At 40.7% G+C, this 576716-nt stretch overlaps 10 protein-coding genes across 12 annotated transcripts; 6 read left to right on the top strand and 4 right to left on the bottom strand.

The window, feature by feature from the left end:
• The first annotated feature begins 145738 nt into the window (after nucleotides 1-145738).
• tenm2a (teneurin transmembrane protein 2a) lies at nucleotides 145739-397502 on the top strand. The gene is made up of 38 exons (XM_059345574.1): nucleotides 145739-145779; nucleotides 207780-208133; nucleotides 230784-231077; nucleotides 242596-242646; nucleotides 318515-318721; nucleotides 327677-327908; nucleotides 337129-337367; nucleotides 350809-350931; nucleotides 352773-352978; nucleotides 353660-353855; nucleotides 356174-356275; nucleotides 357732-357926; nucleotides 359301-359501; nucleotides 362312-362497; nucleotides 363501-363527; nucleotides 368838-368984; nucleotides 369278-369488; nucleotides 371712-371831; nucleotides 373245-373506; nucleotides 373783-374050; nucleotides 375141-375284; nucleotides 377183-377432; nucleotides 377826-377846; nucleotides 377969-378198; nucleotides 379877-380031; nucleotides 380322-380423; nucleotides 380735-380908; nucleotides 382610-383247; nucleotides 383767-383942; nucleotides 387004-387239; nucleotides 387329-387625; nucleotides 387872-388429; nucleotides 388530-388799; nucleotides 390534-390944; nucleotides 391431-391541; nucleotides 392694-392961; nucleotides 394049-394179; nucleotides 395087-397502. Exons 2-38 carry the CDS (start codon nucleotides 207908-207910, stop codon nucleotides 395822-395824), a joined length of 8403 nt encoding a protein of 2800 aa, XP_059201557.1. The 5' UTR covers nucleotides 145739-145779; nucleotides 207780-207907; the 3' UTR covers nucleotides 395825-397502.
• Nucleotides 397503-400600: 3098 nt separating this feature from the next.
• Nucleotides 400601-409779, bottom strand: zgc:165573 (cysteine-rich and transmembrane domain-containing protein 1). Its single transcript, XM_059345462.1, has 3 exons — nucleotides 409611-409779; nucleotides 403637-403959; nucleotides 400601-401613 (listed from the first exon to the last, which is right to left on the bottom strand). The coding sequence occupies exons 2-3, from the start codon at nucleotides 403938-403940 to the stop codon at nucleotides 401510-401512; spliced, it is 408 nt and encodes a 135-aa protein (XP_059201445.1). The 5' UTR covers nucleotides 403941-403959; nucleotides 409611-409779; the 3' UTR covers nucleotides 400601-401509.
• A 6502-nt stretch (nucleotides 409780-416281) lies between these two features.
• On the bottom strand, nucleotides 416282-421160 carry eif4ebp3l (eukaryotic translation initiation factor 4E binding protein 3, like). The gene is made up of 3 exons (XM_059346889.1): nucleotides 420759-421160; nucleotides 418548-418724; nucleotides 416282-416857 (listed from the first exon to the last, which is right to left on the bottom strand). Exons 1-3 carry the CDS (start codon nucleotides 420889-420891, stop codon nucleotides 416829-416831), a joined length of 339 nt encoding a protein of 112 aa, XP_059202872.1. The 5' UTR covers nucleotides 420892-421160; the 3' UTR covers nucleotides 416282-416828.
• A 2896-nt stretch (nucleotides 421161-424056) lies between these two features.
• On the top strand, nucleotides 424057-437188 carry acsl4a (acyl-CoA synthetase long chain family member 4a). Of its 2 annotated transcripts, none has more exons than XM_059346280.1 (15): nucleotides 424057-424143; nucleotides 426561-427098; nucleotides 427189-427366; nucleotides 427480-427589; nucleotides 428350-428488; nucleotides 428594-428744; nucleotides 429130-429253; nucleotides 430234-430305; nucleotides 430431-430570; nucleotides 430661-430833; nucleotides 430920-430994; nucleotides 431110-431298; nucleotides 432465-432579; nucleotides 433941-434098; nucleotides 435592-437188. In XM_059346280.1, the coding sequence occupies exons 2-15, from the start codon at nucleotides 426742-426744 to the stop codon at nucleotides 435747-435749; spliced, it is 2139 nt and encodes a 712-aa protein (XP_059202263.1). In that variant the 5' UTR covers nucleotides 424057-424143; nucleotides 426561-426741; the 3' UTR covers nucleotides 435750-437188. The 2 variants fall into 2 exon arrangements, with proteins under 2 accessions (XP_059202263.1, XP_059202264.1); XM_059346281.1 differs by lacking the exon at nucleotides 424057-424143 and adding an exon at nucleotides 426083-426224.
• Nucleotides 437189-441306: 4118 nt separating this feature from the next.
• Nucleotides 441307-444782, bottom strand: nxt2 (nuclear transport factor 2-like export factor 2). Its single transcript, XM_059346034.1, has 4 exons — nucleotides 444607-444782; nucleotides 444355-444441; nucleotides 441781-441925; nucleotides 441307-441595 (listed from the first exon to the last, which is right to left on the bottom strand). The coding sequence occupies exons 1-4, from the start codon at nucleotides 444619-444621 to the stop codon at nucleotides 441411-441413; spliced, it is 432 nt and encodes a 143-aa protein (XP_059202017.1). The 5' UTR covers nucleotides 444622-444782; the 3' UTR covers nucleotides 441307-441410.
• A 237-nt stretch (nucleotides 444783-445019) lies between these two features.
• psmd10 (proteasome 26S subunit, non-ATPase 10) lies at nucleotides 445020-451266 on the top strand. Its single transcript, XM_059346033.1, has 5 exons — nucleotides 445020-445218; nucleotides 445304-445402; nucleotides 446490-446636; nucleotides 450101-450267; nucleotides 450752-451266. The coding sequence occupies exons 1-5, from the start codon at nucleotides 445105-445107 to the stop codon at nucleotides 450903-450905; spliced, it is 681 nt and encodes a 226-aa protein (XP_059202016.1). The 5' UTR covers nucleotides 445020-445104; the 3' UTR covers nucleotides 450906-451266.
• A 3009-nt stretch (nucleotides 451267-454275) lies between these two features.
• Nucleotides 454276-459352, top strand: xiap (X-linked inhibitor of apoptosis). Its single transcript, XM_059346032.1, has 8 exons — nucleotides 454276-454587; nucleotides 456153-456432; nucleotides 456526-457096; nucleotides 457186-457285; nucleotides 457398-457476; nucleotides 458051-458090; nucleotides 458267-458449; nucleotides 458561-459352. The coding sequence occupies exons 2-8, from the start codon at nucleotides 456205-456207 to the stop codon at nucleotides 458752-458754; spliced, it is 1395 nt and encodes a 464-aa protein (XP_059202015.1). The 5' UTR covers nucleotides 454276-454587; nucleotides 456153-456204; the 3' UTR covers nucleotides 458755-459352.
• Nucleotides 459353-461913: 2561 nt separating this feature from the next.
• Nucleotides 461914-487144, top strand: stag2b (STAG2 cohesin complex component b). Of its 2 annotated transcripts, none has more exons than XM_059345938.1 (34): nucleotides 461914-462070; nucleotides 464079-464206; nucleotides 464287-464368; nucleotides 464504-464647; nucleotides 464741-464837; nucleotides 464998-465074; nucleotides 465191-465395; nucleotides 466325-466476; nucleotides 467885-467958; nucleotides 468055-468178; nucleotides 468742-468840; nucleotides 469023-469102; nucleotides 469261-469368; nucleotides 470436-470547; nucleotides 470658-470775; nucleotides 470881-470984; nucleotides 471950-472042; nucleotides 472154-472243; nucleotides 472341-472544; nucleotides 472994-473064; nucleotides 473411-473498; nucleotides 473609-473689; nucleotides 473821-473913; nucleotides 474864-475038; nucleotides 475185-475324; nucleotides 475495-475596; nucleotides 475701-475849; nucleotides 477117-477245; nucleotides 477441-477667; nucleotides 479271-479490; nucleotides 481316-481423; nucleotides 481508-481634; nucleotides 483358-483435; nucleotides 485265-487144. In XM_059345938.1, the coding sequence occupies exons 2-34, from the start codon at nucleotides 464163-464165 to the stop codon at nucleotides 485286-485288; spliced, it is 3819 nt and encodes a 1272-aa protein (XP_059201921.1). In that variant the 5' UTR covers nucleotides 461914-462070; nucleotides 464079-464162; the 3' UTR covers nucleotides 485289-487144. The 2 variants fall into 2 exon arrangements, with proteins under 2 accessions (XP_059201921.1, XP_059201922.1); XM_059345939.1 differs by lacking the exon at nucleotides 461914-462070 and adding an exon at nucleotides 462370-462540.
• Nucleotides 487145-502705: 15561 nt separating this feature from the next.
• Nucleotides 502706-571259, top strand: efnb1 (ephrin-B1). Its single transcript, XM_059346263.1, has 5 exons — nucleotides 502706-503704; nucleotides 532610-532887; nucleotides 558088-558180; nucleotides 566400-566510; nucleotides 569773-571259. Exons 1-5 carry the CDS (start codon nucleotides 503589-503591, stop codon nucleotides 570162-570164), a joined length of 990 nt encoding a protein of 329 aa, XP_059202246.1. The 5' UTR covers nucleotides 502706-503588; the 3' UTR covers nucleotides 570165-571259.
• Nucleotides 534115-537350, bottom strand: LOC131981788 (cell surface glycoprotein 1-like). Its single transcript, XM_059346262.1, has 6 exons — nucleotides 537077-537350; nucleotides 536903-536974; nucleotides 536675-536793; nucleotides 536501-536561; nucleotides 536300-536394; nucleotides 534115-536190 (listed from the first exon to the last, which is right to left on the bottom strand). Exons 1-6 carry the CDS (start codon nucleotides 537119-537121, stop codon nucleotides 534399-534401), a joined length of 2184 nt encoding a protein of 727 aa, XP_059202245.1. The 5' UTR covers nucleotides 537122-537350; the 3' UTR covers nucleotides 534115-534398.
• Nucleotides 571260-576716: the final 5457 nt, after the last annotated feature.

Raw genomic sequence — 576716 nt, 5'->3', positions numbered from 1 at the left:
CCATATTAAATATTTTTTGCACTTCATATCTGTGCATAACTTTGATAGTAAACTTTACGAATTCATAGATACCAAACACTTGATTGTGCTCCTTATAATTTGTGGACTTAGTTATTAAAGTCTCCAGTTCGGCCTTACGGTTGTCGCCGACATGGTTTATGGCCGCCGTCAGGTATTTATTTGCATTTATCAGTGCATGCGTGGAACAGAATATGGGCCAGAATGAGCTTACGACATCAGCTATTGCTAATTCAAGCTAGCTAGCTTGGTAAGTATGGGACAATCATTTATCAAAATGAATAGCCAACTCCTTAAAATATATTTTAGTCCAATTGCACAGTGAACAAGACATTTTTAGGTGACCAAATTGACACAATGCGTTTTTATAAACTGAAATACACTTTGAACAGGTAAAATTTCTAAAATACAAACACTGTGGTAGCAACATGGCAATTATAAGGCAGTACTGTCCTAAAGCATAACCTGCTTTATTGGCGATTTACAGAATCAACATCATGCTGCATTTAATAAGACTTATAGAGACAATTAACTCAATGTGAGAATGTTTACTGATGTAATAAACCAAGGGAGAGTAAACAAACAGACTTCTTTTTGCAACCAGTAGAGTCGCCCCCTGCTGATCATTAGAAAAAAATGCAGATTTAACGCACTTCAGCATTGCTTCACTTTTTTAAACTAGATATAGTACGATAACAAAAAGTCACTATTTTAGTCAAGCTGTTTGACTGCTTTTGAAAGCCCAGTTGCAGGCGCACAAATGGGTACATTTTAAATGCGGGACTTTTACTTGTAACAGAATATTTTCTACACTGTGGCAATACTATTTTTACTTCAGTAAAAGATCTGAGAATTTAGTTTTACTTAAAAGACAAAAAGATTATGATATCAAAGATGGGTTTCAGATAAAGTGATACAGTCTAAAAAAGGAGAGTATCCGTAATGGTGCAAACCCCTCCTCACAACCCCCGAGGTCTCGTTAGTTAATTAGTCTTGTTAGCCGGCTTAAAAGTGGAATCTCCCCAAAGCCTTACGTAGATTTATCAGCAGTAATTGAAAGGTAATTCCAACTCCTGCAGGTGTAGCTCAGCCAGTGCTTCCAAAAGTGAAGTTAAAAGGGCCAAGTGGAAGAGAGGCATATCTGAGCTGCAGTATATTTTACAACACGGCCATGGAGACTTTGCTTCTCCTGTGCTCCTGTCTAGATGTCTTGGTCCTTTGTACTTCCTTCTCTTGCTCTCAACATTGCTTATTCCCACACCGCCCATTCTCACCACTCCCGTTTAGCACCTCCCATCTTCTTCCACTATGCTCTCTCTAGATTCAGCTTAATAATTCATCTCTGCTCTTGCTAAAGAGAACACAAACCCTGCAACGAGAGAGACGAAAGAGAGGACTACCCCACCAATAACACCTCTCTGCAATGCCACCGCAGTCGGGAGCCCCAGGCTTTTCTCTCTCTCTTGTTTCCCTCTCCCCGCTCCCACTCACACCCCTTTCACGGCACCCTCCCCTCCCTGCAGCACGCACACATTATTTTCTACCCCGGAGCATGCCCAAGATGCCCCCAGCTGTGAGGAAATGTCAGACGTTTACCACCCACCACCCTCCTTACCAAATATGCACACACACTATGCACAAACACACACACAATAAAAGCACAAGGGCATACAGTACATGCACGCACAGATACACCCTAACAGACTCACACATGCCCACACCCTCTTGACACACAACACAACGGAGGAAATCTCATTAGTCAGAGGAGGTATGCCATTGATTTTTGCTTCTCTCTGGTCTTGGTGGTGGGATCTGGTTTGGCACAGTCTGGCTCATGCTAGAGAACCCACAGAAACACCACGGGTTAAGCCGATTACATTTTCGGGGAGCGGGGAGACCTGAGGGGTAAAAGGATCCAGTTTTGTTCCACTCCTCCCTCTGCATTCCCCTCTTTTTTTCTCCCCCTTTTTTCTCTCTGCTGATTTATTCATATGCTCCTGAGGTTTAGCCACCATGGGCTTATGGTTGCATTCATTGACTTCAGCTGGAAATGATTTCAAATTCAGTGGATTACATTTGTGAATATTGAATAAAGAGACAAATGGGGGAAAAAGGGAGGTGAGTTGGAGGGGGAAAAGTGGCACAATGCCTCACTAATACGGCCTTGTGAAAATAGACTTCACGGCAAACCAAACTGATAGCAATAGCCAGGTTGATGAGTGGATATTACCTTGCTTTTGGCTATATTTAAACGTGAATGGCTGGCAAGCTGGCATAAATTTGATTAGAAGCTACCCATATCTGTCATTTCCTTTCCCTTTATCCCCAAGCTTTGATCCGGCATCAGGTGTAGTTTGATAGAAATGCTTGGGGTATCAAATTTCACACAAAGTCGAGCTGAACAAAAAAGTACACATCACATTTTTTCCCTAAAGCCCACTTTGGTGTAAAAGCCTGAATGAATAAAAGGTGTGCCATTAAGATAAAAAAAAGTGAGTATAGCCAAAGTCATTATGTTGCGTAGTGTCTGGTCATTTCATGCTTGTGTCCACTGCCAGATGGTGGAATGTGGGCAAGCATATGTGAGTCAAACTGGGAGAGAACAGAGGTCTCTCTGGTGTTGGCACTGTCGTCCCCGTCGATTGAATCCTCATTACCGTCCTCTCATAATTGTGTTTTTCCTTTTTTTATCGGATATTCTAATGGCTGCTGTTGCATGTAATTATGTAGCAATTATCTGCTTCCTTGCCTCGAACTGGTGTTCCATCGCTGTAATGCAAAGTCAGATTGTGTCCATTACACTCCCGCTGGCATGGCACGTTTACTTAGGGTACCGCGACTCAACTTGACCGAGGACATATTGAATGTTTACCTAAACTTCTCTTCAAGTCCAAATAACCTCTAGCCTTCCTTTCAAAAGCCTTCATTGGTTCAGTTCCAACACTGTCCAGCCCACTCTGTGGTACAGACGGATAATTAGTCTGCAATCTCAGAGAGAAGAAATCATTGATATGTATTTTTCTCCCTCTATTTTCTTCCCCTCGAGTCAAGTTGATTCTTTGAAGTCGGGGCATGTATGAAATCACTTGATCTTTATTTCTTTAAGTTCATTACTTATTTTCTAGTTGTGTGCATGTCATGCATTTTTAACAAACCCTTTGAGTTGACTTTGTGATGTGTTGTAGCAGGGAACATCAAAGGGATCTCTCTCTCCCTCTGTCTCCCTTTCTCTCTCGCTCCCTCTCTCATTCTTTAGCCTTTTCATCTCCCTTTCCCCCCTTTTACAGTCTGAACTGCACACTCACAGAGCTTTTCTTTTCAGGCAGAATTGTGAGGGAAAGGTAGAGGAAGGAGAGGATTGTCATTATTGTTTTTTTAAACTCATTTAAACTTTCTTTCATTCTCATCCAGACCATTAAATATGGTTGCATGCCAGTGATTAGATAATGAACTGAAAGCAGGTTTCTTCTAGAATGCTTTAAACACCGAGCTACATTTTCCTGCACTTGTTGACCGTAAATTAGTAACATGGATGCAATATACTCTTCAGCATTTCCACACACACACACACCTGTAGTTATAGTTACATTTGGATCCGAACTATTTTATTTCTTAAAATGACTCATACACTAATCCCATTCTTCCTCGAGGCAACATACCATGCAGGGTGGATAACTGGTTTAAAAGGACCTGCCACTTTTTCTGTTTTATATAATTCATTTTCTTTTCAGTACACCCATCACGTATGTTTTCACTTAATTGTATGGGCATTAGATATAGGTTAAAAGGGGGCTGCTACATCTACTAGTCAGTATAGAGGCTTTTATCATCTATTCACATGAAACAGTCTCCCCCAGGGCGGAAAAATTAATCCAATGCCAACGTGCGTAAAATACTGCAGTTCCTTGAATGGCCACTTGAGACAGACTCCAAAAAGGAGTCAGTCCCCACAGATCGGTTCCCCTGCTGCTATTAAAAAAGTGATATATATCTATCTGAGTGCTGACTTCTGTCCCCATAGAACCCTATGTTAAAATTCCCAAATTTACAGCAGAAATAAACACATTTACGGCTTATTCGTGATCTCTATAGCTTATTTCCCTGTCCATGACAAGTGAGTATGTGAATTTTGATGTACCTAACCCATTAAGATTACATTAATGCCATGCAGAATTAAGGGTGTTGCCACTTTGAGTGACAGGTGGGTGCCATAACAGGTGGCCTGGCTCGATACCACCCACGTTCCACCTTTCTGCCCATTTCCGAATTAGCAGGAAGCTAGGCAGAGTCAGGCACTGCCAAGATTGACAGCTTGGTCACCCACACTGAGCTTAATTCTTATCTCTTTTGAAAGCGTATGTGCAACTACACTCCATGTTTTAACCATGTGGTTAACATTGTGAATTCAAAACATCATGGTTCCGGTTACCATTACAATGATTGTGAAGCTCCTTAAGTTTAACATTCTCAAGGGATACAAGCAGTGATGTCCTGAGTTAACTTCTTGTGTTTCTATGACCTGTCCATCCACCTCAACCTCATGCCAATGTGGACTTTGTTTCTCTTTATACTAAGTCATCTGACTTCTTTCCTCACTCCTGTTATATGTACTATGGTCATTAGAGGTCACCACCTAACTATTTTGAACCTCCTTTCAGTGATCCATCTTACCAACAGATTATAATTATTTTCTGAGCCAACTAGGAGGTAGAGTAGAGCCCTCCCATCTAAATTACAAAACTGTGGTTTTGACTGACGTCACCCATTTAAAGGACTGACACTTGAAGCGGATGTTCGATTCATGTTTTTTTAATGTCATGTTAATTTAATATCATTTTTGGAAAAAGTATGTATGTAAAACATTTCAATAGTTAATGTATTTTAAAGAGCCTTTTGAAAGATTAATGAGAATGCATCTTCTAGATATTTAAATGGTGTCACTAGCTCAGTCCCATTTCCTATTTTCACCCCAACCCCCTTATTTTCCAGTGCTCCTCGCTTTTCAACTTGTACATTGGAACAGAGTTACAAGGGTTAGTGCTGGAAATCTTCACAAGACTATGACACATCGTCAATAGCCAGCGATGGCGTTCACGTAATTAGACATAATGACCCCGTGGGCTCTCGCATCTGAAAATATCTATTGAAATGACACAATGCAACAGAGATGTTAGTTGTTATCTTGCTGATGACTTGCATGATTCCCCATAGCACTCCCTTTTGAGTGTGCTTCTGAAGCCCTACAACTTCAGCCTCCCCAATTATCCCAACTAGAACTGAGACACCGTACCTCACCCTCATTTGAAGTGGGGGTGGTTTTCTCTAGACAGCAATGTATATCTCCTTTAGCACACTTATAATTAACTAAACAGACATCTACAGTAATTATACTTCAGCAAGTACACTGTTCATTTAATTAACTGTCCTTCGAGGACAATCTGCATATGTTTTTCATGTAAAACAGAAGCAAACTAACGTCATTCCTCTTATTGAAACATTAACGCACCTTGCACTTGCGCTTGACATACCCAAGAATCAGCACTGACACACACACACTCCTCCATCTGTGCCCTGCCCTTGCCAGACATCTTGTGGCCTGCAGGGCAGCAGCAGGGTGTGGTCTGCCCTCCAGGCACCAGAGGGGTGCCCTCTCGCCTCAAGGCTCTCAGCAAGCCCAGCTGCGCCGTGGATGGTCCCTGCCCCCGGGTACCGAGAAAGTGTGTCGCCCGCCTTTGATCCCCTTTTCACACACTCAGGGCACTAGCCAGTGAAAGTTTTCTCGATAACCTCTTGCTGACAAACACATAAAAGCTTGCAGGCTCCTCCAGATACCATCTGTGCATGCCTAACTTCACTTCTGCGCTCTGTCAAAAAGAAGCGCTGCAGTCAATGTCATGACAGAAAGTGCTCCGCAAGTCACATCATGTTGTAATACTTGTAATGACATATAAACATGAGCTAACCTTTATAGAACAGTGACAGGATAAAGCCATAGTGCATAGCCTGTTGTTCTCTTTCTGTAAGTTGCTGCACGTATTCTGCACCTCCACGCTTTTCCATAAACTTCTGAATAGCGGTCCTTTCTCGGCTCAACAATTTGCCTCACCCTTGGGTTCCTCTCCCACATAATGCTCAGTGCACCAGCCAAAGCCTATAATCAACTTAATAAGCATATTCCTCAGTGCATGCACTTTGTGAGAGATGTGAATGTTCAAAATGGAAAGGCTATCTCAGACTTCAGCTTTTTTTTTTTCTTTCTTTCTTTCTTTCTTTCTTTTTCCTTTTTGGCTTTTTCCTCTGTGTGTTACTGTGTGTGTGTGTGTGTGTGTGTGTGTGTGTGTGTGTGTGTGTGTGTGTGTGTGTGTGTGTATGTGTGTGTGTTTTCCCTCGTTGAATGCAGAGTCGAAGGGATTCTTAGAAAAAGATGTACAGAGGGTATCCAATTAATGTAGAAGGTAGGCTTAAATTGTTAATTTTGGAAATTTAACACAGACTTCTGGACTGAAATGCTCATTAGTTTTACTTGTTTTAGTCATTCCATCGAGTCTTATGGCAATGACTAAAGGACAGCTAAGCTTTTGGCAAGTCAGAGTGCAACAATAGCCAGACGTTGGCTTTATATAGTTGTGCGTCATTGTGGGGTGTGTTGTGTGGGAGGTGAGTGAGGGATTTAGAAATATGAATATACTGTACACAAAGCTTTCCTGATAAGAAACGAGGACAAAATATCACAATACAATAGATTTTATTATTCTGGGCTTTTTCACCAAAAACAGTGAGTCCTAGTTTATGTAGTATCTGGCATTATAAGTTCTCAATTTGTGATGTCTGTTCTTGGAATTGAATCATTCTATTAAAGTAATACGTCCTTCTATTCATAGCATAATGTCTTTTAAATGACTGTTGACAAATAAGGTCCATTGTCAGTGTCCAACCAATCTCAGTCGAGTGTTCAGCAGAGCTGCTGGAAAATCAGAGGAGCGCTTACTTCTGCACGCAGCCTCAGCAGCTGTTGCTATAGAGACTGAGAAGTTGTGGGCAGAAGTTTCTTTTGGATTCTTTACTTGTGCTGTCTTATCAGGTCCTCTGTTTCCTTGAGCCTTTTGTTCCCTCTCTGATAATTCTCACACACCCCTACACACACACACACACACACACACAGACCATACTCCCCTTAAGTTTGTTTTGGCTTTGCAGTGCCAACTGAAGACAAACAGGACAGTTTCACTTTGAGTCTTATCAAAGCAGATATAATATAATCTATTGTACTGTAATATGATATAATATTCTCTATATTTTATTTCCTGCAAAATGAAAATGTAACAGGCTGCACTTAATGCAATCCGATCACTTGTGACTCTCCAATAAATATTATCTTCATGCAGCTTATAATACGTTTTTTTTGCATGTCATTTTGTTTGTGTAAGGTATAGTATATGCTGTATGTGTATGTATATTCACTCTGCACAATGCACATTAAAGTCACATAAGGTGAGACGTTAACGAAACAAAAAGTAGGGCATCTTAATCTTCCTTAATGTGTTGTATTAACGTGATGTATTACTCAGTCAAATGGAATATGTGGGTGGGATGGAGTTACTAGAGGGATTTTTTTAAAATCCTTCAGATTTGATTGCAGTTTTAGATGATTATTAGCTAGTCGCTGTGTTAGCTAGCTGCTCCAAATCCCATTTGATTGAACTGATTTATCTATAAGCTCTCCAGTTCAGAGTGACTTTAATGCTTTAAAGGCAAACAGAGGGGTTTTGATGTAAAATACGTAGCATATACAATGAAAAATCTGAACAATTACCTTAGAGACTTGATAAATGTGTTTATTTTGGTGTGTGCATCAGGCCAACACACATCTCACCAAATGTTTTAACTTGACCATAAAATCGTCATTTGTAATAAGTAAAGATAGACAGGAAACTATTCTTTTTATGAAGAATACGTCCTAGTTGAGTGCCATTAAAGAGGACATATTATGCAAATTTTCATGTTCATATTTATATACTACATACATATTTGGGGTTTGTACTTGAACATGTTTCCACGTTTTAATGTTTAAAAACATTATTTTCCTCATCCTGTCTGTCTGAAGCTGTATTAGGCCTGTCTGAAACGCTCCGTTTAAGTGCCTGTCTCTTTAAGAACCCCCATCCGAAAAGCATTAGTTGTGCAAAAGATGCAATAAACACTTAAAAGGAGGTAGGAGCAGTGTACCAGTAGTACTCACCATATTTACAACATGCTTGATTGAAGGATTTTACATATCAATATATTAACTCTTAAGAATTGTTTATCATGACTGTATGGTATTTTCAACCTTATGTAGAGTTAAAAATGTATTACACATCACATATTTACTACATTTCTAGACTCAGTGTTTTTGTAACTTGTCAGAACAGCTGTTTAAGGTAAGAGTAAGGAAAAAATGTGCTTTGTGTTTAGTCTGAACTTACCTGTCTTAATTTCCATATTATTGCATGCACTCATTGTAATGACATGATCAGCACCAGTATAAAGTATGATTACAGTCAGACACTGTTGATACGGTATAACATTTCCTGAGTTTATGGATCTTTTGAGAGGAAACAAGAAAACTCAACTGGCACTTTGTGTTGCTTTCTAATCTACAGGTTTCCCTATTGATTTTGTTTTCCTGACCTCCAAATGATAGAGATCCATTAATTAATTTTTTTTTCCTTTCAGGTGGATGTGATGTTTTTTTGTAGAGCTGACAAAGATGAGAATATATACAAAGGGAAAGAAAACAACATATGAGGAGGTTTCAGGGAGGTTTGCAATTACCATGCTGAACTTTTTTTTTTCTTTTTCTTTATTGTGAACCACTCCAACTCGAGAGGATTCTTTGCTTTTGCACCGGACATGAGGAGACATGAAAGCTGAGAAAATTGTCAGAAATCTTGTAGTCCATTTCCACCCCGAATATATATATCCTTTTCAGAATGACTGTGCGAACATCAGTCAAAAGAAAGACTGGGAGCTACAGCGGTGTTGGACTAAAGTAGGGCAGTATGTGCAACTGGGGAGTAAATGTGTTCTTAGCCTATCCCACTCTGAAGTATTTGCGCTGAAGTGGAATAGAGAGGCACATCTATCAGAAAACACTCAGCCAGATCCATAGCCCAAGGCAGCGCAGTATGAAACCTCCAACACCACAAAAACAGCCATATTCCTGCTGGCCCAGAAGTCATTTCTTTCATGGTATATACAGTAAGTACAGTCACTTAGAGTAAAATATGCTTATTCTCTGTAAAGCTGCAGCTCATTGTTGAAAGGCTTCCCTCCACTCGCATTTGTAGAGGTTTAATACAAATGTCTCATTGTGCTGAACATGTCTGACTCCAGATTTTGAACATCAACACACTCTTTAATTCTACAAATTACCACAATGTGAATATAAATACATCAGTAGCACCAAATCCAGAGAGACTGCTACTTAAGTTGCTGATTGTATTTTATTAAAAGAGTAGGGGGAAAAAACCATTGGCTAATTGGGCTATTGTGTAATTACAGTTAAGTATAGTGGGTGTATGAATCTCACTATTCGTATCAGACATCACCAGCTCTCTGCTTCCATTGTTGTAATTTAGCAACAGAGGTAGAGAAGAAAAAAAGGTTTTATTGTGAAGAATACTATTGAGAGATAATGTACATGTGGCAAAGTATATTAAAAGACTCAGTGTAATAAAAGTTTTTTTGGGCAGAAAAAGTGAGTGAATAGTAAGAGAGAGATCATAGACCTGTGAATATAGTAAAAATTATAAATTTTCTGGAATATCACAGACATAGTGACAGTGAAGAAAGAGGAAATAGGATTTTTGGGAGGTTCCTCAGAGGCGCTCCAATTTCACACTATCAAATTAAAGTGTCCATGTATCTGAGGATGGATGAGTGATATTCCTTCTAGGTGCTAGGTGGTCTGCAATTCCCATGAATAATTTGAGTGTGTCACTGTGGGCGGTCCTTCTAAAGGAGATTGTGCAGGCAGGGGGCCGGGTAATGATAGATATACCAGGCTTCTCTTTCATCCCCTCTTCACCTTACCATGGGTTAAAAGATAATGTGGATCCTAAAGGGAGGTGAGAGAGAAAGAGCTAGCTAGTGTATTTTCCCTCATACTTCTTCCCCGTCCTTTAATTTCGTTCTCAATTAGTATGCAGATTATGGTATTCGGGGTCAAGTTAGGAGAAACGGGGCGTTTCCGAGACGCTTAATTTGATATTTACCTTGGCAATCCAGATCCGTGAGGCTTGCCGGTGGAAGAGAAAATAGCCTGAAACATCTTCGGAGCCACAGAGAACTCCCACACAGCTTCACACTATCACTTGCTGCCAAGGTGGCAGCCATGGTGACAGGGGCTAAGAGGGGAGCCTGTCATTTGAACAGAGAGGCAGGGGGGGTGATGACACGGGGAGCAGGGACTCAATAAATTGTGAGAGGGAGCCGACAGGAAAAATAAAATGAAATAGAGGTGTGAGAGGCGAAGTGGTGGTTTGGGGAAGAACAGACAGATTAGTAAAAAAGAAAAAAGTGCTTGTTTTATGTTTCCTTTTCTATTTGAAACCAACACACAGCTAGACAGCTACTTGCATACATGTGTAGGGTGAGCTGAAATGTGTGCACGCCACTCAGACGTCCATCCCAAACTAACCATGGTCTTCCTTTTTTCCTCCACCCCGCTCTGTTTCTCCCCCAAGGCTGATAGTTGATGTGTGACTGACGGACAGCCACGGACAGCTTGGTTAGACACACCACACTCTGGGGAGGCCACCAAGACTGAAACCGAATAGAGGGGGCCGGCGGAGGAGGAGTGGGACGAGAGAGAGGAGGGGGGAAGCTGACGAAAGGAGTTTTGTCGGTGGAAGGAGTGAGGGTAGAAAAAAAAGAGAGGAATGAGTCACAGAGCTACGACACTACAGAAAGAGAGACAGACCAAATTAAATCAACACCCTTTCAAAGTATGATTAATACTCATTGTGTCACTTCTCTTTTATTTTGTGTTAACTTGGTTTATACATGCCCCACTCACACCCCATCAAGGTCATATTCTCTATGATAAACATTGATTCACATGTCAAGCAGGAATCTAGGCATTATAAGCACAGTGTGCAGAAATAATGGCTCATGCACGCTGCCTTGGTACAGCATGTGCCTTATTCTAAAAAAAAAGTGATTAAGACTCAATTCGACATGGTCAGGTGGCTATTCATTCAAAGCTCACAGTTAAATGTTTAAGGCAAGAATTCCTTTCTTTGAAATTAATAAATAATTCAATACTTCTCACATTCAGGTATCAAAAGCCTTCAGTTGGATTCACTTCTGTTTAACTTCTGTTTGCAGCTACTTCTTTGAGCTTTTGTTATGTGTGTTTGTAAAGGTGTGAAGCAGAGTTTTATGGCTTCTGTGGGCTTAGGGAAAGTAAATAAATAATAATTTTTTATTTATTTTAAATAAAAGATAAAAAAAATCCACATACCTGTAGCTTTATATTTACTAGGTAGCCAGAAACTAGTTAGCTTAACTTAGCATGCAGACTGGGAAAAGGAAGTAAACAGTTAAAAGTCTGTCTATCAGCACGTCTAAAGCTCCCTAATTTAAATGTTATCCATACAAAAGCTGAAGTGTAAAAACTAAAACTTGCAGTGTTATAGCGTTTGCTTTATTACCTTTGGACAGAGCCAGGCTAGCTGTTTCTCTCCGTTTCAACTGCGTAACAGTTTAAAATAAGCGGCCATGGTCACTTTGATGTCACCCATTGGTTTGTGGACTAGTTTTTGAAGTGTTGAGTTTGGCATTTTGGCTGTTGCCATTTTGGACTTTTGGACTTTTTTGCCTCCAGTGCTGGCCATTAAAAAGAATGCATAAAAGCTAGACATTAAAACATTAATATTTGAAATCAATACTTCTACTTCTAACATCTAAATGCTGCTGGCATTGACATATTTCAAGCGATACCCAACATTATATATGCCTGTGCTGTGCCATTTCATTGTTCTGGCGTCCCATTATTCCTAAACCCCAAACGGCACAAAATTCTTGGATTAAAAGCTTATTTGTCCAACCTGACCATTGCTCATAACTTAAACCCTAACCCAAACAACTGACTCCAGGAAACACCATTCTCACAGGAGGGAAACACAAATCGCCAGGGAAACGTAATTCATCACCATTGTCATGGTTGACGTCATTCTGTATAATAATTCGATATTTGCTTCTGTTTGTTAGGATTAGAGGGTTATGGTGTGTATTTCCTGATAATGGCCACTTGTTTTTTGGGGATCATGGGCTTTTGGTCCAATTGGACTTTTTTCTAGAAACAATGGGATGCCGGAATAATGCTCAGTCCCCCTGCTGTGCATGGGATGTGGCTGTATATCTGAGCTGAGGACCTTAGGGGAACCTGTTGAATTCTGATTGCAGCTTGCTGATGGATAACCATGGCATTTTACAAAGCAAACTTTGCCCATGAGTTCTTGTACATATATATCACTGAATATTATCATATGTATTCAGCAACATAGATCATTTTGATCCATACCTGAACATATCACTGTATCTGGACGATATAGTTTACCACATCTATATACCCTGAGATGTCTTGGCTGCAAATCAACCTTCAGAAATGTGCCAGCTTTACAGCCACTGTCAGCCCTTGGCCACTAATCACCTTTCTTCTCGGTCTCCCTCATATCCTTATCAAAGACCCAGCTTTTTAATCCAGCATGCCTCTATGGTCACATTCAGTCATGAGTGTCCTGGAAATCCACCCCATCTCCTCTTCAAATCCATGCAAATCACAACATCTAAGAGCAGCAGAGCTTCCTCTGAGACAGAATTATGCACATGTGGGGATTGGACAAGTGAGGAGGGAGGGGGTGCGTGTACACCCCTCTCTTTCTCTCTCATCCTCAGCTATGTTTATGTCATGCTTCTCTTCAAAAGATCTCACGCATTCTTTTAAGTCGGTTCAATTTGGCTCCGTTTGACAATGTTAAGCAAGCTAGAGACACTGAAGGAAAAAAGTCCCAGGCATTTTGGGAAGATAAAATATTGTGTCTGTGATCCAGGGGGTTGGCTAAGTGCTGGGGTTTAGAAAGTGTGTGAGGAGGGGTGGTATGGATGGCTGGGGGGGGTTGTATGACGGTTAAATCTGGGTGCAGAGAGGATGAAGGATAAGTGTAGGATGACTAGAGCGGATTGACATTACACACGCATATTGTATGAATAGAAGCACACACACTTAGGTTTGGAGCGAGAGCTGAGGTCAAATCTGGGTTTCAGTTAATCTCTTCCTAAAGTAATACTGATATGTATTATATTTCAAGTTTGTATTGTGATTGCTGACATGTTTGGCATGGAAGTGCCAATGCGATTATCTGACATTAAAGATGCCTGTGAACTCCTGAAGCCCTTCACAGCTACAGTTTACTAACTCTGCAGCATGACTCAGTGAGGCAGTGTTGCTCTAAATATAAAGCCCACAGACCTGACTTTCATCAGCTCTTTTACAATTTAAGGTGTGAATTTATTGGGTCACCTCGAAATCGTGGGTCAAATTCAATCTGTAATAACTTCTCTAGGTTTGAAAGGACATTTCCAAGGTGTCTTTTAACATCTCCCATTTCTTCAATGTCAGTGAGACAATGGTTATGTTTCTGTCCTTTTCCTATTTGTCTGTATGGAGCCTATGCTGAAAAGTGATTAATGGATTTGAGAGACATTTTGCGGAACAGTTTTGGTCAGAAGAGTATTCCTGAAGAGATTTACAAATCACCATGCAAATTCTGAGTACCTCTCCATAGACGAAGAGGCTAACCATTCATTATGCACCCAATCAAATTACATTTTGATTACATATTATGAGAGCTGATTAGTGATGAGGTTCGTTTATAATCTGTCATCATATCTTACCAAGGCTGAATTGCCAACCAGGAAACTGGCCCAAGACCCAAGACCATAAACAGTATAAAAGAAGTGGAAGTAGCTACCGTAATGTTTGGCATTTTGGCCGTCCCCATCTTGTTTTTTTGGAGCCAGAAGTGTTAATATTTTGACAAGAGAGAGGTTACCACCCTGTCAGGGCTGTGTTATTATGTAGTGGGAATACCCACCTTGCATAGCATTAAAGTGCTAATATAAGCCATGCGTCCATGCGTCCATGCACAAAGGTCTGGTCCTCTCCTCTTGCCAGTGGGCTATTTTGACCCTGAACCATGTATACACCATAAATCAACTAGTTAGATATTCAACTATAAAACACAAGCTGACTCAACTTAAAAATTGAAGCTTGTTATTTTGGCACAGATCAGTTTAGGTAGAGAACACGTGGCACAGATGTTGAACAGGAAAGAAGTTATGTTAAATGTGTGGTTAAGTTACTGATCTTCAACATGTAGTGAAAGTTTATATTCGTTTCTGTGAAAACAAGCTGAATGAATCAGGGGTAGTATTTTGTCTCATGAATTGTATACCGTTTCACGTATGTACGTTTTTTTTTTTTTTCAATGAGGGAATGCAAAGGAATGCAAACCACTCACGGTCAAAGCCTAACCTCAAGCATTTTTGCTGCTATGCAAGGTGGGTCTTGCCAAAAAAGCAAGAGGGATTCATAATTACCCTGCAGAGTCAGGTACCATATAGTAAATATTAAGTTGCCAGCTAATGCGATCGCTAACGAGCTCCCTTTAGATCATCCCTATTTTTAGAAAAAAGGTCCTATGTTCCCCGTTTTTCCAAAAAGGGTCCTATGTTCCCCTGTAGCAATACATACCGCAATACAATCTATCAGTCTTTACGGTAGACTCTCAGCATGGCCAGCAGGCCTACCGTCACATGGCCCACCTTTGCTCAAGCAGCCCAAAACTTAAATTAGGGTTATTCCATTTGCCATAGAATTTGGCAGTAATGGTGGAAAAAGTACATAGGACATAGGGAACATAGGATCCTTTTGGGGAAAAGTGGGGGAAAAGGGTCCTATGCCCCAGTCTCATACAAAGAGGGGAACATAGGACACGGGGAACATAGACACGCTCCCCTAACTTTTTAGCAAGGTGCATCTGTGACTCACAGAAACTGTGACAAAAACTAATTTTGACAAATGAAAAATGTTCTGTACTTACTGGGGATACAAATAACAGCTAATTCCTGCTGAACAAGACATTGTTATGACCAAAATGTTAAAATTAACGTCAATGAAGGGACGCGGTGCCATGGATAGGCTATGTGTTGCTACACTGACTCACCACCATGGTGGCAACTTGATAACAAAAGGTAGCCACTAACTAAAGCAAACTCTGCTTTATGTTCTGTTTAACTCTAAATGGCAAAAAAAAAATGACATCATGCTGTATTATAAAAAGACTTGACACTAGCAATTGAGCCAATAAACTAATTAGGAAATTGTTCACTAAGGTAATAAATAAATTGAGAAGTAGGGTAATTTTCTCATAGGGACCTATACACGGGCACAGTAATGTGCTGCCCACTGCTCCTTGCATGGTGTGTTCACTTGTATGTAAAAAAGGATGGGTTAAATGCAGAGGTTGAATTTCCCCATTGTGGGATTAATAAAGTAATCTTCTTTCTTTCTTCTATACAATCTAACTTATTATTGCAACTAGTGGATTATAAAGAATGTCTACTTATTTTATAGTCTAAGCCACAGATCTGAATAGTGAAAGCTCAAGGTGCAATGTCTGGCACTAAAATGATTGATTATAATTTTAAAATATGAGAAAATTAACTTCTAAAGAACATTATTTTCTGACATGATAAGAGTCCTGCTTTATTACTTGATTTCCAAGCCCTGTTTCCCTGTTTTGCTTAAAAGACCTTCATTTTTTCAGATAATAAGGTACATATCAGTCAATTAAATGTAATCAGATTGTTACAGAACAGACATGTCGGCTCATTTTCCCCCCCTCATACTTCAAACTAGAGCCTAGTTTGAGTTTGTCAAGGCGTATGACTCACCAATCAGAATGACATTTCAGACCTCACACACTCCTCACCCTGAACACACTGTTCGTTTGAGACAGAAGGATCAGCTGTGAGCGTACTCTCACGTCTATCACCAAACCTTCACTTGTGAAACTCTCATCGTTGCTTTGACAGTTTTGTTTGTTCTGTATTGTGATACACAGAAACAAAACATCAGTGGAGTTTTGAAGAAAACACAGCAATATACACAGCAATGTGAGTTAATTGAAATTACACTTTAAAAGTGCATTGAAACAATTGTAAGTCTCAGATATAACCAGCAAATGAATAATCTTCACATGTAAACTTCAGATGGTGTAAAGTATTAATACACTTTGAGAATCGGGAATGTATTACATTCTTCTCATAATTAAAGAAAATTAAATGTTTTATTACTCAGAGGGACCTTAATAAATTACACAGAAAGCACAGAAACACAAAGACATACTTTACTGAATATGGGAAAGGGAATAATATGAGTGGTCAGATCATTTGCTGAAATGGCTGGTTAATTTAAATGACAAAAAAAGAACATAGTTTTTACTTGAAAGTGGATTAAATGTAGTTTGTAGTGTTCACCGCATTAAAAAAAAAATCTAAAGAAAATTCAACAGTAATACATCTTTCCAGCCGCAATTGTTGTTACTTTGAATAATTCACACACACACACACACACACACACACACACACACACACACACACACACACAAACATTGAACAGTCTTTAATAGAGCTATTTTACTGAAACACAGTCAGGGTCTGTTGAAAATATGGACGAATTAAATGAAAAAATATTAATGACAAAATATGTGAAATATACAGTTTCCTTTTAATTAAATACAGCTTATCTTATGAGAATTAAATATTAGTTGTTATAAGCAGTGCAGTTAAAGAACTGCTGCTCTTATTTACAGGTAATGTCATACATCATATGACAGAAAATACATATGACAAAACCACATATAAACAATAATAAATTATTTATAAACAACAGGAGAATGCAAATGAGCATAAAGTCCAATCTTACCTGTCCTATTCAGTTTAGATGAGTTCAACTTCTACATCCGAGACTTGATTTATCTCTCATATTACCACTCTGGGTATAGACACACACACACGCACATACTCATCAATACCCCTCACCTACCTCACACACACACCTCCAACCTCGTAGCCTCATGCACCCACACACAGATTGACAAACACACACACACACACACACACACACACACACACACACACACACACACCCCTGCTTGCAGCGCTCATATCTGCAGAGTGCCAGATAGGTTCTGTGTGTCCTCTGAACATCCTGATTTCATCTCCTGGCAAAGTGATTGACAGCTCCTGACAGCTGGGCTCCATCCACTCTGCAGACACACGGACAACCACACACACACACACACACACACACACACACACACACACACAACAGCAGCAGCAGAGGGATGAAGGAGTGAGGGGAGGAGAGAAGGGAGGGTGAAGGAGAAGCAGGTATTTCACTGATTGATGAGGAGATACTGTTTGGAAGAGAGATTGATTGATAAATGTGGACGTGGACATGAAACTGGGCACGTAAGGAAAATACACTTGAGGCGTAATGGCGGTGAGGAGATCCTGAGTGGGCAGCATGCTGCGGACAGGACATATGAAAGGATAATTATCCCCTCGACACATGTGCAGCAGCAGGCCACAGCAATATACATGCGCATATTTAAACATGCATTCCCTCTGATATACACTTTGAAGAGCGATGAAAGGGCAATTATTGGGACGCGCGCTGTAGAAGCCTCAAGCACAGGGTTGAGTGCCTTTGGGGAATGCTGGTAGTTACAGCGAGCCAGGTGGTAGGTGTTTTGTCACACACTAACAGACACACACCGAGTACTCATCAGAGGAGTAGCCGAGGCCGCACATATTCATGTGTCGGTTAGTAATCATGCAGCATGGCCTTGTTTTCCCTGACTGCTCAGGCTTGTCAGAAACACTCAGGGTAACATGCATCACTCACTTCCCTGACATGCGCGTGCGTGCGTGCACGAGAGCGTGTGCGGTCAACAAGTATATGTGTGTATGACCTATCTCCATCTCCGCCTCGGGAATGACAGCCAGCCCATCATTAACCTCTCTGCAAGACACCATGACATGTCTGCTTCCTGCGGCGGCCATTTTCTCTCCACCCCGAGAGCCGCGGCCTATATATAAACCGCGATGAGGACAAGCGATAAGGCGGTGGAGATAGAGGACAGGTCGCTAGCTTCGCCGCGGCCTTACAAATTACCCCTTAAATGTGTATCAATAGGCGTGTCAATGAATAAAACAGCTTCAAAGCGGGGGGAAGAGAGGCTATTGAGATTAGGACCTTATGAGATTGATGTTTCGAGTGATGTGCTGCTCAAAAAGCCTCAGACAGATATTGTCACTTGAAAAAGAAGCGATGAGTTGAACTCGGGGCGCGCTCTGAGAGAGGATTCTTGGGCTAAGACCATCGACTTGTAGCTGGATATAGTGTGGAGGCTGTGATAAGACTTGAACACAGCAGGAGGGCCTAATCCAAACCACCTAACTCCTCAAATGCTGAGCTGCACAACACCATGGAGATGATTAAGCAAGATTCCTCAAAGATAAATGTTTTCGCAAGAGATTACTCCCTGCTGCTGCCTAGCAGAGAAGTTAGCTATAGCCCGGCTTCCAGAGCTCCTGAATTTTTTTCATCTGTCGTTGAGATCCTGCAGGGAATCTGAAATGATTGAAATGATTGCTGATGGAGTACACTGAGAGACAAGGAGGAGTGAACTCTGAGGCATACAACAATGTCACTTTAGGTCTTAAATTATTCAACAAATAGTGGGTTTCCTGTTTTTAATCCTGCACCCAATTCTGTTGTTTTTCAAAGCTAATCTAAAAAATGTCCTGTGTTGTCTTTCAATTTAGTCTGTCTTTGTGCCAAATTAAATTAAGGGCAGAAACAAATATTTGTGCCAGACATGGATGTGGTTTTTTTTTATTCTGTCTCTGTGTTTCTACTGTGAATCATTCCCACATACACTGAAGTATAGCAGAGGCCCATCACACTCCATTTCCTCCCAGATTCTGTCCTGTGTACGCCTGTTTCTGTTGCTGAATCAACATCAGGGTGGCCTGAGATAACACAGTGCAGTGTCAAGATTATGTCCTCAAGTGTAATTTTACAGAGCCTGCCCGCTGCACTGACCAAGCGCAGCTGCTAAGCTGAACAGTAGCAGGTGTGTGTGTGTGTGTGTGTGTGTGTGTGTGTGCGTGTGCGTGCGCCTTTACCTCTCCCCATGTTGGGACCAAAGCTCTATTAAAGCCACGAGTAGTCCTTTTAGTGGAAACCAACAGAAAAGAGCATTACTGCATGTGACTTGATTGTTTCCTGGCTATAGTCCATATGTCTGATCCCAGGCACGAGCTCATACTGTAGAGTCCAGCAGCCAGTGTGACAGATTTTACCTCAGCAGTACAATTTTGAGGCAGTTGCACTTAATCTTTTACCCTTTTCTAACAAAATAAGAGCGTATCTGTGTTTTCTAAAATAGAAAAACTGCTTTTTCTTTGATAGAATGCTTTCTTATTGCCAGTAGACGAGTATAGGAGGTTGTTTTTTTCCTAGTAGATTCCATTTGTCTTCACAAAAGCGAAAAAACAGGGTTTGTAAAGGCTAAAAGGCAGCATGGAGGATAGTCAAAATATAAGTCAGATTATTGGAATTTATGTATGAGATAATAATAAGTCCATCACTGTTGTTTCAGTAGAGTGATTTGTCATGAGAATGAATGCAGATTGTAACCTTTCCAGCTAAATGAATTAATTAAAAAAAAATGTATTGCATCTTAATTTTGGCAGACTCAATAAAAAACAAAACACAAACAAAAGCTACATGTTAATGGGAGTCACTGGGTTTTTTGTCCAGTGGTAATTATCACAATTTTCTACTCATTATAAATTGTACTTTTTTTAACATGGCATCATCCTAAATTTCTCGGATGGTTTTATTTAACTGTAAGGGTTGAAGGAGTTGAACAGTGTGTTTTCTTGAAAAAAAAAAAAAATCACCCAAATTCCAGCATTTAACATAGAAGAATATTTAAAACAAATCATTTATTCACCATTTAACAAAGTCAAATTATCAATTGCAATCTTACAATTACCATCCAAATAATGTTTATAATGGTTTATACACTGTAATAAATTATTCTGTAGTCATTTCATTTTACTTAATATATTTGAGAAATTGTATTAAATATAAATGCGTCCTTGATTTTGAGGCAGTTGTTTAAGTAACTTTAATATAAAAATGTTTGAGATAGAATCTACTTATTTTGACCACATTAAATATAATATTTAATTCTAAATCAAGAGAATTTTGAATGAATCCAACACAATAGAATTAGTCAGTTTTTAATTGACAGGCACTTCCTGTTAAGTTTTTATTAACTCAACTTGTAACCTAGTTAGATTTAATAAATAATATTGCATGCAATCTGTTGCCTCAATTTTATTGAGTAGCTATTGTTTATCTTTTTTACAGTGTAATCTAATTATTAAGTCTACAAAAGCACCGGTGCATTATTTCTATATGATGTCACAACGTAAAAACAACTCAGCTTCCCTCTAAAGTACTGACTGGAAACTAGTCAGTTTTTGTTTGATGATGATAGGACAAGTTAAACTGGATATAAGGTGAAATATTTAGTATAAAAATCACACACTTAAAATCCTTCACTGAGCATGAAAAAAAACATAATTTTCCAATCAGATTTTATGTTGTGTTTTTAGTGTGGTTTTCATGTTCAAAATATTGATCCAAGAAGTCAAAGTCAATAAATAATCTTCAGGTCATATAGGCGAGGTTGTGCTGAAAAAAAAAAGAAAAGATACCAATATGGCATGGTAAACATTACTAAACGTATGAAAAGTATTCAAAAACTGACCAAAACTCTAAAGTGTTAACAATTAATAATGAAGTGTCATAAATATCTGATCCATCTATTTATGTATGTATGTATATAAAATGCTCTACACACCATGTGGTAATTATTAACAGGTTAATGGTTGATGTACATAAACTTTTAAAATACATTTATTTACTGACTAATAATTAGTTAACACTATGGATCTCAATTTCATTGTTTAAGAGCAAAGAGCTATTAACTAAAGTTTAATTATGGTTTTTAATAAAGTGATACTGAATGCAGAGCTGTAAGTGGAGGCATGGTGGCTCATGTTAATTACACATTGTGCTGGACTCACTGAGGTCCATTCTGCTTAAAATATGTTTCCACCTCTGAAGAACAGATATAGACACGGTGCAGAGGCTGCACAGGAGGTGGTGGTGGGAAAAAGAAACGTGAGTGCACAGTAAATGCACAGAAATCTCAGTGTAAGTGCAGAAGAATACATTTTGTCAATTATGTGCTCCTCTACCTGTTAACACTTTAAATAAGCTAAAATAAATCACTACACATGCTTCTTTCTCTGTGCAGAGCTACTGTACTTACTGACCAGCTTTCTCTCCGTCATGAGAGATCTGTGTGTGTGAGTGTGTGTGTGTGTGTGTGTGAGTGGACAGTGGACAGCCAGAGTGTGTCTCAGTGGGGTTCTTGTGTGTGCGTCTGCCAGTGTGGGTTTTGTGTGTGTGCGGCGCGTCTATTTGTGTTTGCCTCCATGTAAGCCCTAAATGCCAGATCCTCAGACTTAATAGGCCCCCATTAAGAAATTATCTCTGGTGCTTTTGTGCCTTTCCACAGAAAAACCTAACTACCAATTAAGTGGTTGTGTGCCTGGATGGCCCATTTGCTTGGCTGTTGGTAATTATGGGTTTTCTCAGTGTTTCTCTCTTCTCAAGCCGGCCCTTCTCCTTTTGATTAGGCTTCTCCAGAGTATTACAATCCACAAACTCTGTCACTCTCCCCCGAAATTAGCTGTCATTCCAACCATATGCATTTTTCATCATGCCTCCAGAGAAAGTAACCGCAGAGCTGGAACGAGTACATCGAGCATTCCTGTTTATGTAAATATTTTCCAGAAACTTTTGCTGATACAATTTTTGACATTTCTGTACATTTTTATCATGTCTTTTAGATGACAACAGTCCACAGGATCAGTGTAGTATTTTACTGCAGTGCCATTGTTTCCTTTTCCCCATGATTTACACATCAACAATCTAAAGTAATTATTCAAGTAGATAAGGCCTCAAAAAAAAAAAAAAATATATATATATATATATATATATATATATATTTATATAACATGTATAAAAATATATACTGTATTTCTTTCTTTAAATTTACCTGAATATGACCTGAAAGGGTGCTCTTAAAAATCTAATGCAGAATTTTTAAAGCATCTAAAAGATAAAAGAAACACACATAAGAAACACTGAATCAATGCATAACAGTGTGTGACTGTGTGTGTGTGTGTGTGTGTGTGTGTGTGTGTGTGTGTGTGTGTTGCCCTTTTAATATTAAATATGTAATTTTGAACAAAAAAAGGAAGAAATACATGTAACCACAGCAGTGTATTTTAATGTATTGTTTTTTTAAAGATCAAAATTAAGACATTTTTTTATTTAAATAATTAATAAAAGTAATTTTAGCTCTATTAGCTCACCTATTTTAATTGTGTATCCCCAAAATGCCAAAATAAATAAATGTTCCTTTCAGCTTCATGATAAATCATTTTTTATTATTACTGTAGCACTTTCTTAAACCATAGTGGAACACAAAAATTAAAAACATTTGAGTTTTTAACCCTCATCTTGGATACATGCAGATCTCAATAGATAGAACTATTTATTGAGTTCATCCTCAAAAAACTGAAAACTAAATGATGCAGAATCAAATAATGCTTAATAAGCTTTAAAGTAATCATGTGGATTGTACTTGGTGCAAAAACTGCAATTTGTAGAAAAGTATTTTTTCATCTTGCACAATACTCAAATAGACTGATGCCATTTTGCCATGATGATTAGTTTTTTAGATTAGCTATGATTTTTTTCTTTTTCTATGCATTTCCCCCTCATTTTTAACCAAAAGAAAGTATTGACACCGTGTTAAACAATCTGTAGTTCTGTGCAAAAACATTCTGGAAAAAAAAGAGTACATTTTGCACAATGCAATCCACAAAGACTGCAATTTAGCATCTTTAGACAAAGGCCATATCAGCTGACAGACATCACTTATTCATCCAGCTCCATGTTGAGAATTGGTTTCTCCCCGTGTGGTTCTTATCGCTGGGCTTTGTCTACCGCTGCCTGTCAAGGTCAATAATTGTAATTCAGGCTATTCATGCTCAATCCCAATGTGGACACCTTTCACGAGGGGACAAGTAGTTGTTTTGAAGCCTGAGAGATGGAGACAGGAGGAGGTGGGGGAAGGTCAATTGATTAGGAAGATACTTTTGCTGATTAGAGCCATCACTCAGTGTCACAATTATCAGTGTCATCAGCTCGTCTGCGGCGAATTTTTCTTGCATCCCGGGACAGACTAACGCCCTCTGTGTGTCTGTGTGTGTGTGCGCGGTCTCCCCACGCTATCGCACACACTCCCAATTACTCTACCTGATTGGATATATGCAAATTGGACCAAAATTAAAAGCCACCTGCAAGGGGACCCCTCGTGGGACAGTTTTGTACACACACCCACACACACACGCAGCATGATTTCTCTGGTTTTAACCTTCAACTGTCCCAATGGTGGATTTAGCATGTCTGTTCTCATTCCTATAGGACAAATCTGCTGTCGTTGACAGGATGTAGGTGCAAAAAGTATAAAGTTACAGACACCAAGAAAGAAGAAGCTATTTATTTCACTTCTCTGTGGTGCCCTTTACAGCGAGTCTTTTAAAGGATATACCTTTTTTTCCATTCCTTTCATGATATGCTCTCTCCACATGCATCTCTCTAATCCTATACTGTATCTATGCATCTGTCCTCTACTCTCAGTGGTCAGTGCCTCCAGTTGTGCTGCAAATGACCGCAGCCCCACTGTGACCAGCAGGCACTTCTTCTCTCCTCCACTCGCCGTTCTTTTTCTCTTATCTACTTTCATCTGCCCCACCGTTCAGTCCGTCTCAGAAAAGACACTTAATTTCTCCTTCTTCTTCTCTTTTCTTCTCTCCTCTTCTCTTCTCTTCTTCTCCGCCTCACCTCTCTTTGCCTCCGGAGAATTGGCAGGGGGAGAAATCTCTTCTCTCTCCCGTAGGCAACCCCAGTAAATCTCTCTAAGCTCTGCCTCCCCTGCCATACCTTTAGATTGAAGGCCACCTCCAAAGGTCACTGAGCAGAACTGATCCTCTGTATTCTCTTTATCCCGAAAGGCTGGATGAGACTGGAGAAGAGGGGTGGCCTGGGGCAGGGAGGAAGTGAGGGAGGGTTGAGGGGAAAAAAAGGAGTCGGGCAGGGAGGAGAGGTGTGGAAAGGGCATGGAGGTGGTGGTAGGGTGCTGAGGAAGAAGGTGGGACAGGGATCTGAGCAGAGGGGAGGGTTTGGGGATATAGCCTGAGGTTAGGAAGGAAGCAGGGGGGCACAGATGTGAGGCGCATGAGTGAATAAAAGCACTACAGCAGGAAATTAAAGCAAAAGCAATTCCAAAGCTACATCCCAGACTTTAGAAGACTACTTTCTAAATTTAATCTGGCAGAAATTAGTGATTACCTGCTACAAATTCATTCTTCTCTCCGGTGGGCAACTCAAAGTCGGTATTGGAGCGGAAGAAAAGGAGGTTGGAGAATTAGCACAAAGACCGGCGAGGGGCAGGGATGCACCACAAGTGCAGCTCAGGCTGCCAAATATTACTCCCCTTACTGCCGTTTCCTTTGAATACCGCGCTATATGCAAAAACAAACACCCGCTGACACACAGGAGGGCAATGAGAGGCTTGCTGCTGGCTGGCTCCGATGCAGCACGGTGCGCAGTGGTGCTGTTGTGTATATATGTATGTAATCTGTAGAGGGTGACATGGCGGGCGTTAAATGGCTGTTAACGCCTTTCTGTCAGCGCTGAGAAGAGAGACAGAGAGAAGGAGCAGACGGAGAGACAGAACGGAGAGTAATAGCTCGGGCCTATAGGGGAATAAAAGAGGAGGAGGGTGATATTTTTCTGTCTAGGGAACCCTAAACCCTTTGGATTATGTTCTGTTGTTAAGGTGCTTATTATTGGTTGTCAGACATCCTCCAGCGTATAGATTGCATCTTAATATGAGGGGATAGGTGTTTGTGGGTGTGTGTTGTTGCGGAAAAAGCATTCTGGTCTTTTACTTCAACCCACAGTATGTCATTTCTGCTGCTCGGAGTCTCTCAATCAAAACAATAACAGAAGAAAGGACTTTGGTGTTGTTGCTAAGTAGTGTGGGATCCTGGGAGCTGTTGTCATTTTTGGTACAAAAAAAATTGCAGATAAAAATCTGTCCGGCAGGCAGAAATAATGTTCAGGGACGAGTTAATGTTGCATATTAGTTCACATTCGTATTACGTTTAAGCATTTATTCACTTTATGTCACTTCAGTTGATTGAAACATAACACTAGCTAACATAGCTAGCACACACGCACAGCCCGCGGTTGTAAAAAAAAAAAGACTGCCGTTTCTGTGGCTTTTGTTGTAAAACTACTGTTTAGGGTAAAAAGCCCTTCTGGTAAAGCATTTTTAAAAGACAGTTTAAACAGTATATAAATGTCCATAAATGCCAGGAGTGAAGTAGTTACAAGGGTCACTTGACTACTGCAGGGTACGTAAAAAACATAAGTTACATTCAAAAACGTGTTTCACATAACTAAAGTGAAAAATGGTGTACTTTTTTTTTTTTTAAACAGGACGAAAACCCCTCTCTCCTGGGTGAAAGTCTGCCGCTTGTTCAACCCATCCACTACCCAATGTCCAACTGAATGTATACTTTATCTGTCAAAAGTAAATCACATTGTCATAATCAGTGCATGGAAAGAGGCGAAAAATATTTTATATTGGCCGACCGTCTATAACATAGGTCTTGTATTTAATGTAGAAATGTTACATATTATACCTTTAGATTAAAGTACCAATACAAAAATGCAAAAAAGAAAAATACAAGTAAAAGTCCTCATAACACAAAAAGATGGAGAATATATATTCATACCTCATTAGTATCCTAATTCATCAATGCATTAGCAGCATTTCTACATTGTAGCTGGTGTAGCTTCTTCTAACTACAAAATCCAACTTCAGATAAACAAATACATTTTTCTCACTTTTTTCTTATATGTGAGAAGTTGGTGGTACTGCTTTCAACACATATCTGAACATGACATGGCATGGGGCACTAATGAGATATAGCAATTTTAATAATATGTCTCTCACCAAAAAGTCTTGTAGTTGCTCATTTAAAAGCTGTGGCTGTGGCTGTGGCTCAGTTGGTAGAGGTTTCGCCCACTGATCTGAAGCTTGGTAGCTTCTTCCCCCTTGGTGGCAACCTTACATGACAAAGTATCCCTGGGCAAGATACTGAACCCCAAATTGCTCCCGCTGTGTTCATCGGTGTATGAATGAACTCCTGATGGTGGCAGGTGGCACCATGTGGGGTAGTCTTGGCCACCAGTGTGAATGGGTGAATGAGTGCCATCTGTAGTGTTAAATCGCTTTGAGTGGTCGCTAAGACTGGAAAAGAGCAAAACAAGTGCAGTCCATTTACCATTACAATTATTTACAAGCTCATCATTATGTAAAATCTGAATCTGAAAAGTAACTAATGAATACAGCTGTAGTATTTACAGAGGCATCTCAATACATTAGAATAAGATGGAAAAGTTCATTTCCAGTAGTTCAAGTCAAATAGCCCTAACCAAGTATTGAGTCATATAGATGGACATACTTTTCAGAGGCCAACATTTCCATATTAAACATACTTTTTAAAATTGGTCTTTTTTATTATTCATTTTTTTTTAGCCACTGTATTTTAGGTCTTCATTAAATGTAAGCCATAATCTTTATAATTAGAACTAATTAAACAAATGAAGATGTGAAATGTTTCATTCTGTGTGTAATGGATCTATATAATGTGTTATTTCCACTTTTTGAATTGAATTACTGACATAAATAAACTTTCTATGATATTCTAATTTATTGAGATGCACCTGTATATTTCCCTGAAGAGGAGATGTAGAGGTGAAATGCTCTCCTGCTAAATGCTCGAGTACCTCAAAGAGTACGTCAGTAAGTGTACTTAGTTACTTTCCACCACTGCAGTGCAGATGCTCTCCTGCACATGTAGGCATATGTGTGTGTGTGTGTGTGTGTGTGTGTGTTCCTGTATTAGTGCGACTGATTGAAGCTAACGATGTCAGCTATTGCATCCACGCTCCCATACATCTCTGTCCGGCCCAATCCACTGTCTCCCCATTTACACGCCATCTTGCCTTTGTAATTTCTCTCTGTAATGAAAGTTCCTCTGCCCATCAGTGGCTGAAAATGATTCTGGAAATATTAATAAGGGGCCCTTTTTAACCAAATTACATTCTATGAGAGCCTAGATTAAATTAGCAAACGCCAAGGTGTGTAGGAACAAAGCTAATGGAATTGGATGACAGCATCCGTCAATCAACAAACGATTTAAGCTTCCCTATCCGACCTTGTCCCGCCCACTCTTATCAATCTCGCACACACATATGGAAATATAATGTCGCCAGGAAGCGAGATGGTAAATCTGCCTCCTGCATGCTATATCTACTGATACGGCCCCTCGAACAATGTGCCGGTTGGATGTTACCTCCAACAGAGAGAGAAAAAGCATGTGGGCCTACAGATACAAGTTCTCTGCTGTTATTGTAAAATATATATTTAATGCCATGCCCGACCTGTGATGTTATGTTTCAGTGTAAGGCTCCGGATTGCCTCAGATGGTGTCACTAAACACATTTTCCTCCTACAGCGTATCTCTGAAAAACAAACCTCTATGCACACTGTGACCATTATACTGCAGACAGACTTCAATGAGGTACATTAAATAGGGTTTGCAATGCATTCGTGTGGCCATTCAGAGACAGGTTCATCAGAGATAAAGCGTGTGTGCGTGTGTATTCCCACGGAGACATAGGATGAAGGTATATGTAGTGATACTGATAAGAAATATATCTTATAATAGTGAGAAAAATGAATTGTACTGACTGGCCCATCAGCACGACAGCCGCCCCTATAAACGCCATATGATAGAGACTTTTTATCTCCTACTGTATGTGTCTATGTGCTGGGTGGATCCCCAGTAATCCTTTCTCTCACTCGCTCTCTTTTATTTCTTTCTCTATTCCTCCCTAATCTTTTTGTCTCTTTCTCTCTCACACACACACATTCTTTTTTTCTCCCCAGGTGTGCACTGGTCCAGGTGTATGTCTTCACGGGAGCTCATCACTGCTCTAATGAGAATGATCACCGCTCATCTGTCTTCATCCACATCCAACAGAGAGCACCTGCTACTATCTCTGTGAGTGTGTGTATGTGTGTGGAGTAGTTTTTGTGCTTATGTCTACATAGTGTAATATTCACTGCATATACAGATATGATACAGTGTGTATAGTAGTTATGTGCGTAGCCAAGGTGAGTTCAGGTGATTACGTGAGTTGCATTTACTTGCATACAGTGAATAGGGTTTACACTTGCATTACCTCTGGTACTGACATCACGGTTCATTTAGACTAGTTAATAATGACTTATGAGAAAGAGTCTTTGTTTGAGAGTCTTTGAAAACTAGCTATGGCACTGGGAACGTCTCCACAGGAGTGAAGTTGTTTTGATTTAACCCTCCAACAGCCCTTCTTTGTCAGAATAAATGAATCAAACCACAGCAAGCGGCATCACTCACAGACTCCAGAATTGTTACTGTAAAAAAAAAACCCCACACATCTGATTGACTTTTCAGAACTCCTGATTACATTGATATTGATTTATAATATATTATTATCTTATATCGATTTCCGGCTTGTTAAATGCATAATGTGTACTTTTCTTCCGCCGGCGGTCTCTCAGTCAAAGCAGTGAGGGGAGATGGAGTTTCATTATGGTCCAGCTGCCACTTGTATCCCTGCTGACAGCTTCTCCGGGTAAGAACTCCTCTAGTTTTCTTTGTCCAGGAGGTTTTCACAAGGAGACAAATTATCCACAGATGTGTCCTTCTCAACGCCGTGCCATTGTTTCAACATCCCTTTGATCCAATGGCACAATAGTCCAAAGAAGTGGCCTAGCCAAGTGGTTTTGTGCCTACACCTAACCTTAACTTTACCACAGCGCTGTCATGAGACTGGTCTCCCCTCAAAAACGACAGTATAGGGCGTTTGTACAGGCAGCAAAACTTGACTCATATTTATAGACTGTCCTTTGCCACCATCACTCTAGTAGTAGTGATTGACGGCGATGCTGAGTCTAAAGGGTGAATGTCTCACTTGGGGCGGGAGTGAAAAACAGCAAAAGTTAACAACTTTTATTTAACTTACGTTATTTACGCAACTTACATAACTTCTGCTATTTATGTAACTTCCATGACTCACGCCCCCGTATCTATTTCACTGCTGGCATTTACGTACTTCCAAACAGTCTTTTATTAGTCTAACCAGGAATTTTTTTGCCTTAAACCTAGGTCAGTTGTTTTGTAGCCTAAATTCACAGAAACTGCCTTTTTTTACAACTCCGAACCATAAGTGTATGTATAATGACATGTGTGCTATTTTTAGAATGCTCGACTGTACCATGAGATGCAAAATGCTCATATGGGTCATTTTGACAAATGCTCTGTTCTGTTGTTTAGGTTGTTTGTCATATGATAAACATTTATTAAGTTTTTTTAAGAAGCATGTAGGCAGGCACTGGACTCAATTGTTAATTGTTGGACTGCTGGGCCATCGGACACATACTTCTGTGCCTGGGACCAACAGGATGTCGAAACAATGAGCAGTCCCCCCTCCTCTACAAAAGGTTATTAAAACTAGAATCAAGCAGTCTCACATTAAAACATTTCTGTATGTTTTACTGGAGAAAGAACATCCCAAGCTGAGTTGCTGCTAACATTTATATGGACATCCCATCACAAAAGTTATCATCAGGTTCAAATAGAGTTAAAAACAGCCAAGATCTAATAAGTGTATAATAAAACATGCCTTAAAACTGTCAATTTATGACAGCTTCTGACTTAGAATCACAACACTGTTGCACACACAAAGAGGATATGAGGCTGTTGACAGGCGACGAAATAAATAGGACTGTAACCTTAATGACAATGACAGATTTCTCCGAGTTTGAAAGTTGTTGGAATCATTTGGGATAATATAAATACACAACCCAATAAAATATAACGCAAGTTTAGTCATTTTTAGACAATTCAATGCAGAAAATTAACATATTATATTTACATACATATTAACCTAAATTCGGAGTGCTTGAGGGTAGGTTAAATTGACCATTTAAAAAGAACTATATGACCTCATGGCAATAAATCACCCCTTCAAAGCATTGAAGAAGTTTTAAGACTGCAATAAATATTCAAACTGTTAACTGGCCTGCTTACTTAAGCTGTGTGCTGCAGTGAGATTGATGACACTATGAGTTATTTCTATTTTATTGCTGTGTTATACATATGGAAAAAACTAAACAAATAAAACAGGGAAAGCATTGTTCATCTTTAACTTAAAATACTAAGTCAATTTAAAGATACTTGTACTTCATAATATAAACCAGGCACTCCTTCTAAAGCTGTTTCAATCAATATTTTATATTAACATGGTATCAAACATGCAATGTGAAAGGTGGCCCTGTAGTAGCAAACCAACAGAGATTTATCACCTACCTCTGCAGATCCCTGCCGCTCTGCAGAACATTTAAGTGTAATGCAGCTCATTGTTTTAGCATTGCAGCCCACAACTTTTCTGTTTTGATTCACTCCCACCACTCTCATTGGCTTTACTTCAAGACTCAGCAGGCAGCTTTTCTTTGTGAACAAGCTCAGATAAACCAACTGTAAGTGAACAACAGCTATATTCAATTTGAGACGATATTACTTTGTCAAAATTAACGCAATATGGCAATAATTACAAAGTGTACTAATGGAAGTGTCCAAAGTTTGACACAGCCATACATATTGAGTGGAGCAGAAACTACAGCCATTTGAGATCCAACCTCAAAGGATCTTTGGACAATGGAAACAATTACCACGAAAAGAAATTAAACAACTGGTGCTGACACAAATGTAATCATTGTGCTTATTGTATGCTTGTTGGCTGGTTCATGTTTCTTTATTCTAGATGTAAAATATCTTCACCTCCCACCTCTCGTGTCCTCCAGGTGTCATCACGTCAGAGTGTTATTCTCTTTAACTTTTCTAAGCTTTGATCTTTTTGTAGTACGGCAAACTTCGACTTTGAGAGCTGCTTGACTTTGTCCTGAAGAATCCTGAATGTGTGTGTGTGTGTGTGTGTGTGTGTGTGTGTGTAATTCATGGGTTAAGCTTGTAATGATCACATCTGCTTTCTACCCATGGGACCTGTTTCCTCTTTTTTTTTTTTTTGTTTCCAGGCCTGCACTTGAAGATATATGTTTACTTAAAACCGAACCAAGAGAGAAAAACAAAACAACAGAGATTGTATTTACCCCCCAAAGGCCGCGTCAATTGGCTATTGTCAAAGTCTAAGTAGATTTTATGTAAAACTCCCAATCCATGCTGTTAGTATTGACCAAACGACAAAATGCTTGTTCATTTTTTTCTCAATCCAATTAGTTTTCTTGTGGCTTTCTGACAGCTCGTTTATATCTGTGAGTGAGTGCCCAGTGCTGAATGGGTAATTGAGCAGTTAGTGTGTGCCTACTATTGTGTGGAGAATCTTGTTACCTGAGTTTGTATGGGAATACAAACCGAATTGATTTGGATCTGAGATTAATAGGGGAACATTGTGATGGACTATTGATTGCTTTCTATGATCAAATCAAATCAAAGCTGATGCATGTAGCACGCAGAATGGGACTCTCTTATTGTATTCTTTGCTCTGTCGTCCATTTAATCCACTCTTTGCTGAAAGAAAAACACAGATTCTTCAAGAAATGCAAAAGTTATTATACATGCATAAAAAAATGGGTCACACATTTATTTAGAACAAACTTAGACTTTTGTGTATGGATAACATCTGGTATTGGAGGCTGCATCTACATGTTTCTTAAAGCTTTGATTCAAGAAAATACAAAATTTATACCATCATTAAAGGGGTCCTATTGTGCTTTTTCTTATTTTCTGTCATACAATTTATTTTAAAATGTTTCAAATTTGAATATCAAACGTACCAATCTTTTGAAACACAGTTTCCAACTGTGTTTCTATTCTCGGCTCTAACTTATATCAGTTTGTGTCGTGCATGTTAGTTTTCTCCAGGGACATTACCACAGTGTTTGCAGTGCACACTCTACTACATGTAGCTACATGCTAACATCAGGGAAACCCCGATCTGGGTTGCAGATGTTTTGTTTCTCCCCTTTTTCAGATTACATTCCTGTTTGATCAAACTATTTTGGTTATTTTTCCTGCTAAAAAAGTGCTGCTATAGTCCTTCTAGCCTACTGCCACATGCAATTGTATGTTAATGTCAGGCAAACCTGTTGTCATGGTTGCAGATGTTGTTTATTTTCTTTAAAAAGTTTGGATCATATTACTGCTGGCACATGTTAAATTGTGTAGTTTTTGGTTTAGATGCTTTTTTTGGTAATTTTTCACGGCAGAAAGTTCTGCTGCTATACTTCGTGACAGTGTTCCGCTGCTACATGTAGCTTAATGCTAATGCCGATGAAACCTGTAATCTAGTTTGCTAATGTGCTTAATTTCCCCCAATTGGAGATTTCATTCCTGTTTGAACATGTTTGAATGGGTAGTATTTGGTTTAGAAGCTTTTATTGGTTATTTTTGGCAGAAAGTGCCATAACAATACTTCCACTCCTACTTGTAGCTACATGCTAATACCTGAGAAACCTATTTGTCGATTTTTTTTAATTCCTCCCAAATTTCAGAATGTATCCCTGCTCCTCAAACAAAGTGTCTCAGACAGTGGTTGTATTGAGGTGTAAAAGCCGCGGCCTTTATGAGAAAAATAAAGTGCCTTTTTAACATTAATGCATGTAAGTATGTTGTAGTAGAAACCTAAAATGCTGTACAAGAATGAACCTGAAAATGTGTATAATACGCACACTTTAAATTATTTCTCTGGACTTTTTCATGAAGAACTCCCTTTGTTTGTATCTCCAATCAGCATACACAATTTACCGGTAATTGCGCGGTCTTGCACTTGTCAGTTTCTTCTAACGCCGTTGATAAATCAGCTTCGACAACAGAGAATGGCAGTTTGATCTTCATTCAAAAGGTTGTTTCCCCTCAGTTTGTCAACACGCCGTCTTGCTGTTAAGTCAGTTGGTCCTCCAGGTGTACAATGTCAGCTTGATACCGAGACATGAGTGGCGGTGACAGTGATGGAGGAAAAAGGTCAGATATGACACAGCGGTTATGGAGTGGGAACAGAACGAGCACTTTGACATTTCTGGCCGAAATCCGTGTGCCGCATTTTAATCATTGGGTGAAGACTTGATCACGGTGCTCAAACATTCCAGGTGGCAGGTTTAATGAGCTAACATTGAAACTCTGCGTTTATTTCTCAGCTGGAGAGGTGTCATAACTTGAGCAAATGCCTCAAAAGTCTGAGAAAAGTTGGCTATACTAATAGAGGATGTGAAAGTCTACTACTTTGTGAGTGCTCTGGGTTTTTTTGCCTGGAGCCAACTTGCTTTCACCTAAAGGTCAAAATGAACCGTATACAAAAAGCCCAATCCACATACATCTCATTTTGCCTCACTACACAATACTAGCGATAATGATCACATTCCAGAGGGATCTTTAAGTTCATCTTCACACTAATGACTGTTAAGTACTCAGCAGACTATGGAGGAAATTATCATTTGTTTTACTTAATGCATACATTCTGCTCGCTGCCAGAGAGAGCTGACCCTGAAGGCTGATGATGTTGTTCAGCCTCCAGCTGCCGGGTCAATGGGGTCGCGTTTCCCTGTCCAGCTCTGTGTCTTCCAAGTGGGGTGACATAAGCCATCCTTGGCCTCTGTCTCCCACAGTGCCAGTTCTAGGTCCAGGAGAAGCCATTAAAGAAGCAATAATAGCCCCAATTAAAGAATGATGAAGCAGAGGGGAGAGTTTACATAGAGTAAAGTGACTAAAGGGCTTTAGCTTTAGCTCTTTAGATGTCAGTGACTGTAGGTGGTGAAATTGTAAATCATCCTCTCTCAGAAATCCATGTTGTTGGTTAGAGCGTCTCTCCGTGTTTGCCTCTATTTAGAGAAATTATACTCAAAAACAAAGTCCTACGCATATCTTCCCATGAAAATCAGGAGCCAGTGCCTTTTCCAGTCAAAAACAGGAGATTGCTTTGTATCATTTCAAGTCAGCTGTCGTGAAAAGAAAAACACACAGTTTTTATGTTTGGGTTTCATAATTGAGCCAGCAAGTTGGTGTGCGCATAAAGGCCTGTGCCAATAGCCTTTGACGTGAACAGAATGTAGAAGCTACCTGGAAACTCTGAGATGAAAGCGTTGCTTATACATCTCTTGATCTCGCTCACCTCATCCTTTTTTTGCCATCTTTTTCCTCACCAGCAGATTGCAGGCCAGCTAATGGTACCTTTGCTGCTTCAAAGAGCCCTTTCGATTGATAAGAACAGCGTTGGAAGCTGTGTGTAGCCTTTACCGGACACACACACACACACACACACACACACACCGAGCTAAGCTTGTTATGGTAACCCTGCTCTCGACCGGTGTCCTCATTAGATCAGATATCCTAAGGGTCTTTGTGTGTACGTATAGAGTCGTGTCACGTACAGGACCTGACAGGATCTGTGCATGTGTGTGTGTCTGTTTGTGAGTTTTTAATTTCATCACACCAGCCCCTAGGCAGGCCACTGATCCTCTCTAAGAACGATAAATACAGCCATACTGTGATGCTAATGAAGACAGATAGAGACAGAGCAAGAGCAAGAAAAAGACAGTGAGGAAAAGATGAAAGGGGAAATATAAGTACTCTTCTACAGCGCTGCAGGTTAGAATGTAATTGTTCCCCCCTTGACTATCACTATAGGGTATCTAAGGTAGAGCAAACAGACTTACCCCAAGGCCAAACTCCCACTGAGTCTTTGACTCTGCTTATGTAATACAATCTCAGGGTGACTGATGGAATTAGTCTGTGACTGTTTTTGTGTAAGATAGGAAGTGAGAGCTAAAAAAGGAGGGGTGTACAAGGAAGAAGGATTGCTCCCTCCCTGATGAAAGCACCAAAGACAGACAGGCACACACACACACGCGCATTGGAAAGCAAGGGCGATTGTGCCGCGCTGGCAGCCGTCCTCATTACCGTCCACAGGCAGGACTGGAGTGCCCTATTAGACAACCATTACTGCTGCTGATGGGAATCTGTACTGTAACACTGACACAAACAAGATGGAGAGATCTGGGAACCATGCCGAGGCCGCGGTGCCAGGGCCTCCAGGGAATGGGTGAGATGAGGCTCTCCGCCCCGATCGCCACACTCCTCAGTTGGGTCAGGGTGCCTTAAGTAGCGGGCCGTGTGTTAGCGTGCCATCTCTGGTTCCCCTGGAGCTACGATGTGTTCACCTAATTAAAGCCTCTCTTTCCTCTTACCCTCCGGGAGACATGGGCAGAGGAATGTAGTGACAGAGATGGTGAGGTAAGGAGAGGAAGGGGGGGGCAAGCGAGCGCGCTGGTGACGGAGACAGAGGCTGGTCACTGAGGGAAAGAATGGAGAGCTAAGGTTGGGGGGAGGAGAATTTTGCGGGGGTGAATGACAAAAAGAAATCTGCAGAGGGGGTCAGGCACCATGCCAGCTCAGCTCATTCAAAGGTTTTCTCAATGTCTATCCTGCGGTGGAGAACTGAAGAAGAATGTGGAGAGTGGTGAGGAAACAACAGAGAAGGGAAGATTTTTCAGATTTTTGTTGCCTATTCACTAAAAAAAAAAATAGACAGAACTTGTTTGAATTTCTTGTTTTTTTTGTTGTGTTTTTTTTTTTTAACAGACCCCAGGGCAGAATATAGACTCTGAGGCTGTGCAGATACAGAGGAAGGGAAAGACAGAAGAAACGGCAAAGGGAGAGGTTACAGAGTGCATTGTGCATAGATGGCGTGAGGTGCAGAGGTGCAGGGAAGAAAGCGAAGGAAAGAAGTGAGGAGTCATACAGGTACTTGCTAATTAGAATAACACCAGACTTGCTGCATTAATTCTGAATAATTCTGCATAAAGGTGCTTGCTTTGTTTGTGACATCCTAAACTAGCATGTTCTTACTACACACAGTGCACAGAAAACATAATTTAAACCTTTACATGTTATGTTTACGGCTGTCACAGGATCAGTTGCTTTTACATAGAACATTGTAAAGGAAATGTTCTAGGATACATTTGGGGAAATACTCTTATTCACTATTCCTTAAGTTTGAATGGTAAATATAAAAGGCGTTACTTTCTGAGCCCTCAGACTCACATTAAAAAAATAAAAGAATAAAAAAAAACTTTAAATGGTCTTCAACAGATGCAATTTTCAGCATTGTAATGGTGTGATCGGTATAAGGTCAGAGTCAAGTGCAATGGGTCGGGAAAAAACTGCAGAAATTTGCATCAAAGGGCATAGTGTAGGCTACTACAACACAACAATACTCAGTATATAAAAATATAATATAATGTAAAAGGCATCCATATGCATCCCATCTAGAGCTGCAGCTTCCTGCAGAATGCATGGTTTTGGGATATTTTGGAATCCGTAGGCTTTTATTTTTTATTTCTTTGCTAAAAAGAGACTTTTTGGTATAATGAACATTTGTTTCTTCTAAATTTACATTACATTGCATGTTCTTCTGTAGAAATAAACCTTAAAGATCCTTCTTAAAGATGTATTACATGGTGCAAGCTATTTTTCCAGAACATGTTTAACTAAGTGTAAATTAAAAAGTGCTGCAGACAAAATGTTCCAAATCAAAATGTGTGTATTTTTTTTTAAAGATAACAAATTACACCAACCAGTCTTTCTACATCTTACTACATGTTTTGTTGATTCTGAACAGAAATTAATGTTTTTATGTTGAACAGAATGTTGAACCATTCCTTTAATATGCAGGTTTTCAGAGTTATTCCTAATTGTGCATTTAAAAACGGTAAATAGAAATAGCTCTATATTCAGTTATATGAAGAGAATAATTGTCCAGATGCAGAAATAGAGCAGGCAATCAGAAGAAAAAAGTGGGTTTTGTTCTCTAAAAAATACTTAAAATAGACTTTTTGAGAGAAATCCATTACTGAATCCATTTTTCTTGGTCCAACCAATTTTGGATCAAGCGAGGTTGAGAGCTTGAAAGAAGAAAGAGTGTATTTTCAGGGTATTAGAACACTTATTTTCAAGATGGCAGCTACAGCAGTAATGGAGTAGACCAAAATACAGGATGGATGAACAATTTGAGGCACAATCCTAACATAGTGCAACTGATCATGCAATATCAGGAATCCATCCACATCATCTGCAACCTGTGAGCTTTTAATTATGTGTGTCTGCTATCCTCACAAGGCTTTACACTGGATTATTTTCTGCAGGTGCAACATTTGAAGTGGTGTGAAATCTGCGTTTTTGTGGAGGATTTGTCTGAAACTAATTGTCCTTGGAGACGTTTCATTGCTTAAACAGGTTCTCAAGTTATTGTTGCTTCATTGTGTACATCAGTCTTTTGTTTCATTCCCTTTTGTTGAAATCTGCTTTTTCAGTGGAACTGGTAGCAATTGGAGGTGGGCTTTGGTATACAGAAAATACCACAGGTGGGATTTGACTGGTTGTCCGGATGGGTTGCCATGGTGAAGGCAGTGATTAAAGCTATTTAAGCTGCAGGCGTAGGGTTAAACGGGAGCTCTGACTGCTCCTGCTGTCACAAATTAAACAGAAAGGAAGAGAGAGAGCAAGTAAAGAATGGCAAAGACATGAAAAGATGGAATTAGAAGAAAAAAATGCACTGAGGAGAAAAAAATGGAGGAAAAAAACTCAAGTGTGGGTGAGCAAAATGTGATTAGTTGTGCTAAAAGCAAGGCAGGATCCTACCTAGCTCTTAATTGATTTCTTTTTACAGCAGATGAAATAAAAGGTTATGGCGTTCCAACAATAACCTTCCTATCTACGCCCAGACAGGGGGCTTTATCACACTGTAAAAGACAGAGGGCTCGTTCATCATCGCGGGCTGATGTGTACTGCAGCAGCCTATGCTGTAAAGCAGGAAGTGTGTGTGTAGGTGTAGGGAGACAGAGAGAGAGAGAGAGAAGGGAATATCTTTTCTTACAGTACATGTAATAATCCGATGTTTTAGCAGAGTGACATGTTAATTTAACCTCCTGCAGGCTCAGCTGTCTGGGAAACATGAATCCATGCCAGGCTCTCTCTCCTGATCAGGATAATGTCATTTCGCTTCTTGCTTCGGGATCCCGAAGACGATCAATACAAAGAGAATAACACTGTAATTATTTGGTATAATGCTGTTAACAAACAGACATCCAGGTGAATGCAGAGCTACACTACATCATGACACAATGACCTGATGCAAAGTGACAGAGAGCAGGGTACACCGCGAACACAATCTCATTAGAGAAATGAACATAATAGTGCCACTGAATTAGTGTTATAGAGCAGAGCTATTTAATTAAAATTCAAAGAGGTTCAGGTACTAAAATTTCCTCCCAGCAAAGATCCAAACCTCATAATGTCTGAACTGTGTCCTATAACCTACCCCTACATCTATGAAATCAAATTAACCACATGCATTTCCAGCTTGTCCATCTATTGTCATATTTTAAAGTAGGATACTTTTAAGACACATTGAACAAGACAGGTTATTCTTCATGAAATATATTTAAAATGCCTCTTTTAGAAAACAGTGCAAATCAAGCTTTGAGCAGCCCCTTTGCTCTTTATTTATTTATGTATTTATGTACTATTTTTTTTGTAGTACTCTTTTTTTTTCTAGTTCTAACCTGCCAGTGATTCAAATCTCGGCTTGAATGCAGTTGATGCCGTTCTCATGCACATTTATTGTTTCTCATTAGTGACCGTGGAACAGTTCTTGCTTTTAATCACATTCATAGTGGAGACAGCAGTAAACAATTGATTTGACTGGTTCATTTGAGGTAAACTGTTGCCATAATAACTGGATTAGCTGTGCACGCTGTCTGTAGCCATGATTGTTGGATTTAAAAAATAAACAAAAAAACACTCTGTGAAGATTATAATTTATTCATTCAACTCATTAATTTATAAGAAATTGGTCACTGGTCTGGATAGAGCCATGACTGGGTCAAGGCCATTATTCAAGAATTTGTTAGATGTTTGTTTTTACTTTATATGACCATAATAATAATAATAATAATAATAATAATAATAATAATACATGTATCATATTGAAAACAGGCTCTTTGTGAAACTCAGTTGTCCAGTGTTGGGGTCAGATAGATCATTTGGATCTAGTTTGATATCATGCAACACTCACTAAGTAATTAGTTATTTTAAGTGCATTTTCCTGACAATACTTTCATGCTTTTACTTCTTAATTGGACTTTTGTGATGAACCATTTTGCTGCTATTACTTGTTTAGAACTATCTCAAAACTTTTTCCAACACTGCTTAACAAAATAAACACTCATCAGCATCGCTAAAATCATGGACAGTGCCAGGTAAATGTAATAATATTTCTAGCCAAAGGTTAAACTGTTCATTTTTGGTCTTCATTAATTCAGTTGTATTGCTAATGTGTAAAGCCCATCTTGGGATCACGTCAATCACTTTAATTAATTTGATTAAATAAATACTACTATTAAATTTAATAGATACTGATAAAATTAGATCAAAAAGGTAAATTAAATAAATACTACTATTAATATTACTTTAATGTGATTTTAAATTGTTTAAAAGCAACTTAATTGTAATTTTTATGGGTTAATTATTATTACAAATTATGCATTTAGATTTAAAAATATGTCATACCAGTCAAAAATATTATTTTTCTAACCATTCAGCTTAAAGGAGGTTTACACATTTATATGTGGATTTTAAATCGCAAATGTACAATGTTATGCATATATTTTTGTGTGTAATATATTAATAACAATAACTTTAGTTTGTTGTTTGTTCATTTAAAAGTTTTTTTTAGTTTTTTTTTTAGTTTTTTACCTAACTGACCTTCTACTGTCTATCTACAGGTGCATCTCAATAAATAAGAATATCATAGAAAAGTTTATATATGTCAGTAATTAAATTCAAAAAGTGGAAATAACACATTATATAGGTCCATTACACACAGAATGAAACATTTCATGTCTTTATTTTTTTTTTTGTAATTGTAATGATTCTGGCTTACATTTAATGAAGACCTAAGTTCAGTGTCTCAAAAAATGTAATATTGCAAAAGACCAATTTTTAAAATAGTATGTTTAGTAGGTGAATATTGTCCTCTGAAAAGTATGTCCATCAATATGACTCAATACTTGGTTGGGGCTGTTTGACTTGAACTACTGGAAATGGACTTTTCCATCATATTCTAATGTATTGAGATGCACCTGTACTTACTGCAAACTAAATGCCAAAATGATAGAAGATAAAGAGAAAAAAAAGTGGATTGGTTATTAAGTGAAATCCAGTTTTTAACCTCCAGGAAGATGATGAGGAAGATTTAATGGGGAAGATGTTAATGCAAATAAGAACTTGGCACCTATAGTAGCAACTTCTACATCTGTGCAGATGACCTAATATTCTTTTATCAAGGGAACGGAGGTAAAGCTCTGTCACCTATAGCCAGCGCTGAGGAAAACAAGTGAAGTGTTTTGCTGCCCCCATTGTATCAACCTGCACCTCTCCGATCCAGATACGGCCAGGTGTACAAAGACCTACGCAGTGTTTGAGTGTGTGTGTGTGTGTGTGTTTCTGCATGTGTGTGTGTGTGTGTGTGTGTGTGTGTGGAAGAGAGAGAGAGAGCGAGAAAGCGAGGGAGATGAGAGGTAGACTGCTGAGTGCAGGAGCTGTTGATTGTGTGTGAGAGCTTTGAGAAAGGGTGCAGAGAGCATCTATCTGTATCATTCACTCTAAAAGCCTGGAGAGATGGAAAGGATGGATGGGAGGACAAGTAGAAGTCAATAAAGAGATGGTTGGAATGGAGAGAGAGGAGATGAGAGTAGTTCTATGTGAAGATGACTTAGAGTCATCTCAGGGAAGGAGGGGAGGCAGAGAGACGAACTCAGCGGCGGAGGAGAGAAAGCCAGGTACCCGGGGATAGAATAAAGTGTGGAGAGGAGAATTTGGCAGGGCAGGAAACAGGAGTGATAAACAGAAATGCAGTTCTAAGACAGAGGGAAAAAATCGCATGGATGAGGGAAAGAGATGAAAGGGTACAGTAAGTGAAGGCAGGACAAGGTGCAGCGATGTACAGTAAAAGCAAATCATGATAGGGAACGGAAAGGAAAGGCCAGAGGAACTGTATCCTTGACACCAAAACACACAGCTTTTACAGCATAAGACATTTTCACATCCGAAAAAGCCTCTTTATGCGAGAATCACACATCCATCCTGTGCCAGGAAACACATAAAATCACCTTTTTCCCTCCAACATGCTTCACTGTTGACTCTACTGAGCCCTCATGTTTGCACAGTCCTCAGATAGCCCGAGGTTACACTTTTGAATTATTGCTCAACTAGACTTTTTCCCTCTGCCTATCACTTTGCAGAGCGCTGCAGACATGGAGAAGTCAGACATTAGTTTCCACTATCAGGTGATTGAGAGTGAAGAGTCTGCCTCTCAGTCTCACTCCTCTGTGATTCATGTTTAATGATGAGTGGCAAATGTTGCATTTTTCTGCAAGGTAGGAGTCAAAGGTTGCACACATACCAGGCTGCTGTGAGGCGGCCCTGGCGTGCCTGTGTAGCGCTTACTAAAGTATATATAGTGTAAATCCCTCATAGAGGTTGCTGTTGATGTATAAACTTGGACAAGCAGCCACTGATTCGCCTGTTGTGTGTGATACAAACAGAAACAACGAAGCAAAAACATATTTTAGCCACTAAGCCAAAAGAAAATCACCACAAACATTATCCATCTGCTAAAACGCATTGAAGGTTGATCCATCCAGAAAGGGCCTACAGATAGGTCAGAGGTCTGAGAGTAAATCCTCGAATTTGTGCTGTGCTAAATGGAGCATTATGCAATGTTTGGCGTAGCTAACTGAGGGCTTTTACTGAACATCTTGTCCTGTCGCTAATCCTGCCAACAGCAACCAGCCAGGGACAGAAACAAACTCTGACCCTCAATACATGCGCACTCTCGCAGAGATATGGGACTATACACACACGTGCAGGGTGAAGTGACATGCACACACACACAACTCTAGCTAAATATATGTATGTATGAGTATGTTCACACGGCAGAAACATGAACATATGCATACAACACACACACACATGCTGCAAAGTGGCTCCGGCTCATTAGGAGCAGTGGTTGCAGCGTTGTTTGTCTGATGTAGCCTCATGCTCCATTTAATGTGTTCATTTCATTTGAAGCTGTTTTAAACTTTTTTTCATAAAATTGAGCATTGTTTAAGATAAGATAAGACTTTATTTATACCGCAGTGGGGAAATTTAGTCGTCACTGCAGCTCAAGATACAGACGGCCGTGAACAAAGATATAAAAACAGAATAAAGAATAAAAATTAAGACATACACACCCATTTTTTAACACATTAAGTATATTCAAATCTATATGTATACGTACATGCGTGGCTGCCCATGAAGTTGAAATAAAATTTATGGTTTTTTTACCTCTTTCCATGAAATAATTGTGACAATGTGATTTATATTTGACAGATAAAGTGAATATCTTCTTAAAACTTTAGTAATCAATTTTAATTAATCTGTTATTTTAACCATTTACCCCTTATTTACTTTCAGTGAAGGGTTTGACAGTTTATTCATTAGACCTAACTTTTTACTGTTCAGACACAATCCTCTGTTAACTGTGGTTTAATTAACATTGTGATATGTTTGGAAGAAATTGATGTAAAAGGTTTACTTTATCTGTCCAGAATAAATCACATTGTCACAATAATTAGGTTAAAAAATATTTGATTCCAACTTTATGAGCAACAGTGTATATTACCTGTTCTATTTAAGCTATTAAAGTGCTATGGTGTTTATTTTTATTTTCTTACTCTACAATATTTCCATGTATCCCCTAGCAACTGCAGAAGTACCCCCTGGGGTAGAACTAGCGATGAAAGTAATTAGCACAAATGCAACAACAAATGCGCTAAATGTCACCAGATGATGTCATAAGTTCATCCACACTGGTTTAGATGTTGTGTCGGCTGGATGCCTGCCTGCGCGTGGTGCAGGAGGAGAGGAGGAGACCCCGTGCTGTTTATGAAAGAGCTGTTTACTGATTACTCTGAGCGGCATGCAAAAAGATCTAAAAAGTATAAATTTAGCGAGAAAGTCAACAAGTTGGCAAAACTGACCCTGGATGAATCACAGTTTTTGAGCATTATATGGTTTTGAAAAAAATACAAGCAGTAAATAGAGTCTTAGCCAATAAATTAATAACTTGAATGTCATCGTATTGTTCTATCATTTAAGATTATCATTCTACTAGTCTGATTAGATGTTCCAGCTCATGCAACATCTGTTTTTCCCCATTACAGCAGATTGTAACAAAATTACACAAAGCGAAGAAAGTACTTTCCCTGCACCTTTTCATGCATTTGCATTTATCTGCTCTAAATTCAATTCAGCCAAAGAAGGTAAATAATGCTATTTTATACACTGTATGATTTCAATTCATTAGAGTAAATCCCCGTGTTGCAACTAGCTGGGGATTCTGGTGTGTTAATGGATAATAAATCTATATTTAAGGATATAGAAGAGCGGAAATCCAATTTGTGTCAGGGCTCTCCACCCGATCCCCACTTTTATCCCTATACGCGGCTGGCTGGAGGAGTAATCGGCTTTGTGTAATAAAATGATGATGATGACTTTATCTGACATTTGTAAAAGGAGGAGCCCCAGATTTCTGTAGGTCTATATTATCAGCCTCTATCCAGTGAATTAATCCTCAGACGGAGTGAGACAGAGTGAAAATGTTGTTCTTGGGAGTAAACACAAGGGGTTATATTGAGGTGAGAGGAAGAAAAGTGTTTGCAGAGAGTTGTGTCTTTGCTCTGTGTGTCTTTTTCCCTCTCTGTGCGTACGTGTGCTCTCGCCATGTTCTCCGAGATCCTTGCCCTTACCTCCCTCACCTGCGAAGTGGAGGAGGATGATTACATACCAAGAGGTCAACTTTATCTCCATGGAGATCCCTGAAGAAACACGGCAACAAGAAATACACTCTGACTACTTCTCCATTACAGCAGACTGTGAGGGAGGAGATAGACAGCAGAGACACAGAGACAATGAGATGTACCCACTAGCTGTGAGAATTGCCCCATAAAGCAGCATTTTCAGATGAATCTCAGCTGATTCAACCTAATGATCTGAGGAACACACATCAGAGTATTCCGCTTCATCAGCTTCAAAACACATCAAATCGCAACCCATGACGCGCATTCTCTTTTGCTCCAAATCCACCGTTTTTTTTCTTGCACTGGATTTCATGGTGTAGAGTTTCTAGTGCTTTCATAAGGGCCAGATTCAATTAATGTGGCAGTGAGTTAAGTGGGCCCTCAGGGGTTAAGGTCTGTCATGTCAGATGGATCTGTTTGTGTGGAGGAGCAGGAGAATCCCACACTCCACTTGTCTTGTGGAAGGGGAAGAGATGCCTCAGAGCCCATCTCAGTATTCCCTTCACAAGCCTTTTTATGGCTCCGAGGAATTTGATCTTAGAACCTTCAAGTCTCATATAAGGAGATCTCAGAACCTTACCATTTCCCGTTGGGTTAAAACTCACAACCGGCTTAGAATTGCATATCCTTATTCTGTTTAAGAGCTCTTCAAATTGGCATGTTTCCTGAAAAAGCCTGGGAATTCACTAAGTGCAAACAGAGCGATGGCTGTAAATGAGTTATTGTGGCTGTAGCATACATGTTTGTATAATATCTACTATAGTAATGGGTAAAGTAACATGACGCACTGACGGGATGAATCCTTGTTGCCTTCATTATGCTGTTTTCACAGAGACAGTGTGCGCCGCCTCTTGTAAATTAAATGGAGTGTGATGTAACAGCAAGTGAAAACAGCTATGTTATCATCTAAGACCAGGCTAATTGATGAGCGCTTGTCTGCAGGATTTCAGATATGACTCGTTTGTGAACCACTCTGTTTGGCATGCCGATCTTCTTGCACTCAGAACAACGCCAGCAGCAGCCATTTGAGTAAAAAGCTTGTCACACAGCTAGACGGAGACACCGGTGAAGTATCGAGGGGCAGACACCTACGCCTTTCCTGTAGGATTTTGAGAAGAGAGCTCCGCTATTTTAGGGAGAGAAAAACATTTTTTCCACCTGCTGCACTGTGTATACTGTACAGATTCCAAACTAAATTGTGCAACTGGGCCCTTCATATTTTATTATAGAATGACGTGCTCAGAAACGCACTCTACCAGTGACTCACCAGCTACTGTACTTGTAGCAGTGGTATGGATTTAGAAAAGAAGAACAGATAAAAGTCATATAAATAACTGCATGATGCAGCAGAAATCAGTGACCTTTAGTCAGGTGGGAGGTTTGGTTTAAAAACAAGTCCAAATTTGCAATAGCTGCAGTCGTACGTATCCACGTGTTAATACATTCAAACACACACAACCTCACACGAACTTGACCTACACAATTGATTTAATCATTCTTGAGCAAAAACTGTGGGTGTCAAAGGGTGGTGAAGATTTTGTGGACCAACTTGCTGACTGACTATTTGGCCAAAAAACATGAGCTATAGAGCCACTGATCATTGCCAAATATGATTCCAGCTGGGTCTTATGACAAATAGTTATGATGGTGGGCAGTGGGGGAACCTGCACCATTGAAAAAAAAAAAAGAGAAATAATGTCGGAACGGAGCCCAGACCTCATTTTGAGCCTTGCGATGAAGATAAAACAGCCGGCTCAGTCTAAATGAGCCTACCAGTTTTACTAATAGGTCATAATGAGCATTTATTAATACGATTTTGTCAGAAATCAGCGAGGACCAAAGTGCAAATGAAAGGCTTGAAGAGACTTGACTTGAATTTGGCAAAATTTAGAGGTCAAGGTGCTGGACTGTAGACTTCTTAATGCAATTTATAGGGTCGCATTTTTTACAATTGGATACTAATTGCTTTGTACCTACACCAATGATATATTAATATTTCATTTCATAATAATAATACATAATTAATTCATATAAAAATTCATTTAATGTGATTTTTTCTTGTCACAGCCACATTGTAACACTGCAGATGACCTGAGGAGCCACAAGGCTGCCCACCCCTGGTCGAGAACATCAGTTAAAGATGTAGAAGGGGGCGTGGTTTCATGGTAGGGGGTGGGGCTAACACACAGCAATATATTGTGAACTCTCTGCTGAGAGCGATGATGCATCCCGTAGTGCATAACAAACAGTTCACAAGTTGGCCACGGTATTTGTATCCATTTTGCACCTTTTGCTATTGGCCACACCCACTGCCACACACACACAATGTTGCCAATTGTCATGAACAGTTAATCAGCTGTTAATCACCTTTGGCTCAACAACCAAAGGACACCAAATGTGCAAATCTGTGAATCCATATAAAGTTATGCACCTTTGTAATAGGCAACACACTTTGTCACACTGCACATACACATAATTATAATAAAATCTTTTTACATGTCCTCCTAGCTCTTTGCCTCAAAATCCATACAGCCATACATACATACATACCAGCCTACATTCTACTAAGATTTACAGCCAAACATTGCAAAAAACAGTCACATAATTGATCAAAATTAAACCTACTTTAATACATCTGCAGGACATATTTCTTTGTAGTTTTCAAAAGGGCAACAAAATCGTAGCTGCTCTCAGATGAACCATAAAACGGACCCTCCATCAGTCAGCCAGTAAGAATAAACTAAATGTTTACAATCAACACAGTCTATTTTTTTATTTCAGTTGTTAAACAGGAGCTTGAAATAGCATCACATCACCCTGGCTAGTAAGCCTTAAAATAGCGAATGTGAGCTGCAGAAATGCTTCCACACCACAGTGGAGGGACACCTCCTCCTCTGCTTCTGTCCTTGGGGCCTTCCAGGGCCCCGAGAGCTTCAGCCTCAGTAGGTCCATGAGTCAAGTAGGCACTGGTATGAAGACAATTTGCTCAAGTTCACCACTAACTAATGAATCCATGTGTGGGACGTAGGAGTTCCGATGATATGTAGGGACCTGCTAGTCTCATTAACTCTCTGACATGTTTGATTCATAAAGTGAGACAAGATACCCACTCTGGCATTGTATTTCCCTCCCAACTCTATTTCGCTGCTTGCTTTTATTCATGTATTTTCCTGTCCATTTACTCTCCCCGCAAGGGCAAATCAAGGCAAGGCCACTCACTTATTGAATTAACAGCAATCGGGAAGCATTAGGCAGAGGTCCCCTGCCTGATTTTCCACTCAATACTGTGGCAAATGGGGACAACACACAGAGACAGAGGCTACGGCTTGCGGTCTGCTTGGTTGGTCAAGTCAAGCTAGTGAGGAAGCCAAGGACGGGATGATAGCCTCCGAAAAAAAAGGTCAGTGCTGGGGCTATAATTGGACATGCAGCCCCCTGTGGAGTGCCATGTCTGGGGTGGGCTCACGGAGAGCCAGGGAACGTCACAGCGCCAAAGCCGAGCAGTAGAGAAAGGGCACAGATCTGGACTGAAGTCTGCTGGTAACATCTTATCGCAGCCTGGTTTCTTCAGTCTGACTCACTGCCTCCAAGTCTGCCTGAGGACAAAGTGAGGCCGGCTTAGCCTGGCTGTGCTCAGGACGCGAGCACACACACACAGACACACAAACACACCATACTCGTGCAGGGCAAGGCCTCATCTTTGGTAGAGTCTCATAAAGCCTTGTCACCATGGCAACTACTTCATCATTAGAAAGCCACTGGTGGTGGCCAGTGCCCATGCACTTTCCTTCTTTGTCTCTTTCATTCTGCCTTTGTGTCTTCAGTTTTTTTTTCCTTCTTTCTCCATAATTACAACTTAAATGGTATTTTACTACAAATACTGTTGTTACAAGCAATGATAAATTACAACTATTTAGACCACTTATTTGACTTTGAAAATGAAAAAGACCTGAAATGCAATTACAATCATCCTTTGCAATAATAGGGCCATGTTTACCTTAGCTGACCTAACATGCTTCTTATTATTCAAAACACCATAGAATATGTTCGCTTTCCTGCACCTTTCAAATGAAGATTGATGTGTTGTTTTCCATTTTTCGATTCCTCTTAATAAAGCAATACTGATTGATTTGGGGTTGGTTTCACTCTGGCAATCTATATCAGGCACAATAGCAGTGATGTTTAAAAAAAAAAGCATCAGAAAATGGGAAGAAAATCTGACCTCATGACCTGTAAATGCATTATTTCTACTATGTCACCCGAGTGTCATCATTGGACTCACTTTCACCGTAGCAGTTCCTCCAGCACGTGGTGGTGGGAAGCCAGTGAGGGACTATCAAGCACAGTTTACATGTATTGCTAGGCTACATGAGGATGTAGTGGTAGCACTCTTCGGTTCAGCTCTTCTCTGTGGAGTTTACATGTTCCCCCTGTGTCAGTGTGGGTTCCCTCCAGGTCCTTCCTCCCACAGTCCAAAAACATGCAGCTTAGTTTTCAACTGGTGGCTAAATTGCCCATACACTGCAAAAAGAGAAAAGTTGGGTGAACTCAAAATTTCAAGGCAACAAACTTCGATAAAATTTTAAGTTAAACTAAACAATTAAACTAAATATTTTAAGTTTTGTTTTTGAGTTTGCTCAACTCTGAATTCAGATTTTTGTCAACTCATCTGTAAGTTGTACTAACTTATAATTTTACATTGTAATAACTTTTAACCCTTACTGCTGCAATGTGCTGAATTAGCAAGATTGTAACGTCGCGATGAAATGTCAGCTAATGTTGCGACCACAATTTTGAGTTAGCATTGATACGCTAATGGCTACTCTTGTACCTGTAACAAGCAGCGCCGCTAGCATCAGTTAGCCGCTAGCTTTCGTTAATGAACGAATTTCACCGCTTTCCCGCATTTCACAACAAAGAAATAAAGTTAGCAGAACTATTGTCCCTTGTTGTGAACCCCAACTTAAAGATATAAGTAAAAACAACTCACAAACTTGTTTTTGAGCATACAGCTGGCTTGCTTTGTTGTGCTAACTTACATAATTGCCCTAAATGTCAATAATTTATATTTCCAAGTTTTACCAACTTAAATCACTGTTTTAGGCCAAAAAATACAAGTTGGCTTTTTTTGCAGTGTAGGTGTGAATTTAAGTTAAGAATAATGAATGAATGAATGTATTGTTTTGGTGTGAGTTGCAGAGTTTTGGAGATATCTCCTGTAGAGATAACTGCCTTCTCTCCAATGTAATGGAACAATGGAAGATGGCAGCTTGTTGTGCCAAAATCATCAAAAACTTTTGAAAAACTCAACAAGCCATGACCATGTAACTGAAAATAATCTACAGACGTTGCTGTGACAGCTTTATGTTGGAACTACTTTCTCCTATCAAGCTACATGTGCCAACTGTATCTACTCTTGGGGTGAATTTTCATTATTGGATTCCTGGATTTTGGGCTGAATAGCCCCTTTAAAGTAACTGCAGCACAAAAGTCTTTATATTCTTTAACTGGCAGTGGCTACAGATTTTTTTTTTTAGGATAGGTGTATGATTGCTTCCCTCAAAGTCAAACCTAAATTGAAGAGAACTTAAGAGGAGAATACTATAAAATGATGATGACATTTTATTTTAACACACGACTGAGTGATAGCTATTGGAAATTTCCAACAGAGCTCAAACAGATCTGTCTATGGTGTAGCAGAGCAGGTAATTCTGCATTGTGCTCAGATCCAGGACATCATACAGTAACTTGGAATTGAATGAAGAGAATGGACTATTTTGTGCACTGTGTCTTGATCAATCAAGTCTTCTGTGCAAAGTGCTCTCTGAATGGTGTTTTAGTGAAAAAGCACCATTTTGTCTGTAGTTTCCTCGATTTGCACGCATGGGGAAATACTTTTGAAAAGCTTATAAAGCATGTAATATTCTGTGTTTTATGTGAAACAAATAAATAAAGTGTGTCAGTACTGATTCTGACAAGTAAGAAGGCCATATGGCTTTTTACTCATCTGTACTATATCATCAGAGGCATGGCATTAGTGCGGCAGTGTACATATAGCACAAATGTAATTTCATAAACCGTACTTTGTCTCCCAAGGCATGGGTGTTTCACTTAGTTGTTGCTCTTTTATCTATTTATGCATCAAATCAAAAGGGACAGTGAACCACATTTAGGGAGTGGAAAGTGTATCCTGAAGAATTTAATAAGAAAAGAGATCTTGATGGATTACAGACCTTCTCCACATCTGAGACATTTTCAGAATGATAAATCACAAAGGCCTTTTATACTCCCTCTTTCTTTCTCTTTCCTCTCTCTCTCTCCCTCTCCCTCTCTCTCTCTCTCTCTCTCTCTCTCTCTCTCTCCCTCCCCCCCTTTCTCTGCCTCCTCTCCTTCTCATCTCATGAGCCTTGGCTTTCAATTGTAAGAGATTACAGGAGCATAGCCGGACTGTGGCCCGTCGAGGATCTTTTATTAATATTTATATGCATATGAAACAAGCCAATTCTAAGCTGTCGGTGAGCAGCTGAACCCTGCGGCCCCATTGTGTATAGAAAGATATATATATAAATATATATATATGCAGGAACCAGTGTGTGTAGCAGTGGTGAATATACAGTATGTGTGTGTGCCGTACTGTACCTGTCTTCATGTGAGAGTGTGTGTGTTCCATTTTGGCACTAACCGCTTACTCTGCGCTGTCCCAGGCCACCTGAGCCACCAGTTATGTTCCAGAGACCACGAGCGGTGTTTCCCACCAGGATTTGAATCGTTAGCAGGACTTCTGGCTCTCCGTCTTCAAGGTTAAACAGGACTCCGAGGGTGGAGGGGGGGTGTAGCGGTGGGGGCTCTAAATCTGCAAACAAGTGTGGAGCCTGGCAGTCAAGGCTATCGAGGAGCTGATATCCCGCCGGTGGAAGGAGCAGAAGGAGACTAATCCTTCATACATAATAGATAACCAAATCCTCTAAAACACAGAGACACTAGCTGCCTGCGCCACAGAGGCCCTGCCACTGCTAACAGATCAGACATCAGGCATCCCCCTCCTCGCCACCTTCATTAATACTCAATTACAACAGGGCTCCTCCAGCCCGACACCATTGTCTCCTCCTGAAAAGCTGCCCTTTGTCAGGAGAACAGGTATAGCCCCCCCTCCTCCTGCACACAAAGATAATGCAGTATAATATCTTTGTCACCAGAGTTAAGTGGAATCCAGAAGCCCATCCTCAAAATAACATCTCCTCTCATTGCAACCACTTTGCATTTGTCTGTCATACTGTCGTGATCAAAACAGGAAGGCAATGAATAGATCTGAGGGAACTTGGTGTTTATGCTCGCAGCTCACTGGAGTGGTTGTTTCATAGAATGAGAATAAACATAAACAGCATTTCATTTACTCCATGGGCACTCTGGAGCCGCGCCGCCGCCGCAGCTGCACAACGCAGTCATTTCAAGCCAAGAAGAAGCAACACGCACTAAAGTGTTCTCTCGCAGCAATATTGTCTGCGAGCGATATGGAAGTTGACACATGCATAAGAGCCTTTTGATCAAGTGACAGTATATTTTAGCACCAGTGTCTTTGTGGTGTTCAACACTTATTTATGGTGACAACTTTTACAGTGATTCATTATTCTGTTTCACAAATAACGCAATGCTTCAAGTTTTTTTCCCCCCTCGATTGTTTCTTGTGACGCCTCACCCTCACCGGTACTGCACTTGAAAGACTGCATCTTTACGTTTGAAATCAATGATTCCTTTTTATTTTATTACCATATGAAATCATCAGGTTCCCCTCGTGATGTGGTCCCTCCCCACTTCTTTAAAAAATGTTCTCTTCCCTAGGGCCCTCGGTTCTGACTATTGTAAATAGCAGCCTGTCCTCTGGTGTTGTCCCTATAAGCCTAAAACACGCAGTTGTACAACCCTTGCTGAAGAAGCCTGGCCTTGACAGCACTGTTTTAGCAAATTTCAGGCCCATCTCCAAGTTGCCATTTGTCTCCAAAATCCTGGAGAAAATAGTTTATGCACAACTAAAAACTTTCCTTGATGAACACAACATCATGGAGGTTTTTCAGTCTGGTTTTAAAACATTGCATAGCACGGAGAATGCTCTTTTAAAAGTTTTTAATGATATTTTAATGGCAAATGATAGTGGCAATCATGTTGTTCTTGTGCTGCTCGATTTGACCGCTGCCTTTGATACTGTTGATCACTCTATTCTGTTAAAGCGTCTGCAGCAGCTTGTGGGCATTGGTGGTAGCGCACTGGAGTGGTTTAGGTCCTACTTAGCAGACAGGACTATGTGTGTTTTGGGGCTAGTGAATCCTCCACCGCTCCGCTCTTATATGGGGTCCCACAGGGTTCAATTTTAGGACCTGTGCTTTTCTCCCTCTACTTGCTGCCCCTAGGGTCCATCCTTAGAAAACATGGCGTCTCTTTCCATTGCTACGCTGACGACAGCCAGATTTATGTCCCCCTGAGGAAAAGTGATACATTTTCTGTCAAACCCCTGCTGGCCTGTCTTGACGATGTGAAAGCCTGGATGGCCCTTAACTTTCTCAATTTTAACACAGAAAAAACAGAGGTGATTGTGTTTGGCCCCAGTGGCTCCTGTGAATCCTGCCCTGTCCACTTGGGTCCTTTGGAAGCTTATACAAAGCCGACTGTCACAAACCTGGGTTTTAAAATGGACAGTGATTTTAAAATGGACCGCCAAATTAGTGCAATAGTGAAATCTTCTTTCTTTCACCTCAGGCAGCTTTCTAAAGTGAAATATTTTCTTGCACACAAGCACTTTGAGACAGTATCCATGCTTTAATTACCTCTCGGCTGGATTACTGCAATGCACTTTATTTTGGAGTTAGCCAGTCCTCCCTTGCACGTCTCCAGTTAGTTCAGAATGCTGTCGCCCGTCTGCTAACTGGAGTACGAAAGAGGGAGCACATCACACCGATCCTGGCCTCCCTCCACTGGCTGCCGGTGCATTTTAGGGTTCATTTTAAGATTCTTTTATTTGTTTTTAAGTCTTTAAATGGCCTCGCCCCGCCCTATCTCTCTGAGCTCCTATGCCCCTACGCCCCTGCACGTTGCCTCCGGTCGGCCGATCAGCTGCTCCTTAGGGGACCGAGGTCCAGGCGTGAGCTCAGAGGGGACCGGGCTTTCTCTGTCGCTGCTCCCAACCTTTGGAACAATTTACCTTTGCACATCAGACTTTCCCACCTTTGCACATCAGGCAGGCCTCCTCACTGTCCGCTTTTAAAAGAAATCTTAAAACCCATTTTTATTCACTGGCTTTTAACTCAACATGAGCCTTTGCTCTGTTTTATTTTTTGTTTTTATTTGTTATTTGTGTTTTTTTTTTAAATAAAGATTAATTTTAAAATTGAGATTCATTTTAAAACCCACTTTTATTTACTGTTTTTTGTTTTACCTAGCATGAGACTCGCTTTGTTTTAGTTGTTTTTGCTTGTTCTTTGTTTTTATTGTTTTTATTGCTGGTCTGTCTTGCCATGTACAGCTAACGCTGTCTTAAAGGGCTCTATAAATAAAGTTGATTTGATAATAGTATTAACTCTATCATACCTGAAATGCAGCTGCTTTACAATAAAATTTACAACCCAGAACAGCTAATTTTGTTATTTTTGTTCCTACAGTTGGACATTTGAGCTTTACTGTGCAGAATTTAACATTAAAAGGCTATTTGTACATTCATCTGTTGAAAGTGGAAGGTTTCTCTCGCTGTGTTTCCATTGAGGTGGAAGGGAATTTTGAAGCAAAATTTTGAAATGTAGCATGAAAGAAAATGCCATCAACTTAGACTTAGACTGACTTTATTGCCATTCAGTTATACACAAAAATATACACATTGAACAAAATTCTGTTGCTTTGGCTCACAGTGATTGTACTCTGATTTGTCAGAAAAATAAAGTATAAATATGAAATATAATACTGTAAAAATAAAATATCTCTGGTTTAGAGCAAATAAACAAAGCTGCATTAATGTACTTTAGTCAGAAGATGGCGGTGTAATGTGTTGCTGTAGGGTAATATGTCAGTAAACAGTAGAAGTAGAGATTAAGTGTAGAGAGGAATAAAAACAACAACAAAAAAGAGGTTGGTAGTCGGACAACGAGGGAAAATAGAGAAAAGTGTTCAGGAATGGGATTCATTTGAGCAACTTATAATTGTTCTTTCATGTCAGAGCAGAAACAGCTGTTCAGTCATGTGAGTTTATTGTTTGCTACGTCAGAACTTATTCGGAAAAATTGTTTCCATCTCCTGCTTAACGCATTAGCTATTCTTAGAGAAAGACAAAAAACACCTCGAGCCAGCGTAAAAAACGAATGTGCATTTTCAAAAGTTTTGGGGAATTTTGTTATTTCAATCAAGCTTTTTGTCAAGATTCCCACTTGGACATTAGTGTTGTCTCCTCCTACCTGTCAAGTATGACAATTCTGTTTTTAGTGTCAAGTGTCCAAATCGGATATGGCTCTGTTCAGACTGGGCCACATTATTGACTGATCTGACAGGTTGCTGTAGTAACGGCGTCAGAGCGTCTGATGTCGTAACGGCGTCTGACGTCGTATAATTGCGACAGCGACAAGAACAACAACAACAACAACAAACATGATGGAGGCAGGTCACCTCAGTCAATTGGCCTTATCACTGTCCAGTAGTGGTGCAGAACACCTCAGACGTACCAGGGGAGAAACCGGGCGGATGGATGCCCCCGTCGGGCCCGCATGAGTCGGGCGTGGCTGCCGGTGGACACCTCATCTCCGTGCTGCCCGCGTTACGCGTGCCATGTAGAGTGACATCACGGACAGTCAAAACCGATCTGAGTGTTTGGAGCGGTTCAGACTGAGACGCATCTGTCCAAATGCGATTTGAAACTACCTCCCGAAGGTGGTTTCGATCCGGTTTGCAAAAATCGGATTTCATGTGATTTGTGAAAAGAGCCATCCAGTTCCAATCTGGATGGGATAACGCCTGGATTCCACTGGATGCGTAACGACTCCGACAGGGGTCTGTCCACAACGGCTGCGTATCTACGCAGTCCGTCAACACCCACTGGATCCGTCTGTGTCGGAGCTGTTGCGGACACCAGAGTCCCGAGGACGAACGAGATCTCGCGAATTCACGCCTAATCAATTGATATAACTGGAAGATAATCAACATCTCCTCTGTAATGACTGGAGACAAATCCAGCGACTCCGTCTTAACGAGCACTAACGAGGTCGGCCGGCTTGTTAACGAGCCGGCCGACCTCGTTAGCGAACCCGAGGTATTTTATTTTGAAAATATACCGGTGTTTTATTTTGTGTCTGTGCAAGACTTCCTGTCCCGAACGATCTGCTCTGTGCTGAATTTATGCGTAGTGCTCCGTCGTCCGACAAAAATAGAAGCTCTGCGCAAGTGTTGCGAGGGCTGTCGGATGGCCATGCGTTGTCGGACTCATTACGCAGCGGATCTGCAGTCGGTGGAATCTCACACATTGATTATAATGGGTGCGTAACGGCTCCGACGACGGATCTGCAGCCGTTACGCATCCAGTGGAATCCAGGCGTAAAAATCGGATTTTGGCTGGCAGTCTGAACAAGGCCTTAGTTTAAGTTTATATTGGAGATATTTAAGAAAGTTTTTGTTCAGTGTTGAATCCTGCCTGTTTTTTTAATTGCCTGTTGTGTTTGGATTATCTGCCTGTGTCTACCTGCCTGCCTGTTAAAGAACCCTGCCTGAATCTGAACTCTGTTTTTGCCTTCTGGACTGTCCTGTTCTTTTGTTTTTTTAATAAACCAAATCACTGCAGGTTATTCACATCTGATCTTGATTCCCTATCTGAGTCCTGACACTTTTCTCTCTTCAAAATGTGAATATAAATGTTTTGATGGAAACACAACTTCTGTGCTTATTGAACATTTTTCACTTTTTAAGGGGGGCGGGCCTACGAGCATGATTTGTTACATTTCAAATATTTTGTCTAATTAAGTCTATCATGGTTCAGTGTGCAACGTATAAAAGTTTGAGGTAGAAACTTGTCACCAGTGCAAATCCTCTGACAAGCAGAAGATTAAAAAAATGCATGTTCATATATTCTGGTATTTTTAATGACATTGAAGAAGTAGATGCCTTTTTTTTTGCACATTATTGTTCCGAGCAGGCTATTTGTATTTACAACTCCATACAACCGGAGGGGATCTTTAAATATGCATTGCATGTCACCATCGCTATTTTCTACAACCAAAACTTTATTCCTGTCAAAAAGCTTACAACCTAAAGGCGCTAACTTGACTTGTGTTTTGATTTTTGTTTCTTTTACAGTCAAATACACTTACACTGTGCTGTTGTATTAAAAAAGTATTGACAGAAAAATACAGCAAGGTCTGTAAAATCACCCTAGATGCTGTCACATCTGAAAAGCCATTTTTTTTTTCTTTTTTAAAAACATAATCAAGCCGAGCATCAAGCTTTGATGTGTTTTAGTGCTTTTCATGTTCACATTTAAACTGTGAGATTAATTTAAAAAAACAACTATTTGTGGACTGGACTAGACCTGACTGGTTTTGCCGCTTAAAACTCACACGTTATTTCACTTTTTCATTTCCAAAATCTACATTTTCCTTTTCCGTTGAGTGCACATTCTATCAAGCCATTATAAAGTAATAAAATGCTTCCTCTCTTGGGTTTTTTTGTCACCATTCTTAACATTTGTCGCTGGAAAGCACTACACTGAGTGGAAGATGTCACTAACAATACTTCCTGGCATAGAATTAGTCACTCAGGAATAGAGTACTGCTGCTGTTGTTCCAATTAGCAAGTCCCTGCATGACTTGCCTGCTTCTCCTCTCATCCCGTCTATGCAGCCCTTTACATCGCCCCATCTATCCCCATTATAGCCAATTTCTTCCTCACACACTCCTTTTTTCTTCTTTCTCTCTCTTTATTTCCAAAACTTTAGCCCCTTGCTGCCTTTGGGGCTTCGAGATTTCAGACAGAAATAACCGAGCAGGTAGAGTTCTCTCTGTGCCTCGGAGAAACCGAAAGCCCTTTTCCTCTATTTCCCACTCCTACTTTTTCTCTCTGCATCTATCTTTCTCTTTGTCTGGGCAGGGCTCCCCAGGCAGCAGAGTCCCCGTGGGCTCCTGGTGTGATCTGTGGGTGTTTAGCTGTTAATCTGTCAGACTAATTCTATGGACAAACACTGCAGCGATGTATAATTCCCAGTCCACAAGGAGAAGGGACGTGGAGGCCATAGGCCAGCCTGGAGACTGATGAGCCACACTAGCATAATTAAGGCCAGCACCTCCCCCGGGACGAGCCTGCACGTCCTTCTCTTTCTCTCTATCTCTCTGTCTGTTTATCTATATACACTATCTATCTGTGTCCTTTATATCTCCCTCTTCTCCTTGTTTTTATCTTCCCTGCCATTATATTGTGTCTCTGGTGGCGGGGGATAAAAAATCCTTTTTTCCGCTGCTTACACTGCAAATAATGAGAGGGAAAGAGAAAAGAGATATATAAGCAGGAGAATAGTGCTGGATCTATTAAGTGTCCAAAAGTGTTTGTGTTTAATTGTTTCATCAAGGTATTATTTGCTCCACCTCGCCTCTGAACTAATTGCATGTTTAATTATTTTTTGGCACAATGGTGAAGATTTTTGCAGAGAAACTGAGCTGGCTAACACTTCTTTTCACACAATGGCTGTAAATTCCACATTTATTTTCAGCCATTTAGAGGGAGAGATTTATTTTTTTTAAATTGGAGTCGCATGAGGTACTACTCCATAGAGTAGTAGTAGTAGAGTAGAGTAGATGGTGGTCAGCCAGGGAGGAACCCGCGGACTACCCATAAGTTTGGCATTATTTTATTATTTTCCATATTGCGTTTTTGCTGTATTGATCACGCTTGACATTGATAGCCCCAATCATGTCATATCATCATCAGTAAGCTTTCTACATTTTAATGCCTCCACTTCTAACGCTTCGGTCCTCTTCTGTTTAGATTTTTCCCAGCCACCTTTCTCCTTACGCTTCCTACTTGACATTTTCACACACTCTTCTTTGTGTTTTTGTTTCAAGTTTTATGTATTTTTCCCCACATAATAAATGATCATATTGGCGCCCCTGTTGTTTTCACATTTATATAGCAAATCAGATTTTTTTCCCCCTGATGAACCACAAAGGCCAAAGGCAGGGTCTGTGGGACAGCTGTTCTGGGCTTGACAGACTTTCCTATTGGTCAGTCGGCCCCTGTGGTCAGCATCTCCCCAGTTTGGAGAAGCACAGGGAACTGTAGCTGTCATTTATACTCTCTTCAAAGCCACCAGACCCCATTGAAAAAAAAAAGTAATTGTACCTTGCAGAACACAAGAGTTGCTGGTCTACTGCTGCCTTAATTGGTTAGTGTTTCTGTGTTATTGTGTGTCTTTGGTGTTTTTCAGGGTTAGTACAGTTTCAACAAAGTTGCACCACAACACTGTCTAACTAATCAACTGAGGCATCAGTAGATCAGCAACTCCTGTGTTAAGCAAGGTAAAATTGCTGTTTTGATAATGGAATCTGGTGGCTTTTCGAAGAGCATAGATAACAGCTTCAGCACTGAAAGAGATATCTGATGGTAAGGTAAAGTGTTGCAATTATTCTAAATATAGCCAACATGATGGCATAAACTCATATTGATTTTTTTTAGGTGGCTAAATACATGTAGCTGCTGCCCCCATCCACAGCAGACCATTGCTTAGCCTCTGTACCAGTACTCCTGCCTGCTGCTCCAAACTGGGGGCGTGCCAACAATAATACTGATAAATCTCAATGAATTAGAATATCATAGAAAAGTTTATTTATGTCAGTAATTCAATTCAAAAAGTGGAAATAACACATTTTATAGATCCATTACATACTAAATGAAACATTTCATGTCTTAATGTGTTTAATTTCTTCTAATTATAATGATTATGGCTTACATTTAATGAAGACCTAAAATTCAGTGTCTCAAAAAATTTGAATATTACAAAAGACCATTGTTATAAAATATGTTTAATATGGAAATATTGGCCTCTGAAAAGTATGTCCATCTATATAACTCAATACTTGGTTTGGGCAATTTGACTTGAACTGTAAATTGACTTTTCCATCATATTAATACTATTAATACTAATGTATTGAGATGCACCATCTACTGCAGGTAATACACTGACTATGGATAAGGACCTCATACAACTCCAATTTAAAAAAAAAAAATCCAAACCATCCCTTTAAGGATTAGCCTAAAGTGGAATGGTGGAAACCAACAACTATCATTATTTCACTTTTATGATAAAATCAATATACATTTTACAAGAACAAAATGGTTTTTGAAATTATCCTTCTACTACCATTGCTATTGATTCTAATTCATCCCTAATTTATTCAATAACTTCTTCTCTGCTTTCTTCCAAAGGTATTAAACATTTGGTGACACTGTTTTTGAAATAGCTTTAATTGGAAGGAGAAAAAAAATAGACGTGTGTTCAAAGCAAGTGTGTGTGTGTGATTACTGTAGTCTTTGTGAAATTAGATATAGAGTTTTGATGTGAAACAAGCATTAAACACAGTATGGGTACTATCCATGCTGTTATCCTTGTTAAACGTGACCTGTGTTAGCAGTAGGAGCTGTAGCTTTGTTAGCGGCGGCATGTGACAGCTCTGGTAGTCGAAGTGGTTGTTATTGCTGATCTAGCTGTGAAACACAGTGCCATGTCTCCAGGCAAGCTGGAAGATACCATCACACACACGCACGCACACGCGCCTCACGCACAGCCTAAATAGCGTGGATGGAGAGCGGGATCTCGACAGGAATGAGATCGGAAAATAGACAGTCGTCCTTTTCCTCCCTCACACCTGAGAGTCCCGTAGGCTGTGTATAAGAGCACTTCTCTGTAACTCTCTCCATCAAACTCTCCTCCTCCTCCTTTCCCTACCTCTCTACTTTCTCCTCTCACTGCAGGCGATTGGTTTGATCTCTGATCCCTGTAGTCCTGCCACTTCCCTCCCTTCCCCCTAAACCAAGGGCTGTTGTTTTCTCAACCTACATGGATCTGCACTTTCCACACACAAAATAAAACACAGCAGCTCCTGTGACATAAATACACTCGGATGTGTTAGCATTGTATCTGACTCCAGCACATTCAGAGGCATTAATAGGATTTGCTGTTTCTTCGGCTTCATAGCGTACGCAGAGACCATTTCCTTTTGTTGGCAGGGTTGTCTTGAAAGAGTAATTCCCAGGTGAGATGTAAAGGAGAAAGCAAATGGAAAATAAAGACGACATAAAAAGAGATGCCTAAATTTGTGTTGCTTTTGAAAAACATCTACCAAATAGCCTTGCCCTGCTGCAACCTCTGAGTACGGCGAGCGATGATTTTAAAGAAGCGCCACACCTTTCTTTCTCTAATTCACAGGATTGAATGAGACAGGTGTAAGGTTGTAAATAAATGATTTTTTTGCAGTGAAACACTCTCACAGAGTCGGATAATACAAGTAAAAGATATATTTGGTTCATCTGAGTGTTTGCTTTTTTGCATTTGTAGAAGTCAGTGTAGTGATTGGTGCTCAGGCATCTCCTGAGAAAGAACAACCCTTTTTTTCAAAGATCAAACAACCCAGCATTTAATTTCATTCTCCAGTATGGACCTTTTCAAATGGTTCTCCAGGGATTTGCTTCCTTTGAGAACTGTCAAAGAAACACGGCAGAAACATGTTCTATCTACATCACCGAGCCTTTTTTTTTTTGCCTTCTCCTCTGCGGAGATAAACACAAATAATTGTGCTTCCGTGTAAAAATGTCATTAGTCATTTGGTTGAGCCTCTCCGTCTTTGATGGGGAAGCATTATGCTGTAAAAAGCAGCACGCTCCCAGCCTCGGCCCGGGTTCTCCAGGGGGAGGGAGAGAGAGCAGCAGTTGTTGTTGTTTAAGAGCTCCATTCCTTCTAAGCTGGCGAAAACACACCAAGGCATATGGCGGCTTGATTTAGTTAGCTTGTAAAATCATTTCAGAAACTACATTTGGATGAAGATAACAAAGTAACCAAGCAATTAAATCGAGTACGGTCAATTTGAAGCACCTGATAGCACAAATCCAGCTGTGGTTGAACATCTGGTGAAGAAGGCTCAGCGGTTCGGTAAAAAGGAAAGAAGCTTGTGGATTTGCAAAAAAAAAAAAAAACACACATGGTTAAAATGTTCTTTGTGTGCTTTGCTTGGAATGTAATGTTAAACTGCTGTATCAAAGGCGTATTTAGAGGTTAACTTGAATAGCTGTGGCATCAGTCAGTGGTGTCAGTGAAAGAAAGTGTTCTCTGCCACCTGGCAAATGAAAAAGGGCACTTGCTTTCCCTGATCTCACCAGCATGACAACAGCAAGAAATACTGGCATGTAGCCCTGCTCCCTGGCCAGTATCGACTACTGAGCAGCTGTAAGATTTGAAGCCGGACCTGAGTTAACCCGTAAGTCAGGTGCTTCCAAACGGCCCTTTCTTCTTTTTATCACATTTATTTGACCTGAATGAGTCACAGGCATCACCTCCAGCACCAAAGTAATCTCTATCATGTATTTCTTTAATCCAAAACCACCTAGTTGAATGCATGGGATGAATGCAATCAATAGATGATAGAGTAAGTGAAACAAATGCAAGTTAGTAAAACAAATGGTTTTGATTTGAGCCTGTAATCTGCGTGAGTGCTGCATGGGAGCCTAAGAGACAGCAACAACTATTATTAATGGTAAACAGTGAATAAAAAGACCATAATAAGGCATGCATGATTAGATAAAGAGGAAAAGGTCACAGCAGGTTGATGCATCTGTCTCATTAGCTGCTTTATTTGTGTCCCTTCGTTTACCCTTCATTAGCCTGCCTGTTTAATCCTCTTTCTTTCTCCTTTTCTCAAAGTCTCTCTTTCATTAGACCCGCCGCTCTCCATCGCTTCCTCTCGATGTGTTGTTTCGTAGTGTAATGGCTTCCCACAGTGTGTCTGTCTTTCCAAAATGTCACCCCCGGTCTCCACACAGCGTACTACTTTTGACATGAGCACTATGTGCGGCAGACAGGGCATAGGGATTAATTTGCCATATGTGTATACCTCAGCGCCAGACAGGGGTAGAGACTGTGACTGAGGCCTGTCTGACAGCAGAAACGGAGCCTTACTCACTGGATCCCTCACGTCTCCTGCTGCACTTGATGTCACAGACGGCGGGGAGAGAGAGAAAAAAAGGGGGAGGTTCATGATATCGGGGTGGAAATAAGTGAAAGGAGATGGATCCCAGCACAGAGAAATGGAGAAGTCCGCTTCGTGGGGAGTTATCACTGTAATGCAGCTCAGTGCCAAAAGAGGTCATGTGTGTGCTGCAGATTCATTAGTTTCAGCAGACATTAATATCCTATAATCATTACCAGTTATAGCAAAGAACATTCTGTATGTGTGAGGCTTTATTAAGCACCATCCCATAAACCTTGGGTAAAGTCTGAGATTAATAACATTGTCTCTACACTCGCCTGATTTGCAGTTCATTTATCTATGTTCTGAAGAGAGAAAGGGAGAAAAAGGTTTCATCTGATGTAACTACATTTATTCAGGGTTTTTTTTTATAATCACACTGATGCTTCCTTTGTCTTATTCTTGTGCTCCTTTTTTTCTCTTTACATTCCCTCATTATGTCTGTTTACATTAACACACCATAGTACAGGATGCTCCGTCAATGCAGCTGGTTTCTATAGATGAGTGTTGGTCTTCTTCTTTACCAAGGTGAAAATTAACTTGAAAGGCAGCAAGGTTGTTTGACATAGAAGCAGCACAGGTTCTTTGAATATGGTAGCTGCCATATAGATGTAAATCTAAAGATGTATTCAAATCATGGCTAAAGAAAAATCCAGATTCCTCTAACCTGTAGTACTGTGTCAGTATAATTGGTTTTGATGTGAGGTGTTGATCGTTGGAGTTATCAGCTGCAGACTGCCTTCCCTTAATATATTATGGACAATACATGTTACTCCACAGGTGGTGCTCACAGCAAAGCAGAGATAGATTGGGAGTTTAGCTGAAATAATGCTGGATAAACACAGTGTCCATGACCCAGCAGGTGTCCAGAGATAACAAGAATAATAATAATGTCCACTTTCCAAACATTGTCCCTGGATTATGGTCTCTGTGATGTCACCAGTTGTTGTTTTTTTTAATTCGGGATATTTCCTGTCATCATCTTGGTTTATGACCACCACTATTATGGTTTCCTGCAACCAGTGCATGCAGATCTGGAGCCTGAATAATGCGACATCATCAGCTAACCAAGGTTATTATGAACCTGGTCTCACAGGAATCCGTGAAATAGCCACGGATTTGCTTAACTCAAAATCCGTGGAATAGCCACGGAATCACTCAAATTTCCTTGAGACTGACACGGATTTCGCTACAATGCAAATTAATGACAGTCATATCCCGTGGCTATTCCATGGATATTTTTTCCTATTGGTTTGTTCCAAGTCACATGACTTTCAACGTCCTGGCGGTCAGAACAAAAACATGGCGGACAGTTCTCTCATTTTTAGTGAAAAAATCAATATTTGGACTTCTTTTTAAAAAATTTTTGATCACATTTCTAGCGAGAAATATATGTTTTATTTTCTAAATATTCATTCAGTGAATGTACATAATCACTTTATATATTGGAATAGCCACGGGATATGACTGTCGTTAACTTGCATTGTAGCGAAATCCGTGTCAGTTTCACAGAAATTTGAGTGATTCCGTGGCTATTCCACGGATTTTGAGTTAAGCAAATCCGTGGCTATTTCACGGATTCCTGTGAGACCATGTTGGTTATTATAGTTAACGAAAACTAACGAAATAATGAAAACTACAATTGTTGAGTTTTGTTGTTGTTGTTGTTGAGTTTAAAAAAAAAAAACAATAACCAACCTAAATTGTGTTGTGTGATTACAAAACAAACTAAAACAAACTACAATGATAGTGAAAATTTCTTTGTTTTGCTCTTTGTCAACTGTTTTCATACATGAGCCTTTTTGGTTGACATGAAATCTATTTCATCCATCTGGTTTTACTAGTTAATAACCTTATTGGTGCTGTGATGGATAAGATGGAAGGAAATATAGGCAAAATGTATTATGACCTTTTTGAATCTCGCACCCAACAAACAACCAATTACAAAAAAAAATAAAACTAATAAAGCTAAACTAAAACTAAGCATCTTAAAAAAAACAACTAGCAGACTCATTCTAAAGACTGATTAAAACTAACTGAATTTGAAAACAAAACTTCACAACGAAATTAAAACTAAAACTAATGAAAAATCCAAAACTATTATAACTATTATAAGTTGTTTCCAAGTGAAAATGGAAACTAGACTAACAACATTCCGATTGGAGTAGAAAACAAACTTAATAGCATAACTGATATGCAACTTAAGACTTACTGAAAATCATTGAAATATGTTTTCTATCAAGTTATCTAGCTGTACAGTACATGCTTCAGCTAGTATTGTGCCACTGTCAGTTAACTGTTGTCAGAGGAAACGACCAACAAAAGTTTGAAAGATGAAACAAATAAGTCCTTTTTTGAAAAAAAAAAAAAAAAAAAAAAAAATATATATATATATATATATATATATATATATATATATATATATATACACAACAACAGCTGTATCATAATAGTTTAGATTAATTTGTACTGTAACCTCTCACTCTTCATAAATGCATTAATAATACATTTAGTAATCAAACAATTGTGTTGTTACTTGCTTAACATACATTTTACATATTTAAAACACTGACTAGTTCTAGTTTTTCCCACCAAATGGCTCTTTAGTTTCCATAGAAAAAGTAATAAGTTGTCTGAAAAACAACTGCGTTAGTGCTAAACACGTTAAATCAGCTGGAATAGTCTCTTGGTGAGTGAGCAACTGGAGCGAGTTTGTTTGTGTTTTGCACACTAAATGCACTTTATATGCCATTAAGACTTTTTTCCTGTCATTATCTGATCTGATATGTGGGTTTAACGCTGTAACGTTTACTGGAAATTACTTCATTATATATCTCAGTCAGTGGTGGAAGAAGTATTCAGATCCTTTACTTCAGTAAAAGTACTAATACCACACTGTGAAATTACTTCACTACAAGTGAAAATACAAAAGTATCAGCATCAAAATGTACTTAAAGTATCAAAAGTAAAAGTACTCTAAATGCAGAATGGACCCACTCATTTTAACTATTTAATATACTTTTATGTGGTTTAATTTATAAACATGCACAATCACTTAAAAAATGATCATGTTTTTTATGTTACATTTTGAACTGAATAGTAACAGAAGCTGTCAGCTAAATGTAGTGAAGTAAAAAGTACAATATTTGCCTCTAAAATAAAGGCAAGAAGAAGTAAAATGTTATAAATGTGAAAATACTCAAAAGTACAAGTACCTCAAAATTGTACTTCAGTAAATGTGCTTAGTTACATTCAACCACTGATCTCATATATTACTTTTGTGACAACTTTTTTATTTTAGAGTTATGATCCCTGCACTGGTTATATTTCCTTACACAGAGAATGAAATTTCACCTTCAATTTAAAAATACATTCGATTCATTTAAAGCCCTTAAAAAAGTACATTTAAAATTAAATTTCTGTATTTAATCTACCGTATGTACGCAAGGAACCTGTGCTGTTCGTATCCAAGGTTATGTTGAAGCACTTTGCTTTGAACCCATAAGCTGCCATGTGTTTTCGAGACACATGTTCTCCTTGTTTGCTGAATAGTAAATGCTCAGTACAACTTGCACTCTGAGCTCACTCACTGCAACACAAACCTACAGAAATTGTTAAGAAATTCTCTGTATAGTTTAACTGCTATATCGCCAGCAGGGAATATGGTAATTTCCTTCGAGGCAACAGTAAAACCATCCTGCTCTCCTGTCTCAATGATAAACTTAACCATTGCATGCAACACACCTGCATTATTACAGTATTGTTCATGACAGCCCGCTGCAGCCTCGCCCTCTTAATAAAGTAATGTCTGGAGTGGCTGTGAGAGCCTTGTCTGGGAGGGTATGCAATGGGCTGGGGAGTAATGAGCAAGTCTGAGATAAATAATGGATCGCCGTCATTCAAATTTCAGAGGAAATTACTGTAATGGTGCTTGCCGGGTGAAAGACCTCCATCTAACACATTAACACTCAGGACAAAGACAGAGAGGAAAGGGGGGACAGAGGGGAAGGAAGAGGATGAGAGTGGATGACATCAAAGTGAAGGAGGGAGGAGATCATCACCACAAAACATATCCTGCCACTCGAACACTGACATAAAATGAAGTGAGGAAGGAAGGGGAGGAAACGAGCACCTGACTATTTTGAGTTTGAGATTGATGGAAACACCTAAAAGCTGCATTATGGCCGTGACTTATGTCAGAAGGAAGTTCTCTCCCTCCTCCTCCGATACCTTCCTTCTCCAACCCTCCCACTTATTCACCCTCACCCTCTCCCTCTCTCCCCTCTGTGTTCTCCCAGGGCATTAGAAACAGAATGGTCTGAATGTGAGCCTGCAATAGTGGAGATAAATGGGATTTGAAGCACAGGCTATAAGGAGTGGCAGTCATTAGACAGTAAGTGAGCCAAGCGAGTTGTTAGGACATGAGCAGTGCTAGTCGTTAGGAAGGGATGGAGGGAGAGAGAGAGATGGAGCGATGGAGGGAAGGAAGGAGGCCACTGGCTGTTTGTTCTAGGACTAAGTGCTGGATAATGAGATCAGACTGACATGACCCGGCCCCAGAGCTGAGAGAGACAGCTTTGCCATTACACCTCTCCCTCTCCCTGCGTCTCTCCATCTCTTTCTCTTTGTCTTACACATACTTTCTCTTTCTGTCTCTACTTCTCTCTTTTTTATATAACTCTCTTTCTCTCACACAAACTACAACCGCAGCGCCAGCAGCATGTGAGGTCCAAAGCGGATGAAACTTTAGACTATACAAGAGGATATCAGTGCCATCGCTATGGGCCAATTGGGCATATTAGAGCTGATACAGGTTAAACTTTTGATTAGCTGAAGCAGAGGTAAAAACTCAGGTGAATAACTGATTGTAAGAATGTCAAGGCCTGAGACATGGGTGGATTACCAAACGGGCCTCCCGGGCACAGGCCCTGGCCTTCACCTGCAAAATTTCACTTAGGGAGACACGTACTGACCACAAAGTGATGCAAAATGACCACAAAGAAACATACAATGCCTACAAAGAGACAGAAAGTGATTGACAAAAAGTGAACAACAAGAGACAAAACCACAAAAAATGCATACAACAGCTTCAAAGAGACATAAAATAGAGGTACGGTGCCTTTTTCTTGCCTGTGTCCGTACTTTCAGGACCTGCTTTGGGAGTAATAGATGAAATAATACCTACAATTTATCATATTCCCCAGGCTTTAAGCCCTCAGTATGCTTCAAACAAAGTGCCTGTCAAATGGTTAAACAGCGTCTAAAGCCCATTTTCTTCAATTGATCATTTCTGTCACTTTACCAAAAACCCACAAATTTGACAAGCACACCCACTTCACGCAACAATCAGCCAGGTGTGCAGAAAGAAAGTACACACCAATTTGAACTACTCCGGCTGTCTTTCAGTCTTCACACGAGTACTTACATCACTATTTATGTGTAAAAACTAAGTGCAACACCTTGAATGTCTTTGAGGAGAAACTGTCCAAAATGACTCCCATATTATCCCCACTTTCACTGTTCCACTGCCTTACCTTCAAATGTGGTCATTAGGAATTGCTTGCCCCCTTAGGGAACTGGTGCACACTGTTTTAGCAGGCATAAATACTTTTGGAACAGTTACAAATGTGAAAAACACTTTGTTCAAACTTATTCTTTTTAAGCATACTTTACCCTGTAGCTCTGTAAGGTTGACCCGTCAGAAACCTGAATGTACTGTATGTCCACAGACAGTCTGATTGCACCAATCCTACAAGGGCTTACTCTAAAAAGCAGCTGCAAAATAAATGTCTTCCTCCAAAGATTCTCTTTGACTTTGACCTATCCAGGCTTGACTTTTTCTAATGTCTAATTGCTGACCATTTTGCTGTCAGCATCCAGGACCTGCTGGACTTTCCTGAATACAAAGCCTCGTCCATTATGAGAGTCCAACAATAGCGCGACTGCTTCTCTAATGTTTCCCCCCTGTGGAGCTCAGTTGCAATGAGGGCTGTGACAGTCGTGGAACCATGTGCTTTGTGCTGCTCCCTATATAGTTGACACAGGATTGCAGAGGTCAGGAAGTCTACTGACTACATTACCATGTGTCTTGACCTTTGCCCTGTATTACCCTTGAAAGAGCAGACATAAGAACTTCAGTAAAGAGGCCACTGTCTTCTCCCCAGGTACGGGTGTTTGCAAAGGCAGCGTGAATAGGAAAACTGACACTCAAATGCAGCCCGTCACTCTGCAGTGTACTGACTGCCAGCATCATCCCTGGAGCTGTGACCTGATCGGGGAGTAGGAAACCTATCCCTCGGCATATTATGGACAAGGAGATGATGGAAAAGCTAGAAGATATTACTCCTGGCAGCCCAGTCAGACTGTGTATTGTGTGTGGCATACAGAGCAAAGTACCATTAAATAAAAAGTGAAATGTTAGGAGAAGGTGCTGATGCCATCTGGTTTTCTGTTTTTGGGTAGTGTAGTGCAGCCGGATACATCACTAATGACCGCAGAAAGGCATTATCAGAACAGTGTGAAGGATGAAATGTAATGGCATGGTTGTAATAGCAAGCCAAAGAGAGAATGTGACTTTTTTTTCCTGCTCAGCACAGGGAAAAAGACACACATGAAAGGATGATTGGTGTGGTGATTATTTTCTGCCTAGTAACTGCTTCTGATTGGGCGTACGCACTAACATTACTGTAGGCAGCACCTGGATGCAAACTGGATGTTGGGACCAGGTAATATGTTTTGGGTAGAACTAAGTGGGCCTGAAATGTGAATCAAATGCTGAAATGACAAACAGAAAATTATTTTAATGGCCAACAGAGGGTGACTCCACTGGTTTTGTGGAAGTCTATGAGAAAATTACCCTGCCCTCTTACTTAATTTATTACCTCAGTGAACATTTTCTTAAAGAGTTTATGGTCTCAATCGCAAGTTTCAAGTCTTCTTCAATACAACATGATGTTATCTTGTAAATCATGGTCCCATTTAGAGTGAAATAGACAAGAAGAAGTCACCACCATGATGGGCTGGTAATCAGGATGGCGTACCAATCCAGAGAGCTTGTTTCAGGGCGCTCAAGTTTTAAACTCAGTTCAGAGTGAGATTCTGGCGGTGGCGTATGTGTTTCTGCTGGGGGACGGGTTGGTGGGTATTATTTAAGTTCTTGTATATAGGCTTTTTGTTTCTTTATCTTAAGTTTCCACTGCCCTCTCTCTTACTCTCTCCCTAGCTCTCAATATTTTTGTGAAACAAAAAGTAATTTCTTTCAGTAAATAGCCTATGAAATCAAATGAAATGGTAGGTTGACATGCACATGAGACTTGAGAGCCCTGATTGTTTTGAGTTATTGGAAATCGGCCGTAACATTTTGTTGCTAAATGACTCTCTAAGAAGTCGGTAGTTCTTTTTGTTTTAAGCCTGTTTTTGTGTGATAAAATTAGCATCCCAATGAATAACACAGATAAAGTAAATTATGGAACTAGCTAGTTTTAGATGGAAATAGGCCCGGGCGATATGGCCCAAAAGTCATATCCCGATATATTTAGGCTGATTCTTGATATACGATATACATCCCAATATTTTTATCGCAAAGTGAGAGCAAATATTCAGTCAAAATCAAAGCCAAATATGACATGTCACAAGTAGTTTCATGAAACTCCTCCAACAGAAGTACCTTTTTTTCAGAATCAAAGCTCCATAAAGTGCACATTTAAATGAAAAAAAATCTTAAATAAAATAGCCTATGAAATAAAATAGGACAATCTTTTTCCAAAATAAATATATTTATATGAGAAAAAAATAATGACCATTACAAAATAACTGAATATGACAAACCCTAGTAAGGGCAGCATTTATATATAAAGAAAAAAAATAACATGCAATGTATCGATAGAAAAGACATATGGATATATTTTAGTTATATGGAATTAGACCATATCGCCCAGCCCTAGATGGAAACTTAGTGTTTGCAATGCAAACCATACCTGGCTGTGCTCGTTCCCAAATTTACGCTCTTGTCCAAATTGGATCGCTTCAGGCTCCAAAAATGTCGACAGCAAAAATGCCAAACTCAAGGCCTCAAGACCAAAATCTACAAGTAGTTTCCATCCATTTTGATGAGCATATTAAAGTTGCAGTATGCCATTCTGGAGTCTCATTCCCACATCATCAAATACTGATGCCCCTTATGTCGGTGAGCCTCATTCCCAGGTCTAATACCAACGCTTTGGGTTGGTGTACTGTCAAACTCAAAAACCCACTATCTTTCACCAGAATCACATACTGCACCTTAAAAGCTAAATTGCTGGTGATGTCCTATGCAGCTTACTTCATTAATCATTTTGAATATATCATCTATATTTAAACAGCGTGTTTAGTTTTAAAGTTAGCTGCTTTTAGGGCTGTTCAACTGTTAAAAGATGCTGGTGCTTGCTTCGGTGTTGGATGAGTATGCATATTGAGCCCCACGGACTTTCTGACAGATGCAATTTCCAGACCTTGGCGCACCCACACAAGCAGACACAAGTGTCATTACAGGTTATGTTGTTGCTATAAAGTTAAATACCTTGTAAAAGCTATGTCAAGCTGAAAAATACCCTAAGCATAACTTCAAATGAAACAACTCATCTTGTTAAACAGGCCTTATTACAGACGTATTAATTGTGTCAGAGTGTTTTAAAAGTTTGCTTACGCGATTAGACTCAGCCCAGGACTGTATGAGGCCTCTGCACAAGCTGCAGCTGTTGGCTCATGCAGAAGCTGTCTGAGAGCATAGAGGGAGGAAAGATGTTATTTGTAAAAGAGAAACTCATCCCACTATCTTAGTTAGAAAGAAAAGTGAGTGTGCCAGCAATGTTTTAATTTAATATTTATTCCCTTTAGTTTACTGCAGGTTAAGTTGGAAAGGGAAAACGGTGGCAGCTGCAGGCCATTTATTCCGAAAATGATTTTTTCAGTTACTGCAGCCACTTTTGTGCAAAATGAATCCAGGTGGCCATGGTTTTTGCCAAAGCACAAAGCGGAAAGGTTTAGAAGACTGAATGTCCATTGATGACTGTTTGACTGACAGTTGTTTGAATGCAGCCGTCAATGCTTGTTTGGCAGCCTATTGATTGATTTCTTGGATGATTACGATGCAACACCTTAAGATTTGTGAAGTTGCTATGAGCCTCTTTAAACTGCATGATTTGTGGTCTTGACACACAGTTAAAGAAAAAGGTAACAAGTAAGTCATTAAAAATGTTTTGCTTTCCTAATCTTAGAAGTTAGTTAGAATCAGAGAAATTACACCAGTAGGGATTCTGAAATACTGATTTAAATGTCTGCTAACTGGACCACATGTCAGGGAGTGGACTGTGCCGGGGGATGAATCAATTTATTAAGAAAGACTCTTAGCAGCTGGAATGGAAACTAGCGAGATCCTAAATCAAAGAGACACTGAGACAGAGGCAGCCATACTAAACTGTTGAACACAACAGTTTTGCAGCACTACTAATTACAGTATGTATGTTTATATTGTAACTAACATCTTTAAATACACAGTTGTCTAAGACTGACCTGTCAAATGCTCTGCTACAGCATTATTTTTCTCCAAACGTAATGAAGCAGTGGTATGTTTACATAAATACTTTACTTGAGTACAATTTTGACATACTACTTGAGTATTTCCATTCTATACTACTTGATACACTTTTGTCTACTAAATTTTAAGTTAGTAATTATGTTTATATTTAAATATATAAAATGTGTCATATGATACAGTCATGGAAAAAATTATTAGACCACCCTTGTGGTCTAACGGAAAAAAAGAAGAAAAAAAGACCACCCTTGTTTTCTCCTTGCTTTTTAAAAATATATATATATTTTTTAATGCCTGGTACAACTAAAGGTACATTTGTTTGGACAAATATAATGATAACAACAAATATAGCTCATAAGATCTAATATCATTTTCCATGATTTTCTTGATGAAGATTTTGGTTATTATCAAGAAAACCATGGAAAATGTCTAGATATCAGTTCTTATGAGCTATATTTGTTGTTATCATTATATTTGTCCAAACAAATGTACCTTTAGTTGAACCAGGCATTAAGAACAAGAAATTGAAGAAAACAATGGTCTAATAATTTTTTACATGACTGTATATTGTAGAACTACATGACTAATCCAGTGATATAAAAATGTCCCAAAACAGGCTCATATTAACAAATACAACATTAAAATAATCTTAAATGTATTTGTGAGTGATTAAAAAAACAGATAATATAATATTCTATAATAATTTAAAACCATGAAAGGACCTATACTGCTTAATTACTCATTTTGTTAAAGTACATTTTGCTGATAATATTTCTGTAAAGAACAAAATGGCATCAGTAGACCAGCAACTCCCATAATCTGCAAGTAAAATGACAGTTTTTTTTAATGGAGTCTGGTGGCTTTGATGAGAGCATCAGACGGGTTTACTTCCCCCCATGCAACTTAAACAAGGCTGTCTGGCAGCAAGGTAAAGCAAGGAAAATATCTAAATATAGCGTACACTTAAACTACTGATTTATTTAGGTTGGCTTTTTCTAAGTTAGCTAGAAAATTGTTTTCGCTGTTATGCCGTCACAGCAGTCCTTTGCTCGTCTTCCATGCTGGTACCTGCTGCTCCAAACTGGAGGTGTGACGAACACCATCTAAAGGTAATACACTGACTATGGATAAGTGCCTCATACAGACCCACTTCAATAAATCCGATATATCCCTGTAAGTAAGGGATCTGAGTACTTAATTCACCATTGCCATAAAGACGCTGTGCTTGTGCATAAAGCCGTTGCTCCCTACTTTCTTGATGCTGCTGTAACGCAGTGTGTTTTCCAACAGCAGTAATATGGCAAAGCGACGGGCACAACTTCAAGGTGCTGTTAAACAGGTTTGTTGAAAGAGAGTCTTAGTTGAGCTGAGCTTCATAGAACTGTTTGTTCCATGCTGACAAGACAAACTCACCCTCACAAACACACACACACAGAAAGCGTCAAACACTGTCACAAAATTGTACACTTGTCACACGTACCAGAACACAAAAATACTTGCACATACCATACAACAGTGAGAGTCAGGCAGCTGTCTGTGTCGGCCTGTGATTTCCCAGGAAATGCTAGAAAAGAGTGCACAGAGTGAAGGGGCCGTAACTAAAACAGGAGGGGGTCCGCTGAAACGTTTCTCTTCTTCTACATGAAGCCAGCGGGGGGCATTGAGAGAAAATACAACCATTTTCATTTTCAAACAAGTGGTTGTGAATATTCCCATCGGAACTTTTAAGCTTCAAACATATGTGGCATTGCGTGTGTGTTTCTAAACACACAGACACATGCTGCAGATGCATAATATATGTATTATTAAATGTATACTTTCCCCCAACACTAATACATGCATAATATGCATCTTGTAAGATGCGAGTTAATCACATAAAACAAGACGTTTAAAAGAGCATGGAAGGATACTCGACACGTGTTGCCATGTTGATGCTGCAGCCTTGTAGCCTGGCTCGCAGCTGTGAATTACAATGAGCCAGCCAGGGTCTGTTTATGGATCAGAAGACATTTTTTTAAGAGTATTCTCACCATCACACAGGTACGTCTTATAAGACATCTTATAAGAAAAAAACAGGTGTGTCCAGTGTCGGAATGTAACTAAGTACATTTACTTAAGTACTTTACTTAAGTACAAATATAAGGTACTTGTACTTTACTTGAGTATTTCCATTTTATGTAACTTTATATTTCTACTCCACTACATTTTGATTGATTGCTCTGTGTAATCCTGCCATCTAACTTGTTTTTCTTGTGGTGTGACTGTATTTTATCTGTGTCTTATGTGTTTAGCGTAACCATTTTGCTTTTGTGCTGCCATCTTGGCCAGGTCACTCTTGGAAAAAGAGGTTTTTAATCTCAATGAGTTTTTCACCTGGTTAAATAAAGGATATTGATTGATTGCAAATATTGTACTTTTTATTCCTCTTCATTTAGTTGCCAGATTTAGTTACTTTTTAGCTCTAGATTTAACATGAAAAACATTTAAAGTTATTAGACATTTATTTATTTTTTAATTAAATCTCAAGACAGTATATTAAGTAGTTAACATGACCCCTATACGACACTATATATATTATATGTTATTATATATATATATTAATGTTGTATACTATACAACATTAAAATGCTGCTTACATAAATGCATCAACACAAGTTATCTCATATTTGGAAAATGTATAACAATCTGAGTGGGTCCATTCTGCATAATGAGTACTTTTACTTTTGATACTTTAAGTACATTTTTATGCTAATTCTCTTGTACTTTTACTTCAGTAAGTTTTGAATGAAGGACTTTTACTTGTATTGGAGTAATCTCACAGTGTGGTATTAGTACTTTTACTTAAGTAAAGGATCTGAATACTTCTTCCACCACTGGGTGTGTCTTTATTATTTGCCTGTTTCTCACGAGCTGACTCCCTTGTTTGTCTATGCAGACACACACATACGGCAAATACCTCTTTTAAATTTTATCAAAATGTCGTTTTGAGGTTATTTTTGTTGTCGTGTTTCGTTCAACTGATCCGTCTCCTAACTGCCATCTCTGGCGGAAAATAACTACTTGGGATGCAATCTGCTCGTATTGTATGTCTTTGTGTATGTGTGTGCACTAGTGAGTGAGTGTTACCCGTCTGCATATATGTGTCCAGTCTCTGCTTAAATCCTGATCTGAGATTGAAGGATGAATGGCACAGGGAAGATGGGCTCCGCTAACAAATCGACAAAATGCCACAGCAAAGCGAAATGTGGTGTGTGCTCTGTGGTAGGTGAAGATGCAGGAAAGCAAATTGAATCAAGAGGCTTTTCCATTTGATGAAATGTGTGAGCAATTTAAGGGAAATCTTTTGATAAAAGAAGCACTACCCACTCTTTTTTTTCTTTTTCCGAGTTTTTATTTCAATCAGGTTTTTTAGCAGGCCGACCCACCTCTGCTTATGAAATGACACCCACATACTCACACCTCAGCCAGTGTTAATGAACTGAGAAAAGGGGAAATATAGCTAAAGTGGGTGTGATGATAATTAGCCTATAGCAGCTCCTTCAACTGCACTTTTGTGGATGAAGATATTCTTCACATTATCATAAGCTGTTTTCTGGTTGGGCCAGGGCCTGGATATAATAAAGGATCTTTGATCAGTCTTTTATAAGCTTTGTTTCAGGTGTGCCTCTTCTGGACCTCATTTTGGTGCATTTTTCTGATGTCAGTCGAGTCTTTTTATCTATTGTTTAAAGATATTTTTGGGCTGTTTTTCAGCTTTATGGACATATAGAGGGATAGAGAGACAGAGAGAGAAATACATGTGGGAAAGGGCTCTGAGCTGGACCGGACCGCCTGCTTGCAAGGACCAAGACTCTATGGTATGCGCTCCACCAGGTGTGCCACCGGGAGTAAGTCAACTCTTTTATCAGATGGTGGTATATCTTGTGTAAGATGGATTTTTCTGTACGTGTTCTTCTTCTACACTTATCTATTGTTGTGAGATGTTCTCTTGGCAGTTGTGAGATGTTCTCTTGGCAGTTTATGCTTGGCAGATACTTAACAGATACTGTATGTTTGTGCCATTGAGACCCTTGTTGGCACTTTCTTCGCCCTTGCCTGGTTTTCCCAGCTGTTGTGTTTTCTTTAACCCATGCCTTTTTGTACACTTGACTTTAGTCTCAATCCTCATTTTCTTGGTGTCAGCAGCAACGTCCTCTGCTGGCAGCTCGATACACCAGCTGGATATCTGATGGAATGATGATTGGAAGGGTGCATGTGTTGCTGGCTTGGGTGTTGTTATTTCAGTTTGAGTACCTGTCGTACTCTGTCAAGATACATGGATGTTAATGTCTCTCTCGTGGCTCCTGAGCAACCATGGAACCCCTGCTGTTTTGCAGCTGTTCTAGGTGGTCCTCTGATAGTTAGACTCTCCCACTGCTAATTGTCCTCCATTTCTTTACTACCATCCACCCACGGTTCCTCCATCAGAAAGAAATGCCATTGTCTTCACATCTGTGCTTTATGATGATCTGACTCACTTGAACAGCAGTGGGGATAACTCATTACCTTGATATATGTCACGCTTGATAGTTGCTTGGGGATTTGCCTTTGGGTTGGCTTTATAGATTTTGTGTATAAAGTTTTGGTCATGGGCCTTTTTTATTTCAATGAAGCTTGGTACGCTGAGCATTTGATGATCCATGTGTGAAGTCAAAAGTATTCTTGTAGAAATTAGTAGATAAACTTTTAGACTTTATTGTAACTGCCAGCCCAAATCAGTTTGGCATATCCAGATATCCAGAGTGACCTTTTGGACAGTAAAAAAACAACAACTTGAAATACAATTTTTGCAAATCAGATTCTAAACGCATGGGCTGATGGTTTGAAATGTAATTCCAATTGGATTTCTACAGATGCACCTCAGAGCCTGACGAACGCCCCCCTGGCAGATGTTCTGACTTGTCCTTTGCAGGTGGCACCACACCTCTTGCTTCACAGTGAATATCTTCTATCAGTCCCAGGGGTCAGCAGACTGGTAGGAGAACGGACACAGCTCCGGAGACAGATGGTTGACTAATTGGCTAGCTAGCTAACCGGCAATGTAGTCTGCTTACAGTGGAGAGTGAGGCGGAGCACAGCCATTGGCCTCTAGCTCTGTGTTGGGCTAATGTTCTCTGTATAGTGTTGTATAAAAGCTTGGTGGAATTAGCAAGCTAACTAGTGACCAGTTCGCTCATTAGCTTACCACTTCTAACATGATGTTATACTGGTTACTTTTATTTTATATGCTGAATAATGTATTAATCATTAAGTTGTTACATTTTACTAATTTAGTGCATCAGTTAGCTAGCTAGTTTCTGCGTTGAAAAGCTGCAGTGCATCAACACGTAACCATGGAAACCCATCTTATCACTTGTAGTGTGGATAGTCTGCCTAATGATTTCAGAAATAAATCGGATTTGCCTGCAATCTAAAAATGGCCTGTGTATAGAATCATTAATTGAAATGGTAAGTCATGCAACGAACTGAATTGGCTTTATCCAGTATCATCATAACAGAAGGTGAGTTTCCAGTAGACAGGCTCAGTAGGACTGATTACTCTGAGGAGAGTACACGTAAGTATTTATGGGAAGCCCCATCATTAGCTCTGTCCGCTGTATCCTGTATCACCAGCCTGCAGGTCAGGTTTCCAGGAGACGGACCCAGTAGTCTCAACACATATTTATAAGAAGCCCCTAAATGTCGGCTATCAGTTTCTCTAGAGTATATAGTATACTGGAGCCGCGAGTCTAGTCCGGTAAGACTTTGCCAGTAGCATTGAAAGATGACAGCAAAGGGCAATGACTGTGCGGCTACAGAAACCCCCCGAGATGAACATGTTTCACCACCCACACTGCTAAGACTGAGCTACACTTTGTCACAGTAACTCACACAGCATAGAGTCAGTTTGTAACATTGGATTAAGATTGTAATGCCTTACTGCTAGTGTGCGGTTGGCATGGTAGCATAGTAACGTATATAAGCCATGAGTAGATGGGACAACTGCTTTGGTTAAACCAAAGCTGGTAATAAACCAAAGCAGTAAAAAAAAAAAGCAAAGCTTCAATGGATGGCGGTTACAACTGAGCACATGAAATGTGTTTTTTTGTTTGTTATATTTGCACTGTAATGAAAAGATAAGACCATTGTTGACTATAATGTTTGACAAAGTAAAAGATGTGAGGAGGGAGTATTAAATCTTGCCTTTTTGGTTTGTCCTCACCATAATAGACTTATTGTGCCCTTGGAGAAACCACGAACTATGCAGCAAATCACAGTGTGTCTTGGTTGGACCCAGCTGGGCTCCGGACCAGGGTCAAAACCTGGCAGGTGGTGTTCCACAGCTGCCTCCGCACATCATCTCTCAATTAAGCCATGACAAAGATTTGCAGAGGGATTGTATGCTCAGAGTTGCCACACTTTAAAGGTATTTAATGTATTCCTCAAAAGTACGATACTATTTACATGAGTCAGTATTTATTATGTTGAGGTGTAATGATTGGACCCTGGAAGTGTTCCACATCCTGAGTTACCATTGCAATTTATTTCTAAGCATGGGACTCTCACCTCTCTTATCAGTTTTAATTATTTCACTTTGCTTCTGAGAAATCATGTTTTGTCTATCATTTTGTCATGGCAGACGGCTCAAAATACTACAAACCCCCTAAGCCTCTGCCGCGGTTGCCCTTGAGAAGAAGCCAGTCAGAATTGTGAATCAGATTTCAGTTCATATCCAAACCAAAGTGCATAATTCATTCGAGATTGTGTGGCAAAACTTAATTAAACTGCATTGTATTTTCAGTTTTCCTAATACCTTAATCACATTTATTTAAGCCCAAATGCATCCTGGGAGTCGTGGTTAACTTTTGCCTCAAAGTATTTATGCATGCAGGCTTGTGCCTTGGAGTTTTTATCCAAGATATTTTCCAACTCAGATGTTTGTACAATTATTGAATGTGAGAGTTTCATGCCATTCCCAGACGTAGAAGAGAAATGTGTGAGGAATTTTGACACTTTTTTCACCAACATTACTAAAAAAATCCTAGAGAAAAGAAGCTCTTGCCTTCTTTGCAGTCCCTCACGGTATTGTCGAATCTGTTCTTATAATCCGCCAGTCTAGACAATAATTGTCTGTCTCAAAACACCGACCAGATATCCTTACAATACTCCACAGGATCAGGCCCTGTTTCACCAGTGGAGACGTGCTTTAGCTGGAGTGGAGATACTTTGTAACTAAGTCGTTTGAGGAAAAGGTGAAGAACCCAGAAAACAACATTTATCTTCTCGATAACCCTGTTGCCCTGCATGACAACATGAATGCCCCTTCAGAAACCGTTACCTACAATGAACTCTTGCTAGAATTAAGAGCTTTCTTGTTTTTTAGTCACTGGTTTTACCACTTTAAAGAGCTCTAATAGTGTTTTTTGGAATAATCTGCGGTGTTTAATGAGTATTTTCAGGTACTCTAGGACTTTAGCAAAAGCTCCTGTTTCAGGTTGGATATCCACAACCAACAGAAAGTCCTCCTTCAAAACACAAGGAAAGCTTCGGTCAACAGACAGTCTTTTCCCTGGCTGAGCTATTGATGGATGGATTCAAAACTCTCTTCTGCCGACAGCACATATAAACTGTAATTGTGAGAAACAGCTGGTAGCATAATCTTATACTGCAGGCGGAGACTTGGAAATTTCTAAAACAAGCAACTTTTAAGAGATCTTGGAAACTCACCAACCCAGAAAATGAGATCATCCTCGGCTAAGAGCTGTCCTGGCACCTACAGGCAGCAATAAACCAAACCACCACCTAAAGTCTGACAGAACAAAGAGGGTCTGACAGAGCAGCCATACTCCATCCTGGTCCTTGGGGATTATACTTTTACCGGTTTTCCGTTCTACAAGCATATTCATTGCAGTCACCTGGTGTCGCAGACGTAAATCACTTACTGATTTGGTGTCAGCAGCTACACGACCAGGAACTGTAACTGAGAGCAGTTGCAACTTTATAGGCTTCCTAAAACACTGTTTAAAAAATGCAGATCTTCCTTTCAGACCTGTGTCCATTAGGTGTTTGGTGGTGTCTTATTTCTATTAGCCAAGCCAAACTGAGACATTATGATGATTTATGATGCAGCTATAATGGACTTTAATAAGGGATAAATAACCAGCAATTTTGAATATCAGGGAGAAAGCATGCTTTGTTTAACTCAGAGTAGCAGAGCTACAAATAAAACGCAATGCCACCATAAGTCATATTGCAATTGATACGGTGCTAATTGCTCGGCTAATTATATTTGCTTTACATCCAGTTTCTATATTCATCTGTGTGAACTGTTAAGTCAGTGTTGGTCACTTAATAATTACATAATGCATAATTACTCTTTGGGTCATCTATGTGTTGTGGTTAATGCTTTCCTGTGAAGTTAAATGTAATTTTTATTGCGAGTGAGTGTGTGATGTGAGGGTTAGCAGTGTTTACTGATTTTTTTTTTTTAGATAGTGGAATTTAATATGCTGTGTTGGTATTCATAAATGTTATTTTAATTTGTGTTTATTTAAAAATCTCAAAAATAAAAACATCAGATTTTGGTTATTAGGGTTGTTTGGGCTGTATTTCAGATCATTATGTCTCATATAATTTCAAAACTCAGTGTTGGTTTTTGAAAAACTAATTTTGAAGAACATCATGTTCCAACTGGATGTTGAACTGTTGAACTGTCTTCATCATCATTCAGTCAGCTCTGTGTGGTTGGCAGATTCAAAGGTCTGGACCCAGACAAATTTCAACTTCATTACCTTGGCCAAGGAGGATGTTTTCAGTGCAGTTTGTTTGTCCGTTTGTCAGTAGGATTACAAATAAATCTGCAAGCCTAATATTTGTGAAATGAGGTGGAAGGGTGTAGCATGGGCCAAGGAAGAACCCAATAAATGAAAACATTAAGAGAAATGGCATAGAGGACTGCATTGGGACTGGGATATCATGTGACAACTCAAATCTCGTGGGAGTTAACTCCTGTACTGCAGTATCACTCTCCACCCGACTTGTTACCAGGCCACAACCTCTGGTTCAGCAGTGAGGCAAACCAGTAGGTGCCTTAAGCTGCAGAAGCATTTGGGTCCTGTCATTTCAATAGAAAAAAAACTTCTCACTTGATTTATTACCTCCGAATTTTTTTAGGACAACTCCACGGTCTCAATCGCAAGTAAAAAATCTGCTTCAAGACAATTTGATGTTAATAGTGTAAATAAGGATGTTTACCGATTTGGTCTCATAACTTTAACCCTTTCACTGTATTTTCACTTTATGACGGTTTATTTGAACGTTTTGTCCATAAAAAATGTCCTGTTCAGTGTTTGGTTGGACTAACAGTCACTCCGAGGAGTCGCTGTTCAGTTTTCTTGGGTAACTAATGTTCATTTTGTTTTTGTTTTTTGCTAGCCAAAATTTACATTCCCATTAATGCTCCAGTTAATGCTAACATGATTTGCAGAGACTTTGCTCAGTCAGGTTGAGGTGTAGAGAGGCTGTAGTCAGTGATCAGATCCCTCTCACTCCTCCACAGTCCAGATATGGTCTGCTGCCCATATCGGAAACAAGATGGCGACACAAGATGGCAACGAGTGTAACACTGACAGGGCCGGCTCTAGCCCATTTGGTGCCCTAGGCGAGATCCATTCGTGTTGAACAGCTCCGCTTGCTGTTTCACGGAGGGTGGAACTCCTGTTTTTGTTTGCCCATGGTGCCAACCAGGCTATATAATACAACTGTCTGTCTATATAATTATTAACTTACAAGTAAATTCCCAAAGAAGCACAGCTGGAGACCGCTAACAAAGTTAGAGACAAGAGAGAATGTAAGACAATGAAAGTGCAAACCGCACAAAAAATGTGCTTAACTGTGTTAAGCTAGCGTTGCTTTATTTCAACCTAGCTAGCAAGCCAATGCAAATGAAAAGTTTTCACACAAAATGGCATTTAAAAAATGGTCGGGACTTCTTCTCCTCCTCCTCTTTTTCTTGTCTTTCGATACTGCGCACCGGAGAGCTTTGACGGCCGTTTCATCTTGCAGGATATATCAAAACATAACCTGTCTGTCACTTGACGTGACCTGACCTCTGTAACAGCGATCTAACCATCTAAAGGGGGGCAAGGCAATGACCGCACGTCACGTGACTCAGCACCACAAGTGACAAAATGTCATTGTTTATCTGTTTCTTTATTTTGTTAATATTTATTATTTTCAAGACAAAACACGAAGGGAGGGTGACAATGGGCATTGAAAATTATTATTGTTTTTTTCTTTCTCCCTCGAGGGTGACTGGCGGCGCCCCTCCAGCAGATGGCGCTCTAGGCGACCGCCTATGTCGCCTATGCCTAGAGCCGGCCCTGAACACTGAACTCGAGGCCTCTAACGGGCAGTTCACAAACCAATGGCTGTTATTGATGCACCAGCAGGGGCACTGTTCAACCAAAACAAAAAAATCAATAAAACGGGGAATGATATAATTATCATTTTAAGGAAGAACGATGCTGGGATGGGCATGTATGCATGGTCAGAATAATAATCGGTGTGGGCGGGACCAACATTAAGAAAACAGTACCACACAGGACTCAGGGTGATGGTCTTGGCAGAGATTTGCTCTCTCTAAGTGCCCTTTTAGTTAATCATTTTATTCCCTAATAAATAAACTGTTAGTTTACCTGTTTTTTTCCAGCACCTGTGTATTTATTTTTGATAGAAACTAATTTAGTTAAAATTGCAGCTTTTGTCAGAAGCACACCCACATACAGTTACCAAAACATCACAAGCTCCAGTCAAATCTCACTTTTTTGTGGTTTCTCCTCCCTGACAGTATGTGTATTGATTCAATTACTTGAAAGTCATGCCGGTGTTTGTCTGTCTCCCTCTCTCACTTTTCTTCATCTTTGTCCACCTACCCACACGTATCAGTCTTCCTCTACCTTGTCAGTCTCGCTTTCCGTCCGTCCATGTCTCTTTGCGTCGAGATCCTCTTCCCCTCCTCGTATGTCGACATCTCACATTCATTACCGCGTGGCCTTGGCTCAGCCTGCTCTCTTCCCTTCTGTGGTGCTCAATTACTCTGTCTTCCTGGGGCAAGCACTGGTGTCAAGCCACTGTAATGACTTTCTGATTATCTGTCTTTATGTGATGAATGAGATGGAAATGTACCACCACGGCCAAACGGGGCTGGCGCTGTGCCAGGCTGCCACGCCACAGTCGGGGCGGATGGGAGCAGGGAGGGGTAAGCAACAAAACAAATAACATTAGATTGTAATACAGATGCAACTGTTGTTATCTGTGTCACTGCAAACTAAAGCAGTCATGCTCAATTTTGGTATTTTAAGGGCTGTGGTAAAATGTATTGTTTACGACATGACAGCAGTTTAAAGCCATCTAGTAATTAATTAATCAACTACTTTGTGAGGAAGACATAAATACAGCTCAGACGGAGTCTTTATGAGAAATAAAGTCTTTGTAGCATCCCAGTGAGACACAGGCTTAACCTCTACCTGGGTGGACGTGCTCTGTGTGCAGATTTATCTAGCAGGACTAACCCAGAGTCATGAAAACACCCCAATCAAGGACAAAATCATCCTCCATTTTCCCATCTAAATCTATGGGGCTTGCATGATGTAAATTGTTGATGCTTGACTTTGACCTTCTAAAACTCTCCTATTGATTTCCCCCCCTTTCTTCTTGCTTTCTAAGTGTTGATGCCTGTTCAGCCTCTAATGTGCTAGAAGTGAAAAATGAGGCTGACGTAGACATGGTTAACCATAATGCCAAGGCGGATGCCACCCGATAGCAGCCAGACACCTGAGAGAGCAGGCCTTGGTCCAGCTCGCCACTCACCCCCCTCTCCACTTATATTATTCATCCCTCTTTCAAATGCCTTTTATGCTGCTCAATTACCCCTCCAGCGGCCCAGTGTGGACACTGTAATGACATTCTGATTATCAGTCTGTAAATGAGAAATGAAATGAGTGTGTGATGCCGTGCCAGGGGAAGAATGGAACGGCTAGAAGCCTTTCAAAAAATGGAAGCTGTGGAGGAGGGGAAAGGGTGGAGGGAGGACAGAGGGAGGGATGAGTGCAGCACTCTGGTGATCATCGACAAGACGATAAAAAGAGAAAACATTTTGTAACACACTGCAAATGTATGAAATTACACTTTAGAATTTAATTGCCCCCTATTCAAGGCTTCACTGTGCGTTTTAACAATGCAAGGAGATCCTTTATGTTTTCAAACAATCAGTCTGGTAGAAAGGAGTCGTGTTGCAATTGAAAATATGTCCAATAATCTTTGAGAGCTTAAATAGCAGATATCCTCTTATGCTGAATAGGGCTGAATGGAGAAATAAAAATTTGCACCGCTTATAACTTAAATATCAGCTTACATTGGTAGAGCTCTTCAAACATTTTGCTAAAATGGCCAAAGCCTGGAAAAAGGAAAATACCATCACCTCAAGATAAGACATTGTTGAAACAAATTTACCACTTCAACAAAGAAGACAGTGTCAAAGTTTACTCAGTCAATCTGTAAATGAGAATCAGCACAGCGTACTGTAGCTCAACTATGACTGCCAGTGAGTTTAATGAAAAATAAATGTTGATTCAAGTCTGTTACAGTGAAGGATCCTTTGACAAATACCATAGTGTTTAATGCAATGTTTAAAGTGTCCTTTTTCCCCCACATCCTCCGCTCTTTGTTAAACAACATCGATACCTGCCTGTTTCTGGCTCAGCCATCTAGAAAGTTGTCCGTCCGTTGGGCTTTTTATAGCTCCATGAAATGCCTTTCAGTAGCAATTACCCAAAGTTGTTCTTGTCCAGGTTTATCTGGCAATAAAAAGCAACTCTGGGCCATCTCTGTGTTCATTAGATCTGCAATCTAACTGGCCCACTAAACTACAGTCTCTTCATCCTGGAGAGTCTCTCTCATTTCAGCCCAATCAACAGAAATGCTCTGCAGCCCCAGACTGCTGTTTAATAGGATATTAACATCCTGATCAATCACCTTAATTGATATTTTTTAGGCATTAACGCTCTCAAACTCTAACAGATGTAATTGTCAGATAGGGAGTGGGATCCCCATCGGCAGTAATTGGGCCATTATGGATGCAGGCATGACTGAGAGATTTAGAATGCCAATGACATGGGAGATAGATAGAGCCAGGGCCTTTGTGGGTGGATCTGTATATCACTCATGCTTGGGCACCAGAGGATTTCCTGCTAAAGCGCTGGTCTAAATTAGCCGGGGATGCACTCAGATGTCATTTTAACAATCCTGCGCGTGTGTGTGCACAAATGCATGTTCCAGCAAATGCATGCATTTTGTCTTGTGTGTGCCAAGGCTTTCAGCCCCAAAAGTTCCCGGTGTGTCAGTGGCAATGATGCCATATGGCATCCTGTGTTGACTGCATTTGCGTTGTGTGTTGCGCCATTAGAGCCAGGAGCTGAGGAGTGACTTTGGCATCTTCATTAATCCTGGCTAACTCCTGTGAGCCAGGGAGCCCAGTTCCACGAGAGCCTGCTGATGCTAGCACAATGTCACAGCTCACTCAGTCACTGCTCCTTCCCCCTTCAGTGCACAGTAGGAGGAAAGGGACCAATTGTTTGCAAAATACCTTTCATTACTCCATTGGCTGAGAGCATTTGAAGTGAATTTGTGTGAATTATTGCCCATAGCTGAGTTTATGATGAGAAATTTCTGTAAGTGCACTTCGAAGATGCCTTTTATTGAAGCTCGGTAGAAGCAAAGCACCCAAAAAGGACTTAGGGCTAAGTAGGAAAATAAACCCATGTCACATTTTCACTCTTATTCAATACTTTTTGCTTTTTTCCCTAAGAATAAAAGCTATTAAATCCAACTTTGTGCACTTACATGTGTGTGCTTCTTTAGGGTCAGGATCAGACACAAAGATGGAACTGTATTAAAGTCTCCTATTCACTTGAAGACTATAATCCCCACTTCTATAACAGGTTAGACTTGTTTCCTCCAGTCAAATAACTGTTAAAATTTTGCCTTTATGTTCGAAAACCAGTCTGTTGAATTAATTTCAAATATATTCAGATATTCCTCTACACAGTATCTGGATCCCTGAGAGGATGCACATGATTTGAAGTGCAATTTGATTGGTCTGTACTTGATTTTATCTCGCAACACTCAAGAAGAATGGAGAGTAATGCTTTGATCATGTGTTGCATGCTTTGTACGGAAAAACACAGCCTGGGGCGCTTTCTTGCGAGGGGTAATAAAAAGTGGAACACGCATCTTGTTTCCATAACAACAGGATGGTAATTTCAGTTTACCTGTTACAGGCATGTTAGATTATTTAACAGTGTTTAATTATTACAGCAACTATTTCTCCAACGGCACTTTCTTCATCCTTTCTTGTGTTGGGGGAAATGTTTGGGGTTTTTGATTGATTGGTTGCTAAAATGGGGTGGAAATGCTACAAGTGAACACAGAGATCACCTGTAACTGAGTAGGAGTTGTTTCATACAAAGTGGACCCTTCTCTCTATAGAGATAATATATTGTATCCAGACAGGAGAATTACTAAAGCTTATAGCTTCTTTCTCACATGAGTCAGAAAAAAAAGATAGGGCAGGGTAGATACAGACACCACCACACACTTCTAGTGGGCTAAAGTGATGATTAAGAGGGTTTTTTTGTTTGTTTGTATGAGTCAATATGTTGCTTAACCCTTTTAGACCTAGCATAGAAGTACGCCAGAGGAGATATTTACATTTTTACATGCTGTAGTGCCATTTTTTGGAGCATTTTCATGTGCTATACATCAATACAACCCTTACAACCCATATTTTAATAAAATATATGGACTTGTGTCCATACTGATGAAATAAATTGATAAAAGTTAAAAAAATCACAAAAAAAAGGAAATCTTTTTTTTTAAATATATTTTTCCAAATACAGAAATATCATTGCTGTATCCCTCAAAAGTGTGAATGGAAAAAGTTGCGTAACATCCTTTCAAACCACAGGACATTTATTTTGATTGTGTTCAGAATTTACTTTTTGAGATACACTAATTTGTATAAACTATAACCAAAATGAAAATATAATGCACAAACACAAAAACACAGCATGTACATCAAAATAACCTGTTTACAATTAGTTCAATCAAATTCTTAAGTGTGCAGGGAGTGTGTGGGCTGTGTGTATCTAAGTGTTTTTTGTGAAAGAGCAAGAGATATAATGGGAGCAAAAGTGAAAGTGCAACGAAGAGACGTCTTTCCCGTGGAAAAATAAAACGCAGACGCTCCCTTTAGTCTAAAAGGGTTTTAAAAAATAGTGTACTCCAGAGTGTGTCAGTGCTCTGTGACATCACTGATGAGTGTGTTCAGCAGCATTGTACTCTGAATCATAAAATAAAATATGAAAATATAGTACATAAAAAGGCATGACTTGGAACATATAAGTTAAGCAGTGTTTAACAATTTGTATTTGAATGATGTTAAGCAGTGAATGAATGTGGGGGTCATCTGGTCATCTTTCATCTTTACTCAGTCAGGACAAATAGACCTGCACGCTATATACTACAGACTGCGCTCATTCGCCCTTTCACACACACATTCATACTGGTGGCAGAGGCTACCCTAAACGGTGCCACCTGCCACCATTGGGAATACATTCACATTCACACACCGATGAACACAGCATCGGGAGCAATTTGGGGTTCAGTTCTTGCTCAAGGATACTTCGGCATGTAGGCTGCGACGGTCAGGGATCGAACCACCAACCCTTCGGTTGGGGGCCAACCGACTCTACCGACTTAGCCAAGGTAAGCATCATTTGAAAGCACAAAGCTTCACAATATTGATGTATAAATCAGTGTTAACAACCCAGTATCACAGCAACAGCTGCTTGTTTTGCAACAAGAGTAAATACCAAATAGAACAATAAAAGAGAAAAATGGCAGAAAACATTTTTTTCACTCCATTTGTTCCTCTGTAAATTTTGTTCAATATCACTTTTTTCTTTCAGTGGTTGTAAATTCCAAAGAGTTACCTTTTGGAAGAAACTGACAAGAAGAAACTATATATATATGTATATGTGTGTGTATCACGGTGGCCCATAAAGTTTGAATAATTTTGTTGGATTTGACACAATCCTCTGGCAATTGTGGTATCATCTTCATTGTGATATGTTTGGAAGAGATTGATTAATTAAGTTTTGTCATTGTCACAAACATTTCATGGAAAGATATTTTATTCCAACTTTATGGGCAACTGTGTGTGTGTGTGTGTGTGTGTGTGTGTGTGTAAACACACACACTACTTATTAGAACACATATAATTATCAGGTCTTTGGGTTTTTATTGCTTAGACTTTGTGTTTCCTTCTTTCCTTGTTGTATAAATCTGATCTCTTGTTTCTTTTGTCAGCGATATGAACACATTTGAGATGTATTGGGATGTTAGTATCCAAACTCTCAAAAGCCAAAGAGCTAAAGTGAATAATGCAAACTGTGATTTGTTTTTTACCTTTGCACTGAAGTTGTGACTCTTCCAAATCTTCTCAACCCTAAAACTAAGCCCTTCTTTTCTTTTGGTAACATTCATTCAGCAATGGTCTGCTAACATCAATGTATACCTAAGGGTCAATTGAGGAAAATGGTTCAATTCAATGGAAGTAAAGTCTGATCATGCAGTAAACAGATCCAAACATCCAAAGAATCCATACTGGTTTTTAATAAGAAAGACATTGTGATGTTAAGTTGCTTCCAAACTTTTGGCCTGTAGTGTGTGTGTGTATATATATATTGATGTACATGCTGTGTTTTTGTGTTTGTGCATTATATTTTCGTTTTGGTTATAGTTTATACAAATTCTTCCCTTATTGTCTATTATATATTGGTGAGTTACAGACTGAAATCTTAGACTGCAATGAAGAAGTGGGCCTAGCCACTTTGTTGTCACACATTGGTTTGTGGACTAACCTTTGAGAGCCTTGAGACTGGCATTTTGTTTTTTTGCAGCCTGGGCATGTGCAGAATAGGCAGGGAGCTGGAAGAATGCTATCAGCTAACAGTATTGCTAACCAGGTTGGGAATATTAATCTTAAATTCCTGAACTTTTCAGGGTTGTACTCATATTTTCTATGCCCCATAATGAAGGCATGCATTATTCTGATTTGTTGCAGGGAATGTATCATTTCCTGGCTGTCATGCATTGCAAAAGGAAACACTCTACCCAAACCTGTCGCCTGCTACCTGCTGCTGCTGCTAAATGCTAACTGCAAGCTCTAAATGCATGTTCTTTAAGTGTATGCTGATTCATCCGCTTTTAATTAGTCCTCTATCCTGATTTACTCTAGGCATTTGAATTTTTGAATCATTTGAATCTGAATTTGCTGATAACACATAACGCCCCCTATCACACAGTTTTTTGACTGAAAAAGAAAGCTGCTCTGAACACAGCCATTACACCAAGGTCAATTGTATTTGTCAGAATGTGTCTAACTGAACCTATCACATTATCTCATTGTTTTTCCTTTAGGGCCTATGCATCTGTTCAACTAGCAAATGAGCCCAGAAAAGAGGAGAGAGCTGACAGTTTTCCTGTCGCTGTATTCAGGTCACAGTGTCTGGTAGTTAGATAGGCAGATCAGACTGCTTCAGTGCCGGAGGAGACTTCTCTGTCTGGAACATCATTTTTTAGCATATGAGTGATCAGTTTGTGCTACACAATATTCAAAGCATTCTTTGTATAATGTGTGTTTTATGAAAACATTTCAAACCTGCATCTGTCTTACGTGTCAAGCTCACGGATCCACAACTTTAAGGTTTGATTGCACTGCAGCAACAAAGTGAGTGTGTGTGTGTGTGTGTGTGTGTGAGAGAGAGAGAGAGAGAGAAAGAGAAAGAGAGGTAATAGCAGCTGCAGAGGGGTGATTTTTTTTTTCTTTCTGGGGTACTCTCACAAAATTGTTCCAAGCATTTTCTGCATCTTTCCTCTTCATATTTATTTTAGATGTTGTGTTGCCATGGCTGTCAAACACTTTATTCATATTAAAACATAAATCAGGGAATCCTCATTGATTGAAGAGGGGAATGGGACCCATGGCAGGCCCATCTAACAAACCGGTTCGCTTTTTTAAATGTTCTCATGACTGTGTTTTAAACATGAATGTGGGTTTAAACCTCAGCTTAATGGTGCTTTAGCGTGCAGCTTCATTGATAATTGGGAAGGTTTTGACCTGATTGATCCTACATGAGTGCTGTAAGTCTTTGCTATGTTTTGATCCAGCCCACACAGCTAATGATGACCTGGGGCATTCTGAATGTTTTTATAAAGCAAACTAAGCCCCCGACTGAGATAAAGGCTGTCAGACATGATCGAAGATTCTCTGTTTAGCCTGCATGCTGTAAATACAGGTAATACACAGCTTTTAACATCTGACATTTGGAAACATACACATTCCCTCACTACTGTCAAATAAACACACATATTCAACTGTGTGGGAAAAAAATCACATATAAGATTTATTGCATGTAATCCTAACAAGAAGAGATATGTAGCAAGAAAAGGGAAAATCAACAAATCAATTATTTTCAAAGGAAGAAATGACAAAATGAAAAAGCAAGAAACGTTAAAGTAAAGGAATAAACTTAAGTGGTGTTGCCTACCCACTCTACACAAACTGGCTCATTCATTGCATATGGGAAGTGACTTATTTGCTGCACAAAGCATTCTGGGATACTTGGCAATGCTGACCAATTAGGCCAGAAAAGAGTTTCTACAAATTTGTAGTGTACGGACAGTGTTGCCAACATAGCAACTTTGTTTAGCGACTTTCAGACCCCTCTCGCGACTATTTTTCAAAAAAGCGACTAGCGACAAATCTAGCGACTTTTTCAGGTATTATTAGAGACTCTTGGAGGCTCGTTCTTACTCTTCTTAATGAGACGCGGGGGCTGGCAGCCGTCCCTCCCTCATCCCAAAGCACTCACAAGCGGCACAGTCCTCCCAGGAGTCTCTCCCAGCTGCAGTCACAGAGCAGGGGATGTTAACCCCCTCGGTGTCCAGTCTGCAAATCGCGCATGCACGAAGTTGCCGCTGGCTGGTTTACAGTCAGAGTGTCTCTTTTGGGTCACTTTTGCCTGACCCGAGGCCTGATAGAGGAGGAGGGTTGGAATTGTGACAGAAGACAGTGCACTTGCAGTTCTAAACATATTTTTACTCAGTTTTTGTCTTTCCCACAATGTTATTCCTCTCTCCTACAGCATCCATGACAAGTACATGCACATGATAAATCACAGATTAGGTCATGACATAATTTAGCGACTTCTAGTGACTTAGGACAGCCAATAGGTGCCAATAGGAGTTGGCAACCCTGCGTACGGAGTCAATACAAATACGCAAAATCTGCTTATATGCTTACATGCTGACCCTGTCATTGCTAATGCTAATGGTTAGCAGGTATGATGTTTACCATGATAACTGTATTAGTGTTGCCTGTTTGCAAACTAACATTTAGCTAGTTAGCAAAAACAACAGCTAAGGATGAATGCAATGTCAAAAGTTTTGCAATTATTTGGAGATTAAAGTACAAAAAATTAAATAATTATAAATATGAGTTGTGACATGTTTGCTAACACTTTCAGAAAATACGGAGGCCATTGAAAGTTAATTTTGCAATGGATGGTCAGTCATTTTAGTTATATATTTTTTGTAATTTTATGATGTTTTATGTCTGAGAACATATTTGATATCCCCAACAGTCTCATCTTCTTCTTTAATAGTTACGCCTTTGCAGTTCCATGCTAACCACTCGCTAGCTTACTAAATTGTTACCCTCTTTGCACTCATGTTGCTGTTGCCGAGCAATGGTGTTTTTACAACAAGCATATTATGTAGGCTACGTTATAACCATGAGCTCAAGAGCTAGAAAGTGCTCCGCTCTATTCGAGCACTAGCACTACTTGAGTCCTGAATCAGCTAACTGCAGCTAACATGAATTAAGTAATGATTCTGCTGCTTTTCCTACTTTGACAACAACAACAAAAACAATCAATTAATCAAATACTGGATAGGGTGCAGGAAAGAGCCTAGCACATGGGAAGTGAAAATGACCTTTAGCAAGTTTCCTTTTGATGTATTTGTATTATATAGCTTTCATGTTTGTATATTTTCTAGGTGTTTTACGGTGTTGTGATGGTTTTACTTTGAAAAGGTGCCATCCAGTGTGCAACGGGTGCCTTTATTTTTGAATTGTAGTGACAGGAAATAAAAAAATGGAATGGTAAATGATAACTAGTGCTTCATAATTCATATTAAGTTTATATAAAGTATCAAAAAACGTTTCTATAGTTCCTGGCTGACAGGGGCACAAGGTTTGTTAAATATCATTTTCTTCTGTCATATATTAGTGGCTATTTTTGATGTCTTAACTATTGTAAAAGTGTTTATTTGCTAAAAGTGCTAATGCTAACGTTCTCCCCAGTGAATTCAGAAGGTGGTCAAGGAATGTCTTATATTTAATTCACGGAGCTACGGTTGTGAATAAATCTTGTGAACCATCAGTTAAAGAGTCGACCGTCATTCAGCCAAGGATGCTACAGGAAGAAAGGTAAGTAGATAAAATAATATTTTGTGAATCATCCCCGTTGTGGGTATTGTGACATTGTATGAGTGTATTTGCCACAGAGAGTGCTATAAGAAAGAGAACCCACTCATAGTGATCACAGGCTGATTGCATAAAGAGAAGTTTGCAGAGATTACCCTGAAGGACAAGAAAAGGCAAAATTCAAGAACACTGAGACAAAGTAAGAGTAAAATTAATACACACTCTTGATTTCCTTTACCTCTGGTGTAAACATGATGAAAGGTCTCACAGCAGGGTGGTGTCAACATTTGCACCGTTTCTTCATAATGTTTTGACACGTGTCAAGCAAAACTCTGGTTTAAAGTTGCACTTCTTTGTCAGCACTGAACTCGGTGAGAATACATCAGAGATAAGCGCGTTCGTCTGACTGAGGGCATTCTTTTGGAGACGGGCTGTCTGACTTTGCACATTTGTCTTCTGCACTGAGGCACATCAGCAGTTCATCTTGATAACGGAAAGGGCTATGTGAGCGGATTTGGTGAAATAACCTTTTGTGAATATAATTTGAAAAGCAATGTGTGTGGGTGGTGTAAATAAAAAAAAAACTGACTGATTGTATCATCAAACATTTTATCTCAATGCCTTTTGTACAGCTGACCTGTGCCTCCGAAAATTTCTTGATTGACTTTTTAGCAATGGGATGTACTTTCTGTGTTGTCTGGGAACATTTTACTGCACTGATGAGTTCATTTTGTGTTTGGTAAAGTGCTCTCGTATATGCAGGCATAGATGCAATATTTTATTAGTGGATGACAAAGAGAATGAAGTTGTACTCAAAAGTTTTTTATCAATGCATCCAAGATCTCTATTTTAATGTGAATAGGATGGTGAAGAGGCTAGATGGAACATGCAACAGAAAAAGCCTGTGAGTGGGACTCTTAGGGGCCAAATGGAACCCTCTTCAGCCAATTAGAGGGTACAGTGCGATCGATCCCCATGGTAACGCAGGTGAAGGGCCCAGCACTTTGTACCTCCTCCTGCTCCTTCTCTGTCCCCATCTTTTCAAATGGAAATGTGGCCAATTGTCCTGAGCTCCTCCCGCAGAAATAGCGTAGAGAGACCTGTTTTTTAGAGAAGGAGTGTTAGTGGCGGAAAACAGTACTTGAGGAAAACCAGAAATACATTTTCCATTGTGATGATGGAAAGACATGCTCAGATGGACACCTTATATACTTGTTTACTTTTTTTAAATGCTTTCAAAAACTTCTAAAAGAAAAAAACTCCCATGCAGCGGAGGAAAGTAATGATTCAGAAGTACATTAACACATGCATGAAAATAAGCCTGTTCCATTAGCATGACTGTTTCAACATCCTGCCACACAAGACCTTACTGGAAAATAGATGGGTTTTGGAACAAAAAAACATGTGAGTCACAGGTTCACATGATGGAAATTGGAATGGGAATTATATTTAATGATACTGACATTACACAACATTTATGAACATTCACGTAGGCTGACATATGTTTACACTTATTGGCTCCTTATCCTCAATTCACTTTGGCTTCCATCATAATTACTGTACATAATCACTAGTTGAATGTTTTTTGTGTATCTGTAATTTGCTGTCAAACCTGAGAAAGCATATTGAGATTTAGCTTATAAAAACATTGGTTTAACCGATTAGCGCTCCGCGGACTGGCCATCAGTTTTTTCACCATTTTTTTTTTCCGGAGGCTGTAGTGGGCTCAATTTTAGGAATATACTGGAGATACTGGTATCATATGAAACTATAAGATCTGAGGAATCTATAAGTAACATATATTGTCTGGAAGTTGTCGAAATAGTGCTGCAAAGAACTCTCTGAAGTCATGGTATCTCAATGAAAATGGGCTCTCTGGGTTCCCACAAGTCTCCTCTCAACATGCAATTTAAGGCAAAAACCACATTGTTTTTCTCATGTAGTAGAAATTTGCTATTTCCATGTACTGTATTTGAATATTTGTGCATACTGAGGTCCCTAAACAGGCTTTGAATGACATAAACTGAGTATCAATGGAAAACTGAGACTCTCGTGGGTTCAATGAGCCGAGTTTTCTTCATGTGGGATGATGTTAGTAGCCAGTTCATTGCAGTGAGGGCATTTCTTGGGTCTCAAACTCATTGTATAAAATGAGCTGCTGTGACCTCTAGGATAATCACAGCCTCATGAAACGTTACAACCACAAACTAGAGACCTAGATTATTCAGAGGATGTGCAGCTTTCTTAGGTGTATTGGCAATAAGGGGGTTTCTCAGCAGTTTGTAGAACAGAAGTACTTGTCATCCAATCGCTGAAAATACATAAATCTCCAAAATAACCAAAGTTTTTAAACCCAAATCATAGCATGTTTTTTTTTATGTTGTTCCAAAGGTCTCGGTATATTGAGGTAATATTCTGGATGGTCTTTTTGACCACTTTTACAACAACAACTTCTGGGACCTAGTTGAACATGGAAATGGACTTCAAATGGGCATATATTAATGGTATACACCTTAATAAGTTCAATTAATTAATTAATTAAGTCATGTTTACTAGATATTTTTGATCAGAACAACTTGACACACAGTGCTTATGTGGACTTTATGTTGACCTGCTATCTCCCCCTAAACATCCACTGCCCACAACCCCATATATTAAAAAAAAAAAAAGACTTTAAACACTAGTTGGTAGTAGTTGGAGTATTTTCAGCTTTTATGCTGTTGTTGGTCTGACTTCTTATGGATTTTCATGCATTTGACATCAATAGTCTAATCACAGAGAGAAAATGTTCAAAAAAGTATTCTCAATCAGAAATAATCAAAACCATTTATTTTCAGAAATGCTCTGAATTCTTGTCCTGAAAAGTTTCAGTATTCATATAAGCACTCCACTGCCTGCCTTTACTTTTTTCCTGTATAAAACATTTCAGCAAGTATTCAAGTATTTTTGCAAAAATATACGTATATATATTTTCTGTTATCAAAGTGGTGACAAAGAATCAACAAAAACCTTAAAGCACCGTTCATAAAGAAGTCGACATGTCAAATATGTTTTTTTCCCCAATGATTTTACTGCAAACAATGCCTCCCATTGTTCACTGACACTGTGCAGCACAGAGACTTAACATTATGGAACAGCTTCTTATCATGTGCCCTGGGGGACATAATTCAAACTCTCTCTCAACTCTCTCATCTCTCAATAACACTTGTGAAACCTCATATTACATACACAAGTGAATTAATGCACATGCATAAGTGGAACAATGCGCACGTGCGCGCGCGCGCGCGCGCGCGCACACACACACACACACACACACAGTAAAAACAGAACTGAAATTGTGTTACAGAAACCATCACTTGCATGTGTGAATGATCTCACTTACAAACATATGTTTGGTGCAATATGTTATTACTGTCCACATGCTCCTTTTTGCCAATTGTAGCACTGACACTCATCAAGATAGTGCCCAGTGAGACAAACAATAAACCTTGCAATTTCCTCAGAAATGTATGGTGAAATTTTAAAATTAAAATTAAGACCTAAATGAGATTCTGCATTTAAGAAACTTTTGCAATAGATAGATCCCAGCACAGCCGGGCGGAGAGGAGTCACAGGCGAGTGCAATGCATTGTCAGATGTGAAGTTTGCACAGTAGATAATGTCCCCTGCTAGTTCTGGACGTTTTTATGCTGTTCTCAAAAATCACCAAATCTTTACGTAGCCTTCACCTGCCCTCACCTTTGCTTCCTCTGGCATCTCCGCCTGTGGCTCCTCTCTGCCAGCTGTTGTGCTCTGTGTACTTGTAACAGCCTCTTAAATGCAGAATCTCAGTTCGTGTTTGGATTTTAGTTTTTTATTTTTGTTGTAAACTAAAGCTGCTAACTGCTGTACTACTGATGGTGTAGCTGCATGGACCTGCAATGTCCTCTCTGAGGGCAGACTGGTTGCTACAGTGACTCACTACTGCCTCTCAAAGCACAAAAGACATTACAAAACATGATGGTTAGCATGTTAATTTCAATTTAGATATCTCTGCAACACAACGTCTAACCTGTCACTTATTTACATTCATTCATTATCCTTTACCACTTATCTGAACTCGGGTCGCAGGGGGCTTGAGCCAATTCCAGCTGACATTCACTCCTACGGGCAATTTAGACTCACTGATTCAGCCTAAGCTGCATGTCTTTGGACTGTGGGAGGAAGCCGGAGGAATTGGAGAGAACCAACACTGACACAGGGAGAACATGCAAACTTCACACAGAAGAACCGCAGGATGGATTCAAACCCACGACCCTCTTCCTGTGAGGCGAAAATGCCACCGTGTAGCCACCAACGCATATTGATTTTTTCTATTTTTCTGTCAGCTAGCTAGCCCACCCCACAGTCCCTCTGCCTCACTTCCTGCTGCTGGACGATTGCTGTGCCAGGAGGAGAGTGACAAGGAGTTCAGGAGATGAACCTTCTGTTCGCAGCTGTAGAAACTCAAGTTCAGCCAGCTCTTTGGGCCACAGCGGGCTGGTGGCCAGCAGTAACGCAGGGTCTAACCAATGTAACAGGTAACAAAGAGATGCGGGTCCTGGATCAGACCCCCCCGGGGCTGGAGTTTGCACTGGCTGAATGCGAGATATACATACATATACAGTCATTAAAAAATTATTAGACCACCCTTGTTTTCTTCAATATCTTGTTCATTTTAATGCCTGGTACAACTAAAGGTACATTTGTTTGGACAAATATAATGATAACAACAAATGTAGCTCATAATAGTTTAATTTAAAATGTCTGTATATCCATAACTGTACATCCATAACTTTACATCTTCCATTGTTATGACAATAAAATATTGTAGAAAAAAAAAAAAATAGTTTAATTTAAGAGCTGATATCTAGCCATTTTCCATGGTGTTCTTGATAATGATTTCGGTTACTAACAAGAAAACCATTGAAATTGTCTAGATATCAGCTCTTAAATTAAACTCTTATGAGCTATTTTTTCCGTTATCATTATATTTGTCCAAACATATGTACTGTTAGTTTTACCAGGCATTAAAATGAACAACAAATTGAAGAAAACAATGGTCTTATAATTTTTTCCATGACTGTATATATATATATATATATATATATATATATATATATATTACATCAACAAATGCAATATTTAAATTCATTCATTCATTCATTCATTATCATTAACCGCTTATCCGCAATCGGGTCGCGGGGGGCTGGAGCCTATCCCAGCTGTCATTGGGCGAGAGGCGATATTTAATTTATAAATTAAAACAAATCTATAGGTAGGTTTTCAACTCTTACAGTATATTACTTTCTAAGAGAAAGAAATCAAACATTTTCTAATAAAGACAAATCTATTTTCGATCAGTAGAAAGTACAGTACAGGACACTGTTGAAGCATGCAGTGAACCTCCTATAACTTCACATAATAAGCTTCCTGTTTGGAATGGATGCGTTTCAATTATGTATGTATGCTGTGTGTTTTTCTTTTCACCAGTGTCGGAGTATAGCATGCTTTCTGCACAAGGTTATTCTGGGTGTGAGAGGTACATTTTGTAACTTTATCACTGTCCCTGACTGTGCACAGCTCAGGAGGATTTAGTTAGAATCATTTGACCTTTTTTCTCACACTGACTCTCCCGAGATGAGAACAGTCCAGTGGCCTCATATAGTATATTTTGACTTAATTGGAACTCCACAGTCTGTCACAACAGTAAAAATGCTCCAAAATGTTTGGTTACATTTTGGGAACTAAATCAGATAATACACAATGGTAGCTTTTCCAACTTTCCAACTCCAATTTTCTAACCTTTAGACTACTGATGACTCTTTTATCAAGGCCATTTGAGGTAAAATGCGCATTCAAAAAATCCACAAGGAATTAAAAGGGCTTTGCGTGTCCTATTCATCACACGCTATTAGCACAGACTCCTCTTTCTGCTCCTGTCTGGCACAGCAGGGTGAGAGACACTCGAGCTTTTACCAAAATAATGACAAACCTTCCTCTATAATGGTTTTCGCGTGATATCAGAGTGTGTATCTGAGTGAGTAAATTTAGGCCTGCTCATTTTTGTGTCTGCGTGCATGTATGTGCTTACCAATGTTATTAGATGACCACACCACAGTACAAAAAGCAATTACACCCCCAGCTCCCCCTCAGCTGAATACAGACGCTGTGAACGTGGACCTTTAGGAGAGCCTGGGGTGATCCGGCAATTGGAGCACAGGACGGAAATGGGGTGAGACGGATGAAAAACAGGAGAGCAAAGGGATAGGTGTGTGAGTGAAAACGCTCAATCTGGAAGAGTGGCGATGTGCTATAATAGCTGCAGAGTGAGGCAATCTTGTGGAGTTGAATAGTGTTGAAAGTACTAAGATAGAATGGTAAAAACAGAGCTTAGTCTGAGCTGAATGCTATTGTAAAGCAGAGGACACGCTGAAGGACAGATGCATTAGACTGCTCACGTCTTCACTGTGTGGGAGCTAGTGGTGGATTGTAAGCTTGACAATTTTTCCACTATTTTGCCTTCCTGTATTTGTGCTCCTCAGGTGGGGTCAGGAAGGCTCGGCGACCTCGGGTCAACTTCACCAAAAACAGACCGCAGCAAAGTTATACCAAACATCCCAAAGGCAGTTGCAGCACAGATTCAGGTGTGTGAGGACACAACGATGAAAGAACAGAAGGTGCAACATTCAAATGTCAGATCAAAGCTTGCAGGAGGGCAGAGGATGAAAAAGATTGTGGCCTTGATCTTGGAGACACACACGGCAAAACACATGCAGACACATGAACACTGCAACAGGAAGCCAAAAAGATACATTGCCTCCGTACTGTTCATCCAGATGGTTCGGATGAGGAGCTCCAAATTAACACTATTCTTCAGGACTGAATAGAAAAGTTGTGGAGAGACTCGATTTGATAGAAAGGGTAGCTATGGGTACTGCAGGCAGTCTGCTGTATTTAACTCACATTAAAGGTCGACTCCATCTGCCTTCTTGTCCAGATTTTTTCTAATGGAAACTCTGACCCATGCTGAGCAAAATGCAGTGATGTAAGATAATCAATAAGGTTATAAATAAGACCAAATGATAGCTAGCTGAATAGTAAAATTACTGTTTTATGAGTGCAGTCTGGCGGCTTTAAAGAAAGTGATATCACAATAACTTTAGTCGGAAACAGCTGTCTGATGGCAAGGTAAGGAAAATATTCCAGATCCAAGCCTGGTAATGTTTTTTTTGGTAGGCTTCTTTAGGTGGCTTCAATACATTTTGCTGTGGCTGCTGCAAGACTATTTTTGCAATACACACTGGCTATGGATAAGGATATATGTGACAGTGTCCTATGTCAAATAACATGGAAAAAAGTTTTTGAAGGGTTCGGGAAAATACCATTTTGATGCTAAAACATACATGATTCAACACAAATATGAATGTTTGGATTTGAGAACATAAAGAACTCTACTTACTCAATATGTTCCTTTTTAAGCCCCAAATCACAAATTTGCATCAAAGGAACTTTAAAAGATGAATGGCATACAGCATTCTTTGTCCTTAAACCTTCAGCTTGGATAAGGAAAAACTGGGAAATAAAGGAAGAAACTTCAGTAAGTTCAACAAATGATGTATGTATCAATCGTAAAGTTACATTACAGAGAAACAAAATCAGGATATTGTAAGTGTAAGATTAACGTGTGAAGAATATGGGAGTAGAAAGATATCAAGCCATTTCAAGGTGCTGCACACATTTCCTCCACCAAGCTCATTAGATTCTGGTAGGAGTGGTTTGGTGTTGTTTTTTGTGTAAAATAGTGCATTTTATTTTGAAATGGGGATTTACAAGGTAATTTAACAGGAAGTCATATGACCAGGAAGTAAACCCATCTGTATATGGTGCCTTTGTTTGGTGTGCCTGGCTTTTGTTCTGATGTGGGCCAGAGGCAGGATGAATGAATGAATAAATGAATGAATAAATAAATTATCATCTTTATTTTCAGCGATATACTATACTTCTTGAAAATCTAATTTCACACATTTTTTTATCATAATTAAAACCAAAAAAAGGAATAGGCTGAAGCACATGGTTCATTTACGCCTACAATCCAAACCCCAGAATATCAGGCTGAAACATTTCTTGAAAGAGACAGCACAGGGTGACTTTGTGAGGATGTTTTGCTGTTTCAATTGCATCAAAATATGGACAAGTGGACCAACAAATGGTGAGTTTTACTGGATTCATTCACACAAACATAAATCACCAAAGACAAGAGCATATTCTCTGTATAGGCTTCCCTGTTTCTCTCACAGTCTATGTCAAAACCTGTTTCTTTTATTGATGATATATTTTTGTTTCCCTGTGTGATCTCATCTTGGTATCTTGTTTTTTACCTGTCATGTTGTCAGACGTGTTATTCAAATAATTTGGTTCAAGTCACAAGCAAGTCCAAAGTATTTTTTTCTTAGGCAAGTCAGGCCAAGTCACAGCATATGTCCATTAGGTCTAGCACTGTGTAAAGGCAAAGTATGAGAATGAACATCAAATAATGAACAAACAAATAACTTGAGATTAGTTAGTTATTACTTAAGAAAATAATGCCTCCCCATCACTTTTAACAATGACAATGATTATCTTTTTTTTTTTTTAAATTTAAAATTAACACACAAGCCTTTCAAGTCGAGTCTCAAGTCACTTATTTACTTCTCGCTTTACTTATTATCTCCTGTCATGGGAGGGTTAGGGAGCAGGTTTGAGCGATCAGAAATAGACTCAGAATCAGAATAACTTGAATAATCCACAGGGGGAAATTGCTTTCGTTACAGAGACTCCAGTGTGAAAATATTAAGAGTTATAAGATACAATAAATGAAATAAAATAAGAGTAAAGAATTAAGACAAATATACACTTTGTAAACAAAGTATATACAACACACACACACACACACACATAATATAATATACAGGTGCATCAGTACATTACAATATCACACACACACACATAATATAATATACAGGTGCATCAATACATTACAATATCATGAAAAGTTTATTTGTCAGTAATTCGTTTCAAAAAGTGGAAATAACACATTATATAGATCCTTTACACACAGAATGAAACATTTCATGTCTTAATTTATTTAATTTCTTCTAATTATAATGATTACATTTAACGAAGACCAAAAATTCAGTGTCTCAAAAAATTATAAGTAAATAAGTGATTTGAGACTCGACTTGAAAGGCTTGTGTGTTCATTTTAAATTTTCAAAATTTGACTTGAACTACTGGAAATGGACTTTTCCATCATATTCTAATTTATTGAGATGCACCTGTAATATATATATACATATATATGTATATATATATATATATATATATATATATATATTTACACACACACACACACATACAGTTATCAATAGTTTTATGGTCAAAAACTTCATGTAGCTATGGTTCAGAAACACTGCCATTTAACCTATTTGTGGTTTGCCCAAATAATATGCAAACATTTATTCTGGTGATTGTGTTGTAAAAGTAGGTAAAAGTATAGATGAGACAGATAAAGATGACATCTGAGGATCTATAATGTCCCCTAACGGGTATCCAGTCTGCCAGTATTGAAGCTGATCCCAGGAGAAAGACAAATGCCCCACCAGTTGCTCCTCAGAGATAATGAGCTGCTGAGTGCTGAGTGAGATGTTTGCAGGGCCAGAGGGCTGGGATTGGAGTTGCTTCACTGGCCCTGTATGGAGAGGGCCTGGGCTCGGCTCTAAATTAGTGAGCGCTCTGGATCAATGTGGGCTGTAATTAGCTGCTATTGATCCCAGACAGATCAGCCACTACAGTAGGCCACAGCCAAGCACCTCTCAACGTCCATCAAGCTGCAACCCCCCCACAGCACAGCACAGCACAGCACAGCACAGCACAGCAGCGCAGCCTCAGATCACTCTGAGAGCAAACAAATAATATCAGCCTGCACACTCAGCTCCTGGTAAGTGCACTAAAGACACTGTTCGACATTTCAGGATTCACTTATATATTCCATTAGAGCACAGTGCAATGCATCTTTTTGATTCAGTGTTTTATCTTGAGTTCCATTAAATCATATGGATTACATTACGCGATTGTGTAACATGCAGGAAAAAATGGACCAAATCTGCAGCTATTATCCCAATGCATCCCCCATAAATCAGTCGTCATTATATGCCAAGAAGTGTGGACAACACCAGAGATGATGGTAATGCAATCTGGCATTTGCAAAAGGACACCCAATCTTCTCCGAAATGATCACAATCAGGATTTTTTAAATATCTCATCAAAGTGAACGAAGTGGTTTTGCTCTTTTCACTAATGCTAATGATGTGGGCGCTCATTAGTAATGTGATAGGTGTTTTTCTCTTTTCTCGTGTGTTCAAAAGAAGCCTGAAGTGATTGGCAACAACATGTAAATAAGAATCTTTCAGAAGGTTCACCCGTTTTGAAAATCATCACTGATACTTGATAAAGTTTCCTTTACCCCCCTCTCTCTCTCTCTGTCTCGGTTGAATTTGTAATCACAATAAAATATATAGTCTGTAATTATAATGGGCCTGTCTGACAGAGATATGAAACTGAATTCAAAGCTTGAATTATTTAAGTCTATTGAACAAATGCAATTTAAACAAAGGCAAAAGAAATGTAGTCAAAATTACACTCTTCACAGCCTCATTTCTCTAAAATCGCTGCTGTCTGAGGGCACTGTACTTTCACGCCTAATAGACTTGAAATCTCTCCCAGCGTAAGTTGAAAATGACCATGCTCGAACCGTTATGTTTCAGAGCGCATGCTTCAAAGAACAATAATGGCACATTAAAGATTCAAACCTGTCCATTCTGATAGGAGACAGTTTATGAACACCATCTTCAATCTCACAGGGACATTCATCCTTGCGAGGTGTATAATTAACAGTGTTGACCTTTTCTAACAAACAATTTCTCTATTTAGAAATGCTGCTTAAGAGAGCTAATCCCCACCCATGGGAGGAAGTAAAGTCGGGCCCTGTGGAAGAAAACAGTGGGATAGCAATAATGTGTAATATTCTCAGTCATCCAGGTCATGTGATATGTAGAAGTACTGAGAGAAAAGCCGCTGGGCTTTTTCCTTCTGGAGGGCATTTCATCCAGGAGGCTTCATCATCGCTACTGATAGCACTTATGATGCCATTTAGTTGTGTTGTTTTATTTAAGAGCGTGTCAGACTTTGGCCAACTTCTCTGTTGAACATGAATAATTGTCTTCGCCTCCATCCAGTCCCATCCTCAAACTTATTGAACTACTAGAATATCCAATTTCACCCAGCCCAAATGTCCTTTTGCTGCAGTCTGGCTTGGTTAGATTCAATATTGCGGTGATGTGTGCAATTCCAGGCCCAAATGAATCTCCCAGCGCAAGGCCATCTCAGAAAAGATGTTTCCAAAGATTGAAGCACAGGGATACCAGGTGGAAGAGTAGTGGTGCAAAGTGAGTGAGAGCAATTTGCACTCTGCAGGTTAAACCAAACTTTCTCCCGATATATAAAGAAGAAACTTGAATCAGCAAGAAAATAACAAACGATGAAAGCGATTTTCACAAAGACTTTGTGGAGCTGTTGGGGGGTAGCGTTGTGTTTTCTTTTCTTTCTACAACACAGGATCCCATAAGATACTGCATGGACGAGCACGGCCGCAGCTCTTTGCAGAACCAGAGCAGCTTCTCTTAAAAATTTACAAGAACTTTTATATGAATTTTTAAGGTGTAAATAAAAACCAACATAAACATGTATTTTAACTACCTGTACCTTAAAATATAGCACTCTTTTTTTCTCTTTTCAAGTAAAAATCTGTTGTTCTTTTAGTAGTGCATGCAAGATGTGAGGTTGGTGAGGAAGTTCAAACCCCTGAATCAACTAAACCTATATAACAATATGTCTATTGCTATATACAGTGACCCTATGTTCTAAGTTCTAAGCGATAGTGAGTTATGACATCATATCAAAGTACTCAAATTACTACAACAGCAATTAAATCAATGAAATGTGCATGATACAAACAACATGGGGACTCATAAAAACATTGCTCCACAGCGATATTTGTGGTTGAAAACTCCACAGGGTACGTTTAACCGCTTACACACTTCACAGTCTTATGAATAAAAGTAATAAATCTAGGTGCACATGTCTTTATATTGCCCTATGGACAACTAAATAATATTAACACGGGTAGTGCATATCCAGAGCAGCAACACCATTCAGCAATAAAGGGAAAGTACTCAGTTAAGCAGAACAAGTTAAATTTCATTTTTCATTCATATCTTACAGCAGTAAAACTGAACATGTAAAGCTGAGACTTCACCGGGGACTACTGAGGATGTGGCTGGGTTTTAATTCCTTCATCCAATAGCAAGTTTTCATTACGTGATATCACCAATTAGAAGTCAAATCTCAGAGATGGATTAGTTCACTTAGAGCCATATCTGCCAGTTGTTTGAAGCAGCAACTTCTGAGTCTAAAAAGTGAAGACAATGTGAAAGCGCCTCAAACCTGCATTCTTTCTAATGGCCAGCAGGGGGCGACTCCATCACAGTGCTGGAAAAAGTATTCCGATCCTTTACTTAAGTAAAAGTACTAATACCACACTGCCAAATTACTCCACTACAAGTAAAAGTCCTGCATTCAAAACTTACTGAAGTAAAAGTACAAAAGTATCAGCATCAAAATTTACTTGTGTAACTGTACTTGTTATGCAGAATGGCCCCACTCAGATTGTTTTATATATTCTAAATATATTATTGGATTATTTATATTTCATATGTTCATTTTAATTTTGTAAAGGTTGGACTACTTAACTACTTACATTTAATAAAAAAAGTCTAATCACTTTAAATTGATCATGTGTTTCATGTTAAATCTTGACCTGAAAAGTAACTAAAGCTGTCAGCTAAATGCAGTGGAGTAAGTAGTAAAAAATTTGCCTCTAAATGTAATTGAGTAAAAGTAAAAATAACATTAAATGGAAATACTCAAGTAAAGTACAAGTTCCTGAAAATCATACTTAAGTAGAGTACCTGAGTAAATGTAAATAGTTACATTCCACCACTGCTCCATCGGTTACAAGTATAAGTCTGGTTGTATGTAAGTCTATGAGAAAATGACCCTTCTTCTTTCAGTTCATGAAAGTTAATACTCACATTTTGGTTGCATGAATGTGTAATTCAGCATTTTGTGATACTAAAAGACCCTCTAAAGAGTCAGCTGTTCATCTTGATTAATGGGTGCACATTGCTAACCAACATAGCCAGTCAGAGCTAGCGTTAGCAGATAAGCAACTTTAATCTCTCATCCCAATATGGTCACTTTTGTCTCCAAAAAACCAAGATGGCGTCAGCCAAAATGCCAAACTTGAGGCTTTATAATGGAAGTCCACAAACCGATGGGTGACTTTGTGCTGGATACATCTACTTCTTTTATCCGGCCTGTGGTTGTGCTCCCTAGCTACGCTGCCGTTACTGCAGAATCTAAATGAACAGATTCACTGATAGGTATAGGCAGAGATGTTTTGGTTGATCACCGCCAGTAATCGCCCCCTCGGACAGATGAATTAACCACCTACAGTTTCATATCACTCATTCGGAATAGGCTCCCGCAGCTTTCGAGAAAAACATTTGCGTTTTTGTCTGACCGCCACAGGCTGAATGTGAAACTTCTGTGAAGTAATTAAACCCAGCTGGTATTACCTGCTAGTTTATGATTATAAATGAACTTGCAATATATTCCTTGCATGGTAAGAATGAAAGATATATAATGAATTACATATCTGACACACTTGAATTGTAAAAGTGGAATTTGGCAATAGAGCAAAAATTGAGCATCACACCACCTCCTTGTTATTGTTGGCGTACCACTCACAATGCAGATGAAGTGGAGTGAAATTAATTTCATGTGGCAGAAGCTTGAAGGTTTTTATCCATGAAAGAGCGGTGTGGTTTTGGTGATTTGTTAAATTAAAATTGGAATAAATGTAGTCAGTGTTTTAGATTATAAGCTTTATTACAGTGGACTTTTTTTCAACACCATGGCCATATGTATCTAGAACTACAACATATATATTGTCACACTTTGTATAGAAAAAGAGTCCAACTCTGTCATTCAGTTCAGATAGCCACAGCTTTTTTTTTTCTCTCATCCTGATTTGTTAGTAATATAAAGTTATTTTATTTTATGTTTTAAAGTGTCTGAATCTATTTATGACACTTTGGAGAATAATGTCATTCAAATGGCCCTGCCTGGGTGACTGTGTTTGAGATTCTAGCTGCGTTGCGTCCTGTAGTGTCCACTTCAGTCAGTGCTCAGACTCAGAGATGTGTCAGTGGCTCCGATGCGGCTTGTCAGGCATGCTCTAGCTTCTGGCCAGCCTGGTCCAGCCAGCCCCAACCCTCCATACACTCCTGGGACCGTCCACAGACAGCCATCACAACTTCGGTCTCTCTTTGTCTCTCATCCTTTCATCACCCGTCTCCTTGTCCCTCAAGTCTCGCCATTGGAGTGTGAACATCAGGATTAGGTAAATGACAGGAGGAATCCACAAAGTTGACTAGGCAAATGTCCTTTGGGTCTGTCTTCTATCCTGATATGTGGAAAGAAAATACTTTTTTTTATTATTTTGTTCCCTCCTGAAAAGTTGGACACATAGTGGTTTATTATTGTTCAATCTTTCCATTAGTTTCAATCAATTACAATCAATTTCACCATCAATTGCATTAACACACTTTAAAAGGTCTTTGTTACAGCATGAGGCCAATCAGGAAGCTCCTTCATGTAGAGACCAGGAAATAGAAACACGCTAGATCGACTCACATCACTTAATGTCATTACCACCGGAGGGGAAGCTGTCAAAATGAAGATGAGCTTCACCGCATTACACCTTCATCGCTCAATGTGCTCCCATGAGTAAGGTACGCACTCCAAAACAAGGCAGCCGCTCTCCACACATTCGCAGCTTTCCATTTTCACATGCCAGCTTTCACTTGATTCCATTCAGTTCACTAATTTCAGGAAATGACTGAAACCCGAGTGCAGAAAATGAAATGCATTGGCCTCTGTTCCGTTAAATCAACTCTGTAAGACTCCCTGCATTTCTCCTGTTTTAAAACTAACTCTTCAGTAAATCTTAACCCATCTGCATTGCGCTGTGTGTGCTTGAGTCTCCGGGGAAGGTTATTAGACGGTCATTAGTTTAGTTTCATCTATGGAGCAAAATTGTTGACAGCCTGGTAAATCCTGCCATGTGGTACTTTGTTGCTTTGCCAGAACAGCTATTTCAGTCACTGTAACAATAGCAAAATGCAGGAGCAGAACCAGTGAACGCATTGGAGTTTATTCATTAGCACTCAATATGTGGCAAGCTACTGCAAATGGAGAACCTGTCAAGTATGAAAAGGGTATATGAAGGTTCTTTTTCTTGCACCAAACTGTGTTTATTCCTTCAACAAAACAAAAGGGGAAAAATGGTATTTGTTGGACCATTTGTCCCTTTATCACAAATGACTACTGTAGCCATTGTAACAAGAGGAAATTGCCTTTACTTCATGGTGAATAGTTGTAAACAACCCTGCAATGCAAGTTTTGTTATTATGTTATATGGTACCCATACAGAAATATAATATATGTCTATATAGTGCAGTTCCTTATATGACATATATGTAAATATTAACTATGAAAACATGTATTCAAACTATAATTTAAACCTTTTACAACTTTATGTACATATCTATCCCAAAGCCTGTCAATGTAAGAATTATATATGTAAATATAGAATTGCATGTATAAAGTCAATATGTATTGTTAACATATATGGAAGCTACATAATTGTCTCATATATATTTTTAATGGAAGTATCTATATAATATTGTATACATTTATTATGTATGTATATATACATCCCAAAGCCCTTTAATGTTAATTTTACATGTAATCTTATGTATGTATAAAATGAATTAGAAAAACATGCAAAAGGATGCATACAGACTTTCTGAATATGTTTCCATAAACGTGCATATATAAATCAAATATATAGTACATTATATATAAAAATTCATTATATGGATATTTTCTTATATATGTATATATACACATTTTAACTATGTGTATGGGATATATGTTATACACTTACATTTTTATATGTCTAGATTTATGAATGTGTGTGATAATATATCACCTTACAGGTGACCCATATGGTAAAATCACTTTTGATATAGGAACATCTGTGTATGTAGTACATTTTCTTTTATATGATAGCATGTAGGCTCTACTATGTGGTAGACAGACGCCTCATTACACCAGTCCTTGATTAAATTCTGCTAATTCTGTTCATATATGCGTATACAATATTTTCATAACAACACAAAAGGGTAAAAAATGGTATTTGTTAAACATCTGTCTCTTTATCACAAGATGGCATCACTGTTGACTTGTAATGTAATTAAGATTTAAAGAATACTCTGGCAATTACCTGTCTAATGGGGCGTTTATCAGCCCTCATTCTCCAAGCTGTCTGTCTTGCTGGCTGGCTCACTGAGAGGCAGGCAGATGCATATGTAATTGCTGCCAATAGATGAGACAGAGAACCAGCTTCAGCAGGACAGTCGTCATTCTCCAGGCCTTGATGACTCCGGGACTTTCTCTGCTTCTTGTCCTCATGGAGTCGATCAAAGTTATCGGAGCTGAAAGAGCAGCTATTTCCCAGGTAGGAGAAGTTGTCGATCACATCACCCACCAACGGCCACAGACCCCGCTACCTGTTTCTGTCACTCGAGCATGATCAGTGAAGGGAGGGCACCATGAGGAGTGGGAGTGTAACCACATGGAACAATCCATATTCAGTGATGGAGTGATGTGAGGGGGGGGGCATCTTTTCCATCAACAGTGACACCTGAAAGACACCCTGCAGCGTTGCCCAGACAACAGTTATGAACCTGCTTGCCCTCCTGTGTGTGCGAGGTCAGGGTTGAGTGACATCTTGTCTCTCTGGCTTTGTGCTCCAGTGGGTGGTGCAGGCTTATTGTGGCACAGCGTGATGTATGTGGAAGCATGTGTGCATCTGGAGGGCTGGGGCTAGTATGCAGCAATATTATTCACGTTTGTGGCGATTGTGAAAGTAAATCTCAGTCCATCTGTGCACACTCAGAATCTGTAAATGTGAACTGTTTCATACAAAACTCAGGCTCACACTGCCAGGGTGACCCTCACTCCAGAACTTCCGCCTCCACAGGATTGGTTGCAAACTTTTGGCGTGAAACATGAACTCTCAGGCTCTTGTCTCACACATTCATGCTGCCCAGACTAATCTCACACCAAATAAGAGTAAGATTCAAAGCTTCTCCTTCTTGAAAATATATAGTTTTACAGGTTAAATAGGCATTCTCCAAAAGAACAAACTGTAAACACAGGGCTTTTTTTCCACATTTCTGCAATAATATTACAGAAATTATAAAATTACAGAAAGCGATAGTTGATTGAGGCATGCACACACAGACATTTGCCTCATTCACTTTGCTCCACAGTGTCACAGCTATAACAAATTGAAATGTCCATAAAAATACAGCTTCGAGTCTGTAACAGGTTAGATTAATGAGGCTCACAAATAATGTCTCCCTGTTCCACTGAATGTGATCTGGGTTAATAGATCCACTAAAGTTTGTTTGTTGCTTAGAGCTGTTTGTAGGATTCTTTGCTCTGAGTTTATTAAATACCTTTATCTATCATACAGTTATTATTAATTATGTGTTTGTTCCCTGCAGGCGTTAACATTTCATATTTTGTGTTTGTTTACTGAAAACAGGCTATGCTAATGCTAGCAAACCTCCAACAATAAAATACAGATGAGGATAGTGCACATACATTGTAATAATGTTAGTTTAAAAAATAATATCTAAATTTTATTATCATTTCAAGACTGCAACAATCCTACTCCATCTGTTCAGCTTATGTTAACTTGTGTTAACAATTTCTACTGAGCCTAAAACATTACATGTCTTCATGTAGCATTGTTAGCGATGCTAACAAGCTAACAGGCACCTGTAAGATGAAAACTCCTCACAATGTGGTTGTCCCCCTGCCAAAAAACAACAACTGTAGGTTTGTCTGTCAGGCAATGTTTGTTGTGGGATCAATCATATCATAATGCAGCAGAAATACTTAGATACGGCTAGCTCACCAGAGCTAGCTAACATTGCAGCTCAGCTGAAAAAGATGCCATTAATGTTTACATCTTGGGAAAGAGACATTGATGAGTTTTTCAAATGTATTTTTTTTGGCATTGTAAAAACCACAAACAAAGTTCCATACAGATGAAACACTCCAATTACACCTAAACAATCTAGAGAGATAAATGACGCTACAAGTAAGAGGTAACTAAGGGAACTGTGTCTTCAAAGTGTTGTGCTCACTTGAGATACAATTTCACAACATTCATTCATTCTCCTTAACCGCACTCTGTTCGTGGGGGGCTGGAGCCAATCCCAGCTGACATTTAGCAAGAGGCCGGGTACACCCTGGACAGGTCACCAGACTATCACAGGGCTGACACACAGAGACAGACAATCACCATCTCATTCACACATACAGACAATTCCGAGTCACCAATTAAGCCTAACTGCATGTTTTTGGACTGTGGGAGGAAGTGAGATATGCAAACTCCACACTGAAGAGCCGCAGGCCGGAGTTGAACCAGCGACCCTCTTGCTAACCACTACACCATGTAGCCCCCAATTTCATAACATGCATTTGCAAAATATATTGCAACCATAATACCCCCGTAGTTCACCAGAGAGAGGAGGGAAAATGGGCGGCGGTGTAGCTGTGACGTTCGTGGGGGTGCAGAGGTTGATAGGGGTATTAAAGACAGTTAGGATGGTGGTTAAATAAATGGGAAAGGGCAAGGGAGGTGAAGGAGAGATGAGATAGGACTGCACAGGCTGAATTGGTTTTCTTTCGGTGTAGTAGAACCAGCTTTACTGCTGTTTGGTATTCTACTGCTGGAGAACACATCTCATTTAAAATGGTGGGAATGTGTGGTTGGACATCGATAGTAGCGGTTGTATCATCCATTCAAATGGTCCTGGATCCACCCCAAAACACTTTTACAAGGTTAAAAATGCCATGGGCAATCTACCATGTAATGTGTATTATAAATTGATTTTCTAACTTTGTAAGTTAAAGTGTTTTTCGTTTGCAGTAATTTTTCATGCAACCTCACATGCAGTCAACTGTCCAAGAGACCCAGACAGCAGGTTCTCTGGCAATATACAGTTAAGTTTGTACAAATAAATGGCCTGCTTGTTGAAAAATAATACACATTTGTGTGTGGAATGGTCCTTTAGTCCACAACCAGTTCTCTTTTTAAAAGGATAGAAATTATATTTTTAACCATGGAATGTTCACTATTGTATTTTAGGTCAAATCAGAATGCAGATGACGTACAGTGAGTCACGTTACGCTGATGGATGTAATTTAAATTGGAGTTTGCATGGTTGTTATTTTACAATTTGCAGTACTATCAATCTATATCAGTATTCAAAGTGACTTTATCATGATAGATTCCCCATCATCCTCATTTCAATTGTACTTAATGTACCGCTGGGCTTTTCTAGAAAATATTGCAATGGTCTGGATGTCAGTAAATCATGACATCCATCCATTGAAATGGATCCTACAATACGGCTAACCTTCATGTTTGAAAGAAGATTCTGTGTGTGAGTAAGAGAGAGAAAGAGTGTGCCAGAGGTGAGTTGGAAAAAAATCACATATTACTGGCCTACCTCCTTTTGTGTCTGAGACACAATAGTTTTTTCAATCATTATTCAGTGTAGTACAGTGCTATGCTCTGTCAACATTCTTCTATTTCTAATTCTTTTATAGGGAGCCACTACATAGAACAAGAATGTTAAGAACACAATATAGACCAGATACAATAAAGTATAGGTGCATCTCAATAAATTAGGATATCATAGAAAGTTTAATTATGTTAGTAATTCAATTCAAGAAGTGGAAATAACACCTTACGTAGATCCATTACAAACAGAATGAAACATTTAATGTCTTAATTTATATAATTTCTTATATGATTGGTTGGAACAAACATCTGCAGCAGCCTGGCCCTTTATGGAATAGTGTGGACATGCCTGCTTTAGGGCATGGCTACCTTGTGACTGACAAGTGGCTACCATGACTTTTCAATCAAGATGCTGCAACGGTGCCCTTGGGAAACAGCACATGAGGAACATGACTAATAGCAACAGTCTACATCTGGAGAGTCAGACTATCATGGATAGACAACTGTGGTGCAAATGCACATGCATGCTGGCTTTTTTAAACTGTAGTCTAACTTTGTAATTTATTTTTCTTTCAAAACAGTTAAGGAAGTGGATGTGAAGTAGATCTGTAGACAGAAGGTTTGAGAGCCGACTAAATGTATGTGGGTGGCCTCCATTAGCTGTAAGCACTCCTAATACTGGAATGGTAAAAAGGGTCTAGATTCTGAGTTTAATTGAACAAAATGACTTTCTTTCTTAAAATAGAGGCAGCAGTCGAGTTTGATCAACAATAAAACAAGCATTTTTAAGTCTTGTTTGACATAATCTGACAGAGCAATATTAATTCCGAGTGATTTAAAGGTTTTTGCCTCTGCTGTGCTGTGCTGTGTAGCTGTGTGTGTTTGTGTGTATGCTGTAAGTGCAGAAAATGCAGCTTTGTCCACATGGATTGATCAGTGGGTGGTGTTTGATTAATTTAAGTGGGCTCTGCGGTGCATCAGGTTAGTGGTTGTCAGATTATAGCCCTTAATTGATTGATTCATTTTTATTAGTCATGTAATGAAATTACCTATTGACAAGCCAGGCAGACTGGTTCTGATCAATAAACACTGGTAGTAGATAAGGTTTCAACAACCATAGTGTTTTTAGGTGGCTTTTTTTCTTTAATTCCAATTAATCTTGGTTTGGCGACATACTAATATTGTAGTTTTAATAATTAGCAATAGAAGTTAAGTAGTGATGTTTTGCCTGAAAGCACATTTGATGACATATTGAAATATTATGGTGATATAATGTGTAATCACGGTAAAAGAAAAATAATTAAAATGATTAATATGTCATTCCAGTTATCAAGCAACATCAGCAAAGTTATTTAGTTTAGTTTAGTCTAAATGTGAATGAGGCTGAGTGGATATAAGCAAAATCCATAGCAAATAGGTTTTTCAGTGCCACTGCTACCAATTCATTAAAGTATGATTAAAAAAGCATTTGGAGTTTCTTGTTAATTTCAGTATGTCAATTTCAGTATGTGCAAAAGAAAGGCTGTGCTTTATTTAATTCTGTAATTTTGCATGAATTGTAAGCACTCATATTTCACACTTTTTGACAGGGAGTCCATAATGATACTCTCTTCCTTTTTTTGGATCAAATTTAGATGATTGCAAGACATTTCACTTTGCTCAACATTGAGTAATAGCTCACAACGCATTAATCATTTCATCACACGAAGAGCACTTTACAATTCTTGGCAATTCACTCCAAGGTATTATAACACACTATTATCCCACAAACTGAAGAAATTGAGCCACTAGGGTTTGGAATCTTTTATACTATAGTGTTTTACAAAATGTACTATATTTCATTGCTGGAGGTACAATGCAGCAATATTATTACAGTAAGATTTCACAATTAATCTTATAATAAATAGAATTATAAAGCATGTTTTTATTTCAACTTTGTTTTTTGCACTCCCGTAAAATAAAATAGATACCATAGGCCCAAGGGTAGGCATCTGGTTGAGTAGATTAGTCACCATATTTTAACACCTCACTATAAAAGTCAGAGGATGCATTTGTTTGAACATCAACCCCCTGCGCCTTTTTTCTAATTGGGAACAGCATGTAGCTACGAGCTCAACAGCACTTGTGTATGTTGTATTCTAAGCAGCATCTAAGTTAACGCTACCACACACTCTCCTGTCATTCTCTGGTTCATTTCAATACCTGGCTCCCTTCTTTTTTGCTGCAGGCCTCTGCTAATAGGGACCTTGCCCGAGGCGCTTCACCTCACACCGGGTGTATTGCTGTATCAACACCGGGCCATGATATGCACAACAAAACTGAACTTTATAATTAATTCTGGTGTATTCTTACAGGAATATCATGCTGTCTGCAGAATAAGAGATATTACTTTTTTGTCATATTGAAAATAAACAGGTTATTAATGCTGAGAGATGAGATGATTGAGTGTGTTCTCCTCTGTAGGCCATGCAGAGGACATTATCAGCTGCAGCATGCTGGGTCTACGTCTCCTCCAACAGTCTGACCTAGTTACTAAATCTCACACACACACACACACACACACACACACACACACACACACACACACACACACACAGCTCTCCAGTGGGTATTGCAGGGGATAAGTAAAGTGTCATTCCCTCAGCAGAGTCTCGTGGTTCAGTGTAAGGCAGGATAGCGACAGTTCAAGGAGACTAAAGGAAAAGGAGGAAACATTGGCTCTGAGGAGCCTATTCAATGTGTTCCTCTTAGTGTGTGTGTTTGTGTGATGCACATGCTGGCTGACTCTTCTCTTCTCTCTGCGCTCTAGCACACATGGCTCACTGTTCCTCCCAGTTCAGCCTCCACTAAATCAGCTGGCGTTTACACTCGCTCTGTCCCCCTTATCCTCCCACTCTCGGCCTTCTTACAGCATCTGTCTCTCAGCCCTGGTCTTTTATTTTTTAGTCAAGCTTTCATAGGAGTTTTCTTTCTTTTCCTTCTCTCTTCAATTCAAATGCACTTTTTAAATTAGATGCCAATTCTGTCTTTGCCAAGTCATTTCCCCTCCCTTCTGATTCATGAACTGAAATTAAATGCAAATCATGACAACTTGAAGAGGAAAAATCTAAAGCAGTTCAGTCAATGTATTGGGTATGTAATATGTATTTACAGCAGCACTTTACCTGTCAGTTCTAGTGGTCAACGCTAATAAAAAAAACTCAAAATTGTGTTATGAAGCAGCCAGAGGCTATATTTTTTCTATCTGGCCGCCAGAAAATAAGTGTGCCATATCCAACACCAACGGGGGAAAAAAGGAATGTGTATTTATCACATAGCACTTTGAATATGTTTGTGTTATGCACCGTAGGTAGCTAAAATAGCAGGACGTTTTTGTACAGTGTGTGGGTGGAGGAAGTGCACACATTTCTCAAAGATGGTCTAAAGGATATATTGTTAGAGCAATCTGCCCACATGCTGTCAGACATGAGTCTGTAGTGTGTAATGGGAATAAATGGCCTGTTTATGGGTTCATCTGTATGCATACAGAGGGTCCGTACCCTAGAGGCTAGGGGCCGCCTGAAACTTACATTGACGGTGAGTGTCTGGAAGAGGGGGGATGAAGGCCGACGGCAGACTTGTAGCCCAAGGCGCGAAAACCTGCATCCAGCTGCATTTAATTTGCAGTGTTTCTCATTCAGCTCATCGACACCTTAAAACCTGCATAACTTTGCACCGGGTGTTGTTTTATTCATCCAGAGCGTATTGTCTGGGTCTTAGGGCAGAGAGTGTATTGTGAAAGTGCAGAGGTTCGTGCCACGGCTGGCTCTGGAGGTGTTCGGCTGAAGTGAATGGCTGAGGCAGAGGCCTGCAGCAGGGGCACTAAGCCATCATCTTTGGCCAGGGCTTATGTCAGGGCTGTGGCAGTGATTGCCATGCCGCACAGCCTGGGGATATAGTGTAGCAGTGGCTCTCGCTCCTGTCTGCTCCCCTGTCCTCCATGCTGTGAGACACACTACTGCCTTGGAGCTGGGAGACATGGCACGGAGCCTAGCTGGCCTACCTGTGTCTGCCCTTATCCCGTCAGCCAGCTGTGGCAGCTCTACGTGTGAAGGGACAAAGGTGTGTGCGGGTGTCTAGACCCAGTTGAAAATCAGTGAATCAGGCAAAGCATTTAGCTGCATCCATGCTTGCACTTTTTTTTTTTTTTTTTGGAGGAATCCACTTTGAGATGTGTTGAGGGTTCAATCTATTATTGCGCCGAGTGTACTCTTCAACCAAACCGTAATATTACAGATTGACAAAGTCTCAAAAATCCATGACGATGGTTCAAACTGCCATTTGGCTATTCCAAAGCAATTTCTTCAAGTGTGAGACAGGCAGGCCAGTCCATTTCACAAAAGACATGTTATCCATCAGCCAATTGATTTGCAAGAGACTTGGAAGAGAGAGCACTCCCTTTCTCACTACAGCTGCATGATACCGACTGTGTGCCTGCTTGGATATGCCAATATTTCCAGCCATGCTGTCTTATCAATATATTAATTTTCATGGAGAGGCAATTAAAATGTGATAGCTCCATTCTCTCTGTTGTTGATTGCTTTTCATTGGTGCTTTTAAAGGGGACAGATGATGCTAATTTTCCGTTCATACTAGTATTTTTTTAGTTTCTACATGTTTATAGGCTTTAATGTTCAAAAAAATATTTTTTTAGCCATTGTGCCCATGGCAGGTGCACCTCTATCAGACACTCTGTGGTAGCCCAGGTAGCTGTATCAGTACACCATCATTGCAGCCGGAGCGGCCAGAGAAATACAAAAAATTAGTAAAGTGGCACTTTTTACCCTGAAACCACCATGAAAAGCCTCTTAACCAAAGTTGTGCATTGTTCAAAATGGGAAACCAATACTACCAATTTACAAGATGTTAGCATGTAGCTATGTGTAGCAGTGGGACCACTGTGACAGCACTTTAGCAGCACTTTCTGCTCAGGCAAAACAACAATAAAAGCTTCTAGGCCGAAAAGGGCACAATCTAACATGTTCCAGCTGGAAAGTGATCTGAAATTGGGGAGAAATCAACTTCACTGAGGTTCCCAAGGTGTTAGCATGTAGCTACATGTAGCAGTTATTTGACACTTTAACATCCAACACTGCACCATTATATAGAAGTTTAAAGAAAAGCATAATAGGTCCCCTTTGACATTTATTTATCAAGAAAAAGTTTGCTGACTTACAGTTCAGTAGCCTCATATTTTTCTCCAGCATTGTCTTGCTTTGTATTCACACAGTAACGTGTATACACCATTGTGTTGCTTTGTAAAACCAGATTTTGAATGAATATATTCCTAGGCAGCTGCTCTGGAGTTTTGTGGTTAAAAAAATGTTGTTTGTTATTGTCAACAAATATTGTGAAAAAAAAAAAAAAAACCAACAATATGTCAGTCTATGTGTCAACCCCCTCTGACCTGCAGAAGATGTAGACTGAATTCATAGTTTTATATATTTTAAAAATTAAATAATTTCCTTAAACGACTGGGCACTGTAATTTTTAATAAATGTTACTCAAACAGGAGTAGATCTTACATTTGTTTTGGACCATATTCAGCTGTGGATTTGGTGCTCTAATGAGTATTTACAGCAGCAGGCGCGTGAATGTGGGATAGACTGAAAATAAACTACAGTGCCCATATTCATGAAGGAACGTGACAGCAGTGTGGCTAATTGGTGTGTTTTTTTATAGTTTTTGGACAACAGTGGAGGTTCATGGCTAAGAGGAATAGATATACATGTAATACTTGTTAGAAGATCAGTGACTTTTTGGGTTTCTATCATGTCACTGGCTTTATTGGAAATAAGAAACTACAGATTGTAGATGCATTTCCTAGTCGATTAAAGTTGTATTTAAATGTACATACTTTGTAATATAATATGACACTGCAGGGGCATCTCTCCTGCATAACTCTCTTTTGTACAAAAATGGTTTAACACATTAAAGTAAGATTTCTTTAAAATGGTAAAAAGTTAAAACGACCTGTGAAGCGATAACTTCATTATCTCAGAAGTTAAATTAAAAGCTGTCTCCTGGCACATGCATTGATATGTAGTGTTAACAGCCAAAGGTGTAAATTCAATCACATTGCAATATGCTTTATGAGCTTCTTCCTGATTATCCCACTCCCCTTTACCAGTGCAGAGAGCAGAGGGAGGTCTCCTTAATACGAGGGTTTAGGCTTTAATTTAACTAAAGTGGTCAGATTTATGCATTTTGAATAATTAAGATCAGTTTGCATTACCTCTGCTTGGAATTCTGTGCACACACACGCACACACTTTTTTACACAGTGGCGCACATTCAAGCTTGTGCCCACACAGAGGCACACATATACACATAAGCATGGTAGCAGACACTAATGTAGGGCTAATGCTAATTTAAAAAGTGCTTTATCATCCTTTGGTGAAATGAGCTCTTACAGAAGCACAAAAAAATCTGCATTTCATATAAAGTAGAGGGAAAATGATGAAGTTCAGTTGTTTGATATTATATGATCAAAAGGGAAAAATATGAACTGATACAATAAAGAATAAAAATGTGTCCTAACTTACTTCAACAATAACCTAAAGACTTTTGTCTCAGTAACAGCAACATCTTCTCTATGCTCCTCACTGACCCTTAGCCGGACAACGTGTCCTTCCCATTATGCTTTACCATGCCACATACACTCCCTTTAGTTCCACCGTACTGAATACATTCATGACCTCAGCCACTCACCCCAAAGTACCCACTTATCTTCCATGTTACCCAGAGTCACCCCTCAGTCCCTCTGCCTAAGGCTGTGCAGCCCCCTCCTTTGTCCCAGATCGCTCTCAGCAGGATGCAGCATTCTCCCTAACAACCATGGGGTCCATTTGGCCGTGCTCCAGTTAACACCATAAGTCTGTGATGCAAACATTTCTCAGACACAGACCCAAGTTCACTTGAACGTATGTGTAGAGATGCACGCAGGTACATTCACACAAAAGTATACACGGTTTGCCCTGGTTGACCTGCGTGCCACGTGACCTGTCAGCAGCACTGTGGCCATATTGTCCTGTTGGCATTTTCAGTAAACTAAAAGGCCTGCTAATGCTTTCTGCTCCGTCTACCATTTATTTAATGCTCCAAGGCACAGGAACACTGCGTAAAGAAATGCCCCCTGGTGCAATGCAGTATACACACATGCATAAAAACACACACACTAAGACATTAATTCCTTTCCTCCTCTATCTTCTCTTTCATACACAGACATACTGACCTAAACACTGAAAATGAGTAATCATTCAAAGCGTTTTTAAGCTGCAAAGGGGCATCGCGGTGTGACCTCAAAGAAAGCTTCTGCTATGTCCCATTATTTGTGCATGCCCACACACACACACAAATATTCAGAAATAAACACATAGAAGAGTGCCCCTTGGGCAATACACACGCCGAAATGAAAGAGAGAAAAAAGCCCAAAGACTTCCTGTATCTGTGCCCTCTTTTTCCTCAACCTCTCCATTTGTCATCTGTTGAATCCCTCTCTTCATCTCATTTCTATCGATTTGCTATCTGAGGTGAAAGTGTCACAAATGAAAGTTACAGAGGGGGCAATGGCAGTGCAAGCACACACAGCATTTCAGCTGTCTAATTCAAAGCGATAAATGTGCTTTTGTGTTAGGAATGTCACAAAGGGATAAGCGCCTGCATGTGAGCACACAAACAAACACACACACACATGCACAAACACTCACACCCACACAACAGCCTGCTGCAGCTTTCCAAGGTTGCGATGGCTGCTATACAGAGCAGAGACCCTCTTGTTGATGCTGTCCAAGGTCCTGACCAGCTGATGTAGCACAGGAGCTGTCCAAAGTTCTGAAACCTGCACTGGCTTCTTTGTGCTGTGGGCTTGATTCAGGATAAAAATAGTCTTGTAATGAATTGCAGGTACTCTATAAAATTTGATGGGACTTTTTAATAGCCACATTTTTTAAACAAAAATTATGGATTACTTTATATTTTTCCAATGCATTTTATCGTTTATATCCCAGTGTGCACAGAATAAAGAATCTAGAGCAGTGAGGGACAGGGGATGTTTAGGGGGAGATAAAAGGTCAACAATGCCACACAGAAGTGATATGTCACCTCAAAGCTGAGAACCTGAACATTATTCAAAGACACATCTCAACACTGTGTGTCAAGTTTTTCTAGTCATAAATCATAAATAAACAGTAATTAAAAAATAATATACTTAAAAAGTGTATAAGGGTTTAGAACACTGCTTTATTATGCCTTATGGGTTGTTTTTGCCATTTTCGGGTGGATACTATTTGTTACACAGATTTGGTTGTAACTGTAACCACTTAGAACACTTGTGACTTGATGAAAAATGGTCAAAAATGACCTGAGACCTTGTTGTGATATGATACATAAAAACCTTTGATTTCACCTAAATTTAGTATAACTTTGGAGCATATTTATCCCCCTCTACGATATAATGACTTAGTTAGAACCAATGGATTTCTCAGGTCTAATAGTTAACATCACTGCAGCAATGAAACCGAGCTGGTTCCAGCCTCTGAAAGACTGAAAGCTGCCTGGGCCCCCTGGCGGGCCGCTGAATCGTTATGGGGTTGAGTTTAGTTGCTATATCAGTTGTCTTACATGTAGTTTTTGCCGCAGCGGGAAGCAAAGTTATAGTGGATATATATTTTTATATATATGAAGGGCAAGAAGATGCTATACAGCTGGGTCAGGGACAGAATTTCCATGGTGCAGCCTGAGTCATGATGCTGGTGGCAGATCCACCGTTTAATGTGATTTCTCCGACTTCTCCGTACTTAGCAATGTGGGACACAGTTCAAACGAAGAGCTCAGACAGAATATATCGGGGGAGCTGTGTGTGTGTGTGTGTGTGTGTGCGTGCGTGTGTGTGTGTGTGTGTGTGTGTGTGTGTGGCTGTGTGTATGAGAAAGAGTGCAGGCTGGCTGATGAAGTTTGTGTGTGTGCACGGAGGCGGTGTGTTTGTACGCGCTTGTGTGCGTGTGCACACGCTCGCACTAAGTTGGGCGTAACGATGGATTCAAAGGGAGCCTTTGAAGTATTTTGATGTTCCCTGGCTGCTCTCTTGCCAGTTTCCTAAATAGGTCAGAGATTCTGCTCTCTGCCTTCTGCACTGTGCTAGCTGTGCTGCAGCCTGCTAGAAAGAGTCAGAAAGGGCAAGCAAAGGAAAACAATCTGCTTTAACTTCACATCGCCTCATTTGAACTGAAAGTCTAGCTAATTGACAGAGCTTTGCTTGGTGTTGTTGGGATGCTCGACAGGTGAGCCGCTGGGACATTTAGCCGGAGGAAGAGTGAGGAAAGGGACAGGAAGTAAGACAGATGGATGTAGCAGAAGAAGGAGACAGAAGCCATGCAGAGTAAGAGATAGAGTGTGTTAGAGAAAAAGACAGACAGAGGGATTGAGATAGAATGAGGTGGTGATGAGAGGGATGGCACAGATAGAGCAGGAGCGACATAGAATGAGAGAGAGGTATGTGAGTGCTGGTGTGGTCCTGCAGGCCATCTGTCCTTGGTGCTGTGTGAGTTCTGGCTTCGTGCTGCTGGTTCCATGTAGGCCAGTCATTTGCATCTTCCAGCCTGCTGATTAATTTGGTATCTGGAGGAAGCCTTTTTCTCAGACATATCAACTCACTCATGCCCATTTTGGTGCATGTGTGTGTCTCTATGCACGTGCATTCATGCCGGCGTGTGTCGCTCTTAATTTTGCATTTGGAGGAGGTCTTGTTCCAGCCTCCACAGGTGCCAGGGTGAGTCCAGCACTGAGCCAGGCTCAGATTCGTGAGCCAGCCCTATGCAGCAACAAAACGATATCAGGGTGGTCTAAAGTTAGAATAACAGAGCTGTCCGTTTGTCCTCTTTTTCTCTCTTCTCTCCAATGCACAATTGGCATACATGCGTACATACACACACCTTCTTCTCACCATTCCCAGGGACCCTGTTAGCACCTCCTCTTCTTCTCCTTGCACTGGGAGGAATAAATCAGAGTGAGTGAAGTGCTTGTTTTAGTTGCCAGTGGTAGCATGTCCAAACCTTCCACGGGGGGGGTGTGGGGTGGCATGATTTATTGTCGAGTGGCACAAAGCGAACAAATTCTGCCATGGGAACAGGACAGACACCCCCACAGAATGCGATTTGCCTTCTGTTGGGCTGGACCGTGTTAGCAAATAAGGCAGAACCCATCCCCTCTCTGCTCCGGCACACACACTTTCTGTCGGCTGAAATACTACTGGGGACAAGCCAGGGGAGATCAGAGTGGGAGGCTGGTGTATGTGTGAGGGGAGGGAAGTATTTCTGTGTTACGAAAAGCCAGATCCCTGTTTCCCTCTGCTCCACCCTGCTCATCGGCGGCTCCCACAGCCCAAAAAAAGAAGAGCCCCCAAGTCGAATTTCTCTCTGATCCTCCCTGCTTTCCTTTAGTGGTCTCCCCCCCTTCCCCCCACCCCCCCCCCAGCTGGAGGTCTGGACTCAACCAGAAACCCTCGGCCTCCCTCTGGGCCTCTGTGATCCCCTCCATGTCCCCGTCGCGGATAAAAGTCGTCTTACATCCTCACAGATGTTAGGCCAATTTTCCAACACTCAAGGCCCCACACAGATGCACAGGTTTGTGTTACAGTCAAAGGCACCATCGCCCCCACACACACACACGGCACAGATGCAGAACTGTGTGTCACTGCTGCATATCAAAGTCTCTATGCATCCCTACAGACTCCTAACTTATCATCACAAAGACCCGCGCACACGCACGCTGTTGCTCTTTCGCGCACACACTTGATGCATGTTTTTTTTAGCATACAGTGTCGAGTGTTTTTTCCTTTTGTGTTATGCACCAAGTTCCTGTGAAATAACCATGAGATTAAAGGGAACTAACTCAAAACCAGACAGATGCCCTATCATATTTGAAGTATCGCCACCTGCTGTGTTTTGAAAAATGAGCGACTATATTTGAAACATGAGCGTCGGGTCTGCTTCTCTCCGCTGTTTATCTTAGTTGACTTCCCATGGGGGATTGTAATGCCTGTGTCAGTGGACACACTAATAGAGATGTGTGAGGTTAAGACTATTGTATACATCAACGCCAGCGATCTGTGCTCCACTATTATAGGCCTGTCACCTCCCTCCAGGGATTATACCGGTTTTAAATGGAAGATCGGCTTCTTACACTACAATACAGAGGGGTTTTAATCTAGACAAACAACACCTTCATATGAGGTATTATGCCAGACAGACTTCCCCCGGATCTTACTTCTCGTAGAACAGGATATAGGGACACTCGCTTGCTGAAAACCTGCCACAGACCACATGAAGAGGATTAGTCAGAGTCAATCTACCTGGAAAATGTTAATGTGCTAAACCAGATGAAACTGTCTGAGCCTGAAATAAGAATTATGTATTGGAAGGGGTGAGAAGGTTACTTTTAAAATGTCATCTGTATCAGAATAGAGATTCCCTGCTAAAAATTGGATGGGTAATATCACATTTTTGTGACTTTTAAAGTGCTGTTCCAGTCCCTACTATATCCCAGCTATAATTCGTAGCTATGCTTGCAGCATGCAGCATGGTGGTGTCAGCCGGTCCATTGCTTTCATCCTGACTGAAATTAAGTACTGGATGGATTGCCATTAATGTTGTACAGATATCTATTGTGCCCCAAGGATGATTCTTATAGACAAAAGCAGTGGTGGAATGTAACTAAGTACATTTACTCAAGTATTGTACTGAAGTACAATTTTGTGGTACTTGAGGCAAATATTGTTCTTTTTACTCCACTGCATTAAGCTGACAGCTTTAGTTACTTTTCAGGTCGAGATTTAACATGAAAACCATAATACTTTTAAAATGATTAAGCATTTTTATAAATTAAACATCAAAACAGTATACACAGTCATGGAAAAAATATTGGACCACCTTTATTTATATATATATATATATATATATATATATATATATATACACACACACACACACACACACACACACACACACCCACACACACACAAAATATATAAGTATATAGGAGTTTAGTTTAAGAGCTGATATCTAGCAATTTTCCATGGTTTACGTGGTACTAACCAAAATCATTATGAAGAAAACCATGGAAAATGTCTAAATATCAGCTCTTAAATTAAACTCTTATGAGCTATTTTTGTTGTTATCAATATATTTACCCAAACCTAATGACGTCTGTGACCTCCTAACTTTTCCTTGAGCACAAAGTTTTGAGTGAGACGTCTTGACAAATGGATTGCTCTGAAATTTAAGTAGCGACAACATAAAGGAAATATTCTATTTTGTCAAGTGCTTCAATTTATTTTTCAAGAGACTGTCCTCTAAAAATCACCTGTGTGTCATTTGTACGTGTGCAAGACAACAATAGTTTCCTGTGCTACTTTTTTTTAAAGAATGTTTTTGCCATTTTCATTTATTGGACAGGAGATGAACAGGAAAAGGGTGAGACACAGGGAAGGACATGCAGCAAAGGTCGGAGTCAAAGCTACAACCACTTCGTCGAGGACTCAGCTGCCTGTGATATGTTAATCACAGAGAAAATACATTTGCCTTGAAACATTATGAAGAATGCAGTTTTGTTGTATGGGAATATAACTTTTAGAAGAAAGGGCTGCTTAGCTGTAACCTCCAGCAACTATTGAACATGTAACAAATCAATTCAATTCAATTGTATTACTCACCAGCCATGTTTACCATTACATTAAAGAGCAGTTGCACATTACTTGTGCAACTGCTCTTTAATGCAAATTTCTCATCAGCCAATCACATGGCAGCAACTCAATGCATTTAGCATGTAGACATGGTGAAGACGAGCTGCTGAAGTTCAAACGGAGCATCAGAATGAGGAAGAAAGGTGATTTAAGTGACTTTGAACATGGCATGGTTGTTGGTGCCAGACTGGCAGAAGCTGCTGATCTACTGATCACACACAACCATCTCTAGGGTTTACAGAGAATTATACCGAAAAAGAGAAAATATCCAGTGAGCAGCAGTTCTCTGGGCCAAAAAGCCTTGTTAGTGCTAGAGGTGAGAGGAGAATGGTCAGGCTAGTTCAAGATGATAGAAAGTTACACCCAAGGTGCGAAAAGAGCATCTCTGAATGCACAAGTCGACCAACCTTGAAGCAGACTGACTACAGCATCAGAAGACCACACTGCCACTTTATTAGGTACACCAAATAGAGTGGCTGGTGAATGAATAGCCCAGAATCACAAATCTGCCTTGAAGGGCTTTACAGTGTACAGGCTAGGGCACCCTCTGACCTTTGACCCTCACAGAAGAAAAGGAAAATGGTTCAAAGAACCCTTTAACAGTGACAAAGAAAAAAAGAAGAAACCTCAGAGAGAGCAACACAGAAGTGGAATAGATGTTGTTTGTACAGAACAAATCAACATATTACATTTAATACATTACAATAGACCCAATGTGAGAGTGGAGAGGGAGTTCAATATTTTTTTTTCCTTACAGCATAAACATAAATTGCACTTTCTTTGGAATAGGTTAAATTTAATAGCAACAAATGAACAGCCCCTGTTAGAGAATATGGCAGTACAGAAAATCTCCAATAAAAAATAGTTGTAAAATTAAATCTTACTTTTTTCCCAGCGATAAAAACATCAACACTCCTATCCAAGAACTTGGCTCTTAAAATTTGTCATATTGACCCGGAAAGCAATTAATTGAGGTTGAACCGCTGGCTTGCTCCGTAAGAGAACCAAGGTTGCATCAGACTCTTTGGCCATTTCACAGTTTGTTTGGATCTGACATTAACCTCCTTGATACAACAAAAAGGTTGCTTGTATTTAAAGTTTTCCGTTCCTGGCCGAAAGCCATTTCCAACAACTTGAGTGGCTGTACAGAGCTGAAGTACAGTTTCCTTTAACCCAGAGGAAAGGCAATTGTATTTGTATGTGTGTGTGTGTGTGTGTGTGTCTCAAACTCGTGTGTGCGCCTGTGCAAGTTTGCGTGGCAGATGCATGCTTTTTTGCCAGTTTCTGAAATAGCTTTCTGACCTTTCCCTGAAGTTTTTCTCCTCTTTTGTGCTGTCAGCCATATCCTCCTCTCCTAAATGGATGGCTGTTACTTTGTGCTCTCTTCCTAACAGCAGCACATGGTTGACGTTATGCATTAATAATGTTTAATAATGATTACGATCTCAATCTAACCATCCTACCCCCTGCCGTCCTTTCCCCCCTTGTCTGTGTCTTTCTGCCTCTCTGTCTGAATTTATTCATGGAGTGAAATAGCAAATTAACTAAATTCCAAATGGCTATGGCGAATGCCTCTGAGCAGAGTAACAAGTTGAGGGAGAAAACACACCAAACACAGCAGTCTTCATTTACATTTTCATTTAATTTTCCTTTGGCCTGTAGCGCTGTGTACAGAATCAATCTTTCTAACTCCATTTCCAATATATTACTGAGAGACAGCAGGAAGAAAGGGGAAGTATTGATTGGAGTGTTCATTGTGTCTCCTTACAGATCGCACACTTCATAAAAACAACGATGAAATTGCTGTTTGTTTCCTTTTTCTGTGTCTTTATTTTATCTGAAAGAATAATGATAGTTGTTTGATGGGCCTGTGACAGTCAATACTCATCTATCTCTCCTTCTGCACGACACATCCTGTCTTGTTTTGTCTTGACCCACTAACAACAGATTCTTAAAAGAGAGGCAACACGTTTGTATTGTGATCTAGTCATGCAGAACTTCATCCCAAGCAGAAATTACCCAGACTGGTTCCCGTCCAAAACCTCAATATAATGCGTTTGTACATGCAGCAAAATTACGACTCACATTTAAATTTTCAACTGTCCTCCGCCACCATCTTGCAGACATAGTAGTAATGATCGAGGGCGATTTTTAAATAGCAGATATCACACTCCATGCAGAAGGGAGGGGAGGTGGACGGGTTGAACAAACGTTAGACTTTCACTGAGGAGAATGGGATTTGTGTTCCGTGTGAAAACAAAAGTCAATGACCCAACATAAGATACGTCTTTTACGTAACTAATGTGGCTCTCATCACCCTCCTAACTACTTCACTTCTGGCATTTACATACATTTATGTACTGTTTAAACTGTCTTTTATAACGCCTTTCCAAGAAGTGCAGCTGCAGCCTTTTTTCGACCAAGAACCGTACGTGTATGTATAATGACGTGTTTTCTATTTTCAGAACGTTCCGCGGTACCGTGAGCCGATACACTTTCACATTTCGATATGTTTTGGTTCGTTTGGAGATCTTGTTGAAATGAACAGCTTGCTTTCAATGTATAGTTGTAACCAAGAATTTTTGTCAGGGTAACGTTAGAAAAATACCTGTTTGGACGGAACATCCACCCTGTGGCGGCCAATATGCTAATATATCCAACCTTAAAGTAATGATTGGCTCTCTCCTACTCTTTATTTATTTTGGGGAAATTTTATTCCAGAAACTCCAGACAAAGCCGTGTTAGATAACATAGTGTTTGCTGAACACGCTGATTATTTTTCATTCTTAACTCATTTTCTTTTTTAACTCTGTAAAAAAAGTCAAACACACTGTTAAATAAAAGGTCCCATATCTAAAAAAGTGAAATTTCCATGTCTTTTTGATTAAAAAGCAGGTCGCAGGGCTGCATACATACTGTAAAACTACCATTTTTACTACCAAATGCTCAATACACAGAGAAAGGCATACAGCCATATTTTATAAACTGTGCCGTCAGGACTCCTGTAAGGTTGTGATGTCACAACATATTATTTATACTTAGAAAGTTTACAGTCGTTCCTGGCTGCAATGATGGTGCATGGAGTGGAAAACCTGTATCATATTGATTTGATTTTTCTTCTGTTCACTCACTTTGCATTTTGTTAATTGGTAAAATAAACTATAAAAATTCCTATTTCTGAAAGCATTCTTATTTTACAGCATTTTTCCACACCTGCCTTAGACTTTTGCACAGCACTCTATATGAAATAATTATTGATATATTTAACTATCAAAAAAGCTCATGAACACACCAAAGTCAGAAGTGCAACCTCCCAAATTGGTAGAAGGGACTGTCTGGGGTGCACCTGAATGCACCATAAACAATATCATTTTAATAGCAACCAAGCATTAGAGGAGTGCTGACATGTTCTGGTTAACCTTAGCAAAAAATAATGTGTTTCTACTTGGCTTGAGGTTATAGCAGAAAAATAGGTTACATATAATAACAAAACAAATGAAATAGCAAAAATATAAGTGTGGAAAAGATGCACATGTATGTTTTTTCAATGTTCTAAGTTCTAGCCAGCAGCATGAACACTGTGTAGAGGATGTAGGCTCAGGAGAGTGAGGAGGCAGTGGAAAACAAGCCTTTCTGAGCTCCAGCTCTACATGTTACAAGTTTGAGTATGAACTCCCTCAACATTGCCTTCTAGCTAACCTGCGAGGCGAAGAAGAACAGTGCAGCACAGTCAAACATAGTGAGTGCGGTCATCAAAGAACTCATTAAAGAAGAAAACGTTATAGCACAGAAATAGAAGGATATACTGTACTGTATGTATAAAATATTTACCCTGGATCTAAATAATTAAAATGACTTGCCCTACTTATGTTTATGTAACTAATACATTTTCAAGTTTTGACTCAAAGTCTGATATTAAAATAAAACTCTATTTTTCCAGCTGTCGGGTTAATTTTTCTTCAGCCATCAGCGGCAGCGCTGTAATTCCCTGCTCCCTGTGTTTGAGGTTGAAAAGCTGTTAACTGAAATCCTGACACTCATTCACACCTTCAGCTGGGAGCGGGAGGCAAATCTGCCTCAGGACAAGTCCTCCATATACTCCAAGTTTCTATTGAGATTCCAATGATTTTCGGTGAGGAGCACATACTCCTAATGGAGGTGTATATTAGGCAGCCAGCTGTCTGTTAGTGCAGAGCTGTGATTGATGGGAGGAGACATGCACCATTTACTGGCCAAGCTGGAACTAGAGGGAATCTCCATCTTCTCTTTCAAAGCAGTCACAAGATGCCTCACAGAGAAAATTGGCCTATTTCCATGGGAGGGGGGGCGGGGGGATCGGCTAAATTCAACGCCAGTCACACAGACGTACAAACAAGCACACAGTGTGCTTGTTTACCCACGCAGACAAATATACTTGAATGCACACACACGGGCTGTAAATAAGAAAACGCGCAGGGTCACACATATGCTGAAGTACTCAAATGGGCATTTTCTTGCACTTACAATACAGTTTGCAACCGTGTATTGTATAATGTATACGTAGCTGCAAGCACATTGACACAAACATGAGCACAAACACCTTTTTGTTATTCCATCTGTCTCGGTTTACAGCTCTTCAAATAAATGTGTCGGAGATTCCTGTCAGTCAAAAAGTTGCTAAAAAGCCACCCACATTATTTTTCACATTTTATTTTTATGGGGTTTTTTTGTACTCAAAAGTCAGTTTAAAGTCAGGATCATGTTTTGCTATGTCAAACTAACATGATTGATCTCAACTTCCTATCAAAATATGCCCATGTACACTTTAAAAAAGAGTAAGTTATTTCAAATTAAACAGCAATATGCATTTAAGCCTATCTGTGATGATAAATAATATAACCCATAGGCTTATTAGACTTGCACTTAAAGTGAACTGGTGTTGTATCAAGTACTTATCCATAGTCAGTGTATTACTTATAGTCAATACACCCCAGTTTGGAGAAGCAGAAGCCGAAACTTAACAATGTACTTACAAAGCAGTACAACCTATTTTTGCTACCCAAAAAATAGTCCCCATCAGTTTAAATGTACAGTATATTTATAGTATTTTCACCACTTGATCTTACTGTCACACAGTCCTGTTTAAGTTCATGCAGGGGAAACTGAAGCCGTTATCTATCCTCTTATCAAAGCCACCTGACTTCATTGACAAAAACTAAGAACTAAGTAACTATGTAACATACATACCAGTAGTACTAGCTGGTACTGAAAGACCTATTCTGTCATTTAGGTTTGAGTATTGTTGCTATGAGTGACTGTTACTTGTGTGGTTGACATTGTTGAGTATTTTAGTATTATTGGCTCTGTAGTAGCCTACACTAGGCCATTTTTTTCACTCAACTTGCTGTAATTATCTACTTTGTCATAGTACCAATCCCCCTATTATATTGCCTAAAACTGCAATTGTTGAAGACTGTTTTTGAAGACCACTTTTCAACACAAATTGACGCCCTTGTAGTACACTGATGGTTAAGTGCCTCATACAACCCCACTTCAAACAATCCGAACTACCCCTTTAGGACTGCTTTGCCACTACCAGTCACTTATACAATAACTGACAGTGTGGCAGTTAATTAAATCACCATCTTGTTCTCTAATATGTCTGCTGTCCTGTGTTCGACCAGAGTAAGTTTGTCTCTGTGACTGACATACAGCATGCTGTCACCCACCCATTCATCAAGCTCTTGTGAAAACAATGGGCTGTTTGGAGCCAGCCCTGCCATGCTTGCCAGTCCAGAGGGACATGGGAGCCAAAGACAGATGCCGTCTCATCTCTGCTAATTTGATTTCTGGTGTGCGCCTGTCGCAGCTACATGGACTGCACATTAATTGAGATCATGCAAATAAGACAGGGCTTAATTTACTTAATTATAGATTTTTTTTTCTCCCCCTTACAGTATTTTTTCATCCCTCTCTCTGTTTCTTAGTTCAGTCGAATGGCTGTGTCATCTTTGCCTTCCATTAATAAGCATTCCCTCTGAGGATGTTTTTAGTCGCTGTAGACGATGTTTGATATTGGTTTTTATTCCGCTTTCGTTGGAACTGACTGAAAACATTGTTTTGGCACATTTCCCATTTCTGTAGCTTCTCCCTGTTTGTAAGGAACAGAGATAAAGTAGGAAGAGTGGATGTTAACACAGAGAGCGACAGTAATTTACCTTTGATAGACATCGTTTACTATCACTGGTCCTCTTGGCTGGATGTTTAACGTGACAGAACAGTATAATACAAGAGCAGAGACAATGTTTCCCCACAGCCATCTGTATAAATGACACATTGGTCCACTTACACTGTCATACGGAATATATTATTAGATTGGTAATTGCTTCAAACTGGCCTGCTTCCTAACCCTGTAAAATTACTACCTTAGCACCTTGCAATAAGGGGGACATAAAGGCTATGTATGGTTATTCTTTTCTTTCGAAACATTGCTAATGAGTAAATTAATGCTATAAATATAATGATGTTTTGTGTTGCCATGGTGTAAGCCTGTGAGACCTTTATACCCACTGCTTATATCGCTGACTGATCGTTTTGTCCCCAAAGCTACTTTCGAGAAGAGTATCCTGGCCGATGCCTTATTATAAAGTTGAAACCAACACTTTATAGCAATACTGCAATATTGCATTTATAAATCCGGGTTAGTCTCTAAAAAGTTATGTTGGCAATGGACACAAACTATATGAGTCCTTCCGATGGATGTGAGCCCAAAACCTGGCAGCCCAAAAGGTCATTTCACTTAAAATGCTGATTCCAGAGGAGTTGGGACTCTTTGAAAAACATAAATAAAAACAGTGCTATGATTTGCAAATTCTTTTCAACCTTCATCCAACTGAACACAAGAACAAGGTCAAAGTTAATGTTCAAACTAATCACATTTTGTAAACATTCACTCATTAGGAATTTGATGCATTCTGTTTTTGTTTGCATTTTGCACAGCATCCCAATTTTGGGGGGAATTTTATGCATTGTAACCAGCATGTGGTCCAGTAGGTGTTAGTGTGCTTCAGGGGCTGGAGGGGGAGTAAGCCTGGTCTCCCCTCAAAAATAGAGCTGTATGTAAATGCAGCAGAATACGGCTCACATTTACATTTTAGACTGTCCTGCGCCGCCATCTTGGACATTTTATTGGCAGATGTCACACTTGGAGGGGCTACATGGTGGTGTAGTGGTTGCATCACAGCAAGAGGGTCGCTGGTTCGACTCCCGCCTGCAGCTCTTCTGTGTGGAGTTTACATGTTCTCCCCGTGTCAGGGTGGGTTCTCTCCAGGTACTCACTTCCTCCCACAGTCCTAAAACATGCATTTACCGTATTTCCTCAATTTAATGCCGGGCCCCTATTAATGACCGGCCTCATTTAGTAACCGAATGTAAAAAAATGTTTTAGTAAATAAAAGCCGGCCTCTTTTATAAGCCGGGTGTCTTACCGGTGTTATGTCAAAGTCTCCCGCTGTCCTAGTCATTCTCTGTAAAGTTCAGCCGTTTATGCACATTCTTCTGGGCTTTTTAGTAGTTTAGACATTTTAAATCCTTCTTTACATCCTTCCAATATAGCTGACTTCCGGGTAACTGGCTGTGTAAAACACTCTAAAAAGTGCCGGTCAGAGCTGTTCTGTTTTTCTTTTTTTAATAAAAGCCTCCTTCAAATAATAGCCTGCCCCTATTATTAGCCGGGTCCCAAACTGATTTTTTATTAATAGAAGCCCCGGCTACTATTTGAGGAAATACGGTAGGTTTAATTGGTGACTCTAAATTGTCCGTAGGAGTGAATGAGAGCCTGATTGTCTGTCTCTATGTGTCTGCCCTGTGATAGTCTGGCAACATTTTTGCCTTAAACCTAGATCAGTGGTTTTGTAGACTAAATTCACCGAAACTGCAGCCTTTTTATCAACCACGAAACGTACGTGTATGTATAATGCTGGTGAGCTATTTTTAGGATGTCCTGTGGTAAAGTGTGCTGCGAATCGCTTATATATGTGTCCTTATGGGTGGTATTGACAAACGGTCTATTCTGTCGTTTAGGTTGGAGATCTTGTTGGGGAAGTGGTTAAACTTTGCCTCAGTGTAAACCTGGTAACCTCAAAGTTGTCTTATATGTTATATGTTGCATGATCTTTGCTAGCTTGCCAGTTGTAATTCAGATGGTGTTATAGGAGTTTGAGCCCCACAGCTTCACTGCAGTGGGACTTCTGGAGTGCTGAATGCCAACCAATGTAATATTAATAATTAATAAAACATGACATGAGTTTGATTGCAATCGCAAGTTGACTTCTGCCATTACACTCTCTAAAATGGTCAAAGGACAGGTCCTTTTTTATTTTTTTTTAATTTTTTTTAGGGTTTAATAAACTGTATTTGCTGCAGTAATGTTCCTTACAGCATGGATTAAAATCTGAACATTCAAATTTTTGTTGCTAGTAAATGTTGGTTTTACCATTAAAATGCTGTTGTCCAAAGCTTGTACTACAAAGCAAGGCTGACATACCAAGAATATCTTAACTAATCCTGATATATCTTAACTAACTTACTATAATCAGGCTAAGCGGTCACATAACAGTGGTTAATGACTCGGTTCACCCGGGGTTTCCCAATCTAGTTAAAAGCTCATTCACAGAAAAGGGCCGGTGTTTGCAACATATGACCATTCACAAACATGGCAGCAGAGCGGCATAATTTAAAATAATAACAAATAGACAAATAAAAACCGGTTGAACACAAAATCCAGGCTAGGATAGCTGGAATAATAGACTATATAGAACTATCAAGACTATATGTCTATATCTCTTATACAAAAATTTGTCAGGGAAAAGTGTACTTTCATGGATGCCATATAAAATCATATCTGAAAATCACACAAAAGCACAAATTAACAATTTCAGTCTGGTACTTCTGAAGACAGCATAGATAATGGCATCATTTCCTCCCATGTAAACTTAAACTGGGCTGCCATATGGCAAAGTAAAGCAGTAATGTTATCTAAATATAGCATAAACGTAAACTAATAGTGATGCTACAACCATGAATGGTTTCACGCAATTTCCGCCAGGAACTAAAAACAATAAATCGCTCTCTTCAAAGCCACCAGACTCCTTTGACAAAAACAATTATTTTACCATACAAAGCTGAGCCTCCTGCATCCCCACTTCAGAAAAATCAGAAACCAACCCTTTCAAGTTATTCCCAACAATCACTCGTTATGAATTTGATACATTCTGTCTTTGTTTGCATTTTTCACAGCATCCCAATTTTTTGGAATTGTATGCATTGTAACCAGCATGTGGTCCAGTAGGTGTTAGTTTGCTGCAGGAGGGAGAAGTGAGACTGGTCTCCCCCCAAAAACATTAATATAAACTGTACATGCAGCAAAATACATCTCACATTTATGTTTTAGACTGTCCTCCGCTGCCATCCCGGATATTTAAATGGCGTTATACACTCGGGGTGTGAGGGAGGTGAGGTGGATGGGTCTCTTCAAAGCCACCAGACTCCTTTGACAAAAACAGTGATTTTACCACGCAAATCTGAGCCTCATGCATCTCTTCTTTAAAAAAAATCAGAAACCAACCCTTTCAGGTTATTTCAAACTCAGCGCAGTGAACATTGACTCAGCTACTGTTGGCATATGCATGTTAGTCATGAACTTTTTGATTAGCTGGTTATATTGCAAAGCTTAGCCAAAACATTTGACCCACTTCACTGCTTTGCTAACAGCTGAGTGGGTGTTTCCATTTCACTAACCCGGAAAAGATCGCAGATGGAGTCGCTCTTTAATCATCGTTGGCGTTCTTTCAGTTTTCTTTAAGCTAACTTCTATAAAATAAGACAATGTAGGCGGCATACACTCCTGGGGTTATTGCTTTTGTTTTGAAATCTCACCCATCGGAGAGGGAATAGTGTTTTACCCCGTTTGTTACAGTATGCGGCGGGAAATGGTAATACTGCTGACAAAAGTGTCAAAATAAATTATACATTTCTCCAGGAAATACATATCATACCTGAATACATTATCACAAAGCAATCTGGCTTTGAGTCAGTGTGTATTTTTATGCTGATGTACAGATTTAGGAGCTGTGCGGTATCTGTGTCGAAGAGGCACCTGTGGATGACTGCTATCTATTCCGAACATAATAAGATGAAATAGCAGAGGCTGAACTATGATCCAGGGGTAAGTTAAGGAATATCAAAAGCAATATCTCACAGATGGCCATTCAGAAACAGCTGTTTATTGGCTCCTTTCTCTTGCATAGTCACTTGAGCTTACCTTAAAAAGACCTCACTATCTCAGACAAACATCAGCCCTCTCAAGGGGCTCAGGGAAGCTCCCGCTGTACACGTTTCTCAGAAAATTACAGCAGGTTTATCTGCAACTGGTGGTACAGTAAATAATATCAGTCAACAATTCTGTCATACGTTAATGATTTTTACTCAAAAGCAGGTTAGCCACTGTCATTTGGCAGCAATTATACAGCCTGTCATCCAGCCAAGTATGTAGAATAAACACATCATTTCCCTCCTATAGAGCCAGTGTGTGGCGGCTGCCCCCCCCCCCCCCCACTCTGACTCTTCCATTTCTTTCCCCTCGAGTGCATCTGATAAAATTAATTGAAAAGAAAAGCAAGTAGCATCCTAAGGCAGTGTTATTGTTATTATTATAATTAGCAATCGTGGCATGGCCCACTGTCTCTGTGGCCTGTTAGCTCACGGGCTAAAGCCTCTAATGAGGTAGCAGTCATGTGGTGTCAGCTCCTCCACTGCGAAAGAGCAGCGGAGACGAAGCGGAATGGGGGCTCGTCCTATCTGTGTGGGTGCACGTATGTGTGTGTGTGTACAGAAATTGGCATATCATGGGCAGAGCTCAAAAGGGGCTCCTGACAGCATTCAGATGCGGTCAAGAAGTACCACACCACGGACCAAGAGCATATTAGCGAGTTAATGCACCAACTGGGTTTTGTTACCATGTTTACCCATACGCTGCTAATAGCATTTAGCATGCATTGCTTCACAGCACCTTTAAACTTAAAAAAAAAACATAATATTGGAGTAATTTTTACAGTAAGCAACAATTACCGTGTTTACCCAAGTGAAAAATGAACTGTGTAGTTACCGGAAGATAATTGTCTCAATCATTACATCATGGCATAATCTGAGCGTATAAATGGAAACACGGGTGAGCTTTAAACATACAGTAAGTGGCTGAGGGTTTATGTTGTTCAGTTTATCTTTTTGGAGCTTGGAACAAGGAATATGTTATCACTTTTCTTGGTAGGAAAAAATTTGAATTCATTCATTCTAGTTAGTGCTCCAATCCTTCTGCACAATGTTTTTAAAATGCCGTACTTAAAATGACTACAAGGAGACACAAAACCATTACAGTGAGAGAAAATATAACTACAAAAAGACACAAAACAGCTGTAAAAGGAGCAAAAAAACGAATACTAAAAAGACAAAAACAATTACAAAGTGACATAGGACAAACACAAAGAGACTCAAAATAACTACAGAGACACAGAAAGAGAGACACAAAAAAAGATACAAAAAGACAAAAAACAACGACAAAGAGACACAATACAACTACAAAAAGGAGAAAAACGACCACAAACAAAACACTAAAAAGACCAAAACAATTACAAAGTGACAAGGTGACTTAAAATGACTACAGAAAAAAAACAACTAAAAACAGACACAAAACAACTACAAAAAGGAGAAAAAATGACCACAGACAAAAACAAAACAAAATGATCAAAAGAAATTTCAAAGTGACATAAAACAATTACAAATAGACACAAACAACAACAAAAACAGGCTATGTTTCTTCTGTTCCTATAGAAAAGGTGATGGGGCCTTTGTATGCATTGCTTCACAACACCTTTAGACTTTAAAATAGCCATAACATTGGTGTATTTTTTTTACAGTAAGCATCAATTACTTTGTTTGAAAAATGAACTATGTAGTTACTGGAAGATAATTGTCTAAATCATTAAATCATGGCATAATCTGAGCGTATAAATGTAAACGGGTGAGCTTTTAAACATACAGTAAGTTGCTGAGGGTTTATATCATTCAGCTCATCGTTTTGGAGCTTGGAACAGGAAATATGTTAGCACTTTTCTTGGTACAATCAAGGAAAAAGCAGCATTGTAGTTAGTGCTCCAATCCTTCTGCACAATCTTTCAAAATGCCGTACTTAAAATGACTACGAGCAGACACAAAACCATTACAGTGAGAGAAAATATAACTACAAAAAGACACAAAACAGCTTTAAAAGGAGCAAAACAACCAAAGACAAAAAACTACTAAAAAGACCAAGACAATTGCAAAGTTACATAGGACAACCACAGAGAGACTACAGGGAGACAAAAAACAACTACAAAAAGGGAAAAAAATTAGCACAGACAAAAAAACAAACACTAAAAAGACCAAAACAATTAAAAAGTGACAAAACAACTACAAAAAGACAACGAAAATACACAAAAAAAATACAAAAACGAGAAAAACGACCACAGAGGAATAAAAATGACCAAAACAACTACAAAGAGACTCAAAATGACTACAAAAAAACAACTAAAAATAGACACAAAAAAACTACAAAAAGGAGAAAAAACGACCACAAACTAAAAAACCCCAAAATAAAATCCAAAACAATTACAAAGTGACATAAATCAACTACAAATAGACAAAACCACAACAACAACAGGCTATTTTTCTCCTGTTCCTATAGAAAAGTTGATGGGGCTTTTGCATGCATTGCTTCACAACACCTTTAAACGTCATATTTACAGTAAGCAAGAATTATCGTGTTTAACCAAGTGAAAATGAACTGTGTAGTTACTGGAAGATAATTGTCTCAATCATTACATCATGGCATCATCTGATTGTATAAATGTAAACACGGGTGAGCGTTAAACATACAGTAAGTTTAGATCATTCGGCGTTTCTATTTGGAGCTTGGAACAGGAAATATGTTATCACTTTTCTTGGTAGGAAAAAGCAGCATTCTAGTTAGTGCTCCAATCCCTCTGCACAATCTTTTCAAAATGTACATCACATATTTTTTTCCCCCACAACTCATTAAAACAAAGAAACGTTCTTGTTGTTTGTTTGCCTGTTTGTTCTTGCGTTGCATTATGGAAATAAGCTGTTTGCACTGAGAACAGAAAAGTCTTTTATTTTGTGGGGCAATATTTACTGCAATTTCTGACTCTTTCACAGTTTCTATAGTAGCTGTGTTGTGGATTTGAACGGCAGGCTTTGTGTGTTTTTTTTTTTCCAATTCTTTTTTTACACTGCGATGCATTTACAGCACCAACTGCTCTGCACAGTATGTGTCCTAAAAACATATTTTGTCGTAAAATACAGAGCAATAACGACGGTGGAATAAGTGCCGTTACATCTTGCTAATTAAGTGTTAAATGTGCAATCTGTTTGTGTAAACATAAAAGTATTCCCACAGTCAAAAATTGAAACAACGGATTGCAATTTGCTATCACTTCCATGTGGATTAATAGGTGTTTTTTAATCACATGGACCAACACAACAACTAAATCTGAGCATTTAATGTTTCTGAGGCTTTTACTCAATGGGCTTGTTTCCATCAGTAAAGTTTGGAAAGTGCTTTATTTTCTGCTTCATTACGCTAATTATTTTTACCTTAATGACAGATTAAAATGCTGGTACTCCACACACTTTTGACAACTTTCTTTTTTTGTCCATTATTATTATTAATTATCTGTTATAGGTATTAAATGTCTGTTTTCTGTTTATTCATTTAGTTTTTATGTATTTAAATCAATATAAATTTTCAATTAAGTTTTTTTAAAACATAACTAAAGTCAAAAGATAAGATGACAAGGTCATTTCACAGCAAAATTAAAAAATATATTCTACATAATATTTTTTAATATAAAAACATATTTATTATTTTACATATATACATTTCAATATTGGCCATAGAGATGTCTGACTTCTTTTGAATAAAATATAATCGAATAGATAATAAGTGATCAGCAATTATACGATATTGTGATACTTGACCATATAAGTCATTATAAAAAAATGTAAATGTGACTATTTTTGTTATAAGGCATTATGAATATTTATGAGTGCTTTTAACTATAATTATACTTTGCTTTAATCCAATTACAATGCATTTTAAGCACGGTTTCAATCCAATATGGTCATGCAAACAACAATATCAGCAATTATGAATTATGATACTTGACCTTGTAAGCCATTATAAAATACTTTATAATGTGTTATGATTATTGTTATAAGGCATACTAAATATTTAGTGTTTATACAATTCTATCAGCCAATAATAACACATTGTAAGTATATTTATATTGCATTATAGAAATACCTTTAAACTTCTATGGCACTTTTTTTTCATCAATATATTAATAGTCAGCATATTAGCCTTATTTATGCTTGGCTGGTGATGGGGTGAAGCTCTGATTAAACTCCCACTCTGGACTCTATGAAAATGTATAATAATGTTAAATCACATTTGTGAGGCAAAGATACAGAAAGTAAATGACCATATAATTGCCTGAGAAGAAATTAAAAGAAAAAAAAAACTTTGACAAACTTCCACTGCAAAATTAGTTCTTAAAGTGATGTATTATGCTGAGTCATATCTCATAACGAGCCATAAAATTCAGAAAAAGAGAATGTTTGAATTTCCGTGTGTGACTGGTCCTCCCAGCTGAGATCACAAGCTGAGGTGAGGTGGGAGGCAGGCTGTTTCGGCGCGTGTTGAGACCGAGCGCTAAGATTCATGGGAGCGTGCAGCTGTCAGCGGCCTTGATTGGTGGAGGGCTTTATCAGTCACACGACCAAAAACAGAGCCCGTGTGGAGGGTTTCGTATGAAGGCTGCTGCCATACCGAAGTGTTTAGTTCCTCTGAGCCATCAGCTGGGAAATTGCTGAGTAAAAATAAGAGCGTGTGTGTGTGTGTTTGTGTGCACACGTACGCGCCGTGTAGTAGGGGGGAGACTCAATTAAAAACCAGCTGTGCCCTATTCCTCTGTAAGCCCTCCAGCGTTCCACACCCCCCTCCGCTCATGTCTTACCCCAGTCCCCTCCTTCTCCACTACCCCCTGCCACAAGCCTCCTGCTGCTCTGTAAGCTGCCTGTAAGCTTCTAGACTCATGCCGATGGATCTAATGCTTCCCCCCCCCCGAAAACACACATGTAAAGGCACACACATCTACATATCGCCTACCGCTCGCATATACTGTAAATGCTCATTTGCCCCCCGCTGCTTGATGTAATTTCGGCAGGCTCGTGTGCCAAGCCAGAGCCAGCTCCTCTCCTCTCCTCTCCTCTCCTCTCCCACCACTCTCTCCTACTCCCTGATGTACCTGTTACTGCCTCACATCAGCCAGCTCCCACTAAAGCAGGGGCACTTACAGCTCCGAGGGAAAGATGAGAGAAACGAGGAATGAGGGTAGAAGGAATTCAAAGTCAAAGCTTTATTTACCAAAGAGACAAGCAAGAGAAAAACAGGCCGTGAAAAATGCCCGAGAGCTTGTTAATATGGTCTTAAATAAGCAGATTCATTTTGGGAAGCAAAGGTTAGTGTGAGCACAAATTGGCTGAAGATACTGTCTGCCAAATACCCATTACTCTGAATATTACTGCTTCTTTTTGCTCATCGTGAGTGACTAAAAGCAACTTCATATAAGGTTCTTTTTTTCATTATGCTATTTTGAATAGCTATAAGTCATATTCTGCAATAGTGAAAAAGGTATCGTTAATATAGCTTGATAAGGGTGTATCCAGAGGCCAGCGATAGTGCTTAGCCAGCTAATCAGTGGTAATTCTATAAGTTCAGGTCCTTTAATTAGCTAATTTGCATTTTGAGAATTAATGGAATTGATTATATAATTAACAGTACAATGCATCTTCTTCTCTGTGTGAGCAAGGCGCACATATACACCCACAACACTGTGTACTGATGTACACTGGAGGGAGGGTTAACCCCTGAGGGTACTGGTATAATATAATATGATATGATATAGTATGGATGGATTACTGAACGTGCCTATTGGGCACAGGCACAGGGGCTCCCGGCCGTTAACTAGAGACACAAAGAGAGACTCACACGACTATGGAAATAGTCAAATCAACTATAGACCTAAAATGACTAGGAGACACAAAACAAGTACAAAGAAATACAAAACAACTACAAAAAAGGGCAAGACAACCACTGACAGGGGAAAAAAAAGACAAAAACAACGATAAAGTGACATAAAACAACCACAAAGAGGCACAAAATGACCACAGACAAAAACTAAAGTGACCAAAATTATTACAAAATGATGTGAAACAACCTACATAGAGACTTAAAATGACTACAAGGAGACACAAAACAACTACAGTGAGACAAAATATAACTACAAAAAGCCCTGAAACAGCTGCAAAAGGAGCAAAAAACAACTACAAAAAGGAGAAATTACCACAGACAAAACACAATAACACTAAAAAGACCAAAACAATTACAAAGTGACTTAAAATGACTACATAGAGACACGAAATAACCACAAAAAAGGGAAAAACAACCACAGACAAAAACCAACAACAATATGACCAAAATAATTACACAGTAATTATAAAAAGACACCAAACAACTGCAACAGGAGCAAAACAACCACAGATAAAAAAACAACTAAAAAGACCAAAATAATTGCAAATTGACATAGGTCAACCACAAAGACACTCAAAACAAAGACACAAAACAACTACAAAAAGGAGAAAAATGACCACAGACAAAAACAACTGAAAACGATTAAAAAGTGACTACAAGGAGACCCAAAACAACTCCAAAGAGACACAATAAATACTATAAAAAATAAAAACTATAAAAAGAAGAAAAACGACCACAGATGAAAAAAAAAATGACAAACAGTTACAAAGTGACATAAAATGACTACAAAGAGACACAAAATGACGACAAGGAGACACAAAACAACTACAAAGAGACTCAAACTGACTACAAAAAGACAAAAAAAAACTACAAATAGACACAAAACAACTACAAAAAGGAGAAAGACAAAATCAAACAAACACTTAAATGACCAAAACAATTTTAAAGTAACATAAAACAACAATAAATACACTCAAAATGACCACAGAGAGACACAAAACAACAACTTAAACAGGCTATGTTTCTCCTGTTCCTATAGAAAAAAGGTGATGGGGCTTTTGCATGACTGTGCCCAGGGGTCCACAGTCTCATAATCCGCCCATGGGTGATAGATGTTTGGGAGCGAACTCATTGCACAAGGTTAAACAGAACCCCTGACACTGTGCAGTCTGTAATGGTGGAGATAGCGCTGGAACACAATTCACAACCAGAGTGCTGTGAGGCTCAAGGACCCCTGAGCATTGGCTATAAGCATTAGGCTTTGATAGGTTATAATGGCTTGTGCTAATATTGGCTCGTGATAGAGAAAGGTCAGCTAACTCATCTATAGCATCTGACAACTTGCCTCGGGATTATTTTTTCCTCATTTGAGCAAGTCTGAAGCAACACATTCATCCAAGGGTCAGATTTTATGATGATCCATCACTTTTAAGATGGCAGTTTCTAATTATGGCACAAGGCGATGGGACGGGGTGGAGAGTCTGGTGTGTGCAAGAAATGGAACTATTAGCAAAATATTATCGTCATAGCCTGCTTTACAGGAGGGAGAACTTTTTGTAGTAGAAGGAAAAGGTGAATTGCCAGTGGTACTTTAGACACCGCTAGAGGCCCTTGGTGTGCCCTAATGTGGTAAAAGAGAGGGTGGAGGATTGCCATGACTGATCCTGCATTATGGCAAGAGGAGGCACATGGGCAGCTTGTAGGCAGAAGCTGGCTGCTGTCTACTCCGAGGTCGATTTTAAACCGATGAGCAATGTGCTGGTCAGCCACCCGTAGCTGCAGCTTCTGGGCAATCTAATCTGGGTTTGTTCACTGGCCGGTCTCCACATCTATTCTCACTGGCTAAGTGTTGGCCTGTTATAGGACATATTAGGGCTAATCTCTAGGTGTGGTCCATATGCAAGGATTTAAGTGCAGATGCATGTAAGGGACAGATTTAATTCTGATGACATCATTATTCTCCAATCCCCACTAACGCCCTGGGAAATGAGGAGGGTCGGTCGGTTTTGCAAATAATTATTTTATTTTTGAAAAATAATTTTATTCTTGGCTTTTAGTTTGGAGAATAGTTTATTTAAACGGTGAAACTAACTTTTATTTGATTTATTTATTTTCATTGTAAGCTTATGTTGTATAATAAAGGAGCTGCTCATTATTTTTAAGAAAACGAAACTCCATAACGGACAGAAAACTTTAAAGCTCTGGACAAGCTGCACCTGCATGATTAAGAACTGGTACCATGGGCTCAAGTCAAAGCTGCTTTTTTTTTAGGTTATCATAGGGGACTTAAAAATGGTTCAGTGCGCCATCTTACCCTCATCTGCATTTTTCATCTCATACTGCACCTGTGTTACCCACTAGAGATCCGATGAGTCCCTCCTCTTTCCTTTCCCCCCTTCGCTTTGGGTTTAAGCATCTGTGAATTCAATCACGCTGAGGTTTTCTGATTTTACTTATCCTTCAGGCCCGATCTCTTATTTGTCTTAATCAATATGTCTATGATGGACATGAAAGAGTTAATAAATAACTAAAGCCAGAAGTGGGAGGTTTATGTCCCCTGCCAATCCCTGGTTATGCATAAAAATGCCTCTGAAATGAAATCTTTATCAAAAGAGCCACAAGGTTCTCCTTACAAGGTGTTTTCAAATAAGCGGATGTTATTATCATACCTCCATTGGGAAATATGCATTTACAGCTTGGAGAGTGAGAGGCAATAGGGTAACTGTTAACAATGTTTTCCCTAGTTATGGTGCATAATTGCATGCTTCTGTTATTGCACCTTTCTATTGCCGCTAATACAGAGAAAGCCCATTAGGCAGTGTGCTAATGTGAACAGTAGCCTGCAGTGCAGTGGGCGCACTGTTTAAAAAGAGATGCATGAGGACCACTGTAATGAGGACTAGGCCGCAAGAGGAGGGTTCTAACACCCAACGCGGGCACGTTTCAAGCTCTGGAAAATACAATGAGATACGACTTTGTCTGTTAGGCTGTAAATACATGTGGCAATGATGCTGAAGCCCATTTGGTATAATGGAAGTGTCCTTTTATTTCTTGAACAGTGCATGTAAGTTATCATAGAGTGATATTTAGCAGAGTATCACAGCCTGGTAAAACCAAAGGCTATTTATTATAAATATAGATCATTTAAAATATATATATATATATATTATATATCATAATATATTTTTTATTAAAAAAAATGTTTTTATTTTATTTTTTTAATGAAGATGATATATTTATTTTTAATTCATTGCATTTGCATAATACCCCATTACATATTGCATGTAGAATTGTAATATATATATAGTCTTTATAAGAAAGTATACATTTATTTATTTATTGCATTTGCAGCATATCCCATTATATATTGCACGTATAATTGTAATATATATATTTTTAATAAAAAAATATACATTTATTCATTTATTGCTTTTGCAGCATATCCCATAAATATTGCATTCAGAATTCTAATAGAATAATTGCTGCTGATCCCTGCTTGCCATGCTGTTGGGATGCAGCTGCAGTCAGTCCACAGTGGATTACTCCCCACATGCACTGATAATGACCACTGACTTGGCTTTGACCGTGAACGCGCGTTACGCGAGCCTCGGTCATTCCTCTATACTGTGTGTGTGGATGGTCGCTCCCTGGATGCTGCTGCGCGCAGCCCCTTAACCGATCGGCCGTCGCTCACGTTCAGAGCATGCCCGCCTGCCCCGCCGCTCTCAGGTCTGAAGAGAACCAACGGAAGACGCACAGCTGCTGCCTTTACTGCACCCAATAACGACCATCACCGCGGAATGGATTGCTCCGTTTGATTTCCCCCCTGCTTTTTTTTGGTGAGATGTTGTACTGGAGGCTTATAGCCTTTCCTCTCCATCAGCGCACCCCCCGTGCTCTCATCTCACGCTGTGTGCAATAGCGGCTTGTCAGGACAGACCGGCCAAAGAAAGTATGCAATAAACAAGTGTCAAGTAGCTCAGAGGCTGTTCGATTTGGAGCGAAGGAAAAAAAAGTTCAAGTTGAAGAAGGAGGATTATGCAGTGAGTGCCGCACATAGCTGGGGGAAAAAGGTACGTGATGTTTTAATGATATTCCTGTGGAAACGATGCCCCTGTTGTTTACACATCAGCTCCTGCGACCACAAACGCCACACGCGTGTACGCAATCAGTTCTTGTGGCAAGTAGGACTGGGGAGGGCAGCGCGCAGCGGTGACATTGAGGTGCCTTTTTTACCGGAATAACATTTATGGTCCTCGTGTGAGCGTGCACTTGGCTGGCATTGGTCACACAGGGCTCCTTTCGCGTGTCCGCAGTGGCGTTTATGTGTCATTTTGTGCAGCTGCTTGGTTAATAGTTCCTGAGCAGGGATGACCTTATGTGAATCGCTATGGAGTTTGTGGTTGGAGAGGTTTGCACACATCTGATCACATCCTTAGAATATGTGTAAAATATGTGCACGTGTCCTGGCTGTGTAGGGCTTTAAAGGGGTCATAGTGGCATGTGGATGAGAGACAGGTCGTGATGAGGGGCAGCAGCGAGGCTAACCTTTGACTGACGCGTTTACGGCTACCGCAGCGCAGCATTCTCAGCTCCACGTACATGCGTGATAAAGTGAGTTTGCCCTTCGAAAATAAGAGCTTTTCCATCATCATAGCAAAGATGGAGTTACTGGTGGGCTTTAATTGGCTGCTTGACCTGTCATTACCGCTCTCCTCCTCTCCTCTCCCTCAGGACGGCCACAGCTCTGCGTCGCCGCGGTGCGTCCGAGCGGCCACAGCTCCTGTCGCGTATTCCATGCCTCTCCACCAGTTATTCCCTTTAAAAAAGCACCAATTCCTGCACTGCACATCAAATATATATATATATATATATATATATATATTTTTTTTTTTTTACAGTCTTCGTATGCATTAATATTTCACCAACTTGCTCACATGCTGTCAAACATTGGATTAGAAATAATGCATGGTATTATGCTTTGTGGAGGTCTAAATCACAGGTCCAGGCAGTGTAGGTGCGTGCTGAATTTTAATACCTTCCCTCTGCTGCCATGCTCTGTTTTTTTGGTGACACAGAGAGGCAGAAAGCCACAGCCCAGCTGACTCCCCTGGAGCTGCAGCGAGGGCCGTAACACTGCAGGAAGCCTTTTCGCTCAGGAGCGGATATTCATTCAGCATGACTCTTATTTAAGGATTTCATACCATATGCTTGCAGTAAGTTTAATATTGCATCAGAAAAACTTTTGGAGTCAGTTGTGTATCAAGTAGAGGTGTCAAGGGACGAGGCCCACACACCAGCTGTAGATCCCAGAGCCTGGCAGTTGTCACCACCTTATGACATGAAAACACACACAGATGCCACGCAGAACTTGACGATGAGACGCCCTGCTGAGATTCACACTTCAATCTAACTGGTACAGTTTCTCTCGGTGGCCCTACTATCTCCTCCTCCACCTTTAGCTCTCTTCAAGCCTGCCTGGGTCTGTGTGATCTCTCACGCTGTTTGATCTTTCTCCCACTTTCCATCCCTCCATCTTGAGCTTTTGACAGGGGCATATAAATCAAAACAGAAAAGCCTTCAGTTTGGCGTGCAATCATTACTGACACACATTTAAAAACGTGCATATGGAAAAAAACTTTGCTATGCCTGTTTTACTCATGCAGACACACAGGTCTTCCTTAACCTGCCAAGCGTGATCATTAGTGTGTTTTCTGTGCGCATACGTGTCGCGAGCCACAGTCTTAAGTGCTAATAGGAGCTCACACTGGACAGCAGCAGGCCGTGTCAACCGCAATCTCCAGACAAGCCCTCAGGGTGCCCCATTTGGCATGGCTACACACAGACACACAAACAGGCCTGAGAGGTTTAGGCTTGACTCAAGGGTCTGAGCACTATGGGTTGTCTGAGTCCATGTCCTTGCTGGACCTTCACAACTATTCAACAGATTAACTGTTACCATGGAGATGCTGTAGATTGACTTCTAGACACAGACGTGTATGTGTGTGTGGATATTCTGTTAATTCCCATGTAAATATGATGAGAGAGTGAATGTCTGTCTGTTAATCTATCTCCTTCGCCTCTCCCTTTCTCTCCCTCTATGTGGGTTACGTATTTATATATTTTACCACAACACCTGTGAGGCCTGGAAAGAGCAGCATCAATCTTCATTAGACTGAAATGAGGCTGGCCCTGTTGAATAAATGACCATCATTCAGTGTTTGTTTGTGCGTGTCTGCGTGTGCATGCGTTTGAACCCTGTAGCCCGCTCGGACCAAGCTGACAGATGACTGCAGTGATTTCCAGGGTTCAGCAGATTAGAGGATTAAAGACTGAAGGCTTCACACAATAACCCTAATGCATACGCACGGCGGCAATCGGACACATGCGCACACATCAAACGCACGCACGCCGTCAGGGCTGCGGGGCTGCTTTGAGGTCAGTGGTATCCAGTGTGACCCCTCTGCTGGGTTTTGTCCTGCATCGTGCAGATAGCAGCGTCCACATTTACACATGCAAACAGATGGAAAACGGCATTAGAAAACCTCAAGGGTCCAATTTCACTAATGCCATTTTCGCACTACAGGCGTGACCCGTATTGGTACTGAGCGGCCAGTTAATACATTTTGTCCTTCCCAACCAATTCAGAACCCACTCAGAGTTAGATAATGAAGCAGCATAGTGGGCTGAATGTTTGTGACTAGGCCATTTTGTTGCCGGTTTAGAGCCAAAACTCCTTTTCAAACACAAAATGGGAAGCATTGTTTTCATTGTTTTAAATTCTGTCAATGATAACTACATTGCAGCATGTTAAATGATGTCATAACAAAAAGCTGCTTATATGTCTCTCAGGTATAATTACCTGAGAGGCTTTAAAGTGCCTGTTATTTGTAGGCTTTGCATGATTTCATGTGTTGACTGGATTGGTTTTGGTAAAATGTGTTTGCTGCAAGGTGTTAATGTTATTTTTTCCTTTACCTGGACAATTTAACCTTTTCCACTCCACCCCTCCCAACCACAGATGCATTTATACCTTATAAGGGCCTGGCAGGGTGTTTTTAGGGGGGTATAGCGAGTCAACAGTAGATGTCACATAGAAGTGGAGTTGATCATCTTAAAGCTGAGAACCTGAAGATAGATTTGAAATGTAGCTCAACATGGTTTTGAAACAAGTTTTTCATGTTTTTATGGTGACGCATTTATTAAAAAGGTGAAAGTTTAGAGTGTGAAAGAGCTTATGATGGAATGACATGATGGACATTCTCATGGTAAATTATGGCCCATAAATTGTATCAGCAAATTTTGGATTTGTACCATTTGTTACACAGTTTTGGTGCTTAATTACACCATTACACCAATCAAAAATCCCTCCAAATTATGAAAAACTTTTGATATTTTAGAGATTTTTGTAAGAATTTTTAGGTTACATGCAGAGAACTTGCAATACATCCTCTGAATGCTCTAGGTCTCTAGTTTGTGGTTTTAAAGTTTAATGAGGCTGTGATTATCCTAGAGGTCCCAGCAGGTCATTTTGTAAAGTGAGGTTAAGTTTAAAAATATTCTAACTTCAATTAAATGGCTACTATGGGGGCTAACATCATCACACATTAATACAAATGGGCTCATTGAATCCACAAGTGTCTCAGCTTTCCAGTCATACCCAATTTATGCAATATATGCAGTTGGACCCCAGTGTACATTAATATTGATAAACACCAATGTGCACCAAGTGGACATATCTGTAAATGGGAGAGTTGTGAGTACCCAGAGAACCCATTTTCATTCAGATACCTTGAGGTCAGAGGTTTAAGGACCCCAGTGAAAATGGTCATGCCAGTTTTCTCTCGCCAAAAGTTTGGAGCATTATATTTCACTCCCTTTCCCCACAAGATTTAATAAAATGGTTGGTACCAATGGATTTCTTTAGATCTTTTAGTTTCATACGATAGCATTAGAATCCCACTACAGCCTCTGAATTACGGCGGAGGACTCAGGCAACCGTGCATAGTTAGGGTTTACTACGTGTGAAACCCTAAGCACTGTTGCCACTGCCACTGCAACCATAGCAACATTAGCAAGTTTCAAAATACCTTCAATCCATCAGATATAGCCTTGAGGGCTAAGTTTAGATTTTTATTTATTCATACATGAAGATACTAGAGAGGATAAAGCATGCAATTATCCCCAGCAGATTTACACACCTGCAGCTTAAAACCTCCATTGTCTTCTTTTGCTTTGTTTCGTTTTAAAGCCATTTTCACAAGCAGGTCTTGAATGATTCAGTGCTAAATAGAACTGAGGGCATGATTGTTATTTTATCTGGGAATATCATTTTTGAAATATAGCAAACACAGCCGTCGTACGGTACATTAGACCTTAACATCTTATCATTTGGGACAGAACAGGATAGGTGGTAATGGAAGCAGAAACAACCTCTTGTCACTACTGATTAACTAAGAACACTGACCTTTAGAGAGAGGAGAGGTGGCTGAAAATGATGGTCTTTGTGACAGGATACGGAGAGAGGGCGACATTGTTTATACTGCTGCTGTAATTGTCAGCGCGTGCCGCTAAATAGAAAATACTAGCTTAGCTCTATTATGGGCTGCTACTACCCCTCTCAGCTATTTCACAAGCTCATGGCTTTTTTGAGCCAGAAATACAATCAACACAGTGTCATAAATCCACATCCAGGAAAGAAAACTGCTGCAGGAATAGTTTCGTTCCTATTACACTGCCATGGTTTGGCCTCCTGCAGAGCGGCTTTTGGGTGGCATGAGATACAGCAGTGTCAGAAGGGCTTTGATGAGAGAGGACGAGCTCAGTTTCCACCCTCTTTTTCCACCACGTCTAACCAGTTGTTCGCGGCTTACTGTCCCCCTCCACATTCCCCTGCTCTGGCTGTCTAGTCCTCAGTTTGATTCATTCGTGCTTCATTGTACTTTCTGTTTCATATTTCAACATTTCAACTCTCAACATTAATTGTGCTCCTTCGGGGCGCCTGCCTAGACATATGGAATGGCATGCTGTGGTTTTTCGAGAGGCTAAAATTACAAAGACTTGCTGATGAAGGGACAAATTACATTAATTGTTGTAATTGATTAATTGGTGGTTAGTGGTAGGAAACCACAGAGTGTAAAAAAGAAATGGTTCCTGACATCTGCGGCTTGGGTTCAGTTCAGAAAAGTGAAAATAGGATGTTTTTTAAAAAAATTCTTAAGTGTTTTTCAGTTAAATGCGACATTCTTTGCTTCCATAACTGTAAATTAAAAACTAATTTGTGCCAGCCTTTTTTTTTAATTATGATTGCACCCATTTCATATTTTGTCAGCCCATTAAATGTCCATTATCAGTTGTTATTAGCCTCATGGATAAGGGTTAGAAGGCGCCGGCCTCTGATATTTGTGCAGAACGACGCTATCGGCCCCTTAAATTACTGGAATTGCAGTTTTCTTTAGGTTTTGCTTTTCTTAAGTTTAGGCTACCAAACTATGTGGTTAAGTTTTGGCGGAAAAGAGACAACATGGTAAGGTTTAAGAAAAAACTAAGTGGTTCATTTTAGTAAAAAAAAAAAAGGAAAAAAAAAGGAAACTCCATGGTTTGGATTACATGCTTTACATTACTGAATGTAAAAACACATATACCACACATCAAGACACTTACATGATATTAAAATCACTTATAAATCAACTTTTTGTTGCAATTTTTTAGTTTTTGTAAGTCCTTTAATTAGAGAGCCATCCACCGCCCACCATCCTTATATGCATGCTGTCTTTGGCAGTGGTGGTAAAAGTATTCAGATCCCTTACTTAAGTAAAAGTACTAATACCACACTGTGAAATTACTCCACTACGAGTAAATGTCCTGCATTCAAAACTTATTTCCTTAATAGCACAAAAATATCAGCATCAGTATCAGCAAAGTTAAAGTACTTGTTATGCCGAATGGCCCCACTCAGGTTGTTATTTATATATTCCAAATATATCATTGGATTATTATTAATTCATGCATTCATGTAAGCAGTGTTTTAATTTTCTCAAGGTAGGGCTAATTTAACTAACTAACTTAATATACTTTATGTGGTTTAATTACCTTTAAATGTATCATGTTTTTATGTTAAATTTGACCTGAAAAGTAAATAAAGCTGTCAGCTAAATGTAGTGGAGTAAAAAGTACAATATAGGCCTAACATGTAGTGGAGTAGAAGTAATAAGTTACATAAAATGGAAATACTCAGGTAAAGAACAACTCCATCAAAATTCTACTTAGGTACACTACTTGAGTAAATGTACTTCGTTACTTTCCACCCCTGGTGACTCGTTATACCACATCACTGCCTACTTTGCTCCCGTCCTAAAAACTACATCCAGTAGAGGTCGGCACCTAACAATACACATTAATATAGCAGCCCATTTAATGGGGCTGATAACGGCCTTCTGAGCCTTCTACAACAAGCCCCTTCCAACCCATACCTACCCAGGATTATAACCACTGCTTACGCCAATCACAATTACAATGTATTAAAATAATTCAAATGGCTGCCTGAAATCTTGTTTTAGGATGAGAAGAGAAAGTGTAGAGGAGTGGGTATGGTTACTTTGTGGCAGCCTGTGGGTTGTGCATGATTTAATCAAGGTAAACACAGTGGATCATAGCGTGTAATGCACTGCCGCTAAAATAGAGCCCTGGATATCTCTTTATTGGAACAACGATTCTCAAAATTGCCGCCAAGACACATATTAGGTTTAGAATTAGCCACTGAGAATCTAACTTAATGTGAAAACAATTTTGAATACATAATAGTCTGACATTTTTCGAGCCAGCATTTAGAAGACATTACTGTCTTCATGCATTCCTGCATTGACTCCTGCTTTCAGATGCATTATATTTGAGTATTGTCTGTATGTTTTATGGCAGTTTTTCTAAGACTAACATGAAATCTGAATGCTGTAAACTTCCTTCCATCTGTCCCTTACATACAGTCCTCTTTGTGACCTTAATGGCCTATAGTTCTCCTTGGAGGGCCTTTAGTGCAGACCACAGTGCTCAGTGTAGTGTGATGTGTGTATGCATGTGTGTGTTCGTATGTGTGTTGCGTGTGACACCCGGCATTTGCTGTGCTTTAGAGAAAGTGACGCTTGTAGAGAGCAGCCTTCATCTTGGATTACCATGCTCATGGATCCTGTGGGTTTTTGTGTTAGAAGAGATGACAGAGTGGGATGATATTTACTACATCTGTCTGACAGCTGACCGACTGGTTTTAACTCATCCTGCTCACATGCTCATGGCGCTTTGTTGGGAGCTTCCTGGTTACATTTAAGTTGAGCAAAAATAAAGTCTCTAACTCGTGTGCCTTCTTGCACATTGCACTCGTGGATAATGGCTAGTACCAAGTCATTTAGCATAGTCCACATGGTGTGAGGCCATCAGTCACTGATTTTTGTGCTACATTTAAGTGAAATCTTGAACTACCAGGAAGCAAGAGAAAGTCTGATTGTGAGTTCATGAATAGAAATTTCAGTCAGACATTTTCCAGATACAACTTCTCAAATAGGCAGTTTGATCATTTTCTTCATTATAGCTAATATTTTGGGATTTAGAACTGATGCTTGTCCATAGACGGTATAAAATATGGATGTAGGCTGTGTGATGTCACTCCTAGTTTTCTGAAATGACTAAATGATGGTTGTCTCTAGAAGGTAACCCTAGATCTGCCAACAGTAGTTTAAACTGTTGCAAGACTTGCCAACCAATGACCTTAATGATCTTAATTACCATTATTCTACCAGACAGGCAGTCAAAAAATTCAGCTTCTGAAACGGGTCTAGTATGGAATGAAACCGAGCTAAAGACGGACACAAGCACAAGATCACAAGCGGACAGATTAGACAAATCTTCGTTTACACCTGTGTGTATCATGCGTCTCCAAGGGTGTCCAGCTGACCACTTGTGTTTGGATTTCGTTGCTACCTACACCACTTCCCCTAGAAGGTGAAATTGCCCTGCACACAAACGGCCCGGTAATGATGAGTCCTTTCCATTTTTACAGCCGTTGGCGCACCACCACAAGGCCTGCATTGATGACATAATTTCCTGTTACAGGGGTGCATCAGGATGCATCAGCCGAATGCACCCTAGACCAACTCAGCAAGTGGTTTGAGTGATCCAATCACAATGCATCTTGGACCCTGTTTACACTTGTATTTAGTGCAGACCACTTGTGATCCGATCGCCAAAGATGCATTTTAAAACCAAGTGTAGACAAAATCTAAATTGCAACTGGTGCTCGTTGAAATCCACTAAGGAGAACCAGGATCAGGTTTCAACCTGTTTTTTTCCTCTTTCTTTACTGTGCTTCTCCATCATCGTCCGTGGATAGTAGGAGCTCCATTTCTCACTTTTTTCATTGAAAAAAATGGCAGCTTTAGAATACTAATTTGGACGTCGGTAACCATGGCAATGGTACGATCTTCCAAGCATTTGGGTCAGCTTGGGTCAAAATGCAGAAGCAAGCGAGATGCCCATCGAGCTTTCCCAGGCCACAATGAATTCAACTGGATTTCTTGGCTGTCATCACAGTGCTAGTTTATTTAAAAGTAACCAGAAACAGCCTTCGTCTGTTGGCCCTGCAGTGCAGGCTTTTCTTTTTAAACTATTTCCCATCAGTGGAGAGGTGAGTCGTCTCCACTACAAATTACACATTCCCCTGCCTCTTCTTTCTCTCTCTGTTTTGAAATCTGCAGTGAAAAGTGGACCTGTCCTCTGCTGCCTTCAAGAGGAAGGTGTGGCTGCTTGAGTCATGCTCAAAGATGCTGCCTATTCATTTCTTATAAGCCCACAGACCCAGTCAAGCCCTCGCCCCCGTGCTCCTCCACGGGATGTGTAGATGAGGAAATGGCTGTTGATGCTTGAGGATCTTTTGTGCAAGTGAACTTGCTTAATATCCTCAACCTTTTGCATTTCTAAGTACACTTCAGCTGAGGTTGCATAAGGGGCTGCTGTTACCCTGACTAGGCGAGGGCACATCAGCTATGGGACTCCTACACACGCAAACACACACACACTAGCAATTCCAGTTAGGAATTACTGTGGTTTCTCCATTTACTGTACTCTCACTCCCCTCCCCTTGATTTGTGGGATCATTCAATTCCATGCCTTTCACAGCCAATGGAATAACCACAAACTGTCTGCGGCAGCCAATGAATTCATGAAATTTAGTGTACCTTCATACCTCTCTCTTTCCCTGTCTCTCTTTCTAAGCAGACATGCCTAGTTACAGTCTAAAATGGCCTTGTGAAGGAGGACGCGAGTTAAGATGGCATCCCTAGAGACTTTTCAGAGAAGTAATTTAATAAACTGTGATATTTTCCCACTCCACAAGGGAAAGGGAATAGGCTCAGAAAAGTAATGAAACTCAGCTGTTGAATTTTTAATATTACAAAATCAATTTCCCGTACTTGAACATAACCAAGGAAGGCTCTTTTCTTCTACCTGAGTGGAAAACTGCACAGTAGCATTGACTTCTGCCTAGCTTCTGTTTTTCCCCCAGAAATCAGAGTTGGGGAGGTCTAAAGGTTGGATCCAAACATGAGTTCGGCAGCTTCTCTTGGCTCCCACCTGCCCTTGAACATTTGATGAGCAGCTGTAAATATAGGTGGTCCCAACCCCAGCCACTGCTCAGACACAAGAACAGATGCATTCAATTGAATTATACATTTATAATAAAAGTGTTCGGACAAAAGGCACAGTGGTGAAACATTTAAAAATGTGATTTCAGAACTTTACATGACTGTCATCAATGATTCAACTGCAAGTCAGTAAATTATATTGAATTCTCTTCCTTCACTTCTTTCAGGCCAATAATGGATTCCTAGTATCCTACCATTTAGGTTTATAGTGGATGATTTTGCAACAGGATTTATTGCAAAAATTCACTGCCAGTTAAATTTGTGCTATAGCAAGTTGGGATGTAAGGGTGTTGTGATCTGAATTTGCTTGATATCAGACAGATTTGTCAACCCCCTGCACTTCATTTCCATTTCCAGCCTGACATTGACTCCACTCTCACCGATTTCTATGGAGGAGAGAGAATGGATTTCCTTTAACAAATCACTAGAGACCACTGTATTCATCTAAATCTATTTTATTTTGAAACTGATGTGTAGCCAAGCCAACATACTGGTATTGCCAGGGTTTTAGGAGTGAAGTAAAAACTAACTGCATCATTGGGCGATGTTGAGAACACATGGAGTCTATGTAAATGCACAGCTTGACAAGAGTGTTCATCCCGGCTGTGGCGCTGATTGGCTCATTGTTAGTCGCCCTGTTGTGCTCATTGGATCGAACTCTCTGTAGCAGACCGATTCCAAGGTCTGGACCCAGGCAAGACACGGCTGATGTGATCTTAAGGTCGTCAAAAGCATTGATACTTTGATAGCTTTTCAATATCTCATGTTTAAAATGATACAATATCCATGCTAGTTGGTATTCAAAGTACTGGAGCTATTAAAAAAAACAAATACAGTCAGATTTTTATCAACCCAAGGCTGAACACTTGAAACAATGGGGAAGAAAATCCACTATATGCTAATATGTGTACAGTTTCTCTGTACAGGCACTGTGTGCAGGTTGTTAACGAAAAAGAAGAAGTTTCTTTTTGCCATCGTATAAAACATTTTTTTAGTTTTTATACTACTATCTTATTGAAGTTTTGAAGTTAGACAAACTGAGATGAACATATCTTCAGAGACTGGAGTTTGCGTCTTGTAAGAGACCAACAATTAGCTGGTGATCTTCCATTTCTTTGTTGCCACATGCCAAAATTGTTTAAATAAATCATTTTAAAAAATGTTAACATTAACAGTTTGACAATGTTTTGTAAAATTGTCCATTGAGATCAATGTTCTGTCTGGTAACAGGGTTGGATTTTTAATATATTCTCTGGTTCAGTGTACATGTCAGGGGTACAGACTGGAAGATGCCATACATCCTGATTACATCTACTGACAGGATCATCCTAATGGACTCAAAACATCCATAACATCCACAGTATTACTCACAGTATTTTTATTTATTTATTTATTTATTTATTTATTTATTCTGTCAATGATTGTGAGATTGACAAGATTTCTATAGATATACAGTTATTGGCATAAACCGTAATATTTAAATAGATATATATAATGTTAATAATACCCATAAGATAATTTTGTGTAAATAATCTGGCCATTTTAAATATTTTTTTCTGGTAGTATTATTATAATTTCCGGATTTTCTTTTTTATTAAAGATATTTTTGGAATCTTTATGTGTTATTTTGTTCACTGGGCTGTTCCATTATAATTAAATTTTCTCTTATTATTGGGAATTTTTTTGGCCACGATGATCGTGTAGTAAAAATCTGATATTGTGATGGCCCCAGTTTCCATATATTTGACTGATCATTTGAATAGACTGGTATTTGATAATTGGCTCTGCTTCCTACCTTTCACACTTCTGTCAAGGCTGCTGGCTGTTTGTTTACTGCAGATATGCAATGACACTCCTTTTACCCTGACTCCACCGCTACATGTGAGAGAGAGAGAGAGAAAGAGAGACAGAGAGAGAGAGCGAGAGAGAGAGATGGAGAGAGAGAGAGAGAGGGGTCAGGTGATGATTTATGACCGCGATGCTGCATTCCAGCACAGAATGATTAATCTCTTCTGGGAACACTTCACGAGTACAAGTTTAACCTACCTCGGCCTTGCACATGCATGCCCGCACACACACGCCAGTGTGCACACAAAAACACAAACACAGGCTCGTAAGCACACGCGCGCTCTGCATGCCTGACAAGCAGGACATAAACGCAGGGGCAGAGTGCATGTGGTACTTTTGTATGCAATTCATGTGCAACTACCCCCCACCCCCCTCACACACACTTGCATAACCCCATCCCCACCAACACCCATCCCCTCTTTTCCTCTCTGCCTCCCTTGTTCATTCCCTCCTTTTTTCTCTCTCCTCACTGACCTCAGTGGTGCAATGTCTCACATTCACCCCTCTCCTCTTTCGCCTCATCCATTCATCACAAACAGTCACAGATGCTCACACTCGCACGGGGAGAAAGAGAGGGAGAAAGGGAGGGAGAGAGAGCGACAGAGCCTTGTGTATAAGGCCATTTGGCTCCAGTACCAGTGAGCATAAGGCTATAGGATTAGTGCTGCTAGGTGCTAAAAGCTTCAATGTCTTAATAAGCACAGAGAAAGGCAGGGACTGGTCGTATCAGTGTGATACAGCTGTGTGTCTCTGTGTGTGTGCGCATAAGTGTGCATATTCAGGTGCTCTGCGCAGGTACAAATACTCTTTGGCAGTCCTGAGCCGGCACATTGAGAGGATAAGTGTAAATACCACAGGCTGCATCTGAAGCTCTATTACTTGAGCACACTTCAACGAATCGTTGCACAGTTATACTCATTGAAACACAGAGGGTGGTTGAACACATCTTTATTGTAATGAAGTCATTTATTGTAATGGAGAGCATTTACAGTCAACTGTAGCTTGGATTCCTACGCTTTTGTCATTACGGCTTCCCTGTCTGTTTATCGAGCCGGCTCGCTCTCTTTCTTGGTATGTCTCTCTATCTCTCCAGTGACCAGCTTTAGCCTGTGAACACAGTGACCTTCTCTCTCGTGAGAAAGGGATTTTTTTTTTATTTAAGGAATGGAACATGCAGTGATTGCGACATTTTTAGAAACATGCTGTGGTTTTGCAATTAAAGGTTTTCAGTGAGGCCTCATGTCATCTGGCATATAAACTATGATTTATCACTGAGAACTGTGTAAAGACACAACAAAAGAGAAATGCACTAACCACCGAATGACAACATGATTGATAACATAACATTAAAACCAATTATAATGCATTCAAAAGATGAATGAAGTAAAATTTTTTAGATATATCACAAAGGCAATCAACTTAATTTAAGAGACATGCTTAATATACTACTGCAAAGAATATAAAAAGCACTTTAAATCACATACATCTCCAGAATGTTTAATGTTTATATGGAACCTTATGGAGGCAGACTCTACTGTCATAAACTATTTCTTTAACCTTTCAGTCCTGGATGACTTGCTTACTGGTGGGAGCAAAGGGAGAAGCCAAGTGATGTTGTGTAAAGAGTGACAAAGTCTGTGAACGTGAGAGGATCGGGTTGAACAGAAGGTCAGAAAACACAGCACTTTCACCCTCTTTCAGCCATTGTTGGTTGATGCCAAAGCACAATGATTGTGATTATACACAAATGTAAACAATTATGATTATTATAATCGCTATCTACCAATAGATCCCCCTAAATCCTATACACTGTTCCTTTAATACAGTTCTGATAAGGCTGTAGGAGAGAGAACAGTAAGCAGTTGATGTTATTGAGATAGATTTAAAAATAGAAACGCTGGCTTACATACATGCATTGTTTCCCAGGAATCCCTTGTGCATGTGAAAACAATTTAAATCAAATGTGGAAACGGCAGACCCCGCCACCAACAATGAAATCAGCTTTGCAGAAGTGTAATAATAGAATGTAAATACATTTAAATGAGTGCTCAGAAAAAAAGTCACCATAAATGAGTAGAATCAAAAAGGAGGCCGTTAATTCTACAACCCTGATTCTAAAAGAGTTGGGATGCTGTGCAAAAAATAAATTAATCAATAAATAAATAATTATATTTTCAGTTGAAGAACATATAAAGAAAAGGTATTTAATTTGATATATTTTTCATTTTTGTTCTTTTTTATGCATTTAGTTTTCCACAGTGTCCCAACTTTTTTGAATGAAAATCATAAGGATACTTAATGTTTTTTTTAGATTAATTTCAGGGCCTTATTCACAACCAATCCCTGTCGCTCCTGCACTAAAAGGCATACATATCATTCACATACTGTAAAAGAGCAAACTCCTCCTCAATACATCTATCCCTACTGCTGCTAACTGCAATTAACAGTGCAGCAGCTTGCACTAGATTGCAACCTATTTCATTAACTAATGCTTATCCTTATCATTATGTCTACAGCACCAGGCATTTAAACATACATTTAATCATCTCTTCTACAAAGGCACCGATTATATTAAACATGGTATGCGTTGGCTGTATAAATACTCTTCCTATAGGGGAGTTTTGCGCCTTTCCTGCCCAATATGAGCTGACTTTCTGATTAGATGGATGATATAGTCAATAGATGCATAATTAGCCTGTAATACATCTTTTCTCACATAGCTCATGGCACAGAAATAGCACCGGATGATGAATATCACTTGGCAAAAGAAAGTTCCATAAGTCATTTCTAACTTAAATATACACTCACAAGTGCTTGTGCTTCAATTTCTTTAGTACTTAATCCTTTATCTAACACCAGCTCAATTCATAACATAGGCGGCGTCCATTATAAAAATGTGAGGAGTGGGGAGAGCAAAAGAGTACTGTATGACCGAGAGAATGGGAGAGAGAGTAATGTAATCCTTTGTGAAAGTGCTATCATATCACCCAACCCCACTCAATCTCCTCACCAGCTACAGAATAGATGAATGTCCTGGATGATTCTAATCTCATCACACACATGTAGACGCACTCGCACAGAAGCACACACTGAGAATGACTTGTCTACACCCATTCATATTCCATGTTTACAAAGAGATGGTGAATAGTAATAACATGAGTGGATGTTGTGATGTGATTGCGCTTGAACATGCCCTCTGAGATTCTCTCGCGTGTGTGTGTGTGTGTGTGTGTATGTAAGTTTGCGCGTGCGAATGTGTACGAGTTATATTTGTAACGTCTGGTCAGGAAATCCATGCTTAACTTTAATTCCTCAGCTTCTAATTGCAGCCAGGTGTCGTTCTTTCCTTGAGATTTCCTTTTTTTGTTTGTGTGAGTGTCGAGTCCTGACGGGCACCCGGTGGGATGTGACGTGGTGGATAATAAGGGCATGTCACATCACTGTTTGTGTGTGTGTGTGTGTGTGTGTGTGTGTCTAGCCAGAGCGGTCTAGACACCAGACGTCTTCTAGTCCACTCCACTGTCTTCTTTACACTGCTATCACTCCACATTGATTTAAGAATACGTCTGTAATTGAGGAGAGAGGTCTGATAAGGACTGAGGATGGGCTCTGGGAGTGATGTGTTTGATTCATACTGTGAACTTATCTGGGGCTTTCAAGTCTGAATTGTTCCTTTTGAGGCATGCTGTACTTGATGTTCGCACTGAGAGATTTACCTCAGCTTAATTAAAGGTTTATTCCTATTTTTATAGCCATGTGAGACACCATGCTGATTTAATTAATGTGTGTTAAGGTGGCTAAACTGGTCAAGGGATACCAATTGGACGAAAGCATGAAATACACACGTATGCCACATTGATTTTTAATATCATGTGTCAAACACAATATGCTTTTAATTATTTACTCAGGTCGTGGAATAATTTCATATGGTCAAAAAGTGAGACTGATTAAGCAATCTGTCACAGCAGTCAGATTAATTATGTTGTTAACACATTACACTATCAATTGTTTGTTATTTGACTTGAGAGTCAGCTTTGTTGCGGCCAAATTAGGTGCTTAATAAACAATCATTAGTCCTGCTGCTACTTGCAAGACAGGAGTGAGAGGTGATTTAATTAAATTGTAAATTGTGTTTAAAGATAGATACATTTTTGTGGATGAACAAAGTTCACATGTCACAGTCTCTACAAATGATTTGCAATTAAAAAGAGTACTTTTTTTTTTTAACAAGAATTGGTTGTGATTTTTCCTTTGCATGTTTTTTTAACTAAGTTGTTGTTTGAAATTTTTAATTTTTTCATGAATTTATACTATATAACCTCTGTCATTTAAAGGACCATATTGTAGTATTGGTGGGGGTCTGGTTACTATTTGCAGCCCGAGTAGTATTGTAGTATTGGGGGGGGGGGGGATTGATACAGAATCCGAATCAGAAGCCTTTATTGTCATTGCAAAGAGTACTAGTGCAACGAGATTTGCCATCAACCCATCCAAAATTGTACAAAACACACAAACAATTTGACACAAAATGTAGTTAAACATTTAAATCACAAAATATAGCATTACAATACTCAAAATATTGCAAAATGCTTAAAATCTCAATAATATTGTATCATGACTCAAGTATTGGGATAAAATCGCATCGTACAGAGTATAAAGTCCGCATGAGGAGCAAAAGATGCGGAACGCGTTGGTTGAAATGCAATCTCTTGACCCATCGGCTGTCGTTTGACATGATTTGGCTTTTTAGCAGCTTATGTATTTGAGCCAAACTGGCTACTTGTTGAACAATCTGGTTGCAAATGTCATTCCTCATCTCCAACTCTATTTTTGCATAGCAACCTAAACAAACTGTAAACAATGACCAGTGCATGGACATTTATCATCACAATAATGCCCCTTGCCCCCTGAGGTCATAATCAGACCGATAGCTGATGCTTCAGAGATTGCATGTTTACTTCTAGAGGTCTGCTGGATTAAGGCAGAAAGAGCATTGTTGATCATCATGCATCTTCAGAGCAAAACTAAACACTTATTACAATACCAAAAATGCTTGATTGCATCAGGATTGTCAAAATGAGTCAAACCTTTCAAGTACTGCCTGTGACAGCAAAGCACAACTCTGTGATTAGACTCTAAATTGGAAATTTCCCTAAAACTGAAATCACTTCCTCTTGTGTAAGGTCAGCTTAACCAATGTGAAAAGGCTTAAGTGCAATTTTGGTATTAAAATTAGGACTTTGCTTCTAACTTCTCGGTTTACGTCTTAGAGCAAACACTCGCATCCTGTGCTATTTTCATGGATTTAGTTTTATGGATTTTCATGGATTTAGTTTGTGAAGGCGCACCGACATAATCAGTTAAACTGCCTTCGTGTTTATTATGTCTGCCGGTATTTCATTTTCCTCTACATGGATTTTATAACCCATAAAGGAGCTAAATCCAGTGAGAGTTTGAAGCAGAATGGGAGTAGAGTGATTAAATCATGGGTATGGGAGCATGGATGGTGGAGTTGTTGGACAAAGCTGATCATACCATCATGTCCATCAAAGCGCTCAAGGATGTTGTTTGTCTATGGCTAAAACTGATAATCTGAAAGTAGCATAACAGAAAGCATTAATATTTATATTAAAGGGGATATATTATGCTTGTTTTCGCTTCATATCTGAATTTTGGCCTTCTACTAGAACATGTTTGCATGCTTAAATGTTCAAAAAACACATAATTTTTCTTAAAATGTCCATCTGAATATACCTGTACCACCATCATTGCAGCCGGTGAGTGGCATTCAATATTATATAAAGTAATGCTGTGGCATCAAAACCTTACAGATATCCTGACAGCTTTCAGTTTCCCAATACGTGCCACCAGTGCGTTTTGAGCATTTTCATACTTCTACAGTATTTATATAGCACCTCTACCTGCTTTTTAGCCAGAAAAAAAACATATAAATGCCACTTTCTACCACATCCTGACCTACATAATCAAAATAAACACCTCGCTCATGTAAACATCTATTCCTGCAAGTATTATTCCAGTATTTGTGTCAAATTCCCACCATTATGATATGGTGATACTCAGTATGCTCACGTTCTGATATGATCTCTATAGCACACCCAGGTGCTGTCAGTTAGATGGTGTCAAAAGCCGTTAACATCAACCTCACTCACCACTTGATTCCTTGATCAGGTCTGACATAATATTTTATTTCCTGTCATGCCTACATCTGACTGAAGTAATACAGTATAGTGATATATCTGTACATTTTTATTGTTATGAGCAACATTACATTTGTCTCCTGAGTTTTCATTATTGAATCTGCAGCCTGCTATTGTATGAGGTAAAATTAAACAATAATATATGAACATAGAGAATAAGGTGCAGTCAGAGTTCTTGTTGTTGCTGATGAATTTAACTTTGCCTTATGACCTAAGTTGTATCCGTGAATTCCATGTCTAATAAAAATATGCGCTATAAAATATGAATACTAAACAATAACCGTAAAAAAAGAGGCAAGAATCAGCAAAAAAAAATAATTTGACTGCATTCAAGACGTGTTTTTGTTCCGCAGCAAGGATTACGGTGGGGCTTTTAAACTGTTAGATTCCCGCTGCTTTTTAATATCTTGTGTGATCTATTTGTGTCCTAAGCTGCTAATAGCTAGAGGGAATCAGGGGAACACAGCAGGGGTGGTGCTCGCATAATGGATTGGTTATTTTATGTTTCTCCCCCAAAAAGAGATAGGATTGGGGATTTGTCTTTTCCCTTCTTCCTATATTCATCACTTTTGTTTCTGTTTCACTAGGAAACAGAGGCTTGTTTGGAGTAGCAGCACTATAAAAACCCAGCCGAGCAGTTATTTAGAGGCAGTGCTGTGCTTTTGTCACCCAGCTACAGCTAAGACACAACATAAAGTATATGGTAAGGACTAAAATCCATTGTGGGATGGAATGTCAGGAGCCGGCACTCACCATCGGCAAGAGGATATCACACCGGGTGAGCTGAACTTGAGGAACTCTAGCCCAGTGGGCGAGAGTGATTTTTTTGAGAGCAGTAAAAGCGTATTCTCCATTTCACAGTCACAGCACTGGCACGGCTGTGATAACAATGTGCCCTAAACCCGAGTTATGTTCTTATTTACTCGCTGTGCCCCACAGTTGCCTTCACGATTATTCTAGGAAAAAGTAATTGCTAACAATGTACGTGCAAACATCCCCTTTCCCTTTCCCCTTCTTCTTCTCTGGCTCGCCTTTTGGTGCGGCAAAGCAGAGCTGCAGCTGATTCGCATAATCACATGTTTAGGGACGGGTGAGAGGGAGCTATTTTCAAAACCTCTTCCCTGATAACTCGGAATGATTTTTGGAAGTTTTCAGGACAATCAGCCTGCTAATTCTGCATTAATTAGTGATAAACTATGAAAACAAGTTAATGGCTGTTAATGGCAAAATGGGTTTTTCTTATGCAGCGTCGCATGACGAGAGAAGTAACTGCAATTACAACATTCTTGATCATCTATAGGGACCGTACAATTCTCCATAACAAATACTGAAAGCTGTAATGTCGGCCGATGTTGCATAAATGTTTTAGAATCGCGGTGCTTGTTATGGGCTGGATCAAACCTCAGTGGACCAATTTAGCCGGGCCTTATAATGGCATCTCTAATGCTCCAGTCTACATGAAAATAAACAAGTCTGTAAAAAGGAATATTAAATGCACTGTATTATTGCTTATTCCCAAAGAAACAAATTGATCTTTTTATGGCATTCAATCTATAAAGCAAGGCGGTAGCTATTTTACGGCAGTTACCATAAACAAACTAGCGAGATGGGTTTTATTACCTTACATTTCAGCATTGGGGATGGAATTTTTAAACCGATCCGAATGGCTGCACCTGGTCTGAATGTGTGTGTGTGTGTGTGCAGGTAAGAGATTTGTCTGCATGTGTGGGTGTGTTTGTGTATGAGTGAGACTGTGTGTGATCTCTGGTGTGGCTGTGAAGTGTGGCTGATTCCCTGATCCAGCAGGTTAAGGAGGGCTTTGGCTCCGTGCCGCTGACCCATCTGGACTGTTTGCCTGGGTTTCATCCTCATCCCCGGACTACAGTTGGAGGCTCATCTCAGATGCCTTTACTCAATTCAGACCTTCGGCATTACAGCTGTCACTAAATTTTAATGGTCATTGAACCAACATACCTCTTAAGATTTTGTGTGACTCGATCCATGTGTGTGTGTGTGTGTGTGTGTGTGTGTGTGTGTGTGTGTGTGTATGTCTGTATGTGTGTGTCTTCTTGTACTTCCTACATAGTGAGGACTGGAACACGTTTTTAACCAACAGAGTGAGGACATTTTTGCAAAGTCAGGACATTTCGTCCGGTACTCACTTCTTTAAAGGCTTTTTTTTAAATTTCAGACTTTGTTTTAGGGGTTCAGGTTACAATTAGGTTCATGTTTAAAAAAATATTATTAATTAACTAACTGAAACTGTATTGTGTGCTTCCCAAGCTAACTAAAATTATAGTGAAAATGTCCTTCGTTTTTGTCTTTGTCAACTTTTTTCATATATAATAAAGATGGATAAGACAAAGGAAATAAAGGCAAAATTTACTGTGACCTCTTTTAATCTTCCACCCAACAAATACCCCATTACAAAAAACTAAAACTAATAAAAATTCAAACTAAAACGAATGAAAAATTAAAAAAATAACCTTGCTAGGGAATTCACGATTCCAATGAGGGCCCTCACAAAGATAGAAGTACAAGAATGTGTGTGTGTGTGTGTGTGTGTGTGTGTGTGTGTGTGTGTGTGTGTGTCATCCAGTGACAGATGTGGCTCACAGATATAAAGAATTCAGACGGATGACTCAAATTATTTGACCATATTTTTCTATACTGCTATAATGCTGATCCTTTTCAATCTGTTGCTGGTGACTTTAGCTCCCGTCCAAATATTCCATCTCCTCTGTTGTTATGCCCATCTTATCCAGAGCTCAAGCTTGATGTGACCTCCTACACACACTACGAGAGCCAAAGAGGATCAGCGCTCAGATCCACTCAGATTACCACCTTTTTTGTCGCTCTCTCTCGCGCTCTCTCTGTCTCTCTGTCTCTCTCTCTCCTATCCACCTTGCGACGAATGGCTACTCCATCCAGAAGTTCCATTTGGACAAGGACAAATAGTACAACAGGCACACACACAGGCAGACACACTGCTGCAGGGCTGGGTAACATTTGAGGGGCAGGATAATGTCAGCTGACCAAGGCCTTGGTGGCTCCCAGTCATCCGTGGCTGCCAACTTCACTAACATCAGCTCCACTCCACAGTAATGGGACAAAGGCGGCCTGCTTTTTTTTCTGCGGCTTTTAATAGGGCAGCTCGTCTGTGTGTGTGAGGGTGAATCAGAGAGAGAAAAAAAAGAGAAGAGGAGGAGCATAGTGTGCTTCAATTGGACTTTGGGTCTTTTTTTGTGACTTGAAGAGAAACACCAGCAGGTAGGAGCAGCAGCAGTATACAGGCTTCAATGATGACAGGATTGTAGCTTTTTTTGTACCACTTAAAAAAATAAATATCAGTTGTTAATATTTATTATTCTATATAGCAAATTCACCCTCTGAACGGTACAACCCGCGGTGGGTTTAAAAGGTATGTTTTAATAAAAAATTTAAAATGCCACCATTTATTACCGTCAGCAACTGTTAAAACATAAATCATTGGCTGATTTTAAATTGAAAAATTATAATAAAAAAAAAAAGATATCTGATGAAGGAAAAATAACCAAATTTGAGTTAAAAACAATATTTTGTCATGATCACTTTTTTCTACATGTCTCGTTTCAAAATTTGCCAAATGTAAACAGTCTGCGCTTACCAGATTAAGTAAAAAAAACACATTCTGCACCCCACAACTGGAGAGCTGTAAATGATTCAACTGAGACCGACAGTCATGTGACAGAAATTCAGTACTAAACTGCAGGCTGTTTACACAGAGCAAAGGAGAGAGGACAGGACAAAAATTAAATAATTCAGCATGTGGAGAACCACATTTCTTACCCTTAAAATGGGAAGACTTGTGGGCACTGGGAAACATATTGAATAGAGATTCAATGTTTTTTTCCCATTTAAAAAAAAATAAAAATCCACATATAAATTTGCTTATGTTTATTTCAATTATTTTTATAATTTAGGGCATTATAACTGTGTTACAGAGTACAAAACATATGGAAAGTGTGACATGTGACGTAGGTTGTTGTTAACACGTGACCACAGCACATTGTTGGCACATGACGTCACAATTGTTGGTTTAAACATTATGATTGCTGTTTTAAATATATTGTTAATGCTGTAATATGGTTAGGGCTACACTCAAAGCAAGAGTGTCACCGGTTCGACTCTGACCTGCATCTCTTCTGTGTGGAGTTTGCATGTTCTCCCCGTGTCAGCATGGGTTCCCTTCTCTGGCTTCCTCCCACAAAGACATGCACATTGCCCATAGGAGTGAATGAGAGTGATTGTCTGTCTCTATGTGTCAGCCCTGTGATAGTCTGGGATCGGCTCCAGCCCCCTGTGACCTGAGTGCGGATAAGAAATGAATGTAATATGGTTGGACAACAAAATCACAATACTAGGGTTGAGAAAAAGAACAGAGTTGGATTTAAAAACTCTACTTACTTCTGGACAAAGCTTCCATCAACAGGACACGAAGCATCAGCTACACTCAGTAAAGTAGTAGTTAAACTCATTCATTTTCAACAAAGCCCGTCAAACTATCCAGCTTCCAATACCACATATATTGGGAAGGGGGCCTTCCATTTCCTTGTCTGCCACATAATTGGTTAGAAACAGTTTTGTCTCTGCGTCAGGATTGGGTTATCAGTGTGTTGTCAAGCAATGTTGCTTATCGCCTGTTTTCTGGATTATGTGTTCATGTGTTATATTTACATCTTGTTCTGCATGTCGCCCCTACAGCATGGTTCTGTTACTGTCTCAGGCGAAATGCTGCAAATGCTGTTCCTGTCTCTGTTTTCCCATCTCTACCCTCCAGGTATTCCTGCTGTCACTGCAGACCTCTCTCCTTTAACATCGTACCCCCGCCATCCCACACACATATGCATATATACATTCGTACTTATCTCAAAACAGCACGCTTCCACTGACCAAAAATATACGATTTATGTAGATTCACAAAAAGCTATGCAGTTTATCGGAATTTGACACTTTACTTGAACTGTGACGCCGAGACCGCGGCTGAGACGCTGCATACGAAAATACTTGCGATAGACGCATGTGCAGATGCACATACACACACTAAAGATTTGCATTGCGTTCAACTGGCCATTGTTACTTAACTCCCAGTCATCCACCCCCACACACACACACACAGCAGGGCAGCCAGCCTCTTGACACCGTTCCATTTAGCCCACACTCCTGCCGGAGGATTCAGCTAATAACTCACATAGCCTGAATACAGCCATAGCGTGAAACAATTACTTTCAAGAAGAAACAGAGGAATCAGGGGAAATGAGAGAAAGCGTAACCTTGAGAGAGGATAACATTTTTTAACATTAGCCAAAACCCCTGTGCTGAGAGTGATGTTACAAAAAAAAAAGAAAAAAATCATCACAGTTTGTTAATGAGTCTCTCAACTGAACTGAAGTTGCATTACAGCACACGCTCATTACTATTCAAGGCCTTTCTCTCGCTCTCTGCAGGCCAGAAAACAAGCTGGAAAAGAAAAGAGAGAGAGAAAAAAAACACTCCCAATGTGTCAAAAATCGAACTGCTCTCCCAACAGAACTAAATTACCTGAAGTGACTGGGGACATTTAAGAAACACACACCACTCGTCTGTATTTCCCATCAAACACATAATATGCTTACAGTGGTTATACAATATAACAAGACAATAGCTATTGATTGAAAATTAGCACTTCAGCAAAGAGTGGCGTCCCTCTGCTCGGTGCATATGAGACTGGAGAATACATATTTGGCACGGAATGAAAACAGAAGAGATGGTACATCGGTGGGGTTTCTTGTAGGTTTCTTAACTGTCCACTATTTTTCTTCTGCATGCCAATTAGGTGTAGAGGATTCTCTAAACCTCCCATGGGTTTGAATTGAAATGGTCTGTCTATGGAGGCCTGCAAATGGACTGTAGAACAGTCAGTCCGTGTGTGTTCTCAGTGCATGATGGGATATAGGTCCTCATCTCATGTGACTTTCCACAGTGGGTGGACTAAATTAGCATTTCTGACGTGTGCTGAGAAACCAAGAGTGAAAATATACTCTTTATTATTTTGTTAGATGGTGTATGTGGTTTGTAAGCCTTTTAGAAAACACATTTAGAGAATTGATAGAGATATTTAATCTAAAAAACATCTAAAATATCAATATCACACCCTCAGAATCAAAGCTTTTATTTTTCTAGAATAAAATTGTATGTCACTCAACGGAATCTGATATGCAGTCTACATTGCAGTGCAGTGCAATGGGAATAAAGGCTGTAATGATTTGTTTCTCATGACTGAAAATTGGTTTTCTTCCTCATATAAGGCTAATGTTATCAATACTGCTATTGGCGTTAGCTTTCTCTGGCTTCACATATAATCCAGTTGAATATAATCAACCCAGACACGTTTTCTGGAGTTTGTCGAAAGGCTTCCTGGGAAATATAGGAAATCACTAACTGGTGCAGAAGTAGGTTGAGGATATATGATGGAAAGTGGATACAAGGGAGAGACAAATTTCCAAATTTAATCACACAATAGCTTGTTGAATGCTGGTTGATGAAAGTGGCTTCATGTCTTTATTTTTAGTGTTCTGTTTTAGTGACTCTGTCTTTCATTTACTCTCTCTGTTAACTGCTCTGGTTCCCTCGACTAATGGTATTGCAGCATTAAATCAAACTTTCTCTGCTACCCCAAGAAAGGGCTCTGCCTTTGTCTCATGACAGTGTGCATGATTATAGAAACCTATATATGTGTCGGTCACAGTATAATAAAGTTTAAATAAAGTGTATTCAGGAGCTGTAATTTTCACCTAAATGTCTACATTACTGTGATTATTTAGTGATGTGAGAAGAAGTTGGCATTAATAAGCAGTTTGTACTGTATGTTTTATGAAGGTGTGGGTTATATATGTTACATTTGTAACTCAGACCTACATAAAACATGCAGTATTGCTATTATAATGGATTGAGATTGGAGAAAAAAGGATTTCTTGATTGGATGGATTATTTTAATGCCTGATTCAACAAAATTAAAATGTCGTTGCTTGGTTTTAGTCTGTGCAGAGGTGAAAGGAAGTTACAGATGTTACTGATGTCATATGTGTTTCAAGAAAAAAATATCCGGATGTTAAAATGTAGAAAATGGTACAATGTCTGTGGATAAGGAGTTAGTCCTGTAGCAACTCACATTCAGCCACAGCAAACCAAAGCCCCAGGGGTCTGATCCAGGACCGCCCAACTCCCTGCCAGATCAGCAAACTCTCTGTCACCTGTTACATTGGTTAGACCCTGCGTTGCTGCTGGCCACCAGCCCGCTGTGGCCCAAAGAGCTGGCTGAACTCGAGTTGCTCCAGCTGCGAACAGAAGGTTCATCTCCTGAACTTCTTGTCACTCTCCTCCTGGCACAGCAATCGTCCAGCAGCGGGAAGTGAGGCAGAGGGACTGTGGGGTTGGCTAGCTAGCTGACAGAAAAAATACAAAATCAATATGTGTTGGGGACCACACGGTGGCACTTTCACCTCACAGCAAGAGGGTCGTGGGTTCGAATCCAGCTTGTGGCTCTTCTGTGTGGAGCGTGGGTTCTCTCCGGGTCCTCTGACTTCCTCCCACAGTCCAAAGACATGCAGCTTAGGTTTAATTTACTCTAAATTGTCCGTAGGAGTGAATGAGAGCGTGATTGTCTGTCCCTTTGCGTCGGAGACCTGTCCAGAGTGAACCCCACCTCTCGCCCAATGTCAGCTGGGACAGGCTCCAGCCCTCCGTGACCCAAGTTCAGATAATTGGTTAAGGTGTATGGATGAATGAATATGTGTTGGTCAATGTTGTACAGTATGTGTATGGAAAGTGGAGTTTAAAAATGAACTCAGAAGTATATTTTTTTTTTATTCGTCCATTTTATTTACCACTCGCAGTCTGTGCAGTATAGGTATAATTCTGCTGAGTGGAATAACTTACTGACTTAAAATGTGCATTGTTTTTATAGATATGCCTCATGATAAACAGTCTCTAGAAGTGTATGATTCAACTTTTTCCTATGTCCTAGCGTTCAAAAAGTCAACAAAAATAAATCGCAATAATTAGTCCAGCCCCAATTTTACTTCATCATGTAGTCAAAAAGATCTTCATCACAGAGCACAATGAATACATTCAACATACTGTAGTTGTTATTTAGTATCGTTGTTATTAAAAAACATTTTAATCAAGCTGGGAGTAAGAGCAGCTTATGAACTTTGGTGGTAGGTCTACTCCTCTGTTTGCTTTTGGATCACAGATAGTACTTTTAATAAGTGTGAGTGAGTCAGTTTAAATGTCTTCTGATTCTGAAGTGTGGGAGGCGTTTTGCAAATATTTGTTACCCAGAAATTATAGGAGACACATTCACAGAAAGATTCACACTGGGGGAAAAAGTGCTTGTGTTCCCATCAGTGTAATGAAACCTAAAGAGTCTGAAAAGTCTCTACAACATTAAATATTAAATACTCAATAAGCAATAATCACAGTTAAAGTTAGTTTTTTGGAAAAAAAATACACTGTAAGGTATTACTTATTAATAGTCTAAATTTTTGGCAGAGTGTGTTCATGTAGAACCACATTACTGATAGTAAGAAGCTTATTGAGGAAATAGGTTTTCAGGGCCTTTAACATAATGGAAATGGAACAAAAGTCCTGGTTAGATATTAGGTGTCTGATTTGTGAAAGATATTATCTGAAGATTAGTTTCATTTCAGATTTTAATAAGGCAGTGGATAGAACTAAAGATTGTCGAGGTAGTACAAAAATACCAAGGTAATCATGTCAGCGGCTTTGTGTGGAGATGACATTTTCATTTAGTGACTGAGAAATATAAGGGCATTGATTCACAGGCAAAAATCTACCTCTCAGCTGCGTGGCTCTACCGTGTGATATGTGTAAAGATTCATTTGTGTGTGTGTGTGTGTGTGTGTGTGTGTTTCGGTGTGTGTCTTGGGGGCGAGTTTCCTCTGCGGTTGACTGTGGTTGAGTGGAGAGAGCTCATTTGAGAAGACGCGATTTGAGGAGCGATCAGGGAATTCCTCCAACATCATGCTCCTATAAATCATCTCTTTAATCAGCCTGAAACTCCCTCTCAGCGCACAGCTGACAAACACACATACACAGACACACACAACGTTACAATGCAAAATAGAAAAAAAAAAAAAAAAAACAGGCCCGCTGCAGGCTGACAGAGCGTGACGGCGTCACATAGCAGGGTAAACGAAGAGCCAAAGCAAAGATAAAGGTAGAATGACTGAATGAAGGGAATGTAAGGGAGACAGAGTAGAAGACACATAGTTCACCCAGGTTGGCAGAGCCGGTGCTGAGCCGAGCAGTGCCAGGTTGGTAATTGGATCGGAGAGTCTTTGGGGAGGAAGATAGACACTGGAGGGGGGGAGGAGATGAGGAGACTAGATTGCTAAAATCCCTGTCTCCTGAGCCTATCAGCCAAGAGGAGCAATCTATTGACTATATTACACACTTATTTAGTGGATAGAATTTAACATAGAGCCTAAACAAGACCCAAACTTAATCATCATCTAAGCACTGACCTACATCCTCACAAGGCTTTTTCCATTTAAATATATAGGGTCTCTGCTGTATGGTGTTTTAATCTGATATACATGGAAATGAAATGTCTGTACACTATAGCGGAATCTATATTAATAACATCACTCTCGCTGATGCTCAGCCTGAATGAGAGAGACAGAGAGTGAGATAGAGTTGTCCGATAGTTGTATTACAGTAATACCTTGGTTTAATGGATGTCTGGTTTGGAATAAGGCTGTGCTCAGTCCAATTGAGATTGTGTTGCGTTGGAGGGATGAGGTGCGCCCCCTCATAAATCCTCTCCCAGATGAGATTGGGGTTCAGAACGAGGGAATGAGCGGACAGTAAGAAAGACAGAATGATGCACACAAATCCAGCTGAGGATTTTGCTGTTGTGGCTGTGTGTGTACGTGTGTGTGAAGGGATGGTGAATCCCACATATGGGCACTGTTAATCCTCCAGTCAGGCCTGGTGTCGTCTCTGTGACACACACACTTACCCACACATACACAGAGGAAGAGCTAATGTTTCTCAGACGCAGCTCTTTGGAGGACGATGTTATTTGTTCTCTCTCGCCTGTCCCTCTAGCTGTATTACTCACACTTTTTTGGCAAATGCACACACACACATGGTGCAATGCAATGACACTCCGTGGCCCTATTTTCTGGATGTAGATGGACAGAAAGGAAGCGAGAGAGAGAGAGAGAGAGAGAGAGAGAGAGAGAGAGAGAGAGAGAGAGAGAGAGAAAGAGGAGGAGAGGAGTGTTGCCAAGGGGAGGAAACAGCTGGAGTTGGGAAAGGTCAGCCAGCCAGCCAGCGGTTCCACTACAAATTAAAAAAGCTGCTGCTTTCTTAGAATCAGCTCATAGTGCAATCAGTGGCAGTTTTAGACCATTTCACATGGGGGGCAGGCTGGGGTCAGATGCAATTTTCTATCTGTAAAGAGGAAACCTGTGGTCACCCATAGAACCTTTTCATTCAGATATCTTGAAGTCAGAGGTCAAGGAAAATGTCCATTCCAGTTTTTCTTGCTAAAATTTAGCCTACATTCTGACAGTTAGTTAGCATGATTTTGTTGGTACCAGTTGATGCATTGGGTTGTGTAAAATCATCTAGTTAACAGGGCCCTGAGTGAGGGGCTCCATGTATTATTATATATGTTATATATGTCATATACCACTTATACAGTCGTACTGTGTACAGTCGTACACAGTATAGTATATACGAAATATTAGACCACCTTTTTTCTTCGTTAATGTCTTAAGGTACATTTGTTTGGAGAAGAATAATAATAACATCAAAAATAGCTCATAGGAGTTTAATTTAAGAGATGATATCTAGCCATTTCCATGGTTTTCTTGATAATAACCAAAATCAAACCAAAAACAAGATGAAGAAAACCATTGAAAATGGCTAGATATCATCTCTTAAATTAAACTCTTCATTAAAATGAACAATAAATTGAGGAGAACAAGGGTGGTCTAATATTTTTTTCCATTGCTGTATATCTAATGCATATATTTAAATATATTCATACATTGATGTTTATACTATGTGCAACAACTTATTTTTACCTATTTAACATGCTATAATATATTTTCAATGTGCAATATCTGTAAAATGCAAAGTGCTTTCAGGAAAACAAACACAAAAAATATACATTAATAATAAATGCCAAATAGCAGATAGGTATGTATAGAATGTGCATAAAATGTATGTATACGTCTTATTTTTTCTATTCTTTATTCTGTTTTCTAAATCTCTTTGTCTGTATCTTGAGCTGCTGTGACTAAATTTCCCCACTGCAGGATAAATAAAGTCATATCTTATCTTATCTCTTAGTATTACTTACAGTATCTGGATTATCAGTGACAGCTGTCTAATATACAACAGGTCCACCGCAAGTTTAATGCTGTCGGCAGGTCAGCGTTACATACGTAAGTCTCTTATATGAAATGTCTGTGTGCCACTGTGCTGCAGTTTTAGAAACTATAATGAACTGGTCACATCCCTCACATGCAAACATTTGCTGTCTCACTCCTTCTTCCTCTCCTTGAAACGTCTTGCTGTGACTTCCTGCCACAACCAGCAGAAACACTGCAGATGTGAAATTGAGCAGCTAGCTAGCTTAAAACACAACATATCATAAACTTTTCACATACACACATGTAGCATTTGTTCTTGGCTGTTGTTCTTATCAAGTTTTAGATACGCTAGAAACTCTTAAGACTCTTGAATGGCTGGTGAGTGCCGATTCCTTCATTCACTGTTGTCATGACAATCCCCTATCCTGTTATAGCTGGTGAGACCTAGCTACCCTTTAACATGCAAGTTCAACGTCAAAGGTCCGACAGGTATAATAACAGGATGGATTTGTTTTCAACATTAAAATATTTGTGGTGTGGATGAAACGCCAGATTATGTTGAAAATCAAGCATTTTTTGAGTAATACATTCAAATTCAGGCAGATTCCTAACCTTGAATACATAATGGGTAAAATGAAATATTTTCCAATCCTTTAAGGCTTTGTATGAATCCTGACATGGGCCCTCTCCAGCCTTTTGAACCGCCAGTGAGAGGAATAAAAAGGATATCAAAAAGTGTTTGTAAAGGAGACAGCATGAGGACGGAAGAAAAGGTGGTAAGGATAGGAGGCAGGAGAGTGAAGACAGGAGAGCAGAGAGGAGATGACAGGGAAGAGGGCAGCGTTGAAAAGAGAAGCTCAGAAATGCTGCAGGAAGCGAAGGCAGTCATCTTGAGCAGAGGTTGATGATTTTATTGGGTTCTTCGGGGTGCCTGCGGGAGAGGGGAAGGGTCAGGTTGCCCATGTGTAAACAGCAGATGTGAAAAGCCGCCTGCACACGCCACCACCCCGGGCTGCAGCGAGCTGCACAGTCAAGGACTCGTCGCTGTGTTGCTGCTCCTGAAACCCTCGCCCATCTGCCGCTGCTTTAGCCCACTAAGCTGCAGTCCTGTAAAGACATCGACAGTGACAGCTACCCCGAGCCTTTAGGATTCAGGTGCGATTAAAACAAGTGTTGCTTCCATTAGGTTTTACACACTAGTCAGCAGTACGGCGAGCAGGCCCGAGCACGCTCCCGCTCATTAGTACTGTGGACTCCGCACTGGCAGGGTCTTAATTGTTTTTCTCTTTAACTGAGCAACTTCATCAATAATCATTAAAAGGTGCTCAAGCAGGTGGGGCACTTCTTAACTCCGTCACAAGCAGCACACACACACACACACACACACACACACACACACACAGTAGACACATGATGCGTGACTCATGCAAGGCTCATTTTTGCTTTCATTTCCTGTGAAATTCATCTAATGTTGCTTCTTATTTCTTAGCCAATTTTTGTAAAAAAAAATAAAAAAAAATCTGGGGTTAGAGATGACACAATATCGGAGTTAAATTAGACTGAATGTAGCTCATTACTCAAATACTGTACTGAAAGAGAATGAATCAAACAGAGGAGGCTGAAAGGAAAACAAATTGAACAAATTGAATAGATCAGGACGTTTTTTCTTTCTTTTAATCTTTACATCATGAAGATATGGATGTTATTTTGCCACAGAATTGACCCCATGTTCACGCATCCTGGTGTGCTTTAAAGACGATTTGGTTTTGTCAGCTGTATTGCCTGTGTGCTGCAGATATCTGTGTGTGTGTGTGTGTGTGTGTGTGTTGCTGTGACATTTCAGCTGTGCATTTGGGAGCATGCTGAGTTCTGTAAAGGTTGTCATAGCCAAGTCTCCACCACCCCACCCTGTCCTCAGTCTCCCTCTCTCTCTTTTTCCATCTCCTCCTTCCTTTATCTATGTCTCTGTCTCGCTCTGTCAATCATTTTGTTTGGATCTCTCCCGCCTTCATTTTTTTTTTCCTGCATGGTTTCTCTCTGTCTTTGTTGCTCTTTCTCTGGCTTTTCTGTCTCTCATAACATATCATTATTAAATACACCCACACTGCTCTTCTCAGCAACCTATAATGCACAGACTCATTACATGTAACCTCTAACGGTAAACACGCAGTTCTGCCTTCCCACTCCTCCTGTGTACGTACATTCACACTAGTTAAACTCTCATTTTCCTTCAAATCCTTTTTGCATCCTTTGTGTCATTTTTTTCATATTTTCAAACTTTCTCCTTATGCACATCCGCCTTCTGGTCCTTCTGAGTCGCACTCTTTCTACCCCCAGCCAGCCTTGTGTCTCCCTCTGTTAGGGCTGATCTACCTTCTGCTTCATTCTCCGTGTTGCCCCTCCACCAACCCCCTCCCCATTCTGTCATCTGTTGCTGATAGTTGTGGCGTATTAAGACGAAGCGGGCCCCGGGGCAGCCTATTTGTATGGGCCGTGTGCTCTCAGAGCCTTCAGAGCTGACAGAAAAGCTTTACGGCAAAACACATTGTGTGTTCGGTTCCACGTTTACACACAAATCACTCTTGTTCATTTACTTTTTCTGTCCTGGGGAGACGTCGTTGTGCTGGGGGAAAGTTTGCCTGCATACCCCTGGCAAGGCCTGACTTCTCTCTATGTGTGTGTGTATTTATATGTGTGTGTTTGTGTACTTAAGCCAGTATGTTAAGAATAGCTGTGGGGACTGAATGCTTTTGGTCCCTGTAGGCATGCGTGAGTTGCAAACAGAGCAGAGTAAACTGAGTGAGGACTTCAGTGATAAACAGAGAAATTAAAGAACTGTAACCAAAGAGCCATATGTTGTGAAATAAAAAAATAACTTGAAAAAATAATCTATTATTACTACCAGGTGTTCATTTGAACTAACTGAAAGAAATCACTTTAATCACAAAGCAGCAGGAGCGAAATAACCTGAGATTCCATGATAATTCAGTGACATGTTTAATTAGTTGATTCTTAGAGAGTTTTGCATAATTATAAATGGAGGTTTTTTGGGGTTTTTTGCAATCTCATGTCATCATGTCATCTTTTTATGAAAATTTAATTTTCAACTGATTGGTTTGGTATTCTGTAATTGTGGAAAAAGACAAAGAAGGTGGCATTTGCAAACGCTACACCCCCAACTCCCTCCCCAATCAGGCTTCCCCCGCCTCCGTGGCATTTCTGTTATGGTGTGTGAGTGACAGTGGATAGATGTGGATCTAGGGTGGTAATTAAATCAAGGTCTGCTGCTGTTAAACATGGGGCGTCCAGGGGTGACAATGCTTATTGACAAAAATCTACGCAAATGTCAACTGCCCCTTTCCATTCCAATTTCATGTAATTTGCCAATACTGTCAAGCTATTGAGCTCATTTGAGGCAGGGGGAAAAAGGGGGATTGGCAGGGAGATAAAGAAACAAAGTGAGCACACCTTCTTTTAGAGAGATCTGATGTCTCTTTTTTTGCTGTCTGCCATCACTGTGCAATTCTCTCCTCCCTCTTTTTAGAGAGAGAAACAGCCACAGGAGGCTTTTTAAGCCTGGAGACAGATAACACAAAATGTTTGGTGATTTTTTTTCGTATCTTTCTGATTACAGATTTGCATCACCAAAGCTAAGTAGAGGTGTATGTGGAGATTAAGAACCAACATAAATTGGCAACATCACCATCGACATGCGACAAAAGGAGACGCATCGGAAAAAAAACGCTGTCTACTTATCAAAGTGGAGTGCTGAGGCAACACAAAAGTTGCCCTGTGAGAATTGTAAAATAGTTCACTGGGAGTTGTGTTTGCTTAATATCCCCTGAAACACACATGAACATCTAGGACACAGGCATGTCGGTAGGCAGCTCGGAGGCACTCAAACACATTAACACACACAGGTACAATACACATGCAGCCGCAGACACAAGTGTATATTTGCACAAAAAAAATAGCAAATTGGTGCTTAGCTATGCAGGGTAAAATTAACATTTAATTTGCTGTGAAATCAGCTTTTAACACCATTCAACGTGAACAGTACATCAATGGCAGCAGGGTTAAAACTGTGTTTTTATGCTCCTAACTCTCTGGGCCATCGTGATTAAATGAGAAGAGTAAAGCACGGGGGGTGGAAGAGGAGCTGGGGAGAAGAAAATAGAGAAAAGAGCACTTATTGGTGTGATCCTTATGAGTTGGTCTTAATTAGCATAATGAGGAAAAGAAAGGATTAACAGAGAACAGAGTACATACTGCCAGTTGCCATGGAAATGAAAAATGAGTTGAAAAGATAGCAGTCAAAGTTGGGCTACAGGTTGTCATTTAGCCATGCTGTGTCTTGGATTTAAGAAAATATGAGTGAGGAAAGAGTAAACAATAACAATAAAAAAATGCATAAAGCTTTTAAGCTCGCCAAATTTAGTAACCACCTGTGACAGGATAAATTGTTAATGACAACGTACATAATTGCAGGTATATAACTGTTCACTTAGGGAGATAAACACCATGGAGCTCTCACGGTATTCACGTGACCCCCAAACCAAGAGCACCTCATTGTCTAATCTAATCTCAGTGGGTAGATTGAAATTTACATCTATAAAAATGTAAACAATAATGAGCAGTTAGGGGTCCCTAATTAAAGTTCGACTACCAAACGTGGGATAAAATGACACACAGAGCTGGGAAGCTGGTTTGACATGTCTATTATCATTTTACTAAAACTAATTAATTAATCTGGAAACTGGAGCAGCACAAGCTTGTTGTTTTTGTTACATTTTCTTAGTCTAAATATCTTGGTTTTATCACTTATATTGCCTAATTCAGTAATTAGCAGCCAAGGTTGCTCTCCAATTATGCCAACAAATTTGAACTTGGAAGTTTTAAACAAGCATGCTTATATTTTGAAGAAACAGATAATTTTGCTCATGAGAATGGCAACACATTCTTATTCCCAATTCATCGGATACTGATGTTTGGTCAGATACTTTTAGCATCAGTTATGGACATGTCAGGGACAACGTATCAGTTTACGATTATAACATGCGTAGTGTCTTTTCAGAATAAACCTCTGTGTTCTAAGGAAACAAAATCAAGTCATTAAGGTTAAATTAATGGGGTTGTGGTTAAAACAAGCTCCTTCCACAACTACAGGACAGTTACATTGATGACATTGGTAACACAGGTGACATACAATATGACGTTTCCATGTATGAAAGTTATTTTAAAGCAGTGGTGGAAGAAGTATTCAGATCTCTTACTTCAGTAAAAGTACTAATACCACACTGTGAAAATACTCCACTACAAGTAAACGTCCTGTATTCAAAACTTACTGAAGTAAAAGTACAAAAGTATCAGCATCAAAATGTATTTTAAGTATCAAAAGTAAAAGTAATTATTATGCAGAATGGCTCCACTAACATTGTTATATATTCCAAATATATTGGATTTTTGTTATTGATGCATTTATGTAAGCAGTGTTTTACTGTTGTGTAGATAGGGCTCATTTAAACTACTTAATATATTATGAGGTTTAATTAAAAAAATGTCTAATCACTTTAAATGTATCATGTTTTTTATGTTAAATATTGACGTGAAAAGTAACTAAAGCTGTCAGCTAAACGTGGAGGAGTAAAAAGTCCAATATTTGCCTCAAAATGTAGTGGAATAGAAGTTAAAAGTTACATAAAATTGAAACACTCAAGTAAAGTACAAGAACCTCAAAATAATACTTAAGTACAGGTTGACTTAATGCAACAATATAGACTTTTAGTCAATTTCCAACTGAGAAAAGCTAACATTATCACAGTAAGAATGCTCATATACTTATGTTTAACAGGTATAATGTGTTCACTAGAGTGTGCATGCTAAAATATGCTAATTAGAACTAAGCACAGTCCAGCTGAGTCGGATGATTGCCATCATGTTGTGACCACTTAAATTCATCTTGTGTCCTCTTATGGGGTCCCAACCCTCAGTTTGAAAAAACTGCATTACAACGCCAAAGAGCAAGGTTTGTGGCATTGGTGTTTCTGAGTCAATAGTGCGTAAAACGTTAAAAATGTTTAGGTAAGTATCTAAATTTTGCACTGTGATGTCCCCCAGAAATCAAGTAAAAGGTGTTGCAATTAACCAAAATCTTCAATATATTTTTACTACAGAATCAAATTAATCTCACTGCCTGTGCACTTTAAAAGTAGAATTTATTATCTTTCTATTTTTTTCCTGCAGCACAGATAACTTGTGCAGTGAGAATCAAAGGCACCAAACCACCAAATGATCTATCACAATGCACGCTGGCCAGTCCCAGTACAAACTGCCAAATGCCACGTGTGATGGGAGCAACTTTGCATCTCTTTCCACCGACAGAAAAACAAAAACAAAAAGGTGACTAGAGAAAAGACACCCACTCATATCACACAGAAGTCACAGAATGAAAAAATGGGGGTTGAATGAAAATGAGCTGTTTGTCACAAAGAACTGTTGCATTACAAAAAAGCCTGTCCTTGGAAGAAAGAGACAAAGTCGTATGGCAGGTTCTCTTTCCAAGCGCTTGTATGTTGCCAGAACTATTGAAGAGCGGGGATGAATGAGAAGCACAATGAGTGAAAGTTATCTCATCTCCTTGCTCTCACAGTTTGTAAACTCTCGGTAAACCGGAGGCGCAGCACAGATGCCGGTATAAATGATGTTTTTTCTGTTCTGTCTGCCCTTGTTGCTTTATCTCGTGCTTCCTCGCTGCTACCGTTTATCATCTCCATTACCGAGAAAGCGAGGTATGGAAAGAGGGGAGGTTTATGAAAAAAGATGAGATAAACAAGAAGGAAATAAAGGTTTATTGGGATTGAGCAGATGCACCTTTTGTCTAATGAGATTGTTTGCGTGATTTGAGAATGCATGTGTTGCTGCATATGCAAGTAAGTTAGAGGTGCAACTTGTTTGCAGGCCCCAACATGAACCTTCTGCAACTTGTTATGTTTTGAACTCGCAGCCACACAGGCGCACAGACACACACTCACTGCTGCGGACACTCATTTGCATGACAAAGGCTTGGTTAATTATTTAAGGAGCCTTATTTGATCAATACAGGAGAGCTGTATCCGACTGCAGGGACAATCTGAGCCACTGGATTTCTATAGGCCTTCATTATTCATGAGAACCACAGAGAGGGACCAGGCAAGAGGGAGGAAGGGAGAAAAGAGAGGGAGCAAGAGATAGGGAGCAACAACAAAGGCAGCAGGGTCTTGTTTCATGTGTATTAAAAGTTTTCCTTTTTTGGTGCTGATGAATATTTTACAGGGTTTGAAACTTAGATGGGACCTCTCTATCTGTAGAGGTGAGAGCGGAGGGGAAGGGTTAGGTGGTGACACGGCTGCTGTGGCAACTGTGGTTTGTCTCGGGGTGAGAGGGTCACAGGCCTAAAAGTCCCAACCACACAGTGCGCGTGAAGTACTCCATTTGAACCGTTCCCTTCTTTGATTATTATTTCTCCGCAGGGGCTTTTCTGCACACGTGCCACATTAAAAACATGCGTCGAGTGTTATCCTTTTTTATTAGCATGCATGGGCAAGCCTGTGTGCATGCATTCATGCAGAGATTGTGGGTGTGTGGCGCTTGTTTGCATGCATGTGTTATGGATTAGTCACAGGTACATGTCTGCACTCCAGCACAGCCAGGGGGCGCTTATCTAAAAATAGTCATAATCCCCACAGGAGTGTGTGTTCTGTCTTCCATCCTCTCTCCCCCTCTGGCCACGCCTGAAGGAAAGAGGTGGAGGGCTGCTGGGTGGAGGCCGTGAACACTTGTATCACCTGCATGTAAACACACACAGAAGCATGCATGACCATAGACATGCGGATTAGAGAGCTACACCTTTGTCTATAACACCACACAGGTACATATACAGAATATATGCACGTACAGAATACTGAAGTAAACATCATCCCACTACAAAAACACATAATTGTTCCCTGGTTGAAAATCCATCCACTTTTATTGACTTCTTCTCCACTGCAACACGCAGCTCATTTGGATCTTGCTTCATCAGGGAATTTTTTATGCGGCCCTGATGCGGCTCAGCCTTTTGAAGAGTAGGCGAGTTATGTCTCTGTATAGTGTAAAGAAAGCAGAAAGAGAACAGTGAAGCCAGGGGCCCACAAGCAACTTCTGCTGGAAACTACTGAAGATTTAAGTGAAACTAAAAGCAGCCCAAGTTTTAGTTTCTTTTTTTTCTTAAATCCCATATACTTCTTTTTTATTCACTCTTTTTGTTGGAGGCAGCAAACTTCATTTCACTGAGACAGCTTTTTGCATTTATTAGAGGAAAATGCATAAATACACTGATGGAAAACTTTTTTTTTGCAGAGGTCAGTGCCAGGTAAGGGTGCTTCTATGGGTCATTTTCAGACTGGAACACCAGATGGTGGTCGTCAGGTGAAATGCATTGTGGGACTGGGAAGCATGCTTAGGGCGTACCTGTGAGATTATTTAAAAAAAGAGAGTTATTTTCGGAGAGACACATCTTTTGCTCACCTTTATGACTTGTGCATCTGCGGGGAATGTTCCCCATGTGTCTATGTCAGATGTGTGTGTGTGTGTGTGTGTGTGTGTGTGTGTGTGTGTGTGGGTGGGTGTGTGTGGGTGTGTGTGTGTGCGCTTACGTGCACATTTGACCAAACATTCATAATTGGACCTGGTAGCTCTTTCGACTTTGACTCTGCGCTGTCGTCATGCCAACCCACCACTTTACTTTTGTGCCGTTGCCATTTTGTGTCGAGATGGCAACTGCATGCAGATGCCTCACACAACACGGCAGAATGCACCAATCATTAGTCCACAGGATGCTTCCTTACCTTGTGCCCTTTTCAGAGCTGATCCCCTTTGTGTCCTTTTGGTAAACGCTTTTTCTGTGTTACGGCAGCTTGGCAGCCATCTAGTGTAGGTTACCAAGTCCTGGTAATTGTGTCAGTAGCACATGTTGTGTCTCACGCGTGTGGGTGTCTGCGTGGCACCTTTTTATTAAGCGTGTTGGGCCTGGTACAAGTATGTCAGCGTGCTAGTCTCATTAAGGGATTACTTACCTCTCCTGGACACCTCGCCAAGCGTCTGATTGGACTGAGACGAGCTGATCCCTCCAATCACAACACCTGCTGTGGTGTCATCTGGAGATCAGGAATAACCACAGATCAGGAAAAAAAAAAAGTAAGGAGACGAAGAAGATCGTGAAGCGGTTGCCTTATGAATTATATATAAAAAACTATTAGACATAAAGAGAATGACAGAGGAAAAGCTTGGATGCGGAGAACTTCTTCAGTCACACTCGATGCGTCAAAGAGATATTTTCTGTCTCTTGAAACCGACCGTTAAGGCAGCAAGTTTCTGAGTCAGACCCTCTCTGTTCTTAAATAACTTCTGCCTCGTCTCTGTCTGCCTCTCCCTCTGACTATACTTGTGCCAATTAAACACACCACCAAAGAATTATATAATTTGATCAAAGTATTATATTTAAATGAGCTCACAAGTATGTTGCTTCTTAAAGTCTGTGTAGAATATGAGCACCTAATTGGCTCAAACTGCTTTTTTATTACATCCGTCTGTCACAATAAATTGAAGATTAAGAAACAGCTTACTGTTTCACTATAAATCGCAATAAGACATTAAAAATTCACCCAGAATCTTTAATTATAACGAGACAAACAGACCTTTGAAAATTCGGAGCCTATGTATATTATTCTCTTTAAAGCAAGGAATCTTTTTATACATGAAATTAATGCATCTCAGCTGTCTGATGCAACCCACAATCACTTGGAGCTATTACACTAAAATCTATCCAATGAACAGATTTTCTGTGGGCTAAAGCAGTCCAGCTAGTGCCCAATCAGAGCTCGACTTGAGGCTGATCAGGTTGCTCCGGCTCGAGTGTGGCCTTCGGAGCGCGGCTCAATCAGTCCCATTAATAGATTAACAGGCAGCATGTAAATGTTGCCCCAGTGCCTGCGTCTCGCTCGTGCTCTCATAATTGTTAACTATGAAGTTCACATCAAAACTAATAGCCGGTCTGATGCCATTACCCCGTGTGCTTCTGTTGCCATTGGCAACCGATTGAGTCCCCCGATCTGAGTCTGTCGCCGCGTTAGAATGTGAAGCGAGAGAGAGGAGATAGACAGACACAGACTCAGCAAAAGAGCCAGAATGAAAGAGCATGATAGAGAGGGAATCAAAAGAGATATACTGGATTCTGATCATTCAGCGAGAAGAAAAGGACACACGCTTGGTCTTGACAGATGTAAATGTCAGCTGGATAGTTTGGTCTGAATGGAGAATACCTATGCCTGTGTTTCCTTTTTCTCTTAAAATGTGTGCTGAACAGAGGCTGCGGGGGCTGAGACACACAGCAAAGCTACAGCAGACATGAGCAGCCCCCGAGGAAAGCCTCGTCCTTCACTGGCCAATTTCTTTTTACACTACACCATATGTGTCTGCCTCCGCTATGCATTTTACCTGAACTTGTTTGCTCATTCCTGTGAGCACGCAGTTTTTTTTTCCTCCTTTTCAGAAGGTGAAGTAAAGGAGAGGAGGCTCTTGATGCAACTCATCACCGAGCTCACTGCTACTGTCTCCTGCCTTGTCTGCTCAAAGAGCTCTGGCACCCCGCTGGGAAAGATGAGAGGCTTGATTACAGTCAAATTAGCAAATGAGCAGGTTAATTACAGAACCAAATTCCTGTATAAGAACTGTCATTTCTCTGAGAGATGCTCCCGCTCAAAGAGCCTCAAGAAAGGAGGAGGAAGAGAGGGTGGGAGGAGGAGAAAAGGCAGAGGACGAATGCCTTTTTCTCCTTTTCTTTTTCAAGAAAACTCCCTGGTTTCTGCCCCTTTTAGCTCAGAAGCATGTCGTTTGAGGTTAAGGGGAAATGGTTGCATCAATGAGCTATTATTTTTTTCAGAGGACACTTTTTCCCCTTGCATTTTCTCCCTCTCTTTCTCTCTCTCTTTCTCCTTTCCCCCTCGCTCGGGAGACTGCATCAAACCCCTCACTCCAGCTTTCTACCCACTCTCCCGCTCACTGGCTTTCATCCTTCACTTCACAGGAGCCTTTGGGAGGCTTCAGATTTTTTATTTGCTACAACCACGTAGAAAAGGAATTTCTGAGACATCGCCTAAAGTTTGCAAGGACGTTCCGTTTCTCACACAGAGAGAGAAAAAGAGAGAGAGAATATGGAGTGAACTCGCTGGAGAAAAAAGTAATTAGGGAGAAAAGGTAGATTTTTTACAGCTGACCTTGGTTCGCACGGGCCACTGTTGTTCAGTTTGTTCGTGTCACATGTCAGCGATAAGTGTTCAGGAGCTACGCCTTGCTTTGCCTTAGCCAATGGCTTATGTGTAGTTTTATGACTACAGAGATGTGTGTGTGTGTGTGTGTGTGTGTGTGTGTGTGAGATGGATGGATTTTGTGGGCAGATGTGTATGAAGTCTGGAGCAAATGGAGTGAGAAGCTGAGCAGCTGGCAGAGGACAAGGAGTAGGCTAGTGAAGAGGATGGGAGATTCACACACACACACACACACACACACAAGCAAGGATGATTCAGTCTAGTGGTACACACACACACACACTCATGCAGTGACATGACTCACACCAGTTCACTTACCAGACGCCGTCATTTGTGTGTCATCACCGAGACAACCTCCTGCAACACCGCTAACTTAATTTTTTCCTGTGTTGTCACCGGGGTGTCATCGTCTGTCATCAGCTCAGTAAATTAGAGTTTCACTCCGGCGAGTGTTTCCAGGGAATTTGTCTCGGATGTAGTCATATCTCTTAATGGAAGTGAAGTTGTGGAAGTTGGCAGTTGGCTCTTTATAGATTTTATGGGTGCTGTTGTAGCCAGAGGGATACACAAAGATGTGTCGGAGGTCTGTGCAGATACACTCAGAGAGGGAAGGGGAGCTGTTCAGTGACCAAGAGCAGTGGGAAGGCATCTATATTTTATCTGCCATTCATATTTGAGTGTGGGAGATGATGGGGGATGTGGTGGGAGAAAGTAAAGCAGGGCTGCACGATATATCTTTTCAGCGTGGACACTGCGATGTGCACAGTGAAATGGTACAACTTATTTTGCTGCTTGATACAAAAAGGAAGCTCACACAGTTCTCATTTTCTGTCGCTGATGTTAAAGGCCCACACTTCCCCTTTAAATGGATAGTTCGGAGTTTTTGAAGTGAGGTTGTATGAGGTATTTACCCAAAGTCAATGTATTCAGTGTAGTGGATGATGGTCTGAGCGTTCCCAGTTTGGAGAACCAGACACACCCTCCAAACAGGAAACAGGCTGCAGACGGGGCCTGTCACAAAATGTAGTTCAACCAACCTAAAATTGTTCTACCCGTGTGTACGCTAAATTTATGATATCTCCACTGATTTTTGCTGCTATCCACAACCGTTTCGTTTGGCGCTACTTTTTCACAACCGTAGAACTTCCATTTTACGCATAAGTAATGCAGATCGAGACTTGGTCCGAAGAACAGAACCAAGTCCCACTCATGGAGGCAATAGCTTTCTGAGTCTGTAGACATGGGTTTACAGTTTACACACCAGCACCACCAGGTAGCTTTGGCTCTTTGTTGGGCTTCATCTTGGGGTCTAGTTGCCACAGAAGTTTCCCCTCTCTCTCTTTCAGCATGTTCAGTCTCCATCTGCAAAACATCTTCTTCTGTATATTCTGGTTCATTAAGATATTCTTTTTTCATTGTCACTGTCATAATCACTCATTTGTATTTTCTTGTATTTGTTGTCTTTTACAAAACTAATGTCTGGATTCTGACCAAAACTGCTGATCTCCAGCAGCACATAAAGCATATAAGTGTGTTTATGCATAGGAACATGGAAGTTATACAGTTGAGAAAAAGTAGTGACAAATGAAATGGCTGTGGATGGCAACAAAAATTGGTGGACATATGGTTTATATAGCATATAAAACAAACGGGTGTAACACTTTTAGGGTGGGCCTTTTTTAGGTTGTTAAAATATGTTTTGTGAAAGGCCCCGTCTGCAGTCTGTTTCCTACCTGGAGCACGCGTCTGGTTCTCCAAACTGGGCAGATCATCATCTACTGCAGGTAATACATTGTCTGTAGGTAAGTACCTCAAAGACCCCCTCTTCAAAAAATCCGAACTATCCCCTTAAGACAGGTGGTATTATGGGTAACGTGCATATGAGATTTTAATGACTGTAAAAAAAGGTTTGTTTAATATGTTATCACAATGTCACCCGACCATTCTTTACTGCAGAGTGGCTGAACTATATAAGCTAGTTACTCCCTAGCCGGCTAAGCTAACTGAGTTAGCCTGAAGAAACCAAAGGTCTCCCAACTACGATTTGGAAACATATCTCTAAGTCTGTCTGATATAAGTTAATTTAGTCCAACTTAAAGGTTCTTGGATTTTGGTTCTTGGTTCTGCATGAACAGCAAACCATCAATCCCAATTATTTCCTGCCTAGTTTATCAAACAACAAAGCAGGAGGGGAGAAACATAAGCTTATTTTAGTTTAAGCAGCATGCACTAAAATTGTGACGAGTGAGAATATTGACTCTAGCCTTTATAGATAGAAGAGTAATATATATTACAATTTTATATTTGGGTTTAATAAAGAAACCTTGAACCTTGAACCTTAGAATGGTAGCATGAGCATAACAACCAGTGTGTTAAACTACCTAATTCCCCTTCAAAATTCCCTTCAGAAGAGAAGTCACTGCCCTCACCTGCTTTTCTGTTTGGTATGTTGAAAATGACTGTATGAAGTTCAAGGTAAGATGGTTCACATTGACTAAAAAGTCAGTCATTTTTATTATTACTTTCTATGCAGATGCACTCCTTTTAAAAATCCTCTCAATAAGCATAGAATAAATAAATCTTTCCAAAAAGTGATCCTGTGAAAATACATGTATTTTTTCATACCGCAGAAAAAAGGAGATTGCAATGTCATTGTGAAGCTGTAAGTGAACTCTCTCTGTCTTTCTCAATGGCAGTGGATGGCTTATTTTACAGAGGTACATCAGCGCAGGTTATCACTTTTAAATTACAACATCAGCAACACCCACCCACCTCGCCCTTTCTTTCCCCATTTCCCTACATCCATAGTTCTCTCCTCCTCTCCGTTTTCCTCCTCCCACTTAGACAACACTATTGGATTTTTAGTCCATTCCAAATGAATTGAGCTGCGGCGCTCATGTCGAAACGAGCCCAGTCGATTGCCTAAATGTAACTATGCATAGTTATCGGGACTGCAGCGCAAGCCATTTGCGGGAAGCCTAAACATTATAAACAAATAAAGCAGCCGTATTGCCTCCAGGCCCTTGGTTAGGAATGCACTGCAGTGTCTGGTGAATGGGCAGCCAGCGTGAAATCCAATATAGGCCTGTGTGTGGAGGAGGAGGGAGAGCACTCCACTCCAATCTTCATCAATATAGCACTATACAAGACTGGTGCGGCTGCTGCCACCAAAATACAGCCACTATTATTTTGACCACTCCATGCCACATCTGATACAACAACTAGCACTACTACTACTGCTGCTGTTTCTCTGAGAAATTGGACTGTTCTGCAAGGGTTCTGTGGTTACAGGAGTCCCCCTGCAGAGATGTAATCAATCTCTCCAGCTAATCAGAGCAAGGAACTCTTAAAAATGTCTCCAGGTCTCAGGTGGATCTTAAAACGTCCTCTGATGCTGTTGATTTCAAACATTTCATCCCCTCCTACAGGGTGATGTTTTATATCAGCGTTTTGGCCTTGCTTTAGTGGCAGCCTACGGAACATTTTTCATAAATAGGGTTTTCTAAAGTGCCAGTGTAGGCGTAGGACAAAAAGGCAACTTTTTTCCCAGTGTTGCCTTTGCATATTATAATGTCTATTGCAATCACAATGACCACGGCAAAGTCAGTGATTGCTGGTGCGGTTTCGCTGGCAGCAGAAGCTTTTTATTAAGAGCTCAAAATTATGATGTTGGACATTGCGGTCAAGCCTTTCTGAAAGAAAAAAAAATCACCTCACAGCATGATTTGAGATGGGATTTCACATGGCACTGAGCAGGCTGTATTCTCTCCTATCTCCCCCACCGACTCTGTCCTAGACTATGTTTATCTCTTATCACTGTGTCCTAATGGTTTAGTGTGCTACAGGAGCTGTGAGGGATAAATCACCAGGGGTCTGGGTGCTGCGAGACATGCACACCTAGAGGACTCCTTTCTCCTCTCTGATTTGCTGAAAAGCCTCCAGTTACCATGGAAACCCCTTTATCGCCGGCAGTTATTGTGACATTGACCCCGAGCAAAGGGCCAGGGCTAAGTGTGATGACCTCACACCATTTGTTGCAGGGTGCCTTTCAATGACCTGCATCGTGTGCTTCAGTTTCTGGAGGATATGTGCTCCATGAGACCTCACACACACACATCTACAGCCTTGTTGTGTTTGTGTGCAGCCCACTCTGGTGTGACTTTGTGTGTATGTGCATGTAATTGCATGCGTTTTTAAGTGCATGCACAGAGATTAGGCACAAGGTTAAATGGTAACATGCGCCTTTCTCGCTATGTGACCTCAGGGTAGCTGTCCCATCCATTTCCTCTTTGCGTCTCTCAGATCACCAGATATTAACCCAGCCACAGATAGCCTCTCATATAACCACACCCCGGTCTCATCACTGCAAACAGAATCCATCTTGACAAGTCATTTATTCTTATTTTCAATCTTACAGACTTATTTTTCATAATATGAGTGAAACAAATCTGCCAATTGGATGTGATAGCTCATTTGTTTCTGTCATGCCAAAGTGGGACATTTCTTGAATTAAGACGCAGTTTTAAAGCATCACCCGTCACAACACTTGTTGCATGAGAAATTATGTAATACGTCTAAATATATCTCACCCCATTGGGTAGATCAGTGGTGTCCCTGTTTGTGGTGAATGCATCTTTTTGGAAGACTGAGGATTCTATTGGAAATAATTACTTTTGGATGAATACATTTTTAAATCAGTATAACTGGTCGTACATTTAAGTACAGATTCAATATTTCCATTTGATGGCACTGTACTTCTACTCTGCTATACCTCAGAGGGAAATACTTGTTGTGCTTTTGACTTTAACTGACAGCTTTAGTTACTTTTCGTATAATGATTTTTCATCAATTTCCAGTCCAGTGAAAACCATGTATCTCCCTGTGATAAAATAAAAGATAAGGTTTTAAGAAAATGATACTTCTCAAGACAAAAAAACCCTCTGATAACCCTCTCTTTGATCAGCAGAAAAATGATTGTCACAAAGCTGAAAACACCATGAAAACAATCATACTGTATAGGGCCTTTTCAATATGGGATTTTTGAGACCAATACAGATTTTAAAGGGGAAATGTATTGATTACCGATATGGCAGCCAATGTATTGATTTTTATGTTAAAATTTAAAATAAAATAAACCCTTTCTATGTGGACGAAAAAATATTTACCATTATTTTACTTTATACTGTAGGTACCATGTTCTACATTGTCAACCAATTCTAGAAAACAATGAGAAAATCAAGAATAAATTTAATAAAATTAATAGCAAAATAAACATCAGTAACCTACAGTGTGTTCAGGCAATTGTGGACCATTAAAATAATAATAATAATAATAATAGCTATCATATATAAATAAGCCTACGCACATACTCTGCATTAAATGTTCTTTTAAAAAAACATTTCTTATCAGCTCATATTGGACAATAATGATAATAAAATACAGGGACACTGGTAGTACTTTTGAATGCAGGACTTTTATTTGTAGTGGAGTAATTTAACAGTGCGGTATTAGTACTTGTACTTAAGAAAAGGATCTGCATACAACTTCTACTGCTGTTTTTTTATTTTCATTAAATTATATTTTGCAGCGTTAAGCATCACTGTACCCCAATGTAACATCACAGTGACCCATATGAAGCTTCTTGCTGATATCAATGTGTGTCAAATTCTAACCCAGTGTGGTGTGCTTTTAATTTAACTCCAACTGCTGCATTAATCAATTTCTCTCTATTGGGCAGCTATTATGGATATGGCTGGTTTATAAAGTATTTTTATGAGACGGCTTTGGCTTTTTGTCCAGCTCTGCTGCAAAGTGGCCTCGGCAACAGCCTCGCTGTCGTTTCCCGTCTCCCCCTCTTACCCCTCATTTCTTTTCTTCTGTGTGCCTTCCCAGCCACATCCTCTCTAATGAAGCTAAATCTAGCATGCTAAATGGGACCAGTCAGCTATGTCATTGGTGCTGAAGCGGCCATAGCTGTCTCCTATTGGCCCCCGAAGGCACAAACGCCACTCCAAGACGATGAGTTGATGGCATTAGAGGCATTCACAGTACAACAGGCACAGACAATGTAGACCCAAGCAGGCGAGCATTTATCTCTGGTAGCTCTGAAATATGGGTGCCATGCATGCATCCAGAGACAGAGGCACCCACGTGTGGGCTGGAGAGAACAGATAAAGTAACGGAGTCAAAATGTGTATGTGAAAGTGCAACTGTAGCCGCAGTCGAGATGGGTACTGTACCAGAGATCAAGAGTAGAGAGACGTGCTCTGCAGGATACCAGCCTGTCAATTGCACCGCTCTCAGCTTCAAAGTTCTCAGCTTCAGGATTTCATATAGAATCTAATGGCTTTGGAGTGTGAGTGCACACAGTAACACAAGTGGAAAAGCGCCGTAATACAGGACCCTACATGACAATCCAAAAAGCACACACACTTATAGGTACACACACACATACGCGCACACAGTGTGTCAAATCTCCTACTGAAGTCCAATATATCCCTCACAAACCCATTAAAGGTGCTTCATACAACAGCCTCTCACAGAATACAGAGAGAGGGAAGTGAGAGCGGCACAGACTGAGAGAGACACCGAGAGGAGGAGAGCCGTGTATTTGTGAGGTGCTCAAAGTTAAAACACATTCTGGCAGGTAAAAGTGTACGTTTTATACCCAGCTGCATTTTCTTTGTTATTTTAGATGTTAAAACATACAGTGGACACACTGCTTTTTTGCTTATTAACTTGTAATGTACAAATTTGAATGTGGATGAAATATGAGTGCCTGTGTGCCTTTTGTAGAGGATTACAGGATAAAGTTGTTTTAAGCTCATCTTCTCTAACTGAAAATGAACTGGTACCACTGCTACCTTCCAGCAACAGCCAGCCCACATGTTAGAGAGTATGATTTATTGGGTTGGAAAAGGGTGCAGAGGTCCAAGGGGACCTTTTCCCAGGATCTATGGCAGATCCTTAAATGGGACCAATGGGATCTCACTGACTGATCACTGATTATACAAGTTATACATATTTACATGATAAATACGAGAAATGCACCAACTTTTTCAGTCCCAATACCAATACTGGGTCTTTTGGTGGGCTTTTGGCTTTTTATCTGATATCAAGCACAGATCCAACAGCAGATTGTTAATATGCAACATCAAGCTTGACTTTCTCTTTTTCTAAGTTTTTAAACCAAAATATAGCAAATAATTACATTGATATACATTTACAGGTGCATCTCAATTAATTAGAATATCATTGAAAAGTCAATTTCAAGTAGTTCAAGTCAAATTGCCCCAAGCAAGTATTGAATCATATAGATGGACAGACTTTTCAGAGGCCAACATTTCCATATTAAACATGTTTTTTTAAATGGTCTCTTGTAATATTCATTTCATGAATTTTTTGAGACACTGAATTTTAGGTCTTCATTAAATGTAAGCCATATTCATTATAATTAGAAGAAATTAAATAAATTAAGACATGAAATGTTTCATTCTGTTTGTCATGGATCTATAATGTGTTATTTCCACAGTTTAAATGAATTACTGACATAAATAAACTCTTCTATGATATTCTAATTTATTGAGATGCATCTGTATTTGAGTCAGTATCGGCCCGATATGGGTATCATTGCATTGCTAATAAATACAGTTATTGTTGTCATCAAAACACATTTTCCTCGTCTTCTGACACCACGCCCCCTCGCAGTTATTAAGGAAATGTTTTTTTTACAATAACTTCAGTGGTCAGAAATGCAGAACACACATGTGCCACCAATATAAGGAAGTAAAGAGAACTCAGGCCTCAGTAGCAAAGTGAAAATGCATCAATAAAATAAAAAAGAAAAGCCAGGGTGCCATGAGAATAAGAAAAAGAATGGAGCAGTGGGGCAAATGGCCAAGTCTGGCCAAAAAAATAATATGAAGAAGTATGGGTGAGGAGCTGGTCAGAGTAGTGAATAAAACTCATTTTTAAAGCTAGACCTAAGGCATCCATTAGTAAGAAACTAGGTTATGGTATCTCGTCATAAAAAACACTCCAATATTAGGCTGATTTATGGTGTGAAGAAAAAGTGGCATTGCCATTTTTCAAAATGGTGTTTTTTAAAAATTATTTCTGCATATCCGGGCCCTTAAACCATGGGTACTCAAAGTTTTTGTGACAGAGTGCCAATTTAGGGAGCCAGCATATAATTGAAGGCCGCATAGAAAAATGTCCACCGAAATCGGTAACAGCACCAGAATTGGTGACAGAGTTGCCATGCAACCAGTAGCTTTCTATGAGTAGTCATTCTTTACCTGACAGATGCTTGTTAGGAGGGCACAGTTTGATACAGTAGCAGAGCAGTGTATTTAATAAGCTATTCAAAGTGAAAGTAGCATAAATTGGGTGGTGTTGGTATAAGAGCTATGGTTTGTCCCCCTATGTCCATAATTCTCATAGCTGGCCAGCATCAAAACACACATTCATTGATGTACTTGTGACTTGAATGCCGTACACCAAAATAATTGATTGTGACTGTTATGCTCAACTAGTTAAATAAATGTTAATTGCTCATGAAAGTTACCTTTTCAAATGTGCATTTTGGCCATGCCAGTGTAGTGGTTCTGGAGTGGTTCAGATGAAGCTTAATGGCTTTGGTGATACGTTGACTTTTCCTGTAACACCTCCAGCCAGTCGGGTTTTCAATTATTCAATGAAGCACTGGAGCTTGACATCGACTGGATAGATTAACCGAGTGCCTGCAATCTGTGCTTTAGCCAGATGGTTTTGTTGAAAATTGATTGAAAATAAGTTTTGAATTTCAGTTATTGAAATCAAAAGCGGGATCGCTAAAAATGTGACCATATGACTTTAGTATTTATATCACACTTGATTCCACGTTGCCTTTCTTTATAAAGAAGATTGAAAACCAACGATCTGTTGATCTTTACAAATCAAACTTGAAAGTCTAACAAAGGTATATCTATCAGTTCTAAAACAGAAAAAGAAAATTGAATTAATTGTGACCTTAAATTCAAAGTCTAAGTGGATTTGGAGAATCAGGACAATTCTACACAACATTGATTTTGATGGTACCAAAGTTATATTTATGAGGTACAACCCCCGATTTTGAATTTTTTTTTATTTATTTATTTATTTTTTGGCTTTTATTGAAAGTGATAGATAGAAAGGGGGAGACAGAGGGGAGGACATGCGGCAAAGGGACCTCAGGCCGGATTCGATCCCGGGTCCGCCGCAGGAAGGACTCAGCCTTAATGGTACGCGCTCTACCAGTGTGAGCCACCAGGACGCCCCCGATTTTGAATTTGATGCATTCTATTTTTATTTACACAGTGTCCTAACTGTTTTGGAATTGCGGTTATAGATTGGATTTTTGTATTGTATTTGAAAGAACACAAAAGCACAACATCCTGGAGACATTCATTTCGTCTTCATGTTGTCATGGCCTATTCAGATTTCATTGTTAAATACCATGTTTAAGGACAGATTTTGTGAAGACATGAAGGACATGTTTTGTCAGTTAGCATGTGTGTATGTCAGCTCTGCTTATTGAAAATCCAGCCCATTTTATTCAACTCAACATGTCATCATACACAAACTTCACATCCTCCATCTCTGGAGGTTGTTAGCCCCACATCGAGGGAAAACAGCATCCTCCACCAGTTCTCCAGCAGCTTGTTCTGGATCTACATGTATCCACCTGGATTGAAGTAAGACATTGTACATGGCTGGCAATCTGGTCTCCTCCCCGCTCGCCCCCTATTTGACATTTCAGCCTGAGGAAATGACTCTTCTGTGGCATTTATTCACTGCTCCAGGGTTGCACAGCCCTATAGCTGCTGTCATTTACACTTTTAATGTGTGTGTTAGTGCGACACTTTTCTGTTTAGTTAAACAATAGCTGACTTTCCTCTAAAGAGACAGAATGGCAGCAAAAACTGCTACAGCGGCCCACAGCCTTTTACCTCTGCATAGAGATATGGCATACACACACACACACACACACACACACATACACACAAACGGAGGCGATGCATGTTGTACAGTAGAAGGCAGCCAAAGCCCTCAGTGTGTCACCTCTGTCATAGTGTTAATTAGACAGTGTCACCGTCTGTCCCCAGTGACATTTATTGCACATTTGAATATTTTACCCAGACAGATGGTAAGAATGTCAAGGCGTGACACTGAGTTATTAAGCCCTAGCCCTCTCCCTCGGCGACAGAATGCAGGGCTTGTCAGCACTCGATTGTTTTAATAACTCACTGGCGGTTGGTAGCAAAGTTTGCCCTCACTCTCTGTGCTGCAGCTAGTTCCTGGGGCATAGGTGAAAGAGCCCACACAGTCTCACACGGTAGCACACGCACACATCCGCACGGGCACCATCCACGGATGAGGATGAGCGGGAATTCCCTCACTGAATAAAAGAACAGGTAGCATGGCTCTGTGACCCGCTACTGGCATTATCTGTAGACCACCATGCTTTTCTATATCACACATGACATTCACCTGCACTAACGCTCTTGTCAGATGCGCATTGCAGCATGGACTTGACCTTAAAATATGATACTTGAGTCACACCATGGTCAAATCCTTATCACTCACTCTCACATAACATAAGTCCACTCAGTGCTTAGTGAAATAATAGCCTTCTCATATTGTCATGGTAAAGTGAGGAGAAAATACTCTAAAGAATTACTGTCTGGCATGCACACTTTTCCTCAGTAAGGGAATTATTAAAAGTAGCATTTCACCTTGTGGTCATCAAACTGTAGAAACCCAACTACAGTCATAAAAAAGTAAGTTGTTTCTCCGAAATGGGTGAAATAAAGCGAAGGATTTCAGAGAATGTATCTGGCCTCGTTGGCATGCTGCATACTCTTAGGGCAGGGAAACCTACTTAAATGAAGTTTTGCTGGCAGGTGTTAGTTGGATCTTTATCGGGCTGATGATCAAACAATGGCAGATTGTGGAGCAGAAGCTGTGGCAGGGATCCCTGTTGCAGGAGAAATATACTAACATGCATTAGAAGGAGGCAAATATCTGTAAGGTGAACATATTAAATTGTCTAATAGGCTATATGTGGATGTTGTTCTGCAGAAAATGCACAAGTGCTGGCTGGCAAAGATGATTCAACATGTTTCCAACAATTTTAACAAGCCCTTACCTTGGGGTGTTACAATATACTAAGCTCAGGATTTGATGCACTCACAAAACTGGGTTTATAATTTGTTTTTTTATGATTTTTCATCATGAATTTTTGACAAAATGAGATTGAGAAAAAACTGTGTGAAAAAAGAGTCCTTACAAAATATATTTTCTCTTATCTTTTATTCATTATATGAAATAATCCTTTTTTTTTCATTTATTTGATACAACAGGATGCCACACCTCCAATTTCCAACATGATGGTGCAGAAATCTTCACCTCTGGCTGCCGTGTTTTTGCACTTTAATGCAGCAAGTGACACAAATGATCCAAGACTATATATATATATATATATATATATATATTTCATCTCACTGATTTGAATCGTCACTGATTTGTTTTGTCTATAAACTGTCTTGTGAGTAATTGTTACAATCCTTCTTGTTCCACATTTTTCTATCTGAAATCAAAGAAAGTATAGGGCTTTCCCATGAAGTGACAAGCCAGTAAACCCTGTAAGTGTGTGAAAGGAGCCAGAAAATAAACTGAGCCCACTAGTCGCCAATACTGCATGCTACATTTGCTAAACAGACTCATTGTTATTTAAAGATTGCAGTGTAAAATTAGCATAACGACTGAGTGAAGGCAATCTCAGTGCAGATTTCTTTTTCTTTCTTTTTGCATTATTTATTGTCCATGTTGAGGAGAAACAGATTTGAAACTGTGTGAGGAGCACAGAGAGAATGTAGAGAAGTTTGTAGTGCGTCCCTCACAGCTGTGACATCTGTCTAAAAAGGGCCCAGGGCGCTGTGGAGAGACTCAGCAGAGCTGTAAATTTAGAGCATATTCTCATGTTGTTACAGAGTGAAAGTGAAGGCCCTTTAATGCAGATAAAAACTGGACAAATATTGATTTGTTTGTCTTTATTTTGTGTTTATACTGTAACAGGCCTGTAGCCCCCAAAGTGGACTCCTGGCATCCACAGCTACTGTTTAAAAAAATGCTCCTCCTGTTGTTTTTGCAGCCGTGTGAGTCTATAATTTAAGCCAGGTTTGTTTAGTTATTCCGGTTATATCCTCCCCGCTGTCGCCGTGCCTCATTCCCACAGCTCATTCTCATCTTGTCCGTCATTTCTCCCATGAGTTTTTGAGCTATATGTAATTACCCAGTTTGTTTGCACCTTGGCTCTAACTGCCTGTCTTGTCACAGCCAGCTTGTGTTCACAGGAAGCGTGTGGGTTTGCATGCACCAATCACTCTTTGGCAAATAAGGGTGTGACAGGCAAGAGCATGCAACAGTGCTAGTGTGTTTCTCTGCACATGTGTGCGTCACCCCGAGCCCACTCTGGCAGACATGGAGAGACAGAGAGAGGGACCTTGTCGTCTCTAATCCCTTTGTTTTGAGTCAGATTAGAGCTTTGCGAGGCGTTTGCGAGGCCTGCAGAATGTGGATTTAAGGATTAGTCTAATAAACAGAGGCTCTGTGGCACTCTGCAGCCCAGTGTGGAGATTACACAGGCACCGAGAGCAAGGAAGAGAGAGAGGGGTGGATTGTACACCCCCCAACCCCCCTCCCCCCTTCATTTCCATCCTGACAAATGACAGGATGAGAGGAGAAGAAACACAGAGGAGAAACAGGAAGGTGGGTGAGGTCTCTTCAGAGTTCCTGCTCTGTGTGGGAACTTTCATCCATCTCATTCCCTGCAGGGACCATAACTCTGAGTCACACATGCAGGCCTTGGGATATGTAACTTTTATCCCATACTCTTGTATGACCTCAACAATACTTCATAATTACTGCATTCAGCCTGGCTGATCACAAGGGACGTCCCCTCGTTCTCATTTATTCTCAGCAATGAATGCACAGAACAAGTATTAACTCAGAAGGCAAGAGGAAAACTATTAGTCCGCTGAAAATCCTGCTCAACATTTACAATAATATTGTTGACTGATACAGTAAATGTGTTTTTTGTTTCCATTCTATTTCAGTGCACTATGGAAATCAGCTTGCAGGAAACCTGATAGAACTAGGTTCAATTACAGGGAATGCATCTTGTTTTATTTTTGTAAGTGACCTTATTGTTGTGTGGCGGAGCAGATGAAAGACAGCCTCATTTGTAAAGTCTACCACTGACTTATTGTGTGCTCACTTGCTAATGAGGGGGCTCCAAAATCCGAGATATGAGAACTTCCTGCACAATGTCCCTGCATTCACAAGTCATCTTAATGCGACATGCTAATATAAAAGCTGATCACCCCAAAAGTACTGTAGTGCACTGATGAACAGCGGGGGGAGTAGGGAGGGAGGACCACCATCGTTTGTGCCCCCATGATCCAAAAAAACAGGCTGCAAAAGACCTATTGAATGTAGAGAAAGCTTGATAAAATTATCTCTTGGGTGGCCTACCAGTGGAGGAATCAATAGATGTCTACTCTATGCCCTTTTAGTGGAGAAAACTAAATGCAGTGTCTTCTAAGGTGCCCCTCCAGTGGTGAAAATGCAATAAAGTGCCTTGTTGGGTAGCCTTCAAGTAGAGAAAACATGATAAAGTGCCCTCTATTTTGCCCTTTCAGTAGAGAAAACATGATTATATGTCCTTTCGTTTTCCCTTCATGTACAGAAAACATGATTACGTTTCCATTAGTTTGCCCTTCAAGTAGAGAAAACATGATTAAATGTCCTTTAGTTTGCTCTTTTTGTAAAGAAAACACAATATAGTGCCCTGTAGGATGGCCGTCAAGTAGAGGAAACATGATTATGTGCCTTTTAGTTTGCCCTTGAAGTAGAGAAAACACAATTAAGTGTCCTTTATTTTGCCCTTCAGTAGACAAAACAAGATATAGTGCCCTATAGGGAGGCCGTCAAGTAGAGAAAACATCTCTACAAAACAACTCTAGGGTGGGCTTTAAATGGAGACATCATAATTGTGTGCTACATAGGCTGCCCTCGTATATGCTAAAAAAAAAAACTTTCTGCATGCTGGGGCCCAACCACACTGTAAAAAAAGATAAACAATAGCTACTCAATAAAATTGAGGCAACATATTGCACGCAATATTATTTATTAAATCTAACTAAGTTACAAGTTGAGTAAAGAACAACTTAACAGGAAGTGCCTGTCAATTAAAAACGGACTAATTCTATTGTGTTGGATTAATTCAAAATTCTCTTGATTTAGAATTACATACACATAAAGATTATATTTAATGTGGTCAAAATGAGTAGATTCCATCTCAAACATTTTTATATTAAAGTTACTTAAACAACTGCCTCGAAATCAAGGACGCATTTATATTTAATACATTTTATCAAATATATTAAGTACAATGAAATGAATACAGAATAATTTATTACAGTGCACATGAAACTGGTGCTCTTTTAGTTTAGTTTTTCGCCCCTGTCCCTCAGAGTCCGCCACTGCTTTAGTGTATCAATATCACCACAATGTCACCGACCAAAAAGACATGCCAACTTATACTCATGCAAATACAAATAGTGACACAGCTAGTAAATACCACGACCGATCACACTTAATAAGCAAGTGATTTTTTCCTGTTTGGCTCAAAGAGGTGTTTGAGGTAATGAGGCGAGGTGTGTGGGAGAGAGAGTGATGAAATGTTTCCTGTCCTGCACGCCCCTCAGCTGTTGGCTCACAGATCATCTTGGATCTAGAACGGGCCACGGTTTCCAGTTGAACTAGAGCCACGTTAGCAGCCCCAGCCATCCTTTTGCCTTGTGTGTGTATATATGTGTGTAAGTACATATAGTTTTGTGTGTGTGTGTGTGTCTTTGCGTGCACTTTCAATGGCACCCGAGATCGAAGACATGATTAATGACTCTTCATGGCGAGGAGCCTTTTCAGTCCAAAGCTCATACAAGGCAGGCTTGTGTGTGTGTTAGAGGGGGAGTGATAGAGGTCATAGTGCTTATAGATGTGGACACATAAAGGAATATTTATATATGCTAATACATGTGAGAACTACACACATACACACTTCTATCACAGTACAGGAAGTAATCAGGATTCCCAGACCAGTAAAGCTCCCATGAGTCGTCTCTCTCGACACATTTTTCACACATCTATAGGGCTTACATTTGTTATCCATACAGAGAAATTGAAAGTATATTGTACATAATGAGATATTTGTCCAAAAAGCTATTAATTACCATATAGTGTTAAAAGTAATTACATTGATTTTGTATGCACACACGGAGAAGATTTAACTGGTGAAAAGAAGTAATTAATCATAAGGATAATAAGGATTTACACTTAAAGATATGATGTCAAGTATAAGCTGCTCTTAAGGGAAAATATACATGTAATTGGATGCTTTGAGGAACTGTATAATATTTGGATCTCGAGTAGGACGCTGCTCCTGAAATCAAGATGCACACAGGGTTTTTTTGGCGTCGTGTAATTGAGCACAAGTCTCATACGACGATTTGTTTTCCCTCTTTATTCTCACGCAACCTCTCTGTACTCCGCTCTCTCCCCGTCTACTCTTTTGTTTCTCTCAGTCACTCTGAGTCTTCCTCGCTTTGTCTTTGTGAACAAACTGTGTAAACAACTTAATTTGAGCAGCGGCACAAAAACAGCAGAAAATTGAGAGCAAAATGCTTCATAGCCACAATTTTGTCTTTTGTGATAACATGGCCTTGTGTTTTCAATAGGCCGTCTTTTGCTTTTTAAATTCCTTTCAAATTAAAAAAAAAAAAAGAAAAGGGAGAGAAAGAAAAATACACCAAATGAAGAACTTCATCTCCTGTTGACAAAGAGTGTTGGAAGAGTGGATAAATTTTCTGATGGAAAGGCTCCATGCTGTGTTTTATCAGGCTTTTAGCCACCAGTCTTGTTGGCTGATTGTTGCTTTTGGTTTGGTTACAATTGAATTAAATGAGCCAGATAATGACTGCTTTACAGGCTCTTCTAATCCAACCATAAGATAATATCACATAGAAACGACTGTATAAGTATGTGCAAAAGCATAGTTATAGTCACATAAAGAGACATGCATGGTGCACATATGGGTACAGATCTGCAGGGATTGGTATTAAGTACATAGAAAAAACTATTCATCAATTAGTGGAATGACAAAGATTTTTGGCAACTATTTTTTTAATAGTTTTTTTTTCTTTATTAAAAGTGACAGTTCCAGCTTTTCAATTGTGAGAATTGGCTGCCTTTGTTTGTCTCATGTGATAATAAACCAAACATCTTTAGGGGTTTGCATTGTCAGTCAGACAAAACAAGACATGTGAAGATTAACTGACATGGGATTTGTGAGGCTGATACTGATTTTAGAGAAGAAAAATACTGATAACCAATGTGGTAGCCTATATAATGAATTTGAGCTTGAATGAGAGAAGACATTTTTCTATGTGGATTGTAAACAATTACTTAGAAATATTATGCATTTTATTGAATTTATGTTGTTTTCAACCATCTGTGGGTGATAGAGGAAAGAACATTTTATAACTTTTGAATTGCCTCAAGCATCATTTTCTGCATTATATCTTCTGTTTATTTATTTTTTTATGCGATTTTTTTATATCAATGCACAACATATAAGCCAAAAGCAATAGTTACCGCTATATCTATGAAAGACCTACAGTAAAGGAAAAATATATATATTAGACCACCCTTTTTATTCAATTTCTTGTTCATTTTAGTGACTGTGTAATTAAAGGAACATTTACAAAAATAGCTCATAAGATACCAAAATCATTATCAAGAAAATCATGGAAAATATCTAGATATCAGCTCTTAATTTAACTCTTATGAGCTATTTTTGTTGTTATCATTGTATTTGTCCAAACGAATGTACCTTTAGTTGTACCAGTCATTAAAATGAACAAGAAAGCAAGGAGAAAGCAAGGGTGGTCTAATATTTTTTTTTCTATGACTGTATGTCACTGAATGCCTTAGGATAACAGGACATGCATTTTTCACTAATTTCTAATGTTTTATAGACCAAAGGATTATTTTTAGAAAATAATCTGCAGATTAATGGTTAATGGTTTGAAAATGTATGGCACAAAGAGCTGTATTTATACTGAGATATACAAAACAAATCCTGCAAACTGTGCAAGCTTTGTTGTTTATTTTATATTAATAAATGTTAATAAATGTCAGGCTAGTTCGTAGCATATACAGAATAAACATGCCCTTGTTGAGCCTCCTCCCAGTTAGCTGCAGTAGGAGTCATCTGGACAGGAAGCCTCCCACAGTGTGATGGCCCTAAACAGCATCTATACTAGCACTCTAACACCGCCTCCCTGCTTATTTGTTTGATAAATGAGATGGCTGGATGGAATCTTTGCAGCTAATTGTCTTTGGGTATCCAGCCAATGTACATGCAACCATAACAAATGCAGTGAAATAATGTGCACAGAGGAGCCGGGTCGATTGCGATCAGCATGTTCCCAGAGCCGGCTGTCTCTGCAGCTTCTTTCTTCAGCCACATTTGAGGCATGATGCAACAAAAACACACAATACCTGAGGCAGTTTTAAACCATAAATGCACTAATGCACCTACTGCTGAAACATTGCTGACCCACTGCTTGTCTGACAGTATTTTTTTTTTTTAAATTGACGTCTGACCGAATTAGCCACCCGAACAAGAATACGACAAGCATTTTTTTTAGAGAGAGCACTGTACAATTTTCAGTTTAAAAGTTATTGTGACAGAATGTGTCAGATATATTTTGTTTTTGACAGGGTAAGAAAAACTGGATGCTTATTTCCCATGTGTTAGAAACACTTTAGAAGCATGTGATTACACATTAGATGGGTAAAAAACAGTTTCTTAAAATAGCTGCATTAAAAAAGAAACTGTATTAACACAGTTCATATTGCTGCCTGCTTTTCTTTGATATTTGGACTCTGTTCTTCCAGAGGTTGATCGGGTTGAATGGGAATCCATCTTGTTTGATGCTCGCTAATCCATTGATGTCATTAGCTTCATATTAACTGGGTGTGATTTCTACTTATATTGTGTCATTTTCCATATTTTTCTTCCCAAGCTCGTATTTCCAAAGAAAAGGCCATTATCTGTACCAAACTTCACCTCTGTAATTTCGAAAATGAATTCTCCACCCTCCCTGTCGTCTTCCAATTACATTTCTCATTCTGCCTGGATTTCATGGTCACTTCACGGTCACACACATGTCTCTTTTCTCCTTCGTCTAACCACCCTTTGTCGACTATCAAGGAAATGCAGCTACTTGCAAGCTTGCACGGGTGTTTGTAGAGTTTTATGTTTGTATATGAATATGCATGTTTCTGTGTGCACGACTGGTATAGCATGCCATGAAATTGTGGCACTCAGAACTACAATAAGTCATTATACTTCTGATAAATGAGATAATCCGTCTCAGTGTGATGATCATTGGGGGTTAGACTGCTGTCACCAGAGTAATTAACAGAAAAGTTTGACGTGTGTGTGTGTGTGTGTGTGTGTGTGTGTGTGTGTGTGTGTGTGTGTGTGTGTGTGTGTGTGTGTGTGTGTGAGAGAGAGAGAAGAAGTGTGTTTCTGCGACCTTGAGGAAAACACCCGCGTGGGTGGAATGTGATTGATATGCGTTCCAGATTTCGTGATTGACCCCCTCGGCTTTCTCCACTTTATCCATCTATCTCTCACTGTGTCCTTTCCTCCTGCTACTCATCTAAAACTGCACCTGCAAACTTCTCATCAAGTTCTTCTCGTGTGACTCTCACACACAAACACGCACACACTCACACCTTCCAGCTGTCTATAGCTTTACATAGGGGGTTTTAAGACCGTCCTCAACCAAAGAACAGTGATGTAGATCACCTGTGCAAACAGCTTATTACATCCTTTATTAATATTTGTTGTTGGATGTCAACAATAATTGTAATGGGACAAAGGAGAAGTCAGGTGACGTAGTAGACGGTCACCTATATGAGTCGTCTGTTAATTATGGTTTCATATCATCGTGATATGTTTGTAAAAGATTGATTGATACGGTTTTGAGGAGATATACACTTAATCTTTCAAGAATAAATCACATTGTCACAATCATTTCAAAGAGAGAGGTAAAAAATACTTTATTCTAACTTCATAGGCGACTGTGTATAAGGAGCGACAAAGTCCGTGGATGGTTGCTTTAAACAAACACAGGATTTTGACACAGCTTAGAGTCCACCTTGAGTTATTTTAACTGTTGATGACTGTTACTACACAATTGCATCACATTACAGACATACCTGCACCACATACGTATTTGTACTTAATTTAATCTAGTTTAGCATAAAGCATAAATGGCATAAAGACAATGAGAACCACCTAATTTTTAAAAAGTCAGTAAAGATCATTATTCATTTCCCAGTTTCCCTATTACCTTTGTGGACGGAATAAAAAAAAAATCCTGAGGAAAAGCTATAAATCTTTAAATGATATTTTGGCATGTATAAATACGATAACATCCCGTGTTGTTTTAAACACAGTTGGAACAAATAGTGTGCAATTTAACAATAATATAAATCCTTCTTACACTATGATTGAATTATAGACATTGAATTAAATAACGTTTTACATTTTGTTGGAGTCAGATCACAATAATCGTAGATCAAGAAATCCTAGAAAAGTTATGGTTTGGCATCTGAGCAGGCTAGGATAGAAGCCAGTGTTCTGTGTTCAACTCACAGACTTCTTGTCAAACTTTTTGAAAAGAAATTTCCCTTGAACTTGAACTTTTCCTTTAAATACCTCCTAATACCCCTCACTTCCATCATATACACTAAACAGATGTATAGTGCACTCAGTCGGCCGCGCACACTCACAAAGCCCAACCATTTGCTTAATACCAGTCAGAATGTCCCCAAATTTGCAGAGGCAGTAGCCCTCTCTATTTCCTCACCCTCCATTCAAGGTACAAACACATTAAGGTTGAACTCCTAATAGCCTGTGTGATGGATGCCGGAGCATAATGAGCTCTTTATGAGACTTAATACCTACTGTTAATCAATGGACATAGCAGGGCACTTTTCAATACTACCTTCTAAGCATTTTAAAATGAGCCCTCATTGAATAGATTGACTCACATTTTGTTTCCCTCTCTCTTTTTTCTCCCTTCTCATTCTTCCTCCGTCCCAGCATGCAATTAGTTACATCACACATTCCGAACCAAATGATGCCTATTCTTTAGAAAGAGCCCACTCTGATATCAATACATACGGTCCAGACAGAGAGATTTTTTGATGAAAATGCGATGCTACGCCGTAATGCAGTGGGTGGACCGGACTTTCCTCGGCCTGAAGCAATAGAAACATGGATGACCTATTTATTACCATAAATATCCCATACAGGCAGCTGCTGGAAGCGTTTCTGTCAATTACTGCTGGTTGTTGTATTGTTGTACTTTGATCTTTAGCTGCTAATGTAATGCGTTGCTCAAGGCCGCTGCGCTAGTATCATGCTGTATTAGCATCATAATCATGTATAATCTGCATCCACAAGTATAAGATTTGAATGGATTAAAAAGTGGCTGGCTGTGATGCAATTGTAATGGATAGATGAGGCGTAAGCACAGAGAAGGTGATGTGTTCAGGCACATATTTAGCTGTGTTACAAGTTGCGTGACAAGCTGAGTCAGGGCCAGGTAAAGCTTTTAACTCGGCACAGGTAGCTCCATACTGTATATGTGCATTTGAGTGTGTTTGTTTCTGTGTGTGGGTGTGGGTGAGGGTGTGCGTCTGGCTGTGTTTGATTATCCCTTACAGCCTCTAAGGGAGCAGGATTCATTCTCACTCTGATAATGAGGAAGAGACTAGCAATGCCCTCAAGTCATTTCTCCTCTTCTTCCATCCTTCCTGTTGCATCCGGCAGCTTTTCTTTCTTTCTGTCTTTCTCGCCCTTTACCTATTTCCAGCCGAGATAATCTGCGTTCCTTGTCCCATCATTCTGTCTGTCTTTCCTCGCAGCTCTCCTCCCACTTTTCTTTTTCCATTCCTTGCCTTTTTCTTGTCATCACTGTTTCCCCTTTGTTTGTCTGCATTCATGCGTCGCTGACTTTAAGATGACTGGACCTTGTTTGAGTCACTCTCTGTGTTTATGTCATAGATTTAAATGCTGGCTGACCATTTTTCATCAGCCCGGTCGATGGTTGACTATCTCTGTGGACCCCGGCGCTGGCAGCTCTGTTTCTCCCCACAATAGCCTTACTTATCCTGCATCAATACTTCAATGTGTTGTGTTGTATATTTGCCTGGTTGCTCAAATGTCCATCCGCCGCCCTCCCTCTTACCTAACTTTCCCTGTAGATTCTCCAGGGAGTGCAAAGCAAGAGTGAGTCACAGCAATGCATCCATTAATTTTATCCAACCTTTCGCTTTCTTTTCCACTCTCTCCATCTCTCCCTCTCTCTATCTCTGTTTTCCAGGTGACTGAAGTGGAGATTGACATTACGGAGGCCTGCTAGGAGGCCCCTCCATCCCCCTCCCCACCACCTTATCCTCCTCCTTTTCCTCCACATCTCTTCTCCCTTCCCACTTCATCCTCAACCTCAGCATGGATCTGAAAGATCGTAGGAACCGCTCCCTGACCAGGGGTCGCTGCCCCAAAGACTCCCAATACAACACCTCCTCCCTGGATGCAGATGAGTGCCGCGTGCCTACCCAGAAGTCCTACAGCTCCAGTGAGACACTCAAGGCCTTCGACCACGAGCAGAGGCTGCACTATGGCGGCTGTGTGACCGACCTGGTTCACCACGAGGCTGATGAGTACTCCAGGCAAGGTGAGTTTGTGCAGCAAAATGCTTTACTGCACTGTAGTTTTGGGCCTGATCCATACAGTGCTGGCCTTGGGGCATGACATGGAAAATCAAATCAATCTCATAACTTTAAAGCAATAGTTCAACATTTTGAAGAATATGCTTAGTTTCAACAACCGGTGAGTTTAACAAAGCATACAGTCATTGTGTTCTGTGTGGAAACAATAATGTCTTGTTTTTACACTGTTTATATGGATTGAACAAAGGCAATATAACGGGTTAATTAAAGAGCAACCTCTGAACCAATTGGCTATTGATCTAATCGGCTATTGACAATTTAGCCTCTGAGGGAAACGGATTTCTGGGGTTCCTGTGTAGCCAGTGGGTATCTAAATAATGGATATGTAGGCCATGACTTCTTCTTCTTCTGTGCACAGTTCATTGTTTTCAGTCGAGAGACAACATCTACGACTGGATTGAGTATGAATGCACATACATTTTTTAAAATGTTTCATAAAAAGCTAATTTGGCGTCAGAGAGTAGATGGTGGGTTCCAAGATTGCATTTCAGCCAATTAGTTCCACCTCTCTTGCCCTCCAAAAGGACGGTTTACCTGCATTCATATGAGGAATCTGTTTATAGAGATTAATTAAAGTTCCATATCGGTGCTGGAAGACACACTTTTTAAAGCCAAGCTAGTTGTTTCACCCTGCTTCTTGTCATCTTGCTAACCTAAACTAGTGGGTTGCTGTCATTAGCGTCATAACTACCTTACAGACATGAGACTGGTATCAATCTTTCTTCTCACTATTGATCCCAAAAAAGATGTATAGACTCTACAAAACTAATCCCTCTCGATCATTACCTTTTACCCACTAGAGTTGTGTGGCGGTGTCTCAATCTGCAGAGACTCTGCCTGTATTTTCTCTTTCCCTTTTCCTTTTGCTATGAGCGGGAAGTTTCTGGACATTAGCCTTTGTGATAATAAGGTACGAAATACCATACACATTATCTTGAAACCAAACGAGGCTGTTTGGCCGAAGAGTGAATCTGGGGTTTTCTTTTACTTTCATTGAGCTGAGCGGGATCAAGTTTGATTGACATGTTTACAAACAGTAGTGATAATTCCTGCATAGTATGCCTTTAAGCGAAGAGGAGATGTATTTTCAGGCTTCACCAAAATTAGTATTTGAGATGTCTTATGGTTCCGGAGTTATAAAATCACCTTCTTGGTATGACAGATAATGAAGGCTGCCAATTGCAGCTAAAGAGCAAGACTAGAAACTCCAGGATTTGCTATTTCCAATACCAATTTACCAATTATCTCTGTTCTCTGTGCAGCTCCAGTAGGAAAGTAATTTTCCTGTCCAGCACAAATAGTTGAGCCAAGCATGGCTCAACACTTTTAGAGTCCTTCCACTTCCTGTTATGTGATTCTTAAACATCTGCTATCACACATTGAACAGTCACATTGTTGCACGTGTAAAGGTTTTCTAGCTTTATATTGCTTTTAGCCACTGTGCGTTTCTGTCAAGGCCTTGGTGGCAAGCTGTTAATGTAATCAGATGGTGTAAATGCTGCACTTTGCAGCAGAGGACCAAAGCAGACCTTTAGCACTGGGAAGCCTGTCATAATGAACTTCTGTATCCCCCGGTGAGCAAGTTAGCCGATAGGCCGATAGGTCATCTCTAAAGGGGTGGGCCTGCTCTCAAAGGCATGTCTTTAAACTGCGTGTGTGTGTGTCGGTGCATACGTGTGTTTGTGTGCATGTGTGTATATTGCAGAGGGACATGAAACAGGCAGTATTGATCCCTGGCTAGTGAAAGGAGTCAGACTCAATGGGATTGATCTGTGCTAAGCTCTGTTTTCTCTGCATGGATACAGACAGGAGAGGAGGAGAGCTCAGGGCAATACAAATCACTAAGACTGCAGAAGAGATAGGAATAACAGTAAAAAAAATAACTAATTTTGTATGTTGGAGTGTCCTTGATGGTATTTTCCAAATAGAACATCTTCATTAAAGCTTGAAAAGATAAACCACCTGTCAAGGTTTCAAGTCTGGCTGTGCTTGGTTTGGAAAAGTATGAGCTATTGATCAATCTAACTGTAGTTTTATAGAAGAAACTGTTTAATGGCGTTTTTTTTTTAGAAAGATAGAATACAACTCTGGAGCATATTTTGTTCTGCGGAGTCAAAGGTAACGATGGAAAATGGAGGATTGATTGGCGGGACGCATGAAAGAGTGGAAGTCAGTGGTGTGTGCTGTCCGGACACACTTCACTGCTGCACTGAGCTGACCTCACACCGGGCGATAGCTGGTCGATACCACAGTCGCCCCAGCCTATCAGCTCCCTCGAAAGCCCAGAGCCACAGATGCATCGTGGGAAGTGTGGCCACAGGAGACCAACAGTGTTGCAGCACCATATGGACTGTGACACCACGGGAGGAGGAGGAGGGAGGAAGAAAAGGAGTTGGAGTGAGAAAGACAGAGGGAGAGAAGCAGCACATGAATAGAGTTTCTTCATCTTTCAACTAGATATTTTTGTAACTAGTACTAGAGAGAGTGAGGGATCGAAACAACGTGTTCTTCTTCTGAACAGATTGTCGTTTACAGGCAAGATGGTGTGAGTGGACAGAAACTTTCTTCTCCTCAACAGTAACTACAAAAAAATGAACATAGGGACTGAGTTTGAATTATGTCCTTGTTGATTTATTGAATATCCGACAAATTGTTTGAAGAGGAGGATTGATATCTGAACTGACCTGCGATATAAGTAATTCATGCGCTGATGGGGCAGCACTAGAAAATATGATTAACTTTGATTAAATTATAATGATGTTGCTCTTTTGGTTGGATTGGCCATCATGGCATTTCTGCTTCTTGTTGAGAAGTTTTGAGGTCATCTTGGAGCTTTTCTCAGAAATGTAATTTTAGCTCTGGCGGCTATGTGTTGCACAGACAATTTACAGGTCTGTGGTGTGTTATTGCATATTGACTTGCCCTTACGGCTGTCATTAGACTCATGTGAGATAAAAAGGAGTGAGTCATGCACATGTGGGACTGGAGCTCCCAGTAAGCACGTGCACACACACAAACTCCTGCAAAATTTCATATTAAGCAGTTTGTTGACTCACCTGCAGAAAAGTTAAATACTCCTGTGACATTTATCTTGATGATTTTCTCTGTTTTTGTTGATTAGACTTCATTATCCTGCACATGCATGCTTGTCTTGTAAGTGCAAATGCAGGCACAATGTACATTTTTGCAAGTCAATTCTTTTGGACTGTTTCAGTAATTCCGAAAGATAATTTACATTTAGTTATGCAGTGCAAATTATTAGGAGTATAGCAGATGTTCTCAGGATGTGTCCTGATCCAAATCACAGATCTTGTGATGTAATTCTTGCACGGTCACGAAACACTTTTCCACAATTATTAAAACCATATTTTCCATTTATGATGGACATGTCATGTAAAACTCTAAAATTAATGCTTTTCACACTATATTTCTAGATATGCATAATAGTTCTGCTGCAGCTTACTGTAGTTGTGCTGTAGTCCAAAGATATTATTGCCTTTTAAAATCACTTACTTGCTGCACATCATTATGCATGAGAAGCATCACTGGAATTTCACTGTTTCCTGAAGCGTAAATTCAACTTAAAAAGGAACATCATCTCCCTTTGGAGCCATATTTGGAGTGTGTTTGGAGTCTTTTTGGGACGCTGTATGTTTGTGTTTCGCTACTCTGTGCCTCCCGGGCAAGAAATACTTTTTGTGGACTTACCTCCCAGTCCATTAGGAAACAGTTTGCTGCTTTAAAAGGAGGTGAGAAGGACCTGATGCTAATGACCTTTATCCAGGCCCACGTCAAGTCTACATGCTAAAAATGTATTCCTCCCACATCTAACATATTCATCCTGCTCCAAGAGTTTGGAATTTGTTGGTCAAACTGTGGACAAAGTTTATACTCCCAGTTTCTGAAAAGTATATATAAATCTTTTTATATGTTTTCTGTGCCATATTTTCTTAATGCACAAGAGACAGACAACACTACAAATTATACCTCATATGCATACCCTCGTTATTGTAGGGTCAAAGTCCTCAAATCTCTTCTTAATACAACATGATTGCTTGGTCTAGTAGAAATAACTGCAGAAAATGATGACAGGTATTGATGACATTGACACAGCTGTCAGTTATTACACATAATGTTAAAAACCTTAGGTTAAATGCACCTAACAACCCAACCTTACCTTTTGTTTCATTGAGTCTGAAATGACCATATTTGGAGAGAGCGTGGAGTTGTGGAGGAGGATGCTAACGTTATAAGCTAATGCTAGCGCTAGCCAGGTGCATCCGTTATTCAAAATGAACAGCTGGCTCTTTAGAGTGTCTTCTACAATTGAAGGCTGAACTAGACATTTCTAGGTGACCGAAATGTTAGCCTGCAAATAACTTTAGTTAACTGAAAACATAATGTTAAAGAGTTAAAGTTCTAAGATGAAAATGTACAGTGTGTCAATAAAAAGGTAGCCACACCCTATAGATATATACCTTGCTTAACCGTCTGTTTAACTTTAAATGGGGCCATAATTAACCAAAAGAACATCGTCCTGTATTTCCACAGTAAACATTTTGTTCGTGAGTTTTTGGTCTTAATGACTTCTTAAAGATAATATTCTGTTCTATAAGAAGACTTCAAAGCATTGAAGAAATCAATGAGAAGTAGAGTGATTTAGAAGAGACTTCTACGCAATCAAACTTTTTTTTGCAGCCAGTGAAGTCGCCCCCTACTGGCCATTAAGAAGAATGCTAAAAAATGATGTCAGCATTCTTTGCTTCTGATTGGTCAAAACAAAATAAACAAAACAACCCCTACTCCCAACGAGTATGCAGCTCACATTAATACGATGCCAATACAATGTAATACAAGGCTGAATGAATGAAGTGAAATTGAATTAGAGTTGATAAGAAAGCGATGCTCTATTGAGCAATTTATAGTTGTATAATGTTAAATCCCTAATTCAAATTATGCAACCATACCAGACTATATTTCACAATTCTGAACATAACATGCAAATTTTGAGTAAATCCTTTCCTTCTTTGTCAGTTTATTCTCAGTGTTGAGCACTAGCTGTCCCACACGGCTCCTTGCAGATTTTGATGAAGCGGGTTTGCTTGTGTATTCCAACAGACCCCCCGCTTTCATTGGATCTCAACTCCTCTGTTTCCCCATTACACACTTATTACCTAGTCTGCTTGGATAAGCACAGCCAAATAAACACATTCTTTCCTCACCATAACATGCAGCAGCCTGGAAAGCTCATTACAAGTGTTCACTATTTAACACCACAAAGCAGCATATTTGAAAACATCAGTGATCCCAATAATGGCACAAGCCTTGTTCACATATAGCCAGAAATATTAGGAAAAAGCTTTGCCTGAGTGTATGGTTTATTTTGCAGTTTCCTGTCATATTTTGAACAGGTTCTTTCGGGCTGAATATGCATGTATCACAGATAATCCCGTGACTCAAATACAAATGTGTGAACTCTAATATGCCACTCTGAGCAGTACACAGAAGCACACTACAGTACACTTCCTCTCTACTGCTGCAGTCTGTCTTTGTTTGTCTGCAGTCTTTCACCTCTCCGTCTCTCTGATCTTTCCACCCATACTGTGCATCTCCTTGCTTTTCCCCCAGTCATTCTCTGCAGCTCCTATTCAGCACATCCCAGGGGTGTGTCGTCCCTGCAGGTCCACCTCTAGACAGCAGGCATTATCACAGCCACTGCAGTCTCTAGAAGCTTTGGCCTTTCCTTTTATAAGGATCTAAATGAGCCCCCTCTTCATTCTCCTCCTGCTTTGCCCCCAGGGATGGAAACCACACAGTGAATCCACCACCCACCTGCCTGCCTTACTGCCTGGACAACACTCAACACCATCTACTGTCCCTACTCGTTCTGTCTCCCTCTCTCTCTTATCTTTCCATCTCTCACTTTCTTTCATGTCTCCTTTTGCTCTTCTGTCACACATTTCATACCTACTTTTTTTCACCCTTGCTGTTCCTGTATTGTTGCTTTAGTGAGCACATCACACATTTGTCATGTTAAGGCTCTCTCTATGGCTCTGAGAGTGAGCAGACTGTGGGCGTCTTTGTGTATAATTTCACACAGGGCTTTGCCCGCTATACAAGCTCTATAGGCTTGACCTCTCATCTTCACAGATGCACTGAAATGTGCACATATGTGCTAATATAATCCGATCGGCCCATTCAAAACCACGAGAGCCGGTGGCATACATACAGTGTAATGACCATGAGTACAGTATAATGGCTCATTCTGCATTCCCTTTTCTCTATCCACTTTCATGTAACAAATGACTACAGTAGCCAATGATTGCTTTGTCCAAAAACTCTGCCAAACTCTGCCACTCGCATCCTGGCATGATTGCCTCTACTGCCTCTATTCAAGACCAAATGGCAAGGAAAACGCACTGCTGGGTGGTCGGGAGGAGGCTGTATGCTAGAGAAGCATCCTTTGCTTCCTCTGTCCTCTCTATTCTTTGAGGAGAGAAGGCTTCCAAGTATCTGCAAGAACAGCAGCAGCAGCAGCCTCTTATAATGTGAGATTCAGGGACTAACCCTAACCCTCTAAAGAGAGCAGCTTCCTATGTGACTTGTTTGCAGAATCCTCCATGACGGGATGAGAGGAACCTGCACGACAAGGATATAAATGTGATTTATCAAGTCCTTGCCTACTTCGAATCACTTCTTAGCGAGAGGGGTGTGCTTGCTGCAAACTACCTTTGCAGATTTAATTCTAATTCCCAGCAAGTCCTTTAAACCGTTCGACCACATATCTAGTTTGTCACTACCCTCAAATGCCACCCACAGTAGCATTTTGAAAATAAGAACTCTGAGAGATCAACATGTCACTCAACATGTTTGGCGGGGTTCTCATAATTCTATAAAGACAAGCTGTTTTGGTACACAGGTGGTAAAGGAGTTACTAACCATTGCAGAGATTCAGGGATCAAAAAGCTAGACCTATTTCCTACTTTGTTTTTGTTGCTGTGCTAGTGCTGGAGAAAGATCTGGCTGAACCCATCATTGTTCCACACTAGGGGGAAAAAACGCTCTGGGTTCTGTTTTACTTTGAATAAATTACAATCGTCAGGATGCAGCAACAGTGCCCTTCCAAAATAGTGTTGGGATGTTTTTCTTTGTCTTGCATTTACACATTGGGAGGTGAGCCCTGGTATTAAAATGGATAAATCCCTGCAAAAGGAAAAAAGCCAAACAAACAAAAGACAAACATAATTTGGTCATAGCTGCCCTGGAGGTGAACTTTATCTTGGGGAGCTCACAGGACTGCTTTTGCAGTGGCTCATGTGAAGTGGAATGGATCGGTACATTGGTTAAGTCAATGTCACTGCAGTATGCCGCTGCCAGATGTGCCAAGTCAACTCTGACTGATGATGGCCATGTCAGAAAATGAATAAACACTGGGCAGTCTGAGCATTTCCAAGGTGCATTCACAGGTTTCATGGGGTCCTGCAACTGTTTAGATAGACTAAATGTTCAAAACTTGCCATTTTCAGCATGATGGCTCTGAGGATATTGTTCTTGTGTCAATAAGTGATCAAAATTTTGAATATGGTGACACCAGATACCAGAAGGGGAAGAGGATTCTGTCTGAAAAAGGCAGTGTACATACTGCGAGCCAGTCTAGATTCCTGGTAGTGGTTACCAGGAATCTAGCCAGTGGTGTTTCTCCTTGTCGCATCACCAGCCACTTCCTCTGCTTAGTCAGGGCTCTTGCACAATTGTGAATGGTCAAATTAGGGGGATAGTGTGTACCTACCACGTGTTTCGCCTCCTGGTGAGGCTTATTGCTTGCAGCGGCTGGTGACACCATGTGTCACAAGTGTAGCACAAATGTGTCTGCAGCCTACCATAGACAGTGACAAGGACTGCAGTGCATACACTAGGGATTTGGACATTCAAAATTGGGAGTAAAAAAGTGCAAAAATCTACATAGATACAGAGATACAGAAGAAGATACAAAATGTATGTCTGTATGATTCATTATGCGTATGCATGCACATATCACTGTGTGTGGCCATGCAGTCCATAGGGTTACAGTCAACCTGGACTGCTGATGATCAAAGAGAGAACAAAGCAGCTGCATGCTATTAAAAATAAATGGTTAGATTAAATGCAATCCCTCCCTTCTTCCTCCGATCCCTCTTTATCTTTGTCTTCTCCCTGGCATTCTGCGCCTCTGCCAGCTGCTGACACTCAAAAGCATCCCGTAGCTGCAGCAACAGAGCAGAGGAGTCGCTGAAGAATATCCTGGGGCCGACTCCACTCTGCTCCTTCAATCCTCAGAGCACTCCCACTCACCCCAACCCCATATTTTCTTTTTTATAGACAGGAAACTGCTCTTGTGGGTTTGTATGTGTGGCCCCGACACATGCAAGGAGGTATTTAAAGGGGGACTTAACTCCAAGTAACATCTGGTCCAGCATTTGGCACTCTCAGATACACTCCCAGGCTACTGTACATGTCAAAAGGGCCCAGTTTACAGAGTCGCATTAGCTCTTTTCCCCACATCACGGATGAGTCTGTAAAAACCAAGTGTGCTTGTGAATAAGCGATAGTGATTAATAGTTGTTTTGGGACTAAGTGGAATGACTGGCACTAAGTACAGGTCTGTTGAATGTGATGTCCCCTTGGGATTTACTCTATAACATTATACACACAAGCCAGAGAACACCTCAGTTTAGTTTGTCAAATCCTGCCTGTCCTATGAAAGTGCTAGCTATTAGCACTGACTCTGGCACAGGTGCATGCACACACATGCAAACACTGGGTAACAAATGAGACAAATAATAGGAAGAGGCCGGGGAAATGCATGGTGAAGGTGCCAGCTATTTAACACCGATGCTGGCTCTCATTTGCACCCACACACACGCGCGCGCACCCCACACATACACACATATATCGAGTAACAAACAAGACAATTAATTGACAGAGTCCAGGGAAATGCATGCTGACATCTGCAATTTTCTTAGAATAAAAATAATTTATCAGACAATGTTGTGTGGGTTTTGTGCGAGTTGAGTTAATCTATGTTTACTATGTAATGACCCTCTTTGACTCTGCTTTGGCAGCTTTTGATAAATGAGGCAGATTGTAAATGTCAGTGTTATCAAGTGCTTTTTTTTCTTTCTCAGCCAAGTCACTTGCTTCCTAGGCTGTAATTAAACATGTTCCCCAGCCACATAATTTAAATGTGTGTGTACGTGTTTGTGTGAGCGGATGTATGACACATTTCTAACACATGTGTACGTTTTGATATGGTTCTGTACGTGCTTTAGTGACAAAAATGATACCAATGCAAATGATTTGCTTTCCTGCTGCATGAGTAAATAAACTTCAATCACTGTAGGATTAACATGCAGATGAAGGCAGATGGAAAAATGATGCTATAGATTCTCGAAGAAATGGTAGATATGGGAAGATGAAAGAATTCTGTGCATATGAAAGTGATAATAGACGATATGGAGAAATGATGTACGGCAATGACAATGAATGCCACAGCAGTTTATTCTTTTATGTTTAATACTAAGAATGTATTATCCTTACACCTACACAACATTATTTATTTTTTGTGCTATGCTGCTCTTCTTTGTTTCTGTGATAGTTATCAGTAATAGCTGGTTTTAAACCTTGGCTTCACCCAAGCAACAAACTCAGGGCCTGAATTGGCTTAACCCTAAGCCAATGTGGGAGTTCCTTAAACCTGCATTATTTGTAATGGCCAGCAGGGGGCGACTCTAGTCGTTAAAAAAATAAGTTCTTTTGAAGTCTTATTCGATACAGCATGATTTTTTATTTAGTAAATTATGGTCCCACTGTGATTAAAATAGATGATAAAGCAGGGTAAGCTTTTGAGTGTCACTACCTTGGTGTTGTCCAGTTTGGGACTTTTGGATTTTTGTTTTTTTGTCTTTGACAAAACATTTCGATTGCTTAAAAATGTCTTTAGCGATTCCAAACTCAAGGCTACAAAACAGCAGTCCACAAACCAGTTGGTTGTGTCTCGGTGGCTACGTCCACTATTTACTGTAGTTTATACCAACAATCACTCTGGGCAGACCCACTGTTGGCATCCCTAAGGTTTGCATGGGGAATAATTTCTGACCATATTGAGAAACATACAGTTCTGAAGTTACAAATGTGCCTAGCCTTACCAATCATCATCGGCTTAAAAGGCGTTTCTGCATGACTTATAGGTTTTTTAAAAAACCTGAAACTTGTAAACCCATTTTCAGAGTGAACGTATGCTAGCCTGAAGTTTTGTTAATACACTTACTAATACACAGAAATGTCGATTGATGGTCAAACTATTGAGCAAAACCTGTCAGCCTTTTGCCAGTGAATATTTTTCTATGTCCATGGTTAAAGCACTTTGTGAACATTTCTTATTAAGCACAGCTTTAGAAAAAAAAAAAAGATAACCATTGTTAAATCAATATTATTAGAATTTTTTTTTGGTTTCTAGGACAAAATGAGATATACAAGTAAAATCTGGTGCAGCCTTTGTCTCGACTTGGGCCATGGTATTCTGGTGTTCTCAGGTCATTTCCATGGGTTGAAGGATGTCGCAGTGTACTTCATTATAATACAACCCTTGGGAGCCTGAAATGTTCCAGTCCTAGAGAAATTGGAATTTTAATGGGCTAGAAAAGCAACAATAGAGCTGGACTAACGAATGAAAAAGAAGCACACAGAAAACACTTTTAAAAAGAAAATAATTTGTTTGTAAAATCCTTCTTATCATCATGCTTTGATCCATACATATTTCATTTTCCTATAGTTTTTGTGATTATTAAAGAACATATAGGAATTAGGAATGTTCAATGTTAACTCATTACTTATGAAACCTCAGTGTTTCTGAATGAGTACTGCAAAAGATCCATTTATACTGTAGCTCAGCAGTGCACACTCCCCATTGATTTACCTCACCATGCACTGCATGGCCATTCTCATCAACTGGCAATAATACAGTGTCTGCATGAATTCATAGTTTGGGGACTCTAGCTCTGAGCAGTGAGCATGTAGAACTCCTATCACATCTCCAGACTATTAAATCCAGATCCAGACCATTCAAAGATTACCTTTTAAAGTGTTATTTGGGCAGCATATGCCATATTAAGTTCTCAGCATTCCTGAAAAGCCTTTAATTTCAAAAGTGATTTCTTTATTGATGCAAGTGGAGTTTTGCAGTGCCTTCAGCAACAGTGAAGCATGTCTCCCAGGCTGATAGACCTGAGCCTCCTATTCACGGATGAGAGGTGTTTCACTGCTTAGCGCTACACCTCTCAGTGACAAGACCTCCTCCAGAGTGCATGGTGTTGTGTCATGTCCTGTCATGTCCTGTCCAAGCCAGACTGCTGTCCTCTGGGCAGAAGTAGAAGTAGCCCAGGGATGGATGACATTTGTCTCACCTATTTTGGGCTCCTCATTAGGAGGTGCAAGGGCCCCTGTGGCTCAGGCAGGAGCCAATAGAACGGATATCATCTGGGAGGTGTGGGAAGTGTTTGACCATGACTCTCCTATTTGGGCATAACTGTTAACTCGTTACTGCGCTGCTAATGGTGGCGTTAATGACATGCCACATGCAACAGGGACATGTATGTGTGTAAGCATGTGTGTGTGTGTGAAACGGAGTTTTGATAATCAACACCAAGCGGTCTGAAGCTGACTGTCAGTGTGCCCTGTCATCCTGTCACGACATGTCAGTCACACAGGGAAGGTAAGGTTGTAATATATCTCTGCCACTGCCACTCACTCACTGTTTACAGTATGGAGCACTTTGGGAGACAGCAAAAGTGGAAAAGAGGATTTGACAGCACCTTCCATGAAACATTAAATAAATTAACATCCATATTTAAATTTGATCACACAATCACTTTATTCTATTTTTTTCAAAGAAACATTGACTTCATTCCTGAAATGGCAATTTAGATAAATGGATGTGTCAGTGTTTGAAGTGATAGTATGTGTGTTAATGCTTTGTTTACTTATTTGAGCAAAATGCTCATGTTTAGTTTCCAGATGTCATGATAAAACATTTTAATCTTGGCGGCATCATCTGCTATAAACCACTTTGTTTTTTAATCCTGGCAAATAAGAGTCAAAGAATAATCTCCTTTTTGAAGGATGAGGCAGTTTATCTGATGGCCATGAGAGTGATGACTGAGATAAGATGTTTAGCCAAAGAGAAAAGAAAGACTTTTTACAGTAATACCCTAAAAACCCTTTAATACTCCAAATAAGGGGTTATAGGTTCACTAGAGAGCAGATCTGAGAGTCAGAAAAAACATGAAAAAAAATCCTCTTATAATTTGTATTTTTTAAGATTATTTTTGCTGTTGTCGTTTCTTAATAGCTAAGAGAACCCAATCAGTTTAGGGCTATATAAATAACACACATTATAAAATATATGGAACATTGATATTCTGCTAAAATGTTCAATGGCAGCCTTTTTAAAGGCCAATGGCCCGAAAAGTCTTATTTTTTCATAGTTTAATTGTACAATATTTTGAGTAAATACACTAATGTAATGGAATATTATGACTATAGCAAATTAACTATAATTACAGTGTTGTTAAACGTAGGCAACTAAAACATAAAGTAAAAGTGTATTGTGTTGTTTTGGCCAAGCTGGGGCAGCACATGGTGTAATGGTCTAAAGTGCCCGGGGTACGTGCATTTAGCATTATGCATTGTCTAACTCCACATTTGCTACATAATGGGTTATATTAAGTCTCTTAATTAATCATAGGTGTGTCTAACATTATTTAAACCAATCCGAGTGTCACCTCCCACTCCCTTTAAAACTCAGGTTGGTTAAAGTTTCGGCAAATTAGAGAAGTGAGTGTTTTTCTTTGCTGTTCCATCAACAGCTCTATTTGAATGCATATGAGTAAATACATCAGGAACCTATTTATCTGAGGAGGAACAACCCTGCACATCCCTTTATATGAAAACAAGCAGAGAATGCATCTTACCATGTGAATAATTCACCCTTTGAATAGCAGTGAAATAATGTGCCCCTTTTTCTGCTGCCTCAAGAAAATTATGTGCTTACAATATTCTGATTTACACTTCATTTTAAGTCCAATTTACAACTGCATCAGTCTGACACAAGAAATTACAACTGTGCAATGCTGTGCACCACTTTGCACCAGGTGTAAGACGGGGCATATCATCACTTTATTAAATTATTATAATGACCATCTTAGCAAATAGTTGCCTACTTGCACATCAATCAGACACAGAGCAACATTCATTTGGAGTCATGTTTCTGGTCACCTTCAGATATGTTTTGGTCGTCACCAGCTCCTGAGGGAAATATCTGGCTCTTTAGCTGCTAAATGCTCCACTGTGTTCACCAGCTAGTTGCTAATTTGGTCTGTCTGCTGTTTGGTGCCAGGCAGCTAGTGTACAGTGGGCTTATTACAGCTTTTTGCTGAAAATAGCTGCCTGCTGCCTCTAGAAATTAGGTCGATTATAGCAATGAGATTGAACCAAAACAGTAAATTTGTAGAACCAAAACAATGAGCTGAAAGACAATGGAATGCATTTGAAGCCAGATGTGCTGTATGGATATCTTACATTTCCTGCACTACAACATTAGCATTAGATGTCAGTCTTGAACTGTAAGATATTATGTATGAATACTACATGAATGTGATGGTTTTTCCGTCTGTGTTTGAAAGAATTTTATTTATAGATGAGAAATATGCATTTTGGTTAAAGTAGAAGTTAATGTCATAGCATAGCTGTTGATCTCATTATCAACATTTGTCAAGGTTTTTTCAGTAACACTCTCACTTGTGATGTGTGTGCACCCGTGCAACATTTGCTTCCTTTTATACCCTACATCACCTCATCACCATGGAAACCCTGATTTGTGAAGATGTTTATTAGTATTCTCCTACTGCTGTGCTGTGTTTGTGCGCACACGTGTGTGAGAGTAATAATAGTGTATGTGATAATTACAGCTGCACAAAAATCCCCACAAACTCCATTCTCACTCTCACAGACAGCAGTGACCTTGAACCTTGACATTGTGCAACATGTATTCAAGTCGAAGCCAAATGACTCTGCTTTGGTGCTTTCAGTAGATCCACTGTGTTGGCTTATCACTCAGGTACAGTGTACGCAGCAGTTCTCCTCCGTCTGTCTGCGCTCCGTCTCTCTCTCCCTGCAGAAGCTGTTTACCATGACTGAGGATTTCATCATTCTTCACTACCTCATCTTTTGATCCGCTTTTTCGTCATCGGCGCGCCTCACTCTCTATTTTGCTCCCTATTTTTTCCCCGCCGTTATCAACTTAAGAGGAAGTACATTTCTCTCCTTTTTTTGCACGGCAGCAACCCGTGTGAACCAAACTGTGGATCATTTTCCATTGCTTTGACACAAAATGAATTCAATGACCACGTCTTTCAAAATTCATGAATTCATGAATTTTCTCACTCAAACTGCAGCAATTGTCTCCGGACTGTATCTGAAGCCCATTTTGCATATGTTTACATGCTCATTTTGTCTTTTTTTTTCTTTTTCTAATTTCATTACTATCTATACAAAGAGGAGAATGCTTTGGAAGAGGTGATTTACATAAACATGGGCAGAGACAGACAAGTGTCTGATAGAGAATGAAAGTGAGAGGAGAATGTGTGTGTCCGTGTGGCGGGAGACGAGATGACCGAGAGGAACACCATCTGTACTGTAGTCTCGGATGAGCTTAGAGCTTAATATTATTCCTCTATATCTTTATCGGCAGTAGATGTCCTACACACACAGTATGTAATACAAATTAAGATAAAAAGGTATGATATGTAACTAATTAAAATGTATTAAAACGACTACACTTTTATTCTAAATTGAGTTTTGAGTGTTTTGCATGATGTTCATTGAATATTACACTGTCGTATCGTGTTTCCCTCCCATAGTTCCCTCCTGTAAAAATGATGACAGGTGTTACAGTTTAACTAGTGACCGTGCGAACCGGTGACTCAGCTAAATGCGTCGTGGTTGCTTGTAGTGACGGCAGCTGTTGAAAACACGAACAGAATGCGTAGGTGTCCTTGTAAGAGCTTACAGTTTTACTTTAATTTTAAATACATACACATTTGTGTTTATTATAAATGCCAACCATTGATGTATGACAACCCACAGTCGCTCAATAAATTTAAATAAGGTTAGACTACTGCTGAAGATTGAAAATGTGGATATTTGAAGCATGTTTATGAACATACCAGAACAGATTCCTATGGAAAAACTATTTTCATGCAAATTGTGTCAGAAGTCAGGACGTCAACTCCAGTGGTGGAATCTAACTAAGTACATTTACTCAAGTACTGTACTTAAGTTCAATTTTAAGGTACTTGTACTTTATTTGAGTATTTCCATTAAATGTAAGTAATGTAAGTAATGTAAATAATGTCGATATTTAACATAGAAACATGATAAAGTTAAAGTGATTAGATATTTTAAACCTCATAACAGTATAGGCCTATATTACATAGTTAAAATGAGCCCTATCTATCTCATCAAAACGCTGCTTACATAAATGCATCAATACAAATAATCTAGTAATATATTTGGAATATATAAAACAGTCTGAGTTGGTCCGTTCTGCATATTGAATAATATAATAATGTAATATTATAATAATGAGGACTTTTACTTGTAGTAGAGTAATTTCCCAGTGTGTTATACCGTATTAGTACTTTTACTGAAGTAAGGGATCTGAATACTTCTTCTTCAACTCCAACAGCACCATTTAAAACAAGACATCAAGTTGATGCATGAAAAAGAAGTGACCATGACCTTAAACTGTGAACTATGAATGTGAACTATTCACTTTAATCTGGGTGAACTGAACTGTGAGCTAGCTCTTGTGTAGTCTGGGTGTACCCATGCTGCCTTGTGCGCTCAATTTAGTTTTGAACTGCAAGGCGGCATGGTGTCCATGGCTGATTCTTAGCCCTGCTTTTGGTATCCAATCACAGGAGGGATGGCAAGACGATGACGCGTATTATTGGACAGACAGAAGCTTGTAGTTTTCTTACGGATCCAACATGGCTGCAGCAGACGCGAAGCTCTCTTTGGATCTAGCTGTAGACAGTGTTCTAGATAGTTTAGAGCTAAAGTATTTTAAAAGAAGAACAACATTTGGCTATAGACTCCTTTATCACCACCAAAAACGATCTTTTAGCCTTGCTTCCAAAAAGCAAGAGCCTAATCTACCAACTAGCCCCGTTAGTGGCTAAGCTAATGGGGTTTAGCAAGACCCCGGTCGTTGTGGTCGTCTTCCTAAATCCCATCTGGTTGTTTTGGAAAAATATGCCGCCCTGTGTAAACATCAGTAGTCTTCTTCCTCGATGCTTCCTCGTCTAGTTTCTGTCGCTCTACATACGTCATCTGGTATAATTGATACGATTGGCTAAGAGCTACGTACAGACACTTATTAAAGACATTCGTAGCATCCAATCAATGGCTCTGGAGGTTCGTAAACCACGCGTCATCTACGGAAAAATGTATAGGTGGTCTCCTATATCCTATGGTCTCCTACATCCCAAATGTGTTCAACAATTTTTTAAACCAATCTGTAATTTAATCACTCCATTAATGTTCCTTTTTGTCACCAGTCAATGGCATCGTATCTCCTCTGTGCATATTTCAGTGTTATGATTGTCTGCCAGAAGCACAAACTGACTTTTTTTTAATCCAGTGTTGTCCACAATTTTATGATACAGTTTTAAGATGTTGGTTGTATCAAACTATATTTTTTAACCAAATGAAAGATTTAAGCCATCCAAATGTTGGATCTTAAGTTATTAGATAAACAATCTGTTTCCTCTGAAGAGTGTAAAAGAAACACTGATTTTTATCATGAAACTATTAGTGTTTTTACCCATTTTAATTACTTATTTTCTTTTGTTTGTAGAGGAAGAGACCTATGCTGATAATTCAGATCCCAGTGAAAACCCCCTGATCAATGAACACTGAAGGGATCCTAACATGGATAAGATGTACATAAGCTCTATTTATTGCTTTGTTTGAGAGGCAACAAAAAATGAAATATTGTGCATTTAAGGCAAGATAAGATTATTGACTTTAACATGTTTCAGCAGCAAAGAATGTTATATATTTGGGTATTTTGATAGATTTGTAGCATGCTCTGTTCCATTTTTACCTGTGAGTGAAGGCAGCTGTGCAGAGAGTTATGAAATAGTGAAGTCTACACTGAGAAACCTGTGTAACACATTTTTTAATCTGTACTCCTCCTCATCTTGTCTTCAGTTTTAGAAGCCAGCTCTCCTTCGCTGTCCTTTACTTTTTAATAGCGCACTGAACCGCTCAATGATTTTTTAAAATGCATTTTGTCTCGTGCTGAGCGACTAGGGGGAGAGACAGCATGACAGATTATGGGAGACACAGGAGAGCGACTTTAGCTGCGATTGGATCCCAGGAGAGCTGGAACATGCGACCCCTGAAAGTTGGGTCCTAACTACTACATTGTCTCTACTTTGTCATTTCCATCATTTCCCTGTCTCTTTCTTTCTCCTGCGACAGTGGAAACATTTCTTCACTTAGGCCCTCTATTATGACAAAGAAATATGTATATTTGATTGCTTCGTAATTCACAGAAAAGAAAACACAAAAGAGAAATTGATTTTTCAGGGATACTAAAGTGCAGTGCAGATGAATTCTGAATTGGATGCAAATGAAAATGGAAAATATTAAGAAATGACACATTTTGGCTGCTATTAGCCACACATTTTAGCATGTTCTTAGCTGTGACAAAGAAAATAAGGCTTTTACTGTTATTAACAGTAATTTCAGCCATTTTGGGGGATTGCTGGTGAACCTGCCGTGCACAGTTGCTTTTCCTTCCTGATTTTGATGCATCCTCCACCCAGGAGCAAATCAGTTCACTAGTTCAGCACTTCAGGGCAAATCAGAAATTGTTCGGAACTGCCGCTCGCTCAAAAGCTGCAAATGGCATGTCCAAGGGTGGCCTGCAGTGTAAACTATTCTATCTGGAAAAGCAACATAATTGCAGGCACTGAAGCCCACACGTTCTGCCTGTTTTATATCCTATACAGAATTACACGGTGGGGTGAGGGAAAGTCAACCAGCATAATGCAGAGTCCTGCTGCCTATACTTTGCCTGTCAAACTGCTAACAAGCACAAATGATTTTTTAATGATAGGCCCCTCTATCCCACAAAGCTGTCTACTCACAAACACTCAGATTCGAAACACACACACATCGCACGGTGCACACATTCGCTCCCACACACATCCATAATGAGTTTTATCAAGGGAAGTACATGTGGTTTAATGGATCACTGCAAATGCCATTCCCATCACACTATTGTATTCGAGTTCCAACAAGATGCTTCTTTTTCCCTCGTGTCACTTATTTTTTCGAGAGACAACGTGCGGCGCATGAATACTCCAAATGATGATGCATCGCAGGTGCAGGGAACTTAAGTCCCTGCTGGGCTCAGAAACAAGTGGAACTGCAGCTTTAACCATGTAATGTTTCAAACAAATGATGGGGTCTTTATAAATCAGTGTCAGTATGGAAGATTCAGTGTGTGGCCTGGAGAAAAAAAATGCTACAGGCTGTCTTGGTAAGGGTGTGTTGCCTGGTGAGACAATGAAATAAGATCCAGGCAGTCGGAGTAAGAGATCCATGAGTTTGAAGCATAAAGAAGCGGACATAGTCACCGTGATGTCACCCATTGGAGTGTGGACTACCATTTTAAGCCTATAGTTTGCCATTTTGGCTACAGCAATCTTTGTAATAAGTAATAGTAATAAGTAATAGTAATAAGCTAACGCTACATAGCTAGCTAGCTTGGTTAGCAAGGTCAATCTATGATTCAAAATAAACATCAAACTCCTTAAGGTGTCTTAAGCAGTGTTGTAGTACTCGAGATCGGTTCTGGTCTCAAGACGGGTCTTGAGAACACTTTTTGAAGGCCTCAGTCTCGTCATGGAATCGACTGCATTTTTACTCGGTCTTGTCTCGGTCTCAGACAAATCGGACTCTGGATTTTATTTCAAGACCGGTCAAAACCACAACTGTGCATTTTTGGCTTTACTTGTTTGCGTAATTCGTATTGGTTCCTGTACAACCCATAACATGACTCATATATTATTTGAAATTGTTGTCACCGTTAACGGCTGTCACTCCTACACGCCCCCCTCAAAAGTGTATGTGAGTGACAGGAGAAGAGGCTGTGAGAGGATGTCAGCCAACTCGTCTGAACCACAAAGATTTTTTGTGTACAACTACAAAAAAAAGAAAGCATAGCAACTTGTAAATTCTGCAAAGCAATGCTAACGGAGACGACTGAGACTGGTCTTGGTCTTGACTCATTCTCGCCCTCCCTTGGTCTTGGTCTCGTCTTGGTCTTGATGCACTGTGGGCTTGGTATTGACTTGGTCTCGGTTTAGGTGGTCTTGACTACAACAATGGACTTCAGTTCAATTAAATGCTGAACCAGAACTTTTTAGGAGAACAACTTGTTGAAATGAACTTCCGTGAAGAGAAAACACACTGCTGAAGGGTCAAAGTTTAAGATTAACACACAAAGTGCCCCGTGCTAAAGGCCATGCAGAAAGACGCTTAACTACGTGTGGTTCTAGAGAGTATAGACAAAAGACATTTGCTGGTATTGATTTGGAGGCCTTGTGAGGTGGCAGGACAAAAAGCAGTTAGTTCTGCTTTTTCTTGTTACTCCAATTCACTTCATATAGCCACATTTTCATTTCATTTTATTAATGGAGCATATTCTGATTAACCTCATCTCATCTTGCACATGGCTGGCAAACAGGTTTGCATTTTATCATTTGTAGACAGTATATATTTATACTTCTTATTTCACATATATAGACTGCATTCCTTTTAACATTCAGTTTATTCATTTACGATTACTGCCCAATGTGCATTACTTTATATTTTATTCTTATTCTATTCTCTCAACTTTTTTATATCACTGTTTTATAATTATTTTATTAATTTGTTTTGACATGTATAACCTTCTTTTTCTATTTTCAAGATATTTAATTAGCATTGTTGAAGAGAAACCCTGAGATTTTCATTGCCAATGTACTTCTCTGTAATAGTTCATATAGTAAATTGAGAGCTTGAAACAGTGTTAACCCACTCTTTAATTCTACAAGGTTATAGTGTGCATATTTTTTCTTGTCATTCCCATTTAAATGAATTCAGCCCTCTTTTCATTTCAGTTTGATTCAGCATATGCTGGCCTTTATTGTACATCTTGTATTTTGTTTCCATGCACACTAAAACACACACCACCACATGTGTTTCTTTTCACATCTGTTCTGTTTCTCTCCCTTTTTGAACTCTGTCCTTCACTCTATCTGTGAAAAGAATTCCAAGAAGGATTCTGCACCGTGCTGATTTTGCCCTATAGCACCAACTAATTGAAACATACAATACATTCATGTGGAATGCGATGATCAACTGACAGACAAAGTCAGCATGTGCACAATGAACTGACACAGCTGTGCGCAGCCCAAGGAAGCTGCTCAAGGCTCAGCACACACATTAATGTGCATTATAAGCTCATGTATGGCAGCGGTGTCGCACCCAGAGAAAGGCATTGATCTGATTAGAATGCAGCGCAACATTTGCCCCCACATCTGTCATAGTATCATGTGGCAAACATGCGATTGGTTTTCTATTTGTAGAATAACTGAGATAGATTTTCATGTCCGCTTCAACCCATCGCACCAATCCATCTTTCTTTGAGTACATGTAGATTGCTACGGCATTGCGCCGCGTCTACCGCTGATGGTGATAAGGAGTGATTGGATTTTGCATATGTAATCACTGGTTATGGCATGTTAATTGTGCAGAGTGGTGGCCTGTGGGATGTAACATTAGATATGTGTAGCGAACACACACACACACACACACACACACACACACACACGCACACACAATTTAATGTTGTGTAACTGCGTCCACGTAGTGTTTGTTTAGACTCGAAGATGTGTTTGGGGTCCAATTATTGTCATTGTCGTTGGATGGGATGATTTGCATAAAGCATAATCTCAACTGTGATTGTGGAGTAGACACTTTTCTAGCGAGTTCGGGATGATTTGATGTTAAAGAACCTGTGTGCTTTGCTCTCTCAGGCCTCCTGGAATTCTCTCCCGTCCTCCTCAGATACCTCATCTCAGGTATGGGTTCATTAATAGAGTTAGAACCATATACATTAGTGTATATATACATTGTAAAAGTCCCTAGTGTCTCGTATAGTAAAGAAGCTTCCTTTTGTTTTCCTTTATAAGTGGGAGGAAAAGACAAAGAAGCAAAGAAGAAGAGGAATGGTAATATCCCCTGATGTCTTGCAGTAGTTGGGTAGAGCTGTAGCCTAGAAGCTGGATCCACCTGTGGAGTTGTTGGCTTGCCTCTGCTCTCTAGTCCAGTCCATCTGTTTGTCTGAGTAGAAGTATAGAGCCTGTCACCACCTCCCCCGGGCTAAGTTTCCTTTCAGGGCCCTCCCTCTCCTCATTACTTTCAGCACAACTCTCGAGTTTTTCGGCAGGGCTGTGAAGAGGAGCCGTGAAGATCCAGCAGACGATTTTCATCTGTTTAATTCCTCTCTCTCTGATTGCGTCCGTACGCCTGATGAGTCACAGTTAACCCAGTCGCACAGCTGCGTGATTCCCGGCCCATCGATTCATACAGCGTGCCGCCACAATGCCATCCACTCTTCACTCGCCTCTTCCTTTCCCCTCTCTCACAAACTGCTAATGAAGTGAATCACAACTGTTTTTCCCCCGATCCCTTTACCCCAACAGCTGATGGTGAGCGATTGCATCCACAATACTCTTTTAATTAGTATAGAGAATAAATTGGTTGAGCATGCCTTTTTCCTTAATTGCTTTTTCCTCAGCTTGGATTTAATTGGGCTGCAGCACTGTTTATTGATCTCCTTTGATGTGCTTTAATTTGGATAATTTTATATATTTATTTTAGAAGTGACGAGTCGGTTTGTCTTGAGGGGGAGAGTGTTAGGCAGCGGGGCCGGTACTGCAGCAGACTGCAGTATATTCAGTAAGCCTGGGGTCCAGCGTGTGATGGCAACTAGGTGGGGAGATGATCAAACCCAGAAGGCAGCAAAGCAGCTCCACTACAGTCTGAGAGGCCTCAAGTGAACAGCTCTTTGATCTCACATCAACACCTCATGAATGCCAATGCGGAGCAGTAAAGCGAGGGAGGCAGGCCTTCTAAGCCAGCTTTAACAGGCCTGCAGGCCAGTACATATTCCTTCCAGCAGCTAGTTTGTAGTTTGTGCCTGATTCATGCTGCGTCATCTCTCCCCCTCCTGCCTGCCACAACAAAGACCAATTTTCAGCCTCCGCCTCCGTAGTTTCATAATTAGTGTGCTTCTCTGCGTGTGATTCTGGGTTTGTTTGCTAGATGTGCGTGCGTGTGTGTGTGTTTGTGTGTGTATGCTTGTGGGAGTGTTTGTCTCCATTTACTGCTTTTACTTATATTACTCCACCTATGTAACTCCACTTTCTCCCTCGCAGGGGGTAACTTCACCCTGGCCGAGCTGGGAGTATGCGAGCCGTCTCCCCCTCCGCACCCCGCTGCCGTTCCCTACTGTCCCGACCTGGGCCTCCTCCAGAGGGGGTACTCCCTCAGCGCCGGCTCTGATGCTGACTCGGACCCCGAGGGGCCGCTGTCTCCAGAGCGAGCCATCCAGCTGTGGGCCGGAAGAGGGAGGGTAAAGTCCCGGCGCAGCTCAGGAGTGTCCAGTCGCGAGAATTCCGCCCTCACCCTCACCGACTCGGAGAATGACAACAAATCTGACGAGGAGTCAGGTAGGACCAAGGACTCTTGAAACAGCCTGGTCTCCTAAAAATGATGTTCCCTTGAACTTAACTGCATTGTCAACTAAATATCGAGGGAAATGTATTCTCTACTGGATTACCTTTGTTTGTCCTACTCTGATGAATTCAATTAGGGACCAAAACGACTTTGTTCATGTTAGGAAAAGGAACATGGTAAGGGTTATAAAAAGACTTTCAAACACAACTTCCAACGGGAAGTAACAGCAACACTTGTCTCCTCATCTCCTGGTGGAAAGCTGGAATTTGTTTGATCCATCCACTGGCCTTCCTGCTCTATGTGCCTTTATTCTCCATTGCCAGACAAACTTTCATAGGAAAGCAACTAATTCGAATGCATTCGTTTTTGTATGAAATCAGACAAACTGTTGATGAGACCATTTTTCCACATAGTGAGGGATGGATAAATGGGTCAAACAAAGATGGGACCATCGCCCAGGAGACATATGTTAGTGTCCCGTGTAAAACCAACTTAAGTAACATAACATAACAAACCCTAACCTTGATCTCTAAACTTAACCAAGTAGTTTTGCTTAAATTCACAACTCTAACCATGTGTTAAAAACTGCGACTGTAATCCAGGAGAAAATATGTTTCCGTCAAAAACTAATTGAAAATGCAGGTTTTTGTATGGTAACGTCACTTTTAGGAGACAGTGTTGCTGGAAATTGTGGTCAGGATGTGTATTTAAAAATACAAGTCCAAAGATTTTTTTAAAAGTGAGGAAGGAAGTGAGTAACACTTGATGGAGTGAGAACAGATCGAGGAGGATGTGCGGACTGATATAGCACGATAGTCAATGTTAAAAGTAGATTGTGGGTGAGAATGTATATATCCCACACAAGTTTGTCGATATTGTTGAAATCTTTAGAGCTCCTCTCAAACAGACAGCCATTATATGAATTGCGAGTGAGTTGGATTTATTGATTGAGTCTGTTTCTGATCTGAAGAACAGTGGTTGGACCCCCCTAACCCCCAGAGACCCATCCTTATTTTCATCAATAGCACTTAGCCAAAGCCCTCTAACTCTCCCCTCTTATAACACTTATCTGCTGAGATCTCCAAACTGGTGTGTCAGTCCAAATCTTTTAGATATTTTGGAGCTGGTGCATTTTCATTTTGGTGATCCAACGCTGAGATGCAGTCGGAGAGAAGATGCCTTTGAAACTCCACGCGAGTGTGAGAGTGTGATGTTCCCAGAGGGGAATCTCCATCCTCTGGCAACTTTGTTTATTGCCAACTTTCCCATTTCCTTGTTAATCCTGATACCGCCGTAAACCTGTATGCAGGAGCCTCGCCGAGGTGTCAATGGAGGTTAATGAAAAGTGGATGGAAGGAAAAGCAACAGTCTAATTAATTGAATTCTCGGCAGAAACACATATCAGCTGTGGATCAACCTCTGTTGGACTGCGGGCCTCTGAATCAGAAACAACTTCTGTCGACTGATCAAACTACTCAACACCTATTAAACACATCAAGAAACACCTTCCCTGAGACGCGCCTCTCATCCCACCACCCGATAATTGCTTTGTGGTTAATTACCAAGCTAATCTTGCAGCCGCAGATATCAGCCGCAGACGCCGCTCTCACTCTCTCTGTCTCTGGGCCAGGAGAACGCCATTGAGCGATCTGTCGCCGGCATTTCCAGACCTTGTAAAATTAGCTTCTTAATCCTGCACTATATTGTGATAATCATTTGCCTGCAGTATGATGTCACTGAGTGATGATTGTTGAGAAGATCAAAAGTTTTCTCTTTTTTTCCGTTTCCAAAAAGAAACTTTATTCAATGATATTTCATCATGGATATTTTTGTGCTCCCACAGGGTCTAAACATTCACTTGTCTCTGCATTCATATTGATGATTATGCAGAACATGTGTCAAATCAAAGTCTATTCAATTAAATGCAAGACTTCAAAAGTTTGCTTTCTACATTGAAGGGGAACCACCGGCTCACACCTTTAGGCTCGTCTCACGGTTTCACAGACCAGAGATTTAGATCAGGCGTCTGCATCGCTGTCTCTGCCAGCATGAAGAGATCAGAGGCAGCGCGGCAGCCTGATAAAAGAGCCAGGTGTGTGTGTGTCTGATCAAGTCAATTCGTTAGTTATTTAGTTGCTCTGAATGAGGAAATCTCACCCCTTCGCTCCTCCAAACAGAACATCTGATTCTGGATGCACGTCACACCTCAAAGCACCCGGAGGAAAGATTTCACTCCCACCAGACCTAACCAGCGTGTGTGCCCCGAGCAGTGCGGCTGCTGATTTTGCAAGTGTGTGTGTGTGTGTCACTGAATCTGTCATTGTCTTTCTATATGCTTCTCTGTCTGTCTACGGGTGTGAGAGTGTCTACGAGCCCTAAAAGCCTGCATGTGTGTGCAGAAGTGTGAAACAGGAGCAACGGGAGTGTCAAAACAGCAGGAGGAGGATCTGAGGGTCTAATAATAGAGATTGACAGAGGCAGACAGAGAAACAACATCATAAACACATGCTAACAAATCAAAAAGACGGTGACGTGCTAAAACACCAAACAGCACGCTGCACCACTCTCATCTCATCGCGTCTCTAACAAGCTTCAGAAGTCTCACCTCCACTTGCTTCTCCTCCTCCTCCTCCTCTTCATCTCCCTCCTCTCCCGCCTTTTCGTCTTCATCTTTCAAGCTTCTTCTTCTGTCTTTTCCCCGCTCACGCTGCGCCTCTCTCCATCTCTCGTTATGCTGCTGTCAGTACTGCTTGCCGGCGTGACTGACAGGTGTCAGTTTAAGGGTCTAGGGTTCCCCTTCAGGGCAGGAGCGTACATGTGGATGCATGTGCACGTGCGGCCTACTGCAGATTTTAATACAAAAATAGAAAAGCCCAGGGAAATGGTGACAGATATCACAAACCTCGGGGAAGGGATTATTTGTGTTTGTGTGTATGCTGGTTATGTGTCAGCAGGGCAGCTGGCTGCAGAGTAATTGCTGGATGAATCCACATCTCGCATTGTTAATGGATTACAAATGGACACTCTTGTCACCATATTTATGTTGCCTAACTACATGTACTATTTTTAAATGTTTGATTCCAGAGGAGTCGAAAAGCCTGAAAAAACCAAACCTGAGTCGATAACAAATTAAAGAGTGTGATTCTTTGTATAGATAGCTGTCATCAGTAATGTTCTCTGGTGTCTCTGCTAGTCTCAACACAATTAGCACAACATATAAAGCCAATGTAAACACGTGGAAGTCACACAACAGGTATAGAGAGCTTCCGTGGTGTATGTTTTTCGAAGTAAACTTCTGTGAGATATACAGTACTGTGCAAAAGTCTTAGGTAGGTGTGAAAAAATGCTGTCAAATTATAATGCTTTAAAAAATAGAAAGAATTAGTATTTGGTGTGACTACCCTTTGCCTTCAAACCAGCATCAATTTTTCTAGACATTTTTTCAACACCTGCCTAAGACTTTTGCACAGTACTGTATATGGGATAACGCCATTACAGGTGTATCTCAATACATTAGAATATGATGGAAAAGTCCATTTCAAGTAGTTCAAGTCAAACAGCCCCAAACAAGTACTGAGTCATATAGATGGACAGACTTTTCAGAGGACAACATTTCCACATTAAACACACTTTAAAAAAAAAAAAAAAAGATCTTTTGTAATATTCAATTTTTTTGAGACACTGAATTTTAGGTCTTCATTAAATGCAAGCCATAATCATTATAAGTAGAAGAAATTAAACAAATTAAGACGTGAGATGTTTCATTCTGTGTGTAATGGATCTATATAATGTGTTATTTACACTTTTTGAATTGAATTACTGACATAAATAAACTTTTCTGTGATATTCTAATATACTGAGATTCACCTGTGCATACCAAAAGTGTGTTCATGCACCAGACAGAGGGAGAAAAATATAATAATGATAATAATAATAATCATCATAATCATATATCATAATCATAATCATAATCATAATCATAATAACAACTTGTACTTAAATGTATATGGCGCCTTTTTGAGAAAACCCAAGGATGCTTTACTTGAGACTAGGGATGAAAGATACAAAAAGCAAGGACTAAGAAAATTAAAAATGAAGTGAGCACTGATGACAGGGTTGAGAGGGTTTTACTGAGACCAAATGCCTTGGAGAACAGATGGAGCTTGAGGAGTTTTTTAAAAATGTTTTTGAAAATAAAAATTGGACTATTTGGCACAAAGTATTGAAGTACACTTGGGTAAAGACTGGAATTAGAACAAGCATTGTGCCTAATCATAGTGGTAAACATGTATGCCGTCACCCATCACGGAGAAATATAAAAATTAAAAATTAAAAAAAATCAGCTTGATAAGGAAACTTAAATATGTACACACATATAGTTTTAACATTTAAACATTTCAAGAGACTGAAATCAATGCCATGCTATCAATTTGAATTATTTTTATATATGTCACAATTAGGCAAATCTATGCAAAATTGTGTGACCAATGAAAAAATTAAACCATTTTTTTATTAGTTTTGATTCAGAATATGCTCATGGAGTGTTTGGAATGTGTTTACTTTGCCTCTGGTGGTGCAGTTTGCAGCTTTCTTCAGAATAGTTCAACCAAACAACTTCACACTCAACGCTCCTGAGCAATACACCTGTCAACATAGTTGGTCTCTTAGCAATGCTGGAGTGTACGTGTATTTTCTCACAGCTCACAGGATCAGGCTATTCCTTGGAACAAAAGCATTAATTGTGAAGGTTACATTCTGGTGATGAAATGACTGAAAAAAATGTGACATTTCCAGTCTTTGTCTCTAAGTGTTCTTCAATATACTGTAGCAAACAATAGAAAGTTATCTTTTCCCAGCATGCCATTTGGCATACAGTGTGTACATAACGCACTACATAAATATGTCTCATAGTTAGTTGAGTTGGATTGATATTTCAATATTATCCTCTTTATCAGATGTAATCACATGTCACAATATTAGAACTTTGGTCACGTTATGTTGAGGGTTTCAAAAACAAGCTGCTTTGAATCATTAATTTGGACAAGTGGGTCTTGTAAATGAAGGATAATAAAATATGATAATATAATCACAGTATGATTCCAGTGTTTGATAAACAATAATATGCACACACATGCATACAAACACAGAGATTGACTTTCAAAGACTGTAAATACTTTAAACAAACAACTCGGAGAATAGCTTTCTAACTTAAAGGGATGGTTCGGAGTTTTTGAAGTGGGGTTGTATGAGATACTTATCCATAATCAAAGTATTACAGTTGATGGCGGTCGGCTGCACAGGAAATCCAAACTAACCATTTAAAACATCAAAGTGACACAATAACTGAAACAAATTAACTATCGAGGCAGCAGCACACCAGCAACTCTGAGGGGTTAAATTGCTGTTTTTGTCAATGGAGTCCGGTGGCTTTGAATGGAGCACAGATAATGGCTTTAGCTTCCCATCGAAAAGACTATAAATACATACCTCAGACAATTTATCAATTATAGGTGGGGGGGGGAATCGATACAGCATAGTATCGTGATATTTTGCGTGGCAATATTATATCGATTCATGTCCGCCAAGTATTGATATTTAGTGTTCTGACGGCTGGCCGTCAATATTTTTGCCGTTTTTTGTTTTTTTTCCGGAGTCCATAGCTTCTTCCACTTTTAAGAATATCCTGGAGATACTGGTATCATATGAAACCAAAAGATCTAAGGAATCTATAGGCACCATGTGTGTCAGGAAGTTGTCTAAATAACTCTGCAAAGTTATGTTTTCTCTATGTTTCATTCAAAAAAATTCAGAGCAGGGAAGCTTAAAGTTGAGGAAAGTAAAAAAAAAAATGCTGCAGTTGTTGCCGTCCATACATGTTTGATATCAGTTCAGTTCAGTTTGACTGAATACTTTGTTGGTCAGTCTGTGGGTTTGACTCTCATTGTGGAGAAATAAAAAGACTGAAGTGAGATGAGCAGACTGAGAATTTTCTCTTATTTGACAAAACAATTCTTTATTGAATTTGATTTTGAGGACACAAAATGCAGTTAAACAGTTAAATCACAATATCTCAATACTCACTGTATCGCAAAATGCTTAAAATCGCAATAATATTGTATCGTGACTCAAATATCGAGCTAAAACCGTATTGTTGGGCCTCTGCTGATTCACACCAATTCACATATCAATTAAATTAGAGAGCTGCAGATGTACAGTAGCATCTGGCTACAGTAGTGCATGTGTAACATTTATTCAGAAATCTGGTTCACCTGTGTAGCAGTTTACTCTGCAGACCTCTTGCACCTGTTAAATCAGTTTTCTAAACTAAAACGGTGTGATTATTTTTTCATTTGTTTTTTCATTTACTGCTGAATTCCAATTACCGACAAGTATGTAAAGCCTGTTAAATGACTTTCCTAAATGCAACTCAGGGATTTCAAAGTTTCCCTACATCCAGCTTTATTGTCAAGTATTGAATAAAGACACTTCGCTTTTATTACCCCTTCCAGACACTATTAAAATAAAGAGACTAGAACGTTGACTTGGCAGGGCCAATACAAGTTTCGTTTGCACAAGCAACACAGTGAGACAAACAAATATGGGCATAGAGAGGCGGCACTGGGAAATTTCATTTTGGCAAAGTGGAGGAAGAGATTTACTGTCACACTGTGCACTGCCTCGTAAAACGTCCGTCTGGAAACACAGGCAGGAGAATAGGAGCGCTTGTAAATTCCCACAGCAGTGCCTGATGACTGCATCCAAACTGCATTGATCAGGAGGGAGGATGATTAAAACATGCATTAGATGAAATAAGATCAGGCTTTGACATTGATTTAAACCTGAGGCCCGGGGCACACTTTATGGCCATAATCCATAGTCCGGTGCTTTACACATGCTTGTGTGTGTGTGTGGGTCCGTATGCCTCCCATTAAAGAGCAGACTGTTAAGGAAACAGGCAGAATCTAATTCAACTTCAGCATTGTTTTTTCCAGTAATAAATCTTGGCTTTACTCGGCTGATTTTATGAACATAGACACCCAGTGGCCGCTCGCTCACACAGCCGAGGTCCCGCCCAGTCACACATGCATGCTGATTAGCTGCTTTCAGGCGTTATCCCTCTCCTCCTTCCGTCTCTGGCTCAATCTCTCCATCTGCTCTACTGGATAATAAATCATAGGGTAGTATTGTGACGTGTGTGACAGGATGTATTAATCTCGTAATTAGAGAATGAAAAGGTGGCGCTAAATTTAGTCTGGCCTTTCTGCCTAACCCTGCCCTTCGTCTAGGCATGCTCAATTGCATGGTTTCCCTCACTGGCTCCTTCTTTATTGGAGCTTTTTCTTTTTTTCATCTTAGAAGCTGGTTTATGTTGCTTTAACTTTATGTTAATTCCGTTTTTGTTTTTTTTACAAAGCAGAAAAAGTTTAAAAATGCCCCTTAAAACATCTGCAGCCAAAAGTTTTTTGTTTTTTTTCAGTATAGCTGGAGCTGTAATTATGCTTTATAAAAGCCGCGTTGGGCAAAGTGATTCCTGATTAACTAATCAAATCTGCTAGCACAGGTGGCAGAGTGCTTGCACTCGCTTGGTCCTCTTTATTCTTTTATAATGTACCACACGAATCCTACCATAAATCAAACCAAATCAACCACATTCAAGTCAGCTGATGTGTTGTTACTTTCGGGAATTTTTTCGAAAGTGGAGCGCTCAAAGGATTGTCTTGCAATCAAGGTAAATTAAGATAATGTTTAATCATGATCATTTAGAGTTCTGAATAGAAAGTGCTCTATACTTTGGAATACATATTATAATTATATGTCATACAGTGATTGTAAGAGCCTTTTTCTTTTCACCGCAGCCACTCTCAGCAATAGTAACTCGGTCCATGCAGCTCCTGTCTATCAGATTCAAGCAACACTTATAGAGTTGGACTGCTGGGGTCCCCCAAGACCACTGCTGTCCCCTCAGGGTCTCTGTGAGTGTATGTGTGTGCGTGTGAGAGTAAGAAAGTGAGAGTGAGAGCTTGTGAGCGTGTGTGTTAGGAGGGTTGGGGGCATTAGCCTCTGATTGAGTTTTCAGAGAGCAACGTGGGGTGCGAAAGGCTCGACAATGGTCTAACAGAATTAGTAGCTTGTGATGAATGGTGTGTGAGAGCAGCACTGACAGCTCGCTTTCACAAACACACGCAAATCTGAGTGTGTGTGTGTGTGTGTGTGTGTGTGTGTGTGTGTGTGTGTGTGTGTGTGTGTGTGTGTGTGTGTGTGTGTGTGTGTGCGCATGTACGCCTTCATACTTCACCCACTGGTTCAAGGACTTTTTGTCCATGCAGCGAGAGCTACACATGCTGGAATGAGCAAAGTAGCGTTGGACATACACGCTTACACACAGGAAAGTAGTATCTGTGCTTGGGTTAAGCCCAGGGTTTGAAAAATGCCCTGCAGTCAGGATCAATAAAGATTGGTCTATTCAACATACTGAACTCAGTGCTCATACATGTTCACACACACACACACGGCGAAGAATGGGACATAAACGTCCACAACCTTCATTGTGTTGCTCTGACTCAATAAAGACATTGTTGGACCAGATATTGAAGTGAAGACACAAAGACAGACACACACAGGAAGGCAGGTGCACACACACACACACATTCACAGATGCATAAGAGCAGTGTTTAATAAAAGCCCTGGGATATTGATCACACTAGATGGATGCTAACTCACATTAAAGGGAGGGAGCCTGGAGTGATAGAGAGAAGCGAAGAAGAAGGGGGAAACATAAACGATGAATAAATGGAAAAAGGAGAGATGAAGGAGGGATTTTCACATAAAGCTGACAATGACGGCATTGAAGAAATGTTATTGTTATTGTGTGTTGTCAGTGCAGAAGGCATATTTTGCATCTGCAGCGAGGGCCCACCCATACTAACAGCATTATTATCAGGTAAAAGAGAGTCACAGGAGCACTGGAATATCATTGGCGTCGGATTTGTAACTTGCTGACGACTATGCTGCCGCCCTAATAGGGAATTTAGTTAGCAGTAATGGCCTCTCATGCCATCTTCAGACCTGCCAGAGAAAGAGAGGGGAAAGAAGGAGAGAGAGAGGGAGAGAAGGAGCACTGAGAGCAAATTGAGAATTCTCCAGCCAATTATGAGTGATCATATTTTCCTCTGCATGCTGCTGAAACTACTTTTGTAGTTTAATGGTCAGCGCTTTGCTTCCTAATGAATGCTGGAGGTATCAGATTGAGAGTAAGAATGGGGGAAAAAAGGTGGATGATGGGAAGGCATGAGGCTGCATTTGTTGCACCCATGAATCACACCGCACTCAGGATGAACATATTTTGGGACAGGATGGTTTTATTCTGAAAGGATGCATGAAAATAAGGCATGTGCTGGTCTATTGTGACTCAACAGCCAACTTATCTGGCTGCAGCAATGTACAAACTATACAGAAAATGATCCCAAAATAATACATTCTCCAATTATTGCTTTTAAAAGCAATACATTAGAATTCCAATAAAAATGAATTAATCTTGTCAAACAAAATATTAGAAATAATTTATTTTAATATATCAAAAGGTGTTAAAAAGCACTCTTTGATCTACAATTCTTATTTTTTAATAGAAAAACAATAAATTAACTTAAAGATTACATAGAAAATGAAATGGTAAATACAAGTAATTAAGATTAACATTTAGGTTCACTAACTACTAAAATTATACATTTTGTGTGAAATAAAATCCACTTATCTTTAAATACAACATAGCTTAATCTATCTCACCCATTTTGAATATTATCAGCCAATTAAATAGCCATTATCAGTTGTTATAAGCCTCATACATAAGTGTCAGAAAGTGCCTGCTTTACTTTATGTAGGTAAAGCAGGCACTTTCTGTCATTACCACATCATTAAACAGCCAGTCACAGTCTTTGTTATGTTTAGGCGACAAAACTACATGCTTAATTTTAGCAAAGAAGAAACTACATGATTATGTGTAGACATGGTTGGATTTAGTGAAAAAGATTAATTCTGATATACTGTACTTACTGAATACACACACACACACACACACACACACACACACACACACACACACACACACATGTTGGTACACTGATGTGATAAAAAGTGATGCTTTACTAAAATTACTTTTTTAGTGACTAGTTTTAGTCATTGAACGCTGAATACTGTTGCTTCTTTTAATACGTCACTTCCTCCTTCGTGCCCATAATAATTGCAATGACTAAGCATTGAATGCTAATATTGCAGCCTATTTAATGTGTTCATAACTGTCTTCTCAAACTACTAGAGGGTGGAGCAGGCTCCTTCTAACCCATACTAATGAGGCTGATAACGCACATTCATGTGCATGATAGCATCCAAAGTGGGTGCTAATTCACCACTCTGTTCAAATACCATTGGACCATACATGAATGTTAACTAATATAATTCGGCATATCATCAACAGCCACCAACCGTAATTATCCTTTAACCTTTGGTTAATGCTCCATCACCAGTTGGATTGTCAAAATTACAGAAATAACAGCTTAACTCCCGAAGGGGCTATGAATTAGCCCTAGCAATGTTTGCAACCACTAGTATGCCTTGATCTGATGTGTTCCACTTTATCAAAGTAACAAAGTTTTTTAAAACTGTACACTTTCGTGAATTTAGATTACATAATGTAGTCGAAAAGCCTCTCTATAGCTGAGCAGATTTTTAAACTAAACTTTGTACAAAAGTTCACCATTAGTCTTATATAAATTGACAATATATCCCAAATACTGATTCGTAAATTAAATGATACTCACCCTGAAGATGTCTGTTGTATGGTCTTTGTTCTGACACATGGTCTTAACAGTCTGAATTTCTCCGGAGATGGTAAGTAGGGGGATTGAATTTGAAATCCTGAATTCAAGGTGCAGAAAATGTAAGTTTTCAAGCCAATTTAATTACGCTACTACAACTTGAATTTTATTTCAGTCACTTGAAGATGAAATTACACAGGTGCTGATGTAATTACCAGCACTATTATGTCAACACGCCTTATTCATATAAAGTTTGCAACATAAAAAGTTTATCTAAATCAAAAACAAATTTGTTTTTGTCTTGCAACCACTTATTTAATTAGGTGGTGGTGAAAGGTCGTCTGCGTTACTTCTCAGAGTGCTGTACCATCTGCACGATGACAGATGGTTTTATGTCTATAATACTCATAACAGAAATGCTTGAAATGGGAAATTTTGCACTTTATATTGTACAGTACATGGTAACTGATAAGTAATTGGGATATTACGTATAAATGTCCTCTGTGCCACATTTTTACGTTATGTCTGTGTTTTTTTTAATCATATATCCACTTTGTATTAGTTTTACCTTTGTTTCCTTTTCTTGTTCAATTTTGTTTTAGTTCTCAAACTCTTTCTCTTTCTTTCTTGATTTGTCATAACCTTTTTTTGTTTCTTTTCTCCTGCTTTTTCTTTCTTTCCTCGATTCCCTCTCCTCCAGCGTACATGGATGATGAGGAGGATGAGGATCCGTTTGGGGACTATGTAATCAGTAAGTCACGTCTGACTGTAGCCGCTCTTAGATCACTCTGCCCACCTTAGGCCCGTCTGCTTGTACGTGATTGTGTTTGATGTGCTTTCGTGCCCTTTGCTGTATTTGTCTGTGCGTGATTTGCCGTTTTGTCTATAAGTTGATGGGGTTTTTTTATGAAAGAGGCTGTTGCACATTACGTAATAGCTTCTAACTGGGCTCCAGCTGAGAGCACAACATTATTCCTGAGCCGGGACAAAGGCTTGCTCTTTTTAAAAGTATAATTGCACATATTACTGTAATTGTTATAATGAAAAATTACATTTTCTTCAACCCATTGTTAAAATTTGTCAGGATGTAGGCGTCAGGTGGAAAAAACAGGACTGTAAAATAATTGGTTTCTGTACATTACTCTTGTGTTTTATCGGATACAAGCCAGGCATTGTTCTTCTTCACATGCCTCATCTACATTTACGAGCTCCTTTCATTATGATCTCCTGTTCATTAGCACAAGTCCAACTGGTTAATCTCTTTGCACTTGATCAAAGAAAATTTCCCAGAGGGTGCTTCTTTTTTTCCCCCCTTCCTCCTCCACTATACCGGAAACCCAGCCGTATTTACTCGTGTCTCTGAGATTGTTTGTCTCTATGAGCGTGAATTAGTGTTAATGTTCGTGTTATTGGGCTGTGGAGTTTTCATCTGTTTTCATTAGTAGAATCAGAGGAGTGAGAGAGAGAGAGAGAGAGAGTAGAGTGTGTACTGTAATAGAGAGGGAGGGAAATAAACCTGTGTGTTGGGAGGTGAAGGTTAATTTTTATGCCATATGGTTTGTGTAATAGGATTTGTTGTACACATTATGAACATGTTAGATGTAATACTTAAGGTCACAACCTTGAAGTGAATAGAAGAGAAGAGAAGGAAGACATTCATTCATGCGCATGGCAGCAATAGCTGAGCAGATAAAGAAGGTACAGGTTCTTTGGTCGGGATCATGTAAAAGGTTAATCTTCTTGAAGCACTTTTGAATAAAAAGAAAGAGGTGAATAGAGGTTTTACAGCACACACAGCAGTCGCAGTGACAGATATGACTCACACATACAGCCATACACATGTATACTTTATACACAGAGATCCTGCTGTATTGAACTTGAAACTAGCGATTGACAATGTTTCCTGAGATAACAGAACAAGTGAGAAGAAGGCTCATTTTCCTGTTGACTTGCATTGAAACTGACTGACTCTTTTTGTAACCAGTGGAGTCACCGCCTGCTGGCCAGTAAAAATAATGCAGGCTTAAGGCACTTCCACATTGGCTTCAGTTTTCAGGCCCAAAGGCTGCAACTTGTGGCTGAGCCAAAATGGTAAAGAACAGCAGTGCTAGGCCTGCTAATGGTGGTAACAGGGAGACACCGCTACCGTGGCTCAGGAGGGTGTTAGCAGCGTTGTTATTAGCGCTGCCAACAGAGCCAACAGAGCTAACAGTAGTACCGGGGGTTAGCTCCTAAGCCAACCATTTCAAAGGGAGGGACTCACATATGCTCACATGCCCTGACGTGCACAAAAACAGAACAGAGTAGCTTTGATTACAACGCACACAGCAGGGTATGACTCTGCTTTGGCATTTCATTACATCACAATATCTATCTACATATTTGTTTCCAGCTGTATTAATATTCTTAATGCTTTATACTAACCTGCTTTGTTTGTTCTGGCCTACACACAGTATATGTAAAACAAAACTTAATGACACTGACTCTTTTGACTGAACTTGAAGTGAATATAAATTCAAACTTTGCTCTCCTGGTTAAATTAGAATACCTGTATCAGGCAAACTTATCACAGCTGATATTTACTGATGTTAATTTCCCTCTATGCCTTATTTTATTACTTTCTGTCTGTGGCAACACGTCAGAAATATACTATTTGCTGTGCACAGTCTCCTTGGTTTCTGGTGAGTAAATATCCACAACCTCCTTAGAAATGAATGTCTTGAAATATATTTTATTTGCCATACAGCACATATACAGTATACAATACATATGAAGGATAGCATTCATCATAGATCATAATTAAAAATAGGTTTTTAAATACAGTGAAAGTTTTTAGATACAATGCCTATGCACCCATTACAGGAAAAGTACTTTACTTTAGATGTGTCAGAGACGACAAAGCTGACAGTTCTTCACTGATACTAATATAGAAGATACAGTACTATCAATAGCCAAAGCCTGACAACTGTACAAATCAAAAGCTCTCATGCTCCCACAACTACAACCACTTCTGCAATTATTAAAGCAGTATTTCATTTTTGGTACATTTGAACTTTTTAGCTCTCCAGCAGCATTCAATTTCCAACGAGAGCTACCCTGGCTGACACCACAGGCTTTCTAAATTTATTTCCACATTTTATTCCAAAATTTAAATAAGGAATAGTAGCTTCTTTCAGGGAATAAGGTCCAGCATGCCCAATGAAATATTATTTGAGTGTATTTTTCTTGGTGAAATGAATTTGAAATAAGGAACAAAATATTCTGTTTTTAAATCAAAATGACAGCATTACCAAATTCAGCATATGATGCAACAATCACTGAGCAATCCACCAGGTCAAATATTCAAACGGTTCAACTCGTATGTCAGCTGTCCAAAGAATGATTTACAACCCACCGGTGACTGTAGAGGACACCAGGCTACACCATCATCAATCTTTTGGACTGGCAGACAGGCAATAGCGTTGGTGCTTGTTATACAAAGGTGCAAAGAACAGCCATTCCTGGTACATCTCTTGGTGATATCTACTCATTTGTTTTGCAAATTAAGCTTATCCCACTGCTTTGCTTTGGGTTTGCCTGTGCTGGTTTGTTACTTGCAAAATGGCCTTTTCTCTGTTTGCTTGAAACTTTGAATGTGGTTGTTGAAGTGAGGGTAACCTGTGTTTAGCTACAGGATCTAATGATAGCATTCTTGAACTACTGGTCAGTCCACCGCTTAGTTCCAGTCTGAAATATCTAAATTATTGGATGACTCACTATGACATTTGGCACAGATACCCACGCTGATCAGACAGTAGAACCAAATAACTTTGCTGACTTTTCATTTAGTTCCACTATGAGGATGAGATTTATGGGTCTTTTTTACAGACATTTATATCCTCTTCAGGATGAGTTGCAGGGCCGCAGACACTGGGGGAACACCAGGTCAGCTGTCCCGGGCCCTGGGTCAATGGATGGCCCAAAAGTGCTTTCTAACCTTCAAATTACCTGACGGATGATTTCTCTCAATAATACATACTTTTTAAAACTTTATATAGAATATGTGAGTCACATAAAAGCTTGTTATTTTTTTATCTTTCTAATATTCCTTGACATAGTGGTTAAAAGTAATTTTACTTTCCCTCCCTATAATATAAAAATGGTTTTGTCTTTCATGCTACTCAGAAGCAGGAGACGTTATTAAAATTTGGCGGGCCTGATGAACTTTGGTGATTGCTAACTTCTCTCTCCTCATATTACCAGCAGCAGCAGCAGAGGCAGCATATTGAGTACTAATTACTGTAGCAAATGTTCACATGGTAACATGCTAAACCTAGATAGTGGTCATGGTAACAGTTACCTGCAGTGAATCTGAATCATCATTGTGAGCATGTTAGCATGCTGATGTTTGCATTTCGCCTGAAGCACCAGACATAATCTAAATGCCAACATGATCATTGCCAGCTTTCAGATGTAACCCCAGGCACAATAACTTAAGTAAAGAATCTGTAATCCGGACATGCCGCGAGTCTCCATCCATATTACCTAACCATAGAGTTTTTTCACGCTCTTTGAAATAGTTTAGGTCCCATCATCAGCTGCTGCAGACGTGGCAAGTGACTTCATCATTGCTATACCATAGAATCAACACCCCAGTGGTTTTAAGTGAGATTCTCCACTGGGATTGACAGTGTCCCTCTGTGTGTGATCGCCCTTATGCTTGAAAACAATACGGTGAAAATGCCCTCTTGGATGCTCCTGTGCAGCCTGTTCTCCCCTCAAAAATGTCAATATAGGTTGTATATACAGACAGCAAAATATAACTAATATTTACATACTTCACCCTCCACTGCAATGCGTCTGCAACCATCTTGCTGACATAGTAATGATTGACAGTCAGCGAAGCGAATTTTAATTGGCGGATTCTGGCATTCAGTTGAAGTTTGGGGTGGTGGATGGGTTGAACAAATGGCGGGCTCTAACCTAGTAGAGCGGGGTTTGTGTACCGTATGAAACGTAAGTTACGTGAATCACATTTTTTTAACGTAACTGATGTTTTTACGTAACTTGCGGTAGACATGTGACCCTTGTAACTACTTGACTCCCGGCATGCACGTACATGTATTTACTGTTTAAACTGTCTTTTATAACGCCTTACCAGCAAGTTTTTAAATCCTAAATCTAGGTTAGTGGTTTTCTAACATAAAAACATAGAAACTGCAGCCATTTTTACAACCGCAAACCGTATTTATAAAGGCCGGCTGTGGCCCAGTTGGTAGAGTGGTCACCTACTGATGGGAATGTTGGTGACCATGGCAGCTTACATGTCAAAGTATCCTTGAGAAAGATACTGAACCCCAAATTGCTCCTAAATTGCTGCGTTCATCGGTGTGTGAATGAATGAATTCCCAATGGTGGCGGTCGGCACCAGTGTGCCCTGGTAGCCGGGATACCAGTATGAATGAGCGTAGTGTGTTTGGATAAAAGCACTACATAAGTGCACTCCATTTACCATTTTAATAACGTGTGTGCTGTATCACGAGCCGCTAAACGTGTGGCACTATACGTACATACGTGTCGTAATGAATGGTACTGACAATGGCCTCTTCTGTTGTTTAGATAGGAGAACTTGTTGCCCTGTGGTAGATAAAACATGACGAAGTGCCCTCCAGCCTGCCCTTTCAGTGGACAAAATGTGGTAAAGTGCCCCACCACATACAGCAGGTGCCCTTTTTATTATTTCCGCCACTGCCCCTCAAACATCCTGAGGCCGCCAGTGATTGTCAGCTGTGTGTAGGCTGGTCCTCTTTATTGAGTTTATATATATAAAGTTAATGTATAAAGTTAATCTAACAGTGTTATTTAATGTTCTTGTAGCTGATTTAATAAAACTCAGAAAACTTGTTACTGCCCTACAAAAATAGAAAAATGTTCTTTCCTCAGATCATTTGTTTTGATATAAAACAGAAAGCTGGCAGCTTCTCAGATATGCAATAAACGGCAACAAAACATCTTAAACCTCAGCATAGTGTTCAAATTGAGGATTTCAAAGTATTTCTGGTGCTTTATTATGCTTAGACATCTCTATGTCAACTATTTAGTTTGTTGAATTCTTTCATAATTCATAGAGAACGCTTTGAGTGGAGAATCTAGCACCAACAATACAGAATAGTTGTTATAGAATTGTTGATTGGTTGAAATGTAGGTTCACATTCTGAATTGAAAGAAAAATGAAGTTGAATGAATGAAAAAGAAGTGTGTGGGTATTTTTGCTTCCCAACACAGTAGATAATATCTGTCAAGTTATCATTATGTATAGATGGGGTAAGGCACCTTGAGCTGGAATGGACAACCTTATTGATTCTTAGAAATATTGTGAGAGGAGGATCTGAGTTTTTATTATGCTGTTTGGCTTTTCTTTACGATTCTTTCATTTATAGTATCCAGTTTATATCAAGTGTTTAATAGTGTGTAAAAGCCACTACGGGAGCTGAGAATTTTATTCTAAGTGTGAGTCGATAAAATATATCTGTATTAATTAATCAGTGAGTGTTAACCTTTTCCCTCCCCTGCCGATTCTTTGGCATGTCCGCGATCACTAACTGTCCAGTCCAAGAAGTTTCCAATTGATGGCATGAAGCAGCCATTAATAATGAAATCTTGGATTTGAATATTCCCCTGAATTTGTGTGTGATGAAGCCAGAATGAACGGCTGTGACAAGCACATACCAATTATAAGTGGAATGCTGTCAGACAGCAGGGGGAAAAAAATGATTGATTTATTAACTTTGAAGGGTAAATTCTAAAGCAAAAAAGTACAGTTCAAATAGTTAATGCGGTCTAAATGCATCACAGCAAACATTTCAGCTGGAGATTTATTGGATCTGCCTGATCGCCCGTGGTGAAAAGATGCTGATGTGTGTGAAGACATAAAGTTTGCAATGCATGTTTTGCATGACAACAAAGCGCAGTACGACAGGGGTAACAGTCTGGAGACTGCTGACAGATCGCAAACTGAATTTATTGTTTGGAAGTTAGCAGCCATAGTGTCCCGAGAAAAAATCCTGCGGGACAAGTAGTAAAAAAAGTACGAGCAGTAGAGGGCAATTTTTATGAGAGTGAATCAGAGTGAATAGCGGAGGGAAGCTGTGGGAGACCAGATATCATTCAGAGGTTGTTTTGTGTAATTTTTAGAAGGAACGCTTCCAGCAGCTGTCACTTTATTGTTCCAGCATACAAATAAAAAAGAAATGAGAATCAGTATCATCATTAACAGAATGGTATCAACAGTGTAGTTAATAAACCTTCATGGTCCCTTTTTTTCCTCCACATATTTTTAAAAATAGAACCAGCACATGTTCATCCAAGAAATATTTAAAAAAAATCATTCAGCTACCCTTTGCTGCCCTGTTAGCTTTTCCACTGTCTCTACATCAACATGTAGCAGCTGTGCTTGGCGTTCGCCGCTTCCTCCTCCAGCAGAGTGATTATGACAGGCTGATTGGTGTTTTGTTTTCTTGGGGATGAGAAGATCAATGCGGGGCTGATAGCGAGGGCTGGGCCCGGGAGCGGAGAGGAAGGATAAGAGAGAATGGGGATGAGGCCTTGTCGCTTTCGAGTAGGGATCAAGAGACTTTAGGGGAGGGGAAGAGGATGGGGTTAAAAGCAGATGATAGAAAGAGGATGGAGCTGGGAATTTGGGGGAGATTTTGGCGGATTGCAGGAGAGGATGGAAAGTGATGGATAAAGAAAGAGGAGGGGAGAAGGAGGAGGAGCGATTGAAAGAGGATCCAGATTTAACAGTACAGTAGAAGAGATGGTTGAGGATTAACATTCTGTGACTGTCTGCGAGCACTGGGATAATCTGTGGTTTCCTGCAGAGCGCGGTGGGGAGCCCACCACTGCCACGGGGGTTGAGGCCTACCGCCAGGCCTGTCTCTGTATGTGCGTGTGTGTGCTCCTGTGTGGCTCTCAGTCTAGGTGTGGCAGGTGGAATGAGGTGCTGATTTCAGCCCCCCCCGTCACGCAGCGCTCTAAGCAGCTTGATGGATATGCCCCGCGGGTGGCAAGAGGCGGGCGTGGCACGGGCGTTTTTCTCCAGTGCCACGTTAGCCCTTAGTCCGGAGCGAGTTTATCTCTCCCTTCTCACTTTTTCCCTCTATGATTTAAAAGGAGAAAAAAAATCTGCAACCCAGCATAATAAGTGCACACGTTCTCTTTCCTTTCTCCTGAGGAGGAGTCAGTGGAGTTTTAATCCATATTGATTTGTGCTTCATGCTGTTTCATCGAATAGAGCGCAGCGCCGCGGGGCACCACACAGCATGGTGAGGCATGGCGTGGCGTTACCTTGCAAGTCTCTGTTGGCCAGTGTTTGTTTATGTGTGAAACAGAAACAAAGAGGGATGGAGTTCCTGATACTAAATACAGCAAAGGGCACCATTTTGACTTAGAGCCTGGTCTGCATAAACATATGTTGCACACATGCACTCACATATAAAATGTCATTGTTAGGTTGTGATTAACGTGGTTCTCCTGCTATTAACGCCCTGTTCCCACATAGACTCTGGAAGTAGCAGGCTCCCTCTTGACTCTCATGAGCCTGAAGCTTAGATTAAGCATTAAGCAGCTAATGTATATCATTAGTACTGATTGGACAGTTATTTTCTCCCTTTAATACTACACTAGCACAACCTAGTAGTCAATTCTTACGCCACCACACATTGTTTTCCCTATTCAAGTTCTAAAGCGGGAAGCTTGAACCACGACGATTGGCATATCCCTTTTTGTTTTGCTTATACAAAGTGGAGTTGAAAAAGGAAAAATATACTGTACTTCCATCTCCAGAAGAACTAGAAAAGTGTGATTGGTTGCACTTGTATGTCACATACAGCTGAGAGGTGGAGGAGGTCAAGCTTTAGAAACTCTGTATTCTAAATGGTAAATAGACTGCACTTGTATAGCTGTATAGCGACCACTCAAAGCACTTTGATACTGGTGGCCGAGGCTGCCCTACATGGTGCCACCTGCCACCATCAGGAATTAATTTACACAACGATGGACACAGCATCAGGTGCACTTTGCGGTTCAGTATCTTGCCCAAGGACACTTCACAATGGTCAGGGATCGAACCACTGACCTTCCAATCAGCGAGTGACCGCTCTACCGACTGAGTCACAGCTGTCACTTTTTGCTTATTTAATTGTCACCAGCATCAACTTTGACACTGATTCATTTGTTCAACCTGTATTTGCATAATCAATTATAATGCAGGCAATTAACTGACTATAATGTGTCAATAGTGTGATGACACAATCACATGAAAAGACATTTGGATTTTTAGTGTCAGGGATAGAAAATGTTTCCCAGAATCAAATATCAGCTTATCAAATGAGTTTTAAACACATGGATAATGTTGTGAGGTACTTGGTAAGGTTTAGGCCAAAAAACAAAAACAAAAAAAACAACAATTTTTTAAGCTTAGAAAAAAGATGAGGATTTGGGTTAAAATAAGGATGTCGCATAGTTACCTTAAACCTCTGAAGTCCAGGAGATTTTGGTTTAAATTTGTCAACTTGCTATGCATTAATTTCTGTCTCTGTTTAGCACCTTTCAGTCTGTCCTTACATCATATGCATGGCTCCTTTTTCTCGACACAAACTTGGCTATCAGTCAGATTTTTCATTTTATTTTAATTAACAAAGTATAAAGCTGCCAGGAACCCAAAATACAAACAAAAGACACATTTGTCTATGGAAAAGTACCTTCTTTTTTTTTTTCATTTATACACACAAAAACAGCTGAAAAAATAATAAATAATATAACAACAAAACAGTCTATTTGCATGTAAATTAAAAATAGTAATAGTTTTCATTGTAGCAAGAAAATTCACATTTTAAAAATGGTCTAGAAAGATAAATGGAACTTTCAACTGGCTTTCTCAGCTTGTCTACATATCATATATGAATTAAGTTATTACTGTAAATAAAACGTGTATTTTCACTCCAGACTCCAGAGGGTTAAGAGACTTGCAAGAATATCTAAGTATCTGAGTTAAAATCATTGACTTGTTAAAAACACTGACTTCTTGCTTCAAATGGGCTCCCTGCGTCAAAGTCCACCCATACCTTCTTCCTCTGTGGACTTGTCGCTCTTTATACTATGTCACCTGAGTTTCTCCTCTGCTCCCGCCATAATCACTAGCCACTAGAGGTCACCGCTTAACAACAAACATAAATATGTTAATCTGGCCTACAGCTCCCTTGTTTGGGTGAGGACCATCTGCCCCAGTAGACAGCTTTGTAGGCTTTGTATTTAAAAGAAATAAATGATGGTGTCTGAGCTCAAGTCAGGACATAATAAGGGATTTTCCCAATCTTTGGGGATCTCATCCCAGAGCCACAACCATTATACAACTGTTATTCTCAACTGATCTTGATGTGTAAAAGTGGTGAAGGTTACCTTTACATTGTAGCTCAGAAGAAGAGAAGAAGCTATAATCACTGTATATATTTTCTCCTTTTTTTAAATTCCCACTGGCATTGATCTATCAAACCTTCTAGTTTATCCATGGCAGGTGTTCATGCACAGTGTGTGTAAGATTTTATGTATTTATTGCATTGCAATTCCATTCATGAAACTCAGCCCTTTGCTCATTCACTGTATAGATACCAAGCGAAGACACAGAGCCTGATTTAAATCACACTGTTCAGCAGAAAAAAAGCAGCAGCACTGATGTCAATATTTCTGTTAAAACCGTTTCTTCTCCACTCAATACTTGCTTTAATAGGTTGGCTTTGTTTTGCGGGGAGTCAAATGGGAGGAAAGAGAATAGATGAATAAATCTATATTAGAGTCTCTAACCTCTGATTGTGCAAGTCCTTTTGTTTTGCCACTTAATACTCTGTGCTGGCTAATCATCAGACAAGTATCTGACTTTATCTTCCATCTCCATAGCCAAGCGTGGAGACAGCCTGGCATCTCAGCTGGTCCCAAATCTCCCTTTCTGAACCCTTTCCACGGCTAAGCCAAGTATCAGTTGTACAGGCAGAGGAGCTCAAGCCCAGGAAATGGAGGGATATGACTTTTTGGATCTTTATCAGCTGTTTTGGTTTTGCCATTTTTATACTGTCTTGACTTTGTACATCGGCACATGAGAACAGTTTGAGTCTGTTCTCTCTCCTCTCCCTCTCCAGGTTGCCACACTAAAAGCTTAGTCCACTTTATGCAATAGCGTACCTGTCCCAACAGTAACAATCAATAGTACACCCCGGTCACCTTTAAACCTAATCAATGGGTCAGCCTAGACCACCACAGCCTCTGTTCCCCGTGGTCCCTTTGCAAAGTCATAACTATCTATTTTAGGGCAGACAACAGCAAGTCACTGTGATCAATAACAATGCATACAGTGCACAAGTCCCAAGCTGATTCCTGAGATCAGTTGCAGGGCCAATCAAGGCTTTTTTTTAATAGATTGGTATGAAATAAAGGCAGTTGGTGGCATTCACCATTGAAGCCGCCAGAACAAAATACACCATTTCCTTCTGTTGAAACATTCTAACCTTCATGCACATAATTGCAAGTGTTTGAACTTTGGAGTGACACAATCACATATATAGCAAGCAGCTTTAAATAAAAGTTACCCAAGGCAACCAGAGCTGCTTTGGAATGTTTCTTTTTGTCTATTTCAATTGCAATTCGCAGGATTAAAACACTATTAAAGTGCTGCTGCTGGAACACTCATGCTGGGGTGTCCAACCTTTTCCGCCAACATTGACATGCTTCTATACAGAGATATTATATGATATGAATGAATGATAATTCTTCGGCATATGATACAAATAGTAGGCCAGGTGTAGCCAAAGACAACGTTATTCTTGAAAACACACTTTTTTTGGTCTAAATTCAAATGCAAAAACACAGTTAAAGCATTTAAGAGCTCTATAATTTAGAGATTTCTTTAATTTAAGAGCATTCCAAGGCAAAATAAACCCAAACCTTAAAGCCATGTTGGCCAGTTATGCAAAAAAGTTGATGATGTTGGCCACTCAGAAGCCAGAAAAAATGATTACTGAAATGTTACCTCTGAGTTCATGTCCCATGTGAAAACAAAAGTACATTACCTTGATTGCGTAACTTGCGTTGTTTATGTAACTTGCGATGTTTACGTAACTTACTTGGCTCACGTCGTCCTCGTAACTACACTCAAAAAAATTATTCTTAGCCCTAATAAACATGAAACAATGTTTTTAGGCAAAATGTTACTGAAATATACAAGTCTAAATTTAAATAAACAAAAATAAATAAACATAATGTGAATGTACTTAGTATAAACTGAATGTAAACAAATTGAATAAACTTTATGTGACTGGTCATATAAGGCAGCTATGTGCACCACACTCCTGCACAGTAGGTGGCGGTAGTGCTGGAAGGGGTAGAGAAAGACCGAAGTTACCCCTGGGATTTGGTAAGGGAAACCCCGCCACCTACTATGACCGCATACCTGCCGGCCGGTGTACACAGAAGGGAAGATGGACTTGAACACTTGAACACTTGAACCATACTTGAACGTAGTAAATGAGCGGGACTGCAACACTATAAAGTAACAGCATTTTGGTAAGTTTTTTAACCATTTTCCATCTGTTGTGTGACACTACAGTGATGTTATTTGATATGTTTATCGAATTAAAATGTGTTTGATAATTCACTTCAGCAAATATGATGGTTTTGCTGTGTAAGGGGTTGGTGAATTTAGGTTAGCACATATATGCGCTAGCTGCCTCATGTCCTGCTAGCAAACGCTAATGCTAGCTAAGTAGTGTTTATCGTGTTTACCACGAGCTAGCAGCTACAGCCAAATAAGTCATGGTTGTTGTGAAATAAATCTGAGACGGTAAGGAAATACAGTGGACACTGCTTTAACTTACTGCCGCTTGCGATGATCGCCACACTATGGCGTCATCGATTAGCATCTGCTACCTGTATGTTGTATATTCATTCACTTGTCAGATGACTGGTTTTATTCTTATTATTTATTATTAGAATTACAATCTTTAATTTGTATTAATAAAACAATAAAAACTAAAAAGGAATGCTAATAATTGTTTTATTATTAATAAAAAACAATCATAACAATAATATATTATTTAGACTTTAATAATGCCTTATCTATGATTAAAACATTTAGAATTTTGAAGAATGTGTATTATTAGTTTTAGGTCTTTTCTTTTAATGCCACAATCATCTATCAAGAAATGTACATTAATTTACATATTGATATTGCATTAAGTCCTGCATTATATTTTGTGCATTACAGATAGTCCATGAAGCATTCATTAAGTAATTATTTTTGATGCATGATGTCATAGAAATGTATGTACTTTTACCATAAAGTGTTACTGTTATACACCCACCCACTTCACTTCTGGCATTTTAGTACATTTATTTACTGTTTAAACTGTCTTTTAAAATACCTTACCAGGATGTTTTTTGCCTTAAACTTAGATCAGTGGTTTTGTAGCCTAAATCCACAGAAAGAAGCCTTTACATCCGCAAACCGTACGTGTATGTATAATGACGTGTGTGCTATTTTTAGAACGATCCGCAGGACCGTGAGCCGCAAAACACTCATTTTGACAAATACTCACATGTGTAGTGATGGGTGGCATTGACAGACGGTCTATTCTGTCATTTAGGTTGGAGATCTTGTTGCCACCATTTTACAAAATGTGACCTAAAAAAGTGACACTGCACAAAGGAGATAACGGTGCACACTGTGATGTTTAAAGCCCAAAACTCTGCTCCACTGTCTGTTTTCAGTGACCTAAAATGCAGTTTCCATGCGGACAAATTCTCAAGATAAGGGCTTATATGATTTTGTACTAAAAGAATGTACAGAATTACTGAACACAGTTATGTCGGGGACGTAGAACATGAGTAAAGAAGTTTCAAACAGGGATATGAATAGCTGACTTCTGGGTCAGAGCCCTGGCTTTAAGCCATCCACCTTCCCTCCAACCCACGTTTAATGTGATCTGACACAGTTTCATGGGATAACTGCTAAATTCTATGCAATTCTTTTTGTAGGAATAATCACTAATCAAATAAAAGCTATGTTTTAAAAAACACTTTTGAACATGTGTACTATGCCGATAATGCTGCTGTGTCTGCAGGGTTGGACTGAGAAGGAGGTTCACCATTAATTTGAACTGAAATTAATTATCTTTAAATGTCATTATATCCAATTCAACAAATTAAGTCACTAATTACCATTAAACCTTGTTGCCCAGCGCACTACTTATTGTCGAAGTGGGAAAAGCCTTTATATCCTCATCTAATATGGCTGCTGGTCAACAATCCAACAAAAATCCAATCCAACAAATTGCTTAATATCTAATTAAAAGAACCTTGTTGCCCAGCACACCACATACAATATTATTAAAGGGTGGGAAAGCCTGGGTATCCTCATTTACTTTTAAAATGTGCTGCTCTAAAAACAAACTACCATTGTAATACACTGGTAATTGAACATATCGGTCTAATCAAACTGGTCAGTTTTGATGATATTGATACTTTCTGTCATCAGGTAACTTTTCACTGCATGCCTCAGCAGTGGACTAAATCACAACCATCCATTCGGATCAATATCACTATGCTCCAGTCACCTTTAGGTGTAATTAATGCAACCCCGCCCCTGAACCTATCAAATATGAATTGTGCAATTGTAAATCGGTAGACGGCCTTTCCCTCTCTGAGTCATGACTTTGCTGGTACACTGAGGAAAAAGCACCGTGAAATTTGAAACAAAAAACACAGAGATTCTCATGGCATGTCTTTATCTATTCAGCGTTATCCAATTTTCAGTCCAAAGTCCTTTTGTATCTTGTCACAAGTCTACATATTGATTTGAGTTACTTTTGATTCCAGGCCGTCTCTTTCTTCTTCCATCTCTTGAGCCTTTCGTGGGTGAACAGCATTGTGAATTTCCTCATCAATGTAGCCGACCTGAGGTGCTCAGATCACTGCAGCAGCAGCACTTATTTGTCTGCTGCCACAGGACATTTCCAGCATAGGGCTACTGTTTGCTTTTTAACCATATTCTTTTCTTTTTCCCCAAAAAAAACTTCCTCCCCCTCGGTCTTCAACTATTCATTCTCACAGTGTGTGTTTGCATGTGTTCTTGTGAGCCGAGAGGAGGCAGGAAAGCTATATCCGGCCCGTATCAGAGTAAAAATGTCAAGGAGCGTGCAAAAGAAAGATCTGTGTGTCTTTGCTCCGTAGATTCACCTGATCTTTTAGCCTTTTGCTCTGCCAATATCTCAGTATGGTTATGCTCATACCTCAATCACTGTTTTTGTTTTGTTTGTTCGTGTCTAAGTTTGCGTAGGCATTCATGTCTGCGAGTGTGAGTCAAAGACAAGTGTTTGACTTTTTGAGCAGATTTCATTTCTGTCTTTCTTCTCTATTCTCTCTGTTTCATTGCTTTTGTTCCCCCGTCTTTTAGTTCTTCACACATCTACTGGATCTTTTCAGTTTTTCATACCTAACTTAAATTCATCTTGAAAGCATCCCATGGCCTTCTGAGGCCAAATATAGAAGGCTTTAATTTGTTTTCCTCTTACATATATTCTGCGCTTATTTATTCTACTTGGACAAAGTTGCAGTTACAGATGAAAACTGGAGAGGCGTGTCTGTAACATCAGCCATGCAGAAATGTTCACATACATGCGCAGGGAACCACACATACATCAGTTAACAATTAGCCATAAGTGTACTTGACTCTGTATGTTAAGGACCCATCCAAAGATTGGTGGTGTGGGATGAGAGGTTTGAAAAGTGAGAGATTACTCACCCTTTCCAACACACCTACGCGCACACACACACACACACACACACACACACTCACCTCTTTCCCTCGTCTCTCGCCCTGTCGCTGTCACGTGATTAAAAACAAAATCCTATTTTGCGTTCTCAGGCCCACACATTTACACTGTGACATAGCGAGGTGCACGTTATGAGTATAACTAGCTCTGTAGCAGTGTCACATAGCCAAGTCCCTGCTAATCAGGCCACTTACACACACACACGCACAAACACACATGCACACACTTTGCAGAGGCCATGTGTTGGGATGGTGATAGAGGGTTGGCAGTTGGCAGACAGACAGCAGACGCTGTTCTTCGACATCAAACGTCTCAGAGCAGAATCTCACTTTCATGCCTACTCTCTCTCTCTGTCACACACACACACTCCGTCACGCACGCACACACAAACACAACAACGCACATTTCCTCTGATCTTGCTGCCAGAACTCAAAGACTTGGAAGGACTAACACACACGCAAGCAGGCACATACACACCGACATATACCCGAGCAGTAAAAAGTGAATTAAATTGCGTCAGCCATTGTCTAAACCGACTCTGTGAGACGTCAGAACAAGTTTCATGTGCAGATTGAAGATGATTCAAAACATTTCTTTTTTTACCCTCAAGTCTAACACCAGTTAAGGATCATGATCTTATCTACAGACGCAGACAGACGCACGCAAATGTATGCACAAACAGAAACATGAGGCATACGTTGTGTTAATAATACATAGGTTACAGGACATTAAATCAAAGGGCTGACTAACAGCATAATGAATATTGAAATGCATCATATCACAGTATCTAGATCTCAACCCAAGCCAACACTCTTTTTCAACATCAAAATCCTCGAAATGAGGAAATATATTTTTAAGGATGATGTTCACCCCGTCCAGAAGAGTTCCAGAGACTTGGAGGATCTACTGAAGCTCTTCTGTTGGTTTATAGAAGCCAAACACCTAACCTCTTGGGAATTGTTGTGTGTTTGCCTGTTTGGTTCTGTTATTTGGGCTGGCATGAGATGCAGCTGCCAGTCCAACCCAAAGTGAACAAACCCAGCAAATTAAACAAGCCAACCAAAATAATCTGGCTCGGTTCTAAGCAGACTCTTAATTGGTTCACTCTATTTGTTGTGTGACAGCAAAGCAGACCAACCATAGGATTGTGTTAATTTAGAATAAATTTCAAAGCAAAACTAGAAGGGCACTCGGAGAGCGCTGATCTCCCACCAGGCCAATGGTCGGATGGTCCCATTTCCCGAGTTTGTTCATTCATTCATTATCCTTAACGACTTATCCGAACTTGGGTTGCGCAGGGCTGGAGCCGATCCCAGCAGACATTGGGCGAGAGGCGGAGTACACTCTGGACAGGTCTCCAGACTATCACAGGGCTGACACATAGAGACAGACAACCTTTCATGCTCTCATTCACTTAAGGCAATTTAGAGTTACCAATTAAACCTAAGCTGCATGTCTTTGGACTGTGGGAGGAAACGGGAGTACCATGGGAGAACCCACGCTGAAAGGGATTTGAACCCACGACCCTCTTGCTGTGAGACGAGAGTGCTACCCACTTCACACGTAGCTCCATTTCCTAAATTGTGACATTTTATTTTTTTACTTTAACTTTAATTTTAGTTTTATTTTGATTATATATGTATTTCTTGGGGGCTACACGGCGGTGCAGTGGTGAGCATTCTTGCCTCACTCTCGACTCCGGCCTGTAGCTCTTCTATGTGGAGTTTGCATGTTCTCCCCGTGTCAGCATGGGTTCTCACTGGGTACTCCGGCTTCCTCCCACAGTCCAAAAACATGCACTTAGGTTTAATTGTTGACTCTAAATTGTCCGTAGGTGTGAATGAGACTCTGTGTCAGCGCTGTGACCTGTCCAGGGTGTACCCCGCCTCTCGCCCAAGTCAGCTGCGATCGACTCCAGCAACCCGAGTTAAGTTAACACGTTAAGGATAATGAATGTATTTTATTGCTCAGAGGATTTAAACATCACATTGACAGCAGTTTTGTGACATTGTAAAACGAAGGAAACAGATCAGGCGAGCAATGAAATATATTCTGGAAACGTTTTTTTCTGACAGAAACGCCAAATATCGCAATGCTATTAAAAGAGAAAAATTATTTTGATCCGCCCCGTGATTCGGATCCACTCCAAATTTAAATGGGTTCTTATTTGCCCCATGCTCCACCCTCCCACATAGTCTCATGAAAATTGGGCCATTAGTTTTTTCCATAATCCTGCTGACAAACAGACAGACAAACTGCACCTCCTCCTCCCTGGCGCAGACATCTATTAATAAATGCATTAGCTACTCATGGGAACTGCAAAGGAATCAATTTTTATAAGCAATCTATATAATTATATCCTCTTGAAATATACAAAGCAGCTTTTATCAATCTATTTCCATTATTATTTATGACATGAGGTCCAGTTGCTGTCTCGACTAATAGTGGTCAAAGTCAGTTAATAGCTCCGCCAAGGAGATTATGTATTCAGTTTGCTTTGTTTGTCTGTTTGTCGGCAGAGTGGTGGAAAAACTACTTGCTTAATTTTCATGAAACTTGGGGGAAGGGTGTAGCAAGGGCCAAGGAAGAATCCATTAGATTTTAGTGATTAGATAACAGTGTGATAAAGAGCAAGGCCTTGCTAGAGGTCGGCGTCACTAGTTTCTTCTAGTTTCTTCATGCTCTCATTGTGGCACCTGGGAAGATATATTCACACAAAGTGCAGTAAATCTCCATAACCACTATTTAATTTCCTCTCATGGCTCCATATAGTGTTGATGAATGATGCACGATGACAGTTGCCAAAACTGTCTAATCAATGAGTTACCTGTCAGTCCAAATAACTGTGTCTGCAGAACCAGAGCTGCACTAAATGGCAACAATGTATCACTTTATGCTGTTTTTCTTCAATTTGTCACCCATCTGTACATAGAGTTCCTCTGTACGGCTATTTCTATCAAGATTGACTAGTTTGTGAATGTAAAGTTTCATTGGTTAATCACATTAGACTTCAGTATCGACTCCATTAGAGAGAAAACAGTGGAAAAGAATTGAGACTGATGTAAACGTCTTGATTAAACATTGGCTTAGCTTCACTGAATAATGTAAAGGTCTCTCTTATCCGTGATGGATGAATGGTAACAGACAGTGATAGAGAGTGGACTCAGACAACAGACAAGATGGAGAGATATCACATAGATATGATTGATAAGATGAAAAGTGATTCATCGACTCATCTTGACCCAGCGAGAGCTGCAAATTGAGCCGCGGGTGGCGAGCCGGCGAAGGTGAAATTGACTTCTCGTGTCTTTAGAAAGTTTAAAGGAGGGCCTGATTCTCGTGAAATAAATCTGAGCCAGAGGAAGTGAGCAAACGTGAGCGCAATTCATCTCTGTTTATTGAGCTTTACGGCATCTGTGTCATCACATGGGAGCGAGCTTTAGCCACTTGTACACACACACACGCACTTTGTATGCATCATGTGTGCACAACCACACACAGATCCACTGTACACACACAAACTGCCTTCACCTTGACAGTAGGCTGACTTAAGATGCAGTATTGATTCAAAGAGCAGCTGCACTTTGTGTGTGTGTGTGTGTGTGTGTGTGTGTGGGTCGAGGATTGGGCCATATTTATTCGATGCTGTTTGCGTGCTTGTTTTCATGCACGTGCAGTGTTTGTAGCCGGCCTCTCCTCTGGAGAAAGTTGGTCGGCCCCTCTGCCCTTCAAAGTCATTTGGAATTCATCTGCAAGCCTGACCCTGACAGCTGTTTGTTTTTCCTCTCCGGAGAGAGGAAGAGGAATGGAGGGATGGCGAGGGAGGGAGGGGGGGTTAATGAGTGAGAAAGTGATAGATATCAAGGAGGACAGAAGAAGAATGAAACTAAGACTCGAGTAAAAACTTGGGCGAAACGGTGAAGGACTGTTTCTATTCCCGTCTTAGTGGTTTGGCTTGTTGAGCATTTGAGACACACAGGGCAATAAGTGGTGTTCTGAACAGCTTCCATTAGTATCCCTCATAGACCACTAGCTTGAATGTGTTGAATCTGTGTGGCAGTATGAATGCAAAGCAGGGCGAGACTGCTGAGATAAAAGGACACGATGCTCTGCGAGCAATTCCTGAGTGTAAATATAGGTTTTTTTAAAAAAAAAAAAAAAAAAAAAAAGAGTCAAAGTTTACTGTATAAGTGTGTCATCTGGGATCAGTGCAGTAAAAAAAATTGAAAGCCTGTAACAGCTGAGTGTGGTGAAGAGGAAAACCCAGTGGGATGGAGAGGTTTTTGTCTTTTGTCTGTGTTGGGTGTAGGTGTAAGCGGATGAGTAAATGGACACAGAGGAGGAAGGAGGGAGGAAGGATGCTGGGAGATGATGTCTGGCAAACAGCGGAGCACAACAGCAACAAGAGGGGAAAGAGGAGGAGCAGGGGAGTTATAGGTGAAAGGAGAGCAGGAGGAGGGAGCGAGAGGGAGAGGAGACTCGTGATTGGATAAATGGGCAGAGGAGAGGTGTCAAGGGAAGAGGTGCTATCCTATTTTTACACCTCTCCTTCTGGGAGCCCCTATTCTCTCCATCTATCCATCATAATGACAGAAACCCCCAAACTCACTTGTTTTCCCTTTTTCCTCTTCCTCTCCCTCTTTTCTCTCTATGCACATTGAATTTATCCTCTTCTAGTTTTCTTTTTTTGGTAACACTTTCTATGAATCTCATGTTCTGAATGCATGATACGCATTATAATGCATATAGCACTGTGTAATTTAGTTATAAGCGCTAATATATATTCATAATCCTTTATAACAATAATTGTAATACATTATAAATAATTTTATAATTACTTATATGGTCTTATTATGCAGTACAATTCTTTATAATTGTTGGTGACTCACTGATATTATGAGTCTATAATGCATTATAAACATACTCATAATGCCTTATATGCCTAGGTTTAGCCTAATCCCCTACCCTTACTCTAAAATCACATTATAGTGCATTATAACAGTGATTATAATGCATTATAGAATTATGGTACTTGACCTTATAAGTCATCATAGCATGCTTTATAATGTGTAACCATTACTTTTCTAAAAGAATATTAATATTTTTGAGTGATTAAAGCAACTACAGTTATACAGTGCTCTAATCAGTTTAACACACATGATAAGTGTGTTTATAATGCATTATAGACATAGAAAGTGAACCCTTACATACACTGCTTGCGCAAAGATCAGTGTAATATTATTTTCAAATTTGTAATATTTTTCATAAAATCACTGTCATAATGCATTATATGTGGTTATAGAATTAGGTTAGGGGCTTAGGCTATAATAACACTACAATGCTTCATAAGTTTGCTTATAATGCATTATAGACATGGGCCCGAAAAACAATGTCAGAGAGTGTTTCACATTTATAAAGTATTGTTATACAAAATGCTTTACAATATGCTGTGATTATTGTTATAAAACATTATGAACATTTGCTAGGCGTTACAACTATCATATTACATTGCTAGTAGCATAATAAAACACATAAGTGTGTTTTGTATGCAATATCTACATATATTAGCTTAATAGAAAGTGTAATATTGACATTTCAAGGGCATCTACTGTAAATTAATTAATAGACTGTACATTCAGCAAGCCTCTGGCATTGAAATTACTTATTGACTAACAATGACTATTTAAAGCATGCACAATTCGCCCAGACAATGAGCTCACGCATGCACTTGACATTTGCGCCTCTCCCACTCCAAGGCTGATTCCTCCTCTCACAAGTTCCACGGTCTTCCTTTGCGTTGTCACAAGCAATTAATTTGGTCATAGCTTGTGTGTATCGATCTGCGTGGCACAGGCATTGTAATCTATTCAGTCTGGTAAAGAGGCGGCATTCATGCCCAGTAAAGAGCCAGCAGAGGACATACACATACGCATTTTCAAACTGGAAATCAATCCTGTGTTCCCTGTGAAACACATGCATGCTTTTATACAGAACCATAGCTTATTACTGTTTGTGCGTCGTCTTCTGTTTTGTCCTCAAAAATAAAGTGAATTTATTGCCTAGAATGTTTGTTTATGGATGGACACAAAAAACTTTTCCTTGAGCCCAGAATTTGAGAATTTATGTGTGTGCTTTGGTGTCACATAGGGATACACACAAGCTTTGTATTTGTTTGTACTGTGCTGTTTACTTACCCATGACAGGTTTGTTGCTTGTGTGTATGCTCTTTGTTGGAGTCTGATTAAATTCCCCATAGAGGGATTCATCATCTTTAGCAGGCAGAAAAGAGAAAATTACAAGCCCATCAATCCTCACGTTTGATCTAGCTCTCCCCTTCTCCCACTGTGTCTTTTGCCTTTTCTATTCCATGTATCCAGGCTTTTATTTACCCGCTTCTCCTCAGGCCCACCATGTCTGTGATGTTGGGAGGTCATTTGTCTCTATGTTAGAGCTGTCCTGTCCCTCGCTTCTCCTATCTCGCTCCTCTGAAACCTCTTGGCTTCTCATCATCATCCAGATATGTGAGCGTCTTAGGTTTTGGCGGGCTGATGCCTCTTGTGTTTGTGTTTTTCTTTTCTCTTTTCATTAGGGGCATTTACATGAATGTATGTCTCTAGTTGCCTTTTCTGACTACACCCATCTTTTATGATTATTTTATGAACACCTTTCTATGATGAGCTTTTGGAAAAAAGGTGCCATTCTGAACCCAAGGGTAAAGTTGTATCCCCTGGTTGAAGGAAACTCGAGGCTGGCTACTTATCAGAAAAGCCAATGTTTTGTAACAATTAGAGCTGCAGAATTAATGTTGTGTCACGCACAACTGCTTGACTGTGGTCAGGAGTTTAAGGCACTTTGTTTTTGAACCGTTCAATAGCTACTCCCAGATGTGGCAGCTCCACCTGTTTGCTAGTCACAATTAAAGAGGAAGGATTTAGATTCAATCCAGTTTCCACTGATCTCAACCACACACTTGTTGGAGTTAATAATCTGTTAGCTGATTGCACATGGATGAATTCAATCGCAGACAATAAGGATACCATTGTGTGTTCTGTCGTGATTTGATTTGGAGTATGTTTTGCAAAGCCCCATGCTTTTTATTGGTATTCGTAAAGCAGATTGTTGCTTGAGTTACAGCCAAGCAGCAACCTCCGGGGCTGAAAAATTAAACCAGATATCATCCTTTGTGTTATTTCAGATTGTCTTGTCTTCCTCATTGTTTTGGGATCCCACACAGCTGTATGTGTGAAATTTATACAACCTATGTGAATATTAAGCTTACACCAAATTAGGAAATATTTCATGTTGCATATGTTTTGTGGTTTGCCAAAAAGCCATAACCTGGGGAGGTCTAGCTCCCAGTTAGACCTTTTATAAACAAGTTCATTAATGTTTTCTGTGTAAAAGAAAGTGCAGAAGAAGTGGCCGTAACCATTGTGATGTCACCCGTCAGTTCATTGACTACCACTTTGAAGTCTTGCCATTTTGGCTGTTGTCATCTTGTTTTTTTAGGACAAGACAAGATATTTTAGGAACTGAAGGAATAGGAATTAACAAAATTAAATGTGAAAGCGTCAAATTTCTAAGACGAAAACACACAATGCACAGTGATAGTAACTTGTCTTAACTTAACTGTATACTTAACTATCACAAAATAGCCACGTCCTAGAGAATACCCTGCTTTATCATCTCTTTTAGTCTAAGTGAGAGCATACTATTCAAAATTAACATCATGATGCATTGAAGAAGACTTGAAACTAGCATTTGAGACCATAAACTCATTTAAAAAATGTTTACTGAGGTTATCAATAAAGTGACAACTAAGGTTATTTTCTATGCAATTGGACGTCTTTTGCAACTAACTCACCCCCTGCTGGCCATTAGAAGGAATGCAGGTTTGAGGCACTTCTGTATTAGTCTCATTTTTTTAGTCCCAGGAATTGCTGCTTGTATTTAACCATGTTTCACAGCTGGAGACTCAAAGACACGAAGCAAAACTTCTCAAAATCCTTGTTATAAGCAATCCTCATAAAATTAAGATTCATGAAGTTTCAAGCTGATAAAACAATGACAAGCAAGTTTATTGACCCCAAACAAAATTAAGAGAGTCATCCACATAGAAATCAAACAAGTACATATTAATGTTGTATCCCTTTTTAAACCAGACACAAATATCTTGCTAGTTTGACAGTTTTTATCCTTGTTAAGTCAAAACAGCCATGTTCAATTAATTGTTTTTTGTTTATTTTAAAAAAGAAATTGGATCAAGTATTTCAAAATGGTATTTGGTATTGTTTATTTATAGCTCTGGTAACCAAACAGCTATCATCTGCGGGTCAATAACCCTGTCAATCAATTGATCGGTGGCTTTGTGTGTCTCTGTGAGCCACAGTGGCCTGCTCTTGACAATGTGCTTTTGTCAAAAAAAGGACATTTGAATAATCTTAGAGATGCAAAGGTCAAGACGTAAGGTTCCCCACTGCTGAGAACACTGTGGAACCAGGACAGCTCTCCACACTTACACACTGCAAGGTGACAACCTTCTCTCACTTGTCTTGTGTTTCACCAAATCCCTTCTTTTGGCATCTCATGAAACACAGCCCATCTGTGTGTGTCTGGGCTGTGCTCTCAAGTCAAACAGTCAAATGAGCGTGGCGATGAAGGCAATTTAATGTAGTTGTGTGTCTGTGGTGGAGCTTATTTTTTGAATTGTGAGCTCCACAAAAATTATAGAATGCACTCAACCTCCCTACATCCCAAAAAATCCAGCCTCAATCCCCTTTTTTGCTTTTTAAATCAGGCTTTACAAACACCCTCCACTGCTTAGAGCGTATAGCAAAATGAAGCATCCTTATAACATACTGTATATCGACACAAATCCTATCTTTTCAAACACTATTGTTTTTGCCATACTGAGCAAAGGATTTCTCCCTCTTGTTGTCACATCAGCTACAGTATAATGCATGTGTGCCTAGCTTTGTTTTCCATTGTAGTTAAATTCAACAGTGTGAAAAGCCGCCAAAGTCACTTTTGGGAAAGAAAAACATCTGCTTAATGGTCACATCTCGCTCTCAGAACCATAGCTGAACCAGGCTTTACCTGGTGTGTGCCTCAGCGTGTGCTTGTGTGCCTGTGCCTGTGTGTGTGCGTTTGGCAGTGCAGAAACCCTGGCTAACCCCCTCTGTGTTTCCCAATGTCCTGTCTCTGAAGAGCTATGACCATTAAGCAGCTGTTCACTTCTAAAGCCACGGAAAAAAATGAGAGAGCTGCGAGAATGCAAATGAGTCTCGGTATGCGCCAAAACTTCTCCGGAGGGACACACTGTTAGGTCAGAGAGAGACACACAAGCACATACAGTAGAGTGCAGGCACTAGCACATGCACATATGCTCTCACAGTTGCACATAAACACACGTGCAGATAGGTTAGAGTCCCTATTATGTAGTGCAAGGATTCTCCTGAGTATCAAATGATCTTCCTGTAACTACATTTCTCTTGGAATTGGAAAGCAGAGGCTTTAGAGTCCAATACATCTGATTAAACAGACTCCAGGTACAGTCTTGTACTGTAACTACCTGTCTCAAGCAGCACTCTCCTATTTGTGTTACACTTTGATATAGTGCCTCTCTTTTACACTGTAATTGTTTGGTACACAGTCTATTAGGATGTGAGGGTTATTACAAAGAGGCGAGTATCACGCTGTGCACCAAAACAAGGCCATTGTTCTAAGGACACTTCAAATTTGTTCATAAAGCGGCTCCTTTGTGTTGCTGTCCGTGGTGCTGAAACTGGTCTTAAGGGTGAGGGGAAGGCCTAGAGTTAGCATAGCACACTCTCTTTAGATCTGAATGGGCTTGAGTGAGTCGTCTGCTTAATAACTGTAAAACATTTTTTAAAGGAGACATCTTGCAAAAAAACTTGTGTGCATGTGTTTGGGCATCTGGAGTCCAAATCAACCTACAAACTATGAAATAAAACTACCCAGTAAACTTTTTGGGCTGCATTTGCGCACATTAGAATATATGACTATCCATTTGAGTACTGTGATATTTTTCTTACAAGCCAATCAGAGTAGTCCGGGCTTAAAGACACAGCCACTAAAACAGAACATGTCTCACAAACACACGTTTAAAGCGTGTAAACTATTTGTAGAAACCCCAAAATACAAGTATGAACCTGAAAATAAACAGCATACGCCCCCCTTTTGAAGCACATTTCCAGCTCAGTTGTAGCAATGTGCATTCCTCTGATGCCTCCCTCTTTTTGCTGAGATGTGATTAGTGTATATTGGAGTCAGCCTCTGGGTAATGAGAATATATGGTGAAAGGTATAAAGCATTTGATGTTATTTATACTCCAGCAGGCCGACACTAGTCATTCTTTGCCCCGTGGATGAAAGAAATGCATGATTTCTTTGCATTTGTGTGTACAGATTTTGGCTTTTGTGTGGGAAGGTGCGTGTGTGTGTGTGTGTGTGTGTGTGTGTGTGTGTGTGTGTGTGTGTGTGTGTGTGTGTGCTGAATACTCCTTGTGCTCCCACCCTAATAAGAGCTTAACCTTATTAATCACATTAGTGTGCTGAGGGTGGCTCTGGCGACACACAAACATGCTTGCGCAGACACACAGTCGCACACTCAGACATGCGCACACAGGCAGAGGCATGTCAATCTGTCATTAGTTAATAGCTCATTAGCACAAGGTGATTAATTACTCTGGCAGGGTGTGGGCATGACAAGGATGGGAGGGAAAGGGAAAGGACCAGAGAGACAACAAGGCTTTTCGCTGAGGGAGAAGAGCGAGAGATGAGGAAGAGGGGGTGGGGGGTTGGTGGTGAAAATATGGTAACCGCCTCTCTCATAGAACAGTCTCACCACTATCGATTCTAGATTCTGACGGCTACTGTAAGGGCCGCTCATGCATGTGTGTGCGCTGCTCGCCTTCTCCTGGAGGTGTTTTGCTGGGCTGTGTTTTTTCCGTGTCTCACGGGGATCAGCTGTAAAGGTTAACTAGTCTTTTCTTAAGCTTTCAGCCTCATGACAAATGACCATGTTCAACCCATGGGGGCACCTTATAGCGCACCTTCTCTCTCCATCTATTCCCCTCCCTCTCCCTCTTTCCCACTCTCTTCCCTTCCCTTCCCTTCACTGCTCTCCCTTGGTGTTTCACTTCAGGAGGCAGGTAGAAGGAGGAGAAACAAGAGGAGGTAGGTGGATGGGAACAGGCAAGGGTAAGGGGGGAAAGAACAAAAACTGTCACTGAGGCAAGAAAGGCATTGTGAGGCGAAGAGACAGGGAGAAATTGAAGAAATGTAAAATAACAAGCTAGGAGTGTATAAATCGACAGGTTGCAATTGAAACTGCCAAGTGAGAGTTTTACAAACCCAACATTAACCTAAAAATGTAAAAGTGAGATAAAGGAAAAGAAGGAGAGATTGAGTAAATCTGCATAATAGGCCTAATGAGTACAGGTTTAACTTCATACTGTTACACAATCCTTGTTAGTCTGTATGACCTTTTCTTACTGTCACCTGTGTGTTCCTGCACCACATTCTTCTTCTCTTTACATCTCTTCTGAAGTAGAACAGAATGGACTCTCCAGCTGACTGGAAGCTTCTGTATATCCCACATATATACACCTAATATATATGGTTATACAGATATGCCAGGTATAATGATGCTGAATGGCATTGATAAATAACCTGCATGAGAAAATGTATCACTTTGCGTTCACATGTGTGTATGTGTACATGTGTATATACGCGCAGAGTGTGTGTATGATGGAGTATTACAAGGTGTTGTCAAGAAAGCAATTTGTTTCTGTCTCAGATGGGTTTTTTTATCATGACAAATCGACGTGAACCTCATCTAGAAATCCACCGTCTCCTCCTGCGCTCCCGCTGATTCTACCTGCACGGCACTCTCAACTTTAATATGATGAAGTCATAGCCGCAAACCACCCACCCCCCTCTGCGTCCCCCTGCCGTAAATCGAGCCTCAACACCTGTGTATGCAAGTGTGCGTGCCGAGGGAGCACACTCTATATGTGTGCTCGCTCATACCGTGCTCCTGCACGTGCACGCCGGTGTATTGTGTGCATCTGTGACTCGTTGTGGATGATAGATGGCGTCTGAGAATGTCACATGAAAAGGTAGAAAATGAGGCTGACAGCGGTCCTCTGGAGTGGTGGCTGAGGGGTTGGCCTTTACCGCTCATCTCCTCCTCCCTCTTCACTCGCACACTACACACCTGCTTTGTGTCAGCTATAGGCTTTCTCCTCTCAGCAGTCGTGCTGCTGTTCAATGCCTGTTAGTGGCTATTGTTCTCTTTCACTCTAAGATCATTATCTGCTTTTGTTTCTGTGCCCTTTCATTCTTCTAGTAACTTTCAGTAATATGTAAAAACTCAAAAATAAAACACTTAATGTTCTTAGTTATGTTGAAAACAGATGCCCACATGTATACTGAATTACAATCTGCTAATAGCACTGGATAATAGCATTAGTAAGGGTTATAATGCTTTATAACCACAACTCTAACACATTTTAACTATTATTATACAGGGCTATTTGCAGATTATAATGCATTATAATAATGTTTATAATGCTGTAATTATGAAGCATCATGGAAATACTGTCATTATACAGTGCTATTATCAGATTATAACAAATTATAACTATGCTTATAAGGCAATACAGGCATGAGCTTCATAGAAAGTTTTCTCTTATTATATCTTTATGTGCACTAAATGATGAACAGCTTCAGTGATGCAGAGCTGTCTAAATGCATAATATATAATAAGTGACTTAAGTGATGTGTCAAATGCACACTGAATGTTGATCAATGTGCTCACTAATGTAGGATTATGGTAATATTCCTATATGTTGATGAGCTGGAGATGACCCCAGCGTGTTGGTTGATATGTGACAAGGTGTCTGCCCTCTGCTGGGCACTGTGAGGACCTTCACGCACCTGGAAACCTGACACCTGAGCTGGTGGCCGTGCGGGGACACTGAAAGAAACACACCTTTATGTTTTAGTTTGATTGCTCCAGTTTACCCTTGTAGGAGAAAATGCTTTATAATTTACTTCAAAATGAAAATGATTTCTCCTTCGTTCTCTCCTTCATTTTATACATAGTGTTGCATTTTATTGTCAGGGTGAGAGTTTTGTCAGCTGCTGCTGCTGCCATCCTCCTGCTTGTTTGACATTCTTTTCCTATTTAGGGACATTATGTGAATGTGAGCGCGCCCATGTGAGATCTGACATATTACTGGCTTCATCGCCGCAGTGTCCTCTGCCCTTCCTCCTCCATCCCTCCCCCTCCGCGTCTCTGCTTCACCGCCTTGTCTTTTTTCTCCTTTACCCCTCAACCCCATCTTCCCTCTCCATCCACCTTGCCTCATCCCTTCCTCTCCTCTCGCCACCCGCTCCCTCGTGTCTCCTATATCTCATTTTTATCCTTCCTCCTCTCCCTTTTCCCCTTCGCCTTTGATGTGCATGCTTTGTCACATTCCCATGATTCTGTCACTCTTTCACTCTCTAGCGCTCGTGGGCTGCGTTGTGTCCTCCCGCCCTCGTTGCGAACCTCCTCCTCCTCCTCCTCCTCCTCTTTCTCCTTCTGTCTACCACTACGCTCTCCCTCTTTCACTGTCTCACCCTTACCCCCTTTTTCTCTCTCCCTTTGGCTCATTCGTTAGCTCCCGCCGTCATCCTTCCTCCCCCTCCATCTCGGTGGTGCGGTGCTGCTGGGAGAGAGAGAGAGAGAGAGAGAGCGAAAGAGGAGGAGAGATAGAGAGCGTGTGTATGTGTGTGTTGAGTCTGCTCTCAGTCTCAGCTGTGGGCAGATGGAGGATGGAGCCGCAGCCACATCTCTCCTTCTCTTCTGCTCTGCCTGCCACAGGCTGAAAGGCACTCTCTTTTTCACTCTCAGTGTCTCCTCATCCATCCGTTCCCCTATGCCCGAGCTGGCCTTGATTTGTGACGGATTGCGCAAAAAAAAAGGGACTGAGGACTTGAAACAGGAGGGAGACAAAAAGACCTGCAGTCTGAAGGAAAAAAGGGGAAAGCAGTACAGGGCATTGCGCTTATCTTTCTTCCCCCTTCTGGTGTATTGGTGTGTGTCGTTTGTCTCTGCACTGCAACAGCTACACGTGTGCAAGTGTCGATTCCACACTGCGTGAGTGTGTGAGCGTGTGTGTGCGCGCCTCTCTCTCTCGGGCTCCTGCTCTATCTCTCCTCCTGCGCTGTGCTCCGGCACTCAGCTAGCGGATTGTGCTTCAGAGAGCTCACTGCAAACAGACGGGAGAGGGGAGAAGAAAGGGCAACAAGAGTGAAGACAGCGAGGGAGAAGCGACAAGCAGCGAGGGGCTTTGACGAAAAAAAGGGAGGAAACAGGGCGCAAAAGATTGAGAATCAAGAAAAGAGGACTCTTAAGGGAGCGGAGAGGAGTGGAGTGTGGAGGAGAGGAGATAAGGGTAGAGGGTTAATCAGAAACAGAGACAAGTACGGAGCGATGCATCACTCAGGCAACACAGGAAGAACCAAGACCCTCTCTCATGAGACAGGTAAGACCCTCGGATACTTCTTTGTCAGATGGCATTGTGCTACATTCTCTCAGAGTAAGGACAATAGAGCATCGCTGTAACTTGACTATCCCTGTGTTTCTTCTGTTGGGGATGGACACACACACACGCTCAAACAGAAAACCATCTTGATTTATTTCTCAGTTTTTTAACCTATACATCTTGGATTTTAAAGCCTGGCAGTTATGTAGGTTATGTACGCATATGGTGTATGTGAGAATGTGTGCACACGGTGGAGGCGGTGGTGGTGATCAAACGGCATACATCTGAATAGAACTTGGCTTTGATGTGCGCTTGAAGTTATGATTGGTATCCGTGGATGTCAGTATGTGCTGTTCAAATGTGATTCCGTGAGTGTGCCCCCGTGTGTTTTTTATTTATTTATTTTTTGTGGTCATTGATTTGAAGTTGGTGCGTACGTAAGTGCGCCCTTGTGTGTCGGGGCCCCCCCAAAGCTTTCTGGTGAGCACTATTCAGTTAATGGTAATTACCGTGATTGACATGTAGCTGATGGCAAGAAATGGACGGGACACGGGACGCCCCTGTTCCACTGGAACCTATAATTTATTCATGTGTGTGGTCCTCAATATTTACAAGGTTATTTCTAGATATTTGCCTTTCTAATTCGATGCTGATTAATTGATTGGATATTTAAATGTGATTTAATTTGAAAATCAAGTAATTTGTCGTGAACTCCATGTGTGAATGTGCAGGTTATTTGAGAACAGCAGGGGTTGTATTCTGTGTGTGTGTGTGTGTGTGCGTGTGTGTGTGTGTGTGTAGCTGTGTGTGTGTGTGTGTGTGTGTGTGAGTGACAGAACAGTTTGACCCCAGGGGAAAGGTGAAGTGTGTCTCCGGTATATCTCTGCATCTGTGTCTGTGTGTGTATTTGTGTGTGCGTCGTCATATAATAGTTGTTTGATTGCCTTGTGGGTGTGAGGGGATTGCTAGCACTCGTCAAGCTAATCAAACAGTTCCCACAGACAATCACAACACGGCACACACCCCTTCTCAGCAGCTCTGACACATCTACCTCCTATCTGAACAAACATGAATTTACAAGCTAGACAGGCGTAATATGGTGTTTTTTTGTGTGTTTTTTTTTATAAAATATAAAGGCAACATTGTCTACAGGCCTTTCACAAGCTCTCACACACAAACTCCCAGGACCGCCCACACGCATACACACACATACACACAAAGACATCCACGAACACACACACATCTGTTACACGGATCCGGCCCAGCGGTGGATAAATGTGCCTTTCTGATTGCTGCCACAGACAGGACGTGATTGGCATGGCAGACCAGGGAATTAGCCATGGTTTCCATGGTGACTAATTAGGAGGGTCCTGACTGGTGGGTTTATGAAGACAGATGACAGATCGGTGGTTCACTTCCTGCTTTACAGAGCGGGTGGTCCCATTGGCTAGCGGGACCCCCTGCCATCTGAGACAGACAGACCCTCTGCAGGCCACCTCGCACGTGTTCAGCTGTCACCAAACATGCAAATATGAAGTGAAATTAAATGTTATCCTGAGCCAGCAGACACTTTTGAATCATAGGATTCATTTTTCACGCTGTGCTCGGTGTGTTTTAGGGAATGTGGACGTCTCAACGAACACACACACACACACACACACACACACACACACACACACACACATTTCCTGTAACTTTTGGCTTGCTGATAGATTAATGGAAGTGTAGTCATTTCCACATTGAAGGAGCCACTGCTTCTCACAGTAAACACCACATGTGCTCTGCTGTCGGCTACAAAACAGTCCAGACTTATGCATATTTAGAGACTCATTCAGAAGACACCCCTTTTATGTGACAATAAACAAGTCAGACGTGCACACACACTCACGCTGGTTATGTAGCTATAGGGCATGTGAGAGAGAAATAGGTGTGATTGGGTCCATCTGTGGCAGAGAAAGAGAGAGAGAGAGAGAAAGCGAGGGAGAGAGACACAGAGAGAGCTCCATCTGTGGACACCTGCCCTTCCTCCAGGCTACCGTCCCTTTTTCTCTGAACTGCCAACAAGATCTGTGGTTGCACAGGTGCGCGCGTGTCTGTGTGTTTTCACAAATCCGAGGATGGTCTGTGTTTTTGGAATCTTATTGTGAAGGATTTCACAGCGAGGCAAGCTCATTTGGTTTTAATATTAGGCTAAGATCTGTCATTAGTTTCACTTTGTTGTCAGTTTGTACCCTTGAACCTTTTGCAAATATGCAAAATTTCAATTTTGTTCTCTCTTTTCAAAGCTGTAAAAGCTCACACAAGTTTTCTCTTTATTTCGGCTGCAAGGCTGTTGCTGTTTTCTGTTTTTCTGCTTTTCTGCTTTCACATTTTACTTATTTACTGGTCATATTTTGTTAACTACATAGGGAGAAGCCTTATGAAGTTTATTTTACCTGAGAATAACGACAATAAAGATCATTCTGAATCTGATTTTAAAGCATTTTGACATGCCATAGCAGCAAAAAGACCAGTAATAATTAACATTAAAACAGCTGCATTCCATTAAGATCCTCCAGATTGGGGACTTTGCTATTGTGCATAGATTTTTTTTACTGGGTTATCATTAATGTTATTAGCTACACCTGTGCTTCCCCTTACTATGACTAATTAAAATGCATGGCATGAAAAGGGTCTAATAAATTGTATGTTCTGTGGCACTAAAAGCGTCACGCTCAAGGGTGCACAAATAGGAGTGTTTTTTCTTTTCTTTTCTTTTCTTTTTTTATCTACAACCAATAAAACACTACTACTACTACTACTGCTACAACCAAGTGATACCCACTCTACCGTGAATAATTGATGTTCCTGGACAAAAGCAACCCCGCCTACAACACACAGTTGGACACCTTAAAAACACAGTGCCAGAAAAATTGGTGATAACAGGTAGAAGAGAGTGAGCTTCCCTTGCTTTTCATTCAGCTATCCATCCTGCCTCTCTCTCTCTCTTTCTCTCCCTCTCTCTCTCTCAGTCAGTCACCAGCTCCACCTAATGGCCTCTACAGGTACTGAGGCACAGACACACAGTGACACAGGCTCTCTCTCTCTCTCTCTCACACACACACACACACACACACACACATTTTGATTAAAATGGCTGGAGCGCAATTCCATTTCACCATGACGAGCAAGGTAGTTAGAAAGCCACTGAGATAATGGTTGTGATTTTTTTGTTCCTTTTTTTTCGGAGGGGTCTCGGACGCTATTTATTGGAGACCACGACCCCCCTCCTCCTCCTCGTCCCTCCACGTGGGGTAACCAGGCAGAGGGGTGGAGAGGACACGGAAGGAGAGGTGATTGGAAGAGGCACAGAGTGGGAGAGAGAAAAAATAGCAAAGCGATTGAAGAAGACGTGCGTGTCACGGCTAAACAAATAAGCATGTGTGGGAACAGATGGTAATAAAGTTCTCTGTTACAAGACTAGTGGCTCGTACTCACACACACACAAACACACACACAGACCCACACATGCACAGCTTGATTATGCGGAGTATTGGGCCGTGAGTCATTAAGACTTTGCCTCAGTGAAGCTGACTCGAAAGTGAGCAACGACAGTCATCTACAAAGGCCGGTCACTAGCAGTCATCTCTCTTTCTCCCTTCCCTCTCTTTACTCCGTCCATCTGTCTCTGTCTGCTTCGCTCCCTCTCCCTCTTTGTTTCCACCTATTTTGGCCTCTTTACTGACTCCTCTATTCTCTGCACCCACGGCTTTTCTCCTTCTTTTCTTTGCATCACTTTCTCCATTCCTCCTCTCTCTGTTCCCCTCCTGCTTTAGGAAAATGAGTTTTTCTCTGCTTTCAGTTTTCCATCTAGTGTTCTTTAAGCCAAAATGTGTGTGTATACGTGTGTGTGTGTGTGTGTGTGTGTGTGTGTCGATGTGTGAGGGCGATGTGTCCTCAATCACAGTGAAAGCATTTGTTTCCCTCTGCCAGTGGAGATAGATTATGTATTTCACTCCTTTTCCTCGCATTGGGTTTTTTTTTTTCTCCCTCCATCACACGTTTTGTCCTCCCCACTCAAGGTCAGTTGGAAGATTGCTTTCAGCCCCCTGTGTCCTCCCCGACGCACCATGCTTTATTGTGTGTATGGCCGTCAGCGCCTGTGCGTTTTGTGTATAATACATGCGGTTTGATGGCTTTGTGTGCATGTTTGAAATCACGGCAAAAGGAGGTTGTGTTTTTGTATTGTTCAATCTGTCTCGTCCCTCATCAGGTAAGCGCGCGCGCGTGTGTGTGTGTGTGTGTGTTTGTGTGTGTGTGTGTATGTGTGTGTGTGTGTGTGTGTGTGTGTGTGTCACTGATGGAAAAGCAGTCAGCCGGCTTTCAATCTCAGTTTTTGAGTCAGTTTTGAAGAAAAGGAAATGGAAAAGGAAAGGAAATCGTTAAGATTAACACGGCTGATATTAAAACGTTTGGTTCTTTTTTTTTTTATTGAACCGACTTTTAAAGTGAAATCTTTTAAAAAGGATTCCTCGCAAATTTTATGGATGCGTTTTTCCTATGTAAATATTTAATGCATTTATTGATTTCAAGCATGTGTGTGTGTCCATGGGTTTTTTTTTTATGGTGTGTGTGGCTGGTTTTTGTATGGACGGTTGGAGGTATTAATTTTCACAGTGGTGATTTGGGTGAGTAAAGGGCTGGCAAGCTAACTGGTGTTCTCAGCATGCTTTTGAGCGTGTGTGTGTGTGTGTGTGTGTGTGTGTGTCTGATCAGTGAGCTGGCTGGTTTTATGCTTCACTACCCTGGCTGCTCATCCATGTGTACCATCTGCATGTGGTGCTGCCATGTGTGTCACCTATACCCCAACACATCCCACTCCCCTCATATCTCTAACCATCCCTCCATCCACACCTGACGCTTCCACTCATTGTCCTCTTATCTCCCGCCTTTTCTGCTTTCATTTAAAAGAGCTAATTTACAAAAAAAAAGATAGGAAACAAAGGCTGACATCATAGGTAATTTAAATCCTTTCACTTAGTTTACGCTGCATATTAATAAAGAAGACAAATATTTTTACATAGTAATTCATCATATTCATTCACCTTTTAATTTTCCTCTAAGCAAAAAAGCACTGTATCCTCAATCAAAACAACTGTTCTAGGATGCAGTGTTATCCCATTTGTTAGCTATGCAACGCTAACACTCTAAGTGATCGATCCATGCCAGAGCTAACTATGTGACAGATGAAAGTGTCACAATTACAGTCATGCTGAAGTGACAAATTGATCCCAGTATTTCTGCTGGAACGGGTTTTTGTCTTAGAGGTGCCATTGTTCATCTACACAGCCTCATTATAGCTTCTGGGGTAGTAGCAACAGTGGCGACTCAATGACTCATCACTCCGTTGTTTGTAAACTCGAAACCCGACTAACCATTCTCCATTTCATTCTTCATCTTATCTAATGTTCCCCATTTCTCTGCTATCTCTGCCTCTCTGCTGCTGCTACTACCTCCCGTCCACGTTCCCTCCTCTGCACCTCCCTTCATCTTTAATATCCTTCTCCCCAAAGCACTGACTCCAGCTTCCTGAACTCTTCACCCCGTCTTTTGTTCTCTCTTCTGCATCTCTTCCTCCTTTCTCCCGAACACTCTCCTCAGGTCTGTGTTATTAACATAAAAAAGGAGGAGAGACTACCTTTCCTCTAACCCAGACTGTGAGTCACTCCGCCCCGCCAGCTACTGGCTGCCCCCCCCGGCTGTCACGTCGCGACAGATGTGAAACCAATTTTAAGGGACGGGGTGAGGACAGTGGCTCACACGTTAGGGAGAGTTGCATCCGGAAGTTTCAAAGAGCGGCGCTTCTGTTGGAAGACAGTCAGGTAGTTTGCTGTGCTGCGTCTGAAGCAAAAATAGGTCAAATATAGGATTGTTTCACAAGCACAGAAAAGGAGGTGCTTTTACTATGCAATAGTGGAAATGAGGCTAGTCTTGTCAGAAGGAGGCTGCCCTCATTCAATTCTGCCTCTGCCTTTACTGTGTCAGGGCATACCTTATAGCCATGTGGTTCCCAATGGTACTTGTACCACAGGGGTAACTTCTGCAGCTTTCAGGGGGTGTGAAAAGACATTGGGTAGCAAAACAGGTATTGATTAAAAAGAAATATCCACACTATTGAATCAGCTGTAACATAAGACACTTTAGCTAGTTCTCCGCGATTGATAAGGCGCAAAACCTAGCTAGCAAGTACGCAGAGAAGGCTCGATAGTTAAAGGTAAAATGGGGATAAATGCTAAAATAGTCGCCTAAAAGTAATCAATTACGGTGAAATGGCTAGCTTTAATAAATGTGAAATATAAGTAAAAGTAATGGAAAGGTTAAATGTTGAAAGAGCTAGCTTAAAGTAATGGATAGATGTTTAAAAAGGTAGCTAAGTATATTGGATAAATTCTGAAATAACTAGCTAAATAATAAATGGTAAAAAGGGTAGTTAAAAATAATGGACAAATGGTGAAATGACTACCTAAAAGTAATGGAAGAATGGTGAGATAATTGGCTAAAAGTAATGGAAAAATAGTCAAATAACTAGCTATAGGTAATGGATAAATGGTGAAATAACTAGCTAAAAGTAATAGGTAAATAGTCAAATAACTAGCTATAGGTAATGGTTAAATGGTGAAATAAAGTAGTAGGTAAATAGTCAAATGACTTGCTGAAGGTAATGGATATTGGGTGAAATAACTAGTTTAAAGTATTGGATAAATAGTGAAAGGGCCAGCTAAGTAATGAAAAGGCTAATGGTGAAATAGCTTGCTTAGAGTAGTAGATAAGTGCTGCTTAAAGTTAGGACTGAACGAATGAAATAGCTAGCTGAAGGTTACAGATGAATGGTTGTTATGTTCGTCTGCTAATCTAATAGTAGTATGTCAAAACAGGTTGAGAATCCCTGCCTTGTATTTTATTCATTCCCTGCTGTCACATTCATTTTTAAGCAAGATTTTATCGATTACATGTGTCCTTTAAATCACAGCAAGGACTTAGAGCCTGTTTTCATGGAGACAGTAATGCATTATAGAGTTAGTTTTATTACTTTCGAATTACTTTGATGAACACGCTGAAATGACTTTTCCGGAAAAAAGGGTACATTAGCCGTCCATCAATTTTGTGAGGTTGGTGACACATTCGACTAAAATGTTTTTTTCAATTTTCCCTCAATTAACTCGACATAATGTGCTCACTTCCACAAGGAGATGATTAAACGGTGAAACATCATGGCTTTTTTTTTTTCCTCCATGTCGTTATTCAGTCAAATTGTTGTACTGTTTACAGCTCAGCAGGGATTTACTACAGTCGAGTATATTCAGTTTGAACTCAACTGTGGACTTGTAAAGGTCACTGGTGTTGTGATACACGAATAAGTCATCATACCACTTAACAACTCAATATATAAGCAATAGTAACATAACCTTTTTCCTTTACATTACTAGCCTTAATCTCTCTCATTCTAATTTACAGCCTTGAATACATAAACACACACACACACACACACACGCACATACACACCCATACACACACACGCTACCTCACCAGACAGGGGCTCCAGCTGCTGTACTAACACAGAAGGTGTGTTTTGAGGAGACGGGGCACTGTGACCTTGCCTTAGGGATGATGACAAAGTGAAACTCAGTCTTTGCATGTGTGTTAGCATGTGTGTGTATGTGTGTGCTACTAATGACCAGTGCTTAAGGGGGAGATGAGGGTAGATGGGCCATGCAGCAGGATGGAGGGGGCAGTGAAATGATTCCATCGATCATTCTTGATCACCTAAACAATGTCACACCACACATTCATCTCCCTATACGCGTGTCTCCTCCTCTCTCCGTCTCCGTCCCTCTCTTTGTCTCTCATATTGACACACATTGTGACGCTCACCTCTTGTCTCTCTAACCTTTTTCTGTGTGTGCACGTGTGTGTGTGTTTGTGTGTGTGTGTGTGTGTGTGTGTGTCTGTGTGTGTGCTTTCAGACTGATGTTGCAGTGATGGCACTGGCCAAATGCCAGCTCTTGCACAGTTCCATTAGCATTGCGAAGGCTGGCCGTAGATTGCTATTGATTGACTATGGCCTCTATTCATAGGCTATTCAGCCAGAAGCGCACACACACGGACACACAAGTGCACTAGAATGAGTCTGGAGTGTTTGAAACCAGACACACACTTAAGTGTTTGATGAGTTCAGTTTTTGTCTGGTTTCATGGGAGAAATTAGAACAATTTAGTTGTATCAATTTGACTTCTAATATGATTGTTTCCCATTTTAAAAATATGACTGTTATGTGGCGATGTCCTCAGATGACTTCAGCGCTAAGTCACAATGTTGCTTTGGAGAAAATAAAAAGAAGTATGAGTGATTTGACTTGTGATTGCTTGTTGGACTAGTCTGCGCGCTGTGTGTGCACTTGTTGGCTTTGACGGGGACTTGAGGACGCCAAGCTTGTCGATGGCTGAGCTTTGGATTTTAAACAAATCAATGCCAAGTGACTGGACCCCGGAGCCACTTCTTAATGAGAACCACTGCTCAGAGATCTCCACACTCCCTCTCGTCTACACTCATCCCTCTCTGTCTGTTTCTCGCCCTCTGCTCTGCCTCTATCTCTCACACTGTTTTTATTTTCCTTCGCTCTCATTTCTCTCACCTTTTGCCTTTTCGCCCACTAGAGAACACGCACATATGCACACGTATTCACCTCAACCTCATTTTCTATATTCCTCTGTTTTGTTTAGTTGTTTTCTGGTCCGTAAGATATTCTTAGACAGCCCGATGTAGGACCCATAGTGACAGTTCCTGTAGTGACAGAACACTATGTGCGGAGGCCCTGCTTGTCCAATCTGTGAGCGTCACAGCGGGGGAACTGTGCTTCCATATAGGCTTCAACAGTATGACTATGTAAAACATGTCACTTGATTATGCACATTTACTATTTGCAGAGAAATGTGCTGTGCGTGCAGGTGTGTGCAATCTGTCCAACACCTGCATCTATTGTTTAGCATTGTGTGCGTGCATGTATGAATAGGTATGTGCGCTTGTGTGTGTGTGTGTGTGTGTGTGTGTGTGTGTGTGTGTGTGTGTGTGTGTGTGTGTGTGCGCGTGCGTGTGTCTATGTGTGAACACATTGAGGGGATTAAGGATGTAATGCAGGATTATCCAGCAGGTAGACTTCCCACTTCTTCTGCTGAGGAGAAGATGGAGAGGCAGAGAGGATGGGAAGGAAGAGGTGGATGGATGGAAGGAGAGAGATGGGAGGAAAGAGGAGGAGGAGGAGGAGGAGGCGGCTCAGGAGGAGAGGGGAAGTTTATTTATATAACATAATTCAAGGATTTTACATGCAAAAATTGTTTAAAAAGAATTAAAACTGAAGAATTAAAGACAAATATTAACATAAGAAAGATTGGAGAATGGTATTTAAAGAGCCCATTCAAAAGTCAATCACATAATAATAGGAAAAAAAGGAATGTTATACATGTGTACATTACATGCATAGAATTGTACACCTTAGATCCTCTGGTAATTTGTTCCACAAGTGCATAGTAAGTGAATAAAGATTCACTAATCTTTGTTCTTACTCCAGGAACAGCAAACAAACCAGCTCGCAAAGATGATCTACGAGCTCTAGTAGTTTCATATTGTACAAGCAAGTCAGCGATGTATCTTGGGGCTAAGTCATTTAATGATTTATAGACAAGACGTAAGAGGCTTTTTTTATGCAGTGACGCACTGGAAGCCAGTGCAATGTGTGAAGACCTAGTAGGAGAAGAAGAAAGGCGAATATGCAATTATACCGGGCGAGAAGTTGCATGAATGTTGCCATGCTCTGGAGAGAGAGGGGTGGTGTGAAGGAAAGAGGGGGAGAAAGAAAAAGAGAATAAAAGGGGGTTACAGAGTAGGAGAGGCAATGGTGGAGGATAATGGTTTTGTACTTTCCAGGTGAAGCACAAAATATTGAATTTTCAGATCCAGTAATGGGAGCAAATCATTCCTCCACCTTGTGTATCTTGAGTTTTGTGTCAGCAAATCATGCTTTTGCACTTTTTTGCCAGAGCTCTTAACATTGTTAACTGCACACATCACTGTTTGAGCATAATGACACATTCAAATATAATGAGACTTGAGTCGTTGCCATTGCACGTTTCAAAGTGGTTTTTATTTAGTGCTGCATACTGCTTCAAGGTCCCCACTGCCTTTGCTCACCAACAATTGCCAAGTATTAAATAAAACATAAGACGCAAGAGCAATGTGAGCAAAGGAACCCGTGTTCCCAGTTTAAAGCCCACACGAGGTGACAGAGGCGATCTCACACACGCATGCACACACACACACTTATAGCACCGTCCGGGTGTGGGGTGGGTGGGGGGGGGCAGGGTCTATCTGTAGCATTTTGTAATTGTTTTGGGCTAATCCTAGTTTTAATATGTCTCTCACAGCAGGGAGGCCTTCACGCTTAATAGACACCATGGATTTGTTTAATTATGTCTGTCTGTGTGTGTGTTTCTGTGCCAGTGTCATGTGTGTTTAGGGAGAGGAAGTGAGGGTGTTTCGAACGGCACTTTGATGACAGTTTGTTTTGGAATCTGTGCATAATACGGGCTGTAATGAATTAAATAAAACCATAGGAGGAGATCAGAGAGGGAATGAACATGGAGGTATAAAGAGCATCTGTGCGTATAGACACACATAGTTGCTGATGTATGAACACACACACACACAAATCCAGCGAGTGAACTCTTGGCAGTACTTCTCCAGTCTGTTTGAAGTAGTGTCTCACGGGAGGCTATAGGACTGTGGCAGTGTTTCACCCACTCAAACACACAGTGGCTCGCAGGGATTGCAGAGAGAAAGGGGAAAAGACAGACAGAGGGAGACAGTGGGAGGAGTGCTTCTCCTCAAACACACTCGTCTCATCCCTATCTCTCGCCCGCTCCCCGTGCAGACAGGGAGCGCTCGGAGAACAGGTTGAGGTTGTTTACAGCCACACTTTTTTTTTTTCTCTTTTCCTCCCCTTTTTCGTCTCATGCTCTCATATCTCGCTCTATCATACTCACAGCGACCGGGTGAGATTGAAAGAGCGCTCTTGGGACACAGCGAGGATATTACCCAGGCTGCACCGGCATCCGAAAGGGGGGACTTGTCGTTTCATTTTGTCGCGGTGTCAATTAGAATAGCCGGCGACCACTTGCACCGCCGAGCTGAACACCGACACCAAAGCCTTGTGATAAAAGCCGCCCCTCAAGAATATTTTAAAACACAGCGGGCCTCTCTCTGTCTCAACATCCCTTCTCTCTGTCTCTTCTGTCAGCTGCGTGACCCGATCAAGGCCGCACAAATTTAAAGCCCCACTTGCCAACTTCAGGCCCCCGTAAACTCATCTTTGAGAACAAACAAACAATACAAGCAAATAAGCTGCCGAATAAATAAAGTGGGAAATCAAAACAAGAGTGACGGCCGAGTGAAATGTAGCGGAGGTGAGTTTTTTTCTCAAGGATAACTTGAAAAAAAACACAGCTCATTTGAATGTTTCTGTTCTGCAGCGAATGTCTCACATACACAAGCATAAAGAATTACAGATGCTGCCAATCTGCAAATTGTGTTACACTGTTCCCGGTTTTGCAGTGTGTTTGGCTCTTGTTTTCCATACAATCCCCCCCTAAAACCTGTAATTTTGCAGTGGCTCACGTTTGAGTGCAGGTATGTGGACAAGGTGCTGCATTCAGCCCACGTCTATTATTTTCTGTCATCCTTCTCTCTTACTCATTTCTCCAGACCTTCCCTCCGGAGTCCCCCGGTACAGCAACAAAAGCAGCTAATGGAGAAGGAATGTACCTACACACAGGCACAGATGGAGAGGAAGAGAGAAGGAAAGGGCGAGGGACATAGAGGCACACATGCGGAAAAGAGAGGGAGAGAGCCAGGCAGAAAGAGAGGGATAGAAAAAGCAGGAGGGGAGGCACAATGTCGTACGGTGTAGCGGAGAAGAGAGTAAAAAGCTCTCAGTCCTGTTGCCAAAGTAACACCCTTGTTTCTGCGTGTTTATCCTCGGCTTCTGCTCCGAGTTGTAAAATACTTCACTACTCACTGTTAGTCAGTGTGCAAAGCTTCTATACCATACGGATCTGAATACGGTACTCAAAAAAGCACAAATAATATGATGGAAACAGATATTTTTTGTCTCACCCTAGATGCTCTGCTGGGGGAAAAAAGAAACTTGCTTGGCATGTTTGTGTGTCAGCCATTATGATTCATGAAATTATGAAAAGTACAGTGTGAGGATGTGGATGTCATTATTAATTAAATGTCAGTAATAAATCAATATGATGCTTTAGGCACAACAATTACATTCCCAGTGAATATCAGGTGAGAAAAAATAGCATTTGCCCAATTTAATGTGACTTCCACACCCATTTCCCACCCTCTATCTGAATACACATACAGAGACAGGTCTTTTTTTTAATCCGTATTAAAGATGGTTTAACAGATACAGATAATTTTGTTGGATTAACAGATACAGATACAGGTTGTTTTGTTGGTTTAACAGATACAGTTACAAATCATTTGGGTTTTTTTAAACTAATCTGAAACAGAAAATGATTGGACAAATACTGATAATATCGTCTCTGCACACCTCTAGTGTCCTTGCATATTTGTAGATATGTTGATTATGATTACTTTCATTAATAATAATTTCTACAACAGTGTATCCTAAACTTTTTAAATCCCGTATCCCTTCTTTTTTTTTTGCGTACTCACTACATCACTTCAGTTTGGAAACCAAAGGTCTTGAAAAATGCTAATCCCAGTTTCCCCAGGCCCCAAACTGAAGTCTTAAAATTGCTTGTGCAAGCTAAGCACCAGCATCAAAACCCAAAGGTATTTAATTAACAATGATTTTTTTTTTGTATTGATTAAAGCTTAATATGTAACATAATTGCCAGTGCACATGTATAATCAGGAGGTGGAGTAGATAATAAAATCACAAATATGATCCTTCTTTAACCTGCCCATCCTTATAGCTCCATGTCCCATATTAGTCCCCATTCCTCAGAATCTCTTCTCATGGTTTATATGGATGGGCCTGTCTTTAAAACTAACAACACAAGGATAAACACAGGTTAACATACAAAGTGATCATTTTTTTATCAGTTACTCACCTCGTGTTACCTTGAAATTGTGAAGAAAATGTAGAATAGTCTTGATGAATTGAAGTAATTCAAGGCGGCATTTAACAAAATATAAAGGCAGTAATGATAATAATAAATGTTTTGGCCAGCTATAATTCACCCATACAGTGAATTATAAATGTTTGGTGGCTTGATAACTTCACAGAACACATATGGACATTCACTTTGATATAAAAAATAAAGCTATAATGAACATTTAAGAAGCTATAGGACCATATAATAATTTGCCATTTTTGCCAATTAATTTTCAAAGGAATCAACTAATAGTTTTAAAATTCTCCAGGAGTTGTCAGGATATTTTCTCTCTGGTTATTACTCACATTACATCTCATCTAGAAGCTTCACGTCCCAATATGTAGGCGTGCAGAGTTTGATTATTTTTTCCTGTCTAGACATATCTATTTAAAATTTCATCCAGTTAATCATTGTCTCACTTGACAACATGTGAATATATATGGATTCCAGGATGAAGTTTTATTGTCAATGTTCTATCTATTTATGTTCAAATGTAAACGATCCAAAGATGCTATGGAAACGGTACTCAGAATTATGTATTCTCCGCTACTTCCCTTTTCTTCCCCTCTCTGATTTTGTTTCCATCCCCTTCCTGCCCTTCACCTTCTCTCCTCCTTCTCCTTCATCCTCTCGCTCTCTCCTCCAGTTCTAGGGGCTATTTTTTTCATCTCCACTTAGCTTTTAGTGCTCTTCTGTGCCCCACTCAAGGGGAATCCACCTCTTTCCAGACACGGCCTTATTTTAGCAACACAAGCTGGTCCTTGGAGAGCACTGTCAGACCTCATACACTGCACCGTCTGCTCCTCCGTGTGTGTGTTGCTGCACTTGCATGTATGTGCACATTTTACAGTGTTTCAAGACTGACAGGAGATGCAATGTCATCAAGAAAGCATCCCCCGAAGATGTTTGGAATTTCTCTCTGTTTCTTTTGGAGTGGTCACAGCTACAGGTGAATTATTAACGAGCTAGGGAATTGTCGTTCTACCTCAGATCTCCCACCGCTTTTTCAGGAAAGAGGTGAAAAGGAAGGCAAGCGTTAAATACCAAACATCCTCAGTTTTCTCTGAAATTCACCCCTGCTTGTTTGTGGTGCTTGTGTGTGGAGACTTGTATTCCCATTTAAATATTCTTCATTTTTCTCACTTTTCCATCCCCGGGCAAAGAAAAAACAAATCAGCCATCCCTCCCTCCATTCATCCTCCCTCGCTCAGTTTTGGCTCCTCAGATGAGCAGGTAAAGTAGCATTCGGCTAGCTGTGCAATGGTGCAACGAAAATGAGGCAGGGAAGACAGAGCGTCTTCAGAAGCGTCACTGCGGGCCAAATGCCTTATTATGTCAGATTTACAAATTCCCCCACTCTGGAGTCGGAGAAAAAAGTGACCTACATAACTACAGACCAGAAAAAAAAACACAAAAAAACACCAATGGCCCAATTCTCCTCTCCTCCACTCCACTCCCTTGTTCTCTCTATCTCTGCCGCTCCCTCTCTAGCTGCTCTCTTTCTCTCTCATTTCGTCACCCCTCGTTTATCTCTATCCTTTCCCCGACAGCGGCTTGGTGAGTTATCACCCCTCATTCAGATGAGAGGAGTGGCGTGTGTGAGGGTCTGTTTTTGTGCACCCGTGTGTGCTTGTGTGCAGATCCTGCTTGTGTGTGTGTTTGTTATATGGCTTGCTAAAATGGTATGGTCGACAGAGGGGGGGTAGTAAGGTGATCCAACCAACCTGCTACTAGGTAAACACCATCTGTTCACACAAAAATCTCCCCCCTCAGACATCACGACTAGAATAGAGTGATCCAATCGCACCTCTCCTCACACACTTGTACCATGCCAGGTTCACACCAAGGTGTGTGTGCGTGGCAGTGATGATAATAGACAATGACAGAATTGTTGGCTTGTAATTCACATTTTCGGGTGTTGCTCTTTTAGATTTTACAGTATGAAACACACACAGGGAACATATTTTTCTGCTTCTGACTTTCCCTCCACCTCTCATCCCTCTTTCCTTTTTATCTCTCGCTCTGTATCTGTGCTGTCAGTCCGTCCGTCTGTCTTCTTTCTCTCGCTCTCTGCCTGCGGTAGAATCGAGTCAAATCAATCAATTCAGGTTTCTTGGGCAGACCAGTGGTGTGGCAAGAAATTGACCTTTCAGTGTGTGTGTGCGTGTGTGTGTGTGTGTTTGTACACCAAGCAGAGGGAAGCAGTTAGAGCTAAGTCGCTATCTGCCTCTGAGCTGATGGTGCCATCCAGTGTGGCGGTGCCCCCAGCTAGCCACTAAGGAGCATGCACACACACACAAATGCACACACAAACACACACAGCTTTAGCAGATATGACAAGTACACGGACTGTGGACACAGCATTAGCGAGGCTCTGTGTCTTTTTATAGCTTTTATGCTAAGCAGCATGCCGTTGCAGGCTTTCCATTTTTGCCCGACTGGGTATTGAGTGTATTGAGTGAGTGAGTTAGCCTGGGTTAAGTGGCTGTGCTTAAGGGCACAACAGCAACTGCTGCGATCACTGGCTGCTTTTCGAACGAGCCCTGCGAAACAAGATAAAGGGCTCATGAAAACACATGCGCACACCCGGCTGAAGAGCGGACGGACGGTGTGCGGCGGAGGGGTGTTTGATTTTCTGTCATGCCTTTGTTTTTGTGAGGTAGTCAATTTGTATTTCTCTCATTTCCTCTCCTTTTCTCCCACACTCTCATTTATAGATTTCAAACCCCCTCTCACACACACACCCTACACACACACACGATCTCTCATAGAGTACCAGATGTGGGCTGACACTCCCCATCTATCCAGAAGGTGGGGGTTTAATAGAGATTTATAATGATTATCAAGAGATTGAGGAAAAATATATCGTCGCTGCTCGAGAATCTCCTGATAGAAGGCGAGAGCCCAGCTGATATGGGATTTTTTTAAGATCAATACCAATTTTTAAAAGAAAAAATTCACTACGGATATGACGCCTGATATATTGAAGTTTTTAGTTAAAATGAAAATAGACCTTCTCTGTGTGGATTGTGCATCAATTTCACACTGATATGAGTCTTTACAAGGCTGCTTTCTTAAACTTGAACTTTGTTTAAGAATATTTAATAAAATTGTACATTATACATACATATGTATTTATGGTACATTGTAATACAATTCTAGAGATGAGCACAGGGAAAATTATGAATAAATACATATAAAATAAATGTTAAAAAAAACCTTGTAAATATTCATATTAATTTGAAAAAATAATCCTAACACATTATAAAGAATTTTAAAATTACTTATCAGGGAAGGATCTTAGTGTATTATAATTCTCATTGTTGTTATACATATAAAATATTTTATTATGCATAATAATGTGATGTGTGGGTGGAGCAGGGGTCATCAACTGCATTTGTCCAAGGGCAAGACTTTTTCTAAGCAGACACTGCGGGCGCAGGACTTTGAAATAAAGAAAATGTAATGTACTTATGCCTCGTTAGTATATTCTTGTTTAATGTTTTCACTTTCTTACTAAATTCATGCTGTTTCTGTTTGCCTATATCAGTGTCAAAAAACATGTGAAATCCATAACGATAACTAGAAAATGCTCTCAGACTTCCACCAAGAAGGCAGTTTACTGAGGAGTGATGGTTAAAAACCATGATTATGGAAACATCACTGTAAATATGCTGAATGCCGGAATGCCTCTTTTTCCTCCTCACATTTTATGAATTCATCAGAATGGCCGAATGTAGCCTCCAGTGGGGTAGAGGGTTGGGGTAGTTCTAACCCTATAACATATCATAAGTACACAATCGCCTATAAAGTTGTAAAGTTGTTAATTGTGGTTTCATTTTCATTGTGATATGCTTGGAAGAGATTGATTAATAACGTTTTGGGAAGATATATACTATTTTTCTGTCGATAATAAATCACAATAATTTCATGGTCAAAACATTTTAACCCAACTTTATGAGCGACCGTGTAGGTTTATAATGCATTATAGACATGCACAAAAACCTGTCAGTAACCAGTTATTATAAAGTATTATGATTCTTGACTTTATGAGTCATTATAAAATGCTTGATACTGTGCCAAGACTTTTGTTTTAAGCCATTATGAATATTTGTGAGTGCAGATTGTTATGCATTATAGACATAGGCTTTATAGAATCAGGTCCATATTGGACAACATTTACACTAAAAATAGAGATGTATCTTTGGTAGGCCAATATCAGACAATGATATGGTTTAACTGGGCTCTATAGAGGGCGTGGATTGATGGAAAGAGAGGATGAAGAAAAAGAGTTCAGTCTGAAGGGGAAACATTGACAGAGAGCTATAAATGCAAAGATCCTTGGTGTGTGTGTGCGCTGCAGGCTAGGTCACATAAACAAAGCTGAAAAATCTGAGGGGCCAAAGCTGCTGGGGCTATAACCTGAGGGCACGGGATTGAAAAGAGATCCTGTGTATGTGCACGCTCTTTTATGTGCGCTGTTCAGCGTGTGTGCATGTGTGTGTCTTGATGCTTCACTAACACTACCCACTACTTACTTGCTCCGTGTAGCCTCCATAATATCATGATAATGCACTGTGATTCCTCCACTCCCGGACCCTGCGCGCTCTCCAGAGATTTTTCCGTGGAGAATTTCTTGGCCGACTCGAGCCTTGCACTCCTCCGCCGTAGCCTGTCTGTCCTCATCCCGCTGTTCTGCACTAAAACAGCTCATAATTATTGTCTTAGCATCCTTCATGTATAATTTATCAGCCATTTAAAAGCTGAGGTGCATGCAATTAAATCTAGAGGGAGCTTCTGTCTTTCCAAATCTACCCTTCCTCTCTCTCTTTTTCCTAATTTCTACCCGCCCTACTCACCCCCATCCTCTCTCACACATGCACAAGAGCTTTCAGTCACGTCCTTTTACTCTGTTTATTTCTTTGCACTGCGCCGTTGTGCATCCCGCTTCTTCCTGTCTCTTTCACTCAGTTTTTGAGTCCATTCTGCCTTGCCTTTCCTGCTCTCTCTCCTTAATATCTAAATATGTGTTGAAAATTGGATAAATCATGCAGAGGTGTTCTTGTTCCCTCTTTCCGTATCCATTTTCTTTTTATCCTTCACTCTTTTGCTCCCTTATTTCCTCCCTCCCAGAGAGAAAGGAGAGGAGAGGAGAGGCGCAGAGTAATTGGATTCCCCCTAATAGCGAGGGTAATGTTGACAGTACATAAATCCTGCCACTGAAATAGCGCCTCGTTTATCTTCTGATTTTGCCTCATTGTTTTTCGGCGCCTGTTTCCCACCCTCATCTTCCTCCCCTCTCTCCAACTCCTGTATGTGCTTTTCCCTCCATCCTTCCTTCCTCACCCCTCCCTCTCTCCTTCCCTCCCTCCCTTCATCTCCCCCAGGGTCTCATCAGGTAGCCTTGATTGTCTAGATGGGCCCCGTATGGGACAATGCGCCTCCGCATAAATTGGTCGACACGAGTTGGTTGCAGCCAAGCAGATATTGGAAGGAACAAGGCGGGGAGGATCATAAACTGGAGACGCAGATAAAAGGGAACATGCACGTTTCATCGGATATGTGGTGCAACATAAGGCTTACAGGAAACAATGAAGGATGCACTTAACTCCGCTCTGTGCAAATAAAATCTGTTCCTTCTCTCACCCGGCATATTTTGCCTCTGTGCCTTCATCTGGTTCTGAGGATGGTGATACTTCAGGAGGACCTTAAATCAAATTCAGTGTCAAGTCTGTACGTTCCTGTTATCTGTGAAACAACCACTAGCATAATAGCACATACAAATCAGCTCAGAATATTCATGCAAATATTAAAGGGGCACTCCAGCAAAGTGCAATACTACCAGGGAAACTGGATCCTACATTCCCCACAATGCCACTTCATAGCATCTCTTCATAAGCCCCCTTCCTGCTTGGTAAACACTTACTTATTTCAAATGCCATGTTCAAAGTTTGTAACACAGGCTCCAAATGGGACCATAATTTACCCAATGAACATCATTTTGTATAGAAGAAGACTTGGAACTATCGATTGAGGCCGTAAACTCATTGGGAAAAAGTTTTATTACTGAGGTAATAAAGTAAAAAGCAGGGTCATCTTCTCATCGACTTATATACAATCGGACTTCTTTTTGCAACCAGTGGAGTCGCCCCCATCTGGCTATTGAAAAGAATGCAGATTTAAGGCACTTCTGCACCAAAGGTTTCTGCTTGTTTGAGGCACAAAAAGTTAATATTTTCTTGAGAAAAGTCCTAAGAGAGAAGTAAAAAAGAAAATTAAATAAAACTAACTTGTACTATAACTCCAGAACAGGCGTAATGCCCCTATAAATATGTATAAAAGACATCATCCACAGTTTTTAGAACAGACTTTCACGACCCCAAAACTAGTTCAACCACAACAAACAAAACAAGCAGAGAGAAAAACATCAAACATAAATTACCTGTAGGTTAAAAAAGAGTTGTGTGGGGAGAAAAAATGAAGCAGTATGAAGACAATAAGGAAGAGATAAAGAAAGTTTGTGTCACTCTCCCTCACCTCTCCTCTCCTCTAAATATCAAACACCCTCATCAATAATTGACAGAGAGTCTGGCAGTTGATCAGCTATGAACGGCCTTTTATAGCAGCATTAGGAACCCGACACATGCACGCACACACACCCTTAAACATCCTCCCTTTGATGCTCTTTCATGATCCATCTCATTGATGCTGGAGTCCAGGTCAGGTCAGTTAATCAATCACCTGCGTGGCATTTGAAGTGTTTGTACCGTCTGCAGGCTTCCTGTGTGTACTTACTCTTCTGATCTCTTCCCCTGCAAACATAGAAACACTGACAAGGAGGGCCATGAGAGAGGAAGCGCGTTACACAAGGATACTATAGGTTGAATGGTCTACGGCTTGCGTGCTGTCTGGAAATTGACAATGCTGAGAGTCATGCAACAGTGTCAAGGTCAAGTCATGCTCTTTTATCCTTTCTGACTTGCTGGAGGGGTCCACTCACAGCTTTCATATATGACAGCCTGGAGGAGCAGATGGAGAGGATGATATAAGCTTTGTATAAGTGTGTGTTTGTGCTGCAGTATTGAGGGCCAGAGAGGCTTTATTTGTTGTTTCCCTGGGTGGTCTGCAGCCACTCTTCGGTCATTTAATTGGATTGTCAATCTGGGGAAGCCCACTTCCTCTTCTGTTTAACACCCTCGCACGATAACGCGCCGCAGCCCTCGGGCGCCGTTACCTTAACCACACATCATAATCATATAATAACCAGATTTTATCTGTTGCCCAGACTCAGGTTAGATGCTAAAGATGTGTCGGCAAGTAGGGTAGATCTCAGCACAAGTAAATGAAGATTAAATAAATCCGCTGAGGAGAAGAAGAGGAAGGAAGGAAGCCATTTTGTCTTGTGTGGCTGTTGTCCTCATGCCACCGCTGCCGCCTCCACCCGCACGCTGAGCTCTGACATCTTTCTACAGCCAATCAATAGGTCACATTTCTTATTAAACTCTGCCACTCACCTACACCAGTTTCTGCTAGTACACACATACACACACACAACACAAACAGACACCTACAGTTGCTATTAAATCAACTTTTTTTCCCTCTGTTTTTGTCACCACTTTTTCATAGCCGGCTTCCATTCCTCCATCTATCCTTTGATGCTGCAATCTCTTCACCTTTTTCTCTGTCGGCTCTTGTTTTATTCAACCTTCTCAAATCCTCTCGTCCACTCTGCCCTCTTTCTTTTCTGCTCCTCTTTCACACCTCCTCCTCCTCCTTCTACTCCTTCTACTCCTTCCTGCTCCTTTCCTCTCATTTTCCACTTTGCTGCTCTGCTCCTCATCAGTCAGAGCAGCCAGCCTGCGGTCGGACAGAGATGCGGGCTTCTGATGGAGGCTGCCAGACTGTCAGCACATATCTATTCACCAACATACACACATGCATACACTTAACATGCAGCAAAGAGTAAAAGGAAAGGGAAAAAATGGCAGCAACACAACCACATTACTGAGTTCCATTTAAATTCTTATGCATTTATTTCTTCTAAATATGTCTTGCAGGCCCGACGTCAAAAAGGAAAATTGTTTGTTGATTCGCAGACGCAGTTCTCTTGACATTATAATTGGGAAGGTGTGCGGGGAGATAAACAAACTTTAAAGCCATTGTTTGTATTGCAAGCTCCAGTGTGTATTGTAGATGTTGTCTAGCCAATATCATAGTGGTGGACTGTGGCCACCTTTATTGCCAGTCGTCCCTGTAAACAAGCTACTGCTCTCCATAAAAGCTATCACACTGTGTTTTCAAATTCCACATAAAATCAAAATCTCATCTCTCAATTATTGTGCTTGACTGACAATCTTTGGGCACCGTCTACCTTATTTGACTGGTGTGGTTGTTGTTTTTTTACGAGGCGGCGTTTAGCTCCTCGAAGGTGTTGGAACAGGACTTAGGTGCTCGTCAAGACAGCTTTGATATCGAATTTTGCCTTCACACTGTGGTATCAAAGGAGATATAATTTCTCTTTACCGAAATGAGTTTGATTCAGTCTCCTCTCTTGTAGCGCAGAGTAAACAGACGCAGCAGGCCTTTGTTTTGGCATACTGATGTCCTGTGGGAGTTGGTCTATGAGCAAAGATGAAAATATGCACAGTTTGATTCCTAGGAAAGATGTCCTCCACCCTGCCACTTTTTCCTCCAGCGATGTGTTCTTCCGGAGCTCTGTTTTCATCCCCCTGTTCCCTCGTTAGCCTGTGTTCTCCGTCTCCAGGGTTTTGAAAGGAGCGAGTGGGTGATCGGTATGGGGACCTTCGACGTGCATGTGTGGGTCTGTGACTGCATGTGCGAATATACTGGAAGTGTGATAATGTGATGGATGTGCAATAGATTCACCAGCAACAGCGAGGAGGGTGCAAAGCCAAATTCGGTCCCGGAGGCTTCCAAATGCAGCTGGAACTACAGTAGATTCCTTTCTGGGAGTGTTAGAATTTGGAGATTTATAGAAATGAGATGCAGGAAAAGAAGAACAGACAGTGCTGGCCCTATAGGAGTCAATCTGTCCCCCTCTCTATTGTTGGTTTTAAAAAAAAATCCCTTCCGAAAAGAGGGCTCGGCTTTAGCCTCTTCTCTCCAGCTACCACTTTCTGTTTGGGATGTAACAGTTAATCCACTACCACAAGTGCCATCAAGCCCCTTCTGCTGCTCTCACTAACACTCCTCCATACTTGCGTGCATGCTTTTTGCTCCATCATCTTTTTTTTGGTGGGGGGGACTGTACACAACAATCCACTAGTTTAAACCCCCTGCCACTCCCTTTGTTTTTTTGCAAGCCATCATATGCTTGAGTTTCTGACTCAAACTGGCAGGAAAGAGAAGTTGTCACTGCACACCACAAAGCAGATACCATGTGTCAAAAAGACAGACATGAAAATTCACCCAGATTTTTACTGTGCAACGCTCCAGACAAATATGTTCAAAAACTCCACATTTTCAGCCCAAAGAAAAGTTTTGGAAAAGCATTTGTTAAATGGATCATCAGTAAATGAGGCGCTGCCTGTTAAATGAAGAATCGAATAATGTGCAGTTAACGATAAACAGAACCTCATCATCAGCCCGGTCTAATGATAGTCTAATTGAATTTTTTCATGGCAAAGAATTAGAACGATCATTTTGACAGTGTGAGCCACAGGCTATGATGCAGCTATCGTCGATAAAAATAGCGAGCCATTTGGATATGTCATTTCCTGGGTGTTATTCTTTTTTATAAGCTTTAATATTTAGTATTTGTTGTTTTAAGATCCACTGTAACCCACACTGCTGCGTCAGACCTACAGTATAGCATTTTTCTATTTTCCGCTCCAGTAAAGAACTGATTAAATTGTTATACTCTCTAACAAATTTTAACCCGGAGACAGATTAAATTTCCACTGCAGAGAATGCATATGAAGCTCTTTGATGAAGTGCATTTTCCGGTTTTCTTAGTGTTATCGTAGCCATACTGTGCTCCACAGCCCGCCACCAAGAGAGCCTCCAGATGTGACCAAAGCGAGGCTGCCACAGTCTCGGGGCGAGACGTGCCAGATGGGGGGTTGTGGAGCAGTCAGATAGATGGAAGCCGGTTTCCTCCAGGCAAAGAGGAGCCCTGTGACATTGAGGGGCACAAGTGGCCGCAGAGCTGACAAGATGAGAAGTGATATGCCCTCACTATTCCTGTCAGTCACGCCACCTCATTAGAGACAGAAGAAGAAGGCAGAGAGTATTCAGAGAAGGATGGCAGAGAGAGCAGTGGTATTTATGTTAGCGAGGAACCAATTTTTAAGAGAATTAAAATCATAGGACGGCTCCACAGCTGTCAAGGAACCGAGTTCAAAGATTGTTAAATTAGCACACCGTGTGTTTGGCACACTAGCATAGCAATGAAGCACCGGAGGAATGGATTTGATGCTGGAAGTAGAGGATGGTGGGATGGCGAGGAGGGGTGCCGGATAACGTGAAGGCATGAAATATTAACCCCTGGCTAAACAACCGAGCTTAGCCGTCTGTGAAATCCCACTGTGGACAATGCTAATACATGCATTCACGAGGGAGATGATAGGGGCCTTGTTGCACCGCCAGATGGGAAGTGTGCATTAAGAAGCTCTCTCATGTATTCATACACCCATAATAGGATCTATAAGACGAAAATCCCAACAGTCATTTCAGACGGAACAATACTGCAGAATTCAGAAACACGTGCACGCACACACACGCGCTCTCTCTCCCTCTCTCTCTCTCTCTTACGCACACACAGACACACAACATCCTTTGCCTCTGAAGCTAAATAGTTGATTGATGGTCTAAGCTGTGAAGAAATGCTCTCCTTTATGTCTCTAAAGGTTTGTAATTGCTGCAGTGAAAGGATGCTCACTCGCCTGGAATATTGATCCTAATGGGATTACTACCCTCCACCAGAGAGAGGGTGATGGAGGGAAAGAGATGGAGGGAGGATGGGAGAGAGATGACGAGGGGGTCCGGACAGAAGGAGGTGAGCAGATAGACAGGGGAAGAAATTTAGTTTGTCCTTGCCGTATTTCATTGATCTTTTATTGCAATGACTTCCGTATGGGAACGATAGAGCATCGCAACCGGAGCTGGAGAAAACACTGGGAATAGAAAATGAAGGCGGGGGGAGAGTTAGAGTGACTCTCCAGGGAGAGATTTTAGGGGAGCAGTGCAGCTCTCCTCCCTCCTGGTCCTTCGGGACGGTTGTTGTTGTTGTTGTTGCTGCCACAGTGGTATGGGTGCTGCTTTTGTCCCAGCAGCTGCAAACAAAAGCGGGTTCAAGCAGAATGCGGAAGAGATAAGGTGAAGGATTGTTTTCTAAGAGAGGAGAGAGACTTATATAACTGTTGAGCCGGAGGTGTTATGCTAACAGAAACTCAAATATAGAGAACAACCATATGCTCTCAGCGACCATATTGTAATTCTGGGAAAAGTACAGCTCGCTGCCTCTACTGATTATTCCCATCACTGTGTTCTGATTCACCCGCCCTCGTCCTCTCATAGAATTAATCAGCGTGGAGGGCCATCAGCCTGTCTGTCATTCTGTCCGTCCATCCGCCTTGCCTGTTTGACTGCGGTAACCCCAGATGGGAGGCATGGCCATCAGTGTGAGGCCAGGCTGTCCTCTGCAGCTAATTGAAACGTTATGATGAGACAGAGTCACGGAATCTGCATATGTGTGTGTCTCAGCTGATATCCCATGTGCATGTGCGTGCGTGAGTATAGGGGTGTGTGCGTATGTGTCAATCTGTTTGAGCTGGACCATAATGTTGGTCATCTGCCTGTGTTGTGACTAACTCCAGGCTCCTTCCATGCTGCTGAGCTCGAGCACTTAGTGGCGCTCGCACAAAAGTCACCTTTATGAATAATTATCAGAAAGCCATTATGTCCATTCTGTGGCTCTTGATGTTCCTCTGCGGGAGTGTGTCTTTTCATAGAGGAATGTGTGTACGTGTGACTCATTGTTTGGCTCGCTTTGAAAGTTTGTTTTTTCCCCAGTGGGGGGTCTCAGGGAAAAATTACTTTGCTTAGAGTTCGAAGGGAAGAAAGAGGTAAGGATTATCCAGATGAAGACGTGGTGGGTGGGTGTGTGGAGGGCTGAGGAAACGACAACAAGCGCAGCAACAAAATGCAGCCAAGACAATAATAATCAACTGCAAAACTGACTAAAAGAACAGAGAATATTGCCGAACCCACCTGGTGGAAACTGTCTAACTACACACACTCACACAGATGTCTCCTTACCTGCCTGTGGGGTGATTGTAAAAATGAGTTTCCAATACCTTCAAAGGCTTGTAATGCAGCCAGCAATTTCATTTTGACAGACACACTTCTAAAGGTGCGGTTTCTTTTTTTTTTCGTTTTCGGCAGCACAAAGGAAACTCACTGTGTGTGTATGTGTACGTGTGTGTGGACTCAGTAGTGATCAGACTCCCACGGTGCCGTCTCAGCCTTTAAGAACTGCAGGAGACTTGTAGAGGACAAAAAGCAGCATGAAAGGAGAGAGAAAAAAGGAGGAAGGACAGGAAGGGCAGTGTTGGGTTCACTCTCCTACCGTGTGTTTGCATTACTTTGTGAAACTACACTTTTTGACAAGGAGGTCTTTGCGGATGATTATCAGAGCGCTGACACAAATCCTGCTGATTTAAAACCGCTATTCAATATGATAAGCAAACAGAATTTGAATTACTGCAGGTTAGGGACCAAGTTTTAAATAGACACATAGCGTTGTTTACACAAATCGGCATCAATCAAATCCAGCCGTCAGATGAGCAGTTTATTAGCTGTGTGTCAAGTCGCACTGCTGTTTAGAGAACATTTAAATCACTGCTGACATGGCCAGATGTCCTCTTAGTCCACATAAACATACGCAGATGTTGATGATGTACGCTCAGATGTACATGTAAAAAAAACGAGTCCCCCTAATGGTGCAGCTGTAATAGCATCGAGTACAGATGGTTTCATATATGCAAAAGGCAAAAATGTACACACACCATTAGAGGCATCACCACTAGTGTTCCTGCAGGTGGTTGATCCTCATGGCAGCCCGTATGTCAGACTGATGGCCCGATGATGATCGCTCATGACACGGGCAGGCCACAAGGAGCCCCGGGGGCTTCTGAGGGCCACACAGTCCCATTTTGACATGACATCACTGGCTGTGACCTCAGAGGCGGGGCAACGCTAAAGGCGGGAAGTGTCTTGTGTGACTGAGCAGAGACAGAGTTAAGAGAGACGGAGATTAGGATTTACTACTGTGAAGTGGTTATTGTTTTTGTGCTGTCGTGGAAGTCAACAGATTGAGTAGAACAAACACACAAGGCAAGCTTCTTTATTTGAAAGCATTTTAGTATTTCTGTCCTGAGACCAAAGTAGCCTCCTTCATTGGGGTTCATCAATCCAGATCATGCATTACATGTGCAGTATGCTCATACTTAAAGCTGCATTATTGAATATTTTCAAATACTCAAATAACTCATGTTTAATGTCAAAGTCATACTGTAGTGATGAACCCATATGAAACTGTCAAAAAATAGAAAATTGATAGTAAAATCAAATAAAAATTCTGATTTCTCCTCTGTGAGTTGCCCAGTTTTGGAGATATCTGGTGTAGAGATCAGAATCAGAAAACTTTATTTTCTGTCATGACAGAAAATCAACTTAGACGTGGCTCACATACAACAACATACAGTGCAAAAAGCAAACTCGGAAAATAGATATACAACATGTTTTCCTAAAAAAAACAGAATAGAATACCTAATGAAATTAATTTATGCAGGATGAAAATTGCATTATGCTATACAGTCATGAAAAAAAATATTAGACCATTGTTTTCTTCAATTTATTGTTCATTTTAATGCCTGGTATAACTAAAGGTAAATTTTTTTGACAAATATAATGATAACAACAAAAACAGCTCATGAGCGTTTAATTTAAGAGCTGATATCTAAACATTTTCCATGGTTTTCTTGATAATGATTTTGGTTATTATCAAGAAAACCATGGAAAACTGCTAGATATCAGCTATAATTTTTTCCATGACTGTATGTTCAAAGCAGTAAAGTGTCTGTGTGTGCGTGGATCATCACCTTTTATTTAAGATGATGATGGCAGTGGGAATGAAGCTAGGGGAACTTTATAACGGCAGCCTGATGGAAGTCACTGGAAAGATTTTTTTTTTCTATTGTAATTCCAAGGTCTGTGGATTATCTTGAGTAACCATGACTTCTGAAGAGAGACATCGCTGTTGAGTTTATCAAAAAAATGTTGCCGCTTTGGGCACCACAAGCAATGTGCCATCTTGTTCCATCATATTTGAGTGAAGTCAGACAACTCTAGGTCTGATATCTCCAAAACTGAGCAGCTCTATATAGACTCTTAATCTGGATTGATAAAAAATATGTATTTTTGATGTTGGGGGTGAGCTCTCCTGTTAACGCAATGATTATGGCTTTCTTAACCAGAAAAAATACAGCTTGGGCGTTTGTTCAAATTCTATAAAAGAACCTTAAACTATGTCCTTGAGAGTTTTTCCAATGAATCAGTATTGGAGTGATGTTTGGCACTGTCTCACACATTGCTTTCCTTTAACCATTTCCACAATTGTTTTCTCATCACTTGTATGATGCATTATTGGTCTGGTCATATAGGTGATTTTGGAAAGTGCTGACAAACTAACATTTTAGCTGTTCAGGTCTGAGGGCTTTCTTGTCGAAAAGAAAGTCAAAGTCAAATCCTCCACATCCATAATCCTGCAGCTGCATTATCGGCGTTTCATATGAAGGGTTGCTAGTTTTTCCTGCAAAGTTTTCCCCAAAGTGACCCCTCCTGCATGGCTGCGAGTCGAGGGGGAAATCCGAAGACGTAGATTATCTGTGATTGATGATATCTGGAGGACAGGGTAGATTATTCCTCTGCAGATTTATGGTGTCTGAAGAAGAGCCCCATTTCTAACTTGGTGATTATGGCTGGAGGGCTCAGCAGGTTGTTCACACGTGTGTTTATGTGTGCGTGTGCATATTTTTCCAGGACACGGTACCCTGAGACTGATGTGCCTTCCTTGTGTGTAATAAAGAAGCAGTATAATGAGATGCCTAACTTTCCCTCTTTGAATGATATTTTACATTAAAAATGTAAATTAAAAAGTCCCCCCTCACCACACCCCAGACCCCCCTCTCCTCATCACCATGTCCAAAACAATTTTCTGCATGGCTCCCTTGCGGTAGTGGAATAAAGTGTATGTTTGTGTGCGCATGTGTGTGTGTGTGTGTGTATGTGTGTGTGTGTCCGTCCTCGTCTGGACCCTAACTGATTGTGATTTCATTTCCATCGGATTTTCTCCCAGCGAGGAGGAGAGCGGGGCCCAGACGGAGAAATGGGATCAGAGGGGGAAACTCATCTCCCCTTCCCAGACACAGTCCCTTCCAGAGTGTGTGGTCACGCAGACCCACACACACACACACACACACACACACACACATACACACATACACACATACACTGTGAATGGTGTCCTCTATTACTTGGGGTATTAGCATCACTAATGAGGTGTGAGAGAGGGACAGAGATGGAGCAAGTGCAAGACGAAGAGGAGGTGGATCAGAGAAACAGAGCGAGGGGGGAAAGAGGAAAAACTATCAATCTCATTGCAGGGTAATCGGTTAGAAAGGTAGAGCCGGAGAGGAATTTATTGGAAGAGAAAGGAGTGGGTAAAAGAGGAGAGAGAAAGGCGAACAAGCGATAAGTGGCATTTTCCCATCCGAACCCATCTGCACAGTGGTCAGGTGTGTGACCGTGTGTGATGATTATCACCCACATATGTAAGATGCTTCTTATCATGTCTGGTAATCCAGGAGGATTTCACGACTCATCGAGGAGGGATGAGACGATGTCCTGCCTCGCTAACAATGCCTTTAAGTGATGCTTTCACCCCTCCTACACATATATACTGTGTTTGTGTGTATATGTGTGTGTGTGTGAAGGATCGGTCTGCCATTTCAGAGGAGCTGTGCCCACTGGACACCTGTTCTGATAACTCAACGTTGACAATCTCATTGTTCCAAGCGCTGCCTACACTGTGATTTCACATACATTCTGTACCGCACACGTAATGAAACATCCTACAGCTTGTACGTGTGTGTGTGTTATGTGTTTTACCCCAGATAGCATCTTTGCTCTAGATAAGCCTATTGTTCTTGCCTCTAACCACCATTATCCCGATGTATAGGGGCAAACTGTTTCACAGCTTCGCTACAAAACAAACCGAATGGCTTCGTATCCTCAGTCTCCTGCCTCCATCCATCCACTTTTTTATTTCATCCTTTATTCATCTGTTTTTCCTCCTCCTCCATCTGGCGCTCCTATAACTTTTTTTTTGTTGTTCTCCCCGCACCTCATTTGTGCCATCACTCTCTTCTTTTTTATCTTTCCCTCCTCTTCCTGCCCTCTTTCTTTTGTCTGTCATAGCTGGATACAGCGCAGTCATTTGCTGCTATAGTCTGTAGCTAGGAGCCCTCTCGCTGAGATAGATGCCTGCCTATGAAAGACATTTGTTTCCTTTACTGTCACTGTGCAATAATCAGCCACTCTAACGTAATCAACATATTGCCCTTGCGGTAAATACAGCTGAGCAAGTGGGTCCGTGCACATTTGTGTGGGCATGCGTGTGTGTAGTTGCGAGGGGAGGGGGGGGTTAGGGTATGTTTTTGTGTGCATGTGTACCTGCAGTTGTGTGACTGTGCATGTGTGTCTATGCAATTTTTATTTTTTTCTATTTGGCAGTCCATGCAAATGCATTTTCTCATGCATGTGTGTGCCATGTGACAGAGAGAGATGATTCTTGGTGAAAAAGCAGTTTGTTAGCGAATTAGAGTTAATTAGCCAACTTTCAGTTCCCAATGCTGTAATTGGGCCCATTTCTCTCTGTTTCCTCCAGCTGGCGTCTCTCATCCACTGCGGAGAAAGGAGGGGAGAGAGAGAGAGGGCTGAGTCGGAGGAGTAGAGTGGGGGAGAGGAGGGAGATGGGGTGCGTTACATGTCTGTAGGGGTCTGTGGAGTGCTAGCGAACCTACCCCCTGGGGGTAAGAACCACTTGCGCTGGGGATTGAGACAGTGAGAAGTATTAACTGAGAGATAATGACGAAAGGAAGGGCTGATGGGAATGAAAATGCAAAAAGAACGCGCAAGATGAGGGCGGAGAGGAAGTGGAGAGGGGTGAAGCAGGGGGGGTAAAGTGACAGAAATTTTGAAGGATGAGAGGGAGGCGGTGAAATCATAAGCCATTACAAATCGAGGGAGCGGGATACACCGTGGAGCAGCAGTTTAGGGGCGAGCACGAAGAGGAGGAGGAGGAGGAGTGGGGAGGGGGGGGCTGTGTTCAAGTCCAGCTACTCCAAAACTTTCTCACACTGTACATCCCCCTCTCCTCTTCCCAATTCTCTACCACCGACCTTATAAACCCAGAAACGGCGTGAAGATAGCATTTAAAGAAAAACGACACTGCAGGGTCTGGTTGAGAAATAAAAAAAACGATGAGGGGTGGCAGAATGGGAGAGAGGCAAGGGAGTAGTGAAGCAAAGAAGAAGTGATGAAAGAAAGGAACAGGGCCTCTCTTGGTGCTGCAGCGTGATGATCAGTAGAGTCTAATGAAGGTGCAGATGCCCATAGGAGTCCTGCGCTTGCTTGACGACCACTGGGAATGGCAATTAATGCGCAGTGTACTGAAGGAAGGCACACACACACACACACACACACACACACACACACACAGAGGCTGGCGCACACGCTCAGACAGACAATTTACATAAAATGTACCAAAGCCCCATTTGCCATTGTTTAAATTCAAACAGTATATGGTGCATTCAGCCATACCACACTTACCATTAGATGATATAATGTAAATGTCTACCAGTGAGCAGTACTATGCCCCATTATTCCATACCAGCACCAGACAGCACAGCACACTGCTCAAGTGATTGCCGCTATTGTGCATGTAACCACCCAGAACTCAACAACACCGCCTTCATTCTTTTTTCTGCACAAAGGAGGCCTTTTCCCTCGGCTATGTTGCCCTATATTCACATAGAAGCCCTGTGCGGGTAAGTGACTCCCCTCACACTGGCTTTGTGCTCATTATCTTATTGATATTTTTATTCCAGTCGGTGTATTGACATCAGCAGAGATATGATAAAAAGTCAAAGGGGGATACGAAGCCAGTCGGAGCGGGATACCGAGGCCCAGGTGGAGGGGTCCCCTGCACTGCGGCTTAGCCGTGTTGCGTGTGTGCACTGTGGAACAACTAGTTTTAGAGCAGGTCACTGAGGGACTCACAGTTATGTAAAGATGAAAGGATAAACTGCTGAGACAGGAGAGTGGAGAAAAATGGACAGAGTATGAGATAAGGAGTGTGTGTATCTTTACACAGTCATCTGTGCGTGAGTTTGAGAGTGTGTACGTGTGCTTAGCAAATGTTACAAGCCAAATACGGCTTGGTCCGCCCTCTTCTGAGATAAAAGCTTCTTGTTCTATACCACTGAGACTGCAGACTAATGGCACTACTACACCGAAGCTGACACACAAGGTTGAAGGAAAGGATTGGAAGGGTTGGCGTAACAGAAACGATGAGTGGATGACGTCAGCATTGTCGCTGGCATTTACACCGCAGGAGGTGGAAAATGGGCCCTCATCTGCCCCACCTCAACCTCTTGTAGTGGAAGAGAAAAACTTTCTCCTTTTTTTCCTATTTGTCCTCTTCTTTATCCATTGAAATTACCTTGACCTTTGCATATGTCAACTGAAATGGTTCTTTCCCTCTTCTCATCTTTCATTCTGCGCCTTGCTGTACCTACTTGCTGCCCATTGAAAATGATTTTTTTTTGTCATCCACATAAAAGAAGAACTACAGGAACATATTTTCTTCTATAGTGTCTGCCCCTGCCACCCTTCATCTGCAACAAATGGGAACAAAAACATTAAAGTTACAAGCTAAGGTTCTGTATTCAGCACTGGGCCCTTTTTTGACCTAGAGTTCAAGCTTTCAGCTGAATAATCCCCAGCTGTAAGAGGAGATTGACTCCCAGTATTTACTTTTTTGCCAAGGATGTGCACTTTATTACAAACAATGGAAAAAGCCGTCTGTAAAGCTTTTTGTTAAAAACACACATCCACACACTGATAGTTTGGTGTCAGACAGCAGAGGTGCTATCAGTTGTAGTTAAGGAGGAGGGGTCTTAGTTACCTCTAGGTTAATGATCCTCATTAATATGCGCTAATATACCCCAGGTCATGCAGTAATTAAAAATCTCATTCGACGCTCTCAGCTTAAACTGACTGACTTGGCTTCGTCCTACAAAGATTAGCATTTATTATTTGTCTCCGAGGTCTGTACTTCATAGTGAGGGGGTGAGACTAATAGCCTAATGTTGAACATTTGACTGGGCTGTCTCTCTCCTCCAGTGTCTAGTAAAGCCTTTTGCATCTGCTTGGCTGGGCACAACTGTTTATTAGCTGAATGGGTTTTGCAGGTCGTGCCTTGGAGAGTTGCATCACGTTTGCGAGAGAGTGTTTGTGCAGAATGGGCGCACAAACAAGCGCTCCGAAATACACACTCAGGCATACACCTAGATGCACGGCTGCATGTGAAGTCCATCATCATGGGGACTTCCATATTCCTCTGAGTCAGCTGATGTCAGCTGATGCAAGCTGTGCTAATTGTAAGGCTGTGTGACGATTGCGTGTCCTTGCAGAAAAAAATAGATGGATATACATATGGATAGATAGACAGACTAAAAGCCACTACCTCTCTTTTATAGAAGCAAGGAATCCTTTATTATTTACATATTTTATCTATTGAGCCTCTTTTTATTGTTATTTTGTGTATCTTTGTAGTCTTTGCACATCTTTCTGTGGCTTTGTGTCTCTTTGTGGTCATTTTGTATCACTTTGTAGTTCTTTTTGTAGTGTTTCTTTGTCTATATACCCTTTTTGTAGTGACTTTGCATGTTTTTGTAGTTTTTTGTGTCTCTTTATGTTAATTTTGTATCTTTCAGTTGTAATTTTGTCTTTTTGTAGTTATCTGTCTTTTTGTAGCCGTTTTTTGTCCCTCTTAATCATTAACTTGTCTCTTTCTAGTCCTTTTGAGTCTCTTTTTAGTTGTTACGTGTCTATTTGTAGTTGTTTTTTGTCTCTTTATAGTGATTTTGTGTATCTTTGTAGTTGTCTTTTGTCTCTTTGTAGTTTTTTGTGTCTCTTTGTAGTTGTTTTGTGTCTCTTTGTAGTTGTTTTTTGTCTCATTGTAGTTATCTGTGTCTTTTTGTAGCCGTTTTGTGTCCCTCACAATCATCTTTTGTCTCTTTATAGTCATTTTGAGTCTCTTTTTATTTGCTTTTTGTCATCGTGCATTTCCTGATGCGTATGTGTCTCTTCAGGTGACATTTTGCAGATTGAGGCCAGTGGGTTCTCATTCATACTTCCGCTTTGGTTCAGCATCCATAGACACAGATAGTCTTGTACATGCAGTATATGGGGACGCAGAGTTTTTCTGTATGTTCGGTGAACACATAAACTCCATCAGACACCTATTCTGCTGAAGTGGGCCTCAGAGGTTTGTGACTCACCCTATTCCCATCACACACACACACACACACATACACATACACACATCCACTCAGCCATCCATGACCAATGCAGCAGCTACTTCAAAGAGCCGAGACATGCATGGTAATCTCCAATCGCTTCTCTCCACTCTCCTCTCTGCACACTCACAAACACAAACACACCCTCACGGGGAGGGAGGCTGGGAGATACTTGGCCAGATTTATGTTACACCCGTGAAAGTGCGCTGCGGAAGTTTGCGCTACACCTTTCATTCTGTTTGAGCTCGCAATCTGCAAGTAATTAACATCTGATTTACTGAGGCAGTAGCTAATAATGCAATCAGTGTTTGGGACAGCCTCCTAAGCATGATGAAGAGCTCAAAAGGTACAGTTCAGCAGCAGGATTTAGTCTGAGATCCAAAAACTTGAATTTTTTAATATGCAAAATGTCAATTCCATTAACTAAGCCCACAATTAAACTCTAACTGGGAGAATAAATTGGACGTCTATTATGATAAAATTGTAATAATGACCTATTTATTAAAAGGTTTGTAAAAGTAAGGCGATAATTAAGCCAGCTTCTAAGGAAAAAAACAGTATTTAAAAGTTGCATGAAAGAAAGACCCAGCATTATGTGGACGCCTCAACAAAAAGAAGTCTTTATAGTTCATTTTTAATGATCAAACCCTGCCCCATCTTTGGTGCAAGAGCAGAGTCACATGTTGTATTCATTTGTAACTCACTACATCTCTCCTGTTTTTGTCCTTAAACAAACTCACTGCAGCTGTCCTTCACACTCCCTCTGTTGTCACTGAAGCTATATAAAACAGGTTGAATAACTTTTTTCTTCTCTTTGTCACAATGACTTTTATTTAAAGGCGAGAATTATCCCCGTAACAATGGCCTTTGCAATCTGAAAGAACCTTTGTAAAAATCCAGGAGAATAAAAAACAGAGTTTCTGTATGTCGCCTTGTTGTGTTTACTGTTTGTGCACGTCTGCTTCAAATCTATGTGCACAAAAGCAAGAAGCACACAAGTTGTGACAGCAAAACTGCAGCTTCACGCTGCTGTGTCTCTTTGATGAATAACACACACACCTCTGAGGCACAGAATGTGTCAGAGCTGGCCGCAAAAGGCTCAGTAAATTTGGCCCAGAGTGTGGAGACTCCAGCCTGTTCACCTTGAGAGAGAGTGATGCTCAACAGTAAGCTAGTTAGAGGGAATACAATGTGGCTGTGTTCTGTGTTTTCCAGCTCTCCATCCTTTTTTTTTTTTTTTTTTTTTTTTGCTGCTGTTGCTATAAATAGAGGCAGTAGAACATCAAAGAGAGGAGAGGTTTCTCTCAGCAACAGGCCGCAGTACAGTCATTATCCACTGGCTCATACGTGTGCATGTGCGTGTGTGTGTGTGTGTGTGTGTGTGTGTGTGTGTGTGCGTGCGTGTGCGTGTATGTGCTAATCGTCAAAGGAGACACTGCTGACTCAGCCTCACAGGCTCACTGTCTCACACACACATGCTTCACATAATCTAACATCACACACAAAAAAAGGCTTCACTGAAATCACGTTTATTCATGAGATTACAATACAACATGCTATCTCTGACTGCACAAGGTCACAAACCGGCACATCCGAGAACCAAACAAATCCGGATCGCTTACCATCCCCCTCCCCTCTTTTTCCCGGGGGCTCTTCCTCCCTTTTTATTCTCCCTTACAAATTATTTTCTTTATTTTTTTTTCCTCTTTGTTTTTCTGGTTTTTTTTGTGCTTTTTGCGGAACTAGATTGTCATAGCAACCGCGGCAATTACCGGTTGTTTCAGCGGAGTGCCGCTATGTTGAATAGTTATCTGTGTACAGGCACCTGTGCATGTGTGCAAGCGTGTGCATCCGCTGTATGTTGGTACATTTCTGTATTCTGATGTGTGGCTGCACATGGTTTTATGCCTCTTTTCGTTATTCCGTATGCATTGGATTCTTGATGACTGCCGTTTTTGGAGACGTCGGTTGATTGTGGGTAATGTACAGTAGTTTTGCTTTTGCGTGAGTCTCGTCTCCCAAAATTTCCTGAAATGATCTCTGTCTTAAAATGCTAATACAGTTTGTCTGCTTTGCAAGTCAAAAAATAAAAGCACTTTCCACCCCCCATGTGTGTAGAATACATGACCAGGCAGTCGCTGAACCATCAGAGTGGAAATTAAGGGTGTTGTGAGTAGGTGTAGAAATGTATTTAAGCCTCCGTGACTCACAATTAAGTGCTAATTATTGAAGATGTTTTCTACATGATTTTTTATTTCTGGCCGAGCTCCTTTCCATATCCTTACTTACAGAACAATAGGGCTGTCCCGCCTTAATCTTTCTCGTCAACTTGAATTACTTAAACGTGAATAAATAAATAAAAAACGTATAAATCAATAAGTCTACCACTTATTGTTTACCACTAGGGGTCTCTCCATCAAAACATAACAAAGAATGGTGCAATTGCAGTAGATTTCCTTCAAACTATGCATTCAGAAAGTTTTTACCAGGAATAAGACCATCCACACTAGGTGATTTAAGCTGGTGAAAACAATGAAATAATACTGTGTTTTTCCGATGCAGTTTGGAACAGAGCAGAGGGGCTGCTAGCAGAGCTCCTGCTAAGATCAGCTCAGCCTGTTTGTCTGATAACTTAAGATCCAGACGCTACGGAGGTTTTTACCAGAAGCCACAGAGGTCTCCTCTTCTCCAAAACAAATTGATCTGTTCATTTGAACCCATAAAACCACTGCATAAAGCAGTTTCATGTTAAAAATCAGTGTTTCTCAGATGCAGTTGGACACGCTGAAGCCATTTCTCAGCTTGTTTTACTGATAACTCAATATCCAATTATTAAAATCCATCACCTGGTTGAGATATATAGTTAAAAATAACCAAAATCTAGTAAAGAAAGTGGTTTAAAACCGGATAAAAGTAAATTCATGACATTTTTAATTTCTGGCAGGCAACCACACACTGAGAATGTCCTTGATAAAAATGACACATCTCTGGTGGTTTGAAAATTGTTTAAAACATTTTTGGGTAATGTAACACAACTCCATATTACATATTAAACTCACTTATTTGTATGACAAGTAGGTGCAAATGTGGAATCAAATTTATGCTGAAGGACCTCGTGCTCTCCTGGCACTCCTCGCCTTAATCATGCAAACAACACGTCATCTGTATCATCATGTTCACATTTGTTCCCATGTCACAAAACTTTTTTTCTGCGAATGATTCAGTGGCATGGCAGATTGGAGGAAAAGCTCTTCCCAGCATTTTCACCCTGACAATTTCTGCACTGCAACATCTAAAAGCTTTCTCCAGTCGAGATAACAAACACACAGATATTGCTCTTCCAGATACAATATAAATCTAAGAGGGTCTTTCCAAGAAAGCTGCGAGCAGGTTTCTGTTGTTTTCTTAGTGTCTCCACTAAGTGCCAAGACCAAGTGCTATCTCCAGTCATCAAAGAGCTCGTCCATATTTCGCTCTCAACTCTCAAAAATATGGAAGTGGCCTTGCTGGTATCATAAAATTGACACACAACTATGTGAAACACTAGAATTTATGGTGAAAAATTGCTTTAGCCTCACCCTTAGATTTATTAAGAGGTTTTGTGCAGCTGCTGTCACTGTATTTTATCATTTGAATAACAAATTTGGAAATAATTGGCTGCCTTTTTTTTTTTAAAGCTTCAGCATCTATTCTGCGGCACGAAATGACTTCATTTTGTATGGTCCTTGTTGCTCCATTATTGTATTTTAAATCTCTTATTATTTTTGCCGCTGATTTATATTTTGTGTTTGTGCCCTTAAGTTTAAAATGCCTTTTTTTTTTCCTGACATGAAATTGATTTACAAAAAAGCATCAGGCAGCAGCAGCAGCAAAATGTATTGTTAAAGCACATGACTCACACACATAGACGGGTACTTCCCCACATTGCAGATGTGCTATTTCCAGCTGTGGCAGAGCATGTTCAAAGGTAATGGAAGGCTGAGAGCATGGGCCTCTCCCTGCACCTGGGGTTAAGGGTGCTTGCGTGTGCAGTTATGAGCGAGCGTATGTGCCCTCCTCTCCTTCCATCCGTGCGTGTGTGTGCATTTATGTGGGAGGAGGAGGCTATTTATTTTGATTGTTTTCAATGAGGGTCCAATGCGTAGAATCCATAACAATACCATCAATCCACAGCCGCAGCAACAACATGGATGTAATTTATATGGTAATGTAGACTCCATGGTTGCCCCAAGTTACGCAGTGGACATCTCTGACAATGGACAGCACAAGTGCGCTGCAGCATCCTAATGCTATATAGAGCCACACACACACACATGTGCACTTCCCAGCAACAGGGAGGCTTGTTTCAATTAGCAGACGGAGATAGATGCTGTGTTGCGTTTGTGCAAAGGTTGAGCGTATTGTTCGGCGTCAGCCTATGTCTGTCCTCATCTCTCCTCTCAAAAACAGCAACTTGAGTGGGGAACAACCTTCTAAACCAGATGTTAGGTTAAGTCTGGAGATGATCCGTTCGAATTCATGCCGCAGTTTTCTTTCATTGCCGTGCCATGTAACGTACTATCTCCCATTGAATGTACAATGCCACAACTCTCAAATGAGTTTTTGTAGAACAATCATGTCCTTGTGAATGTTCCCCTGGATGACACTCAAAGGACCGTCAATGAATCCATCATCACCTTTTTCTTTCTTTACAAAGTTCTGTTGATATTACCATACATCTGGTCCCTATTATTCCGATGCACTTTACATGATACGAGGGTCAAAGGATCTTCTTAAGAGGTGATTAATCATCACAGCCCTTTACTTTTGAATGGCCTCGACGTCATTGATTGCTACCTTCAGCAGGGGCAAGGTTTTTTTCATGATTGAAAAGATGGAAGGTCTTTGAGGTGTGCTGCCTTCATCTTTTCTTCTCTTTACTCCGCACATATATTTCTTTTTCCCTTTCAAAGAATTCAGTTTCTGAGAATCCTATTGTACACATCCCCTTGAGCTGAGTGCAATTTTCCATCTTTATAAGTCAGGTAACATTTTTGATTTTGTTTAAACTTTAATGTGTGCTACTTGAGATGAAAAGATAAGTTTTGTTATTTGCCAGGTACAATGCACAAAAACTGTTAGAGAGCAGGGCCGGCAAAAGTAATTATTTGATGCTGACGTCACGTTTGCATCTGATAAAATAAAACAATTTAAAAATATTAATGAATGAGAAACAAATTGCTTAACTTAATTTAACTCTGCATTGTTTCTGTTCTGCCTATACATTTATATTCTTGTCTGCAGTGCATTTAATTTAAATTAAAAATGTATTACCTTAATACTGTTAATGTCCACAGGTAATCGAAATAAACAAACTTTCTAAAAAATGAATAAATTAATAAATACAGTTTTAGTGCACTTAATAACAGCATTTATCAGCTGAGAACAGAATCTCCTTGTTTGTGAGAGAGAACAGACATTTGTTCAATTTACATGAATAAAAGATAAATAGATAATGTTAGTGTAGAGGCCTTCTCTGGTGTTGGCTCAGTGAAATACTACAATAAACATAATAATGGTCCTCGTCAGCGCACGGCCAGTTAATTGGCAGACCGATTTATTGATATACCGCTAAAAAATATAGCACATTTCACAGCATACACTCCAACATAAACGCAATCCAAGATATAATAAGTATAACAATCCAAGGTTGCAATTTGTTTCCTTGTTGAGGTGCCAAAATGGAAATGTGGATTTCTTCCTCGGACCATTAAAATGTGTGTGAAAAGGGGTCCATATGTGGGCATGTTGTGTGTAAATATTCAAGTCCTTTTCATGTTGAAGTCTCAATTGAACAAGATATGAGGCTAATTATGCCCATTTGACAATCAGGATCTAAAAAAAAATATAAAATGTAGATAAAAATCTGTGTCTTATTTGACAAGGAGTGACACTAAAACAAATTTTGGGCAAATATCAAAGTTTGTAGCAGGGTAAGATCAGACCAGACAAAACATGCATTTTCTCTCTTCAGAAAACTTTTAGATGCTTTGAAACAGATCGTTTAGGTGAAAATTATTCTTAACGGATGTAAAAATCACAGTAAAAATCTGTAAGTTCCCGAAATGTAATTTAATGCAGAAAGAAAATCACGAAATTATGCTGCGAGTGTGGATAGCACCTTCTTCCCAGCCGGAAGGCGTCTCCAGTCTCAGCTGCAGGCTGAGTGTGTGTGGGGGACCTGCCTGTTTGTATGGTAAGAGGCCTCCCATACATGTGGAGTGATGGAGTGATGCAGGCGTGATGAAAGAGGGAGGGAACGGAGCACGAGCCGAGGAGAGCTGTAGGCCAGAGAAGAACCCAGACACTCTGTTACACATCAAAGACAGAGCCAGTGATACAATCTTCTCTTTAGGCTGCGAAAGCTCAACTTTACTAATTAAAACAAGTCTGTTGAATCATCCTCTCATCTCTGCCGTTCCGTCTTTATCACTCATTTTTCTGCATGGGAAAAAGAAATGGAAAGAAAAATTGCATTCAAGGTATGAAGCGGGATGGAGTCAGACCATTCCTGGATAGGCTGCTGCATCCATTTGTTGCTTGCTCATACAGACAACAACAGGTGTGCATGTTGCCACCGTTGCGCTATATATGAAATATTAAAAAGGAATGAATAAGAGGAAAGAGGAGGCGAGGGTTTGACAAAAAAAAAAAAACGAAGCGGGGGGAACAGGAAGAGAGATGAGATTGAGGAGACAGACTGCACTGTATAGATAAATAGAGAAAAGGGCCCATTGTGTCAGCAGCTGTCATCACTAAATAGCCCTCAGATCACTGTCAGACACTATCACACATACACACACACACTCATATACTTCCACACGCACACACTGACTGACAGCTCCCCCTCAGTCCAACATCTGTGCTGACAGCAGCCATGGTAATGAGTCTCTGCATGTGCCAGCATGGGTGTGTCGTTTCTTTTTCCTCCCTCTTTTTCCCTGCGCACCGCTCATTCAATCATTCCACGTCTGCCTTATCTTGTTGCCCCCCCCCCACCCATCTCTCCCTCCCTCTCTCTCTCTCTCTCTCTCTCTTTCTCCCCTCTTCGTTATTTTTCCTAACAGAAGTGCGTGCTGATTGACTTAGCAGCATGAGCCACATGAGTAGCGACTAAATGACTGTAAAAGTTGCGCGGTAGATCGGGTCTTTGCCATCCAGGTGTAACTCACGTAGAGGTAGAGGTGTGTGTGTGTGTGTGGGGGGGGGTGTAGGTGGGAAGAGAGGGATGAAAGAAGGGAGAGATGAAGAGATGATGAATGGCTCTCGTTAGAGGGGTAATTTGTCTCTCCTTGTCTGACTGGGCTCCAGCTGTCGCTCCATCCCTCGCTCCACTCCACTCTCCTCGGCCTACCACTCCTCACCTCAGCCAGATGGGTGGACGGATGGACGGAGCGAGGCGGTAGGACGGGGGGGAGGGACAGAGGGACGGATAGAAATAGAGACAAGGACGAGGACAGAAGTCATTGAACAGTCAACAAGAAGATTTACGTCTGATGTATAATGCGGTGGCACAGTAAAGAATGGCTCGGTGGAGGAAATAATAGATTATACAAAGCTTGTACTGAGCTGATTCAATAGAGACGTACAGTAGCAGAGCAACAGGCGTACTTATATGAGTCATACGAGCAAGTCAAAGCCTGGTGCTCGCACAAGCTAATGATGTTTCTTTTTACATTGTAATGAAATCATCAAGGGATGCCACTAATGCCTGTAATACGGAGCCACAGTCTTTAGAAGCCTACTTTTTTCCCCCCATGATACACTTATTTTTCACACTAATCAACACTTGCGCGGGAACCTTAGATTCAAGGGAGTGAGAGACGGGCGCAGGGAGAGATGGATTGAGAGATGTATACAGATGGCCGGGGAGGCGGCTGAAGGATGGCATCGACACAAAATCGTCAAGAGAAACCCACGTGAGCTCATTGCTAAGTCTTTGTTCTAATAACACAAAGCAATTTCCACTGACCTTTCTCGAAATGTAGCGGGCAGAAATGACTGAGTTAAGGATGCCCCACAGCATAATTGCTAAGGAGATTAAAGTTCCCTTAATTGCTTTTGGCCAACTAGTGCAATTTTTCCTTTTTTGTAATTAAAGTGATTTAAAATATTAATAACCACACTGGCTGGCATAACCTCATGCGCACAAGCTCGCAGACACATAGTTGTGTACAATGAAAACAATTTAAAGGTGTGCAGCCACACACACACACACACACACACACACACATATGCAGACATTGCCTGTTGTCACCAATAGCCTCATTATAGGTGAAATATGCAAATAGCTGGATCCATACTCGCAATCAATTGAAGGAATTGACCGATTAGATCAATCGCTTTCCCCTCTTCCTTTTATTTTTTATTTCTTGCATGTGTCCGTGGCTTATTCCCTCTTTACCTCTTCATTACTTTTCTTCCTGCCCTCCATCTTCCACCGCTCAGTCCCCTCTTATTGCCTCCTCCCCTCCTAATTACCCTCCTCTATTGCTTTCTTCCCCGTTTTTTTTTTTTATTGCCAATAAGTTTTGTCAGCTCATATCTTCTGGACTGTCCTGTTTTCTCCGTCCTCTGCTCCCTCCATTCATTTCTCTCTCTTTCACCCTCCATTCCCCTGGTTACCCTCCCTCGACCTCGTTGCCCCCCCTTTCCTCCTCGTCTCTCTCCATCCGTCTCTCGCCATCCCTCCCCGCCTCCTCTCTCCTTTTCCCTCCTGTCGGACACAGTGTTTGCTTTGCCATTGTTTATCCATTTTTCTCTGTTTGCGCTGATGAGATTGACTGGACACACACACACACACACACACACACACACATACCTAAACAGAAGACAAGGCTGGCATCTCTCTGGGGTGTAGTTAACGTGGGGCTGTGGATCGATCCTAGCTCTGGTTTCCATGACGCAAAGCTCTAAGCTGGAGCAGTTTGGACAGCAGGACAGAGACATCACTCTGCCTCAGTTTCTATCAAATACATCTCTATAAAGCCACAGTGGCAGCTGGACTCCAATGTGTGTTTTTCTTGATTAATGTGCATCATTTTGAAGCAGCATAGATGGCCGAGCTAGCCAACAACTATGTCCAACCACTTTGTTTCTTAAATGATCCTTGCGTTAATCCTCCCGCCTCCTCCTCCTTCCTCACTCAGGTACAGTTTCCCTGATGCAAGCAATATTGCACCTAAAAAAAGCTCCTCATCTGTCATGGCCTTTACACATTCTGATTTCTATCAATACTCTGTGATGGGAAGGTGAATGCTGTCAAATTACAATCACAGCACATCTGTATTCTGCAGAACTGTCAGCAAGAAAAGAAGAAAAAGAAATAGTAGGATGATGAATGTTCTAGTCTTTTTCTTCAAGGTCTTTTCTTGTTCTTCTTCTTCCTGCCTGTTTTTCTGTTGTTGAAAAAGAAAAGTGGATCGAAAGAAGAAGATGAAGCGCCTTGAATCGTAACTCCTCTATTTTCCCGGTGAAAGAAAAAAGTGGTTGAAATTTGTAAAAACTCAGGACAAGCTCGCCTATTTTTAATTCGCCTGCTAACATTTCAACTTTGCAAGGTGAAGATAAAGGCATCAATAGGGAGGAGAATAAAGCCTTTATTTGTAAAGCTGTATTTGTATCACTGGCGCCCGAGGCTATCATTTTGATTGTGCAATCAGGAGAAAATAAGTGATTATCAGTGTGTCAAAGCGGCTTTGGTCGACTATAATTAGTAGTCGTAATAACCCGAGTCCTTCGGTGGATTGGCTGGACTCGGTGGCCTCATTCTTACCATATTGTTGATTGATTGAGCTGCAAATATGGCAGACATAATTATTCTATATTTTGAGCCGTCTCTAAATAGAATTTATTAGATTTGTCTTTGTCCTTGATTCCAAACCTTTGGAGAGTAGAGTGAATTCTCTCCATCCCTCTTTTCTCTCTCTGGTGTACGGGACAGCCTGATTGTGTCCACGCGTCCCATGGCTCACACTATTTAAAGACTTGGCTGTTAACTTTCTTTTGTCTCCCCATGTAGAGGACAATCGTACAATAGATGTAGGCCCTCACCAAAATCTCATTCCAACCGTTTGATTGAAATCAAGGCTGTGTCAAATTTGAAAGAGGAAACTCTCCCTTTTATAGACCAAAAGTTGAATTCGTCAGCATTTATTTGGTACTTTAATCAACTTTATTTGGTCTTGGAAGACTGGTAGCTCACGGTGGCTAACGTTAGCAAAGTTAAATAGATAATAAGGTTAAACTGACATTGACACTTTCAGCAAAACTTGCATATGGTTGTTTTAATTTATACAATAGCAAAAGAGATTCAGGAAAATGTAAAAATATTTTTCTTGGCAGTTTGGATGAAATAAATAATAAAATATTTGATGGAATTTTCAAAATAATAATTAAAATAATGATTAAAAAATATTTGCAGTTTGGATTAAATTAAAAAAAAATTAAAAAATCAAATATTCCACACAAAAAAATAATAATAATAATGAAAAAATATTGGCAGTTTGGATTAAATAAAATGATAAAAGTTTTTTTATTAAATATTCAAAAATTAAAACTGAAGGTCCCCAAATCAGTTAGGTTAAAAATGTTTACAGGTAGAATTAGTTAGAGCTTGAGTTAAACTGAGCAAAACTCTGTCATCAGGACTGAGAAGAAATAATAAACATGGTCGCCCATAAATTTAGAATAAAATAATATTTACCTCTTTCCATGAAATGATTGTGACAATGTGATTTATTCTTGACAGATACAGTGTATATCTTCTGAAAACGTTATTAATACATCTCTTCCAAACATATCACAATGAAAATGAAACCACAGTTACCAGAGGATTGTGTCTGAAAACAAAGCTATTCAAACTTTATGGGCAACCGTGTACTTAATAATGTATCCAGGAATACACAATACATATATCGAGCCAGTAAATTACCCAGCGATGATAGAAAATCATTATTATTATTTACTCTTCTCAATTTATAGTCCATAAAATATTGGTTGATAATATAAGGCAGAATTGCTTTGTGTTTTATCTGCAGATTTAGCAGCCATAAGCTTCTGGTTCTTTATTCTTGTATTTAATACATTGGCATGTTTGATTCTGATCATTTAATTTGAATTCTCACGCAAAGGGCTCCATAAAACATGTTTGTGACATTTTTTATTTAATAATAATAATAAAAAAGAACAGTAATTTGTTTTTGTTGTGGTAACAGTAGTGATGACAGTTCAATTTGTTTCGGTAAGAGCTGTGGAATATTAAACCTTCCTAACCCCCAGGTGTGCACGAACTACAGGTTATTAACTTATTTTTTACAATACAAAAATATGCACATATCAGTTATATTATCTGTATCCATGAGAAGTGATTTTTAAAGGTTACCAGCTGAAAAAATCCATCCATTTGTAGATGTATCCAGGAGACCTATGTGATTTTATCACTATATTGAGTCTCTGCAGCCTCAGCGAGCTTCTGTGTTTCTCTCCGAGCTGCTTTACATTGCTATGACCGGGGGCCTGTTCTGAGAAGCAACTTTACTTCCCAGTTCACTGGATAACTTTGCTGAGTACAACCTCCAGCAGGACTTTTTACAGAAACCCATTCTCCATATTTTTAAAGGGGTCGATTCACCCAAATTCCCCAAAAAAAGAACCCACAAAATCCCACCAGAAAATATTGAACAGCATCTTTTTTTTCCAAAAATAAAACATTCCAGTTACTCTGAAAGACACTGTCAACTGTTTTCACCAAAACTAGTTTTTATTTCATAGAAAACTGTTGACATTGACGTTCCTTTGATTCCAATTCATCTCCATGGCAACCAGATGTGTGAGATGAATTTATTTATTTTTTATGAAAATATGTAATTTGGGTGAATGGACATGAGCTTCAACAATGATTAGATTTTTGAATTGCCCATTTTAATATTTTATTAATTATAAAAGATATATACATTTATTTATTAAAATGGTAAAATAGTACCTAGTACTAATGCTGTTTTTAGCCAAATCAACACATTTTTCACTTTTTTCTGCCATTTTATGAAACAATTAATCAATAGAATAATCAACAGGTTAACCATTAATTAGTGTAAGTTGCAGCCACAGAATTCAGCTTTTTAGTGATTCTGGTTTTGCTGAGCAAACTGATCCAGATTGGTCAGTAAACCTGCCTGGGAGCAGGCCCCTGTGTCACTGTCAGCCATTGCCATCTGTTTTGTCTAACGCGCCCCCCCTCCCTCCTTCTCCCCCCTCTTTCTCTCCCTCCATCCTCCAGGTCGCCCACTCCCTCCAACCTCTTCCTCCTCCCTGCTCCCTCCGTCCCTTCCGTCCTCCTCGTCTGCCCCCCACCACCCCTCCCCCGGCCCGTCTCCACCGATCAGGGAATGCCAGGTGCCCCTGCTGGAGAAAAACTCCACCCACTCTCACCTGGAGCCCCATCCGGATGACTCGTACTTGCTTCGGGCCCAGCCCTCCTCCACGGGTAAGAGCGAGCTCCCCATTCACCCACCCTCTTCTCCTTTCATTCATTTTTTTTCTACATCAACATGTCATCCATCACCTGGGTCGCTGCTCTACATCATCATGTGTCCATTTCCTGATCTGATTTAGTTGCTGCTCAGTAAAATGCCAGGCAATCCTTTCTGCTTTAATTCAATGTCACATCTTGGGGTTTTTTAGCCATTTGGTTTCTGCTTTTAAGCATTCCTCCAAAGTCAGCATTTGTTTGCATGACTGGGAATCAAACCAAAGGAACTGAGGCAATTATTTACACTGTGAGAGATCATAAAATATGCAGTAAGAAATTTAAGATAGATATTGATTGTGATCATGGTTAATTAAGGATATTAATGGTTCTATTAGAGGGGAAATAAATCATTTGATGGATCTTTACAGATACATATAAAATGTATTTATATTTTCTAGATCACCCAGTATACAATTTGTGTGTGTGTGTGTGTGTGTGTGTGTGTGTGTGTGTGTGTGTTAAGCCAGAGAGACCAATATAGATCCATTTTTGTCTTTTATAGGAAAAGACAGGGGTCTTTAAGGGGAGATTAAAGATTAAAGATTTCTTTGATGTCACTGCATGAAGCATGCAATGAAATTGAGGTCATATAGATGCGGTTCATATAGAAGTGTCGTACATCATCTGAAAGCTGAAAACCTGAAGATTAATTTGGGAAGCGCCGTAGCACTGTGTGTCAAGTTTTTCGAGTCAAAACTCTATAATGAACCCCCGCCCATTCTAAGGGCTTATATATAACCTAAATATAACAATTGTTGACCACACAATCCATAAATCCTTCCAAATGAATAATAATAAGACACCAAGACCTTAAGGGACACCATAAAAAATCTATGCTGTAATTTGGTATCAAAAACATTTGACACGCGAAATCACTTTGGTGATTTCTGCAAGAATTGTATTTTTTGGCTACTGGATGGTGAGCACTTCTGTTCTACTATGAAACCCTCTTATTGCCGATATAATACAAGAACATCTGCATGGTTGCTGTCTCAAACTGCATGGGATTAGCATAAAGTGGGTATGTCTGTTAAGGAGAGGCTTTTGGGTACCCATTAGTGGTTAAATGTATCATGTTTTTTATGTTAAATCTCGACCTGAAAAGTAACTAAAGCTGTCAGCTTAATGTAGTAGAGTGAAAAGTACAATATTAACCTCAAAATGTAGTGAAATAGCATTTTTAAGTTACATAAAATGGAAATACTCAAGTAAATCAATCAAAATTGTACTTAAGTACAGTACTTGAGTAAATTACTTTCCACCACTGGTACCCATAGAGCTAAATTTAATTCAGATATCTTGAGGTCAGAGGTCAAATGACCCCTTCTTTTCCCCTTTCACTAAAATTTAGGCTAACATTGGAGCATTATTTTTCCCTTTTGCTATTGTTGGTATCAATGGATTCTTTATACTCGATTCTCTAGTTTCATATGAAGCAAGTCTTCTAGCTTGAAAACAGAGCCTCCTACAGCTTTTGTTGGCTTGGATCACTGTCAGTCCTGTGGGTCACAGAGAGTTAAAGACTTGTGTGAAATAGTGAACTTTTATGCTGAATATTCCAGCTGTTTTTGAAGAAGCATAATCAAGAAGTAACATGAAAGAACATCAGAAAACACATTTCTGTTCTCAAACTTGACTTTTTTTGTTGCTCACGTAACAAAAAAGCGCATTTGGAGCCAACAATTGGTAATCTCTTAATGGATTACATTTTAAATATAACCCTCCCACCTTTGTCAACTGTTGCCAGAAAACAATGATGCAAGTGAAAGCAACCCCTACACTCTGCAGAGCGCAGATTGGTTGCCAGTGAGTAGGTGTGTTTGTACTTATTTTCCATATGACATTAATAATCCAGCGGAAAGTGAAAGGTAAGGGGATGATGAATTTTAAGTGCCGGCAGGAGGATCAGTGGTGCAAAGACAAACTAGTTAGTTTCTCTGGCTGTAAGCTTTCTCTTTCATCATTGGACACTCTCTTGTTGGCTGTTACAGGCCCTGTGTGCTTATATCAGCACCTCACAACAATTCTTCTCCTCCTGTGATGAGTTTGTTCATAAGCATACGCATTTATTCTCAACAATTAGCTTCTGTGGGCCAAGTCTGCCTGCCTGCCTGCCTCTCCGTCCCTTTCCCGCTCGCTCCCCTGTTTCTCCATTCCTCTGTGCATCTGCACTTGTAATCAGCAGATATATTTAGCAGAGGCCTGATGGGAGGGAAGAGGGGTGGGCAGAGAAGTCCTAATGTGATTTTTGGTGGAATACAATCTATTGTTAATGGCGTTAGGCTCTCCTTTGATCCAGTATAAATCTTCATTAGGGAAGGCCTGGGTCCCAGGTTCAAGAGCAACGTGATTAGGAGGCTTTTAAAATGACGTTACATCAGCCTTCTAATTGGTTTACTGTTTGCTGGGGCAACATCAATCATTAGCCCAGTAACCGCACAGCAAATAAATTCACTCTGCCACTGACACCCTAATGGCAGACACTGGCAAAGAGGGAGAGTGAGGCTCGCAGGCACACGCTCTCTTTCTCTCATTCTTGTTCACATACACCCACACTTTCTGTTCTGGGGCTTCTTTTCAGTCTCTGCTGAGCATGTACACACAGAGACGGCGAGCAAGAGAGACAAAGAAAAAAAAACACACAAAAAAAACAACAGAGAAGCAGGAAAAGAGGCGCAAAGAGGCAAATGGGAGCAGAGATAGAGAAAGCCAAACTTTGACTTTTGAAGTTGTTTAATGAGACATCTTGCATGAAAAAATCAAAAAGGGGAGCGAGAAAGAGAGAGGGGGGGGGGACATCCAAAGAGCAGAGCAGTAAAAATAGATGGAGCAAGCGACTGAAAGGGAGGCAGAAACCACGAGACATGAGGAGTCAAAGAGACAGTGGGAAAAAAGGGTGGATGTGAATAAAGAAGGGGTAAGCTGATGAGAGCTTAGAGGGTGAAAGAGAGATATTTGGATGGAAGGAGAACAACATTGAGATGAAATTGCAAATTGCCACGTTTCCCAGCCAGGACTGCTGATCTAATGGGTGCAGAGAGAGTCCTTGGCTTTGGGCGTCCATTAAAATCGACCTAAATGAGTTTAGAGTGGCAGTCTGGCACTGCATAAACACACCCTGGCATGTAGGAAGTCACAGGAACGGCTGCACGGAAATAAAACACCTATAACCGGCGACTGTTTATGCATGTGCTTGTGTGTGGCTGTCTGTGTGAGTTTTGTGTGGTCCTGTAGAGAGTGGACGCTGGGCAGGAAATGAGCCTTACCAAGCCAGGCAGAAACTGACCACAGCGAGATAATCCTCAGGAAGCTGCATGCTGTTTGTATGTGTGACTTTTTGCGTGTGTGTGTGTGTGTTCCTGTAAAGTAGTCCACCATTACCTAAGCTAACAGGTGGACAGACATGACTTGTGTTCCTAGTGAAGCGTGACAGGTGAATGGGAACGGAACGGTGTTGCCGAGGATTGGCTGGGAATTGGGTCTGCGAGTGTTTATATGGGAATACTGTCTGGCTCGGAGCACCTGTCTGGGAACGCTCCCCCGGAACGCCGGGAGAGCTGAGACGGCCAAACGGAGCGTAGCAGATCGCTCCTGGAAAGAGCTAGCGTTAGCGATGTCTCTGGCCATTCATTATGCATGGGGGATGCTAAGCTATTTATAGCTCAAGCCTCCTCTAAAGTGGCTAGCTATCTGCTGCCAGGGAAGCCACCTCAAGTCACTGCTGAGGCAATGAATGTTTAATGGCTTTGTTGAAACAAATCTACAGAAACAAAGGCAGAGCAAAGATGCGTCGCCTCCTTCTGCACTAATGTTATTCTTCCTAATGGTGCTTATGTAAGGGTGACATTTGCGTAACAGTGGGATGATTTGTGTGTGTGTATGTGTGGTTATATGCATCTGTGTGTGTGCGTGTGGGTGAAATGCACGCGTGCATTTCTGCTCATGGAGACTGTTTGTTTTTGGCTGAATTTGATGACTCTTCTCTAGCGGATTATTGCCTCCTAATTAGACAGAGATGACTAGCCAAGGCAGAGGCGGTGTGTGTGTGTGTGTGTGTGTGCGCCTGCATGTGTAAATTTATGTCTTTAACTTTAGCTAGTGTGCCTGCATGTGTGTATAATAAAGCCTATGTGCAAATGGAGCCCCCTTTTCGTCGGCATGTGTGTTGGTGTTTGTATGCTTCTAGTTTCACCTCGAGCTCTCCTTCCATTGTGCTCCGAGCTCTGAGAAGAATGACAAATGAGGAGCATGTGACATTCTCAGGCAGAGGACATATGAAGCAGCAGCAGCACATGGGAATATACCACCTTAAAACACAGCGAGCATAGCAATTAGCTCGGAGAGAAAGGTGCATGAAAAACAATGAAGGGTGGCGCGGGAAAAAGAAGGATAGAAGCAGTGGAGATATGGGGCGTGAAATAAAGAGATGGAGAGACAGAGGGAGTGGGAAGGGCAGAGGGAGGGTAGGGAGCTCAGCCCTGCAATGATCCCTTTTTAACTGCTGAATGGGCATTTCTATCCTGCACACACATACACACACACACATAGATGCACATCCTGCCCTGCGACTTTTTCTCCGTTAACCACAGAAAATGTCAATAAACAGTTTGCCCATCCAGGGCTGCAAAACAAACTGCCTTGGTTTGGTTCCCACTGCCAGCTGGCCACACACACACACACACACACACATACACACTGTGAGATTAATATGGTGTGGCGAGCCCCTGCCTCTTCTGCAATGTGTGTGCGCAGTGTGCTTTACAGGGGGAAAGGCAGGTTAGCAGACAGGCTAATGCTCCTCTGCTGAATGAGGCTCCTTTGAATTGGCGGGCATAATGAACTTCCAGGGATTAGCCCCAGCCAAACCCACCAGCTTACAGCTATAGTCCCCCACTCTCCAGTCGCAGGGGACCTTGGACAGAATAAAGTGGGTCAGGCTTCAACAGCAGTCAGAAGGGCCTCCACATAGAAAAAAAGTGTCTGTGAAAACAAAACGGAGAGAATCTTTTCACCATCGCTGTTTACTCACGCTGCTGAGTGAAAGAGAGAGGAAAGAAAGGAGGGAAAGATAAAGTGGAATAAAATGTGATCTGCTTGGCTGCTCCCTAATTGCTCTATTTCCTCACCACATGTTTTGTCTTTTATCAGACCGGGTTCCTGGTAAAAACGGTTGTTCCTATTAGCCTACCTGCAGGTTGTACTTCAGCAACCGGACAATTCATCTGACTAAGTCCCCTATCTTAATTTATTGGAGCCATTTAGCAGCTCTCTTGTTAGTATGCACTCCCTCTGTTCCAGTGGTTGGTCAGATTTGTTTTTTCTGTGGCCAAAATAATCTGCGGTTTTCTTTTTTATGTGGATAAAAAACGGCCTTGTACCTACTCGGCCTCGCTTCTCAGGCGGACCCCACATTTTGTTTGTTGTTTCTCCTGCCGAGCTCTAAGGTTTATTTTTTTATGGATTTGAAGTCAACGTAAAAAATGAATTTCTTTGACATCACTTCTGCTGTGCTGTAGCAGAAAAAAAGAAAGCAATTTGTCTCTGATCATAAATATTTTGCAGCATAGCCAGAGAGACTTTTTTCTTTTTTCTAAAACTTCTACGAAGTGAAGAATAAAAAAATGAAAGCGATGTTTTTGGACAGCTGTGTGTTTGTACAATAACAACAGTTAACATCAGTAATGAGTCGTTTATGCACTTTATTCTTCAAATATTGATTCAGTGCAGAATAAAAGAAACAATTGCTTTCTATCATGTAACAATTCACTTCAGCTAACCTGACAGTACGTGACAATCCTGGCAGCCCCAGGAGGCTATAAAGAGAGTAAATGCATAGAGTTACAACCAGTACTTTTCTCAGCATTTACATTTTTCTGACATTATCTGGAGACATTTAATAGAATTTGCAGCTGTATGATAGATAATAACATTTCATCTCTTTCTTTGAAGGGAAATGTTAAAATCTTTATTACAAAATATGCTCAGCAACAGCACAGGATATGACTGTCCCTGTGTAACAATGTGGTGGCTGGACGGTTGAACTCTCCCACTGGTGCAGGGTGCCTACGAGTTCACACACACACACACACACACACACACACACGCACACACACATACACACACACACACACACTTGAAGATACTCGCGCACACCCACACACACTCAAAGGTTCATAGAAAACGAAGGCTAAAAAACCATGTATTCCTCTTCCATACAAGGTGTGCCATATATTATTCATCCGAATTTGAATGAAAAAACTGTTCAATATTTATAGCGGGAAAGTGAACAAAGGCGAAACGTGTGCATTTTTTTGTGCGCAGATTTAAACATGGGAGACAGCAGGGTAGTGTGTGAGCATGGAGTGCCTACTTTTATTTTGTTATCACTTGGACTGTGTGTCCATGCCTTCATGCATGCGTGCAAAGCTTATTTTTTTTGCCACTGTATGGCTCTGTGTGTCTTGTGTGCATTACTGCTAGATAAAAGTACTTATGCAGATAGGGTGTAGTAGGAGCTATTTCACATTTATAGGGGCATTGCAGAGGGGGGAAGTCAAGTCAAATTTATTTATAAAGTGCTTTTAACAAACAAGATTTATCTCAAAGTGCTTTACATCTCAGCAAAGGACACAAACAAAATGCAAATAAAAGCAAGATGAAAGAGAGGGAAAGAATCCTCAAGAAAGAATGAGGCTACATAAAGAAGAGAAGGCGGCGGAGGAGGAGGAAAGAACCAGAGATAAAACTCTCTGCATACCTTAATATCAATTTACACTCTGCATGTATGATGCAAGAGTTCCACTTTTCCTGCAGGTGTGTCACTGCATGTTTGTTTGCATATGCAAGTGTGTGCACGCATGTTTGCGTGCCGGTGTCTCCCAAGAGCATCTTTGCATGTGCAAACAGATGTTTTGTGTCGTTCCTGTGAAGCAGGGGTCAGGCCCCCTCCATCTTTCTCTCGTCTCCTTCCGCCTCTTCCGCTATTCTCTCCTTTCACGAGCATCTGTTCTTCAGGGCCATGCGGGTGACACCTGCGTCCCAGTGGCGGCGCGGAGGAATCAGGTCACCTTACAAACTGGTCGCCATTACAGTTGCAGCAGGAGCGAGGCAACTCGCTGCCCCCTATATGCTTTAAACAGCCAACTATGAGGAAGGAAAGAGGGAAAGTTAATACACTTTATGCCAGACTGTGTAGAAATAATGGACATAGTCACCATGATTTCACCCATCTTTGGACTTTTGAAGCCTTGAAATAGGCACTTTGGGCATCACCATCTTTTTTTGCAACCAGCAAATGTGCAGAAAGATGCTTATTCAGGTCAGAGTTGGAGGGTAGAAAGTCCTTATTACATTTTCAGCTTCCAAGGCTCATTTTCTCATTGACATCTATACAATCTGACTTCTTTTTGCCAACAGAGTCGCCCCCTGCTGGCCGTTTGGAAGAATACAAATTTAAGGCACTTCCACATTGCCTTCACTTTTCAGACCAGGTGGTTGCAGCTCATCATGTCCAGATTTATTTATAGGAGGTGGATGCTGTGTGCTCTATTCTCATTTATGCCTGTCTCTTGACCGACAAATATTAAAGCAGAAAGCGAACAGGAGAGTGCGATACATCCACCCGTCTCTCTTCCTCTCACACACTGTTTCATTTCTTATCTAATTCAAGAGGAGATGACAAATGTAGGAGGGCAGGTGTGATCACGCAGCTTGACAAAGCAGTTGCTGCTGTTGTTTTCACCCCACACGTATGTGTGCATATGTGCACTTACTCCAATCTTTTGATCAGCATGAGCAAGGCAATGTGCAAACAAACACAATCATCATAATGTATTCGCCGCTCAGATGTGTAAAATAATGATGAAAGTGCACTGTGTAGTATTGATGAAAGAAAAAGCAAACTGTTTTGTAAAGCCAGGATTCAAAGCCAATCGTAACATCAATAACTGTGTGTTTTGCAAAAAAATCCAACATTTCCATTCAGACCACATTACAGTAAAGGTGTGGACGATTTATTTTGACATGTGAAAGGATTTTTGACCTCTTTTTGATCAGCTGTGCTTCGAGTACATGCAGCTGTCAATGTGTGAACAAAAGTATGCTAATGCACAAGAAGTGATGGAACTGTGTCAAGCTCTCCTATGCTGTATAGTATGTGGTTTATTGATTTTTCTGTACAAACCCACACACAGACACATACACACACACATGCCCTAGACAGGCTCACATCCCCCCACTGATTCACAGAGAGAGAGAGACAGAGATAGAAAGGTGATGTGTGAATGGGTGTTCTTGTCTGAGTCATCCGGCTTTGTTTTTCAGCTCTCTCACTCAACAGTCCATTAGCTCAGAGTTGGAAGGGCTGGTATTGGATTCTAGCTGACATGTTCCCCCAAGTCTGAGAGCAAGAGATGAGGGCACACGCTGTGCGGAGTGCTCTAATACTGCTCTCTCTCACACACACACACACACACTTTCTCTCAGTTGTGAAAAAGAAAACAAGAACGAAAGAGTGAAAGTGAGAGAGAGGAAGAATTGGCTTAAAAATAGGATGGGAAAAACCTAGAAAAATGTGAAAACATGATGATCAAGTTTCACATATCTATTTAGCTGGAATTTCTTGCTAAATAAGTTATCGACCATTTGGAAAATATGACACCTACTCTGACAAAATGATTGCCGACACAAAAATAGCACATAATGGAATAATGTTGGAAGTTATTTGCTAGCTGAAAAGGTTGACTTTTTTTGGCATACTGAGAAGTAAACACTAAATATCAAATAGCATCTCTGTCCTACATTTGTAGCCTCTTGGAATTAAATCTTTCCCTCCCTTCATTTCAAACTCTCTTTGATTTCCTTCACAAAGAAGTGTGGCGCTTAAATTTTTCTGTGTTTGTCTCTTTCCAGGGGCTGCCAACCACCACAGTCAGACCACGCTACGGCCTCCACTGCCCCCTCCGCACAACCACCACACCTTATCCCATCAGTCTGCCAACAGCCTGAACAGAAACACCCTGAGAGGGGGCCGCAACCCCATTCACGCCCCCGCTCCGGGCACTGGAGACGGGCCGACAACCCCGGAGTCGGTCCAGCTGCAAGACAGCTGGGTTCTCAACAGTAACGTCCCGCTGGAGACCAGGTCAGAGGAGATATGTTCCCTTTAGTATTCTTTTTCTCCATTTTTTTTTTCCAGTTGACATGTTTACCTGATGCTAATATCTCGAGCTGCTTCCAGTAAGCACAGCAGTGGAATGAGTCTTGAGTAATCAATAGTGAGAAATGAAAGGTCAGAGGCATGCTGCTTCAACAACATTCCCGTGAGCAAAGAGTGATGGTGTCGGAGAAATGCTTGGAGAGAAAATAAGAGCTGAGGAGGATGAACAGTTGACTCACTCCGACAATCATAGAGTTTGTTACAGTTATGGTTTCAGGAATAGAGACTCACCCAAAGGAAGCAATCTTCTTAGTCACCTTGGTACAGATCTCTGTAAGGCCAGTGTAGGCCAGCTAATAGCACGACTCATACTGCCTATACTCAACATGTACCTACTGCTTTCTGCATGTCTGCCCTTACTAACAGACAGTTCAACACAGTCACATGACTCTATCACATGACTGACAGCCAGTGTCTGACCTTGCGATTGGCTATAGTTTTGCCAACTTGCCAACTTTCTTGCTAGATTAAGTGAGTTTGCAGAACCTTTGCAGACTTTATTGCTAAAAAAGCAACCAGCAACAAATGTATCAGCTTTATTATTTGAATAAATTGACCACATATTGGGAAACTAAGAGGTTCCTTTCTGAGAAGACATTAAAACGTGACATATTTACAGCTTCTAGTCTGGCTCAAAATCTCAGCAGTTGTACAGTCTGAAGAGCCAAGTCGACATTGTAAATGAGAATTTGTTCTCAATTGACCTACCTGAAAAAATAAAAATAAGAAATAAATACAATGGTAGTCTGCCAAGCTTGTTAGCTTGCTAAACACAAGCTAGCTTTGCAGCTAACTGTGAGGTTCTGACAGTATGAAAGTTTATACAAGAGAGAATGTGTACGCTACTATTGATGCCTGTCTCAGAACAGACCTCTTTTGTGGAGCAGTTACTCCAGTAGAGAAGGGTAACATTAAATTGGAGCGACACCGCTCAAATGAAAGCTCCAACGTGAGCTCTACGGCTCTCCATTACTTCAAAGGTCAGCTGTCAAAATGGTTTGCAATTGGTAAACAATTTCTTACTTTGAGAACGCTCACACAGTGAAGTGGAGACCAGTGTGAGTCCAATAACATTAAAACATCTTGTGCAATTTTGCTCTATAAACTTGTATACTAGTACACTAAACATGAATAAAGAAACAGGCAAGATAACCCCGAAAAGTTTTAATAGACCTCCAATTGGTCAACAGTACACATTTGAGTGTCAGAGTTTCCATAGTTGAACTCTACAGTTTGTTCAAGCTACACACATATATACTTTGCCTCCGCAAGCAAATCCACTTATCATGCAGGTTCCATTGGAATTACCACCAGACTTGGTATTTTGAAATGTTACAATATAATGGTGTGACAGGACTCTTAACACCCACCTAACTTTTTCTCTCTTTTTTTTTTTACTATTGACACAGTGAGTTCATATTTCCAGCATTCTTCTTGCCTGAGAATAAAATACTCTTCTCATACTGCAGTCACTCAGAGAAGTATTACTTAGCATGAAGGTCCCAGATAATGACCAGGGAGAAAGGTAGAAGACATCAACTTTGAACTATTCAACAGAGACGAGCATATTTTTTAGCACACAGTATCACCTGTTATTGATTCGTCTAAGGGACCAAAGCTCCACTTTTTAGTTCACTGAGCAAACACCACATCGCAGAATATCATGCTCAGGGTGTTATTGCGCCCCTGCATCACTCTAAGCCAATAGATGAACAAAATAAAGATTGCTCTTGGTTTCTGATTCAAAAGAGTATGCAACTCAAATGCATTCTGTACCTCATCTCCTGGTGCAACACATACAAAAATCTGCCAAGTGTCAAAGCTATTATGCATGCACCCTGAAGTGAGGGAGCAGGCAATACAAACCATTTCACACACCCTACACATGCGCTTTTGCCAGTACACAAAGAACACTTACCAGGCAAACAGAGCATTCATGCAGGATATTACTATTCATGAGGCATGCAGTGAGAGGGACACTGCCTACATGCTTGCTAGCATGCGCACGCTCGCTCTCTGAGCATTTACTCTGCAAGCTGTAGTTGTGTTTCTCCTGCTGGGCGCTGGGGCTTCCAGCTCTGATGGTCCCGGATAAGCTCCCCAGAGTGCCGGCCCCGTGCAGTATTTATGAGGCCTGGCCATGTTTAATTCAGCTCCTCTGGTCTCAGGTCTATGCTCAACCTGTGCTGATGCATCACGTCGGTATGCATGATGGGTAAGAAGGAGCGTGCTGCTGAACAAGAATACCTACAGTTCGAAATAGAAGCTATTTCCAGTTGTTTATCTAGACCTGTGTTGCCATGGTGATGCCATAACAGTTTTAGTTGGAAGGACATTTTTGTTATTTCTGTCGATGCAAATTATGTGATGATCTTTGGTGAGGATTGGGTTACAAAAATAAAGTTATAAATCCACTTTTCACAGAAGCTTTTGTGACTGCCATCGCTGCAGATTTTAACCGAAGTAACACACACACTCACACACTCTGTTGAGCGTGCCGCAGTGCCAGTATTTGGTCTTGTTCAGGTGGTGGGGCCGGGCATGGCTCAGAGCCTGTCGCAGTGAGTGGAGCCCAGAGCGGGCGACAGAGTTTCCAGCTCCACCCTCCAGCCCAGATTGGGCCCTCCTCCCCGGGTCTGGCGATGGAGGAGGCTGGGTGGGCTGGCTGGAGCTGCTGGAGCTTGTGACTGGGTCAGAGCCAGCCGGGCAGAGCCAGAGAGTCACACCATCCCCGCACTGGCAGAGCCCGTCCTCCATCTCATTAAAACCGGCAGCTAGGAGACGATGAACACACGTGCACATGTGACCGAGGGAGCGTGTGATTGTGTACATTTGTGTGTATGTTTGCATCCAAGCATGTGTGTTCTGTTTGACTGCTTTCCAACTGTAGTCATATGTAAATTTTGGCATTTTGTTGTCCGCTCATTATAGTAAATGTGTGTGCGCATGTGTGTGTGTGTGTGTGTTTTGGCTTGACCCGATAGTGTGACAGCCCTGAGAGGATGAAGATTGATCACCTAAGAACACCCCAGGGCTTGGATGACTGGCAGAGAAAGAGAGAGATAGGAATAGACGAGGGTTGGGGGTGAGGTGATATAGCAGAGAAATATAAGTCCGGAGAGCGAGAGAGGGGGGTGGGGGTGGGGTGGGGTGCAGTGGAAAGGAATGGTTTACGGTAGTGGAGGGAGAGATAAAGAGGGAGAGAGAGGGAGAGGAATGGAGAGAGGTGGTGATTGAAGGAGATGGTTTTGGGGAGTGTGTGTGAGAGAAGATAGAAAGGCAGAGAAGGAGATTGGGGCCCGTAGAACATGGATACATTTACCAGTGTGAGATAAATGACTATAGATGGCTGCTGGTGTGTGTGTGTGTGTGTGTGTGTGTGTGTGTGTGTGTGTGTGTGTGTGTGCAAGAGTTAGACAGAGAGAATGCATCTCTGTGTGGTGTGCGCATGCGAGTGCACATGTGTGTACATGTGTTGAAGCATTTTGCGAGAAAACACCTGATTTCCAATCGGTCCCTTGGAGCCTCCTGGCTAGCTGATGCCAGTTTCAATCTCTCTCTGTGATCTCAGGACATTCCCCTGCACCCCCTGCTCCCCACGCTCCAGGCCACAGCTCTGGGGGAGAAATAAGATCACTGAGAGGGTTGCAGCATCTCAATTTATCTGGAAGAAGCAGCAGAGGGCGGGGTAGGTGGGGGGCACTATAGGTTACTTTCAAATGCATTACTGCAGGGACAGATTCGGAGATGCTACCTGTGGGAACCACAGGGGGCGGAGAAGAAGACGAAGGAATTGCCTGCAGAGACAAGATTTATGCTCGGCTCTGAACAACATTCATACAGTATATATCAAATATATATATGTAATTCTCAAGTCTTTGCATTCAAGTCTTTTAGTTTCAAGTCCTTAACAAGTCATAATGAGCCTTTCACATAATGTAATTCGATATTAAATTCGAGTAATAATACAGTATATAAAATGTACAAATACTTATTTATCATGAGTGCTTGATAAAAAGCAGTATTATCACTATTTGCTCTTCATGGTTCTCTTCTGCAACTTGGATAGAATCAGATTAGTTGAAACAAAGTGGATCTGCATAAAATTGTTCACTTTGTGGGAATGACTGGCGATAGTGGTAATTGAATCAGGAAAATGTATGGAAATGAATTGATTTGTGTTTTTTTTATTAATTTTGATTTTATTTTGTTGAACTTCTGCAGCACAGTTTGTATGATATCCTAAGAAATACGATCTATTTCTACTTTAATTTGTTAAGTTTAGGGACCAGTACAGTTACTAAATTGACCATGTGAAGTGATTATTTGCTTTTCAAATGTAACCACTCCTGCACTACTGACTGTGCTCCTTTTGCTTAAGTCATACCACACACTAGTCCAGTCCGAATTGGCAGAGCAGCTACACTACAGAACCCCATGGCTCCACTTCATGCAATTTTGCTCTCCATGCAATACACTTCTTGTCGCTGTCATTGAGTCCTGCTGGATAGTATGAACTCAAAACTAACTTCAACTCAGTGCAGACTCTATTGGACCCAACAGGTGATTATCAGACTGACTGTCGCAACATTCCAACATGCTGCACTGATTAATTATTGCAAGGATCAATCAATCAATGACTTTCTGAGTTTTATCAGACAGATCCTCCTGACGCATGATGATTAACAATCGCCTCACTCATTAAATAGGTGTGTGCTCATTTTCCCCAAAGCTTAATCAGCCTAATATTATATGTCATGAAAATGTAGTAAAATCCTGTGATTTTAGCAGACGTATACCGGTAGTTTATTTCAGGTGACGTGGGGCGCCTTCCTTTAACACTGTTGGGTACATTTTTCCTGTAATGTAAAGAAATTCATAACAGCATCTCTGGATAGTTGAATACCAGACGACACGTTGTATAATTTTGCCTTTTTTCACATATCACTCAGCCTCAGAATTGTTCCATGTCCTTCCTTCAAAGCAACACTCAGCAAATGAATGCCCATTATACTGCGTCCATCTGCCGATTGTTGTTTCCTACAATTGTAGCAGGGAACAATTCTCATGACGCCATCCCTGAGCATCCTCCACTCCCTGAGCCTTTTGTTTCATTCTCAGATCTGACCGTTTTTCAGTCACCCCCATACCGAGTCGACCTCCGCTAATTGTTCTCTACCTCTGATGATTATTCTCAGAGTGCTATCCGAAGCAACCACATGTTTGTGAGAGCTGAGAAAATGAAGAGTGCGCGCGTGTGTGCTTGCAAAAGCGTGTGTGCTCGTTCGCTCAAGGGGAATGCGAGCTTTGACTTCCTGCTAATTACCCAGCATGCTCTCTGTTCTGTGGTTAATTGTCCAGGTCCTCTTTTCTCTCAATGGGGAACAGGGTTGGAATGGTGTGAAAACACATCCTCACTTCCTGACGGTCTGTCTTCTAATCTATAGCCTCCCCCTCCATCCTCCTCCTTCTCTTATGTCACTTTTTGCTCCGCCAGGATGCAAATTAAATGTTTAGCAGCACGTACAGGGCAAACTCATGAAAGAAAACCCACATGAATTTTTATTGTTTGTGCGTGGGTGGGCTGAGTCTGTGCAAATGTGTGTCAGTGTGTGAGTTAGTGCTTGCTTGTTCTGCATGTATGAGTATGTGTGTGTGTGTGTGTGTGTGTGTGTGTGTGTGTGTGTGTGTGTGTGTGAGTGCTGCATGTGTAAGGCAGGATGCATGACAGCAAGGTAGCATTGGTTAGACTTGAGAAGGGGGTGCTGCTGGCAGTTCAGGAGAAGAAGGGGGGGCGGGAGGGGGGGCGGGGGGTCTCTGTCAGCTCTCTCTAATTATGTGTGACGTTTCCATGCTGGACCACTGTCAAAAATCCCACAATATTCACACACAAATACACAGACACACATGCAAGCAAACACACACGCGAGCCTAATGATACAGAATTGTGATTGCTGGCTGCCTGCTATGATAGAACCCCTCCATAGTCCTCCGCAACATAAATCAATGTCAATTACCTCCCCAGAGCACATTAGACACTTTCCATTCCTACTCGTAATTAGTATGGCCCATAGACATATTCCCATCCCACACCATGCGCACAGTGGCGCTTCTGCACACAAACAACAAAGCCAGGAAATGAAATGAATTCTGTGCCCGCGTTCAAATGCATACCAGCACATGAAATGGTATGCATTGTGTCGCATGGAAAGCAAGTAATTGACCGGCTCCCCCCCTCTCCTTGCGTTCACACACACATTAGGGGTATTGTAATTAATTACCGCTGGCCTTGCCATCACAGAGTGGCTGTGAAAATGAGTTGAAGCACAGACACATGCTGGTTGACCTTGGACTGTGTGTGTTTGTGCATATAAACATGTGCATTCTTGCATTTGGAAGCGGTAGATTTATGCATGCATATTAAAATTGATGGTTGTGACACTGAGAGGCTGGTATTTTTAGATGATAACCTCATATTTCTTTGCTTGCCATGTCCTCGTGCTCATTCAGTCTATATCCATCTAGAAGGGAGGGGGGGTTCACAACTTTTTTTTCCTCCTTCCCCTATTTTCCTCGGTGTCACACAGCGTACCTGACAGGTAAAGGGGGAATATGAAGGAAAAGGTGGAGGATGAAAAAAAGAGAAGAATCCAGCAGGATACCACTCCAACAACAATCAGTGGCATGAGATGATGAGAGAGAAAGAGAGAGACAGAGCACACAGACTGGTTGAATAATTGATAGAGAGTGGAGCGGTGCACCCGAAACCAATCTTCATGCTCTGAGCACATCACCTGCTTTAACCAACTGTTTTTAGAAGGGAAGACACATGTACAGACACGCTGTTATGAAACAGCAGTTATTAAATACATCAAACGGATAGGAGAGCACACAGGGAAGTGCAATTAAGCAATATTTTAAAAAAGCAGTCAGCATCACTGGCCCTACTAGCCCAGTCTGAATAAAAGAGACAGTGAGGAGAACACTGACACACATTTGTGCACACTCACCTGTTTGTTTTACTTCACTTCTGAGGACTCTATATGTGAGTCACAAGTCTGGGACTCGAGGCAGACTTGAGTCACTAATGTGTTGACTTAAGACTTGACTCCACTTGTCAAAGAATACACAACTTTAACTTATGACTCATGGCTTTACTTGGACTTTCGCCTCTTTATTTGGAATGACTTCTGCAATCCTCCCAAAGCTCAAAGATTACAAAGGAGGTTAGAAGATAGTGAACAGTAAGTTAATACTTCATTTTTCCTGACAACAGATAAACTTTGAGTCAGATCAAGGTAGTAAGAGGTGGATGTAGCAACTTCAGCCAGTGTTTGAGCCAATGTTAGCGAAGAGCTAACATTAGACAATTAGGTTTGCAAACATGAAACTAATGAGCCCATAAAAATGTTAGCATTGGAACAGAATCTTTGCATCCAAGATTTAGCAGCAAAGAATGTTGTCATTTTTAAATCAACAACATTTGGCAATATAAAAAGTATTAGCTATCTGTCAATGATGGCTGAGAACAGCTGATAACAATGCTGTTGTTGGTATTTCCATAATAACTTGTTTAAGAGACTCATCGCACAAACTTACACTGACTTCCTGTTTCAACTAATCTCTAGAAACAGATTCTACATATAAATGCAGAATCTGTAGTCAACGGGACAAGATTTCTGTTTTTTTTTGCAGTGCATTTGTAGTCAGAGTCGTATTGACCAATCACTTTGGAGCAGGCTGTGGTTGAATGCAGATAAATAGTCTGTGTGGAAAGCAAAAGAGGAAGAATGCAATGATCATTATCCAGATATCAATATCATTATCCATATTATGTTTGTTATTGGTATGGAATGATTTGTTTTTACCAGTATTTGGTCTTATCATGTTCATTTTTTGCACCTTTGGACTATGTGGTAACAATGTCGATGTGTTCCCATATCTCAGCAACTACTTATATCATAGCAAACTGTTTCATTGTCAATAAATTATGGATAAAACTACACAAACTAGACTTAAGTCATAGCAACAACAATTATTGTTCAACCATCTGAAATGGAAACAGCCTTTTGGAGACGTGAAGGCAAGACAGAATGTTCTGACTTTGCAAGAATGTATTCATTTCAGAAAGATCAGAAAGAGAGCATGGACACCTGCACACACTCACAAACACACAAATAAGCAAGTTCAACCCAGACGAGCAGACAAAAACTCGCTCTCCTCAGTTATCTTTGAGGCCATGGTGTGACCTCGCTTCTGATCTGTGGCACTCACCTGAGGGCTTTCTTCTGTCATACCACCTGGAGTCTGTGCATGGGCGGCTCCTTATTCCCAGTGTGTGTCGCAAAAGAATGTCACAAAGGCCTTTTTTTCTACTGTGTCCTTGAAAAGCTTCTAAAGTGCAATATTTCATTTTCTTACCATGGCAACAATGTTCCTTGAAGGTCACATCAGAAAATAATTCTGAAAAGAAGGAAGGAGGGAGGGAACTGTTCGGAGTGAATGAAGGAAGACGTGATGAGAGAAAAGAGATGCTTTTAAAATGTATGTGAGATGGAGTGGAGCTGCAGTAGGGTGAAGAAAAATGATAACATTGGAAATGGGAAGTGGAGGGGAGGGAGCGCGGCGAAAGAGACACGTTGGGTGAGCAGGTGCAGCGATATCAGAGGATAATGGGTAATATGAGCAAAGGGATGATGGTTCAAATCCCTCTTTTATCCTCTCTCTGAGCTCTGACCTCACGAGGGCAATGAGGACAGGAAAGGGTGACGGCAGTGATCCTCTGAAGCCATTGAGAGCGGAAACGAGGCGCATCGTAAGTGGGGTGAGCGGAGGCGAAGCGAGGGAATCGAAGAGGGGGGGAAAAAAGAGTAGAGCAGGTGGAGGTTAAAAAGAGACCTTGGACTGGAACAGGCTGAATTGGAGACACAATCAGTTCAAGGATGTTCAAACCCATATGGCAGGAAGGATTCATCGGAAAGAGAAATTGGACAGAAGCTTGCACATATGTGACCCGGTCATCTAGACTCTGATAGGCTGCTGAATGTGCTCCATGTTTACCTCGCTTTTTTCCCCACTTATTTCAAAAGTTATGTTTTTTTAACCTGTGGAATGACCTTTCTGTGTGTTTTTCTTTCCTCTTCAGGCACTTCTTGTTCAAGACGTCGTCAGGGACCACCCCTCTCTTCAGTAGCTCCTCCCCCGGTTACCCCCTGACCTCGGGAACGGTGTACTCTCCGCCCCCTCGCCTGCTACCCAGAAACACCTTCTCCCGCTCAGCCTTCAAGCTAAAGAAGCCGTCCAAGTACTGCAGCTGGAAATGTGCCGCGGTGACAGCCATCGCAGCTGCTGCCCTGCTGGCCATCCTACTGTCCTACTTCATCGGTAAGCCATCAAGTATTATTCATGAAGAGGATTAATTACATTCTATGTCTTAATTAGATGGTTTCTCTTAAAGAGGAGTTAATGGGCAATACATTTTTTATTTTTGGAGAACTACCTCTGAATGCACACACGCTTGGTCACACATACAGTAAATATCTCTCTTATTTCAGCTTGGTTAGCCTTGTTTGTTTCTCTCTGACCCATAAAACATGAACTTTGCTCTAATTTGTATTCATCCCGGACCGCAGCTGAAAAAGTGTCTAGCTAACAGCCCGTTGTACACAAAGCAGACTCTCGAGGTGTGAGCTTTGTCACTGTAGCCTCGCGCTGCACTGTCAAAATCAGACTCAGCAGGAGCCCTGGCCTCCACTCAGCATCAGTAAACAGCCAGCCAGACAGCCAGCCAGACAGACAGACAGACAGGGATACGCACTACAGCATACTGGGGATGTTTCCCTGAACAGGTATCAGTTAAGAGAGGAATCCCTAACACGCCCGGCAGGGAAGTGGATGTTTTTCACTGATCTGAAGCCAATGCGCGATAGTCATACTTAAAGGGAATGGCAGATACTCAGAGGAGAGCACTTACCGAGCACCTCAGGAGGAGATTCTGATGGCTGTCTATTGGTGGATCTGTCGTGAAGAGAGAGAGAGCGCATTTCTTAGAGTGTGTAGGAGCGTGTGTGGGTGAGGATTTTATCCCCTCTTGACCTCACTCACTGGACAAGAGAATGCAGACCTGTGTGTCCGTGTGTGTGTGGGATGGACAATATAAAGAGGAGGAAGAGAAAAATGTATGTGTCTGTGTGTCTGTAGGTGTGTGTGTGTAAGTGTGCATGAGGAGGCAGATGTGTCACTGAGCCCTTGATTGGCCTCTTACCCCAGAGACCAGAGTCAACAGATGGGGGATCTTAGGAAACAGTGGCATCAGCAGAAAGAGCAACCCCCCTTATCTCCCCTGCATACATTATTAATATAATTTTACATTATTTATAAATGTATATATATATTTATATATACATCAGCATCCATCTACCCATCCAGACTGAGTAATCTCTGTGCTTTATGCATCTCAGCTTGCTCGCCTGGATGTGTCCAAATTGCATATGTGCACTCAAGTCTGTGCCTGTGTGTTCATATTTGTGTGTGCTTTGTGTACCCCCTCGGAGTGCCCTTGAGAGCGGTGTGTGTGTGTCCTCCAGAGCAGATCAAGGCCCCTTGCCTGGGGCGCACAGACAGATCCATCCTCTCCTGAGCTTTACACAGTCACACTGTGCTGGACAGCCACATATGGAGCCGCAAAACAGGAGTGGGGAGAGGAAGGAAGACTCCTCGTTGATACTTGAGGGCAGGGATGTAGAGGCGCAAAGAGACTTACCAAAACCTTCATCATCTTATTTTATCAGCAATATAGGGCTCACTCGGGGCTGCAGTGACACAAATATTTGTTTTCATCAGGACATGTAATTGATAATAATGCTAAGCTGATAAGGAACTAATGAGGAAAATAATTCAGAAATGTGTGTATTTCCGAGAACATAATTGCTTGCCTTATTCAGATTTTTTTTTTACCACCACATCAGTGTTAGTGCACCATCTGGGTACTTGCCAGATACGTACAGCGTGTTAACAGTATTGCCTGTCTGTAATAATAATTGTTTGCATTCGCTTGTTAATGACATCTAGGTGCATTTATAGCTAAAAGGAGACTGATTAGAGGAGTGTGTCTATGTTGCATGCAGGATCCTACTGTGTGTTCCCAAATTTTTAAGTTGCTGGGGTCCTAAGTTCAAAATGTCTTTTGTTCCCAGGGATCTGTTTCAAGGGTCCTAAGTTCTTAAACAGGGTCAACAGGGTCCTATATCCCCAAGGTCCTAGGTCCGTAGGGTCTTATATTACCAGGGTTCTATGTTCTCAGGGTCCTATGTTCCCAGGATTCTATGTTCTTATTGCACTATTTTTCCCAGTGTCCTATGTTCCCAGGGTTCTATGTTTTTAAAGCACTATGTTCCCAGGGTCATATGTTCCCAGGATTCTGTTTCCAGGGTCATGGGTTCCTCCTATAGCCAGTATCATATTGAGCGAATACAGAGCTGGGGAACCTTTTTTTAATGTTCCTATCTGCTATATAGAGCAGGGGAACCTATGACCCTAGAACCCTTTGTTCCCATTATGACCCCCCTGCTAAGCGTGCATTCCTAATACAGTTTAAATATACTATACAGTAAATTGTTGCATTTTTTTGAATGGGATTCAGTGAGGAGTAGGAGATTCTAATAAGTTTTCCTTTAAGCTCCACTTTCTGTATATTTACTGTTTTATTATATGCCAAACGTCAGTGCTTTACCACCAAACTTAATTGTGCAAGTGGCTATAATTCGGTAAGCTGCACAAGGCTGAAATGGTGCTTTATTGTTATTACAGTATTACTTTTGCTAACTGTGGGGCCCTTTTTTCAGCTGCTGTAAGGAAATGTTTTGCTCTGGTGTTTTGTCTGTGCTGAACAGAGCTGTAGCAGTGCTGCCAAGCCTGAAACCCTTGTGTTTACCTAGCTTTTTGTAGCGTTAATCGTGCAGCGAGTTTCAGTCGGAAGAGTTCACTGCTCATAAGGGGGATTTTGTGGTTCCTTGTTTGTGTGTTATGTGTGTGTGTGTGTGTGTGTGTGTGTGCGTGTGTGAGAGAGCCCAACACTCACTGGGGGGATTGTGCAGAGCACCCAGAGCCATGCAGCGTGAAGAGGACCCCTCTGAGGCGTCCGCCCAGGAGCCCACTCATAAATTACACCAGGACACATGTGCCTGAACAGCACTTTTCTTTTTGTGCACGAGTGTGTGCGTGTAGGTGTGTGCGCAGTCCTTCCCTGCGACGTACCTTACAGGATATGTGTGTGCAACAATGCAAGTGTCTGTTTGCACGGCTTCTTCCAGGGCGTGCTGGTCTTCAAACAAATGTTTTTTTCTTTTCTTTTCTCAAGACCATAAAAAAAGCTTCAGAAATTGCGCGACAATCTTCCAGAAACACACACATGTATGCGTGCGCACTGAGAACCTTTTAGAAAGGCTGGACTCAGCGTGCTTCAGGGCCGCAGTAGATGATATCTCTTTGAAGCTTATTCACTGTAGCCTACTGTTAGTGTGGAGCCACGGAGATGAGATAAACACACATAGATGCACAACATGGAATAAGCATGTGCAGCTGTGCATTTCTATAAGTTTGAGAGAGTTTATTTTGAGGGCAGAAAGAGAGTTTTTCTAGTTAAAGTGTTTAGCTCCCAACTCCAGCGGAGTATGGCCTCGTCTTTACGTGTGAAGGAATGACTGAACGGATGGAGGGAGGAGGATAAACGAGAGTGCTTGTTCTTCATTCCCCCGGCGTCTTGTTTGCTTGCTCCGCATGGAGCACCAGAGCCAAAGGAGAGGTGGTTGCTAGGATACAGGTGAACGGTTGGCATACAGGAGGGAAGACAGGTCCGTCATTGTGAACGGCAACCTGGAGAGAGCGAGATAGAGGGAGGCGAAGGGAGAGGAAAAAAAGAAAAGAGGTGGAATAGAGTTGGAGCAGAGAGGGCAGAGGGGAAGAAGGGAGATGCGTCACTGTCAGCATGTAGCCAAAACATAAAGGGAAGAGGAAAAAGGAGGATAGATGACTGGGGAAGACGGAGGAGAGGAGGGCTGAGGCTGATATGTCACTGTTGGTGCCGTAAGGGATGAGACAGCGAGATTGGGGATGGGGGGGGGTAGTGGGTATAAGAGAGGAGCAAGGTCTGTTGTTTGCTCAGAAAAGAAGGACAGGGAGGAGGAGCAGGAGTGACAAGACAGCCTGGTGTGGAGAGGAGAAACTGAGGGGAGGCAGAAGGAGGAGAGATGAAGGAGAGCGTGGCCTCCTGAGGTTCTGTCACCTGGAATATCTGTGGGACTAATGTCTCCTAATTGATCACAGCGAGCGGAGAACAGAGGGAGTGTGACAGAGAGAGGACAGGACAGAGAGGACTGTGGAGGACAAGAGCAGGGGGATGACGACAGAAGAACGGATAAAAAGAGAAGACTGATGTCTCAGAGGACGGAAGACGTACAAAAAGAGACAGAAAAAGAGATGCATTGTGGGTAGCAAGAGGAGGTTTGATACATAGATGAAAGATGAAGGACGTGTCAGAGTCCAGGTGCACTGTTTTTCACACAAACGTGCACTGTCACACACACACAGGTGTGCCCTTGACTGCAATGAGTAAACTTGCTTGCGGGCGCCGGTGTCACCTTTGCAGGGGTGTTTCGTGTGAATGTGTGCGTGTGTGTGATGGCTGAATTTGTCGGGCACAGTGGCAAACTCCACATGGTATTGTCACCGCTGATGAATGAGAGCGCACACATGCACGCGCACACACAGACACAATGTATTTTTAGTCTTACTCTCAGCTCCCCTGTCTATTGATTAAACAGGCTCACACACACACACACACACACACACACTGTCATCGAGTGTGACCTTCATGCCTCTAAGCCGACCGCTTTCCATCCATCATTGCTGTCTCGCTGTACCAGACTGATCACAATCGCTTACTGCCCATTCTTCCCGCTTATAAGTGTCTCACTTCAGTGCATTCATATCACTGCTCCCTTACATAATAACATGTTAATGGTTTTTACCATGCAAAGATATATAGCTCTACCAAAATATGCTTGCTATCATTCTAATAAAGAGGTCTGAATTTTTCCTTTAAAAAAACATTCTTTTTGTCATTAATCAGAATTTGAAAGACACTGCACTGCCAATGTAATTCTTTATAGGGACCCAATAATGTTTTACCTATTTTCTATCATGTATTTCACCCTCCTGTTATATGTTGCAGGTCAAATTGACCCATTTCAAAGTTTAAAAATCTAAAAAAAAAGAAAATAGATAAAAGTATTAGTAAGAGGAAAAATTAAAATGTAAAATAACATTTTTAAAAAGTCAGTGCTCACACTGGTAGAGCGCTTACCATTAAGGCTGAGTCCTTGCTGCGGCAGAGCTGGGTTCGAATCCGGCCTGATCTCCCTTTGCCGCATGTCTTCCCCTCTGTCACCCCCTTTCTGTCACTTTCAATAAAAGCATGAAAAATACCAAAAAAATAATCTTTAAAAAGTCAATGTCATGTACAACCATTGCATTTTATATGTAGGTCTTTCCAATGTACATAAAAAAAAGTTTTGATGTGCATTTTTTTAAATGAAAAACTAGTTAATTGTCCTCATTGAACCATGATCAGTGAGAGGTAAAGAACACCATTGCATTAAATATTGATTTAAATGGTTAGTAATAGAGTTATTAATGAAATTTAAGCAATGTTTATTGGGATGTTTTGGTTTCTGACAATTTTGGATAATTAAACATGCCCCAGGTCAAATCAACCCATGAACATTATTGCTGCTCCTGAGAAACGAACATAACAGGAGGGTTAATGTTACAGTGTCAGATGTTCCTATTAGACATGGCCAAAGTTTCAAATAATGCAGTTTATTTGTTATGTTTTTATATGTAAAAGTAGTCAGTATTAGCTGTTTTTTCTACCTAAACACTTTCAATGTCAACTTAGGATCGATTTATGTAAAGGGTCATCTGCTCAAGGCACTGTTTACACTGCATCCACTGCTGCAGGCTATATGCTAACATCAGGGAAATCTTTCATTTTCATTGCTCAGTTTTGGATCACATTCCTGCAGGAACATGTTTGATTGTGTAGTTTTTCAGGTGATTTTTCATGATGGAAAGGACCACTGATTCACTCCATTACAGTCATTCTACAGCTATATGTAGCTACATGCTAACGTCAGGGAAAACTTTAATGGTGATTGCAGTTTGAAGCTTTTATTGGTTAATTTTTCATAGTTAAAAGTGTTACAGTCATTCCCCCAGTTACAAGGATGTAAGGTACATAGACATCAACAGCTCAGAATGTGGAAGACCCTGAAACACGGACCAATCAGAGCAAGATAGACTTTTTCAGGAGGCTTAAAAAGACTTAATAAAGGAGTAGCAGCAATGGGCAGTGTGAGAAACATAAAGTTGTTGTGTTTTGTTTTGTTCTAACATTATAGCATGTGAAGATGCAGTATGAACCTGAAAATGAGCTTCTTCTTTTTTTCTCTTTTTCTTTTGTATTTAATTAAACCAGATTGTTTTCAGGGTGTTATCCAAGGCACACCTGGAAGACAGGTGCATAGAAAAATAAAACAATAAGAAAGTAAATGTTGAATTCTCTCACATTGTCAGCAATGAATATATTACAAATGCAACACTTCTGTCATAGGCTTTTCAACATTTATGTGAAAATTACAATGTGAAGCAACACATCTTTATACTACAACCCCAGACAACCAATCAGAAAGGGGAGCCAATTTTCAAAACACCTGAGACAATTATCACATCACACTGATTTTTTAAAAAAAAAATCTTTTTAAAGGACTAGATCATAATTTCCCTCCAGAGTTTATGTCACCATGCCGCCAATTAAATGTTTCTAATAAAAGACACAGATTAATGCATTTGACAATTCCTGCATGGACAGTGTAAAAGCGAAGTGGTTCCCAATTTATTTTCATATTTTAAAAGCTAAGCAATGCCTCATCTGTGAGCATTCAACCAAAAAGTAATGTTCCCCTTTTGGATTTGAATAGCTTTTTTACAGAGACTAGAGATGGAATTATTCACTATGTCACAATAAAGAAAGCAAAGCACAGGAAAAGTCACATGTTTTTGTAGCAGAATGTGATTTTTATTCATCAACCTTATCTTATTAATCATTTCACAACCCTTCAGCTTTATCTTGCGACCTCTTGGGGGGTCCCAAAATGGAGTTTGGGAACAGCACATGCTCCCAGTAATAGAACATGATGATAAAAATGGAGAGAAAATGCAAATGCATTGCTGATTATGTGTCAGACTTTTTATTATTTATATGTTATTGTTAGATTTTCCCTTTAACGTGAAATAATGTCTACTAGTGTTATTATCCCAGGGAATATCTCAGAGTTGCACTTCCAACTTAAATGTTTCCCTATAGGTACAAAGGTCATCTTTAATATTCGGAGGTCAAAAGGCATTTATTTTTTAAGAATATATCCTTTAATTGTACATTTTATGTTTTACTTTTCTAGCTTCAACATGATATTTGTGATTTATGTGTAGTAAATTGATATTTGTGCCTTCTACTGGCACATGAGGAATTGATTGTGATTGGAGGCAGACTTCCAGCCACTCCCTATTTAAAGAAGTCATCATTTATAATATTGCAAATATTATAGTTAGAAAGTGTGATTTCTTTTTGCAACCATTCAGAATTGCGAGTGTTGTTCCCTTCTTGGATTGTTATATTTGAATACTTATCTGAGGTGAAGCTATTCTTTATTTCACAATAGAAAAATAATAGTTTTTTAAAAAATCTGAAAATCATTTGTTTTCAAAGCAGAAATATGACTTTTGTTCTCTTTTTTCAAACCTTATTTTAATCATCAGATTAAACTTTCTGACCCTCTGGGAGTCTCAACACAGATTTCTTTTTTTTTTTAGAGATTTAAAAATAAAAAAAGATTTTCTAATCTTTGGCCTTTTTTTAGGAACCACATCCTCAGCAGACACTTCTGAAAATAGAACATAAATAGAAAAATGGTGAGAAAAGCCAAATTCGATGCTGATTATGTGTAAAAGTTTTTAACATTTTTTATAGTTCTTTTTATTTTAAAGCAGATTTTCACATTTTTCTCCCCTGTAATTTAACTCGAGCGACCCATTATCACAGGCAAAATGAATGATATTCTCATCTATAATTGTTTTATTTTAATAGTTTTTAAACACCTGCAGAAGTGAAGCTATTAATTATTGTACTTAAAAAAAGATTAAACATAAATCAGCAGAATTTTAGCAGAAGTGTGTTTTTGCAGCACCTTAGAGAGTCCTCACCCAGAGTTCAGGGACCTCTGCCTCAATACGTGCTTGTAGTAATAGAGCAGAAAAGTTGTTCAAGTTCTTCATAGTATAATTGATTCATTTTTTCTCTTGCCTTCTTAAATAAGAAACACAAACAGGGAGCCCTTGAGTGTGTGGACTGTCTGCTTGAGTTGTGTCGGCCCTGCAGGTGTCTCTATGTGGCTGCTTTCCAAAGCCAGCTCCTTGACCCCAAAGTCCCCTCTCACTCTGCATGTGGCTTCCCTTCTGCCGATCCAAGGTGGAACAGCTAGAGGTCAGGATGTGTCGCTCATGCCAGTGTGGGAGTGTGTCCATATACGTTTGGTGTGTTTGTGTGTGTGTGTGCGCTTGCATGTGCACTGAGGTGAGGACATATGGTGAATGCAGGAACCTGGGCATCAGGATCAGACGTGGAGCGTGTGTCCGTAGCAGCAGGGCCTGTCGCACTGATAAAGGTTAGGATCTTACCGCACGCTGCTGGTCCAGGAAGAGGGCAGGGCATGGTCCAGGACCGGGGCACAAGGTGCTATACCATCTGCACCAGAGGGATAAATGGGTCATCTGTGCTGGCCAGGTGATGCAAAGCAGGGTGCACACTTGTTCAGACAGCACATCAGTGTTCATCCTTTGACTTTATGGTTGTATACCCGCGTTTCTGTACGTGCATTGCAGGATATATGATGTGTGCATGAATCTGCAGGCTCCCTTACGTCATTGCTGAGTGCGTGCATTAGCCTGCATGGGCTCATTTCATTCATTTATTTCCTCATTCATTTATTCATTAGCGCGGGTCTTATCTGGGCCCAATCGTTAGTCCAATTAGGCCCATGGTGCTTCACTAGTCCTGTGTTGGAAACAGGAGATGGATGATGGCAAAGTGAAAGAAAAAAAAAACACTGTCCTCTCTTCTCCTCTCTCCGTCTCTCATTTTCTCTCAGTCTCTTGGCCTCCAGAGCGTACTCTTCCTCCGTCTTTCTTCCTCACTCATTCTCCCTCACTCTCTGATCTGTGATAAGATAGCATAGTTCCTCATATCCTGTTTCTAATACAGATCGATGAGAGGGAAAGGACCGAGGTAGGAAGGGATGAGACGACGCAGAGTGGGTTGATGTGGAGAAGAGAAGGCACAGGGAGGGGAGAGCAGCGAGGGGTGGGGTCAGGGTAGAGATATCTGAAGAGGAAATGAGGATTCAGAAAGGAGGACATCACTCAGATTCACATCTCTTTTCATTTAGCCCATCACACACACACACACACACACACACACATGCACACACGGCTACATCTGCGTCGGGGCCGTCTCAATATTTCAGTGCCAATAAGGAAGCCATTTCTGCTGTGTGATTGAGTGAGTTGCCGTTCCTCTCTGCTAGACACTGTTTTGCAGGTGGGAGCTGCGAGAAAAACTCACATAACCTTTTGTGTTGCAGTCAATTACAGTTCAGTTGCATCAGCTGGGTGAGGAGGTCCCGTCGGGGGTTGCAGTGTGTGCGCCCGTGCACGTGCCAACATGCACTTGTTGTTAATACAGTGCGATTTTTAAGCATGCATACACACACAGAAGCAGACAAATTGTCTCTCTCAGTGTCTATGACCCCCAAGGGCAGCAGCCAACCGCCGCCCCCGTCCCTCTGTCTGAGACTCTAAATGATCTCAGCAAGCAGCGCCTTCAAAACTTAGCTGAGAGAGAAGGCTGCTTTATTTATAGACTACATAAGTGGATATTGTGTGGTAAATTCAAAGAAATATCCCAAATGGCCTGAATATTGAGATCCTAAGGCAGCACACTGCTTCTCTCCCCTCCTCTCCCTTCATATTAGCACTGCGCCCCTTTGCCGCAGAGATAGAGAGAAAGGTGCGAGTGATAGAGGCAGACACAGAAAGTGTGCGTTTTCTCAAGTGGCTGCTTTTGGTGCGTGTGTTTGTTTTGGACAACAAAATGTGTCCACCTCCTTGTTAAATGAGGGCCTTGGAGATGGGGGTAGAAAGGTAGAAAAGCGCGGAAAACACTTCCTAGACCAATTAGCAGCCGGGTTGAGGACGGGGGGCTGGTCTCAGCTACAATTACCACCCTAATTGAGGTCAGAGTTGTTAATTTAGTGGTGAATTAGAACAGTTAATATGCATTTTTCAGGACGGCCAGGGGAGATGGCAAAGAAAAGTATGTGTGTGTGTGTGTGTGTGTGTGTGTAATCTTGGTTGCATTGCGAGAGATTACACACAAAAAGCATGCAAGAGGCCATTCTCTGCCTTTGGTGCAATTAGGAGCAGTGCAATTGGTTCAATGGGAGATGCTGCCTTTTAAATAGGCAATGATATGGTTGAGTTGAGGCAGAAACGGGTGAGAGACATAAGAACGCAGAGGAGGAACGAGAGAGAGTTGGAACATGTTCCAGAGAACAGAATGATGATGATACAATATTTTCCAGTCAGGGGACACTCAGTGCGCAGTCTGCCTACAAAGTCACCTTTCTCCATTTCTGCCGCTCTTCTTTTTTTTCCTCCTCTCATGCAGAAATCCATTTGCACCCTTTAACTCTGAGACATATAAATATTTCCCAAAACACACGTAGCCTACACATGAGCATTGTATTTCTGTCTGATTGCCCGCCTTGAGAACCACTTACTGTCAGAGGATGAATCACGACCATCTTTTCTTACCCAACCAGTCAACGAATACAGGGCCACTCATCCCTTAAATCTTTCCTCTCCACTTGCCATCTTCTTCTCCCTTCCTCGTTCCATCCGTAGGGGCCCTTATTCATCTCTTCCTCTCTTCTCTGCAACATCATCTAGAGCCTGTTTTCCTGCTCTTTTTTTTCATCCTCAGGGGATTTTATATGTTCTTTAATATTCTCTCAGTTCTCGCTGTCCTCCAGTATTCTCTCTGTTCCTCTCTCCTCCCCTCTGCCGAAGATCGGCACGAATTCTTCAAGAGCTCCTGACCTCCGTCTCCGAGCAGGGCCACCACCTCCTCCTTTTTCATCTCCCTTGTCCCTCTGTCCATCACTCCTTTTTTTTCCTTCTTTTCATCAGTCTGCCACTGTTTCAGATGCGTCTTCCGCAGATGATACTGGCAAGCACTTTGCCTCTGTGAATTATGCATCGAGATTACATAAAAACCTCTCGAAGCAACAGATCTATTTTTAATCCGAGTCGTTTGCTTGTTAAACCTGTTTCTCTGTGATCTTTCCGTGTGTGTACATGCCTGTTTGTGTGTTAAAATGAACATGAGTGAGAAGACAGAGATTAAAAAAGGAGTCAGTCTTTCTCTCTTTTTCTCCTCCTGTCTGTCAGTCGAATTCAATTCAGATAGGCTTTATTGGCATGGCATTTAATAAAGCCTTCCAATGCAGCTTGAAAACAGTAATTACGGCAATTATGATCCGAAAAGAAAATGCTTAAAATTATGGCAACACAAAGCTAAATACATCAATTTCAGCAGTTTCATTTTGGCTAAAATTACACCCTAACAAAGTTAGAAGTGTTGTTAAAATGAGGGATGGTGCTTGTAAAGAGAATGATAACAAGTGTCTCTCTTTGTCTCTGTCTTTCTTTCTCTCTCTGTGTGTCTCTCCTTCTCTTTGTGTTGCTGCAAAGAAACCTGTTGACAAAGCGTTGGCTTTTGTGCTCTTGTCGCAGAGGAGTAAGAGTGCCATCTATTGGTCAGCTTTTCCCAACCAACCACAGGGAGAAAGAAAAAAAAAAGGGGGAGAGAAAAAGCTCATTCGGGGAAAACCGCACATGTGCACCGACCCTCAAACACACACACAGTGAAGAGATGTACACAATAAGCTAACTATGGGGCTGTCTGATGTGTTCTTGGGGATGACCTAGATTGAGAGCACCGTCACAATAGACTCACTATTGCTTACTGTCTCCTGCTGATTCAATAGGTAATCTTTCCATCGACTGCTTCCCGTGATACCATCTTTGCGTGTGCGTGCGCCTGAATGTGTGCACGGATGCATGTCCGCATTATCTACAAGGAAGGACAGGCAGAGATAAGAAGAAAAGAAGAAGAAAAAAGGGGTGAATTAAAAGGAAAAGACGGAAAGGGATGAAGGTCAGCGTGATGAGAGAGGAGAGGGCAAGAGGTGGATATAAGAGAGAAGAGACAGTGGGGGGAGGAAGGACACTGTAGTTTCTCTCGCTCCGTCTCTCTTGTTCTCTACACCAGCCCCCCCATGAAAAATAAAAAAGAGCTGACAGTGGAGGCCGGGCAGCAGCCGAGGTGTCAGCGCTTTCCTTTGACCAGGAGCGAGGGAGGGGAGAAAGAGAGGAAACATGAAAAAGGAAGAAACAAAGAAACAGATAGAGAGGGGGAGAGAGAGAGACGGGACATCGGAGGGGTGGGGGGGTGAGAATGAGTCTGCCCCGGCAGCAATTCCTAAAGCCGCATCTCCTTTTCTTGCAACTTTTTACACTCATCCCTGTGTGTGCAAAAAAACTGAGCAAGTGGAGATAGAATTTGACAAGAGGGGAAATTGATTCCCAGGCTTCACATGCAGGTGTTACAGGGCTCATGTGGGGCATGCAAAAACACCTACATAATGCATCGGACATGATAGCACATCCACACCACGTGCATCTTCAAAACGCATATCGGTTTCATGTATATATACAACGTTGCAGGTGCAATGTACCTTTTATATAACATATTTTAAATATTCACACATGAGTGAAGGATGCATCACGAGACGTGAGTGAATGATGCATTACAGTTAGTTTTTCTACTCAGGAGGTGGATCTAAAGCATTGCAGCGATTAAACACACCTGTCTCCACACAAAAAGAATCACCAAACTTATACTTTTGTGTACAGTATGGGTTCTCTCTTGTCAGTTTATACTGTTTCCTCTCTCCTGGTTTTTTTTTTATGAGGGGGGTAGCTCGGCAGCAGGCTAAGGAGGGAAGGAACGCGGGGAGAGTAAAGAGCTGACAAAGTGAGAAGAGAACATGCTGGAGCAGTCTTATACCACCGGCACACAATAACACAACAGAGGACAAAAGAAGAGGAGAAGGGAAAGGAGAGAGTCATAGAGCGATCTCTTCAGAGAGCAATCTGTCACTTGCTCTCTGCGAGATGGTGTAAAGGCTTCCAAATAAAAGCAGGAGATGCTGTCAGGTTGAAAGAATATTGCGAGAGGTTGAGGTAAAGAAGAGAGAAAAAAAGGATCCTTATGAGTTTTAATTGTCTGTTTTGTAAGATTTGCCTCGGTTTTTGTGCTGTAGGTTACCTGCCACTTTGTTAACAGTGTTTTTGATTGATATGAATTCACACAAAAGCGGTGTTCTATAAAAGCTGCACTGGCTGTGTATAAATGACAGATCAGACTTAGAGGTTTGGCCTCCTGTGTGTGTGTTGGGTTTTTTTGCACTTGATGAGCTTTCAAGTGTGGCTGTTTTTATCCCAGTTTTTGTAGACGATCCACTGTTCAAGTCATATGTCCTCACAGTCCCTCCCTCCTCCTCTCTGTCTCCATCCCCTTTGTGTGCAGCGATCAACTTGCTGGGTTTGACATGGCAGCTGAAGCCATCCGACGGCCCTGTGTTAAACAACGGACTGGGAGCTGGCTTGCCTGTCAACAGTGATGTGGCCACGCTGCCCTCTGGAGGCAGAGGTATGAACTGCAGCACACACACCCCCACACATAAGCATCTGCACACTGCAAGTAGACTTGCAAGGCAAAACCCAGATCTGAAGGATATTATAACCTGTTCTCAAAGAATAAAGCTGGTGTATATATACATTGTTTCTTGCTGTCAACAACGACAAAAACCGACTATGAATAAACCTACTAACAAGTCTGATCTTTGTATTTAAAACAAGATTTTTTCCTCCGTGCTTTACAGCTCCATTGTTGTCCAAGAACTTTTAAAAACATATCAGAAAACCACACTTTTGCATCATGTTTTCTCATTACAATGAGTACATACCAAGTCCTGGTGCTGTAAATACTCACTTGGATGGCAAATGTGTATTAATCCACAGCTGAAAATAGTCCTCAACTCAAGGCTATCTTGCAATGGGATCACACCAACTGCCAAGGACATAAAGTGTGGATTTATAATGGTCCCTTTTCTATTTCCTACCCTCCTACTTCGGGCACTCTTGCTCAGACCACAGCAAATGTCACTTTTATATTTATCTTAACTACACACTTGTAAAGTTTGCATCTTGCTCGGTTTTGACGCTATCGCATCGACAAAGTCTGTCCACAGACAGTCATACAGCATAAACAACAAAAGTGCTTCTGTGGTAGTTCCCACTACAGTAAGTGTCTGCAGGACCACATTTTGCCACGATGACACACACCCACACACAGACTCACAAGGTGAAAACAGTAACAGCCACACACTGTCGCAGCTGGTAACAAATGCAGCACTTGCTTCTAAAATAAAGCCATATATTTTTAACCCGTTTTTTTTTTAAAGATTTATGTCTTCAGTTGGAACAAATTGGCTTGGAGCTGAGTGCCACAAACAAGGGTAGAAAAGTCAGAAAGTATTGAAGGACAGAGTAACACATTGTTGGATTTGTTGAAAACAAGAACAAAATATACAATAGTGCCAGCCTCATCCTTTAAGGCTTTTAAATGCTGTGTCTGCTGTGCGCAACATACTAAAACAGTCCAATAGATTTTCTTCCACCCAAACAGGCTCACACCAACTATAATATTTTCATAATTCATGACACAGTACTAGCTGTGCTATCAGTATGTGCTGTTTAACCACTCCGCTGAGTTGTGTCGAGCTGGGTTTATCGTTTCAGTCAGAAGCGAGGTAAAACACCAACTGCACAACCCCCTCCTTTCTCTCTTTTAAGGCCCCCATGCGGTTCTCTATCTATTCTTCTTTCACTCGCTCGATCTCGCTCTGTAACACACACAGCATGTACTATAGGTACGTGTGGGCTGCTGCTCTGTGTCTGTATTCTGTATTAATGAGAGGACTGTTGTGTTGTGTTCCCCAGCCGTCTAGGCCAGATGCTGCTGTTGTTCTTCTCATTGTTACTTTTATTTTTCTTCGCTATTCTGAACACAAACACACACACACACTATCTTTTTCTGTCTGGGCCCCAACAACTCTGCTGTTAGATGACTGACCTGATTGCAGGATGCTGTGTGTTTCTGCGTGCCTGTCTGCGCGTCTGCTAGGAAAGCTCTGCCCTGCAGTTCTATCAGCCCTCTCTCATTTTTAGCCCACACAACAAAGTCCACAGCGTTGCAGGCTTTGACACAAAGGAATCACTTTGCATCCCGTCGTCACATGTAACAACACTCATTTTAACATAAACTTTGGGCGCACAGTTTGCAAAGCTAATGGGGCTCGTCCTCTACTATTCAATGGCCATGAATTTTTATCGCAGCTCATTTCTAGTAAACTGTGATGATTAACTATTGACTCCCATAATCGATGCCTATAATCACAGATTATGCAGTTTCTTTTCCCCTCGCTCCAGGTCCATGGGCAGGCCGCAACAGCAGTATAGACACTGGCAGCATTGAGGTCGGGAGGCGGGTGACCCAAGAAGTCCCTCCAGGAGTGTTTTGGCGGTCCCTGCTCCACCTCAGTCAACCCCAATTCCTTAAGTTCAACATCTCCCTCGGCAAGGATGCCCTGTTCGGAGTGTATATTCGCAAAGGTCTGCCTCCCTCACATGCACAGGTAAAATCTGGCACCAAGCGCAAGCAAGTACTATATTCTACATCTTTAACACCTTTGGGGCTAATAGGCTAATGACAGAATTATAATTTTATTCATTGAGGAACACATTATCTTCATATTGATCGGCTAAAACGGAGAATGCATAAAAAGAACGCGCTTGTGTCGTGGGACATCTTAAAATTAATTTGTGATTCATTATAATAGTTGTTTGAAAAAACTAATTTAGTCTAAGATTTACACTTAATTAAATTTCACAGTAATGTAACTTTTACTGCCTCTTATTAATTAGAGACTACTCAATTAACAGCAGATTTGATTTGTAGAATGGGATAATTGCATCTGGATAAGCGTTTCACCGCCTGACCTGACTTGAGCTGGTAAAGAGCATGAAGTTGTGGCTGCTACGCAGCAGTAAAAAACACTTTTCTGCAGTGTTTCCAGAAACGCAGAAAGAATGACAGCTCTCACGGATCTCTGTGTTGCATTCTTCATGCTTCCCTGGCAATTTTCAGTCACACTTACTTCCCCCATCTTTTAATCTTACTGCATATACAACTATTGGTCATTTTTCAAAGTCTAAAAAGTGCCACCGCAGCACTTCATAGTTGAATCATAGATTTCATACTGGCATTCTCACCTCCATTCAACCTCGCACTTCCTCTGTCTTTCTCTCTCCCGCAGTATGACTATATGGAGCGCCTGGACGGGAAGGAGAAGTGGAGCGTGGTCGAGTCTCCGCGGGAGAGGAGGAGCATCCAAACTGTGGTCCTCAATGAGGCGGTGTTTGTCCAGTACCTGGACGCCGGTGCCTGGCACCTGGCCTTCTACAACGACGGTCGGGAGAGAGAGACAGTTTCTTTCAGCACAAACATCATGGGTGAGACAGAGTCAGCGTCTGTAGTCGTGGGTGGAGGGAGGGAAAGAGGTGAAGGGGGGGGGGGGGCAGGTTCGGAGGTAAAATGAGATTAAGCACCAGCTTTTAGGAGATGGAAAGAGTAGAGAGACAAAGCTATTTGTTACCAGTGACACTGATTTAAAAGAGCACTCCACTGATTTAGCATTGCACTCTCACAGTATAACGTTGTCGGACTCAGGTTTCTTATAGGAATAATAATCAATGCAGAAGAATCAATATCGTCTTTTTATGCCAAATATTCTTCTTTGTCATCAAAACCTGGTCCCTATATTCTGGTAAGGTCAGTCTGGTCATAGATTTGGTTGTGCTATGCTAGTAGCAACTAATTTAGCCTCGAGCTGCTAGCCTCAAACAGAGACAACAAGTGACCGTCACTATAAAGAGCCACAAAGTCCACATAGGGAGGAGGTTGAGGTGCATTATTTTTCCTAGACCTGCCATACTGTTCTGTGACAGGCTAAGACTCATTACCTCGACCCATCCTTGAAAATTGTGTTAGAATTAGCTATTTAGCTGGCTAGTTAGCTTGTTCAGCTCAGTTTCTGTAACATGAAGATAAAAGCATGGTGGAATTGGTAAGATAGCTAGCTATCTAGCGTAGGGCTGGCTAGTTTTTTTGTCCTAAACCTAACCATGTAATTTTGTTTCAATTCCAAACACTAACCCTGTGTTTAAAACTGCTACCATCTCACAACATGTGCCTGTTGCTGGTATTCTTCAACTGTCAAGTATTTAATTTTGGAATTCATTGGCAAACAAGCTTTTCTGTCGATTAGGTTTGACGACATGTTGTTTTTAACATAGGCAGTAGTACAACACCCATAAATATTTGTTTTTTTCAAATTGGTGAAGGGACATGGCAGCATTTTAGTCAAATTTATTCCCCAATTTGTCAAAGACTTTACACATTCGCAGGGTGCAAAAACACTCACCAGCAGCATGTGCAAAATGTTGCCACTAGCAACACAACTACGGCAACATTGTAAAATAGGTAGGACCGCTTAGTGAGTTAAAAGATTTGTGTTTGCCAAATCGTAGTAGGACAAATTGACAGTATGCATTCAAAAACAAAAGTTATTACACCAGAGTGTAGAATCACCTCTGTGGTGTTTGTGCATGTGTGAAAAGGATAAATATGTATCCAAAAAAATAGCACTGCAACCCTGGAATCGGATGTTTTTAGGACCTGAAACGGTGCCCCAAATAATTTCAATTGTGTTGGAGGCATGAGTGTGAGAACAAGGGGGATGGATAGAAAGAGTCAAGCCGAGTGAAAAAATCCTTCACTGTCAATATCTGGCGGTAGTGCTTTCAGCAGTAGGAGTAGTTGAGAGAGGGAGAGGCAGAGGCGGCGAGGGCAGAATTAGAGTGAGTAGTGAGAGGGGGAGCTGGAGGAGAGACATAATGGTGGGGGCAAAACCAGAATGGAGTGAAGTGGAGTGAAGGACGGGAGAAGGAGGAGCTGAAGAGGGGAGTGAAAGAGAGGGTGGCATTAGGGTAAGAGGGAGGCATGGGGCTTAGATTTGGGGGAAATGGCTGAGGAGAGAAAAAAGAGGGAGGAAGTGTTGGAGAGGAAGGCAGGGCGGATCGGACTGAGTCATGCTTTGTGTAAGAGGAGTGGAAGCTGGAAAAAGCAAGAAGGAAGGAGGAAGGGACGGATAAAAGTTCAAAATGCCTCCTTATCATTAACATCGACCCTGTTTCTTCCTACCAAACTGCTCTCTTCTTGTAAGTGGGTTAAGAGGCACTAGAAGGTGGGTAGAGCCAGAAACACACACATACAGTCCAGCTAAAATCTGCCCGGTTGCACCAAAAAAACCACACCTGGATGAAGTATTAATGACCTTTGTGGGGCCGGAGTGAGGAACCAAATCATAGGGAGAAAGTGCCAGAATATGAGGAAGAGGAGGGGTAAAGGAGCAGCAGAAGGGTTCAAGACTGTTAGTGTACCGCGAGGGAACGCTCCTATTTCTGATACACGGTGCAGGGAAATGATGGATAGCTAATGGCGTCTCGAGGAATGTCTGATTCTTAATGCATTCTCCCCACACTATGAAAAATGCAATAAAAAGCAATGCAAGGAATCTAGGAGGAGGGCACTGGCTTTAGATGTCTGTGTGGCTGTGAGATTCTGAGCGCTTTGACTCCATTTGTCGTACCTTAAAGAATGAATGGTGCCAATGATTTAATCGAATGCTTTGATGCTTGCCATCAAACTCTCTCACCCCTCACCCCCTCCCCTCTTTCCCTCTCTCTGTCTCACTTTGTCTTCTTCACAGATTCAGTGCAAGAGTGCCCGCGCAATTGCCATGGTAACGGAGAGTGTAATTCTGGTGTGTGCCATTGCTTCCCAGGATTCCACGGCATGGACTGCTCCAAAGGTATTAGCTGCTTACAAATGTGTTTCTTTCGTCGTAAAATTTCTGTCGTATCCGCCATCTAATTAGACGAGCAGACACATTTGGGCTCGGCGCAGCAAAGCAGAGAGGATTAGGGAGCAGTAAGATGGCGCATGGCCTTAGGTGGAGCCGAGACAAGATGACTGATGATGAATGGCAGCTCCCCCAGCCAGCGTCTCCCTGGCTCTGTGCTCACCTGGGATAGACAGCTTTGATGAATAGTTTAGTTACCTCTGCCTGTAATTACTCTTCATGTCATCGCCACTCTGCAGCCCCTTAACCACTCTATTCACCCTCCTGCACTGTGGAGTGTTGGTGGGGTTAGGCGGGTGTGGGTGTGCGTGCGTGGGTGGGCGTCAGCGTCCTGCCGCAGAGCTCCAAGCTCAGGCCCAGAGGTTTAGCCTTAGACTTTCTTCATTTTGACGGACAGACTAAAAATTCTGTCATAATCTATTATTACCCTTCATTTTAATTTAATTTTTTAATGATTTATAAGACATATTTCAAAGCATTTACGTTTTTATTTCTTAATAATTAATTAATATACAGAACAAGCTGATAGATTATGCAATTTTAAGGGTACGGAGAGAAAGGATGAACAGAGACAAAGACCGTGCAGTCACTTTTCATGTCAACAGCACAATGCCTTAAACAAAAAAAACAGAAAAGAGGTGGACAAGCTTGTTCTTCATCCTCCACTGCTCCAGTCCCCCTTTTTTCACCTCATTTATCATCACAGTTATTGGGCTTTTTAAAGAAGCATCAGCCACTCAGCTACCGTAGCTCAGCTTAGTTCACTAGCTTTAGCACACTCCTAAGGCTACACTGTAAAAATGCTTGTAGAAATTACAGTTAAACACTGTCAAATTGCATCAGAAATAGGGCATACAATTAAAAATTTAATATCACCATATTAGACGCTTTTAATTACGGTAATCCAAGGAATAGTACAAAACGGGAGAAATAGCATAAAGGACACAATTACCCTAAAAATAAAGGGACTACTTAGTCTGAATTGCAGTTTTTGCTGATTTTAACATTTAATTTTACAGTAGAAAACCAACTCACTGTATTTTTTACTGTGAAGTTCTGGCAACCACAGCTGCCAGTATTTTACCGTAAATTAAACAGATTAACTTTTACAGTGTAGTACAAGTTACTTCATACTGTAAGATACAGTTCTATTGAATATTTTAAACTAATAAACACTTGCTATCATCTCCTAATTGTTTCTGGCGTGCACAGTTTCCTTCTTCAAACTCCGGGCCAGAAAGGGTCTGACAGAGGAGGTGGGCCCGAGCCTGGAGCTCTGCAGCTAGACCCTTCTCTAATGGCTTTTCACTGATTTGAGAGTCACTAAAAAGCCAGCTAATTATTTTTCCTTTCTCAAGCACATGGTTTAATCTCTCCCCCTTCCCCCCTTTCTGCGTTCCTCCAGCGGCATGCCCGGTGCTGTGCAGCGGCAACGGCCAGTACGACAAGGGCTCCTGTGTGTGTTACAGCGGCTGGAAGGGACCCGAGTGTGATGTCCCCGTCACGCAGTGCATCGACCCTCTTTGCAGCGGCCACGGCACCTGCACCGACGGCAACTGTGTGTGCTCCATCGGCTACAAAGGGCAGAGCTGTGCAGAGGGTGAGAGGAGTTAATGGTGTTGTGTTCCTCAAGGATGCATGATGGTTTAATGTGTGTCAGCTGTTTTTATATCCGGCTGCACTTGTGGGTTTCTCGCCACAACAAACACACACATCCACATACTCACACACACACTCCTTCTTACTCCAGTTAGACAGCTCATCATAGCATAATCTTAATCTGACTGAGTGTCCATTCGCTCCATATATACAGATGAAGTATGATACTGCAGCCAAACACATCAGAGATTTTATTAAGGGATGAAATTGCTTCTATTGATCCTTGTTAAGACGGATCAGGCCGCCACATTCTCAGTCGTCAGAAAGATAGAGAGAAGGAGAGGGATAAGAGATGGAGGGGAAGCAGTGAGAGGTGAATATGTATGAAGAAAGAGAGAACTGGAAAAGGAGGTAGAAAACAGAGAGCAGTGTGCCCAGGGTGAAGATGAGGAGAGTGAAAGAAAGACAAAAGGAAGAAAGGAGTAGAGTGGCAGATAGAAGAAAGTCAAGACACAGGGCCGGAGAACAAGGTCAGCATTTTCTCCCGCTCTTCTTTTTTCCCCTCCTTCTCCCTCTCATCTAATTTTTTTCCTTCTCCTCTGGTCTCAAATCTGATATTCATCACAGCAGAGTCCCTCAAACAATTTACCTGGAGTGCCAGCGACATGAAAATCGATAACTGTGATCCGCCGTTTCTGCCAGGCAAACAGAAACCGAGGGGCCGAGGTTACGTGCGAGCGTGTCCTTTTATGAATGTGTGTGTATAGGGGTGCGAAGGGGTCAATCATGCCTGAGATGGGGGGAGGAGGAGAGGTGTCAGACAAAGAGGACGAGGAGAAAGAAGGAGAGAAAGTGCAGAGCGACCGGGACAGAGAGGGGTGGGTGGGCTCTTTGCCGGGAGGAGGTAATTTGTCAAATTGGTTTTCACTCACTGCTCGGACTCAGAGCTGCCTGTCAACCTGGCAGACTGACAGTGTCAGATTCTCCCCTATGTATTAGCACATTCACGCATACACACTAATGCATACGCACGTTCATGCACGCAGGCGAGCGATCACACCGAATAATGTGTCAGTGAGACTCGCTGCTCTTCCAGACTGGAACACATTTGCTGCTATGCCCCAATTATAGACTCAGCTATTCATTATTGTGTGCTTTAATTGCCTTAGTAATATGCCTGGTGATATTTTCTTTTGTTTCATTATCATTTTGTGTACCCAAAGAATGAAAATATGTCCTTTGTCACATTTTTTTCTCTAAATCATAATATTTAATTTGTGTCTCTGATGTGACATTTGCTTGCTTGTTTTGGTTTTTGTTAATTTTTTCCCCATTTTTTTTTTTTTCACATCGGTGTATCTCTGGTCTAATGCAGTGGATTGCCTGGATCCGACGTGTTCCAACAATGGCATCTGTGTGAATGGGGAGTGCCACTGTAAGCCAGGCTGGGGAGGGCTGCACTGCGAGCTGCCCAGGGCCCAGTGCCCAGACCAGTGCCACGGTCACGGAGCCTTTATACCAGACACTGGGCTGTGCAGCTGTGACCCCAACTGGATGGGACCCGACTGCTCCATGGGTAAGGAAGACTGCAGAGCTGCTTTGGATGCAGTAAAGCAGAGAAACGATGTAGTTTGGGGTGTCATAGGACTGCTGACTACCCATTGTTCCAACATATTTAATAGTCCCCTCGGAGACATGGCTAATTAGTTTCAAATTGTATTTAATATTGCTTCAGTTTTCAAACTGTGCTTGGATACAATCTACAAAACCCAGAACAATACGATTTGCACAGAAATAGGATATGGCAACTGTTGTGTTATCTAAGCCAATTTGGAGCAAACAGAAACAAAATGTGACAACTTTTACCGTCAAGGCGCTATACAGTCATCTCTCTCAATAGACTGTATGGTTACGACAGCTTTTTTACGATTATCAGGTGCTCAAAATCCAAAATGGGCAATGCAAGGCGCTTTTATTTGTAAAGCAAATTTCATTACAATGGGCTTTACATAAAAGTAGCAACATGTAACGCGAATAAAAGAATGTAATAAATAAAATAGAAGAAAAGGCAGCTACGACGACAACAAAAGAAAAAAGGAAGAAAAAGGAAGAATAACCACCCACAAAGAACATCAGCAAACAAACCCCGCACCCAGCCCACGGACAAACAAACACAGACCCACACACTCGGAGCATCTAATCATAAGCCTGAGACAATAGAAAAGTGTTTAATTGTGCTTTTAAACAATGGTGTGACAGATCTCAGGTCATCAGGCTGTTTGTTACAGAGAGGAAAAGTCTCTGCATCAGATATTGATCTTCTAGGTGCAGCTGGACGACCACTGCATGATGATTGGGCTGTAGGAAGCAACGCACTGGGGAGCCAAACTATTATATTATGTCAGAATAAGTTTGTTTTAACTTTTTTTACACATTAAAACAAGATTTCATTCTTGTTATAACAGTATATTATTTCTCTTTAAAAAATACTAATCTTATAAATATATCTTTCTAAATATTGAGTAGTGCAGACAACCATGTAAAAAAAAAGAACCCAAGGCGTGTCTTGAAGTGAAATGATAATATATATTATTTTTTTGGCAATTATCCTAACAGTGCGTATCGACTGTAGGTCTTCATGAGCATCTAAAACACATCTAATCAGTGTAAATCATACGCCAGCCATAAGTGGCAGTCCTATCTCCTATACATAAGGTTTTTTATGACCCACAGGGGGAAATAAATCCATAGAATTGGTCCCATGCAAGCCAAAGAAATGGAAGACAAAAAGTTGTTATCTATAAGTGAAAAAGTTTCAATTACTAAAAATACCCAACAATGCTTACAAAAAAGAATGAAAAGAAAAATATCTACATGCAAATGTGTACAACCCAAAATGGAAAAGCAGCTATAAATACAAAAAATAATAATAATAAGTTATGATAAATGATATGACAAAGAAACATATTCGGAAAAAATGGGTGTAAAAAAGTTTACAAATACTGCAATTTATGCAAAAATAAACAAATACTACTGATCCGTTGTATCAGCCATCAGACCTTCTTTATCTTTCTGTTTTATACAATTTAACTTGTTTTAACATGAAACAGTGTGAAACCTGGTAAGTTATATTCTTATAAAGGCACATACAGTTAATAAAGCCTGTGTGGGGGGCGGGAGGAAAGCGAAGGGCGCCTGGAGTCACTTCTTGTGCATGAAGCTCATAATTCCCAGCTGCACTTCTGGATGGAGTCGAAAAACAAGATAGATATTGCTTCTAAAAGTAGCTGAGCTCCTCTTTAAATGCCATTTATAATAAAATACTCAACTTCTACGATTCTTGATCTCAATAAAATAAAGCTGTTAAGCCACGGCTGTGAGAGAGACAGGAACCTCCACCGTGTCAGGCTCACTACGCTTCCCCGTCTCTGGATCACAAACAGAGCTCCAGCATTTGTTATGAGAGAAGCAATGCTTAACTTTAATAAATACAACATTGTTCCACACCACAGGATCCCTCAGCAAGTGTGTATCAAAACATCTGTACATAGTACATTCTCCCGCTCATCGGGGGTCCTGAGCACATGAGCGGGATTGTCACATCTCACCACATGCACCGTCGCTGCCTGCGACATCGGAGCCTCCCATACAGTGACTGTAATAAAAGCTGAGGAAATAAACCCTGTCTTCATAAAACTATAATCACTGATTTTAATTGAAGGTGTATTGTGTATAATTGTATTTAGTGTAATGCAGCCTTGATTGTTTTTTTTATTGTTTGGCTGCTTGGGGCGCTTGCCTTTTTTTTTTTTTTGCACTTGGGTTATCTGACATTGTTACTCACTGTCATAGGGAACTTTTTTTTTTAAATTACTATTATTTGCAAGTTAAAACTTGTGTTGAAAAGTTAAATTTTACATGTCCAAGTAACATATCACTATTGTTTTTTATTTAAAATAATTATACTTAAACATGTAATTAGGACCTGCTGTATGTTGAATAAAGCTGTTAAAACAGCATATAGGTCAAATAAATAAATAATAATAATAATAACTAACCTAAACACCTGCAAGTGCAAGATTATAATATTTTTTATATTTCTACTTGTTTATACTGTAAATTGTTAATACTTTATATTTTTACTGTTTATTTGCTAAAACCTCTTATTTCTGGTTCATACTGCTGTTTACTAATTATTGGGGTTTTTTGCTATCCACTTTGCTGCTGTAATTCTTGAAATTTCCCCGGTGTGGGACTTAAAAAGGAAATCTTAATCATAAGTAACAAAATGAATGCTTACTAAGCAGTGTCTCTGTTGTGTCCAATGCACATATGGCAAGTAGCAAAGAAGTTTTTGAGTCCTGCAATGATGTTCTCTTCCTTCAGAGGTGTGCTCCGTCGACTGTGGCACCCACGGAGTGTGTATGGGCGGAGCTTGCCGCTGTGAGGAGGGTTGGACCGGCGCAGGCTGCGACCAGCGTGTGTGCAACCCACTCTGCATCAAACACGGAACCTGCAAGGACGGCAAGTGCCAGTGTCACCAGGGCTGGAACGGAGAGCACTGCACCATCGGTGAGCACCCCCACTGTATTTGTGTGTGTGTGTGTGTGTGTGTGTGTGTGTGTGTGTGTGTGTGTGTGTGTGTGTGTGTGATGTGATGTGTGTCAGCACGTGGGTGTGCACTGAAAACACCCAGTCAGACTAAACTGGCAGCTCCTTTCCACTTTGTTAAAGGAATCTGGAAATGAGAAGTTGAGACAAAAAAAGGGAGACTTTGGGGAATTTGAAGAGAGGGGGTGATGTAGGAGGTGGGTGAACAGAGAGGAGAGGAGCAAACTTCTAAGAAGTGGAGGTGGTAGGATTACAAAAGAGCATGATTTAGCCGTTTTGGGTTGCCTCTCAACTGCAAGACCCCAGGAGTGTTAGTTTCTCTGGCCTTTGAAACACCAAAGTTACGTGATGAAAGGTAAAAGTCTTCATTGTGATCAAAAAATATCTCTCTCACGTTGTGTTGTGTGTGTGTGTGTGTGTGTGTGTGTGTGTGTGTGTGTGTGTGTGTGTGTGTGTGTGTGTGAGTGTGAGTGTGCCTTTTTATGTCAGTCAATCACTGTCTCATATTGACATCACTGTCACTTTGGATGGATGAGTGCCAGATTCCTTTGATTCACCCACAGTGCTTTGAGACATAAAGTCTCATTTCCCTGTCACCACAAGCACTGTGATTGCAATCTGATACACAAACAAACACCAAAACACACACCAAGCAACACATATATATACACACACGCACGCCAACACATATATACGCACAGGGGAATAACAGTTTATGATCTCCCCGTTTCCCCCATCAGAAAGTAGGGCAGCTTTGACTGCAGCATCAGCCCAAGATGAAAGAGTTGTCAGGCCTCAGCTTGGCGCAAAGCACACTTCACTAGCACCAGACACTGTCGGTGTTAGCTTATCTCAGCTTGCCTGTTGTTCATTTCAGCTCTGCATGATGTTGCTTGCCTTTATTTAAAAGAAAAAAAAATACTCTCCCCATCTCTTACCTTTTGCACGTTTTCTCCCACTGCAGACCATGGGAGCATGGTTGACAAAGCAGGTACCGTATCTGACTCTGGTGTTTTGTTTCTTTAGCCTGTGGTGGTAGAAGCTAGCTGCTGCATTTGTGGGTTTTGGCCTGGCTTGGCTCTGTAGACTCTGTGGTGCTATCTGTCCGTAGATTAGGGTGCCAGCCTCAATGATGACTCCCCTTCATGTAGCGCACTCCCATTTAACAGCAGTGCGCTGCAGCAGGGGCCTAGCTGTCATTGAGCCTAGATGTGTTGTGGGGTACCGTAGAGCCTAGTGTGGTATCAGCAGTGTTGAGGGGCTGACTGTGCTGTGAATGTGTGGATGTGCATGCGTGTGAGCGTCCATATTTTTTTTTCCTAACGTGAAAAACACAAACACATAACCCTGCTCAGGTATTCTGGTCATGTATTGCGTAACCACAGCTGCTTCACACGAGGAGAAAATGATGAAAGCCGTAAAGAACTTTTGAGGTAATTGGGGAATTTCATAGGCCACTGATGCGAGGCCTTAATGTGGTGTCAAAAAATACAGAGCTGTTGAGTGTGTGTGTGTGTTTACATTCGGGTATTTGGCAACAGTCGCGGCCATGGTACAGCGGCTAATACATTTATTTTGTGTGTGTGTTTGATTGTGTGACTCAGCAAGCATACAGTATTAATTCAAGATTCCTATCTTTTCATCAAAACCCATCCCCTCCAAGCTAAAAAAACAGTTTAGTCAGATCACACAAAGATAAACAGAATCATGGCTAAGGTTAAGACATCGACGCAAACAGAGAAGGGTGCAGGTCTAGGGTGAGTTGTCTCACACGCACGGTAAGAATGCTTAATAGATAGCCCCGCAGCTGAACCTCTGTCGGGTTACACAGAGCGGCACAGATTGCCTGACAGTACAGGTCCCCGGAGCACCGTTGAGAGTGTCCTCTCACCCTCTACGCTTAATGGAATAGCTCTCATTGTTCTATGAAGAGCCGGCCCAGAGAAAAGGTAAATCGCAGGGTTAAAGAGGGAGCAAGACAGAGAGGGAGTGTAAAGAAGAACAGATGGAGCCAGAGGGAAGCAGGAGGAGACAGGTTACAGAACATGTGGAGGAAAGTAATCAATATCATTTCCAAGATAGCTTATTAAGAAAAGGAGGAGTAGATGAGTTGGGGTTTATCCAAGGAAGTGCACAGTTATCTGGTCCATCTATAAGCAGTGGTCTTGGATTTATGGCTGTGACCTTTACTTTATGACCTTTAGAGGAGACAGAGCTGGAAACAAGGGGGAATGGAGAGAACGGTGGAACTTTTTAGCTTCTTTTAAGTTCTCATTCTTTGCTCTATCTGTGTCTGTCTCACTTCTTCCTCCGAGTCTTACTCAGTATCTTTCTCTATCCAGTCATATACCCCGCCGACACACACCGCACAAGAGTGTGTGTGCTGACCCATAACCCAAGGCAATTTCTTCTCCTTTTTAAGGGGATTTCATCACAGTCCAACTACATTAGTGGGGAGGGTGGACTTAATAGTTTCTGAAATCCCACTTTATTCTAGTTAGTATGAGGGGGTATCGACTAGGCCCTGGCATTAAAGAGAGAGGAGTCTCGTGTCGGCCTGCCCAGGCAAGCCGATCAATGCCCACTATGGATTGTCCTGTCCGGGTGCTTCATAAGTATTTGGCTGCTTTAAATGGCAACTCCATTTAACAGGCAATCACTGCTAACTGCCTTTGTTCCCTGAGCTCAATACTTGGGACAATCTATTCCAGCCTGACTGTTAATACAGCGTCATGAGCGGTCCCCTGATGCAGAAAATGGTAATAATTAAAGATAAAAACCTTTGATTTGATTTCTATTGTTTAGCTGAAAATGTGGTTAAGCTTCTCTACCCCTCCCCTCTTCTTTGGGAGTTCAAACAAGATGGCGCACCGTCTTTCTCAAAGTCCTCTGTTGACTTTCCCTCATCGCCTGGTGGTTGAGACATATGATAAAATGCCAATCGGGGTGAAATGCCTGTTAATTTAGCTGCTGCCACGGTTTAGATTGCACTATTTGTATTCATAATGCATGGCTTTATTGATGCGACGATTTGTTAGAGGGCAAAATCCTACAGTGCAACTTGAGTGAAAATATGTTCATTAATCTACTGAGCAGGACTCAATGAAAAGCATTTCATATTCATAATCTCTCACTGGGTTATTTTGTCCTTCCTCACTCTGTGTCGGTACACTACTACTGAGTGGGAAATGTCAGGTCATATCTCTAGGGTGCGTCGTGCTGGGTGCGTGTGTGTGTGTTTTTGAGTAAGTGCCTTCGCGTGCATGCACGTATTGTTTTATCAGTCAACCCTGTCTTTGCCTCCATATCCCGTGGGTAGACTTAAGAGTGTCGCATCCTGCTCCTTCATTTATTGAAGAGGAAATCACTGTGACAAGTTTGTTTGAGGCTCTTTGTGCTGCTGGAGAAAACATTGTCATTGTGTGTCATCATGCTTTTTTTTCCCACTCTCCCTGATAGATCATAATGTGGCAAATGCACAGACCCACAAAGGTGTGAATTAGAGATATATGGGAAAATGTTAAGACAGGCCAGTAGTCAAGGTTCTGTAAAACAAACAAAAAAATACATGGATGGGCAATATTGTCTCAGCGTGGGTGCAAACTATCAAATGGAATATAAAATGTCATAGTGAGCTTTTAGAAACAAAAGTATTTATCTCTGAGCATTTACTGGCTGTTCTCTTTGGACCTAATTTAGTGAAATTATTTTAATATGGGAAATCTAGATGGGATGGTTCAGATGTTTTAAAGTGGGGTTGTGTGTGTTTATCCATAGTCAGTGTATTCAAGGACAGTAGATGACGGTCAGGATGTCCCCGGTTTGGAGAAGAAGGCAAGAGTATCTGCTGTGGACAGGGGCAGAAGGAAAATATATTTAAGACACTTAAAAAGTTCAGTTTAAGCGTACACTACATTTTTACAATATTTTCACCACTTTACCTTGCTGTGGGGCACCTTCTTTAAGTTCACACAGGGGGAAATTAAGCTAGTCTATGCTATCTTCAAAGCCACCAGACTCCTTTGACAAAAACAGTGATTTTTCCTTGCATAACACAAGTTCTCATATCTGAACGACAGAATAGGTTGTGTGTCAGTACCACAAATTACTGCACGTATCGCGGCTCGCAATAGAGCTACCCGTTCTAAAAATAGCACACACATACGATTGCGGTTGTAAAAAAAAGTCTGCGGTTTCTGTGGATTTATGTTGTAAAACCAGTGACCTAGGTTTAGGGCAAAAAACTCCCTGGTAATGCATTATAAAAGACAGTTTAAACAGTAAATACATTTATGTAAATGCTGGGAGTGAAGTAGTTACAAGGGTCACGTGACAACCGCAAGTTAGTTCAAAAACGTGATTCACGTAACATACTTAAACAACATAACTTAAAGTTAAGAATACAAGTTACAAGTTAAAAATGGTTTACTATTGTTTTCACATGGAACTCAAACCCCACTCTATTGGGTGAAAGTCCGCCATTTTTTCGACCCATCCACCACTCCAGCCTCCAACCGATTGCAGAAATCCGCCAATTTTTAACTTTGCTTCACCATCAATTGCTATTACGTCAGCAAGATGGCAGCTGTCAGTGAAATATGTCAATGTCGCCTGTTGTTCAGTCCCTGTACACACATATGTTTTTGACGAGAGAACCGGCTGTGATGGTTATTGTGTGGCTATGGGGAACTCGAACGAACCCTTTAAACACCAATTACACAAACAACCTAACCGAGTTGAACAGCATCTCCAGTGTTCTGTGAGATAGAATTACTGCTTTTGTCAATGGGGTCTGGTGGTTTGATGAAAGCAGCTCCTTCTGTGTAAACTTAAACAGGGCTGTTCCACTGCAATGTTAAGCACTGAAAATCTGATTATATCTGTCTCAGTACTCTTGCCTGCTTCTCCAGCCTGGGTGAGTGCCAACCACCATCTTCTTTAGGTAATAAAGTGACTATGAATAACTCCTTCATACAACCCCACAAAATCCAAACTGTCCTTTAAGGGAATAGCATTTGAGGGAATACACTCAGGTGCTTTCTTGCCAAGAATTTATAAAATAAAAAAAGGAATACTACTGGATGTCATATCAGTATGAAGCTGGTATCAACAGCTAGTTGGTTTAGCAAAAAGACTGGGAAAAGGGGGGGGAACAGCTAGCCTGGCCTTGGTCTTATAAGGGATTTATGTGTGGGACTTTTTCTTGGCCAGGCACAGTAACTTCTACAAGTCTCTGCTGACTGCCTGGCATCCACACAGTGACAACAAGGCACCAGATGGAAGTCACTGCCACCAGCAAAGAAATAATCCCCTACATAACCCCCATAAAACAAAGTTTTTGCACACTTTCTCTTATAGATTAATGAGACAAGATATAACACGTTAATTTGTGAGCTTTATAGGAGCTGGTAGGTGGAAAACTGAACTAGCGTAGTTCCCAAAATGCCAAACTATTCCTTTAAATTTCCTTTACCATTACAACTACTTTGACAAGATGGCGCTGCTGCCCTCTATAATTGCAAATTTCCTCATCCAAACGTCCTTAAAATGTCTGCTTTTCCTTGCCTTAAAGTCACTCTCGAGTTGAGGGTGGCCTTGCTATGCTAGTTACAGAACTTTCTTGGCTCCAGGCCCTCAGATTCTGGTAGAGCTTTTTGCATAAACTAAAGTGAAGGTTTATTAGTTCATAGACTGCCACCGCAGAGATACACCCCCCCACACACATACATGCACACTAACACGCACACATACACACACCATCGAACATAATCCCATTCTCTCATGAGAAAGCATTACTCTCAGGCCATCAGAATCCCATTACCTACACTGAATCATAAGTAGAGAGAGAGAGAGAGAGAGAGAGAGAGAGAGAGAGAGAGAGAGCAAGAGAGAGCGTGTGTGTGTGTGTGTGTGTGATGATCGGGTGGGGCTCTATCAAGTAAGTGAATCAAGAGATCTTTCCACACATACACACACGTTAGCAGTCATCCCAAAGGTGTAGAGACACATGAATGGAAGCATGAAAATCGACGTGGTGAATTAAATTGATTCTTGAACAATCAATGCTTACAGTATGCCATCACGTGGTTATTACATTGAGATAGACTCATTGGTCTATCATAACCATATGAGCGTGTGTGTGTGTTTGTGTGTGTGTAAGAATGTGCGTGTTCATCTGTGTATCATCGATGATAAAACAAACAAGCATCACCCTGCTTCTCTCCCCCCCCTCCCTCCTCCCTCCCCTTTTCCTTCCTTCTCACCTCCCACTCCCCTCTCTCCTCCTGTCCTCTCCTCGCAGACGGCTGTCCTAACTTGTGTAACGGGAACGGCCAGTGCACCATGGGACAGCAGAGTTGGCACTGTGAATGCCAGACAGGCTGGAGGGGCCCCGGCTGCAGCGTCGCAATGGAGACCTCCTGTGCCGACAACAAGGACAACGAAGGAGGTGAAATAGAAAAATTGGGGGTGGAATTATTAAAAGAGCAGCAGCCTTCACTAAGATTGCTTGTAAAAAGAATAAAGCATGATGGAGAAAAATAATGAATTAAGGCAAGAAATAGAATTAAGATAGAGGTCTCATGAGAAGAGCCCTCACTGTGAATGCCAAAATTAAACTTTCCCTCAGTGAAAGAATCAAAGATTATCAAAATATTGAATCAGAAATGGAAGAAGGAGAGGTAGCCTTTTTTTTGTGTTCCTTGCTGCTCATTATCATTGCTCTTTCTCTATCTCTCTCAGATGGATTAACAGACTGCATGGACCCAGACTGCTGCATCCAGAGTCCCTGTCAGAACAGCCCACTGTGTCGGGGCTCCCGGGACCCTCTCCTTGTCATCCAGCAGAATCCATTGTCCCAGCCCCGCGTCCGCTCCTTCTACAACCGTGTCAAGATGCTCGTGGGACGGGACAGCACCCATATCCTCCCCGGGGAAAACCCGTTCAACTCGAGGTATGGCGGGAAAACACACAAACACAGGCTACAATCACGGATTATTTTAGTATACAGCACTTTGTTTTTGGACATATATTCTAGAGGTGTGAATCAGCAGAGGCCCCACGATACAATTTTATCCCGATACTTGAGTCACGATATTATTGAATTATAACCATTTTGCGATATGGTGAGTATTGCAATACAATATATTGTGATTTAACTGTTTAACTGCATTTTGTTTCCACAAAATTAAATTAAATCAAGAATTGTTTTGTCAAATAAGAGAAAATTCTCAGTCCGTTCATCTCACTTCAGTCTTTTTATTTCTCCACAATGAGAGTCAAACCCACAGACCGACCAACAAAGTATTCAGTCAAACTGAACTGAACTGATGTCAAATATGTATGGACGACAACAACTGCAGCATTTTATCAAACTTTCCTCAACTTTAAGTTTCACTGCTCTGAATAATTTTTTTTTAAATTAAACATAAAAATAGCCTAACTTTGCAGCGTTATTTCAACTTCTCGATAAGATATCCTGACACATATGGTGCCAATAGATTCCTTAGATCTTCTAGTTTAATTTATATCCAGTATATTCCTAAAAGTGAGCCAGCTTTAAAAAAAAGACAACAGAAACATGGCGAAAATACTTATGGCCTCCCAGCCGTCGGAATGCTGAATATCATGAATTGATGTCATATCGCTATGCATAATATCGTAATACTATGCTGTATCGATTTTTTCCCCCCAACTCTAATTTATTTAACATATACTAAAATATAAGACTAAGACTGTGTAAAACAAGTGGACATAGGCACTCATTCGTTTGTGGAATACCATTTTGATGCCTCATGTTTAGCATTGTAGCCGTGACCGTTTCAGTTTCTGGAGACAGAAATATTGTTTTGAAGCTGTATTCAGACAGACAGAGTAACTATATTTGGACCATATGGACATGAGGGTGGAGCTGTAGAGGTTTTCCATGCCAGCAAGGTAAGGTGCCATCAGCATAGCAAGCGCAAAGTTAGCAGCTAACTCTAGCGCTCGCTCGCTAGCTTGGTTAGCAAGTTGCATCAGTGATCCATGTTAACTGTGATATTAATTGGGATGCTCATTTTTGGCTCTTTTTAAATGAGAGGAAACATGAAAAGCCGACTCCTGTCTAGTGCTAATTAATAAGACAGAATTTTCAGGCGATCAAAATGTTGACCCTTTCAAACTGTGAAAATATTCCATTTTACTCTACATGAGACAATAATTTACTAAATGAATTTGAAACTACAGATTAAGACTCATTAGGGAGAAACATTTGTTGTAATTAATCAAGTAGGAAGAAGGGTCATTTTCTCATAAACTTCTATTCAATCTGACTTCTTTCTGCAACCAGTGGAGCTGCAGGTTTGAGGCACTCCACATCGGCTTCAATTTTCAGCCCAGTTTCTGAGGCTCTGTCCACTTCTTTTCGACAGTCTATGCAGTTCATGAATGCAGGAAAAGAACCAGAGAAATGTATATTTTTTATTTCAATGACTCTTTAGTTTTCATAATTCAGGGGCTAGAGTGTACACGTTGCATTTCCATATGCTAATTATGTTTAAAAAATTATTTATCATGCCTGTGAGACTGCATGTTAAAGAATATTACCACTTTGATGCTCTTGGAAGGTTTGACATTTATGTGAATAAATGTGTGCAATGAAAAATAGCCTAACTTCACATTCAGTGACAAAATATCAAATAGACTTGAGAATGGTTCACAGAGCCAGCCAAGACCTTAACAATTCCCAGAGCCAAAGCAGACCGAGCCAAGATTCCCCGTAGATTTAACAGAGCTGTGAAGTGCTGTCCGTGGTGCTGATTCTTGTCTGCATACATTCACACATGCCAGAATCGGCTGTTTCAAAGGAAATAGCTCATCAAAGTGATGTCGTGTGTTTATATGTTATTCCATCTAGGCACAGACACGCACACATACAGCCATACACAAACATACGCACATATCCATCTACATTGTCATGGTTTGTTTACATGATTGACGTGAGCTAATCTAGATGGCGGGGTTTGCTGATTGTTTCTAATTAATGAGTGGTGGAAGACCAGAGCAATAAATGAATGGGCAAATTGGATGATTGAAAGATGGGGAGATTAATCAAACCAGATGATTGATGCTCGGGAAGATTGGGTTGATAGATTGACTATCGCTCCCTCACTCTGTCTCTTCTGTCTTCTTCCAGTTTGGCGTCTCTAATCCGGGGTCAGGTGTTGACTACAGATGGAACCCCTCTGGTGGGGGTGAACGTGTCTTTTGTCAACTATCCCCACTACGGATACACGCTGACACGGCAGGATGGAATGTATGTACAACAGCCACCCAGCACTCCTTGCTGAAACTACCTCACCACATAGGCTGTATTATTGGATTAGATTAGATTAGATTAGATTAGATTAGTTTAGATTAGATTAGATTAGATTAGAAAACTATAATGATCTCATGGGGAAACTGGGCTGTCGCAGCCACAGATAATTAGATACAGCAAAGAAAGCGGATTTCAAATAAGAGCAGATGAAATGTATTTACAAGAACAACACAGCTGAGTCAATCTCCTAAATGAAAATATATTAATAAAATGATAACGGAAATGAAAATGAAATGAAAACAAAGGAAGAAAGTGCAAGAGAATATGAGACTACTATATATAATGCAATACTGTGCGCCAGTCAAATGCTTGAGTTGCTGCTGGAAGTAAGACTTTTTTCATTATGTCAGGTCATATATAGAAGTTTCACTCAAACTTATTGTGTTAAAATATGTGAAACCAAATGGCAGGGTCACGAAAGAAACTTTTAAAACCACCTTAAAATTGTATTTCTAAGTATTTTTTAAGTTATTTGCTTAATAGCCCTCTTCCGAGCACATTTGGTAAACTCACCTGACATGTCTTTCCATTTCTCCTGCAGGAGTTCCAGTTTCCGAGCAGTTTAAGGCTGCTTTAATTTGACTTTTCTGTCCAATTTTCGCCCCTACAAGTTATATTGAATTTAAGTCTGGCTGACATCCGTAACATGTTATTTCAAAAATTTGATTCATTGGTTCTTCAGACTGACCTCAACTCATTAAATGTGCGCCTTCTGTGTTTCCTGTCTCAGGTTCTTTAAGAAACCGTCTCCTCCTCCTCTCAGTGATTTTCTTTGCAGCGTTTTCTCCCAGTTAGGCCGAGCTGACATTGAAACATCTGAACTTCTAGTAACATTTAATTAACCTTGTATTTCAGGGGCAGTTACTCGCCAGTTTCACGGACTTGTGACTTGAATGAGCATGTTCTGATGTCCCTGTCTGACCTTGTTTAGTTTTGATGAGTGCTGTTTTCTTCCAGTTGTAAGAGGCTCTTGACCGCAGCAGTTTCACACACTTACAAAGCTCTGGCTGTTTGCCATGGCAAACATGTGTATACGACCTTTTTCTGTTCTAATCATTAGCTCACAGCTGTTAATCATAATTTGGAGACAAAAGGTTAAAGAACAGCTCATAAAATCACTTGCTGCACTAACATTGTGCTATTTATATTCCAGACCTTTAACTGTTGTCTAGACAGCCTGTCTACATGTTGTAAAAGTTATGAAATAATGTTGAAAAATCTATTCCAGGTGTTTTTTGTTAATAAGTTAAGGCAGTGGAGTAAATATTATAATCGACAGTGTATGATGGTCCACCACAGCAAGTCCCCTTCTGTACCTTATCCCCGTCCTCTTCTTGCAAACCTCTCCAGGTTTGACCTGATAGCTAACGGTGGTGCATCACTGACTCTGCGGTTCGAGCGCGCCCCCTTCCTGAGCCAGGAGCGCACCGTGTGGCTGCCCTGGAGCCAGTTTTATGCTATGGACACTCTGGTGCTTAAGACAGAAGAGAACACGATCCCTGGCTGTGACCTGAGCGGCTTCGTCAGGCCTGACCCTCTTGTGATTGCATCCCCTCTCTCCTCCTTCTTCAGCTCCAAGCCAGGGGAGAAACCCATCATACCGGAGACACAGGTGCAGTACCACTGACCTCTGGCAGCCGGCTAATCTCCCTTCTGGTTCCCTCGCTCTCCTCCCCACTCCCCTGTCTCCTGTAGCTCTCTTTCTCCTTTCGCTTCCATAGCTTTCCCCCCCATTCTCTCCCTCTTTCTCTATTCCTTTATTTCTTCCATTGTTTTTTTTCCCTTTTTTGTCCTTCAGCCGTCAGTGGAAGCGTGACCCCCATTACTGCCTCTCTCTCTAATCCCCCCTAATCCCTCTCTCCTGTCATCTTCTCTCTTTGTCTTCCAGGTGCTGCATGAGCAGATCGAGGTGCCTGGCACAAGTCTAAAGCTGTGCTACCTAAGCTCCAGGACGCAGGGTTACCGCTCCCTCCTCAAGGTGACCATGACCCCGGCCGTGGTGTCCATGGGCCTCCTGAAGGTCCACCTGATGGTCGCAGTGGAGGGCCACCTCTTCCAGAAGTGGTTTCATGCATCACCCAACTTGGCCTACACATACATCTGGGATAAGACCGACGCATACGGGCAGAGGGTCTACGGGCTTTCTGAAGCTGTCGGTGAGTGGAAAGGATAAATGTAAGAGAGGCTTTTTCTCCCAAGTACCACTAAGGCAGCACTGGCTATGACAGAGGGAGAGGGTGCTAATTAGAGAGCCTGAAGGAGAGATAATACACCAGAAACCCAACTTCCATCCACTATGCAGTATAGCCACAGTTAAGTGCTTTTTTTTTTTCCTTTTTCATACGTCTATTTTTCATTGAAGCCGCGTGTGGTTCAGTCAGCCAGCCGTAACTGTGGTGAAGGGTTATTAGCCATCAGGGTGAGTTAGCAGTTAGCTACTGGAGCAGCAAGCAGGAGTCCAGGGGAGCCTCGGTGCTATTACATTCTGCTGTCACAGTCGCTCACAGATGCTGTCAGCCAAACACTGCTGTCAGGACACAGATGCAGTGGACATCTGGGCCTTCAGTGTGGACTAAAATCACGAGGGGCATTCTGTTTGAGAAATAACATTCACTCAAAGATCTCAAGTCCCTTGAGGAACTGTAATTTGACATTTCTCAAAGATTATACGGCATATACATGGTTTACTATTAGGTTATGTTCTGCTAACCGCGGATACAGACACAGGTATACTACATTATTGTTTGCAGTGAAGCTGAAAAGGTGCTGGCAACAGCACTCTCACTTGACTCAAGTGGGAGTTGATGTGTTAACACACTTTTCCTTTTAACAAGTTAGAACACAACAACACACGCACAGTCAAGTATCTACAGTTTGTATGGATCTCAACTTGTTTTTCTTTCTGCATTGAGCCAAACCAGCTGTTAGCACATGTTCAGGACTAGCGTGACCTGTAGGTTTAAAGGCCCACAGGGCAATCTGTCCAATTAGCAAGGTTTTTAATTGATTCAGCAGCATGTGAGTGTTAGTTAGGTGTGAGTGCAGGTTTGTGGTATAGGTGCTAACTAGCTTCTCTGTGTATCACACATTTCACAATTTAAATGAACTACGAAGGTTAGGCTCTGAGGAAGTTTTGCAAAGGTTTCTTTTCTTCTTGTTTCTTTCCGTTCTTTTTCGTCACTTCTTATTCTGTCCTCACCTTTTTTTCCCTATATTTCTCGCACCTCTACCTACACCTCTATGCAGTGTCGGTGGGCTATGAGTATGAATCCTGTGCCAGTCTCATTCTCTGGGAGAAGAGGACAGCCATTCTGCAAGGCTACGAGCTGGATCCCACCAGTCTGGGCGGCTGGTCACTCGACAAGCATCACATACTGAACACACGCAGTGGTGCGTATACACAAGCTTATATTTTCCCTCATAAATTAACACATATTTTTCCCCCTGTTTTCCTTCTAGTTTATATTTAGCCAGTCCCCTGTGTGTAGCAGGTTTACAGTACTGTAGATATCACCAAACTTGCTATTGTCTTGGGGAGGGAGTAGACCACACTGTGCTTCCTGTGGTTCACCTGGAGTCGCGAGGCACTTTTTTTTACCTGTCAGTGTGGATCTTCACAGGAAGAGCTTGTGTTGTCTCACCTATAGTTTGACTCCCTCAACTACCAACACCAACCCTACTGAGTGAACATGTGCGCCAATCAGCGGTTGCTACTAGAGCAGAGGCAGGGGGTCGGGAAGTGGGGAGGCGGGGATGCGTTTTCCAGAAAGAGCTCTCTATGGTGGTGGGCGAGGGGGAGCCATTCTTGTTGCATCATCTACTATACCATTACCTACACTCTGTGCAGTAATGCTAAAAAGCTTTGAAATACAAATGGGCTGATGGACTGATGTTCACCTGCTGCGATAATGTAATGGACACGGTGAACAGAAGTATTTTTAGAGATAGGGGAATGTGTCCACATGCCACTTGTCCTCATCACCTGATTTTAGCTCTACGGTAATGTTTCTCTGAGAATGATGCAATGCTACACTGTTTTACTTTGGCCATCAAATAGGCTAAAGGCCAAAATAATAAAGACACTAATATATGCTGCTCCTGTGCTTCACTGCTGCAAACAGCTTTTATTGCATCCTTGTGCATTTTACTGAGTAACAAAATATATCTTAAGAGACTATTTTATTAACAAGACTTAGGCTGTGTCTGAAATCATTCACAGTACTCAACCTTGGACTACAGCCATGCTAGCAGCTAAATGCTAAAATGAGCATGCTAGCGTGTTCAAATTGACAAGCAGGTAACGTTTATCATTTTCACCATCACCATCATGCTAGCATTTGCTCATTAGCACTTAACACAACGTACAAGAGATGTACAAAAGGAATGACATTAGTTTACAAAGGACAAATTAGTTAAATTCAATTTCGAGCTGATGTTAGCATTAGACAAAGAGTTAAGGGCTCACCAAGATTATTATCGTTAGGAGGACATGAATGTCTCTACCGAATAATTTGGGAATCCCTCAAGAATTTTTGTCAAGAGATTTTACTCGCTCACACAATCGTCAACGTCGTAGTGGTGCAAGATGAAAATTAAGGGGATCTTCAGGAGACTTTATTCTCTGGGTACTATAGAGAGCAAACAAAAAATAAAAAAAATTTTTATTAGCCAACCCGGATGTATTATCGCCATTGGGTCCATTAAGAATTCGCCGATGGGATTTTTGCATTGGATTTTGGATCAACATTATGCTATAGTTAACTACCTTGGTCGCATGACTTGAACGTCACTATTCAGACAGTCTCCGACAAGCTAACCAATTGACAAGCTCCCGAAACCGTAGCCTGATGAATTGTTTATTAACCTAATCTACAATCTACAAGATTAACGTTTAATGTCCCTGACAACCACTGTAGTCTCATTTAGCCTCTTGTTAGCGACCGCCTTTTAAAGGACACGTAATAGCTCCAAAATTCACAAGTGGGGGTTCGTTCAACAGAATGCAGACATCTCTTCAGCTTGTGTTAACCACAGACCTTATTTCAGGCATCTAACCAAAAACCCATTTAAAATCCTCATTGAGTTTCAGAAGATAAACCCCAGGGCGCTAAAATGCTAACTTACTTCCAGCTTTAAGAACTAATTTCTGTGGCGCCCTAGGCATGTCTGTACAAAATGTAATGGCAATCCATTCAGCTGTTGTTGAGATACAGCTTCTATTGCAACTCATAAACTGAAATAATGATCCAAATCTACTCGTGTTTCTCTTCACCCTCTCTGCTGCCCAGGCATCCTTCACAAGGGAAGTGGTGAGAACATCTTTGTCACCGAGCAGCCCCCAGTAGTCACCAGCATCATGGGAAATGGACGGAGGCGCAGTATCTCCTGCCCCAGCTGTAACGGCCTGGCAGACGGCAACAAGCTGCTGGCACCGGTTGCCTTGGCAATGGGAATCGATGGCAGCCTCTACGTGGGGGATCTTAACTTTGTACGCAGGGTCTACCCATCTATGAACACAACTGGCATCCTGGAATTAAGGTAAAAGAAAAATCAATTAGAAAGCAATTTGGGATTTAGAGGTTTTGTGATGCTGCAGGAAAAAAACTGATATAAGAAGGACTGGTTGGAAAAAAGTTAGATGGCAGGAGAAGGAGAGGGTGAAATACTCGATGTTTTCAGTACACTGAATGTTATTAAACACATAGGATTTTACATGATACAGAAGGAATAAGGTGAGGCACAGGGGATGGCAGGATTGAGGTGGAAATATACTCTGCACTAGATACCATTTCTCAAGGGTGTTTTTACCCATGTTTAAATTTTGCTGTTCACACCACAGCCAGTTTTGTGTTGCTCTTTGTAGACTGCTCTCCACAGACTGTGTGAATTAATATTTGTTTTGTTTCTTTTTACTTGCTTTCTCCCTTGAAGGAACAAAGACTTCAGACACAGGTAAGATCCTTATGACGATAAATCAAAAGATTCTTCTACACATTCCAGCAACAATAATAAAAATACTTTTTTTTTTAAAGGCTATTGATTTAACAATCACATTTCTTTTCCTGTCACCTCAGTAACAACCCAACCCATAAGTATTTCCTGGCAGTGGATCCTGTATCCGGAGCTTTGTTCATCTCAGACACCAACTCCCGCAGAATTTACCGAGTTCGCTCATTAACGGGAGGCCGCCTGCTGTCGGACAATGCGGAGGTAGTGGCTGGGACAGGGGAGCAGTGCCTGCCCTTTGATGAGCGCTGCGGCGATGGAGGCAAAGCCACTGAAGCTACACTTATGAGCCCCAAAGGTGAGCCACTGGCAAAAGACTGGAAAATTAATTACCAATTATGTTGATGATTGCATAATCATTTTAGATAATTATCAAGCCAAATGTTGGCTTTCTCTAACTCCTGCTTCTAAAATCTGAAAGTTTGCAGCTTTTTTTCTGTTTAATATTATTATAGATGGAATGTCTCTTGATTTTGCACTGCTGTTTGGATTTAATAACACATTTAACCCTCTGAATTCCAAGCAGTTTCAGGGCATGTTTTTTAATCCTGTCACATTTTACTCAGTGTGACCTAGTTTTCATTACAATATGCTACAAGTCCTGCAGCTCTGTGGAAGCAGCACACATTTGGTTACTTTTCCTGATGGAAGCATTTATCACAGAGGACTCATTCAGGGACAGTTGGAAATTTGAAAATCAGCAATAACTGTAACTTCTGTTTTTACAGTTTCTGGCTTTGATAAATGGAGCAATTTCTTTAACATGCTCTTTTATGCCCTTGTGGCATTTAGAGGGTTAAATTTGTAACCTTGTACTGAGGTCTGATTGGTCCAGTAGTATGCATGATGCTGACTGACAGCTACTCACACACAAACACTATCTTTAGTCATGTTTACAGAACCATGATCACAGTATCATTTTTTTTTTTGTTGACTTCTTTAGATTGATGTTCAGTGAAAATCAGTACTGTAAAACCAGCTTCTTTTGAAGACATGCAGATTGAGGTGCCTTAAATTTCCTTGATCATAATCTAATATTTTTACTGTGTGCCCATCTCGTGACTCAACTAAAGCAGGACAGACACAGAAGGAGGTTATAAACCAGGTTAATGTTGAACTTATTAATGGAATTATTTTTGTGGATCATTGGATTTCAGAACATTGTGACACCAAACTGTCAAGAATGTCACACTGTCACATTTCCTGCCTGTGACACAAGTGTGTGTACATGTGGGACTCTGTACATATACAGTGTGTATGTGTGTGTTTGTAAGAGAAGATGGGAGAGAGAGGCGAAGACAATGAGCCACTGATTCCCTCTTACCTGTCACAGGCAAAGTCAGCCAGAACACATCAGCTTACCCTCTCTCTGCCTCTTCCTTCTCCGTCTTTCCCTCTCTTTCTCTCTCTCTCTCATTTACACTGTGCCCTTCTCTGTATCCTCCATCTGTTGTTGTGCATCTCAGTGTGCCTAGAAGTTATTTTGGGGCACAGTTGCCTCGAACAAACACACCTGTCTGAATGCCTGCTGCCTGTTAGACCGACAAGGCTGACACAGCACCACTGGTAAACGCTAAAAAAGAGGAAAGCAGAAACAAATGAAAAGTAGAAAGGTGGGGGCTATAAAAAAAGAGACAGTGAGAAGAAACAGAGGAAGGAAGTAGACTGCAACAGATCGCTTGCCTTTTTAAAGAATCTGCTTGCAGTCTACAGTTGCCCTCTGGGAGGAGCATGAGCTCAGCTCTGCATCCCGATGACTCATCCCAAAACTAACACTCCTCTAACAGTTCAATGCCCCTTCCATCACTTTGTTCCCTCTCATTCGATGAAGCATTGAGCAATTCAGCTGTCAGGGCTGCTATCCGTTTTCAGTCGGTGGAAAAAGTGAAGTTTAATTGACTTAAAATGTCTACGGGTTGCCCCGCAGCGTTTGAGTTATGAGTCGTCACTCACTGTGTTCATCTCTGCTTTGACAGGTATCGCAGTGGATAAAAACGGGCTGATGTACTTTGTGGATGCCACCATGATCCGTAAGGTGGACCAGAATGGCATCATCTCCACTCTGCTGGGGGCCAACGATCTGACTGCCGTGAGGCCGCTGAGCTGTGACTCCAGCATGGACGTCAGCCAGGTGGGAGGAAGTGCAGGAGAGGTGATGGTGTGATAGATGATGATCTAACAGCCCCCTGAGTGCTGAGCTATGACGATTGTGTGGACACGTGCCAGCCAGGGAGGTCAGGGAGAGACTGATTTAGGGTGGGATTAAAGAGTCTATGGATAAATGAATGGATCAGTAGAGAGTGAGGACTGCAGTCACTTAAAAAAATGAGGAAGAGACTTGTCTGAACCCTGGCGTGCTTACAAAACGCCTCCGTCAGCATCGATGTTATTTCATGTTTAACTTTTGTTTCTGCCTTCTAGGTGCGTCTGGAATGGCCCACCGACTTAGCAGTGAACCCAATGGACAACTCTCTTTATGTCCTGGAAAACAATGTCATCCTACGCATCACTGAGAACCACCAGGTCTGTACCACAAGGCTGGATCGCCACTGCAAAATACCCTTAGGACGGTTTTGACAGGATTAAGTCCCAATTAGACTTCCTCAAGCCAATTTAGAAGTAAAAGTTCATCTTCTAACATAGTTTTCTAAGTTTTGCAGTGGTGCTAACATTACTGATTAATTAGCTCCTGGAATATTCTACTTTTTTTAGAATCTCATTATGGAAAGTTTTAGCTGCACTTCTTTTTTTTTAAACAGCAAACCACTGCTAGCATTGCTAACACTGCTAACTCATTGTTTCCGTTGTTTGATGACACGTGTTGTCGCCTACAGGTGAGCATCATCGCAGGTCGGCCCATGCATTGTCAGGTGCCGGGTATCGACTACAGCCTCAGTAAACTGGCCATACACGCAGCCCTGGAGAGCGCCACAGCCATCGCCCTGTCCCACACCGGCATCCTCTACATCGCTGAGACGGATGAGAAAAAGATCAACAGAGTTAGACAGGTATCCATCAGTCAATCAATCACATTAAAAACAGCAGCTTTATTTGTATTGGACATTTCATACACAATTGCAATGCAAAGTTGCAGAGGAGGTAAGCATAAAACATAATACAGAACAGAGAAAAAGGACAAAAGGATAAAAATGAATATTCAAATCAATAATTACTTAATTGTGTGTTGGGTCTGTTAATCATATGTCCATATTCATAATTTGATAAAAACAGAAAATAGATTTAAGAACCAGGACAAATTCTGGGGTAGGCTCTAATGAATATAAATTATGACATATTGGAAATCAAGATAAAACAGCCGCAGCAGGAACATCAAAATTTAAGTGTGTGTGGAAGGCTGTAATAAAATTAATACAGTTATTCAGTCTGGATTTAATGATTCTTCACCATAGAATTCAAATTTTATTTATTATATATTATTGTAGGGCAGACCTGGGCATTAGGCGGCCAGTGGGCCACACCCGGCCCGTTGGCTGTCCCTGACCGGCTCACATGAGTGACCCAGAAATTAGAAATAAATACAACCGCAGTGCTTTTATTTTGAAGGTGATTTGCATACAAATCGCATAAAATGTGTTCCACAAAAAACACTGAGTTACCTTGTTACCTTGTCAAAAACACTTTTTTTCACAATATTGCTGGTTTACTGCATAGCATACATGCTCTATATTGTTTTTGTGGTTTGAATGTATGTTAAATAGTGAGATAATGATTGGAGTTTTTGCCATTTTTACTGCTATATTTGACTGACTCCACATTAACATAGTCTTATCATGACATGTATTGTTACCAGTAGCAGCTCAAACCCAGATAATTTACAGCATTTTATGAAGCGATGACATTAATATCGAGCAGAATTTAGTTCAGAGTATTGGTCCGGCCCTCCACAACCTTCACAGTATCTTACGTGGCCCCTTGGGAAAATTAATTGCCCACCCCTGTTAAAGGGCATTCCAGTGGGAAGGGGCATGGAAGAGAAATGCTCTGAAGCCAGCTAAAAAAATCTTTTGTTGATTTAAGGAAAGACCAAGAGACAAGCATCAAGAGAACGAAGAGGGTGTGCTGCTGTATATAATCTAATTGGCTTAAATAAGTAGGGTGGTGCAAAATCATCCATTATAAGTTAAAAGAAGATCCTTAAAATGAGCTCTAGCCTCTACTGGTAACCAGTGAACAGAGGCCAGAACGGATGGTAACATTTTCTAGTTTTTGTCACAATTCTGTCTGCAGCATTCTGAACAAGCTGAAGACTTCTAGAAAAGGAAGATTAAAATAATCAAGTCTGGAGGGTGTAAATGCATAGATTACAGGCTCAGCATCACAAAATGATAGCATCGTTTGGATTTTGGCAGCACATACGAGATGGAGAAGTGCTGTACACAGTTGTTCGGCTGTGTGGTTGTTTTAGAATGAATTTGTTAGTCTAAACTCGTTGGCTAGCAAAACTGACAGCACAGCTGGTCGGTGTGTGTGGGTGCTTTTTAAGATATTCTGAGATTGTTTCAGATCTCCAGACACTACATTCAGTTCAGGGCACTTTAATGTTTTTTTTTTCCATTCCTCTGTTTTGATAAGTCGAAATGAATTGTGCTTTTGCTGATACATTTTCTCTCAGTGAGCGGTGACTTTTCCTCCAATCTCATCATTAAGTGGCTCTCCTCTTCCATTTTCTGTCTGTACATTTTACTTAGGTGAGCACTAATGGAGAAATCTCTCTCCTGGCTGGTGTTGCCTCTGACTGCGACTGCAAAAATGATGTCAACTGCAACTGTTTCTACGGCGATGACGGCTACGCCCCCGACGCCGGCTTGAACTCCCCCACTTCTCTGGCCGTGTCCCCCGATGGGACGCTCTTCATCGCGGACCTCAACAACATCCGCATCAGAGCCGTGCGAGCCAACCGGCCCGGCCCCGCCTTGTCCAGCGTGGGATTCGGAGGGTCTGCACAGTATGAGGTGGCATCGCCAAGGGAGCAGGAGCTGTACATCTTCAACGGGGAGGGGCTTCACATCCAGACAATTAGCTTAGTGACCGGAGAGCCGCTTTACAACTTCACCTACGGTCCTGATGGAGAGCTGGCCGTGCTGGTAGACAACTGCAACAACACGGTGAAGGTGAGGAGGGACGGTCAGGGCCAGGGAGGAGGAGCCGGCCTGCTCAGACTGGTGCTGCTCCCCGAGAATCAAGTGGTGACACTCGGACTGGACCCCACCGGAGGGCTGCGGAGTGTGTCGGCCCTGGGCCAGGAGGTGGCTCTGATGGGCTACAGTGGCAACACCGGCCTGCTGGCTACCAAAGCTGATGAGACTGGATGGACTACATTTTACCAGTGAGTGTGTTTGTATATTTCCAACCACTTTGCTACATGTCTGAAATACAAAATTAATGAGTTTCACAGGTTTTATGTGTATCATGTTCGATTGCATTCAGCAATTATTCATCTGATGCCTCACACAGCGCGCTGCTGCCCCCCAGTGTTCACTCCTATAACTACAGCCTGCTCCTCCAACAGGACTTGTGATGCTCCTCTCTGGCAGCTTGTGTATACAATCGTGAAAACAATTATTAGACCAAACTTTTTTTCAATTTATTGTTCATTTTAATGCCTGGTACAGCTAAAAGTACATTTGTATGGACAAATATAATGATAACAATAAAAATAGCTCATAAGAGTTTAATTTAAGAGCTGATATATAGATTTTGTCCATGGTTTTCTTGATAATAACCAAAATAATTATCAAGAAAACCATGGAAAATGGCTAGATATCAGCTCTTAAATCAAACTCTTATGATCTATTTTTGTATATATGCAGTATCAATCTCTTACCAACGATCTCCCCTCTACCAGGTACGACAGCGAGGGCCGCCTGACCAACGTCACATACCCGACAGGCATGGTGACGAGCCTCCACCGAGAGATCGAACGCTCCATCAACATCGACATCGAGAGCTCCAGCAGGGATGACGACGTCACCGTCATCACCAACCTGTCCTCCGTCGAAGCCTCGTACACCGTGGTGCAAGGTACAGACACACTCAGCACATACAGCGGAATATGAGTCGGTCATGAATTTTTAAATACTTGTGAAATTGCAGAGGATGTGACACGAAGGTGGAGAAATGCTAGGCTGGAGTCGTCAAACATAGAGCAGTATAAATCAAAATGTATTAAAGAGATGGATATTGTTAATCAATTATAGAGTGGTAGATAAAGTTAAAGCGGGTCTGTTTCTGTTATCAATGCTTTGACAAGATACACACAGAATCTAAAACTACTTCATCTTAGGATTCAAAAACACAGCAGCCCTCTGTGATGGTGAATACGCCCCGGCCTGCCGACTCTAATTGAAAGTCTTATAATTTTCACTCAGTTATGTGCATGCTCCAGGAGATTATTTTCCTTCCCTACCCACATCCAGCCTTCTCTCACTCCCTCTCATGGAGTAAAAATTACCAATATATAGTTGTTAATCCCAGCTGGGATCATCCTGCTTTTGAATATCATCACAGCAAAATTCATTAACTCATGCAGAGTGAATCCTCCTTATCCCTCAAGATTTCTCCTCACGCACACACACACACGCACACACACACACACGCACGCACCAACATACAAATACAGCTCTCAAACGGTTCCCATGATCCCTTAGCTTATTTGGTCTGTTTAGAGACGAAAGAAGGAGAATCATTTTCATCCTTTCCTTGACCAGTGGCGTGGCAGCAGTGTGAAAGCAGACTGCGGGCTATACGAGTCTGAAGAACTAAGTTGTAGATGTATTCAGTGATCCACCTGCGTTGCGGGAGGAAAAGGGGAGAGTTGTTCACAGAGCTGTAAGTCATTTAAGGTTTCCACCGCACTGTGTGGGTTTCAGCACCGCTCTCTGCTGACATACTCACTTAACCATCTCCCTCTCTTTCCGCTCTTTCTCGCTCTCTTCATTAACTCCTGCACAGTGAATTCTCGTTGGCCCTCAAGCTCTCATTTCTCTCTCTCTCTCTCGCTCTCTTTTTCTCTCTCTCCCTCTCCCTCGCTTCGGTTTTATTACGAGGTCGTTCAGACAGAGAGAGCAGAGAAGATTTATCTAAAGGCTGTTGCTGCCAAGTCAATGGAAAAAGCTTCACTTGTCTGTTTGAGGCATTGTTAAAATGTGCCTGGAGCTTTATTACAAATTGGCCTTATGGATTACTGTCATTTATGGCGGGGCTTCAAAGGGAGACACCATCTGATCCCCTAACCTTTTGTAAATGATATTAAAAAAAGAGCTATCCCCTCTGCATCTGCCAGATATTTCTGAGCCGAAAACAATTTTATCTCACTTTCAATCCCATCATTGTGATCAGGGCGCCTGTTTTCAGACATCTGAGGGAAAAAAATTTGCCTCAGCATTAGGCATGGGCTTATCTGTTTCCATTCTTGTGTTTGCGAGTGAGTCATTAAACTGTGGAGATGGGGAGATAGTAGAAAGTCGGTTTAGTCTGATTATTTTCATTCATAATATTTTGGAGTTTTGTACGAAGAGGAATCAGGTCGATAAATATTTTATGGACATCATCTGGTGCTTACTGATATGAGCTTCTCAGCTTGAGATTGGATTTGCCTTAATTTTTCAGGCAGACAAATGTTCAACATTAAAATATAATACATTTCATACATTAAAATCTATTTTTAATGAAATTATGAGACAAAAGCCCCCGCATCTCTCCTTCATAAAAGCAGGAAACACAGACTTTGTTGTTGTTTTGTGTCTCCTTGTGTTTGTTTCTATTTTGTTATTCATTTTTGTGTAGCTTCGTCTTGATTCTCTTTGTAGTTTTTTGTGTCACCTTCAGTTGTGGAAGAAGTATTAATATCTCTTACTTCAGTAAAAGTACTAATACCACACTGTGAAATTACTCCACTACAAGTAAAAGTCCTGCATTCAAAACTTACTGAAGTAAAAGTACAAAAGTGTCAGCATCAAAATGTACTTAAAGTATCAAAAGTAAAAGTACTCGTTATGCAGAATGGACCCACTCAAACTGTTCTATATATTCTAAATATATTATTGGATTATTAATATTGATGCATTTATATAAGCAGTGTTTGCATTTTCTAAATATAGGGCTAATTTTAACTACTTATTATACTGTTATGAGGTTTAATTAAAAGAAAATATGCATAATCACTTTGAATTTATCATGTTTTTTTATGTTAAATCTCCTGAAAAGTAACTAAATATGTCAGCTAAATGTAGTGGAGTAAAAAGTACAATATTTGCCTTAAATATTTAGTTGAGTAGAAGTATAAAGTTACATATGTGGAAATACTAAAGTAAAGTACAAGTACCTCAAAATTTTACTTAAGTATAGTACTTTAGTAAATGTACTTAGTTACATTCCACCACTGGTCACATTGTAATTGTTTTTTGTCTCTGTTTAAACTGCCTTTTTTGTAGTTGTTTTGTGCTTTGTGGTCGTTTCGTCTCTCTTAGTCGTTATTTTGTGTGTCTTTGAGGTTGTTTTATGTTTCTTTGTGATCATTTCGAGTCTCTTCCTGGATGGTACATGTTTCTTTGAGTGGCATTTTGTAGATAAAGGCCAAAGGGGCTCCTCCATTTTGGCCCCTGGGCTTGTGTATTGTAGGCCTGGTCAGTGATATACAGTCATGGAAAAAATGATTAAACCACCCTTGTTTTCTCCTTGCTTTGTTCTTCATTTTAATGCCTGGTACAACTAAATGTACATTTGTTTTGACAAATATAATGATAACAAAATAGCTCATAAGAGTTTAAGAGCTGATATCTAGACATTTTCCATGGTTTTCTTGATAATAACCAAAATCATTATCAAGAAAACCATGGGAAATGTCTAGATATCAGCTCTTAAATTAAACTCCTATGAGCCATTTTTGTTGCTATCATTATATTTGTCCAAACAAATGTACCTTTAGTTGTACCAGGAATTAAAATGAACAAGAAATTGAAGAAAACAAGGATGGTCTAATAATTTTTTCCATGACTGTATCAACATCTGTCAGATGTTGGAAGTCATCTGGTCCCATCAGTGGCCCTTTTCCTACCTTATACCTGTCTATCTCCCCCTACAGACCAGGTGAGAAACAGCTACCAGCTTTGCAACAACGGGACCCTAAGAGTGATGTACGCCAATGGTATGGGCATCAGCTTTCACACGGAGCCCCACATCCTGGCCGGCTCTGTCAGCCCCACCATCGGTCGCAGGAACATCACCCTGCCCACTGACAACGGCCTCAACTCCATCGAATGGCGACTGCGCAAAGAGCAGACCAAGGGCAAGATCACCGTGTTTGGGAGGAAGCTTAGAGTGAGTTGACTTCATATCTGTCAGTGACAGAACTGTTCAAAAATAATCACATTTTCTGAAATTAACGTCTCCTTTTGCCCTTTCTTCAGGCTCATGGCCGCAATCTTCTCTCCATCGACTTTGACCGCAACACACGCACAGAGAAGATTTACGACGACCACAGAAAGTTCACGCTGCGCATCATGTACGATGCTCAGGGCCGGCCAGCTATGTGGTTGCCCAGCAGCAGCCTGGCTGTGGTCAATGTGTCCTATTCTACCACTGGGCAGCTTGTTGGGCTGCAGAGGGGGAGCATGAGCGAGAGGACGGAATTTGACCCCCAGGGACGCATCCTGTCTCGCTCCTTCGTGGACGGGAAGGTGTGGAGCTACAGCTACCTTGACAAAGTAAGCACATTTATCTTTTAACATTGTCATCTAAGTATCAAATCTTACTGAGGCAAGGCAATTGCAAGAACGAATAGCAATTTGGATTGCAAAATTGAGTGAAGTAATACATCATTTTCATGGTTATGAAGATTCAAATTTGTCAGCTGAGAGCAAATTACTGCTGGTGCTATTTCACAGTAGGCAAGTCATCCATTGATAATGCTATTATATTAATCCGGATTTTGCCTCCCTCTCTGCTTCCAGTCTATGGTGCTGCTGCTGCAGAGTCAGAGACAGTACATCTTTGAGTTCGACGCCTCGGGTCGGGTCACAGCTGTCACCATGCCCAGTGTCGCCCGCCATACCATGTTCACACACGTGTCAGTAGGCTACATCCGCAACACCTACAACCCCCCAGAGAGCAACGCCTCCATCATCCACGACTTCAGCGAGGACGGCAGACCGCAAGCCACACATTACCTGGGCACCGGCCGGCGTGTCCTCTACAAGTACGGCAAGCTGGCGAAGCTGGCAGAGATCGTGTACGACAGCACCGCCGTCACCTTCGGCTACGACGAGACAGCCGGCGTGCTGAAGATGGTCAACCTGCAGAGCGGGGGCTTCTCTTGCACCATCCGCTATCGCAAAATGGGCCCGCTCATCGACAAGCAGATCTACCGCTTCAGCGAGGAGGGAATGGTCAACGCCAGGTTTGACTACACCTACCATGACAACAGCTTCCGCATCGCCAGCATGAAGCCAGTCATCAGTGAGACGCCGCTGCCCGTTGACCTCTACCGATACGATGAGATCTCTGGAAAGGTGCAGAAAAATGTTCCTCTGATCTACTTTTTCAACATACTAAACAAACTTAATCTGTCAGTGTACCACTCACCTTTTTCCAAACCTTTCCATCCTTTAGGTGGAGCACTTTGGAAAGTTTGGGGTCATCTACTATGACATCAATCAGATCATCACCACCGCCGTCATGACGTTGAGCAAGCATTTCGACACCCACGGTCGCATCAAGGAGGTCCAGTACGAGATCTTCCGTTCGCTCATGTACTGGATGACGGTGCAGTACGACAGCATGGGGCGGGTGGTGAAGAGAGAACTCAAGATTGGGCCCTACGCCAACACCACTCAGTACCGCTATGATTATGATGGAGACGGACAGCTCAGCGGCGTCAAGGTGAATATTTTGTGTGGAGAGAGGTGGTATAAAGTACAATTGTTGAAACTGCTGTATCTTTAGAACCTTAAAGGGTTCATTTTGTTTTTTTGAAGAAGCAAAATACATAAAAAAAAAGTCCCACCTAAAAAATGCTATATATAGTACAGTTAATGCTATATACTGCACATACATAGAGAGAGAATATTTTCACCGCTTTACTTTGCCACCAGACAGGCCTGTTAAAGTTAACTTGGGGGAATTGTTATCTATGCTCTCTTCAAAGCCTCCAAACTTTGAAAAATTAGTTATTTAACGTTGCAGAACACCGGAGAAACAGCTCTATCGCTACCTTAATAGGTTAGTTTGCTGCATCTCAAACCAGAACTTCCTAACTCCATCCAATCTACTGTGTCCTTATCAATCTTATCAAGAGACTGAAGACCTAGCTCTTCACTGAAAACCTGTACACGTAATCTACACAAATGAGAACTATAATAAAAGAAACAAAAGTTAGCACTGACCGCTCGCACTGCCTAAAAGCGTCCTATTGGACTCAAAGTAACCCACAGCACTTACTCTCTGTGTTGTTTCTTTCATCTTTGCTTGTGTTGTACTAACTCTCAAAAGTACGTTGCTTTGGATAAAAGCGTCTGCTAAATGACGTTGTAGAATTGTAGTTTGTGTGTGTTATTGTGGGACCAACACAAAATAACTAATAACACAAAAAAAGTAACTTATTGAGGCAGCAATGGATCAGTAACTCCCCTGTTTTGAAGTAAAATTACTGTATTTATCAATGGAGTCTGGTGGTTTTGAAGAAAGTCAATATGGCTTCAGTTCCCTGTCAGTATGTGCTGTCTGACAGCAAGGTAAAGCACTGAAAGGAGTCTTTTGTCATCAACTGTAGATAAAACACTGACTATGGATAAGTACTAGGGCTGGAAATAATTAATCGATGATTGATTAATGGTCGTTCAGAATTTGGTCGATCACATGGAATTTTTTAATCAGTTTCTGTAATTTTTTAATTTAATTTTATTTCTGAGTGTGTATCAGTATCACTGAACTGAAACACGGCGAGCGTTCAGTTCTGTGGCCGTACGTTATTAAACCAATGAGCTGAGAATGAAGTTGGATAAAGCTACATTTTGCAAACTGAAAGTTTAATAACAAACACACAGAAATACAAGGTTACTTACTTACTAGGTTTAGTTTGATCCAAAACGTATTTGAACACAAAACACTCTTAAATATGAGGATTACTGTGAAAACTAACCTCATGCCTCTTCGGGGGCTAAAAAATAAAACACTGAACTCCTTGACTTTATCTTTACAGTTTAATCTCACTTGAGTTAGTTTTACGATCGACAGGATCAAGTCTCTTTTCTTCCTTTCAAAATAAAACTGCCTGTTATAAAAACAGACTTTTACATAGTCCTGTACATAACTTTTATTTTGCCCATGTATGCATGTTTTTATACATACTGGAGTATTTTTTATACATACTGGAATATGTATAAAACCATAGCGATTAATTGATCATTAATGTTATAGATGCTCGAGTTGGCAGGTTTCTTCCAAACACCTATCCCTAATAAGTACCTGATATATCCCTACTTTAAAAAAATCCAAACTGCCCCTTTAAATGTTTCAGGACACCTAATATGACTCTCCCATTGACATTGCACACTGTCCTGTTTGTCCTGTCATAAAAAAGAGAATCACATTTCCAAACGTTCTTGTTTCATCCAGGTGAACGACTGGTCTACGTGGCGCTACAGCTACGACCTGAACGGTAACCTCCACCTGCTGAATCCAGGCAACAGTGCTCGCATCTTGCCGCTCCGCTATGACCTCAGAGACCGCATCACACGCCTGGGAGATGTCCAGTACCGCCTGGATGAAGACGGCTACCTCAGCCAGCGTGGTTCGGATGTTTTTGACTACAACTCCAAAGGCCAGCTGCTGAGGGCCTACAACCGAGGTCCCGGGGGCTGGAGCGTGGTGTACCACTATGACGGGCTGGGCCGGAGGGTGTCCACCAGGAACAGCCTGGGACAACACCTGCAGTTCTTCTACGCTGACCTGAACCACCCAACAAGGGTCACACACATCTTCAACCACTCCAGCTCAGACATCTCTTCCCTCTACTATGACCTGCAGGTACGTCTACAGAGATTTTTTTTTTTATGATTCAACTTTTATTGAGTTTTTACAGTTTTTTACAATTAAGAAAAGGAAAAAAAGGAAAAAAGGGGCAAAATTAAGATACACAATCTTATGATAATAAAACATAAATAAATAAAACAATAAAATAAAAATAAGTACATAAGAAGTCTAAGACAGGTACAATTAATCCATGCTCAATATGTTACATCTCCAGAGATTTGCTTTCATATCAGATTTTTGGGAAACCCGAATGCTGATTAGAATATTTGTGAAAGCAACACAACCTTGTTCATTAGACCATCCTTGTTTTCTTCAATATCTTGTTCATTTCAATTCGTTTAATGCCTGGTACAACTAAAGGTACATTTGTTTGGACAAATATAAAGATAACAAAAATTGCTCATAAGAGTTTAATTTCAGAGCAGATATATAGTCATTTTACATGGTTTTCTTGATAATAATTTTCTGTCTCTTGATCAGGGACATTTGTTCGCCATGGAGGTGAGCAGTGGAGAGGAGTACTACATAGCTTCTGACAACACAGGAACACCGCTGGCCGTCTTCAGCAGCAATGGACAAATGATCAAACAGGTAATACACAAAGTTTTAATCTCCTAATTGAAGATACTTTTACTTTACCTCAGTCTTTTTATGACAATTCCTTCTTCTACTCCACTACATCACAAAGGGGAATATTCAACTTTTTGCTCCACTTCAATTATTTCACAGCCTTAGTTACTTTATAAACTATCCAACAAATGTCCCAATCATTTTTTGACATCTTTTTAAAAAAAAAACTCTATCTTCATCTATCTTCATTTTTGTGTGATCATCATTTGTTGATTGCAGTTTTTCCAAATGAACTATTTGATAAATGCCCTAATTATTTTAGAATCCAAAAAACATTCTGCAACATGTCAGTAAAGTCGCACATTTGTTAAATTCCCTGATATTTAGTTAGACCTGTCGATCAACAGACCGCAGAAGATTCAAAGATTAGTTGATTGACAGCTATTTTCATAAACCTGAGTCATTTATAATGCAAAAGATGCCATAATTTCCATGTGTCCAGCTTTTCAAATTGAAGGATTTGCTGCATTTAATTTACTTATTTTAATAATTTATTTTTTATGATTTTTTTAATTTCATTTTTTTAATTATTTATGTGGGTTGGTTACCCCTTTTTTTTTTCTTTTTTAAAATAATTTTGAGGTTTGGACTATTGGTTGGACAAAACAAAGCATGCTTTTCTATGAATGCATGAGTAATAATAATTAAATCATATATTACTATATTTTTATATTATGTCATATTATATTATTTTCATAGTGTGGTATGAGTACTTTTTTAAGTAAAGGATCTGAATATATCATCCAGCAGTGATTACTGCAAAAAATAAATAAATGTAATTATGCAGTAAAAGCAAAACTGCATATGAAAAATAAAAATATTTTAAATACTACTAATATTAAACTGACTTAAAACTGGCTTAAAACTTAAATACTACTAATATTAAACTGACTTAAACTGCATTTTGTAAAAACATATAAATTAAATGGAATTAAAATTGCCCAAAAATAATGGAAAAATATAAGTAAAAAACATAAAGGTGTTGGAAATCAACTTTTGAACTTGCATTAATTAAAAGCTTTTTTTCTCTCCTTTAAATCCGTTTTAAGAAGTGATTTAAAAGATGTCAGTGATTTGCTTCTTTAGCTAACTGACTCTGCTTGTGTCACCCAGGTGCAGTACACAGCCTACGGAGAAGTATACCTGGACTCTAACCCAGAGTTCCAGCTGGTGGTCGGGTTCCATGGCGGTCTCTACGACCCCTTGACTAAGCTGGTCCACTTCACCCAGCGGGACTACGACGTCTTGGCCGGGCGCTGGACCTCCCCCGACTACAGCATCTGGCCCAAGATAGGAAAGGATCCCTCTCCGTTTAATCTCTACATGTTCAAGAACAACAACCCCCTCAGCGACATGCTGGATGTCAAAAACTATGTCACAGGTAGCAAACCTATCTGTATCATTATGCTGCATATGCTGGTTTCTGTTGTTTTTGAATGAATATTTCTACATAATTAAGCCATTTTTATTTTGTAAGTGGCTGGATTTTTATCCAAAGTCATGCATTTCCTCATGGCATTCAAAAGCACATTCTTTCATGAATGTAATGTAGCAGAACAGGTAAGAACGTTACAGTCAGAACAGTCAGGTAAAAGCCAAGCTGTAATGTTCAGACACCATGTGACATTAGTTGAAGTGCATCCAGAACAAGCTCTACTTAGCTCAGTTATGTCCTGACATTATGTCTTAATCTCTAGTGTGCAAAAAACACAGTTTATGAAAGTCATAATGTACTGCAGAGGTAGCTGATAGCTTTGAATAACACCAGATGAGTCACACAAGCACAACTACAGATGAGGATTAGGGCTGGGTAGGAGAAAAAAGTCAAAATGACAAGAAAAATACAATGCAATGAAATACAATGTCGAGAATGAAGTTGAAATACAATATTGAGAAAATATGTGTATTATATATAATATAATACAATATATGTCTAAAAAAATTCACATAAATTACAGAAAAGCTGATTTTCCCCAAAACAATAGTTGTAGTAACTTTCTACCAAGAATAGCTTATTTATGTGTAGGGTGATTTTAGTACTACTACACTCTTAAATATTGTAGTTATTGCTCATTATATGACATTTATGAAAATCAGATTGTAGCTCTCAGTCTACCTAACTGTCAGATTGACGCCATTTCTCTTAAAACAATGTTACTCTAATGACTTATTGACACAAATCTGTGAATATCTTTCCAACTTTACCGAAAACAAAAAGTTTACTTTATACTCATCATTTCGACTTTTCTCTCGAAATCGTATTTCAACTTTATTCTCGCCATTTTCGACTTTATTCTCGTTATTTCGGCTTCTTACAGCGTAATGAAAAAATAAATCCTCCTCCCATTATTTTTTTCTCCTACCTGGCCCCATTCCTCCACATATGATGCGATATAAAAATGATTCATTTTTGCTACTGTGTTTAACTTTGTCATTGGGCTAATTAATTTCCCTCCTGTCTGCTGTAGATGTGAAGAGCTGGCTCGTGATGTTTGGCTTCCAGCTCAGTAACATAATCCCAGGGTTCCCTCGACACTCGCTCTACTTTGTGGAGCCGCCGTATGAGCTGCAGGCCACCCAGCACTGTGAGAACGGACAGGTACGGACAGACACTGGGCCCAAAATACTGTCATCGACAGAATCAAAGCCAGTTTTAACCCCATGAAAGGGATTCAGCTGTTCATGTCAATACAGACACCAGTCATCTTTCACAGCATTGTTTACATGCTGCAGTCAGCTGTGTGGTAATTATAGAAGACCTGATAGAAGAAAAACTGTTGATGGATTTTATAAGTCTTATCTAAATTGTTTTGTGTCAGTGAAAAAAAAAAAGAAAAAGTTTTGCCAGGATTATTTCTCTATGTTCTTTCTATGTACTTTTTCTTTTTTTACCACCCATGGAAACAGGTTTTTGGCAGGTGAAGAAAAATTGGCAGCTGAAAAAAAGTTTTTCCTGGAAAATTATTCTAAGTTACTTTTTTTTTCCACCTGTGAAAACGGATGGGAAAAAATGTGTTGGCCGTGTTTTTTCTTTTTTTCTTTTTTTTAATGAGTTAGTGTTCAGTGATTTAATATGCACATTGTGTCTAGAGTGTGTGTAAACATTGCTTTAAGTCCAATTTAGAACATGGGGGAGTAGTGCACTTTGCATCTTGTTGTCGGAATGACAGCAAACAATCACAAAAATGAAAAAGAATATTTGCGAAACTTTTCTTTCCACCTGTTTTCATAGATGAACAAAAAGTAATCTGAAAAAATGATCCTGGCAAAACTGTTTTGTCACCTGTTTGACAGATTAAAATAAATTCAGGAGCTTAGAAAGATTCTACTGGCAAAACCTTTTTTCATCTGTTCTTAAGTCGTAAACACGGGAGAAAAAAACATTTAGATCAACCTAGAAAATGGATCAACAAATGTTTTTTCTCACTAGCCTCTCAGGGCTTCAGTAGATCAAACATTACAGAATCTTTCAGAGTGACAAAGCTTTCTTCTGTGTTCTCCTGTAGCTCATCACTGGTGTGCAGCAGGCAGCCGAGCGTCACAACCAGGCCTTCATGGCCCTGGAGGGTCGCCTCCTCAACAAGGAACGCAGAAGACGCAAGGACAAGCCCGGCCACTGGTTCGGCACCAGCACCCCCATTATAGGCCGTGGAGTGATGCTGGCTCTGAAGGAAGGCCGAGTGGTGGCCGGCGTGTCGGCTTTGGCCAGCGACGACAGCCGTAAAGTGGCTCTGGTGCTCAACGGTGCCCAGTACCTGGAAGGCACCCATTACACCCAGGACGGGAAGGACTGCCACTACTTTGTGAAGGTGGGCTCTGCTGACAGCGACCTGTTGGCCCTGGGGCTTACTAACGGCCGCAAGTCGCTAGAGAGCGGGATCAACGTGACGGTGAGCGGGCGCTCCAGGAGAGGAGTAACTGTGGAGTTTGCCGTTCCGTCGTTAGTGCTGAGCGTCCGGTACGGGCTGGCTGTGGACGTGGTGGATGAAGAGAAGGTAAGACTGTTGGAGCTGGCCAGGCAGAGAGCCCTGGCGGGGGCCTGGGCAAAGGAACAGCAGAGGGCCAGGGACGGGAAGGGAGGCAGTCGCCTCTGGACGGAGGGGGAGAGACAGCAGCTCCTAACGACAGGCAGAGTACAAGGCTACGATGGATACTATGTACTGCCTGTGGAGCAGTATCCAGAACTGGCTGACAGCAGCAACAACATCCAGTTCCTCAGACAGAACGAGATGGGCAAGAGGTAACAGCCCACCTGAACTGGCTTCAAGGGCAGACTCTTCCCTCTCTCCCCACTGTCACTTCTCTAGACCCTGCTCCTCTTTTTTCCTACCCAGCCTCCTCGACCCTACTCCTCTTAAAACCCATGGAGAAATAACCAACACACGGGGTTACTCACGGAACGCTGCAGGGACTTTTGAAAAGAATGACTTCTGAGAAAACATATTATTGTTAATTTTACTGCCACAGGCAAAAAATTTAGTCAAATTGTTCTTTTTTTTCTCTTTTTTTGAAAAAAACTTTGAACAACTGAAAAAGCACTGAAGAACTTTGTTGCTTAACGAATAAAGAAGATTCCCCTTTTTAAAAAAGATAGTGATATTTTCGCCCATATTTTTTGGGTCACACTGAGAGCGGCCATGACAGCTACTGAACACACGGTGGAGTTGTACTGCGCTGGCTTCTGCGGGTGAAGGCTTTTCTGTCTCTAACAGACACTGAAGGCACAGGGACCAAAGTGGAGACAAAGCCACTCCAGACTGCAGCCATTGCAACTCAACGGAGGACATCATACACAGCGACAGACAAGGCAATGTTAGAAGTCGTCCAATACTATGAGTCGTCTCCCTGTCTCAGGCCTCCCATCGTCCACCACGGACCAGTCCTCTGCTGCCGAGGCAGCGCACATCCAACCAAGCAACACACAAGCTAACGGCATCCTTGAACAAATCCACGCTGTTAACGGACTGGAAAATGAACTTTTTAAAAAAACAAAGTAAAAAAAAGTGATGGCTATATTTGTGGACAGTGGTATCACACAGCATTGTTTATTTTGAAATGGGGTGAAGAATCATATTACTACATATGTGTCCGACTACACTAAATTTCAGGATGTTGCGTATATTGTAGATGCCGTAGTTTTGTACGTTTCAGTCGCGGTAGAATTGTGAGACTTTCACCAAGGCACTTCTGTACAGAACGATCAAACACACCACTCACAGAGTCCGGAAACATGCTAAGTTAGTATTTATTTTATTCTTTTTTATTTATTTATTCTTAGTACTATATGACAATCATGAATGAGTCACCAGTTCGATTCCAAATGAACATTAATGGATGAGTTTATTTTCTTTTGTAAAATATGTAAGAAATGTTCATTTTGTTTTTGTATTAATTTCAGTTTGCTGCCAGGGCAAATAATAGTCACTCTCAAAAAGAATAATTTATGTAATAAAGTGTTTTAAAAAAAAAAAAACGGTTTATACTTTAAATAAAGTCTTTAAAACTGTGAAATCTGTTTTTTCGAGCTATATTTCGATGTACAGTGTATAGACCTACCTTTATGCAGCACAGTAGAATATTGTCCAGAATATCAAGTTTTATATTTCTAAGAGGAAGTGGCTTGTAATGTGCAAAATCTTTAGCTGGTCTTACTACTCTAGAGTTTTGTGGCACTCTAATATTCCATATCTACAATATCAACCCCCAGTTTGTTGTTTTGACTGTTTTTTGTTTGGAGGCAGAGATTGTTTCTGTCCTAGATTCCAACAGCAGTAGCAGTAATGGATCCCTCTCACTGTGAAGAGACTCGTGCTGGATGTCATAATGTACCAAATCAGTATTATCAAAGGATGATTCTTATACATTCACTGAAACGAGACTCTTCTGAGAACCTTATCAATAAAACATAATTGTTTACTTCAACTGAGCAGCGTGGAGTTCACTTTCATCTCATTTCTTTTTTTTGTGTGTGTGTATTTCAAGATGATTGATGTTATTTTTACAGAAGCTACTTCCACCAGACTGGCATACATTAACATTACTTGCATTTCAAAGCCATCCTTGGAGCGTTGTTGGTGTGCTGAAAATAGCTCCATTGATTAAAACAAGTATATTTTCCTGCTTTGTTAATTGGGCATAAAAGTACTTTTTTTTCCTCCAGATATTTGACAGAAAGATGTTTTAATGGCGCACCAGATACAAACCACACGCTCTACTGTACCACCTCTCTTCATACACAGTGCTTTCATTTTTTACACATACAGAGGGGCCATTATGTTTTACACTGACTGTTCATCGATTCTTATGTGCTTTTAACTAGCCATTACAATTAACTCCAAGTGCTTACAGATAACGTTTTTTTTTTTCTTGTGATGATTATACTCAATTTTACTAAATGTACTTTACTGCTTTAGTGTTTGTTAAAGGGCTTAACACGAAATTCACAACATTAATATAACAGTGAAAAAATATTTACTATGTAAAGATACAGAGGAGTGACCGTTTCCATCATCCAGCAGTGATTGGTCGACCAGAAAGGCTGAGCAGAGATCACGTTTCCAACAAAAATTCACATACTATAGTATGACTTTTTTGGACATTCCATAATATGGTACTTTTTCTCTTTTTTGGACTAACTATTCTACTACAGACTATTATTGACCCATTGTTAGCATTTTTAGGCATTTTAAAATTTGACATTTTTTTGACAAAAAATGTATGATTTTTATTTAATAGGAAGTAATCTGCTATAATATATAAACAGACTATAATAAGGCAATTTTAAGCATTTTAGGCATTTTTAAGCATTTTAAAATTTAACCATTTTTGACAAAATATTATTTATAAGCTATTTTTGGGCTTACCATAATATAGTGTGGGGGTTTTTCCCGCTATTTTTGGACAAACTATACTAATACATGTATTTTTAGGCTTTTTAAATTTGACAGTTTTTGACAAAAACTGGCATACTTTTTAAAAGTTTCTGACATCCTATTATATGGTGTTTCTCTGTCATTTTTGGAAATATTCTGCTATAAAATATGTAGCAGACTATAATAATGCAATTTTAAGCATTTTTAAATTTGACCATTTTTGACAAAAACTGACTTTTTTAGGGGGTCATTTTTGGACAGCCCACAATATGGTGTTTTTTCGCTATTTTTTTTTTTTTAAAGAGGTATCAACAGACTATAATTGACCAATTTTGAGCATTTTTAGGCATTTTTTAAAAAATGACAATTTTCGACAAAAATCTACATACTTCAGTATGGCTTCTTTTTGAGGGACAAATTTTTTGGGCATACCATAATATGGTGTTTTCTCACTATTTTTGGATAAACTATACTACTACAGACTAATTTTAAGCATTTTTAGGCATTTAAAAAATGACAAATTTTCACAAAGCTCAACACATGACTTTTTTTGAGGGGGTCATTTTTGGACATCCATTGATATGGTGGGGGGGTTTTTTTGTGGTATTTTTAGACAAACTATACCACCACATATACTACCAAAACTCGCCGTATAATGTTTTTTTCCACTCTGTTCGTCATTGTGAGCTAAGTGTGGCAATGTGAAGAGTGATGACTAAAGCCAATGAAATTTTAAAAACAAGTAAGAATACCTGCGTAGGTGAAGAACACGATACTTGAAGATTGTAACTTTAAAGTGTATCAATATTTTATAATAAAAATGAACCAAATGACTATAGTGCTTTCAGAAACTATTCAGAATCCTTCACCTTTTCACATTTTATTCATGCAGCAAAATCATTTTAATTCCTTTTAACCTCATCAATCTGCTCTCAATGCTCCATAATGACAAAGCAAAAACAGGATTAAAGGTTAGGATAGGATTTTTTTTCACCCCTATTACCAAGCCAAATGTGAAATATAAGCATTCATACTTTGCTGTGACCCTCCACTGGCGGATTTGATTGGAGTTCACCAGTGGCAAATTAATTTAATTTTACACAATTTGGAAAAGCACACTTCTGTCTCGATAAGGTCCCACAGCTGACAATACAGCTCAGAGCAAAGACCAAGCTGAACTGCCTGCAACTAAATGTTTATTTTTTATTTTTTTGACATATTATTATCCATCCATTATCCTAAACCGCTTATCTGAATTCGTATCGCGGTTGCTGGAGCCAATCCCTGCTGACATTGGGCGAGAGGCGGGGGAGGTGGCAGACACATCGAGACGGAAGGAAGAAGATGTAAGAAGCTGTGGCCTCGAGGTAACATAAAATGTGAATGGCACTCTTCAGCACCAGTGTTTGCTGAGCTACTGTAAGAACATGGTTGGTTCTGTTGACGAGGAACCTCTCCATTTATTGATAAGAAGGGCTCAGCCTAGGATGATGAAAGCACATCAGTTTAGTTCAAGGCAATTTTACACTAATGAAAACTATTATGAATATATTCTATTTCTTTTTAGGCCAGTAGCACTATAACAATACTTTCATGTTTAATTCCATCATGTTTCGGTAGTTTAATTGATAACAAACCATCATATTTCATAAATGGATCCTTTGTGTAGTACGTCAAATCTTAATCTGAAAAGAAACTGAACCTGTCAGATAATTGTAGTGGAGTAAAAAGTATACTCCACTCTGATATGTAGTGGGGAACCATTACTAAGTAGGAGAACATTGACAAATTCAAGTTTGTACAAATACCTAAAACTATACAGTTCTCTTGTAAATGCACTAAGTTACTTTATACCACACCCTTTAACATACTGTAGCCAGAGCCATAATCCTGTAATTTAGATTGTCACTTTAGTGTAAAACTGTCTCTCCAGTTCTTGAACTTCACTCTTGTGAAACATACTGTTAACGCGTCAGGCAGCCCGCCATTGCTGCAACCAACATCCTGCAGTGGCAGCTGTGTTATAAATAGTTGAATGGATCCTGCCAGGCCCGAAGGCTACAGTATACTGATCTATACTCCCTACTCTCCTTTAACCTCCCACACACCACTCACTCACACAAATACTGAAAATGACAAAGCCTTCCATTTCATGGGAATAAATTGTTTTAATGCAAGTTTCTCATCCAAAGCAAAAAGGCATCTGACAGGTCATTTGGTTTCTTTTTTCTGTTAAGCAATCACAACTTTTTTTTCACATTTTCAGTTTTATCTCCAAGGTAATAAAAATAATATTGGATTTTTTTTTTCATATCAAGATCACCATGAAAAAAAACATCGACTGTGGCCATCGACTGTTATCAAACATAAATCACTGTCATCTTTAAAAATGCATTCCATTTATTGTCATATGATTCCACCTGAAGACAAACGTCGGCAACAACAGCTTCTGTGCAAATCAAAGGGATACATTTCAAGCATCAGCTTCTTAAGAGCGCCCTGTGGCTCATTAACAGCCGGGGTCTTGGTGGCCTTCAGGGTAAGGGGGGGGGGGGGGGGGGGGAGTAGCACAGCTGATGGGAGGTGAGGGAGGACTGGAGATGGTTGACAGGGCAGGCAGGAGTAGTATCTTACAGAGGTAATCATCATAAAGTGCCAAAGAGCCTCACACTAGATGAGCCTGAGATACAAGTGTGTGTGTGTGTGCGTTTGTGTGTGTTTGTTGTGAGTTTGTTGTGTGTTGGTGTAAGATTACAGCGAACAGCCTGAAATTCAGGTTATATTTAGAAGCTCAGTTACAAGCTGCTACAAAGTAGCCCCTGTACCAGGGTCAGTCAGTCAGTCAGTCGGGTAGAGTAAGTGGCTCCGGACAGAGACTTCCATACGGGATCGAGGCAATTATTTATAGACGAGCAAAAGACTTGTAGAGGAAGTGGAGGGGCGGCTTTAAGGGAGTGCTTGGTTTAAGGCAGAAAGGGGAGGGAAAGGATGATGGGGATTCGAGGCACAGAAATGGGGTTGCAGGAGGAGTAATAGGGGTGACCAGTTGGGGAATAGTTATGTCAGCATGTCCCAGAGACAGCAGCAACACAGAGCTGTCCAGCAGGCTGTCAGGCATGTGTCTCCTGTGTCGTCTCTTCTCCTGTCCTCCACCACGTACACTGGAGTGAAAAGAGAGAGAATCGCAGGAGGAAAGAAAAGGGGTCGACAAGGTGATATAGAAAAGAAGGAAAAGAGAATTGAAGACAAATCAAAAAAAGCAATTAGTGATTCCTTTTCTGAAATTGCGTGAAAACCCAGAGATAATTCACCGTCAAGGCTTCAGCGGTGAGCTCAAGTGTAACCATGGCCGCTATGATTTTCCTCTAATTACGTTCATCATGGGAGGCACGTCACCATGGTAATGCCATGGTAGCCCAGAGCCATGATCAGACAGCGTTACAGTTGAGTAACATTAGCACTGCTTTGAGGTATCATTAAACAAATGAAATGAGAGCTTTCAGAACTCCGCACCTCCATGATCCCAACGAGGCATTTCCCGTCACATGTACAGCCTTATTTCACCTTCAGTCAGTACGTCTAAATAAGTCATGTGAAAGGGTTATGTTACCCATATGTGAAGTTTACCATCTGTTCCACGCAGAAAGCAAGTCAAACAACAGGCCTGAATGAATACATCCCTTTCTATTGTGTTTGTCATTAATCATTCATGTGAAGAGAAACACTCGTCCAGCTTTTAACAGCCAGGTGCAATGACTCGTGACATAGGTGAATGTGTTACCAAGGTAACCATCTCCTGGTCAATAGATTAAGTGAAGCTAGCTGACCACTGAACTCTGATAATGATATGACCGGTTAATGATTGGCCAGTATTAAATAATGAATGTCTCTATCAAGATAAGTTGAAGCAAGAATCTGTACAGCAGAACACTCTCCTTTGATCAGCCAGAAGAGGCTTATCTTAAGTCAGTTACATGAGCAGTAACACCTCACTGCTCACTTTAATACATAAAAGGTGTTAACTGTGTCCTCTGGAAGCTTTTTGCATATTCAGATTGAATATTTTACTATAATGTGTGTGCTTTTTGTTTCACAGCTTGTCCTACAGTTCAGTTGAGAGGTGCTACTGCACTCACGCACCTTTTATCTTAGACCTGGCTTGACTTCGCACTTTTTAAACCTTAATTACCTGGACTGCATGCTGAGAGGTTTGGCATTTTGCAGTCCCAGGTGTTGAAACAATTCATGAATCAATCATTTAGCCTGCAGATAGAAAATGGTAGTTGATTAAAAATTGAAAAGTCCCATATTGGAAAACGTGACATTTCCATGTCTAATTTTTAATCTGGTCTAAGTGTTTTGTAGTTATTCAAATCAATCCAACTAGCTTGCCACTGTTAGAGAATACACCGATTACATTACCAACCCTACCATCAACTTTTTTCTTTTCTTCAGATAACAAAAATAAAAACGATTTGATTCATTTTTATGTACCACATTCATCGAATAATAAAAGAAAAACAGACATTTCTAATTTAAATAACATCTCATACAGCAACATAATCTGACCTATAGAGTAATATTTTCATACTACCTGCATATTGTACATACTGGATCAATAATGTATAAACCTACTCATAGCATACCTACAGCTGTTATTCAATGTTTATTATTGACACATCTTATACTTACACTACTGTTTATACTTACCTGCACTGCTGCTTACAGTGTTATACTTTATATATCAGTGTATTCATACCACTATCAATACATTCTATTTTTTCTATATTTTTTGTCAATTCTGTTCTGGTCATAATTCTGGTTAGATGCTAAACTGCATTTTGTTGTCTTCCTACCTGTACCTGTATTGTGCAATCGCAATAAAGTTGACTCTCATCTAATCTAATCAAACAGTGTGGTCTGGCAGATTAGCTTGCCTCTCCTTGTTGTTTGAATCCACCCAGTGACTCTCTCCTGATGCAGCTCTAATTCCAGTCAATCAATCAATCAATATTTTTTTTAAAAACCTATTCTTGATGCAAAATGTAACAGTGTGAGGTGTTACAAAAGCTGAACATTTTGGTATTTGGTAAAAAAAAAAAAAGAAGAGAAAAAAAAGCCTCTTCTTCTTTTTGTTTGAGTGTGTCATATCTGCTTCACTGTCTGTCATGTGTTTCCACCCACCTGTGTTTTTGGGAGCTTCCCCATACATAGGCCCCGGAGGGGGTCCCCCCTGCCAGCCAAACTGTGGTTGTGGTTGTCCAGCATACCCATAAGGAGGCTGTCCTGGGCCAGGATAAGGACCTCCGGGGCCCATTGGTCCGGCATTGTAGCTGGGGTAAGCTGGATTAGGCTGCTCCATGTTCACAGGGTAACCCTGTGGAGGGTAACCTTGAGGTGGGTAGCCTTGTGGAGGTGGGCCTCCAGCTGGGTAGCCTGGAGCAGTGGGTCCACTGCCTGGGTATGGAGGGGGCTGCTCAAAATTCATCTTTGGGTTAACCGATCACCTGAAGGGCAAGAAAAGACAGTGAAAAGAGTGATGGTGTGAATATAGGCACTTATTAGTCTGTTATTTTTTTTAATTTTCACTTATCCTTTATTTATATCTTGAGGAATCATTGAGGGCAAGCCCTCATTTACCATGATGTCGAGAGAAGAAAACATAATGAAAGAACAAACAACAGACAGAACACTTGAAAAACATTCAAAACGGTTACAGTGAAAGGCAGCATTATTAGTTATCATAATTTTAAAATGGCCCATATTTATAATTGTGAGTTTGAGTGAATGTTGTAAGATGTTCCAGGTAGATGCAGCAGCCTCCACATCCAAATTCAGTGCTTGTCCTGTGACCAGTTGGTGGCATGTCGCCTATCAAGACATTATACATGAAAAGGAACCAGTGTATATCTGATATCATAGGTAAAGGTGCCCATCCCACCTTGTTGTATAGAATGCACGATGGGTGGAGTAACTGTCTCCAGTTACGAATGGGTGTGCAGAATGATAAACAGAGTCCAGTGAGGTGAGAGTTGAGGCAGAAGAATGAATATAGATATCAACAGAGTAATCCAGAACTGATAAAAAGACAGCATGAATGATCCGTTTCTTCAGAACAGAGGGAAGTTTGCTTGTTTCTGTACAAGATTTTTTGTTTTAATTTACCTGCAAGTATGTCAATATAAAATTTGAAAGTGAGTTTGTGATCTAACCAGACACCCAGATATTTGTATTGTGAAACTATTCAATGTAGACCATCATCTGCAATATGTCTGGCTCTTGAAAATATCATGTACTTGGTTTTGTCTAAATTGAGAACTAATTTTACATTGAGAAGAGACTGCCGGAGAATTTCAATGGCTGAATGTTAGAGGTGCAATACAGAACTCTTTCATCGAGATCGAGATGGGTATTACAATTTGTTACAGTGTATGTAATGTTGTTAACAAAAATAGTAAACAGGAAATGACCCAGTATTGAACTTTGGTGTAAGCAAGCACCACAGTAATGACAGACAGAGTATGTGTTTACTATGTATGTATCATCATAATGTCAAATAGGGATAACACAAAATAATGCAATAGTAAGTGCACAAAGTCACATATTAGAAATGAGTACAACTTGCTTTTCTACTTTCATGCAGACACACCACTCGAAGAATATCTTTTACACATGTACGATAAAAATTTCTTGCAACCTTGTTTACAAAGAGTTGGGACATTGTCTATAATGAAACAGGATTGCCATCATTTGATAATCCTTTGTGACATATATTCAATTGAAAACTGTCCAAAGCTGTTCAAATGTATGTTATATACACTCTGAAATTGTTTTTATTTACTTTTTACACAGCATCCAGACTTTTTTGGAGCAGGGTTGTTACTTGAAATACATTCATACACTGAATAAGTGTATAACAAATAAATAAAAACCAATTAACATTAGTGCTACAAAATATATTGTTCTGACATTGTGTAAGACTTGAACAAGCAATATTTAGTGTTATAGCAGCATACTGAAAACAGCACAAATGCAGAGCTAAGTACACTTTGATATGTCTTCATTTATTTCAAATAATCGCATATTTTTCTCACACTGTGCAGGCCTAATTTACATGTAGAGTTTAATTAGATTGTATACAGTATGATTACTAGGGTTGCAGTATGTATGCATGGTATAAAAAAGTTAGCATACTGTAAACATTTGCTTATCTATGGTATTGAGAAATATTGGGTCATTTATGTCATACTACTGTGAAGCTTAAAAACAGCTCATCACCGTAGTTTGCAGTTATCTTAATTTGAATGCACTTTAATTCTATCAAGACCAGAACAAATGTGGTATTGTATGGACCGTGCAGAAATATTAGTGAGCGTGTGTGTGTGTGTATACTTCAGTCTCCAGAGTCACATTAGACAATGAATCCCTCTGAGTCCCGATATAAGAACACAACATTTTCACATGGGCACACAAATGATGCAACTGTTTCTCAGAACAGAAAAGCACACAGCATATAGTTTTTCCCTAATCACTCAGCTCATCTCCTGCAGTTTCATGCCTTTGCAGTCTCAAATGACAAACAACCATGGTCCCCACACAGTCACACAGGAATGACAAGCACAGCATATTATTTTCCTGCTTGTTGAGGGTGTCTTATGAGTCAATAGTCAATCACAGCCCCACGTCGGCCCTATCAGAGATAAGCAGCTCCATTTTCTTACTGTTCACACACAGACTTTACAAATGGAGGAGTCAGCTTCACAGTGTGCAGGGTGAGGCTAATCAAATGAGCCATGGGAAAGGAAACGAGAGAAAGAGATTGCAGTGACCACACAGGCCTGTTGTCGTCGTATCTTCACACTTCGTTTTCGTCCTTACTCACAAATGCACACACACAAAACATGAAAGACACCGTGGCAAATTCTCAACATCACACATTCACAGTTTCCATCTGACACGTGAAGAACATATCACATTTAGATTTTGGCGCTGTCCTCTATCAAGGAACTGTTTCTATCACTCACTGTTTGGAAAGTACAATAATTGTTTGTGATCAGCTTTGTGTCTAAAGGTTACTTGTTCCACACTAGACCTCGTGAGAAGGAAGTGCATTTCCCAACCTGCCACTAATGGCTTCTGATAAGGCAGATCCAGGTCCATCACAGCCCTCATGCTAGCCTTCATCACTGGCTCTGCTCATGCAGAACAGCCATAACAAAGGAAAGTGAGCCAGATGGAAAACTGCATCTCAGCTAGGGCCTCCCAGGATTCCTCTGTCACGTTGTATATGTACACTATAAACATCTAAATAGCACTCCAGCTCCTTTCTGCTCGGCTCCTCCATCCACATCCAATCTCCTACATATAACAAAGCAATGCAGTAGCTGTAAAAGGAAAAGGCATTTCTCATATGTGTGGGCAAAAGAATGGTTGCCAATGCCTTTATCTGTATTGGAAAACTGACATTGTATTTATTATGTGGAAAATATTACAGCTTCAATCTCTTTGATTATCTAATCTCATGGTAATAAAATAATACCATGGCTTGAGGATGGCTCTTTGTGAGTCATTATGACTTTATCCTCATTGAACAGCAGCCTTTCTGTGCAGTGCTTTTGAAAAGATGGCTGGACATTTCACCACCTGAATGTGTTCTTAAAGCCACTGACAGATGGCAAGGTCTCTGTAACTATGGTTACCGTGCTCCCGGAGGAACAGACTGATCCCTGATGCTTTGTTTTTGTTGTACCTTAAGGCACCACGGAAGTAGTTCAATAACACAATTATCAGACCTATCTATCTCTCTCTCCCTGTTAACAGGGAAGCTTCTTTGATGGCTGAAGAATCTTTGTCCCCCTCATAAGTCGTTTGTGAGAGAGTGTAGCATTACTGGCTAAAGGCTGAGAAAGGGCACCTTTCAAAGGGATCTTACAAATAATCAGTAATATGACACCAATAAGGATGTCTACAGCACCAAAGTTCACCTTAGAGGTCACCTTCGCCTTTATTGTACCCATATAAATCTGCACCAGTCTTCAGTATGAGAGTAAGTTCTGATGAAAAGTGATTTACATGTCATGTCTGTCCTATGAAGGCTCACACAGCATGTGGGTGTGTTTCATGTATGAGCGTCTTTCATTTGCATGTTTGTCATTGGTTTTACCTGCCGGACTGCAAGAATACGTGAGTGAGCTCAGGAAATGTTTCCACAACAGTACCATGGTGAAAATATCACACAAACACACACACACACAGACACACACGGACAGCACACCTGGGACATCTCTGAATCCATTAAATCCCTCTGACAATGGCATTGTATCAATTTACTTTTATGTGTGTCAATATAATAGCTGCAATAAACACTGTACAATAAAAAGCTACTAAAGAGGTCAAAGTTTGTTTGTTTTTTTACCTCAATCAAAACAACAACCTAAGGAAGGAACAAAACAAGGTACCTCATAAATAAATCTAAAGTTTGTAAACCCATTCTGTTGAGCCAGAATCAACTGTTTTCAAAATGATATTTGACCAGATACTGGGAGAATTTGTATGAATTAACAAGTTCCCTTTTTATGTAGACGTTTTTAACAGGAAATGTATAGTGTTATGATGAAATCGATCATATGATGTCTACTTTTAGAGACAGTTCAGATGTAAATTGTTTTTGTGTGGATTAAGGAGTGATGCATTCAAGATAATATAGTTTCATGTAGGAACTGTGATACGAAAGTGCAATCTGATCACACTGTTTCTGAGAGAGGACAGACATCTCAATGACTGATTTCTCCAATACATACTAATATATCGGAATTTAAATTGTCATTGTGCAACACAGGGTTTCACAACAAAATGCAGATGTGCAATGAGAAAATTGAAAAGCATAGCAGAAACTTGGTGCTTTCCTGTAAGCCATTTTGTAATTTGCATCCTGTAAACAGCAGCAACTCATTAACACAAAAAAATCTTAGTTTAATCCCTAAAATATGTCATAAGAAGGAAGGTGTAAAGCACAAGTCTATGTTGTCATAGTTTGTTTAAAAGGAGCTTAATTTGACTGAGAATATGCTAACACAGGCTGTGTTACACAGCAGTTCTGTAGCCTGCTGCCATGTAAACATACCCTACTACACCTATAGCATCACAAGACCAACATTTAGCTAGTGCATGTGAAAACACCACATTGGCCCTAATTAGGAAGAGTCAGAACCACAGCCATCTCTCTCTCTCACACACACACACACACACACACACACACATACACGAAGGCAAACACACACTGTCAAGTCACGACAAACTATGGTCTTGCCCTTTCTCAACTAAATTATGGGAAGATATTTGTAACCTGGCTTCTTTTTCGATTGGACCTCATTTGTCCCTGTGCTTTGAACATATACTGTTTGGTTTCACCGACTTTCCTTTTGCAAAAGAAAAACAGTGCTATATCATCAATCTCATGATACAGCTAGCCAAATGGCATATCCATAAATGTCGGTACGTTAATCAAAAACCTCTCTTTCTTGTCTTTCAAAATGAAACCAAACAATATATTAAGTCTATTAAGAAATCTACCAACATGAAAGCTACAAAAACTTTGAATGTATTTCCACTTTACAATGTTTTTGTATGAAAGCTTGCCTCTGTATTGTTGAAACCCCCTGACGGCGTTTTGTTGGTATATTGTCTTGTACTGCACCATGTTGCTTTAATGAAGTTTAAAAAATAAATAAATAAAAATAAAGATATTAATCACGACGAACTGACACATTTAAAAAAAACAATATGAATGTACAGTAATCAAAGTCTTTGTTTGCTACAAACTAACGGGACATTTCGCCGCATAACATCAATTTCAGTGCCGCTATTAAGCCAGGTTATTAGCTTAATATTACCACATATTAGGCCTTTCCCCCCAGTATTAAAGGTCTATTTCTATCACTATTGCAGTAGTATGTGTATATTTCACGCCGACGTTAGGTTACGTTATCAGTTCAATGTTTAAGACGTTTAATAAGCTACGAGCAGAGGCCGAGTAGAAGTGGTACCTGCAGGCCACAACCAGTACACTACCGCTCACTGTTCGAGCCTCTAAGTTCGTGATGACTCGGCTCATTAACACCCAAAAAATAACAATAACGGACATGTGTGGACCACCTACCTGTGAATAAATAGTATCCCGGTCTGTTGTAAACAGCAGAAATGTGTGAGTGGAAAGAAACTCCTTCCGTCTTCAGAGTTTACTAAAAAAATGTACCCGCAATGAGCGACCCTCCTGAGTCCAGAAACCCAGTGCGTATCGGTAACGCGTTTGCGGGACGTGACGTCATTTGAAGGGTACGGCACAGAGGAGTGCTCGTGGGCAACAAAAGAGCTGATTGGCTGATGCGACAGTCGATGCTCGCAGCGTCCAATCAGAAGACAGAGCGATGACCAGTGGGGACGTCAGGGAAAAAGCGATGACTCCTGATCATCTGACTTGATAAAAGATTAAAAAAGGCCCACATCACCAAGTCCATGACGAAATAAATACGAGGAGAGAGGATGGGTGACTCATTACCGTTAATCAGTGACCTGCTTGCTTTAACCTTTGGAACTTTATTTTAAATTTTGTTTTAATAAGCTCTGCAAACGTTAATGTTGAAGTAAATATGACATAACTGCATATATCAACACATATTTCAGAGGTCTTTAATTTGGCTGCATCATTGTGTTTTTATTCTCTATGCACCTGCTGGCTGAGCTGCAGTACTACTTTTCTCCCAGCAGATGTCAGACTATTCACAGTCTATTCTTCTCTGAGTTGCAGGTTGTTGCTCTTGAACAGAAATCAACAGGCAATGACTTGTTGAACTGGTGTGTTGTTGTGTATGCTAACATATCTACCAGTGTTTGGTTATATTTTTGTTTTCGGAAATGTATGATCGGTATCAGAGAACGGCCCTCCAATGTAAATTCAGCATATGGAGAGTGCTTAAATGTACCTAATTTCAGCTCAATTTGCATTAAAACCATAGACTGTATAAATAAGAAAGAACCAATGAATGCCAATTATCTGGGTTACAAGGTCCCAATAGTATGTTTGTGTAACTGTAAGATGTTGTGTGAGATATATCCCAGTGAGTCTGCTCAGTTTCTGTTATGACAAGAGAGATATGGCTGTGGGGCCTCCCTGCACATGTTGAGCTTTAACGTTGTTGCTGCTGTTTTTAGGTGGGCAGTGACAAGACAGCTCACAGACAGAGTGAAGAACGCTTGCACATACTTGCAAACAGATGCATATGTATGTAGTGTATTGTGCATTTAAATGTACAGCACATAAAGGCCTGTGGTGTAGCAGCAGTGGGAGGTGGATCTATATGTTACATACTGCTGCTGTAACAAAGTATCATATTATACATACCATATGTATATTATTAATATCTAATGTAATAACTATAGCCATCTAATATGCACCACACATACATACAAGGGGTGGGGACAGGATTGTGAAACTTCATCTCAGTTTCTCCATCAGACACATTACATGAGTACAGTATGAACATAGTAGCATACCAGCAGCCAGCCAGCTTGACAGCTGCTATTGACAGAACTTAAAAGGAAATAGTCTCTATTCTGCAAGGTGATACCACACCACGTACCAACATGTGATAACAGCTCACACAATGAGTGTGTACAATAGCAAGCATATAACAACAGATAGAGTTTGAGACCTGTGGTGGCCTGAGAAACAAGGACCCGACCTTTGACATACACGCATCAAGCTATATTTACAGCTGGTTCAAAGTCATGCATGGAAAACATGTTGGTGAAAGGTACTGTTACTGGTGACACATTAGGCAATAGCCTAGCAGCAACCGTTAAAAGACTGCCCTGAGGCATTTCAATGATTCTGCAACAAACAGGAAATAATAGTTTCTTGCATAGTGAGAAAGGCATAGTGAGTTACTGTTTACTGAGTTACTGTTTGTCATTTTCTACACGTTAAGACCTCCATGTAGTAGTATATTTGTTGCAAAAGTCACTTCAGATTAGAACAGTGATGAAATATACTTCTCTATGAATCTAATGTAATCCAAGAACTCAAATCTGAGACACATGCTGTTCATAAAGAGCAGCACATCTAGGAACTGAGTACGATCTATTCAACAAAAGTCACTCTTAAAATCAGTTGGCATTATTCCTGCAAAGTAAAGGTGTGTTCATGCATGAGACAAACATGCAGTCCACTTCGGTCCCCGTCCCCACCCTGTCAGTGTAGACGTGATCAAGCAGGCCGTGTGTACGAGTGTCTGTTTACATCGTCACCCCGGCAATTCAGCCCAAGCCCAAACCAACAGCTTCAGCAGGAGCCGCTGACAAAAATAGAGCCTTGTCAGCCGGCCCCCGACTCAACCCTCTTACAGGGAAAATGGGGGAAGGGATGAAAGGGGGACATTAGTTTGTCTAAGGAAAAGGGCAATGGAGCATGATTACCAGAGTTCATTGAAACTCAGAGGGAAGGCCAGAATGGCTGTCTGGAGTGAAGTTGTTTACAGTGATACAAGGCTGATATTTTCCAAAACAACATTTTGTATGGCAATCAAACAAATGACTGGTTCTCCACAAGCCAAGATGATGCATTTTATATCAGGAGCAGGCAGAACATTGTGTCACATTTACATACTTATAGTACCTATTATGATTCTGTGTAATGTGTAATGCAGTTATATAGCATTAAATCTTTTTTCTCTAAAATTATGACTATTTTTACATTTGAAATATAAACTATACTATACTTTGCTGTGCTCACAATATAAAAATGCAGAGGTTTGTAGAATCCATCACATCTTCAAACAATAAAATAAGTCTTGTCAAGTGCATGTTTACAGACACTTTTGGCTCTGTGATGGATACCTTGTCTAGAAACGTACCGACGAGCTTATGTGTCACTGTCACATGCCTCGAGAGAAACGTGCCACCAAGGATCTCCCACTGTGAGCATTGGATAACCACTGCTACAGACACTTCTCGACACAATCACGTTTATCAATTTATAAATGTTAAAAATAACAAATGGCAAATGATCAAATGTGGTGCATGTGTTTTTGTTGCTGCTGTTTACATTTTCCCTAATATAAATCTGTTGTGCAACCCTTTGCAGCAGGCCAGAACGCTCCAAACCAAACTGTTACAACATATCTGATTTATCTATATAACTGTGCTTTTGTTTTACCCTCACACACATAAACTCATACTTATACATATATATTTACTTTTGTAAGTTACATGTATTATGTTTTGGTTTAATTCTGAATGAAGTGAGATTATTTTTATAAGCCTTTAGGGTTTTTGAATCTCACACGTGCAACTTGTTTCTTTTCTTTTGTGGTTGTGTTTTGTTTTGTTTTCAAATCGAAATGTGGTTTACAATGACAATAAATGACAAAATAGAGAGTGCTGGTCATGCTGTTGTACAGTTGGACAATAAATTAGATTTTTTTCTTTCAAAGTGAACTTTAAATCTGTAATCATAGTGATACATGTTCATATAGTATCTCATCTCATTTTATACACCTGTAGCGTAGCAGTCCTCACCCCTCTTTCTATGTCGATGTCCATCTCAGAATGGCATGTGATGATTACATCAGGTGAACTAGTGAATGTGCATGTGGATAAAATAACCCACTCCCCCCCATGTGTGTATCATTTTCATATCAGTTTCATATCACCTCTCTGCCAGACAGGAAATCCATGAATGACGCTAGCATGTGCCATTTTTCAGTCACCTGGCCTTGTTCTCACATGCATCTAGTACAAACATACACACAAACTTGTTCAAACAGTACATTAGGGTCACTCAGCACGTTTTACCAAAACAGCTGTTTTAGTATTACCCTGACTTTTGGCATAGAGTTATCTTATCATCCTGTGCTGCAGTGGGACCAGTCTGAGTCCAGTATTTGCTGTATGGGGCACAGTACCACTGTCTGACACAGAGCAAGTTTACTTTGCATGCTCTTGTAAGAAGCGTGGTGGTTCAAATACTGAGCACATGTTTAAACCAGCTCTGAGTCTCATCATGATTTATTTATGAAGCCTTGTAAGTCAGAGCCTCCTGGCCAAAAGTCAGTCAGTAATAACTTTGATGTAATGCAAAGTGGTCACCAGTTACACCTGCAAGGCCATGGGACTAAACCAGCCGGGCAGACTGACCCACATTAAACATGACTCACATGGAGCTGCTTATCCGCTCTCACTTGAAGATACTGTATACCTTGACATCATCAAAATCCAAGTTTTGGGGTCAAAATGTGCTGAGACAAATCTGCCATACAAAGCCTAACTGCAGTAACTACATTTTCGGTCGAAATTGAGTTATAACTAAAAATTAACTCCTTGATGTTTGTTTTATCTTGTGACAAAGTTTTAGGTTTTAATTTTGCTTTATTTCAGAGAAATAATGATTTTAAAATTGCAGTAACTATAAAATCCAGAAAAAAAGTGAGATAAAATTAAATTAAGACTAAAATACAACATTACTTTATACTATTAAGTCTAAAACACACAAATCTTTGAATCGAGTTGTCAAACATTTTTAAATACACTTATAACAAAGTCAATTTGAAAATGTTTATTTACTGAAAACAAAATATAAAAGCTGAAAGAAGACAACAACATTATAGTTACTTTACTCTTTACTGTGCATTACTATTAAAACCGTTTACAGCAATGCAAAACCAGTGCACTAACTACGTTTTTGGGGTCAAAGGTCAAATAAATCGTCATAATTTTTTAGCATAAAAATGACATCATCAATAGATGTAGAAATAGGTGCCATATCACTGATCTACCTATAACCAATTTGGTTGACCAGTAAAAAAAAACGTTAAAAAAAACCTCTAAAGCAGTTTTTCCTCAGTTTTACCCTTTGTGTAGTTACTGCAGTTAGGCTTTATAGGGCAGAAATATTTCTGCCCTATCTGCCCCAACACATCTCATATACCTAGTAAATCCACATTTACATATCTGATGTGTCTGGTGAAGTACTAGCAGGTGTTATACCCCACCCCCATGCTGCAGTGGGGTTTCAATATGCCTGGCCTTTGAGCTGCAGCTGACCTCATTCCTTACACAGCAGACCTAGTCCTACAGTCAGCCTCCCTAATCTCCCCAAACCTATAGATCAACGTCTGGGAGAAGCAGGCATACCTAGCCCTGGCTATGTTGATAGTGTGAGAAACTGAGTACAAAGTGTACACACATCTCTGTAGCCTTCAGCCTTTCAGCAACATGTGCGAATGGTGCACTTTGAATTCAACAACTCCTGTTGTTCAAAAATATTAAGATTTTATCATTGCTTATATCTCTTTTTTATGAGTTCTATGAGAACGGCAAAGCTTTTTCCAATGACAATACTAGTAATTTTACATTGCATAACACTGGTTGCTGGCCTACTGCAGCCTTGATTGTTGAAATTTTTTTCGTCTTATTGTGACTTTAATTGTTTAAAGCTCAGATCTCCAAAAGTCACACAATAACACAATTTAAAAGACTGAGGCTGCAGTAGAGGTGGGCAATATATGGTCTACGATAACATTGTTAACAATTTTTTTCACAATGTGTAATTTTACATTGTTGAGGATTTATAATATCTCAAGAAAACAAACGAAAGGCGCATAGATGGTAGAGGAGAGGTGCATGAAAGTTACTTTGCTATTATTTAGAAATTATAATGTGCCACTTATTTGCTCATGCTTGTATGCTGCACGATTTACCTCAAGAGAGAAAACCATTTAATGTCTCTACATTGAAGTTTAGTTGGGAGTCTCTTGAATGCTCCAGTTTAAAGAAAATAAACAAGAGTTGTTGTTCTGAAACATTGTGTTCATCCATATATGTCCTGGTAAGCAAGAAGAATTTTAACAGCTTTTTTTGGTAATCACATTTTAAAGAATATAGTTATTGTAAAATTAAAAAAAAAAAAAATCAAGTTTAATTTTTTGCCCACATAGCCCACCCCTAAGCTGCAGTAGACTAACAACTCCCACGTTTTGTGAGGCAAATGACTGTCTAGGCCAATGGAGTCTGGTTATAAAGAGATAACAGAATGGTTTCAGGTCCCCCTGCATAAACCTAAACAAGGCTGTCAGTCAGCAAACTAAAGGGGGGAAACATTCTGTAGTGTACACTTAAAACTTCTATTTAAAACTTGTTGTGCTAGTGCCCCATCAATAGCAGTGCATTGCTTTGCTTCCGTGCTGGTACTCCTGCCCGTTTCTCCAAAATGGGGACATGCTGACCACCATCTACTGTAGGTAAAATCAGAACTATTCCTTTAAGATATTTCCAACTAGACGTATTCCATCTAAAGGAATAAAATACGCTTTTGTTTGACCTACATGCTAATAACTGAGCCTTAAGCTTAAGTGCTTAATCAACTCAACACAGATGGGCCAAGTCTGTCCGACTGTGAGCACAAAGGCATACCATTCCATACATGAGCTGATTATGCAACTACTTAACATGTACATTTCTGTAGCTACATGCTTTTCCATTACACAAGGTGTTGCAGAACAGAACATTAGATACAGCTCTTCCTGGTTGCACTGTATACTAGACATGCATTAATAGACCACAGATTTGCCTTGTATGCTTATAAAATACAAGCATTAAGCACCAGGGACCATGGTTCCATCGCTTTAACAAAACATGTAAGGCTTCAAATTCAGTTAATACTATAAAAAAAAAAAACTTGCATGATTTTTATTAAACTTCATATCACAGATACAAAGAATAACCTCACCATAAACATAGGATTATATAGCTCATACAAAGCACACTCACAAGTAATTTTCTGACAGTTTGAATAGCCTTTATTTGAAATCATTCACATTTCAGCTCTTCCTCCATAAAAAAACAGAAGGAGCTGATTTTCAGTAGGCTGTGACCCCCAGCATTAGGAGACACCCATCACAAAGAAAGTTAGCCGTCCATTTTGGGGGGCAAATACAACAAAACAACTGATGCCTGCAGTGAAAAACTCTACATGTCTTAATGTAATCATCTTATATTCCCCAAATAAAAAATAGGCTACATTGTACAATGTTATTTACAAAAGATTAAAAAAAGTGAAATCAAAATGGATTTTTTCAATCCTGCTGCAGCTCTGAAGTGAGTGAGCAACCAATCAGCCCATTAAATACCATTTCTTTGCTTAACACGCGTTTTTAGGGTCAAAAACACCCTAAAGTTTAACTTTTCCATTATTTTTGGTTCCTCACAAAAGCTTTTATTTTAAAAAAGGTGAAAAAAAAGCTTTATATGTAATGCATTACAGTCATTAATGACCTTGGAGGTGTTTTAACTAATAACTCTCCACAGGAGGTAATACTGGAGTTCAGATGTCCATCTCAAACTGGTTGTCATCTGTAGAGAAGGGAGAGAGCAAATGGTTAAGATTATTAAAAGGGACGTTTGACAATCAGCTGGCAGTTTAAAGTTCTGTTTACAACATAAGCACAACCACACCTTAACGGACCACAGAGAAAGTCACAAAGTGCAGTCCTTATCAACACATGCATACATAACTGGCAAGAAAGAAGAAAAAAAAAAGCAAAACATTGACTGAATGGGTTCAGCTCACAAATCGACTGTATGACATGTCCTATGTGTTTACCAACTCAGACAAGGGAGACAGAGGAGAAAGGGGGTCAACACTAATCCCCCATGGTCTTTAATTTGACAGCAGGAATGGAGAGGGTCAAGCTCATGGTTTGATGTAGGTTTCTCAATAACAAAAAATATCTGTCTCAACTTGCCCATGAGCCCAAACCTTTGCTTACTCTGCCATGACTTGTTGCCAAAAGGAGGTCTTTCATCTCCAACAAGTCATTTTATCCTCAAGTAGAAACACAGAAAATTCAGCAAGCCCATATATTTCATAATAAATTAACAATTGGCACTATCAGCCTAAATAAAGCAATTGTATACAATATGAAATATATAATGATTGTTTAGATAATAAGCCCCTGGCCTACTTTTATAAGCCTGGTTAAACCCATGAAGGCACAGGCCCTGAAAGACTAAAATAACACATGGCGATAATGACTGAGCCCTCATGTCCCAGTCCTCAACACAGCACAACTGCTGTGCTGCAAAAATGTAGGCACGGCATGGCAGGAACACATGGTTCACCTATCTGCTGTACGTGCACATGCCGACTACTCATGACAACGTAAAATGACGAGTCATGGTAGAAACAAAAAAGAGCTGCAGGTTCAACACATGTGGAAAAACATTCGATGCATAAGGGAAGTGTTCAGTTCTCCTATTAGACAAGGCCACAACTTGTGAATTGAGAGGGATGTTTTGGGTTTATAAGTCCACAGAAAGCATGAAATACATATAGACATTAGAGCTAGACCGATATATGGGCTGACCAATATTCTGGGCTGATATTTGCCTATAAAAAGGTCATGTTAAGATTGTAATACATGTTGTCCAATATGCACCGATGTGAACATCACAACATACGATGCAGACGATGCCTGGGGTCATTTAGAAACGGTGTAAAATGTAATGTTTTTTTGTTTTTTTTAATCATCAAAGTCAGTGTTCAACTACAAAATAACTAAAGTCTGAGCATTAAATATACTCTTTGTACAGTTTAATTTTATACATATAAAAAGGATAAGCAAACTTTTACATTGTTTTATTTACATTTTGAACATTCAAACTTTTATGGCATCAGGGTTGAAGATATAGTATGTTGCTCACATATTTTTTAAAATTTGTTCATAGTGGAATATGTTACATGTATAATGTTAAATATTCTTAATGTCTTATTTGCTTAATAAAGAAGCCTTCAGATTACTTTTGCATTGTCATATTGGTGCACAATCCACACAGTAAAGGTATATTTTCATTCCTGCTTAAAAATTCACAATATCAGCAAACAGATAAGTTACTGGTGATTTTTTTCTGCTCTTAAAATCTGCCTCATATAAAAACACCCTCACTTTCCAGGCTCTAATGAACATGTGTTTGCACAAAAACTTGGAAATGTTTGTTTACCAGTAAAGTCTGCTGTATGAAAATAGTCAAGTTATCAGTTTACCTGCAATGTCCTTCTCTTCCTCCTCTGCCTCCTCTTTGAGATCCTGCAGTTTCCCCATGGGGTGTGCAGCAGGTACTGTGACCCCTGGGATCTGGGGAAGACAGCATGGGGGAGTCCGGGCGAGAGGGGAGTTTCGACAATCTAACAGAAACTTCCTGTCATAGATGATACGAGTACCTGTGTTGGAGAGACAAGAAAATAAAGAAAATCTGGTGTTTGATCTGCAGTAAACAAACATCTAATCACACTTCTTGTTAGCATGTAAAGTTAACTCTCTGATACAAACACCACAACAAATCCTGCAATATCTAAAATATGATAGCCCAGTAGTGCATCTTTGCATCTTGCCAAGGTACACATCTGTGGAGTTAAGTATCATCTTCCTCTACTGGAAGGAATTGCATTGGGAAAAGGAAGGTTCTGTGTGTGCACAGAGGGCGGGTTGAAGGCTGCCACTGCAGTGAGTTCTAGGAAATCATAGTACAAAACATTCTGTCTTTGAAGCAAGAGGCCTTGAGATTAGAGCCACATGTTCATTCTTTGACTGGATAAAATCCTAAACATTGACAGCAGATGTGACGAGCTTAGGTGTGTATCCAAGAATGGCTTTTCTCAAAGCGACGATACAGTTTAAGCACAACTCTGCAGCTTGCCCGTTTTAAACGCTTCTTGGCACATCTCATGTCTGTTGAACTTGGACTCAGGCCAACTCCAAGCGAAAACAGCGTCATAAATGCTGTGTTGTGATAAGTTTGACCAGGATGTGACAAGAGACGAGGAGCTGACTGCTGCTTCTTTAGTGGAGTTTGAACCATTCTGTACAGTATCCGCTCAAACTCGCAACGAGGAAAAACACGTTATGTAATACCTGCGGTGAGCGGTCTGTCCTGGACAAAGGGAAGCATAGCAGAGGGGGGAGGAAGAGAGAGAAATAGAATTGGGGCAAGGAAAGGGGGCTGGAATGCAAGCTATAGCACAAGCAATGCATAGCAAGGCAGCATCAGGGTGCAGAGTGGTTGTGTAACAAAGGGGTCACCCCAGCAGCACATGGCATGGCCCCAGTAGAGTGAAATGTGTTGCACATAAACTGGAATAACAAGTCAAAAGTTTGTGTTGCACATTCCTAGGCTGTGTTTACCAATGCCGTTAATCTTGGGTACAATTTTTTTTTTAAATATTGCATACACTGCCCATGCATTAGACATTTCCTTTCCCCTCCTCCTCCTCTTAACTTGTACAGAACGTTCTCTACTGTTCCTGAAATGCAAAGCAGAGAGCAGCGGGGATAGGACAGCGCTCGACTCCTCCACCATGGCAGAGACCAATCACTCTGCTGTTCTGGCAGCTGGAAACATACACCCTCTTTAAATCACAAGTCACGGGTTAGACAGATCTCCTTGTTATCTTTAGACATCAGTGTTTCAATACAGCAACAAGTGACTGTGTGTGTCCACAGTGCAGTGTGTGCCATTATGTTTTTATTTGCCATGTCAAATATCTCATGCGAGTTTCTACTTTTTCTGCCATCAGCAATAAAAATGTATACATGTATGTTACTGTGTAGAATTGAGTGATTTGAAGTTTAAATTAAATATATAAAGAACAAGTGTAAAAAGCACAACACGACAATTCTACTCCTTAAAGAATCCTCACTAGCACTTATTACTGCACTAATGGCTCTTATTGCACTATACCTTGATTGTTCCCCCTTTTTCTTGTAAGTCGCTTTGGATAAAAGCGTCTGCAAAATGACTAAATGTAAACGCGGACTACTTATGGATTAGTTTTAGTTTATGTAAAAGTACTTGACTTAATTGTTTGGTTCACCTTGCCAAAATCAACAGAGCAAAGTTGTTGACAACAAGAGAGCTGCAGCCAACTGTCACTGTGCAGAATGGGAGCAACAAGGCAACTTCAAGTTATAATAAATAACATTTAGAAATGGTGATTTCATGGTGCTTTGATGAGCTAAATATTAACGAGAGCTATGGTAAATAAAACGATACTTTTATCAACTTTTTATATGTTTGTATTGTTCTCGCTAGAGCTCATCATTGAGATGTGAGCATTGTCACGTATGCACAAACACTTGAGTTGTAGCTACTGAAGTTAGTAAACTTTTCTGGGAAGCTCCATTGTGTAAAGAATTTCAGAAAACAAACTGCTGAATATTAAATATGCAGAGAAAGCATGGCACTAAACAAGTCTTACCTCCAGGCGTGGTGGAGAAGAGGGTCCCCCCGGGTGTCTGGCTGTAACAGTCGGGTAGCTGGGACCAGTCCTTCAGGGTGAGCACCCTGGTGGGGATGGGGCAGCTTTTAACTTCATTTTTGCCAGTCGACATGCTAGCTTTAGCGTAGCTGCTGCAGGCGAAGTGGGACAAGTGGTTTTAAAAGTCCTCAAACTCGCTTGATAACGCTGGCGCACAGCTTTACACAAAGACGGACGGCTTCAAAGTTGGTGGTATTTTACAGTTGACGGCTACCAAAGTAAAAGTTACACAACTTTAACTTGTAGAAACGAGAATTCAAGCAAGCTCTGAGTTTGGGGCCCGGTGGCGTCCGTCTCTACAAGCAGCTACCAAACGCTACCATGTGCTGTATTTGTAGCACCCACAGCTGCAGCAGCCACTCGTGATGTTTTTGTGCAACAGCTATGAGACACGTGGGGCAACGTCTAGGTGGTGCGAATGTTTAATTCTAAGCTCCGGTCCACGGGGGCGGTGATAACATTGGAGGAAGAGGAATAAAATATCGATTGTTAAATATTACGATGAGAACATAATAATAGAAGTATGTTATTTTGCACTAGAGGAGATAAACCACTGTTAAAAGTTTAAATGTAAAGTTATTACCAGCTTGTCAGTCTCACATATGAAGCTGATGTCTTGACTTCAGCGCTTTAATGTGGCATGTATGCAATGTATTGTAACACAGAAATTAAAATAATTATTTTTTAAATGAGTCACTAAGAGAATGCATGATTTCTAGAGTGGGGTCATCGAGGGCGTTACGAAAATGCTGTATTACTATCCAGGGCTAATGTGGTTACCAAAACAAGCGCACCTCCACCCATCCGTGTTACTCACTCGACAACACCGCCCCCTACAGGCGCTTCAATGTGTGGAGCAAGATGCACGTTTCTCACGAACAGTTCAAGTTTCAACATCAGTAAGTCCATTCAGTCTAATCCCCTGAATAGATTGTTATCTACCCATTACATATTGACATAGTCATACATTTTATCATAATTATTTGCGTTATTTCTGGGGTGCTTTGGTTGTATTAATTATACTACTTTGAACCTTATTGTGATATCATGTGACTACCTTACCTTATGTCTTGAGTGATGTGTGCTGATCATCTGAAGAGCAAGGTTATAATAATTTGGGATTTTTCATTAGTTTTAGCTTTAATTTTATTGTCAGTTTCAGTTTTCAAATTCAGTTAATTTTAATTAGTTTTTAGACTGTGTTTGCTAGTTTAATTAGTGGGGGGGGGGGGGGGGGGGGGGGTTTGGAAAATGCTTAGTTTTAGTTTAGTTTTTATTAGTTTTTGTGTTAGCTTTAGTTTTTTGTAATGGGTTATTTGTTGGGTGCGAGATTCAGTAAAGTCACAATAAATGTTGCCTTTAGGCTATTTCCTTTGTCTTATCCATCTCATCCCCAATAAGTTTATTTAGTCATAAAACCAAATAGATTAAATAGATTTCACATCAACCAAAAAGGTTTACGTATGAAAAAAGAAACAAAAACTAAGGACATTTTCACTATAATTGTAATTAGTTTTAGTTAGTTTTGAAACCACAAAATACAGTTTCAGTTAGTTTTTGTTTTTTTAAACTGTTTTTTTAATTTATTTTAGTTAACAAAAATGTTTTTTCAATTCTAGTTTTCGTTATTTCGTTCGTTTTCCTTAACTATAATAACCCTGCTGAAGAGTTTTCTATTTGGCACAAACATTTTCACTAAAAAATGTAAACAGCAGTTGAAAGAAGGGACATTACTACAAAAATACAGCTATCAAAAACGTTTAACAGGGAAATTAATATTTAAATGATAAAATCACAACTGATTGGTAATTTCAATCTATACAGTTCTCTTCAAGTTTTCTATGAGAAACTATATTTCCCAACCACTTGAGGGCGACATCGACGTGAATACATTGGAGCCGCTGTTATGAATAGCACACATTAAAAAATCGACGACAGGTTATGATCAGTTCTATTAGTATTCATTTGTTTGTTTGTTTTGTAGCATGAACATGAGAATAAAGTAGAATACAATATAATCTTTAATGTAATTATACCAGCAGTACAACGAAATGTAAATGTGCGACTGCTAAAAAGCAATGCAGTACACGCAATCACAATCAATCACTTCCACATGACAATAAAATACATACAGCATACTAAAACTAAACACTTACAAACACAATGTCAATGGCACAATGTATTATTTTCTTTTGAAGGGATCTTTTATGTAGGTTACTACCTAAATCATATAAATAGCCTAAATAAATGAAAATATTTAACAGAATTGTTTATTTTCCTGCAGAAAAGGCTATTGGGTGTCTTAGGTACCATACAATCCATCATAGGATTACTGTATTAAGACCACTGTATTAAGAACATCAATCAACCAATCAGTCAGTCTTTATTTGTATAGCACTTTTCATACAAAAGAAATGTAACACAAAGTGCTTCACATAAAAAGGAGAAAATAATAACAACAATAATAGTAATAATAATAATAATAATAATAATAATAAAAAAACATAGAAACAAGCAAACACCCTCCGCCTATGCCCAACCCTCCAACCCTGACCCTCCATCCCACCATCCAAGTAAAAACAAAGCACAAACTGAGGAAACTCCATCTCAACGTCAAGCAGTGAGGAAACACTGAAGGCAGGTTAGAAATTCATTAGATAAAATTAAAAAATAAATGAAAAAAAAACATAGACTGTATAAATAAATAAAAATGATAATGACAATAATAATAATAATAAAAAAACATAGAAACAAGCAAACACCCTCCGCCCATCCCCAACCCTCCACCCTGACCCTCCATCCAATCATCCCATTAAAAACAAAGCACTAGCTGAGTGAGGAAACACTGGAGGCAGGTTAGAAATTAATTAGATAAAATAAATTAAAATAAATGAAGGGAAGATAAAATAATAATAATAATAATAATAATAATAATACACTGTATACAGTCTAGGGTTGTGCAATGGCACCATAAACACCTATAGGCTATAGTTTTTTCTGCCTTTGATGATCAGCCAGCATACAAAAATAAACACATTCAAACCAAATGTACACGTAACAAATTCAAGGATGAAAGAAAGACAATTTCACAGACATGATGTCAATAACATCCGAGCACAGAGGCTGAACGTACTTCCTGTAATATATTTGTCCTCTAGCGGAAAAAAACGAGGGCAAAATGTGCTTCGGCCGCTGATTGGTGCAGAAATATGGAATCAGATGACGTAGTGGTTCCGGGTTTCTAGCTCCTCGGAAGAGGTAACTGTCGGTCATTTCTCGGCAGAGACACGACTACTACTGCTGCTGCTAGTTTCCTCCGCTCAAGGTAAGACAGGCTGGAGCCTGCCCGGCACGCTAAGCAGGGTATCACTCTCTAGCCGGCCGCTTTAATCTCATTACTACCTTTATCCGTTTGTAGATTTGTGTTAGGGCTAATTTGTGTGGGCACCGTTGAATTGGTTTGAGCTCTATCCTAACGTTAATCAAGCGCGCTCAGTGATAGAGGCTGGAGCAGCAGCGTGTGGCGGCTTTGTCATCATTCCGTCTGACATCGCGCTCACCAGCCATTGTCACATATAACCGTAAAATTAGGCGGTTTATCAACCCTCACAGTATTTACTACACTATTCACAAACGAGGCAATTCAGATACATTCTTATTGTGTGGGTTTAAGTTAGAATATAGCCTTTTGTTGTTTTTAAAGATGTTTTAAAGGAAGTAGAAACAATCTTGCCAACGCTGAATTTGGGCTTTTTGTGGTATATAATCATTATTTACAAGGGTTGCATTAGCGATAACGGTCCAAAATGGCTACGTTATGTTGCCATGGAAATAACTCATTCATACACAGAAAAAAATTGGAGTGACATCACAAGCTAGGGAAGTTTTCCACACAGAAAGTGTTTGTTATCTTTACTCAGGCTGTTTCTAAGTAATGTTTATTTAATAGAAACACTTTTTTTTTAATGAAAATTCAAGTAAATTGCAGATTCACTGATGTCCCTCAATTACATTTTACTTGGAAATACCAACTAATTTAGCCAATGAACTGGTTTAGTGAATATTACTTGGAACAAATGATTCAATTTACATACAAAACTGAGGACACATAAAAACAAACAATCGCTAAGTAATGCACTACATGAAAAACTGCTATTTTAAAGTGAAAGCACTGAATTCATATTAAAATATATTCAGTGTATGTGATGACTGTATGACTGGAAATTTTGACCACTTGGCTCATTGTAGCTAGTGTCGTGTCTGATACAGCATATTTGGTTAATCATACTATGCAATCTCCATAGAGATATACATGTCAGAACATTTGCCTTGCTCCAGGCATGTTATTGTGTAAATATTTGAATGCTTCTGTTCTTAATGCAAATCGAATACAGACAATAAACTAACTAACAAAAACTTGAAAGACTAGTCACTAAAGAATGTTTCACAGCCGGGTTATTATACCCTAAAGGAGGGAGTGCCTACTTTATGGTGTTACACAAGAATGTCTGGTTTACAATTGCTTGCTACAGTGATCTGGAATCCACAATGCTGTAAAGGTACCAAGAAAAAAATCTGGGTGTTCAGATGTGTCATCATAATCTTTATTTATGTTTTGGAGTACAGCCAGATGTTGTGCTTTAGATATACAGACATGTATGACGTGGGTTAGAGCTGAATCACTGAAATTTGAATCACACTCTGTAATGTGGGGCTCTCCGGATATCTGTTGCAACAGTGCAGCACTGACGTTTTATTTATCATGAGTAAGATCTTGTGCCCAGCTGAGTAGATACATAGTCATGTTAATATTTTAATATCTGTTTTGTGACATGAAAGTAAGGCTTGCATAACAGCTGTAAGCTACAATTACCTAATGAGACAGTGTGCCAATTCAGTCCTTTCTTGTTCTCAGCTGTCTCTGTCACTGTGGGGGTTATTCACTCACTGAAAACTAGGTAAAAGTTCAACATTTAATTCAATCCGTTGTATCTCCTTTATCTCTCAGATAGTGAAAACTACTAAAAAGCACAGTGTTTAGTAAGAGTTGTCAGTGATAACCCCTGAACTTTCTATTATGTGAGCTGAGCGTGTCCTTGAGTGGCCTCACTGGCCACTGAGTGGGGTGAGCTTCAAGACTATTGTCATTGGTTGTCAGCAGCTCAATGCTCCTCAGCTTAACTCACAGGGATGTTGTCATTGGACAGTGGTTTGTGTCTCAACACTGCTTCGACCCATCGTAACCTCTCAGATAACCCACTCTTTATTGTTGATAGGCAAACAGTTTGAAGAATACATGGGAGGGAACTTGCATAGTTGAACCCATCCTCCCAGGAGGTCTCATATATAATTGAGCCCAGAAAGCTGACAGACATAGTGGGCTGTTTGGCAGGGATTAAAAAGGAGGTAAGCATTTTCAGCCAGCATAGTTAATTTATAAAGGGGGTTGATTGGTGTCATTGACTTCAAGAAACCGATGGCAGATAATCTTTATGTAGTTGCTGACTTCTTTTTTTACAAACCAAACTTTTGTCTGGGTTCTGTTTTTTTTTTCTGAGAAGTTTGCCGCCAGATATAACCACCCAACTTCCTCTTCCAGTTGTTGGCATGTGACTGATTTTTGGGGTGAAAATCAACTCTGACTTTTTTTCCCTGACTTTTCACTTTTTATCAGTGGTTATTTCATATGTGCTTGATAAGTGTATTTTTCTGATGGTATTTTCTGTTGTATTACAATTTCAGGTGGAGCATTTGGAGGACAGTGGACTGCATATTTTCATACTACAGTTGTGGGATTCTTAAAAAAATTCTCACCAGGAGGCTTTTCTCTTTTTTTGTTGTAAATCTTTCCAGACCAGCACACTTTCAAAAGCTAGTCTGAACACCACTGTTGCATATTTTCCTTACACTCCCAGAGAACACTATGGGTCTCCAGTCAGACTCTACCCTCCAATCTATTCTCCTCTTTCCAATCCACCTTTTGGTATGGCTGTACTCCGTCCTTTCCTTCCTTCCCTGGTACTACTTCACTGGTGCTGGGGAAAGAAGAACTCAATCCAAGCGGACAAAGGCCCGTTCCACTTCAGGCCGTCCTGAGGGACCATACCGCTCTGTGGACCACTTTGACTCCTTGGCCAGGGAGGACTACCCGGGCAAAGACACACTGGATAAGCTGTTCGAGCATGCTGTGCAGCGCTTTGGACAAGACCATTGTCTCGGCACAAGAGATGTACTAAGTGAAGAAAATGAGATTCAACCCAGCGGTAAAGTGTTTAAAAAGGTAAGGATTCTCATCACTGTGTCATTGTCCTGAGGAGTGATTGTGAGGACAAAGATGTCTAATGTTACACCTGGCTCTTTCCCCTGCTAGCTCATCCTGGGGGACTATAGATGGCTCTCCTACAATGAGGTGGACTCTGCAGTCACTGAGTTTGGCAGTGGACTGGCAGCTCTCGGGCACCAGCCTAAAAGCAGTATCGCAATTTTTTGTGAAACCAGAGCAGAGTGGATGATAACTGCCCAGGCTTGCTTCAAGTACAACTTCCCATGTAAGTATATAACAGTTTGAATAGTATAGTGCAAAATCTTAAGCCACAAAGTATGAATAATGTAATAACTGCGGTTTAAATGTTTTAACTGAGTGTTCTTGTATTCATAACAGTGGTGACATTCTATGCTACACTGGGAGAGGATGCCATTGCATATGGACTGAATGAGACAGGAGTTACACATCTAGTTACCAGTGTGGAGCTGCTTGAGACTAAATTAAAAGTGAGTTAAGCCTGCACAGCACACAGAACTGCTTTCTCTGATTTAAAAAAAGAAAAAAAAGAAGAAGCAATGATTAAGCTGTGGTCATGATACAGCTGGTTTATCTGTAGAACTAGCCCCAATAATCATCATCAGATGACACTCACTTAACACGAAATGTCATTAACATCAAAGCTTGTGAAGGGAACACAGAAAAATATAGTGTGGTTTCTGCAGCCATGTGGAAGAATGAATGAACACAGTGTCTGTTAGCATGAAGGAATCATTTGAGTCTTTTACTGATGGTACTCAGGCTTACGGCATTTTGAAGCTTTCTGTATGATTACAAATCAAATTTATTACAGAAGTTATTTTCAATAACTCAGCCATTTTTAAGTGCAACATAAGGTGGACTGTCTGGACCGAAAAGTGTGAGAAAGGTCAAAGGTATATTGAAGATTTGATTTGTTAAAAATATTACCAGTCACACATACTCAAGATGAGTATATACAATAGATAATGTAGTAAAATAGAAGTGTACAAATGAAGGAAAAATATTTTTGATCAATATGAAACCTCTCAAACAGCCTTTATAGATTCCTATCTTCTTTTAATGTATTTCTGGGTCTTCCAGTAGTTGATTTTATATTTAGTAGGTTGAGTTGCTGCCCATTATGATGATTATGTCAGCAAATACAGAGGTAGAAATCCTTATTTATAAAAGGAAATCATGTGATCGGGCGTCCTGTTTTAATAGCAGCTATGTCCTGTCTCTGTCCAGTCTGTGCTTCCACAGATCCCTAAACTGAAGCATGTGATCTACGTGGACCAGAAGAAAATGAGCACAGAAGGCTACCCAGCAGGACTGTCCACCCACAGCATGCAGGCCGTACGGGAGCTGGGCGCGCTGCCTGAGAATAGTGCGTATTTGTCTGACCCACCTTGGTTGTGCTTCTTTGTTCAATTCCGGGGTGAAAAGCCTCACACATACTGTATAAGACAATAAGTGTTTGTCTGTCTTGCAGTGGGGAGGGAAATCGTAAAGCCCCAGCCTTCTGATCTGGCTGTGGTGATGTACACCAGTGGCTCCACAGGCAGACCCAAAGGAGTCATGATTGTCCACAGTAACCTAATTGCAGGGATGACAGGCCAGTGTGAACGCATTCCTGGGCTCGGGTGAGTTTCATATCATTTAGTACGAAAAAAGTTTCACAGCAGGTTTTATTTTTCCAATCTCCAGCCAGGGTTCAAATGACCCCATTCACAACCCTTACTGGATAGCACATCTCTCAATTGTCCTTTTGTCTATTCTAACTAAAGCAACATTAGCTTAAAAATGGCAAGTAGATAGCTGTAAAAATATAGCAGAATAAGCACCACATGTCAGCTTGAGGTGATAGACAGTACATTTTGAGATGGTGCTAGCTATATTTGCATACTGAACCATGTTTAAAGATCCTCAGTGTGATAACTGAGAAAAATAACTGAGATAACTGAGAAACAGGAAACAAGTAGTATCTGCTACCTCTAATCTTTACTTTCTCTCCCTGTGCTGCGACAGACCTGATGATACTTACATAGCCTACCTGCCCCTGGCTCATGTTCTGGAAATGACTGCTGAAATCTCCTGTGTCACATACGGCTGTCGGATCGGCTACTCATCCCCCCAGACACTGTCAGACCAGGTAATACCCAGCACCAACACCTGAGCCCAGGGTTTGCAGTTAATGAGGTAACTTTAGGGTTAACCCTGGGTTTTCAGTTTTAAGACTGTGGTTTACTTCTTACTGGGGTAGATAGCCAAAGTTCTTCCTACTGCGGAAGATAAGAGACTGACGCAGACAAAAGCACAACCTACCAACCAATTAATTCTTGGTAAAAGTGATTAATAACATAGATTGTTGTTGGAGGGACAGACTTCTCTGTATCATATACGCCTTAAGAATGCATCTAAGCAACACATTTTAATTTAATCGTGTAATTATAGGCAAATCTGCTCGTGCCCTATGGGGCAGTGGATAAAATAAAGTCTGCACACTAAATACTCCCATTTATTTAAATGAATTAAACCATACAGCGACATCAAGCTCTTTTGTGGACTTTTATTCAGATTTTTTGATCCTTTCTTTTTTTCATTTTACATTTTCTTCTAAACAGCACATGGATGTGTGAGTCTTTGCTAGTGTTTTTGTTTTGTTAATGCAGTGTTTTAATAAGCCTCTTAATATCGCCAGCGGCCCTTCTTGCACTAGGCAACTTTAAGCCTCAAGTATGTGTTTAACTTGCTCTGTATTTGTATAATATTATAGTTTTCTCTTCATTTGCAAAAGATAATAAACATATCCGTGTTTACAGTTGGTCGTATGCTGCAAAACCCGCCCTTTTATGTGTACACACCCATAACTATACTGGGAAACCTATGCCAAGTTGAAAGCCACCGTCACCAGTCTATTAGCCTGATTGCAGTTGTTCCGTTTAGTAAAACCAGATATGTTGAACCTGCTTCATAGTACAGGGCCCAGGTTATGTTGTATTTATCATGCCATATTTCTCAATAACACACCTAGGTGTGGTTATTAAAACGTAACTACATTGTTGCCATAAGCTTAATCATCGTTGATGTCTAATGTAATCACCGCCTTCTGTTTTTTTCTGTTCCCTTTAGTCCACAAAGATAAAGAAAGGAAGTAAAGGAGACTGCTCTGTTCTCAGACCCACCCTGATGGCAGCTGTACCGGTAATATTGCTGCTTCATCTTCTTTCCTCTGTCCATCACTCACTACTCTGTTCTCTTTCCTCTTCTCTATGTTTGCTAGAGTTTTAAATGTATATATGAATCCCTTTTTTCTCCCTCCTTAAAAGGAAATCATGGACCGCATCAACAAGAATGTGATGAGCAAAGTGCAGGAAATGAGTTTCATTCAGAAGACGCTGTTTACACTGGGCTACAAATATAAACTAGACCAGATCAAGAGGGGCTATGACGCACCACTGTGCAATGCGTAAGTAACCACAGTGTCTCATTCAGTGCCCTTTAGAAATATGGTTGTGGCGTTGAACTTGAAATCAAACACTGCAATCTTTCTTTGCAGCCTTTTGTTCCGGAAAGTGAAGAAGCTTTTGGGAGGGCGGTTGAGGATGATGTTGTCCGGAGGAGCCCCCCTGTCCCCGGCCACTCAGAGATTCATGAACGTGTGTTTCTGTTGTCCAGTGGGTCAGGGCTACGGCCTCACTGAAACCTGTGGAGCCGGCACCATCACAGAAGGTACGGTGATGATTAAGAGGAAGAGCAGGAAGAGAGTGTACAGATGAGAATGAATGAGTATTAACGTATTGTGTCTTCTCACACAGTGGCAGACATCAGCACCGGTCGTGTCGGAGCTCCTCTTATTTGCTGCGAGATTAGACTCAGAGACTGGGCTGAAGGTGTGGCTGAAAAACCTGTTGCTGCATGCTCTACTTACAGTATAGAATGACTTGAATTTTTTAATTACAGGATAATTGGATTTTACTAACGACTTGATTTGCGGCTTTCTGTCAGGCGGCTACACCAGCAAAGATGAGCCAAACCCTAGAGGCGAGATCCTGATTGGCGGCCCCAATGTAACCATGGGTTACTACAGGCACGAAAGCAACGATCAGGACTTCTTTGTGGATGAAAACGGTCAGAGGTGGTTCTGCACAGGAGATGTGGGCGAGGTTTACCCTGATGGCTGTTTACAGATAGTGGGTGCGTATAATTGTTGTCTTACTTTTACTCTTTACTCAGTCCCATGGCTGTCATCTGATGGCATTGGTAAAAGGAACGCTAACATGCTCAATTTCATAGCAATCATCAGTAGTCGGTGTGGTTGTAACTTCTGACTCAGTCTCTAGGCCGCAGACATGTGTTTCACCCAGACGTCACGTAAAACAGATGCAGCTTTCTGCACCGGCTCTGTGCCTCAGCTGCATCTCAGTGGCATAACCATTCAATACACGTGTACACAGGAAGTTGGTGCCCAATAAAAAGGCAATAAATAATTATATCCATCTACATTTTTCAACCTAGGTAGAGCCGCTGTCTCTGGACAAGGCCGGTCGAATTTTATTTTCTAATATGATTTTGACCACCAGCTATTATGAAAACAAGATATTGAAGATGAAACGATTATTGTGCAACAACATGTTTAGCAATGACATTTTACAGCTGTGCCCGTTTTTGTTGCTGGAATATATTAAATATAGTTTACCAAAATGTTAATGTATGTTTAAGGTGCTTTCAGTAGGCTGTGGTAGTGAAAAACAACAAACTTGATCTAATTTATTTTGGAGTAATTCATTTTTCTACATTATTTTATATTGAATATATGTTTAGTTTTCTGTAGTGTGGAAGTGTACCAATGTTTCATGGTTGATCTAATTCATTTATTTTATCATTTTCCATATAATTTATTTAAATGTATGTACATTTATATGATTAAATGTATACACATAAATATATATTTTTTAAATGTATATTCAGGGGATTTTAATTTTTTTTTCAGTTAAATTATATTTCAGGATCATTGTTGGAAAGACAAGTTGTTTTTTTTAAAGTTTGATAAGCGCATGATGTTTCCAAAGTCAAGAGTAATTGTGAAAAATAATCATAATCTCAATATTGGCCAAATATCATCATTATGATTTTTGCCATAATAGAGCAGCCCTTACCTACATTCTACATTAACTGCCACTAGACGGTTTCACTGCGAACCTTTCCCTCTGCTCCGTTCACCAGCACCTGTCTGCCCTGCTAGCACTTTGAAATCCCCGAACACGCTCATGCTTCAGTGTGGCTTGAATATTGTCAGTACGCGAGCATGATGCTGACGAAAACGGAGCACTATTGTGAACAAATTTTCTTTTTTCATTTAGATCGCAAGAAAGACCTGGTCAAACTGCAGGCGGGGGAGTACGTGTCTCTCGGTAAAGTCGAGTGCGCTCTGAAAAGCTGCTCTATCATCGACAACATCTGTGTTTACGCAAACAGGTGAGTAAGTTACAAGTACGACCTATCCCTTGCGTTCACAGGTTGCATTTTTTCTGAAGACTAACTTCCTAAATATGTCTCACCTCTGTGTGATAACTGCGGGTCAGCTGAAGCCAGTCTTTTACACAGCTACACACTCTGCTCCAAACTGCTCCTATCAGACTGTGGGGAGTTTGTTTATACTGTAAATCCATGTACTATGTTTAAAAAGTTTGACATGGTTTTCCTCTCTTAAACAAATAATTTACAGTAGGATCCAGTCCGACCCATTCCCTGAATGTTTACATACCTAAAAACAGACTGTGATATGTGTTAAATTCACACAATCTAGGTGCAGTTATAAATGTGGATTTTTGTGTGTTTTTTGTCATTAATTTGGACAACAGATTTGGTCATTGCAGTAGTATAATAATATGAAGCATGATTAATAATGTATAATCACCCCACTCCCATCCCGGCTTTCTCAATGCCACAATGACTCAATATATCCCATATACAATAGTCATTGTGTGTTTCTCAATTTTCCCAGTTCAGACACTGACCTCTAGGTCACAGTTCAACTGAATCTCTCTCTTCTGCTGACATCTGAACATCTGTGCTTTGATTTCAACTGACACAACAATAAAAAACATAGCGTTTAATGTCTCCACCTTAACTCACATCTTACAGTTAATGCACTTGAAGAGTCTTTGTATGCCAAGCAGGAGACCAAACAGTTTTTGGACCACAGTGGGAAAAAATTGAATGACTTAACACCAACTAATATGTAATATAGCAGAACATTATATTAGATTAATACATGTTGTGAATTTTGGAAATGACTACATCTATAAATCGATACATTTAATTTTGAAATTTCAACTGAAATGCTCTGGAGTTATTGGAAATGTTAAATCCTTCACAGCCGCCACTGAAATGTAATTCTACAGAAAGTCTAATACTAATAATATGAGTGAAGCCTCATCGTGAACTGCTATTATGAGTCATAATGGGTTTAAACTGCATGAATTGTCAAGCAGAAACCTTGTACAGCATTCAAGTGTTGATTTAGAATTTGAACGTTTATGGATTAAGCTTCTAGCTATTCGAACTTCTACAAGTCTTTTAGCACTTCAGCTGATACTTGAACTTTAGTCAGCTCTTACAATTAAATTAACTCTTCGACTTCATTTAGTGCACACTTCAAATTCAGCTTCTTTTAGCACCTCTTCTCTAGCTGATTTTTTTACTTTCAGTTTAGTATTTTGAGTACCAATTCAACTACGACTTTGGCTCATTATTCATCACTATTTCAAATGTTTTAGCTGCAGATTTTCTCTGCAGCCTTTAACCAACCTTGCTTCTATTGATCCTGCTTTCAGTGACCAGAACTACGTGATCAGCTTTGTGGTTCCCAACCAGAAGAGGATGACAGAACTGGCCAAGCAGAGAGGCATAGTGGGAGCCTGGGAGGAGATCTGCACTCACCCCGACATGGAGAGGGAGGTCCTGAAGGAGATCAAGGAGGTTGCTGCTAACAGTAAGAAATGACCATGTTTTAATTTAGCAGCTTTTTAGTTGAAAAGGATTATCCTTTGTACTGTCCTGTAGAGGTGTGAATCAGCAGAGGCCTCACAATGCGGTTTTATCCAGATACTTGAGTCACGATGCGATATTATTGCGATTTTAAGCATTTTGCAATATGGTGAGTATTGCAAAACAATATATTGCAATTTAACTGTTTACCTGCATTTTCCACAAAATTAAATTTAATCAAGAATTGTTTTGTCAAATAAGAGAAAATTCTCAGTCTATTCATCTCACTTCAGTCTTTTTATTTCTCCACAATGAGAATCAAACCCACAGACTGACCAACAAAGTATTCAGTCAAACTGAACTGAACTGATATCAAACATGTATGGACGACAACAACTGCAGCATTTTATCAAACTTTCAAAAACTTTTAGCTTCACTGCTCTGAATTTTTTTTTTTTTTTGAATGAAACATTAAAAAGCATAACTTTACAGGGCGTCCCGGTGGCTCACACTAGTAGAGCGCTTGCCATGTAGGCTGAGGCCTTGCTGCGGCGGAGCCGGGTTCGAATCCGGCCTGGGCTCCCTTTGCCGCATGTCTTCCCCTCTGTCACCCCCTTTCACTCTGTCACTGTCAATAAAGCATAAAAATAATCTTTAAAAAAAAAAAAAAAGCATAACTTTGCAGCCTTATTTTGACAACTCCCCCAACAGGATATGGTGACGCACATGGTGCCTATAGATCTTCTAGTTATATGATACCAGTTAGTGGTCGACCGATACAGGTTTTTTTAATGCTGATACCGATTATTTTGACATCAGTCTTAACCGATCCCCGATATGTGCTGCCGATTTTTTTTGGGCCGATTCTTGAAGGCGATAAAAGCCATAAAAATGACACAATGATAATAAATGTTACACAAGTCTCAATTTAAACAAAAAAAAGAAACATGTATTAACAAAACAAACAAAACACATTAACAGTTGGAGAGCAAACAATGTGTATGTTGTTTTATGCCTCGAGGTGGTGCCGCCTCAGATGATCCACATATTTGATGTGTCTTTTTTCCGGTATCAGCAGCAGCTCACCAGAGAATGGCAGATGTTGCACTGAGCGGTGCCTGGTGTTGGCTCAGTGAAATGGGATAATTGATCGGGGAACACTCGCACGTATCGGCCAATGCCGATACAAGTAAAAAACGCAAAAAAACGGCCGATATATATCAGCTGGCTGATATATCAGTCTATCTCTAATACCAGTATCTCCAGTATATTCCTAAAAATGAGCCCGTTACAGCCACCAGGGAATAAAACGGCAAAAAAAACGGATGACTTGCTGGCCGCCCAAACGCTAAATATCGATACTTGGCGGCCATGAATCGATATAATATTGCCACGTAAAATATCGCAATACTATGCTGTAGCAATTTTTTTTCCCCTCGTGTGATAAATGTGGTTGAGCATCACTGTTTTCTTCCTCTTCCCCTTTCATCCTTATAGTTAAACTCCAGCGATTTGAGATTCCAGTGAAGGTACACCTGAGCCCAGAGCCGTGGACGCCCGAGACAGGTCTGGTCACAGACGCCTTCAAGCTGAAGAGGAAAGAGCTGAGGAACCACTATCTCCACCACATAGAGAGAATGTATGGGGGCAAATAACTCCGCTCACATTCACCCAAGAGTCTCCAACTTTCACCATAACCACTGTAAATAAGTCTTTGGGGTAGCCCCAATGGATTTTTATGCTGTTTGTGTACCACAGGCGTCCAAATGAAATTGTCTTGAACATAAAAGCTAAAGCTGTAGATAGTTGTAGCTGTTTATCCATGTGTGCTTTCTATTTGTGTGCTTTGATTGTCAAAGAGTTGCACCTAAGCGGCAATTCTTCCGTGAAAATGGTCCGAGACCGTTACAGCACTCAACTGCCATCCACTTAAACCTGCTGGAACTCAGTTTGTAGCTCATAAGAAGTACCACTGTCCTCCATGTGTTGGTTGCTGAAGCTTTGTTGTTGTGTTGAAAATATTAACAACTGTAATCATCACAGAGGCTTGTTTTGCTCTTTTTGTAAAGTTGGAGTACTGACGTTACTGTGCCTTCAGTCTGCAGTACTTGTGTAGTCAAGCAGAAGTAAGTGGCATCTAGATGAAATAGTTTACGCTTTTGTTACAAAAATGGCTTAAACTGCCATGGTATGTTTACTTGAGGAGAAATATCCCCACCCAGAGATACATTGACATGGATCATAGAGAATAAAAAAAGACTCTCGATCATGTCTGCTATTTTTCCCCCTGACTGATGTTTTATTTATGCTTTTGTTATTGTGTCAACTTATTCAAAATATGACCAAAATGTGTGCACATAAATGACTCAGGAAGAAGCAAAATGTTTTAATATAAGAAATTGTCAAATCTTGGGTTGCTTGTATAGAAAGCCCTTTGTCAAAATTCTTGTGGGCACCTTATTTATTTAAGAGCAAGCTTGCTTAAAATTTTAACTGCTTCAATGCTTATTAGCATTAGTCAGTCAGAAGTGGCTGTAATACTGTGCGTATTTTACCTCAGTTAACAGGTTAATGTACAATTTGGTATCATAAGGTTATCACAAGTGGAGTCCGTTCATATTAATAGGAGTGTTTTCTATGTATTTTTCCAAATGTTGTCATTTTGTTACAATTGTTACAATTTCATTTCATTAAGCAGACGATTTTATCCAAGGCGTACATTTGAGAGTTAATTTTGAAGGATTTGCATCATTAAAACTTTAAGGACACGGACATTGGCAGTCGCTTTACAGTTGGTTGTTTGGTGATCCTATTCGTATTTATTACTCCATTATGATCACATGCCTTGTTCAACATTTAAAGAATAAATCTTTTTTTTCATAATAATTGCTGTATGATATTTTTATTTTATTGCAATACAATTAAAAGAAACAATCTGCATCTACAGTGGAAAGAAAAAGTGTGTAAACCCTTTGAAATGACCAGGTTTTCTGTATTTGTTGGTAATAAAATGTGATCTGATCTGCATCTAAGTCCCAAGTATAGACAAACTTAATGTGCTTGACCTAATACCACATGAACAATTATAATATTTTTATAATATAATATTTAAAGAAATAATTTCTCTTGGTCGGTGTGACTGCTCCATATAAGTCTCTACCGAGGCTCCTTCAGTGTTGTAGTGATGGCTGTATTTGTATTTAATTGTATTCAATTGTTTATGTAACATTTAACTGTGTTTAAATGTTGTAACTAGTCACTTGTAATGCTGCTTTGTTGGCCAGGTCTCTCTTGGAAAAGAGATTTTTTTAATCTCAACAAGATTTTTACCTGGTTAAATAAAGGATATACAGTAGTGTTCAATATAATAGCAGTCCAATGTGACTAACCAGATTAATCCAGGTTTTTAGTATATTTTTTATTGCTACGTGGCAAACAAGGTACCAGTAGGTGCAGTAGATTCTCAGAAAACCAACAAGACCCAGCATTCGTGATATGCAGCTCTTAACTGTGCAGTTGGGCAATTAGTTGAAAGGAGTGTATTCAAAAATATAGCAGTGTGGCATTCAATCAGTGAGGTCATCCATTTTGTGAAAAAACAGGTGTGAATCAGGTGGCCTCTATTTAAGGATGAAGCCAGCACTTGTTGAACATGCATTTCTCTTTGAAAGCCTGAGGAAAATGGGTTGTTCAAGACATTGTTCAGAAGAACAGCGTACTCTGATTAAAAAGTTGATTGGAGAGGGGAAAACTTATAAAGAGGTGCAAACAATTATAGGCTGTTCAGCTAAAATGACCTCCAATTCTTTAAAATGGAGAGCAAAACCAGAGACACGTGGCAGAAAACGGAAGAAACCATCAAAATGGATGGAAGAATAAGCAGAATGGCAAAGGCTCAGCCAATGATCAGCTCCAGGATGATCAAAGACAGTCTGGAGTTACCTGTACAGTAGTGTTCAATATAATAGCAGTCCAATGTGACTAACCAGATTAATCCAGGTTTTTAGTATATTTTTTATTGCTACATGGCAAACAAGGTACCAGTAGGTGCAGTAGATTCTCAGAAAACCAACAAGACCCAGCATTCATGATATGCAGCTCTTAAGGCTGTGCAGTTGGGCAATTAGTTGAAAGGGGTGTGTTCAAAAAAATAGCAGTGTCTGCCATTGACTTTACAAACACAAAACTATTTTGTACAAACTTTTTTGTTTCTAGGATTTAGCAATACTGTGAATCACTAAACTAATATTTAGTTGTATGACCAGTTTTTTTTATAACTGCTTCACATCTGTGTGGCATGGAGTCAACCAACTTGTGGCACCTTTCAGCTGTTATTCCACTCCAAGATTATTTAACAACATTCCACAATTAATTTACATTTCTTGGTTTTGCTTCAGAAACAGCATTTTTGATGATGTCACCCCACAAGTTCTCAATTGGATTAAGGTCCACTCCATAACATCAATGTTGTTGGTTTGGAGCCAAGATTTTGCTGGTTTATTAGTGTGTTTGGGGTCATTGTCTTGTTGAATCATTCATTTCAAGGGCATGTCCTCTTCAGCATAAGGCAACATGACCTCTTCAAGTATTTTGACATATGCAAACTGATCCATGATCCCTGGTATGTGATAAATAGGCCCAACACCATAGTAGGAGAAACATGCCCATATCATGATGCTTCACTGTCTTCACTGTCTACTGTGGCTTGAATTCACAGTTTGGGGCTCGTCTCACAAACTGTCTGCGGTCCTTGGACCCAAAAAGAACAATTTTACTCTCATCAGTCCACAAAATGTTCCTCCATTTCTCTTTAGGCCAATTGATGTGTTCTTTGGCAAATTGTAACCTCTTCTGCACATGCCTTTTTTTAACAGAGGGACTTTGCGAGTGATTCTTGTAAATAGATTAGCTTCACACAGACGTCTTCTATCTGTCACACTGCTGTATGTGTTCAATAAAGACATGGATTATTATTGTTTGTGTGTATGTTAAGCATATTTTGTTTGTATACAGTAGTCAACAGTTTGGACACTGGTACTGTGTACTTGTGACTTAAAATGCAGATTAGATCACATGACAATTAATGCAGAAAACTAGGGTTCACATACTTTTTCCTTGCAACTGTAGATTTTTATAATTGTATTTTTTTGCGTACCTACAAACATACTGTGATATGTATTATGTTCAAATATGGATGATTTTTGTATGCCTCTTGTCATTCATTTTGGACAACAGATTTGGTTGTTGCAGTATCATAACTTCATGAATCATGATTAATATTGTATAATCACCCCACTCCCACTCCTTTAGCCACAGTCCCACTTCATTTTTTCACTCTTAGCCTTCCACATAAACTGACATTTCATCTGAATTCCTCTTTCTATTTAGCTGTTATTTTAACTCCTATGCTGACACCTTTACAGGTCAACAAAAAACCTCTTTAGCCGCTCCAAGTCTAAAAGCTGCCACTGTTCAAACACAATTTACTGCTTTTAATGCCTACACTTGAGCCAACACTTGAACTTAATCTTTCAGGTGATACACTTGAAGTCACTACATTTTTTCAGGACTTCCACTTCAAATGAACTTCCTACACTACTGACATATCAACTCATTTAAGCTTTTATTGAAGTTTAAAATAAAGCTTTAAATGTCTCATATCATATTTTATGATGGCAGGCACCTAAAAAAAATACTCATAATCCTCATTTTGAATTCAAAGTTGTGCTGTTAGATATCTGCAAGTCCACTTCTTAAAACAGGTGCTTAACTTACTTTTCCCCCTTTTTTTTTTTTTTTTTTTTTTACAGCAAGCGGTTGAGCAAACATGTTTTTACCAGTGAAAATGTTAAAACAAACAAATATTGTATGTGTTTAAATGGAATCAATCGTCACTCAGAAATGCTGTGCTACATTCAGGTGTTGATTTAGAACTTGAATGTTTGAGTATTAGTTTAAGCTTCTAGCTATTTGAACTTCAACTTTGAGCACTTTCCCTTTAACTTTAGTCAGCTCTTACAATTAAATTTACTCGACTTTTTCGGAGCTTAAACTTAAAATCCAGCTTCTTTCATGACCCCCTAACTATTTTGACTTTCAGAATTGTATTTTGAGTAACAATTCTGCTACAACTTCAGCTCAGTATTTAAACTATTTTGAAATAATAATCATGTAAATAATGTTTCAACAGCAGTGATCAGCTGATCACATGTGCAGTTTTCTGCAGCCTTTTATCAACCTGGTTTCTATTGATCATCCTGTCAGTGACCAGAACTACGTGATCAGCTTTGTGGTTCCCAACCAGAAGAGGCTGACAGAACTGGCCATTGTTTTTTTCCCCGTCACCTTTCTTCAATATAGCTAAACTCCAGCAATTTGAGATTCCAGTGAAGGTACAAAGTGTCATCGTTTTGATGGATTTGCATCATTAAAACTTTAAGGAACTCTGGTCATTAACAGACGCTTTAAAGTTGATTGTTTGGTGATCAAATATCTATTTATCACTCCACTATGATCACCAAGGTTGTAATAGTTTTGGATTTTTCATTAGTTTTAGTTTGATTTACGTTGTGAATTTTTGTTTTCAGATACAGTTAGTTTTAATTAGTTTTTAGAGTGAGTTTGCTCGTTTTTATTTTTTTGAAAATGCTTACTTTTAGTCTAGATTTTATTAGTTTTCGTTTTTTTGTAATGGGGTATTTGTTAGGTGCAAGATTCAAAAAGGTCACAATAAATTTTGCCTTTATTTCCTTTGCCTTCTCCATCTTAGCCCCAATAAGGTGATTAACTATTGCAGCACCAAGTTTTGTTAATTTTGGTTCGAGTGAAGTGCTGAACTTTTTGAGTAACGACAGACTGCTACAGAAATGTCTACACAAACGACTCACATAGTTGTGTAAACATCCTAGTTTCAATAAACATATTTACTTATATTTTCGTCCTCCCGCTTGCAGTGTTCCTGTATGTTCACTATCCAGCAGCTATTTGGTCAAAGCTAAATAAATAGATTTCATATCAACCAAAAGCTTAAATAGTTTTGTAACCACATAATAGTTTGTTAGTTATCGTTTAAAAAACCCCCCAAAAAAACTAATTTTATTTTTTATTTCAGTTAAAGAATTTTTTTTTCAATTCTAGTTTTCGTACCTATAAAAACCTTGATGATCTCATGCCTTGTTCAACATTTAAAGAATAAATATTTTTTTCATATGATGTGGTGTATATTTTTTATTTTATTAACAAAACAGAAATAAACAAACTGCATCTAGATTTTCATTGTTGCGCGTCACACATTTATAGCAGGGATGGAGATAGCCTCAGCTGTTCCAGTCTTGAAATCGGAAACAGTCACTAGCAATCTTCCAAACAGGCTGGTCATTGTTGGGTATGGCCTGAGCCGTCAAAAGAAAGTTCTGGTTGAAGAAACGCTGTTTGTTCCCTTCAAACTTGACGATGCCACCGGTCACCACGAGCAGTGTAGTCTGACCTTGGGTTGCTTGCTCTGTGAATGGAAATAATGGTACATTGATGGAGGATTAGTGCACTTTCACTTAAAGAGCATCACATGTTTAAATTATATATATTCTTTCTCCACTTCAAACTGATTTAACATGCTTGTCATTTTAATTTTCTTTTTCATATTTTCACAGTTCAGTGAGTTTAAGATTGCCCCCCTCCCTGACTAACCGTGAACTGGCTGACAATCCAGTGTCTGAACTTGGAACTCGCTCGAAGGCAACGACTCAAAGAACTCGCCCAGAGCATCCTGTCCTGATATCACATTGCCATTCCACACCAAGGTCGCCTTGTCCAGATAGAGCCGGGTCAAGTTCTGTGACATAGGAGCCAATCAATAGATAAAGACAACAGTTAGCATCAACCAAAAGCAGAAAATAGTGTGCTCTACAGCCAGACCAATATTGGATTTTAGAAGTCAGTACAGATATTGGTCTATGGGGTGGGAAAATGTTCAAGTCAAGTTAATTTTATTTATATAGCTCAAAATCACAGATCACAGTTTTGCCTCAAAGGGCTTTACAGACTGTACATGGTACGACATTCTCTGTCCTTAGACCCTTACAGCGGCCAGGGAAAAACTCCTCAAAAACCCCTTTTAACAGGGGAAAAAATAAAAGAAACCTCAGGGAGAGAGACAGAAGAGGGATCCATCTCCCAGGACGGACTGACGTGCAATAGATGTAGTTATACAGGGCAGATCAACAGAGTAGAAGAGAATAGATAGAGAATGAAGGGGGAGAGGGAGGGAGGATAGAGAGAGACGGTTGAGAGATAGAGAAAAGAGCAGGAGTTGTGGGAGGGGCCGAGCAGCAGGTGATGAAGCGCCACCATTGGCGCTGGTGTAGAGCACATCACACATCGGGCCCACAGCTAATGATTATTTACATTATTGATTAATTTTTTGATCTATAAAAAGGTCAGGAATAGTACAAATAGGTCATCCTAGTCTCACATTCTATTCACTTTAATATGATATAAAACAAATATAACAATATTTGAGAGGCTAAAAAGAGCAGTCATTTTGCATGAAAATGAGCCTAAAGACTAATTGATTATCAAAATAGTTTGTGATTATTAGTCTATCAATTGGTTAAAGTTAAGGTTAAACTTTATTGTCCCCAAAGGAAAATTTGACTTGGGCACACAGCATTGTTGCTTCATAAAAAATAACACATCACACAAAACAAAAGTGTAACATTACATTACATTGCAGGGTTTCCTCTACATGTAATTGATCGTGGCGTACCGGCAAAATAAAAGCCGCCACAGCTTCAGAATAATGTTTTTTCGTTGTTGTTTTTTTTACCTTGTTTTTATATTGTTTTGTGTTTATATTAATGTAAATTATTGTATGAAATGTGATTTGGGCACAAAACATGGTGTTATTCCTGAAATATGACGCTATACTGCAAATACCCTTATTTTGAAAAACCAACACCAGAGTCACCACTCTGCCTGTCTGACTGTGGCGTGCGAAAGTCGAAGAGAGTAGAGACATCAGTCTGACGTGATGGGAGAGAAAAGGGTGAAAGAAAGGTACCTAGGCTTGGTTATATTTAATAAAAAAACAAAAAAAATAAAATGCTCTCAGCCAGAATGCAAACTGTGCCATTAGATTAGGCAACTGTGTTGCTTGCTACAGTACAAACATTCAGTTTGTAGTCATTATTTCAAATGTTAAAAACGTTCAAGTCTCACAGGAGACAGGAGGGCACAGTTGTGTATGTAGTTGTGCTACAGCCTTGTATTTTTACATTGTAACTATTTTCTTCAAATGGATGGACTGCCTTTTTTGGTACACATTCTATGCAGGAAGAGATGTTTATTTGACTGTATTCAGTATAGACTAGTTAAGTTATTTAACCTATATCTTTAATTTGTTGTTGTTGTGTTTGTTGTTTTGGCCTAGTGATACTGCAAGATCCTATTTTCAATTATTTTCAATGCATGTGCCAGAAACCCTATAGTAATAATTATATTTAGAAAAACAGTTTGAAATAGTCATAATTTCGCATTTCAAAATTCGGGCAGACCTCCCCCACGGTTTAAAAAAATCCTGGAGGAAGCCCTGCATTGACAAGAACCTGAGAAGCTTCACAAGAGGAAAAGGGTATTACTGACAGCGTGGTACTAAGTCATCTGTAAGTTAAAGGGGTAATGTTTTTTTCTTCACATTGGTATGTGTTAAATAAAGTGCATGTGCTAAAGTGGTAGAATGTTCCTTGCACGTTGCACTATTGCGCTGAGTGCTAAAGTGATCACATATTTATTGCACATTACTCTGTTGCATATTATACAGCAGTTTAATGGAGGCTGGCACAAATGACAATTTCAGGCAAGTGGATTTGAATTTTGACAAATCGATTTGTGACTTATCATTGCAGCTCTAATATATATATCACCTGACTTTATTTTCACTTTGATTTGTGTTGAGTGGGACATTTACAGAGGAAAAGTAAAGGTTTCACTGCTCTCTGGTGTCCAAACAATGTAATGACCATACTGTAAGTAAACATATATTTGACAATTTAAGACTGCGATTTCTTATCTGATGTGTACGTCAATATCGATATCCATGTGAATCTAAAAGCAATGCCGTAATGCCGTATTGGCCAAGCCGATGTATCTAAAACAAAACATATAAAAGCATTCGTATCCGCCATTACAAATGGTTAAATAAGTGCAATAACTGTGTTTTTTCCCCAACTCCGTCAACAACAAAACATAATCACCATCACTCACCCTTCTTTTCTTGTCCACGCAGTCGTAATAAATGTTGACAAATTCTTCTGAATATCTGCACGACTGGTCGACATGGGTCCTGAAATCCTAGGGCGACAATCACTTTTTAGATTTCGATCACGATGAATTAAAAGTCAACAAGCGAACACGTTATCTGCTGAATGTAAAAGGCACACATTGGGAACTAGCTAACTTTAGCTAGCACAACAAGGCGCAACCTGGTTGATTTCGGCCTAAAAGCCTTAAACTTACCAGCGTGCTTGCCATTATTCCAGCTAATGGATAGAAAATACCAAATATACTGACTTCTATCAGGTAGTATAAAGGAAAATATTCTCAAGCATCAATTTCGGTGGTTTCTATTCTTCTTGTTCATTTAGCTGCCAACATCGCCATTTTGCTACATGTATTGCTTCCCCCGGGCAACCAACCAAACCTGCCAAAGTAAAATGTTTGTATAAACCCGACGGAGACCCCGGATAGCCTCAGAGTCACTTTACACATACTCTAGTAATTCAAATGGAATAATAACTCGATTAATTATATGACGACATGACAATTTAGTCGCATTGCCAGGCGATGTCACTGGTAGTATTTTATTTTGAAGAGGAAAGATAACCCATGCGGAAGTGGCGTTCATAATTTCCTGAGTCATTGCTCCTCTGGTTCAAACCTGAAACGAAGCAGCTCCTGAGCATCTCCACTTGACTAGCTGTTGTTATATTTGTTGAATTTAAAGTATATTTAACAATGGAGGGTTCTGTATCAAACGTGGAGGTCTGTAACTTTGCTTACACGGGACAGTTTGAGGAATTAAAAGAGTGCATTCTGTCAGATAAAACGCTTGCCTGTAAAACGGACCAGGTAAGAATACATGCTTTTAAATGTGCAAAGATGGGAAGCAAGTGAAGTTTTCAACAATTTCAACCACACATTTCTGTAATTTCAGGACCGCAGAACCGCCCTGCACTGGGCCTGTTCTGCTGGACACACCAACATTGTGGAGTTTCTGCTCGACATGGGAGTTGAAGTGAATCTGCAAGATGATGTAGGCCTTATTGTGTGTGTGTGTGTGTGTGTGTGTGTGTGTGTGTGTGTGTGTGTGTGTGTGTGTGTGTCTGTCTGTCTGTCTGTCTATATCTATATATATATATATATATTGTACTGATGGTTTCATTTACTTTATTTAGGTATATGAAATTTACTTTTACTCTTAATTTCCTTTTGATTTTATCAATTCATAATTCATTCTTATTAACGTCATCCACCCTGTTATTGTCTGGTGTATTTGTATAATTTCTAATTTTACTTTGATACAACAGCTGGGGGTGAGTGTGACTGAGACCCCTTTTTCTTTTTTTTCTTCTTCTCCCTTTTATTTTTTTATTTTTATTTTTTGGAGTGAGGTCAGTCGTGAGGTACTTGAAATAATTTTGGTTTGGGTGGTGGTTTATCTGTTGCGATATCTTTGTGAATACAGAGAGCACTTATATGTTGTTTATGTTTTTGTTTTGATAAAAATCAATAAAATCTATAAAAAATGTTATAAAAACTACATTTTGTAAAATTTTCTATGCAGTATTTTTGTTCTCTATGGTGATAGACTTACACAGTAAGTTAGATAGGGTCACCATTCAATATAATGTAGTAGTAATAATACTAGAGCAACACAATATCAGTATAAAGAATGTTTCCATAATATTTTTTTTCTTATGTAAATGTGTAAATCATGTGATTTAAACAATTTAACATGCGGAAATATAATTTTTTTCCAAAGTACAATATCTGCAAAATGCAAAGTACTTTAAGGAAAACAAACAAACACAAAAGTATTAATAATAAATGCCAAATAGCAGAAAAGTATGTATAGAATGCATGTATGTTTTATTTTTTTATATTCTTTATTCTGTTTTCTATATCTGTGTGTCTGCTGTGTCAAGTAAATTTCCCCACTGCAGGATAAAGAAAGTCAAATGTTATTTGTAATGTCGATGAATTTGAGGTAATGATGGCTGTTTCAGTGTTATACTGATGTAAAATTATTTATTTATAAATAAAAGTGCTGATCCCTAGAATGTGAACTGACACAATATTGAGTAATCTGAATTGACTACATGTGACGTGTTCCTTCGCAGGCTTCATGGAGCCCTCTTCACATTGCAGCATCTGCAGGCAGAGACGACATAGTGAGATCTCTAATATCCAAAGGAGCTCAGCTGAATTCAGTAAATCAAAATGGATGCACCCCTCTCCACTATGCTGCCTCTAAAGATAGATATGAGGTAAGGTTCCTACCTTTATATTCGGTCTTTGTCCTGAACTTTGAAGAAAACAGAGTATGGGCCAACCTATAATCATGCGAAGAAATCAGGTGAAGAAGTTAATAAGACATGTCTGTATTTTATATATTATCAACTGTCAAGGACTTGTGTGTTAAGCTATACAAGCAGTTAAAGTAAGGTTTCTGTTCTCAGTCTTTGCTATAAGTTACAGTATGTTAACAGTGTATATGATTGTAGTGTGTAAAACTGCCTCCCAGGTACCTTATGCCTTTTCTTTTGGGCTGGGGTGCCCAGGATATAGGTCTGTAGGTGAATTTTCTCAGCTACTGTTTGAGGAAAGTCCACACATTTTTTTATTTATTTTATTTATATATTTATATTTATTTACATACATAGAAATCAATCCAAATGGTTAAATATGGCTACAAGGTGTTACATAATATTATTTCTGTGCAGTTAGACTAGTGTTTTGTTATGTAGTATACTGAAGGAAATTAGCATTTAATATGGAATTGGAACACACAAAAAAATGACTCTGATGTCTTTGCTGTACATCCCTCCCCACTGCAGAGGGCGACAACATGCAGAAAGTCACATAAACACTAGATGTCTAAATTATAAATTTATTTACTGGATAAAATCAGTAACTTTAAAATCAGTAATTTCACACGTCAACTTGTACTTCTTGGCTGAGGAAACAGAGACGTCAGGACCCCTGCCCGCTGGTAATATCCTGGGCAGATGCTTGCAGGTCTTTAAAAGAGATTATTCCGTGTAAAGCACCTGGACCCAATAGTACCCATGGTGGAGCTCTCAAGGTTTAGGTGGATCTCTTCTTACTGCTCCAGTCTGTTGTCATCATGTGTTTCAAGAAGACCAACATTGTCCCTGTCCCAAAAAAGACGAATCACCTTTGCCTGTTTGGCTACAGCCCATTAGCACTCCACCATCCTGAAGCTTTGAACCCTCCCTGACTCACTGGATCCACTTCAAGTTCACACAGACCAGATAGATCTACGGACAACATCACCACCCTGGCCCTCTCCCTCCTGGACCAGAGGAACACATGCTGTTGATCGACTAGAGTTCAGTATTTAACACCACTATGACATTGGTTGGCAGTTCATTCAATTGCAATCCTGCTTTCATTGACTAGAGTTCAGCTCTGTACTCAGCCCTGTCCTCTACTCCCTGTTAACACACAACTAAGTGGCCACCCACAGCTCCAACACCATCATCAAGTTTGCTGACATCAAGATCGCCATCAGCCTGATCACTGACAGAGATACGGCCAACAGAGACAAGGTCAGAGCCTTGCAAAGACAACCACCTCTGTCTCAATGTCAGCAGAACTAGGGAGCTGATTGTAGACTGAAAGCAACAGTGAGAAGGACACACCCCCATCACTATCAACGGGACCATGGTGGAGATAGACAGCAGCTTCAGGTTCCACAGTGTTAACATCAGTTACCCCTTTTCAACCAACGCAAACCTAGTTCTAGTGCTGGGCTGGTTCTGGTGCTGATTCACAGTTGGTTCAACTTGCGAACATTCTCAGAACGTGTTTGATTTTCCTCAGGCTAGAGAGCCATGTCATTAGGTCACTGTATACGTCTCCGCTCTCCCAGATATGCTTGCACCAACTTCAAGCATAATAACAACAATGGTGGACTCCATTGCTGTATTTGCTCAAACACCGGCTTTATTCTCGATGCTTAAGTTTATTTTGGACTTTTGTTGAGAACCATACTGCGAGGAAACTGTTTGTCTCCTCCATGAATCACTGCTTTGCATTTGCATCCAGAGTGAAGCTCTGTTTTTTTCGTTGGTCTTCTTGGTCGTGATTATCCTGCCCCCAGTCCCTGATATAAGGGCTTTGTAGTTCAAGAAGAGTTGTTGCTGCTCTGGAACCAGTTTTCCTGGCGAGACCCGTTCTTTGGCTGTCAAAACAAGAGGAACTGGTTTGAGATAGATGGATAGATTACTTTATTCATCCCCGAAGGGAAATTCGGTATTAAGATTAGATTAAGATTAGATTATTTAGATTAAGCACTGGCTGCGAACTGGCCCTTGATCTGCCTTGGTAGAAAGTGAGGACCTGACCTGGACTCCCCGCACCAACACTAACACATGGACAGCGAGACAATGGTTGTTCTTCCACCACAGGCTGAGGAGGTTTAGCATGTCAACTCTACAGAGGCTGATGAAAACTGAACATCAGCGAGACGGAGCTGTCAGCCATGGAGGACCTCTACACCCGGCGAAGCAAGCCAAAAGGATAATTAGAGATGCCAAGCTCCTCAGCCACAAACTGTTCTGCCTGCTGCTCTCTGGCAGACGGTACAGCAGCATCCGGTCCTGCTTCACCAGGCTCAGGAACGGCTTCATCTCACAGGCCATAAGACTTGTAAACTCTTGAGCTCCGAGGTCATCACTGTCACTTTACCTTATGTACTGTTTACACCTCTGTATATATTTATTGATTTCCATTACTACATTCGTGTTTATATTGTGTTTACATTAATTTCATTAATTTGCAATGCTGCCTATGCATATATATATTTGTATTTAGATGCTCTTGCACTATTGTATGTCTTAAATTCAAGTTTTCTTTTCTATATGTAATGAGCATTGTTGGAAGGTATGGAAACGTATTGCTGCCACACTAAAAAAAAGGCTCAGTATCATGTGATAAGTTTCACGTTTTAATGATAGTTTCATTTCATGATGATAATCTTTTCATGTTGTAACGCGATAATTTCACGTTATTTCATGATAACAAAGCGAAACGAGCAAGAATAGATGCATAGAAGCAAGAATGGATAGATACTTTATTTATCCCAAGGGATCCAGTAGCAGCAATTAAATTCTACTTTAAGCTTGGTTTTAGACATGACGAAATTCTAGTTATTAGGCACAGTGCATGATATATTTTTTTATCAGTATGCATACTCTGAGAAGGATTTTGTAATGCAACATTCCTATGCGCAGTCGGCTGTGGCTCGAATGCGCAGGATCGATCCATCCATCCATCCATCCATCCATCCATCCATCCATCCATCCATCCATCCATCCATCCATCCATCCATCCATCCATCCATCCATCCATCCATCCATCCATCCATCCATCCATCCATCCATCCATCCATCCATCCATCCATCCATCCATGCATGCTCCTTTTTTATCTTGAAAAAATGACAATGTGGTAGTTTCACGTTATAACGTGATGTGAAACTAATCACAGTATAACGTGATACTGAGCCCCCCCCCTTTTTTTGTGTGTGGCAGCAACACGTTTCCGTAGAAAATAACCTAAGGCGTGACCAAAAACAACAAACAGGAACAATAAACAACACCAAAACAGGATCTGAAAATGTGTACTAACATAAATGGGAAGTCACTGAATTAAAAAGTTTTTTTTTGTCAATGACTTGTGAGTAACACAGCTTTCCCTTCCTTATAGATCGCCCAGCTATTATTGGAAAACGGAGCAGACCCCAATGTCACTGACAAGTATGAGTCCACTCCCCTTCACAGAGCATCTGCCAAGGGCAACCACCGGCTCATCCAGCTGCTCCTCAAACATAGCGCCTCAACTAACATCCAAGACTCACAGGGCAACACAGCACTGTATGTGTGAATAAGTATTTTTTTATAAGTATTTATTTGTCTCATACAACGTAGAGGCTGCTGGCACAAACCACCAACACACAGTTTCGGTGTAATGTGGTAGGCTAAAATTGGGAACTACCCAGCTAGTTCCCTGGGGAACTATACCTTATGATGTCACAAGTCTAGACTTCTGTAGTGTCTAGTTTTTGAGAGAAAGTATTGAAGGAACTTTCCTAGACCATGGAAATAACTTATACGTTTTTAAGGGTCAATTCACCAAAATAAAAAAATAAAAAATCCTGTTTGCTTTAGTGGTATCTATTTGTGCTGATACATTTGCTTTTATATATTTCTACCACTTTAACCTCTGTCCTAATATAATGGTGGTGAATGAAATTCAGTAAAGCATTTTTGCATTAACATTACTTCCTTAACATTACTTCCAATGAAATTCAGTAAAGCATTTTTGCATTAACATTACTTCCTGTATTTCTTTTACCAGCCATCTGGCGTGCGATGAGGAGCGCGTGGAAGCAGCCAAGGTGCTGGTGGAACATGGCGCCAGCATCTACATTGAGAACAAGGAGGAGAAGACCCCGCTTCAGCTAGCCAAGGGCGGTTTGGGCAACATACTTCGTCGGATCGTGGAGGGATGATTCACTGACTTACTGACCTACAGGTCATGCTCCACCTCCAATTCCCACCAATCGCAAGTTACATAATGAGAATTCTGATCCCAGTCAGTCCTCCCTGAGCGACCTGGTGTGATACATTCAGATGTGTAACCGGTGGAGGATGGTGTCGGGGAGAAAGCTTGGACTGTACTGCCTCGTTATCAGCTCGTCAGATGGAGCAGTAAAACTGCTCAGACCTTAGATGTCTGGTCAAAAAACACTGTTGTGCACTAAGTCTGATTTATTCAACACTTCAGCCTATTTTCTTATGATCTCTTTCTTTTTAAGTTCAATGTGTTGCAACAATGACCAAATAAAAATCTGTGTTCAGTCTGTTAATAAATTATGTTTAGGATGTACAGTACATGCCAAAAGTTTGGAGACACCTTCTCATTCAATGCGTTTTCTTTATTTTCATGACTATTTACATTGTAGATTCTCACTGAAGGCATCAAAACTATGAATGAACACATATGGAATTATGTACTTAACAAAAAAGTGTGAAATAACTGAAAACATGTCTTGTATTTTATATTCCTCAAAGTAGCCACCATTTGCTGTTTTGATAGCGCTGCAAACCCTTGGTGTTCTCTCAATGAGCTTTATGAGGTAGTCGCCTGAAATGGTTTTCACTTTACAGGTGTGCCTTGTCAGGGTTAATTAGTGGAATTTTTTCCCTTATTAATGGGGTTGGGACCATCAGTTGTGTTGTGCAGAATTCAGGTTGATACACAGCTGACAGCCCTATTGGACAACTGTTAGAATTCATATTATGGGAAGAACCAATCAGCTAAGTAAAGAGAAACTAGTGGCCATCATTACTTCAAGAAATAAAGCGCAGTCTGTCCGGAAAAATTGCGAAAACTTTGAATGTGTCCCCAAGTGCAGTCGCAAAAACCATCAAGCGCTACAACGAAACTGGCTCACATGAGGACCGCCCCAGGAAAGGAAGACCAAGAGTCACCTCTGCTGCTGAGGATAAATTCATCCGAGTCACCAGCCTCAGAAATCGCAAGTTAACAGCAGTTCAGATTAGAGACCAGATAAATGGCAGACAGAGTTCTAGCAGCAGACACATCTCTAGAACAACTGCGCGAATCAGGCCTTCATGGTCAAGTAGCTACTAGGAAACCACTGCTAAGAAGAGGCAACAAGCAGAAAAGATTTGTTTGGGCCAAGAAACGCAAGGAATGGACATTAGACCAGTGGAAATCTGTGCTTTGGTCTGATGAGTCCAAATTTGAGATCTTTGGTTCCAACCACAGTGTCTTTGTGCAACGCAGAAAAGGTTTTTATTTAAAAGGATTTATTCAAAATTGAAGGCATACTGAACCAGCATGGCTACCACAGCATCCTGCAGCGACGCGACATGCCATCCCATCCGGTTTGCATTTAGTTGGACCATAATTTATTTTTCATCAGGACAATGACCCCAAACACACCCCCAGGCTGTGTAAGGGCTATTTGACCAAGAAGGAGAGTGATTGAGTGCTGCGCTAGATGACCTGGCCTCCACAGTCACCGCACCTGAACCCAATCGAGATGGTTTGGGGTGAGCTGGACCGCAGAGTGAAGGCAAAAGGGCCAACAAGTGCTAAGCATCTCTGGGAACTCCTTCAAGACTGTTGGAAAACCATTTCAGGTGACTACCTCTTGAAGCTCATCAAGAGAATGCCAAGAGTGTGCAAAGGAGTAATCAGAGCAAAGGGTGGCTACTTTGAAGAAACTAGAATATAAGACATGTTTTCAGTTATTTCACACTTTTTTGTTAAGTACATAATTCCACATGCGTTCATTAATAGTTTTGATGAATCTACAATGTAAATAGTCATGAAAATAAAGGAAACACATTGAATGAGAAGTTGTGTCCAAACTTTTGGCATGTACTGTATGTATCTGTTGTACAAGCATTGAATCCAGCAAATATTGTTGTTACTCATTCATTTTAAGTTGTGTTTCTGGCCAACTCCTTAGGGAAATATTTGGCTCTTTAGGTGCTAAATATTCAATTATTTTCACCAAATTTGTCTGTCTGCTGTCAGTGGGTTTTAAGAGCGTTTTTGCTGCAACAACTGTATTGTGCAAGTAAAAGGAACACAGAGTGAACCAAAACTGTTGTAGAAGGAAGCTGCCACATTATCAAAATGTTTAAATATTTTAATTGGTAAAACCCCTTTTAATGTTGAGTAGTGTCTGTCACAGACAGTGACCTTTGATATAGTGTTAAACAAGATCAGTCCGGTGTCAAGCCACTGCCAATTTTATTTCAAATAAGGTTTGCTATTTACTTCTTACATGTAAATATCCACATGGTCATATGCACACAAATGTGACTCACTGGATGTACACTTGGGTTAAGCCTGCCATTGCCCGCCTATTTCAGACAGAATTCTCCACTTACTGCTACTATTCTTGTGTAAATTATAATACTCTGGCATTGCTCACCTTATAACAGTTTTCCTACAAGAAGCAGCACCCATGCTTCTGACTGCACCTAAAGGATCAGAGCACATTCATTCATTGTTTTATGCAAGTAATGTAGTTGATAACTTTTAAAGCATGTCTGATCACCCTAGTCCTACTTTCTTTAGACTGAAATAATGTGTGTTAATGTGCTAATATTAAACATGCTCACTAGAAATAGTGGTGCAACAAATTCTGTAATTTACTTAAAAGTAGCAATACCACATTGTATAGATATTTACTAAAGTACTAACTTAAATATATATAATTCTTGTCAAAACTTACTCAGTATAAAATTAAAAGTAACCACCATGCCACCAAAATCACCTGTTGACATTACATGACTATATACAATTGAATTATTATTCAGGCAAAAACATTAAGCAAGGTTTTTTTTTGTTTTAAAGCTTAGGATGAAAGTGCTATGAGCCATTTTATGGTGGTTATTTTTTATAACTTAAAGGGTTTCTTTTTAAAGCTTTATCTCCAATGTATGGTTGTCAGATAAGTGTGTAGTGGAGAAGATGTAGAATATTTTTTTCCGAAGCTAAATGTAGTGTCCATCACAGATGTGAACATGCTGTGTAACACAAGCACCACATATACAGGTGCATCTCAATGAATTAGAATATGATGGAAAAGTCCATTTCCAGTAGTTCAAGTCAAATAGCCCCAACCAAGTTTTAACATTTCCATATTAAACATACTTTTTAAAATTGGTCTTTTGTAATATTAAATATTTTGGGGAAACTAAATTTAAGGTCTTCATTAAATGTAAGCCATAATCATTATAATTAGAAGAAATTAAATAAATTAAGACATGAAATGTTTCAGTGTGTAATGGACCTATATAATGTTTTATTTTCACTTTTTGAATTGAATTACTGACATATACTTTTTCTATGATATTATAATTTACTGAGATTGTATTTCTTATAAATTATTGAACCGGTAAACTTGGGGTTTTGTTGGGAAAGCCCACTTAACCCCGCGAAACTCTCTATTTCCCTGACGTCACAACAGTGGTCAGCTGGGCTGCGCACTGCGAGGTGCGCAATGCTTGTTTTCACTTCCTGAAACTAAGTGAGGTCACGTCAGATATAAAGTGCTCTCTTTAATCAGCGCATTCTCTGTGGGCGGTGTTCGCACCAAAGACTGACTGATATTAGAGACTGAAGAGCTGTCTGTAAGATACTCTAAGGTAATTACTCAAGTTTTGCATTTTAGTTTTTTTCAAGTAACTTTTTGACCTAACGTTATGTAGAGTAGACGAGCTAGCGTAGCTAGCTAACGTTGTAGCTAGCGTTGGGTTTGATTAGATCTAACATTAACATCATAACTCAAGAGCACTGGTCAAAGTCCAAAACGGCTGTCACCACACATCAGCGTTACTGAATGGCGTACTTTTAGCTCATTTTGTTGCTATATTCTGCTGAGTACTAAGCTAACACAGTGCGTGTCTAGTTAGCGAGGTGTCAGCTGTCAGATGCAAGCAGCAGTTTGCTGTGTTTACCTACCATAAACTATGGGGCTGTTGTATTCCTATTGTTTAACGCTAAGCTGCGAGACCTTTCTGGAGTTTGCGAGGCCAGTTCAACAGTCTCACGGTTAATATAAATGAAAATAACGTCGATGCCTGTGTTATGACTTGCAATCACATGGTTAAACACCTAACGCCATGATCTTCAGACTCTGTACGAAACAGTTTGGACCGAATGCAGATCTAGCCAATATTATTTACAAATGCTGCCTTTTGTTTTTATACATAAACAACACATTTATACCTAAATTTTGCTATTGATCTGGTGATTGTTTTCTTGAAAGAATGCCGACACGTAAAGAAGTTCAAAGTTCAGAAGCTTCTCCCTTCAATAAAGTAAATATGCTATCATAAGGACAGGAGTAGATCAACTGTTGCTTAATCAATGCTGATATACTGTGTCTACACAGTAGGTTAGTCAGTCAGTTAGTTAGTTAGTTTAAAGTTGTTTTCTACTGTTGAATTGTAGTGTTCAGAGATTTAGTGCAGTTTACTTTAACTTCCAATACAAAATTGCAAGGAAAACATAATGCATATTTTACACTGCATACGTTATTTGCTACTATGATGAGGCTTAATCAGTGTATGGCATCTGTTCAGTGCAATAGAGTTGAGAATGAAAACCTTAAGCTGATTGACACCAGTGCAGTGGCAGAAACATTAAAGTTCCACCCTCTGGGAAAATATGTATACGAGAGGTGTGGAATGCCTCCCATGATGTGTTGCGACATAATTTCCCTTGTTACTAACACACATCACGTATCTTTGCTTACTGAAATACAAAGCCACAACTCTATAATGTTGATCTTTTGTTGTATTTTCTTTATTACATTATATTAGACCTATTTGAGTATTAGTATATGCTTGATTGTCTTATATCATCCTTAAAGAGTAGTCATTTGGCAGAGTGTGCTGTGTTTGGTTGCAAAGGGATACACCCTTCGCAATATGAGTGTATTGCAGCGCACTGAGCCCGCTGGCAGTCCTGAGTCTCTGGTGCCCATCCCTCACATGGAATATCCAATGCCTCCATGTGATTACAGTTGGCTCCTTCTCTTAAAGGCACAGTGACACTGTGGGCTATTCGGCTTCCTGATGCAGACACGTACATCCTTTCAGCTAATGAACTGATCAATTTCTAACTACTTTTCGACATTTGCTTAACTTCAAAGTGTATATGCAACTAATACCAACAACATATTTTTTTCTTTCTGTTTTGTCTTTAGACAATCTGACGCTCAAATTAGTCCATTCAGCAGTTTCCTGCCTGGTTCTATCATGGATGACGGTAATTTGGAATCAGATCACATGATGGATTTCTCCCTGATGAACAATCGCCTGGACTCATTCCGAGGCTCCAACCTGGCCCAGCAGGTATCAGCAGAAAGGCTGGCCAGGGCTGGCTTCTACTTCACTGGCCAGGCCGATCGTGTCTGCTGTTTCAGCTGCCAGAAGACTGTGGAAAACTGGTGCAGGGGGGACACACCTGTAGAGAGGCATAAAGAGGTAGTCAGAACAGTTATGAAAAACAAACTGGATTATTTTTTAACTTTTCATCCTGCTTTAAATAGCTGAATCATACTTTCTCCACTATTACAGGTTTCTCCATCATGCATGTTTCTGAGCTGCACCCACCGCACCAATTTCAACCCGATTCATGATACCAGACTGACAAACGGTTCCACCTACAATGAAGAAGCAGAAGACATGGAATATCGCTTGAGAACAGGAGAAGTGGTTGATGAGTCCACCTACCCAATGGCCCCTCACATGAAGAGTGAGGAGGCCCGGCTTCAGACTTTCTCTTCTTGGCCCTCTACTGCTCCAGTGAGACCCAGAGACCTGGCCCAAGCAGGCCTCTACTACTTGGGGGAGAGCGACCGGGTGCAGTGTTTCTGCTGTGGTGGCATGCTGGGTGGCTGGGAAGCAGGGGACACCGGCTGGGGAGAACACACCAAACACTTTCCCTACTGCTTCTTCATCCTTGGGCACGATGTGGGCAACGTCCCATTCCAGGGGGGTACAGAGGAAGAGGGGTTCGGCAGCAGACAACATGCAAACACTCCATATGTCCATATGGGGAGTTTGGAGGAGAGGCTTGGGAGCTTTGCAGGTGTACAGCACCAGATTGACCATGAGAGGCTTGCCAGAGCTGGCTTTTACAGTTCAGGTAGAGTAACTGCCTAGGAAGCATGAACTGATTCTCAGGTATTTGATCATAACTATGAATGCAAGATAAAATCGTGTATGTCCTTGCAGGGCAAGGAGACAGGGTGGTGTGTTTCCGCTGTGGTGGAGGTTTAAAAGGCTGGCAGCCTGAGGAAGACCCTTGGGAAGAACATGCAAAACACTACCCTGGGTAAGAACAGCCATGATGGTCCCCCTTCCTAACATATGTATACACAAATGTTTCTTTTTGTTGTGGCATTTGGTTTTGTTTCAAGACAATGATATGTTTGTTCTTTAATCAGATGCAGCTTCCTGTTAACAGAAAAAGGACAAGAATTTGTCAACAACATCCAGCTACAAGACCCACGACGAAATGGAGCTGTAAGCATTCAGTGTTTCACATGCGCTGTAGTAACCGCCTTGTTGTTGACTTTGTCAATTAAACTGATTTTGAAAACCTTGTGTACACAAGAAAGCGGATATCCTCAAAGACTTGGAGAAACCTGATGAACACATTTCATGGCCAACGATATGCTTAAATGGATGTCTAACCATGTGTTTACATGTGGCACATGTGCATGATGAGGAGATATCTTTGCAGCATGTATAGACACAAGGAACAATTACAGCAACCAATAACTCCACATACATATGAGCCTGTAAATGCTGTTTCAAGATACACTTTAAAATAAATTTAGCCTATCCATTGGCTAGTGGCACATATGGAAATTTTGTTTTGGGTTGGACTAATTTAAAAGGAACACATGCTTTTTAAATTATATATAGATAATATTTGGTTCTTTAAGGCGTGTTGTTACATGAAGTATATGTAAATATATATAATAAACATCCTTTAATTAATAATTATTAAAGATGTTGTTACCTGTTGATGTCACTCATGCATTTGTTGTAATTGCATTATTCTGGAAATAACTGTGGCCATGTTTGTTTCCAGGCTTCAAGTCATCAGAATGGATTTTCGGGACATGGGAATGGTAAATATTAACATTTCTTATTTGGACTTTAATTTCCTTTTTTTGAGCATTTAAGAATAATTTGAAACATCTCCTGTAACTAAAGAAAATGACAATCTGAACACATACATTGTTAAAATAATGGAAGTGAATAAATCAAGCAGTTGTGTACACTGATGTTTCCTGTTTGACTTCAGAGGTGCTGCAGTGTGCCATGGCTCAGCAGGCCATAGGGATGGGCTTAGAGCCCAGTGTGGTGGAAAAGACCATCTTGGAGAAAATCAGCAGGACAGGCTCAGACTACTCCAGCCTGGAAGCATTAATGGAGGATTGTCTTAACCGCACGCCAGAGAGTGCCAATGCCCAGAGTCAGGAGAAAGGTAGTTTACCTCCCGCATGCTGAGTTGGACTAACATAAACAAATGCTGCTAAAACAGTGATTTAAATATGAGTAAACACATTTTAACCTTCTTTTTCCATCTTTCTTCCAGACGAGGACCCACTGGAGAAACTACGGAAGCTGCAGATGGAGAGAACGTGCAAAATATGTATGGACAGAGATATTTGTATGGTGTTCATTCCCTGTGGTCATCTCGTCAGTTGTAAGCAGTGTTCAGAGTCACTCATCAAGTGCCCCATCTGCTGTGGTGCCATAACACAGAAGATCAAGACCTATATCGCATAAGGGAATCACAGACTCCTGTTAAACTTCAATGCTGCTTTCTCTCTATCTTTATAATATTGTATTTTAATAATAAATGTAGATAGCCTGTGATATATTTAAGGACCGTGTTGTTTATATGAGAATCAGAGAAATGAGTAAATGTAGCGAGTACAATATTTTCACAATCACTGATTTAGCTGTTAATATTGAGATGGAATGATATTATAAATAGCTGATGTTGATTTTTGAGTACTGACACATTTTTGAGTAAATACAAACACTTACAATTTTACATCACTCTTTCTTGCCAGAGGTGCCTTCTCTGAGTTTATGTACTCGTGTCTTGTTTTGTTTTATTTTGAACTGGGCATGGGCTGAATATCTGTTCATTTTATACACTAATGTACTCCCCTATCTTTTTTTTCTGAGTTACTTATGGACTCACTTTTCTCAATGTGTGCTGCTCCATTTTGAAAAAAGGTAAAGGTAGATCAGTGAATCAATTAAGACTCTATAACTGACAAAATCAACCTGCAATTAATCAGTGTGTGTGAAATTATTAAAGCATTCCATCATGCAATCTGTTGTGTCATCAAGAGTGATTAAATTTGAATGTTTGGATTTGGGAAAAAAAGTGTTTTCTTTGATTACTGTCACATTTTGCATTGTCCAACTACAACTGGTTGAGGACACCAACTCAACCGTGTCACCACCTTCAAGGGTTTGTATATCAACTTGTAGAAGCCAGTATCCTCAATTTTCTGTAGGCTATATTAAATTATATTAGCTCGAAATTCTATTTTTTCTCAGTTGCGGTTTATTAAACTTGCAAAGAGCTCTTGTGGATATTAATCTTTTAAATGGAGCCCAAACAGCATTTGATTTGGCTCATTACAAGACGATTCAGTTATGGTAGCAGCTGGCAAGCAATATTTAGAGGGATCTCAGCATATCAGTATTTAATGCTAAATAAATAAATATGCTGTAAAATGGCCAAATCTAAATATTTAATGAATTCAATTCCTTGTGCCTCTGAAGGGACTCACATCAGCTAATTTCAGTGATAGCTTATATCTCAAATACTGTAAGAAAGCTGCTCCTTGGTGAACCCTGTATAAAGTATACAGTCATGGAAAAAATTATTAGATCAGCCTTGCTTTCTTCAACTTCTTGTCCATTTTAATGCCTGGTACAACTAATTGTTTGGACAAATATAATGATAAAAATAGCCCATAGGAGTTTAAGAGCTGATATCAAGCCATTTTCCATGGTTTTCTTAAAAATGATTATTATCAAGAAAACCATTGAAAATGGCGAGATATCAGCTCTTAAACTCTTATGAGCTATTTTTATCATTATATTTGTCCAAACAAATGTACTGTTAGTTGTACCAGGCATTAAAATGAACAAGAAATTGAAGAAAATAATGCTCTAATATTTTTTGTCCATAACTGTAGTTCTTTATACCCTACTTTTGACAAAATAGTTCAGATTTCGTGAATTTTGTTTCTCCTGGCGTTTCCCTGAGATAAAGAATGGCAATACACGTAGTTCAGAAGCCATCAGTCTTAACCCATAAGAACCCATGGTGACACCTGTGTAACAAACACTTAAATCTTCTAGAATCTCCCATATTCTTTAGCTTTGTGCTTCACCTTAACTCCTTAAATCCCTAAGTGACGTATACTCAACAAACTGGTGTGGTGACAGTCATGTGACTGTGACAAGAAGTGACTTCTCCAAAATATGGGTGTGACTGGAAACAGAAATGTGAAAAAGGAGCTAATTTCAAAAAGCTTATTTTTTGTTACAAGGCTAAGTTTAAACCCGTTTAACAATTCTAATCCGTTAATAGGGTGTCCTGTATTGCATTTAACTTGTTCTGACCATATTTCCTGAACAAAATAAAGTCACAATTTTGATATATGTTATGGAGATGCAAACAAAAAGGCAAATGGTTACTTGTTTTTATTTATTATTGATGTATTATTTTTTTCTTACTTAAAAACAAATCTGAAAAATAATTTGTTGTTAAATGGCACTATTAATGTCACAGTTTTTATATAATTTGTAGAGATGCAAACAAAAAGGTAAATTTGTGTTTCTGTAAGTAGAAAATGTGTCTATTTTTTTTTTATTTTTAAAATAAGAAATATCATAAGCATAAATACAACATTTATGTCACATCACAGATCTTTGAGATTTAGGGGTAGTATTTAAAAAAAACACATCATAAATGTGTTCTATGTGGTCCACTTGTTCTGCTGTATATAATTTTCCTTTAACCCTTTGGAGTCACCAAAAGCGCCAAAGCATGACTTCTTCACCACATCCAGACTAGAAAACAAAGCAGCGTGGAGCCCTACTGTAAATTTACCTCTAAAGTTCTGGCTGGAAACTCCATGAGGCCAGTTTCAGTTTGATGATGATATACCAAGTAAAATTGGAGACAAGACCAAATATATTTTGTATAAAATTATAGAACTGGATGTAACCCTCTTATATGTTATATGCAACCTTTGTTCACATTTGCAACATTTCAAATTCTTTATTGAGTATGATAGGGTTTTGAAAGTAAAAAAAAGATTCAAAATCACATTTTATGTTGGACTTAAGGACTAAAAAAGACACAGAATGACTAAAAAAAGACACAAAATGACCCAAAGAGACACAAAATGACTAAAAAACATAGAAGAAGACAGAAAATGACTAAAAAAATACACAAAATGACCAAAATTGTTACACTAAACACACAAGACATAAATAAAATACAGTCACACTACAAGAAAAACCAGAGTTGGATGACAGGATCACACACAATCACAAGATCACATTTGTGTTAGGTTTTCTTTGTTTCTTTTTGGTTCAAAATGTTGATCCAGTAAGTCAGAATAAAAAAGCAATTGTTATTATTAGGTCATATGGGTGAAAAAATATATACCAACATGGCATTTAAACATTTTTAAATGGTGTATACAGGCAGGATGAAAAAGATTAAATAATGGACAAAATAGCTCCAGACTCCATGGAGTTAAGGATGTAAGGTTGTTACGGGTTAAGATGTAGTGTTCATCAGTAGCCGCTAGATGTCAGCTCATCCTCGGTGTATGTAGCGGGTAGTGTGGCCGCTAGGTGGCAGCTCTGCTCCAGGATCTCCTCCTCCCAGGTCGTCGAAACAACAAACCGAACTACGGAGCAGCGGGGTGAGAGAACGTCCGAAACCGCCTCTGACCGCGACTTTTAAACTCTTTTCTCCTGAATTGTAGCGGAATTCAGACGGAGGCTGTTTAAGAATAGTAAAAGTTACGATTGTGCCGGGACTACATTTGAGAAGAAGGTAAGTTAGCTGTAAAATGGCGGAGAGCTATGTGGAAGTTAGTTGACTAGTATTTTGCTACCAGGCTAGCTGTAGAGGAGCTGAGCGCGGTGCTGCTGAACAAGCCGCTCCGCTAGCTGCGCTACATGGCTGCTTCGTTTGTTAGCAGGCTAACGAGCTGCATTTTTAGCACAGCAGCGCAAATTATTTAGTTCGTAGCCAAAATAAGCGTTTTATTGTTTCAAGCAACTTAATTGCACTTTATATATTTGTAAACAAAGTGTTTGTTGCTTATGCAATACGGTGCTGGAAGTCCCGAGGCAAGATGGAGGACGCAAGGACGTGATGTTTTTTTAGGTAACGTTAGCGGTAGCTGTTAGCATAGCTAACTGGTGCTACTTATTATCAGCTCCTTAATTGGAGCATATCTACGGCGATTATTTGCTTTATCGTCGGGCAAGCACTCAATACGACTGGTGTACGAAAATAAGGTAGTTATTGTCCTCGGAAACATTGGTAACTAGCGTTATTGTGCACTAGCCAACATTAGCAGCGCTAGTACAGTTGTTTTGTTATTATAGTCCAAGTACGGTAGCGCCACTAAACGCTGGGACATTCTCCATATTTAACCAAAATGCTCGGTACATGTCTGTCGCCCTCCTTATCCGGTAAATCTCAGTTTCCTCGCACTGAGTAGTGCATGCTTACATGATCAAATTTCAACTAGCTGACGCCAAAATCTTAGCTGAGCTAGCGGCGCTAGCACCAGCAGAGCACCGGTGTCTATTTTGACAGGAGCCGCGGAGGAGCGGAGCCGCGTCGGCGTTGTTGGAGGGAACTGAGTCGGTAGTTTGTGGCATAGTTGACTTGCAGGAGTCCACACTATTGGCTTTTACAATTTCGTTTGATCGAAGATCGCCTGGACTCGCTTCGCATTAACAGGTTTATGAGATACATTGACCGATTTGGCGCCACTTTTTCAGTCTAACGTTAACGTTACACCCATAGAGTCCCGTCGTCTTGTCATGCAGTCTCCCTCACTTACAAGGAAATAGGCACCTTAACACATCCTCACATTAATACATGTCTAGTTAATTTAAAACTTACAAATATCGGCTACCTCATACATTGTGCTGATCTTGCAAGGATCTACGTTGACAATGTTTTGAAGGTGTATTTTACGTCGATCATTGTACATTCATAAAATGTGTTCTGGGTCTTTTGCATGTGGGCCATCGTTTACAGGAATACCATGACTGACGGCATATCAGATTTAAATATATTTGACTATGTATATATATTGTTGTTTTTTTAAAGAAAAAAACAACCTACTCGTCAACACAATTATAAATTTTGAATAAGTGACACTTGTATGTCATCACGGCGTGTATGAGGACAGAAACACGCACCTACTGCCCCCATAGCGGGTAAATCATGGGTGGAGTTAAAGTTTGTCTTTTCAGGACTGGACAGTTGTCCCTGGAGTGATTTTATTGTCTTCCCTGACTCCTGAAGAGGCATTTTACATGCATTTCTGAATTATGAACGAAGTCAGAATCCTCGTTTTAAAAGTTACCTCTGTCCTCCCCTTTGATGTATGTGGCACAAATTTACACATCACAACCATGCAATAGTTTCTGTGTGGCCTGCAGTATCTTGTTGATGTTGATACTGTCTTTTGATTGGTTGAGATATGTATGGGGCGGATAGGGCAGTGCCATATTTGGCCATTGAGGAAGACGCTCCAGTGTTCCCGTGACGTTGTCTGTAAACCAAGGGGAGCAGAGAAAGAGAGGGAGCCAATGGCTAGACAGCAAAGCGTGACAGCAGCATTAGTGTCCGCCTACTGTTACCATGTGAAACCTTTTTTTTTCTCTCTGAACGGCATCAAAGAAACATTTGCTCACTACAGAGGATGTGATTTCTGGAACATATACATATTTGATGTTTGCATTTATTATTGTTGTTGTGTTGAAATGACGAATGTCTGCATGTGTAGCTCTCTAATGTGTTCTGTGTCATATTCTAGGTCACATGCAACCTCTCCCGTCTTGTGTTTTCTGAGGATCTAAAGCCAGTCATAAGTTGAAGTTATCCAGAAGATGTTACAGAAATGATAGCAGCACCAGAAATACCATCAGAGTTCGCCTATACTCAGTAAGTGCACGCATCAATTTTTCAATTTCCTACTGAGGTTGGTATGAATTTGGAATCTAATATTTTCTTGTGTCTTCCAGGGACACAGACACCCGATTCTCTTCAGACACAGACTTCTCTGAGGATCTCGATGGCAGGAGTGCAACCCCAGCTAAAGGAAAGGTATAAAAGGAAAAATGGTTCTCTGCCCCTTGGGTCTTTTAGTTATAAATATGTGTGAGGACTGTACAAAAATGAGCTTTGTCTTCCCTGCTTCTCACACTTGATTAATCCTCATGGTCTTCCATTCTGTTCCAGGGTGGAAAGAAGGGGAAGAAAGCAGCAGGGGAGAAAGGCAAAGGAGGGAAGGGAGCAGGCCGGATAAATGGCCACCACCAAGAAAATGGCATGGAAAACATGATGCTGTTTGAGGTGGTGAAGCTTGGCAGGAGTGCAATGCAGGTATGAATGGCAAGATATTTGAGAATGCCACACTGTAAAATCTTCAGTCACATGAAAAAATATCTAAATTTGGCTGTTTGTGTTTTCCTGCAGTCTGTTGTTGATGACTGGATTGAGTCTTACAAACATGACAGAGATGTTGCGCTACTAGATCTCATCAATTTCTTCATCCAGTGCTCAGGATGTAAAGGTATGTGTGTGCCTGTTTAAGTTATCCTACTAAATGATCGGCCCTTTTTAAATGCATTGAGAAGAACACAACATTTAAGTGTGCTACAGAACCACAGAGAAATACCTGGTACTCTCTCTCTTCTAAATTTTCTTCTGTCTGACCTTTCTGTTTATGTCAGGTGTGGTCAGTGGAGAAATGTTCCGCAACATGCAGAACTCTGAGATCATCCGACGAATGACAGAAGAGTTTGATGAGGTAATTTCACCATTTCCACTATACAACTTTATAATTATTTTATTTGCCTTATTGCGGGATGTAGTTGTGTATTGTCATTGCATGTATTGACTTTCTTCCGTTTGTGGCCTCTATAGGACAGTGGTGACTACCCTCTAACCATAGCAGGACCCCAGTGGAAAAAGTTCAAATCAAGCTTTTGTGAATTCATCGCTGTGCTAGTGCGCCAGTGTCAATACAGTATCATCTATGATGAGTACATGATGGACACAGTCATCTCCCTTCTCACCGGACTATCAGACTCCCAAGTCCGAGCCTTCAGACACACCTCAACACTGGCAGGTAAGATGATCTGTGTCTGTACTTATGTTTGTGTGAGGTACATTTGAACGGCACTGTTTGTGTTTATTGCAGTAATGACATGTTCTTGAAACATACAAAGTCGCTGTAAGGAGAATATAAACACAGGTGCTTTCACCAACTTTGCCTGAAAGTACATCCTCTTCTTGCACCTGTAAAAGCAGAATAACCTAAAACTCTGTCATTGGTTGTGCAAGTGTGCAAAATAACTAGCAGCCTAGGTGGTTTACCAGCTAAAATAAAGTGCCAAAAGCTCCCAGTGGGGCAGATCATGTTTTCAGCAATATGCACGCATAATATGCAGCCAGTATCTTTTATGTAGCAATGTTATACATTTTTAACAACACTTCGTAATTGCATAGAAGGGTGGTGTGCCCACAAAACATTCATGTAATGTTCTGTCTAGGAAACCATCTTTGTCCTTTGTTCATTTCTGTTTTGATGTTTGCAATGGTCTTGGCTGTCAGGTTGTGATAGATCAGTTTATACATAGCAATTTTAGATGGTTTCCTGTGTAAAAAGAATTTGTTACTGGACTCAGACAAGGTTTAGTTGTGTACCAGATGCAGCTAAAAGTGGACAAATTTGTGTTCTTACTGTGTGGCGCTTGTTTTACCTAGTATAATTCCCAATGTAGTCCCAATGCAAGTTCTTGATTAGTTAAGTAAAAGTGTAACAAATTTTGAAATGATGATATTATTTATTATTTCCTGTATTTCATTTGCCTTTAATGTTGGGGCACAGTTTATCTAGTGGTAAATTTATGTTACAACTTGACACTATAGGGAAATAAAATGTGTCCGGTAAACTCAATCACTTGGTGTTGTAAGCCATTAAGAAGAACTACATTACAGAGTTAGTGTTATGCGTGCATTCATCTTATTTCTTGGTGTTCTTTGTGTTTTTGGCAGCCATGAAGCTGATGACAGCTCTGGTGAATGTAGCTCTAAACCTGAGCATCAACATGGACAACACTCAGCGCCAGTATGAGGCAGAGAGGAACAAGATAGTGGCCAAAAGGGCTAATGACAGACTGGAGCTGCTTCTGCAGAAACGAAAAGAGGTAAGGGTGGCCGTATGGCAATTTTCTTTCTTTTTTGTTTAATAATACAGTTTGCCTAAGCAGATGCCTTTTGTGTTTAGACATACACACATACATTGGATGATATAGTCAAACAAGACAAGCAAATTCTGACCAGTTTCAGGTGATTTCTGATCAGTGGTTTAGAGGTAACTTTGGCCGTAAGTTGCAACGACAGACCCTTTATGTTGTGTGCACTCACTGTGATATATATGCACTGCTTTTTTATGTAATATCCACACCGTACAGAGTTGCAGGACCTCATGGGTCTCACTTGTACTAGCATTGAATCAGAGAGGGTGTTTTTCACTGCTGGATACCAAGCATTAGTAACAACACAGCAGAAGGCTCTGCTTTTTTCCCCTCACTCGAGAATACATTGACCAACTTGTGTTTTACAAAGAATATTCAGTCAATGGTGTGGTGGTCACTAAATTGCACTTTGATATCATTATTTTAAGTTGACAGAAGACTCAACATGCTTCCAGATTATTGCAATTACTTTTTCTTAAATAAAATACTTAATTTTTTTTAAACCACTGGTTTATGCTTTCTTTTGTTGTTTTTTGTGTGAGTTTTATTAGAACCAGCTGGTTTAGCTGCCAGTAATGTTCCCACCCCTGGTAAACAATAAATGAGGCGGCCTCAACACCCACTGCATCAGTTTAGCTTGTCATATTGGAAGAAATGTCCGACTATGTTTTTAAAGTCATGAAAAGTGGCTGTTATAGGAAAATGGGAGTGGGTTGCTTCATTTATGGACATCCCATGTGATGTGACTGGTGTGAATTTTCACATCAAAACATCACTCAGCCCCATGGCAGCTCTTCTTGTCGTACTCAATTCATGATGGGAATTTGGGCCATAATTCAATAACTATAATTGAAATCAGAATGGGTAAAAAAAATGACACACAGCATAACCTGCAGGTAACATTACAATTTATCAGGCAAATCAGAAAAGGCACCTCTACACAGTCACCCTGCAACCAAGCTCTCCAGTCACAAAAATACATGTTGGAGTAAATCATTTTGAATTACTCTAGCTTTTGACCATATACTGTTCCATTTTTAGAACTGCAACACCTCTGTAGGTGATGGAGCCGCAGTGACTGTGTAATTGCTGACTGTTATTCAGCTGGGGTTGTCCGTTTTCGGTTATATAACAACAAGTCCCACCGGGCATCCATCTGTTAGTTCACTGTGCAGCCACACCACAGCATGGTTGCATAGTTGGCCGTCACACATATTTTGTTATGTTAACAATGCCTCCTGGTCACCTCTTCCTGTAGCATTTTGGTCATTAAGATTTTATATTCGACTGTTAAGTGTTCAAGTTATTCTACTCAATAATTCACCTTTGATGTGTTTTGTTCTGCTCTTTATTTCAGCTCCAAGAAAATCAGGATGAGATTGAAAACATGATGAATGCAATATTCAAAGGAGTGTTCGTTCACCGATATCGGTATGGCTTCACATAATGCACATCCTGACTTTGAAACTGGTTGTTAAAACATTTTTTGTATTCTGTTAAACAAATACTGATGTCATGTTTCAACAGTGATGCGATAGCAGAAATCAGGGCAATCTGTATAGAAGAGATTGGAGTGTGGATGAAACTCTATAGCGATGCCTTCCTCAACGACAGCTATCTGAAGTATGTGGGATGGACGATGCACGATAAGGTGGGTTATAGGAAGATTCCTTTACCTGTATTTTTTTGTTTAGATTATTTAAAGCCCCAATACACTCACAGTCCACCAAGGGTGTTTTACATTATTTTCTGGATCACATCTCTTGTCAGGGCTCTCATTGACTTACAATTCTGTCCCATTAGTCTTGTTGCACCTGTTAGTGTAGCAACACTTTTATTCTATTTTTACATGAAGTTTAGTGATGCCACATAATTCCCTGTTTAGCTGTGCACTACATTAACCGGAGCAGATGTCTAATCAGCCAGAATAAGTGAAAACACCTGTGTGGGTGTGCAAGGTTGTTACGGGTGCAATCAATGACTCAATTATGTACTAACTGCAGCCACGAAAAATCAGAACACACTATAGGAGCCTGATGTTATTCCAGCATTGATTTACAGGTCTAGTAGACAATCAAAAAGAAAAACCAGTGAGTCTTAGTTATTTTCCCCCCATTGTTTAAGGTCGGTTTATTTCAGTTATTTTTTATAAACACAGGTGAAAACATGGTCTTTGCGCCGGATAAATGACTGTTTTGTAATTCTCTATTCCAGCAAGGCGAGGTACGTCTGAAGTGTCTGACAGCTCTGCAGGGTCTCTACTACAACAGAGAACTCAATGCAAGACTGGAGCTCTTCACCAGCCGCTTCAAGGTCAGCACCACCTGCTGGACACTTTCATCACAACAGCTCCAACTTTATTGTTTCACACTTCTAAACCACAGCAAGCACTGGGATCATGCTCTGTTGATATATATTTATGATTGAACATGTTAATCAAACAAATCCTTTCATCTTAATAACTAATTTAATCTGTTGTCTTTCTCTTCGCATAGGACCGAATTGTCTCTATGACTCTTGACAAAGAGTATGACGTTGCGGTACAAGCAATTAAGCTACTCACTCTAGTCTTGAAGTAAGTGGCTGTGTTCTTGATGGTATTTTATTTGTACTGTACCGGTGCCAACTTCCACATATCAGTAAACAGTTTTCATTACGTCAATGTTCTCATATGCTGCTTTGATGGCTGCTTTAGAACTTAAGTTGACCGAGTCTTTGTGTTTGCCTCTGCAGTAGTACAGATGAGGTGTTGACCCCCGAGGACTGTGAGAGTGTCTATCACTTGGTCTACTCAGCACACAGGCCTGTTGCCATTGCAGCTGGAGAGTTCCTCTTCAAGAAGTAAGTCAGAGATCTAATGTATCACTGAACAGAGAAGCATAGAATGAGTTCAGAAATGTAGATGAAGGAGGAGACGGATAAAGGGATGTAACATGGTTTTAATGAGAATTTAAAGAGTAACATAACCGCTAAAAATTAAGTTTTGCTGACCTTTTCACCTTGCTGCAGCAAAATTCAATTGGGTATGGTCAGGGGTAAAACTTTTAATCGTAACACTGCCTGGTGTTAAGCACTTAAAACCCACCTGCCTGCCTTCGGGTTGGGTTAGGGTCAGACCAAAAACATTTTGTTTGTTTGAACTGATGTAGTTTTCGTTGTGTACATTTGCAGAAACTAAAGATGCTATATTCAAACTGATGCCTCATTCTTTATATGAGGCTACTAATTGTTGGGGAAAAAATTAGGGCTGGGACTCGATTTAAAAAAAAAAAAAAAAAAAAAAAAAATCGAATTAATTAGAGGCTTTGTAATTAATTCAGTGAAATGAATCGCATTTTAATCGCATATAAATATTTGACCGTTGGTTTTTTGTAACAAAATGTCCCATCATCCACGGGGCCAACCAAAGTGCTCTCATCAGCTTCTTCCTTCATGTTCACTGTAGTTTGTTGTCTGAACTCATGAACGCTAGTTGGTGCTCCAGTATAATCGGTCCGCCTGAAACTCATCCAGTGAGAACGGTCCGCGGTGCGGTTAAAATGCTTCAATTAAGCAAAAATAAGTGCGGTTAAAATGCTTCAATTTTTTTAACGCGTTGATTTTTGTGAAATGAATTAATCTTAATTAATGCGTTAAAGTCCCGGCCCTAGAAAAAATACATTTATTATGTTTGTGTGCATAAAAACTAAACTTTTGCATTACTGTTTCTCATGTTCAACATGACAACTAACTACATTTGTAAAGTTTAAGTTGCTTAATGGTAGCGTTGATTTTACAGGACAGTCAGTTCTCAGCTGAGTTTGAGTTTTAATTTTTTTTGCCATTTGCCACTTCTAAGAAATGCAATTGGATGATGTTGTTGGACATGCTTTCGTGTGATACCCAACTAATGATTTATATTTCTAAAGACTGTTCAGCCAGCGAGAACCAGAGGAGGAGGGTGCACCCAAGAGGAGAGGCAGACAAAGCCCCAACGCCAACCTCATTAAGACCACTGTCTTCTTCTTCCTGGAGAGCGAGGTATGTTACCAGACTGCTTTTGGCTACTGTTACACATAGGCTACAGTTTCTGTCTTTATTTACAACATGTAGGCATTCATTCATTAATTTTTGTCAACCTATCTCTCTAGCTCCACGAGCATGCAGCCTACCTAGTGGACTCTCTCTGGGAATGCGGTGCAGAGCTACTGAAGGACTGGGAGTGTATGATCAGCTTACTGCTAGATGACCCATTGCCAGGAGAGGAAGGTATGTCACCGTTTGTTTGTTTGTTTGCAAACCCACATTGCTTGCATATGGTTCATAGCACACACATGCTGCAGATCATGCTAATTGCTTTCTGTGTTTTTGCAGCTCTTACAGACAGACAAGAGACAGCCCTGATTGAGATCATGCTGTGCACTGTGCGCCAGGCTTCTGAATGCCACCCACCTGTTGGAAGAGGCACAGGGAAGAGGGTAAGAGTGGCTAACACACTTTAAAACATATGTTAAAGGACTTATTTTTTTCAGCATGGCCCTGACTGCAGTCATGAAAGTTGTGTTGAACATTGATCACTTGCTTAACTTCAAGGCTGGGTCAGTGGAAACTTGGCCAAATAAAGTTTTTAACATTTTAACTTGTCCAGTTATTGTCTTTTCAATAACTGATTCAATCATACATTCTATTGGTTTATTTTTTGTTTTTCCCTTTCAACCTTCATTTTTCTTCTTTACTTTGCCTAAAATCTGTGTTTGAGACATTTTCAAAGATAAAAGGATTGTTTTCTACACATGGCTGATTGTATTTGTTAGTGTATTAGTGACATAATTTTATTTTTGGAATCGGCTGATATTGGTGAATGCAGGGCAATGTTTTGTGCTTGTGTTGACACATTTGTGATGTCAGGTTTGATAACAGAGCCTGCTAAATATTTCCAGATATTTTGCTTGTTATTGTAGATAATTTCCCTCTGGACTGCTGTGTTTACCAAATCTGACATGACAATTAACATTAATTTGGAATTTATTCAACCTAATGGACGTTTTGATTTAGACATTATAGTGCTGAACTGAGACCTTTTTTATTGGGTTTAACCGTTGGAGCTTGCTCTGGCCCTTAAATTTGTTTTGAATTTTGCGCTACTGATGCCTCTTTCCAGAATAAGGTTTATTGAAACAACAAGATAAGTTTGATTAATGTTAAAGTTCTGAGTTTTTTAAAATCCAAAAACATATTTTAAAACCTGCATATGAGAATGCCTCCATAAATGTGACAAAATTTACACAAGGCACAAACTCAAACTTCACAGAAATTAATCAGATATAGCCCAGTCTAGGATGAAACTTGTCACAAAGTAACATGTTAAAGAGTAGACCTTTGCCATATGTGAATGCAAATAAGTTGTGAGCACAAGCATCTAACATGCTTCATCTATGATCAGGTGATGACTGCTAAAGAGAAGAAGACTCAGCTGGATGACAGAACCAGAATGACAGAGCTCTTTGCTGTGGCTTTGCCCCCTCTACTGGCCAAGGTTTGTTACTTCCATTCTGTGGTCTCAATAAGCACTCCTTCTGAAGGGGCTTTTGGCTTCAGATGTGTTTTCAGTACTCAGTAAATGTTCTGTTGTACGTTTATTCTACAGTACGCTGTGGATGCAGAGAAGGTGACAAACTTGTTGCAGCTGCCTCAGTTCTTTGACCTGGAAATTTATACCACAGGACGTCTAGAGAAGGTAAGACATGTATGAATTGGATCAGTGTCTTCAACATGAAATAGTTTTTCTTCCTCATTGACTGTTCTCACACGTGTCACTCTTTTTCTCCAATCAGCACCTGGAATCCCTGCTCCGTCAGATCAAGGAAATTGTGGGGAAGCACACAGACACTGAAGTTTTGGAGGTCTGCTCCAAGACTTACCATGCCCTCTGCAATGAGGAATTCACAATCTTTAACAAGGTGGACATTGCCCGCTCCCAGCTGCTGGATGAGCTGGTGGACAAGTTCAACAGGCTACTGGAAGATTTTCTACAAGAGGTAGGAGTGAAGATGATGCAAAAGTCAGCATTCATGCATGTTTTTATTCATTGTTATTTTGGGCATGATCATCATACGCCCAACAGCTCTACCACCTAATATTATCACTGCCATGTTTGCCTTTTGTTATTTGTTTGTTGCTGCCTCCTAACATAAGCACTCATATTGGCACTGTCATTGAAACTGTAATTGAGACTGTAAGTTGGCTTAAGTTTTTTTTATTAGTGATGCAGTGTGGCTTTGTGGTGTTTGTTTTTGGCAAAACATACCTCTCAAGAATGACATACTGCAAATGTGAAACAGTTTGAGAAAACCTTACAAAATAGTCTGTCATCAAATATATATTAGTTTTAAAGAATAATGAAAACTTACAATCGTATCTGTTCTACATGGCTCTGGACGTCTTGAGCTATAAAATTTTAACAGTGTTGCAAAATTTCTCTTTCCAGGGGGAAGAGGCCGATGAAGATGATGCTTATCAGGTTTTGTCAACTCTAAAGAGGATCACAGCTTTTCACAAGTATGACATTCTTTCCGGATCACCTTTTTAATCATACACTTCCCCCTTCCACGCCTCCTGTGCTCTAAGAAATAAGCTGTGATTTAGCTGTGATTCTGTGTAAATTAGGGCTGTAAAATGTATACATTTTTTATCAGCATTTTCTATTGCAGTATCCAAATCGGCACACCATGATCAGTTTAATGTCTTAAAGAAAATGGGAATTATGATGCAAAATGGTTTCCTCCGACATAATGAGTCATATGGCAGTCGCAGTATCAGTCAAAATGGAGATTTCTTTCCATCTCGTGCAACACCAGTGTACACATGTCTGAAACTGACTGAAACTTTCTCCAATTTGTTGCAGTGCACATGACCTGTCGGGGTGGGACCTGTTTACCAGCAACTTCAAACTGCTCAACACGGGCATAGAGAATGGAGACATGCCTGAGCAGGTACAAAATATACACATGCAACAAGTGAAGACTCAAAACAGTTTGTCAATGTTTGTAATTTGTTATGAATATTAATCTCTCGTCTTGGTACATTATTTTCTGGTGAGCAGATAGTCATCCATTCGCTGCAGTGTACCCACTATGTGATCCTGTGGCACCTGGCCAAGTCGTCTGAGGGCAGCTCCAGGAAGGTGAGGTCCCTTAAAGCAAACTTCATTGTCCTTATTTTGCACTGTTTTATTTTATTTTAAGTCAATCTGATGGATATAAATGTACTGTCAAAAAATTCTGACTGATTTTTTTGGTTTGTTTTTTAAATCAGGATGACATGGTGACCCTGAGGAAGCAGATGAGGGCATTCTGTATGATGTGTCAGCGCTACCTCACCAATGTCAACACAGCTGTCAAAGAACAGGTGACATAGACACGTGCACAGCAAATCAACAGCAGCAGTACAAGAATTATCTGCCTGAAAACAAAGCAAAACTAGAACATAAAGAATAAATAATCAATAACTGCGCAGGGTGATACAATCTTTTAACTGTTGAGAGTAGGGCTGGGCGACATGGATCAAAAGTCATATCCAGATATACTTAGGCTGAATATCGATATTCGATATATACCGATATTTTTATCGCAAAGTGAGAGCAAATGTTAAGTCAAAGCCAAATATGACATGTCACATGTAGTTTTATTGAAACCGTTTATTTAAATAAACATAAATACTGTGTAACAGGAGTACCTTTTTTTTTTTCCAAATCAAAGCTCCATAAGGTGCACATTTAAATAAAAATAGCCTATGAAATAAAATAGAATCTTTTTTTCCTAAATAAAAATATTTATATGAGAAAGGAATAATGAACATTACAAAAGAACTAAATATGATAAACTCTAGTAAGGGCAGCATTTATATATAAAGAAAGGGGGGGGGAAACTATATAGATATATGCAATATGGTCTAATTCCATATCAAATTTAAAAATATATCTATATTGATATATCGCCCAGCCCTAGTTGAGAGGTGATTTTGCTGTCATTCTTTGCTGTTACAGTGGATGTTTTGGCCAAAAAATGCTGGTAAAAGTAAGGGCTTTATTTCATGAACAAGCTCCTTCCATGCATCTCTTCTATTTGCCTTGTTTATATGTGATACAACCTGTTACCAAAGCCATCTGTGCCTCACAGATGATGTAAGAAGTCAGATTTTCCCAAATCCGTAAGGTGCTCTGTATAATTATACTCCCAAACCTTGTTAGAAACCTTGTTAAAACCTCATTTGCAAGGAGTTTTTTTTTGTATTGCACTCATGCACAGTGAGAATAAACTTTTCGTCCTTTTTTCCTCCCTCTCTCTCTCCTCCTACAGGCATTCACCATCCTGTGTGATCTCCTGCTCATCTTCAGCCACCAGATGGTGTCCGGAGGCAGGGAACACCTGGAGCCTCTGGTCTATTCCCCAGAGGACTCGCTGCAGTCTGAACTGCTCTCCTTCATCTTGAACCATGTCTTCATAGACCAGGACGATGACACAAATAGCACAGGTACAAATGCAAATGTTCAGTTCTGGCAGCTCGTTCACTTTCTGCTGTGCTCCAATAAGCAAGGAGAGCAAGTGATAGGATGTTTTTTCAAATCGGCAATGTGCAGCCTGTGGAATTGCTTTCTTTTTTCTCTCCAATCATATCAGATGGGCAACAGGATGATGAGGCAGTAAAGATTGAAGCTCTGCACAAGAGAAGAAACCTCCTCGCTGCCTACTGTAAACTGATCATCTACTGTGTGGTAGACATGAAGACTGGAGCTGACATCTTTAAGCAGTACATGAGGGTAAATTGAACTTTTAACATTTAAAAACTGCTGCAATTCAGTGAACATCTTGAATAAAAAAAAAACACAGCAGGAGCAACACATGGTTACTAGACACATCTGTTGCTGCAGGAATTAATGAATTCAGAATACATTTTTAATGTCTCCATAATGTTTTCTTTTTATTCTAGTATTACAACGATTATGGTGACATCATCAAGGAGACTATGAGTAAGACTCGGCAAATCGACAAGATTCAATGTGCCAAGACACTCATCCTCAGTCTGCAGCAGGTCAGTGTACACACTTATGCTCACTCTTTAATGCTTCCAGTAATTTTGTTAATTTGCCCAATTTTTAAGAGATTATTAATGTTTCACATATTTCTTCCTGCTAGCTGTTCAATGAAATGCTGTCTGAACTGGGTCATGGGTTCGATCGCTCCTCCTCTTCATTCTGTGGAATCAAAGAGTTGGCCCGGCGTTTTTCTCTAACCTTCGGTCTCGACCAAGTCAAAACCAGGGATGCCATCGCTATGCTGCACAAGTAAGGCTTCGTTCTGCTTACATTGCTCTTCTTACATTTTTGGCCTTGCATCTGGGAACTGTCATCGTAGACAAATGACTGTTTGAATACTGTGTTTCCTCTTGTCATTTTATATTTCCTTTGGATTTTTGGACAGGCTTAAGTGATCAAATGTTGCACTTTTGCCTTTTCCCATGCACTTACATGTGTTTCTAAGTATAAAATCATCATGCATCATGCTGTTCAAACACACAGGGGAGCAACAGTTCTATAAACACAAAACCTGGGTCTGTTGCATACTCTATGTAAGAGACCCACACACTAATCAGAAGAGCTGCATGCTCTTATGTCGTGAAATGTGTGATCATAATTTTTGGTTCTGTTGCTATATCATGTATGTTTTATTAGCATTCGTAAACATTTACTGGCAAAATTACAAACTAAGAACATATTCAGTTGTTTTGTTTCAGCAGCAATTAAGTATTTAGTGTATAAAAGGCACGTAATCCCCCACATAAATTCTGTTTCTCTTGGGTGGATTATTATATTATAATCTTTGTCAGGTTCCAGGAAATCCGATGTATGCACATTTGCTATGCTAGCTTGGGTATCCCCTACACTTGTGCAACATATGGGTGGACCATGTAACGCGATATGCCAGATGTGCGACAGGCATTTAAGTAATGAAAGACAGGCTAAAGATTCTGCTTCGTTTCCATTTAGTATTTGTATGTGTTAAAACTTTCATGTGATGTAGCACAGAAGTACAATATAGCACAATGTGACATGACCACTTGGTGGTGGTGCAGGATAAGCCCATAAGTGTTACAGAACTGGAGAGGTTGGTGCAAAATTCCTTAAGTCACTAGGATTTATTTTGAAAAAAGTATGCAAAATGTGCATCAAAAGTGTTTGGAAATGAAAAAAAACATATCCTTTTTTGTCTTGTTTTGAAGATTTGGGACAAATTTGTTCTGGGTTGAATTGTAGGTGTGTTAACATGCTTTTCTTCCCCGCTAAAAACAACATTAACAAATGTTTGACAGTCACATTTTAAGTAATTAAAAAACTTGTATCATGCTTCAGAGCAGCTTCCAATAAACAATGGGGGGAAAAGTATTTAAGACATGCATGCTGGTGAAATGTTAGCTAAAAGATGTGCCACGTCACCAGTGTCCCTGGCTCACTATCAAATTTTACAATGGTTAAACACCAGTTTACATTGAATTTCACATCACCGCTTTGCTCAGTGTGTTAATCTTCCTCTCTGTTTTTGTGCATCTCTCAGGGATGGTATCGAGTTTGCATTTAAAGATCCCAGTACCCAGGGAGAAGGAGGCCCTCCCCTTAACCTGGCTTTCTTGGACATCCTCAGCGAGTTCTCCTCTAAGCTTATGAGACAAGACAAGAGGACTGTGTAAGTTTTCTTCTGCTGAGCTGACTGGTCTTCAGCTTCTCAGTGTAACAGGTGTTTGTGACAACTGGTGCAACTGGTGTCTCTGTTGCGTGGTTAACGTGGGGCTTTTTAAAAAAACAGTTGGAATGTGCACTTGCTTGTGTGTCAAGATGCGTGAGTTTATTCATCCTGTTTCTGTGACCTCCTTCTCCTCAGCCACATGTACTTGGAGCGCTTCATGACGTTCCAGATGGCATTGCAGCGAGAGGACTGCTGGCTCCCCCTCATCTCCTACAGGAACTCCCTGCAGGCTGGCGGCGATGACGACACCATGTCGGTGATGAGTGGCTACTCTAGCAGAGGCTCCTCCGTCCGCTCCAAGAAGATAAAGCCTCCTGCTGTGACAGCTGGAACTTCAGCAGCCAAGAGGAAGCTGCCAGAAGGTAGTGCACACTGAGGAATCAACAAAGTCATCAATAATGGGCTGAATAACAGTGTTTCCTTAGCTTTTTTTTCACTTCAGACAAAAGCTTTAAAACTGGATAATGGCATTTTTCAATTAACTATAAACATCAGTCAATTGAAACTACTTGACACCAACCAATGAAAAAACACACTAAAAATAGGTCTTTATAAGAACCACATACATTATAGCTCAGCCCAGCTATGGTGTTACAAAAGCAGAGTTGTAGCCCAGATTAACCCAGATGCGTTCCTACCAGTCTGGCTCAGCCAACCGAGTTGATGATGGGTGAGGAGATTAAACAGCAGATGGTAGGAGAGAGTCAGAAGACTCAAATTTACCAATCACAGAGTGTCACTTAGATCTATGTCTGCGTCTTTGCTGAAGACCTGCTCATGACTAGGCCTTTCCCTATTATGTAATCTCCTGATCGAGATCATTCGAGCTGACATGATCAGTGTGCATAATCACTGGATTCTGTAATCAAGACAATTTAAAGCCAGTGGTTTCCAACGTAAAAAAAAATAAACAGGAAAAAAAGATAGTTGGGCTGTCAGGATCTTGCTGCTGCTGGAAACATTTTCCTGTTTCAGCTCATGTGCGACCATATGATAAAAAAGGTGCTGATAACAGGTGTCTGGATTTATACAGGTGCAGCAGTGTGTTTGACAGCTTCGGGAAAAGTTATAAATTGTTGCTTCCATCCAGCGTTTACAATCAGACAATTTGAATTGAAATGGTTGGATGGAAACATGGTGTTATGCAAGTTAATGTACAACGGGTTTTTTGAGGTTTTTTTTTACCACTTTGGTAACATTAATCAACAGTTCTTAGAACATGTTCATTAGAATATGTCTGTGCAGCAGGGAGAGGTGAAACATTGTTTCAGCAAACCATTTGAAAAATTGACTCTTCATTGCCAACATTTTGATGAGCAGCCATTAAAATTAACAACATAGATTAAGGTCTGGTTTCAAGGCCAAACACAGGGGCGCCGCTGTGTGGCATTATAGGGCCAGAAAAGGACAATTAAATCAGAAAGCCCAATTATTTGCATGGCAATTAATCACCAACTAAAATTTTATGATCGTGACAGCCCTACTTATAACTTAGGATGTCTCAGGGATAATAAATGTCAAATTCAGTGGCTTTTACAAAGTAGCAAAATACATTTCTATGTGCAGGGGAAACAGACGTCAAGGAGTTTGCTCACTTAATGCTATTATAATATGGTCAAAATCATATTAGTGTTGTCATGAATTATCTGTTTCCTTGCGTCCTCTTCTTGTTTGTCTTACTTTGGGATTTCATTGTCGGGCTAATTTTTGGCATACCACTGAACTATGAATCCTAAGTTTCACCTTCTGTGTACCGTCATATCTTACAAGTACTGTTTGTGTAAATGCATTGCTATGCAATAAGGGTCCTACATTTTCCCACACTGTTTAAAACACAACATTATTTATAGTTGGGAAGTACTTGATAACTTGGGTGAAACATTGGGACCTTATAACAAGTCTAATAAAACAAGCATGAGCATGTCCGTACCAAGAATGTCTCACACTTTGGACCTTGCCCTGCAGAGGAGAGCAGCAGCAGCGAGGTGTGGCAGCAGAGCATGCAGACCCCCGTCATGTTGCCGTCCCCCCACCTCACCTCCACTGCCATGCGAGACCCTAAGAGGGGCCGTGATGACAGCTTCATGGGGGTCTACCCCCTCCCCCACGACCAGCAGCAGCCCCACCAACACCCGCAGCACCATCAACAGACGCCTCAGCACCACCAACCACCCATGGATTACAAGTACGTATGGCGATGTTTCACACATAACTGTTAAAAATATCTTCTATTTATTGAGGGCTACATGGTGGTGCAGTGGTTAGCACTCTTGCTGTTGTCGGTTCGACTCCGGCCTGCAGCTCTTCTGTGTGGAGTTTGCATGTTCTCCCCGTGTCAGCGTGGGTTCTCACCGAGTACTCCGGCTTCCTCCCACAGTCCAAAAACATGCAGCTTAGGTTGAATTGGTGACTTTAAATTGTCTGTTGGAGTGAATGAGGGTGTGATTGTCTGTCTCTATGTGTCAGCCCTGTGATAGTCTGGAGACCTGTCCAGAGTTAGTTAGCCTCTCGCTCAATGTCAGCTGGGATCGGCTCCAGCCCCCACAACCCGAGTACGGATAATCGGTTAAGGAGAAGGAATGAATGAATGTATTTATTGAGCCAAGTTAAATGAAAACAACTTCACTGTGGATGATTTTAGTTCTTCGTGCAGCACATAGTTTTACCATATTTCGTTTACTGAAATGTAATAAAAACAAAAGAACACTTAACTTGGCCAGACCACAAACTACAAAATGTCTACACAAAAGACTGCAGGAAAGTACACCCCAGTAGTTATTAGATTATAACATTTCTATGGTTTTGAGCCTTCTGTAGAAGGGCATGGACCTTTCTGTGAACCATGATGAGAGAGACACCTTCATCAAGTGGTGTGACACTAACCATCTCATTTTAAATGTCACCAAACCACATGAGCCCTGACCCGAGGCAATGGACTGACCATGAGACCACGGTTGTCAAAAACCAGACAATCATTCAGGTGTCCTCGTACAAATACTTAGGTGTCTACATGGACAATCTGTTTGCTAGAAAAAACTTGGGCAATAGACTGCAGCAGAGGCTACTTTTCAAGGCAATCAAGGCTGTTTGAAGGGAGCAGCCACATCATGCTGCTGACGCTGTACTGGGCGTCATTAGACACGCAATTACAGCATGGCTTTGGCAACTGAAGAGCAGCCTTGCCCTACTCTAATGCAAAATCTTGGTGCAATAAAAGGCAATTTGCAATAAATACACAGGCACTTTTGCACTTCTGTTTTTACAGGTTCTTTTTAAGACGATGTGTGGCCGATATCACGTGTATACTCACGCCTGTTGTTTAAAGATGTTTTTTTGTGTTGCCTTTATATAAAGCAACAGGCACATTTTGCTTCCCTTGAAACAAATGTTTGACATGAAAATGGTTGACTTATGTCTTTAGGGTTAACTCTTGCTTTTTATTCATGTATATAAAAGCAAGTTCCCTCAGATGGCATATATGAGTATTTAAATCAATGTTTAAGTTCTGCGACGTAAACCTGTCAAACTTTCATTGAGAATCGTCCCAAGGCATATTCTTACAGCTTTAAATTTCATAGTCCAACATTAACTTCTAGTTAATTATCTGTTATTTCCTTGCATTCTAATGCTGCCTACTACAAGATTTAATGAACGTATCTCGGCCCATATCCAGGCCCATCATTCAGAGCAGTGGATCACTTATTCTCTGAAAATGCCATCAGAGAACTAGAATATGAGCCAAAATACATTAAGACCGAGTTCAATTAAATTTCCCATTTGTGTGCTATTAATTTTCAGGGTAAATGGTAGTAAAATGCTTGTACTTAACAGCCTGCCAAATGTTGGGCCTACTGGGACAGTGACTGATTAGTTTATTTATCCAACCCGACTTTTCATAGGCGCCAGGCCAGTGGGGCACCTATCTAGTTGTATCCGACGTCCTTGTGGTATCTCCCGTTAACACATGTGGATTAAAAGCGTTGCTAATTCGTGCGCCCTTGTGCATTTAGTTCCCAGGTGACGTGGATGCTGGCTCAGAGACAGCAGGAAGAGGCACGCCAGCAGCAGGAAAGAGCCATGAACTACGCCAAGCTCAGGACCAATCTGCAGCATGCTATGTAAGACACACACACACACCTGCACATAGAGTCGGTTGTGAAAAAAATACATTTCCATAACTGTGAAACTGTTTGTGTTTGCAGTCGTCGCGGCACTGGGCTTATGGAGGAAGACGAAGAGCCGATTGTGGAGGATGTGATGATGTCATCTGAGGGTCGTATGGATGACCTCAATGAAGGCATGGACTTTGACACCATGGACATTGATCTGGTAAGATGCACATTTAACAAAGTGTTTGGATGTCCTACTGTGGTTTTTGGGGCAAGACGATCACAGACAAATCTTGTACAACTCACGGATCAGTTTCATTTGGACACAGATAACAGACCCTGTAAAACACATCAATAACTCATGACTAATGCTGCTTATAATTTAACAAGTTGCAGTCACTGTGATTGATTACATATTCTTGTATTTTGTCATCCCTTCCGAACTTGTCAGCGGCATCCTTAACACCTTCAGTTTCCTGCTAGCGTCTCCCTCATCTGCTTGCCTCACTGAACAATCAGACTGTCCCAAAAGATCAGATTTCATAACAAACAGGCATTTTTACATGCTTTTTTAGACACCTAGTAAAATTGCCATTAGGAGGCAGCATGAGTTGCTGTTTCTACCAGTGTAACATCTGGTCTCAGGACATTAAGGCCAGCTGTTACATCTGGAGACTCATGGTGGTCTGTATATTTTATGTACAGTGTCATGCAGCAAGGAAATTGCTGGGAATCTGAATTCATTTTGAGATACTTAGGGGACAAAAGTAATAAAAACATCAAAACTCTTGATTTATCCACAAAAATCTCAGAAAGCCCCGAAATTCTCAGTAAGCCTTGTTACTTAATAGCAGCTAAGACCCAGCTGCCCAAAGATCCTGATCTTCACAGCACCATCGAGGGCCGTGTGGAGCCACACTAAAAACCCTCGGAAGCCAGTGTGGTGGAGATTGGGCAGTAAAAACACATTTTATGTGTTGGGATTTTTGTAAGCATCAGTCATCTGTTTATCCTAATTAATGTCAGGGAAGGCAGATCAGATCTCTATGTGAGCAAAAAATACTGCAGTCTTTCTTTTTCTTTTGTTTCAGGGCAAAAAAGTTTCCATAATTTTTTCCACCCACTTTAAATTTGTCCAATCTGTTTGATTTCTATTAGCGCTTGACTAACCAAGTTAGCCTTTTCATGACAAAGACCACAATATGTCAAAATATAATAACATTATGGTTACTGGTTTTTCTTGCATGGGGAGGTTAGTTATTCCAAGAAAAGAGTTTGGCATGCAAAAATCAATAACAAGCATCTTGTGTTGATCTTTGCGTGATACATCAAAAATGATGAAAGAAGACAAAAGAGATCATCAAAAAGAATTGTTGCCTGTGGGGAAGGCTATATCTGGTTCTGGGTTGTTTTTTTTTTTTTTTAAACATGATGAAAGCCTCTGTGGACAGTGTCTTGCAACTGTCGGTACAACATGAAGAAACATGACTAATTTATATGACCATTTACCCCAACACCGCAGAGCCATGTAGGATGACTGTAAAGCCAGGACTAAATTTTATCCCAGACAGATGTCTCTTTTGGATGAAGCACCAGTGCTGCATTCTATGAGAAAGGATCCAAATGTCATGTTGAATCAACCAGAAAATTGAACAACTGCCCTAGTTTCTTTAAATTCACTCCATTCGAATGCGTGATGAATTCTTTCCAAATTGAGCTATAGGAGTTCAATGCTGTAAATATCAGCTGAAATTATATATCCTTTTTTTTAGATTGTAAAAATCCATACCACAATGTTTTTGTTTTTTTTAATATATCGACCTTATTTTTTTTTTAGTATGTTTATAGTTTATAGACTGTTCAAATATGAATTGGTTGTCAGCCAAGCAGCTGTTGGAAAAGTTGGCGGAGTATCTGCTCTAAAGACAATCTTTCTCTTCCAGCCACCCTCAAAGAACCGCCGCGAGAGGTCTGAGCTCAAACCAGACTACTTTGACCCTGCTTCTATCATGGATGAATCGGTAAGAAGCATCTACACTCTAGATTTGTTTGACCTTGTTTACCGGCTACCTTCAAATTAGTTCCTCGACTGCTCTTATTTATATATAGTGCTACAAAGATATACAGCGTACTTGTACAGGCTCCAGGTGTGTTTGTGTGATGGCCAGCTGGAGGAGCTTGTGAGAGCTGATACAATGTTTGATCTGCTCAAAGTAAACAGTTGTGCTAAAATTAGTATAACTATGGAAGTAAACTGAGAATAGATGGCTTGCAACCAGTTGCATTACACGGACCACTTGCAAGCATGTTGAATTTGGGGCGCTGAATAAAGCTGTGCAAAACATTTAGACAAGTTCGGCTGACTGGCTTGTGTGCTCTGCAGCCAAATACAACATTTCTCATTGGTTACAAAGCCACCATTTTTGCCTGTGTAAACACGCCAAATTTTATTTATTTCAGAATGTACGGCCGGCCTTAAATTGTTTTTTCAACATGTCCCAACCCTAAGAAACCCTGGGGATCTGCCTCAGGGCTTATTGTTGACTGGGCTTTGAAATGCAGGTCTCCTTTAACGCTGCCTCGGAGTAGAGCACTGAAAAATGTGTGGGTGTTTTATGTCAACTTTGAATAATTTCATTGTCACAGGAAATATCACAGCAGAAAACTGTTTCTCTTCCCCGAACACGGAGCGTCTTGTTTTATTAAGCTTTTTCTAAACAAAAAAGACAACATGCAGACACTTAGCTACTCAGCTTTTGGCATTTGACACCCACCGCTTAGAAGAAGTCTGCCTCAGATCCATTTTTTTCAGCTCCGAATTGCACACAATGCTAGAAATGATGTGGCTGTAGAGGAGATGTTGTTTTGAAAACGGCACTAGAAAGTAAAATGGACTTCCTCTCCTAAACGCCTTGGAAGCAGCTGCTGTAATGATAGAAACATGTGACACGCTGGGTGGTAAGGAATCCCAACCACGTATTCATCTGATTGTTTACATCATTACCTTAATAGATATCATAGGTGACAAAAGTACCACTTTCATGGCATTAATTTGCAAAGCAAATAGTTTAAATTGTCAGTTACTCAGGTTTGTAATAGGCTAAGATCATTCTTCATATAACTGTCATTAGAGGTGTAACAGTGCATTGGACTCACGGTCTGGTGCAAGTTTAGTACAAATTCATAAGTACCGGTAGTAACTGGCAGTAGTGAAAGCTTCTCTTATCCTATAAATGGAAATTACCAAAATAAATATAATAATAAAAAATACAGAATGACAGTTCCTTCCATTTTGGCTATATGTTAATGTTATTGCTGTAGTAATCGTTTCATCCCGTTCTGCTTTTGCACCCAAAAGCAGCAGGATTGGGAGCTGGGCTCCTGTTTGTCTTCTCCTCGTCCCACTGATCGGCACGTCTAGATGATGCTGTTGAATGTGTTAGCATAGATGGATACTTTATTTATCCCGAGGGAATTTCAAGCATCCAGTAGCAGCATTCAAACCTACACTAAACACACTATACATACATTAAAAATAAACAACCTATAAATAATTAGCCTATGATAAATCTGAGTTTACATTAAAACCTGGTTGCTATTGTGAGCTTTGTTTCCACATTATGTGCATCAATCTATGCGCCATGTACTCCACACCATGACCCCTGTCCCACAGTGTTTCTGTACCAATAGAGTACTAAACCACCACATCACTCATTTTCATTCTATTCATAGTTTTAGTCAAGAGAGGGTTATTTTATGTTGTCTTTTTGTAACACAAACATCTCATGTGTCATCTCATAAGTTTATAACTGGTCATTAACGCTTTTTCTTCTCGTTTGGTTTCCTCTAGGTCCTTGGGGTGTCCATGTTTTAAGCTATTATCCAGATGATTTTGACGCTGGGATAACAGAAGAGGCGCTTTGTATTTAAAGAGAATTTTAGATGCGGAAACAGAAGTGTTTTCTGTAAGAAAAAGCAAAAACAAACAAAAAAAATTCTGGCTTGTACTCCACGTGGACCAATGACAACCCACACTCAGTGTTGCTTGCTCAGAGAGGACATTGTTTCAAATATTTACTTTTATAATCTTGGGTAAGCTCTTCCTGTTCAGAGATAGTGTAACAGGCCACTTCCAATCCTATTAGAAATGAGACATGTCTGAAGAAAAATCCATAATGGCTTTTTTTTTTCCTCTTTCCTTTTTTTTTTTTAAACGGGGATGAATTGGTGTGTTTAACTTAAGATACATTTTTTTGTTTATGTCTAACCCTTTTTACAATTGTAGTAAGTTACCAGGTGTGAAGTAGTAATTTATAAACAGACTGTAGTAGCTTGCTTGTACTGTGTTAGCCAAGTGGATGGAGGTCTTTATGTTTCTGTGCTCTTTTTTTTTTTTTTTCTTCCTCCCGCTATCTCTTAAGTTTCTTTTCCCTGTCGTCGGGCCTGATTTTGAGGTCCTGATAACCACTGGTGGTTAAGATGGTGAGGTGTCACGTAGAATCAGTCATGATCCCTTTATGCTGTGAAGATTCCCAGAGTCCACTGAACGCTCCACACTGTTAAGCAGTAAGTCCCAGAGCTTACCCTAAGATTTGGACCACTCCTTAACCTCCATCTACTCGAGAAATGTGTCGCCCCCCCTTTCCCTTCCCAACAATGAGCAGATTTTTTCTCCCAGTAGTGCCACTGTGTGGGCTCTGGCAGATAGCAGCTCAGTCAAAGAATTACACATCTTTTTTCTCTTAAAATCCAGCAGCATAATGTTGAAATGGGTATCTCTACATTTTAAATAAAAGTTATATATGAATCGGTGCTGATTTTATATATGTGCTTTTGGTTTTCTTATTTTCAACCTTCAGTCACAAAGTTTGAGAAATGTAAGTAAAACTAAAAAAAAATGAAAGCATGTGAAGCCATGCGTCAAGGAAGATTTTTAAATTTGTATTTTTACGTTTTTTTTTTCTTTTTGTCTTGATAATGTCTTCGGGTTTCTACCTTTTTTCCTACATGTAAATTAGTTTGGATAAAACTAATGAAAAGACTTGTGAAATTCAGCTTTAAGGTTTTCTCAACATTAAAAAGTCCTGTCACAAAATACTTAAAGATTTCAAATGTTCAAAGTGAAAGGTAGTCATTGAGACAATACTGAAGATGAAAGTTATTCAGCAGCGCTGTGGCAGCTAGACAAAGCTTAGATTTTGACATATATTTGTCACACACAAGTTTTAATGAAATGTTTTGTCTACTGAGGTTTTTATTTTGTAGTCATTCCATGCTTAAGCCTTAAACATGCTTGTGAAGGTCACCTTCTCTCACAGTAATCTTCCATGTCAGAGGATCAGTCATGTTTAAAGGTGGATAATTGGCTTCTTAGGACATGAAACATGAGGTGGTCAGATGTAATGTGATAAAGTAGATGAACAGCCTATATGTGTTTTGCCTAATTATTTTATGTAAGTAAAAAAGAAAATTCTTTTAAGGAAAAAGTACTGTTTATTGTTTGTTACTTACCACTACATTGGTATAAATTCTTATTAGATCATGTGTATATATACAAAATTTAATTTTTTCCCTTCCTTTTGGCCATTTCTGTGTGTTTTTATTTTTTTTCTGCACTCTTGCCTACACTCTAAGTTGTTGTCTATTATCCCATCCTCTTTCAGTCACTCTGTTTTCTGATTTGTACTTGTCTGGAGACAGTAACTTTTAAATAAAAATCAACACGTTTCATCTGTGGTACTTTTTACTTTTGACCACAATGAACTTACTACTAGGAAAGAATAATGCATTCACTTGCCAAGAGAAATATTTTCCCTGTTTTTTCCGAATTTGCAAGATTATCTTAGAGTTCTGAGAAAAGTTTTCATTAACGAAACGTTCTGTTTTTCTAAATTGACAACATAATTATCCCAGTAGTCAGTGAAAAATCTTTTTTTTTTAATCAAATATTTTCTGAGTAAAGGAAATAATTCTCTCACAATTAGGAAAAGTTTTCATGAAAAAAACAGCTGCTATTTATTTTTAGTTTATTGTATTTAATTAGAATTATTTAGTTGAGGAAAGACAAGAATTTTCAAGCAAAAACGTGCTGTTTTTATGAATAAATTAGATAAGTATCAGATGTTTTTTTTTAATTAATTTGAAGACTATCTCAGAACAAGAGTAGCCCATTTTAATTGTCCATGAAAACTTTTTGGAGAATTGCATGCTAATTATATCATTAATAATAACAATTATAAACATATTTTCCAGTAAAACTTTTCTTAGAGTTCAGATACAATTCTCATTAATTCAGAAAAGTGGGGAAAATACTTTTTCTCAAGTGAACGCATTACGTTTCAACTTCTTTTGTGGTGAATCTGATCCCGGTTGCACAGTACAATTATGGTCTTGACTTTTTCCTTTGCATGGTTTGGGGGTGAAATATAGTTGAGTTGGTGTGACGCTTCACTTTAAAGTTATTCCCTTTATTGGCACAAGGGGGCAATATAGTCCAAGGCTGACATATCTCCCCACAGTGTCTGTGCTCTAACTGTACATGGTGTCACTCTTTGTAATATATGTATATTTTTCACTTTGCTGAAAAGGCTATGAATATGTATTCTCAGGCCCTCTGCACCTTCCATGCACACATCTCGCTGTATATGACAGCTTTTACATTTGTATCAAAAGGGCCCATTGTAGTGGGAGTATGTCTTGTTCTGCTGAGACAAAGGGCGCCATAGTTGCTGTAATGATAAAAGTGAGGACGTGAGGTAGCAGAAGAAAGGATGAAAGCAACAGAGACTTGTGTGTTAAGTGCACGATTATTAAAGAGGAGCTCAGATCAATGCGGGCGTATTAGAATAGGACCTGGCAGAGAGCGGCCCTTCATGTCCAGCCTGTGATACATGAAGAGGCCCATCTACCACTACGTCAGTGGCTCGTCACATGTCTGCCATCAGAATAATGTGCAGAATAGCACTTACCCCAACAACCCTGCTTGATTGTCTTCTGAGCTGACAGGTCGTCTTCTTTTTCTTAAAAAAAACAAGCTGTTAGAGGTGTTCATGCAGAAAAAGACCAAAAAGAAATGAAAGATTAGTGTATAGCTGTTGTCATGTTGTCAAACCGGTTTTATGAGGAGGTGCTTTATGTCCACATCTCACGCTTCTGTGCCAAAACGATTATTTTCCGTCTACTTTTCTCCCTGTGATTTCTTCCCGCGGCAGCACATCTGCTCAGGCGGAGTTAGGTTAAGTTGTGTTCTGAGGTCAGGGCTGCTCACTTTAAATCAGAGCCACAGGGCTTCTAGCTTGTATTTACTCCTGATAACCCAAAGGCCTCCACAGGGACTATCAGTTTAGCTGGTGTTGAGACCTCAGAGAGGGTCAAGGAGGACTGGGACTCATGATTCACACTTTTATGTGGAGATTTCACTTTGGAAACTAGTCAAACAGGATGTGAAAAGTATTTATTTCACAGCAGCTTACAGGAAACATGTCTGCTCTATTTAAAAAAACAAGTTTGGAGAATGCCTCATTTTAACTATTATGTTTTCAAGGTTAGGAATATGAGTTATTCAAAAATAGTCCCTGAAAATGCTTAGTTTTCAATAAGATCTAGTTCAGATCAGGAGAGGTTTTCTTTGAAAAGATAATTATGGCTGTCTGTACAGAAATCTTTCCCCCTGTCGCCATTTAAAAATATATATCAAAGACTTAGTTTTATATAGTGTATTTGTAGGTTTACCATCCTGTAATGTTGCTGATGATAATGTGTCAGCTTGAAATCAAAGTTAAAATGTTAAATAAACAAAATGACATTGATTCATGTGGGGATTTTGTTTCACAGTTGGATTTATAGTAACAATTTAGATGCGACGATAAAGAGTCTGCAAAGATCTCTTCAAAGTGCTAGAATTTCACTCTTTAAAAGGCGTACGAATCCTCAACACAATCACTCTTTCATTGAGCTGTTTACAAGTCTCAGAAGAGCTCTTGCACATGGAGGATGAGACTTTTTTGCAGTATTTAGCAAGAAGATAAACTCAGAGAATTTCAATTTTGTGGATTAATCATCAATGAGAGCATTGGATGTAATCTCCTCGGCTTGGAAGGGCAGAGCAAAGCAGCTGACCCTGGAAAATCTTTCACCAGGACCTGCCTCAGATTAGAACACACGCACGCAGACAGGACAACTTCCAGGCCACTGACGCTCAAATGTCCTGACTCATCTCCTCGTGCCTCCTGGTGCACTGCAGTACACCCCATCCTTGACATTTCTGTGCCATCTCCAACAATGCTCTGTGTGCACCCAATAAAATATCTGGTAACCAAATAAAGGGGTAAAGAATCTCTTCCTGGATTAAGCAGAGACGCTCTGTGGGCCGTAACGGAGATGTCAAGGTGAATGTGAAATGAGAAAAAAGGATCAATGGCCTTCATTATGAGGAGCAGGTTTCAGGAGACAGGCCAGAACAGGTCAGAGATTCCAATGGAAAGCTATGAATAGAGCGCCGTGGGAACCTACTGTCTGCCTCCTGTCGGTTTTCTCTGTATTGACACACAGGCAGAGCAGCTAAAGGTATGCTGAATGACTGAACGAGTGACAGGGCTATTGTACTTAGAGGACAGAAGCAGGAGGATTAGTCTCTCTTTGACACTGAGGGGGCTGAGATGGTCCAGTGTGTGGAGGGAATCTGTCATCAGCAGAGCTGCAGGTGGTCCAAAGGTCTGTGCGGGGCATACGACCCTGTGAGGCGAGAAAACAAGGCTAGTTTTCAGCTGGGAGCTGGATGATATTTACCCTGGGTAACCCTGGAATCTGATTCTCTACACCTTCCCTCCTCACCTCACATCTTTGTTATGGAGCCACTTTCACTCGTCCCAGCGGGCCTGAGCTCTGCAGTGAGGATAATAATGGTTTCCCCCCCTGCAGCTACGGGAAACAAGATTATGGCTTTTCAATTAGCGAGAAAAACTTTCGAAACATGCAAAGTAGCAATGCACCACACAAGGCCTACATTTCTTCCATTTTCGAACCCCTTGAAGCTCATTCAAAGGTGACCCGCGGATGACTGAATGCATTTCTGGGCCAAGGCAGCTCTGCTAAATCATGAGTCTCAGTAAAGTTTGGATGAGTGTCTTATAAGGGCGTGATGAGACAGGTCTAATAAAGATGACGGAGAGCTCTGCATGTCACCAGCCCCTGCCAGGAAACCCCAGTGATTAACGAGGGCCAGGACACCTCTGCTAATAAGACTCATCTCTTTAATTGGCTCTATGATATGACTGAGCAAATGGCCGGGGGTGCTGGAGCGTGTGCGCGTTAAACGTGTGTCCACGTCTGTCGGTTTGTGCATGCATGCAGGGGGTGTGCTGGGCGTGGCTGCATGTGTAATGCGCGGGCAGTCGGCCCATGCATGTGCCTGTGATTAGCTTTCTCACTTCCCTTCAGCGTGGATACAAGCCAGAGATGAGGTAGGAGAGCCTCATTAGAAAGAGAGCACTTCTATAGCTGGCCAAGATTTAACACCTCACCCAATAATAATTTATTCAATCTATTCTTAAGTATTGCATGCGCTGGTAGATAGGGGTTAGGTTATGTAAGAGTGCGACAGTGCCTAGTTTGAATGTGATATGATGATAATTATAAATCCAAGGGAGACGACAGATGGTGGGGTACTTTAAAGGTTCAGCAGGTAGAACTATTACTACTCTTCTGCTGCCAGATCAGTCCCCAGGAGAGCGAGGAGAGGGGGAAAAGGATTTTTTTTGAGCTAGTCAAAGACAAGAAGAGAGAGTGCAGACTCAGTGAAAGAGAGCTGGTCTTCGTTAACACACAATTCATCAGTCATGTGAGGTCAGGGAACCCTGAGGGGTGGTGTGTGACCCACCACCTCTCACCTCTGACCCCAGCCAGCACCTGGAGCTGAGGTATTTCCTCATAACATTTACTTGTAACATTTCGTCTCTGATTCACAACTGGCGGGCTGAGGACTTTCAGCTCAAAGGGTTGTAAATTGAAGTATCTGTAGTGCGCATCGCAGAAAAAATGTACCAGCCAGTCCACACGTTGGCCCTATTTGTAAAGCAGGGAGTGGTTGACCTTGGGTGAAAAGGGAGTGGACGGCACGGAGAGGAAGGAGGAAATGCAGAGAGGACAGGGAGGTACAGGAGACAGAATGGGAGGTGGAGGAGGGAGGTCAGGGTCACAGCTGCGATAAAGAGGTCAGGATGAAAGATGTTGCTTCAGTCCGGCCGTGAGGAAAATAAACATCCTCCTAAATATAGTTGGTTGTTGGTTGCTCATCTGTCACGGCTGTTGCTTCACCCAGGTGTGAGCAACTTTGCTCTGGATAACAAACCTGGAATCTGCTGACGTCTCTGTGCAAACTAATGTAAAAAATGTGTCCTCTAATCCCAACTTCTCAGGAGTTCATAGGCCCTTTGACAAACAGACTCAACGATTATCTTAACCCCCTCTAATAAATATGACAAGCCGGTCTTAACTTCATATCGGCCCCTGACCACTAAACCCTCAACTCTGACCTTTTACCCCAACACAAAGCTGGCGTCCTTACTTCACTCCATATGTCTTAATTTCCCGTGAAGAATTTCTCCTTTGCCGAGCAGGGCTGCTTTGAGGAAAGTTTTTTCCTTTTTTTGACTGGCTGATTGACAGATTGCAGCGTGAGCGAGCCCAAATGCTCAAGGCAAATAAGACAAGCCGGAACGCACACCCCTGCGCCTCCGTCTGCCTATCTTTCATTCTCTGTTTCTCTCTATGCCCCCTCACTTCTTCCGGTGCCCCTCCTCCCTTTATTTATGCCTGCAGAGCCACTTTGTTGTGCTTTTAGTGGCTGGGTTTGTAGATGGAGCAGATGCTGGAGCTGATATTCCCTGATCCTGCAGCGAGCCGAGATAAGAGCAGATTTATGCCAGAGTGAGGGAGCATGGGAGTAATTGCTGAGGCTTTGATGATGCGGCTGAGAGCACTCGTGTACCCTCGGCTTCTTACTAACAAGGACATCCTCAGATTTAGGAGTTTGTCTCCCTGGGTTTAAAGTGTGTTTTTTTTGGTGTATATCTCATGTTGCCAAAGGTGTGTTTGTGCAACAGTGCGTGCTGGGGTGCAATGCTTCCTTTATGCTCAGTATGTGCACTCGTGTGTACATTAGCTGTGATAATTCTTGTTTTGTTCTAAAGGCGTGTCACAATTACAACATCATGTATGTGTGTGTGTGTGTGTGGGCATTACGCACTATAGTCCTCCTCCAGGATTTTTATGGCCTCTTTATTTATAGCTCTACAGACTCATGTTCAGCTGAAAACATATGACATAATCAGGATGACAGATAACATTCTATCTACAGATAAGGTTATCTCAATGTGATTTTCTATGGTTCAGATATAAGTGTATTTTCCCAGGAACAGATGATAGGAACCAGGAATGGATTATGGAACGGGCATACCAGGCACAGACCAGGGACCCAGAGTGTCAGGGGCCCCTCTGGCCTTCACCTATAAAGTGACACTCAAAGGGGCACATAGCAACCAGGAAGAGACTCAAAATGACAACAGAGAAACATAAAACGACTACAATGACATGCAAAACAGCTGTGAAGAGACACAAATAGACTCACGGCTACGAAAAAAGGCAAAGCAACCACAAATCACTCAGAACAACCACAAAGAGACACAAAATGACAACAAAGACACACAAAACAGCCACAAATGACCTCAAAGAGACATAATGATTGAATGAGGCACACAAAATGCCAAAACAGACAGAACAGGAACAAAGAGACACAAATGACCACAAAGAGCCGAAAAAGGAAGGTACACTATATGACAACAAGGAGACACAAAACATCAACAAACACACACACAATACAACCAAAAAGGTACAACCATGACAAAAAAAGAAACACAAAACAATCACAAAGACACACAACCACAAGTTGATACACAACCACAGAGAGATGCACAATGACTACAAGGAGACAAAACTACTACAAAGACACACAACAGGACAAAAATGATTGCAAAGGTATACAAAATGACAACAAGGAAACACAACATCAACAAACATACGCAACACAACCAAAAAGAGACAATAAATTACTACAAAGTTACACAAAAACAAAGAAATCAAAACAACCACAAAAGACACACTTGACACAAACCAACAGCAAAGAGACACACAACATCAACAAAGACACACAAGCTACACAAATTGTCACAAAGAGACAAAAAATTACAACAAAGTGATACACAACCACAGAGATGCATAACCACTACAAAGAGACAAAATGACTAGAAAGACACACAAAGAGACAAAAATGATTGCAAAGGTATACAGAATGACAACAACTAGACACAAAATAACTAAAGAGACATACAATTACTAGAGAGAGACATTGAAGACTACGGAGACACACAGCAACCACAAAGAGACACAAAATGACAACAAGGAGAAACAAAACAACTGCAAAGAGAGGCACAACATTCACAAACACACACAAAACAACCAAAAAGGTGCACAGAATGACCACAAAAACACACAAAATCCCTTCACATGTACAAAAAACAACAAGACACAAAACAGCCACAAAGAGACAAAGGTCATTACAAAGGTACACAAAACAACAACAAAGACACACAAACAACCACAGAGAGATGCATAACGACTACAAGGAGACAAAATGACTACAAAGACACACAAAGAGACAAAAATGATTGCAAAGGTATACAAAATGACAACAAGTAGATGCAAAATAACTACAAAAAGACACAAAATTACTACAAAGAGACACAAAATTATTAGAGAGGGACACTGAAGACTACAGAGACACACAGCAACCACAAAGAGACACAAAATTACTACAAATGGATGTAAAGCAACCATGAAGTGATATAGAACCACACAAAGATGCATAACAACTACACAAGACAACAACACAAAGAGGCTCAACATCTATAAAGTCTGTGTGTTTTGCTCCTATGTAGGAGTATTTGAGGCCTCTCACATGTCTTTGCCAAACAAAAAAACACAAAACAACTGCAAAGAGAGGCACAACATTCACAAACACACACAAAACAACCAAAAAAGGTACACAGAATGACCACAAAAACACACAAAATCACTCCACATGTACAAAAAAAGGAGTCAAAACGGCCACAAAGAGACAAAAGTGATTACAAAGGTACACAAAACAACAATAAAAACACACAAATAACCACAGAGAGATGCATAACGACTACAAGGAGACAAAATGACTACAAAGACACACAAAGAGACAAAAATGATTGCAAAGGTATACAAAATGACAACAAGTAGATGCAAAATAAATACAAAAAGATGCAAAATTACTACAAAGAGACACAACATTACTACAAATGGACGCAAAGCAACCATGAAGTGATATAGAACCACACAGAGATGCATAACAACTACACAAGACAACAACACAAAGAGGCTCAACATCTATAAAGTCTGTGTGTTTTGCTCCTATGTAGGAGTATTTGAGGCCTCTCACATGTCTTTGCCCGGAGACCTTTTGTCTCATAATCCACCCTCTGATAGCAAGTGCTGGATTTGAAATAAAGGCTCATTCAAAGGCTGTTTCTCTGCAGTCATTATGAGGAACGGCTCTCCATGCAGGGCTTCCTTCCGTACCACCTCTTAAAATATAAATACATGATCAAAGCCGCCGCGGCCTACGCTGTTACACTGCACCTGCCAAGGGAAAAAAGGCAACGCTGATGAGGTTGTTGGGGCTGCGCTCTGATTAGAGGTGGACTCTAAATGGCTCTTAAGCTGAGCATTGAAGAGAGATGAATGGCCTGTTCAGTGTCCCCGAGTGATGATGTCACCGAGGACATGTCAGTGACACCCAGCAGCAACAATGACACGCTGATCCCAGGGGCTTTGGAGCCTGACCTGGCTCTTGACTGATGCAAGTGGGCTCAGACAGGACAGATACCTTTATGTGAGGCATGCAAACACACACACACGATGATCACACACATGCCAAAGCGCACAATACACACACAAATCTTATCTTTCTGCCTGCCCTGGCCATCACCCCGGGCCTTCCTGTTTTTCTCAGGGGCCCAGCTCGGTGGAGTCGTGTGAGGCTATTAGCTCTGCTCGGAGAGCCACTTTGAGGAGTATCTACTGGAGACAGAGGGGTGATAAGTGGAAGATCATTAGAAGCCCTGAGCCGGAGCCAAATAGAATTAGATGACGCAAACCGAAAAGATCATAACACTGGCCAAAATCAGTAAGGACGTTGGGATCACATTAGACACTAAATCCCTCGATATCATTCGGCAACAATAATTTCTTCAGCACGTCAGCTCTGTGGGCTACTTGTTTCAGTTCCAATCCCGCCAAAGAGCGCCAGCGCTCAGTTCAGAAGGGGAGAGCAATGAGTCAGATCCTCTGCTCCAATTATATCTGCATCCTGCAGTCTGCTCTTTTAAAGCAAACACACATCCTCACACAAGACGAAAACACACACAGGCAGAGAGACACACTTTGAAATCCACACTGCACGCATAGCTGCCAAGAAATGCATGTAGCAGTCAGAAAATAACAGACTGGAAAACAGAATCACACACACACACACACACACACACACACACACACACACACACACACATGCACACACACCACTTGAACAGGAGCTTGTTGACCATCACACAGCCAAGGGACTGTGAAGAAGAGGGGGGTGAGCTCACAGAGGTCGCTTTGAAGTTTCTATTCAGGTCTTTGTCCCATTCAGACTGCTGGCAGTAGACATCTCTACTAGAGGCCTGGCCCCTCCCGTCATCACACCGTCCCCTCACACACACACACACACTCAAGAAGAAAAGAAGGCACGTCCGCAGGTCCTGTCCATCACACAGGCCTTAATTAGAGTGGATTCGAATGCACCCTTTTGTACCCTTCTCACTCTCTCCTCTTTCTTTAACCCCCACCCTCACTCATTTCACTCTCTTTCACCGGCTCCCACCCTCTCTTTTTCTCTCATTCCTCCCTCTCTCACCCTAACCCTTTTTCACTTTTGTTGCCCTCATTTTCTTGGCAGGGAGTGAGGCACCTCTCCAGACGTTTTCTTCTCTGTGCCTTGAGCCCCCTTCTATCCCCCTCTTCTCTCGCTGCTCTCCCCCTCCACCTCCAGTCTGGAAGCTGAGTGTGACCTAATGTTTGACAGACAAGTAGCCTTGGAGAAAAGACTCATCTATCAGAGGCTTGTAATTCTATTAGAATGGACAGAACATCCCCCCCAGGCCAGCATTTGGCATATTCTCCCCATCAATTTAGCTCTTCTCTAAACCCTCCGGGCCACCGGCCTACAAAATGCAGTTTACGCTAACAAATAATCACAGTGAGTTAATAACGTGTGCGTGTGTTGGCGTGCGTGCCAGCATGTCCTAACTTTATATCTCTTTTTTTTTTTTGTTCATGGGGAATTGTTGAGCGCAGAGTTCTTTGATATTAAGCATCAAAGAATAATTTCTCTTTTCAAATTCTAATCTCATCTGAGAGGCTGAAAAAGGTATAATACAGAGAACTGTGGCGAGTTAAGATAGGGGGATCAGAACCAGCTACTAATCAGGATTGTTATCGAGATCCCCAGATGTTTATATGTAGACAAAGATAGTTACACGAAACATCCATTGTCGTGGCTTGTTATCAGACCTAATTACTGATATGATAGGAGAAGAGTAGAGAGGAGAGGAGAAGAGATGAGGTTTTGCTTACATCTCCTGCTGGGATGTTAAATCGAGGAGGACATGTTTAGCGCAGATTGTTATTTGTCTGTAATCAGCGCTTTCCTGTCAGTCATGAGGGCTGAGATGAATAAAGGAGAGGAGGTGGAGTGAAACAAGAAAAGGAGAAGAGAGAGGAGGAAGACGTCTGGACAGCAATCAAGCGTACCACAAACAGGAAATGTAAGTCTGAGGACGCCCCAGCTGTTGTGTTTGGCCTCGCTGCTGTTGCAGTTGAATCAAAGCAGCAGGAATAGCTCATACGACAACTTTTCATGTGTCAGTCGCTCAAAATAGTCCGTTTACATTAACAAAACTTTTCCCACTGTTTCAACCAGCCCAGTGTTTGGAATGAGTCCATGTTGTTTGCATCTGTGCCCTTGTGTTTCTATTAGTGAACACTTTACTGTGCGTGAGACGGACGGGAAACATGCTGCTGAGTGCTTTTGTGAGTGTGTCTTTGTGAGGATGTGTTGTCTCAGTGGTTAATGGCTATTCGATATTGATTACAGCTGGAACGTACAAGTCACATGTTCCTCCTCCTCTCTAGATAACGAGGGTTAACCACTTGACCCCGTGCATGCCAAAGGGGCTCCGCTCATACCTGGATCCATAGCCCCGGTCGAAGCCACATGTCCCACAGCTCCACAGAGGCCGCAGCCCTCTGGTCTCCAGCCCGGCCTGTAGATCACGGCCGTGTCATGGAGCCACACCAGGGGGAAATGCGCCAGACTTCATTAAGGGCAGATTAAAAGCAAGAGGAGGCCACTTTAACTGTGATTTATTTTCACTGTGAGGTTGCTGGGTTGAATACAGGACCGCAGCGGCTTCATCCCGGAATGATGATGTCATGGTTTCAGTGTTTGCGAAGTGTAAATAACAGATTGGGAAGGAGCTATGTCCTCGGCAGCAGGGTTCATCTTGGAGGTTTCAGAGGAAGGGAAACAAAAGCCACAGCTAGATGACTAACTTCTGAAGAGCTGAAACAAATCAGTAGACGATGAAGACAATATTAATCTGCAACCATCTTGTTAATTGATAATCTATTTAGTCATTTATCAAGTAAAAATGCTAAATATTCTCTCTAAAGTAGAAGATTTCTTGCCTCCCTCTCTTTTACATAATTATAAACTGTATATGTTTAGCCATCTTAATGGCTGTTGCTCCACCACTTTGGTCCTGACTGGAATATCAAAACTACTGGATGGATTGCCACAAACTTTGGTACATGCATTCATGGTGCCCAGAGGATGAATCTCCCTAAGTTTGATGATCCCTTGGTCTTTTCAATAGTGCACCCACAAGGTTAAAATGTTTGCTTTTTAGTGAGATATCTAACCAACTATTTTATGGATGGCCATTACATTTGATATAGATAATCATGGTTCCCAGAGGATGAATCCTCCTGACTTGGGTGATCCCTTGATCTTTTCATTAGTGCACCCACAAGGTTAACATTTTTTGTTTTTAGTGAAATATCTTGCCAACTATTTGATGGATGGCCATTCAGTTTGATATAGATAATCATTGTTCCAAGAGGATGATTCCTCCTGACTTTGGTGATTCCTCTACATTTCCTGTTTGCCACTGGCAGGTTGAAGTTTTCACTCATTTTGTGAAAAGTGGCTTAGCCTCCAGGACTCAAAAGTGAAGCCAGGGTTGGAGTGCCTTAATCCTCTATTCTTTCTAATGGCCAGCAGGGGTCCGTGGTATAGAAGTCTATGAGAAAATGACCCTACTTCTCACTTGATTTATTACCGCATTAAACCTTTCTCCTAATGTGTTTATGGTCTCAATCACTAGTTTGATTTTCATTTTGTAAATTATGGTCCAATTTAGAGTAAATTGTCACTGTAACTTGTGATTGACAAGTTGCTACCACAGCAAAATGTCAGTCAAGGATTCTATTAATAATAATTTAATAGGTTCTTGCTGTTAATCAGAATAGAGGCGAAAGCAATTCGTATTCATGAACTATGCATATTTAATAAGCTGTGAACTTGTCTTTGAGTGCTGGCCATGTTTTCCTCTTTGACCCTTTCACATTGTGTGTTTTCAGTTTATAACAACATTTTGGTCATCTAAAAACGTCTTGTTCAGCCTTCTGTTGTACTAAAAGACACTCTAAGGAGTTGGCTGTTCATATTTTCTGGAAGGTAGATTTTGTTTAATGCCTGTTTTACGCTAGCTAGAATTAGTTTCTCAATTAATCAGAGTTAACATGAATCAAGTGTTATCTGTTAAGTTAGTGTTTGCCTAGCCCTTCTGGAGTGGTAACCTGGGTAACATTCCTCCCTTTCATCCAAATATTCTGGCTCCAAAAAAACAACATGGGGGCAGCCTAAATGCCAAACTCAAGGCTTCAAAGCAATAGTCCCTCAAACCAATGGGTGACAAAGTTGTGGAATGTAACTAAGTACTTTTACTCAAGTACTGTACTTAAGTGCACTTTTGAGATACTTGTAGTTTACTTGAGTATTTCCATTTCATGTAACTTTATACTTCTACTTCACTGCATTTTGAGGCACATTTTGTACTTTTTACTCCTCTATATTTAGCTGGCAGCTTTAGTTACTTTTCCTGTCAAGATTTAACATGAAAAACATGATAAATGTAAAGAGATTGGACATTTAAAAAAAAACTAAACCTCATAACAGTATATTAAGTAGTTAAAATGAGCGCTGTCTTTACAAAATTAAATCTGCTTACATAAATGCATCAATACAAATAATCTAATAATACATAGTTGCCCATGACATTTTGTTTTCAGACACAATCCTCTGTTAATTGTGGTTGCATTTCAATGTGGTATGTTTGGAAGAGATTGATTAATAAAGATATACACTTTATCTGTCAAGAATAAATCACATTGTCACAATCATTTCATGGAAAGAGGTAAAAAAATATTTGATTCCAACTTTATGGGTGACCATGTATTTATAAAATATATATAAAACAATCTAAGGGGGTGATACTTTAAGTACATTTTGATGCGGATGCTTTTGTACTTTTACTTCAGTAAGTTTTGAATGCAGGACTTTTACTTGTAGTGGAGTCATTTAACAGTGAGGTGTTAGTACTTTTACTTAAATAAGGGATCTGAAAACTTCTTCCACCATGGTGGCTACATCAACTTCTCTTGTACAGTCTATGGAAATGTCTCAGCACATACTACAGTAGATGGCTGGCCCAGCATTTGGAACAGATATTCATGGTTCCCAGAGGATGAATCCTTATGACTTTTGGTGCCTTTTTTCTTATAGTGTTGACCTTTGTGTGCTCAGGTGAAATGTCTCAACAACGATGAGAAAGACCACCATGAAATCTGAGTGATGTCACACTGGTGTCCCTCAGGATGAACTGTAATCACTTTGGGTATTATCAACAATGAAAATAATCTTTAGCCCTGCCTGACTCCATTATGAACAATCTGAAGAGCGTCTGTGTATGAGCTTCTGTGGTATCAAAGTACATTCAGGCTATTTATAGAAGCACTAATCACAGCCACCTATACACATTAACATGATGACCTCATTCCTTGGAAATGCCACTATTTCATAGGTGGCTGTCAGACGGGGGGGAAAAATCAAATTGCCTTCCCTGTGTGTGTGACTGAACATGAAAGCTCAGCTCAATGCACCTCTTTGTCCTTACATTTCCTGCAATGTGTCACGTTGCGCACAGCTTTTATGTTAATCCAATATCTCTTACACATCCTCCATAATCATCTTGAAACGCATTATGATGATGTGTTATTCTTCTGCCACGTGTACTGTCGTAAAATATTTGTTCTGATTGCTTTTCAAGGCAAATGTCTGTATTGTGTTGTGCTTGGCTAATAATGTGTTTTTGATTCTGCTGTTTCCAGGCTGTGGTTTGAACACACTCTTACAACAACAGCGTGGTATGTCCACCATCATCGTCCTCGGAGCCATTTTCCTATTGGCCCGCTCGGTTTTGGCCGCAGCTGTGGCACCCGTCAAAGTTGTACACAGGAGGCGTCTCATTGGCTCGCAGCAGATCAGGTATCTGCCTGTGGCCGTCTGATTGGCCGTAGGGGGTATCAGGTATCCCAGACGTCCTGGCCATCAGCAGGACATGCCAGCTCTGTGGCAACTGGCCGGTGTTTGCTGTTACTATGACAACACTCTGACAGCTTTAAGCCAGGCTTGTGAGGATGCAGCCATGGCAAAACTCCAGCAGCACTTGTAGCATAAAGATCAACTTTATGACCTCTGCAGGCTTTTTCTCTCCCCCTCTCTCTCTCTCTCTCTTTCCCCATGCACCTAGGAAGTAGGTGAGCCAGAAATCTGTGAAGCCATGACACTCCTGCTTCTGCAGCCCCTGTTATCACACACACATTAACACACACACATACCTGCATATAAATACTCATAATTAGAGTGCATAATCATTTGGGTTTGAAAATGATGTCAAGCTCATTGTTTCATCGAGAATTATGGGCTGTCAAGTCACAGCGGGATGTAATAAAAAATCATTTCAGGGACCATAAGACATGTCTTTAAATGTCGCTTATCTTTCCTTTCCAATTAAAGTGAAATTCCCCTCCTGAATTGATTTCATCACAACCATTAGGGGGCGGCATTGATTGAATAAATGCACCAAAATTAAGAGAAGCTCTCCTTCTCCTCTCTCTCTCTCTCTCTCTCACACACACACACACACACACACACGCACACATGCATACACACACGCATACACACACAAAGGGGGCACAGACATGGACATGATCAATTATGTGTCAAGCATTTCTTCCTCAATGAATGAATGGCCCAATGACTATAGGCTACCGACCGTCTATTGTCTATTGACACTGGAGACTAAGTTCTCAAGCAGTTCATTATCCCAAAAGGGGACAACTAGAAAGAGATCCAAAGAGACCATTAATCATCATTGCTTTCAAAGAGGAGAATGGAGAGGACTGAAATAACAGATACTGTAATTCTATACAGTAAATTCTAAGGATTCCTGTAGGTTTTAACACTGAAATTATAGCCTTGTTTAAATGGGAAATATTACAAATTCATTCATCCCACCCACCACAGACATACTTATAATTCCCTATGGGCTGATTTTGATAGGTTTATATTATAAGAATGTTATGGCTTTCATGTTAAGTCCTGGATCTACAGGGACAAGCAGGCCCCGGGTTTAAAGGGGCCAAAGTTTTCCTCCTGTAGCCACTTTTACGCACGCTCCAACAGCCTATCACGCTCGCCTTCCTCACCAAAGCTTTCAGTATGACGAATAACTCCAAAGTCCATTTCAATTTGGGTCGATGGCTCGGGCCGTGGTGGAGGGGGAGGCGGGGGTGGAGATGTGGGGTCAACCCAATAACAGACTCCCTCCCCCCTTCCCTCCTCCCACCCCTCCACGTCCCCATAAATGCCTTCGCTTCCTGCTTCCAAGTTCGGACAGAGCGCTGTGATTGGCCGCGGCTCGCACTGTGGGCTGTCCCCCTCCGCGCTCCTCTTCGGCTCGGGTTACAGTTGAGCTCGAGCTGCTGCACTTACCGGAGCGCGGAGAGTGTTTTACACGGTTAGAAAAAAAAACATACCGGCATGGAAAGGTTGGCGAGCGGATTTTAGAGGCACCGAGCGGGCTGGTGAGCGGGTCTAACCTTTCCTCGGCACTTTTCTTTGTGTGTGTTTGTGTATTCGAGCAAAGGGAGACGTACAGTTTATTTACGCACCGGACACGCAGCATGTCCCAGTCGGACTAGAGGCTGCTGGAGCGCAACACGCACGCGGAACGGCGCTGAGAGCCGGGAGGAATATTTACAATAGAAACTCAAATCCTTTCGCGGAGAAGAATAGCAAAGGGGGAGGAGGAGTGAAAGATAACACTGGAATGAAGTGGACCTCGGGATTCCCAGCGTGCTGCGGAGTTGTGACTGATGGATGAATGTGGTCATCTGTAGGCTATATACAGCGACAGGTACAGACACCATCAGGGGAGCTCTGACAAAAGACTGCGCTTCATCGGCAGCCGCATCGCTACAAAATTCTGTCTCCTAAAAAAAACTGTGCGACTGCTCAGATCTGTTAGATCGCACTTGAGATCGCATCGCTGACTTGTCTCTCCAGAGTAAGGAAGGTCGCGAAGGGCTGTTTTTGTCTCAGCCACAGGTCAACCAGGACACTCGGGGCTGCCAGATCCGATCAAGAACCGGGGGGCTTCTCTTTTTTTTCGCAGTTCAGTCAAGGACACGGGGGTCTGGAGCAGATTTTTTTAAAAGGTCGGACAGAAGGACATGTATCTGATATCGACCTCACATGCTCCCGACTGATCGTTGCTCACCTTCCCACCGGGCGAACCACACATAGAGGCTGCCAGGCGCACCGTCCGACGCTCCGAGTTATCGGCTCACTGTCTGTTCACCGATCAGAATGGCGGGACTCGGTTTTTGGAAGTATTACCTCTGGATCTTTATTTTAATGTGCAGGTCGGCGCTACCTTCTGCAAAATCGCTGGAGACTATAATTTGGAGCTCGCAGAATTCCAAGTAAGTCTCGTATTTCATTTGTACAAGCATGCCAAAGTCGCTGGGTGTGTGCGTAATGGTGGACTAACATTACTGGAAAAGTTGGCATTGTGTGCAAAGCTGGGTTAAATGTTCTGTTAAAAAGAACATCATGCTTTTAGGTTTAATTGTCTTTTCGAACTGCGCCGTGCAGTTTTGTGTTGATTTATTTCTCAGTGGGGGATTTCCCAACACCAAAGAAACACAGTAGGAGCAGGCTTATACAATGTACAGTAGGCCTCACTTAAAACACAATCATAGACTGTTAATTATAGCAATTTATGATAATGTCACATGCTTTTTTTATGACCACACAGAGGGCAAAGTCTGTTTGGACACTTCAGTCACTGCTATCAGAGTTGTGAGAGTTTGCCCACTTATTCCCTATAATTTCTTATAATTAAGTGTTATTAGATGAATTGATATTAAAAGTCAAAGGAAAGTGTGCCAAGGTTTAGTCCAGGATATTTCTCCTCTCTGGAGCCCTAAACATGGGCAGCTCGCCTTCTTGTGTGGGGGCCACACTCCCTCTCTCTCCAAGTTTGAATTCTGTTTGCACCACAAAAATGTGTGATAAGAAGGCTTCACATATCAGAGGAAGCAAATGCATGAAACGAATTAAATTTTTCTTAATTGTCCTGGCTTGGATCCAGGCTCATTTTCCCCACATCAAACCAAGGGCAAGTTTCTCAAAAGCAAGCAGCTGTAGCCAGACATTTTTCTAAAGATTCATATTATTCCCATCAAAACAAGCGGAGTGAGCCCAGACTGCTGATAATAAAATACGCTCTGGTAACAATTATCACCCACTTAGACTTGACTCCCACATTTGCATGATGCTGGAAAGCATACATAAGGGGAAAATAAACTAAAAGAGGGGAAAGGAGGAAAGAAAAAGCCTCTCCTGTATTTCTGGAGCCGAGGAGAGCTGACCTTCATTTGAGCTCACTGCACCGAGGGGAAATGGAGAGTAGCTCGACCAGCTTATAACTAGAACTTACTCATTCAAGTGAATCCATGATTTATCCCCCAAATGTCAGATGTCATAGGAGCTCGTTGTGCAGTCAGTGGGTATGAATATTGCTGCCATGTTCACTGGAGTGTGTGTGGATATGTGTGTGTGGCCTGGTCCTAATGGTGAGACTACGGCCCATCAGCTTTTATTTGACTATAGCTGCAGAGGTAGTGGAACAAAGAGCGTCATCAGACACATATATGACACACACATATGTATAGCATGCACAAAAAGCCCACATCCTGTGTCAGTCATGGGTAGACAAATTTTAAAGAAAAAAAAAGCTTCTGAGACATTTATTGATTGATGATGTCACCTGCAGGGAATGTCTTAGAAGGTTGCCACGCTGGTTTTAGGGGGATTGGAAGATGATTTCTCCATCTGTTTCTCCGCCCGGCTCCTTGTAAAATCCCCATGCCGGCCGAATATTTCATAAAGTTCACAGTGGAACAATAATGCACTCTGCAAAGTGTTCTCTCAACCTAATTATCCTGCTGCTCTGCGCTTAGAAAACAATAGACAATTATCTTGCTGTGTGCAGGCTTTGCAATAACAAAAGACAAACCTGTTTTTCTTCTGAAATGTATCTGTCAGCAGCGGTGTCTGATAGGCAATAAAAAAGAGAATACTTGTACAGCAATCAGCATCTGTCTTCACTGTTTGTTGTTTTAAACTCCATCTCCCTGTCTTGGCCTATATATTGCTCCATAGTGATAACACAGAGAGAGGCCTATAGAAATGTACAGTACACTATCTGGTGACTTATCTAGATTTACGATGTCTTACTTCCTGTTCCCACTTTGGGGAGCACTGCTGCCTCAGCTAATAAATTAATCTGGCCCTCTGCTCGCACACTGTACCACATACACGCACAGTATAACAATACCAGCGCCTCCCTACAGGCCATGAGTTATGAGACAAAGTATAGGAAACCAGCAGGTTTGGGCCGCTATGGAGTGTGTGTTTTTTCTTTCTTTATGTGTGTGCAGGATCCCCTCAGAGCGTCCCGGCTGTTATGGATTTCAATGTGAGGATGCTATCACTCCCAACTCCTGCATTATCAATAACTGGGGTTTGCTTAATTGATTTCCTCCCAGCGTGCTTGAACAGGCAACATACATCATCGCTGTAGCGCCGTCTTGCACAGAAGAAGAAGAAGCAGTAGGAAGTAAGAGAAACATCCTGAGTTTTGCTGCAGGATGTATCCGACCTTTTTTTTGGTATTTAATTTGAGGCCGGGTGAGTGCAGGAGCAGCCTCGCAGGAGAAGGCTGCATGTGTCACCGTCCTCGGCCCCGGTAAAGAAGCGTCTAACATTTGATCAGAGCAAATCGGATTAGTTCTCATTTAGCTGAGTGGGATTACGCCCGAAAATGTCACTTTGTTATGACTGATCACGTCCCGTCGGTTTGGCTGAAGCTTGCACAGCAATGCACGCGCACACACACACACACACACACACACACACACACACACACACACACACACACACACACACACAGACACTCACTGTGTGAAGGAATTCTGCAGGGATGCCAATTTAATGATAATCTGACAAGGTTGCTATGAGTGGTTCCTGCACGTCCTCTAACCCTCCTTAGCTAATATTTACCTCATGACCCCGTAGCTACCACACAGCCTGTTTGCAGCAGCTTAGGAGACAAACAAAAATGATGGGAAGAGAGGTGGAAAATAAACTCGCACACCTCAGAAAAAAACGGCGAGGATAAAGCCACGGGCTGGCCAGGAGTCTTCTGCACTGATTTTGAACTCCTCGCGTTTCGGTGAGGCTTGGAAACGGTTTGCAGACATTTTTTGGCCCCTGTGTCGGGTAAAAACAGGAGAAAAAAAGCAAATGGGGAGAGAGAGGGAGAAAGAGAGAGGCGTTTGTGTTGATAAAAGTCAGCTAAAGCCTGTGTTGCTGTGGGTCTTTACTTACTCATCTTATTTTGCTGGTCGTTGACCTCAGCTGCCTGGCTCACAGTTTAACAGTTGGCTGCTTTGGTTTATAATGTGACTGCACAGTTTAAAGGTTCTGGGATGATGATTAAACTGGATTCGATTAGTACAGTGACATTTAGCAAACTTTTTTTTTCCTAAGTACTTTTCTAAAGAGAGAAAAAAACGTAGAAATGATGAGGTGGCAAGTTTATTGTTAAATAAAGTGTTTCTACTGATGCTTGAAATTCTTGAAAACACTTGAATTTAGGGTAGCACGAGACTGGGAAAAAAAACCTGTGATATGGAAAAAATAGCCTTCAGTTTTGTACATTTTTTATTTAAAATGCATCAATCTGGTAACTTTAAGAGCGAATCCTCCCACACCAAGCTGGTGACCCTGAACCAACCAGTTCAATCCCTCAGACAGACTCTGTGGGCCGCATCCACTAAAAAGTGTACAAATATTATGTGCCGAGCCTACTTGGACTGCAGTTAATGGGAACAACTGATTTAGTCATGGCAGATGAGACCCGTGTGAGTTTTCCTTCTGCATCAAACAGTTGCATCACGTTTTAATTAATTTGTCTTACTTGACATTGCATGTCCTGTGATGTGACTGTTGCACATTCTGAAATTATATTTTGTGCAACCCTACTTGAATTTTTTTTATTCTGGTGTTTTCAAGAATTTCGAAGTGCTCGGATGTTGAAAAAAGTGCTTGAAAATGCTTGAGATGTAGGTTATAAAGGATACCAAGCAGTGGTGGAAAAAGTATTGGACTGTGAAATTACTCCACTACAAGTAAACGTCCTGCATTCAAAACTTACTGAAGTAAAAGTACAACAGTATCAGCATCAAAATGTACTTAAAGTATCAAAAGTACAATTGCTTGAATGCTGAATGGCCCCACTCAGATTGTCCAAATATATTACTGTATTATTATTTTTGATGCATTTATGCAATTTTTAATTTACTGTTGTCAAGGTAGTGCTATTTTTAACTACTTGATATACTTTTATGTGGTTTAATTTATAAAAATACGTAACAATTTTAAATTGATCATGTTTTTTATGTTAAATTTGGACCTACCATGAAACTAAAGCTGTCAGCTAAATGTTGGAGTTACAAGTACAATATTAGAAGTATAAAGTTACATATGTGGAAATACTCAAGTAAAGACTCAAAATTGTACTTAAGTACAGTACTTCAGTAAATCTACTTCCTTACATTCCACCACTGATGCTAAGTCTCTTACAAACACACTTTGAAATATGAAACTTGGTGGTTTTGAAAAAAATCAAGTTTAGGAATGTGCTTAAATTTAAATATACTCCTTGTAAAATGTGTAATTTTCAACATAATGTAGTGTTTGATCTTCTAACTTACCCATATAAACCAAAAATCTCTGTATATTTCAAATGAATCAACCTTGCCGAACATGTGTTAGTTGTGTCCTGGCGTCTTCGACAGAGGCTAGCTAATAGCTAAGTCCCCTGTCGATCCCTTCTCAGGATGTAAGCAGGCATTAAATAATCATGATCTACAATAAAAGTTAATTTAAACAGCTGATAAAATAAAGTGTCAATGTACATCGATTGCTGTGGGTGTAAATGACTTCACACCCACAGACATAATTTATTTATTTATATGTATATATAAATAAAAGAGCCTTAATGAGCCTGAAAATTTTGGATTTAGGTACCTTGATAGTGCCCAAAAATGCTTGAATTTTGCTTTTAAAATGTCTTCAATTTCTCACAATTCTGTAGAATGCTGCCACAAAACAGTTTTGGCTGTTTATAACACAATAACATCTCATTTAATGTGATGAAGAAGTGAAATAATAAGTAGACTGATATACTGTATTTACTGTATATAAATATGTTTTTTTTTTTTTTTACCATAGTTGTAAGTTGCTGGAAAAGCTTAAAAAAGCACCTTGAAACATGCTTAAAAAGTGATCTCTTGTGAAAAAGTGTGGGAAAGCCGTAAACATATTCACAACATTCTAATTTTATTTGGCTGCTATTAGCAGAGTAGGTGCACAGAGACCTGATTAAAGTTCAAGTTTTGTTTTCATAATTAGCTTTTTTCCCCCCGATAAGATAATTGGGGGGAAAATGGTTTTTCCTGTGAGGTAATTAGGAAAAAACAAACCTCCGCCTTATCTTTGTTTTTAGAACCAGATGTTATCAATTTTTAAAAAGTTTGTTCTCAGGGAAACCTTTTGACTCCTGCAAATTGGTGTTCAGAAACGCTTCACTAAGCTGACATTTAAAAATAACGAGGATTTTCAGCCGGGGCTTAAAAAAACAAACAGGAAAAAAAAAACGTGAAACCGCCGCAACCTGTTGAACGAGACTGGGATGAAACTGCAGGACTGGGGCAGGAACAGGATTTGGTGCGCTCCCCTCTGCCGCCCGCTGCAGTGTGGGTCACTGCTGAGAGGGTCAGAGGCCTGTTTTTGTTTCTCCCCTGCTGCCTGCCCCTTTACCCCTTACGATACACCTTCTCTCTCCCTGCTTCCCCGACTCCCCCTCTCTCTCCCCCCTTTCGACTCTGATCGTGTTTCCCTCTGATAAAGATCTCATTACACACAGAGAGGATTCAGAGCCTGAGCCCCACTCAGAGAGAAAGAGAGAGGGGCTGACCAATAAGAAATACTTGTGGAAAGCAACTGGCCCATGGTGCTGTAAAGGCACCCTGTGTCTCACTCTGAGGACAGCTGCGTTTGCTTTTATGTGTGTGTGCACTTCTGTGTCGACATGTCTGTTGTTTCAGCGGTGTGTAGCGACAGACTCTTCATTTGGTTATCTTCGAGAGGCACCTGGGCCCAGAAAAGGGCTCGCAGCGATTTAGGTTATTTTAAGGAGGAAAAAAATGCAGTTTTTCCATCATGGTTTCAGCTCCAGATGGACTCACTTTATCCGCTGGTGGTTTGGCTGCCACATCACTGAAAGCTGATCATTCTGCTTTTTGTGTGTTATTGATGCGTTCATTTCTTTATATTCAACCAGTCGTGCACATTAAACCCAGTTTCGGTCGTCGGCTGCGGGAGCATTTGCAGCTAATTTTTTTTTTTGCGTGTGTGTGCATGCATTAGATCCCAACTGGCCCTCGTGACCCACAGTTCCAGTTGGTTTCCTTTCAGGACACATGTAAGGATTCACAACTGGGACAGCAGCTGAGTGCAGTGAGTCAGCTGGAAGAAGAGCTGAAAAGATTTAATCAGTTTGCTCGTCAAAAACAATCAGCTTTAATTTTCAATCAGGGGCTAGGCAGCTGATAAAATCTTTTTATCTATATATATTGTGATGTTTCATAATTTCTAGAAACTCAGTTGTGAAACCATTTATGGATAAACTTACCAGACAGGAATGTCTGGGTTTCTGTTCAGGTTTATCCAGGGAATTAAAAGGCTGACACATTGAGATTCTTCATCACATTGATGCAGCAATCCTGTTTATACAACCACAGAGAGATGCCACAGTGTAAAGACACATTTTTTAATTTAATTTTGGCAACTGTGTTCTCAAGGTTGGAATATAAATAGTTGATTTTCAACACATCTACTTATGTAAACCAAAAAGATATTAAAAAAAAACTTAAAAGTGGTTGAATTCACTCTTAAAAAAATCAGATCCCCAAGATTAATTCTTACAAATGTATACTGTCTAATGCAGTGGTGGAAAGTAAGTACATTTACTGTGTACTTTACTTGAGTATTTATACTTTTACTCCACTACATTTAGCTGCCAGCTTTAGTTACTTTTTCAGGTCGAGATTTTACATAAAAACATGATAAATTTGAAGTGATTAAGCTTTTAAAAAAAATGAAACCTCATAACAGTATATTAAGGAGTAAAAATGAGCCCTACCTTGAGAAAATTAAAATGCTGCTTACATAAATGCATCAATAATTATAATCCAGTATTTCGAGTATATATAAAAAGAGTGGGTCCATTCTGTATAACGAGTACTTTTACTTTTGATACTTTACATTTTGATGCTGATACTTTTGTACTTTTACTTCAGTCAGTTTTGAATGCAGGGTTTTTACTTGTAGTGGAGTCATTTCACAGTGTGGTGTTAGTACTTTAATGAAATAAATGATCTGAATACTTTTTCCACAACTTTGCCCACATAATGTGAGAATTTTCCATGGTTCTGTTTGTTTTATAAACATTTGAATTCATAACAGTGTGTGACCTTTGGCTCCAAGAAATTGTCATGGGAACCTTTTTAATGATTTCATAGACTAATTGACTAATCATTTCACCATTAAAATAATAGACAGATAAATAAGTAATGAAAATAATTGTTAGTTGCAGACCTATCTGAAATACATGTTAATCCTGAGAACCAGAGTTTGAAACAGTCACATAGGCGTGACAGACATTGGCTTAGATTGTCTGCTGTGAGTCAGAAAAACAATTACAAACTTGTTGAAACTTTGTTCCACTCAGAATAATTGTTTCGGTAATAAAACCACATTAATTGAAGTGGGCCAAAACAAACTCAAAGTATTGGAAGTGTTGCCTTTCATTCGGTGTGGTAATTTCAAGTCCAATTATTTTGTCAAATAAATTGCAAATCAAATGGAGAGTTACATTTTGCTTCATTTCTCTGTTCATGCTCCAATTAAAAGACACTAAAACTCATATGAAAGGGATAAGTATGAGCTTATGGAAGTGAATGAGTGCTTGAGAGTGCATGTCAGTGTGCCATTGTTCTTTGTCCAGCCACAGAGGAGCATTAAGGAAGTGTTAGAAGCGTGCCAGTGTGCCCCTGTGAAAGTGTCGAGGGCCGAGCGGTGGACGAGTGTGGAGTGGCTGAACAGTGGCTGCCTTACAGCCAGTTAGCGACCCGGCTTCATTAGAAGGAGGCCTGGCTGGCAGCAACCAGGAAGTTCCCATCAGCTCCCAGCTCTGCCAAGCAGAGGCACAGGCTGCTGGAAAGATTCCCTCAAAGTTTTTCTTCTCGTCGCCTGACGCAAGTGAAAATGTAGGGATGCAGAGTTACAGGAAGTTTGGGGAGAAGAAAAAAAGTTGGGCAAAAGCGGGGAAAAGTCTGCCTTTTGTTTGCCATCTTAGTTCTTTTACATAAGAGCAGTTGAAAATAAGGGGATTAAACAGGAGAGGAAAGGAAGCTAATGTAGAGCGTTGAAACGCAGCCCCGGGCTCAACCGCACATCCTTTCAGTCCGGCGTAGAGCTCCCAGATTACTTCCATGTGTCAGTGCGAGGGGGAAAGAGAGGGAGAAAAGAAGAAAGGGGGACAGAGAGAGAAAGTTGAGCGATTGAAAAGCGAGCGGACTTGGATTGGTGGAGATCAGCGGCGGTGTTGGACAGTGGAACGGATCTGTGTGACAGCCATCTCTAAAACCATTACCCCTGCGGCTCCGACTCGGGAACTCGTAACCTCCTCCTCTGGACTGACCTCATAGACTTAACTCTTTCTCAGAGAACCCCTCTGTGCAGCGGAGGCAGACCTCATCAGACGCCAGGGCCCAAACAGCGGGCAGGCAACCTTAACAGCCAGCTGCACTACAAGTTCTTTAAGACGTCATGAGTTGTCAGCGACATACAGGCAGCAAGGGATCTGTTTCCCCCAGTTTGTGGAACTCCAAAGACTTTTGTGGGAGGTTTGAATTTAGTGTGCCAGGACTGTAGGGAAGGGGCTGAGGGAGCCACAAACACTGCAGTGGCACAGGGCCAGGAGTGTATGTTTATTAATATGTAAAAATGTCACAGGTTTGATGTAAAATTCAGGTTGTGAAATTATGATGAAAGTGTTGACAACTTTTTCTACCTTTGTGCTGAACAACAAAATGGCACTTGCTGTAGTAGTATTTTTTTCAATGGTATCTACAAAATTACAAAAAAAATGTATAAAACTTTTTTTACAAACCCATTAACTATCTGTAGCTTTTTCTGGAGCTTTTAACATACAAAAAGTATATTACACACAAGGTTTATTTATTAATTATTTAGTAGTTTTTTAGTATTTAGTTTTTCTGGAACTTTTATTTTACACAAATAATCTTAATTAAAGGTCCACTTACCCTTTTTAGTAGTACAACTTTTACTAACTTTAGTAGTAATTTTCTAGATTTTTCTGGAAATTTCAGCCTACAAAAAGTATATTAGACAAAAAAAACTCAAGGTCCACTTACTAGTTTTAGTTGTAAGTTTACAAGATTTATCCAGAGCTTGAAACTCTTTTCTAGTTACTTTAAAAACTTTTTCTGAAAGTATTTAAGGTGTTAACATACATGAAATCTTAACTCAACATACTGGCCTTAGTAATTTTACAGGAAAGTATATTAGATTTTTTTTTTTTTAAATCAAAATCCACTCATTTTAATAGTCATTTTATCAGCTTTATCAGCAGTCTTTTCATGAATCATCTGCAACTATCTGCTGAGGAAGACCATGACATGCTGTTGAAAGCTCTGGAAAAAGTGAGCAAGTGGACTTTATTTTATGTGAAACTTGCATCAAACTTTCCAAGGTAAATGATGAACTTCTACATATAGAAATATTCTTTTCAATTCCAAAAATCATTTTTTGTCACTCAAGTAAAAATATAATATAATATAATATAATATAATATAATATAATATAATATAATATAATATAATATAATATATTATAATATAATATAATATAATATAATTTGTCATGGGGACTGTTGAACCACTTACCCGTGGCTCTTTAAGTGGAACTAAAGTGAGCTTTACTTTTTAGCAACAGATAATATTTTACAAGTAGACAGGGGATGAGGCATGACCATACCCAACCAGCTCTGAACATATCATTAATGATCATCATGGAGCGCTTTGTTCACTGTTATGAGTACACTAATGGAGTGACAGTGTAATTGAATGGAGTGGTAGGATAATAGAATGATAGAATGATAAAGTAATGGAATAGTGTGGTAGCGGCCCCTTTTCCCGAGGGATACCCCACCGTAAGTGTGTCAGTGTGGCAGATGGGCGGTCTGTAACATCCCCCCTCCCCCATGTTAATTATAAAGCATCATAATCCATCTATGGCACACAGAGGCAGGACATGGAGACTATTAGGGGCGAGCATGGAAATGGCACAGTGTATAATCCTCAGGACTTTACCACTATTAGGCTCCCCAGGCATCAAGCAAAAACCACTCATTTCTCCAGTAATCTTGTTTGAGAAGTCCCTTTCTTACCCTGTGTGTGTGTGTGTGTGTGTGTGTGTGTGTGTGTATGTGTGTAAATGATGTTAACTGGAAGTTTGATTTATCTCTGATTTTTTTCCCCTACTTCATCTTTTTCCCACCATGCCCACAGGCAAGACAGACAGCCTTAAAAGAATGCGAGTGTGTGTGTGTGAGTGAGTGTGCATGCATGCCTCCGTTAACCCATTCTGCCAAGTCTTGGCTCAGCCTTTTCTAAGCAAACTCCCAGCGTGATCCCAGTCCCCCTTGTGCTTGGTGAGAGGAGTTGGAAGAAAAGGCCTGTGGGACTCCCGCTGCTCCCAGGCCCGGCCCCGGCCCCTCCGCCCACGAGGGCCGGTCCTGGGATTTGCTGCGCGCCGGGGCTCTGTGTGGCAGCTGTGACTGACGCTTCAATCGCCTCTCCCTGGGACACCCCAGTGCAACCCTGCATTCCCTTTCACACCTCGGAAACGGGGGGAAAAAGACAATTACACACATATTCAGCGACCTCCCTCTCCCAGTCTTTCCACAATCCTGCATCTCTGATGCACAGCCATTTACCAGATCTATAAAAAACATTTCTAAAGTTTCTGTGTTTTGCAAATGAGTCCTTCTAAACAACTTGCAAATTAGTTTAGATGTCTGGCCAGCCTGTCTGCAATTTTATTATGTATTTAAAGCTCCTCTTGTTTATTTAATTTTTTCCGAGTACTCCTCTCCCTAAGTAAACAGTATAACTCAGCTGTTTCCTTTGCATTTCCCTTGATATTGAGAAAATGTAAGTAATGGAAAAAGATTTGAGCCTTAAAGTGGAGTTAATGCTATCATGTATGGATTGTCAGTAAATTGAGTTTGTCTCTGGGCTATTGGAGCAGGGACTCGTAAGCCAGCGGGATTTAAGTCTCTTAATTGAATTATTTTGATTGCTGACTTGATTGATGGAGTCAGATGTGGAGCGTTTTCCGTGAGTTTTTGTCTAACTAATTCTTCTTCCAATAGAGCCCATACCAGACAGATACAATAGGAACCTGCAATCAATCACGACAGAGCATTTTGTTCAGAGAGCAATGTGCCTGCCATCAGGTCCGAGTTCCACAAGCCAACCAGACAACGTAAAACCAACAATGACATCAGATAGTAGAGCACTCTAAAGTCTAATCTTCCCATAATGCCATGCTAAACCCCACAGAGACCCACGGCAGGGAGAAAGGCTTTTTTCATGCCCCGGCGCTGCTCCTCCTCCCATGGCCTCTGGCTCCTCTGTGAGAGTGTGTGTGTGTGTGTCCATGCATGTTGGGGAAGAGAAAAAGAATTCAAGAGTGAATGGAGATGTCACTGTCAGACTCTGGCCTCCACATGAATCCGCTCCAGAATGGCCATATTGGCAGCTTGTGTGTGTGTGTTGAGTGAGAGAGTCTGTCGGGGGTCTGCCGTTTCCCCTCCACGCCGAGTTCTTACGGTCGTGATTGGTGCGCAGCAGGACACAGGTCTATATTTCATCCTATTCATAAGAGGGAGGCCGTTTCATCTCCCACACACATGTTTCCCATCAGATGTGTGTTTATTCTCCCCCATGATGTGCTTGGCCATGGAAGCCTCTCATCTCTCCGATATTGGAAATAGGAGCGAAGGTCTGCTAAAGCAAACACGATATCCTAAACCTCTCTCTGCTCGCTTTATGAACTATGCAGAGAATAAGACCGACGGCGTTGCGTTGACTCGATTTAATGAGTAACCGTGGTAGTTTTTCCTCTTAAGGCTCCGTAATATAATATTTCACACTGTGATTTTAACTCGCTAATCTTAATGTGCGCCGCTCGTTCCGTGCTCTGCTGTCTCATCTTCTATTTCCCCCCTTTGCTCTAAAAACTTTGACTACTTTTAGCTATTCTCATCCGTCTCTCAAGTCCCCCCACTGTGAAACATGACAGCCTGAACCTCCACCACATCACTCCTCTCTTCTCCTCTCCTGTCTCCGAGATGAAAGCTTTTTCTTTGCAGACAAACCTTTGCGAGTCCTTTCTCCGCCGCTCCGGAGCCCAGGCCTGTGTTGCTTGCTTTTAGTAGCTCTGTTTGCTGCATTTTCTGATTTATTTATACACTTCTGATTGTAGCACCTCGTGCATGTCAAGAATCCCGGAGTCGGAACCTTGCATGTGCATTATGCGGGGCCTGAGTCAAATTCTTATTTGAAATATACATGAATGCATGAATATATTTATTGTCGAGAAGCCCCTGTGCATCCGGGAGAGGCTCATTTCCTGTAGTGGCCCTGCTCTGGAATGGAGTGGCGTGATCCTTGAAGGCGCCCCACATGCGGCCACCAAATAGAGCCGCCTGGTGCACCTCCTGCACAATGGAATGGTAGAGGGAAGGGAAATGATTTGGCTCCTATTGGAGGGGCTGGAGCAGTCGCTTCAAAGCAGCGTGCCTGGCTGAGGCTTTAACCGGCCTTCTCTCTGCATTAGATGTGCGTCCTGTGATGAGCCTTTGAAGGGTGCGGGGCAGTTCTGGCTGGAAAGATTGCGATTGCATTGCACGGCTGTGTGGATTCGGCCTTTGCGAAGAGACACAGTGTCGTTTAAGTAGGTTGGACTAAAAACGTGTTGACCCCAAAGCCGCAATGTGACGACGGAACAGCCGCTGTGTCACGTTTGGGCGCACACTTATACCAGTAGGAAGGAAGGTAGCCTATGTGTGTGTGTGTGTGTGTGTGTGCAGCTGTGGCTGGCAGGGTAAGGTTTGAGTGTGCTTTACAGATGGCGGTAATAATGATCAGATAGCCCTTGTAATGGAGACGGCCCAGTTTGTAATGGCTTCCTAAAACAACACATGGAGCGTCTTTACGAGGCCACAATCCGCCCGGTTATCACAGAGCAAACTGTGTGAATGAGAATAGCATCATGTCAAACAAGCTATTTATTAGCACACATATCACACACACACATTTCATTTTAATACCGACAGCCTGCATCTTGCCCGCGCTCTGCTTGTTAAAGGCGAGTGTTATCAGAGGAGACACAGACTCCCGCTACACCAGTTAGGCCGTCCTCCCCTTTTACATTCACTGTTAATGAGCCTAATGATGTGTGTCTCCGCGATTGCATCAGTCAATATGCTGTTCAATATGGGTTTTAGAAACCCACTGACAACTTAAGCATGTCCGCCTGGATAAGATCTCCCATCCAAGGGAGGAAAGAAAGAGCAGCTAATTTGTCTTGGATTGGATGGGACATGTGTAGCTGTCTTTAACAATCATGAGCCCAGATTGTAAGCAGAGAATAGACTTGTCACTCAAATATTCTCTGATAAGAAGCCGCTTTTAAGACTCAGGAGGCAGCTGTGTATTAAAAAACACCGTGTCCTAGTTAAAACGCCGCCTCGCGCTCTCTCATATGGAGATCTATTGTTTGTTGTGTTCCCTTTTTGATTTCAGTGCGAGTTTTCAGTGAAGTTTTTTATGTTTCAGAAGGGGTTTTAGTTGCAGTTTTATTTCAGTTTTTGTCAGGAGGTGTTTACTATGTTAGAGACCAGGGACTTTTAGCTTTATGCTTTGTCGGAGAGTTGGGCGTTTAATAGTCTCCGTGTAGTGATTACAGATGTGGCTTTTTCATTTGTACCGCGCCTTTTCTCACTGCATTTATTCTCACATAAGTTAGTGCAGCTTTCAACACACAAAGTCTTGAAAGTTCGGAAGAATTTGAAGTGTTCCCAAGGTTAGGCTTGAATTTGAATATGAAGGGTTCATTTGCAAAAACTGCTCTCCCTGATTAATCTATTTTCCTAAATCAGTTATTTTTTTATGCAAGCGAGGAAATTTATGTTGAACTGGTGTCAGGTTGTTTTGATAAGATCTCTCCCTCTCTCTATCTTTTAATTTTCATAAACCATGTTATTTTATTGTGCGCTCAAAGGAATATCAGTTAAACTGTGGTAGGTTTATTCATTTTTTTTTTCAAAATCTCTTGTGGCAAATGAACTCCTCATATACTTTTTTTGAAAAATGCTTGATTTTCAACATAACCGGGTGTTTCAGCTCTACAAGACTCATGTAAACAAAAATCTTTTAATAATTAAAATAATCTCTAGTCTTTTCTTGTGCTCACTTATTATTCATAGATAATAGATAATAATTCCTCTGTTGATCCCTTTCACTGGTAATTAGCAAAGATTAAATAATCATGATCAAAACATGCAATCAAAAGTTAATTATTTTTTGAAATTGCATTATTATAGCAGCAACTTAGATATGATGATAAAGGCCTTGAGAGTCAGGATATTTTTGATTTACCTTAAAAGTGCTCTTAAATTGCTTGACTTTTACTCCCAGAAAGCCGTACAATCCATGATAGGAGGTCCATCTCAGAGACTTTCTCCATTTTTTCCATTTAGTTTATTGTGCTAATGTTGGTTTCTTCCCTGAGTGGAAAAAAAGTGCAGCAGAGACCCCTGTGACACTGATAAAAGCTGTTTCTTTTATAAACCACACAGCATTTGATTGATCTGTCCCATGGTCTTGATCCCTGGGCTCGGCTGATTAAACCTATCCATCAGCTTCTCTTATCAGCGCCCTAACAGATCGACTGCAGGACACTGAACTAAACCCCTGTATTGTTGTAACACAGAAAAAGTCAAAGGCTAAGGACAGGGAGGGGAGAGGTTTGCTAAAACTCCTCTCTTCAAGGCCTCTTTGAACAAAGACAAAAAATCCCCTCTATGTTGTTTCTACAAAAAAAAAAGGTTGTGTGATAAGTATCTTTCATGCTTTTGTCGTGAGTGTGCTGCACTCACACACTTTTTTTTAAGCGCATATTGCTGTAACCTCTAAAGGAGGTCGAACGGTGGCATTGCAGATTGTGACAAGAGTGTTTCCCCTCTAGTGGGAAATCAGAAAGTAATGTTTCCTGTCCGCAGTGTCGGCTCCCTGCTAGTGATGTGACCCTGCCCTGGGTCACAACTCACACAGACATCAGCCGGATAATGACATCTCTTTCACTGACAGGCTGTCATTCACATGCCTCTGCAAGCGCTGACACACACACACACACACACACACACACACACACACACTTGGACGTACGCACAGTCGCAGTTATGAATCATCTGAATCATTTGCAAGTCAAATAGCTAGTTTTTCATAAGATGTGCCTGTTATTTTTCTGAAATAAATTTCAGTTTCTCATCTTCCGGGTGACTGTTAAAGCAAATACATCAAGGCCACTAAAACGTGGATGATTGCATGTCACTTTGCTCTCATTTATCTGCAAGCATCTATTACCATCATGTTGTCAAGTCAATGAAAACAGCACCGGAACAGCCAACAGATGGGCTTTTATTATTCACAGATGTATGATTTTGGGACATTTTGTTGAAGATAAATCATTTTTTTATCTTTTAGTTTATCTTAAACGCCCTAAATTACATTGATTTGTGCCTGTTAACATCTTGAAAACAAACTATTTCCCATACTCTTAACATAAAGAGCATTTTACGGCAGATAACGATCATATCGCAGCCTGCATGCTGGTTAGTCGTCACTTCACAGCATGTCAAAATCAGACGGTGGAAAGTTGCAACTTGCTGCTTTATCGAGAAACAATCAGGGAGAGTTTACATAGTCAGCATGTTGAAAGAAGATGGTTTATTAAAATCGTGTTGCAGCATGCCCTGCAGAAGCAGGTGTGGACCTGTGAGCCCGCCGACTTACCGCTAGTGGTTTTTAGGGGGGTGGGGGGTGTGAACACTCCCCAAATGCTAGACGGTAGAAGTTGCATGCGTGGCACATTCATTAACCTGGTATCTAGCTAATCTCCTGGCTAATTCATTTAGTCCTCTGAGCACTCCTGTGTATTAATATCCTCCCCGTGCCGCTGCTCATGGGATGCAGTAGGAGCGTAGCCATGGCGATGATTGTGTCATTATTTTGCAGTCAGATGAGTGATATCCCAGAGGGCTGTAGCTGGGTTGTCCAGGCCGGTTGAGAGGGACTGATTAGAATTGCAAATGGCGGCCAAGTGTTGTGTTTATTGTGTGTCTCAATATTGGAGACAATCAGGCGAATCAAAGCCCTCAGCTGGAGAGATGGGACTGAGGCACGGTGGGCCTCTCTGGTTGGCACCATGTCCTCAGTGCTTGCACAGTTCTTCCCCCTCCCTCCCTCTTTCTCTTCTTCTCCCCGTCGCCCTCTCCCTCTCTCTCTCTCTCTCCCTCTCTCTCTCTCTCTCTCTCTCTCTCTCTCTCTCTCTCTCTCTCGGGCGACTCTGTCGTGTGTATAGGTCCTGAAGTACGTGGACACAGCTGGAGAAAGAGAAGGGGAGACAGAAAGAGCCACTAAATCTAGTGCACTCAATCATCTGTAGTGTGGCGGTCCTCTCGCGCAGCTGAGAAATATTAAACACGCTTTATGATAATGAAAGCGCGGGCGACAGACATAAATATCAGCGGCAAAGTGCTGAAGGATTAAAATGTCTTGTACGTTTGCTCATAACACAAATTTGTCATTGATTTCATGGCTTCCTGAATCGTTAGAGACAGAATTATCAGCGTTTTATCAGTTGACTTTTTTTTCCTTCTGAGACGCCTGTCTGCGATGAGGTATGGAGTCACATATTAAGGCCTCGGAAATATTTAGATATCATGCATATCTGCTGTCAAGCCCCGTAAATGGGACCTATTGGCAGCGTGCCCTTGTTATGGCTGGGTGACAGACTGTGGTGCAAAGTGCCCTAAACACACATTTTCGCCCGCAAATCGCTCTGTGCAATTGTTCTTCCTCAACGATTGGCCATTACCCCATTATTGACTCACTGTTTGTACAAGATTCAACGGAATCCATCTGAAAGCCATCCAGCGCTGTTGTGCTAGACAGGAAGCTAGTGTTTTAGCTCACCGTGTAATTCACTCTGTCAGTCGCACACAGAGAAGCCTATCTTCTCTTGTTTCGCTACTGTTGGCTTTTAAAGAATGTATGTGTGTGTGTGTGTGTGTGTGTGTGTGTGTGTGTGCGTGTGCGTGTGCGCGAGCACACACTAGAATGCTCTCATGCATGCATATGTCCCTGTTGGAACATAGGATAATTCCTCAGGTCATACACGTTCCCCTTATAGCACCGCATGACCAGTCACAACAGGCATGTGTGAGGCCCAGGTACGGACATGCACAGCGAACAGGTAACGCTACAGGGAGATGACTGTTAAAGCTACGTTTTATTGCACCACACACAAGCTCTCGCCGCTGTAGGCTGAAAATGGAAAGTTAAAAGGGAATGCGTTCACACTTGACGAAAAATCCCTCAGATTTACGGTGAGTTTTCAGCGTGACTTGTGAACTCGGGGAAGGCCAGAAGCCATCATGAGACTCGCATGTCTGAAATGATACAATCAAATGTCAGAGGCTTTGAGAGGCAGAAGTCGGATGCATGTGAGAAGCTGCAGCTCACAGCCTGTTTAGACAACGTTGTGTGCAGTTGAGCTTGACAAGCGGTTGATGAGAGATCCTTAGAATTGTGAGTGTGTGTGTGTGTGTGTGTGTGTGAAGGGAGAAAAAAGAGAATGCTTGAGAGGGAGAGTGTGTGTTAGATCGCCGACGTGGCTGTTTGTGAGTGTGTGAAACTGAGGAGAGAGTTCATGAGGTGACATCTCGTCAGCTGTTTGACTTTCCCAGTTTCCCAGGGAAGCAGTTTCAAGAACAATGCAGAAGAAAAACCACCAACCACCGACAATTGAAATGCCACAAAAAAAACCCCGGTGCTGTTTGTTGGTGACTGAATTATTGCCGTTGCTCGAGATTGGAGACAGGGGAAATGTGTGAGTGACTGCACTGTGCTTGTAGCAGACACATATCACCTACCGGACTCCTCTACCCATCCATCTCCCAGCACTGCTCACAATAGCAGGAATACATTAAAAAAGAGTGAGTCAGGAGGGAAGGGGACGCAAGATAAATATTGTGTTAGTATTTTCCCTCCCTCTCCGTTGCAATTGTCTCTCACACTGACAGATGAACAATGGAAGTATTTTGAACTTTGCTGTGTGCTATCTTTTACTTCGGGGTTCAGAACCGTGCTGTCAGAGCCAGACGTGTTCTGGCAGAGATTGATTGATTTGCTTTCTGTGCGCCATGTCTTCCCTTTGTTCTTCCAGGAAGGCTTTGGTTTCTCTCCAGTATCCCAGACTCTCTGTAGCTGTGTCATATTAACACCTGTTAACAACATACAGGCTCGTAAAATATCGATTCTGCTCCCCTTTGATCGTAAAGTGTTGCTATGAAATTCAAACTGGAAGCAGTTCATTGTATATTCTGAAAGAGACAAACTAAAAATCTTTTTGTAGCAGGAGCTGGGCTTTAGACGAGTGGAGGCAGGCAGGGAAAAATATCCTTTCAAGGATCAATATCATATTATTTCTATTAAACGGGACCTATTATACTTTTCCCAATTTTCTGTCATATATTATGTTACAATGTCGGATGTTCTTAATCATCATGGTTTCAAATAATGTGGTAAACATTTGTTAAAGTAATCCCTGTGACCAAAAACCCCAGCTTTCCGCTTCTCCATTTCCAACAGTTTATGAAGTTTGTGATGGGTTTGGTCATCTGCCTCAGGCGCGTTCCTGCAATGTTTACAATGCAAACACCGCTACATGTAGCTACATGCTAACGCCAGAGAACATGTAAACATGTTTGAGCAGAAACCCAAAATACAAGTTTGAGCCTGAAAATGAGCATAATCTGTCCCCTTTAAATGATTAATGTGATATTTCTAAGAAATTCTTCACATTTTGGAAAATACACAATCACTCTCATGTCTGTATGCTAAATATGAAGCTACAGCCAGCATTCAGTTAGCTTAGCTTAAAGACTAGAAAGAGGAGGAAAGGCAGCCTGGCTCCATCTAAAGGTAACTAATTCTGCCTACCAGCACCTCTAAAGCTTACAAATTAGTATGTTATATCCAGTTTGTTTAATCTGAACAAAAGCCAGAGTGTAAAACTAACACTTAGCAGTGTGGCTGGGTGGTGCTGCTAAGATTTAGTTACCTTCTGGCAGAGCCACGTGAGCTGTTTCCTCTGTTTTTTTTACTCTTTAAAATGGACATATGCTCATTTTCAGGTTCATACTTTTATATTTGGTTTCTACTAGAACATGTTTGCATGCTTTGATGTTCAATTTTTTTTCACATACAGTGTGTCTGAGTATACCTGTATTCACCCTGTGTCTGAAATATTCTGTTTTAGCGCCTGTCTCTTTAAGCCCTTCTCCTGAAAAAGCCCATTTTGCTCTGATTGATCATTGTTTTCTGCGCTGTCATTGCAGCCGGGGAATGACAGTACCGGCACAGTGAACGCACTTTCTACCAGTGTTAATTTTATTTCCTGAAAACTATTATGAAACATGTGCAACAACAGCCTTTTTTTCTATGATGAGACGATGATGAGATGGCAAAGTCAATATAACTCAAACTGTGACAATATCAACATGCAATACCAGTGACAAAAAAACACTGAAATGAAAGTTCAACAGCATTAAATAGCTTTACTGAAATCTCCTTATTTTCATCACCTTCCACCTTATCTTCCCCTTTCTCTGTCACTCTCTCCCCCTCTTAAACACATATACACACACACACACACACACACACACACACACACACAGACACACACACACACACACACACATAGTTTATTTTGCCTGTGCTGTGACGCTCTGCGGTTTCAGGTGGTTGATTAACGCATGTTTGCATGTTGGGCGGTGTGGATTGAATCTCATAACGGTTGGGTGGGTGCGACTGAACCGCATACCACTAATAAGCACAGTCAGAGTGACTGCAGTGCTGCACTCTTAATGATTCAACCTGTGTTTTTCATCAGATAATGATCAGATAAAATCTTATGTAAAATAAGTTCATTAAAATAATGAAATTACTGGCAGAACTAGACTGACTGAAATGTCCAAACAAGCTAGAGTGATGACACAACATGATTAAAAACTAACAAGAACACATGACACAGGAGTACGACTAATGAAAGTGTACTCATACTAATATTTTCACAGTATTTATGCAGCTCCTCAACCTGCTTTTATATAATAAAAAAGTGAAAATCTTTTTATCATATATATCCTAAACTAACTAGCTGCTGGCTCCAGCTTCATATCTACCATACAGATATAGCAGCAGTATCAATCTTCTCATCTATCTCAAAGCAAGAAAGTGAAATAAGTATATTTCCCAAAATGTCCAAGGAGAAAAACCTCATTAGTGATGGGTGTCAGGTTTGTTTGGGAGATGTCTTGTGGCTGATCACTCGCTGATTTGATTCCCAGATGTGTTGGTGCCAAAATTCTGCTGAGAAGGGCGACTCACTCAACCCCCCTCCGGTGTGTCTGAGAGCCGACTCATTCTGAGCACGAGTTTGCAAAAAAATTTTTTTGCTAACTTTAGCTTCAAACCGTAGCCTGACTCTCATCCTCAATGAGCTTTTCAGTGTGCTTCATTATTCAGTCTAAAACTGTGATCCCTCGAGTAATTTTTAACCATGCTGAGATAGGAGGGCAATTGTTGAAAATTGAATTTAACCATGACTGGCTCTGTCTAAGTGAAGCAGAATGTAAATAACTAGTGTATAATGTGGAGCTGTGTGTGTGTGTGTGTGTGTGTGTGTGTGTGGGCTTGTGTGTGGGCTTGTGTGTGTTTATTAGTACATGTGATGTGCTGATTGAATAGCAACATTAAAGGGCTGGGTTTTCTCAGAAATGCTCTCTGAGGGCTTATCGATGGGGTTGGAGATACAGAGCAGAAAATGGCTGCTGGGTAAAAACCGGGGCAAGCTGCGTGGGTTTGATAATGGTTACGATTCTAGTTTCCTCCTTCGCTCCCCCCCAAGTGGGAGTGGAACACAATCGGGTGAGTGTGAGAGATGCTATTGTTCGTCTGGGAGGTTCTCCTGCTTTCTCCCCTCCTGCTCTGCTCGCCACTGATTACAACCTTGCATCCTGGTCCAGCTCTTGACTCTCGGCTCTGCAGCTCTCAGTCCTGGGGGATCCCTCCCTCTCTCCCTCTCTCTCTCTCTCTACGACCGTCCAGCCCTCACACACACACCAACTCTGGCACATTCAGGGGTTGTCTGGCACACCAACACACACCCTCACCCACTCAGGCATGTATGGACGCACGTATATCTGCACACACGGTCACACACTCAGGCATACAGTGGGTGCGGGCCAGGCGGGTTTGGCAGCGACCGTAGACTGGGCCTGTGGAGAGATCTTTACGGAGCATGCAGAGCCCATCTGTGGCTGCTCCTCAGTGATGGGAGGCAGCTGGCTGTGTGTGTGTGTGTGTTTGTGTTGTGTCATAGCCAGGGAAGTAACTAGGGAAGGAGGAGAGAGGGTTTGTGTGTGTGTTTGGGTCACAGAGCACCCCCAGAATGAGGGCTAAACTCAGGCTGAAACTGACCCAAGCTCTCTCGTCTAGCCAAGCCAAATCTTCCCCTCTCTTCTCTCTTTTTTCCTCTCGCCTCCTCCTCACCCCCCCCCGGTCCTCCAGCTGGAAGAGCTCAGTCCCTGGGATCCGGGGATGAATAAGTGGAGAGGCAGAGAGCAACAGTCTGGGCCTTCTCTCGCTGTCAGTGATACCGTGGATGACGTTCAATCACGACCGCATACACCCATGCTCGCCTAACTCCCCTGCTCTTAGAGAGGGATGGGCTCAACATTGACAGAAACCACAGAGGCCATAAGAAGAAACAGATTATGCTCTTTCTCCTCCCTAATGACTTCTGACACTCCTCTCGCTCAACAGTCCTCTTCAGCCCTGTTTGTCTAGTAACAACGTCCACTTCTGTCCTCCTTGTGGCAAGGCCATCTGGGCGTCATCTTGTTAGCTCATTACGGCCGCCGATGGTGTGATGCTCGCCCCTCATGTGACAGTGATCGAGGGCAAGCATACTGAGCTTGTTTGGTGAACATGAGAGGTGTGTGTCAGCCGCGCTCATCTGTGTGTGTTGTAACTCGCCTGTGTGCAACTGTTATGAGTCACGCTGAATCTGATTTGCTCTGCATGCCAGCCTGTTGACTGAGCTAACTGAAGCTAGTGTGTGTTTGTCTGTGTCTGTGAGAGAGCGAGGGTGTCTGTGTTCACACGTACAAAAGCAGTTCTCGGCAGGGTGGAATTCAGGATATTCTGTCTCGCCTTTTTTGCCTCTGACATCTTCATTTATGTCCCTCTAATGGGGACAGCGCAGAGGGAAAATACCAAGCTTTTCTGCTTTTCAGCAAGTCACCGATGCCAAGTCGGCCCACTGGAGTTTAAATGCAACTCGAGTTTATAGTTTATCCAATACCACTACCCGTTGGCGAGCTTGTCCTGCTTTTCTATAATAAGGGTCAAATCCTTCCTGCTTTGCTAAACAATTCTGGAGCCAGATGGGTCTTGTTTTGCTTAATTTCAGGATCCTTGTGTTTGTCCGTGTGTCTCTGTATGTGTGTGTGTGGCCCGCACCAGCATTGAGGCGACTTGTTTACCGTGTTTGACATGTGAGGAAACCGGTGTGTGTACACTGCGGGGCGTGTGTTTATGTGTGTGTGTTTATAGACAGGCCTCCTTAAGAACATCTGCCCCTGCGACAGCCTGACAGAAGCCAGCTATGTATACAATCAGTCGGGTTGAGCTGCAGGCTATGAGCGCAGACCTGTGACCAGTTTCTAACTGCTTATGAAACAGTCTTAATTTAATACCGATGCCTCTCCATGACCTACATAAGAAAACAAGACCATCTGTAAGAATACTGATTATTTCTATATACCTCTTCTAAATGCCATTCATAGTGCTGCAGCAGAGCTAAGCCACACATTTGACAGTTTCCTGGGAGTCACCACGCTGCTGGGGGCCTATGACGTTTAGCTGCACGGGAGAACCAGAACCAGGACTGACGGGGATAGACTGTCAGACCCTGCTGCATTAAAATGAAAGGTTCTCAAATGGCAGTCTGGTGCTCATGGAAAATCGCTTTTGTCCACATAGGCCGCCAACTAAGCACAAAATTAAAGTTCCTTGTAGCTCTTCTAAGTAAAATTACTAACCATACACTGTAAAAAATACTCTGTATGCTACAAGTTAATTTCTGCCTTGGAAATGTTATTTAAGTAAAAGTATGTAAGCACAATCAGGATAATGTACTCAAAGTATTAAAGGTCAAATTTTAAAGTCCCCTGTGACTTTTATACTATTATGTTTTATATAACTAGATTATTATTATTCGTGTATTAATGTAAAAACAAGATTTTAAAGTTATGGATGGTTCAGGTGAGCTCATTTTGAACAATTTGCAGTGTGATTATTTTAAACAGTGATTTTTTTTTTGTAATAACTGTGAAAATATGGAGAAATGCTTGAACAATTACCCAAGGTTATATCTTCATAATGTTTGTTATGTTGAACCAGCAGTCTAAAAGAACAAACCAAAAAAGAACAATAAAAATATTCAAAGAATTTTCAGCAAAACTTCTCATTTGTGACGCTGGAACCATGACATTTTTTATTTTGGAAAAAGACTTCAACAATCAAAAGAGTTTAGATTATTTTCTGTCAATCAATTACATTGTATTTATTGATGGATACAGTAGTTTAATTTGTAACAAACATCATATTTTAGAAGCTCATCATAAGATATATTTCTTGAAATATATAGGTTTTGTTAGCAAAAATCTTTATTGATAAAGTGACTATAGCTGTCAGATAAAAAAAGTAAAAGTTAAAAAGTTAAATATTACAATACATTAGTGCAGTAGAAGTACATAAAATGGAAAAACTTAAGTAAAATACAGGAACCTCAAATTTGCACTTAAGTACACTACTTGAGTAAATGTACTCAGTTACAGACCCCCTGGCTGTGACCAGCTCACCTTTCTGCGGCGACGCCTAAAAACCCTAGAAAGAAAACAGTTGAAACCGGTTTCAGCTCTGTTTGTCATGCAGTCCATGTGACACAAAGACATCATGGATGTAGCAAAAATTCTCTGACATTCTGGTAATACGTGCCCCCCCACCCCTCCACCCTGCCAAGTATGAAGCGATCTCACTGTGTCAACAGCGGATCTTAACCACACATCAAGAGCGAAAAGCCATTTCAGAAGCTGCTGCTTGAATGTTTCCATTGTGGGCCCGGGCGAGCTTGTGGCTCTATCTTGATGGATCAGAAAGCGGTTTAAGCAGACAATTACTTAATATTGATTGACTTGAACGGGAACTGGATGCGTTCGTACCCTATGATTACAGCATATGTAGACGGCCTCAGGCGAGTGAATCAGCTTTAAATCCCCTCCTCTATATGTGTTACACAAGAGCTCAAGTACAATACTCTTTGCATAACGCGGCTTTGTGTTCTTTTACGGACTTTACTGTAGCCCTGTCATGTGGGTGAATTACTGTAATGTTTCACGGGAAGCCGTTTAATCTATCGGAAATGCCAGGCTATATGGAATATGGATTGAAGTAGCTGTAAATATGGCTGCAGCGTGTAAAGTGTCATCTGTAATAATAGGGAGGACACAGCCACACTGATTTTGTAGATAATGTAAGAGAGAAATGATAATTGGTGAGGGAACACTTTTCCTGGCGTGATAATTACCACCCTGATAGCAAGGGGAATAGAGTACCTGTTGTGGTGATGATTGTGTGTGGAGTATGTTTGTTTTCACATGACGCACTCGTGTGCTTTAGAGGCCACAGGGAAAGACAGAAAGATTAAATGTTGGGCTGCAAAAACGAGACAGAAAGAACAAGAGGTACCTGCACCCGATCTGCTGGCACGTGGAGATGGATCGCCCTGTGTACGTAGTAGAAGATAACAGATTTTAATTGATATGTATGACATGTTCATGCTGCTGCTCAGGAGGAACAAATCAATTTGACACCATTCTGTTGATATGAGCCGTTTCTGCCTCTTTCTCTCACAGTTCCTGTGTCTCGGGTCCTTTCATTCAGCGGCCGAGGCTGCCTGCCAGTGCTATGCTCGGGGCAGAGGCCTGAGTTGACTGGACGGGGGTGGAGAACGTGAAGGAGGGGGGAAAAGGGGCTGGTTTGAGGCTCTGTAAGGGGCTTTGAGTGGGCCTTAGTGTAGGCGGCGTTTTATATGAAAGTCGGTGAGGGCAGGGCGCTTGAATAGGGGTGGCTGGGAAGTTGGGCTGGGAAGGTCCAGGATGCACCCCACAGTGCTTTTGTGTGCTCTCACATCCGTGTGTGTGTATGTGTATGGGGAGGTGGCAGTGGCGGCGGGCGGCGGTGGTGCTGGTGGTGGTGGGGGTGTGTAGCATATGTGAGATCATGTGCTCATATTCACCAGTGGAATGTAAAAAGAGAGAGGAGGGGGTTCTCCTCTCTTTCCCTCTGCTTAGTTGTTTTCTGTTCCCTCTCCGCTGGGCTCTAGCGTAGGCCTGTTTGTATAAGCTCTTTACAGGATTGAGCACGCCGTGGAGCCATCCAGATGAAACAAAACCAACCTCATTTGGTTGTTTTGAAAATGATTCTCTTTATTGTGTTTGGTTCAGGCAGATCCACCTCGTTTGACATGAGGGGAATAAAGGTTCTCTCACGTTCAGGGTCATTTCCCAGAAACATCGTTTGTATCTGCACGCCTCTTCCTCTGTGCACTCAAACCGCTTTCATCAACAGGTTTTAAAAAGTCTCCAGACAACATGAATGAAAGATGCAATTCAACCTCCCTTTTCCCCCCTTTTTTCCCTTTCGACCTCCTCAAAAGTACAATAATCTTCAGTCACTCGTCTCCTCCTCTCCATTGCGTGGCTGTGTGTAGCACCGGAGTGGCGCTGATTAAGCCAACAGAGAGACAAACGGGAGACAAAGTCCCAGCCCACCAGTTTAGTTTCACATCCTGGACTGGAGCTGGGCCACAGCTTGCCAAGTGGAGGGCTTTTAAACTGGGCTAAACACTAATTGCTGCCCTATTTCTTTTATGTTGCTTCTTTCCCATCTGCGATGGCGCTTCCAGACCTCCACAGCAGCCAGAGCCTCATTATAGCAGACAGTTAACAAAGGCTGGGAAACAGAAGCGGAGAATTCACTTAGGATAGCTATCTAACCGCCAACTAGGAGGCCAGCTCGGAAAATTGAATCAATGACAGGGGCCGGCTTGTGATTAAATCCTTCAGGGATATTAAGATATTAAGATTTTGGAAATCTTAATTATTCATCTAAATTGTTGCGGCTCGCTTTGATAATGGAATAAATGGCTTGTAAAACAGAGAAGTGAGGTGTGAGGCTCTTTGTTTTATTTGAGAGCCGGTCCTTTAGGTAATTTGGATTCTTTTGAAATGAAACCTTTGGAAAAAAACAAAAATTGCCAACAATTTTCTTACAAAGAAACAGAAAATAGAAAACAGCTACTTGTTGAGTGAAACAAATCAAGGTCTAATTGTGATGTTTGCCTGGTCTTTCTTTTCTTTTCCCCCCCTCTGGTTACTCGCTTGTTTTTCTGTAGGTGTTTTTTTTTTGTGAGTGTAGAGAGAGAGAGGGGGGAGGATGGAGAGGGGAATGAGAGAAGACAGAATGAGGGAAATGTTGAGGAGGTGAATGAGAGGGAAGGATAAAGCGAGAGGGAATGAGATTGGGGAGCAGAAATAGAGGGGGCTGAGATTGGGAGTGGGAGTGGGGTGGGGGGAGAGGGGGTGGTCAGCAACAAAGCCTAATGTTGCCATGGAAACTTGTTTATGCCTCGCTGATGCATCTTGTAGATCCAATTAGAGGCTGATTGTGTCTGTGTCTTCATAGACACACGCACGTGTACCCAGGCATGGCCCACATACACACTCACACTCATGCACGCTCATGCAAAAAAACATATGTACACCGATACACACAAACACACACACACACACACACACACACACATACAAGCACATGCAGAGTGCTGAAAACCAGCAAATTGTTCAGAGAGGTAGGACAAAGCAGACCCCGCGTTCTCTCTCTTATCGGCCCTTGAATTAGCGCCACCCCTCCCCTCAGCCCCACCGGCATCAGACAATAGCGTGGAAATAACGTCTCACCCGATCCCAAGCCCTGGCCCTATCCGCGCATGCTTTTCATGACATCATACGCAGCCCAAAAACAGTCAGGGGGATGATTGACAGGATTTTGCTAAATTTCATGTTGCATTTATCTCTTTTGTGAATGAAGTCATTTGTTTGGTAATGCCCCTGTCCAAGAAGAATGGCCCTGAATGCTGAAACGGCCTTAATCCAATCATGTTCATTTTCATGGGGGGGTATTTTCTTCATAAAACGGGACTTTTTAAATCATCGTTTCCTACAATGGCTGGCCGTTTGCCATGCTTTTAACATCAGAGGAGGAGGGATGGCGATCATAAGCCCCCCCACTTCACTTACACACTCCTCTATCAGTCTCTTCCAGGAGGCATCGCGGTCCTCCCGTCCCTGGGCCTGTCTGAAGAGTCAGTTATTTAGTGGTGAAATGATGTGTGTGATGATGAAATGAGGGGCTGTAGATAAGGTGAGATTACACTCTGAGAGAAAAAGAAGGGAGCGACAGAGAGGGAGAGAGAGAGAGACAGAGAGAGGCCCAGCCCCTGATGTCTTGTTAAAACGTGAGGGATCAGGAAGAACAACAAATGCATTGCGCGCTGCTAAATCCTGCTTAAATCCGCTGGCATGGGCAGATCTAGCAGATAGCCCCGCTGCTGTGCTCGCTGTCTGCGACCACAACACACACACACACACACGCACACACACACACGTACATAAACACACCCGTGGTCAGTCCGGCTGTCTGGGTTAATGCTTGGCTAACTGGGACAGCAGAGCTGAACCATGTTGACATTTTAAGCCTCAAACAAGTCCAGAACAATGATTCAGCCCGTCTGCCCCCCCATCAGACCGCAACCTCAGCCCATTTTGCTGACCGACTCTGCACACACACACACACACACATGCAGGCGTGCATAAACACACACACACCACTGCCCAAACACATTGCAAGAACCCCCCCTCCCCTCAAGACCCCCCTCTCTCTCTTCACACACACTTACACACACACACTGGGTCTCCTCCTGTTCCCCACCTTTAGTGAATAAAGGAGAACAAGAGCTGATCTGATTGAGTTGGCAGCATAGAGCGAGGTGGAGAGGTACAGTAAGGCCAGATGGATTATCTTAATCCTCCACTAGATGATCATGGTGGAGGGAAGATGAACCAGGAAGCCTTAACCTTCCAGCTGACCCCGCCACTCTGTTTTCCTCCAGAAACTCGGACCTCTGAAGTAGAAGCCGCGTAGATATTGTGTCCAAGCGCAGGTCTTATATGGAAGTCCGAAAATATGAGGAAAGATTCAGTGGCATTCTTTAGCATGTAATCCTATCTGGAGCCCATCCTGCGGCAGCCATTTTGTGTCTGGCCATCTTGTTTCCCTCCTCGCAAACTTTCGGTATGCTTTGATTTGGATCCAAGTATGAAAAGAAACTTCAGAGGATTTGTGTGAAACGCTCTGTCGACTAACGCTCAACAATATCAAGCTGCTGCATGTAGTGTTTTTGTGGGGGTAAATTAACTACGCTCTGCCTAAAAGCCATCGGCAGACAAATCTAAACCCATAACTCCTATAGCTCAAAGTATTAAAACTGTATAAACTGTTGTTGAAATATGTGTCTGCGATTCCAGACTTTCTTTATTATGTGTCATTAACAATCTTTTTTATCTCCTCCATTAGGTTTGTGGCTGGGAAAGGCCTGGTGATCTACCCAGACATCGGGGATAAACTGGACATCATCTGTCCCAAAGCGGACCAAGGCAGAGAGTACGAGTTCTACAAACTGTACCTGGTGAAGAGGGAGCAGGCGGAGAGCTGCAGCACAGTCCTCGACCCAAATGTCTTGGTCAACTGCAACAAACCTGAGAAGGACATCAAGTTCACCATCAAATTCCAGGAGTTCAGCCCCAACTACATGGGCCTGGAGTTCAAGAGGAACGTCAACTACTACATCACCTGTAAGTTTGTCTTCAAACATGATTTATTGTTGATATTTAGCTTTTTAACCTTCATTTAAGCAGAGAAACGAAGAGTAATAATGTGCTTCACGCTCAGTTACACACAGTCACACCTGGGAGTTTCCTGGTAAAACTGTATTTTAATGGCCGCTGCAGCAGCACCATGGCAACACGTACCTCGCTTTTGGTGCAGAGGTTGCTGGCTTTTAGAGGAGATAGAGTTCAGGATACAAACCTACAATCTTGACTGACATTTACACAAGTACTACTTTATCTAAATACAATGTGGATGCAGTTGACCTTCTACAAATGTAGAATTCTGTATTATTATTATTATTATTATAATTTTGTAAGGCTTTGTTTTACAGGGCTTTCTTTTCACAATCATTTCCAAGAATTTTCCTGGAAAGAGCTAGATAATTAGGCACTCTTTATTTGTAAAACAGTCGTAGTGTTGAGTTTCTACATTTCTGTTTAATTCATTCCAGCTGATAGCGAGTGTAACCCAGAGAGGCTTGTATTCAGGTCACAGCAGGTCAGCTGGACAGGCAAAAATGTGAAGGCAAACAGTTCAACATACATAAATTAAACCGACTTAAGTTTTCAATGATAAATGAACAATAAATATTATTTATTTGGATGTAAATGTAGCCTTACTCCTACAACTATACTTAGTTCCTGGACCAACACCAATACTGCAACCTTGAGTGTCTGCTCACACTGATAACAATCAGACTTTTCCCTCTCTTCAACAGCTAAGTTGTTAATAATACATTTATATGGATGTACTTTATTACCCATCTAAAAAACACCATGCTCAAACTATAAAAAACAATATTTTCTTCCCCTAAAGGGAGAAGTACAAAGCTCTTTTTATTTAACCTTTTTTTCCACAGAGCTGCTCATCTGAGTTCCTCATGTCTTTTCTCTGTTTATGGCATATTGCTCAAAGTTTACTTAAAGTATTTACGTGATAGATTGTGTCGGATTGGATCCAATCCAATATTTTGGCCAATATTGGACTGATACCAATACTGCCTGATCAGATAAGCGTATCCCTACTTTTATTTATGACACTATAAATATATTTTACCGTGTATGCTTCCATAATTTTACTTAAGTCTTCTTTATGTCTGACATCTTTACTTGTATTTGAGTATTTTTGCTTTGTGGTATTGATTTTACTGATGTATAGGCTCTGACTCTGTCCTCTTACAAAAATATTTAGACATTGTGCACACTTCCTTTTTCATACTTTTAGCCTTTTATCGTGGATAACAATTGAGTAATATTTTTGCAGTTAATGCTATCTTGTATCAGTATTTGTGGATTGTGAGAGAGATGAAAACATTTACACTGATGAAACATTTGCACTTGCACATTGAATTGTGAATTAAATATATTTAATCATACAGTAAAGTTTTTAAACATTTGACACGTGACAACAATTTTTAAATTTTTTAAAATGAAACATTTTATTGTATTATATGTTCATTTAATAGTTAGACACATTAACTCAGTGTGTCACTGGCTCTAAAGCAGCAGCAGAATAGTTGAGCGAGCCAGCTGAAGAAGCCCTGCGGTCTCTTCTCTTCCAGAGGAGGGGTCTGAGGAGACCATGAAGCTGGAGGAACAGAGTCTGGTTCTTTGGTAGCTTCTGAGTCCTCTTCTGTGCTTATATCTATGCTTTGTGGAGGTCTGGAGGTGGGCTGCTCTGTTACAGCTGGGCTGCTGGTCAGACCGTCCTGCACTGCAGTAATGATCACAGGTTCAACAGGAGGGGTCAGTGGAGCCGGAGGAGCTGGAGTAACAGCAGAGTCTGGTTCTCTGGTGGGCTTTAGGTTTTTACCAAAGCTTGGCTTATCTTTTTCTTCATCCCTGGCTTGAAAATCAGAAATTGTTGGAGGTTCAGCTGGTGATGTTAAAAGAGGAGGAACCACAGGAGAGACTGGTTCTCTGGTGGCTTCTGAGCCCTCTTCTATGCTTGTATCCTCCCAGTCCTGGACATCAGTGACTTGAGGAGGTTCTGTAGGGGACGTCTGAGGAGCTGGTGGAGGTCTGGAGGTTGGCTGCTCTGTTACAGCTGGGCTTGCAGTAATGATCACAGGATCAGCAGGAGGGGTCAGTGGGGCAGGAGGAGCTGGAGTCACAACAGAGTTATCATTTTCATCCTCTCTGGTCTGGACATCAGAAATTAATGGAGGTTCAGCAGGAGAAGTCAAAAGAACAGGAGCAGCAGCAGTTTCTGGTTCTTCTGTGGGTTCGGGTTCATTCTCCAGGTTGGGTTCATCATTTTTATCTTCACTTGTCTCAACTTCAGAAGCAGATGAAGGTTCAGCAGGGGGGGTCATAATAGGTGGAACCACAGCAGAGTCTGGGTCTCTGGAGGGTTCTGGGTCATTTTCAGTACAAGGTTTGTCACATTCGGCTTTCCTGGTCTCAACATGAGTAATGGATGGAGGTTCCACAGGAGGGGTCAAAGCAGGTGGAACCACAGCAGAGTCTGGGTCTCTGGTGGGTTCTGGGTCATTTCCAAGGCCAGAATTGTCTCTTTCATCCTCCCTGGTCTCAACAACAGTCATGGATGGAGGTTCCACAGGGGGTGCTGGAGAGGCTGGAACAGCAGCAGAGTCTGGTTCTCTGGTGGGTTCTGGGTTGTTCTCCAGGCTTGGTTTGTCACATTCATCTTTCCTGGTCTCCACATCAGTAACAGATGGAGGTTCCACAGGAGGTGCTGGTGAAGCTGGTGGAGTGGACACCACAGCAGGGTTTGTCTCTGGACTGGGTGTCACAGTCAGGTTGGAGTCTTCCTGGACTGGAGCGGTGGCAGGAGGTTCAGCAGCAGGACTCAGAGCAGCCGGCACTTTGGGGCTCTTGGGATGAAACATCTCACAAATCTGTTCCGCTGCAACATCAACAATTTCACTGAGCAGCTCTGGTGAGAAGCTCTTGATCCTGTTCACCAGGATGTGGAGTGGGTGCGTCTGTCTGATGGTTGTCAGGATGGACAGGACCACGTCGTCCCTGATGGAGCGGGAGAAGGTGGTCTGACCTTCCACACCGGTGAGAGCGCCAGTGACTCGGTCCAAGACGGCCTTTGTAACCCCAACAGACATTGTGCTGAGTTTCTGGGAAGGCATGTTTAAGAGGGGACGGTGAGGAAGTGCCCAGAAGCCCTGCAGGACTCTGGGGACAACTTCCAACACCACGTCTTGAGGACTGAGGACTTTGGAGCTGGGAGCCACATGATTGGTTCTCAGGATCTTGGCGTACTTGAGCGCCGCGTTGAAGAGTTTAGGATTTCTGTGGATTACAGTAAAAAAAATACATTTTAAACCATTCAGAAGAATCACAGAGATATTAAAATAACTGCAGCTTAACTGTTAATGAATATGAGTCAATTGTAACTTACTGAAATTTTGGAGGTAAGGGCTCTGAGGAGTTGAGGAGCATCTGGGCTTCAAACTCAATGTCCCTCATCTTGTTGCTCATATTTACAGCCCACACCTGAAACAAGGAATTATATATGAAGTGCAGTTTGGAGATATTTCGAGGATAAATCCGCATCATTTACTCCAAACTCCTGAGAGTCTTCTCAGGGTTGTTGTCTTACCAGCATCAGCAGAGGTTTGGCGTCCTCCTCATCAAAGTCCTCAAGTTCAAACTCCCAAAGGCTTCAGACAGAAACAAACACAAGCTTTATTTTACTGTTACTCTCAACATTATGAGAGTAATATTAGTGAGACATGAGCAGACTGGGAGGCCTGTATGTGTGTCAGTAACTCACCGTTCTCTCAGAGTATTCTTGCTTTCTTCCATGAGGAAGTGGATCATGTCTTCAGGAGTCACCTGAGATGGGATCTGGTAAGCTTCCTGAAGCCTGAGCAGTGTTCTCAACAATGCAATCTAAAAAACATAAAGGAGATGAGTCATCTTTGAACATGGCAAGACAGAGTTTGTCATCATTGACCTGCTAGTTTCTACAACTGTGAGCTTGGGAGGACAGTAGTCTTACCTTAGACTTGTAGCTGTTTATGTTCCAGCAGAGCTGCAGAGCCCGATCATAGATGGGTGTATCAAACAACACCTTTAAAGCAAATAAGACATGTTACTTCTAGTTTTAGTCACATCTTTAAAAACACATGTGAAAATGTTGAACTGCAGTAAAGACAGAAAGTGTGTCACTTACCCTGATGGGTCTGTAGACTCCTCTACTTCCTTCAATGAACTCCATTGAGAAGTTGTTGCTGTATGTCACAATACACAACAAACAAAACAGGCAAAGCGACAATGTAAAAATTCACAGGTTTAAGTTCAACAATAGATGCGAAAAGCAGTCTGACACGGTTGATCTCTCTGGCACAAATGAGCAGAGTGTGTTCTGAGTGAAGAGATCTGAGCTCCAGAGAGAATCTGACTCAGGATTCTAGAGTTCTAGAACCGAAATTAACATATGTCAAACATTCTGGAAGGTCACCAAGAAAACCCTGTTTTTCCTGTTATTAAGCAAAATCTAAAACAACTCATGGGACACTACTGTGAAATAATACATACATAGTGTGTTTGATTACATGCTGACACCCAGTGAAACCCTGAATGGTGGCTGGTGATATTCTATATTATGAATTGTCAGCAAATCTGTTGGAAAGGCCAAAACAACAATGAACGTAACTCACATTGCCGGAGAAGCCAAAGCCTGATACAGATAGCTGAAGCCTCAGTGCCAAAGAGCTCCATCATTGTCCAAAAACTATTAAAAACACATCAGTCAGCCTCACTGCTGCACTGGGTGACACGCTCCTTTATTACCACGGACCTTTGCTCTGTAGATTATTGAGTCTATACCACGTAGAGTAAACTGCCCTGCTTCTGCAAACTCACCAGGGCCCTAAATGTGGATTAATCCGCAACTGAAAATAGTCCCAAAAGAATGCAGATAGCTCTTGTTTGAGTGACATTTGCTTAAAAGTACAGTGCCCAGCTGTTTTAGAAATTGCTGTCCTTTTTTAAAGAAAATGAAGATGTATATTTTGTGACCTTTTTTCGGTCTAAAATATAAAGATTTACATCTGAAAAAGTTGATTCACATAAAGCAAAAGCACATTATTGGCTTAAGTCTTGCAATGGAATTTTTTGACAATAGGAAATGATGTTATAATGCCAGCCTTATCATTTAAATCAGGAGTTGGCAGGTACAAAGCTCCAGTCTATCTCAGGGGCATGAGGCACCAGACAGCCTGTTTCTCCATTTTGTTAGCTCAGTAGCTACAGAAGCTAACACACTATAGCTCAGTTTATAAAGCAAAAGACGGTGTTATTGCAGACGTTATCTAATTATTACTTCAGTTAGTCATTTCCTACATTTCCTGGAATGACTTGAACAGTTTTCCAAAATCATAACATGTGTTGGGGTTGATCTGCTGCGAGGATACTGTCAGTTGGGGGTTCTGCCACATCTGCTGTTGATTCTTCTCTGAATCAATGAAATGATCAGAGGAGATTGTGACATAAGAGATTCAGTTTCTAAACTTACATGCAACTCGCTGCCTTATGCCAAAGAACTGCACAGTGAGAAGACGACAGATGCTGAGAAAGACACTGATCCATCTACTCTTACAAAGAACAATATAAAAACTGCTATATCTACTGTGAATATGAATATAATGCTTACATGGACAATTTAACTTTAAGACTTTTAATGTTTTTAATACTTAAAGAAGACAGTTTAATTTCTCCCATGTTGAAAAAAAACAAGCTACTTTGTTTCTTTCTTTTTATCATCCCGCTCTAAAGAAAAAAACTAAATCTCGCACATGTTTCCCCTTTGATCTGCAGCAGTTCAATTGATATTTGCGAACTCTCCCTCAAAGCCAGCATGCAGGGAAGCATGAAGCTTGTGATGTTATCAAGCGACAATTTTTTGGGGGCCGCTCCTGTGGCAACATCTCATGCGGACTTTGCAGAAGTATTTCTTTGAGCTTTATTACACCCACATGTCTTTAGAATACACCTTGGGCATTTTCGGCGTCTGCACAAAGTTTTCCTAGCCTGGCCGTTAGCAGGGGCTGCTCCACATATTGTCTCCTGATTACATCATAAATATTTGAACTAACTCTATTAGTGACATGTGCGTGGGCACGCATCTTGACTACACTACATCAAAGAGAAAACATTAACTTTACTTTAGGTCAAATTTGCTTTTGTGCAACACTTTCTTGTGTCTAAGCTGTATAACACCAGTCTTGCTGATGTGCGTATTATGCAACCGTTAGGAATACTTAACACTCCTAGTGTTTCAGACTGTGAACTCATAACTACAGCCAGTTTAAAATCCTCCACAAGGGAGGCAGGCCCGTGTAGGATCCAGCCTGATGGTGGATCATCATTAGGCTCATATACTGTAACGTCCCCGCATCAGCAGTAATCGGATGTAATATTCGTCTTGGTATTATGTTAATGTTGTTGTCCTTTGGAACAGGAAGCTTGCTTTATTTGTTTCGCTGCAGCTCGTGCATACACCACGACACACTTCATCTATCATTGAGACAATGCCGTGTGTGTTATATGCGTGTGTGTGTTTTCTTGTGGGACAGTGAGCACCTGCTCTGTACACACATTTCCTGCTTTTCCTGTACAGTAGAGTCCTGTAAGTGTGTGTGTGTGTGTGTGTGTGTGTTTTGAGGCCCCTTTAGGCCAGCTTATCCCCGCCTAGAAGATGTGAGAGCGTTATCCCACCGTCTCTGCTGGGAATGCGGTCCAGCCGGCCAGCAGAGCGGTGTAAATCTGCTCGGCCTATAAAGACCCAGCTTATCTGGCCTGATTAACGGTCGAACGTGGCAGACACGGCTTGAGACAAGAAGAAGATGCATAGGGAGTGGACATTCCACTGAATCTTCCAACAAGTCTTTTTCATGTCCACCCCCGGTCTTTGCTCTGACTCCACGGCTCCGTTTGTCTTGTCCTTCATCAACCACCACCCCCTCCCCCTCCCCCACCCCCGTCCTACTTCTGCTCCTTCCATGTGGTAGGAAAAGCAACAAAAGGTGTGGGGTAAAGTAAGCAACAACTGGTGTGTGTGTGTTTATATTTCATGCGTCCCGTGCCTCGTGGTCACCGCAGGGGATCCCGTCCACTCGGTCCCGTCTATCCCAGCACCAGCTCTGACAGGAGTCGTGAGGGGGGTAAAGGTCAAAACTCACGGACGAGGGGTCGCGGAAACACAGCAGGGGGTCAGTAATGATAACCCTGCTCTGATCTAAACCCCAGACCAGCACCAGCCTGTGCTGTCCATCAGCACCCCCCACCCCTTTACACACACACACACACACACACACACACACACACACATATATATGCATACACATACATATACCTCCCCCCCGGTGTATGAGCGAACAAACTGGTTGTATTTCATTGCGTTGTCTAAACACAGGATATGGAATGAGCTGTTTGTGAGTAAAATGGCCGTGCTGTGTTTAGGGGTTAGATTCAGAGAAGAAGTGATTTTAGACAGGAGGCTTTTAAGGCAAATAATGGAGAAAATGAGCAACAGAGCGGGAAACGGAGAAAAGGGACAAGCGTACACACACATATATACAGACAGTCTTTATACGTCCCCCAGTGGAACCGAGGAAAAAAGTCCCTCCATTTTCTCTCCCATTCGCTCCTCATTGAAATAATGTACCATGACTGCTGCGGTGATATGTTTTCAGTGGTTAGCTGGGCCGGTGAGTCTCTGTTCTATATAAGGGTAAGGCCATGAGGCAGTAAACAGAGGCAGCCTGTCGTCGTGAACTCCTCTTCTCTCTTGATTTTCAGTGCAGCGGGCAGGGTAAGCCTGATCCCTCCTGACAGCTGTCACTCTCCATCTCAGTGTACCATCGTGGACTCTGACACACACCGACTTCCCCACCAGAATACTGCCGCAGTGGAGCGCATGCTATCTCACCTTTAGAAGATTGCCTCAGTGAAATACAAAATGCTGGCTCGCACCAAACAGCAAAGTTTTTTTTTTTTATTCTTGTCGCTTCGTTGCTTTGACTTTGCAGGTAAATCCAACTTGCTTCAATTTTTTTTTAGTCTGGAGCAACTGATAAACACTCGTTTAAACACTATTATTTTTAGGATGAATTAGTAATGGCTGTATTTATTTTTGTTTAAACATGTGCTGACCCAGCCTTGGGAAATAATGTCTAAGAATATATGTGACAAGCTGCATTTGACGCTGATCTGTCTGTGGTGCTTCCACCTGGATTAAGGTTAGGAGGCATGTTGCATATCACAACATTCACACTCCTTTGCGTGGGCTCCTTTCCTCTGTATCGCTGTTATATTTTTTATTCAACAGCCTACACATCATGCAGTCCTCCATCCAAATACTCCCCCAAGGAATCCTCCTGTTTTGGGCACTTTGCATGTTCTTTTGCTTCATGATCCACCTTCATGCCCTCTTTCTTGCCCTATGGAGAGTTGAAGGTCAAGGTTGCAATCCCTTGGCTCGGATGCAGCAGATCACAAGATCCTCCCCTGCCCTACATTTTGCAAAGGATGTAAACACTCCGACATATGTGCACATGCGCGCTCCCACGCAGGTCCTACTCAGTAATAATGCGAGTGAGCTCAGAAAGCATGCACACATATACAAATGAAGCCTTGCACGCAGCCAAATAAATATAAACACAGACAGGCTTATGGCTCGATTTGTTGCGGTGCAATAACAGTAATCTGATTAGAAAAAAAGTGTTAAATGTCATCTTTTGGAGTTAACATAAAATTACCATAATCAAATCACAGCCTCTCCACAAAAAAAGAAAAAGAAAAAAGCCAGTTTCATTTGTCAGCAGCGCGTTTGAAAAAAGACAAAGGCATTTTGATTGTCAGATTATAGAGATGCAAATAACTCACACATTTCTAACGCGCAATTAAATGAATTTTTTGTCGAGAAACGATAACTGTTAACATCTGGTAACCTCCCTCAGTAAAATCTCACAGAAAAATGTTAATTACAAGCTAGAGACAGAGTGCAGGGCTTTCCTTTTGTATCGATTGACGACTCGGAACAAAGGCCACATTGTTTTTATCGCATATTTAAAAGAAAAATCACTTCCAGAACCTGAAATAAGGATTAGTGTTGTTGGCAAACACCTCTATCAGTCTTATCTTAAACGCTTTGTCAGATATATATTTGGATGAAGAAGCAAAAAAGCTCAAAAAGTCATTGAAAGGAATACGTTTCACCTTTGATTTTTGAGGATAAAAGACGTCATTCACACCGTTAAATTGTTCCCATTCTGTGTTACCAATCATTTTGTTCCACTATGTGTCATGATTTTCAATTAGTGCATGATCATGAATCGCTTTAGGAATGAGAGAATCGGTTGACTTCTGTCATAGATGTTACCGATTAGAGTTTTAAGCAGCTAATGGGTAAGCCTCAACGGATTTCATTTTCAAACTAAACCCTGCTAACAGGTCAGGTTAGCACCGGTGAAGCAGCATGGCCTGGGATAAGGAGATTTAACCCCCACCGTGAGGGAATATAGCCCAGTGTTTATTGGAGTGCCAGTGTAATATATGACTTTCTGCTTGCTTTGCAAATCTATCCAGGCTGCCTCTGCTACTTCTCCTTTGGATATTTCATTCAGAGAGGGTTAGCAGGCACAGCGTTATTGTCGCTGGTTATTGCCTTTCGTTTATTACAGAGGAGTTTGTTTAGAGAGACGGAGGGGTGATGGGGAGGTGGTGGTGGGGGGACACACGAGGACTTTTCTTTTAGAGGGAGGGCTGCTCACGTGGCTGTACAAGTGAATGGTAACCATTGGTTACGCCTGAACCCGTCGCTGCTAGATGAAGCTGATATATTCATGTATTCATCTCAATTAGTCCGCTCCGTGCATCTTCAAATGCAGACACTCATCCCTCCTCGGCTGTGCTCCATGCTTATCTTATTAGAATATTTTATCCTGCATGCAAGTTCTCTCTCTCTCTCTCTCTCTCTCTCTCTGTCTGTCTCTCCTTCTTTCCCTACCTTATCCCTCTCCTCCTTCCATTATTCCCGCTCTCACGTTTGTAAGTAGTGTGTGTAGGTGCCGTGGGAAGTCTGTGTTCGAGTCATTTTTGTTAACTGATCGCTCAGATCTCCTCTCAACACACAGACCACAAGAGACCGCAGAGCTAACTCCGTGAAACAACAACGCACTGTTGATTTTTTTTTTCTGTTGTTGTTGTTTTCATCTTTTTCCGACTTACACAAACTCATTTGCAGAACGACTCTTTTCTCTTTTTAGTTGTTGAAAGTTTCTTTAATTCCCGTCTGCTATGCAGAAACCAATCTCTGTGGTTTTTTTGCAACCCTAAAATAGCTTCAGGCAAAAGAAGGAGAAGAGACATCTTAAGACTGCTGGAAAAGATGCATGTTTGGAGTCTGCGGTGATTAGGAAAAAGTAAATGTAGGACACGAGAACATGAGCGTCATTGTCCAAAAGGCAAATTGTTTCGGACAATGGTGTATCGATGTTTAAAAAAACATAAGCGCAGGATAAAACAATGACAGCCCATAATCTAAAACACTCTGGAATTGCATATTTCCCTTCCCATCTGAGATGTCTGAGGTTGTTTGCCCTCTGCTTTGCCAACAACACATATTCTCAGTGTCTTTCTTCTCTGGCCAATAGCTAAGCTCAAATCACAGCTCTCTGTCTCTCAGATGGAGCTCGCTCTCCCTCTCCACCATCCCCAGAACAGTGGTTTCTCTTTTCCAAGGCACACTCTGAAATGGCTTTGTTTTCCGACAGCCATTCAGTGGCACCCTCAGCCAGGGCCTGCCAAGTCAGTCCGCCTCCCCGAGCTGGAGCCCGGCCTTGTTTACACAAACTCATCGAAGAAATATGGATGTATAATTATAGAGGTTGTTAGTTTTAATGTCGCATCCTTGCAATGGAAACCACTGCATGCTTGGTCAGCTACGATGAGGGGCGGCTGATGAAACTCTGACCGGGTATGGCGTGAACACTTTTGCGGAAAATCGTTTTTTTGGGGGTGGACTGGAAGAGTGAGAGAAAGAGGGAGAAAAAAGGAGCTTCTTGATGGGATCGAATCAGCGCCCGAGCAAAGCAAACAAACATGAATCACAAGGCGGTGATAGAGATTGCTGTGGTTGTCCAACGCATAAATACAGAGTCTAAATACTGCTCTGCAGGCCAGGACCAAGCCCGTTTCTGTGAATTCAGCTCGGTGGCAAAATGTCCATGTTCCATTCCAGCACGACCACAGGCACACAAACACGGGAGCAGGCAAACACACAAGAGGCGTGTGTGCGCACAAACACACAGGCATAAATAAGCACAAAGCCACATAAGCAAATTCAAATATATATATACTCATAAGCTTGCACTAGCATGCAAATAGATGTCTCACAAAAAACACAATGCGCTCTCTCACACGTCCATCCTCCTCCTCCTCTCTGCACAGATTTGCTTGCGTAATAGAAGCCGCTGTATGCATTGTGCGTTTTGTTAATGCACATCCAAGAGAATTGTAGCTCAGCTGAGCATGAGATATTTTCAGGCAGCGGTCCCATGGGTGTGAAACGTTGAGTTTGTGCATGCATGATGGATGGACGGATGAGACGCTGAAAAGAACGCTTCAAATAGATACGTGTTGTGTTTGTGTTCACGGCGAGTTGATGATTTTGTTGACTGCGATGGAACAATTTTACCTCCTGTTCCAAACCCGCAGGTTCAATTTCTCTCTCTCTCTCTCTTTCCGTTCCTCTCTCCTTTTTTTACTCCTGCAACTTAATCTGTCTCTCCCTCCGCCTTGCCATTCCACCTATTTTCTCTCCTCCTTAGATCTTACCCCCCCTCCTTCCTCCTCTCCCCATCTCTCCTGCACAGTGACAGATCCTTCAGGAAATTGTTTCGAGTCTGCCAGACATTTTTGTGTTGTAGCTGTTTATTTGTGCTGGGGGCACGGGGGTCCGGAGCCCCAGTTTTCTTCCCCGCTTTCGGACTAGAGGTTAAGCTCCCGAACTCTTTCACCGCCCTGCGCCAAAAAACACTGATCCTCGATCAGCATGGCTTTACCGTGTAACCGATACCAGGGATGAGGAGAGAGGAGCACCAGGGAGGATGTAATCAGTGTGTGTGTGTGTGTGCGTGTTTGTATATGTGCGTCAGTTGCTGGCTTTGTGTGTATTAGGATGTAATCAGCAGCATTTTCTCTGTGGTCTGCTGTGCTCTCTGATTGGGGTTTTGGCGAATAACAGAGGAAGGGAGGGAGAAGTGTGTTTCTTTTCCTGCTTCTTGTGTTGCAGCCTGGCCTCGGAGCTGGAGAAGCCTTGCTGTGGTTTGGAGTCGCGCTCGGAGCTCTGGCTCTTTGCACATCAGCCCCCTCTATCTATTATATATCCGTCTGACTCCCTGCCACCTTGTGCATCCCAATGTCTGTGCATATGTGCGTGTCTGTGTGCATTAGAGCCGCTCAGACTCTGGTCCCATGTTGGCTGCAGTCAGCTTTGTTCAGTTGCCTCCATGTTAGCAGGTACAGGAGATTCCTCCAAGGGTTTCTGCTCGCACATACACTCGCAGCAACACACGTGCACGCTTGCAGGGACACACGCACGCCCACACACATGTGCACTGTCCTCTTTCTCCCTCTCGCTTGCTCTCTGTCTCTGTCTTTGTTCTGCCGCTTGCAGATTTTGCTTTTGCGGACAACAGATGGGCTGACATCGACTCTCTCCTCAATAACAAGTACACTCTCTGTCTCTGACATCTCTCTCTCTCTCCCTCTCTCTGCGTCCATCCCACTGTCTTTACTGCCTCTCTGAAATCTCTCTTGTGCTAAAAACGCCTCGGCAGTTATTAATTTTATTCGCTTATCTAGAAAAATATCCAATTTTTGCAAGATTTGCTGCTATTTTCTCTTTTATATCATTGCAAATTGAGTGTTTTGGGGTCTTGGGTCGGACAAAAGAAGGTATTTGGAAGTAAAATATTGAAGTGTCGATACATATCAATATTAAATATAACTGTTAAGCTTTCAATGCTCATTTTCTGCAGGATCAATACATGTGTGGAGCTGCTCTTTCTGCCTCCTCTTCTCTCTGAGTTGACACAAATCATTGCGGAGTAAAAACAGGGAATAACAGCCTGAAAAATTGGCCTGCAGCAGCTTGCATTTATCTTTTTTTGATAAAAATCTTAAATTATGCCGTCAATGCTGTGTCATTTTTCCCAGTGGTATTAAAAATGGTACAGAATAAAGATATTTCTCAACCAAAAATCAGAAATTCCAGTAACACTCTTTGGAAGCACTGCAGACATTTTTGGCTGTGGCATGTTATGGACAACAAAATGAATCCATAAATCTGAAAAATAAAGGTGAAAATCATTAGTTGCAGCTTTAAATCTTTCCCTTTTTATGTTTCTGTGACCTGCTTATCACCCAGGCAGCTTCATTACCCCGAGGCCAGTTTTCTCACCTGAGCCATAGCACTCCTGTCTCTTCTCGCACATTGCATTACTGTGCCATTCCTTCTTACTTAGAATACCTCATCGGGTTTGTTTTGCATCGCCCTATTTGCAATTGGAAGCAGCCGAGCCTGCGGTAAGAGTTATTGTTTGTTTGTTTGTTTGTGTCCCATCTTTGATGAGTGTTATTGTGCCGAGGAACACAACGCTGGCTCAGTTGTCATAACTCTCTTCTGGAGGCCAGATTGAAAAGGTCAGTGAAATGAAGCTCCTTTCTCCACAAAGGATGAATGGACACAGCGTAGGAGCTGCACACACACACACAGATGAGCCGTACACACATGTACACACGCTGACACATCTGCATTTGCATAAATGCACGGAGAAACACACACATGGCCCCGAGTAGCGCATTTTATTAACATGCACCAGCACGAGCGGTGAGTTCTCTGAGGATATTTCCTCTCCGCCTGTTGCTGTTCGTTAACTTGTTCCAGGGCTTCAGCTCTGGCTTTCCTCAGGGGGGGACTTTGCTCACAGATTAGCTCTTTAGTCAGTCTAGATTTTTGGAGTCTCATGGCCTTTGACATGCCACTACTATCACCCGCCACATTCCGATCCATCCCAGCGCTTCTTTTATCAGCCAGCGCAGGCTGATTTGTGGCTCGTGGACCTTTAGACCGAGGAGGGCGACTCGGCTCCGGAGCCCAGAGTCCCATATCACCTTTGTAGAAGACCACAAAGGCCAAGAAAAAAGCCGGAGAGGATCAGTCCTATCATCTGTTGGGATTTAGCGAGTGAACCATGGTTCACCTCGTGTGATTATCAGTGCAAATGAAGCAAGACGAAAACTTCAATGAGCCTCCTGCTGAGGAACAAGCTCACTAAGACCTTGTGTGTGCATCTGTCAGCTGATTACACACGTGTAACCCCACAATACCAATACCACCCACTAACATGGCTGTTACTGGATGTTTGGAGAAAATACCTGCTGGGATTTATAATAGGCTGGAAGATTAGTACAAGGGCATTTTAATGGACACAGTAATTGGATAACCAGATGTTTTTGATATCATCCTTATCAACAAGCCAAATACAAACATCAAAAAATATTTGCTGGTTACTGTAAAGTGCCCTAACAAATGTGTGAAAGCAATTTGATTATAGTAAGAGTTTTCCGAGGCCAATCTGCTGCTGAAAGCTCATTTTGACCTATTTTTGTATTTAGAACAAAAATCATGACACCCCTAATAGTCATTTCACAGCCTCTTTGTTTCTATATAATCCATTCCAACCATACTCATATTTCTCTCCATATTGAAATTTGTAGACATAAATTCTACAGCTACTTTTAAGTTGTTAATTTCAAGGCAGTTACTCTTAATGTTGTCAACAGATTCTTGTCTCTTTTGTCCACCACTTCTCTTGGCTTTCTCCCCTCCACCTTTCCCCGGTATCAATGATGGTTAATGGAGAGTGAAAATTGAATAATATGCTCCATTTCTTTGTGTATAACTTCCTGGATTCTTCTTCACCCTCTGGTATGACCAAAGGATAAAACTGAGGTGTGCAGCTTTTAATTTGAAATAGCAGCAGGAAGTACAGTTGACAGGAAAAATAAAGAAATACATATTTCCCCTCTTCCCTGTAGTGCTGGTTATCACTGTAGATAGTTTGCTGTAGAGATGTCTGTCTTCTCTCAAGTATAATGGGACTATATGGCAATTCACTTGTGTGTAATTCAATAAAGAAATGGAATAATTTCTGCATAAAACTGCTCACAACAAGGTCTGTGGATTATCTTGAGTACCTGGGTTGTAAATTGTGGAAAAAAACATTGCTGTTGAGTTTTACTAATGTATTTTTTTGGCTCTTGGAGCACAGCAGGCCCTGTGCCATCTAGTTCAATTATCTTGAAGAGAAGGCAGACGTCTCTACGGTCGATATCTCCAACACTAGGCAACTCACACCAAAACAATCTGGATTGATAAATAGCTCTACAGATGAGAGAAACAAAGAAAAAAAAGTTGTTTTCTTTTGGTTTTGGGGTGAACTTTGCCTTTAACCGAAGCTCTAATAATATGGCTAAGGATGGCGGATCAGACATTAGTGGTGCTTCTATGTATTAAATTCAATTAGAGCAGAAGAAGTCATGTGGGCTGACTGTTTATATGAGCAGTTGGTTGAGAAGGGAGCCCTATAATGTCTGTGGTAAGGGAAACACTGGCCCCATGATGGGATTAATGAAACACTAATGTGGAACTTCCCTCTGTCTTAAACGAGGAATCAACTCTGTGTACTCATTGTTAGCTGCACACACACAAACACAAGCGCACTTACAATCCTTATGCACACACACATTGGTTAAGCACGAGATAAACAGTAACTCAGCAACTCCCACATGAACAATATTAACCTTTAGCTTTCAAGCGCGTGTGTACGTGCGAGTGTGCGCTTCAGTATGTGTTGCATCTCTTCTAACCTTTAGCTCGGACCAATAGGAAGGTGAAATGCCAGTTTTTCTCTCTGACCCAGTTTCCCCTCTGCTTATTTCTCTGAACACGCAACATTTCAGCTGCTATTAGTCAAATGATGCACTGTCTGAGACGCTAGTTCAGAGTGCGTGCGCTGAGTGTTTGTCTGTGTGTGTGTGTGTGTACCTCTGAGGGCGTGTTTGTTCACCTGTTAGTGTTGTGTATCCAAGGGTGCTAATGTGTGTGCGCCCACCAGGGTTGTGCCAGTTTTTAAAAATAATCTTCTAATTGATAGGGAGCGACAAACAAAGAAAAATAACAGCCACAGCCGTGTGAATGTTATTTTTCCTTTCACGGCCGAGCCTCAGCTGTTAGATGAATGCTACTGAATCATCTTGAGCAAAAAGCAGCTTCTGCAGGCCTCTTCTCCAGGCTGTTTTCCCCCTGTTTTTACTCTGCACATGATATGTGTAAAAACTGCTGAGGTTTTCTGCGGCTGCAGCTCGATGATATCGGTGAAAAGAGCCATTACAGCCAATTAGCTACTCTGTCATTAGGGAGGGTTGTGTGGGCTACTGGCAACTTCTCCACACAACAGAATACATTATAGCAGTAATAGCTGGTAAAGTTGAAATAGCTAATATCTAAAAATGTTCCATATTAAGAACAGCAGAGTCGTGGTAGGCTGGAATTTTTACAGTCAGTGTGGTTATGAAATTAATATTGGATGCTCGGGCTGCTGTCGTTGCTTCTCATAACTTTAATACTATATGCAACAGCTTATAGTATTATAAGCTGTAAGCCCCCTCCTCCCTTAGGTTACACTGTTTTATTGTGCCAATCGACCGCATTCAAAAATTCTATGATCTAAAGTCCCCACGGTGCACACCTGTCAGATTATGTGGGCTTAGAATCGTGTGTGCACATTTTGAGCAGATTTTGTGTGTGTGGGGGGAAAAAGAAGAGGGGGGCAAGAGTGCAGGAGAGAGGTTCAGGATGCGATGTACTCTAAGATGAGTCTGTCTACATCTGTCATGTTGGAGTGTGCTCAGTCTGTTCATGTTTGAGACAGATGACTTGCTCTGCTCCCCAAGGTCCTCCTGTTATTCTGCGTCCTTTATCTCCTACTGATCCGACAGACGGCATGCACCGTGTGTGTACCTTTGTTTGTTTGTGCATATAGGCGTAGATGCAGTGTGTGTATGTCAAAAAAAAATTCTGCCCAGTCCTGTTTTTTATGTGTTCCCATATGCACGCGGGACATTGTCATCCCGAGTCTCTGTCTGTGTGTGCGCACAGATACATGGGGAAGTTTTGTGTGTGGGTGCATGGGGGGTTTTGCAGCATGCTGAGTTAGGAAATGGAGAGTGGAAAGTGCAGCAGTGTAAAAGCTCTGCCCCGTTGGATTCACCGGAGAGGTGACACACAGACACCCGCAGCTAAATGATGCAGAAGCTCTCTGTGTCTGCCGGCTGTGAGTCTTGTACGGACACACACTCACAGATACACACACACAGAGACACTTTGGGAGCTGCTGACAGGTCCTCTGCAGAGGTTAAAAGCTGTCATAAGTAGTCTTGAAGCACCAGCCCAGTGGTGCTGGCCGTGGAAGTCCATAATGCCTGACCTTTGGCTCTGTAATCATGGGACTGTCTTGACTGATGTACAAGGACCACACACACACACACACAATAAAAAAACACCAAGGAAAATTCACGTATTCCCAAACATTTGTACATGCTAAAATACAAATTCCCACTCATGCACCTATCTGTCCAAGCATGCACACACACTTATATCCATACTCAGATGCACACAGTTGCACAGAGGCCAAAACACACACAACTAGAGACTCAAGGGAGAGTGTAAGAGAAATGGTGAGTGTGAGTAAGAGAGAAGCAGGCTGGCACACACACACACACACACACACACACACACACACACACACACAATCCAACACACACATATGCTTCCTCTGCTTCACAGAGAGAGATCACCTCCCACTTCTTCTTCTTTCCAAACTGAGCTCTCCTCCTCCTCCTCCTCCTCCTCCTCCTCTCAACTCCTCACTTCATCACCTCCTTCCATATTCCCTCACCGACATATGCACGCACGCACAGACACCCCCATCCACTAACACACACACATACACACTGGCACGCATGTACACTTCAGACAGATCAAGTCTCACTCCTCCCCGGCTCGCACACTCTCTCGTCTTCAAAAAAAGGAATCTCCTGCTTCCTCTGTTGCCCCTCCTCACCCCGCACTCCTCTTTCCATCCCCTCTCTAAACACCTCACCCCCACGCACACACCTCTCTCCACCTCACCCCTCCATAGCCCCCTCACACCCCCTCCCCTCCCTCCCCACCCGGCACTATCCCATAGTGCTCTCTGCTGGAAGGATTTAGAGGTACCCTGTAATTTTGGTGCCGGAGGAGCTCTTAAGTCCTGCCTGATCTTCTGGCTACACAGGCAGCCAGTGTGTGTGTGTGTGTGTGTGTGTGTGTGTGTGTGTGAATATGTATTGGTGTGTGTGCATGCACATGTCAGTGTGTGCTTCAGTGTGTGTTCACTTCTGTGGGGCCAAGTGCTTACATGTCTGTATATTTTTTCGCAACCATTTCAAGTGTGGTTGTGTGTGTGCAGCCGTGCATGCTTTGCCTTTTTCGCTTGTGTGTGCGTGTGTGAGAGAGAAGGAGAAGTCTAATCAGGTCGCAGGAGAGGAGCTCCCCCTCTGGCTGTATACTGAAGCAGTGAGCTGAGCAACAGTTGTGTGCACTGAGCCGCTAACCACCTTAAACCTTGACACTAATGCTGCTACCTGCTTCCCGTACGTGCAGCGAAGCAGCTCCTGGGAACAGGCAGCACGCGGTGATATTAGAGCTGCTACATGGCGATGCTTTGCTAAAACCCTAAACGGGGAAGAAAAAAAAAAAAAAGCAGCGTTGTCGAACACGAAGATGAGAAAATCAGCTGTGTGTCCACGCACATTACTCACAACCACATTTATTCCAAACCTTAAATTCAATATCGGATTTGCAAAATAGCATGAAAAATGTGCAGCACGAACGTCAAAGATATGACTATTTTATATTGTCTGCCAGGTTTTATTATTGAAAAGAAACACGAGAAGAAAGCATTGGCCGAGCCGAGCGCGCCTAATTCATCTAAGATGATATGAAAAGTCTGAATGAATTTTCGTTGCCGGGGCCAAACCTTCGCAGGAGGCTATGCGGGAGAGACAGAGAGGTTGGAGGTTGATTACTGATTTCCATTTTTATTTCTAGGACAAAGAAATGTAGGCCTGATGGACTTGGACATCTATTTAGATCCATTTCATTCTGCTATAATCAGGCTTTAGCCATGGCCTAATACTCAGGATTAGAAAAGGTTCAAAGTGCAAACATCTAGATCCCCAAGTATTATTCCAGTCTGCCAACCTCACTCTGTATGTGTTTGTGCGAGTGTACATGTGTGTGTGCGTGTGTGTGTGTGTGCGTGTGTGTGTGTGTGTGTGTGTGTGTGTGCACATGCATGCTTGCATGCATGCCAGATCTGCTGGGGAGGGTTATCTCTGGAATCAGGCCCATAAACCTAATCTAACCCTCTCTGTGCTCATTCAGGAGTGAAATATTTTGTGCAAATAGGCTCTCTTTTCCTTCTCCCCACTTCAACCGGGGTGTGCTAATGTAAACAAAAACCCAGATAGGAATATCGCAGGTATGAGAAATAACAATTTCTGTTGTGACACTGTTTGATAGAAACATGCACGCACACGCACGCCTGACACGGCTGTGTTTACGTCCCTGCTTTGCCTCAAATGAATAAAACAGCTCTGTGTGCTGGTGTTTTTCCTTGACGCTAAGTGTGAGTGATCAGATCGTGGTTGTGTCTGTTTATGTATTTAGCTTTTTTTTATTTTAATGTAGACATTATTACTGGTGGTTACTGTGACTACGCGGTCCCTGTTTTCAGGCTCGTCTAAGTGGAAGTCTGAATGCTGTGGAGAACGAGGGGGGGGCGGTGTGTGAAAGGTAGCCAATGAATGTCACCTCTCATCCACTTTCTCATTAAACAACCTGCTCTCTGTCTGTCACATGGGCTGTATCTATCCCCTCGTTCGGTGCTTTGGGCAGATGTTGCGCACGAGAGCATGCACGCTCGCGCTCAGACACATGCACACACACACACATACACACACACACACACACAGTCCATGCGGTGTATGAAAGCAAGCCCCTCTGGGCTGGACAGGAATAATAAGCAGCAGATGATTCATGATGGAGATGGGGAATGTATTCAGCAGGACCACCTGAGTGACCTCATTTAGCAGACCTGAGAATAAATATAGACCACCGCGTCGCACTTTAGCCTTCGCTTGTGTCGCCTCGGCCAGTCAGCATCGCATCTCTCACACGTCTCCCACTCCTCTCCTCGGAGCACCCGAGGGAGCACTCCTTCCACGATACGTCTTGTGAAATATGTGTGCATTTGTATATGCAAGAATGTGCATTCACATGTGCATGTAAATGTGCAAGCAGTAGTGGTATATGTGTTGTATTGGAACAGGAGCCAGCTCTTTCCCCTGTAAGGCTTTCTCTTGGCTGATACATTTGTACTGTAGATATTTCCCAACATCAACATTTGGCACCTGGTTTCTCTTATGACTTCAGCAGCTGTAGATCTTTTGTTCTCCCACTAGTCACTCTGCGGCCAATGATCCACACCCACAAAGAGAGCCTTAAATCATACAAAAAAAACCCCCAGCTTTGGAGCCTGACCGCTTTATTAAAAAAAGCAACATTCCTTCATGCAATGACCAGCTCTTTCGGTATTCTGGACTTCTAACGTTGAACCGGTTTGTTCCACTAAATCATTAGCAGCAGAATGGGGGTTTCTTTGTTCTTCGTCCTGTCGTTGCTTTATCCCCTTGTGTTTTTATCTCCGCCGAGACACACAGGAAGACCCAATTCCCCAGTTTCCTCTTTCCAAAACACGACATGACCGTCGGCCTTTTAATATCTGGAAATCCAGATTTGGATTAACGTCAGTGTGCAGGGATGAAACGAGAGAGAGAGAGAGAGAGGGAGAGAGGGTTAGAGAGGGAGGAAAAATTGAGTGAGCGAAAGAGGAGATAGAGTGAGTGAGAAGCTTTCAGATTAAGGAAAAAAAATCTGGCAGTGTGTCCTTGTTGTGGAGAAGGGTTAGGGAGTTTGAGAGACGTCGCTGGCAGTCATCTTTTTTTTTCCTTTTTGACTGACATGATAAATGTAAATATAGATATCACACAGGGGTTAAAATGACAAACACAGGAGCGAGTGGTGCTTAGCAGGCTTTTTTTCTGAAAGATTCACTGCACATTTTTAATGCACTCAACAGTTGTTTCTGGAGTCGATTTCCATCTTGAATAGTGCTTAAAGATGGACTCACATGAGGAAATGTGGTTAAAATTGGACACGGTTAATCGGATTATGAATTTCCATCGGTACAGTAAAAAGCCTTGAATTATTTGACGTTTGAAATGGCCTGAATACAAACAACATATAAAGTGATCATCTCTTTATAAATCCAGCTCTCCTTCACTTGTTTGGCTAAACAGAAGCCTCAGAGGGCTAACTTATCGTCATGCCACATCAGTAATGCAGAGGCCTGTTCAGCCAGCCTGAAGGAATAGTTAATTTAGATGACAGAAGTAAGTTAACACTGAGAAGATTTGCTCTCCCTGAGTGGATATAAAATTCATAGCATGGAGCTCACTCTTAGTCAGATTATTCAAGCGCCTTTGAGCTCGATCTTCAAAGAGCTCATTTTTGTATAACCTTGCCCTGGAAATTTAAAAAATTGAAAGAAAGAAGAGGAGAAATTGGGTGGAAAATGGCTGGATGAGGTTAGCAATTGTGGCAGCGTCTGGGCCATTCAGGGCTACGGGACGGTACGCCTTTAAGACTGGAAACAGGCCTGTTCACCTCACTGTCTTTGAATGTTCCCGTTAGAAGAGACATGCTCCCTGCATAGACTTTACATAAATCATAAGACTCACTTAGCCTTGAGTGTTCATTCACATTAATGTCCCACGTAAATTTCAAATCTTTTTGTTCCTGCTCTGCACTCGGCTCAGCTCGGCCCCCTCGTATATATTTCAGTGTCCGGTTCACTCGGTCGTGTTGAGTCTACAGCTGGGGGAATTTGCTCCCAAAGAGCTCCTGTCACAATGTTATCACAATCATTCTCGCAAATTATCACGTTCTCGGGCCACACTAACAAAATGTTGTGGTTCTCTTTGTAATTTAGAGCCCCGAGTATGATCTGATAATGTAACATAATATTAGCGCAACTCATTATTTAGTTTTCTTCAATTTTGCCAGAGTACAAAGCAGAAATCCCACAGGGTAACAAAATGTCAACATTAATAATACTTAGGAATGACAAGGCATGAATCAACCAGATGAGCTTTTCCATTGCAGCAGAACCAGATTTCAACACTGCTTAATACCACATCAGTTTATAGCAGGGAAATACATGGAGGAACATATGAAGCCTGTGTCTATAATGCATTATAAACATACTTATAATGCCCTATAATGTGCTTATATTCATAATGCTTTATAGCAATAACACATTATAAAGCATTTTATCATGATTTATAAGCTCAGGTATCACACAAGAGTGAGGTTCATAGTGTATTATAATTCTATCAGTTGTAACATATTGTAACATTTTTAATTATGAATTATTAATAAGGTTTGGGTAGGGCCTTTAATTCTAACCCTAATGCGTTAGTAGTATGCTAAAAATTAATTATGGAAAACAAGGTGACACTTTCTATGAGCTCATGTCTATAATGCATTATAAACATAATTATAATGCTTTATAATCTGCTTATATTCATAATGCTTTATTAAAATAACACATTATACATAATTTTATCATAACTTCTAAGGTCAGGTGTCAAGAGTGAGGTTCATAGTGTATTGTAATTCTAATAGTTGTAATAATTATAACTTTTTATTATGCATTAAAATCACAAGTTATATATAATGTGATTACAATTTTTGTGTAGGGTTTTAATTCTAACCCAAATGCATTATGAGTATGTTAAAAAATTAATTATAGAAAACAAGGTAACATTTTCTATGTAGCTCATGTCTTTAATGCATTACAAATATAATTATGATGACTTTTATCTGCTTATTGCACTTTATAATTATAGTTATAAGCACTCGTATAGATTCATAATGCCTTATTACAATAACGATAGCATCAAATATAATAATATTTAATAGCTGCTGGTCACCTACTAGAGTGAGGATCATAGTGTATTATAATTCTAATAGTTGTAGTACATTATAATATTTATTGGAATCTTAATGTGATTATAAGGTTTGGGTTGGATTCTAACCCTAATGCATTATAAGTATGCCAAAAAGTAATTATAGAAAACGAGGTAACACTTTTTATGAAGCTCATATCCATATTAATGCATTATAAAAATAATTATGATGTGGGTTTTTGCCAATAGCACTTTATAATTATAGTTATAAGTGCTCATGAAGATTCATAATGCCTAATTACAACAATGCTACTTTATAATTGCACAAAATTTAACTATACATAGATTATAAGTATGTTTATAATGCAATATAGACATAGATTAGTGTCATATGGGGTGTTGCCAAAAACTATGTCAGTGATTGACCTGCAATTATATTAAGTATAATGGTACTTGACCTCATAGGTCATTATAAAATCCCTCATAATGTGTTAGCATTATTGTTAGAAAGCATTATGAATATGTATTGCTGTCTATAACTATACTATTACTATTTTACACTAATGCATTATCGAAAGAGGCTTCATAGAAAGTGTTACCAAACATTGCTACATCATGCCAGGGAGGGTGAGTATTATATGTTTGCATTGTTTAGAAGCAGTAACTACCCCCTCGCTTGGACCGGCTGCCCCCCACCCGTCTGCAGCCGTCTGCCTGTCTTTGTGTCATCATTAGATAAGCACACTCTCTAAGACTATCTCATCATAATGAGGGTGCCATCTGAAGCAATCACCCAGGGAGATGGTCATTGAGTTAAGAGGGAGGGAAAGGGAGGGGTAGAGTCAGATAGCTCAGATAAAAAACTAAATGAAGTGAGCGAAAAAACAGAGAGGGAGAGACGGATAATATGAGGAAGAGAAACAAAAGCATTTCAGGGGAAGGGAGTAAGTTGAAACAGCAGACTAAGCGGAGATGGAGATCATTTGGGGAATTCCAAAATTAGAGCTGCCATCGTATGTGCCCACACAGGCGCACGACCCCACACACACACACACACACACACACACACACACACACACACACACACACATTCAACTGCCTTGTGCTCGCCGCTCAGTGTTAAGGTCAGAGTCACACTCTGTCTCCCTAGGTCATTATCATGGGCCCTAAAATAGACAGCCAATTGTGTCACAGCGTCTGAAGTGAATGTGACATTGAATAAACAACCCTCGACCATGAGCTGCTCGCTCAAGTCCGAGCAGAACACACACTTTAAAACAAATGGAGGGAGCCCGACACACACACACACGCACACACACTCTAATACATAAATGGACACACACACACACGCACACACACACACACACACACACACTAATACATAAATGGACACACACACACACACACTCTAATACATAAATGGACACACACATGCACGCACAAACATTAAGGGAGGCATTTAGCTCTCAGCACTACCAGCAAGTAATGACACATGTGGCTCTGAGGGAGTAAGCTGCTCGAGGACTTGGCAAGCAGCTGGAACTCTCGCTGGCATGTCTCACTGCTAAAGTATGCACAGACAGAAAACACACACACACACACACACACACACACACACACACACACACACAGGTCTGACCATGTTCCTCCTCTCCACCTCAGCGCCCACCCTCCCTCAGTAGACTCTAATGTTGTTCCATTCATTTGACTTCACTTTATTGTGTTAATGAGAGATACCGTTGAGAGGAGCTGGCGGTTGATTGAGGGTGAGAACGGCTAATCACTGGAACAGCTAATCAGTGCTTGTCGTAAATATTGATTAGTTCTGTGCGTTATGGACGTGCTCATTAACCAGTGTGTCATCTTCTCTCCTCTTTCTCCTGCTTTTCTTCTCTGTACCCTCCATCACTTCCTCCCTCTCCTTGTCCTTCACCCCCTACTCATCCTCTCCACCTCCTCCTCCTCTCCTTCCTCCTACAGCAACCTCCAACGGTACAGTCGAGGGCCTGGAGAACCGGGAGGGAGGCGTGTGCAAGAGCCGAGCCATGAAAGTCATCATGAAAGTCGGGCAAGGTAAATGTGTGCTCACCTCACATGTAGAACACAAAGGAGAGCTGCTGCCTTCAAGCCATGTTTCACTTTGGTGTGACACTTTCATTTGTCGCTATGTGTGCGTAGCGTGACTCTGTCTGCCGTCGGCCTCCGACAGGACTGCAAAGTTGTGTTATGAAATGAATCGGCCAACAGTGTTAATGTCTTTTTTTTAAATACTTTTGATATGACTTATTTAGTGTCATGATCTGGGGCTTGGTGATAATTCATCTTGGCCATTTATTTACTTTACTGGTGTTGCATATTGATTATATGATGATATCGTTTTATCATTTTGCAAAAACTCTGGTGTCCAAACTAATAATTCCAAGAAAAATGTGTACACGTTATGAAGCACTGCATGCATTATGGAGGCATTCATAGTAAATTATAATGCATTTAAAGTGCTTCATGACTACACTCATAAACACATCTTTACTAGTTTAAAATTAGAGGTGGGGAAAAATTTTTTACAGCATAGTTTTGCAATATTTTGCGTGGCGATATTATATTGATTCATGGCTGCCCAGTATCGATATTTTTCGCTGTTTTTTTCTCTCCAGAGGCCGTAGCGTGCTCATTTTCAGGAATATACTGGAGATACTGGTATCATATGAAACTAGAAGATTTAAGGAATTTTTTTGCATGATTTGTGTCAGGATATCGTGTTGAAATAACGCTGCAAAGTGAGGCTATTTTTTGAAGTTGAGGTTGAAGTTGAGGGTGCTGCTGTTGTTGTCGTCCATACATGTTTGATATCAGTTGAGTTCAGTTTGACTGAATACTTTGTTGGTCAGTCTGTGGGTTTGACTCTCATTGTGGAGAATTAAAAAGACTGAAGTCAGATGAACGGACTGAGAATTTTCTCTTATTTGACAAAACAATTCTTGATTTAATTTAATTTTGTGGACATAAAATGCAGTTAAACAGTTAAATATTATTGTATTGCAATACTCACCATATCGCAAAATGCCTAAAATCGCAATAATATCGTACCGTGACTCAAGTAGCGGGATAAAATTGTATCGTGGGGCCTCTGATGATTCACACCTCTAATATAACGTACCTATATTCAACTCAACAATCAACTGTTGAAGTCAAAGTATGCTATTATAATCCATGCAGCTTCATAAGTTATGATGCATTAAGTTAAGTGAATGATATACTATATATTACATGATTATCATAATGTTTCATTATTGGCATTAAGTAAAGTAGAATTGCATTTTAATGTGTTTAAAAGAATCTGTGCTGCCTGCATTATAAGTGATTATTATGTAAGATGTCAAGTGTTAATAAACCATGCAGAGAATTACTTGTAAAATGTGTCTGCTTTAGGAATGAAACCTTAAGATATGAAATCCCAAATGATTTATTCAAAGTAATAAAAAAAGATATAAAAACACCATCCCGTCAAGCTTGATTTTCAAAATGGAATTAAAGCAGCGAGTAAGAAAATGTTTCTTGTTATTCTCTGCATGGTTTATTAGCACTTTGGGGTCTTACATAATAATTACTTATGATGCAACATAACTTCTTTGAAATGCATTATAATGTCTTAGACTTTACTTACCGCCAACAGTGAAATGTTATGATAAAGCAGCAAATATTAAAGATGCATCAATATAATAATAATAATATGCTTCACTTTATATAACACATGCAATGATAACTTATGATGCTGCATTAATATAAAGCAAAATATTAGTCCCATTCTTGTTGATAAAGAGTCCAGTCATATTTCCCAGCCCTAGCATAAACAATCGTATATAGATTAATATATAGGAAAAAAATACTGTCATCTTTTGCTTCCTTATTTAAAAGAAGAAAATAATGTAACACGTAGCATTAATAAGCAATATACAAATACTAAATAATGTATAACACACTGTAATGTAGCTGTAAGGAGGCATTAAAAGTGTTTATTAATGTGTTTCTCCAACAATTATAACCTCGCCTACAAACAATCCATAACTGGTTTATAAATAGTTGATGAATGATTGACGACACAGAAAACAAAGCTGCAATCATATTTAATTATATATGATGCCTCGTGCCCTGCAGGGATGGAATTTGCTGCTCAGAGTAAAGAAGTATTAGTGATTAACATAAAATAGAATGAATATGTTGCACTTTAAAAGGACAAAGAACATTGTATGCAAGCAACTAATATGATGACACAGTGGTGGAAGAAGTATTCAGATCTCTTACTTCAGTAAACGTACAAATACCACACTGTGAAATTACTCCACTACAAGTAAAAGTCCTTCAAAACTAACTGAAGTAAAAGTACAAAAGTATCAGCATCAAAATGTACTTAAAGTATCAAAAGTAAAAGTACTTGTTATGCAGAATGGACCCACTCAGACTGTTTTATATAATCCAAATATATTATTACATCATTTGTATTGATGCTTTTATAAAAACAGTGTTTTAATTAGTACAATATTTGCCTCAAAATGTAGTGAAGTAAAAGTAGAAAGTTACACTAAATTGAAATATTCAAGTAAAGTAAAATAACCTCAAAGTAAATTATATATGTACTTAGTTACTTTCCACCACTGGATGACACACTGTTGCCCATCATGTTGGAATAGTTGTGTTTTTAGACACAATCCTCTGTTTATTCATATTTAATGCATCAGATATCACAATCAAGAGACTGATTAATTACGTTTTGAGATGATATTCACTTAATCCGTAAAGAATAAATCACATTGTCACAATCATTCCATGGAAAGAGGTAAAAAATATATATATTTCAACTCTATGAGCAACAGTGTATTTAAAATATAAACAAATATTTGGCATTCATACAAATATAAGGACACATTTTGTACGATTATGGTGTATTTAAGCATTAGATGACTTGTCTTTGGACTGTATTCAATTGAATGTAGTTGGCAAAGAATTTGCAAACCACTGCATTCTGTTTTTATTACATTTTTTCACTTTTTTGAATTAGGGTTGTACAAATGATTGATATTTTACTGCTTTAAAATGCTTAAAAGTAGGTTTAAAGAAATTGTTAACAAATACTCCAGTTTTGAATCACTTGTGGAAGTGATTTAAAACTGGATCACATCAGCACTTCTTTAGTCTTTAAGGTGTGCTGATGTGATTATATAAACAATAGGTTTATAGATTTGCCATGTATTATGCTGAGGTAAGTATTGCTTTATTATCTCTGGTGTTATTTAGGCCGTTGAGGCATTGTTGCAGATCAATAAGCAGGACTGCTTTATGGACTGCGGTATTGGATTTACAGGATTTTTGCTTCCATGTGATGAAGTTCCCTGATTAGTTAGGCATTACATTCCCATCTGATTGCTCTGTCTATAATCCTTTTCTCAGTTGATTTGGCATTAAAATTATTATATATATATCGATATCACGCTGTAAAATACATATACTGTGGTGTGATTTTATCCTGATCTCTGTTAGTCGTGTCGAGTAGTTTGGAATAAATCATTTTGCACACATAAACAGTTTGTGCAAATAGTGAGATCTGCAAGAAATAACAAGGAATGAAGAAAGGAGTCCACTTGAAATTGTTAGAAGGCCTCTGATATTCCTCAGCTGCCACTTTCAAAGTGAAGTAAAGTAATCACAGAATGAAAATGTGTTTGAAATTGGTATATAAGTGCACGGTCGGGGTAAGTCATCAAAAAATGCTGGAGGTAAACAAGCCAGCTTTTGTTTGGATATCCTTGGACACAACATTTGGTTTGCATCATACATTTCACTTTTAGACACAGTTTTGCTCAATATGTGGACGTCTATATCCTGAATTTGACAGGGTACAGTACACAGATGTGTTGCTCTGTAAACATTCCCCCCATCTTCAGTGTGGTTGTTTTGACCGAAACAGACACTAACCGCCATCTGAGAGGAACATCTGCCCGCCACGATGATCTGATTCCAACTTTAAAGCCAGTTCTCAACATGTCAAAAATAAACCGAGACACGCTGAGAGAAAAATCTGCAGAGTGCATGTGTGTGTGTGTGTGTCTGCGAATGTGTGTGCGAATATTTGAATGCCGGCTAGTTGGATGACAGCAGTGTATCCTGGCAGTGGGTGGGAGAGTAGAAGCTAACAAGCTGCTGATGCTAGCAAGGTCTGAGTCGGAACAAATTCAGCAGATACAGTGAAAAAAATACCCACAACCGTCTCGGAAAACAGACAGGCATCACATTATCTTTCCATGTAGGTCAATTTGAGAATCCGACAGCCCGGGATTGCAACACCATCGCCAAATGACAACACGGCTGCATGAATGCAGGCAACACAGGCGTTTTACACTAAGCTATTAACTGGGAGGAAAACAAATCCCTGAACTCCTGTTAATGAAACTTGAAAGTCTTATTCAAGGGAAAGTTCTAGGAAAGTTCTTCTCCGCTACTCTCGAGTCTGTTTCTGTGGCTTCCGGCTGTTCCTCAACTTCGCCAGAGCAATGCGCTCATTTCCCAAAACGGTCCGAGGCGAGCTGTCAGTCACAATCGATGTGCCCTAAAAACCTTGTTAGAAGAGATGCTGTTGGCCCAGCTGCTACTACTTTTATATCTATTTCTGTGAGCGGAATTTTAGATGCATAATCTGCCCATTCAACCCAGTAACTATTAGAGGAAGGGCCCTGAGAAATGAGAGCATCGACAGAAACTTTGATTTAGCAGCTGCGTACTATTGCTGGGGGACTGTTTTCCCTGGAAAGAAGTTAGCTTTACAAGCTACAACTAAGGGTTCTGTCCTTTATTGATTACTCAGCTGATTATTTTTCTGATCAATCCATAGATTGTCTCGTCTGTAATATTTTGGAAAATAGTGGTAAATGTTCAATGTAATTTCCCACAGCCAAAGATGACATATTTGCCATTGCTTGTTTTATCCGAAAGTGGTACATTTTTTACTTTAAAACTGAAACTTTACTTGAGTACTTCCTTACACATTTATTAGACAGCTAAAGTTATTAGTTATTTAAAATGACCAAAGCTAAAAAAAAAAAACTGTTGCACACAGTTGCAGGAAAGTCTGCAATCAAGCTACGAAATTGAAAAAATGTTATGGGTGTATTGATTTTCATTATGTTGCATTGTTGAGTATGAAACAAATCAACAGTATGTACACCAGTTCCACCTTAAAATGCTACTTATAATGCATGAGTAATAATAATCCAATAAATAGTACTATAACACATCAGGGGCCAATTTCATCCATTGAGGTCTTTAACTTTTGATACTTTAAGTCCATTTTCCTGTTATTACTTGTGCAGTTTTACCTTTTGCAACAATTTAATTGCAAGCTTTTAACTTGTCAGGGTTGATTTCAGGATTTTTTTAATGAGGCGGCACAGGGAAAGCAGTGAAGGGAGGCCCACGGGAAATAAGGACAGTCAACCAAAAATAAATACAGCATTGACAATTGGCTCGTAAAACACAATTTTCAGGCTCTTGTGCAGCGTCCTGTGCCCTATTACATACAGAACTACATGAAAAGTGTCAGTGAACAAGCTGCTCTTACTGCTGCTCATACTTCAGAGGGCGGGGCCTCCCCTTCCCCCCTCTAGTCACGTATTTTGTAAGGGAGTATTTTTACAGTGTGGTATTGTTATTTTTTCAAGTAAACATTATAAATACTTAACTGCCGATATTCTGTTTAATCATGTTTAACAAAAAAAGCACCTACTAATCATTTCAGCTATAGAAACCATAAAAGCTATATAACTGGCTGCCTTAAAAAAAGTCATATTTTTGGCTGACTCAAGTCATGCTGAAAGGATTCTTGTTAATTGACCAAGGGGTTGGCAGAAAATTCACTGACAACCATTATTGATTATATATTTTAAGAATTTTATTGAGCAAAAGAAAAAATAAATCAAACATTTGCTGGTTCTTGCTTGTGAAACATTCAAACCTGCAGATTTTCTCTCTTATTTAACCATGAATTGAAAATATTTGTCTTGTGGGCTGGTGGTCGGACCAGCCGAGTAATTTGAAGATAAAGAAACAATCATTACTTGCAGCCCTGGTTCTTCTGCAGCCTCACTGGATGGTGTTTCAATTAAGAGGAAAAAAGTCCCGGCTCCGCTTGGCTCTGACCCCACATGCTATTGTGTTTAAGCCACTCTGCCTCTGCAGCTGAATGCCAACACTTCCTGCAGCCAAGTCCCCAAGATCTTCCCATATGTCCACTCGTAGTGCTTTGCACTTTGCTCTATGGATTATATTTCAGTGACTCATCTCAGGTTGCGATATGTGCACATTCTTTGTATTGTATTTCTTGTCGAGACACTCCTGTGCCTCGTCTCGTTGAATCATCGGTTTTCGGGAAATTATGCGCCCTGGCATGTCAATATCTAATTGTATTTTAAATGCCCCGTGTTCCGTCTTTTGTCTTTATATAAAATATGAAGCGAAAAGGAAGTGAAATTGATTGCAGGGTGGAAATACAAGAAGCCCATGTTTTATACATCCATTCCTGTTCTGCTCTCTCTCTCTCTCTCTCCTCCACCACATCATGTCACCGTGCTCATTAGAAATATGTTGACTCACCGGCTTGCACGCACCCCCCCACCCCTCTCTCTCTCTCTTTCTATCTGTCTCTCTCTTCTGTCGCTCGATCATTGTCTCCCTCACTTTCACTCACTCCTCCTCCTCCTCTCCCCCGCCTTTCTCCCTCCTTCTGGCGGGTTGGCAGTTCTGAGGTAGTTGCTGTCTGCATAGCTAAGGGAAATGTCAGCAGTACACACAGAAAAATGGGTCAGAACATTAGAACGCTCCCTGCACATGCTCAGTGCTTGACACACAGTGTTGGGGCTATATGAGTGAATCAGATCACTGTGTCCTCTCATATCCCCTGCCATACGTGAATGTTCCCACTTCTCACTCCTGTCTTTTCTCATCAATTATTGACGCCGCACAACAGCTCACGGCTAGGTTCACCACTGCTGCAATCAGTATGAAGCAATGCAGTGTTCCGGACATGGAGAAGATAGAGGAGGAGAGGAGATCAATTTGTTAATAGCGAGGTTATATTCCTGGAAAAAAATAATAAATAAAAAGATATTACCCGTGAATTTATGTCCTTTTTTGTCTCTCCACTTTCAACATTTCCTCCCTTTTTTTCTCTCTTTTCATATCTTCCAGACACTTGAATCATTTCCCCACCCCAGTCTCAGCCAAACTGAGGTGGAAATAGAAAATAGTCTGCCAGACTGTCAGGCCCTTTTCACTCACACACACACACACATGCACAGCCACACACACACATGCCACACAACTTGCCACGAGGGACTCAAATGTAAATTGCCTCCCCAACACGCCCTCCTCTCTATTTCTCACACACACCCCCCTCGTGCAGGCCTTCGGGCAGATGCAGATAAGGCCTGATAGAGGAAAGCATCTGATAGTGTTCTGTGGAATCCCTCTGACCGGCTTCGGTAATAGTTTATAACTGTCCTCTGTCTGCCGGCCCTGCCCTCGTAAACGCAGCGCCGAGGACCCACCGGTGTTTACCGCACAAAGACTTCAAAGTGCGTGTGCTGAAATCACAACAGACAGACAGATAAACTGTCTGTTTCCTTTGCGTTCCCCTCAGAGCTTATACAACCCCCTCCTCTCCTCTTCTCCCTCCTTCTCTTCCCGTCCTCCTATTCACTCCTCTTCCTCAAGTGTGCCTCTTACAGGCAGAGTTAAAGCCAGAGCAATAAATAAGACATATTATGGCCTTTTAACGTGATGAATAATGTAAAACAATAAAAAGTTAATATATAACTACTTTAGCCTCATTCTGCCATGCCTAAGTGTATTGTAAGTATATTCTAGGTGTGGGTTTACGTGTGCTCTCGTGTGTGTGTGTTTGTGTGTGTGTCGTACGCTCTCGTGAATGTGTCAGTGTTGGAAATGCCTGTCTGAGTGTTTGCTGAAGGAGCTGCTGATGTAGATGTGAGCTCGTTTTTTACGACAGGACAGGGATACCGGCGTGTTTCGCAGACGTTCGCTAACTTGTCCTTCCTCTTTCTTGTGCTTTCATCTTCGCTTCTGAGACGCTTTCAACACATGCAAAGATAACCTTCTCTGTGTATAAAAGATATATCAAAAGATAATATAAAATAATCCTTGCTGATGCAGAGGAACAAGTCATTGTAATTCAGCGCATGCAGCTTCCCAAGGCTGAGTCTCTGTGTGTTTTTTGTTTCCCACAGTCCCAAACGCAGTGAACCCCGCCGTGCCGGAGACAGACAACGCCATACCGGAGTCCAGTCCCAGTCCGCCTGACCAGGGTCGGATTGGACCCGAGATGCCAGGAAACCCTGGTGAGCAGCTTGACAGACCAACATTATACACATAAACCGCAGCTTTAGACTCTTTACAGAATGCTTTCTAGTTTCTAGAGTGCAAATATTTTAGTAAAATAAAGGTTTTTGAAGTGTAAAAAAACGAATATTCACAGCCTCAAGGGTTCCTCTAATAATTAATCACATTTAGCCTGAAAAGAGAAAATAAAAAATCATAGTTGAGCCTCCCAAAGTAAGTACTCTCTCATATGGCTTTTTTCACGCCGCAGGCATTCCTTTGATATCTGGGGGTCAACTTGCAAAAAAAAGATGTAAAACCAATGTTGTACAGAATAAAATAACACTCGGCAAAATGCAGCTTGCTATAAAACAACAGGAAACCGCACGCAAAACAAATACAGTCACCCTGAGTCACTTTCTCATTCATATTGTACACAAAGAGTGTGCAGCACCCAAGGAGACTCAAAGACATACCTCTTTATTATAAATCTTTTTAAACCTCATTAGAATTGCAGATAAATGAAGATTAAAAGCTCAGATAATTGAAGGCGTCACTCAAGTCTCCTCAGCAGCTCCGGGCCCTCCTTGTTTCCTGTTTTCACCAGCACCTTTTCATTTCCACAGAAGAGACCACTTCTTAACTTTTTGACTTACTCCACAACTTTTGTAAGGCAGAAAACTTCCTCCAAGAACACACTGTTCTGCCTGTCCCAAAGTGATAAGCTGCCCTCATTTAATAATTGCTTATTTGACATTAGTTGCTCTATAAAAAGGTTTCCTAATGTCACTTTTCCCTATACCCGGGCTTTTACCTGTCTACCATTGTTAGATCAGTGATTATGTCAAGTGAAGAAGTGGAGGGTGGAATGAAGGACGTGTCACTGCGGTTTGAGGGGCTGATATTTCAGGAATGAAATGTCTGACAGCCTCTCTCCAGTGCCCAGAATGTACGAAATTCCTCGCGCCTCTGATTTCACCGATAAGGCAGGAATCGGTAGCTTTCAGTGATGTCATTTAGTCGTGATAAGGCATAAGGGCGCAGTTATCCCCTCCTCAATAAATGGTTAAGTGCGGAGTGGTCAGTCGAGTGAGGAGACGCAGTCATTAGTGAGGATGGCAGACTCCGGAGATATGAGGCTTTTTGTGTGCCTGTGGGTTTGGGGGGGGGTCATGGACAGTAAAGAGGTGGTGGTGGTGGTGGTGAAGTGGTGGGAGGAGGTGAGTGCTGCTCTTTGGCAGCAGCTGCATGCATACATGGAAAACAGATTTGGTTCCTCTCAGATTTCAGTCACTAGAGGAGCCAGTCATTCTCTCTCTCATCCAGTAACAGCCCCCCCTCGCCCGCCCCGTCCTCCGCCCAGATCTTAGACAAAAGGATAAAATAAAATCAGATGTTCAGATCTGCCCGCCTCATTTTTCTTTTTTCATATCTCACTTGGCCTTTGCCATACAACTGTGGCCTTCACATGTCGTACAAGTTTCCGAGGCTCAATGTTATCGGAGCGGGAATCTTTGTTATGTTGAGTGATGTCTACAGATTTCATTAGGAGTCTATTTTGAATGAGATAATTCAATTAGATTACATCAATGGGGCTGTTAGTCATGTAGAGCAAACAACAAACAGCGACGTGATCACAGTTGATTTAGGCCCGAACGCTAAGATATGCACATGACAGGGCTGGCTTACTGTAAATTATATTACTTTTCTGATTGTTCGGCGGTCTCTAAGGGACTGTATGAAAATGATTTGGGTGGGGAGGGGTGCTGACTCTTATATCACCCCTGATACACACATATCTGTATATTTATTGTGACTTGAAGCTTGGATAGGCAGTTTTTTTTGTGTGTCATTGGGCGAAAATCCCATAATAACCCTTCAGCATATTGTAATTCAGCCCAGTCGGCAGCAAAAAATGTTGGCATTGTACGTTTCTGCAAGCCACAGAAACATTGATCTTGAACTTTTTTTATCCAAGGATAAAGCAATAAGAGCCACGCCGCTCCACTGTCCACTGTTGGTAGTTAAAAGTGTTATTAAAGTGTTTAAAAACAGTCTGCAACGTGTTTAAAGCAGCAGTTGTCACGTGTCACAATGAAAATGGGTTGCAGTGGTTCAGTAACGTTTCACATTTGAATCATTTGTGGCTTAAAAATGTAGAGATTCAACATATCTGTGGTTTGCAGAAATGTACAATGCCAATATTTATTCTGGAAACTGGGTTGTGTAATTCAAGGGTTCAGAGAGAAAACTAGACTTCTGTAACACTGTCTTTGTTTTCAGGCTTTAGAAAAATCTAGCCCATGATGAGAGATTTTGGCCAATTCCAACTCATTTTAAAGAGAGTGTGTTCCTACTGGCTGCTCTGAAAATGCAGATGTGTGTGTATGGTCCTTCACATGGTGATTCAATGGCGGAAAATCCTGTTGAAAAAGTTTCTATTCTGGCAATAACAACTGCCGAAACTGCAAAGCAACCAAAAAAAAAGGAAGAGGGACTTTTCAACAAGAGAGTTTGAGAATAAGGCGATAAAAATGTCAATATTTGCAAAGCTTTTCAGAGATGGGGGGAAAATGTTGATAATAGTTTAGCCAAAGGGCTTTACTGGCCTGCAAGTGTGCAAAGAAAACATGATGGTAATTCTCAGAATTCTTGCTGTATAACAACATTAGGATGAATCTACTCATACAAGTTACTGTATGAAGAATGTGCATATACCTAGAGAGAGAGAGAGAGACAGAGAGAGAGAGAGAGAGAGAGAGGGAGAGAGCTGCAGGATGAGGCTGTGTTTCCTAAATCTGGCATTTTTTATTTGTTTGTTTGTTTGCTTTCCTTTTTCAGAAAACTGCTTACCCCTAGCTTTAACAGAATAGTAAAAACACAGCCACTCTATTTTTGAATAAAGAGCTGCTGAATAAACTGTTATTATAACCACCAAATGTGTGAACCGGGAACAGCTCTGTGCTGAGAGGGCTTTGCACTGCCATATTTTTTCCCTGCACTGTATCCTCTGCATACGGATAGATTCACCTTTATGGCTCATATGAAAGCCATATTTTTATGTAGCTATTTGATCTTTTTTAATGTCATAAATCTCACAAATAAAAGAAATATGAGGTCAGGAAAAAAGACCCCTCCCTTGTTCTCAAGAAAAAGTATGGCTGCTCACCCTTCAGCAAAAATAAAATTACAGCCCTCCACTCCTTCCCCTTTTTCTGACCCCCCACACCCTGATAATTTATGTACAGTCCCTAAATCCTTTCTCTCTTTATTTCTCTGCAGACATGAATCAGGACCCCAACGGCTCCTCGGGAAACTCGGACGGCATCCTTGGCTCCAAAGTTGCCGTGTTCTCCGCCATCGGGGCCGGCTGCATCATCTTCCTCCTGCTCATCCTCCTGCTCGTCATCCTGCTCATCAAGATGCGCAAACGCGCCAGGAAAAATGCCCACTCGCAGCCCCGCCCCTCTGCGCTGTCACTCAGCACGCTGTCCAATCCCAAGCTTCCCGGGGGCACGGCTGGCACGGAGCCCAGCGACATCATCATTCCGCTGCGGACAGAGAACAACTACTGCCCTCACTATGAGAAGGTGAGCGGCGACTATGGCCACCCCGTCTACATTGTCCAGGAGATGCCTCCGCAGAGCCCTGCCAACATCTACTACAAAGTCTGACACGCTCCGCACAGCCAGCGACACAGTCAGGAGAGAGAAAGAGAGGAGCGCTTGATTTATGTTCTTGGGAAGAACACTTTCCTTTGCATTTTGGGGACTTGATGCACCTTCAAGCCCGTGTTATTTCTACCACCTGCTGCACAAATCTGGAGAGACACGCACTGACCAGTAACCAGCGGGGTTGTGGACTGACTGCTGAGAGAGGTTTATTCTGTTTGTTTGGGTTGTCTGACAATCCCCACCCGCCCCTCCTCCTCCTCTACTCACCTCCCTACCTTCAGCGTCCCCCCACTGTGCTCCGACATGGGAGGGGAGGCGGGGCTGGAGCGAACCAACAGATGGAACTCTAGCTTCCTGGTTCGCTGTCCCCTTTAACGGGCAGGATATAACTTATCTCAGTTCCCTGAAGTACAGTCTGTGCTACACCCAATTAAACATCCCAGCACACTAGCCAGGAACAGGCAGACACAGGCCCCGGAACGCCACTCAGCCTGCAGTTTGTGTGCAAGCATAAAATATGTGTGTGTGTGTGTGTGTGTGTGTGTGTGTGTCTGCGTGCGTGTGTGTTAGTCAGGGCTCCGCGCTGGGCCAGGGAACTCTCCAGATAGCTCAGGTATCAGACACAGTGTGTGAAATAATGTGTTCCTCTCCCTTCGCACCTCTGATGTTTGCCTTACTTACTATTTTTGATGGAGGATTTCCTCGAACCCTGATTCAGTTCACAAAGCAGTTGTATTTTGTTAGACTTTTCCTACAAGTGCACAATGTATAGAGTTGAATAGATCATCTTTATCACTCCATCTTCTCACCTCTCATGTCATCCGTCGTGTTTTCATCTTTTTCCCTGAGAAACTACCTTGACCTGGACTGTGGATGTCGAGGTGTGTATGTGTGTGTTTCCTGGTAAAAAAAACTCCCTTCTCCACTGATCTGATATGAGCTTTAGTATTACTCTGGTATTTATGACCTACTTGTGTGTATTTGAAGGTGTGTCCTCTGTGAGTGTGAGTGTGTGTTTGGGCATGTCCGGACCAGTCTTGTATCTGGGCAGACTTAACTGGCTTATGGGTAGAACACTAACTTAGTGTATCGTAAGGTTCAAAAACAAGACAGACAGACAGACTGACGCGCTGACAAACAGATCTTACAAAACCGCTCCAGTGCTCCAGTTGGCACCTACTGAAGGTTTTGTTCTCTCTGATGAGCTTTCGGGGAGATGGTTTTTAAGACAGCAGGCAGGTTGAGATTTGTTTGTTCTGGCTTCTGGTGCGACGGTGTAAGCATCAAACAGTTAGTTTGGTGCCTGCTGCCTCGGCGAGGTGGGCGTCGGAGGTGTGGTTGGCACTGATTGGCTGGCCTACATAGGTAGGTTGCCCTATATATAAGTTGGATGGCGAGCTCCGGCTCGAACATTGGGATACAGTATTGTTAGATGCCAATTGGCTGCCATCTGTGGATGAGTCAGTGGAGTGCGCAGTCAGTGGTGTCGCCAGCGTGTGACTAATCTATGTGCCATCTCCGTGCCCACACTCACCAGCCGGGGAGGAGAGAGAGCGAGAGCGGCGGATAAAGGAGAAAATGTTCCTGTGACTTGGCTTTAACCTGAGAGGAAGATGGCGGTGCGGATGGGGGGGTGACGGGGTGAGGGGAGGAGGGGTGACCGGGGGTTGAGGTGGAGGTAGTTTAGCATTCATTTTTCCATCCCCTCACCAGTTGTGCTGTGAATAAAAATGCTGTGCAGAATATTCCTCAGTCAAGGTGTTCAGCCAGCGAGGACACTGCAGCTCAGCTATCACACAGCCCAGGGCAGCGGCACCGAGACAGGATTTACTGCAGCTGGATGTGTGCACACCGACGCTCGCTTTTTAGGTGGTGGTGGTGGTGGGGTGGGTGGCTGGAATCTGTCTGCGTGCACATGTTGGTGCTTCTATGTGTGAGTGCTTATTTGTGCTTATATTTGCAGTTTTCTTCTTCTGTGTGTATGGATGCTTCTGCGGTCTAGCAGCTGAGCAGACTTGTTTTGGGACTAGGTGCTCCAAACAGTGTGGCTGCCAAAGTACGGAGCGCCGCAGTCCCCGCTTAATGATGTGTGAGAGGAGAGGGGAGCAGATAAGGACAGCTATTCCTCAGCACGGGCTGACGTTTGACGCACATGTGCACACACACGCACGCACAGACACACCGAGACTGACGGGTCCAGGTTTATCTCCAGTCAAACGGTCAGACTGCCGGTAAATGTTTATTCACCGGCGCAGACACCTATCATCTGCTGCCACATACTATTGCCATCCATGGATATACACTGCTGAGTTAAAAGGCAGTCCAGCTTGAAGACTCGGGGAAGACTCCAGTGGCTTTTGCGTGTCGTTAACCCAGGAGTTAACAACCTAAACAGCTGCTCGTACTTTTGTGGTCCTGTGTTTTAACTCAGCATGCAGCCCTCAGTGGCCCTCTGTGAAACACATTTAAATCAAATATTTTTGTTTCGGATCGGTGCGCATCCATTCACCTACACCAGCCAAGGGAGTCATTATCAAATTACCACAAACCATGTCTCATTTTTATTCATTCTAGTGACCACTTTAATGTTATTCAAATTTTGGGTTGGGGGGGGGGGAGAAAAAACATTTAGAGATAACAGAGAAATGTAAATATATGGATAGAGCCCGATTTAAGATGTAATTTCACCTGAACACTGCTCATAAGAAAAATTTAAGATTAGATTTTTGTAATGGAGGATGTTTGTAAATAGCTGTCTTTTTAAAGTGTGTTTTGTATGAATCCTTGCATTTTTGTCTCTGTTTGCAATATGTTTTTATTTTATTTTCTTTTAGAGTTAAACTGAATATTGCAACGGACACATGAGCTGTCTTTTTTTGCAGCGTCCAGTATTGTCAAAAAAAGTCTTTGTTACCACACGTGTTAAAAGAAAAAAAATAATAACTGGGGTTCAGAGTTTTTACATCGCCATTCAACAGGATTCTAGTTGCTCAGAAACTGTTCAGGACTGAAGCTTTGTCACCGAGCGGCTTTGAAATGGATAGGTCATTGAAACTATGAATGATAAGGTCCCTTCCCTGTTGGAGGCAGCACTTAACTCTGCATATGAAGACTGTGTAATTCCACTGCCTTTGAGTTACCTACACCTTCCACTCCATTATTAGATGTAACAAAAACATTTTGGTCCAGAAAGATTAATCTTTTCTCAGTTTTAATAAGTCTATCGGGCTAGACGGAGAGAAGCGTAGAGCGAGAGAGAGAGAGAAGAAGGAGAAAAAGGGGCCACGTATGAGAGTGTGACCGTTCTGCGCTCGCCATAAATCATCCGGTTTACAACACTCATTATCTCCCAGGCGGTCCTTTGTTTTAAAGTCGCTCTCTCCCTCCTTTCCTAATTTAGCACAAGGATGTTGGTCGCTCATATGAGCCTCACTGTAGGTTGATTTCTGCTATTGTTCAAAGCCACAGTATTATTTTTCAATGTGCATGTGTAAGCAAAACCTGTTGAATTTGTTTCCCTTTGTTTGAATCATAACTGTCAAGTTTTTGTTATTTTTTTTTTTTTTGCCATTCACTTCTTTTGCCGCTTCTCAGCGTAACCTATTGGCACCAGCTACAATGGAAATAATGTTCCACCAGTTTGGAAACTACCGCATATTGATAAATAAAATTTTTCCCATGGAACTTGTTCTGGAGATTCTTTCTTCCCTTCTTTGTCTCAAGCTTCATAAATGTGGGTAAAAGATTTCATTTGCCGTCTCACTGACCACCCCGGCTCATGGTGGGAGCATAAACCAGCCGCCCACGCTCACTCCACTTCCCTTTGAGCCCCCCACACACCCCCTCAAACCCTCACCTCAGGGGTCAGTGCTGCACAGATGGGTTTGTTCTGATACATTAGTCAGATTGAAATCACAAGCAGGCTTCATAAATTCATATTCGGGGAGTATGGACACGCCTTTTTGCATAGTAACTAATACCCGTATCAACCCGCTCTGCCTTGGTGTCCTCCAAAATTACATTTCTTCATACATGATTAAATCTGATTGGCCGCACTCTGCATTTCCATTGCGTTTGTCTAAAATTACAGCCTGCATTTAGCCGACTGAGGAACAAACTCCAAGTCCTTGGTGAAAGCAGAGATGGCATGAAATGTTATTAAAGTGATTGGACATTTTCTCCGACAAACACATCAGTGTTTGTGGGCATGGCTTTCGTGTGGCTGATGATGTGAGCAGAGACGGAGTGGGCGAGTGAAGAGTCTGATGGCAGGAGAGAGAAAAAGTCAGGGCAATGAGAGACATAATGCGCCTGTGGCTTCACTGCCTCCCCCCCACCCCTCACTCACACCCCCATCCTCGCTGTTTCTCTCTGTGCCCCGGGGCAGGTACGTTCATCTGGTTTCCTGGCTCGGTCCCGAGACGCCCCCATAGATCCACGTTACTGTGGGTTTATTAAAACCTTCCCCCCACTGAGCTACTGTGTGACTGCATGTTTTACTGTGTATGTCTGTGTGTGTGTGTCTGTCTGTGCATTTGCCAAAGGGCTCTTCTGTTGTTCTACAACAGAGTCAACATCACAAAAATAAGGATATATTACTGTTGCAGCGTGCACTGCAGCATTTTTGCTCTTCATCTTTTTTGGAAAATGCCTCCACGAGATCCATATTAAATTAGATAGTGGCTTGATATTCAATTGTCCATTGGGCTCCTCAGTTGAGAAGTTTGTTTTTTATAATGCCCAGACATGTATAAAGACATGCGAGCCAACATGTTGCACGATCATAAATACAGGCTGCTGGCAGAAGTAATTGGTAGGTATCATTGTAAAAAGTTAACGGATCCAAACTTTACACAAAGCCAGTGGATTATGCCCTGAATATATGGGCTGTTCACACTGTCATATAACATTGTGAGACAATATAACTACATGGTCGCCCATAAAGTTGGAATAATGCTGTTTTCAGAGCCAATCCTCTGTTAATTGTGGTTTCATTTTCATTGTGATATGTTTGAAAGAGATTGATTAATACAGTTTTGGGAAGATATATACTCTATCTGTCAATAATAAATCACATTGTCACAATCATTTCATGGAAAGAAGTAAAAAATATTTTATTCCAACTTTATGGGCGACCACGTATTCATAAAAGTATTATTTTTAACAAGCAAAACTCATATTTCATTCTAGTTTTTCCACTTTTTATACAAGTAAGCAACAGCTTGGGAACGGCAACACCACTGGGACAAACAAGAACTGCAGTAAATTGTTACACCAGAATCAGCAGAGACTAGAGAGTGAAGTAAATATAAAAGTTTTAACATTTAATATTACATGCTTACAAGAAAATACTGGAATATAATAACAGATAATACATGGGTGCTCATAAAGTTGGAATAAAATATATTTTTTTCCTTCTTTCCATGAAATGATTGTGACAATGTGATTTATTATTGACAGATAAAGAGTATATCTTCTCAAAACTTTATTAATCAATCTCTTCCAAACATATCACAATGAATATGAAACTACAAGAGCATTGTGTCTGAAAACAAAATTATTCCAGACCGTGTATGTGATGATTGTAACAATTGATTCATGATCATTTTAATTTTTCTTTAATTCAACACATAAAGCTTCAATACAGCAATGCAATGCAAATACAATTACACTTGTTTGAATTTAAATTTCCTTCATTTCTGATGGTAATAAACAAAACAATATAGGCAATATCTGTGTAGCGTATATAAATTATATCTCCCTTATTGTTGTTGGGAAATTAATTATGCACCATTTCTAATAACAACTAAGCAAAAATGGGACAAGTGTAATAAGAATCAATTGCAAAAAGCGGGAAAGAAGAAAATAACAGTAATGGTAATTATGATAACAATAATTACCTTCATTTTAAGAGGTGACTGGAGCTCAGGCATTGCATGTATTAATGTTTCAACAAACCTGTCTGTTCTCATCTACAACATTGCCATGATTTTCTTCACGTAAAAGACATCTTTTATATGATCATTTGACCAGATGAAATGAGATAATTTGGTCTTTCTAGAGAGTCTCTGGTGCTTAGACTCTACGGGGAGATTTGTAATCGAGGAGCAACCCCCATGGCCAGCAGCTAGATAACACCATCCAATATATAATACATATATAATTATATGTTATACATCACTTCGGGTTACCTTTTCTGCATATTCTGCACATTCTGCATTACCTACAGCAGCTGACAACTCTAATCAGGGCCTGCCTCTTTAACTGTCAGTATTTTTAGCTTTTGCACACTTAGACTCCACTTCATTTGCATATTTAAACAGCAGTACATTTTTAAACTGCAGCTAAAACACCCTCCTGAGCTTTTCACTTGATGCGAGCATGTGTAATTCCCCACATTGTTTTTTTTTGATTGTGTAACATGGTGGCTTACATGTCTTTATAGATGAAACAAGTCACCTGGGAAAGCAACAGCTGCCAGCAGTTCGAGGTGGCTTGGGAACAATTTAACTTACACTCATTTTCATCCATGACCATGAATACTAATTGGGA

Source organism: Centropristis striata, chromosome 12 (assembly GCF_030273125.1).
Source record: "Centropristis striata isolate RG_2023a ecotype Rhode Island chromosome 12, C.striata_1.0, whole genome shotgun sequence".
Taxonomy (NCBI): domain Eukaryota; kingdom Metazoa; phylum Chordata; class Actinopteri; order Perciformes; family Serranidae; genus Centropristis; species Centropristis striata.
Note: the sequence above shows the minus strand (reverse complement) of the source record. Positions and strands in the feature narration are given on the sequence as shown.

Excerpts from the sequence above, each read along its gene's own strand:
- tenm2a (XM_059345574.1), top strand. The coding sequence starts at position 207,908 with ATGGATCTGAAAGATCGTAGGAACCGCTCCCTGACCAGGGGTCGCTGC. Across the intron at positions 231,078-242,595 it reads CAAATCTGACGAGGAGTCAG|CGTACATGGATGATGAGGAG; the intron begins GTAGGACCAAGG and ends CCTCTCCTCCAG. Across the intron at positions 383,943-387,003 it reads CTCGTACACCGTGGTGCAAG|ACCAGGTGAGAAACAGCTAC; the intron begins GTACAGACACAC and ends CTCCCCCTACAG.
- zgc:165573 (XM_059345462.1), bottom strand. The coding sequence starts at position 403,940 with ATGAATTTTGAGCAGCCCCCTCCATACCCAGGCAGTGGACCCACTGCT. Across the intron at positions 401,614-403,636 it reads GGAAGCTCCCAAAAACACAG|TGTACGTGGTGGAGGACAGG; the intron begins GTGGGTGGAAAC and ends TTTTCACTCCAG.
- eif4ebp3l (XM_059346889.1), bottom strand. The coding sequence starts at position 420,891 with ATGTCGACTGGCAAAAATGAAGTTAAAAGCTGCCCCATCCCCACCAGG. Across the intron at positions 418,725-420,758 it reads CTTCTCCACCACGCCTGGAG|GTACTCGTATCATCTATGAC; the intron begins GTAAGACTTGTT and ends TCTCCAACACAG. Across the intron at positions 416,858-418,547 it reads GGAAGAGAAGGACATTGCAG|ATGACAACCAGTTTGAGATG; the intron begins GTAAACTGATAA and ends CCTTCTCTACAG.
- acsl4a (XM_059346280.1), top strand. The coding sequence starts at position 426,742 with ATGGGTCTCCAGTCAGACTCTACCCTCCAATCTATTCTCCTCTTTCCA. Across the intron at positions 428,745-429,129 it reads GAACGCATTCCTGGGCTCGG|ACCTGATGATACTTACATAG; the intron begins GTGAGTTTCATA and ends GTGCTGCGACAG. Across the intron at positions 430,995-431,109 it reads ACTCAGAGACTGGGCTGAAG|GCGGCTACACCAGCAAAGAT; the intron begins GTGTGGCTGAAA and ends GCTTTCTGTCAG.
- nxt2 (XM_059346034.1), bottom strand. Across the intron at positions 441,926-444,354 it reads GCGTGGACAAGAAAAGAAGG|AACTTGACCCGGCTCTATCT; the intron begins GTGAGTGATGGT and ends CCTATGTCACAG. Across the intron at positions 441,596-441,780 it reads GGATTGTCAGCCAGTTCACG|AGCAAGCAACCCAAGGTCAG; the intron begins GTTAGTCAGGGA and ends TTCCATTCACAG.
- psmd10 (XM_059346033.1), top strand. The coding sequence starts at position 445,105 with ATGGAGGGTTCTGTATCAAACGTGGAGGTCTGTAACTTTGCTTACACG. Across the intron at positions 445,219-445,303 it reads TTGCCTGTAAAACGGACCAG|GACCGCAGAACCGCCCTGCA; the intron begins GTAAGAATACAT and ends CTGTAATTTCAG. Across the intron at positions 445,403-446,489 it reads AAGTGAATCTGCAAGATGAT|GCTTCATGGAGCCCTCTTCA; the intron begins GTAGGCCTTATT and ends GTTCCTTCGCAG.
- xiap (XM_059346032.1), top strand. The coding sequence starts at position 456,205 with ATGGATGACGGTAATTTGGAATCAGATCACATGATGGATTTCTCCCTG. Across the intron at positions 456,433-456,525 it reads CTGTAGAGAGGCATAAAGAG|GTTTCTCCATCATGCATGTT; the intron begins GTAGTCAGAACA and ends CCACTATTACAG. Across the intron at positions 458,450-458,560 it reads TGCCCAGAGTCAGGAGAAAG|ACGAGGACCCACTGGAGAAA; the intron begins GTAGTTTACCTC and ends TCTTTCTTCCAG.
- stag2b (XM_059345938.1), top strand. The coding sequence starts at position 464,163 with ATGATAGCAGCACCAGAAATACCATCAGAGTTCGCCTATACTCA. Across the intron at positions 473,690-473,820 it reads CTGAGGGCAGCTCCAGGAAG|GATGACATGGTGACCCTGAG; the intron begins GTGAGGTCCCTT and ends TTTTTAAATCAG. Across the intron at positions 479,491-481,315 it reads CAACCACCCATGGATTACAA|TTCCCAGGTGACGTGGATGC; the intron begins GTACGTATGGCG and ends TTGTGCATTTAG.
- efnb1 (XM_059346263.1), top strand. The coding sequence starts at position 503,589 with ATGGCGGGACTCGGTTTTTGGAAGTATTACCTCTGGATCTTTATTTTA. Across the intron at positions 503,705-532,609 it reads TGGAGCTCGCAGAATTCCAA|GTTTGTGGCTGGGAAAGGCC; the intron begins GTAAGTCTCGTA and ends CTCCTCCATTAG. Across the intron at positions 558,181-566,399 it reads CATCATGAAAGTCGGGCAAG|TCCCAAACGCAGTGAACCCC; the intron begins GTAAATGTGTGC and ends TGTTTCCCACAG.
- LOC131981788 (XM_059346262.1), bottom strand. The coding sequence starts at position 537,121 with ATGGAGTTCATTGAAGGAAGTAGAGGAGTCTACAGACCCATCAGG. Across the intron at positions 536,975-537,076 it reads GAGTCTACAGACCCATCAGG|GTGTTGTTTGATACACCCAT; the intron begins GTAAGTGACACA and ends TTTGCTTTAAAG. Across the intron at positions 536,562-536,674 it reads AAGAATACTCTGAGAGAACG|CCTTTGGGAGTTTGAACTTG; the intron begins GTGAGTTACTGA and ends TTCTGTCTGAAG.